Below are 576716 nucleotides of genomic sequence, written 5' to 3' on the forward strand. Positions count from 1 at the left end.
GTGTAACGGGAATTCCAATGTGAAATGCAGAGGAGTGAGCAGATAGGTGGAAAGAATACATTGAAAACCTCTATAAGGAGGAAGATTTGTCTGACGTGATAGATGGAGAAGCAGGAGTCGATTTAGAAGAGATAGGGGATCAAAAATTAGAATCAGAATTTAAGAGAGCTTTGGAGGATTTAAGATCTAATACGGCAGAAAGGATAGATAACATTCCATCAGAATATCTAAAATCGTTGGGGGAAGGGGCAACATAACGAGTATTCAAATTGGTATGCAAAATGTATGAATCTGGCGATTTACCATCTGACTTCCGGGAAAACATCATCAACACAGTTCCGAAGAGGCAAGAGCTGACAAGCGCGAGAATTATCGCACAATCAGCGTAACAGCTCATACAGCCAAGTTACTGAGAAGAATAATTTACAGAAGAATGGAAAAGAAAATTGAGGATGCGCTAGATGACGATCAGTTTGGCTTTAGGAAAGGTAAAGGCACGAGAGAGACAATACTGACGTCGCGGTTAATAATGGATGCAAGACTAAAGAAACATCAAGACACGTTCATAGGATCTGTCGACCTGGAACAAGCGTTCGCCAATGTAAAATGGTTCAAGATGTTAGAAATTCTGAGAAAAACAGGAGTAAGCTATAGCGGGAGACTGGTAATATACGATATGTACAACAGCCAAGGCGGAATAATAAGAGTGGACGACCGAGAACATAGTGCTCGGATTAAAAAAGTTGTAAGTTAAGGATGTAGTCTTTCGCCCCTACGGTTCAGGTTGTACATTGATAAGCGATGATGAGAATAAAAGAAAGGGTCAGGAGTGGAATTAAAATACAGGGTGAAAGGATATCAAAGATGTGATTCGCTGATGACATTGCTATCCTGAGTGAAAGTGAAGAAGAATTACATGATGCGCTGAATGGAATTTACAGTCTAATAAGTACAGAATGCGAATTGAGAGTAAACCGAAGAAATGGAAGAAAGGGGGAGGTAATGAGAAGCAGTAGAAATGAGAACAGCGAGAAACTTAATCTCGGGATCAATGGTCACGAAGTAGATGAAGTAAAGGAATTTCGCTACCTAGGCAGTAAAATAACCAGTGACCGATGGAGCAAGAAGGACATCAGAAGCAGACTAGCAATCACAAGAAGGGCATTCCTGACCAAGAGAAGTCAACTAGTATCAAACATGGGCCTCAATTTGAGGCAGAAATTTCCGAAAATGTGCGTCTGGAGTACGGCATTGTATGGTGGTGAAACAAGGACTGTAGGAAAACCGGAACAGAAGAGAATCGAAGCATTTGAAATGTGATGCTACAGACTAATGTTGAAAATTAGGAGGACCGATAAGGTAAGGAATGAGGAGGTTCTGTGCAGAATCGGAGAGGAAAGGAATACGTGGAGAACACTGATAAGGAGAAGGGACATGATGATAGGACTTGTTAAGACATGAGGGAATGACTTCCATGGTACTAGAGAGAGCTGAAGAAGGCAAAAACTGTAGAGGAAGACAGAGTTTGGAACACGTTCAGCAAATAATAGAGGACGTAGTTTGCAAGTCTTACTCTGAGATGAAGAGGTTAGCACAGGAGAAGAATTCGAGGCGGACCGCATCAAACCAGTCCGAAGACTGACGACCCAAAAAAATAAAATTGTATATACGAGGGTTTGAACTTAAATAGTGGCAACTATTTATTCACAGCCGATACAAAACAGTCATGTTTGTACCTCTTACTGCCCTTCAAAGTAGTCACCAGCGTTGTGTAGAACCCGTTGCCAGCGTTGTGGAAGGCATAGCATACCGTTAGCAGATCCTGTTCTGGTGATGGTGCAAATAGAGTGGTCTGCTGCCTGTCGCATCAATGGAACAGTTCTGAAGTGAATGCCACCAAGTGCTTCCTTCATCTTCGGAATCAAATCAATGTCACACTGACTTAGTCCGGGGAGTATGCTCGATGTTACAGCACTTTCCAATCCTATCGACCGAACGGAGCAGCCACAGCTTTCGCTGTATGCGCCCGCGCATTCTCGTGCAAAATGATGGGTGGGTTGCGCATCAAGTATTGCCGCTTCTTTCACAAAGCTGGTCGCAGGTGATGCTCCACAACCAAACAGTAATACTGTGCACTGGCGGTGGTGTTCGCTTCAAAACTGTTCCAGAGATTCGATAGGCAGTAGACCTCTCCATTCGCACCATCAACAGAGCAGGCTCTGCTAACGGTATACCATGCCTTCCACATCACTGGCAACGGGTTCTACACAACGCTGGTGACTACTTTCAAGGACAATAACAGGTGGAAACATGTAACTCTTTTGCATTGGTTGTGAATAAACAGTTGCCACTATTTAAGTTCCAAGCCTCGAATTGGTGTATCGAGGGAAGGATGCAGGATTTTGACTGTATGATAATAATTTCACTGAACACTCAAAAACGCAGGGTAAGCCTGCCAAAAACTTTTCCACCAGAACTTAACTGTACATCAGTTAATTAACCAAAGGTTTGTGCTCTGTATTATTGGTGTGCCACCATTCACTAACTCAGACATTCGTGTTGTAGTATCAATACTGCTGACCCATCCGATTGGCTGACAACATCCAGAATGTAAGATTGAGAAATTTTCTCACACTGGAGATGGGAAAATTGCGACTTGGCGAGTTTGTATCAACCTGCAGCTTAGTAACCCTTAGAGGGTTACGTAACTGTTACTTCATTTCGTCTAGGCGAAGTGTCATGAATGTTACTGCTATCTATTTATCGATTTTTTGAAATAAATAATAGTAATCAAAATATCGTGTTTTAAGTGAAGCAAGTGTCAGAGTCGATGTACTGTAACCACCATTAAGTTGAGAAAAGTCGTGGAACACAGATATGCACACCTACAGATGGTGGTAGTAACTCTACACAAGGTACAAAAGAACAGTGCATTGTCGGAGCTGTTATTTGTACTCAGGTGGTTCATGCCGCACGGGATTAGCCGAGCGGTCTTAGGCGCTGTAGTCATGGAATGTGCGGCTGGTCCAGGCGGAGGTTCGAGTCCTCCCTCGGGCATGGGTGTGTATGTTTCTCCTTAGGATAATTTAGGTTAAGTAGTGTGTAAGCTTAGGGACTGATAACCTTAGCAGTTAAGTCCCATAAGATTTCACACACATCTGAACATCATCTGAAGGTGGTTCATGTGAAAAGATCTCCGGCGTGATTATGGCCGCACTACGGGTATTAACAGACTTTGAAAGTGGAATGATAGTTCCAGCTAGACGCATGGGACACCCTATTTAGGAAACCATTAGGGAATTCAATTTTCCGAGATCCCCAGTGTCAAGGGTGTGCCGAGAATACCAAATTTCAGGCATTATCCCTTTCCACGGACAACACAGCGTCCCACGGCCATCATTCAACAACAGAGAGCAATGTAGGCAAAGGTCCCGGGTTCGAGTCTCGGACCGGCACGATTTTAAACTGCCAGGAAGTTTCATATCTGCGCACACTCCGCTGCAGAGTGAAAATTCTCATTCTGGAATGTAGAGTTCTCAAAGTTAAAAAAAAAAAAAAAAATGGCTCTGAGCCCTATGGGACTTAACATCTGTGGTCATCAGTCCCCTAGAACTTAGAACTACTTAAACCTAACTAACCTAAGGACAGCACACACATCCATGCCCGAGGCAGGATTCGAACCTGCGACCGTAGCGGTCACGCGGTTCCAGACTGAAACGCCTAGAATCGCACGGCCACACCGGCCGGCTTTCTCAGAGTTAACAGACGAGCAACACTGAATGAAATAGCCGCAGAAATCAATGTGAGACGTTCGATGAATATATTTGGTAGGACAGTGTTGCGAAATTTGGCGTTAATGGGATATGGCAGCAGACGATCGACGCTAGTGCCTTTCCTGACAGCACGGCATCGCTTGGAGCACCTCTCCTGGGATCGTGACCATATCGGTTGGATCCTAGAGGACTGTACAACTGGCCTGGTCAGATCCGTTCCTGTTTAATTGGTAAGAGCTATCGTAGTGTTCGAGTGTGGCGCAGACCCCACGAAGCCGTGAACCGATCATTGAATAGAAATAATTATGTTCAGCTTCTTGAATACCATTGTGGACGTCATTTGCCCAAACAAAGCCGTCATGTTGTGAAAGAAAAACCTTTATAAATGACAGTGCTGGAAAACCACTACGTTATTTGATTTTCAAACAGCTGAACAAAACTGAACGTAGTCAGACATTTCTCTCTTTACTTATTCTAATCAACAGTAAAGTGAAACACAACATATTTTTTAGCGCAGCGTCATCTGACTTTCAATAATCCCTCCAAAGAATGGCCCTCACTAACAATAACCTATACCTTTCGTGAATCACTTACCTCAAAAAAATCTTCGTTACTCAAACTACTGCAATACAGCGAGCGCCAATACTGCCAGCTAAATAAAAGATTCTAACTTCTGAAGGCACTAACTACTGATAGGCATAGTTAGCAAATGAAAGATTTTGATAGAGAACAAACAATGTATTTACATTAATGTTCAAAAGTCATAATATATGTGTCATTTCATGATATCCAGTATTACAAATTTACTCTTTCTGATGGACACACGTCCAAATCGTCCGCTCTCAAAATTCTGCCATGTTTCTCCCCCTTATCCACCACTGCTGGCGGCTCACCTTCAATTGCACAACGCTATGCGCAGTTCACATCCAACTGCCCAACATTACAATAGCGAAAATCCCAACAATGCCAACCAGCCACATATTGCACACAGAACAGTCAGTGATTTTCATACAGAGTGCTACGTGGCGTCACCAACATAAAAACCTAAACAGCCTACTTGCAATGTCACCGGAGCACAATTGTTCGCGATTGATTTGAAGGACATTTTGAGCAATTTGAGCGAATGATTTGACCATCCAGGTCGCCCGACATGAAGCCCTTCGAACATGTATGGGATATGAACGAGAGGTCAGATCGGCACAATGTCCTGCACCGGCTACACTTTCGCAGTTGTAGACCGCTGTAAATGCAGCATAGCTCAGTATTTCTGCAGGGGACTTTCAACGACTTGTTAAGCGCATGCCAAACCGAGTTGCCGAACTACGCTGGGGAAAAGAACGTACGACATGATATTAGGAGGTTCCTCATGACATCTACTCCAAAACGCTCTTCTAGGACATCTTTCACTTCAATGCTTCAAAAAGCTCTCCTAAGTAAGTGTCTAAATTAAGATGAGGAGTGTTCCCCTATGAGGCGCTGCAGGATTCATTGATAGAAATTATTCCCCACATAGTGTATTATGTCACTGCGAATAAGAGGTTATAAAGCTGGGGATAAATCCTAAAGAAACAAACCGAATATGAAAATTTGAAACCCACGAAGAAACCTGACAAAGAATATGTAATTAAGGAAGTCAATATAGACAGGGACAAATAATTCCAAGTGATTTTACGTGGTCGCCGAAAATCTATGTTATCTTATATTAAAGCAAACTAATTTTGCATAGAAATTAGGTCACGACAGAAAAGTGGTTTTCGTCAGAAGCAATCGATTTTAAGTAGACTGACTGGTCGCAATAGATCCAGAATGTAAGAAAAGCACAGTGAGCTGCATGGTTATTAATCACATGTTTCATTGGCTCCCTGTCGTTCCCGCGAGCTACCAAATACAGTCAACAATGCGAGTATAGTGTTGGCTTATCTGTAAGTCAATACCTGCCGGTGTTAAAAATAAGTTAATACAGCATGATTTCTGTCGTCTAGTTACGAAGCAGTCGTTCTAAATCTTCTTTTTTGATGTCGTGTATCTCTGATGCAAGCACTGCAAAGTTTAGATAAGAGAGAATTTCACGAAGTTAATTAAGTCACAGCTAATTACAAAAACTTGATGAAGTTTATTTCGTAAAAGAGAAGTTCTGTAGCAGTAGGCGTACAAGGTAGCACCTGAGAAAAATTATACACAAAAAATGCGAAACTCTTGTCTAAGAAGAATATGAACGGTGAAATAACTAGCGTCTTCCGACTTTTGTAAGATACTTACACTTTCCAACTATCATCGTAATTAAAATCTTTTCTCAGTTAGCTCTATTAAAGCAATGATAATTTTCTGTAGCTGTACTAAGTTTGCATAATATTATTAAATCATACATTTTTATTGGTCCTATAAACATTCCAACAAACACTTCGCGCTTTCACTTACTATCTGGCGTCTTAACACAAAAGATGGGAGTAAATTATAAAATTAAACATATAAATTTTTTTTTAAATTTTGGCGGTCTGTTTCCTGTTGTGGCTTTTGTAACGTATGTAAGGATTCTGTGTTAACCCCAACTAAGATAAAGCACAACATCTGTCAAGTTCAACCCAATGTAGGGCTGTGTTTAGCGCGCTAAAGTTCTTTCAGTGATATCACAACACATTAGCCCGTTAATGAAACAGAACTGGAATTACTGGACAGATTTCTCTGTGTATTGAAAGCACTGCAAGCACAGCCTTATTTTCCTTAACCTGAATTATGGTTCAAATGGCTCTGAGCACTAGGGGACTTGAAATCTGAGGTCATCAGTCCCCTAGAACTTAGAACTACTTAAACCTAACTAACCTAAGGACATCACACACATCCATGCACGAGGCAGGATTCGAACCTGCGACTGTAGCGGTCGCGCGGTTCCAGTCTCATGACAACAAGTCGTTAACGCAATAGACATTTTAAAGGTCCTTAGACACACATTATGCTGGGCAGGCAGAGCAAATTTCTAGTGTCCTGCAGTGCTTCAGTGCTTTCCTGTCTCGATCAGAAGTGAACAGTTTGTGAGCGTCAAAGTCCCGACATCTCAAAGTCGTAGACGTACTTAGTTGTGAGGCGATTAGTCTGCTGACAGTGAAATTCAGAAACATTCCCTGATCCAGCTTGTGTATTTATGCTGGCTAACAGCCACTTTCCGAACGGTAATTTTTGTTTCTCATTCTCTACTCCAGGGGTTGTAGTAGGCTGTTTATTCGGCCCATGCTAGACTTACAATTCTTTTCAGCCAATTACCAGACGAGCTCTGTTGATCCATCATGGGCACAGGACTGCTACCAGTCAAATATTTACCAAGCAAAATCCCCAAACAGCCGTATGTTGTGAGATGTTATTTTATGTAGACAACCAGTTTCGGTACCTCATTAATGGCATCTTCAGGCCCATATGCAGTCCCACGCATACACAGTCAGATATATCTATACTTACATGACGGAAGCCATCAGTATCTAGATTTTGTGAATACTATTTTGAAGTGTTGCTTAAAAAAATAACTGTTTGGCGATTTTTCTTGAGTAAAACTATCAGACGTGTAGGTAATGAGGCAGAGATGAAATGGAAGGGGATTCTTACTTCCGCCAGTTGCATCACCAACGGTAACCTCCGAAAATCTGCATCCACGTCTACAAACAGCCTGAAAGCCATAATATGGGACCTGGCGGAGGGTATCTTGCACAGCTACCGGTCTTTCACTCGCTTTATTGCAAATCGAGCGAAGGCTAAGCGACTGTCTGAATGCCTCGGTAGAAGTCCTAGTTTCTCTTATAATGTCTTCATGAGCCTTACGCGAAATGCATGTTGGTGGAAAAATAATCTCTTTCTCAAAACTGTTTCGCAAAAAGAATATCGTTATTCCTTCCAAGGATTCCTATTTTACGAAGCAGCTCCGTAATACGTGCTTGTTGATCGAACCTAATTGCACTACGTGTTTTTAAAAATATTTTTCAATCTGAAAGTAACCGATTGGATCAGTCAAATGTCCTACAACTGAGGTATGCTAGACGAGTAAAGATTTACTGTCACAGCTTCATTTCCATCAACGCCTCTGTCCTATCTTCACAAGGACTCCATGTTTCTTGTACAATTCAAACTGCCAGGAAGTTTTGAATGGCCGTACACACTGATGCACAGTGAAAACGGAATCTGTACACCTCTGAAACTTGGTCGATCGAACTCAGGTTCATCGAATATGTTTCTACTGAAGTGTAGAAACCAGTTGTTCTTCAGATAACCTAGGAACCGTATAGTTTAACTAGGGTGATCCTTTAAAATGTAGAAAATAATTTCATTCGCAAATCATACAGATAATCTGTACATTACCTGCTATTAATTCGTTAAAGTAAAAATCAGTAGCCGCGGGGTTAGAGGCGCCATGACACGGATTACGCGGCCCCTCCCGCCGGAGGTTCCAGTCCTCCCTCGGGCGTGTGTGTGTGTGTGTGTGTGTGTTTGTTTGTTTGTTGTTCTTAGTATAGGTTAGTTTAAGTAGTGTGTACTCTAGGGACCAGTGACCTCAGCAGTTTGGTCCCTTAGGAATTCACACACTTTTCATGGAACAACAGCTACGCTTCTCTACACTTGAATTAACATAATGTTATTTATTCTTCGATATCTAAAGGATCAAGTTAATACAATCATTAGCTGACAATCACCAATTAAACGGTTTAAAACAGCATCACAGCCAAGGAAATGAAAGCTTTCTGATAATTTATACTTACTGACTTGTGCAGCCTAAAGACTGTGACACTTTGAACTACATAGGAATTGGTTTTTGCGGCAAATTCATCAATTTGTAATACCTTTAGAATAGCAATCAAATCTTGTGAAATCCTGCCCAGTACCAAGGAACTGTTTTATTCCTGTTTGACGTGTAAATATTTCTAGAGTAGGGACTAGGACTGTAGATATTTTTAAAAATAGCGCGAATCCGATATATTGTTATTCAAACAATATCACCACGTGCTCTCGATATATATAGAAAAATCATCGATATATTGGCAGACGAGATATCGACATAAAGAAAAAGAAAGAAAGAAAGAAAAGAAATCGACTGCGCATTGTCACATTGTGACTACACTGCAAATTTTAGAGCTCTATATTTAAGTACTGATATTATTAGACATTCTGTACTTAAACAAGCCAGCAGCCTGCTTATCGCCCTTAGAGCAAGGATTGAAAGGAAGACGATGCATGTTCGCGCTTGGCGATAACGACTTGGCTAACAATGGTAGCTGCAGGCAAGTGGGCAATAAAAAGTCACGTATCGGAATACTTCATGTCGACTTCCCTGTTTTGTTTTTTTGCTGTAAACGCCATCGACCTAGCAGCTGTAGAGCCGAAACTGCTTGGTGAAGTTAAATATTGCAGTCTCTCTTGGTAGTAGCGAGCGCCGATTTCGTCAGCATTTCCTTCACACGTCTCCGACCAACGCAAAAACCAATCTTGTCGTTTAGATTTTTGTTCATCAGTTTCAGTAACAGTTTTTGATGAATTCCGATGTGAAAAAATAGCACACTAGTTGCGGGAACTGGTGTGCTATTACTTCACATTGGATATCTTGTTATTTCATTGACACCGCCAACCCACAGTGCAATATAACTACTTCTTTGTGCCATCTATACTTTCTTCACACAGTCAAAGAAAAAGACTTACATGATGAAAGCTCAAAATGTAGCAAGAGTCCTCCACAGTGAAAGCAGAATTATGTTCTGCTCCAATTTCAAGATAACTTCAAATATTTATCGAAAATTGCGAAACAATATATTCTGAAATAAAAAGATCTGCACTCGATATTGCTATTTCTATATCGATGTAACGCTGTATCGGCGAGGAAAATATCTCCTGTATATATCGATATTATTTTGAAAACTGTCAGTATTGTATCAAATATCCTACTTAGAACAAATTTCGTTTAAATGAATTTATTTTAAATTGCCGTCATGGCAATAAGTACTTCGTACTAGTACTGAGGCCCATAGCTGAATTCGAGCGGGCATCAGCTTTTTCCCTGTATACAGCGGGTATTTGAATTCTCACAGAGAAACATACATTGATATTTGGGTGATTCGCATTGAAACTAACGTTTTCTTTGCTTAGTTTATTAAAAGTTGCCTTCATCGCGCTGTATTTTCCGATTCAAATCATTTTCACACATGTTGAACGATACATTCTTACAGGTTTCTTCTTCTGTAGGAGCTACTTCACCATAAATTACGTGAACAAGAATGTCACACGATTTACACTTATGAGGACCTGATACTGCTTCTATAGTCTTCTTTGCAATCTGTACAAAACTATGATGGCGAAGTTGAGGGTAACTCATTGATCACTTCAACATGGAGAGGTGATTCCCTGGAGGCGCTGGAAAACTTAATATTCTTCATAACTGTATCCCCAATGGTGTAGAAGGCAGTTTAAGATTACTGTCGATAAATTCTTTTATTTCTAAATGTGATTCTGTAGAAGCAGGGGATAACGGAATGTCTTCTCGAAAAAGATTTGACAGTGGTCCTATAATCAAAGTCCCTTGCTAATCTTGTAATTTTTTAAGGTCTTCTTTTATCGAATTTAACACACTTCATGGTATAATAGTAGGATCCAATCACACTTTTGCGGGACATCTGAACGTCGCTTCGTATCAACTTCTTTTAATTGCAGAATGATAGGTACGATACTTCACGAATTGTACAATCATACACCCTCACTCCACATGTTAGTTTGGTTACCAGCCAACCAGGTAGTGGGCACAATTTCATTGTCTTGATCGTCTCATTTTGCACTTCCTTGACTGGCTGTATCTAAGTTTGTTAGTGACCATTTTGATTTCTGGCGACACCTGTGTTACAAATTAGAATATTTTATTACAAAACTCTTGGCCGTAACCAGAATGCAAAGTTCATGCAGCGCCAAGAAGGAGAAAAAGATGAACTAAGTTACAGGCTACTTCAAACACCAGTTTGTCCTGAGCGGCTTCAGTACAAAAATTTCTTATAAGTGGCCTTGGTACATGAGAGGAAACTTAAACTTTCGATCTGATTGAGACTGAACTTTCCATCTGGTTGAGATTAGTAATCAATGAGACCCTTATGGCATCTGCTACTGAAATGCGCTGAAACAGTCGAATTTACAACAAGGTTCGGATAAAAACAAAAACTTTTTCATTTGGGGTTCGGTTATGTTTTTATTAAATTTATTTAATCCCTCGATCATTCTGGCTCTTCCACTGTGCCAGTTTACAAAGGAATAGAATACAATATGTCAAACACTTCTTCGGTGAGGACAAATTTATGACAGTTTCAAATGCACCTGACAATACCTCAATGAGTATTTCACTAACCTGTACAGTCAACCACTGTGTGATCAAAAGTATCCGGACACCTTGTTGAAACTGACTTACAAGTTCATGGTGCACTCCATCGGTAATGCAGGAATTCAATATGGTGTTGGCCCACCTTTAGCCTTGATGACACCGTCCACTCTCGCAGGCATGCGTTCAGTCAGGTGCTTGGGGAATGGCAGTCCATTTTTCACGGAGTGCTGCACTGAGGACAGGTATCGATGTCGGTCGTTGAGGCCTGGCACGAAATCGACGTTCCAAATCACCCCAAAGGTGTTCTGTAGGATTCAGATCAGGACTCTGTGCAGATCAGTCCATTACAGGGATGCTATCGTCATGTAACCACTTTGCCATAAGCCGTGCATTATGAACAGGTGCTCGATCGTGTTGAAAGATGTAATCGCCATCCCCTAATTGCTCTTCAACAGTGGGGAAGCAAGAAGGGCTTAAAACATCAATGTAGGCCTGTGCTGTGATAGTGCCACGCAAAAGAACAAGGGGTGCAAGCCTCCTCCATAAAAAACACTACCACACCATAACACCACCACCTCCGAATTTTACTGTTGGCACAACACACGATGGCAAATGACGTTCACCGGGCATTCGTCTTACCCACACCCTGCCATCGGATCGCCAAATTCGTCAATCCACACAACGTTTTTCCACTGTTCAATGTTTCGGCTCCTTACACCAAGCGAGGCGTCGTTTGGCATTTACCGGCGTGGTGTGTGGCTTAGGAGCAGCCGCTCGACCATGAAATCCAAGTTTTTTCACCTCCCGCCTAACAGTCATAGTACTTGCAGTGGATCCTGATGCAGTTTGGAATTTCTGTATGATGATCTGGATAGATGTCTGCCTGTTACACATTACGACTCTCTTCAACTGTCGGGGGCTCTGTCAGTCAACAGATGAGGTCGGTCTGTACGCTTTTGTGCTGTGCGTGTCTACGTTTCCACTTTACTATCACATCGTAAACAGTGGACCTAGGGATGTTTACAAATGTGGAGATCTCGGAACAGACGTATGCCACAAGTGACACCTAATCAAATTACCACGTCAAATGTCCATGAGTTCCGCGGAGCACCCCATTCTTCTCTCTCATGATGTTTAATGGCTATTGAGGTCGCTGATAGAGTACCTGGCAGTAGATGGCAGCACAATGCATCTAATATGAAAAACTTTTTTTGGAGGTGTCCGAATACATTTGATCACATAGTGTAACTTTGAATTAGGCGATAATCTCGAGATGGTTCTTTCTTCTTGGAAACTTTTATTCGCTTTACATCTTCATGTATGAAATCATACTTTAGTTTTGTCATTAAAACACTGTCATATTTTGAGTCTTTGCTAAAGAGGTTTTTGAAGAATCTGTTCTTTATTTTACTCACCAAGTCGGTGTTCGTTTTCATGCTACAAGCTAAATTCATCTGATTTTTAAAAAAAAGCATGGCACAAAGAAATGCACTGCCAGTCGACTCATATTGTGAGAAATAAAATCAACCGCCGGTGGGCAGGACGCTGGCGACTTTATGCTAAAATTGGATGAAACGAGGGAAGGAACAAGGAAAGGTAATCAGAGAAACAAACTTTTGAACTTGAACGACGCCTAAGCTGTTAATGTGCACATTATCAAGGTACATCTACATCTACATGGATACTCTGAAAATCACATTTAAGTGCCTGGCAGGTAAAAATGTGGAAAGCTCTTGATTCCCCACGTTGATCAAACAAATCAATCTGCAGATCAGTTGGGTAGTGTCCACGTTAAAGGCTTTCGAGCTTTAGCAGTAACAATTACACTACGTAAACCATCGTAGACACTATACAGCATGAGTCAGTTGCCCCTACGGAAGGGGTTTTATGCAGCCTGCAGCACCTTTAAAAACAAGGCTAATAATTTTTTGTATTCTCTCGTTCGCTATGTGCAAACTATTAGTCCTACAGAAGAAAAATGATCTTCAACTGTCTGTAGGATATTTAATGTAGCCAAACTTTGTGCTGGGATTTGTTTTCTATAAACTATCTATTTTTAAAATTATCCAAGAAAACTTAAAAAAGTGACCTTCCAATGCCGTTTTCTGTAGTAACTCGAAACGTGTATCGTCCAGTGGAAACGTATCCCAGTACAAAATCTAAGTAAATTAAATTTACTATAAAAAACTCCTGTTCATTTTTTTTTCTGAAGGGCAAACAGTTCACATGTAGCGATTAAGAGAATATGAAAATCTCACATGTGATTTTTGAACATGCTGCAAGTTGTGTTGAACAGATCCGTAGGGGCAGCTGAATTACTCGGTATCTACACCTACTATCGGAACCAGCTGAGGTGTGGTTTTCATAGGCTTTACTGGACATAGAAACATTCGGAAAGACCACTTCAGTTTTCCATGATGACCAAGTGGCGAGCAGGTAGGTGAAAGTGAAGGCACTTTCGCTTCCGCAAGGAGACTAAACCACAGCGCCCTGGCGGCTGTCAAAGGGAGGGCAGCTGTAGCGCGGAGGAATCCAATAGCCCCGGGCGATGGCGACGTGGTCCTTGTTTGAGCGCGGCGTGTTGACGGTGCGCGCGGATGGCGACCTTCCCACAGGATCCTGTTCCCATCGCGAGCGCAAACACCGCCGCAAACACGCCGGCCGGCGGACGCCTTCTGGCTGCCCGCTTGGGGCTCTGGCGCTCCGTCTGCGCGGCGGACGGGGACAGTCACCACTCCCCACCCACTGCACGCGGCCCCAGAGGCTGCGGATAAACACGGCGGCGCGAGTCGGCTGAAGCAAATACCAAGGCACGTACATAAATGGCCAGCGGCTGCCACCTGCCGCTTGCGGCAAACCAGTACCTCCCATATTATGAGGCATAGTGACGAAGTACTAATTATGACCTCGAAAAGTTAAAAATACGTAACTTTTTGTTTTCTTTGGAGGGTCTTGTTTGAAACCCGGGTAAGCACTTAAATCCACGCGCAACGATAGTGAAACTTCTCCAGAGAGGCATTTCTACTACATCTACATCTACATACATACTTCGTAATCCACCATACGGTCCGTGGCGGAGGGTAAATCGTACCACAACTAGCATCTTCTCTCCCTGTTCCACTCCCAAACACAACGAGGGAAAAATGACTGCCTATATGCCTCTGTACGAGCCCTAATCTCTCTTATCTTTGTGGTCTTTCCGCGAAATGTAAGTTGGCGGCAGTAAAATTGTACTGCAGTCAGCCTCAAATGCTAGTTCTCTAAATTTCCTCAGTAGCGATTCACGAAAAGAACGCCTCCTTTCCTCTAGAGACTCCCACCCGAGTTCCTGAAGCATTTCCGTAACATTCGCGTGATGATCAAACCTACCAGTAACAAATCTAGCAGCCCGCCTCTGAATTGGTTCTATTTCCTCCCTCAATCTTACCTGATAGGGATCCCAAACGCTCGAACAGTACTCAAGAATAGGTCGTATTTGTGATTTATAAGCGGTCTCCTTTACAGATGAACCACATCTTCCCAAAATTCTACCAATGAACCGAAGACGACTATCCGCCTTCCCCACAACTGCCATTACATGCTTGTCCCACTCCATATCGCTCTGCAATGTTACGCCCAAATATTTAATCGACGTGACTGTGTCAAGCGTTACACTACTAATGGAGTATTCAAACGTCACGGGATTCTTTTTCCTATTCATCTGCATTAATTTACATTTATCTATATTTAGAGTTAGCTGCCATTCTTTACACCAATCACAAATCCTGTCCAAGTCATCTTGTATCCTCCTACAGTCACTCAACGACGACACCTTCCCGTACACCACAGGGTTCTAATACTTAAGAAGTCTTCGAGCCACTCACATACTTGGGAACCAATCCCATATGCTCGTATCTTAGTTAGGAGTCTGCAGTGGGGCACCGAGTCAAACGCTTTCCGGAAGTCAAGGAATATGGCATCCGTCTGATACCCTTCATCCAAGGTTCGCAAGATATCATGTGAAAAAAGGGCGAGTTGCGTTTGGAAGGAGCGATGCTTTCTAAAGCCGTGCTGATGCATAGACAACAACTTCTCTGTCTCAAGGAAATTCATTATATTCGAACTGAGAATATGTTCGAGAATCCTGCAACAAACCGACGTTAAGGATATTGGTCTGTAATTTTGAGGATCTGTCCTTCTACCCTTCTAATATACAGGTCTCAGGCTCCAGCTGGGGTAAGAGGCTTTCTGGATGTAGCATACATGCACAGTAAGAAGTGGTTCCCCGTGTAGCATTGTAGCACACCGTGCAGTAATCCATGACACAGATTAGTATGACATTTTTGATTTAGTTTAAAACACTGAAGAAACTTTGCCTAGTCACATTTTATGATAATTTATTTGTCACGATTTATGTAAAATACAGATCTTAGCCGCAATTAGAACTGAATTAGTTTCAATGGCGACAAGCGAAAATTTCTGGTGGACAGAACAGATCACACATACAGTAACATACGAACACCTTTATGGTAGCTTTAACTTCAGTGCAGATGCTTACTATGTCCGTACTCATGGGGGAATCACTTAGAGCTGTGAGCATTGAGGATATTGGACGCTGGACGCTACAGTTGTAGGGTGTGACAAGTTGAGATTTTGGGATGAAATGGAAGCTTGCCCAGATAGTCGAAGTGATTAAGGTGACCACTCTTGTAAAGTGGAAAATCCGAAATCAAGTGGTAGGCTGACAAATTTTCGCTTGTCACCACTGATTTTAATTCAATGCCCAATTGGGGCTGAGATCTTTTATTTCTCTTATATACGAATGACAGTAATTAAAATGGTATCTGTTCTGTCAGGCATGCCCGACAAAACGGATTATATATAATTGGTGTTTTGCCCTTAAAGAGCGCAGCTGGACTAAGCTACATGGCCAATTCCTTTTGCTGCCTACCTTGCAGTCCAAACTTCCCTCATTCGCTCGCTGTGTTTCTGTTTCCGGTCCTCTGTCCATGCTACTTGTCTGCTTCTTGTCTTCGGCTTCATCTTGGTTGCCTTTTTCGATGCCCATATTTCTTTTATCTTCTGGCTGTGATCTTGCTTGCGTTCTTCGGTTCATTTTACGCCTGTTCGTTTGTCACAGTGCATCTCACGTAGTTTATTTCTCTTAATGATGTTTCTGAATTTTATTCTGTCGTTTATTGTGTCTGTTGTGATGTTGAGTTGGTTCAGGTCGATTTTTACCTCTGCCACCCATTTTTTGATTCTAGTGGTTACCCAGTCAAGGACCTGTTTGGTCAGTCTGTGTGGGTCTACTTGTCCGTAGAATTGTAGTCTGCGTTTCCTAATCTTTTCTGTGGTTGTCTCCGTGTGTTTGTATAGTTCCTCTGTAGGTTTCTTGATCCATATGCCATTGTTGTTAGTTGCGCCAAATATTTTCCTAAGTATTTTCAGGATTTTTGTGAGATAGATCTCTTGTTGTAATGATTCCACACTACTTTGTATGCCTTGTCCAGTTTAGTTTCTGTTTCTTCATTTGAGTCTCTGTTATGTCCGCTCATTTGTAGTGTTACATCGAGGTATTTGAAGTTTGCGTTTTGTAAGTCGAGCCGCACTTTGTGTACATAGATAACAGTTTCTTTGTGCTCATAAACTGTGTCTTTTCGTAAAGAGATCTGTAGTCCAGTTTTGGAAGCGATTTCGTGTGGTTTTTCCAATTGCTTCTTTTGTTTCGTGTATACCTTTCGTGACAGTCGCCAAATCGTCTGCAAAATCCAGGCATTTCATCTCTAGGTTTCCTAAGTTTATCCCCTGTTTCGATCCTTCCCATTCTTATATTACTTTATCTAACACTAGTTTGAAAAGGAGATGTTTGAGGCCATCGCATTGTCGGACACCTGTGCGAATTTCAAAGGGCCTGATAGTTCCCAACAGAATTTTACTTTGGAGGTCGTGTTGGTCAATGTTTGCTCTACGAGAGTCTGTGTTTTGTTGTCTAATTTGTATTCAGCTAGAATTTTGAAGAGAGTTTTCCGGTCGATAAAGTCGTACGCCTTTTTGAAGTCGACAAAGGTAATGACCAGGTTCTGTTTGTGTTGTAAAATCATTTTCAGGTTCTAAATTTGTTCCGCACAAGACCGTCCTTTACGGAAGCCTGCTTGGTCGGTCTGGCATTCTAGTCTGTTTAGTAAAGCATTAGAGAGGATCTTGTATGTGACCGGTAGTTGGTATATACCTCTGTAGTTGTTGAGTTCAGTCTTGTCATCTTTCTTGCGTAGTGGGTGTATTAGGGCAGTTTTCCAGTCGTCAGGAATTTTCATGGTCTCAAAGATATCTTCCAAGATCCTGTGAATGTCTTTGGTTAGTCCTAAGTCTTGTAACTTCCAGATTTCCGCGTTGATACCATCTTCTCCTGGTGCTCTATGATTCTTGAATGACTTGATTTTTTCTTTAACTACTTCTAGAGTTGGAGGTTCACGATCTGGATTGTACGTGCTCGTTTCTGTCATCAGTTCTTCCATGGGGAACTCCGTGTTGAGGAGTTTTCAAAGTATTTTGCCTGAATGTCGCAATTGCTTTTGGTATTCGTTTCTAGGGTTCAATCCGGTCTTCTGAAGCACAAGTTGGGTGGCTGATATCCAGTCATATTTTCTCTGAACGTTCTTCGTGAAGTCCGATTCGATCTACGTCAGTCGCCGTTTATAATACTGTCGTTTTTCACTGCGAATGATTTTGCTTGATTGTTTCTGTGTTTTCAGAAATTTTATCCAATTCTCTGTGGATTTATAGCTACTGAATTTTTCCATGCACTGACCCGTTGGTCAATAGCTTGGTCATATTTGTGGTTCCACCAACGGTGTTTCCTTGTGCGTGGTGCTTGTGCTAGTTTCATGGCCTCTCGGATTCTTCTTGAAAGTTATGTCCAGTCTGTCGTTTACTCCATTTTAATTCTGTCTAATTTTTGTGTCTGCTTTAAAATAATGTATTCTGGATCCTGTCTAACAATTTTGTTCTTCTGGAGCTTTTTCTTGGACAAAAGGAGTATCCTGATTTGTAGTAGGTGGTGGTCTGAGTCGAAGTAGCCTTTACGTGTGTCTATGTACAAAATTTCTTTTTGTGAGTCTTTACGGTCTCTTACGTCGATTTGTAGTTCTTGCTTTCCGCTGGGGAATTTTCATGAGGTAAGTTTCCGTGTTGGTTTCTTGAATTTTGTTGACATAATGGCGAAGTCATGGCTTTTGCAAAAGTCTATCAGGTGTTTTCAACTTTCGTTTGTGTCCTTGTGTGGAGTATGTTTTCCTGTGGTATGTCTATATTCCTTTTCTTTTCGGAGTTTAGCGTTGAAGTCCTCAGTATTATTTCGACTCTATGTGCAGGAATTTTCCTAATAGTTTTTTCCATTGTCGTCCAGAAGTTATCAATTTCGTCCGGGTTTTCCTGTTGTACTCATTAGTCGGTGCAGGTGCATTGATTATTGTGTAGGATTTGTTGGCTGATTTCACTGTGATGGTGCTGATTCTTTCATTTTGTGACGAAAAGTCGATTCTGCTGTCCGTGATGGACCTGTGCACTGCAAATCCTGTGCCAAAAAGCCGCATGTTTTTCATCTCTCTCTATTGTTTTCCTTTGTATATTCTAAAGTTCTCCATGTTGAAATGGTCTTTATCTGTGAATCACGATTCTTCCAGTTCCCATATTTTGATTTGCAATTTTCCTAGAGTCTCTGTGAGTTGTTTCATCTATCCTGTCTTCATCAGTGTGTTCACGTTGAGTGTGTCGATGTAGTGTTTGCGTTTGTCTTGAGGGAATTCGAGAAGCTCCGATTCTTCTCATGATGTCCGTGAGCCCCCGGAATCCGATGCTCACGACGATCCCAGTCTACTGACTGGGGCCCGGGGTAATGAGATTTTTCTCGTTGTTCCATCATGATGTTTAGTAGTTGGATATATGGCACGCTGCCAAGTACAACCAGACTTTCAGGAGGTTGGTTGAGGCCGCCACTGGCACGTGGAACAGACGCCTTCTGTAGCCGCCCACTGGGGAAACAGACGCTACTAGTAATTTTGGTCCACCACGAGTATTTCATTTCCTTGGTACCACTTGTATCTAGGAGGCATTCCCCTATCCGCCACCTGGGGAGGCACTCGTTTGTGGGTCTACTAACCGCCCCGATATATATATATTTCCTTTACCGCTTTCTGGTAGTTTTGCCCATCTTCTGACGGAGTTTTTCACATTTAGTGGCTTGGTCAAATCACAATCAAACTGTCAAAGAAAATCACCTGGTTTTGATGACAGAACTGATGTGTAGCTTAGCTAGAGACCGCAGTGACCGAGCGGTTCTAGGCGCTTCAGTCTGGAACCGCGCGACCGATACGATCGCAGGTTCGAATCCTGCCTCGGGCATGGATGTGTGTGATGTCCTTAGGTTAGTTAGGTTTAAGTAGTTCTAAGTTCTAGGAGACTGATGACCTGAGACGTTAAGTCCCATAGTGCTGAGAGCCATTTGAACCATTTTTTGTGCGAGCTTCGGAGCGAGAGGCCCCTGGGGCCTTCGTCAAACGAAGGAGCAGAGTGCAGAGCAGTTGACAGGAGGCCAGAAACCGAGATGGAAGTTCAGCTGCAAGAGGTGTGTGGAGCAAGTTGTTAGCTTTGGAGTCACCGGTGAACGTAGGATGTGGACAACCTGTTGTAGTGTTTGGTACGCCGCTGACAAGTTGGCGGATTGAAATTCTTGTACGGCGAGTACTGTGTACGGTGAAGGCCGCCTGTGACTTCTGCATTCGTTCAGAATATGAAGTGTTCATTACAAGATACAATAGCGTGCACGTGGGGCGTAAGAGTGTGCTCCCAACACTGAGGCTGTTCGTGTTTTAGCATTGTACTCGGTAGAGTTCCGTAGTCTGAAATTAGGCTGAAGGCATGTTCAAGAATTGTGTACGATTGTAATGTTTCTAACTTGCTGTTGTTTCTTGTAGACCACGTAGTCTTGATAGACCTGTTATATGTTGTAGTAGTAAGTTCTTGGTGGAGGTCGTTGGTAATAGAGGCGGGTCCTGTTGTGGTTTTATTCGCTTATTGTTCTGTTCTTATACGACTACTAAATTTTAATGTGCTACATCTACATCTACAACTACATTTACACTCCGCAAGCCACCCAACGGTGTGTGGCGGAGGGAACTTTACGTGCCACAGTCATTACATCCCTTTTCTGTTCCAGTCATGCATGGTTCGCGGGAAGAACGACTGCCGGAAAGCTTCCGTGCGCGCTCGAATCTCTCTAATTTAACATTCGTGATCTCCTCGGGAGGTATAAGTAGGAGAAAGCAATAAATTCGATACTTCACGCAGAAACGCACCCTCTCGAAACCCGGACAGCAAGCTACACCTCGAAGCAGAGCGCCTCTCTTGCAGAGTCTGCCACTTGAGTTTGCTAAACATCTCCGTAACGCTATCACGGTTACCAAATGACCCTGTGACGAAACGCGCCACTCTTCTTTCGATCTTCCCCACCCATCTCCTCTGTGAACCCGACCTGGTACGGATCCCACACTGACGAGCAATACTCAAGTATAGAACGAACGAGTGTTTTGTAAGCCATCTCCTTTGTTGATGACTACATTTTCTAAGGACCCTCCCAATGAATCTCACCCTGGCACCCGCCTCACCAACAATTAATTTTATATCATCATTCTACCTTAAGTCGTTCTGTACGCATACTCCCAGATATTTTACCGAAGTAACTGCTACGAGTGTTTGTTCCCCTATCATATAATCATACAATAAATGATCCTTCTTTCTGTGTATTCGCAATACATTACATTTGTTAAGGATCAGTTGCCACTCCATGCACCAAGTGCCTATCCGCTGCAGATCTTCCTGCATTTCTCTACAATTTTCTAATGCAGCAACTTCTCTGTATACAACAGCATCATCAGCGAAAAGCCGCATGGAACTTCCGACGCTATTTACTAGGTCATTTATATATATTGTGAAAAGCAATGGTCCCATAACACTCCCCTGTGGCACGCCAGAGGTTACTTTAACGTCTGTAGACGTCTCCCCATTGAGAACAACATGCTGTGTTCTGTTTTCTAAAAACTCTTCAATCCAGCCACACAGCACGTCTGATATTCCGTACGCTCTTACTTTGTTTATCAGGCGACAGTGCGGAACTGTATCGAACGCCTTCCGCAAGTCAAGAAAAATGGCATCTATCTGGGAGCCTGTATCTAATATATTCTGGGTCTCATGAACAAATAAAGCGAGTTGGGTCTCACACGATCGCTGCTTCCGGAATCATTGTTGATTCCTACAGAGTAGATTCTGGGTTTCCAGAAATGACACGATAAGCGAGCAAAAAACATGTTCTAAAATTCTACAACAGATCGCTGTCAGAGATATAGGCCTACTGTTTTGCGCATCTGCTCGACGACCCTTCTTGAAAACTGGAACTACCTGTGCTCTTTTCCAATCTTTTGGAACCCTCCGTTCCTCTAGAGACTTGCGGTATACGGCAGTTTGAAGGGGGGCAAGTTCCTTCGCGTGTAGGCCGGCTGGAGTGGCCAAGTGGCTCTAGGCTCTACAATCTGGAACCGCGCGACCGCTACGTTCGCAGGTTCGAATCTTGCCTCGGGCATGGATGCGTGTGATGTCCTTAGGTTAGTTAGGTTTAAGTAGTTCTACATTCAAGAGGACTGAAGACCTAAGAAGTGAAGTCCCATAGTGCTCAGAGTCATTTGAACCAACTCTGTGTAGAATCGAATTGGTATCCCGTCAGGTCCAGTGGACTTTCCTCTGCTGAGTAATTTCAGTTGTTTTGCTATTTCTTGGGCACTTATTTCGATGTGAGTCATTTTTTCGTTGGTGCGCTGATTCAGAGAAGGAACTGCAGTGCGGTCTTCCTCTGTGAAACAGCTTTGGAGAAAGGTGTTTAGTATCTCAGCTTTACGCGTTCATTCTCTGTTTCAATGCCATCATGATCCCAGAGTGTCTGGATATGCCGTTTCGATCCATTTATTGATTTAACGAAAGACCAGAACTTCCTAGGATTTTCTGTCAAGTCGGTACATAGAATTTTACTTTCGAATTCACTGAACGCTTCACGCATAGCCCTCCTTACGCTAACTTTGACATCGTTTAGCTTCTGCTTGTCTGAGAGCTTTTGGCTGCCTTTAAACTTGCAGTGAAGCTCTCTTTGCTTTTGCAGTAGTATCCTGACTTTGTTGTTGAACCACGGTGGGTTTTTCCCGTCCCTCACAGTATTATTCGGCACTTACCTGTCTAAAACGTATTTTACGATTGCCATGAATTTTTTCCATAAACACTCAACATTGTCAGTGTCGGAACAGAATTTTTCGTTTTGATCTGTTAGGTAGTCTGAAATCTGTCTCCTATTACTCTTGCTAAACAGATAAACGTTCCTCCCTTTTTTTATATTCCTATTTACTTCCATATTCAGGGATGCTGCAACGGCCTTATGATCACTGATTCCCTGTTCTGCGCTTACAGAGTCGAAAAGTTCGGGTCTGTTGTTTATCAGTATGTCCAAGACGTTATCTCCACGAGTCGGTTCTCTGTTTAATTGGTCGAGGTAATTTTCTGATAGTGCACACGTATAATGTCACTCGATGCTCTGTTCCTACCACCCGTCCTAAACATCTGAGTGTCCCAGTCTATGTCTGGTAAATTGAAATCTCCACCTAAGACTATAACATGCTGAGGAAATTTATGTGAAATGTATTCCAGATTTTCTCTCAGTTGTTCTGCAACTAATGCTGCTGAGTCGGGAGGTCAGTAAAAGGAGCCAATTATTAACCCAGCTCGGTTGTTGAGTATAACCTCCACCCATAATAATTCACAGGAACTATCCACTTCTATTCACTACAGGCTGAAATACTACTAACAGCGACAAACACGCCACCACCGGTTGCATGCAGTCTATCCTTTCCGAACACCGTCTGTGCCTTTGTAAAAATTTCGGCAGAATTTATCTCTGGCTTCAGCCAGCTTTCTTTACCTATAACGATTTCAGCTTCGGTGCTTTCTATCAGCGCTTGAAGTTCCGGTAGTTCACCAACGCAGCTTCCATAGTTTACAATTACAATACCGATTTCTGCTTGGTCCCCGCATTTCCTGACTTTGCCCCGCACCCTTTGAGACTGTTGCCCTTTCTGTACTTGCCCGAGGCCATGTAACCTAAAAAACCGCCTAGTCCACGCCACACAACCCCTGCTACCCGTGTAGCCGCCTGGTGGGGAGTGTGAATAAAGTCTTAATAATTCATTGTTTTTGATTTATTCCCACTTGTGCGTCAAGTGGGCTGAAAATCATTTTTGCTGTATGTACACTGTATTGATTAAGAAGATGTTTCTACTTTACTATCGTACGGGGTGTTCAAAAAGTCTCTCCGTATTACCGTATGATTGTTAGCCGAGCGTCCCGTATGATTGTTCGCCTGCCTGGGTTTTTCAACGAAACCATAAACGCACAACGATACTGCAGTGGCATTCTGTACCCACTCATAGGAGAACTTGTGTTAAGTGAAAAACTGAACGGTTATTTTCAACAAGATGGTGCAACCGCGCATACAGCTCGCGTTTCTATGTCACTGCTTGCTGGTGTTTTTGGTGATCGCATAATTCCACAGGGCCTTTGGCCTCCAGGATTGCCTGACCTAACACTACCTGATTTTTTCTTCTGGCGTGCAGCGAAAGCAAATGTCCATAAAAACCGTCCAAAAACTTCAATAGCCACTTTCACTGCTTCTGTTACAGAAGAAATGTCAAAGCTTGTGTTTAGAAACATGATTAGACGATTTGAATTGTGTATTCAAAAACAGGTGGGGCGGAGGGGGGGGGGCACTTTCAACATTTAATGTGAACATTTGTAAGTAAAAATGAATGTTCAATAAATTAACCACTTGTATTTCACTGATTTTCATTTCGGTATATTCGCTGCGGCATACGGCACGCGCGGCTAACAATCATGCGGCACGGCCGAGAGACTTTTTGAACACCCCGTATTTTTACAAAAGATTAGTTCTGGGTAGAAAATGGTTAATCTACTGTTAACTGCCTAACATTTCATTGAGGCCTTAGGTCTGTGTGAATATACTTATGGAGTTAAGAAATACTTCCATAAAATAAGCACACTCCTATGCAACTCCCAGCCCGAACTCCACACCACTCATAATTTGCCCATAGTTGTGAGATGTGGAAGGCAACGAATGTGAAGGAAAAAACTACCAGAAATTTCGTGCGCAGCGCAGAAATATCAACACATTCCATATTTGTCACAGGTATCATTCCGAGCAGGTGTTACATAGTTCTGTATCAAGCCGCTAGAAAAGGCGACCCGAAACGGCGCAAAACATGCCCTAATATTGAGTATCGCTCTGTAATTTATTTTCTGCATTTATTGGGGACCAACGTTGTAACAATCCATGCTGAGTTCGTGGAGACTACAGCAACAATTCAGTATCACATAAGAGAGTGGTCAGTTGGCGCGGATGCTTCCAAACTTTTCAGAGAGATCAGAATGACAAAGACCGAAGTGAGAGACTGTCTCTCTGTGAAGACGAAGGAATCGAAAGGTAAATGGAGATTCTGGTGCTCAAAGGCCGACTTATTACAATGAAGACGATAATGAAAGAGTTAAAACTTAGTCGCGGATTAGTATACAAAATCTTGTACGATATTTGGACACGGTAAAACCTGCTGAGTTGCACGTCTGCTCACACCTCTTTCAAAAAACTGGGTTTATCACTATAATCTCGAGGCAACTGAGCAGTGTAAACAGGTGAAACATGCGGATTCACCAACGCTGAAAATGGAGTGAGCCAAATCATGATCGCTCAAGGTAATGTTGGGTGGTTTTTGGGACTGCTATGGCTTTCTGTTAAAAGATCATTCTCGTAAGGGGCAAATCGTCACAAGAGCATACTAGTGGAATCTACTGGGCGGTTATGGCTGTTGTGGTGTGAGTTCTCGAGTTCTGTGGCGATCAGTGAGACAAGAATTTTTACTCATCAAGGACATTATTATTTGTTGGCTGGAACTTTGAAGTTAACGGAGTGGGGACCGGTCGTGCGTAGTGGACAGCAGGCGACATATTCTGAGACAGCGGCGGCTGGAGGAGGACAGCAGTCATGCTGAACAGCCAATGTTGCAGACTTTAAGAACCAAGGTCTCGTTCACGTCATATATCCTGTTGCACTGAAGGGTAAATACATACAGGAAGGGCTGCAGACTTTCTGTCACTGCAGCCTTTTGACATTTTTAGTAATTTAGGCTTACCACTGTAGCTCTTCCACTTTTTAACGAACTCTTGAGTGGGGTGGGTGCTCAAAATGTTGAGCGAAGGCAGCCGCAGGGATGACATTTTAATAAAGAAGGCATCATGCTTTGATTTGGAGCTGTTTCTGAGCATGCAACACGCTGATAAATTGTTTGTCACTGGTTTTCGTACGGGCCTTCAGCGTAAAGGAACCGCGTGACTGCTACGGACGCAGGATCGAATCCTGCCTTGGGCTTGGATGTGTGTGATGTTCTTAGGTTAGTTAGGTTTAAATAGTTTTAAGTTCTAGGGGACTGATGACCTCAGATGTTAAGCCCCATAGTGCTCAGAGCCACTTGAACCATTTGAACCTTCACCGTAAAATTAAATTACACGTAGCTTTCATCAGACTTGTGATTAGGTCCTAGTCTTTTAACTGCATCATTGGAAGTAGAGAGTGCTTCCTGGCTTCATGGTTAACTTAAAAGACAATCATATGTCAGACAATCAAGCTAACCTTCACGTCACAACTGTAACTGTCAACAATGGGCTCGTTGTAATACCACTCTCCAATTCAGACGCGAGTTTCCTTCATATCACAGTGCCATTCAAAGTAACGCTTGACAAAATAACGACAACAGAAATAAACCGTTCCTTGCGTAACGACTACTGGAGCGCCAAAAATTGGTACACCGTATGAAGATAACAGTTACTGAAAAGCGGAACGAAAACTTACGTATGAACACCGGCAAGACCCGATCATAATACCGAAAACGTCAAAAACAGCAATTAATAATGAAAGGAGTGGTTGGAAGGGTATAATCCGATATTGCTGTGTCCAGCGTTCAGTGCGAAATGAACGACCCTCGATAAATCTATTTTCTGTAACATTACTCTGATGCAACCTTTGTCCATCAGTTTTCTCACTAACATTTAACTTTAAAAGTAAAGTATCGAAAGAGAATAATTCTATTTATTTTAATCCGTGTTGTCTAGCTTACTTGTACGGGTACCACCTAAAAAGCCCTTGCGCACCACCGTCTGGGAACGCCTGACGTAGGTGAAGGACTGGCGCTATGATCTAGATTCAAGGTCGCAGCTTGATTTTTCCGAGGTGACTACCGTCTGTATCCCAATTCCTACTGCCAACTTTACCACTCTTATTTTTACCAACATTACGACGACTTCTGACCTCCATAATCTATCCACATCAGTAAATTAAGGTATCCTGCCGCGTTTTTCTGTACGTATGTTAAGGCTAATTTCAGAAAAAACTGTAGAGTTCTTGATACGGATTTCACTACTACATTCACTGATTCACGACGAATCACAGAATTTATCCTGCAGTAGATTCTTACAAGACCAACCCCAAAGTACATTACGCGCGATCGAATCAAAATTTACGGGGTCGATGGCGAATTGAAAATTGAACATTTTTCATTAACACATATGGGGGGGATCACGCTTATTTTGCAATAGATAGAGGAAAGAAACTTTTCTGACTGTCGTTTACGTGCCCGCGAGGTAAAATCTCTTTCAACGGAAACGCTGCTGACATAGTGACCAAGGCATCTGTTTGGAGAGTAAAGAACCTGTGTTCGACTGCTAAATCCATTATGGAGTTTTTTACTTGTATTCTATTCCGTTTAGAATTTAGTAGGAATAGGAGGGTCCGTAATGTAAGTAAATCAACAAGGAGTAATAACAAGGTAGGAAAATAAATTTCTCAAGCGACTTGAATTAGAAAATAAGTAAAAATTAAATCCTGGACGTTTTACCATGGCTTTCTCACTTAGCTCTGTAAAATGTCTTCAATTTCCTTCGAAGAACTACGTGGGTACTACCTCTCATGTAAACATTCGAAGCAAATATTCTCGCGGCGCCAAGAACCTCTGATGAATGCAACACTGCATTACTACGTCGTTCCCTCGGCGAACAGACGTCGTTTACATTTTATACTATTCCTTGTCTGTGAATTAATTTGGCATACCGTGCATACAGTAACATCGCCTGATAAATTGGTGCTGAAGGTTGATCATGAATTATGCTGGGAATCGTTATTTCATCTGTAGTTGTACGATTTCCGCTGGCTTTACAGAAGAGGATTGAATTTCGAAGCCACGAAATAAGGTTCGTCCCTTGTCGATAAAAATAATCATCGCACACATAAAAAAGATGTGCAAGACGGTTGACCCTCGTCATCTATAAACATGCTAACATACATAACAGTATTACCTTCACCAGATCAGTCAAAATTATTATCAGGTACCATGGATTTAGAATGCTCTTAAGATATGTTTTGTAAATTGAACTTATCACTTTTCTTTATTTGGAATCAGTAACAAACATTTTTTTTAACGATGCCGTTAAACCACTGACCTCTTCTACGCCCCGAGGGCCCAATTATAATTGCTTCGTTATAAGCACAAGAAAACCTTACGCAATCATTCTTCAGACGCTGTGATGGTACATTACGCCGTGTAAGAATATGTTGTTTTATGTACGCTACCAACTGCGAAAGATATTCATTTTTCTCCATTTCGTTATTCTCACTTATTCGATAGTGTGTGTCGAATAGTCGTTTCCACAGTAGTCTTCCTAGCAACTGTTTTCATACAACGAAGTTTAAAATTTCAGTTCTGTACAAATCAAAACCTTTTGAGGAATTAATTTGACTGCCTTCTTGTCAGTCCTTGCTGATTAACTTACCTTATCAAAGATGCGTTTGATTGTCTCATAGATCTATGATGGTAAATGCTCAGTGACTCAGTACCTAGCGATCCCGTCACTTGTTGTTCGTTCGATTGAACGTCTTGAAATCCACGGGTAGTTTTCTCAAAAACGGGAGGGGTTGGGGGGGGGGGGGGGGGTAGTATTCCATTTTAACCAGGCGACTTGCCAAATACGAGCCGAATCTATTGGGTGTATCTGAGGCCTTCCCCTAGTTAGTGTTACCCACGTCAAGCGGGGAGGTCGTTTTGATTCCTATACATCCTCAATCGCTTAACATTATTTAATCCTCTTATCGTACACAGGCGATATTCTTCTTAATGTTTTTGTAACTGGCATTATAAAATTCATAGGCGTTGGTTCGGGTGTGACCAAGTTGCAGCTCTTCAGCCTTTAATTAAAGAAACTGAAAGATCAGGCTGCTTCAGAAAGATGCATGTTATTATAAAATAGCATATGTTGTACACGAATGAAGATAGAAACTTCAGTTAATTTCATCTTACGCGAAGAACGCCGAAGTTTTTATTTTCAAAAGAAATACCCAATTTTGTAAGGATATGCCTCTAACGTTCATGCACTTGGAGCCTCGGGACAATTTTATGTATAGATTTAGGGTGAGAATTTATAATTATCCTTCTATGTTCAAGGTCACCTCCACCAGACAACCATCGCATATCGTTAAATCAAGCGACTAGTACGGTACGAGAGTTGTGCACCCATTACGGTTATCCATGGATAAAGCCGCTCATTGTCAAGAAATACACTTCCATATGACAATGACAACATGGGTCAAGTAGGCTGTACTCTTTCTATTATCCATGGAATTGGCCACTTTCAACAGTGGGTCATTTTGATTCACCATCTTAAGTTCAAAAGTGATCCAGGTTGTAATTGGCCAAGGAGAATAAAAAGAATACAGCTTACTTGGGCCATGTATTCATTCTGAAAACTACAGGCTGTGGATCCCACAAAAATAAAACTTTAAAATGCACAAGTGCTTGTGCGGCGGTGCTCCACGGTCCTGATAAAATATTACATTTTCTGTACAATCCTGAAAAAAGGCAAACGTCCAGCAAATCAAGGTACATCATTCCTGTAACCATCTTCTCTACAAAAAAGAATGCGATTTAAATCTTTTCTAGGGAACCGGCGTGAAACACACGAAGCCTTACAGAGTCTCTTTCTTGGTCCACTGTGGTATTGACTGCTGTTTAATCATATTTTTATGTTATAACGGTACATTTTTACACTTAAAAAGGAATATAGCCTCATCAGTGATCACTAAATAAGTAAGTAAATAGTCTTCCAAGGTCTCACACAAAATTAATTCACAGAGCTCTACACGTTATTTGTTATCACAGTCAAGAAGAGCTTGTAGCAGTTGATAGAGCAATATTTGAAATACGAACATCGTCTATTTTTTAGTTTTTTATCTGTGGTAAGGTCTTATGGGACCTAACTGCTGAGGTCATCGGTGCCTAGGCTTACACACTACTTAATCTAACTTAAACTAACTTAGGCTAAGGTCGACACACGCACACACACACACACACACACACACACACACACACACACATGTCCGAGGGAGGACTCGAACCTCCGACGGGAGGAGCCGCGCGGGCCGTGGGAAGATGCCCTAGCCCGCGCAGCTACCCTACGCAGCAGAAACATCGTCACAGAAGACCAGAGAGATACATGAGGAACGATAAACTCTCTGCTGGCATCGCTACGCAAATTTCGGTTGAATGCGTCCTTCGTCTTCAGTGAGAATACCGGGGTGTCCTGTGGATTTCCCCTTAAAGAAAGAGCGTCTTGAAACTAATGGTATCATAGCTGAAAGGTTGGAACTCTGGAATACACAGTGACGTACTCTCGTCGAAAATAATGTCGCACATTTTTATCTAAACCGTACCTGCTGAATGGAGATCGCAAAATGCCCTCTATTGCTGTGTTCTCGCAATCTCGACGCACATCTGGTAATGAATGAGCTAGCGAACGAGGTACCTGCATTGTGGAAAGTATTACGGGCAGAACCCGGAACGGTAAACTTAAAAATCACCACAAGCATCTACCTTCACTCACGTAGATGTATAGTCTTGTGTAGTCGGATGAATCATTTTGGAGTATACTGCACAATAACTGTTAACGCTTTGGAACTGAGTTGAATTTGAGACCTAAAGTTTATCTACATCTACATACACTACTGGCCATTAAAATTGCTACACCTAGAAGAAATGCAGATGATAAACGGGTATTCATTGGACAAATATATTATACTAGAACTGACAAGTGATTACATTTTCACGCAATTTGGGTGCATAGATGCTGAGAAATCAGTACCCAGAACAACCACCCCTGGCCGTAATAATGGCCTTGGTACGCCTCGGCATTGAGTCAAACAGAGCTCGGATGGCGTGTACAGCTACAGCTGCCCATGCAGCTTCGATGCGATACCACAGTTCATCAAGAGTAGTGACTGGCGCATTGTGACGAGCCAGCAGCTAGGCCACCATTGACCAGACGTTTTCAGTTGGTGAGAGATCTGGAGAATGTGCTGGCCAGGGCAGCAGTCGAACATTTTCTGTATCCAGAAAGGCCCGTACAGGCCCTGCAACATGCGTTCGTGCATTATCCTGCTGAAATGTAGGGTTCCGCAGGGATAGAATGAAGGGTAGAGTCACGGGTCGTAAGACATCTGAAATGTAACGTGCACTGTTCAAAGTGCTGTCAATGCGAACAAGAGGTGACCGAGACGTGTAACGAGTGGCACCACATACCATCATGCCGTGTGATACGCCAGTATGACGGTGAAGAACACGCGCTTCCAATGTGCGTTCACCGCGATGTCGCTAAACATGGATGCGATCATCACGATGCTGTAAACAGAACCTTGATTCATGCGAAAAAATGCCGTTTTGCCAATCGTGCAGCCAGGTTCGTCGTTGAGTATACCATCCCAGGCGCTCCTGTCTGTGGTGCAGCGTCAAGGGTAACAGCAGCCATGGTCTCCGAGTTGATAGTCCATGCTGCTGCAAACGTCGTCGAACTGTTCGTGCAGATGGTTGTTGTCTCGCAAACGTCCCCATCTGTTAACTCTGGGATCGAGACGAGGCTGCACGATCCGTTACAGCCATGTGGATAAGATGCCTGTCATCTCGACTGCTAGTGATAGGAGGCCGTTGGGATCCAGCCCGGCGTTGCGTATAACCCTCCTGAACAGACCGATTCTATATTCTGCTAACAGTCATTGGATCTCTACCAACGCGAGCACAATGTCGTGATACGATAAACCGCAATCGCGATAGGCTACAATCCGACCTTCAGCAAAGTCAGAAACGTGATGGTACGCATTTCTCCTCCTTACACGGGGCATCACAACAACGTTTCACCTGGCAACGCCGGTCAACTGCTATTTGTGTATGAAAAATCGGTTGGAAACTTCCCTCATGTCAGCACGTTATAGATGTCGCCACCGGCGCCAGTCTTTTGTGAATGCTCTGAAAACCTAATCATTTGCATATCACAGCATCTTCTTCCTGTCGGTAAAATTTCGCGTCTGTAGCACGTCATCTTCGTGGTGTAGCAATTTTATTGGCCAGTAGTGTACATGCTCGGCAAGCCACGATATTGTGCGTGGCGGGGGTATGACCAATCATTTCTTTTCCTGTTCCACTAGCAACTGAAGCGAGGGAAAACAACTGTCTATAAGCCTCCACACGAGACCTTATCATCGTACACCTTACACGAAATTTGCGTGGGTGTTAGTAGAATCATTCTACAATCAGCTTCAAATGCATTCTCGACTGCGAATACATTTAAAGTATTTTATAACGGCTGCCGTCGCTGCAGTGCCTGTATCATCGAACGTGGATTGCATCGTAGTTTGAAATAATACAGGCCCTGCAATACCATGTTTATCCACCGACACCGGGAGAGCAACTTTTAAGTATAATGTCTCCATGTACGGGAATATATATAATGCATGTACAAGCACTGGTTGTAGACACATGGTTGACGGCATTACAAGTTTGCGTCTGGCCGTGATTTGTGTTCGGATAGGCAAATGGTAAGGCGACCGCTCGCGATAGGCGGGACATGCGGGTTGGAGTCCCACTCCGCCACAAGTTTTCACTCTCCTCATTCCACTATAAAGCTATTTGTCCATATTCGTATCTGTGAACACATTTCAGGTATTACGCATAGGCGAGACTGTGTCAAGCAGCTACACTACTATGCCGTTTTCGAAATGCTGCTATTCATCATTTCAAGAAGAATTCTTTTTGTAAGTCATCTTGTATCCTCCTACAGGCAACAACTACATATTCTCGTACACCACAGCATCATCAGCAAACGTCCGCAGAGTGTTGCTCACTCTGTCCGTCAAATCATAACAATACACAGAATAATGGTTGCCGTATCCCACTCCCTGAGGCACCCCTTGACGATACCTTTGCCTCTGTTGATGATGGTGCTGATGATGATGACAATGATGGTGGTGACGATGAAATGATGAAGACAACACAAACAGCCAGTCCTCGTTCAGAGAAAATCCCCAACCTGGCCTGGAATCGAACCTGGGATCCCTTGATCCAGACGTAACAACGCTAGCCACTACTTGTCTCTGATGAACACTTACCGTCGAGGACAAAGCACTGGTTTCTATCACTTAAGAACTTTTCGAGCCTTTCATACATCTGCGAACATATTCCACATGCGCTCGTACCTCTGGAAAAGGACTGCTGTGAGTCGCTGTGTGAATTTCGGAAATCAAGGAATACGCAATCTGCGTGTGGTCTTTCATCCATACTTCACAGGATATTATGAGAGAGAAGTTTCCTTCTGCTGCACGAAGATTTTGATGCACCGGGATTCTGGCAGTACTAGGTAGGAAGCTACGTTGAGGTTGTGGGTTTCGCGGGTATGGAGGGAGTAAGGAAGAATCACTAGCAGCAAATTTTCTATTTCGACCTTCAATGGCTGTAGAATTGTATCAGGATGAGAAAGACGACTTAAGCTGTATTACTGGGGTACACTTGTATGTGGCACCAGAATATGATAATAATATTAAACTAAAATGAAACTAAAATTAAAGCACCCACAGCCCTCAGTCTCAAAAATTAAGTCTTTTGACCTGGTTTTGGCACTACTATGAGTGTCTTCATCAGAAGGAAAACATTCAAAGTGGCATGTCACGTATAAAATAAATATCAAGCGATAAACTTTAGTCACAACAATTTTGAAGTAGAATTACTGCGACCGAAGGCTGTCGTTGCTTTAATTTTACCTTGTTCACGGTCGCTGAACACGCAGACACGTTAAGAACTGTAAAATGAAACTATGATACTATACACTATATATGTGTCTGATACATTTTCTAAAGCGAATCGATGACTGTGCACAACCGCAGAGCCAAAGATACTGCTTCCGGTCGGAGATTGTAGTGTTGGAGTAAGAGAGCACTGGGCGCATGTAGTGGGTACATATCTGTAAGCGAAAGAAGATGGAGTATGCAGTTTTTGTGGTGTGCTCTGTGAAGCCACGAAGTGTTAGATTAATGTAGGAATCACGAGAACATGTAAGCCGAGGTCTTCTCTCAAGCAAGGTAAAGATGTTAAATATTTATGACTCTCCTTTTGCCAGCGCTTTAGTGTAGAGGAATTGGCTGATAATTTGTAATTGTTGAGTAACCCGAGAATGTACATAAATTGATTTGATGAAAAGGCTGTTTAGATATTTCCCTTTTGTAATGTTTCTACTATTTGTTAACACAGGTTATGTAATTTGATGAATTGTATTTACGTTCTTTTAGTGAGAATACTTGCTGCATAAATCTCATTGTGTGTGAATCATTTAGTAAAAAAGATGTAATTTCTTTGAGTAATGTAATTTCAATTGTCAAGTACTTTGAAAAGCCAAACTTAACTTGGAATACAATTTTACTTACAAAATCAGTGTTAGTAATTCACCCCAATCAGCACCGCCTGCCTCTTCAGGTCATATGTTTTTCAAAGACGTTGGATTTTTATTAAATGTTTTCATTTATGACCCAAAAGAATTTCATATGCATTTCAAAGTATTACCGTCAGAGTTGCACACCGCTGAGCCCGTAGCTAGCATATTTTATTTTTTATGAGAGACCAAAATACATCGCGTTCCACCGATGCTGCTTTAGAGGTTATACAATTCAGTTTATTTCTTACTTGCACAGCGACCAAAGTTACCAGTTTTGAACAGAGCCAGAGGATTCAGTGCCTGCGGGGCTGAACGTATTTTGGAGTGAATATATTTCTTTATTGGGGTATTGGGAGTTGCATTGCCCGATCAATGCCTATAAAATTTTTGTTGACAATAACACGGAGTAAGTACACCACTTGCAGTTACAACACGCTAAAAGGTAACTCCAGTTATGTATCCAGTTCACAGTCTCGCATTCATTGAATTACATTTAAAGAAAATTACATATTTGTTATGTGCGCAGCACTTAATTAAGTATCATAAATGTTATTAAAGAACGTTACAGGGTGACGATCAGTTTGGCTTTAGGAAAGGTAAAGGCACCAGAGAGGCAATTCTGACGTTGCGGTTCATAATGGAAGCAAGACTAAAGAAAAATCAAGACATGTTCATAGGATTTGTCAATCCGGAAAAAGCGTTCGACAGTGGAGCAAGATGTTTGAAATTCTGAGAAAAATAGGTGTAAGCTATAGGGAGAGACGGGTCATATACAATACGTGCTAGAACCAAAAAGGAATAATAAGAGTGGACAACTAAGAACGAAGCGCTCGTATGAAAAAGGGTGTAAGATTGGGATGTAGTCTTTTATCCCTACTGTTTAATCTGTACATCGAAGAACCAATAATGGAAATAAAAGGAAGGTTCAGGAGTGGAAGTAAAATTCGAGGTGAAAGGATATGTAAATCTCTAGACAGAGATTGGAATATATTCAGCGAAGTAGACCGCAAAGGCTACTCTGAGATGAAGATGTTACCGCAGCAGAAGAATTCGTGGCGTTTCGCAGCAAACCACTCACAAAACTGATGATTCAAAAAATGGTGACAAACCTGGGTGAAGCTACTATCATTTCAAAATATTTCTCTAAGACAACCAGTTTCATCAGTCTTACCTGTCACCTACAGGTCTTAAACTTTTGTATGTAGTAAAACATGCTCAGTTTATGCATATCGTGCTGAGTTTTATACATTTGACATCTTGTTCATGAAGTCAGCGTAAAATAAGAATGTTTTAATACAAAAGAAAAAATGCTGAATACATGAAGATGACAGCTAAGACTGTTGAAACACTTTTTCTTGGGTAGCAAAAATAGTATGTGTAATGTTGGATGTTGTATGGTTTCTAACAATTAAAAGAGATCGTCCTTCAATATTCCCATCATGGGAAAATTCTATCAATCTCACTATCAGATAGTATGGGGATAGGCTTTTTATATATGTACACCACTTTATAAAGGCGGAAACTAGATATGTAACGAAGATGATGTTTAAATAAATGCGGACTAAAGGGAAATATCGTCACCTTCACCCAACAAATAAAACATACAGTTGAAATTATTAATATTAATTAATAATTTGGGCATGGACTGCCGGGAGACACAGTGTTATTTGTAATTAACTTGCAGATAAAACTACGACATTTTGCCCACAATGTCTATCAGTTTCGCTTGTCGGATGCAGTATTTGACAGCAATGGTAGACAGATCCCACAAGGCGACTAACAATACGGGAACTTAAGAATCGTTGTCGTGGTTACAACATATCACTAGTTACCGCAGTCAAATGCGAACTCATTGTTGGTTATTTGGAATGGTTTTTTCTGTCATCTGTGATATTGTTCTTAACCGCGCTTAAAAAACAGATAAAACGGTGCTAAACTTGGAAGTCCGTCTCTATGCTCTACCCTCGTACACTCTGTGGTAAACGACGCGCTCCTACGAGAGCTGGCAGTGGGAGTCAGAAGTGTGTCGTTTAATGCCTCGTGACTAAGTGAGGGCCCGGGAAACGCATTAGTTTGAGGCCGGCAGGCGCGGTTGCGCCCGGGGCGCGGGTCAGGCCGAGGCGCCGGACGGCTGCGACGGCGCTCTCATCCGCGGCGCGCAATGCACTTAACGCTCGTAATCAGGGCGGCGGCCGCGGGCGGCGCGGCTGTCGCTGCGACGAACGGACACCTGAAGAGGATCACTCAGGAGAGGGCTGAAACGTACCCGGCGGCAAGGAAGCACCAAACCATGAGCCGTAGGGTAATCCCTTAAAGATGATCGTTTTATATATCTCTCGAGTACTGCATATTTCTTTACATGCTGGCAGCTAAAACAATCTGGCTCTCATGACAGATGAATGTAAAATTATACTCAGTAAACTATCTTACAGTGTAGAATGGAAGATTCTTGAGGTTTTATTACTTTTCCCTCATTTCTGTTCCACACGAGACTGATGCGCAGGAAGAACGATTATCAGTAAATTGTCTTCTGACTATCGTGCCTTACAGGCAACAAATACACTACTGGCCATTAAAATTGCTACACCAAGAAGAAATGCAGATGATAAACGGGTATTCATTGCACAAATATATTAAACTACAACTGACATGTGATTATATTTTCAAGCAATTTGGGTGCATAGATCCTGAGAAATCTATACCCAAAACAACCACCACTGGCCGTAATAACGGCCTTGATACGCCTGGGCACTGAGTCAAGCAGAGCTTGGATGGCGTCTACAGGTACAACTGCCCATACAGCTTCAACAAGATACCACAGTTCATCAAGAGTAGTGACTCGCGTATTGTGACAAGTCAGCTGCTCGGCCACCATTGACCAGACGTTTTCAATTGGTGAGAGATCTAGAGAATGTGCTGGCCAGGACAGCAGTCGAACATTTTCTGTCTCCAGAAAGGCCCGTACAAGACATGCAACATGCGGTCGGGCATTATCCTGCTGAAATGTAGGGTTTCGCAGCGATCGATGAAGGGTAGAGGCACGGGTCGCAACACATCTGAAATGTAACGTCCACTGTTCAAAGTGTTGTCAATGCGAACAAGAGGTGACCGAGACGTGTAACCAAAGGCACCCCATATCATCACGCAAGTATAGCGATGACGAATATACGCTTCCAATGTGCGATCACCGCGATGTCGACAAACAGGGATGCGACTATCACGATGCTGTAAACAGAACCTGGATTCATCCGAAAAAATGACGTTTTGCCATTCGAGCACCCAGATTTGTCGTTGAGTACACCATCGCAGGCGCTACTGTCTGTGATGCACCGTCAAGGGTAACCGCAGCCATAGTCTCCGAGCTGATCGTTCACGCTGCTGCAAACGACGTCGAACTGTTGGTGCAGATGGTTGTTGTCTTGCAAACGTCAACATCTGTTGACTCAGGAATCGAGACGTGGCTGCACGATCCGTTACAGCCATGCGGATAAGATGCCTTCCATCCCGACTGCTAGTGATACGAGGCCGTTGGGATCCAGCACGGCGTTCCGTATTGAACTCCGGAACCCACCGATTCCATATTCTGCTAACATTCATTGAATACGTCTACCAGTATATCATCAATATCTGAACCAGTACGGTTCTCTCTCTCTCTCTCTCTCTCTCTCTCTCTCTCTCTCTCTCTCTGTGTGTGTGTGTGTGTGTGTGTGTGTGTGTGTGTGTGTGTGTGTGTGTGTCTCCATTTATCTACCTGCTACCTCCTACCCAGCCAGATCCAAAGAATCTAGTACACTGCCTAATATCGTGTAGGGGCCTCCGAGAGCACGCAAAAGTGCCGCACGATGACGCATGGATTTGACTGTTGTCTGAAGTATGTCGGAGGGAGCCGATACCATGAATCCTGCAGGGCTGTACATAAATCTGTAAGAATATGAGGGGGTGGAGATCTCTTCTGAACACTACATTGCAAGGCAACCCAGACATGCTCAATAATGTTCATGTCTCGGGAGGTGGCCAGCGGAAGTGTTTAAATCAAAAAGAGTGTTTCTGGAGCCACTCTGTAGCAATTCTGGACGTGTGATGTGTAGCACTGTCCTGTTGGAATTGTCCAAGACCGTCGGAATTAACAATGGGCATGAGTGGATGCAGGTGATCAGACAGACTGCTTACGTGTGTGGCCGGCCGAGGTGGCCGAGCGGTTCTAGGCGCTACAGTCTGGAACTGCGCGACCGCTACAGTCGCAGGTTCGAATCCTGCCTCGGGATTGGATGTGTGTCATGTCCTTAGGTTAGTTAGGTTTAAGTTCTAAGGGACTCATGACCTCAGAAGTTACGTCCCATAGTGCTCAGAGCCATTTGATCCATTCTTACGTACGTGTCACCTGTCAGAGTCGTATTTAGACGTATCAGGTGTCCCATATCACTCCAACTGCACACGCCCCACACCATACAGAGCCTCCATCAGCTTGAACATTCCCCTACTGACATGCACGGTCCATGGACTCGTGAGGTTGTCTCAATACCTGTTCACGCCGATCCGCTCGATGCAATTTGAACCGAGGCTCGTCCGATCAGGCAACATGTTTCCAGTTATCAACAGTCCTATATAAGTGTTGACGGGCCGAGGCGAAGCGAGAAGCTTTCTGTCGTGCAGTCATCGAGGATACACGAGTGGGCCTTCGGCTCCAGAAGCCCATATCGATGATGTTTCGTTAAAGGGTTCGCACGCTGACACTTGTTGATGGTCCAGCACTGAAATCCGCAGTAAATTGCGGAAGGGTTGCTCTTCTGTCACACTGTACGATTCTCTTCAGTCCTCGTTACTTCTGTTCTTTCAGGATCATTTTTCGGCCGCAACGATGTCGGTGATTTGATGTTTTATCGGATTCCTGATATTCAGGGTGCAACCGTGAAATGGTCGTACGGAAAAATACCCGCCTCATCGCTACCTCGGAGATGCTGTGTCCCATTGCTCACGTGTTGACTATAACACGACTTTCAAACTCACTCAAATCTTGATAACCTTTCATTGTAGCAGCAGAAACCGATCTAACAAGTCCGCCAGACACTTGTCCTATATAGGCGCTGCCGCCCCAGCGACGTACTCTTCCTGTACTGAACTGTATTTGAATACGCCTGCCTATGCCAGTTTCTTTGACACTTCAGTATGTAAAAACCAGTTCTTCCATTATCTTTTGTGTTGAAAACTACGGCCGCTTTCAGTCCCCAAGGCCATTATTGAGATGTGTCTACATAGTATGGAAACGAAAGTTCACCAAAATTCTGAAGTTAAAGAGTAGGTCTTGTTCGCATGAGAACTTTTACTACGATGGTGACCGGTTTCAGTCTATTTGGAGACCATTTTCAGACCAATGACATCAGTCGGACGTTGTGAGTGGAGAAGCTGTTGAAAGACGAACGCCAACTTTTAACTTCAAAATTTTGCACTGACATCGCCAGATATTACATGACATAAATAATGTTGAAAATGAATTTGTCAACAAACATCGTGAAAACAACACAATAACAAAAATGTTGTCTGAAATTGTTTACAGCGCAAGAAAATGACAAATGTCACATGACTCTACACGTTTGGCGTCCTGAGAGGACACAGAACGACTGCTGAGACGCGCCTTGAGGCGGCAGCGAAATAGGGAGGAGACAAGTTCCAGGCGACGCCAGTAGAATACAGGTATTTAAGCAGTAAGAGGTTAGTGATGTGATAAAAGTTGACAAAATAATTGAACATAAAATAAAATGCAGAAAAATATGATAACTAAGAGATTTTCGTCTATTGTGGGATCTATTTTGATATTAATAATTTTTACATATTTTCTTCTTGATAATCTTTCTGTCGATTTCTTAGGCTGTATGCGACTACAGGTAATATTTATGTTATTATGTTGTTCTGATGATTCTTGTTAGCAAGTTAATTTTCAACATTACTTAGTTTATGTAAGGTACATCTCTTTTTAATACCTAATTCACACCACACTGTATTTTCTTATTTTTTCATGAAGTATGTGCACGGGTTGTTTCGCAAATTTCTTCTATTACATTTTTGTTGAGTATATCTATTTCTACAGCTGTATTTTAGTAATTCTATTTTACGCTGTAGTTCCATAGTATATAGGTACCACTGAATAACGACCGGGGGGCTGAAACATGACGTTGTTTTTCAAATAAAAACTAAAGTGCAACTTGTGCTGGCATCATTTTATTAATAACAGAACTACAGTTGCCGAACCTGCATCCAGACTTTCAGAATGAGGGGCAAGAAAAGAAATATAGCCTGTTTTCACTGCTATGGCTCCCACTTTTAACATGCCTAAGAGTTTAATATGAATAAAAATAATTTAAATATGAAAATAATGATTTCTTTACATCAGTGCTGAGTGCTTTGCTGTAACATAACGTCCAAAGAATTCCTATTCAGAGAAATTTAAAATTTGAAATGGTTACCAGCACGCCCGGAATTCTGAGATATACATATTGACATTAACTTAAGAACTGTAAGAGCAACAGTGGACAGTGGTTCACATTTTTGACAATGTCATGATCTGCACATAATAAAGTGTGCGCTCCTCATAATCTGTATTGTATTAGCACTACGATTGTGAACACAGGTCAGTATACGGTGGCTATGTGAGCGTGTAAATGATGAGAATCCCGTTTCCCTCAGTTCTTGCTATGTACGCTCGTTACGTCATCCCTTAGGTTATTTTTTTCTTAGTGTGATGGTGGGGAAGGGTAGTGTGTGTGTGTGTGTGTGTGTGTGTGTGTGTGTGTGTGTGTGTGTGTGTGTGTGTTGGGTGTCGGGGGAGGCAGTTTTACTCTATCTTCCCCGCTTTACTCAACCTGCATGTATTACCGGATCTACCTGTTGATTCACAGTGTCAGATTTGTTGTTGGCGGGTTGCAGGAAGTATGTCCATCTGGTAACTGGCCCCTTTACGTGGCTGCAATTCTTTCTCAGGAGTTCACGTTGCAAGCCCACCCATGTGGGATAGCCGTGAGGTTAGCATCTGAACACTATCCTGTGTGAAATGTAGATTACAAGTTCTAGAATTCCCTGCTGTTTCCGAAACAGCTTTTTAACCTTTTGCGCGATCGATGGATCGCGCCCCAGTCTCTACTAAAACATCCCTGCCTTCGGAGCGCGTGGTTCGCGCGTACATCGGAGGTGCGAGGGCAGTGACAGTGAGACTGGAAAGGTGAAAGCAGTTCGCTCGGTTTGCGGCGACAAAGTTGGTAACTGGCTGCGAGGCGAGCAGTGTGCCGGCAGTTGATAGCTCGAGTAAGGGCGCCAGTTAACAGTCGCAGGCCCTGAGCGTAGCAGCGATACGATGAAGAGACACTCTGGTGGGTTCCTTGACTGCGAACCGTTATTACCTCGGCTGTGGTCGGCTGCAAACCATTGGACGTAAGGGGCGCGTACCGAGGCGTGTGGTGTGCTTCAGCGACTGACCAGTCTGGAGACGGAGGGCGGACCGCAGCTGTGTTGAAGTTGTGTGTCGGCTCCACACTGCCCTTCCTGGAATGTTGTACGGATATGTCTGCTGAGCTTCCGATTTAGTTTATCGTATGCAAGTGAGTCGAGCACCAGCAGTAACCATAGCGATGATTGCGATTTCCTGCACCAGTACAGTGATTGTTCAGTTCGGTAGTTTTCTGGTTATTAGAGGTTCACGTGCGTTTCCATATCGGACTTATGGCTATTAATCCCGCTTATATCTCTGGTCAGGAAAGCTGTGTGTGTACTCCTATGAAACTACTAAATTTGTTTATGTAACTAATGTTCTTATCTGTTTCTTGCTGTATTATTACTGGACCTCATAATTTCATCTGTCTGTTTGGATGTTTATCTACCAAATTTGACTGTGGCTTTTTTTTTTTTTGTAAGTTTGGTGCTTCTCAATAAGTCAGTCAAATGGCTCTGAGCACTATGGGACTCAACTGCTGTGGTCATAAGTCCCGTAGAACTTATAACTACTTAAACCTAACTAACCTAAGGACATCACACACATCCATGCCCGAGGCAGGATTCGAACCTGCGACCGTAGCGGTCGTGCGGTTCCAGACTGTAGCGCCTTTAACCGCTCGGCCACTCCGGCCGGCGATAAGTCAGTCTCTCTCTCTCTTATCGAGGACTTTATTTTGCGTTTGTTGCTACTAGCTTATATGTGGCTTAATTCTATTCAAAAGGTTATGTTCTATGTGCCGTTAGTCAGGGGTTCGTTAGCCAACTGAAGGCTTCTGGTTTAGTGCTCCACTCCACGTTACAGTTACTTGTTTACCCCTCACCTACGTGGGGCGAGTTTGGTACAATCTGTGGTTGGCAGCCGAACATCCTGCTTGGTAGCTACAGTACATTTTACTTGTTTTTCTTTTTGCTGTTATTTTGACTGTCGTGAGGCGGCGTTGGATCTATGGCGGAGGCCTGGCCCAATTCCTGTACTAAATTCTATATTGCTCTGTGAATTAGGCTACCATTTGTGTTTCTTTGAGTGGGATGTAGGTGAAATCTGCCTGGCTGATAGAGCAAGCGCAGCATCCGAAACATAAGTCCTCTCCCCACGGACGGCCAACCGCGTGCAGGTGGTAATTTTCCGAGCGAACTACCTCTTGCCGCGACGGAGTTGTATATCACGTCGATATACTTATTTAAGTCTTAATCACTGTGAGCCTACTTCTTTTAACTATTTTTTGTGAGTCATCTAAATTGTTGAAGTGTTAACAGACTAAGTTGCCACTCGAGTAATTAATATATTTATTTACTTAAATATTTTTGTGCTAATGTGGCTAGGCCAACTGAATGGTTATTAATCTTACTCCTTGCATACACTGTTGGTTTTGGAACTGGCCAAACACTCGGAGATTTAAGACCTGTTAATTTCATAAAGGTTCTCACTCACTATTTGTATCATTCAGGACGCAGTATTTAAAAGCAATTTTGGTTGATTCGCCTGCCTTGCGCACCTCCGCTATCCGGAGATATAGTAATTTTCTTGTTGATGCTTTCATTGTACTACTAAAGTTTCTATTATTGTTTTTAATCTGTTTGCTATTAATCAATCTGGTACAGTTTTATCAGTGTAAATTATTCTGTTTCCCAGTAGTCAATGCAACTGAGATGTTTTATAAATATAGCTTAGAGTGTTCTTTTAAAGTAAAGAGAAAGCTCACATGAAACATGATGTTCCGTCTTGGCCTGTCCTTCCTACCACAGAGAGCCTGACGTGGGTACTGCGTACCAGTTTCCATGCTACTTTATTCTCCGATACTTATCTGTAAAATTTGTGTTTTGGTATATGAAAACATGTAAATGACTCTACTATAATAACTTACTTGAGTAGGACTATAAGCATAATGACCGTCTCCCCATAGGATCCACGCCTGCAAATGACTTCGTAGTGAAGTTATTATCAACGATCAGACGTGAAATTGTATTGAATTATCAGCACTCACACACAGATGAAATGGTAAAAAAAAAAAACTGGAAATTTGTGGAAAGTACTATGGGACCAACCTGCTGAAGTCATGGGTCCCTAGGCTTACACACTACTTAATCTAACTTAAACTAACTTAGGCTGAAGGCAACACACACACACACACACACACACACACACACATGCCCAAGGGTGGACTCGAACCTCCAACGGGGGGAGCCGTGCGAAACATGGAAAAGCGCCTTTTCCTTTTTCTTTTTCTTTTTTTTTTTTTTTTTGTTGATCTCATTTTGTTCTGTATTTTTCGTTGAATTTGTTCTTGGCGGAAGTCCGATGACACCCGTTGATCCGTTCACTCAGTTTTTTTATTACAGAGGGTAGCTATTACCTCTGACCGAACACGCTGAGCTATCGTACCGGCTACCTTAGACCGCTCGGCAACCACGCGCAGAAATCAAATGGTACTTCTTAGTGGTCGTACAGTGATAAACCAAGCAAATTTACTACTTATTTGTTATCACTCCTACGTTCAGTTATTCCTACGGAATGAGTGTGTTGATCAGTTAAAAAAAATGGCTCTAAGCACTATGGGACTTAACATCTATGGTCATCAGTCCCCTAGAACTTAGAACTACTTAAACCTCTGAGTGGCCGAGCCGTTAGAGGCGCCATGTCACTGACTGCGCGGCCCCTCCCGTCAGAGATTCGAGTCCTACCTCGGGCATGGGTATGTGAGTTGTTCTTAGCATAAGGTAGTTTAAGTAGTGTGTAAGTCTAGGGACCGATGACGTCAGCAGTTTGGGCCCTTAGAAATTCACACACATTTGAACACATTTTTATCATTATATGTATTAACTGAGCGTGCGTAGGATGGGAAACACTTGTCAAAGTTTCAGATTCTTTGTCCTATGACAATTAAGAAGTACTTGTACTAGGACGTTCATGGGTAAGCAGTGTAAATTTTACGCATACTCACATCCAGCTGGTGATAAGATGCTGTCCAGAAACATTAATGTGACCTCCAGTCAGAAGTCTGAATAACCACCTTTTGCAGCGAGGACCGCTGCGAGCCCTGCAGGAAGAGAGCCAGTCATCATCTGGAAGGTACCGACAGGGATTTGGAGCCACTCCAAATCCAGTGCCGTGGGCAGCTGCGCCAGGTTTCTCGACTGAGAACCCATGGCACGAATAGCCCGGTCGAGGCGTTCCCGAAGATTCTCGACTGGGTTTTAATGCGGGGATCCTGGTGGCCAGGGAGGAAAGCTAAACTCATCCTGGCTCTCTTCGAACCACGCTCGTACACTGTGAGCTGTGTGACACGTTGCATTGTCCAGCTGGTAGATACCATCTTGCCGAGGAGAAACAAATTGGATTCAGGGGCGAACGTGATCCCCGAGGATCCACTATGTCTTCCAGACACCGGGGAACGCCACCAAAACATTCCCCAATCCATAGCGCTCTCCTCCGGCCTGGACCGTTCCGACGATTGTTCCAGTGTCTCTACTTTCAGATGTCTCACGCCGTGCACGCCAACGGCCATATGTCTTCTGAAAAGGCCATCTGTCACCACTCAGCGGTGTACTGGCGATGACTTGCAAATTCCAGCCTTCGTCGTCGATGAAAAGATGTGAGCATGGTGCATGAACTAGGCGCCCGTTGGCGGAAGCCGTACACTGCAACGTTCGCTGTTCGGTCATTGAGAAAACACTGTTGGTAACCCGTAGTTCATCTGGGCTGCCATTTGTTCAACAGTTTCTCGTCTATTCGCACGTACACGTCTCCGCAGCCAACGTTCACTCGCTGTCATCTATGGCCCGTGGTGCTCTACAGTTGCCTCGGCGGCTGTTTTGAACAGCGTCATTTCGCCATCTACAGCATACTTTAACCGCGGCGGCACGCAGACAGTTCACAAACTTAGCCGTTTCTGAGATGATTCCACTCTTGGCCTAGACCCCATTATTCATCCCCGTTTGGACATTTTTTTTCACTTGCCGTCCTGATTTTACGACCCACCACCTAATTGCTTAAGGTGGGTCTTTATTGACCACTTAGCCGCTGTGATCGGTATACACCAGTTCCTGCATCCGATCGGACCGTTGCCCATGTCCCGCGACGTGGAGGCGGGTCATAGTTGTTCATACTTTGTTTTTGACTTTTTGTTTTTGTTTTCTTTCATTTTTTATCTTCGTTTGCTTTGATTCTTCAACAGAAAGAGGTTCCTACTCAATGGTCTGAAGATGACCACAGTAGTGGTAGAAACCGGCCACCTTGATAAATAAATCGTGATCAAGACTGTTTTTAATAGTAAATATTTATAAGACACTGATCACTGCCACTCCCATAATGTATTCAAAAGTAATTTGTTTGCTTTGTTTTCTTTCTTTTCTTTTCTTTTGGCAGCTTTCCCAAACCATTTCACAAATATTTCCAAGAAATTTAAAAAAGAAATACAAAAAGTAGTTGAGACTCAGGAAACGGAAAGAAGACAGGAAAGGTAGAAGTTTGTAGTCTCGCTACCCTGGGGTACTGAGGATAAAGCCTTGGAGTTTGTCGTCAAGCCACTGATCCTCAGACTCCAATACCTTTAATTACCTTTAGACTAGGAAGTCTATACTACAATATAACTACTAAGCTAATTAGCTGGCCGGAGTGGCCGTGCGGTTCTAGTCGCTGCAGTCTGGAGCCGAGCGACCGCTACGGTCGCAGGTTCGAATCCTGCCTCGGGCATGGATGTGTGTGATGTCCTTAGGTTAGTTAGGTTTAAGTAGTTCTAAGTTCTAGGGGCTGATGACCTCAGAAGTTGAGTCGCATAGTGCTCAGAGCCATTTGAACCATTTAAGCTAATTACTAAAGCTATTACTAAAATAACTACGCTGTTGACTGATTTAAAGTGCCGTTTTGGCCTGTGGCAACTGCGACGGCGCGCCGACACTGTTTACATCTATGTTCATGTGTTGGTCTAGTTGTGTGTTATCTATTGTAGTAGCTTGGTTCAAATGGCTCTGAGCACTATGGGACTTAACATCTATGGTCATCAGTCCCCTAGAATTTAGAACTACTTAAACCTAACTAACCTAAGGACATCACACAACACCCAGCCATCACGAGGCAGAGAAAATCCCTGACCCCGCCGGGAATCGAACCCGGGAACCCGGGCGCGGGAAGAGAGAACGCTACCGCACGACCACGAGCTGCGGACTGTAATAGCTGTACAGTATGTTTAGACTCATGAGTTTCTGTCGGATCTTATTTTCTGTCTTGGTTTTCATCCTCCACACTATGGAGTCTATGTAGGTGCCGCATAGTCTCTGTACGGTCTCTCGCGCCTGTACTCTTTACGGCATTCATCTGAAAAATTTTCTGTCAGTACGTTTAGTTCGTCCCATCATATATGTGTCGTTTAGTTTGTAAGTGTTGTATTCCTGGTGTGTTCCTGTGTTGTCAGTATTTCCCGCAGAACAAGACTGTGTGTTCGGGACTTCCCCAACCTCAGCATGTACATGTAGATGTGTCTCTTAGACTCATGCGGTTCAAGTGCGTGGGATAACGTCCGTGTCCGGTCAAGAAATGCACCATGCCACGGCTAGGATCGGCATGCTTCATTCTTAACCTTTCTGTGATATCCGGAAATAATGTATGTACTCTCCGTCCCTTATCACTTGTGCCCCATTCTTCTTGCCATGTATCAACTTTCCATTTTCTGAGATCCCGCTTGTTGTTCAGCGGAGAACCAGTTATTATATTAACCAGGTCTAATCTACCAATTTGGACAGCTGAATCTCCCTTTCCGCCCTACGTCGAAGACTACACTTATCCGCGTCCTTACGTGCCCATCACTGATAATGCTGCCACCTACCGTCTGTGAGTGGCTGTTGCAAGTTGACGAACAAAGGCAGTGGTCACGTTAATGTAGCATGACCGTGTGAGGTGAGCCTCAAAGCCACGCGGGGTAGCCGCGCAGTCCAGGGCGACTTGAACGGTCGCGCGGCTCCCCCCGTCGAAGGTTCGAGTCCTCCCTCGGGCGTGGGTGTTGTGTCGCCCTTAACTTAGATTAAGTAGTGTGTGTAAGCTTAGGGACCGATGACCTCAGCAGTTTGGTCCCTAAAATCTTACCACAAATTTCCAAATTTAACCTCAAGCATATCCATCTGTTGATAAACAAAATACTGTAATAACCGATGACCTCAAGAGAGATTCTGCAACTGTTAAAACTTTTAAAATACTTATTGTGACACTCTCTCTTCCAAATTATCACACTTGACAACTAATTTCAATCACATTTAACGATCATGTTGAGATAAGATTAATCAGGAGGTGTGGGAAGTCAATTCTTTAAGAAAGAATATAATCGTAGGATATAGTCCAAAAGGAACAGCACTGCTGTACGTTGGGATAACATTCCGTAGCCTCACTCTTTATACCAATTTTTAAATAGGTTATTCTTTTGATTCATGACTTTTCGAGGGCTATTTGCCGCCCGTGTGTGGTATAGCCTACTGTCAACTTAGACAAAAATGACTATCGTTCACAGACTCCTTTTTTTCTTTTTCAACCAAGAGCGAAGAAACGAAAGGATATAGGATATAGTCATTATGATTCCCTGACGTTGAGCCAGAGTGAGAGTGGGTTCGTAATTAGGAAACAAAAATGTTAAAGTACAAGGGCCTTATAACTCTATCACCTGTCAGTTCTGTCTGTAATACTTGAAAGAAGTGAATTCTAGTTTCCCTCATTTATTGGTATACTGCTTGTAATAAGCTATATGACTCTCATCTCATATGAAATTTATGTTTGTGACTTCTTCTCCAGTCTTTACAAATGTAACCATCACGAACGGTTAATTTTATGTTACATGTGTGTGTATTGTTCGTTCCACACGGGCGTTGTCGGAGAGTATTATGTTTTAAATTAGTGTCCGTAAAGTTCAGTCTTTTGAGAATCATGTGAGTTGTAAAACTAATTAGCTTCAACTCAGCATCAGTTTCTCTCTAATTATTAACGGAAAGAATCAAGCGAAGAAAGTGGCAGACCATGCTAGCACGACAGAGGAGAGAAGCGGGGAAATTTTCTTGCTTCGTCTCTGTTTATCGTAATCCATCTCTCCATTTCATCTCCAGAAACACGCTTCCACGTGGCGTCACGTTAATTTGTCAGAGGCAGGGTAGCGTGTAATGTAATGGGGGCGGTCCCATCTAGCAACGAAGGGAGGAGCAGGCAGCTGCGATACGTTATCAGCCGCATTACACGTTTCCACACAGCAGGCAAAGTGAAATTGGACCACCCCGTGTTCTGGACACACCTGGCGCTCTGCGCTGCAGATCTTGCTAGGGAGATGCAGACTTTCAACAGAACTGGTGCACCAGTGGGCTTCATTACGATGATTTTAGCTAGTGGGTGAGACAAATTGCGTTTTGAGTCTTTGAAAGGGGCCAAAGTGAGTTACTGTCAGTTGCACTCAACATATAAACATTATTTATTAAAACACACAATCACAGAAGCAAAAGTCAAAAACTCTCAAGGTTGTAACGAAAGACCTCATTTGATTTAATTTAGATCGGCTGAAGGCCACATCGAAAATCCAAGGCACAACGCCTAAGCAAGGAATTGAGGTACAGGAGTTCTTCTGGAGGTTTCACTTCTTTAGAAAAAAAAAATTGTCTTCAATATAAGTAGGCTGAAAGCCTTAGCTTAAATTTTTCTCATAGAACCCGGCTGAAGGCCACACATTAATCAAGAACAGTGTTACAGCTTAAGGTCGAAACAAAGATTTTCAATGTTTAATCTAAAACTCGGCTGAAGGCCGCATATCAACAAAACAATTTAACGGCTTAAGGCATAGGAAGAACTACTTTCAATTTGAAAAGGCTGACGGCCTTATCTTAAAATATTTCGTGTAAGACTCGGCTGAAGGTCTCATACTAAAGAATAGCAGTCTTATGACTCAAGGGCAAGACAAGGATCTTGAATTTTTAATTTAAGAAACATTAAAACCTGACTGAAGGCCACACAGAGTACTTAAGACTAAAAAGGAGATCACTATGTAAAACACAAGGAGCGGCGCTCAGAAGGTTCCAAGGGTCGGCCTGGGAAGGTATCACTAACGACGTTTAGGCGAGACAGGCAGCCAAACCAACAACCGCTTAATCGGATGCCAACCCAACCGGAAGCCAGCCGACGAACCAACCAACAAGATCAGTTCTGTTCCACCCGACCAGCAAAACAACAACAAGATGTCAATAGCACAGCGTTCTGGATACTGATACCAAATCCAGCGAACTCAGAATAAACGCCCAAAACTACAAGCATCACCTCCGCTGTCGAACTATACGCCATGCTTAACAGCATCAACAAGACGAGGAAAATACACTGCCGAAAACTACGTCAACGACCAGGGCAGGTAACCGGAACGTCAACTTCCACAAGGCAGTAGATACCGCTGGTACACTTCATTAATGTAGGAGTGAATTAAATTGAGTTAAACCTCACACAGGAAGACAGTTGCAATTCTAGCCGACTTCAATGCACGCATGTTGTTGCTCACGGGAATCTCCCAGAAAGCGACAACCAGGATCAAACGAAGAGATGTGATAGCAGTTGAGGCTTGATACTAGGCTAAGTGAACACTCAACTTTAGTGTCCAGGATCGGCCGGCGACGAACTTCGTAACCCTCGCAAGAGGCGCTTTACAGCTGCAACCGCACGTACACGTCGCCAGGGGCTCCGGCCTGACTATGCGCCATGGCGACTTCCTCGCTGCTCTGCCCCAACCGACCGACCGCCGTATGCAGACAGCATTTCAATCACTGCCCAGTGGACATGACACAAGCTACACAAAGTTCCACGAAAACACTTCCTCAAGGAACTCGAACAATCGAAAAATCAATGATTGAAGAACAACAAATTCTAATCATAAGTCGAAATACACAGAGAACCGATAGGCGGTCGGCGACCAAATACATATCGTCGCCACTCAGGTCATGTATGTCAGTAACGATCGGGCGAATCATGGCTGTCCGGACCTCTCAGCTGCTGTGCCCCGACTGAACTCCGGATATACGTCGACCCGCAAACACTAGCCGTCGCAGCAAAGATTATATGACAGCGCTGTTATCGATAAACGCTGCTGCTGCCACTCACGGGCAGGTAAGCCAGCAACTTAGTGACGCCAGTAATTGAAATAAAATAAAAAAAGAGGCGGCAATACCGAAAAAACCAGATGACAAATAATAAACGGCATGAACAAGAGCCAAGAACGCCTCAACCATCTGTACATAATTTCTCACACCTTCATGAGAGTGAAGCCATTATGTTGTAAGGAAATATGTTGATAAATGAAGCTCAAATGCTATATAGAAGCCGGCCGCGGTGGTCTAGCGATTCTAGGCGCTCAGTCCGGAACCGCGCGACTGCTACGGTCGCAGGGTCGAATCCTGCCTCGGGCATGGAAGTGTGTGATGTCCTTAGGTTAGTTAGGTTTAAGTAGTTCTAAGTTCTAAGGGACAGATGACCATAGATGTTAAGTCCCATAGTGCTCAGAGCCATTTGAACCATTTTTTATATTTTTTGCTATATAGAAGTAATGCAGTTTGTAAACCAACAATCAGACAGAATTTTGTTTCAAAACTTTACTGAAAAACGTTGACTTCCTAATTTAGCACTTTCAAATCTCATTTTGATAAAGATTTTACAGGTTTGTACGGAGTGAGTAGAGATGTAATAGCCCTTTAGTTTTGTGAACGGTTCACGCTATAGGAACGAGGGTATCGTAAAACGACAGCACAAAGAGGAAAACATACGTGTGTTACATGGGCAATTCTGTTACCTCTCTTATCAACCGAGATATCGAAGCTAGTGCAGAAGCACTGTCTTTTTACGAAATGATATACATTTAGTTGTGTCATTATAAATGTGTTCGAAACACCATTACAGTGAGAAATGTACTGCAAGAGGGGGGCAAGACGGTGGTTGGAACCAGTTAAGGTGAAAACAACGCGGACTTACGTATGAAGATATTGTGGTCAGCTTTGTACGCTGGAGATACTGCTTCAGCTACGATTTTTGTAAATGGAACTGTGTGCTAACTTTTATTGTGCTGGGAATGGTTCATCAGAAGTTTGTCCCAACGTAAAATTGTTTTGCGAACAACTACGCTCGCATCAGGAAATTTTCTATCTTATCTCCAAACCAAAAAATCTATCTTATGTTGGTGACATTATTGTGAGTCATGAAAGATTGTGCTCTCTTTAGCTGAGTGTAAGCCTATATGACGCTTCCTGGCAGATTTAAAATGTGAGCTGGACCGGGAGTCGAACCTAGGACATTTACATTTGGCAGGCAAGAGCTCGACCAACTGAGCATTCCAAGCACGTCTCACTTTTTGTAGCTTGAGGGTGGGCCGTGAGTAGTGCTTGTGTGGCTCAGCCGATAGAGCATTTGCCCAGGAAATTCAGAGGGCAGAGGTTCGAGTACCGGTCGGGCACAATGTTTTAACCTACCAGGAAGTTTCCCTATCAATCCTGCATTTGCCCGTAGACGACCAAGTGGTCCGTGAACGACTTGGAAAGACAAGAAAGATTCTCACTGCCGGAATTTCTTGACTACACATACCACATGAAATTGCAATTATACGAAAAAACTTTTGCGCAAAGTACTCTTCTGCGTATTGCCATTTTGCAGAAATCTCGTTTCAGTGTCGTGAACGTGCACGAACTCGAGTGGATGTAACGTATTACACGCCTTACGCGGGCCACCTTATGTAATACAGCGCCATTCAAATGGCTCTGAGCACCATGGGACTTAACGTCTGAAGTCATCCGTCCCCTAGAACTAAGAACTACTTAAACCCAACTAACCTAAGGACATCACACACATCCATGCCCGAGGCAGGATTTGAACCTGCGACCGTAGCGGTCGCCCGGTTCCAGACTGTAGCGCCTAGAACCACTGGGCCACACCGGCCGGCGTACAGCGCCGTACTTTGGGTTATAATTGTTATGTTGCCGAGAGGTGATAACGAAATGTGGTGTTAACATGACAAAACGTGATTAAAGTGGTCGTGTACCACTAACCACCCATCAACAACTTCATTAACAACTATTTATGCCACAACGCATTTGTTACATATGCGTCTAATATCTGTGATTCTTGAACCATAGGGACATGACAAAAAAACTGTAGTTCTAATCGCTAACACAGAGTGGAATGAGTTACTGCTTGTTGTTGCTTTTAGTAAATGTTATGTTTCTGATCTCTGTGATACCTTCAAGTATGGAAACAGAGAGTACTCCTAATTACAACGAGGAAAACAGAGTATGAGAATTTTCTAAGAAGGCATTCAGGTTACTGTAGATAAATTGCCTGAGTTTAATGCTGTCTTGAGATCTGACTGAATATTGCCACAGTTTCTATCAGGTCACAGTGCTATTCACTTGAGAGACTCACACCACCTGACATAGCCTCGCAACACATTAACCAGCACAAGAGGTGATACCCAAATACTAATACCATAGATTCTTTAAAAAGAAGATTCAACGCTAATTTATGGCTACTGATTTCTGACGATACGTTCCTTGTAGCTCGGGAAAATTTTCTTTGAATGAAAGTTTCGTTGTTTAATTGTCTTTCGATTTTTTTTTATTTATTTGTCAAGATTAATTCTGATTGCGGTGGATATGAAGCAGTTCTTGTTATAATAACTTTCTTCTATTTACGATATAACTTTAAAATTCTTCTGGTGTTTCCTGGCTTACTGAGACAAGCCTCATTCTTTTTACAGAACTGACGTGTAGCTTAATAACAACAGTATCAAAATAGTGGACCTGTGAAAACACAAGGAAGATATAGTAGAGACTGCTAACTTTACATAAGACAAACCAGCATTCGCAGACGTAGAAGCGCAGAAAATGGACCACGCTTACTATACAAATGTCGTATCATCTGTATTCACAGCAGTACTTTCCTCAACAGACATGAAACGACAGACGTCGTACTGGAGGAAAAGTGTACGCCGTGTGGAGTTCAGTGAGGGAACACTTCACCCACTGTAGGTCATGCGGATAGACGCAACATTTAACATACGAAGATCACAATGTAGAACAAAAATATATAATCTGCAGCGGTATAAAAGGGATTACAAACAAAAGCAGAAAAGATGAGTAAGTGGGAAACATACTGTTATGCAATTTGGATAAATGGAAAGAGTGCTGCCTTACAATTAGTAGCGGGCAGCCTATGGGCTAGTACGTGCAGCCAAATGAGGTAAGATTTAATTACATGGTAGAAAAATAATTGTATGCAGGATTAAAATTAAACAAATATGCAAAATTTAGAGTAAAAATACAAAGCCAAAGGCTGAGTTTTTTTTTTTTTTAATAGTCGTCCCCACTTGTTGGAGACTATGTATTTTTGTTCTGGATTTTTCATATTCGTTTATTTACATTTAATCCTCCTATCAGTGTGTTTCGCATTTACTCTGTTTTTTCTACTTTTATTTGTATTTCCATCAAACTTTTGTAGTTTTTATTGTTGCTGTGCTTTATAACTGTTCATTACATCTTAAATACAGTAATTTTTATGTTGCACCTATTCGCGCCATTTAGGTGAAGAGTGTCTCACTAAATTCACGCAGCGTACAGTTTTCCTCCAGAGCGACATGGTTCAAATGGTTCAAATGGCTCTTAGCACTATGGGACTCAACTGCTGTGGTCATAAGTCCCCTAGAACTTAGAACTACTTAAACCTAACTAACCTAAGGACAGCACACAACACCCAGCCATCACGAGGCAGAGAAAATCCCTGACCCCGCCGGGAATCGAACCCGGAAACCCGGGCGTGGGAAGCGAGAACGCTACCGCACGACCACGAGATGCGGGCAGAGCGACATGTACGATTGTGTGTCTGTGGTGAGGAAACTGCCACTGTGTATACAGATGACATTTGTATAGATTTGTAAGCTTGTTCCATTTTCTGCCTTTCTACGTTCGTGGATGTTGGTGTGCTCTGCCTCACACGGTTTGACGAATGTTTATTTGCGGAGCACTACGGAAGTTTCTCCTTACGACGATTTATAAATTAGATAGTTACTCACTGTAGGGGTGTCTGAGACACCCATAGCCTATTTTCCTGTTAATAATTTTCTTCATTCCCCTCCTTTGTAGATAGTCTCATGATATTTCAAAGCCGGCCGCGGTGGTCTAGCGGTTCTAGGCGCTCAGTCCGGAGCCGCGCGACTGCTACGGTCGCAGGTTCGAATCCTGCCTCGGGCATGGATTTGTGTGATGTCCTTAGGTTAGTTAGGTTTAAGTAGTTCTAAGTTCTAGGGGACTGATGACCATAGATGTTAGTCCCATAGTGCTCAGAGCCATTTGAACCATTTGATACTTCAAAAGGAGGGAACCCGATATTGAACAATCATTATTTTGCAACAAAGAGCGTTTTCTTTTTGAGATCTAGAAGTTACTTCCCGTGATTCAATTAAACCTCTCGTTCAGCCAATTTGTGTCACCTCTAAAATTCTTGTGGCAAGACACTTCTCGAAACTGCCTATCTTACCTATACCATGAATGGAAATTCTTGAATTTTACCAGCCTCGCCCTGGATAAATTTCTGTATACGTTAATCAATGGACAGCTCAGCCGGAAGAGCGTGGTCAGCTAGAGACCAGCTTGCGGGTTTGAGTCCTGTCTAGGCACACATTTTTCATTTTGCAGGGAAGTTCAACTAAGTGATACGCCATATCTTTTTTCTTGGAGCAAACGATATCGGAATTTTAAGAGCGGACCTCTCCCTGACACACTCCATATATCCGCCGTAGTTGGAAGTGGATCTCGGTGACATTTATGACGTTGATGCAAGAACTTGTTTTTAAACACGCCGCTCTTCTGCGAATTTTCTTGGTCTCTTCAAGTAACCCCACCTGTTCATGGTCCTGCACTGGCAAACGTTTACCAAACATCCGTCGGAGTGTTTTGCAGTGTCATCTTTTCGCATGTGAACAGCTGTCGCTATGATTCATGGACTGAGCTAAGCATGGCATCCGGTTCCTACATTTTTTTGGTTGTTCCAGTTCAGCTCACTCCTAGATACACGGAGTATTACCGTCGTTTCCAGAGACTGGCCACAAATCGGGTAATCAAAAGGAAACAGTTCGTTGTATCAATTTACAGGAAATACGCTACATTAAATTATTTTTAGGATGAAGTTTCCTATCACTGCATCATGCGCCGAGCTTCTGTGCGCTTTTCTACATTTCGCTACAATTTCCTGCCTTTACGAGCCTCCAATGTACCGTTCTATCACTCACGAAGAGCTTCACCGAAGTTCCTAAGTTATACATCACATTATTTACACGAACTGTTAAAAACAAGTTTTCAACTCCCCTCCTGACTTACATACTAGTACGCACCCTGCTGGGAAAAGTGAAGCACCCAAAACATAGCAGCGGCGGATACGTAAATTACACCGGACGGTATCCGGGGGATGAAGAAAAGTAATCTTACCTATTTTTAAATATTTGTAAAAAAGAGTTACAAGTATTTGATTTGTCCTGATTGCAAAAATTAATTATAAGGGACAGACAGACGAAAACGAGACAAATGGAAAACAAAATAGGCGAAGTGCGAGTAGGACACCGCACTGAGGTTTCATTAAAACTTCATTATGTGTATCGACAATTCATCCGTTCCGAGAATCGAGAATCTCGAAGACATATGCCGTTATCACCATTTACATGACGGCGATCTCAGGAATTCCACTATCTTCGAGAATGGTTTCATTTCGACCATGCAGAGTGACAATTATTGAACTATATCAAAAATAAATACATTATTTACAAACTACGGCGTGCATACAATTTGTTACACATGTAAACGTCACTACAGATATTCGGATTTAGGTTATGACAGGTTCAGTATGCCTACCATCATTGGAGATGACATGACGCAGACAAATAGCGACATTCTGCAAGACTAACTTAAGTGTCGGAACATCGATCACGTCAATGACCACCTGAATGTCTGTTTTCAGCTCAGCAATGGTTTAAGGGTTATTGCTGTACACCTTGTCTTTAATATAGTTCCACGAAAAGGAATCGCATGTGTTCAGATCTGGAGAATATGGCGGCCAATCCAGGCCATGGCCAGTGGCCTATGTTGCCCCAGAGCCAGAACGCGGTCCCCAAAGTGTTCCTCCAGGACATCAGTCACTCTCCTGCTTTGATGGGGTCGAGCACCGTCTTGCATGAAACACACCTTGTCGAAATGAGGAACACTTTGGATAATGGGAATGAAATCATCTTCCAAAACCTTCGGGTACTGTTCGGTAGTCACCCTGCAATCCAGAAATATCGCGCCGATTACTCCGTGACTGTACATTGGACACAACACAGTCACCCATTGAGGGTGAAGAGACTTCTCGATCTCAGGCCCCCAAATGCACTAATTTTGCATATTGACGAACCCATCCAAATGAAAGTGAGCTTCGTCGCTAAATCGAGCTACTAATTCCCTTCATGCCTGCCACCATCCACACAATTTGAACGTCGTAACGCAAACCGTTCAAAAGTTATGACGATTTTATTTCATATAGTTCAATACTTGTCACCCTGTATAAATGTAACAGTCATGCAGGACATAGCCGACCATTGCAATAATGATCAGTAGTTCTCCATTCAGGCTGAGTGGGTCGCAATGAGAGAAGTCAAATACCAGGCAAGGAACGGCTTTATTGCTCATTTGACGCGTTTCCGAATTTATCCTGATCAGATATCCAGGGGCGATTGCAACTCGTAGAAACTGGTTTTCAAGTTGTACGTGAAACAGATATTCGCAGACTGTGTGACAAAGCTTAACTTGATAGAGCTATCAGTTCCAGAGGAAAAGGGGGGTTAACATTCGGACGAACAGACGGAGAGTCTGACAAAAAATGGGAAGTTTTTTTGTGATATAGTTACAAATTTACAGTTATCGGATTTTTTCTTTCATTGTACGATGGACTCTTGCATCTTGCAAAATTTCGTGATTCGAGGCTAACGTGAAGTACCCCAAAGCTTTGATGAGTTAGCTTGCGAGCATCAAAATATGTGATGTAAACGGCCGTATCTTTTGAGTCCACTGAAATAGAAGCTTCTATATGTTACTTCGGCAGGGGACCATAGACTAACTTTATACGTGTCCCGTTCCTGAAAAAAGAGGTTTTTTAGCTGTCAGACAGACGGACGGATAACCAAATGGTCCTATAATGGTTCTATTTTCACCGAATGAGGTACAGAACTATAGAAACTAAGTTTTTTTTTGTCATCACTCGTTTGATGCGGCCCGCCACGAATTCCTTTCCTGTGCTAACCTCTTCATCTCAGAGTAGCACTTGCAACTTACGTCCTCAATTATTTGCTTGACGTATTCCAATCTCTGTCTTCCTCTACAGTTTTTGCCCTCTACAGCTCCCTCTAGTACCATGGAAGTCATTCCCTCATGTCTTAGCAGATGTCCTATCTTCCTGTCCCTTCTCCTTATCAGTGTTTTCCACATATTTCTTTCCTCTCCGATTCTGCATAGAACCTCCTCGTTCCTTACCTTATCAGTCCACCTAATTTTCAACATTCGTCTATAGCACCACATCTCAAATGCTTCGGTTCTCTTCTGTTTCGGTTTTCCCACAGTCCATGTTTCACTACCATACAATGCTGTACTCCAGACGTACATCCTCAGAAATTTCTTCCTCAAATTAAGGCCGGTATTTGATATTAGTAGACTTCTCTTGGCCAGAAAAGGTTTTTTTGCCATAGCGAGTCTGCTTTTGATGTCCTCCTTGCTCCGTCCGTCATTGGTTATTTTACTGCCTAGGTAGCAGAATTCCTTAACTTCATTGACTTCGTGACCATCAATCCTGATGTTAAGTTTCTCGCTGTTCTCGTTTCTACTACTTCTCATTACCTTCGTCTTTCTACGATTTACTCTCAAACCATACTGTGTACTCATTAGACTGTTCATTCCGTTCAGCAGATCATTTAATTCTTCTTCACTTTCACTCAGGATAGCAATGTCATCAGCGAATCGTATCATTGATATCCTTTCACCTTGTATTTTAATTCCACTCCTGAACCTTTCTTTTATTTCCATCATTGCTTCCTCGATGTACAGATTGAAGAGTGGGGGCGAAAGGCTACAGCCTTGTCTTACACCCTTCTCAATACGAGCACTTCGTTCTTGATCGTCCACTCTTATTATTCCCTCTTGGTTGTTGTACATATTGTATATGGCCCGTCTCTCCCTATAGCTTAGCCCTACTTTTTTTCAGAATCTCGAACAGCTCGCACCATTTTATATTGTCGAACGCTTTTTCCAGGTCGACAAATCCAATGAAAGTGTCTTGATTTTTCTTTAGCCTTGCTCCCATTATTAGCCGTAACGTCAGAATTGCCTCTCTCGTCCCTTTACTTTTCCTAAAGCCAAACTGATCGTCACCTAGCGCATTCTCAATTTTCTTTTCCATTCTTCTATATATTATTCTTGTAAGCAGCTTCGATGCATGAGCTGTTAAGCTGATTGTGCGAGAATTCTCGCACTTGTCAGCTCTTGCCGTCTTCGGAATTGTGTGGATGATGCTTTTCCGAAAGTCAGATGGTATGTCGCCAGACTCATATATTCCACACACCAACGTGAATAGTTGTTTTGTTGCCACTTCCCCCAATGATTTTAGAAATTCTGATGGAATGTTAACTATCCCTTCAGCCTTATTTGACCGTAAGTCCTCCAAAGCTCTTTTAAATCCCGATTCTAATACTGGATCCCCTATCTCTTCGAAATCAACTCCTGTTTCTTCTTCTATCACATCAGACAAATCTTCACCCTCGTAGAGGCTTTCAATGTATTCTTTCCACCTATCTGCTCTCTCCTCTGCATTTAACAGTGAAATTCCCGTTGCACTCTTAATGTTACCACCATTGCTTTTAATGTGACCAAAGGTTGTTTTGACTTTCCTGTATGCTGAGCCTGTCCTTCCGACAATCATATCTTTTTCGATGTCTTCACATTTTTCCTACAGCCATTTCGTCTTAGCTTCCCTGCACTTCCTATTATTTCATTCCTCAGCGACTTGTATTTCTGTATTCCTGATTTTCCCGGAACATGTTTGTACTTTCTCCTTTCATCAATCAGCTGAAGTATTTCTTCTGTTACCCATGGTTTCTTCGCAGCTACTTTCTTTGTACCTATGTTTTCCTTCACAACTTCTGTGACGGCCCTTTTTAGAGATGTCCATTCCTCTTCAACTGTACTGCCTACTGCGCTATTCCTTACTGCTGTGTCTATAGCGTTAGAGAACTTCAAACGTATCTCGTCATTCCTTAGTACTTCCGCATCCCACTTTTTTGCGTATTGATTCTTCCTGGCTAATGTCTTGAACTTCAGCCTACTCTTCATCACTACTATATTGTGATATGAGTCTATATCTGCTCCTGGGTACGCCTTACAATCCAGTATCTGATTTCCGAATCTCTGTCTGACCATGATGTAATCTAATTGAAATCTTCCCGTATCTCCCGGCCTTTTCTAAGTATACCTCCTCCTCTTGTGATTCTTGAACAGGGTATTCGCTATTACTAGCTGAAACTTGTTACAGAACTCAATTAGTCTTTCTCCTCTTTCATTCCTTGTCCCAAGCCCATATTCTCCTGTAACCTTTTCTTCTACTCCTTCCCCTACAACTGCATTCCAGTCGCCCAGGACTATTAGATTTTCGTCCCCCTTTACATACTGCATCACCCTTTCAATATCCTCATACACTTTCTCTATCTGTTCATCTTCAGCTTGCGACGTCGGCATGTATACCTGAACTATCGTTGTCGGTGTTGGTCTGCTGTCGATTCTGATTAGAAGAACCCGGTCACTGAACTGTTCACAGTAACACACCCTCTGCTCTACCTTCCTATTCATAACGAATCCTACACCTGTCGTACCATTTTCTGCTGCTGTTGATACTACCCGATACTCATCTGACCAGAAATCCTTGTCTTCCTTCCACTTCACTTCACTGACCCCTACTATATCTAGATTGAGCCTTTGCATTTCCCTTTTCAGATTTTCTAGTTTCCCTGCCACGTTCAAGCTTCTGACATTCCACGCCCCGACTCGTAGAACGTTATCCTTTCGTTGATTATTCAATCTTTTTCTCATGGTAACCTTCCCTTTGGCAGTCCCCTCCCGGAGATCCGAATGGGGGACTATTCCGGAATCTTTTGCCAATGGAGAGATCATCATGACACTTCTTCAATTACAGGCCACATGTCCTGTGGATACACGTTACGTTTATTTCATGCAGTGGTTTCCATTGCCTTCTGCATCCTCATGTCGTTGATCATTGTTGATTCTTCCGCCTTTAGGGGCAATTTCCCACCCCTAGGACAAGAGAGTGCCCTGAACGTCTATCCGCTCCTCCGCCCTCTTTGACAAGGCCGTTGGCAGAATGAGGCTGACTTCTTATGCCGGAAGTCTTCAGCCGCCAATGCTGATTATTTATCAAAATTTAGGCAGCGGCGGGGATCGAACCCGGGACCGAAGACGTTTTGATTATGAATCACAGACGCTACCCCTAGACCACAGGTCAAAGCAGAAACTAAGTAAAACGTTTATTATTTCATAAATAATGGCCGTAATTGATAATGCATTTATCCCACTGTGAGGCAAGATGATCAGTACCTTCACGGGAAAATGTTTGCGATTGCCTACGGGATCATGATATTCCCCAGGCGAGCACCTCTTCGTCCGAAGCAAATCGACGGCCACGAATATCTTTCTATAGGGGCACCAAAAATAGGGAAATCGCGTGGGAAGAGATAGTAACTGTATGGAGGATGTTAAGGGCGTCCCCACGAAACTTCCGCAGCCTAGTCGAAAAAACCTCAGCTATATGTGGGCTCGACCCCCTTACACATTCTCCATACGATCCTAATCTCTTCCCACGCCTTTTCCATATTTTTGGAATCCTGACGACAGTCAATTTAAGTCACCTCAGTGCTTGGCACAGCATATGAATGTGCTGTTTATACACCACCATCACTCTGAGCATAGTTTTGTATGCGTTTGCACCTGACAACGATTGCGAAGAGCAAAATGTAAAGCCACAGTTTATACACCACCATCACTCTGAGCATAGTTTTGCAAGCTTTTGCTCCTGACTATACACCACCATCACCTTGAGTACCCTAAGCATTTGCTCCTGATAACGATTGCGAAGAGCAAAATTTCAATCCAGTTAGTCTGACAGAAAGTATATATTAAAACGTGCTAGTTCACATATAATCCTAACTAATGGTCAGATATACAGCCCTGTGCAACTGAAGCGAGCAAAATTTCAATCCAGTTAGTCTGACAGAAAGTATATATTAAACCGTGCTAATTCACATATAATCCTAACTAATGGTCAGATATACAACCCTGTGCAACTGAAGCATACTTACGGACACAATACACAAAATTTTAAATTATAGAGTCCATTTTGATCCATCAGTCAAACAATACGACTGCGAGAAAGAGACCAGCTCTCAACAACATTTAAGTAAACTATCTGACTGCGACAAAATCACTGTGTTAAGTGTAGGCCCTGGGTATTGGGCGGATCTATGTTAGTTTAAAAAACAATTGCTGTACTAAAACTGATATCGTAATTACACAACAAATGATCATTGAATAAAACGGATCTGACGTTATGTGGTAACTTTGTTTGAAATCATCATGTATCACTGTCATAAAATATTTCACTCGCATTAAACCTCTGGACTTACACTGATATTATTCTCGTAAGTGCACTGTGAGAATCACTGTGGCTGACTCTGAATGTGAACTACAATGATAATGAAAGTTATGCCTTACCTGTGCGCGATAAGCTACTCGTCTCCTCTGCAACCTTGCTTTAATAAAATACTAATCTAACTGTCAACATTTTAACTCACCATACTCGCCATGTGTAATGCGAGACGTGATTTCATCAGTACTAAAATGTTGATGATGATGATGATGATGTTTGGCTTGTGGGGCGTTCAACTGCGTGGTTATCAGCGCCCATACAAATTCCCAACCTTCGCTCAGTCCAATCTCGCCACTTTCATTAATGATGATGAAATGATGAGGACAACACAAACACACAGTCATCTCTCAAAAATGTTATCAGCACACAACTAGCGATGTGCAGTGCGAGTGTGCAGCCAAATAAAACCATGAATGCAAATGAAAAATAGAGTACTGATCTCACCGACAAAGAAATTACTGAATCGACACAGTAAGTTTCAACTGAGCTCCGTTAAGTCGTAGTAACAATACCACTTTCCATACTTCTCAGACATAAATCATTTCGGAAAATGTCTCTTCAGAATTTATCGCTGCAGTGAAATACAGAACCATATCATTTCATTACAAAAAACCTTGCAGAAAATCTAAACCATAAGCATTGCCAAAGCAATCAGTACACTAAGTAATTGCAAATATAACAATCTACGTTATATCTAAGTGTTATCTTCTTTCATACAACACTATAATCCATCTGATTAATATCTCTCTTGAAACATCATATTAAAAATCTTCAAATAATACTGTCTCCACGTCCGTTCATTTCAAACCATGTACACTTCTGGCCATTAAAATTGCTACACCATGAAGATGACGTGTTACAGACGTGAAATTTAACCGACAGGTACAAGATGCTGTAATATGCAAATGATTAGCTTTTCAGAGTATTCACACAAGGTTGGCGCCGGTGGCGACACCTACAACGTACTGTAATGAGGAAAGTTTCCAAGCGATTTCTCATACACAAACAGCAGTTGACCGACGTTGCCTGGTGAAACGTTGTTGTGATGCCTCGTGTAAGGAGGAGAAATGCGTACCATCACGTTTCCGACTTTGATAAAGGTCGGATTGTAGCCTACCGCGATTGGTCGAGATCCAATGACTGTTAGCAGAATATGGAATAGTTGGGTTCAGGAGGGTAATACGGAACGCCGTGCTGGATCCCAACCGCCTCGTTTCAATAGCAGTCGAGATGACAGGCATCTTATCCGCATGTCTGTAACGGATCGTGCAGCCACGTCTCGATCCCTGAGTCTACAGATGTGGACGTTTGTAAGACAACAACCATCTGCACTAACAGTTCGACGACGACGTTTGCAGCAGCATGGACTATCAGCTCGGAGACCATGGCTCACGCTGCATCACAGAGAGGAGCGCCTGCGATGGTGTACTCAACGACGAACCTGGGTGCACGAATGGCAAACCATAATTTTTTCGGATGAACCCAGGTTCTGTTTACAGCATCATGATGGTCGCATCCGTGTTTGGCGACATCGTGGTGAACGCATATTGGAAGCGTGTATTCGTCATCGCCGTGCTGGCGTGTCACCCGGCGTGATGGTATGGGGTGCAATTGGTTACACATCTCGGTCACTTCTTGTTCGCATTGACGGCACTTTGAACAGTGGACGTTACATTTCAGATGTGTTACGACCCGTGGTTCTACCCTCCATTCGATTCCTGCGAAACCCTACATTTCAGCAGGATAATGCGCGACCGCATGTTGCAGCTCCTGTACGGGCCTTTCTGGATACAGAAAATGTTCGACTGTTGCCCTTGCCAGCACATTCTCCAGATCTCTCACCAACTGAAAACGTCTGGTCAAAGGTGGCAGAGCAACTGGCTCATCACAATACTCTTGATGAACTGTGATATCGTATTGAAGCTGCATGGGCAGCTGTACCTGTACGCGCCATCCAAGTTCTGTTTGATTCAGTGCCCAGGCGTATGAAGGCCGTTATTACGGCCAGAGGTGGTTGTTCTGGGTACTGATTTCTCAGGATCTATGCACCCAAATTGCGTGAAAATGTAATCACATGTCAGTTCTAGTGTGATATATTAGTCCAATGAATACCCGTTTATCATCTGCATTTCTTCTTGGTGTAGCAATTTTAATGGCCAGTAGTGTATATTACGACCCCGTTGCTACTACCACAATTTTACTCTATTATGACAAATCTAACCTCTCTGACCAATGTCTAACATAGTTCCAAAGTGTGTAAAGGTAATGTGAAACCGATATTAGAAAGCTAGAGAACTCAAGATACACACAATTTAACTCATATTTGTGACCCATGACTTACACAGAATTATGACAGCAGAAAGGACAGCCATCTTCCAACCTCCTTGCAAGGACACCCGAGCAAAAACTGTAGACCAGCTGATAAATCAGAGGAACGACTGCAACGAATGCGGCGGGTGGAACGTGCCACACTGTACAGTTTCCCGCACCACGCTGCGTGCGGCCCCTGCGTTGCACGTGAAGCTGCCCGTACAGTAGTGAGACAGTCCAAAATTAACGTCAGGAATGCTTTAGCGAGTAATAATGCCCGTTACGGATCAGGTGACTGATAGCGCTGGTGGCTATTGAAGCGACGTCCGGCTGATGACGTGTGATGACGCGTGACGCATCACGCTGCTGATCTCTGCGCGCCTGTATCGGCCTTTGCCCTCGCCGATGAGGAATTACCGTTGCTGGTGTACAGCACGGGACGTTGCCGCACTCTGGCACAGTCGATATATTGCATTCCGCACAGCGTTCACATATTAGAGACACGGCGCTTTGCTTTACTGTTCACTCGGCTTGCCTTTGAAACTTTGTGGCAGTCGACGAGGCGTTCTCCGGCGGTTTAGCTGGTGCTGTACGGAACCGCTGCGGAAAACAGTTGTCCGGAGTCACGCTAGCGGAGTACTTCCCTTGTACGTCGACGAATTGAACGTAATTCTGCTCTGTAACCTTGCTTTTTGTAAAATACTGATCTGAATGTCAAAATGTGTGTGTGTGTGTGTGTGTGTGTGTGTGTGTGTGTGTGTGTGTGTGTGTGTTCCCTGGTGAATTTGGAACGGTTAACCGCAAAAATAAAGATGGATGCGCATTCGAATGAAACATCTATAACGGTACTTTCTGTATGGTTTTGTAGCAAGAGAAATGCAAACGGTAGTCATTCCACGTGGTTGCAAACATATACGACCGGAAGTAAAATGTAAATTCACTTTTGCAATATCTCGTCGTAGGGCTTGGTAATACTGTTAGTATGCAGGGCTGAAGTATTGATCTCTGCGACAGGTGTGTACAACTTGTCGCTCCTATCCCCGTGTTAGTGCATCTATATCTACAAGGATACTCTGCAAATCACAATCAAATGCCTGGCAGAGGGTTCATCGAACCACCTTCACAAGTCTCTATCATTCCAATCTCGTATAGGAGCGGGGAGAATGAACACCTATATCTTTCCGTACGAGCTCTGATTTCCCTTATTTTATCGTGGTGACCGTTCCTCCCTATGTAGGTCGATATCAACAAAATATTCTCGCATTCGGAGGAGAAAGTTGGTGGTTGGAATTTCGTGAGAAGAATCCGTCGCAACGAAAAACGCCTCTCTTTTAATGATGTCCAGCTCAAATCCTGTACCATTTCTGTGACACTCTCTCCAATATTTCGCGATAATACGAAACGTGATACCTTTCTCTGAACTTTTTCGATACAGTCCTTCAGTACTATCTGGTAAGGATCCCAGACCGCGCAGAAGCATTCTAAAAGAGAACGGACAAGCGCAGTGTAGGTAGTCTCCTTAGTAGGTCTGTTACATTTTCTAAGCGTCCTGCCAAAAAAACGCAGTCTTTGGTTAGCCTTCCCCACAACATTTTCTGTGTGTTCCTTCCAATATAAGTTGTTCGTAACTGTAATACCTAGGCATTTAGTTCAATTTACTGCTTCTAGATTAGACTGATTTGTCGTGTAACCGAAGTTTAGCGAGTTCCTTTTAGCACTCAAGTGGATGACCTCACACGTTTCGTTATTTAGGGTGAACTGTCACTTTTCGCACCGTTCAGATATCTTTTCTAAATCGTTTTGCAGTTTTGTTTTGATATTCTGATGATTTCATTAGTCGATAAGCAACAGCGTCATCTGCAAACAACCAAATACGGCTGCTCGGATTGATTGTATTGTAGCAGGCCGTGAAACCATGGTAGCTCCAATGTCTATCTCCTATATTCCCTTTCTTGTCGATTCTCTTGCCCGCCAGTATGGGCTGCGCCCGTCATCGTTGTTGCCTCCCGGAGTTCGCTTTCGTTTGCTGCTTCGACAGCTTTGCTTTACGGTCCCTGCCATGTTCAGAGTGGGTGCGAGCTCTTCATCACCCTTGCTTCGTGCCGAGATACGTCTTCGTTTCGGACTCCATTCGGTCATTAGGAACACTACTCATGGCCTGGTGTATCGCAGCCAGTTTCTCTCGCATTTCGCACGCGGCTTAGGGACAGTGTCTTCGTACACACGGACGGTTCCAAGACCAACCACGGTGTTGGGTGTATCATTGTACTTGGCGATGATCCTTTAATATCGACTTACCAGTGCTCGGTTTTTACCGCGGAGCTCTACGCTCTTCATCAGACCACCCCGTACAGCCGGCGACACGGACTACCATAGTGTCATCTGGTCAGATTCTCTCGGTGCTCTTCAGAGCCTTCTCGCGCTGTACTGTCCCCCCTTTAGTACAACGGATCCGTGACTGCCTCCACTCGTTTACTGTGTGGTGGGGGGGAGGGGGGGGGCAGCCAACGTGGTGTTCCTGTGGATTCCTGGGCACGCCGGCTTGCCAGAGAACGAGGGTGCAGATGATGCTGCAGAGGCTGCAGCTCTCCTCCCTGGGCCTGCTAGTCATTCTATTCCCTCGGATGACCATGGTGTCATCGCCTGTCCGCATGTGTGCACAGTGGTCTTCGATCCAGAAAAACAACCTCCGTAACATTAAACGTCTCCCAATAGCACGGTAGACTTCATCTTGGCTCTCAGATCGCCAGGAAGTCATTTTACCTTGCTGCGTATAGATCACTGTCGTTTTAGTCACCGCCTTTATTAAGTGGCGGCCCTTCCCCACTCTGTGCCTATTGCTCTCATCCATTGACGGTGCGCCACTTTCTGATCCGGTGCCCATTTTTCAACTCTTTAAGTTTGCGTCTGCATTTGCTATCTACTTTGTCATATGTTTTAGCGGATGACACGCGTTCTGCCGATAGCATCTTACTTTTTATTTGCCGCAGAAGGGACCTCCGCCATCTCAGCGTAGTTTACAGGAATTTTCGCTAGGGACAACCTCGTCCTTAGCTGTTCCTCTTTTAAATTTGGGCCGTGCAGTTCTAGGGGCTGCAGTCTGGAACCGAACGACCGCTACGGTCCCAGGTTCGAATCCTGCCTCCGGCATGGATGTGTGTGAAGTCCTTAGGTTAGTTAGGTTTAATTACTTCTAAGTTCTAGGCGACTGATGACCTCAGAAGTTAAGTCGCATAGTGCTCAGAGCCATTTGAACATTTTTTTTTTTTTTTTTTTTTTTTTTTTTTTTTTTTTTTTTTTTTTTTTTTTGCTTGATTGGTTCAAATGGCTCTGAGCCCTATGGGACTTAACATCTGATGTCATCAGTCCCCTAGAACTTAGAACTACTTAAACCTAACTAACCTAAGAACATGACACACATCCATGCCGGAGGCAGGATTCGAACCTGTGACCGTAGCGGTCGCGCGGTTCCAGACTGCTTGATTGGGTTTTTTCCTTCTTCGCCTCAGGTTTTTTATTTAGTACTTGTTTTTTCTGACGCTGTAGTACGGGCGCTTATGACATGCAGTTTTGCTTCTTAAAGCACCAACCAGTCAATCAACAAACCAGCCGATATCGAACTGCACCAAAGAGGAAATGAGGGAAGTGAGTCGCTTTTTGTTTGTGGAAGGTGTTAAACCTGCGGAAATATTCGTCAAATGAAAGTTCTGTATGGTGGCAATTGTTAATCTCTAGCAAGATCTACGAATGGATAGGACGTTTGTAACGGGGAAGATCTTCCCTACGTGACGAGGAAAGATCGTGTAGGCCATCGACGTCAAGAATTGAGGACACTCTGGAAGGCTTTGAGTGTGTGGTGATGGGAAACAGATGAATTACCGAGGACGAAATCGCCAGTAATTTACATACCAGTCATGGTTCAGCGTATTCCATCTTCCTCAGTGTGTGCAAGATAAGTACGAAAAGAACGCTGTATAAGACACAAAGGATGGATATCTTTCGTAAGCCTTTGACCCGGCGTCGTAGAGTGGAAAATGGATGTTTGCAGCAAATTGTTACTTTAGACGAAACGTCACGAACCGGAAAGTAAGGATGCGAGCATGGTTTGGAAACATCCATTGTCACCAGAAATTAAGAAATTTAGTCAGGTATCAGCTGCTAAGATTATATCTACCCTATTCTCGGACATGGTAGGTGTGGTAGCCGTTCATTTCAGCCCAAGAGTCGAGACAGTGAATGGTGAGAACTATTGTGATGTGTTGCAAACTAAAGTGAGACCTGAAATCAGATCCAAACGTCACGGAAATCTCCGAAAAGGCCTGCAGCAAGATAAAGCTTGGCCAAATTCTGCCAAACGGAGAGCCGAAACAATAAAAGAGTCGAAATTCGAATATTTCGAACACCGGCCGTAAAAGTCCAAACCTCACTCCAAGCGATTTCCACATGTTTGGACCACTGAAGGAAGCACTAAGGGGGAAAATATTTGCAACCGATGCAGAGATCTTTGATGCGGTGAAAAATTGGTTACAGATGCAACCAAAATACTTTTTCCAGCGGATTGAAGTGCTGTGAGGTTATGTACAAAAATGTATGTTTCAGTTTTCTATCATTAGAATAATATTTATTTACTCAAAATTCCCTTTACTTTTTGACTTCACTTTGTAGATTATTTTCTCTAGAGCAAGTTTTATGGCTGTACCTACGATCTGCTGTGAACAAACTGCTATAATTTCTCACTTACTGTTCATTATTGCAATGGGGTAAACGGTACTGTCGTTAGCCAACCCCCTCAATGACTGTGTACCACATAAAGTGTTGCCTGCTGTTGTCCTATTCAATCCTAAGTCATCTTGTTTGTTCGTAGATGGCAGCCTTAAGCTCTTTTTGGTATAAATACTGTGCAACAGGTTGCAGCAGTGCAGAATAATGCTTGAAAATACATATTACGGTGTTGTGAGATTGTTTCGTTAGTGTAAACCTTACTATGCTTTCAAGGACTACAGTTACTAATATCTTTGCAGATATCACATATATACAAAACTAGAAATACAAAATATCAAAATTTTGATCTTAAGGGATGAAAGAATGTGATAGGCGTATTTCTTTTGCTCTAATAGGAAGTGTTGTTCTAAAGAGAGGGTGGCGCATTACTGCCGTGTTACAACGATACATTTTGAATGATTGAGCAACCTGCCAGTCACTATAATTTGAAGCGGAAAATCGCTGTACATAAGAACCTATATACATTATTATTATGTGACGTTCTCAATAGAGCAAATAAAGGCAGAAAACTAACATTACAGGATATCTTGCTGTCCATAAACTTGTCAGACAATCTTTAGTTAAGCCTTAATGATCAAATACAGTTCCATTAAATTAGCTGCAGGCACTTGAAGTTGTTCTCGCCCTGAGATGGTACGCCTTTTTAAAGTTATGTTACAGCTTCAAGCTCCTTGCATCACGTTATCTCTCCCCCCCCCCCCCCCTCAGGCTCTCTCATTATCACCTCATCGCAGTCACCACACCAACATCTGGATCTTGATTCACGCACCGTATTCACTACCAGTACTCACTCCGAGTACAAAACAGTACAAGGTTTATTGGCAGGTACCTTCAACATAAGTTTGTGTATAGTTCTGTGGTATTAAATATTATCTGTGTAAGTTGTGTAGTTCAGTACGTTTAAGTCGATCCAACGCTGTGTTGATGAATTTATGATCATTTATTTTTAAGAGTCTAAAATACTCATTACATCAACACATAATATTAAATTTCTTGCTTTGTATCTTTGAAGCATTCCGATCTTGTGGTTTTTCGTATAGACAGATGCGTTACGTTTAATGTCATATATCTTTGCAAATAACAGATTTTGTACAGCTAGAAGCTCTCGCTGACGATCTCTGGAGTGCCTCGCCCGTCATCGGTTATCTGACAATGGCTTAAAAGCTGGGTCACATGAAAATCGAAATAAAAATTGTTGTGGAACTTCATTAGACTCTGTTTCAATGTTAAACATTAGTAATGAGTCATCGACCCTACTTATTGCTTCAGTATCCCCTTCTAGACCCAACAGTGCCCACAACGAAAATAGTTGACCTAGCTCTGAAGGTTCTCATCCAACATGAAAATGTTTTTAAACGTGACAGTATGCAAGAAAATGCCGTCTATGGCCAGAATAGCCCAAATGAAAGGATGTGCGGCAAACAGAGAGGCAGCCGCCGTCCATTTTTTCGGAGCGGGATAGACAAATGGAAAAGGAAGGAGGACACAAGGTTCAGGAAGAAATAGATGACAGCATGTGAAAACAGGAGAAGAAAATAACCCAAATTCCAAAAAATAAAATATTACGTACCACTGTAAAACCCTCTTCGTCTGATAAACAAGAAGTTATAGTACCAGAGCCTAATGATAGCGAATGCTCTTCTGTTTCTGTACCACCAGAAAGACAGCAGGAAAGACACAGAAGAAAGTTATATTCATTAAATGCCATAAAGTATACCATAAGAGTTGTTCTGCAAAGGCTCATCATTTCTGTGTACCAGAAAGTGATGAAGGCGAATTGGCGTGTCGTAATTGTAGGAAAGAGAATTGTTCTACACGCCCGTCTGAACTATATCGGCTAGGGAACCTAAATTCTTCTAATGAAGTGACGTGAAGGTTGCTTAAGACGAATAACTAGGTTCTGATATTATTTCAATTTTATGAATACACTAACGGCTATTTTTAATTTAATTTTTTGTTTTAGTTGAAAGTGTATATGACCATAAAAACAAATGCTAATCTTGGGGAGAAATAAAAAATATTTTTATTTCCTAAATAATTTTCTAGTGATCAAACAGTAAGTTACTTGAAGCCAATAACGGAATTTTGTGACTAGTCACTGTAGAAAATGAAAATTTCATTTTAACCTGTAACAGTAGCAGTCTAGTGCAAATTAAACAATTGTTTTAACTGTCATTGAGATAAATCAATATGACTCAGCTACCGAAATAAAATGATCAGGTCTGTAATTGTAGTTACCCGCCTGAATAACCGTGCACATCAAAGCACCTACCTCCTGGACGGGGAGGCACGCCGGCTCCGCTTCTAATCCCATTAGGGCAATCCACCATTTCTGCCTAGAATGCACGCTACGCAGACATTTAGTAAACTTTGTCTCAGTCGGACACAGAATTTACTCTAGATGCGTACGGGGTACTCCAATTCCGTCGTCTGTACCAAATAGGACAATGATGATTTCAGTTGTTTAGCCTTCTAATCCGGATTCAGCAGCAGCAGCTCATTGCAATTGCTTTGGCTATATCCATCAACTGAAAAAAAATCCTTAAGTGACCAATAACTATACAGTTCGCCCTGTACTTCAAGAGAAATGAGTGTTTCATCAGTTTAAAAATTTTCTTCCCAGAATGGAAATCGATACTGATACCAAAAATTTCACGGTCAGTGTTCTTTCTGCTTCCAGGATGTGGCTAAGTTTCCTCTCCACAAAACCCTTTCTCCCAGGAGCGCTAGTCCTGCAAATTGTGCAACAGAATTTGTGTGACGTCTGGAAGGTAGGGCATGAGGTACTGCCGGAAGTGAACCTGTGACGGTGAATCATGAATCGTGCTAGTATAGCTCAGTCGGTAGCACTTGCCCGCAAAAACAGAGGTCCCAGGTTCCAGTCGTAAGTCACAGTTTTTTTCTATCAGGAAATTTCAGATTGGCGCACAGTCCCCCGCAGAGTAATAATTCATTCTGGGTATAATTCTCTTTACAGATATCTCCCCTAATATCCTTTGCTGCTAGCTTAATTTACAGACTGAATGTAATCGGGGATAGGCTACAACTACTGCTTCCACCGTATGTCCTTTGACTCGTATATAACGACAGTCTGGTTTCTGTGCAGACTTTAAATAAATTTACGCTCTATTGTCAAAAGTTTTCTCTAAATCTGCAGACGCTAAGTGTAAGTTTCCGTTTACTGAAACAATCGTTCAATTTAAGGTAGGGGGTCAGTATTTATTATTCCTACCTCTCACCGGAAACAAAATTGATCCTCAACGAGCTCGACGTCTGCTTGTTTTCCCCATTCTTCTGTAAAAAATTCTTTTCAATATTTTGCAAATGGCTCTGAGCACTATGGGACTTAACTGCTGAGGTCATCAGTCACCTAGAACTTAGAACTACTTAAACCTAACTAACCTAAGGACATCACACACATCCATGCCCGAGGCAGGATTCGAACCTGCGACCGTAGCGATTGCGCGGTTCCAAACTGTAGCGCCTAGAACCGCTCGGCCACTTCGGCCGGCCAATATTTTGCATCCGTGACTTACTGAACTGGTGGTTCGGTGTTATAGACTACTGCATTTTGCCTATCTCATACACTGATCAGCCAGAACATTATGACCACCTTCCTAATAGCCGGTATTTCCACTTTTGGCACGAATAATACCAGCGACGCAACGTAGCTTGGGAACAATGGGGTCTTGGTAGGTCGCCGGAGGGATTTGAAACCACATCTGCACTTACAAGTCACCTAATCCTCGTAAAATCTGAGGAGGGAGGCAATGAGCTCGGACGCCACATTCAATCACATACCAGATATATTCGATCGGATTCAGATTTGGTGTGTTGGGGGGCCCAGCACATCAACTGGAACTCGTCACTGTACTACTCGAATCAGCCCATCACACGCCTCGCCACTTGGCGCATTATCTTGTTTCAAAATGCCACTGCCATCAGAAAACTTGATCGTCATGAAGGGTTGCACGTGATCTGCAACCAGTGTACGATACCCCTTGGCCTCCATGGTGCCTTCCAGGAGCTCCACTAGACCCATGGAAGCCCATGTAAGTGTTCTCCAGGGCATAATGGAGCCACCGCCAGCTTGTCTCTGTCCCGCAGTACAGGTGTCAAGGAACTGTTCACCTGGAAGACGGCGGATTGCCCCCCCCCCCCCCCCCCCCCAATCCTTCTCCACACATTGTGGCAACGACTATTGCCGACGGTCACGTGCCCATTTCAGTCTTAGTAGCCGATGTCATGGTATTAACATTGGCACATGCATGGGTCGTCATCTGCAGGACTTATCATTAGGATAGTCCGGTGCAATGTGTATTCAGACACACTTGTAGTCTGACCAGCATTGAAGTCTGGTGTTAGTTCCGCCACAGTTCTCTGCCTGTCCTGTTTTAACAGTATGCCCAACCTACTAGGCGTAATGAGGGGTGGTCGCCCAGTCCCACGACGTCTGGACGTGGTTTCGCCTTGTTTGAAGACACTCGCCACAGCACTCCTTGAACACTCGAAAAGTCGTGCAGTTTTCGAAATACTTGTGCCGAGCCTCCAGATCATCATCACAATCTGCCCTCTGCCAAACTAAGATAGATCGCGCGCTTTCCCCACCCTACACTAGGACACCACGCTCACTGATACTAATCGCACCATGCATGTGTCTGACCAACTGTCATTCCTCGCCAGGTGACGCTGCTATCGCCTGGACGGCTCTACATCGATAGTAGGTCGGTGGTCATAATGTTCTGGCTGATCAGTGAATGTCTGGCACACTAGAATTTTGCGTAACATAAACACAAAATATTATATTCAAGTTTTCTTGATAGCGCAAAATTCATTAAAAAAAGACAGCTACTAGTTTCATCAGTGTCTATTGTCGCAATAAAAGTGTAATTAAACGTTTCTAAATTTTATTTTACTTACACATATCGTATTGTTTACTTGTTAGATAGATGCAATCTATGCTTCAATTTTCTAAGTTTAAACGTTTAAAACTTTGACCAAATACGATTGATACGTAAATTCTCTAAAAGCAAAGTACTTACTAATTCATTCTTCTGCCACTGTATCTCTGAATCAATACAAAAACAACAACAACCGCACTTGAGTCCTTTGTATCGTTTTCTGTTTACATACAGCCAATCTTGCGTCCTTGACAAATTTAAAACATTCTTTAAACTTAATTTTCTTTCCAAACTTACAATGAGTGAGAATGTGGGAGCTGTTATTGGGTAGTGAGTAGAGGGATTTGTTGCCAATCTTGTAGGAAATATTTTCACTGGGTTCGGTGAGGCGGGGGGGATGCCGTGGGGAGAATGTTGGGAGAACAGAAGACGCTCTCTCCTGCAGAGTATGCAGCAGAAACATTTTGATTGGGGCACAGGAAAGGAAAATCTGTGCCCTTCAGGCACAGTTGGAGAAAGCAAGAAAGGAACTGATAATGTTCAGGGGAGATAGGGGAGAGGAGGCTGAATGAGAACTGGCAGCTGTTAGGAGGATAGGAAGAAAGAGAACTCTATCTGACAGTTTTATCATCAACACCAAAAACAAGTATCTACGACTGCCGGAGTTAAGTGGAGAAGAGACACCCGTAGAATGAGCACCAGAAAATGAGCAGCACACTTCAAATGAGGCCAAGAAGCCTAGGAGTGTACAAAGTGTTAGGAAGAAGTAAGTGATGCTTCTGGGTAGTAGCCATGGGTGAGGTGTTACAGGAAACTCTAGGGGCAGCGTACCAGGCCACCAATAATTTCAAACCAAATGCAGGGCTAAGTCATGTGATAAAAGGACTTATGGTCTTTATGTAAGGCCTTCACAAAAGAGGACCATGTAGTGATAGTGGGTGGGGTAGAAAATAGCTTGGACAGGGATGGTGCATATGACATAGGGAAGCTATCTTCTCCAGGTCACCACCTGATTCATGGCACCAACGTACACTTCGTTGAGCTGTTCCAGCGTCATGATCGGCCACACCTTGATGGAGGTGTGAGGTGACTCAATGTGGGGTTAGGGATGGCTTTGAAGGAAGCCATCTTTACTCGTGATTCTCTGGTACCCGTCGGGACTATCAACAGATGGGGTTTCACTACTCATGGCCTACACCTTAACAGGACTTGGAAGGGAAGATTGGTACAGCTGATTCATGAAAGTAAAGGGGGTGTATCTCGGGACACACATGGTAAATATCTGTTGTCATAGGTAGGAAAAGTAGGTCCTTTTTTAGGATAAACCCAGACAACAGGTTCCCCTGCCTAAAGCATATCTCCAACATTATAAAAAAAATTGAAGCAATCACTCACAAGACAGATTTTAACACTCCAAATATCACACATTCCAGATGTCACGAAGAAGAACAAACAATTGGAAAGTTACATGGAGCATTTTACAGACTTTACAATCCTCCATCAAAACATGCAATCAATAAAAAATAAAATACAACTATTAGGAGTTGAGCTCCAAGCTTTGAACTGCACAGTAGCTTGTGTTACTGAGCACTTTTGTAGAGAGACAGAAATCCAACATGTAGTGTCATCATCTTATCAAAAGGCAAATTCCTACTGCAGTATGGCTTCAAGGGATGGAGGATCAAGCATTTATATCAGAAAAGGTACACAGTTCAAATCAAGACATGACCTCAGTGCAGCAAATGGAGACAAACACTTTGAAATATCAGCTATTGATTTAACAGAGCTTGATATCACCAACAAATTAATCATTTTGTGTGTGTATAGAACTTCTAGTGGTAGTGTGAAATCTTTTTTCAATGAATTAACAGAATTTCTAGATAAAGTCTCAAGTAGAAAGTTTCCTTTACTTTACGTCTATGGTCACAAACTCTTTGTTAACAGATTACCAGTTTCGGTCTATAACGACGATAATCAGATCTGCAGCAAAAAATGAGATAACATAAATACATATTTGGCAAATAAAAGTTCATCAGATGTCGCTTATGTCGGCACTTACTAGTTTTCAATAATTAATTGAACATCGAAAATAAAGGGGGATACAATTGTTGAAGTATGTAATGAGCTTATAACGTATAAAAGGTAATACAGTAATACGGAATGCCGCAGGGTACGAGGGGCTCTCTGGCGGTCGCGTTCCTCCAGGACAGAGGGCGTTGATTATGTGCAGCACTGTGTTTTCTTTCATTTGTGGCTTCTTTAGCGATTTGTTTTATGGTTGTTTAATATTATCCGGTGAATTATCAAAGGTGTTTAATTTTTATGTCATTATCTAGAATATTGGCGCTAGAGCATATGTCAACTACTGTTTCGTAACTCTACCTGTTTTTAACAATCTTACTTTTGTCGTGTTCTTTTTATTGCTTTAATGCGTTTTACACATTATAAGCTCATTACAGATGTCAACTATTGTATCCCCTTTTATTTTTGCTGTTCAATTAATTATTGGATCCTAGTATATGGCGACATAAGCGACATCTGGTGAACTTACAAAACAAACATCTTGTGGCTACTGTACGGCAGCTTGTTTCGAGCAGTAGTGCTCAGGACCACATGACTCATGCATATGATGTTATTTAAATATATTTGACGTTGCTTTTGATGATTCTGCATTTAATATTTGACGATGCCACTATCGCTGCAGTTCATCAGGACTTCGTTTTTATGAAACAGGTATGTCTCTTCATACCTAAAGCGCACACACGCATATATTGTCAGTAGTACTTTTGATTATGGTCTATGTATTGTTTTTAAGCTGTAGACAATCTGTGAGTGTATATATGTTTTTCCCATATTTTGCAGCAGATCTGATGATGGTCATTATAGACCGAAACCAGTGATATTTTAACAAAAAGTTTGTGACCATAGATGTAAAGTAAAGGAAACTTATTGCATATACTGGTCACTGTTCTTTTCGCGACAACGTCGCAGCTTGTGAATCAAGTACAAAGGTCAACATAATTCTGTGTGGGGACATTAACACCAACACTAATATCATAAATGAATCCAGGAGCACCCTCATTAATATCCTTCAAAGTTTTGGGATGTCCCTATTTGTCAGTAGTGCAAGAAGGGTTACTACAATGACTGCATCAGTAATTGACCATGTGGCCACAAATATGGACAGGGAAAAATGTGATGTAGCTATAAAAGATCTCAGACTATCAAACAATGTCCTTCAAATAACAACACTACAATCAGGCATCGAATCATTCCCTAAATTACAAGCCTGCAAATGACATCTTTCCGAAATCAAAATAAAAGATTTTTCAAACGAACTAGCAAAACCAATCTGGGATGAAGTGTATAAGGAAACCCATGTGAATATCAAATTCTCTAAATCATCCACACTATTTAAATTGAACTTTGTAAAGACATTTCCAAAAGTATGCATGTCTTTATCAACATCTCGCAAAAACAGATGGATAACAGCAGGTGTTAAGAAATCCTCCCAAGCACTTAAATACCTCAGTTCCATGAAAAAGAGTCGCAATGATCCAGAATACTTAAATTTCTATCACAGGTACATAAAGATATAAAGGATGGTGCTGACTGCAGCAAAAAAGTCATTTAATGACAAAATAATATATAATATAGAGAATAAAAGCAAACCAATCTGGATGTACACTCCTGGAAATGGAAAAAAGAACACATTGACACCGGTGTGTCAGACCCACCATACTTGCTCCGGACACTGCGAGAGGGCTGTACAAGCAATGATCACACGCACGGCACAGCGGACACACCAGGAACCGCGGTGTTGGCCGTCGAATGGCGCTAGCGGCGCAGCATTTGTGCACCGCCGCCGTCAGTGTCAGCCAGTTTGCCGTGGCATACGGAGCTCCATCGCAGTCTTTAACACTGGTAGCATGCCGCGACAGCGTGGACGTGAACCGCATGTGCAGTTGACGGACTTTGAGCGAGGACGTATAGTGTGCATGCGGGAGGCCGGGTGGACGTACCGCCGAATTGCTCAACACGTGGGGCGTGAGGTCTCCACAGTACATCGATTTTGTCGCCAGTGGTCGGCGGAAGGTGCACGTGCCCGTCGACCTGGGACCGGACCGCAGCGACGCACGGATGCACGCCAAGACCGTAGGATCCTACGCAGTGCCGTAGGGGACCGCACCGCCACTTCCCAGCAAATTAGGCACACTGTTGCTCCTGGGGTATTGGTGAGGACCATTCGCAACCGTCTCCATGAAGCTGGGCTACGGTCCCGCACACCGTTAGGCCGTCTTCCGCTCACGCCCCAACATCGCGCAGCCCGCCTCCAGTGGTGTCGCGACAGGCGTGAATGGAGGGACGAATGGAGACGTGTCGTCTTCAGCGATGAGAGTCGCTTCTGCCTTGGTGCCAATGATGGTCGTATGCGTGTTTGGCGCCGTGCAGGTGAGCGCCACAATCAGGACTGCATACGACCGAGGCACACAGGGCCAACACCCGGCATCATGGTGTGGGGAGCGATCTCCTACACTGGCCGTACACCACTGGTGATCGTCGAGGGGACACTCAGTAGTGCACGGTACATCCAAACCGTCATCGAACCCATCGTTCTACCATTCCTAGACCGGCAAGGGAACTTGCTGTTCCAACAGGACAATGCACGTCCGCATGTATCCCGTGCCACCCAACGTGCTCTAGAAGGTGTAAGTCAACTACCCTGGCCAGCAAGATCTCCGGATCTGTCCCCCATTGAGCATGTTTGGGACTGGATGAAGCGTCGTCTCACGCGGTCTGCACGTCCAGCACGAACGCTGGTCCAACTGAGGCGCCAGGTGGAAATGGCATGGCAAGCCGTTCCACAGGACTACATCCAGCATCTCTACGATCGTCTCCATGGGAGAATAGCAGCCTGCATTGCTGCGAAAGGTGGATATACACTGTACTAGTGCCGACATTGTGCATGCTCTGTTGCCTGTGTCTATGTGCCTGTGGTTCTGTCAGTGTGATCATGTGATGTATCTGACCCCAGGAATGTGTCAATAAAGTTTCCCCTTCCTGGGACAATGAATTCACGGTGTTCTTATTTCAATTTCCAGGAGTGTATACTACGATCTCGAACCCGGGAGCTCCTGCTTACATGGCAGAAGCTCTATCCATTTTTTCTTTAATCTCATTTTATTCGCTTTGGTTCGTTGCATCTGCTCCGGGCGGACGTCGGAAGGCATCCATTTGTTGATCGATTAACTCAGTTTTTTTTATTACAGAGGGCTGTTAACCCTCTGACCGAGCACGCTGAGCTACCGTGCCGGCAATAATCTGAGCCATCGAGGACACAGAGGATAGCGCGACTGCAGGGATTTATCTCTGGCACGCCTCCCGCGAAACCCACATTCTCAACTATTGTCCCACACTACATTCGTAATGCCGCCACCCATTATACTCATTACTCGTGGCGCGTTGCCGATTCCCGTAAGAGTTCGGGCACTGTTTGTGCATTCGCACAGAAGAAGAAAATAGTCAACCTGGAGGTCCCGGGTTCGAGTCCCGATCGGGGCACACATTTTCATCTGTCCCCGTTGACGCATGTCAACGCCTGTAAGCAGCTGAGGGTCTTCATTTCATTGTAAATCAGTCTGTAATGTTATAAAAAAGGAAATGGGGATAGGCAAAGAAACACAGAATAACATATCGCTAAGGGAGGGGGACAGGGTAAGAAATCATCCACAACACTTAGCGAAATATGTAAATGAGCATTTTTCAAGTATTTCAGAGAAGTTACAGCAAAAATTCCCCAAAACAGATATAACACCTGTAAATAATGTTGCACTGAATACAATGATGTTACTTCCAGCCACAGAGAATGAATTCAAAAAACCGTTCAAAAATTAAAAAATAAATAGTCAATAGGATTAAATAAAATACCAGTGTGTGTACTGAAACAATGTATAGAGATTATAGAGGCCCCTTATCAAATATAATAGATGATTTCTTCACATTTCTAGAGCAGAACGAGATTTCCACTCTGCAGCAGAGTGTGCGCTGATATGAAACTTCCTGGCAGATTAAACCTGTGTGCCGGACCAAGACTCGAAATCGGGACCTTTGCCTTTCGCGGGCAAATGCTCTGCAAACTGAGCTACCCAAGCACGATTCAGATAGTAGAGCCAAAGGCAAAGGTCCCGATTTCGAGTCTTGGTCCGGCACACAGTTTTAATCTGCCAGGAAGTTTCATATCAGCGCACACTCCGCTGCACAGTGAAAATCTCGTTATGGAAACATCCCCCAGGCTGTAGCTAAGCCATGTCTCAGCAATATCCTTTCTTTCAGGAGTGCTAGTTCTGCAAGGTTCGCAGGAGAGCTTCTATAATGTTTGATAGGTAGGAGACGAGGTACTGGCAGAAGTGAATCTGTGAGGACGAGGCGTGAGTCGTGCCTGGGCAGCTGAGATGGTAGAGCACTTGGCCGCGAAAGGCAAAGGCCCTGAGTTCGAGTCTCGGTCCGGCACACAGTTTTAATCTGACACGAAGTTTCATTTACAGAGCAGTTAAAACAGGCAAGAGTTGTAGCTTTACTTAAGAAAGGTAATGCAGAAGACACAGAAAATTACCAGCCCATTTCCCTGCTGTCACCATTCTAAAAAATAATAGAAACAATTATGAATAACAGATTAATGCATTGCCTGAATAAATACAATCTTTTACGCGAATCACAGTTTGGCTTCCGGAGTGGCAAAAATTCGGAGTTAGCCGTAATGGAATTCACAAAGGTTGTACTTCATGCTCTTGACAAAGATGAGTGTATCACAGCCCTTTGATACAGTTTACCACAAGATTCTCTTAAATAAATTAGATGCATTAGGAATAAGACGTGTAACTAATGAGTGGTTTCGATCGTACCTAGCATATAGGGTACGAAGAGTAGAGATAACACATACTGCAAACATATCTAAACATTTAGTAAAACATTTATCAGAACCAAAATACATTAATGTAGGGGTTCTGCAAGGTAGCATATTAGGACCAGTACTATTAATGATATACATCAATGACTTTCCCAGTAGCGTTGCTCATGGTGAAAAAATTCTCTTCACTGATGACAACAATATCATAGTCATTGAGAAAACAAAAGAACTCCTTGCAGAGAAAGCGAATGAAGCTCTCAAGGAAGTTTATGATTGGTCAATAAGCAATAAAATAACAGTGAACATAAAGAAAACTAATGCCATGATTTTCAGATTGGAGAGGAAAATTGACAAAATTAAATGTTGATGACACCTCTGTCGACCGTGTGACAAATGCAAAATTTCTAGGAACGAATATTGATTCTCAATTGAAGTGGTGTGAACACACAAAGGTGCTTGCAAACAGAATGTCATCAGCATACTACGCCCTTAGAATCCTATCGTCTGTGTGTAATATGCAGTGTCTTTTAGTTACATACTATTTATATGTACACTCAGTTCTTAGCTATGGGATTTCTTTTTGAGGAACAAATGCGCAAAATATGAACATAATTTTCAAACTCCAGAAAAGAGCCATAAGAAACATAATCAAAAATGGATGTCAAACTCATTGTAAAGATCTGTTCCAAACACTCGGGATTTTAACTTCTCCATGTTAACACAATTACCATTCAGTTGTATACATAAAAAATGACATTGGTAATTACTGCACAAACAATTCTGTCCATGACCATGGAACAAGAGGTAGACTAAACTTACATTAACCAAGAAAAAATAAACATAAAACTCAAAACAGCGTTTTCTACCAAGGATTAAAATTGTACAATAAATTACGAAAAGAGAGAAAAAATCCAAAATACACTTATTTAAAAAGGCAGCTAAAATATACCTACTATCCGATACATTTTATACATTGAAGGATTACTTAGATAAAACAGAGTTTGGTAAAAAAATGTTATACAGATAAATAATAATAATGATTATAAAACATTCAACATTCCACACAAGACCTTCACACTACTTCTTTTCTTATTTTTTCCTTTTCTAGATAAACTTACTCCCAAGCTATGCACTGCACAATACTAACACCTCTTCCTTCTTCTGAGCTGAACATCTCATTCATTATAGAGGGATGATGACTCAGTTTTTTAGGATAGCAAATGGGAAGTTACAGTACAGAAAATGGCCCATACATTATTTAATGAGTTATTCGTCAAAAAAAAGTGTTGTATACCGTGAGTAAACCTAATGATTGTCTCTAACTAGAAGTCTGTAAATGTATGTGTATACGAATTAACTTATTTTAAAATAGTCTGAACTTGTAAAAAGGATGACATGTCCTATATCCTTGTAAAAAGAGATCTACGGCTGAATAAAGCTACTATGACGACTACTACTACTACTACTACTACTACTACTACTACACATTGGACACTTGTGACGTGGTTGGCCCTTCCAAAGATATTAATAGTCCAGAGGGAATGTTATCCATTCCACGGACATTGTTTCGATTTACGCCTTTCGCTGCTTTGTCAAATTCTTCTCGAAGAATCGAACTACCCATCTGATCTTCATTTACTCCTTTTATCTTTCTAATATATTGTCTTTCATTTTCCTTGGACATGACTTCTGAACACTCCTATCATCTTTCCCTTCCTTGCTTGTCAGTGGTTTGTGCTTGAAGCTTCTGATAATGATACAGTGCCTCCTCTTTTCGCCAAAGCTCTCTCTGACTTACCGAGAGACAGTATCTTCTATCTTTACTCTGTAATGCAGCCTTCTAAATCTTACCTATATCTGCTTTGCCATTTTGCACACTCTGCCAATCTCTGCTTCTTTATTATTTCCTTTTGCTTGTTTAATTTGTTGCATTTTTTTAAATATTTTCTCCTGTTGTGAATTAATTCAATATGTCCCTAGTTACCCAATAATTTTTGCTGAGCCTTGACGGTCTGCCTATTTAATCCTTTCCTGCCTTCACTATTTTGTCTGGAAGCTATCAATTCGTTTTCTGTTGTATTCCATTACCATGTTTCAGTCATTCGTTGCTTAATGCAACCTTTTAAACAAGCTCTGGTTCTATTAATTTATAGAAGTCCCATCTCCTCAATTTTCTACCATCTGCAACGCCTTCAGCTTTAATCTGCAGTTCACAAACATTAAATTATGGTCGGACCCCTAATCTTACCGTATTAATGTTTAGGAACCTGACATAAATTCTCTTTTCAATGGTAATAAACAAAACCATTCATCTACTTTCCCAAGAATAATTTAACATATTTTCCGGATTAAGAAAATAATGTTTCTTGCATATTTAACATTATGTTGTGTTAAATGTCACGCTTCGCTGTAGAGAACTGAGCGAGTTTATACTCACCAATAGGAAACTGATTCGATTTCATGTCAAAACATTTTTCCCTTATAAGGTATTTCTGCTGGTGCGTAAGACATCTCGATGTAATACTTTAAGTGTTAAGATCCAACCTTTGTACATAGCCAGCCTCATTTACGTTTTTCGTATTTTCCTTAAGTCACTTAAGGCAGTAGTCTTCATGGTTCCTGTTTAAAGGACTCAGCCCAATAACTTCTCCGAATCCGAGTTTGCACTATGTTTCTAATAGCATCGTCGCTATCTGACGAAACTGACCAAGTTAAAAATTACAGTTTTGTTAATCTATGAAATGGCACAGACTGTGATCGTCCCTCATTAGTTCAAAATTGCAAGTAAACAACGACTCGTAAGCTGATGTAGAAGTAGATGCAAATCTAGATGGGAACAGCTTCATCAGAAGTTTGGTCATAGACGTAAATCATCAAAATTTGTTCAGTAGTGGACTTATATAACACATTTACATTTCAACACTTTATAAAAGGTAGACTACACGGGCATGAAAAAGTGTGCCATTTATCCGACAAGACACTTATACAAAGTCGCAGATATCATGAGACCTAAAAGAAACAAAATCTGAAATGGGTGTGGTAAAAATTTCAAGCAAACGATAATAGAAACAGCATAGAAAGCGCCGAATTAAATGAAACTGTTGGTGCCTGTCTTCAAGAAGAATTGAGAATACAGAATTAAAAGAGAAACGATTGTAAACAAGAAATGAGGAAACCCTAAAGAGAAGATGTCGGTTAGAGATCAAATTTCATGACTTGATATGAGAAAAGACACTTTATGGAACAACAGAGAGAAAACTGTTCAATCTCTCTCGTACAATTCAAGATATGAATCTGACACACGGATAGTTGATACCAGAATTTGTGAGTGAAGCCGTTTCGAGGTATAAATAAATGAAAGACATTTCTATAAATATAGCTAAAGCTGAAGACAAAGTGATGCCTGAGGAAGTTCCAGAACTACTCGCATAATGTCCGTCGAAAAGTATTGTTCAATTGTGTGTGAAATCTTATGGGACTTAACTGCTAAGGTCATCAGTCCCTAAGCTTACACACGACTTAACCTAAATTATCCTAAGGTCAAACACACGCACCCATGCCCGAGGGAGGACTCGAACCTCCGAGTCCATGACTGCAGCGCCTCAGACCGCTCGGCTAATCTCCCGCGGCTCGAAAAGTAAGATCGCCGAAATCTGGAACGGTAATGTGAATGTTCTGCTTCACGAAGAGTGAAACAGAAAGAAGAAAGAAACTAAACACCTAGAGAGAGAGAGAGAGAGAGAGAGAGAGAGAGAGAGAGAGAGAGAGAGAGAGAGAGAGAGAGAGAGAAACACTGGAATTTATAGTGCCGTGGAAGAAACTAGCTTTAGAACTGGATATAGCACGACGCATCATTTGGAAAATTATGCTCAAAACGAATCAAAGAAAATCAATATTTTAAATAACTCAATCAGTATGTTACTTCACTACAGAACATAATGCTCGTACTACACCAGGAGAATGATAAAATCAGTATCGAAATAAGGTCAGTTACGCAAGTAACAAACCATCAAAACTAATGTCAGCTATACTAGACGAATACGTCAGATCGATTAAGTGGAGGAACGGGTAAATTCGTATTAATGAATCTTCTCGAAATTCCTTTGTTATGTTGAGCAATCTAAGGTACTGTGTATCTCTGGTTAAATAAGCTACAATGACAAACGGAAAAACTTCATATAGCCAGTTCGAAATTAGGTCTGAAAGTCACCTCGTAATAGGTCTACAATAAGGTCAAGGAATACAACGGGAAGAAAACTGTGTGAATAAATAATGGATTCACAGAACGTTAGTTTTCGTTTTCATGGAAACTGATGGCAATGGCAGGATGGAAAAAGGCAAGGAATTCATTTGGTATAGTGTGCTATTTGTGGCTCAAAAGGAAGGATTAAGATCAGTTTGTAATCCATGTTTTGACTTGGCGCAGTGAGCGTTTGTGTGAAAAACATTAAAGAGGTAACAGGCGCGCAGAGAGCAATTGTGACAGGCGATTTGGATGTAACTAGGAGATAGATAAAGACCAGCGGCAGATAAATCACCGTACTAAAAGACACAATTATTACTGTAATAAATTGAAACTTAAGTATAATTAAAGTAATTAATTTTTTCCTTTTTTCATCGTGTCAGATGCACATCTATTTTTGTGATAATTTCACTGAGTATTTGATTGTCTTCAGATCTATGTTGTTCGTTAAGCAACTCATCATACCCACGTAGAACTACACATCAGAACCTACTTTGATCTCAAGACGACAAATACTGATCTAAAATAGTTATCGTAAAAATAATATGGCGACTCGCATGGTGAAATAAATGACTATGTAGAAAGTTAAAGTCCGATATTGGCCTCGCGAACTGAAAACCGGTTAGCAAAAATGAATTAATGCTGTAAAACACACACAGTATTGTGTTTCATATGGGTTCAGTAAGGACATTAACTCTGTACTTGACACAAAAGACTTCCCTTAACTTGATGCAACGTTAATCCGTGAACTGAATACGGTTACTTGGTTAAAGCTTGTTCTCGGTACATAAATTCTCCCTACAGTGGCTTTTGATGGTTTTGTGGCGCCGTTCCTTGAAAGCTGTCTTACGTAGTCTACATGCCGGAAATTCTGTTTCAAGTGTATGGTGGCATCTCTGATGTTGGTATTCTAAACAATAATTCATGAAAGATTTAACTTATAACCAACCTGATTATTTTTTATGCCAAACAGAATTAAACTGTAAGAATATCACTATCGAACGATATTGGTTTCCGTTCCCTTAAATTAGGTGTATAAGAACTCGGTCTAATGGCGGAAGGGTGGTACTTACCGACAGAAAAAGCTACATAACAAAAAGCTGTTGGAAAACCCAGAGAAACAGACTGTACATAAAAGTTATAGTAATTAATGGTAGTGCTTCGAGGTTGCTAATAGCTCCTAAAAATCTCAATCATTCTTGTGTAATTGCAAGAATGCTCCAAATCGCGTAGCCAATAGTAAATCAGTATCGAGTAAGGGATGATTATTGTTGCTCGACCACCGCACAATCAGTTGTTTGGAGAAACGTCATGTATGGGTGCCAACGGTGCAGGCATGCGTGTAACTAAGGTTTTACAGCCTTGTGAATCTCACAAAGCGGGGAGTCTCCTCGCTTTTAACGGCAGGAAGACTGCGCTCAATCACCTGATGATGAATGACTTTCTCGGCGAAGTGAGTACGGAAAGAGCAACTTCGCGAGACGAGAGGGGGAGGGCCACGAGGTGCGCGTGACGTCACACAGCCCTATCGATCAGGTTGTCAGTCTAATTAAGCGTCGGCGCTGCACCCACTCACATGACTTATTAAAGAGCCTCGCGGCTTTGCACTCCTTTGTAGATAAGCCGCACAATTACTCTCCACCCAGTGGCGCAGGGGTTGCAAATTCTCTATGAATCTTAGAGGAGGCGGCGCGGAATTTTGCCAGGGTCTGGCTTAATAACTTCCCGATTAATTGACCTGTTGCTTTGTGCGAAATAAGATATTCATTCAGGGTCATATAAAGTAGGTAATTAGTGCAGGAAATTTCTTTGGTAATGAGTTCTGTATAGTTTTCGGTCAGAAAAACAGGAGCATTTTCATCTTGGCCGGTGTCATTCTCAAGAGAGGGACCTCCCCCCAGAGAACGGTGTACGCCACAATTTCATAATTCTTCTGAAAGTAAAAGTAATTAACGCTTGATCAAGTGATACAGTAGTATAGGACACCACATTGTGTTTAGATTATTTTACAATATTTAGAAAGTTATTTCAATTTCTGCTTAGTTTTGCATGTAGGGACGCTGTATATCCTGTAAAAGTGCATTGTAAAATAACGTAGTATCTAAAAAGAATATTAATTTTGCATTACACTGGCAATAATAATGGAAAGTATTTATGGAATTTATTATCTGACATACTGGAAACTAAAAAAAAAACCAAAAGAGAAATATATTTAACTGTTCACCCAGAAAGTATGTTCACACAGAAATTATCTTTATTTCCACGTATCCAACAGGTCGTGACGTTCTTTACTCTGTCGGTAGAGGAAGATCTTTATACAACTAAAAATACCTCATAATTGGTACAGGAGTGTTACCTTGAGGTTGATTTCCTCTTTTCTTTTTAGCAAGAGAAGGAAGTAGCCATTGTTGAATGACATTGTGATTAAGCCACACATCCACTGCATTTATCTTCAGCCACGTAACTTTCGTAAGTTTCAAGTACGGGTCACACTTCATAGTTATTATGAGAAAGTTCACAGCAACACAGTTATTGTGGTTCATTTCCTTTATAACGAAACGTACACTTAGAACAAGCTTCAGATATTACATACTTCCATTCACAGGTAACCATGACTCCATTACTCTTCAATTTTACCAATTAATGCAAACGTAAAGTTGCTGGGCAGAAAACTATTCCCGAAAACCATAAACATTTGCTCTATTGTTGTAAAATATCCTGTGTAAGCAAGGTATTTATACAAAAGTATTATTGTCCAGTTGTTGTTTCGCCGAACAGAGTGGTCAGACGAAACACGTTATTCTACTGTACAGCTTTCATTTTATAATTGTAAACAATCGTCTTGAACGCACTACTTTTCATGTAGTTTTTTCAGGCACATCCTTACCAGCTGCACGAATCCAACATTTTCAAATGGCTCTGAGCACTATGGGACTCAACTGCTGTGGTCATAAGTCCCCTAGAACTTAGAACTACTTAAACCTAACTAACCTAAGGACAGCACACAACACCCAGCCATCACGAGGCAGAGAAAATCCCTGACCCCGCCGGGAATCGAACCCGGGAACCCGGGCGTGGGAAGCGAGAACGCTACCGCACGACCACGAGATGCGGGCCCAACATTTTCCACCGTTTCTTCAACCTTCTCTGACATTCTGTTTTCATTCCTGTTCTGTTATTTAACGTTACTATTGCCACATCTGCGATTTTAAATGATACACAACGTTCTTACAGGATGGTCGACTTTACAACTACAAGCAGGTCAGCTCGCAAAGAGAAAAAGAAAAAGACATCCGTTACTTTGGAAGCATGTGTCATGAGATGTTATAAATTGTTACAGTGTAAACACTGCGAAAAATGAGAAGGAGGGCTTCTTCAGTTTCTTACGCTCTCTTACGTTACAAACGTATTATGAAATACAAAGAGGGTACGGTGCGCTTCAAAAAGATCCGAATACACAAGTTTTCATCTTGTGAAGATGGGAACTTCGATAAATTTCACATTACCCACAGGACTACAAAGATTTTACATTCAAAAGAAGCATCAGATTTTGGAAGGATACATGTTTTACATACATCCACATCCACCTTGAGATGGAGTCCTGAGTCGTGCTTGGGAAGCTCAGCTGATACAGCATTTGCTCGCGACAGGCGAGGATCCTGAGTTGGAGCCTCGGTTCGGTAGACAGTTTTAATCAACCAAGATATTTCATATTATCGCACACTGCAATGCAGAGTGAAAAACTGAGATGCATATTGCAACGATGTTTAGTATCAGTTTTTCATGAATGATGCTCAAGAATTTCTCCAGTCGGCCTACGATAAACGTCCAGAACAATGCCTAAGTACGTACCTCTACGAGCGTCTTTGGAGTTTTGTACTGACTTCTGTTCCTATGTGGCATCTCAACTGGCAACGGGTGGCATGTAGATCGAGTCTTTCACAAACTCTTACAACAAAATTACATTTAGACTAGGCGGTTACCTGGGACGTCTATGGTAAAAGTGGAGCCATTATGGCCTTTACTGCCAATCTGTCCCAGAGGCCACCCTCTGTACGAAAATCGCACCACACAGTTGTAATCGAATTGCAGCTGTAGAAGCCTTTTGTTGCTCGGTTATTATCATCGCTACTCGACACACACAAGGCAAGGAACGAACGAGGGAGGGAGGGAGTGCGCTGGTTGCATCCAGGGATCCCTACCAAGTAGCAGCGATATGATGTGATACGATAGAATACAATGCGATACGGTAAGTACGTTAAAGTATTTACGTACTCATTCCTGTAGAAACTATAACTGTTCCGTGGGAGAGTAACATCATTGGTGGTGCGGTATTGACTGTATCTGCCAGTCTTCGTCTCTGGGCCTCGCTGGGAGACCAGAGGACGTCTGGCCGCACAGGGTGCTCTAAGCAGTGGCGGACACAGATACTGTGGATGACTGACTTGCTGGCAGGTGTGGGCAGTTGGATGTTCGCGTTCACCGAGGAAAATTGTAATGGGCCCAACGTAGCTGTAAGGAGGCGGCCTGACATGTGAAGTGTTATTGGCGCCATTAGACCGGTTCGAACTTAACTGTCAGCAACTCGACCGTTGAAGGAAGCGATCCTGCACGGGGAGCTGTTGCGTGCCCATTTTGTGGACTATAAGGACAGATAGCCACTATTTAATGCATTATTTTTCAGAGACCTCACTATCGGGTGACATTCGCCAAACGATTTTGACATACATCTGTGGAAAGGGAATTCAATTTGGTGAGGCAGCTGGACAGCTGATTACATTAAGTCCGTATTACTTGCCATTTGCTATTTTCCAAACTGGCAGCCTGAGTGATAATTATCTTTTTATTAGTTTTTTACGGTTGCCACCTACCGGGCTCAGTTGGTTCCGTGTGCATATTTGGTCGGCTACTGCCGCAGTTTATTTACCTGTAACCTCAGGAATTAGCTGCTTGGCTTCATTTCATGTTAAATATGAATGCAGTGAACAGTTTAGTGCCGCTAGTTCCTTTTGAATCTCATTTGAATACATGTAAGTGACACCGTCTAGAGGCAGGCTTTCATCAAGTTGACGTGATGTGTAATTAAGCTGTTTAGGTTTTCATGTTGGTAACGCCACGTAGCGCTCTGTATCAAAATCACTGACTATGATGTGTGCAGTCTGTGGCTGGTTGGCATTGTTGGAATATTCACTATTGTAGTGTTGGGCAGTTAGATGTTAACAGCGCGTAGCGTTGTGCAGTTGGAGGTGAGCCGGAAGCAGTGGTGGATGTGGAAAGAGATAGATGCCAGAGTTTTGAGAGGACGATCTGGACGTCTATCCGCCAGAAAAAAGGAAATTTGTAAAGATGGATGTCATGAATTGACAGATATATATTTGATGACTTTTGAACACTATTAAGGTAAATACATTGTTCTCTATCAAAATCTTTCATTTTCTAACTATGCCTATCAGTAGTTAGTGCCTTCAGTAGTTAGGCTTTTATTTAGCTGGCAGTATTGGTGCTCGCTGTATTGCCGTAGTTCGAGTAACGAAGATTTTTGCGAGGTAATTTATTCATGAAAGGTATAGGTTACTGTTAGTCAGGGCCATTCTTTTGTAGGGATTATTGAAAGTGAGATTGCATTGTGCAAAAAATTATTGTGGGTCAGTTTAGTGATCATCAGAATAAGTAAAGAGGGAAATGTCTGGTTCAGTTTTACTCAGCTGTCTTTGTATCAAATAACCTAGAAGATTACCAACACACTAATTCATAATTTTCTGAAGGGGACGTTACAGATGTTTTACTCGACCATTGAGCTGTAAGGCTCTGTGTATTTAAGCTTACAATTCTCCAAAATAGTTACTAATTTCTGTAAATACTGAAGCACCATCACCAACTGTAAAGTTGATACATGGCCAATGGCCGTTAATTCTGTTACCTAGTATTTGCCGCAAATGCTATTAGGATTCGTTGAAGTATAATTTTGACCGCAAGTTTGGTCGGTGTTACCAGTAAACTGGGCTTATGGCCGAGGAAACATGTTCTTTAATGAAAACTAAAATTCCATTCTTTGTAACGGCTTCGCTGTAGTAGACATTTATCATTTGTCTTTGATCCGTTCGTGCAGTTGCTAAGAACGAGTGGAAATTTCATGTTACAAGAGCGAAGAAGTCGCGAGTGACATCTGTGGAATAGTCGGCTTACGGTACTGACAGTAGTATCTCTGAACTTGTGTATCTTTGTCTCAGTTGTAGAGCGGACAGTAGTCGAGTATTGCCATGGAATATGCTTGCAGAACTACCAGCGTAGTGCATCCTGGAGGAAGATTTTACTGAAGAAATTTTTTAGGAAGTATTAATCTGATGGAAGGACTAACAGATGCATCATTTATGGAACAGAGAGAATGGATTTGCATTATGAATATGTTTTGGCGGTAATAACTATTTTGTTGCCGCATACTGATAATATTAGTGATTCTTGCAAAAAAAGAGTCTGTCTCTCGCATCCGTTTAGGTCATTTTAGTTCTATGCATTTAGGTTGCATAATCGTGAGAGCATTAGTCTGTAAGACTCCCGAAAAGAAAATAAAGTTCTGGTTTTCTGTGAGTTTTATGTTCTTGTGAAACAAGAGTTTAAAGTATAACATAGTCATTATGATGAAAGGATCGGTATTTTCATTTCAAGTAAGTTTATTCTTATTTTTTATTTTATTTTTTGTGGTATGCGAAAATCATCCCAATCTTTCTCCCAGTAGTTCGGGTTTACTTTACCATATTTTAGCCGGCGCAATTTTTTCATGCTGTGCTGTTGCTGCTGATTAAGCTGTAATTTTTCAGGTGGGAATCTTTTCATATTTTTTTTAGTTCCTTCATTTCTCGTCTCACATTTCCATTGTCCAAATTCTAAGCATTTCCTTCATAATTCAGATTTTCAAAGGGCCAAAGAAAATTCTTTCATTGTGTTGCTACGTAATGTCAGTGTTTCAATTTTTTTCGGCAGTGAACAGTTTGCTTTTTGTTGTGTTTTTTAAGTAACAGTTCTCATTTAATTTTCTGCGTAGTGAATGCCGATTACTTTTCTCTTCAAGTAAATTTGTGCACTGTGACACACTGCTCGCAATAGTAATTTCAGATCAAACTTTTAAGAGGACAGTACATCAGTTTCGAGTAGAAAGAAGGCAAACATTTTAATGCTTAAGAACTAACGAACGAACGACCGAGTCAGAGCAAATAACTTTCAAACTGCCTAGTACTTGAGTTACTTGATAATTTGAGTTTGGCACTCCACTATGGGAATCGTCATGGTGGAGAGCCAAACTGAAACTATGAAATAACTCAAGTACTAGGCATTTTGAAAGTGGAAATCCCCCTTTTTTAAATGATCATTTCAGGGGTTATACCTAAGACTTATTTTTGTGTTAATAAATCAATGTCCGGGTTCACTTCATTTTGTGATCGCTGTGCCTCTCGACTCCCCAACCAGCTCCCTACCACTGCAGTTCTGTGAAATGGGATGAATGTTTGTGAAACGTTCTTCATATGCACATCTACATCTACATGAATACTCCGCAATTCGCATTTAAATGCCTGGCAGAGGATCCACCGAACCACTTACACACTATATCTCGAGCTTTCAACATTCGAACATCGCGGAAAAAATGAAGACTTAAATCATTCCGTGCGAGCTCTGATTTATTTTATTACGATCATCGTTCCTCCCCAGGCACGTGGGCATCCACAACATTTTTTCTCATTGGTAGGAAAAAGTCAGTGATCTCGCCGCAACGAATAGGGACTTTGTTTTAATGATTACCACTCCTAATTGCGTAACATAATCGTGACGCTCTCTCCCCTATTTCATGTTGTGTGAACTTTTTCGATGTGCTCCATCAATTCTGTGTGGTAAGGATCACATACCGCTTGGTAGTACGCTGGTGGAGGATGGAAAAGCGTAGTCTAAGTGTTCTACCAATAAAACGCCGTCTTTGGTTCGGCTTCTCACACAATCATTTTTGCCATCGTTCCGGTTTAAGTTGTTCATAATTGTATTCCTTAAGTATTTTGTGGATTTGACACTTCTGGTCTCTAAATCTTAAACATGACTGCGAAACAACAACTGTGTAAACCTGAAGAGGTAGAAAAATCAGCCAACCAGTTGCAAACAAAGGTTTATTAGCCTTTGACCTCGGCTTCGATATTTGCAAAAATATCTTCTTCAGAGGCAGTGGGCCTTGTTAAATCACATGATTGTGCATTATATTAGATGAACACGAGCGGCTCGTGTCATATATTAAATTGACATAACAAGAATTATCCCAAACGTGGCTCTAGACAGCTGCCAGATTACATATATCGTACTACAGAATGAATGATCACTAGCAAATGCCCAAAGGTATAGGCCTTTGTTGTCATACAATTGTAATAGGTGTCACAGGATAAAATACTTGAATAAGTTAAGTGTACATCATGCTAGAGACTAAGGCTAACTGTTCTGGCCTTAGTCACCAGTTACACAACCGGCAGGCCGGAAAGGACAGAAGGAATACTCCCGTGAATACTCCCTACGTACCTCAAGCCAACCAACATCTGAGTCTTCCTCTGCCAATCGGAAAGGCTCCAGGAAGTCAAACAAAGACAAATGGTCTCTTTCACCGACTCGGGGATCATCTTCGACGGTGTCGCCACGTGATACCCACACCCGACCGACCTCTGTGTCGCTGGTGCGCACCAACAATTGTTTTTGTGCTCTGGACTCCCCAGGCCGACAGAAGGAGAACTCCGACGCTTCTGTAGACCCCCGAGCAGGATCCTCCTGCCTCTGTACCCTGTAGCAGCGAGTCTTCGAAGGTTGGCACTCGGTAGACGCGAGGCGACACCTCTTCGTTTTATCCTCTCCTCCAATGGAACGTTTGCAGTCTTCGATGGCAGAAATAAGATTTATGGCTGCACCTAGCATCGCAGCCTCCACTTGTTCTCTGACTTCAAGAAACAAAACTGGGCTCTCACGACTGCTTTAAGCTCTCGCATTCCTTCCCGGTCCATTTTCACCTTCCCCCCAAGAACGGCATTCCATCTCATGGGGTTGATATGCTGCTCAAACGGAATGACCTTCATAGTCATCCCATCTCCTTGACTACCCACCTACAAGCTGTAGCGGTTAGCCTTCTCCTTCTACACTTTACTTTTTCCCTTTGTATCGTTAACAACCCTCTGTCATCCGATGTCACAAGGTCAGACTTCCTCCAGCTTACTGGGCAGCTACCTGACCCCTTCATGCTGCTCGGTGCCTGTAATGCACACCATCCCCTTCTGGGTGCTCCTAGAACCTTCCCGAGAGGTGCCCTCTTGGTTGACCTTTTAAGTCAAATTAACCTCTTCTGCCTTAAAACAGGAGCACACACGTTACTTTCAGACTCCACGCACACCTATTCACATTTGGACCTATCCTTCCGCATTGCCCAACTTCCTCATCGTCTCGAATAGTCCATTCTCTCTAACACATACTCGAGCAACCATTTCCTGTGTTCTATCCGTTTCCTAACTCCTACCACACCTATATGCACACCCAGATGGCAACTTACTAAGGCCGACTCGAAACTCTGAGGCGTGCTGCGACGAATTTCACGCGTGGTGACGTACTCTCCACGTTTTTAACGCTTTTTCGTTATAAAAAGTTGCGTGCACAGTCTCGTCGCGTTCTTTGGGATTCATAGTTCAACTCCCTCTTCCGTTGGGTGGGTCAACCCCCGACGGCTCTCTGGGATGAAGCTCCACTCCCCATTCCCGGCCTGATAGTAGCACATGGTGTCATCGCGCTATTGCTATCTCCAACACCTTGCGCCGCCATTTTGCTGAGATTTAGAGCTGCTCCCGCTAATCACCCTGCCTTCCTCCATCGGAATCGAGCCGAGGCGGCTCGTGCGATACCCTTCTCTTCTCAGAATCGTGAGTGCTGCACTGCCGCCTAAACTATGAAGGAGCTAGATCATGCTCTCACTTCACCCCGATCCTATGCCGCAGGGCCAGTCGATGATCACATTCAGATTTCTTAGCACCTTTCCTTTGTGGGCAAGCACTTTCTACTTCATACATACAACTGCATCTGGGCAGACATTATGTTTCCTAGACACTGTCATAAAGCCACTGCCATATCCAGACCTAAGCCTGGGAAGGACAAACACCTTCCTTCTAAGTACCGCCCCATTTCTCTCACCTGCTATGATTGGAAGGCGATGGAAGGTATGGTTCATGCCTGGTTCGTATGGTGGCTCGAGTCACAGTGTGGATTACGAGCGCGCCGTTCTGCAGTTGACCTCGTCACTTTATCCACCCATGTTATCAATGGTTTTCTGCGGAAATCCCAGACTGTGGCTGCATATTTAGATTTGGAGAAAGCCTACGACCCCCGCTGGAGAACTGGTATGCTCCATACTCTCCACACGTGGAGCATTCGTGGCCGCCTGCACCGTTCCTTCAAAACATTTTAAATTCTGATTTTTCAAGGTGCATGTTGATTCTGCCTTGTCGGACACCTTTATCCAGGAAAACGATGTTCCTCAGGGTTCCGTCCTGAGCGTCGTCCTATAATGGCCTCTGTCCCGCCGGGTGTCTCCGGCTCCCTTTTCATTGACGATTATGCCATCTTTTGCAGTTCTCCACGTACGTGTCTCATTGAGCGGTGTCTTCAGTGGTGTCTCGATCGTCTTTACTCATGGAGCATCTAGAATGGCTTTCGTTTTTCCTCTGACAAAACCGTTTGTATGGCGGAGCAATTGGTTTTTTCCACTGTCTTAACACCTCGGCCTTTTGCTCTTCCGTTCGTTGATACTAAGAAATTCCTGGGGCTCATGTTTGATAAGAAATTTTCTTGGTCCTCCCACGTCTCTCACCTGGCAGCCCGCTGTACGTAGTCTCTCAAAGTACTACGTGTCCTCAGGGGCATTTCCTGGGGAGCAGGCCGGCCGGTGTGGCCGTGTGGTTCTAGGCGCTTCAGTCTGGAACCGCGTGACCGCCACGGTCGCAGGTTCGAATCCTGCCACGGGCATGGATGTGTGTGATGTCCTTAGGTTAGTCAGATTTAAGTAGGTCTAAGTTCTAGGGCACTGATGACCACAGATTTTAAGTCCCATAGTGCTCAGAGCCATTTGAACCAACCTGGGGAGCAGATCGAACGACCGTCCTATATTTCTACCAGTCTCTTGTCCGTTCGGAGCTAGACTGTGGGCGTTTCGTTTATGCATCTGCACGTTCGGGCCTCTTACGCCGTCTCAGTACTATCCACCACTGTGGCATCCGTTTGGCCACTGGCGCCCTTTACACCAGCCCTGCTGAGTGTCTGCAGGCAGAAGCTGGCGAACTACTGCTGTCCTGCCGCCGTGTCTTTCTCCTCAGCAGATATGCATGCCGTTTGTCTGCCATGCGTCGCCACCAATCCTATGCCTCGTTCTTCGGTGACTCCTTTCATCGTGAGTATGGTGACGCGTCCCTCTTCTCTCTTACCTGCTGCAGCTCGCTTTCAGCTCTTGCTCCGGCAGCTTAGCTTGACGCTACCTGCCACTTTCCTGGTGGGTGTGAACCCTTCACCGCCTTGGCTTCATGCCGCGGCCTCGTGTTCACCTTGGCCTTCATTCGTTTCCCAAGAACACTACTGCAGCCTCGCTATATCGCCTTCACTTTCACGACCTTCGCATGGAACTTCGCGATAGTATCTTTGTGTACACTGATGGTTCCCAGACGAACCGTGGTGTCGGGTTTACCTTCGTCACTGACGGCGAGGTTTTTCGGCATCGGCTTCCGGAACACTGTTCAGTATATACAGCAGAGCTCTTCGCCCTCTATCAGGCAACGCAGTACGTCCGGCGACACAGGCGTTTCAATTGCGTCATCTGCTCAGACGCTCACAGTGCCCTTCAAAGACTCTGGGTGCTGTACACCATCCATTCCTTAGTGCAACGGGTCCAGGAGAGCTGTCACTTGCTCACTGTTGATGGAGCCACGTGATGTTTATGGAGGTTTCTGGTCACGTCGGTCTAACAGGAAACAAGGCTGCTGACGGTGCTGCTAAGGCTGCAGTCCTCGTACCTCAGCCTGCTAGTTCTTACATTCCCTCCGGTTGCTTTTTGTTGCCGTCTGTCAACAGGTGGTGTCACTTTGCCATCACCACTGGTTCTCCCTTCATAGGTACAAGCTCGTTTGTGTTTGCCGTCTGAGTTACCGGCCGTTTTAAGGAGCGACGTGCGGGATACTGCGATCAAAGTTTGTAACGGAGTTGTGAACCAACGATAGCTTTTTCTCGAGTTACGCAAAAATACAAACAGAATTTAGAGACCACACGAACAAACAACAAATTGTGACATTTCTTTCCGTCCTTACAAAATGAGCCAACCAGATTACATCTGTTCCTGAACATATTAACTGACGATATTTCTGTTAGAAAACACTAAAAATAATGAAAAAAATAGATATTTTACAATATAATCTTGGAAACAGTTCCCACAAAAAAAAAATTTTAACTCCATGTTAACGCATTTTTTATCTGAGCCCACATACCCGAAAGTCTGAGAGCTCTGTAGCATTCATGACAGCAAAATGTTGATAAGCAAAGCAGAAAAATGCGGCATTTTGCGCTCCCTTGAGGTGTTCTTCCGCAGAAAATGTAACAGGTTACTGCACCTCCAGTCTGCACCTAATTGGTTCCACAAAAATGGTCATGAATTTAGATTTCTTAATGCGATTTCGCTAGCGTTAATCAGTATGATAAATGATTTCCATTTCTTCGTTCCTCATTCTATAGTTACTACCGGTCAATACCTTCTTTATCACCTTGTTTATGACCATATTACAAAGTAGCGAGCTGGAAGAGGCACCTCCTCTAGATAACCTGAAACCAGGTTTCGCCTGGATGTCCTTCTTGGAATAAATGTCTTCAATTTGTCCTTATGAATTCGGAAGGAATTCCCCGACTGTGCAGCAGGTTTACCACACGTGTTGACTGAGTTCTGTCTAAAGCCTTCCGTAAGTCAATAAAACAAAGATAAGCTTGGCAGGCTGTTTGTTTGCTTCTGTTTCGGGTTCTTCGGCCGACGTTTGTTTGATTTTTCTGACGTTTCGCCGGCACGAGTGGCAGGCATTGTCAAAGCTTCGTACTCCATTGCTGGTGATGGACTGGAGTTGAGTTCGCGGCGGCAGATTATATATGTACCTGGCGCGCCAACGTACAAAAGCTTTTCCGTGCGCTATTCCGGTGCGGTTCTCCTCCTGTTACCTCCAACGGTCGTTCACTGCAGCACGGGAATCCAGGATCCTTTCTTCTTTCATGCTGAAAATATTCCCCTATTTAATTATTTCTGTAACTTCCCTGAGCAAGAGTGTGTAATACCTCTTCTCTACAGTCAGAACTTCCGTGTCGGCGAATTTTACTATGTGGTCCGCCTCAACAGCGCGTGCTCTGCCAAAGCCGATTTCTCCACCACCTCTGATCTGCAATTGCGCTTATGTTTTGTAATCCTGGTGTTGATTGACCGTCCAGGCATTCCAGGATAAACTTTTCCGCATGTGCATCGTATGCGGTATATTCCCGATATTGCAAGTATGTCGCTTTTCTCCTTTGCCGATCTGATACTCACTTTGATCTTCTTTGTAGGTTTATAAATACCCTTTACTCCGTGTTTGTGCAATAAACAGCCGATTCTGTCCTTCACTGTGGCAATGTGTGGCAGAAAGGTCGTGCCCGGCATTTCTTTGTTCGATATGTCACACATCCTGTCTACGAGCCGGCCGGGGTGCCCGAGCCGTTCTAGGCGCTACAGTCTGGAACCGCGTACCGCTACGGTCGCAGGTTCGAATCCTGCCTCGGGAATGGATGTTTGTGATGTCCTTAGGTTAGTTAGGTTTAAGTAGTTCTAAGTTCTAGGGGACTGATGACCTCAGACGTTAAGTCCCATAGTGCTCAGAGCCATTTGACACAATAGAACGAACTTTCCTTCGAGAGCGGATCCATGCAACACGAAGATGCTTGGAAAGAACGGATGAGAAATTTTGGATATTTTCTATGAAATAAGTAGAAGAATGCATCGAGACTACTGGGACAAAATATACACTATGACTCACAGGAGCATGCAGAAGGAACTCGAGCGCTGCCCTGAACGACAGAATATAAAGTTTGCAAGATGCCGGAAGCAGATTGACAAGACGGTTTGCGACATGTCACGCACAGTGCTCAACCTCGCTGAACGATAACAGTCTGTCCTTTAAAAAAGAGGAAAGTTTCAGTTTCGCGATCACCCTGAGAACTATACCAATGGAGGACATCATTGTAGACACCGAAGCGGCCGTTCAGACCCTTCCTTGTGATAGAGCGGAAGAAAAACGCATTGAAACAGTCAAAATGCTGCGTCGAACAAAACCACCAGCTTGTAACCTGAAGAAAGAAGATGTACAAGCTGTCAAGAGTCTTAAAGCCGACAAGAGTATATTGGTACTGCCTGCCAATAAGGGAAATGCGACCGTCATAATGATGACCGATGATTATGAACACAACATCCGGGACGTATTAGATTCGACGACGTACCGAAAACTAAGAGCAGATACGACGCAGTGGGTCGCAATGAGTACGAATCAGTTAACCAAGACGTATTCTCTCTCGGCGGACATACAGAGGAACCTGCGCGACGCAAAAACACTGTCACTTCGGCTGTATGAATTACCAACGAACTGTAAGAATAATGCTCCATTCGGACCAACTGTTAGCGCACCTGTCTCACCGACGTATAAACCGATAAGACGAGTATGTGAGCCTCGGCAGCTCAGGCGTCAGATGCAAGACCTGGAGAGCGTTCTGAGCAATGGGTACACCACCAGTTACATAGGAAGTGTAACAGAGTCAAACACGCGGCGAAGTAACACATCGGACAAGAAATGTCGAGTACGGCTTTTCTGCCTTACATTCAGAGTGGCGCACATAATCGGTCGTATATTGCACAAACACGGCGGAAAGACCGACAAAGAAGATCAAGGAGTACTTCGTATCGGCAAGGGAGGAAAGGAAATATACCGCATACCATATACGTGTGGAAAGCTTTGTTGGAATGACTGTATAATCAATCTTAGCACATAAGCTGCACTTGATGTTGGGATTGGTGGAGAAATTGGCCACAGCAGTGCACACGCTGTGTGAGGCCAACCACACAGTAAAATTTTCCAACTTGGAAGCGTTGGTTGTAGAGAAGAGGTATTACACCTGCTTGTTTAGAGAAACTGCAGAAATACACAAACGTGGGAATAGCTTCAACAAGAAAGAAAAAATCATCCTGGATTCCTGTGCTGCAGCGAACGACCATTGCAGGGAGCAAGAGGAGAACCGCATCGCAAAAGATCATGGTAGACGAAGCTTGATGATGCGGGACTTTCTATGTCTGCCCGATGCCATTGCCCTCTTCCCTTTATGTTTACATATGCATTTCACGTAATTTAAAGTTTAAGTCTGTTTCATAATTTGATACAAGAAGTATGGTGTATCTCTAATTACGAGCTTAGTAAAGACTGCACATAACATGAGTTCTTATAACTGCCTTTATAATGACTTGTGGCGTGGTACGCCCCTATGTACTACTTATTAACCCGTTAAATCTAATACTGTATATTGCTTACTACCCTCTCCAATACCTGGCTACGACATACAGCCTTTTCATTCCTATTAGTAGCTTCGGGTATTTCCCGATTATGCACTGCATATTAAGTACACCTACCTTTGTTCAATGATGTTTCACAGTTTGTTACGCATCAAATGGTGTATTTATATTTAAGAGTGTCATAAAGTTTGCATATACATCCACTGGCTATATCGTCTTCATAATGTCTTGTGGCGTTCGACGCACCTATTATCCGATAAAGTCATTACTTTATATGATCTTCTACCTACGTCAGTAGCTGTCTATGACATACAACCTACTGGCTTTCTTATGTATTCATTGCTGATCAAATACTGTATATCCAACTGATAACCTGTATGAGACTATTGTCGTTATTATCGTTCAAAGGCGTTAATTCTTAGCTAAGTTCCACACATTTCAGGCACTGTTAACCTTTTCTTATTAAAAGGTTCCTTAATGCTATATAATACCATTTGCCTCTCACAGAACTGTGACTTCAGTTATTATGGTTTATTTGCCAGTAACATTTCTAGCTGTTGTAACAAATAATGTTATCAATTAATCTTCATTCATACTTATTTACTGTACACTTCTTATATGTCTTTTGCCTTTTATGGAACGATAACTTCAGGGACTCACGGTTTTAATGCCATTAATAGTCCGAACTATCGTAATAAACTATTTTACGTCATAATCTCAGTTAACATGTACTGGTTTTAAGTCTGTATTACTCCGCCCGCGCATGCGCGCGACCACCAGCTGAGCTCTCTGCGTCGCTGCCCGCTGCGCCCAGTTACCACTCAACGCCCGCGGCCCACCTGTCTGGCCCGCTGATGTGACCTGTCGGCGAAACATCAGTAGAAGTGGCGCAGTCTTATAACTACGTACTGCAGTACTAACATTTTAAGTTTGACAAGTCCAACATCGGGCATGTTCTAATTTAATTTTATATTGTGACATTTCTGAAAAAGGCTACATTATTATAGCCGAAAACTAGGTAAAGTTTCTTTGTTTATGAAACTGGAGGCTGAAATTTAATATAATTCGGGGATATGACAAGAATGATCATTCCAAGCTAAAAGTTCAGTAAACTTGGACTCTGAAATGTTTGTCTTGAGAACTTTGAGGACGTCTTCGTCTTGGATAGTTGAAACATATCTTATCTACTGCCAGTTTTTTCGTTTCTAGTTTTCGAGAGGTTGCAGCATGGACGAAAAGGCGAAAATAATATACAGTAAACATGGACTCTAACTAGGGGAACTCACCATCACACCCCTTTCAGTTTTCGTGGTATGAGGGCCCAATGGACATCCCTTCAAAAACTGAACACAGATCAAGTATGAAAACAGGAAGAAGGTATATTGGGCTGCGGAAAAAAAAGCAAAATCGAATCAGAACGGTCAAAGAAGAGGAAGTGCAATATAGAATAGATCAGAAGAGAAATGGAATCGCGGTTGAATCGCGCCGGCAAGGTAGCTCAATGTGTTGCCGGCACGGTAGCTTAGCGTGTTCGGTCAGAGGCTTAGCAGCCCTCTGTAATTAAAAAAAAAAATTGAGTTAATGTTTCAACAGTGAACCTGAACGGGTGTCATGGGGCATCCGCCCGGAACAAATGCAACGAACAATATCGAACAAAATGAGACGAAAGAAAAAGAAGTGTGATCGGTCAGAGAGCTAGCTTTTCTCTGTAATAAAAAAAAAAAAACTGACTGAAGGGATCAACAACGGACTTCAACGGATGTCACGTGACGTCCGCTACGACCAAATATTACGAACTATAACGAACAAAATGCACAAACAATAAGAAAATGGTGACGGTGTTGGACAGCCAAATGGGCGAGCCATGTTCAAACCTCCCTCGTGCCATTTTTTTTTCTCGGCTGTTCGCTTTATTCAAATTTGTGACTGTGTCCCTGGCGTAACGTCCGTTTGCAACGGCGAGGTGTAAGGTAGAGACCTATAATGAGAGCTGATTCTGCACAATTACTCAGTTGGCCGACGAAAGGAAGCGCCTTTCGAAGGGGAACCGCAAACGTTTGATGACAAGGCCACAAGTGAACCGAATCCTCCACCAGAAAACACATCTGCTGTATCATGTACGGCATTAATGACAGTATGTGTGTCATATGATAGGAATCTCTTATCGACGCACCTAATTTGTACGACTGGTAAATTAGGTGAGATAAGCCTCCTGGCCCGAATGTGGATGTTACCACTCTGAAGGAAATTGTAAAATCATAATAGTTCGTCACATAAGCTGCAATAAATAAACGCAACAGTTTCACAATCACACAGTTTTTCTGTGCTCTGTCAAAACATACGTTTTTAACGTTTTTGAAATTGCGTTCCGTTTTGGAAGTCTTGACTCCTGTATTCCTTTAAAACAACTGGTTCAAATAGCTCTGAGCACTATGGGACTTAACATCTGAGATCACCAGTCCCCTAGGACTTAGAACTACTTAAACCTAAATAACCTAAGGACATCACACACATCCATGCCCGAGGCAGGATTCGAACCTGCGACCGTAGCAGTCGAGCGGTTCCGGACTGGAGCGCCTAGAACCGCTTGGCCACCACGGCCGGCCTTGTATTCCTTTACTGTACATAGTTCACACCCGTTTATTCGTTGTTTTCTTTTCCGTGGACGTCTATGTGGTATCTCGCTTGGATTACCACATGACTCGAATTCCATAACAAATGTGTAGTTTGACAACTGCCAAGACTACAGAAAGAAAACAAACATATCAATGATAGAACGGGCAGTTCCTAATGCTTTGAGGAAAAAAATTGCCACGAGGGAGCTTCTAAGACGGCTTGCCCACTTGGCAGTCCAACATGGCCACGTACTTACGACTCCGTTGCTTTTTCAGGCTGCTCTTTAATGCACTTCTTGTTTTGAACCATCCAACATTGGTGGTTCCCTTTTTTTCACAGTTCACTACTCCTTCTTCCTCTTTCCATGCTTGATCTGTGTTCAGTTTCTGACAAGCTATCCACTGGGCCATCTTACCACTAAATCTCGCAGCCCGTTGTGGCCGAGCGGTTCTAGGCGCATCAGTCCAGAACCGCGCTGCTGCTGCGGTGGCAGGTTCGACTCCTGCCTCGTACATGGATGTGTGTGTTGTCCTTAGGTTAGTTAGATTTAAGTACTTCTAAGTCTGACGATCTCAGATGTTAAGTCCCATAGTGCTCGGATCCAATTTTGAACCACTAAATCTCAGGGTGTGCGATGGAGAGTTTTCCTTGTACGGTTTCTGCTCATCTTCACCAATGTGAAAGACACCTTTCTGCTGAATAATTGATGACTCTTATGGTATGCATTTTAGAGCCCATGTTTAATAGATAATTTTTTTTCTTGTTTTGGTCCATACGACCTCCTCTCAAAATTTAGAAAGCAAAGAGCTTGGAGTAGAAGAAATTGTTTCACGCTACGGACAAAGTAAGTGCTCACAGTTCTTAAATTACACATTTTAGAGCCCATGTTTACTGGACTTCTTAGCTTCGAATGATCGTTTCTGTCATATCCCTAAATATTCACCTTTCCTCCTGTGACACCCGACATGCCTCAGCCCATACCACCTCTTCTAACACTTAAAACTATCCTTTCTACTCTTACTAAAGTTACCACAGGCATGCTGATACAGGAAAACAAACTGTATGGAAACGAAGCGCTTCTGTTAAGTCTTACGGAACGCACAGGTCTGCGGTGTAACTGCGTCGTGTGTTTGGGGCGTTCCTTGGCCAGGGGTTGTGTCGCGAGTCGCGGAGCGAGCAGCCCGCTCTGAGCGGCGACGCCTGCCAATATGAGGGGCTCCCTGCTGACTGGTGACGTGGCCTATCAGCGGCTGCAGCAGCCGCAGGCGCGGCCGGCACGCCGCGTATTGGCGTGCGCTTAGGCAGCTCAAGTCAGGAGCAGAGCCCTGACAGGGCAGAGACACACTCAAGCGCCGTTCTCGTCTCACGCTTGTATTTGCATGACGCAGAAGAAATTTGTTTTCCCACTCCTGCTGGTCTCAACCGCCCATGACCCCTCTTCCTCGTACGTTCACACTTTCCTGTTCAAACAGACACTATCTTAAATGAAACTATATGCACTAAAGACATTTCCAAGTCTCAAACATCTATTGAAGGTGACAGAGGCGACAAATGAAAATTTATGCTAAGTCCGGGATTCGAACCCAAGTCTTTCCTGCTCAATAGACCATCCCTAACCGCCACGTCACCTTGGCACAGTGGGTTCGCACAACTGCAAGGACTGCCTTAAACGCCTCACTATGAATACAAATTTCCATTCACGCCCTCATTCGTCACTTCAGTCTACATATGTAGATCATTCATCTTTGAGACTTAAAAATGTCTCTAGATCCGTATAGTTTCATTTAATTGAAGCACCTGTACCTGGGATTCACGAATCCCCCGTTTCGCTCGATGCTAACGTACTATTCCAATAATGTTGTACAGCCACTGCAAAGTTGTTACAGTTTAAGAGGAATACCAAGTGGGCTCAGGTGTGAATGAGAATTTGAACTGAGGAAGGAGGCATGTTAGGTTATTTGTACAGTTGTGCAAAGTCACTGTGCGAAGGCGGTGTACGAGGGGCTTTTGAAAAATCTGTGCAAAAATAAAAACGACTTACTTGTTTAGGGTGAACTTTTTTATTTTTCGACATAGTCTCCTTTTAGACTTATACACATTGTCCAACGCTGTTATAATTTGTTGATCCCTTCCGTATAATAGGAATTGTCTAAGTCTGTGAAACAGCTATTAGTTTCTGCAATCACCTCCTCGTTTGAATAAAGTCATTGTCCTGCCAGCCATTTCTTCAAATTTGGGGACAAATAGTAGTCCGAGGGAGCCAAGTCTGGAGAATGGGGGGATGTCAAACGAGTTGGAATCCTTTTTCCACAAATTTTTCGACCATGACTGCTGAGGTGTGTGCTGGTGCATTATCGTGATGGGAAAGGAAATTTTTGCGGTCCAGTCGCCGGCGTTTTTCTTGCAGCTCGGTTTTCAAACTGTCCAATAACGATGAATAATATTCACCTATAATATTTTTACTCTTTTCCTGATAGTCGATGAGGATTATCCCTTGCAAATCCCAAAAGACAGTCGCCATAACCTTTCTGGCCGAAGGAATGGTCTTCGGTTTTTTTGGTGCAGATTCCCTTTGGTAACCCGTTGTTTATATTGTTCTTTTGTCTCAGGAGTATAGTAAAATATCCACGTTTTATCCACAGTGACGAAACGACGCTTAAATTCCTGAAGAGCCGCAAACCATTATTGCAACACTTCACACGATTCCGTTTTTCGTCAAGCGTGAGCAATCGCGGAACCCATCTTGCGGATAGCTTTCTCATGTCCAAATGTTTATGCAAAATATTATGTACCCGTTCGTTCTAGATGGCCACAGCACTATCAATCTTACACACCTTAACTATTCTGTCATCCATCACCATATCATGGGTTTTATCAATGATTTCTGGAGTCGTAACCTCCACAGGGCGTCCAGAACGTTCAGCATCACTTGTGTCCATACGGCCAATCCGAAAATTTTGAGACCACTTGTAAACTGTTTTAATCTAAGATTCAGAGTCACTGTAACGTTTATCAAGCCTCTCTTTAATCTCCCGAGGCGTTTTACTTTTCATGAAGTAATGTTTAATCACCACACGAAATTCTTTTTCGTCCATTTTTTGACGATCACACGAATTCATTGATTCACACGAATGCCAAACACAAAGAAATAGACCAATATGGCTGAAACATGTTGTGCGTTCTTTCCAAAGATGCTACTAACTAAACATGAGCTCGATACGCACCTCTGGTGCCATCTCTCGGACTTTACACGGATTTTTCAAACGCCCCTCGTAGTTGTTCGCGCATATTCCTAATGAGCAGGCGACCTGGGTTAGAATCCGGCACTTCGTACAAATTTTCATTTTTGGCTTCAGTCCGCAATTTTGAAAGACACACTCTCATCAAAAGTATCTCCAGACCTATTAGTGGGCATTAATTTGGTGCGCGACAACCCTTCACCCTTATGATGGCTTGACACTTTCAGTGAGCAGTCTGATTGTCTGTGGAAGAATTGCAGCTTATTCTGCCTCAAGAGCCAAAGTCAGAGAAAGTAGTGATGTTGAACTGTGCGCTCTGCAGCGAAGTGAACGTTGCAACTCATCCCAAGGGTGTTCCATTGGGTTCCTGTCCGGGCTCTGGGCACGTCAGTTCATTATTGTCTATAGACTATTGCCTAACAGATACTGCTTCACGACAGGGTGCATTGTGACATTGATGCAAATAACCGTCTACGAACTACTCATACCGTAAGATCACTTCCGCCATGCTTCACTATACATGATGGCAAGTCAAGTTCTCCAGGCATTCGCCAAAACAAACCCTTGCCACAAGGTTCAAAAATGGTTCAAATGGCTCTGAGCACTATGCGACTCAACTGCTGTGGTCGTAAGTCCCCTAGAACTTAGAACTACTTAAACCTAACTAACCTAAGGACAGCACACAACACCCAGCCATCACGAGGCAGAGAAAATCCCTGACCCCGCCGGGAATCGAACCTGGGAACCCGGGCATGGGAAGCGAGAACGCTACCGCACGACCACGAGATGCGGGCCTTGCCACAAGGCACAGCGTGATTAACCACTGAAAATCACTCGTTTACAGCTGTCCAGTTTCATAGGTTTCACACCACCTCAGGTATTGACTACAGAATTGTGTTGCTTGTGCGGAGTTGACCACAGTACCGAATTCTCTCAACCCCCTACGCACAGGTTTTGTGCCTGCTGGAGTGCTGGTAGCACCTCGGAACTCACGAGTGATTTCTTCTGCTGGTTTCTTGCTATCTTTTACAAGCACATTCTGCAGCTTTCCTGTCCGTCGGCACACGGCCTCTGTTTGGTCTTCGTTTATCAGTGGTAGTTCGTAAGCGTTTACACTTCACTGTCTCATCATCAATACTCGATCTGGGGAGTTTTAGGAGTGCTGAAACATCTATATCTACATTTACGTAGTTACTCTGCAATCATAGTGAAATGCCTAACAGAGAGTTCATCGATTCATTTTCATTCTATTTCTCTACCGTTCCAACCTCACACAGCGCGAGGTGGAAACTAACAGTTAAGTCTCTACCTGCGAGCTCTGATTGCTCCCTATGTAGGTGGGCGTCAACAAAATGTTTTCACTTTCGCAGGAGAAATTTGGGCGTTGAAATTTCTTGAAAAGATCTCACCGCAACGAAAAACCCCTTTGTATTAATGACTGCCACCTCAACTCGGGTATCATTTCCATGACATTCTCTCCACTGTTTCGCGATAATACAAATCGAACTGAGCTTCTTTAAACTTTTCAATGTTCTCCGTCAAATGTATCAGCACTCATGATCATAAATTAAGGATAATTGCAGAATGTGGTGCCACACATCGCGGCACTACACAAAACAGGCGCTAATAGCATAGGCACACAGGGAACACACACGACACAGATCTGTAAATCCATGGTATTGATGATGAGTTGAGAAAACCGTTTCGAAACACATGTGCTACAAAACGCCACTGTCTCCTGCGCATGTACCCCGACATCAGTACACACGTGCACAGCCCGCACAACGGGTTGCCATACTCTGGATCAGGTGTCGAGCAGCTTCTGGGGTACAGTCTCCCATTCTTGCACCAGTGCCCGTCCGAGCTCCTGAAGTGTCCCAGGGGTTTGAAGAAGTGCAGCGATACGTCGAACGAGAGCATCCCAGACGTGCTCGATGAGGTTTAGGTCTGCAGAAAAGGCAGGCCACTCCATTCACCTGTTATCATCTGTTTCAAGGTACTCCTCCACTATGGCAAGTCGGTGGGGCCGTGCGTTATCATCCATCAGGAGGAAGGTGGGACCCACCGTACCCCTGAAAAGGCGGACATACTGGTGCAAAATGACGTCCCGATACACCTGGCCTGTTACAGTTCCTCTATCAAAGCCATGCAGGGGTGTACGTGCACCAATCATAATCCCACCCCATACCATCAAACCACGACCTCCATACAGGTCCCTTTCAAGGACATTAAGGGGTTGGTATCTCGTTCCTGGATCACGCCAGGTGAAAACCCAGCGAGAATCACTGTTCAGACTATACCTGGACTCATCCGTCAACATAACCTGGTACCATTGTTCCAATGACCATGTACTGTGTTCTTGACGCCAGGCGTTACGGGCTCCTCTTGTGAGCAGGGTTCAGTGGAATGGATTCAGTGGAATGGACCTTTCCGATCTCCTGGCGAATAAACCATGTCTGAAACTGAAACTTCCTGGCAGATTAAAACTGTGTGCCGGACCGAGACTCGAAATCGGGACCTTTGCCTTTCCGGGCAAGCGCTCTACCAACTGAGCTACCCAAGCACAGGAAGTTTCATATCAGCGCACACTCCGCTGCAGAGTGAAAATCCCATTCTTGAAACCATGTCTGTTCAGTCGTCTGTAGACTGTGTGCCTGGAGACAACTGTTCCAGTGGCTGTGGCAAGGTCCCGAGCAAGGCTAACTGCAGTACTCCGTGGCCGTCTGCTGGCACTGATGGTGAGATATCGGCTTTTTGTGGTGTTGTACACTGTAGACGTCCCGTACTATAGCGCCTGGACACGTTTTCTGTCTGCTGGAATCGTTGCCATAATCTTGAGATCACACTTTTTAGCACTCGGAGTGTCCGTGCTACGACCTGTTGTGTTTGACCAGCCTCCAGTCGTCCTAGTATTCTACCCCTCGTAACGTCATCAGTATGTGTTACTTGAGCCATTTTCAACACACAGTGACTATTACCACGTCTGAAAACGTCTGCACACTTACTCGCTGCATCGTACTCTGACATGCGCCAACACACCTCTGGGTATGTGGACTGCTGCCAGCGCCACCGTGCGACGACCGCAGGTCAAATGCACCTCATGGTCATACTCCGAGGTGATTTAAATCCGCAAATCGCCCACCAGAGCGTTGTTTCACCGTATATCAGCATTATCCTTAATTTATGAGCATGAGTGCAGTAAGGATTCCATACTGCACAGCAGTAGCGCAGCAGATCGATGAATGTAGGTAGTCTCTTTAGTAGACCTGTTGCATCTTTTAAGTGTTATGCCAATAAAAGGCAGTCTTCCATATGCCTTTCCCACTACATTATCTGTGTGATCGTTCTAATTTAAGTTGTTCGTAATTGTAATTACTAGGATTCTATTTGAATTGATAGTCTTCACTTTAGTCTTATTTATAGTGTAACCTCAATTTAACGGATTCCTTTTAGTACTAATATGAGTGACAAACTTTTTTATTAGGGTCAACTGCCACTCTTCGCACCATGTAGATTCCTTGTCTAAGTCATTTTACGATTGTGTTTGATGTCTTTACTGGGCCTGAAATGACTATCATTTGCTAACAGTGTACGACGGCCACACAGATTGTCTCCAACATACAGTAGATTGGGAACAGGAGAGGGCCTGTTCCACTTCTTTGCGGAATGCAAGATGTTAGTTTTATTTTACACGATGACTTTCCGTCAGCTACGAGCTCTGAGCTTTCTGCCATGGAATCACGAATCTAATCGCACAGCTGAGACGATATTCAATAGGCAAGTAATTTGATTAGAAGATCATTTCCAGTTACTGTGTTATTCAGACTACCGATATCACGAGAAACCTATAGCTATAGCCACGAAAGTGTGGAACAGTGTAGGCTAAGTACTGGGAGACCTCATCCGCAGATGTGTTCTCTGCTGCTTGTATCTCGTTTAAGGGGATTCGCAACCACCACCCCTCCTCGTTTGAACAGTCTGCAGTGCTTCAAAAAATGCCTACATGGCATCGACCTTACACTGCCACTTTTGTGTGCGTGAAGCGAAGACGAATTCCAGTTACTTAAATTCCTTTTACGTAGCACTATAGCATTTTGGAATAATCTCTTTTTCGGATATGACAAGTTTAACTTTTTCAAATAACCTTTCTCAGATATCTCCATGTTACACAATAATTCGACAATTTAGGAACTAAGCAGATTCCATATGTCAAACGCTTTGAAGGTAATACGTGAGACAAGACGCTACAACATAGACAACGTAAGACTACTTAGTTCCTGAGCATCAAGTTTATATTTTCTATAATTTCTCTAAAACATTACCGACTCGTTTATTCAACAGTCTGGCAGTCGATTTCTTCATACATCACTCCTCATCCAAGGCAGGGCTCAAATTAATCGAACTGGATGCGACCATTCTATCTGTTGTTCTATGTCATCTTTCAGTTTTCTTGCTTAATTGAAGTGAAGGTTATTGGTTCCTCCAAGTAATGATTCCTCATTAAATAAGTAACTTCTGACGTCATTTTGATAATCCCTTTTCATAGTTTTAAAGTCCCTTGTCTCCATGGAAATAAATGTAGAACAGATACATATTTACAGATTGTGTTGTACAATTGGATGAAATGAAATACGACCTAGACACCTGTATGAATCTAACACAGATATAGTATTTAGTTTTCTAACTGCGACATATAATTCCCAGTTTAATAAAATCACGCTGTGTTTAATATTACAGTATTTAATGTTATATTATTTAACATTACCGGAAAAGTCACAAACATAGTAAATTACGACCAACTCTATTGCAGTAAATAACTATGTTTAATTCATTATCAAACAATATTTTCTTCTGCATGATACTTTTATAATTAAGAATCAGCCCACTTTTATATGGCGTTATTTTCGATTTCTTGAGAGATTTTTATCTTACAAGGTCGTGGTTCCTTCACTCGTAAGAGACAACACGCTAGTTGAAGGCACCTTCCTCTGTTTCAACCAGTAAAGAAGTTTTATAGATCTAGGTCCAAAAGAAGTGAATGCATGTGAAGTTCCACAGGCGCACGGTTACAAAGATACTGTAGATACGAGTATATTCATGGCGTGCACAGAACGGATATTCAAGCCATAGAACTAGTGCTCAGCCTCTGGTAAATTACGGAGCTAATGAAGAGGACTACAGTAAATCCTTGGGCAGATAGTGGGCTGATCCGCAAGACGGTGTTTCGGCAGAAGTTCCGCAGAGGCTACTGTTCCAGCTAAGACAAGGCAGTGGCTTAGAGGGAGCCTGAGATTAGACGATATAATACTACTCGGCGCTAAGGCGATGTCAGAGGAACGATCTGGGTCATTATTTATACGGCCGGTTGTTCCCAGAGTCATTCACTACGCATGCTGCGGACAGTAGTTTCAGTTTTTGTATCTTCGCAGATTCAAACATTTTAAATTAACAGAAAAATATTGCCAGAATTGCTTTTCCCAGGCTAGCATATTACCGGTTACTCACTACAAAATATAAGTGCTACGTTTTACTTGTAAAAGATTATCACGCACAAAAGTACATGAATATATCAGTTTTTTGTGTTCGTCTCAAAATATATTCTCAACGTTAGCTCGCAACGTTGGTTTTAACATTTACGTCTTCAAACAGATAACGGTCACCGATTACAACTTTTATCGTTTATGGAGAAGAAGTTTTACAACACGGTTTGCGAGCTCGCTATTGTTTCAGAAACTGGATTACTGCGGTAAGTCGTATCTTTAGAATCTGCTTTATTGAAGCTATGCCTTATTATTAGTGAACTCATGACATAATGACCAGTCTTGTTACGAAATGTGCCTTCGATAATAGGGAAAGGAATAGTCGCAATAGCATACACTTACAATAAATAGCGTAACTAGTACCTGCTAGGCCCAGTTTGTATAATTGAACATCAGATACTGTGGAAATGACTCGTAAAATCTGATCAAAACTGTAGGGTTCGCAAGCGATCAACTAATAGCTGAACGCGGTGCAGTAATATCGTGGCTGTCGACTGTGATCGCCATGCTTTATGGTGGAAGTGACTCACTGTTAACAAAGCCTCTCCATATCATTTGCCTAATGATACGACTAGAAAGATTAAATTTTTATCAACTATTACGAACTGTTGACGGGATCAGTACCATGCTTTGTGCAAATTATTTCGTGGAGACATGAACCCAAACACACTGTCGAACAACTTGCCGCGGCAATTCTGCTTTCAGGAACTACTGTCGAAACTTACCTTTACACCTGAAATTTATACGTGGAGGAAACGGCATATTTATCCCTATTAATGTGAAAAAACTGTATACGAACGGAGTTACTGAATTATCTGCACTATGTATAACCACTCAATAGGCAAGAGGGTAATGCTAGTAAAAGGAGTGTACAACGCGGCAACAGAAAAAAGAATACACCATAAACCCGTATAAATATGCTGTAAATGACACAGGACAGAAGAAATGAGCAACATCGATGTCAAATGAGTTATCTATATTCTCTTCAAATCAAACAATGGATCTAAGCCGCGCGGGAAATTCTAGCCATCACAAAGAAAAGTTTTGCATACCTGGTTTTCACCAAAGCATAGAACTATCTAAAGCGGAGGAGAGAAAGACGGAATTGAGTACATAATACTTCGGACTGAAAGAAAAAACACAATTCAGTAACCAGCTTCCCATTTAAGAAGAGCGCAAAGACTTTTAACCTTTGTAACATCTATCACCTAAATATCAGTTTATCTTCGTATTTCGTCACAATTTTAGTACGCAAACTGACTGTAAAATAACCCGTGCGATGCGAATATCATATTCATCGCTTGACACCCAAGAAGTAGTGTTTTTAATCCACTCATAAGCGTAGCCCAAATGAATCGCTATCTCTTCTATTCGCTGGAAGACGAGGCACGCTATCCTGCCGTCTCTCAGAGATACACCACTCGAAGAATCTACGATGCGTATCGATACTCGTCACTAAACGCCTTTATGAAAGAAGACCAGATCGCGTGTTAAAGGGAAACAAAACTGTAGCAAAAACTGGCAGTGCCGTTTAAAACTCAACTTTCAATTTACATTTGTGATAAGTGGTATTTATCGAAATTTAGGGAAACAGGGAAGGGAGGACCCACCAATATAACTTTCTTTTCACACAGCCTGTTCATTTAACAATATATAACCATAACTGTTTTCCTTACAACAGGAACAAATTTGCATTTTTTTTACCTTCAACCTTAAGATGAATAACTATTTGCAAAAGAAATCAGAGAGCACACAATATGACAATAATTACAAGACGGCCGGTCCTGCAGCCCGCCCGTTATCGGGCCAAACAGCGGTGTTTACTACCGCGCTGGACACAGTCTGTCTTGTTAAATGCTCTTCTGGAACAGATGAAAACTATGTAAGCGCCACTGATGACAAGAGTGACTCAATTACTCAGAACAGATGACGTAATTTTTAAGTTGAAAGCTGTATGTCGAAAGTTTCGGGGTTAAGATGCGCTCCTATGCTTCAAGGTTAAACAGATTCGGAAACAATATGACAATGATATGGCTAATCTCAAAGCAAGCAGCTTCTTAAATTCGATCGGCAACCAATGTGCGACGGGATCCCAACCCGTCCCTTTTGCCAATCTTATTTTGACTAAAGCCCCGATTATAGTTGGCGGTTAATATTTTCAAAGTTAAACTGATTGTCAGTTATTAAAACCGCTCTGAAGGAACGTCTTAAAACATTACAAACGAACACTTATTGCAAGAGAACTCACTCGGCGGCACCATAACATCTAGATAAAATACACCAATAATGAGCCGGTCTTTCAGACAGAGGAACGAATAGCTTAGAACAACAGGTTGTTTAGATTATAACTAATGACTGAGAAATGTAATTAAAATCAAAGAACTGAAACGGTTAACATCTAAATCTAACGACAAGGCCCCTCTTTGCTTAACGGCAACCTGTGCCTTAGTACAATTATTCCGGCTGTATTTACGACCAGAAGTTGATTCATTAGAACATTAATGATCGGGTACAAACCAGAAAGTAAAGGCAATATAAAAGCGGGACAAATTTTCAAACGACAACTAGTGTCTTAGTACAATACTACGGCCTATGTTTATGACCAAAGAGCCGACCGAGAAAACTCTGAGGGTCGGGTACAAACCAGAAAATAATAAATAGGGCCGGTAGACAATGAAACAAATCACCATGAGGATTACAGAATGTTACTCCCCTTTATCAGCAAGCAATTCCAGGGGGATCCACGGTGCGTCGCAGTGGTTACTGAGTGGTGCCGAAGACAGCCAGGTAGAAGAGGACAGCCAAGCCACGAGCGGTCGTCCGAAACGAATGTTGCCAACCAACCGATGGGATGTCGGCCTGCTGCTTGTAGTAGACGCTCACCCCGGTGAAGTACTACGATATCTTCGCTCTGCGCAGGCGCTCCCTGCGCAGCTCGTGGCTTCGGCCAATCGGATCTCGCGACCACCTCTTGAAGCGACGCTACCGCCAATCCCCAAACTTGGTGTCTGCCCATCAGGCCAGCGAACCCCGTGTATATATCGGCAAGCAAAGACCTTCTAACGACACAACCCACAAATACCAACTCTTCCTAACAGATATTAGCAATGGGGCCGCAAGAGGGATAGTCGATATTGCACCTGAGCGAGTGGTGCCAGACAGAACTGTTTACTGACTCCATGTGCCCACGGCTCAATTTGGTAGACTTTTATCCCGTACACGGCTGTCTGTTGACATCACTTTTTAGAACCGAACAAAAATTTCTATACAGCGTTCGATGAGAGGGCATAAAAATAACGTGCAAAACAATAAGTAACACGAGTACATATTACCCTTGCACCTACTAATGGAATAGTTCTAGTTGGAAAAAATGGGTAAACCCATCTCGAGGTTTCACAATTCGTACAAAATTATATTACTCATCAGCAGATACGACGGAAACGAGAGCATTAAGACAATTGTTTTCTGTTTGTACATAAAGAAAATTAAGATTGAAAATATTGTCTATTTCAGTGAGTGCAACCATAGGACGTAGTGCTAAACTCGTCATCATAAGTAGTTCTCTTGCTCGAAGTTGGACCTAGGGGGCACTAGTGACGGAGGATAGTGGTAATCACGAGGCGTACCAATTTCTCTTCCATAATCTAAGAAGGATTTCCTGTTTCCTGCTCTTCTTTACAGGAAGGCTGTAAATTGGCGGACTCCATTGCTGGTATCATATGATTCCTGAATCGATCGCAACATTTTTTTAACGTTAAAATGTAGAGGATGAACCAGAAGTCAACTGACAATAATTTGAGAGGTTGTTCAAGGATATTTTCCGAGTCTTTTGGTACATGGGACACGCACTCTGCGGTGGCTCGTCACAGAGTAATAATGTAATTACTATTTATTAATTCTTCGATAAAATTTAGAGCGTGCTGCCGCAGAGATTCACTTCTTCTTCTTCCTCTTCTTCTTCTTAAACTGTTTCGGCTGTATACCGTCCAGCCTTCTTCAGCGTGTGCCGAGGTGAGTGACGCTGAAGCTCTTACTCCGTCCTTTTAAACCCGCGGACCGCATCATTGCGCATGCGGCTACAGATACTCAAGGCGCCAGAGACGTTAGTCGTCGACAAAGAGGTGTGATATATTCATGGAATTAGATCTATGGCTGCGCAGTCGATCCACACGGTGATATCGATGCATCAGTGCGAGCCGCACCGTCGCGACGTCTTTGTGCGTTTATTACAGAAAGTGCCGAATTCCGTGATTTGTCCAAGCTGAAGCCGCCATCTCAATTAAATTCATCGCCAACCGAATTTCAATTGCTTCTTTCACTACTGAGTCCCAGAAAAATTAAGTCGAGGCTAAAATTTCGACGTTATCGTACACCATAGAGTGAATACAGTGAATACAGAGTGAATACAGTGCTCTGCCACCGCAGATTTAATAGGTTGTAAGAGCCGGATGTAGATGCGGTGCTCTATGCATCTCTCATGGACCGTACGTGTCGTCTGTCCGATGTATGCACGGCCACGCTTAACAGGGGTCTTGTAAACCCCAGGCTTCCGAAGCAATAAATCATCTTTAACAGAACCCAAGAGTGGAGTGCGAAAAGTCACTTTCACTTATTTTTGATGACAGGCTTCTCACGTATGGAAAAAAGCCATGGATTTAAAACTTTCCGTGCCTTCTTCTGCATTCATTATACCCATCATTGATTTCATTTATAGTGCCTTACGTATCTACTGTTTAGATTACCCATTGGCTTCAAAAACTCTTCTGAAGTGTAGAATCTCGGTCTCGAGACTGCTTTCGTCAGCAATGACGTGTGCTCTGTGTACCGGAGTTCTGAGTACCTTTATCGTTTGCGAAGGATGGTGGCAGCTATATCCACGTAAATACAAATCTCTATGGGTTGGTTTTCGATATACTGTATGTCCCAAAGTGCCATCATTTTTGCGTCATACAAAAACATCCGGAAACGTAATTGAATTTGTCTGTGGATGGAATTAAGATGATTTAAAAATTCGCTTGACTTTTCTTCACTATAGGGCCATACTACAAACGTCTCATAAACATACGTCAAAACATTGTGAACTTCTAACTAGCAGATTCCAACGCCTTCTCCTCGAAGTCCACCATAAAAAAGTTGGCCACCAAGAACGACAAAGGACTACCATGGCGACACCGTTAGTCTGTTCATAAAATTAGTTATTGAATAGAAAGATATCTCGAGGCCAAAACATGTTCAGACATAGCTGAAACCTCTTTATCGCATGTTTTGCTAATGAGAAACAATGATTCTGAAAGAGGAACCCTTGTGAACAACGACAGTACATCGAAAATAACTAACATATCGGACTTGTTCAGTCTGAGTGATTTTAGTTTGCCAATGAAGTCCACAGAAATATTAGATGTATAAGTGAAATTTATGGGGCTGCACGCCAGAAAGTTTATGGAACAATCATTGCGCTGCGAAAATTTGAAGATTACAAGATTTATTCAGTGATTTATTCAGTTTGTCGCCCCATTTATCTTTATTTATGGGATAATAGCTCCACAGCAGTGAAAAAACGCTGTAATTCAAAACAAAACACAGAAGAATGAACAACCGTCAAACATATGCAGAAGTAACGTATTTGGTTTGCCTTCGACGAAGAACATCTCAGAATAGCGTAGTTTTGCAGCTCTTAAATTGCATTCTGTGCAGAAGGACGATTCCGGCAAACTCTCCATCAGCAATTGCAACCGTACTGCTGTGTAACTGTTAACGAAGGACTAACTCAGACGCAAAAAAAGATACAGAACCGAGAAGTACTGAATGCAATCTCTATGTCGAAGAGTAAAGATGGCTTTATTGTTGTCGACAACAAATACCATGAGTGAATGGAACAAGTGTTTCCTAACGAGGCATACAGTACATATCCTCATCATTTGCAGTGTCTTCAGTGCAACACAGACAGAAAGATAAATGTGAAAAAGAAAAGAAACGATATGTACGAGTAATTACTCTGTAGCCATCTACATAAGACCACGGGAACTTATTCCAAAAACTCAAAAAGTGTCCCTGAACACTTTCCGCGATTTTGTCGATGTTCTGATTCAACCAGTATAGTTCGGTTCAGAGGAATGTATATTTGAAATAGAAAATAATTTGGTGCAAAGTTCAGAAATTTGTGGAACTAGAGTTTGTGGAGCAGAATGTTAGAAACGAAGTACTTGCAGAAAACGAATGTGAGGAAACAAACGATTATAATATAGCGAGTATGGGCAATCTATATTACATTGTGATGTACGTAGCTACCAGAGGTCGGCCAGGTAAATCTGGAGAGACAGTACTAACCTTCCGCTCATAGCCCATTGTAACAAACAGAATACTGTTCAGCTGCTGCGAAATTACTTTTAAGTCAGTGTTGTAGTGCCAACTTGTGAGAATTGGGGCCAAAGGCGGGAATCTTACGTTGCCATATGGGCAAGGCCCCAATGGATGAAGTTTACCCGTGTCCTCCTCCGTTATATTATGGAGTGTGTAGTGTGTTTCTGTGTCACGTGGTCACTGTGACGAGTTCTTCAACGGAGTGGTGTCGAGTTTCTGTTGGGGATGAAGGAAAGGGGAGGGCGAAACCCAGTGCTAACCCATACCCTACCCCCTCTCGAAGAGCACCAAGGTGACTGCGGTGCTGAAAGTGCGGACGCGTCGGCCGGGTTACCATAAACAGTGTAACAAGCTCTCTGTCATTGAGACAGAGTGGATAGGCTGTAATGTAACACAAGACATAGGAGTAAAAGCCTGGCGATCGCAAATCGGTTGCTCCACTTTCTGGCCAGATACTAACGACAGTTTCTGTCAGTGATTCTTCGATGTATGGACTGAACATTAGGGCGGAAAGACCACATCGCTGTTTTACACCCTTTTCGATCCGAGCACTTCGTTCTAGGTCTTCCAGTCTTGTTGTGCCCTCTTGGTCCATGTACATCTTCCCTATTGCCCGTCTTTGCTGATAATTCGCCCCTATTTTTCTCAAATTTCAAAGAGCTTGACCCACTGTACACTGTCAAACATTTTTTCCAGGTAGACAAATCCTATGATCGTGTCTTGACATTCCTTCAGTCTTCCACTATCAGCCGCAACGTCAGAGCTGCTTCCCTTATGCCTTTACCTTCCCAAAAGTCGCACTACGATTTTCATCTCCATTCTTCTTTATATTATTCTTGTCAGTAACTTGGATGCATGAGCTGTTAAGTTTCTTAGGCGATAATTCTCGTACTTGTCGCGTCTTGCTATTTTTCGAATTGTATGGACGATGTTTCTCTGGAAGTCTGACGGTATACCGCCATACCAACGAGAATAGTCGTTTTGTTGTGACTTCCTTCAATTATTTCAGAAATTCCAATGGAATGTTATCTACACCTTCTGTTTTATTTGATTTTAAATTCTTTTAATGTCTTACCCTAATACTGGCTTCCCTTTCTCTGCCCTACCGACTCCTATTTCTTGTATGACATCGTCCGGCAAGTCCACTCCGTCATACAGGCCTCTGCACTTAACAGTGGAATTCCTATCGCACTCGCTTTTAATTTCACCGAAGGTTGTTTTGACTTTTTTATATGCTAAGTCAGCTTCTTCGACACTCATAACCATTTTCGATTTCTTCGCTTTTTTCTTGCCGTCGTTTCGTCTTAGCTTCCCTAAGGCTCAAAATGGCTCTGAGCACTATGCGACTCAACTGCTGAGGTCATCAGTCGCCTAGAACCTAGAACTAATTAAACCTAACTAACCTAAGGACAGCACACAACACCCAGCCATCACGAGGCAGAGAAAATCCCTGACCCCGCCGGGAATCGAACCCGGGAACCCGGGCGTGGGAAGCAAGAACGCTACCGCACGACCACGAGATGCGGGCAAGCTTCCCTAAGCCTTCTATTTATTTCACTCCTAAGTCTTTCTACTTTCGTCGATCAACTGAACTGTTTCCTCTGTTAACCCATGGTCTCTCCGCAGTTATCCTGTTTCTTTCAATCTTCTGTCATTACCCTTTTTAGAAAGGTCCTTTCCTCTTCAAGTGAATTTCCTTCTGAGCAATTCATTATCGCAGTATCTATTGCCTCAGAGGATTTCGCACTTGTCTCTTCGTTCCTTAATATTTCCATAGCTCACATATTTTACATTGATTTTTCTTGACTCTTAATGTATGGACTGAACATTCAGGCTGCTCTACATCATTACTAAAAATGTGTTTTGAGTCTATACCTGCTCCCATGTACACCCTGCAATCCAATATCTGATTGCCTGACCATGAGGTAATGCAACTGAAACATTCCTCTATCTCCGGTCTTTTCCAAGTACATCTCCTTCTTTTCTGATTTTTAAACAGAGTATTCGCAATTGCAAGCTATAAGTTTTGGTAGAATTCAGTCCTTCTCGTCTTTCATTCGACTACCAAGCGCATACTGTCTCATAACCCTTTATTCTACTCCTTTTCACACAAAGCCTCGATTAATTTTAGATTGTCATTTTCCTTTACTTTCTGAATTACCCGTTCAATATCCTCATATACTTTATCTCCTCATCTTCTGCTTGCGACTTAGGTATGAATACCTGAACTATTGTCGATTTTGTTTTGTTGTCGATTCTGATGAGAAGAACCCTATCACTACCCTCTCTTCCCATCTTTAACGAATCCTCGTCCCGTTGTGCTATTTTCTGCTGCTGTTGACATTGCCTGACCGGATATCCTTATCTTCCTTCCACTTAACTTCACTTACCTCCACTATATCTACATTTAGGTTTAGCATTTAGTCTTTTTAAATTTTATAGCTTCCCTACTGCGTTCCAACTGCAGACATTCCAGGCCCCCGACTCATTAAACGTTACACTTCCGTTGTTCATTCAGTCCCCTTGGTAGTCTCCTCGCCGGCCGAAGTGGCCGTGCGGTTAAAGGAGCTGCAGTCTGGAACCGCAAGATCGCTACGGTCGCAGGTTCGAATCCTGCCTCGGGCATGGATGTTTGTGGTGTCCTTAGGTTAGTTAGGTATAACTAGTTCTAAGTTCTACGGGACTAATGACCTCAGCAGTTGAGTCCCATAGTGCTCAGAGCCATTTGAACCATTTGAACCATTTGTAGTCTCCTCCCGGAAATTCGAATGGGGGCTGCTCTGGAATCTTTTTGCCAGTAGAAAGATATTAATGACAATTTTTTAGTTACAAGCCACATGTCCTGTAGGTACTCATTACTTCTCTTTCTTCTCTTTAATAAAAGGTTTCCTTTGCTTTTGCATTCTCATGTCGTTGATCATTGCTGATTTTGATGTCTCTTCTGGGAAAGAGTGTTCCCTGAACATCTGTCCGCTCTTCCACCCTCTTCTACAAGGCCGTTGGCAGAATGAGAGTGACTTCTTATTCCGGAAGTCTTCGGCCACCATTGATAATGATTTTTAATCAAAATTTAAGCAATGGTAGGGCTCGAACTCGGGACCAAGGACGTCTTGAGTACTAGTCAAAGACGTTACCCCTAAACACGAATATAAAACAACATGTTTTACAATCTGTCTAACTGAATTTTGGCAGTATTAGCAATTTTAATCATCCTTACATTACTTTCGCAAGACATTAGGCATGGTGGAATCGAAAGTTAAGAAACATAAAATAACATAATTCATATAATCAGGCATTTGCATACTTAAACAGCATAGGACAAGTAGTCGGCCATAGCTTTCCAGTAGGAGCCGTTCTAGGCATTTCCGTGAAGTAATTTAGGGAAAACGCAGAAAATCTAAATAAGAATGGCTGAATGAAACTGGAGCCTCCACCATCCCGAATACAAAACCACTGTGTTTAAAACTGTGTTACCTCATTTGGTTTATCCCTAGTGCACAGCACTGGTTTACAGACACCTTATTCAGTAATGTAAAAGGCTAATGCTACACTGTTCACTCATTCCTCACTCCCCATCACTGCACATACTTATCATACATTATTTCGTGACGTAATACTACGCACACAATTAGCAAGAATCTAGTCCGTGGCGTTTTTTCTATTGTGTGTACCGCAACTTCTGATTTGCTAAACTGAATAACTGAGTCACCATCCTTCTATAACGATAAAGAAGCCCTACTGAGAAAGAAGATAAGGTGTTAATACTATGCACTGCATAGCTTTGAGAGTAATGTTTTCCAGAAAAGAAAAGAAATATGAGAAAAAAGAAGAAAAAACCTAATGTATAAGTCAGCTACTGTGTGTTATCCAAGTTATCCTTCACTGCATAGAATGTATTGGCTGAACAGGTAGCTGTTAGCTCTCTTTTTAACTAAGTCCAATTTAGTAGTCCCTCTAGCCTCGTTAGGTAATTTATTGTACAATTTAGTTAGTTGGCAGAAAATGCTTTTTTGAGTTTTATGTTCATTTTTCCTTGATGGAAGATCTTGTTCCATGAAAAAGCTGTTTGTACAGTAATTATCAAAGTTGTTTTTTATGCGCATAGCTGATCGGTAAATATCTTAACATGGTGTAGTTGAAATCTGCGGCGTATATACAACGAGCAAAACTGTTGGTGCTGGTTATTGTTCTGAGGTCTTTTGCTGTAGTTTGTGAACAGTGTTCATATTTTGTGCATTTGCTCTCGGTAAAAGAATTTCATAGCTAAGATTTTAGGGTTCATATACGCAGTATGTCACTAAAATACACTCACTGTTACATTATAACTGGACTCCAAGGGCGTAGCATGCTAATACTATTCTGTTTACAATATCTTCGTGTGCTCACAATACCACTGAAAGTCAACCGGCAGGAACCATGAATTGAACGGACTGCGTCCTATCCGTAGACAAGTGAAAGGGATTCACCTGGCTGAAGTGGCCGCAAGGCCGATGCGGAAGTCGCGTCTCACTATCAAACACTTCCAGTCACTCTTCATATCATAGACATGTAACTCTGTTCTTCAACAGCAAGTGATCTCTTTTATTATAAATGTTAGGAGTCTGATCTATCGAAAAGCTAGCGTAGTAAGAACGTGTCCTATATTATTTTGTCAGTCTTCGTGTGAACGGGATATAATTTCTTGTATCCCTCACTGTTCCGTCTTGCTCGTTTATTTATGATTGTGTGTATTAATTAACTTTCAGTAACACGCCACATACTAAGTATGTTCCAAACAACGCAGGGGTTGACAAGTGTAGGTGCTGACAGAATTGAAGAAGAATCAGTTTAATAAGTCATGCTTGCAAAATACTGACACAAATTGCCTGCAGAGGAATAGAAAGGCGGAAGAAGCTAGTTTTGGGAAACAGTATGAATTTATGTGAAGTCAAGGAACAAGCGAAGCAATGCCGAACATGCGGCCTATGTTAGAGAATAAATGAGGCAAACCTACATTCGTAGTTACTGTAGCTTTAGAGAAAGCTTTTGACAAAGTCGACTGCAATGAAATCTTTGAAATTCTGAAAGTAACGTAGATAAATCACTGGGAGCGAAAGGTTATATACAACAAAAGATGTGTGAAAAAGTGATGAGGCTGATTTTTTTTAATCTACCAACAATATTTTACCCTTCAACGTAGCTCCCTTCTGTAGATGTATATCGGTGGAGTCCTTGTTCCCACTCTCGGTAGCTGAAAGGCTTCAACTCTAAGCCATTTAACACATCGGTCACACTCTTCTGATTTTTTTCAGGCTGCCAAAATAACATCTCTTTAAGGCATTTTTCAATTTAGAGATAAGGAAAAGTCACAAGGACACAGGTAACAAATATAGGGTGACTGTGGAACAGCACGAATGCCTTTTGAGGCCAAAAATTCCATGATGGCACTGGCCCTGTGACGTGGGGCGTTGTCTTGATGCAGCATCCACGTGTCTGCAGGGCCCGGTCTCATTCGATTCACACTTTTCCTGAGTCTTACAACGACATCCTTGTAAACCACTTAGTTAGCTGTTTGTCTTGCAAGAACAAATTATTTAGGAACGATACCCCTACTAACAAAAAGCAAATCAGCATTGTTCTGATCTTTGATTTACTCATTTGAGCTTCTTTCGGTCGAGGAGGTGTCTCAGTGTACCATTCCTCACTTTGTCGATTTATCTCAGGATCTTACCCAATAATCCATGATTCAACATATGTGATCACACTGAAATGCCTGGGGTAGCAGGACAGGGCGGATTAGGTTGTGGAAATCGGCTAAAATGAGCTCCTGTCAGTTGCATTAACATATAAACTTTATTTATCAACACACAATATTACAAGAAGGATGCAAAACACTCAAAACTTTAATCGACCTCCTTTGAATAACTTTAGATTGGCTGTAGGCCACATTCAAAATCCAAGACACAAGGCTTAAGCAAAATTTGAATATAATATTCTTCTGGAGGTTTCACCCAAGAATATTTTCTAAATCTTCAATCTAATAGGCTGAAGGTTTCAGCAGTTTAATATTAATGGAACTAGGCTGGAGGTCGCATATTAAGTAATAAGAGGAGTTTCAATCAAAAGGCAGCAGGCTTTGTGTTAAAACATTTCATGCAAATTGGGCTGAATGCCCCATACAAAAGTATAACAATCTTATGCCTTAAGGGCAAGGGAAGAAGATTAATTTAAGAGATATTAAAACTCGGCTGAAGGCTGCTCACCAACAAATATTTTAATGGTTCGAGCCCTAGAAAATAAGAGTTTCAATTTTAAAGGGCAGAAGGCCATATCTTAAAACATTTCATATAAAATAAAGAATAACAATCTCATGCCTTAAGGGCAAGACAAGAACATTAATTTAAAAGATATTGATACTCGGCAGAAAGCCGCATATCAGCCATATAACTAAAATCCAAACAGGGAAATTACTACATAATACACAAGGAACGGCGCTCAGAAGTTTGCAAGAGTCGCCCTGGGATTGTAACACTAACGCTCTTTTAGGTGAGACAGGCAACTTGTTCAGCGAATTTTTCATCTGGAGGCAACCCAACCGATAGACAGCCGACCGACCGACCGACCATTCAACAAAATCAGTTCTGTTCCACAAAACCAACAAAACGACCACCAGATTTCAATACACAACACACAGAAAATTGGCTCCCACAACGACCAACAACCCCTCAGCTGTCGAACTACTTGCCGCGCTGGACAGCAACAACATGATGAGAAAAAAAAACTGCCTAAAATTACGTCAACGGCCACAAGGCAGAAAATACCGCTGGTGAACTTCAATAACAGGTAATAAATTAAGTTAAATTTCACAGGGAGATGACATGAATCTTAACCGACTTAAATACACAAACGTTGTCGCTCGCGACAATGTTCCAAAATCGACAACCAGGATCAAACGAAGAAATGTTGAGGCTCGATAGTAAGTTAAGTGAAGACTCAACTTTCACGTCCAAGATCGGTGGGCGACGAACCTCGTAGCACTCGCAAGCAGCACCTCACACTCCAACCACGCGTGCACTTCGCCAGCGGCTCCAGCCCGACTCCGCGCGACGGGTGCTTGCTTGCTGCTCCATGCCAACCGACCGATGCGACTGCTGCTCCGTCGCGACTGCTCTGCTGGTGCGTCTCCCACTCACTGACTACCCGACACACGACTACCCGGAAATACTATAGGTCGCTCCAGAGATGGTACAACAGTGCGGTTATCGATACGCGCTGCTGCTGCCACCCATGGGCAACTAAGGCAGGAAGTTAGTGACGCCAGTAAATGGAATAAAAGAAAGGGGCGGCACTACCGTAATAGAAGATGACAAACAATTAATGAGATGAACACGAGCTATGCACGGCTCGCACACGACTTAACCATTCGTGACTATTGGCAATATTCTCAAGAAGATAAACATACACGTTTCATCGATCGTCCTTTTGCTCAGTTGTGAGGTTTTTCGGCACCATTTAGGCTCAAACCTTTCGCATGTGTAAATCTTCAGTCAAAATTTGATGTACCGGGAAAGTGTTTAACAGGTCATCCATCATCCTTTTGTTAAATGTCGGTCTGATCTCACAAGAGCAAGCACACGTTCGACGTTTTCTATTGTTTTTGAAGGTCTCCCTTCGTGAATTTAATCTCCAACGAATTCAAATGGTTCAAATGGCTCTGAGCACTATGGGACTCAACTTCTGAGGTCATTAGTCCCCTAGAACTTAGAACTAGTTAAACCTAACTAACCTAAGGACATCACACACATCCATGCCCGAGGCAGGATTCGAACCTGCGACCATAGCGTTCTCGCGGTTCCAGACTGTAGCGCCTAGAACCGCACGGCCACTTCGGTCGGCTCCAACGTGTTCTCGGCGTTTCTAAGTGATTTGTGCCAGTGTAAATACTGTGCTTTTGTTAAGGAATTCTCACAAGACTGTTCCAGCTTTTCAAAGGTCAGCCTTCGGGAATTCCCCAAGTTGAACACAAAACTTGGTTGCATAACGTTGCTCTAAATTCCGCTGCTCCATTTTCGTAACGCACAATAAAAACACCACATCACTTATGGCGTGATAGTTGTACAGAGCTGAAACTCAGACTGAATTTACGGAAAACGTAAAACAACACAGCGTAACCAGATCCCTCACAGTTTGTCAGACTCATTATTTTTCTGACACTCCTCGTACGTGCACAAACCAGATTACAGTTGTCAGAGACGAAGCACAAGCAGAGGGACCAGTAGTTAAGTGGGAAGGCAGACGAATGTAACGTAACTTCTATTTTATTCAATCTATGCATTGAGCAATAATTAAAGGAAACTTTGGGTAAATATGGAAAGGGAATTCAAGTTCAGGGAGCAGAAATAAAAACTTTAATATTTGTCAATATCGTCATTATATCGGATGTGCCAAAGGACTTGGAAGATCAGTTGAATGGAATGGATAGTGGATATGAACGAGATTCTTATGTGTCAGGGTAATAATACAGTTTGCAGCTGAATTAAATCAGGTGACGATAAGGGAATGAAATTGAGTGATTAGACTCTAAAAGTACAATGTGAGTTATTTGTTTCCTCGTTGAAGAATTTTTACTTAGCTCTCTTATCGCTTTCGTGAAAAAAAAGTGTGACAATATCTCCTTAATAATTTGACAACACAATATATCGTTATAGCGTGCGTTGTTAATCAGCTGTTGAGCCGACGAAGGCAGTGGAGGCAGTTTCTTTAACAAGTTACCGACGGAAACACATTATTCTCAGTGATAAAGGCGGTATTTTAATTAGCATGAGGAGTCACGAAACTGCTGTGGGGCTGCTTTAAGCGCGGTAGGGATAAATACGACGCCGGGCAACTCTGCAGGATTTACATATCTCTCAGTTTGGAAAGCATAGGCCGCCACTGAATTAAAACTGCGTTAGCACGAAATGTGAGCGATGTTTATTCACACGTGGTAGGCAGTCCTAAGGAGATCACGCTCGGTGAGTAGCATATCCATTCTTCTACTGAATTACACTTTAGCCTACAAGTAATCCAATTACAGGACTAAAATTGATCAGTGAATTTAGGAGAAACATGATTTATGGAGCATTATGTTAGTATTCAGTGGTTTACGCGGGAGTCTTACGACGTTATTTCCGAGCGGTTTATAGCGGTCAACAGTTATTTTCCCGACGTTAAACAGAGAACGGGAGTAGCAGCTTACCCTCCGGTGGTTAGTTTTATGGTAAACGAACATACAGTTATTGCAAGAAAGCTGGCTCTCTGTTGCATGTTTACTTACCGTGGCTTTTAGAGGGAATATTGTTCTTCGCAGTAATAAACCACTACGTTTAAGTATATAAATCATTAAGGATTTTATATTTACGATACAACGTCGAACGACGTGCTTTGTTATATAGCTCACCTTTTTTTTGAGTCATCAGTCTTCTGACAGTTTTCATGCGGTACGGCACCAATTCCTCTGACGAACGTTTCATCTCAAAGCAGCATTTGCGACTTAGCAGTTGTTTACTGGATGTATTGCAATCTCTGTCTTCCTCTAGTTTCTTCCCTCTACATCTCCCTCTAGTACCATGGAAGCTGTTCCCTGATGTCTTAACAAATCATCCTGACGCTTGAACTTTGTCGGTGTTTTCCATATATTTCTTTCCTCTCTGATTCTGCGAAGAATCTCCTCATTCCTTACCATATCTGTACACGTAATTTTCAACATCCACATCTCAGATGCTTGGACTCTTTTCTTTTCCTGGTTTCTCAAAATCCATGTGCCACTACCACACACTGCTGAGCTCAAAAGCATATTTCAGAAATTTGTTCCTGAAACTAGAGCCTATGTTTGATATTAGTCGACTCCTCTTCGCCGGGAATGCATTTTTTGCTACTGCTAGTCTGCAATTTATGTTCTCCTTGCTTCGTCTATAATGGGTTATTTTGGTGCCCAGGTAAAAGAATTCCTGAACTCCGTCTACTCTGTGATCCCCAGTTCTCATGTGAAGTCTCCCGCTGTTCTAGGTTCCGCTAATTGTCATTACTTTCGTCTTTCTCCAATTTACTCTCTACCCATGCTTCGTAGCCATTAAACCGTTCATTCCATCCCACTTTCACTGAGGATAAGTGTCATCAGCGAATCTTAACAACGATGTCCTTTCACGCTGAATTTCAATCTCACTCTTAATCCTCTCTTTTATTTACGTCATTGCTTCTTCGATGTATAGAATGGACAGTACGAGCGGAATACTGCATGGTTGTTATACACCCTTTTTAATCCGAGCACTTAGTTCTTGGTTTTCCAGTCTCATTTTCCCTATCTTGGTTCCTGTACATACCCTGTATTACCTACCTTTACCTAACAGCTTACCTCTGTTTTTCTCAGGATTTCAAACATCTTGCACCACATCACAACGCCAAACACTTTTAGAAGTTCAACGACTCTTACCAACGTATCTTTATTTTTCTTCAGTCATTCTTCCACATTCCACCGCAGCGTTAGAAGTGCCTCTCGGGTGCCTTTACCGTCTCCAAAGCCAAACTGTCGTCATCTAACAGATACTGTTTCCTTTTCCATTCTTCAGTATATTATTCTTGTGAGCAACTTCGATGCGTAAGTGGATGATGTTTTTCTAATAGTCGCGAGTTTCATACATTCTACTTCTGCCAATAGTTTTAGAAAATCCGACGTAATATAAATGGCTCAAATGGCTCCGAGCACTATGGGACTTAACATCTGAGGTCATCTGTTCCCTAGAACGTAGCACTACTTAAACCTAACTAACCTAAGGACATCATGCACATCCATGCCCGAGGCACGATTTGAATCTGTGACCGTAGCGGTCGCGCGGTTCCGGACTGAAGCACCTAGAACCGCTCGGCTACACCGACGGCCCGACGTAATGCAAACCATACCTTCTACCTCACTTAATTGTAAGTCGTCCAAAGCTATTTTAAATTCCTTGTCTAACACTGGACCTCCTACCTGTTCACTGTCGATACCTGTTTTTTCTTCTGTCGCGTCATCAGAGAAGTCCTTCTTTCATTGGGGCCTTGAAAGTGCTCTCTCCCCTACATTTAACAGTGGAATTCCCACTGTACTGTGTTAATGATACTGTCCTTGCTTTTACTTGCGCCAAAGGTTGTTTTGACTGATGACACTATGAGCTGAGATGATCTCTTTGATAACCATTTATTATTCGACTTCTTCAGAGGAAGCAGCTTCGCCAGAGCTTTCCTGCACTTTCTGTTTATTTCATTCCTGAGTGACTTGTATTTTTGTATTCCTGAGTTTCTCTGCACATTTTTATATATCCTTCTTTCGGCGATCGACTGAATTATTTCTTTCCTTACTATGGCTTCTTCGCAGTTGTATTCACTGCAACTGTTTCTTTGTCCAGTGTCGGTGATTGCCCTTTTCAGGGATGTCTATTCCTCTTCAACTGAACTACGTACTGAGCTATCCGTTAACGCAGTATATACAGCCTCGGGGAGCTTCAGGCGTTTCTCTTCATTCCTTTGTATCCCAGTTATTTGCTCACTGATTCTTCATGACTAGACTCTCAAACTTCACCCTTCTCTTTGTCATCATTACATTGTGATCTGAATCTGTATCTGCTCCCGTGTGCGCCTTATGATCCAATATCTGATTTCGTAATCTCTGCCTGACCATGACGTAATCTAACTGGAATTGTCCCATATCTCCTGTGTTCTCCAAGTATACCTACTACTTTTGTGATTCTTAAACAGAGTATCGCTATTACTCGCTGAAATTGATTGAGGAACTTATGTTTCTCCTCTCTCGTTCCTACTACGAAGCCCATCTTCTGCCGCGACGGTTTCTTCTGCACCTTCCTCTCAAACCAAATTCCAACATTAGTGATTCCTAGATTTTCATCTCCCTTTACATACTGAATTATATATTTAGTATCGTCATATACTTTCTCTATCTTCTCATCTTCCGCTTGCCAGGTCAGCATGTAAATCTTAAGTGTTGTTGTCGGCCGGCCGGCGTGGCCGTGCGGTTCTAGGCGCTACAGTCTGGAACCGGGCGACCGCTACGGTCGCAGATTCAAATCCTGCCTCGGGCATGGATGTGCATGATGTCCTTAGGTTAGTTAGGCTTAAGTAGTGCTAAGTTCTAGGGGACAGATGACCTCAGATGTTAAGTCCCATAGTGCTCAGAGTCATTTGAGCCATTTTGTTGTTGTCGTTTTTGTTTTGCTGTCGGTTCCGATGAGAACATCACTAACACTGAACTGTTCGCAGTAACTCACTCTGTTCTCTACCTTTCTATTATTAATTTCTGCTGCTGTTGTTATTTTCCTGTACTCGTCTGACGATAAATGCTTGCCTTTTTTCCATTTTACATCACTGAATCGCAGTGTATGTAGATAGGGCCTTAGTTTTTCCCTTCTTTAGATTTTCTAGCTTCAATACCACATTCAGACTTCTGATATTCCTCACCTCGACCCGTAGAACGTTACCCTTCCGTTGGTTATTCAATCTTTTCTTCGTGGTCGCCTTAGTAGGCCCCTCCTGGAGAGCCGAAAGGAAGTAGTCTGGAATCTTTTGCCAATGAAGGTGTCACCGTAACTCTTTCTCAGTTACAGGATACACATATTGTGTCGTTGATTCAGTAGTTTTCATTGTCTTCTGTATCCTCATAGCGTTGGTAGTTGTTGAGTCTTCCGCTTGTTGGAGGCAGTTTCCCACCGCAGACTTCTTATGGCGGATGTCTTCACCTGCTATTGCTGACGACTTTTATTCAAATTTTAAACAGTGACGAGGTTCGAAACCGGAGCATTGGACGTTTTTATTACTAGTCAAAGACGTTAACACTAGACTATGGGCAAAATACTTCATTTCAACTAGCTTAAGAAAAGGTTGGATTTAACTACTGGCTGTGGGCAAATATTATTTCATACCTAAGGTAGTGGAATATTATTTGCTCACATTCAGCAGTTAAATCCAACATCTTTATAATATTTTTTGTACCTGCCCTTATCGCAGGTAGATTGACTGTTTTTCCACAAAAATCATCCGTTACGCAATAAGATTCTCTTACCGAACATTACCGCATTCATCACTGCTATAAAATATTCGTGAATTATGGTAAGAATAATAGCCGCGTCCTCTCTTCCGGTAGAAGCACAGTGAGTTAGTAAGATGGTATAATTCTTGTCCTACTATACAAAGTTAGATACGAAACTACTGTGGGCTTTAGGGTAAAGACAAACATCACCTTACACAGCTGTGCAGGAACTGAATGTGTCACCTTGTAAAGCACAACAAACCTAGTTTTGGGCTAACAATTTGGCCAAAATCACTCTGATGTTCATCATATGATACACCACTTGATTAAAAGTATGAAGAAACAAGCAGTGTTTGTTGCAATGTTTATGGTGTAAAGTTTTACAGTAGGCCTGATTCAGTTCGACAAGGGGCATTTACTTGCTTGGATATTTTATGAGCTGTATTTCATGTGGCTGTTGTTATCATGTATCAGCCAATCCAAAGAGGCGCAGACAAAGGCGAGATGTGTCATCGAGAAATAATAAAAAAAATTTACACTACCAACCAAGACTGCTTGTTTCTTCATATCATTCATACTGATTGCTGTACCAAGCCCGTTATGAACCGAAAATAGTTTTTTCTAAACGGAAGTATCCCAACCCCTATTAATTAACATTAATATGGTGTGTGCTCACCCTCCTCCCCTATGACGGCCTGAAATCTTCTAGAGACACTTTCAGCGAGGTGTCTGTCCGTGGAGGAATGGCAGTCAATTCTTCCTCAAGAGCGTCATCCAGAGAAGTTATTTACGTTGTACACTGGGGTACGGAGCAATGTCGTCGTTCTAACTCAACCGACAAGTTTTCCACTGAGTTGAAGTCGAGACTCTGGGCAGGTCAGTTTACTTCAGGAATGTTATTGTGCAAAAATCTCATATATGCTACTGTAGGACATGCATTGTCATGCTGACGCAAACAATAATCGTCTTCGAATTGTCCCTCAACTGTACGTATTACGCAGTCCTGTAAACCGTATTCATATACTTCCAGTATAGCGTTTTATTAAGCTCAATAAGGAGACGACAACCTAATGACGAAAAATGCCTCCATGTAATGACACTACCTCCTTCATTCTCCACTGTTGGCACTGCGTATGAAGGCTGGTAATGTTCTCTAGGCAATCGCCACACCAAAAGTTTCCCACCTCACTGCCACAGGCTATCGTGTGATTTCTCATTTCAGTTCACTCGATTCCAGCCATCAACTCTCCGCTGGCGTCGTTCTTTACACCACCTCTAGCGTCCCTTAACGCTGAGTATAGAAAGGCGTGGTTTATAAAGTGCTGCTCAGCTATCCTTTCCCAGTCGTTCGCACGTATAATCATTGACTAGATGGACTTCTGGGGGCACTTTGGGACTCAAGAGTGATTCCTTCCGCTAACTTAATGGTCTTTTTTACAAGCTCGCTCTGCAATCCTCGACTACTCCAGTGGCGATAGTACTGCACTCTTCTAACCGACCCATTCTGCTGTCTTCTTTATACTGGTGGGTCTGCCTCTCATGACACTGGATGATATAATATATTCATTTCGTGGTTGGATGTGCTTTGACCATGTCCAGCTGAAACCTTGAACAAAAGTTTGAGCACCTTCAAGAATGATACGAATGAGGTCTTAGATTCAAAATATGAAATAAAAAATAAGAGAAAAAAGAAAGAAGTAGACGTTTGGAGAACAAGGAACCATAAAATTTTGCAAGAATGATTATCCAGTAAAAAAAATATCTTAATTTTAACAATCTTTACATTAAATTTTAATGTAAGTCCTGTGCCATCTCAGAGCAGCACTTGCAACCTGCATCCTCAATTATTTGCTAGACGTATTCCAATCTCTGCCTTCCTCTACAGCTTTTGCCCTCTGCAGCTCCCTCTAGTACCATGGAAGTCATTCTCTGATGTTTTGACAGATGTTCTATCATCCTGTGACTTCTGCTTATCAGTGTTTTCCAAATATTCCTTTCATCTCCGATTCACCACCTCATTTTCAACATTCGTCTGTAGCACCACATCTCAAATGGTTCGATTATCTTCTGTTCGGATTTTCCCACAGGTCATGTTTCACTACAACACTATTCTGTGCTCCAAACGCACATTCGCTCAAATTTCTGTTATTAGCTAATCGTATCATTAATATCCTTTTACCTTAAACTTTAATTGCACTCGTGTACCTTTTTACTATTTCCGTCGTTTCTTCTTCAATGTACAGATTAAATAGTAAGGGTGAAAGACTACATTCCTGTCCTACACTCTTTTTAACCCAAACACTTCGTTCTTGGTAGTCCACTCTCATTATTCCCTCTTGGCTCTTGCTCATATTACCCGTCTCTCCCTACAGCTGATCCCTATTTTTCAAACAATTACGAACGTCTTGCAGCATTTTCCATTGTAGAACGCTTTTTTCCAGATCGACAAATCATATAAACCTGTCTTGAGTTTTCTTTAGTCTTGCTTCCATTATCAAATGCAACATCAGAATTACCTCCCTGTTGCGTTCACCTTTCCTAAAGCCGAATTTACCGTCATCTAAAACATCCCCAGTTTTCTTTCACATTCTTCTGTGTATTATTCTTGTCAGAAACTTGGATGTATGAGCTGTTAAGCTGATTGTGCGATAATTACCGCACTTATCAGCTCATGCAATATTCCAAGACATGTGGACGATATTTTTCCGAAAGTCAGAAGGTATATCGCCTGATAAAAACATTCAACATACCAACGTGAATAGTCGTCTTGTTGCCACTTCCCACAATGTTATTACAAATTATGACAGAATTTTATCCGTCCCTTCCTCTTATTTGATCATAAGTCCACCGAAGCTCTCTTAAATTCTGGTTCTGATACTGGATCCCCTATCTCTTCTAAATGGACTCCTGTTTCTTCTTCTCTCACGTTAGACAAATCACCCACATAAAGGCCTTCAGTGTACTTCTTCCACCTGTTCGGTCTTTTCTCTGTATTTAACATTGGAACTCCCGTTGCACTCTTAATGTTATCACCCTTGCTTTTAATGTCACCGAATACTGTTTTGAGTTTCCTGTATGCTGAATCAGACATTCCGACAATCTTTTCTTTTTCCGTGTCTTCAAATTTTTCCTGCAGCCATTTCGTCTTAGCCTCCCTGCACTTCCTCTTTACTTCATTCCTCAGCCACTTGTGTTCCTCTATTCCTGAGTTTCCAGGAACGTTTTTGTACTTTCTCCTTTCATCGATCAATTGAAGTATTCTTTATGTTACCCATGGTTTCTTCGCAGTTATCTTCGTTGTGCCTATTTTTTCTTTCCCAGATTCTGTGACGGCCGTTTTTAGAGATGTCCATTCCTCTTCAACTGTACTGCCTACTGACCTATTCCTTATTGCTGCATCTATAGCCTCAGAGAACTTCAACTTTATCTCGTCATTCCTTAATACTTCCGTATCCCACTTTTTGCGTATTGATTCTTCCTAACTAATCTGCGGAACTTGAGTCTACTCTTCATCACTACTACATTGTGATCCGAGGCTATATCTGTTCCTGAGTACGCTTTACAATCCAGTTTCTGATTTCGGAATCTCCGTGTGATCATGATGTAACCTAACTGAAATCTTCCCGTACCATCCGATCTTTCCCTAGTATACCTCCACATCTTGTGATTCTTGAAGAGAGTATTCGCTACTACTAGCTGAAATTTATTACAGAACTCAGTTAGTCTTCTTCCTCCTCCATTCCCTGTCCCAAGCCCACATTTTCCTGTAACGTTTTCTTCTACTCCTTCCCCTACAACTGCATTCCAGTCCATTATGATTATTAGATTTTTATCTCCCTTTGGGTACTGCATTACCCTTTTAATATCCTCATGTAATTTCTCTGTCTCGTCATCTTCAGCTTGTCACGTCGGCATGTATGCCTGAACATCGTTCGTGATGTTGGTTTTCTGCCGATTCTAATAAGAACAGCCCTATCACTGAACTGTTCACAGTAACACACTGTCTGCCTTACCTTCCTATTCGTAACGTTCCTACTCCATTTTCTGCTGCTGTCTATATTAGCCTATGCTCATCTGACCAGAGAGCCTTGTCTTCTTTGCATTTCACTTCACTGACTCCCCTATATCTAGAGTGAGCCTTTACGTTTCCCTTTCCATATTTTTTATGTTCCATACCACGTTCAAGCTTCTGACATTCGACGCCCCGACTCATAGAACGTTGTCCTCTCGTTGGCTATTCAATCTTTTTCTCATGGTCACCTTCCCCTTGACATTCCCCTCCCGGAGATCTGAATGGCGGCTATTCCGGAATCTTTTGCCCATGGAGAGGTCATAATGACACTTTTTCAGTTACAGTCCACATGTCCTGTTGATACACGTTGTGTGTCTTTAATGCAGTGGTTTCCATTGCCTTCTGCATCCTCAAGTCGTTGCTGATTCTTCCGTCTTTAGGAGTAGGTATCCAACCCTAGGACAAGAGAGTGCCCTGAATCTCTGTCCGCCTCTCCGCCCTCTTCGACAAGGCCGTTGGTAGAATAAGGGGGACTTGTTGTGCCAGAGGCCTTCGGCTGATTATTAATCCAATGCTAATTATTAAATAAAATTTAAGCGGTGGTGGGTTTCAAGCCAGGGACCGACTACGTTTTGATTACTAAGTCTTTTCAGTAAGAAACTACTTAAAAATTTCTGCATCATTTGATTCAGATGCGCAGACGTTTCCATTTTTTATGACTTCTCATACTGAATCAGGCATTCCGTATCTCATCCATCCAGCTGGGTGAAGTGCTTTACAGTGCAGATCTTAAAAGGCACCTCTTTCTTACTTGAATGTACGCCATGGAGTGATATCCAAGATAAATTTTAATATAAACGTTCATTCAACGAAACAAATCATATTACCTAAATATCTATTACCTCCAGGGTCAGGCGGCATACAAGTACATGGGACAAAATACGATTATTAGCCACATCCGGAAGAAGGTTAATACCGCGTAACACAGGCTCTAGCTTTCATATAACCTGATATAACGTGACTTCAACTAGGAAGCGAATCCACAAGTTTCTTCAGGTATGACATATCCGGGTAAGGCCACTCTTTGATCATTAGATCCCCTATAGTTAATAAGGTGTGGGGATATTGGCTGCCACACTTCACTCCACTGTTCCAAATACTCACAAATTAGCCATGGGATTAAGAATTTATGAAGCTAACTGATGTGCGATACGATACCTGAGAGTAAGCAAAGGCAGGTACATGAGTGCTCCCCGTGACGGGGGGAGGGGGGAGGGGTGTCAATGGTCATTCAAATGTCCAGTGAATGAAGTTCCCTTCGTGATTTTCATTCAGAAACAGGCTGTGATGGACTTCCGTTCGCTGATAGTAGAAATTCAAGTAGCGTTTGAAACGGCGTAACATTCGTTCCCAGTCTGTCAGAGTCATTTTACATCCACTGTCCTAAGGCCATGACACAGGAGTGCGACGGCCGTCATTACTTGTAGATGCATCACTAAATAAACTTAAGTCATTCATAGTGTGGTCATGAGTGCGACGAAACACGACTGTTCTTTTCTATGATTTCTGATATCTCCTCCTCGACTTATGCTATAGTGCTGATTCCCTCCTACTACTCTTAAGACATCAGGGAATGACTTCCATGGTACTAGAGGCAGCTGCAGAGGGGGAAACTGTAGAGAAAGACAGAGACTGGAGTACATCCATCAAATAATTGTGACGTAGGTTGCAAGTAGTACTCCGAGATGAAGAGGTTGGCGCAGGAGAGGAATTCGTGGCGGGCTGTATCAAATCAAATCAGATAGACTATTTTATCCTTCAGAAATACATGTTTTTACGTTGGATAGATTAAAACATGTCATACGAACGACGAACTGACGATCTCAAGTTACATGAAGTAACGATAACTTAAATATCCATTTAAAAGTCTGGCAACTTATTGGTCAGTTTATTTTGTTAGTTGAATAAACTCAAAGTTGCTGTTACCACCCTTGTTCAAGCTTTTATTGTGCACTGCACAACAGCATTAAAAGATCACTTTTTCGGAAGTCCATAATTCCCACCCGTAGCGAAGCTTAAGTTTGAAATTTGGCTCAAAGGTGCCTACAATTTCCTCTGCAGCTATGCAAAAGCGTGTCACTCTGCGAAGGTACTCTCGGGGTCGATGACGCTTCAAAGAGCAAGGTGTCGACACTTGCCAAGAAAAAGGCCTCAGCTCAGAAGTTCATGCGACGTGTAAGGCGGGTTAACCATGTCACAGTGGCGGTAAATTTCGCCGTAGATCTACCAAATCCCATTGTAACCGTCACAGCCTCTGTATCCCACATTACGCATCTGCGATGAGGGGTAGTAATGCGACGCCCAGCGTTAAAGCCACGCAATTTTCTTGTGAGTGGTCGGGAAAAATATACCAGACACACCGTCACTCCGAATCAGCACTAGAGGACCAAGTGTCAAACCACCCATTTCTCTGAAGAGCTGATTCCAACACAATGCGTTGTCGAAAAAGACAGTTCGTAGAGCGAAGACCAACAGGAAGACGTTATTGACAACCTTTCACCTTCTGAAAACCACGGGCATTTGAAGCCTTCTGTAAGAACACAATGGGGCTGCATCCCAATTGAACGTGATAGCAACCGTCTGGAGTGCAACGCGATGGTAATATTTCCTCTCGTGTAGAGGCTGGAACAGTTAGGTTGCGTTCAAATCCAGTCGCCGATATTTGGTCATGATTCAAAGCAGCTAAAAGTGCTTACGCTTTTCAAGAGCTCTTACTTTGTGTCCTCCTGTGGCGTGATAACAGGGGAATGCGGCATTGACACACGCGTGAGTGAAATACGCAAGGGTCCCTTTAAGATCCCCGCACCCCTCCCCCTAATCCACCCAGTTCGACTTTATTAAGAAATTTAAAAAGGCACCTGTGCAGACAGGACCCGAGACAACGTCCTAAGCGCTTTTAGGCCAGCAACCCCTTTGACACTCTCAGATTCTGGATGGCCTGCTACTATCAAGTGCAAAAGTAGCATCGTGGCGGCTATAGAGCAGGCGCATGGCACTCTCGTGACAGGTTCTGTCAACAGAGGTTCATTTTTAAGATCCTCAATAAACGTTGGCGCGTACGACCGAGAGTTCTGCCGAACGGTGGTGTCTTAGAGGAACTTTAAGCCGATTTATTCTCACACATGTCAATGTTGCATCCACAAGTAATCAAGCCACAGGAGGACACAAAATAAAGGCGATGCTAAAGCATTGACATCCTTAGCTGCTTCTAATCACGTTCAAACTTCGGCGAGTGATTTTTAAGGGTCCCTTGTGATTACAACATATATGCGAGAGCAATAACTATGGTCGCGGTGCACTCCTAACGTTTGCCATTACGTTCAAAGGTGATACAGCCATCTAATGTCATTTGAGAAAGGCTGAACGTTCGAATGTGTCAGCAGTGTTGAAGATCGTGAAGAACGTCTTCCTACTGCTTATCGCACTGAAAACTGTCGTTTCCGAACGCGAAATGTGTGAGCATCAATGCCGCAGTGAAAGGGGTGGTTTCACTGATGCCTTTTATGCCACCCCTGCGCCCTTTTCTGGCAGATTCTGAGCGGCATTGCGTCTGGAACGTTTTCCTCAGCCACTCATAATAAAACAGAGCAATTTTGTACGCACCCTTGAGCCATATTTCGTAAAAGTGATTCTTAATTCTCTTGCGCCATTGGACAAGTAACTCTGCTCCCTGTTGCGAATTTGGTAAATGTGCTTGTATGCCCCTACCTATCCATTGTGACCAGGTACCTCGGGGACATTTCAGTGGGTACAACTGTGTCAGCACAGCAGGGTCCTTGATCAGAGAAACGCAATGTGTGTATTGTAACTTGTTACAATTAACGTGGGTTGTGTGTCAAATAGTTTTTTTTTCGGGTTAATCACTTGAATGGAAGCAAGGGCAGAGCAGTGAGCCCTCTCAAGCAATACACTCGCAACTTAAATGCAGGAGCCATAGACCTGCTAGTGGAAAACATACAAATCGTCACAGTCTGACACGTTCTGGACCACGTACAGCACTCTATAACGACCGGGGTGCTCTTGTAAGGGCTGCCCAATATTAAATCCGATGAGTTTCGTTTACATACTTTTATCCACCGACATAATGTGCCTACAGTTTCCAGACTGTCGTTGATCCTTCCACGTGAAATTCTGGCCAGTCTACAGGCTAATGCGCGATGGCCAATCCCGGTTGGCCAGACTGCTGCTGGCGGTTTTCATTGGTCCGTGGCAGCTGCAGTCCCCGGGGGAACCACAGTCAGCGCCGCAGCAGCAGCAGAGAGCCCTCGCGCGGGATGAGGCGACCAGCTCGGGGAGGCATTAATTCTTCATGAGGCGGCGGACCCAGCGCAGGGAGGACGCTCTCTGCGTGACCCAAGGGACTCTCCCTCAAACGTCCAGCTGCGGAAACGCGTCCATCAGCCTCCTTTGCCTTTCACTGCCAGACCCTTAATGTAATCTCCGTAACTGGAGTGCAAAGTATCTTTAACAAGTTGAAATTTGCTAACATGTTACTGCTACGCTTTAATTAGTCATTTTTATGAGTTCGTGTTACGAATCTTCACACGAACTTAGCCAGTGCTGCATGAAAGAAATGTTTTCTTTGGCTAATTTGCTTTGCTGTGTAGGGATAAAAAAAGTTACGGCACCTTGGAATCAATGACGATGTGCGTACAATAGCCTGTCCAACAATAAATGGAATATAACGTGGCCTGAATGCTGAAGCACTAATTCTTGGAGCCAGATAATTAAATTTTCTACATTAAGGGAAAATTATAGTTACGCAAATAGTCAACGTGTTAGATGGCAGGAACTCGCGTTTTATCATCTTAAAGGAAACTCCTTACCAGGAAGTGACATCATTTCGAAAGTAAACAAAAACAAACCTAAATCCGTAAATTATCGTCTGAGTTCACTATGATCCGCTTTACGACTGTGTTAATATGAACATTCAATTCTACCGATGAACTGAATACTCAAGGAAATGCTCAACTGCAGTTCACTGACAGATTCGAAATGCCTTCACAAAAAAAGACGAAGTAAATATTCCAGAATTCGAATCGAGAACAGCTGCCAACAGGAGTAACGTAGAAGTAAATATCCTCGGAGTAGTGAAGCAACTTAAATCACTTAATAAAAGCAAGTCTTCTGCTCCGGACTGTATACCAATGAGGTTCCTTTCGGAGTATGCTGATGGATTAGCTCCATACTTAACAATCATATACAACCGTTCGCTCGCTGAAAGATCCGTATCCAAGGACTGGAAAGCTGCACAGGTCACACCAATATTCAAGAAAGGTAGAAGGAGTAATCCACTAAGTGACAGGCCCATATCGTTAACGTCGATATGCAGCAGGATTTTAGAACATATATTGTGTTCGAACGTAATGAATGACCTCGAAGAAAACGGTCTATTGACATAGAGTCAACATGGGTTTAGAAAACACCGTTCCTGTGAAACACAACTAGCTGTTTTTCACATGAAGTGCTGAGTGCTATTGACAAGGGATTTCAGATCGATGCCGTATTTCTGGATTTCCGGAAGGCTTTCGACACCGTACCACACAAGCGGCTCGTAGTGAAATTGTGTGCTTATTGAATATCGTCTCCGTTATGTGACTGGATCTGTGATTTCCTGTCAGAGAGGTCACGGTTCGTTGTCATTGACAGAAAGTCATCGAGTAAAACAGAAGTGATTTCAGGCGTTTCCCAAGGTAGTGTTAGAGGCCCTTTGCTGTTCCTTATCTATATAAACGATTTGGGAGACAATTTGAGCAGCCGTCTTCGGTTGTTTGCATATGAATCTGTGGTTTATTGACTAATAAAGTCACCAGAAGATCAAGACAAACTGCAAGACAATTTAGAAGAAATATCGGAATGGTGCGAAAAGTGGCAGTTGTCCTTAAATAGCGAAAAGCGTGAGGTCATCCATGTGAGTGCTAAAAGGAACGCGTTAAACTTCGGTTACACGATAAGTCAGTCTAATATAAAAGCCTTAAATTCAACTAAATACCTAGGAATCACAATTACGAACAATTTAAATTGGAAGGAACACACAGAAAATATTGTGGGGAAGGCTAACCAAAGACTGCATTTCATTGGCAGGACCCTTACAAAATGTAATAGACCTACTAAGAAGACTGCCTACACTACGCTTGTCCGTCCTCTTTCAGAATACTGCTGCGCGGTGTGGGATCCTTACCAGATAGGACTGGCTGAGTACATCGAAAAAGTTCAAAGAAAGGCAGCACGTTTTGTATTATCGCAAAATATGGGAGATAGTGCCACAGAAATGATACAGGCTTTGGGATGGACATTAAAAGAAAGGCGTTGTTCGTTGCGACGGAATCTTCTCACGAAATTCCAATCTCCAACTTTCTTCTCCGAATGCGAAAATATTTTGTTGACACCGACTTACATAGGGAGGAACGATCACCACGATAAAATAAGGGAAATCAGAGCCCATACGGAAAGATATAGGTGTTCATTATTTCCGCGCGCTACACGAGATTGGAATAATAGAGAATTGTGAAGGTGGTTCGATGAACCCTCTGCCAGGCACATAAATGTCATTTGCAGAGTATCCATGTAGATGTAGATGTCGAAATATCGTGGATTTTAGTTAACGATGACGAGCAGCTAATCCGAAACTTCTTGAAATGACATGCTAATCTTATATTATCTGCGTGAAGTACCAAGTCGGTTCATTCCAAGCATCTCCTACTTCTCTTTACTTCGCGGTCGGATGTCCCTCAGCGTCATGTCTCACGAGAAAAGCACATGCCTAACTTCGCGCGTACTACGAACATGGCATAGTTAATGATCAATGGCGCGGCAGTCGGTCTCAGCAGGTAAAGTGATAACAAAGACACCTTTACGTGTGCATCAAACCGTCTGCTGCACGACAAACAGTATAAATAAAGGGTATCGTAGTTGTAGGACAAAAGAAGTCAGCTAATGGAAAACGCTAATACTGTAGTCTCTTTTACATGACCTTGACCATTCTTCGTCTGATTCCTCTTAGGATCTCATGACAAAGACCAATAACAGAATAGCAGTAACATGAAGTCATTATAAAAATTCATTTAAGTAAACTCAAAGCATTAGATACTTCTCACCCAGTTATTATTAATGCAAGGTAAATGTCGTTCTCCACCTTGCCTTGACATATGTATTTAGAATATCAGCCAGGAGTTTTTGCAAAAATTTCACAGCGAACGTAACAGAAACATTTTAACTTGCTAAAATGTTCGTACTTTGTATATGCAACAAGTAATATATTTTGATTACCTGAGCAGACAATATCAAACCTTTATGATCGGTATAAACGAACAAAAGTTCATGGGTGCTCTACAATTCGTCACCATTGTTGTTCAATATAGCACTGGACGAAGTGATCAGTCAGTGGAGAGCAATAAAAGAGGAAATGGGAATACTGAACACCCATGTGGGGGACAAAAGGGACAACAGGTCTCAAGTGAACTTCCTAGCATTTACAGACGACATAGCAATTGTAAGTAAGACGGAAGAAGGCGCAAAGGCACGACTCGACAACTTAAGCAAGGTAGCCAGAAAGGTGGGACTGAGGATCGCCTGTAACAATACAAAGACATTAAATACCACTGCAGACTGGGAAACACCGGAAGGCACTGTGCGGATGGTGAGCAAATTTAAATGCCTGGGAGAATTTATATCAGGAACAGAAGCACGGAGGAAATAACAGAGAGGATAAAGAAGATGAGGACAGTCTTCTGAATGACGAGTGAGATGTACAATAAAAAGAATACATCCACAGAGACAAAGATAAGCCGCTACAAGGCAACGGTGAGGAATGCAGTATTATATGCTGCTGAGACGATGCAACTAGAAAGAAATGGGGCAGAACTGGAGAAATATGAAAGAAAAATAATAGGGCGCAAACGAGGTGGAAAGAGATGAATGCGAAGACCTGGGGAAGAACTGTACCGGAACATGAGAATAATAAAAGGGGAATCAGACTCATAAGGGCAAGGTTTGCTGGACTTGTAATTAGGATGAGTATGGGCATTGTAGGAAACAGGAAGGACAAGGGGAAAGACAGGAACCAAGTGGGTTGTTGAACTTCGGAAGAACTGGTTGGAATTGGGGATCAAGGTCGAAGGAAAGGAAAATTAGAGGAAGAAATATACACCGACCAATATGCCGGAGATCAGCGACAAAGTGTCACCAGTGGAGCCCACAACACTCCTGTCCACCACTGTTATACTATAACCTTAAAGCTGGCAGCAGTTCGTATAGTGAAATTATTTTTATTCAAGCAATTATAGTATAAAGAAGCAGAGCAATGTTACCCTCTGAAAGGAATTTCGTTGTATTGACCGTTTTGTACCTAACGGAGGTGGCTTATCGGAAGTGAAATTCAAAATTACGTAAATATTTGTAAACAGTACCAAACAATATTTTACCTGTCTACACTGTTCAAAGAATAAATGAAACGGACGCCAGCCTAATTAGGCAAGAGAATGATTGACATTCTAGTTCAAGAAGATAAGTATTAGTAACTTTAACGGACAAACACAACCTATATTTTGCCACACGAGAGTGCAATGAACTCTGGCACCTGCATATGTTCACGTTAAAGAAAGAGTTAACAGTCATAAGAGAACATGGCTATTTGCGTAATGGTAACAGAAAATGACATATACTTTTGCCTTCAAGGCTTGGTCAAACTGAATGGTCTCAATAATATTACTATCAATGTTCACTGTGGAATCATAAAATAGGCTTAGGTTCAATATTACTTTTTAAACATTTTCCTATCTGACAAAAAAATTGTAAATGTAGTTCACTGCAAAATTATGAACTGGTTATAGGTTAAGTCTCTCTCTCTCTCTCTCTCTCTCTCTCTCTCTCTCTCAGCTAAATACTTTTCTATTTAGAATGAAAGTTAAATGTATTTCACTAACAAAAAATTTCTCACTGAATTTTGAATAAAAGAAGTTACTGTTTTCATAGGTAGTGGTCTTTCTATTAATTGTTATTTATCCTGAGCATAAAGGATAAACCGTGGATCCTATTACATCATTAATATGCACTTTAAATACACAAGAGGCACCCAATATTTTACAGAATTTGAATTGAATAGCAAGAGTAATTAAAACTTTCTATAATTAAGTAACTTTGTGCATTTGAACTACTTTCAAAGGAGGGGGGCCCTTAATCTTAACCACTGTAGCAGAGAAAACTAAACACACTTCAAATACACTAGAGAAACAAGTACTTAGCATGCATGAACATATAACTCTCAACAGTTGCAGTTCTGAACTTTTACTGCAGTTAAACACAAATTTGAGATATTTGTAAGATCCTTTCAACAAACAATATTAAATTTAGCACAATCGAATGTTATTTTAATTTTAATATGCCTTCAATAAAGGACACTCGGTAAACACTTTAGAGTGGGAGGGACCCTAAGTGGATATGTCACTGAGGATAAATCACGATAGGTACAAGAATTCAGTCAAATTCTACCTTATATTTGGATACACTATTACATCCTATAAGCTGATCCTTCACTGTACATAGTTCTTCTGTTCCACTACAGCGACTGCGCAATGTGGTGGCGATTGCATGTTGGTAGGTGGATTTGCAGGCAGAATTGCTGGACTCTGTCATTTCTTGGTGGCAATGATAGATACCAATTCCAGAACCAGCTCATTATCCATCCATCCGAGGCATTGGAAAGCGGCACGGAAAGCCTCCCTCGGTACCAGCACAATATACAACTTTTACATGAGCAGTTAACAGTTTGGTAGCTCGTCCACGACTAAAGGTCGGGACACACATGTCCGGACCGTGTCCGTGCCGAAACACGTCCGAGTATCGGCCGTCACCCGGACAACAAAATACATCATTAAAACAAGTGTAGCGGGCCCCACTTGACCGGGCCGTGCACGGGGAACGTCAACGGGCCGGGGCCGGGCCGGGCGGGATTCGCCGTGTTTAATTTTTCACATGACGGACACGGCCTGACGGTAGAGTTGTCTTGTGAGCTGTGCAACTGCGCAAGACTGTTCTGTGCACAGAACATGGATGTAGAACGACTAATAGAAGAAGTTCGTAAATTACCTGTTCTTTACGATCAGGGAAGTGAAAACTACAGGAATGTCGAGTACAAAGACAGAGTTTGGAAGACAATTGCAACAGATCTACAAGTCAGAGGTAAAATAAAAACTATACAAGTTTTAATACCCGAAAGATATTTATTTACTTTTTATTTTACAAACATATGTTTGGTTTACGTCATCGTTATATCGCCAAGGCGACATATTCTTGCCATTCCACAGTCCCTTATGGAGAATTCAGGAAAATTTTGAGTTGTTCTCGTACAGCAAATGCAGCATCTGTAGATCTCCCACGAATTCGAAGTAGGTTTCGAAGATTTGATGATCTTCCGAATCCCTCAGCAGTTTTCTTTTGATCCATCCTCTGCTCGGGCACCCTATAGCCTTCCATTTTTCGAATAAAGTTGCACAGGACACACGCAGCCGTCACAATCATTGTAAGGTTATTACGATCTCCCTGAAGGATTCTTCTAAATATTCGAAATTTCTGTTGCAATATACCGAATGCATTTTCGGACATTCTTCTTGTCCGACTCAAGCGATAACTTGTCATTTGTTAAGTTCCTGCCACGATATGGTCGCATCAAGTATGTTTTGAGAGGAAAAGCTTCATCGCCTACAATTACCATGGGAAGTTCAACATCAGTTCCGAGTAAAGTTTTACTCTTTGGGACGCTAAGCGTATTGATTTCCAATGACTGTCCAAGGTTTGAATTTACTAGAATGCCTCCATCAGAGTTTTTTCCGTACGCTCCCACGTCTATTGCAATAAAATTACAGCATGGGTCAACCAGAGCAAGAAGCGCAATGGAATATAATTTTTGTAAGAGACTTCCTGAGTTGTTTGGAGCCTTTATTGTTACGTGCTTTCCATCTAAAGATCCAATGCAGTTTGGAAACTGCCATTTTGTCCAAAACTCCCCAGCTATAGCATTCCATTTTTCATCATTCGGCACAGGCATCACCTCTTCTAACAATAAATCCATAACTGCTCTAGAGGTGTCATGGACGATAGCTCCAGCTGTGGATTTTCCCAACGTGTAGCTGAAGGAAATAGTTTTAAAGGAATCTCCTGTAACAAGAAACCTGAAAAAAATTGAACTGTATAAGATGAGACATACTGTAGAATCTATAAAATATTTGCAGCATTTTAAACCTTGTAATATAAATAAAATAATAGTTTTGCTACAGGTGGAATAGAGGAATGCAAAAAAAATGGGCATCTGTTCGTGACCAACTAAGGAAGACCCTGCAGAAAAGGAAAACTCTTTCAGGACAAGCTGCTGTTCGTCAACTTAAATATAAGTATGAAGATCTCTTAAAGTTCCTGCTACCTTATATGGTAGAACGAGAAACAGTTTTCAATGTTCCTTACACACAAGACAATAATGAACATAAACAAGAATCAAATACAGATTACCAAGAGGAGCAGTCTATTGTTGAAAACTAAAAAGAGTCTACACAAGAAGACATTGCAGATGAAGAATCGATCATTAAAACCCAGGGTAGTGAAACAGAGAATTTGATAGAGCGCACTCGGCATTCCCAGACGTCCTAAGCTCATTCGTCCGTCACTTCAAATAAGAACACGTTTATGAAACCACCACTGAAACGAAAATTTCTGCGTGAGGTTAAACCACAAAAATCTGCATCAAGCCAGCTCATGGCTTACATTTTGGCAGAAAAAAGCTGAAAAACAGAGAGAAATGCAAAACCCAGCTGATGCTTCTTTGGCTGGTATAGCACCAGCCCTAAAATCGTTGCATCTAATATTTTTTCATCAAGCTAAAAGTAGGATTTGTTCAATTGTACAAGAGTTTGAACTGAAGCAACTCATGAATGAGGTATCAGTCCATCACTTCACTCCATCATCCTCCAATTCCTCAGCAAAATCTGTTTCAACACCACATCTTTCACCTGTGGAAAACGAATCAACAGAACCTACACAGCAGCTTTTGGATCTGCAAAGGGATTCGCACAATTCGTATATAAATAACCAAAGCCATCATCCTCCAAGTTCCCCTGCATCCTCATCAGCTTCAGAAACTAATTCATTGAATAGTACTCATTTGTTTTTCTTAGGGTAGTAGAAATTTAACTGTATTATTTACTAACTTATGTATTTATCTTTCAAATACTAAAGTAATAAAATAAAAATGCTATCCTTAAAACTTCTTATTTATTTGTGTTCTGTGTACTTTTCTTTAACCTACCTTAAAAAAACAGCCAGTCGTTCTTTTGGTTAAACTGATACTCTCCAGAATGTGTCGTTTTTTCTCAGCCTTGGTTCTAGTTTCTTTAAAAGTTCACAGAGGGTGTACTGCATCATCCTAAAATATTCATAAAATTTAGTCTCATCATCTATGCGATGAGAAAATGATGTTCGAAACTCTCCCTGTACTGGTCTTGTTTTCCAGGCACTGTGGATCCATAATTTTCTTCTTCTTGTTTGCTTTCGTTCTTTTTCCTCTTCGTCTAAAGCAAGTGCTATAAGTCCTAATTCACTATTACGAAAATTAGTGAACATATTTTACGGCTTTCACAAACAGAAACACAGATCACCGCGTCCGAGTCACTACAAGGTACAACAAAGACACGGACGTGCCCCGGTCATGTGTGGCCCCTGCACGAACGGACCGGAGCACGGCACCGAGCGAGGTGGCGCAGTGGTTGGCACACTGGACTCGCATTCTGGAGGACGACGGTTCAATCCCGTCTCCAGCCATCCTCATTTAGGTTTTCCGTGATTTCCTTAAATCGCTTCAGGCAAATGCCGGGATGGTTCCTCTGAAAGGGCACGGCCGATTTCCTTCCCCATCCTTCCCTAATCCGAGCTTGCGCTCCGGCTCTAATGACCTCGTTGTCGACGGGACGTTAAACACTAATCTCCTCCTCCTCCTCCTCCTCCTCCAGAGCACGGCCGTCACTCGTCAGACGCTCGGCCCTGACACGGCCCGAACGTGTGTGTCCCGACCTCAACTCCTTGTTCCACCTTTTCTACCTAGGCCAACCACAATTTGCGCGCGCTACACAGTTCCGTTCCCTAGGGGAACCTTTTACATACAAAATAACTAAGAACCCTAAGTAAATGTCAGGAGTTTACATGACAGCAAACAAAAATTTTAAATAAAACAACATTTGCATATATTGGTAGTTCTTCACAAAATTATTTAAACAAAATTATTTAATTTTAAAGATAACCAAAGTGATTAAATGAGGAAGACAAAAGATCATTACAAAGATTATACTTCATTACAGTATCGAATTAATCGTACACTAATTACAGAAGTTCAACGATGGGATGTTGAACAAAATAGAAAGCTAAATGAATCAACAAAAGGTATGTAGTGTCTAAGCTATGTTGTTACAAGCCGACGGGAGAAAAGTACACTGAACATCTCTGAAGAAGAGTTGTAGAGAAGAAGAGAAAGAGAAGGAGAGGTTCTGGGAAGAAGAGGAAAATGCAGTCCATGAAGGCGCTACCCGTGGTCCTACAGAGGCTGTAACGCAAGAAGAATAAGTCTTATGAAGTGATCACATGGCAATCTGATCGTTGTAATTTTTTATATTTATGGTACCTGAAGTTCAGAACAAATATCAGCCCCCAAAGCAATTTAATGCAGCTATCAAATGGCCTTGAAATTTTTCGAATTCGCAGCCGATTTTTGACGACGGATCACATGGCTCTGTGGCAGAACACTTGTCTGCAACGTGGATGGCCCGAGTTCGCTTGGCGGCTGATACAGCTTTTCTAACAGTAGTGGACATTCAAATGGTTCAAATGGCTCTGAGCACTATGGGACTCAACTGCTGAGGTCATTAGTCCCCTAGAACGTAGAACTAGTGAAACCTAACTAACCTAAGGACATCACAAACATCCATGCCCAATATATTATTCCCTACTTTGTTGACTACAAAATCCTTTTTTTAGACATAATCTCCGTTCCATGCAATGGCCTTATGCCATCTAACGGTTAGGATCTGTATGCCCGCATGTTACCACTCTACTGGTCGACGTCGGAGCCAACAACATCAACAACTTCCCAATCGTACAAGTACTGCTTCGCACGGAGTGCATCCTTCATTGGTCCAAAGAGACGGAAGGTGGAATGTGCAATATTTGGGCTGTAGCACGGAAGAGAAAGAACAGTCTAATGAAACTTTGTGAGCTCCTGTGGAATGTGCAGACTTGTATGAGGCCTTGGGTTTTCGTGGAGAAAAGGAAGTTCGTTCGCATTTTTGTGGCGGCGAACCCTCTGAATTCGTTACTTCATATGTGCTCTGAGACTTTCGCGACGGCATACATGAATAAAACGTTCTCGGTTTTGAAGCCGCGTCAATTCGAATAAAAACCTCGAGCTTTCGATGACCATCTCCGCCATCGTCGTCAGGACGCTAGGGACTGCTCCATGAGAGCGAGGTGGCGCAGTGGTTAGCACACTGGACTCGCATTCGGAAGGACGACGGTTCAATCCCGCGTCCGGCCATCCTGATTTAGGTTTTCCGTGATTTCCCTAAAATCTCTCTAGGCAAATGCCGGGATGGTTCCTTTGAAAGGGCACGGCCGACTTCCTTCCCCATCCTTCCCTAATCCGATGAGACCGATGACCTCGCTGTTTGGTCTCTTCCCCCAAACAACCAACCAACCAACTGCTCCATCTCGACTTCTACGGTTTCTCGCCTATATAGACATGATGACGTCATCAGCAGCCAATCAGATAGACCCAATGAGTCGCGCGCGGCCGGCCAGTGTGGACGAGCGGTTCTAGGCGCTTCAGTCTGGAACCGCGCGACCGCTACGGTCGCAGGTTCGAATCCTGCCTCGGGCATAGATGTGTGTGATGTCTTTAGGTTACTTAGGTTTAAGTAGTTCTAAGTTCTAGGGGACTGATGACCTTAGATGTTGAGTCACATAGTGCTCAGAGCCATTTGAACCATTTCTTTTGTCGCGCGCGCTCAAGTCTACCCGGTCAGTTAGCGGAGCTATTGCCCGTGGCAGCACAGGTGACGTCACGTGGCGCCAGGGGCAAGCGCCACTTTTGAAACTGCCGCTCCCGCGTCGCGCATCTGTCTTTGCTTTCTTTCGATGTCCAACGCCCGCCCCCATGCCCTGCTGAGTGTGCACCCCTGGTCTCTGTTGAAATTGATGTTGTTCAAACGAAACTCTGCCGCTGCCTTTATAACGGAATTCCAATACACAGATGCATGAGCCAACACTTTTGTATTTTCCAACTGTATTTTAAGTCCGTTTTCTAGGCAATGCTCCGCTGTGGCATTCTTGACAAGCTCTCTTTGTTTTATATGGCGCTTGTGCTCGGTACAACGCTCCGCAAACGTGCGAATTGTTTGTCCGATGTACACGCTGCCAAATTCACAGGGTACACCATACACGCCGGACACTCGAAGAGCAATGTCGTCTTTAACAGTGCTCAACGTATCTCGTATCTTTGGGACGGGCCGGAACACTGGTCTTAGCCCATGTTTCCGCAGCAGGTGTCCTAACTTACTGCTAATTGCTCCACAGTGTATCAGGAATGCAGTCCGTTTGGCCTCTTCTACCGATTCACCAGGTGTCTTTCGTTGGCAACCATTGAAAGCGTTTGCGATGCCTCTTTTGCTGTACACATTTTCCCAGAAAACACGTTTTAAGTTCTGCAATTCAGACTGTAGGTGGTCTTCGTAAGAGATAATCTTGGCTCTATGAACTAACATGTTCAGAACCGCTTTTTTGTGTACAGGGTGGTGGAAACTATTGGCGTTCAAGTACCAATCTGTGTGTGTTGCTTTCCGATACACTGAATGACCAAGCTGGCCTCCTGCCTTCCGCTCAACCAAAACATCCAAGAATGGTAGCTTGCCATGCTCCTCCATCTCGACAGTAAAGTAAATGTTGGGATGGACACCTTTCATGTGATCGACGAACTGCTGTAGTGTATCTTCACCGTGAGGTCATATCAGGAAGGTGTCATCAACGTATCGTAGAAAGCAAGACGGCCGTAATGTCGCAGTTTTCAGAGCTTGCTCCTCAGAGGGCTCCATGAAGAAATTCGCAACTGCGGAGACACTAGTGATCCCATGGATCTGCCGTCCGTCCTCTCATAATATTACTGATGCGGCGCGTTGAACTGCAGATGGCTGTTGTGTGTTTGCGTGGCCCGCAACTGCAGGCGCGTCTCCGGTAGCTCCGGCGGACGACTGCGGTGAGGCGAAACTGGCTTCTCGCGATGCTGGCAGCGCCGCTAGACTCTGTCAGCTCCGTCAATCCAGATGCGTTGTTAACCCAATTGCGTCGTCCACATGCACACGTAACACTTTCACTGTTCTATTACTCAGTTGCGTGTCGCATTTCACTCGCGAATCTGAATATTTAAAAATCACTTTCACATTTACTCAGTTTTCTTCTTTTTCCCGGCCGATGCACCATATGTGGGGGCGGCGGGTGGCAATTATGTTTTATATAAATGTTTTGTAATGTAGAAACAATGCATTTCCCGGCCGATGCACCATATGAGGGCTGGCGGGTGGAATTATGTTGTTTAAAATGTTCCTGTTATTTATGCTGTTGTTTTGCCGTTCTCAACACTGGCTCTCTAAATACAATTTTGGCAACCAGAAAGTGATTAGCAAAACGTGAAGCCTGTGATTATGAATCCCAGAGAATCTCGTAACTCCTCAGAGCTATAAGCTGTAGCTACAGGGTGTTTCAAAAATGACCGGTATATTTGAAACGGCAATAAAAACTAAACGAGCAGCGATACAAATACACTGTTTGTTGCCATATGCTTGGGACAACAGTACATTTTCCGGCAGACAAACTTTCGAAATTACAGTAGTTACAATTTTCAACAACAGATGGCGCTGCGGTCTGGGAAACTCTATAGTACGATATTTTCCACATATCCACCATGCGTAGCAACAATATGGCGTAGTCTCTGAATGAAATTACCCGAAACCTTTGACAACGTGTCTGGCGGAATGGCTTCACATGCAGATGAGATGTACTGCTTCAGCTGTTCAATTGTTTCTGGATTCTGGCGGTACATCTGGTGTTTCAAGTGTCCCCACAGAAAGAAGTCACAGGGGTTCATGTCTGGCGAATAGGGAGGCCAATCCACGCCGCCTTCTGTATGTTTCGGATAGCCCAAAGCAATCACACGATCATCGAAATATTCATTCAGGAAATTAAAGACGTCGGCCGTGCGATGTGGCCGGGCACCATCTTGCATAAACCACGAGGTGTTCGCAGTGTCGTCTAAGGCAGTTTGTACCGCCACAAATTCACGAAGAATGTCCAGATAGCGTGATGCAGTAATCGTTTCGGATCTGAAAAATGGGCCAATGATTCCTTTGGAAGAAATGGCGGCCCAGACCAGTACTTTTTGAGGATGCAGGGACGATGGGACTGCAACATGGGGCTTTTCGGTTCCCCATATGCGCCAGTTCTGTTTATTGACGAAGCCGTCCAGGTAAAAATAAGCTTCGTCAGTAAACCAAATGCTGCCCACATGCATATCGCCGTCATCAATCCTGTGCACTATATCGTTAGCGAATGTCTCTCGTGCAGCAATGGTAGCGGCACTGAGGGGTTGCCGCGTTTGAATTTTGTATGGATAGAGGTGTAAACTCTGGCGCATGAGACGATACGTGGACGTTGGCGTCATTTGGACCGCAGCTGCAACATGGCGAACGGAAACCCGAGGCCGCTGTTGGATCACCTGCTGCACTAGCTGCGCGTTGCCCTCTGTGGTTGCCGTACGCGGTCGGCCTACCTTTCCAGCACGTTCATCCGTCACGTTCCCAGTCCGTTGAAATTTTTCAAACAGATCATTTATTGTATCGCTTTTAGGTCCTTTGGTTACATTAAACCTCCGTTGAAAACTTCGTCTTGTTGCAACAACACTGTGTTCTAGGCGGTGGAATTCCAACACCAGAAAAATCCTCTGTCCTAAGGAATAAACCATGTTGTCTACAGCACACTTGCACGTTGTGAACAGCACACGCTTACAGCAGAAAGACGACGTACAGAATGGCGCACCCACAGACTGCGTTGTCTTCTATATCTTTCACATCACTTGCAGCGCCATCTGTTGTTGAAAATTGTAACTACTGTAATTTCGAAAGTTTGTCCGCCTGAAAATGTACTGTTGTCCCAAGCATATTGCAACAAACGGTGTATTTCTATCGCTGCTCGTTTAGGTTTTATTGCCGTTTCAAATATACCGGTCATTTTTGAAACACCCTGTATAAATGTATTTCTCAGATGAAATGGGCACTAGGAATTCTAATTACAGGATTCACGTTTTGTTAATCATTTTCTGGTTGCCAAAATTGTAGTTAGAGAGCCAGTGTTGAGAACAGCAAAACAACAGCATAAACAACAGGAACATTTTAAACAACATAATTCCACCCGCCGCCCCCACAGTATCTTGTATTAGCACCCTCCTTAAAAAGTGACACAACGTCCCGGCTAACCATTAGGTCGTTTCGGCCTATCTTCATTCTCTTGAAATTCGGACGCAGTCGTACAAAGAAACATGTATAATGTACCAATATATAAGCAAGGTATCGAAATTTTTTGTAGACGTTTCTGTGGCCACGCCGCTTCACAGCTCTACAGACGGATATCGTTTTCTCCTACAGCCGTTTGTGCTTTGCTGTTGAAAGCTGTCAAAAGTGCTGCTAGGTGTCAAGTATTTCCTTACGCTGACGGGACTATGGGAGCGTCTCAGTAGTAAAGATTAAATGTATCAAAATTTCATGTATGTATTGTATTGTATTGTATTGTATTTTATGTATGTATGTTAACCGGGGACCTAGAAAAGACGGAGAGGCTCCGTCCCCGCCGCAGCCACAGTGGTCCACCACCACACGACTACTACCGCAGTCCACTTCACCCCTCCACCGCCCCACACCGAACCCAAGGTTATTGTTCGGTTCGGCCCCCCGGTGGATCTCCCCACCCGCCCCCACCCCCCAACCCCCCAGGGAACGTTTCACACCACACGAGTGTAACCCCTATGTTTGCGTGATTGAGTAATGGTGGTGTACGCGTACGTGGAGAACTTGTTTGCGCAGCAGTCGCCGACATAGTTTAACAGAGGCGGAATAAGGGGAACCAGCCCGCATTCGCCGAGGCAGATGGAAAACCGCCTAAAAACCATCCACAGACTGGCCAGCTCACCAGACCTCGACACAAATCCGCCAGGCGGATTCGTGCCAGGGACCAGGCGCTCCTTCCGACTCTGGAAAGCCGTGCGTTAGACTGCACGGCCAACCGGGCTGGCAAACGTCATGCATGACGCGACATTTTTCCACGCATCACAATGTTTATGCCATTATGTCTGTTGAACTATTTGCCGTACAATGGTATATTTGTGTAGGTACAAGCGGCATATTGGGATACTGTGTACAAAATATATTGCGAAATGGAGTTATGAGCAAAGGCGTAATAAATTTAAACGTCATGCATGATACGGAAGTTTCAACTAGTGTCACTCTTTACGACGTCATCTCTCCTGATCTGCGCGTCATATAATGATATTGTTTTGTAGGAACATTCGGCGACGTATGTGCACACTGTCTGCAAAATGTGTTGCGAACAGCATTAGTAGCAAAGATAGGCTACAGTACATTTAGAAGTCACGCAAAGTATAGGAGTGCGTCACGTATGTCTCTATGGCGTCGTATCTCCTGAACTATGTGTAGTACCACGATATAATTTTGTGGGTCATTTTGCGGTGCATGTGGATACTATGTGCGAAATTAATTGCAAATACGGTGAGTAACTTAGAAGTAATAAATTTAGAAGTCACGCATAATGCGGCAGTTTTATACACATCTCATTATTTATATTTCCTGAACTATGGTAGGTACCTAGTTCTTACCCCTACAGCGATTGTTGCCTGAGAGTAAGGGATATGTGTATCAAGATTGCTTTAGGTGGTATGTGAAACATAGACACATACATACGTCCATTATTTATAATATATATGGAATTACAATTTACATCAGAAATAAACAGTGCTACAATGACTGAGTTTTTAAACCATATTTCGTGAAATTTACATAAGTTGCGAGGCGTCTAGAACATCACGTATTCGGGCAAGATACACTGGATAGACCAGACTCAACTACGCAGTACTACAACGATTCACAGGATAGAGGAAAGTGCCTTCAGCTAGATGGTACCATCTTGAGTCGTCAGTAGATATCTCCACCAAGGACACTGCTTTCCTCAGCGTGTACAATGTCGGAATAGAGTTGTCTATCAGCAGCGCGTAAAATGTGTGCGTATTGTTTCGGTTACAAACAATTAATCCCAAGTCCAAGACAGATTGTCGGAAGAGTTTGTACCACATGCAGTCCAGAGAGACACAATCCACGAGCAAACGAGCTGTTTCATGCACATGCCCGTGTTGTAAATCCCAAACAACCCTGTCAACCGAGAACTGCCAGAACCCCAGACAAGCAAGCACGTGTTGCTATGGAAGTGACATCCTCTCCTGAGAAACCGAAGTCTACCCGTCGTTAGCCAGTCCTGCTGACCACATCGAAGACAGGTTTGCGGGAAGTTTTGCGTGGCATGATGCTGAAGCTTTAGCATCCATGTCTTATTCGTGCGCTTTGACGAGGACGTCTTCGGCGGACGACTAGAGTATGCTGAGGTGAGGATCATCAGTTCTCTGGTGGACCCTGACCTCACGCGAAATATTGTCTGGACTGATGAAGCCGAATTCGACACTTCAGACTCCGTGAACAGCAGACTGACTGTGTGTTTTGCAGGCGAGACAACTCTAATGTCACCACCGAGTAAGATTCCAAGCCGCGGGAGAGATTTACGAAGGACTGATTGGCCTGTTTTTATGTGGAAGGTCGCTTCACGGCGGAAAACCTAGCTTGCGATACTGAGAGATGCTGTCAGAACTTCACAAAAGATCGAACTTTCATGAAATATGGTGGCAGTAAGGTAGTGTTCCGCTATACTTCACTAGTATTCTTCGCGCGATCGCATACGCAGTGTTCAGTGAGCGCTGGATTGGCCGCTAATGTCATTACCACTGGGCAGCATCTGATTGACGTAATCGTCAAAGAGTTCAACAATGTTTCTGTAGATATGAGCAGGTTAGGATGTGAAAGTGTTTCTAGGAGTTTGCGAGCCAGTACTTACATATGGGATGGCTTAGTCGACAACTACCCTGAAAATCGATGACTGTGTCATAAAAGTTACACTGCTGTCCATTAAAATTGCTACAACACAAAGATGACGTGCAACAGACGCGAAATTTAACCGACAGGAAGAAGATGCTGACACATACAACGTGCTGACATAAGCAAAGTTTCCAACCGATTTCTCATACACAAACAGCAATTACCCGGCGTTGCCTGGTGAAACGTTGTTGTGATGCCTCGTCTAAGGAGGAGAAATGCGCACCATCACGTTTCCGACTTTGATAAAGGTCGGATTGCAGCCTATGGCGATTTCGGTTTATCGTATCGCTTCATTGCTGCTCGCGTTGGTCGAGATCCAATGACTCTTTGCAGAATATGGAATCGGTGGGTTCAGGAGGGTAGTACGGAACGCCGTGCTGGATCCCAACGGCCTCGTATCACTAGCAGTCGAGCTGACAGGCATCTTATCCGCATGGCTGTAACGGATCGTGCAGCCACGTCTCGATCCCTGAGTCAACAGATCGAGACGTTTGCAAGACAACAACCATCTGCACGAACAGTTCGACGACCTTTGCAGCAGCATGGACTATCAGCTCGGAGACCATGGCTGCGGGTACCCTTGACGCTACATCAGAGACAGGAGCGCCTGCGATGGTGTACTCAACGACGAACCTGGGTGCACGAAAGGCAAAACGTCATTTTTTCGGATGAATCCAAGTTCTGTTTACAGCATCATGATGGTCGCATCCATGTTTGGCGACATTGCGGTAAACGCACATTGGAAGCATGTATTCGTCATCGCCATAATGGCGTATTACCCGGCGTGATCGTATGGGCTGCCATTGTTTACACGTCTCAGACACCTCTTGTTCGCATTGACGCCAGTGGACGTTACATTTCAGATGCGTTACGATTCGTGGCTATACCCGTCATTCGATCCCTGTGAAACCCTACATTCCAGCAGGATAATGCACGACCGCATGTTTCAGGTCCTGTAGGGGCCTTTCTGGATACAGAAAATGTTCGACTGCGGCCCTGGCCAGCACATTCTCCAGATATCTCACCAATTGAAAACGTCTGGTCAATGGTGGCTGAGCAACTGGCTCGTCACAATATGCCAGTCACTACACGTGATGAACTGTGGTATCGTGTTGAAGCTGCATGGGCAGCTGTAACTGTGCACGCCATCCAAGCTCTGTTTGACTCAATGCCCAGGCGTATCAAGGCCGTTATTAGGACCAGGGGTGGTTGTTCTGGGTACTGATTTCTCAGGATCTATGCACCCAAATTGGGTGAAAATGCAATCACGTCAGTTCTAGGATAATATATTTGTCCAATTAATACCCGTTTATCATCTGCATTTCTTCTTGGTGTAGCTATTTTAATGGCCAGCAGTGTATGAACATGAGTGATTTATCACATTTTAGTAACCCTTACTAGCATTTAATAATATAAATAACGTGTAATTAAAAGCTGCTTAACTGAGTCTGTACCGCCCTGTATTTGTTATAACAGCCTTGATATTAGCGATGAAAACGAATTCTACCACTAATAAGGAATAAAAGTCCTCGCGGCTTCTCGCTTACTGTTCTTAAGAAAATACTAATAAATTTATGACCAAATTATCTGCAAGGAAGTTTAATGTTTCCAAAACCACGCCTCATAGTATTCACAGAGACTACAGCAGAGGGCACAGAAATCCCGACATTTGAAGTCGATTCATGGATAGTATCATTTTCCGCTGTAAATTAAAGCAGCTGTCACTAGACATTTCAATAGACACAGTTCATCACTGACCTACAGAAAAGGTGATAAGAATTGAAGAATATGGTTCAAACCGTGCGAATATAGCTCGTACACACCACAAAGGAACAATAGTCTTTATACTAAGAGATGATATTTCTGGATGTAACTCTGTTTTTATATCTTTGTAAGCGAACATACGTATTACACACCAGAGGGAAACAGATGTTTCCTAGATATGACTATTGTTTCACTTTTACTAAGTGTCTCCCCTGCTGAGTGTGTTGTTTCTTTCCTTTCTGTCTCCTACAAATTTCATTGTTATTAACATGATTTCTGTATTCAGCTTTCATTCCATTTTATTTGTTTGTTAAATATCATGCTTAATCTTAGCCAGAATGGTATCTTAATTTGCGAAACTTCTTCAGTTGATATTCCATATATGAGTCAAAGAACAAAAAAATACTTTTTCTTCATCAAGTTTATCGGCAGCGGTAATATGCCGCTTTTCTACATTGCAATTATTTAAGCTGTGACGTATATCCTTCGTTTTCACTTGAGTAATTATTATCAGGCGACGTGAATTATTTCCGTAATGGGTTTCACGTGCACTGTCTTATGATTAACATCTCTTTGCTCCAGATTGTCATGACAAAGATTTTTCACCGGGTCAATAACGATAGGAATTTTCCCATTTTATTCTTTCTTCACTAGTATCAGAGCACAAAAAATTGTCTTTCTTGGACCTTTACCATTTCCAATTCCAAGCTGGGTACTACACGTATTTCTTCGCTCTTAATTCTGTTCCGTTCCGTATATTGTTATGAAACATTTATAAAGTGAAATGAAAGCTCGATACATTCAGAAAGAGTGTAAGTTTTAGAAATGTGCACTGACTAAACGCGTACTGTAACATTATTTACTATGCTGTGGGTCGAATTCCCCTTGCAATCAATCTTCGTTTCAGTTGCAGTGCGGCTGTGTAGTAGCGAGGGTAGTTGAACCTCTCGAGCGAGCGCCGTGTTGTATATTACGATTACTGAATAAATAAACGCGCTCTCGATGCGAGTCTCTCGCATTTATGTATTTATGGCTTAATTTAGCTGCAGCGAATCAGAATAGCTGAGATGGAAGCAGATTTCCTCCGTTGCTCCCGTAAGCTCAACAGACATATAGGTTTCATACGAACTTTAACCAATACATTTTAACCGAGCAGAATGATTTTCATCACAAAAACCTCCGGATCTTTGTAAGAGTGTAGTGATACGCAAATTTCTTAAGCATCATTCTATTCGATAACTGTTAACGATGTGGTCGTTGGTCGTTACCCGAAGTAACAATACGTGTAGTTAAACGAAATTAACGACACTTCAAGCTTCCTGGAATGTCAAGAGAACCGCAAGAAAACACGTCTAATCACCTATTGAATTGTGTCAGAGAAATAAATATTGCTTTTGCATTGCTCAGTGAAGGGACGATACCGTTACACAGGTGTATAAATTTCCGCAGAAAATAAATGTCAGCAGAAACAGTGTACTTGTAGATGCCATAGTAGAGTATACCCTTAAGTTTATCTTCTTGTAAAATGAGTCAACAGCCTATGTGGAATACTGAAAGGACATGATACATCACTTGTGTGTGTAGGTGGTTTATTTTGCTGTTTCAGTTTCAGGATTACGCCATTGTGAAGGATAAACAATTCGTGTCATTGCCGGAATAAATCATTTACTTTGTACCGGAGTGTGCGGTGTTTTGAAGATTGCTGGCAGATTACAATTGTGTGCCGGAGCAGAACCCGGGGTCTAGCATTTCGCAGGCAATTCTCCTTTCGGCTCAGCATCTGCTTCTTCTCTGGAAATAATTGCTGCATCAGCAAAGGATTTTTACCTCGAGGACTCCTCGTCTTTGACCCAAATGGTATGTTTGACGTAGTTTCTCCACAACAATTTTTAATTCCTACATAATCTCACTAAATAATTTAGTTAAGAGGATTCTTCGGAAACAGTCATCTTGTCTTGTTTTGATTTTGAAGGATTCAGGAATTTAATTTATAGATTTACCTATACAAGGAATTTTCGAACGTTTCACTCTTAAACAACAGTAACATAAATACTTCCTCACATATGCGTCTCGCAATGTGACCACGACGAGAATAGCAGAGGAACTGATGCTCATAAGAAAGATTACAACCAATCATATTCCGACCCACCATTCGTGAATTATACAGTGAGGGGGGCTAATTCTTACTGGTACCAAAAGTACTCCTTCACCCCCACACCCTACCCGCCATACACCTGGAAGTGATTTATGAAGTACAAGTAACGATGTGGAAACGGATTTTATCCTCGTTAAAGCCCGAACACTAGTTGTCAGTAAAAGACTACCAAATCCACCGGTTAGTCCCTCAACCGTTAGGGGTAAAACCCAATGGGACTCGGGGCAAGTAAGGCTAGCAACATGCTTGACTGGTACTTTAAACATGATGCTGGCAACAATCAGAGCAAAATGCCTCGGACCTTTGGAGGTGACGGAGTCCCACCTCTAACTGACAAACCAGGGACTCTTAAGATACGACTTGGCAAACAAATGGTAATCAGATGGGGAGCTATTAATATCAATGGGGGCTACTCTGGGAAGAAGGTAGACCTGGCAGAGGCTGCAAGTAAGATGGGGCTGGACGTTTTAGCTGTTAGTCACATTCGGGTAAGGGGTGAGAAAGAAGAGGAAGTGGGAGAATACAAGGTCTACCTGTCAGGAGTCAAAGCAGGAATAGCACAATGGGGTGTAGGGCTTTACATCAGGAAAGAAATGGAACCCAGCGTAGTTGCAATAAGGTACGTAAACGAACGACTGATGTGGATAGATTTGACAGTGTCTAGCAAGAAAATTAGGATTTTGTCAGTATATTCGCATTGTGAAGGGACAGATCAAGATAAGATGGATAATTTTTATGAGGCACTCAGTGATGTAGTTGTTAGAGTAAAGGACAAGGACAGTGTTCTGCTCATGGGTGATTTTAATGCCAGGATTGGAAATCGAACAGAAGGGTATGAAAAGGTTATGGGTAAATTTGGAGAGGATATGGAGGCCAACAGGAACGGGAAACAACTATTGGATTTCTGTGCCAGTATGGGCTTAGTAATCACAAACTCCTTTTTTAAACATAAGAACATTCACCGGTATACTTGGGAAGGCAGGGGAACCAGATCAGTCTTTGACTATATAATAACAGATCAGGAATTCAGCAAGGCTGTGAGGGACACACGTGTATTCAGGGGATTCTTTGATGACACTGATCATTATTTAATCTGCAGTGAAATTGGGATTGTGAGGGCGAAAGTGCAGGAGGTCAGGTCCATATGTAGGAGGATAAGAGTGGAGAAACTTCAGGATAAGGAAATCAGGTACATGTACATAACAGCGATCTCAGAAAGGTACCAGTTAGTTGAATGTAGTCAATTACAGTCGTTGGAAAAGGAATGGACAAGGTACAGGGACACAGTACTAGAAGTGGCTGAAGAATGTCTTGGAACAGTAGTGTGTAAAAGTAGGATGAAGCAAACAGCTTGGTGGAATGACACAGTCAAGGCAGCCTGTAAAAGGAAAAAGAAGGCGTATCAAAAATGGCTACATACTAGAACTCAGGTAGACAGAGAAAGTTATGTTGAAGAAAGAAACAAAGCCAAACAGATAATTGCAGCATCCAAGAAGAAATCATGGGAAGACTTAGGAAACAGGTTGGAGACTATGAGTCAAGCTGCTGGAAAACCATTCTGGAGTGTAATTAGCAGTCTACGAAAGGGGGATAAGAAGGAAATGACAAGTAATTTGGACAGGTCAGGAAAACTGCTGGTGAATCCTGTGGATGCCTTGGGCAGATGGAGGGAATATTTTGAACAGTTGCTCAATGTAGGTGAAAATACGATCAGTAATGTTTCAGATTTCGAGGTAGAATGGGATAGGAATGATGATGGAAATAGGATCACATTTGAGGAAGTGGAGAAAATGGTCAATAGATTGCAGTGCAATAAAGCAGCTGGGGTGGATGAAATTAAATCGGAATTCATCAAATACAGTGGAATCTCAGGTCTTAAATGGCTACACAGGATAATTGAAATGGCCTGGGAGTCGGGAAAGCTTCCATCAGACTGGACAAAAGCAGTAATCACACCAATCTTTAAACATGGAAACAGAAAAGATTGTAACAACTACAGAGGTATATCTTTAATCAGCGTTGTTGGTAAAATCTTCTCTCGTATTGCTGAAAGGAAAGTGCGAGTATTAGTTGAGGACCAATTGGATGAAAATCAGTGTGGGTTTAGGCCTCTTAGAGGTTGTCAGGACCAGATCTTTAGCTTACGGCAAATAATGGAGAAATGTTATGAGTGGAACAGGGAATTGTATCTATGCTTTATAGATCTAGAAAAGGCATATGACCGGGTTCCTAGGAGGAAGTTATTGTCTGTTCTACGAGATTATGGAATAGGAGGCAAACTTTTGCAAGCAATTAAAGGTCTTTACATGGAGGTCAGGTAGCAGTTAGAGTTGACGGTAAATTGAGTTCATGGTTCAGAGTAGTTTCAGGCGTAAGACAAGGCTGCAACCTGTCTCCACTGTTGTTCATATTATTTATGGATCATATGTTAAAACAATAGACTGGCTGGGTGAGATTAGGATATGTGAACACAAAATATGCAGTCTTCCATATGCGGATGACTTAGTTGTGATGGCAGATTCGATTGAAAGCTTGCAAAGTAATATTTCAGAGCTAGATCAGAAATGTAAGGCCTATGGTATGAAGATTAGCATCTCCAAAACGAAAGTAATGTCAGTGGGAAAGAAATATAATCGGATTGAGTGCCAAATAGGAGGAACAAAGTTAGAACAGGTGGACGGTTTCAAGTACTTAGGATGCATATTCTCACAGGATGGTAACATAGTGAAAGAACTGGAAGCGAGGTGTAGCAAAGCTAATGCAGGGAGCGCTCAGCTACGATCTACTGTCTTCTGCAAGAAGGAAGTCAGTACCAAGACTAAGTTATCTGTGCACCGTTCAATCTTTCGACCAACTTTGTTGTGATGGGAGCGAAAGCTGGGTGGATTCAAGTTACCTTATCAACAAGGTTGAGGTTACGGATATGAAAGTAGCTAGGGTGATTGCAGGTACTAGTAGATGGGAACAATGGCAGGAGGGTGTCCACAATGAGGAAATCAAAGAAAAACTGGGAATGAACCCTATAGATGTAGCAGTTAGGGCGAACAGGCTTAGATGGTGGGGTCATGGGAGAAGCAAGGTTACCCAAGAGACTCATGGGTTCAGCAGTAAAGGGTAGGAGGAGTCGGGGCAGACCAAGGAGAAGATAGCTGGATTCGGTTAAGAATGATTTTGAAGTAATAGGTTTAACATCAGAAGAAGCACCAATGTTAGCACTGAATAGGGGACCATGGAGGAATTTTATAAGGGGGCTATGCTCCAGACTGAACGCTGAAAGGCATAATCAGTCTTAAATGATGATGAGTATTCCTTTAAGCTGTGATGTCTGAAGTTGTTATGCGTAATCGTGCTACGTACGTGTCACGACCGTCAGCAGCAACACATTTAGTATTCCACGTCGAATCTCTGTACGTCACTTCACCTCTGGAGAGACTTGTTTTATTTATACTCTGCGCATCGATCGTCATGATGAGGCCCTTCGAGAGACAGCCGACCATTGTAAAGTATCAGTCACGTGTTTCGCAGCACGTCTGCTGTCCTTTCAGAACAAGAAAAGGTGGAGAGGCTCAGTTTTTACGGCATAAGCAAAACACGACGATCCTTACGAAGAACCAAAGAAAGTGCAACTAGAAAAGCTGCTACTGAAGGAATGAGAAAATTAAAATCAATTTTCTTCATCAGAACGTTAGGGGACTGAAAAACAAGGTATATAAGCTTCTTGTACGGCTAGATCATGTGTAAAATTCTGGCTTGATTTATGTTCTGAGCCTCTGTGAACACCACATAATCACAAGGACACGAAAATTAAGTGGCTCTGAGCACTGTAGGACTTAACATCGATGGTCATTAGTCCCGTAGAACTTAGAACTACTTAAACCTAACTAACCTATGGACATTACACAACACCCAGTCATCACGAGGCAGAGAAAATCCTTGGCCCCGCAGGGAATCGAACCCGGGAACCCGGGCGTGGGGAAAGTTAAGTATAATGGGTTATAAACAGTCATATTCATGGAGAGTGGCTGTGACAAATGGACGACTTGCTACATAAGTCAAACTTGGATACGGTCAAAAATATTGACAGAAGCAGTTTTCGTGTAGATCAGAACTTAGAAGCATGTGCTTGTGAGTTGTTACCGCAGAATACTTCTCTAGTAATGGTAACACTCTACAGAGCCCCTACAGGAAACTTTCACCCACGTATGAGAATTCTAGAAGCATTAATGAGCTACTTGTCAGATGAGAAGAAACGGTTACTAGTTTCTGGAGAATTCAGTGTAGATTATTTAAAAGGTACGGACAAGAAAATGAACTTCCTGAGCTGTATTCGCAGTTGCGAATACATACAGTCATCAGCTGTATACTGGAATCACAACACTAAGTATCTGAGCCAAACCAGGATTCGAACTCAGATTTCGCCACTAGGCTATCCGAGCACGACTCACGGCTACATCCATATTTCCATATATCGTCAACCCTGTGTCCACATGCTCCTGAAGAGTGCAGACACCGCAACATCGTATTGTATCGAAAAATGAACTGCTGTTATTAACTAGTTACTTCAATGTGACTTCAGTGGTTAATTCTCCACCTGCTGCGCAGCATCGTAGTAGGACTCAGTCTGGCAAAATTTTTACACTTAGTGCTCAGATTGAAACAGTTAAGGCGTGCCCAATTTTTAATGAACTATCCGGTCATGAAGCACAATTAATGGAAATACACAGTACACCTGAGGTAGGTTCATGCTGGGCAGTGAGGCTTATTAATGAGAACAGGATACAGTGATTTAAGATTAGGTTACAAGAGGTGTTGTGGGATGACGCATTTACACAAAGAGATGCTAGTGGAAAAATTCAATTTATTCTATAGTGAACTTGTGTCAATATTTGAAAGCAGCTTTCCTAATTAGTTGTCCTGGAAATCCATTAAAAATCAAGTAAGAAATGGACACCTAAGGGAATTAGAACCTCATAAGAGGAAAAAAGGAAGCTTATATAAAAGCCGCAAGCGGTCTAAGGCACTGCAGTCATGGACTCTGCGGCTGGTCCCAGCGGAGGTTCGAGTCCTCTCTCTGGCATGGGTGTGTGTGTTTGTCATTACGATAATTTCGGTTAAGTAGTGTGTAAGCTTATGGACTGATGACCTTAGCAGTTAAGTCCCGTAAGATTTCACACACATTTGAACATATATATAAGCCACAATATGTAAATATCTGACATTACTTGTATACAACCAAAAATGCTGTTACATTTTAAGAAAAATCATTAAAACTTCCAAAAGTATTCACGAACAGACATAAATGGATAATTAGGATAGTAAGATTACAGTTTTATTGCATACTGTTAAACAGGAGACAGGACGCCAGTCAATGAACAAGGTACCAAAATAAACTAGTTGACAATGTTGTGACTGATTATTGATAAAATGCAAGTACTTTTAACAATCTATCTCTAAATACTGACTCTGTGGTCTAGGTATTCGTAGCTGTGGTAGTACATTTTGTAGCAGGAATTCCGCAAATAGTTGTATTTTGAACCAGCAATTTAGTAAAAGCAAGTTTTACGAAGTTCTTGCTATAAAATGTACTCTGTGAATGTAGCAACAAGAGTGATATTAAATGGTAGCTGAAACTGCAGGAGAATACGTTAGAAAACTCATTCTACAAAATTTTAAGCAACAAGAGGTAGTACCATCATGTTTCACTGGAATTAATAGACCTATAAAAATTCAAAAAAAAAAAAAATAAGTAAATAAAGAAAAACAAAAAGCCCACAAGTTTCGTATGGTGTTGACGCAATTTCAAATACAATTCTGAAAAGTTATTCTAACTTAGTAACGTCCTAAGTAACATATGTAACTCATCACTGGCACAGTGTATTGTTCCAGGCAGTTTGAAATACGCAGTCGTCAAGCCTCAAAGTGACAAGAAAAACTTAAATGATTATCGTCTTATTTCCCTACTGACACCTTAAGTCAAAACATTCAATGTACTAAAGACTAGTCTCATATTCAAGTAGAAACAATTTAGTTAGCTCATCACAGGTAGGATTCCACAAGGGTTTCTCAACTGAGACTGCTATTTACGCGTTGTAGACCTTAAATAATGGATAGGTAGTGGGTAGTCTTTGTGATGTTTAGAGAGCTTTCGACTGAGTACATCATGTTACATAAAACTGATAGCTCTACACATAACTGGTCTGAATCATAACAAATAGAATGCTGAACGTAATGCTGAAGAATTATAAGAAATTTTAGTGACCGGGGAGAAATTATAAAAGGATCCATCCATATACCTCGTGTGCGTGAATGACCTTTCACGTAAAACTCAACAAGCAGAACTGGTGCTTTTAGCAGACGATACTTGTGTTATAATAAATCCCATTCGACAGAACGCCACACACGAGACTGTTAATGTTGTTTTATAAAGAATATTTACTTACAATCATTAAATATTGAGAAAACACACTATATTCAGTTTTGTACAACAAACTGTCATACCAACAACTGGTGTAGCATGCGAACAAGTGTCTGTATATGCTCCACGTTTTTCAGTGTTTATATTTATGAAAGCCAGACCTGGAAGATAATATTAGGAAAGTGTACCTCTCCTATGTAGGAGGGCGCATACAGAAGACTTGTACAACCCTTTCCCGAACATTGGTCGAGCATTTGGAATCACCACCAGATTCACATCAAAAGATGAAATCAAAGAAATTCAGAACTGTGCTGCTAGATTTTTTACCGGCACGTTGAGTCAACAGGCGGGATTTATGCATATGCTTCATGAACACAAACTGGAATTAGTGAAGGGAAAACGACGTTCTTTTCCGTGAAAGCAGTTGAGAAAATTTGACGAACTGCTACTTACCGCTGAAGAACGATTCTATTGCCGTCATCGTACATTTCACGTAAAGACGGCGAAGAGAGGAGAAATTAGGGCTCGTTGGGAGGTATAGACACAGCCGTTTCTCCCTCGCTCCGTTTACGAGAGGAACATCGATTGAAATGACTATACTCCGATTAAAATGAGTTGATAGTTGACACTTTACGCGTCGTAGCGGGTTTTCTACAACCACAGTGCTGTAATGGTTCTTTATTTACGTGACCATTACGGCACTCCAACCCCAGTTCTCGATACCAGTAGTATCGTACTACTTTTCTGCGAAGTGATAGACATATTTTTGTGACAATATTCACATTTGGTTTTATTAATGTATAGGTACTGCGATGTATCGATATATTACAGTGATATGGTTCTTGTGTGTATTCATTTCTGTGGGACTGTCACAGCCTTTGACTTACTTGTAACGGTTTTGTTGCGAATGCGCACAGAACAGTCTTTGTTTCACTTTCCAGAAGTTAAGTTGTTATTTCGCTTTGTAAAAGAACAGTCAAGTCTTTTGTTTGGTTAAAGTGGAAATTAATTATATGAAGATTGATACAAAACTGTTTTCTTGATGATGTGACAATTAAGAAGAAGTATATGTGAATTTACAAGAAGTTTAATAAAAATTTGGATCGTGAACATCAAGTCAAAAATTATTTCAACTATACCATTGTTCTGATCTGCGATTGTTTGATCATTAAGAATTTCCTGAAAAAGGCATTTGTTAGGTCTTCAAATATTGCTAAAATACAGATCTGGACCTTCTAGTAGTCAAATGGTTCAAATGGCTCTGAGCACTATGGGACTCAACTGCTGAGGTCATTAGTCCCATAGAACTTAGAACTAGTTAAACCTAACTAACCTAAGGACATCACACACATCCATGCCCGAGGCAGGATTCGAACCTGCGACCGTAGCGGTCTCGCGGTTCCAGACTGCAGCGCAAGAACCGCGCGGCCACTTCGGCCGGCCTTCTAGTAGTCAAAGTGGAATCAGCCTAGAATCAAAAAGATGAGCCATAACAACTTCAACGAAATCTACATGGGAATCCATTCAAGATAAGTGACAAAATGAACGACTTTTTTATAGTGACTTCATTATTTCCATTCTGACGATACCATCCACTGTCAATAACTTTGCTATTGTCCAATAAAGCGAACACAATGCAGCGTGAGCAAAATTGTTGATCTGATTTCTAATCTACTTTGCAAGTGGTGGTATTGTAAGAGTGCACAACGTCACACCTGAACGATTCGCCGTTACCAAACTGCACCACGCCAACTACACTCCTGGAAATTGAAATAAGAACACCGTGAATTCATTGTCCCAGGAAGGGGAAACTTTATTGACACATTCCTGGGGTCAGATACATCACATGATCACACTGACAGAACCACAGGCACATAGACACAGGCAACAGAGCATGCACAATGTCGGCACTAGTACAGTGTATAGCCACCTTTCGCAGCAATGCAGGCTGCTATTCTCCCATGGAGACGATCGTAGAGATGCTGGATGTAGTCCTGTGGAACTGCTTGCCATGCCATTTCCACCTGGCGCCTCAGTTGGACCAGCGTTCGTGCTGGACGTGCAGACCGCGTGAGACGACGCTTCATCCAGTCCCAAACATGCTCAATGGGGGACAGATCCGGAGATCTTGCTGGCCAGGGTAGTTGACTTACACCTTCTAGAGCACGTTGGGTGGCACGGGATACATGCGGACGTGCATTGTCCTGTTGGAACAGCAAGTTCCCTTGCCGGTCTAGGAATGGTAGAACGATGGGTTCGATGACGGTTTGGATGTACCGTGCATTATTCAGTGTCCCCTCGACGATCACCAGTGGTGTACGGCCAGTGTAGCAGATCGCTCCCCACACCATGATGCCGGGTGTTGGCCCTGTGTGCCTCGGTCGTATGCAGTCCTGATTGTGGCGCTCACCTGCATGGCGCCAAACACTCATACGACCATCATTGGCACCAAGGCAGAAGCGACTCTCATCGCTGAAGACGACACGTCTCCATTCGTCCCTCCATTCACGCCTGTCGCGACACCACTGGAGGCGGGCTGCACGATGTTGGGGCGTGATCGGAAGACGGCCTAACGGTGTGCGGGACCGTAGCCCAGCTTCATGGAGACGGTTGCGAATGGTCCTCGCCGATACCCCGGGAGCAACAGTGTCCCTAATTTGCTGGGAAGTGGCGGTGCGGTCCCCTACGGCACTGCGTAGGATCCTACGGTCTTGGCGTGCATCCGTGCGTCGCTGCGGTCCGGTCCCAGGTCGACGGGCACGTGCACCTTCCGCCGACCACTGGCGACAACATCGATGTAGTGTGGAGACCTCACGCCCCACGTGTTGAGCAATTCGGCGGTACGTCCACCCGGCCTCCCGCATGCCCACTATACGCCCTCGCTCAAAGTCCGTCAACTACACATACGGTTCACGTCCACGCTGTCGCGGCATGCTACCAGTGTTAAAGACTGCGATGGAGCTCCGTATGCCACGGCAAACTGGCTGACACTGACGGCGGCGGTGCACAAATGCTGCGCAGCTAGCGCCATTCGACGGCCAACACCGCGGTTCCTGGTGTGTCCGCTGTGCCGTGCGTGTGATCATTGCTTGTACAGCCCTCTCGCAGTGTCCGGAGCAAGTATGGTGGGTCTGACACACCGGTGTCAGTGTGTTCTTTTTTCCATTTCCAGGAGTGTATTTCACTTCGAATTCCTTGCCAACTTTCTTTCTTGAAGTGTTTCGATCCAAATCCTAGGTCTTGCCCTTTTACTTCTCACTTAATGTCACATGGAAACCACACCAGAAGCAAAGCAAAGCAAAGTAAAACGCAAAACACACACACACACACACACACACACACACACACACACACACACACACACACGATGCTATATGCTATAACGAAATACAGACCTTTCGTACACAGCACTAACCTGACGCAACTGGATTACTCCACACAAAGTGCGACTCAGCGTCACATATGCAGTTGCTATAATCAGAGATCGGTCAACTTCAGATAGACTTTGCACGACATCGCGGGAAGCTGAATTTTTGAAGGTTGCATTCAATTGTTGTGACCAGGGCAGCAGAGTCATAAATACAACCGCCTTCTATGGTGTAATGGCGTAGCACAGTCGTTAGTGTACAACCCTGCCATCTGTGCTCTTTAGTTGGTGATGTGGGAGGATATATTGTCATAGTGAGGACAGTCCCAGGTAACTAATGACAGCCGGCCGGAGTCACGGAGCGGTTCTAAGCGCTTCAGTCTGGAACAGCGCGACCGGTACGGTCGCAGGTTCGAATCCTGCCTCGGGCATGGATGTGTGTGACGTCCTTAGGTTAGTTAGGTTTAAGTAGTTCTAAGTTGTAGGGGACTGATGACCCCAGATGTTAAGTCCCATAGTGATCAGAGCCACTTTTGAACTAATGACAGCGAGAAATTACAGTTTGCTTTTACCACTGACACTGTAATTTTTCCGTCTTGAGTTTCCTCGTAGATGTTTTTGGCCTTAAAGCCGTGATTTAAGTTCTGCGGCAGACTGTTGACTGCCGCTTCCTCGGGTACAATGCGCATCTCGAGTCTGTGGATAGGTTAGGACATGCGTTTCATTCAGTGCTACAGAACGTGTCGTCTGTCACAGTTCAATTATTGGTCACTTAAAATCAGCTGTCGAGAGACAATCTCCCACTTCCGCCACACGTCGCGGCGGCCACTTCCAGTATTCCTCCATGTTTCAGATTAACAGATTTTGTGAAGTGATTCGCCGTGTTCGTGTGTCGCCTGTAACCGAGCGATAGCCGACAGCCGATGTGGTAACACTGTAGCGGCAAGCGACAGACGTGAACTATCAAATAATTTTAATCGGAATATGCTAGTGATACAAAGTACACTCCGTCATGCACCGTATTGTGACATGTGGCTTGTGTCTGTAGATGTAAATATATAGGGTGCGTCAAAAAAATATATACACACTTTGAACTGTCATAGACCATTTATTTCGCGTTCTACAAGGTTAAATATCTATGTAAGAGTACTGTTATGTTTCTTCAACAAGTGGCAGCAGTGGCAAGGAAGTAACTGCAACATGGCGGACGTGCGTTTCAGCTTTGAAGCGCGGAAGCAGATAATTAAGTGGTACTGGAAGTTTGAGAATATGGCTGCGGTTTGAAGACAGTGGAGAAGTGAGTATAGTACAGAACCACCTTCAAGGTTAACAATTATACGTCTACGAGACAAATTCGAAATTCATGGAACAGTGTGTGATGTGCATAAAGGTCGATCAGGGTGACCTCGTACAGCTACAAGTAATGACTTCACAACTGCGGTTTTGGAACTGTTTCAGCGTTCGCCTCAGAAATCTTCAAGGCAAGCGACACGTGAAAGTAATGTAAGTGCTAGTAGTGTGCTACGCATTCTGATGAAAGGCAAGTTTCGTGTGTACATTCCAAGGCTGGTGCAACAGCTAAGTGACGACGATCCAATCGAAGATTAGAATTTTGTGAATGGGTGCAGGAGATGGTGAGACGTGAACCGGGATTTATGGGTAGCATAATTCGGTCGGATGAAGCCCAACTCAAACTCAGTGGAACTGTCAATAGGCGCAATTGTGTGTACTGGGCTGAAGATAATCCTCACATTACAGTTGAAAAGGCTGTGAATTTGCCTGGTGAAAATGTGTGTGACTCGGAGTCACCTCGGAAGATGTTCTCCGTAGTTGAGAACGAAACTTCAGGGAGAAGAAGTTCTACAGATCGACCACGGCAACTTAGCCCGGAAGTGTTTACTGATGAAGACGCCGGCCGTGAAAGCCTACATGAAATGGTACCTAACAATGCTTGCTGACTCCATATTCCCTGCCATTCGTGCATTATACGGTAATGATGAGATTTATTTCCAAAAATATGGCGCCCCGCCGCACTATTATAGAGACGTACGAGCATACCTGGATCACAATGTGCCAGGCCAGTGGATAGAACGCAGGGGACCAATCGAGTTTCCTGCACGCTCTCCAGACCTCACGCCGCTGGATTTCCTCTTATGGGGCTCAGTAAAAGACGAAGTGTACAAACGTAAACCATGTAACCTGGACAGACTTTGGAATGTGATTCAGGCGGTGTGCGCAGAAATCTCATTGGACACTTTGGTACGATGTACGGAAAGAGTGGGGACTCATACTCAGAAATGTATTGATGCTGAAGGCCACCAGTTTGGACATTAATCACATTTGCAAAGTACATTTATTTTTCCAATTAGACTTTAAGCTTTCCATTTCCCGAAATTTAACATTGTAGAACGGGAAATAAATTTTCAAAGTGTGTGTACACTTTTTTGACGCACCCTGTATTTATGTACAATAACCCTACAGGTCAACTCTAGTTGACAATGAAGAAGTGGCAGTAGGAAAAACACTCACTGTTGAAGCGATGCAGCGTACAGCGTCATCAAGTGAGGCGCTGTTCTACAGCCTGACGTGTAGGGGACAGAGAGGGGTGGCAGGAATTAGACACGCGCCAGTTCCCGCCGGCTGATTGGTTATTGGGCCGCGCGGCTGCCTGCCCTTGCCTGGCTCTTTTCACGCCCACGCCACACCACATCAAGCGCTTTTTGACGCCGCTGTGCCTGGCAGCTCGCCCTGGGCAGCACATTCCCCGAACTCGCAGTCCGACAGTATATCCAACCTACAAATCGGTGCAGCCTGTTAAACCAGAATCTGGCGCCAGTCTGACCTTACTTCGTCTCGTCCCCCTTCTATCGGTGTGACACATTCTGCTCCGTTTCAACTCAGTTTTTGATTTCCTCCTTATCATCCTTTCCACGAACTCGTAATATCCACCGACTTTACCTGTTTCGCTCTAATTGGAGAGTGCCATTATCAAGTGTAGTGCCTGAGATGGCATACTGTCATATTTTAAATACACTATTAGACACATTGCCTATGGGTCAAAATTTCTGGCAAAAGCCTACTGCTTTGTTTTATCACTGAGTATACCATCTTGACTGAATGACTTAGCCAACTGTCATTCAGTCAAGATGATATACTCAGTGATAAAACAAAGCACTAGGCTTTAACCAGAAATATTGACCCGTAGGCAATGTGTCTAATAGTGTATTTTAAATACGACAGTACGCCATCTTAGGCACTGTATAACATTAAAACACTTGATAATGGCACTTTAAAGCCGAAATCATGATCGTGTTATGTAACACTACACATACAAAACAGTCTAATGGCTGTATTGACTTTAAAGAAATATATTATCACTGTGGCCCCACATTATGAATAAATTATTACACTTAAGAGGGTTCTAAAAGGCAAAGTGATACACGTTGCTCTACTTCTTGGTTTTAATCAGGAAAACTGCACCGTTTATGTGTTTTTTCATTCTCAGTACTATACGTTTCGAGGTTTTATTCTCATAGTCAAGTGCATGTGGTTTCCTAAGTATTTTTTGTGATGATTGGATGTGTGATTATCTGCCACTGTGACAGTGTACTCTTCTTTTTAAGGCTATACTGCATTCGTAACATGGAACACAATAAGTGGGCATATTTTGTACATGCAAATATTGGAAATAGTATTTTTATTTGTCTAGTTAAAGGTACTGTGCTCCTCTATTACGCGTAATATCACACACAAACCACAACCAACACTGTTTGTTTTTCTTTTTTGTAATCAAAACACGTTACAGGAATATTACGAAAATGTGGTTTCAAAAGAATGGTGCAAATGGCTCTGAGCACTATGGGACTTAACATATGAGGTCATCAGTCCCCTAGAACTCAGAACTACTTAAACCTAACTAACCTAAGAACATCACTCACGTACATGCCTGAGGCAGGATTCGAACCTGCGGTCGCGCGCTTACAGACTGAAGCACCTACAACCGGTCGGCCACTCCGTCCGGCAAAGTATGGTTTCAAAAAGACTTTGTACCCAGTGAGAGACTAAATTATTCAAATAAAGTTGTCAAACATGAAGTTTCTTCTAGCATTACTATTACCGACCTGTAAATTGTCGAATCCGTTTTATATTCCATTAGCTGACAAATCTGATATTTCTCCGGTACTCATTTTGACATTTTTCTATTATAAACGGAAACAAAAAAATGAACTGCGTTTATGGCGAGGTATCGAAAAAATTTCATTTCTATGTATTCGTGGAAACACCTTTGAAATAACGCAACAGTCGTGTAAAGAAGTATGCATAATGTACAGATGTGTAAGTAGAGTATCCAAATTAAGAAACACGATACCGGACAGTTTCTGTACGCTGAGAGCAGCTGCTTCTCATGTCTACAACGCGAGTTTGTAAACGTCTCTATGACAACACCTCTTTATTTCAACAGACGGCTACTGTTTTCCCCTACAGCCGTTTGCGCGTCGCAGTTCATAGTTGTCAAAAGCACTGCCAGATGTCAAAAGCACTGCCAGATGTCAGGGCTTTACTTAATTCGACTCAACTGCACAAGTGTCTTAGTGGTGAAGAATAAATCTACTAAGATTTCATGCATTATGGGGCCATTATTCACCAACCTCAATTTTTATGATGTATTTCTTGAAGTGTGTATTTGTGTAGGTACATTTAGCGGCATACATGGATACTGTCTAGAAAATATGTTGCGAATAGAGTTAGAAGCAAAAAAGTAATATACTTAAACGTCAAGCATGATGCGTCAGTTTTCTACATATTTCAATGCCTATGACGTCATATATCCTGATGTATGTCTCACGCAATGATATAATTTTGTCGGTGATGATGATGATGAGGTCCCATAAACCGAGGACTGTAGGGAGACGATGAGGGAAACCCGTACCGCCGACTAGGCAAGGTCCTAGCAGAGGTGGTTTGCCATTGACTCATTGACTTCCTCCGACCGTAATGGGGATGCATGATGATGAAGACGACACAACAACACCCAGTCATCTCGAGGCAGGGAAAATCCATGAGCCCGCCGGAAATCGAACCCGGGACCCCGTGTGCGGGAAGCGAGAACGCTACGGCAAGACCAAGAGCTGCGGAAAATTTTGTAGGTACTGTCTGCAAAATGTATTGAGAGGAGAGTTAGTAGCAAAGAAGTAATAACCAATTTAAATGTCATGACAATGGAACAGTTTTTCAAGTATCTCAGCGTTTATGAAGTCATATCTCCTGAACTACAATGGGTAGCTGGTTCTTACCCGTACAGCGATTGTTGGCTGACAGTAAGGGACATGTTTACCAGTCCAGTGGTTTAGGAGGAGACATAGCGCGCGTGCACGTACACACACACGCACACACATACCGGGTGATCAAAAAGTCAGTATAAATTTGAAAACTTAATAAACAACGGAATAATGTAGATAGAGAGGTAAAAATTGACACACATGCTTTGAATGACATGGGGTTTTATTAGAACAAAAAAAAAACAAAGTATTGCTAGACGAGTGAAAGATCTCTTGCGTGCGTCGTTTGGTGATGCTCGTGTGCTTAGCCGCCACTTTCGTCATACTTTGCCTCCCAGGTAACCAGACCTCAGTCCGTGCGATTATTGGCTTTGGGGTTACCTGAAGTCGCAAGTGTATCGTGATCGACCGACATCTCAATGGATGCTGATAGACAACATCCGACGCCAATGCCTCACCATAACTCCGCACATGCTTTACAGTGCTGTTCACAACATTATTCCTCGACTACAGCTATTGTTGAGGAATGATGGTGGACATATTGAGCATTTCCTGTAAAGAATATCATCTTTGCTTTGTCTTCCTTTGATATGCTAATTATTGCTATTCTGATCAGATGAAACGCCATCTGTCGGACATTTTTTGAACTTTTGTATGTTTTTGGTTTTAATAAAACCCCAAGTCATTCCAAGCGAGTGTGTCAATTTGTACCTCTCTATCTACATTATTCCGTGATTTATTCAGTTTTCAAATTTATTCTGACTTTTTGATCACCCGGTACAGACGTACGTACAAACAGTCTGTTAAGAGCGTGGCCGGAACTAAACACAGATGGAAAAAAATCCAGCCTTGAAAAAATACAGCCTTAGTTCTTACACAACCCAACAGAGGGAACCTTTGTCCACGCTCGGCAGTTTTCACATGTTTATCGACAATTTACATGCACAGAAGACATGTTACATGCCGAGTACCGATCGTTGGTTTTTCGACATAATTGAAGATTGGAAGCTGCAGGAGGACGATGAACCAAAGCAGTGCAACAATTTTTGCAGCGACTGCAAAGAGGAGGAAGGTTTTCAGGTTCTGGATTGGCCCCCACAGACACCTGACGCTAATGATACTGCAAACGTATGGTCTCATATGAAAAAGAAGTTGCAAGGAAAAAATATCTTGACTTTGAAACAGCTGACAACGCAAACTCGACGCGTTTGGAGGTCTCTTCCACGTAAATATGCGAAAAAAATTGGTTTGAAGCATGCCTCAGAAATGCAAAGCAACTATCGACGCTGTGGGTGACTGGACGTATTATCAGTTGTAATTGGATTTTTCTTTTGTTCATATATGGTCTATGTATTTGTTTTAGTTTATTGTCACGTACATTTTTCTACTGATTAACCCAACCACGATTTTACGTAACAGACTGTACATCCGTCTTTATAATATGTATTTAGTTGTAAATGTTGAGTAGCGTCTATGAGGAAACGAACATATTTATGGATTTTACTTCTGTTATATACAGGAGAAATAATGACGATTGCGTCACAGGGGCACTCAGACGTGTAGGATGGAGCATTACGAAATGCGGGAAGTTAACGTAGTCAAACGATAATTGGACAAATAACGCGCTTTGCGGTTTTGCTGCTTTTTATATTACTTAATGTAGTTAGATTTTTATTCTGTTATATTTTATCGGCTGTATCCTAGGTGCTGTGTTTCATGTATGAAACAAACGATAATTGCTTTAGCTACGCTGTTATTCGAGCCATCCATCAAAGTGGTAATGAATTGAAGGTACACTTAATTTACTGTTACAGCTAATGGTTTTCATTTCCGCTTTTTAAACACTTTCTAAAACTGTAGAGCAATGCGTGCATTGACTTACTTACTCATCTGTCTGCAATGAAGCCACAACAGAAGCAAAATTATATTTCCGTTTATGTGAGGAATAGAGAGCAAAACTAGTTTCGTTGCTACATTTTCGTGATTGAATCAGCCGTTGTGGTGCCCAAACATAATAAACAGATATAAACAAAGTAACGTGTGCATCGTTAAACACTGAACGAGAAGATTAGATACTGTTAAAAAAAATTACAGTAACTTCATGTTTCTTCTCTGTCACACAGTATCCGTGGAACAATTTACATTTCAATTTGAAGAGTAAGAGAAAAATCACATGAGAGAAAATGCCTTAGTGTGGCACCTTAACGAAGCTACGTACAGAAGAACATATGAATGTGGATAATATCCCTGGTTTTTATTTTTTATTTTCTTTCATATATATATACATATTTTTTTTTTGGGAGAAGAGGTGGTGGGTGAGGCTTTGACTGTAAATAGAAGAAACGTGTGATATCTAGTTGATAGAAGCAGTATGCAGCAATACGGCATGCTTAAGGGAAAAGTAAATCACTGGGTTATGGTCAACAGAAATGGTTGCTCATGAACTGTAAAAGCTAACGTACCTGCTCAGTCACTCCAGGAATTATTTTAGATGGATTGCGAAGTACAGAATTTCGGAAACGAAGTGAACTAACTGATGAGTAACTCAATTAGAGGTTGGGAATGATGACCATGCAGTTCATTCTCTTAACTCCAGCCAACAAACCAAGGACAAGATTGCTACTACCGCTTACTGCCGCGGCGAATGGGCTTGTTTGGTTTGTCACTTGGCAAGCCATCAGCATGGCAGTGAATCGTAACTTGGGCGAAACTACAAAGCAAAATCGGTGAATCTGATTATGACGAGATTGTGGGTGTACGACGCATGACACTTCCGTCTCAAGCCACAGCTGTGCGGTTTTCGACCGCCGTTGTGTCAAGGATCATGTACGATAAATGACTCAGTTCGAAGCCAGTCAACCAATGCTTAGGGACGGATCCAGTTAATTGATAGGTTTCATCAGTGCGCTCCCTCCAGTAATCTACATACATGTCATGGGAGGCGATAAGGAAACGGCTGAGGCGGTAATTTGGTGAAAGACAGAGGACAGAAATTCACACTGTGTGGTAATGTACATTACGTCTCATACAAACAAGTATGTGCACTGAAGATCTATAATCTCGGACGCCGGCCGGTGTGGCCGAGCGGCTCTAGGCGCTAGAGTCTGGAACCGCGCGACCGCTACGGTCGCAGGTTCGAATCCTGCCTCGGGCATAGATGTGTGTGATGTCCGTATGTTAGTTGGGTTTAAGTAGTTCTAAGTTCTAGGGGACTGATGATCTCAGCAGTTAAGTCCCATAGCGCTCAGAGCCAATTGAACAGTATAATCTCGGAAACTTCCTTCGAAAATTCTTTCTCCGAGATTATTAGAATTGTAATCAGGAAATTAATAATTTTTAGATATATCGAAACGGAAGTCGGATGTCTGTTTCTGGAAAGAGTCGAGGATTATAAAAAAAAAAAGCTGTTTGTGTGGGCGGCGCTATGCCACGGCTGGAGGAAAGTCTCCACTCCGATGAAGAAATTCGTCTTATGTAATTGCTACTGTTAATTCCACAGTAGTCTCCGTTTTGTTAATTGTCTTTCGTTTCAATATAGAGATAGTACATATTATTTACTGATTTGCTTAATACAAAGGTAAAATATGCATGGGTGTTTCCGAATGTATCTACATCTACGTGAATACTGTACAATTGACACTCAAGTGCTGGCACAGGGTTCCTAGAACCACCTTCAAGCTATTTCACTACCACTCCACTCTCGCACACGGAGCAGGAAAAACGAACTCTTAAATCTTTCTGTGCAACGTCTGATTTCCCTTATTTTGTAACATGATCATTGCTCCCTATGTAGATGGGCGCCGATAAAATATTTTCACACTCTGAGGACAACGTTTGTGATTGCAGTGTCATGAGATGATCCTGCCGCAACGAAAAACGCCTTTCTTTTAATGATTTCCACTCCTACTCACGTATCATGCCCGCGGTGCTCTCTTCCCGATTTCGCTGTAGTACAAGATGAGCTGCCCATCTTTGAACTTTTCGATGTTCTCCGCCGACTCTATGTGATGCGGATCCCACACCGCACAGCAGTACTCCAGAGGACGTCGTACAAATGTGGTGTAGGCAGTCTCTCTAGTACACCTGTTGAGTTTTCTCAGTGTTCTGCTATAAATTTTAGTCTTTGATTTGCGTTACCCACAACATTTTCTATGTGATCGATACAGTTTACGTTACTCGTAATTGTAACAGTTACGTATGTAGTTGAGTTTAGAGCTTGAGATTTGAGAGATTTAACATGCAATTAAAATTTAGCGGATCCTTCTTAGCACTCATGTGAATGACTTCTCACCCTTCATTGTTTAGAATCCACTGAAACTTCTGCACCATACAGATACCTTATCTAAATCATTTTGTTATTGGGTTTGGTTATCTAATGACTTTTCAAGACGGTAAATGACAGCATCATCTGCTAAAAACTAAGAGTGCTATCGAGATTGTCTCCTAAATCATTTATGTAGGTCAGGGAAAGCAGAGGGCCTATAACGCTTCCTTGGAGAACGTCAGATATTGCTTCCGATTTACTCGATGACTTACTGTCAGTTGCTAAGAAATGTGACCTTTCTGACAAAATCACAAATTCTGTCGCACAACTGAGACGGCAGTTCATAGGCACGCAAATAGATTAGATGTGTCAAGATTTCTGTAAATCTAAAAACATACAACAGCGCTCATTACTTCGTGAGAGTAAAGACCTAGTTGTTTTTCACAAGAACAACATTTTCTTAGTGTCGGCTATTTGTCAACAAACCGTTTTCTTCAAACGATAACTCATAATGTTCGAAAACAGTATAGGTTGTAAAATTCTACTGCAAATCGATGTTAGCGATATGGGCTGTAATTCAGCGGATCACTCCTGTTTCCTTTAATGAGTACTTGTGTGACTTGTGCAACTTTCCAGTGTTTAGGCGAGGAACATTCGAAGAGCGATCAACTGTAGATGATTGCAGAATATGGAGCTATTGCATCAGCATACTCTGAGAGGAATCCATCTAGTATACGATCAGGACCGGAAGTTTTGCCTCTATGAAGTGTTTGCAGCTGCATTGATACACCGAGTATATCTACTTCTAAATAACTCACGTTGGCTGTTGTTCTTGGATCGAATTCTGGAAAGTTTATTTCTAGATATATTCCTTGTATTTATGTGTAATGTTAATGTACTGAATGTTTGTTTCTTAGTCATCAGTCAGCTGACTGGTTTGATTTCTCTCCACTGCTAACCTCTTCATCCCAGATTAGCACTTGCAACCTACGTCCTCAATTATTTGCTGGATGTATTCCAATCTCTGCCTTACTCTAGTGTTTCTGCCTTCTACAGCTCCCTCTAGTACCATGGAAGTCATTCCCTGATGTCTTAACAGATGTCCGATTATTGTGTCCCTTCTCCTTGTCAGTGTTTCGCCACATATTCCTTACCTCTCCGATTCTGCACAGAACCTCCTCATTCCTCACCGTATCAGTCAATCTTATTTTCAATATTCGTCTATAGAGCCACATCTCAAATGCTTCGATTCTCTTCTGTTCGGTTTTCCCACAGTCCATGTTTCACTACCATACAATGCTGTGCTCCAAACGTACATTCTCATAAATTTCTTCCTCAAATTAAATTAAATTTGACAGTAGTAGACTTCTCTTGGATAGGAATGCCCTTTTTGCCAGTGCTAATCTCCTTTTGATGCCCTCCTTGTTCCGGTAGTCACTGGTTTCGTACTGTCTCGGTAGTGGAATTTCATAACTTCACCTGCTTCGTAACCATCAATCCTGATGTAAAGTTTCTAGCTGTCCTCATTTCTGCTTCTTCTTATTGCTTACGTCTTTCTTCGATTTACTTTCCGTCCATATTCTACACTCATTAGACTGTTACTTCACTCAGCAGATCGTGCAACTCTTCTTCACTTTCACTCAGTATAGCAATGTCATCAACGAATCGTATCATTGATATCCTTTCACTTTGAACTGTAATTCCACTTCTGAACCTTTCTTTCATTTCCATCACTGCTTCTTCTATGCACAGATTGAATAGTAGAGGCGAAAGCCTACATCCTTGTCTTTCACCCTTTTTAATCCGAGCACTTCGTTCTTGGTCGTCTACTCTCATTATTCCCTCTTGACTCATACATATTGTATATTATCCGCCCATCGCCAAAGCTTACCCCTCTTTTTCTCAGAATTTCTAATATCTTGCACAATGTTACATTGTCAAACGCTTTTTCCAGGTTCACAGATCCTATAAACGTGTCTTGATTTTTCTTTAGTCTTACTGCCATTACCAACCGCAACGTCAGGATAGTCTCTCTGATGCCTTTACCTTTTCTCAAGCCAAGCTGATCATCGTCTAAGACATCCTCAATTTTCTTTTCCATTATTCTGTATATCTTCATTGTAAGCAATTTGGATGCAGGAGCTGTTGAGCTGGCCGTGCGATAATTCTCGCACTTCTCGGCTCTTGCAGTTTTCGGAATTATGTGGATGGATATTTTTTCGTAAGTCAGGCGATATGTCCCTGGACTCATATATTCTACACACCAACATGAATAGTCGTTTTGTTGCCACTTCCCCCCGATGGCTTTAGGAATTCTGATGGAATTTTATCTGTCCCTTCTGCCTTATTTGATCTTAAGTCCTCAAAACTCTCTTAAACTCTGATTCTAATACTGGATCCCGCTATCTTTTCTAAATCGGCTCCTGTTTCCTCTTTTGTCACATCAGACAAATATTTTCCATCATAGAGGCCTTCAATATACTCTTTCCACCTATCCGCTCACTCCTCTGCACTCAACAGTGAAATTCCCATTGCACTCTTAGCGTTACAACCCCTGTTTTTAATTTCACCGAAGGTTGCTTTGACTTTCCTATAAGCTGGGTCAGTCCTTCCGACAATCATTTCTTTTACGATTCGCATTTTCATGCAGTCATTTCGTCTTAGCTTCCCTGCACTTCCCGTTTATTTCATTCCTCAACGACTTGCATTTCTGTATTCCTGAGGACTCGGGAGCATTTTTGTACTTCCTCCTTTCATCGATGAACTGAAGTATTTCTTCTGGTACCCATGGTTTCTTCGCATTAACCTTTTTTGTACATATTTTCTTCTTTCCAACTTCTGTGATTGCTCTTTTTAGTGAATTACATCCCTCTTCAACTGTACTACCTACTGGGCTATGCCTTATTGTTGTATCCATAGCCTTAGAGAACTTCTAGCATATCTCGTCATTACTTAGTACTTCCGCATACCACTTCTTTGCGTATTGATTCTTCCTTGCTAATCTCTTAAACTTCAGCCTACTCTTCATCACTAGTACATTGTGATCTGAATATCTGCACCTGGGTGCGTCTTACAATCTAGTATCCGATTTCGGAATCTCTGTCGGACCGAGATGTAATCGAAATGAACTCTAGCAATACCAACCGGCCTTCTCCAAGTATACCTCCTCCTCAAGCGATTCTTGAACCAAATATTCGCTATTACTAGCTGAAATTTATTACAGAAGTCAATTAATCTTTCTCCTCTCTCATTCCTTGTCCAAATCGCTATTGTCCTGTAACCTTCCCTTCTACTCCTTCCCCGTACAACTGCATTCCAGTTCCCTATGACTATTAGACTTCCATCTCCCGTTACGTACTGTATTATCCTTTCAATATCGTTGTATACTTTCTCTATCTCTTCATCTTCAGCTTGCGACGTCGGCATGTATACCTGAAGTATCGTTGTCGGTGGTTGTTTGCTGTCGATTCTGAAAGAACAACCGTATCACTGAATTAAATGGTTCAGATGGGTCTCAGCACTATGGGACTTAACTTCTGAGGTCATCAGTCCCCTATAAATTAGAACTACTTAAACCTAAGTAACCTAAGGACATCACACACATCCATGCTAGAGGCAGGATTCGAACCTGCGACCGTAGCGGTCGCGCGGTTCCAGACTGTAGCGCCTAGAACCGCTCGGCCACTCCGGCCGGCCCTATCACTGAACTGTTCACAGTAACACACTCTCTGCCATACCTTCCAATTAATAGCGAATCCTACTCCCGTTATATCAATTTACGCTGCTGTTGATATTCCCCTATGCTCATCTGACCTTGTCTTCTTTCCGTTTCACTTCACTGACCCGTACAATATCTAGATTGAACCTTTGCACTGAATGTATGCAATGTAAATTTTATGATTTCTTTAATACTAGACCCATTCGGTAATTTAAGATTTGTGTTTTGTAATCGGAGTAGTGAGAAGGTAGACAATTGGTAGTGGAAAGTGGAGTGAGACATGGAAGTACGTTAGCGGAGGAGTAGTTTACGTAACCGTTAGAAGACGGGAAGATGGAGTACTGAGAAAATGTTGAAGGAATACTGCTGACTTAACGGAGAGTGTTGCCAATGATGGTGATGGGGTCATATTATTACAAGGCCATGAAGTGTAAGCTCAGTTACGGTGCATGAAGAAACTGTTACATGACAGTGCAAGCGGATCAAGAAAGAAGAGAGGGGATCGACATTTGGGGAAAGAAACTGCGTTAATTTGTAGAAGAGTTCAAGGAAAGATGACGAGAAGAGATCAATAATTGAGTAATTGAGCAAGGTAACCTCGTCTAGTTTGTAGGATTTTGAGTAACTATTTGGGCTTTGTTCGAAATCTGCTGGGTGCGAGAGGTGAAAGAAGACTATTATAGCGAGTATAGTCTCAAAAAATTCTTGGTCATCAAAGTGGAAGGTGTATTTAGACTCTCGTGCAGACGCAGTGACGCATTGAATGACCTGCAGTTATGAAAAAGTGACAGTAGGGGGTATTTTGATATTAGCCAGATTAATTAGAGCTGGCTTTGCTATTTCTGACGGAATAGTACAGACGTTGTGGAAAGTGAGGCTTTGAATAAATGAGGACACTACCAGTCACATACATAAAATAGTGCGAGTGTTGGTCGTTTCCATTAACATTGATGTTCAACAAGATATCTAAACTAAATGAACTTGAAGTATTTTTTGGAGCAGAGCCTTCACTATATGAACTAATTTTTGGAGGATTTAGTCAATTTGAACTGTAGACACCGTTATTTTCAGAGACAGAGAGACATGACTTTCCTCTAGAGAGGATGGAGGGATGTAAGTTGTTGGTTAACCAGTTAGAGGAAGGGAGAAGGGGCCTGGTGATTTGTAAGGAGCAATTTTAACTATTGGCACTGTGAAGATCCAGAACAGAGCCGATCAAAATTCAGTAATATGTAGAAAACACAGCAGTGCAAGGTTTCTGTTTAAATAAGTTTGGATCAGATATCACTTCTTGAACTTCAACTGCAACTGCAACTCCGCCACCGGACTTCAATGCTGGGAGCCAGCACCACCCTGCTGTGGCGCCTGAGCTGATGTTTGTTTCCAAGCTGATCTGCAGTTAGCCAGTAGTAAAAGTCGTTCGTTCCGCCAATGATTGAGCCTGCAGCTACTTCACCCTCCACCCACAATACTATGGTGAGATTGAGCTGTAACCAAGAGGCAATTTGTAGGGACATTAGAATCAATTGCCTCACGATTCTCTCTGAAGATTTCCATTTTAACGCCAGTGAACAGTTTGTTCTCAACTCCGACCACAGAAGTTATATAGTATTACTCGTTTTCAGTTAAAGTCACTGCAACCACTGGGCACTTTGTAGGAGTAACTAATTCACTGCACTATTATTATCATCCCTCCCCCCCCCCCCCCGATCCTCTATGTCAGTCATGCCAAGGTATTATTATATCAATACTGTCACATTTCCATTTGTTTATCAATTTATCAATCAATTTATTGGAATAAATTAAAGTTGTGTGTCATCCGAAAAGTGGGATTCGAAAGAAACCACAGAAAAGTATAGTCGCTGTATGCCGCACTGGTGAATGAGAACCGCCGGCGTAGCCACAGCTACTAGAGCTTCACTAAGCCGCCGCAATCGATAGTCTATTTACAGCTGAGAAGAGGAACGCTCGCTCTAGTTGGCATTTAACAGCCAAGATGACAGCATCTTCTTAGATAGGCCACCAGTAGATTAGATGTCTTATGCAGAACTTGTATTGTACTGTACGTATGTATGTATGTTTACCGAGGACCTAAAAACGACGGAGAAGCTCCGTCCCCGCCGCAGCCGCAGTGGTCCACAACCCCACGACGACTACCGCAGTCCACTTCACCCTCCGCTGCTCCACACCGAACCCAGGGTTATTGTGCGGTTCGGCCCCCGGTGGACCCCCCAGGTAACGTCTCACACGAGACTAGTATAACCCCTATGTTTGCATTGTAGAGTAATGATGGTGTACGTGTACGTGGTGAACTTGTTTGCGCAGCAATCGCCGACATAGTGTAACTGAGGCGGAATAAGGGGAACCAGCCCGCATTCGCCGTGGCAGATGGAAAACCGCCTATAAACCATTCACAGACTGGTCGGGCGATTCGTGCCGGGGACCAGACGCTCCTTCCCGCGCGGAAAGCCGTACGTTAAACCGCACGGCCAACCGGGTGGGCTACGCAGAACTTACATATTATTTCAGCTATACATGAAATGAGTTCGCAGTTACGAATATGGGTAACCATCAGATATATATGGGATCATGACAACAAAAATTTATACCGGACCGGGACTCGAACCCGGATTTCCCGCATGTCACGAGCGGTCACCTTACCATTAGGCTCTCCAAGAACGAGTCAAGGTCATATCCAGACTTCAGTATGTCGTCAACCATTTGTTAAACAAGCCGCACTCGTACATGTTTCACTGTATACAGTTCTGTACAGTGGAGGCATTTTAATTAAAAGTCGTTTCCCCGATGTCGGCGGTTACACGTCAGAGAGTACATTGGATCGTAATTGTGAACAAAACAGGCACTGCAGTACCGTATTATGACAGTTGCTTTCCAAGTGAAGTCTTGTAAATGTGTGTGTACCAAGTGATACTTCAGTAGTCAGACACAGTTGTACATACTCAGAGCAACCCTGTGAAAATGGGTTATACAAATTTAACTATTTTCATAACTGTACTGCATAAAATGGAGTAATATTCTATACTCTAAGGCTCCCCACAGTCTCCTGGAAGCCAAAGAACCTATCGTTGGGCCGGCGAGTGTATTTTAGTACCGCACAACAAGAGTAATTGTAATTCATGTTTCATTTAATAGGCATAATTTTCCCCTGTCATTTTGTTCTGGAGTACCTGGAGCGGCAGGTCATGGATTTACCTGGAGCGGCAGGTCATGGATTTCAGAACGTCCCATCAAGAACGAGCGTAGAGTAGTGCGATACATTGAGCAGTTCCCAGACCCGCTGTCTGCCGAGACGGGTGTATGTAGTAGTGTTGGTTGTGATGTGCAATGACCGTACCGGAGAGGCGCACTGATGTGTGATGGATGTCGAGACCAACACAAAAGCGAGCCCGCATAATTTCAATGAGCCGAAGCTAGCACGTTAACGAGAATGCTGGCACCAACAGCTGCCACAGCACGCCTACAAACGGTAACAATTCGCCACTGTTCTGCTGCTTCAGTTAACGCAATTTGTGAACTTGACTGGTAATATTCAGTTACTTGAGAATCCGCATGATGTTCAAACGAAACGAAAATTCTAGAGTTTGTCCAAACCCATCTTTCCACTACACTTATGTTGAGTAAGTGTAAAGAGAATTCCGTCCTCCTCCGCCGCTGAGTATCAGATGTCCTAATGCCACACAGATGGTCCGGCTTAAATTCCAGGTACCACGAGAGATTATTCCTTGGCTGGAGAATTTTAGAGAGCATCACGCAGCCTTTTGAAGCCAATTGACCAGCAACTTGAGAGAGACAGCAGCTTCTCAAAGATTCTGAAAGCTCACGACAGCTGGGAGAGAGGTGTTTTGACCTCATGTCTTTCCAAGCTGCCTCAGGCTGATGCCGTAAGTTTGTTTTACGGGCGCGACTTCCTGTTCAAAATCCAATATTCGTAGTGCACGCCAGTGACATGCCTGCTTGCAAATCAGCTGCAAGTAATGGAGGAAGTAGTGAAGAGGAAGATGATGCTATTTCAGTATCCTGTACCAACTTTTACGAACCTGTTTTAATTGCAAGGCTTGATGACGTCTGCGTTGTCACACCTGGATGATGATCAAGTATAATGGAGATGTCACTGTACATTTTTCCTGTTCCCAGGCTGATTTTCGAACTAGATTGTCATTTTTCTGAGAGAACAGTACTGTACATTGAAGCGTGGCACCTTATATCGCTCCTGTCTAGAGCCTGTCTATCGTCGGCCGAAGTGGCCGAACGGTTCTAGGCGCTACAGTCTGGAACCGCGCGACCGCTACGGTCGCAGGTTCGAATCCTACCTCGGTCATGGATGTGTGTGATGTCCTTAGGTTAGTTAGGTTTAAGTAGTTCTAAGTTCTAGGGGACTGATGACCACAGATGTTAAGTCCCATAGTGCTCAGAGCCATTTGATTTTGTTTATCGGTTAGTCATGAAAAGCGTGGACTAAAGCGGGAGAACAATGGTCAGTTTTCTTTAAGGCCAATCGAAAAACAATCAGAACGGAGTATTGTTCGCGCGTCTTTTCTCTTGGAGATATAGAATGCTTACAGCAGTCCAAGAAGTCTGAGCTTAGCCTTTCAATTGTACGGTTGTGTGTAGTATGAGCTCCGAAGGAAGTTGTAATTTGCCGGTTTTAGATGTGTAATTCCACGTGGCTCACTGAACTGATCGGTGACTAAAAACTGGAGTACATTAGACACCGATAAACTTAGTAGTATGGCCAGCATTTTCATTTAAGAACAATCCGAGCTTAGTAGCAGTTCAGATTTCGGGAAATACATTACCATAAAGCTGCTAACGTGAATGAAAGGGTTTGTGCATGATTAGCACTGGCTTGGCAGAGAACGTGAAAATTATCAAGGTTCAGAATATACCGAATTTTTTTGTAATAAATTATTCTTCAGTAACCTGAATATGAATTAGTTGCTTTCCAGTAACCTCATATCACAACAAGAAAAGAGTCACATCTGTAGAACGATGAAACAAACTTAATTGGTCTAAAGTTTTTACTGGAGTCTATTGTCACATTAGTCTTACGATCATGTAGGTCTTGTCCGATATTGGACATCTTCATTCTAGTTAAAACAAATAATAAGCATCGTTTCAAATCGTAGCGACGCACTCAGTTTTTGCTGTAGTACGTACAGATTTTGTCCGTGATCTACATAATCATTCAATTGCTATTGTGAGACGTTTTCAGTGATACACCATTTTCAGATTAAGGTACTGTGACTACAATCGCGAGGAATCGCCCTAATAGCTGTGTGTGGCTACAAGTTGACAACATACATACTTCCGAACGAGTTTCTCATTGGCCGATGTTCAGTCATGTGAGTTAAGCCTGCCAATCTCAAGCTGTGCAATTTTTTGTGTGTTCTGCTGTGATTGCTACATTTCATATTATTTAAGGTCAAACTGTGTTATAAAGGATAGCTTTATAGATACTCATACAGCAAGGTATAGCCTCAATAAATCAGGGCTTAATCTATCAAGTTAGTAAACCAGTTCTTAACACAGAAGGCCACTCACAAAGAGCATGCAGAACACGTTAGGACGTGTTGCTCACTATATGTGGTGTTTCTACTAAAGATGGTGGTGTCATAGTGTGAAAACAGTTCCACAGACAAAATAAAATTACGTTTAATTTATAAAACTAAACACGAAATCCAGTATGGTTCTGAAGAACAGTTGGAGGAGGCTGGGAGTATATGAAAAGTTTGTGATGTGTGATTGAGGATGAATAATGGTGTAAAATTCGTCTTGGCGAAACGCTTACGGTAAATGTTCACAAAACATACCATTTATCCCAGTTTATTCACTGTTGCTGTCTAGTTAATTTTAGGTGTCCCTAAAACTCAGTAATTTAACATATTATTTTTATTTTACACCTGCCAACAACTTAAGGTGTTGATTAATTGAATCTCAATATCCTCTCTCGAAATCCCGAGGTCATTTACACTGATGCCCAACGTTACACACTTAATCACATCCAAGATGAATATTTCAAAACACTGCATGTGTATTTCACTAACACGCTACATAAGACTCATTGCTCGCTGACTGCTCGTAGTAAACTATTCTGAAGACCTTATAGTGCACCACAGAGAGGAGCAAAACCTGAAATAACGAAAGAGCAACGGAAATTCGGACAAAGGAAAGAAATAATATATTTATGAACTTGTAAGACGCGGTGTTAAGAACATATATTTTGCCCCGACTGCGTTCCTAAGAGTAACGACAACTTCCCTCTTTCCTCGCTGGAGACACAATGCCTTTCGTCGGTCGCTGACACAACCCCCTGCCTCGCCGCAACTCTCCCCGCAGCCTAGCCTTCGTTCCGCTCTGTTATTACCATCCCCCCGGGGCAGTTTACATCAGCGAGCCTCGGCTGTTTCCTTGCTGCTGCTACCACTGCTGTAGGAGAATTTGTCATCTGAAGTATCTACTATCTACCGAAGAGTCAGGCATATCGAAAACACAAATTATTTTCATTACGCTCCATTTCCATGACTGTAAGCCAAACTCATTTGCTTCTTACCTATCTACATCTCAAAAGTATAAGCGCTCAGTATTGTTACACTTAGAATCAGCGTAACACCAACATTCTCAGTTCGTTTCATTTATGCACTTGCTACCTCTACGCATTAACCACCCTGTACAGATATGAATAGTTTAATGCCATCCATTACTTTCATGTTTGTTGAAACCACTATTCTCACAGCATCCCTACGCAGCTTATCAAATGTTCAGAGGAATGAACCAACCTGCATGGAATTAAGCAGGGCCTGTAGTTTCCATCTACACAGCCTTCTCATTCCTCTACTCTAGGGTGCTTTAGGATAATTCCGTGAATACTGTAAATGTTCCTATTTACATAATATGCGTACACATTCTTTCAAAGGTTCTTGCTAGGCACGTAACGAAGTACAGTTTCGCATTACTGAGGATCCCTGAAATCGCCACGCACCGCTCTTGCATGATTAGGATTTGAGGAGTACGTAGTAACACCGTTCCTCCTAACTACATGATCCTTTCCAATTTCTCCTATCCTCCTTGAGATAGTTTAACGTCAATTTGCTACAGTACTCAAACATAGTTGTGTTACGCCGGTACTGTGTACATAAAGCTCAGGAAAAATGTTGTTCAGTATCACATATACCTTTCTTCTATCCTTTCCAGAAGGGTTGTTGGTGAAATGGTTCACATGGCTCTAAGCAGAATGGACTTAACATCTGAGGTCATCAGTCCCCTACGCTTAGAACTACTTAAACCTAACTAACCTAAGGACGCACATCCATGCCCGAGGCTGGGCTGGAACCTGCGACATTATACACAACGCCAAAGAAACTGGTATACGCATGCGCATTCAAATACAGAGATATGTAAGCAGGCAGAATATGGCGCAGCCGTCGGCAACTCCTATGTAAGACAACAAGAGTCTGGCGCAGTTGGCAGATCAATTTCTGCTGCTACAATGGCAAGTTATTAAGATTTAAGTGAGTTTGAACGTTGTATTGCAGTCGGCGCACGAGCGATAGGACACAGCATCTCTGAGGTAGCGATGAAGTGGAGATATTGCCGTACGACCAATTTACGAGTGTGCCGTGAATATCAGGTATCCGGTAAAACATCAAATCTCCTACAACGCTGCGGCCGGAAAAAGGTCCTGCAAGAATTGGTCAAAGGACAACTGAATTGAACCGTTCAATATGACAGAAGTGCAACCTATCTGTAGATTGCTTCAAATTTCAATGTTGGACCATCAACGAGTGTCAACCTGCGAACACCATCGATATGGGTCTCTGGAGCCGAAGACCCACTCGTGTACCCCTCATGACTGCACGACACAAAGCTTTAGGCCTCGCCTGGGCCAGTCAACACCGACCCTGGACTGTTGATGACTGGATAAATATTGCCTGGTAGGATCAGTCTCGTTCTAAATTGTATCGAGTGGACAGACGTGTACGGGTATGGAGACAACCTCGTGAATCCATGGACCATGCCTATAAGCAGGGGACTGTTCAAGGTGGTGGAGGCTCTGTGATGGTGTGGGGCGCGTGCAGTGTAAGTGATATGCGACCCCTGATACATCTAGATACGACTCTAACAGGCGACACGCACGCAAGCATCGTGTCTAATCACCTGCATCCATTGAAGTACATTGCGCATTTCGACGGACTTTGGACAACTCCAGCAGAACAACGTGACACCCCACACGTTCATCATTTGTACAGAGTTGCTCCAGGAACTCTCTCCTAAGTTTAAAAACTTCTGCTGGCCACCAGACTCTCCAGATATGGACATTATTGAGCACATCTGGGATGCCTTGTATCGTGCTGTTCAGAAAAGATCTCCACCCCGTCGTTCTCTTTCGGATTTATAGACTGCCCTGTAGAATAAATGGTGCCAGTTCCCTCAAGCATTATTTCAAACATTAGTCGAATCCATGACACGTCATGTTGCGGCCTACATGATATTGGGCAGATATTAGTTTCTTTGCCTCTTCAGTGAAAGAAATAAATATACACTCTAAAGTACTAAGAAGGGTTTATCCGAATAGACTGGAAACCGGTAGATGCGATGCATGTGTATGGACAAACAAAATTATAATATCAGAAAAACTGTATGGTTTCTTCAATAATAATGTTAGATCCACCTCTGACTCGTACCGAGCGAGGTGGCGCAGTGGTTAGCACACTGGACTCGCATTCGGGAGGACGACGGTTCAATCCTGTCTCCGGCCATCCTGACTTAGGTTTTCCGTGATTTCCCTAAATCGCTTCAGGCAAATGCCGGGATGGTTCCTTTGAAAGGGCACGGCCGATTTCCTTCCCCATCCTTCCCTCACCCGAGCTTGCGCTCCGTCTCTAATGACCTCGTTGTCGACGGGACGTTAAACAATAATCTCCTCCTCCTCCTCCACCTCTGACTCCTGCTGAAGCCGTTATTCAGCTTGGCATTGATAGTTGTTGGACAATGCCGTCCTGAGGGTTTCCGTACCAAAATCTGACTGACTGGCCTGTTAGATCGTCAAAACCCCGATATCGTTGCTCAGCGGTTCTCAGCTGGGGAGAGATCATGTGACCCTCCACGAGGAAAATCAGTAGAAATTATGCTGTCTGCGAGCGAGCTCTATCTTCCTGAAATATAAGCCCAGGATGGTTTGCCCCTGTAGGGCAACAAACCGGTTTGTAGGATATCGTCGACGTACTGCTGTGTCGTAAGGGTGCCGCGAATGACAACGAAAGTGGACCTGTTATAAAAAGGAATGGCATCCCAGGCTATCGGACCGTATGGCAGGCTCGGGCATGGATGTGTGTGATGTCCTTAGGTTAGTTAGGTTTAAGTAGTTCTAAGTTCTAGGGGACTGATGACCACAGATGTTAAGTCCCATAGTGCTGAGAGCCATTTTTTTTCGTATGGCAGGCAACAGACAGGTTGGTATCCCACCACTGTCCGGACACGTCTCCAGACCCATCGGGGCTCAGTTCAGATCGGCAGCCTTCACTGACGACATTTTTACTCCATTAAACGAGATTCCAGACGTAAGACGTGTCTGATTGGTTTTAAGCAGCCAGCCACGAATTCCTCCACTGTGAAAACCTTTTCATCTCAAAGTAACGACTGTTACCTACGTCCTCAATTATTTCCTGGGTGTATTCCGAACTCTGTCTTCCTCTACAGTTTTTATCCTCTACAGCTTACTCCAGTACCATGGAAGTTATGTCTTAAAAGATGTCCTGTCATCCTGTCCCTTCTCTTCAGCGTTTTCCGTATATGCTCTTCCTCTTGGTTTCTGCACAGAACCTCCTCATTTCTTACCTTGTCATTCCACCTAATTTTCAACATCTGTCTGTAGCACCACATGCGAAGTGATTAGGTTCTCTTCTGTTCTTTTTTACCCACGGTCGGTGTCTCACTACTATACAATGCTCTGATTCAAACGTACTTTCTCAGAAATTTCTTCCTCGAATTAAGACCTGCGTTCGATTCTAATAGATTTCTTTTGGCCACGAATGCCCTTTTCGTCAGTGCTAGTCTGCTCTTTACTTCATCCTTGCTCCGTCCACCATTGGTTACTCTGCAGCCTAGGCAGCGGAATTCTTTAACCTAATCTACTTCGAGATTCCCAATTCTGATGTTAAGTTTCACGCGGTTCGCATTTCTGCTACTTCTCACTGCTTTCTTCTTTCTTAGATTTATTCTTAATCCATACTCTGTGCTCATTAGACTAATCATTCCATTCAATATTTCTTGTAATTATTCATCACTTTCATTAAGGTTAGCAATATCTTCATCGAGTTTTATCACTGATATCTCTTCATCATGAATTCTGATGCTACTTCTAACCATTCTTTTAATTCAGTAACGGTTTCTCCGGTTCTGGTGTATAGATGCCACAGTAGGAGCGAAATTTAATCCCACTGCTGAACATTTCTCTTATTACCACCATTGCTTCTTGGATATACAGATTGTGCAGTAGTGATGAAAAACTGCATCTCTGTCTTACCGTTTTTTAATGCGAGGTTTCTTTTCTTGGGCTTCCGCTGTTACTGTAAACTCTTGATTCTCGTACACACAGCATGTTATCGGCCTTTCTGTATAGCTTGCTTTGTTTCTCTCAGACTGGTTTAACATCTGCCAGCATTTTATGTTATTCAAGGCTTTTTCCAGGTCGAAAAATCATATGAACTTCTCTTGATTCTCTTTGCTTCCATTGTCACTCACAATGTCACAGGAGCCTTTCTGGTGACGTTTTCTTCCCTCAGTGTTATTTTCCATTATTCAGTATATTAGCCTACACAAGACAGGTACATTGATCCAAGAGGGATAGTGCTCGCACATATCTTACTATCATCAGGATCGTGTGTGTGGTTTTGTTTCCAGATTCTTAGACTTTACACATCAACTTCAAAAGTCGTTTCGTACCAACTTCCCCTAACGATTTCAGAAATTCCGAAAGAATGTTGGCCATCCCTTTTGGATTATTTGAGAGCAAGCCTTCCAAATCTGTTTTAAATAGTGGCTTTACTATTCTACCAATGTCGACTCTCATTTCTTATTTACTCACGTCATCAGACTAGTCTATTCCCTCATTGATGAGGCTTTCATTGCACTGTTCCAACCTACAAGTAGTCGTCTCTGTGCGTAACAGTGGAATTCTCTTAATACTGTCCCTATTGCTTTCAATGCCATGGAAGATTGATTTGACTTTGTGATTTCATTAGACTTTTCCTGTACTACCTATTTATTTCATTTCTAAATGGGTTATATTTTTCTATTACCTAATTTTCCGAACATGTTTTCACTTCCTCCTGTCACTAATGATTTGAATTACATTTTCCGTCACATAAAATTACTTTGCAGTTACCTTCTTTATACCTACACTTGTCTGTTCAATTTCTTACCTGCTCTTTATAGATATGTCCTTTCCTCTTCAATTTAAATGTTTACTTTGGTGTTCAATATCGCGATATATATGGCTTTGGAGTACTTGAATTGCATTTCATCATTACTCAGTACTTCAGCGTCCAACTTCTGCGTGCACTGAGCCTTGTGGATGAGTGTCTTAACCTTCAGAGCCTGTTAGTTGCCAATATTAAATTGTGATGAAATTCTTTATTTGCTCTTGGGTAAGTGTTACAATTTAATACCCGATTTCTGAATCTGCGTCTCACCATAATGTAACACCGCTGGAATCTTAGCGTATTGCCCTGCCTTTTCCAAATATGCCTCCTCCAATTGTGATTTTTAACAGTGTGTTCACTGTTACTAGTTGATATTAACTGCGTAACTTAGTCATCTTCCTCTCTCATTCCTGTTACTAAGCCCATTTTATCCCCGTTGTTTCCTCGAGTCCTCCTACTACTACTGAGTTCTAATCCCCTATGAGTATTAGATTGTCTCCTTTCACTGAATTACTCATTTACTGTCGTCATGCACTGTTTCTCTCTTTATCTTCTGCCTGTGACATGAGCATGTATATCGCTGGTTCGCTGTCGATTCCGATGAGAATAATCCTGTCATTTAATGTTTTTCTCACAGTTACATCCTCCCTGGCAGCCCCGTCTCAGAGATCGGAATTGGGGGACTAATCCGGATACTTCTGCCGATGGAGAAATCATCACGACACTTTTGTAGTCACATGCCGCATGTCCTGTGAATACACACTGTACAGTTACATTAATGTGATCACCTGTCAAAAGCCCGAATAACCATCTTCTGCACTGCGAGCCGTGAAGTTCTGAGAAGTACTAACGAGGATGTGGAGCTATGCTGCAGTGGCTACCTGCGTTAGGATCTTCGTACGAACAGCCCGATCGAGGTGGTCCCACATACTCTCGATTGAGTTTACGGGGGTAGGACGTCAAACGGGCCGATTTGGAGCAGGAGAGGCACCACAGGACATTTTAATTTCCACTGTCTATACTTTTAAAAATAAATTCATAAAACTTTGTCAACATGACCAGGAAGGATTGAGGACTCACACTCATAGCAGTTGAAGTTCAAAAACGTAGCAAAATACCTTTTTTTTTTTAGACGTGAAATTTCATCATTTTTTCACTTACTACTGGCTGCATTTGTTGCTGTAGGTACACTTTTCTTCCTAAGTAAGAAAGACTCTTCGATGAATTCTGCCCAGCATACAGACAGTTCCTACAGGTGTATGAAACTCTAGAATTTTCCAAATCTATTAAAAAACTCTGATAAAAATTGAGATAATTAACTATAAAATTTGAGTTTTTTTCTAAACATTAAGTTTAAAACTTAACAGTTCATTAATTTTTTCATAAATTAAATAAATTCTAGAGTTTCATACACCTGTAACTATTGTTTGTATGCTGTGCAAAATTCATCGAAGCATCTCTCTTACTTAGGAAGAAATGTGTATCTATAGCAACAAATAAAGCCAATAGTAAGATTAAAAAATAATGAAATTTCACATTTAAAAAAATTTATTATGTTACGTTTTTGAACTTCCACTGCTATGTGTATGAATCCTGAACCGTTCCTGGTCATGCTTTCAAAGTTTTTTGAATTTATTTGTAAAAGTACACATAGTGGAAATTAAAACAATCTGTGGTGCCTCTCCTGCTCCGAGTCGGCCCGTTTGACGTCCTACCCCCCTTAAATCAGGGGAGTTTGGTGGCCAGAGGAGTACACTAAATTCATCCCGGGGCTATTAGAACTATGCACGTACACTGCGAGCTGCGTGACGTCCCGCTAGTAGATGTCATCGTATCGAGGAAATACAAACTGCATGTAGGAGAGGACATGGTCCACAAGGATATATCCAAAAACGCATTGATCCATTGCGCCTTCCAGAATGACGGCATCACCAAGGGAACGCCACTAGAACAGTCCTTACTCCATAACGCTCCTCCTCGCTCCTGAACCCTTCCGACAATTGTTTGCAGTGTGTTTGCTTTCAGACGTTTCACGCCACACACGCCAATATGGTCTGTCATCTGAAAAGGGCGGCTGTCGCCACTAAGTGAAGGTCCAGTTATGGTATTGGTGTGCAAATTCCAGCACTCTTCGCCGATGAACGTCAGTCAACATGGGTGCATGAACCAGACGCCTGGTACGGAGGTCCTTACGCAGCAACAGGCGCCGGATGGTCGTTGACGAGACACTGTTGCTAGCCGCTTGGCTCATCTGGCTGGTCAGTTGTTCAACAGTTTCTTCGGCGCCGGTTTTGGATAGCAGCATTTTGCCACGCCCGGTATGCTTTAACGACGATGGTAAGCGAACAGTTTACAAACTTAGCCGTTTGGGAATGGTTCAACGCTTAGCCCCAAAGCCAATGATCATGCTCTTTTAGGATATCAGTTTCCGCATTACGATAACGACTGCACTCTTTTCCACGTCTCTCCGACACGCTGGTGCTGCCACCTGCCATCTGTGAGTGGTTATTGCCCGCTTAAGTTGAACATAGGTGGTGGCGACATTCATGTGACTGTACCACGTATGTCTTTAGTGTAGTGGATTCCATTAGCTTTTTCATCGTCATGCCATTAACCACGGTTGCTTCTCCCTCCTTTTAGTGGTAGTTCCCACTACAGGATTAAGAGGTTGCTGTGAAACTGTTAACTCCACGCCCAGACGACGGATGTTATTTCAGTAGAAAAGTGGCTTAAAGATTTTGAAAGGAGTGTGCTACATATTTGGGCTTTGCGTTTACATTGGGCTAGGTCAGCGCTAGTGGATTACAACACTTCCCGAAGAAATTTCCACCTGCTACAGTTTGCCATTGCGTGCAGATTACAGTGATTACAAAATCGTATCGAGAGTACTGGTTGTAAAACCGAGACTGCTGGTCAATAGTGATCCAGTCACAAAAGAAATGAATGTATTGACCAGGATGTAATCAATCTCCAGGTAGTCAGAAATTTATCCAATGTGGCACATCCTTCGTTACGACAAAAAAGATGGGCAAGCCAATTGAGTTAGATGATCTTCGGGACAAATGGTAGTTTGTTGTGGCTGTGGTAGGTGTACGATTCCCATTTCAGACAATTATTTTTAGCAGAGATGAACAGATCTTCACCTCTGATAATGCCAAGTGAAAGTCGTAGTATTACAACATGGTTCCTAATCCACGTTTAACGTGTCCCTTTCCTGGAGAAGAGAGGCGAAAGTCGCAGTAAGTAGAAAGTCTGACACCAGAAAACTTCTTTTACATTCGAAATTTTATTTTGTTTAATAGACCAACCACCATGAAGTTGAGAGGGTACTTGCTTCTCTACTTGACGGCTTGTGCAAACGGCGTTCGTGCCTTGAGGTGTTAGGCATGGTCGACCGGAATCTTAACGACGCGTATGCCTGCCCTGACGTTCCCATGCAGTCCATCCTCGGACTGCTGTCACATACGAATCCTCTCCGCAGATCCAGTTACTGCAAGATTTGACCAGCTGCCCAAATGGAGACTCACAATGGGACCCCTTTCACTTTCTCTCTGGTGCTGATAATGCTGTCTCACACCACTGAAACACGTATGTTGTGTGGCGGCGATGGCGAGGCATTGCAGAGTCTCTGACAAGAGAGCCATTTATCGTGGCTAGTCTGCGCTTGACCGCGCGAGAGTTGCGAGCGGTACTCTGTCAGTAGTAGTCGTGCAGTACAGTTGCGAGCAGTAGTCAGTGGGCAGTCTGTGAGCAGGGCAGTCTGTCGGTAGTAGCAGCCCAGTGCAGTTGTGTGTGAGGAGTCGGCGGGCGTCGACATGGCACTCTGGTCAAGATTCAGGATGAGGTATATTATTTTTAAATGCGCTCAGCTAATAATGTAAATTATCTGTAACTAATTTGTGCAACAATCGCCCCAATAATAATTTTGGTTTTCAAAGTAATTTTTTAACAAAGAATTCTTTAATGAAAGAAATATTCCCTTCATATTTCTTAAAGAAAAGCTTCCCTTAAATTCAAAATTTTTGCAATCAATTTCCTCCAAGCTATGGCAAAAATAATAAGAGCAGATGCAGCTTTACTAAGGTAAGAATTTCAGTTTAATTAATGAACAGGGCCTAAGATCGACATTTCGATCTGTTTTTGTTTTCATTGTCACGGAGATTTTATTATCACTGAATTGACTTTCATTTTTTGTGAGGAACTTATACTTGGGTCAGATTGCTAATTTTTGTTTAATTGTCATTGTCATTGAATTTATTTGCTGGGAGGTTACGTTAGGTTGTATTCTTGTTAACATTCAACTATTGTGTTTCAAAATTTCTCTGGGGAGCTTACACTTAGCTCAATGTGCATTAGCATTTAAAATAATATCTTTTAAATTTCTGCGGGGAGGTTACACCACTACATGATATCTCTGTGCTCTTCACAATGGTCACTCAAGAGCTGACGCTGTTCGCATCTCTCCTATGTCCCATCAGGTATAACAACAGTGCTAAGGACAAATAACAATAATGCACTCTGGGGTTTTAATTCTGTCATGTAGAAGAACCACTAGTCATCTACGTACCCGCCGAAGGTGCGTACGTGTACCAAGTTATATTGGCATTTGGCCGTGTCTTCCTACTGCTTCGCTTTTTTTGTGAGGCAATGTAATTGCTGGTAAGCAGCAGTAGACTAAACAATATTGGAAGCTATCACTTTATTACAAAGCTGTTTACAGACTGTAGGACGCCACCTATAGACACCATGAACACGTCATGACGGGATCTACTTTCGTTTTCCGTAACTCAGAACTAATTATTTCATGGTCTTGCAGTTTTATGTGGCATGAAGTTTGACGTCACCCTAACGTCAGTTGGTGTTCATGGCGGTCAGAATTGGTTTACCGTTTATTGATAAATTTTACTTATGGACCGTCTGACAGCAACTGAACAAAACACAACTTTAGTGCCATACGCGTTTCGCCTTTATTTTCTGCAAGGCATCATCAGTGGCAGGTTGCGTAGACAATTTCTTACATATTGCGCTCCTGTTGCATTTTTGCTGTTGTTCTTCTTCTTATGAACGCCAATTTGCGGCTTTTTCCACATTCCACAGCACTATGCACTGAACGCTTGTTTTAATGCATTATAACAAGAGTTCAGTGCTGGTTAAACGTGTAAAGTGATGTCGAGATAATTACGAGGGTTGTAACTTTAATAGTGGCAACTATTTAGCCGAGCGGTCTAGGACGCTGCATTCATGGACTGTGCGGCTGGTCCCTCGGGCATGGGTATGTGTGTTTGTACTTAGGATAATTTAGGTTAAGTAGTGTGTAAGCTTAGGGACTCATGACCTTAGCAGTTAAGTCCCATAAGATTTCACACACATTTGAACCTTTTTTTTGGCAATTATTTATTTACAGCTCGTACAAAATAGATACGTGTTTCAAAGTTTTACTGACCTTCGAAGTAGTTACCAGCATTGTGTATAACTCGTTGCCAGCGGTGTGGAAGTCGTAGGATACTCTTAGCAGTGCCAGTTGTGTTGAGAGTTCGAGCGGCGCGGTCTATTGCCCGACGAATTTGTAGCAATTCTGAAGTGAATGCCGTGAAGTGTTTCCTTTAGTTTAAAAAGAGTTGAACTCACAAGGGCTTAAGTCAGGCGAGTGCAGTAGGTGGTATAGGACTTAGCAGCCCCATCAGTCAAAGAAATCAGTAACAGCTTGCACTGAACGTACTTGAGCATTGTCCTGCTAAATGATGGTCAGGTCCTGCAGAAAGTGTCATCACTTCTGTCTCTATGCTGTTCATTTTTAGAACACAACCTACGACCAGCTTAGAGACAAAAGTGATGACACTTTCTTCGCGACCTGACCATTTTGCAAGACAATGCTCAATCACTTACTGTTACTGATTTCTTTGACTGATGGGGCTGCTGCGTGTTATACCACCAACTGCAATCCCCTGACTTAAGCCATCGTGAGTTCAACTCGATTTTTAAACTGAACACTTCTTGCCATTCGCTTCAGAACTGCTAGAAATTCGTCGGGCAGGAGACCGCGCCGCTCGAACTGTCAAACAGAGCGAGGTGGTGTAGTGGTTAGCCCGCTGGAATCGCATTAGGGAGGACGACGGTTCAATCCCGCGTCCGGCCATCCTTATTTAGGTTTCGCGTGATTTCCCTAGACCATTTCAGGCAATGGCCGGGATGGTTCCTTTGAAAGGGCACGGCCGATGTCCTTCCCCATCCTTTGCTAATCCGAGATTGTGATCCTGCTCTGGTGGCCTCGTTGTCGACGGGACGTTAAACACTAATCTCCCCCTCCTCTTCGTCCTCATCGAATTGTCAACACAACTGGCATTACTGAGAGTATCCTACGACTTCCATAACGCTGGCAACGGGTTATACACAATGCTGGTGACTACTTTGAATGTCAGTAAAACTTTGAAACACGTATCTATTTTGTACGATCTGTAAAGAAATTGTCACTATTAAAGTTCCAACCCTCTTACATACAGACCAAGGTTTGCTGCTTACTGTGTGGTTTAATGGGGCAGTAGCTAGATGAATGAGGATTTAAGGCTGCAAGTCTGGGCTAATGTAGTTTTCATCGAAAATTCAGTTTCATTGGCCAACAGCATTAGAGTTAATCGGTGTCAATTAGAGAGCCAGGCGCAATAACGCAAGCGCCTCCTAATGCTCTGGCTGGCCGGTCGAAAGGCAGCGCCGCACGCAGACACCAGGCTGTCGGCCGGGCTTTGTTTTTGAGAAGCTCTTTATTGACAGCCTCCGGGCTTATGGACTCCCCAGCAAAACACGCGGGGTGGTGCCTGCGCCCATTTATCCGGGATGCCGCTGGGTCTCCGCGGAGGGGAATTGGTGGGTGGCGCTGGCGGGAAAACAGAATAAATCGGAGCCTCTAGCAGAGGGAGTGAGGCTGCCTAAAGATGAAGAGGATGACGGGTGTTGTTCACCATAGACACAAACGATGGGCGACAGGGAAAGGCACGCAGAGAGCGACTGACTGCGGGGCATTTCTAAATTACCTGTCGTCCCATTTACTGGGTGCATAAGTAGGAGTCTCTGAGATGTCGATAGAAGTCAATGACATGCAATATATTTAATTGCAATTAACTATAATGATAATGTGACACGTGAAATTTTCCTTTCGTAATGAGTATTCCATGACGTTTCGGGATTGCAGACGGAAAACGTTGACTTCTTGCCATGATATTTCTGCTGACAACCATTCAACCATCTTCAGGTGTGCGTTTTACATTGGAGACAGCTAGTTCACAAAAAGACCAATGATCACGACCACTAATGACACTTCCAACGATATTTAATTTCATCCATTTTCACATCTCTACGAGTGCGCATTCCGATAGTGCTCGTGTTGTACCACATTCCGCTTGGGCCTGTGGCCATAGATGGAACAATATTCGGAGAGGGTGCTAACTCGACAGAGGTGGCTCATGTAGTGGTTGTCTTCACATATGCGTCTTCGCACCAATTCTTTGCGTAAAGGTGTCAATTAGGAATCTCTAGTGCAAAACACTCAGCTGAAGATGGATGAATGGTTGTCAGCCAAAATAGGGTCGCAAGAAATCGGCGTTATTCGGCTTAATTCCTGAAACTTCGTGGAATATAATGAATATATCTGAAATAATGTTCTATTACAGATCTAACATGATTCATAACTATAATCAAATGTGGAGATACTATTCAACAGAAAAACCTGTTCGAAGCAGAGAATAGGGGGTGATGTAAAAGAATTATCCAATTGTCTGGTAGACGCCTTGTAGGTGCCTCCTTTTATGGAAGAAGAGTTACAGTACTTACGGCTTTAGGTTCATGAAGCACGCCCAGCGTATACCTGAAGAAGAGACAATACTGTTTTGAAATCAGTGCAACACAGAGATAAATATCAAAATAAAGTAAAACAATACAGCTAAAAAGCAACAGACTTTCTTTGGAGTAAATAACATATCACAGTCCAATGAAAATTCGGTACGTAGCCGGCGAAACCCTTGAACGAGCTTTGTCGACAATATTACTTCAACTCTAATGTCATGGCTGACGCAATGCGGTATCAAAGCACAAAATATTACCGGTGTGCATAATTTTTATTTTTTGGTTCTGGTATATCTACATCCTCATCTGCATGGATACTCTGCAAAGCACATTTAAGAGCCTGGCAGAGGGTTCATCGAACCACCTTCCCAATTCTCTGTTAATCCAATCTCGTATATCGCGCGGAAAGAATGAACACCTATATCTTTCCGTACGAGCTCTGATTTCCCTTATTTTATCTCGGTGATCGTTCCTCCCTATGTAGGTCGGTGTCAACAAAATATTTTCGCATTCGAAGGAGAAAGTTGGTGATTGGAATTTCGTGAGAAGATTCCGTCGCAACGAAAAACACCTTTCTTTTAATGATGTCCAGCCCAAATTCTGTATCATTTCTGTGACACTCTTTCCCATATTTTGCGATAATACAAAACGTGCAGTCTTTCTTTGAACTCCGTCAGTCCTGTCCGGTAAGGATTCCACACCGCGCATCAGTATTCTAAAAGAGGACAGACAAGCGTAGTGTAGGCAGTCTCCTTAGGAGGTCTGTTACATTTTGTAAGTATCCTGCCAATAAAACACAGTCTTTGGTTAGCCTTCCCCATAACATTTTCTATGTGTTTCTTCCAATTTAAATTGTTCGTAATTGTAATACCTAGGTATTTAGTTGAATTTACGGCTTTTAGGTAAGACTGATTTATCGTGTAACCAAAGTTTAACGAGTTCCTGTTAGCATTCATATGGATGACCTCACACTTTTCGTTAATTAAGGTCAACTGCCACTTTTCGCACCATTCCGATATTTCTTCTAATTCGTTTTACAGTTTGTTTTGATCTTCTGATAACTTTATTAGTCGATAAACGGCAGCGTCTTCTGCAAACAACCGCAGACGGCTGCTCAGATTGTCTCCCAAATCGTTTATATAGATAACGAACAGCAAAGGGCCTATAACACTACCTTGGGGAAGGCCAGAAATCACTTCTGTTTTACTCGATAACTTTCCGTCAATTACAACGAATTGTGACCTCTCTGACAGGAAATCACAGATCCAGTCACATAACTGAGACGATATTCCATAAGCACACAATTTCACTACGAGCCGCTTGTGTGGTACAGTGTCGAAAGCCTTCCGGAAATCCAGAAATACGATATCGATCTGAAATCCCTTGTCAATAGCACTCAGCACTTCATGTGAGAAACAGCTAGTTGTGTTTCACAGGAACGATGTTTTCTAAACCCGTGTTGACTGTACGTCAGTAGACCGTTTTCTTCGAGGTAATTCATAATGTTTGAACACAATATATGTTCTAAAATCCTGCTGCATATTGACGCTAACGATATGGGCCTGTAATTTAGTGGATTACTCCTACTACCCTTCTTGAATATTGGTGTGACTTATGCAACTTTCCAGTCTGTGCAACTTTCCAGTCTTTGGGTATGGATCTTTCGTCGAGCGAATGGTTGTATACGATTGTTAAGTATGGAGCTAATGCATCAGCATACTCCGAAAGGAACCTAATTGGTATACAGTCTGGACCAAAAGACCTGCTTTTATTAAATGATTTAAGTTGTTTCACTACTCCGTGATTATTTATGTCTGCATTACTCATGTTGGCAGCGTTCTCGATTCGAATTCTGGAATATTTCCTTCATCTTCTTTTGTGAAGGCATTTCGGAAGGCTGTGTTTAGTAACTCTGCTTTGGCAGCACTGTCTTCGATAGTATCTCCATTGCTATCGTGCAGAGAAGGCATTGATTGTATCTTGCCACTAACATACTTCACATACGACCAGAAGCTCTTTGGATTTTTTGCCAGGTTTCGAGACCAAGTTTCGTTGTGGAAACAAAAATGACTGACAAGGCACAATGCATCTTATGGGCGTATTGGAATAATTAATGCCGGGTGATCGTTTTAAAGTAATTCACATGACATGAAAAACTTTGTGGAAACGCGTCGATTTACCAGAGGCTACTTTAACCGTGGCAGGCCGGCGGGAGAGCGGTGAAGGGAAGCAATAATAGGCAGGTTAGGGCAGCTCAAGCTCTGCGAAAGCAGTACGGGGTGCGGCCTCCGGCTACCGTAAGATGAGTAACAGTGAGTCCGTGGTTGACCCCATGCTGGTGCACCGGGAAGCAGACAGAGAACTTGTACGCCTGTTGATAAATGTCCGTCCTCCTGTTTTCAGGGAAGCATGTGAGAAAGCTGCGCAAAGCTATGGTGGAGCGGTCAACAGAGGTCAAAATATGCGTGTTCGTGACTATAGCAACTTCACGCTGAATTCACAGTCCGCAGAGCCTGAAGTAAATCGGGTGAAGAGCGACAGAATGAAATACGCCGGCCTCCGATGGGAACGTAGGACCGAGGAATTTGAAGTACTCTCCTGGGAGTCAGAATTCGTGAATGATTGGTGTCTGTGCAGACTCTAACCTTGATGGGTGGCCTGGAAGGAGCTAAATAACAGAGGTTGAGAGGAAGGGAAATTTTGTGGGAATCTGTTCACTTCCCAGAGCAGGCATTGGTCGGCGCTAGCAAGTGACGCATAATTAATGCGACTTGCGCTGCAATTGGCGTAAGTGATTTTGCTGGAGGGGAAACCGAGGCAAAGAGCGGGCTGTGAGAGGTCCCCGTAGAGGTCTTCCGTTCCCAGCTTGCCTAGAGTGCGGACGTGGCGTTCTTGACTCAGTTTGCCTGAGAAAGAGTGAGCATCTCTGCAGTTTAGGACTTAGCAAAGGGAACGACTGGGCTTGGATATAGGAAGTTTTGGTTCAGCTATGTAGTGAGCAAGATAGCTAGGAGTGAATAGACGAGCGCAGCCTTGCAGCATCACGAGGTTGGCCGACGTCCACACTACGACGCCACTCCGCCATGCTGTATTCGGTGATATTGCGCCCGTTCCGGCCACTGATTAATTTGTTGGATCACGTCGGCAAAGTTTCCACGAGGGTTTCATGGGCCGTGTAATGTAGAATTCTTCTCGCACTTCGCATTACATCTGGGTCAATCGATAGGAATTACTTTTGAGTCATCGCGCTTTACTCCACGCAAACGCAATGTATTACCACTGCCTGATAGGAGAGTCTTGCAATGTGATGATTGAAGGTCGGGAGTTAAAATAAATTTTTGCTAATCGACTGCATCTGTTTTCAGTCAAGTAGTTGAAATCCCAAGTCACTTTCTTAATTAATTTTATGTTCAACATTTGCATCTGGTGTTCAATAGCAGAATATAACATCAATGTGCACACCTTTTTAATTAAAAGTGATAAATTCTGAATAAATTAATGTCAACACTGCCATTGCAGTTCAATCAGGAGTCATAGGGCCATATTACTTTTTTGCGTTATCCGATATTGCGGGAGTTTTGCACTCTCTGTTGATCTGTTAGTCAATTAGTTGGGGTGAACACACGCCAAAACCAGCTCAGTGGCAGGTGTGGTGTTTTAATTTCTACACTGAGAGATTAATACTGCTTGCCGCACCTGGACTCGAACCCAGGACCTCTATCTTCCTGGGGCAAATGGTCAATATTCTATATTGTTGTAAAAGTAAATTGCAGTTTCGTCTCCCAAAATCCACTGACAGAAAAAAATCGCAACATAAACAAAAGACGATAGACATGTTTCAACATATGAAAGATGACTACTCAAATTTCCGCCAGTTGCATTATAGTGACGCCAGTTGTGCCACTATGACAATGCTGATCAGGCACCACCGAGAAGGAAGACCATCGTGTTCGGTGTATGTCTGCGGCGCATCGAACTGCAACTGCAGCAGCAATCTGTGCAGCAGTTGGCCCCACAGTGACACAACGAACTGTTACAGATCGGTCATTTCAAGGACATCTCCGAGCCAGACGCCCTATAGCGTGCACTTCATTGACCCAAAACCACAGCCATTTGCGACTTCAATTGTGTTAAGCGAGAGCTCATTAGAGGGCAGAATGTGTGTACGTTGTGTTTTCTAATGAAAGCTGCTTCTGCCAAAATGTCATATGTTTGAAATCTTATAGGACTTAACTGCTAAGGTCATCAAAATGGTTCAAATGGCTCTGAGCACTATGGGACTTAACTTCTGAGGTCATCAGTCCCCCAGAACTTAGAACTAACTAACCTAAGGACATCACACACATCCATGCCCGAGGCAGGATTCGAACCAGCGACCGTAGCGGTCGCGTAGTTCCAGACTGAAGTGCGTATAATCGCTCGGTCACAGCGGCCGGCCTTTGGTCTGCTCGGTCACACCGGCCGGCGCTAAGGTCCTCAGTCCCTAAGCTTACACACTACTTAACGTAAATTATCCTAAGGACGAATCACACACACCCATGCCCGAGGTAGGACTCGAACCTCCGCCGGGACCAGCCGCACAGTCCGTGACTGCAGCGCCTAAGACCGCTCGGCTAATCCCGCGCAGCTCTGCTTCTGCCTCGGTGTCAGTGATTGCATTGTGTTGATTAGGAGGAGGCCAGCAGAGGACCTGTATCCAACCTGTCTGCGTGTTAGACACACTCGACCTGCATCTGGGGTTATGGTCTGGAGTGGCATTTCGTATGGCAGCAGGAGCACTCCTATGTTTATCTCACGCACCCTGACTGCAAAAGTGTAAGTCACTCTTGATTCGATCTGTTGTGTTGCCATTTATGAACAGCTTTCCCAGGGATATTTTCCAACAGGATAACGCTCGCCCACGTACCGCTGCTATAATCCAACATGATCTACAGACTGTCGACTTGTTGCCTTAGCCTGCTCTATCTCCTGATCTGTTTCCAATCGAGCACATATGGGACATCATCGGGCAACAACTCCAGCGTCATGCAGAAGCAGCATTAACCGTTCCTCTACTGACCCACCAAGTGCAACAGGTGTGGGACTCCATCCCACGATCTGACATCCGGAACCTATACATCACAATTCATGCGCGTTTGCAAGCTTGCAGTCCACATTGTAGCTGTTACACTGGTCATTAATGTATCAGCATTTCGCATTTGCAATGGCGTATCTCACGCTTGCATTAACCTGTGATTTTCCAAAGTTAACGACAAATATGCTATGTAGAGAAATGTATTCCCGAAATTTCATTACTCTGCATTAATTAATTTTTTGTGTTGCGAATTTTTTTTTCGTCGGTTTATAATCAATTACCAACAAAATTGGATAGGGTGCTTTTCTGTACTTTCGTTTATTTTGTATAATGACAGAACTACAGCATTTATATTATTTCAGAATTCATAGTGCAATACAGGAGTCTTTTGCAATGGTAAGTCATTTCATTTTATTGTACTGCATATAAATTAAGTGTATATCGTTGAATTCATTCCACATGCCAAACACCACTCTCCATGGGTTCCATGATATATGACTAATGTACTGCCTAAGTCTGCATGGGGAAAGACCAAATTTAGTATGACCACTAGAAGAAAACATTGAAATAAACTGGTAATAACACTGAAACCTTCTTTGAGGATGTTGGACACAGTTTAATTTTATCAAGTCCATACTGCACGCACTATTTAGAAACTACGGGACATAAGATTATGAACTTTTAACTCCTCCATTGTATGCTGCGATATTAGAAGTTATTAAAATTGATTGATATTTCGTGGCTATCTTCTATCAGCTCACTATACTTCTTTTATTCAAGCAATTCCCTTATTTTCTCGTTTTGTTACTATTGTGAGCACTTCAAGTGTTTCCCGTCATAGGGGTTTACTATCGACCGTTGGCATACGACATGCCATAACGGTGTCTACAGGGCACTATAGCATGCATCGGACTGGTTCAGCGTGTGATGCGACGCATTCCTGTCATTCAACTTGTACTTAGTTGGATCGTTCTTTGGCTATCACGATACAGTTTTCTGCTAGGACAATTGAAACCGTGAATGGTTTCTTAATAAAGATCACGAATGGTACCTTTCACCAGCACATCACCCCACAAACCCATCCAGTAACTCTGATATCTGAGAGATGCTTTACTTTTGTTTCTCGATCGATGAATATGAATAAGAGGTAGCAAAATGACATTATGGATAACACCAGATCTTGGATATGGAAATGACGAAAATGAGCATTACTTTTTCTTATTTTCACTCGCTTATTATAATGGTAACTGCAATGATTCTTTGACGAAGAAAGTGTCCGTAGCAGAAGCTTTGACAGACGGTTCCGTGAACCGTTGTGGTTACTGACAATAGCCGCTAAGTACTTTTCCTTAATTAAAAAGTTTGTTGTCAGCAGAGAGTCACAGTCCTAGACCAACGTAACACTAAGAACTACAATGCTAGGAGGGGAAGTGGCTGTCCCTGTTATTCGTAGCGTGGTACAATAAAGTGTGAGACAGACAAGCATAATAATTTTTCACCACATACACATTGATGTAAAGAATATACAGATATTTCTTTTTTGGGGTGGGTGTGGGGGTGGGGGAGTCAGTCTTCTTGCTGGTTTGCTGCGGCCCATCGTGCGTGAAATTCTCTCCTGTTCTGACCTCTTGATCTCAAATAGCACATGCATCCAACGTCCTGTACTATTGATTGGATATATTCCAGTATAGATCAAACGACGAATAACATTAATAAAAATCACATCAAAATTTTAATTGGAGACTTCAATGCCCAGTTAGGAAGGGAAAAGAGATATAGAGACATAATAGGGAAATGGACAGCACAAAGAAGAACAAACAAAAATGGCATAAGACTAGTGGAATTTTGCAGAAACCATGACATGATCTCAAAGTCGACGTATTTTAAGAGAACACCAAGTAAACTAAAAACTTGGAAACATCCAGACTGGAAAAAAGGAGAATGGCAACTGGACCATGTCTGCATGGATAAGAATTACCACAAGGAAATTTACAATGTGAAAGTACTGAGAGGGACAGATACCGGATCAGATCATTACATGATAAAAATTAAAATTAAATTAACCCCATTAGCAAAGAAAAAATCCCACCAGAAGAAGAAGAGAACCTATGACCCTCATAAACTGATACAAAATGAGGATTATGAAGCACAAACCAGGGATATAAAAATAACAGATGATCTGGAAGAAATAATTCCCAAATTGAAAGAAATAGCTGAACAAGTTGCCCCTATAAATCCAAGGAAAACACACCAGTGGTGGAATGATGAATGTGATGAAGCAGTGTTGGATCGACACCAAGCCTGGTTAAGGCATCAAAATGAAAAAACAGAAAAATCATATTTGGAACTCACAAAACAAAGGAAGACAACACAAAATATAATAAGTAGAGTTAAATGTCAATACCAAAAAGATATACTTCTAATGATAGAAACAAATAGTGAAAAAACAAACTCAAGAGACTATTACAAATTATTTGGCAGACAATTACAAAGGTATGATCCTCCAACATTAATGTTAAGAGATAAAGATAATAACCTAGCCCATAGCAATAGTAAAAATACAGGAATTCTAGCAGAAACATTTAACAAGTTACTAAATTGTGAAGATCCCCCAGAACTTCTTCAGATAAACACAGAAACCCCAATTAAAACACCAGCAGAAAATATAAATCCACCTACAATTAATGAGGTCTACAGAGCTTTGAAAGAACTCAAAAACTACAAAGCAAGTGGAGAAGATCAAACGTTTGCTGAACTTTGGAAATATGCAGCAGAACCAGTAAAGATAGCATTACACCAATGCATACTAAAAATCTGGAATGAAGAGAAATTACCAGAAAATTGGACTACTGCTATAATACATCCATTACATAAGAAAGGAGAAAAATCAAATCCAGACAACTATAGAGGAATTTCCCATTTGGACTGCACGTATAAGATCATGTCAAGAATACTATACAACCGCTGTAAAGATCAACTAGAACTGGAACTGGGAGAATATCAAGGAGGATTTAGATCCTGGAGAAGCTGCCCAGAACAGATAATCACCTTGAAGTTAGTTATGGATGTCTACAAAAGAAGGCAAAAACAACTAGTCATAACCTTTGTAGATTTCAAAAAGGCGTATGATTGCACCCATAGGTCTTCAATGATGAAAATATTAAGGAATTTTGGACTTCATCTTAAATTAATAAAAATGATACAGTTAACCTTAACAAACACCAAATCCAAAGTAAAATTTAGAGGAGAAATATCTGAACCATTTACGATTAAAACAGGGTTGAGACAGGGAGATTGTTTATCACCATTGCTATTCAATTGTGCTCTTGAATATGTAATGAGAGAATGGTACAAGGAAAATCCTATGAATATTAAAATTGGAACTAAGAAAGATAAAATAAACCTAAATTGCTTGGGATTTGCTGATGACCTAGCATTACTAGCTAATAATATTCAGGAAGCCACGAAACAAATAACAAGCTTACAAAATATAGCACAAAAATTAGGACTCCAGATATCATTTGAAAAGACTGAAATAATGGTAACGGATCCACTTGTAATAGATCACATCACAGTGAACAATAGGGAAATTAAAATAGTGAAACAATTTAAATACCTGGGTGAAATTATAACACATAAATTGGACGAGAAACCTGCATGGCAAGCAAGAACTAATAAAATGATAAAAGCTCAAAAACTAACATGGTCGACGTACAATAAAAAATGTCTATCAATTAAAACAAAATTAAAACATTACAAGACGGTGGTTCAACCAGAGGTTACATACGGAAGTGAAACTCTTTTTAAAGTCACCCAGAAAAACAGAATTGACAAAATTTTAAAAGTAGAGAGAAGAATTGCTAGAACATGCATAAATAAGAAATATCAAAAAGCTGGGCAATGGCGGATAGTTCCAAATGAAGTGGTATACAGAGAACTGGAGCCCATCACCGATACTATACGAAAGAAAAGGATCTCTTTTTGTGGTCACATTCTGAGGACACCAGAAACCAGATTATCAAGGAAAATTATTGAGAAACTCTGGAATTTGAAACAACAAGGAGAATGGCTTAAGGAAATAAGAGAGGATATGGAAGAACTGGAAATAACTCTGGATGATTTGCAGAACAAAACGCCAAATTTAAAGAAGTTGAGGGACACAGAAATAAGATTTAAACCAAAAATTGACAAACGACATACAATGAAAAGGGTATTTACAGATGAGGAACGACGAAAAGCATCGGAACGAATGAAGAGATACTGGGCCACTCGGAAGGGGAAAATACCAAAGAAGAGGACCAAAAATGATTGACTGAAGTGGTCCAATGAGGCCGTAAAAGCAGAAGAAGAAGAAGAATATTCCAGTATCTTTCTCTACAGCTTTGACCCTCTACAGCTCCTTCATGTACGATTTACATTTATTGCTTGCTGTCTCTACACTTGTCATAACGTTCAGTCCCTTGTTTTTGACAATGTTTTCTGCATGTTCGTCCCATCGCCGATTCTGTGGAGATTTTCCGCGCTTCTTATCTTATCCGTCCAACTATGCTCAGTGTCCTTCCATAACAACACATTCAAACGCTTCGATTCTCATTTTTTACGGTTTTCTAACAATCCATGATTCGCTTCCACACAATGTGCATTCTGAGAACTCTCTTCCTCAAATTAATTTTGCTAGAAATGCCATCTTTGGCTGTGATAATCTTGTGCATCTATTCTTACTTCGTTTGTCATGTGCAGGTTTGCATCCAAGAAAGCAGAATTTGATGTTAAGTTTATCACAGATTTCATTTCTGCCGCTCCTCATTCGTTTCATCTTTCTCGGGTTTTCTCTCAACCCATATATTTTCCTCATTATAGTGTTCATTCTGTTCAATATGTTCTACAAATTTTCTCCACTTTCAGTGAGGATAGCAATATCATCACGAATGTTATCATTGAAATCATTTCATCATGAATGTTAATCACACTCTTGAACCTTCCTTTTATTTCCGTCATTGTTTGTTCTATGTGTAGACTGAACAGTAGGGGCGAAGGGCTGCATCGCTTACATACTTTTTAATCACAGCACGTCGTTCTTGGTGCAACGATCGCGTTATTCCCCCTTGGTTGTTGTACATAATGTATACTCGTGAACCTGGAAGTACTTGGCAACTGCTGCATATATATGGCCGTTAGATATATGACCTAATCTGCCTCTCCCTCATCTCTCTGTTCATCTCCTCCTATCTCAGTCTGCCCCTGGTAGCTGAGTGGTCAACGCGACAGACTGTCAATTCTAAGGGCCCGGGTTAGATTCCCGGCTGGGTCGGAGATTTTCTCCGCTCAGGGACTGGGTGTTGTTTGTCCTAATCATCATCATTTCATCCTCATCGACTCTCAAGTCGCCGAAGTGGCGTCAAATCAAAAGGCGAGCGGTCTACCCGACGGGAGGCCTTCGTCACACGCCATTATTATTATTATTATTATTATTATTATTATTATTATTATTATTATTCATCCTATCCATTATCTCCCCTCTGCCTGTCCATGTCTTGCTTACCCTAGCCCGCATCACCTCCTGCTCCTCCACTCCCTCTCTCTCTCTCCATCTCTTCCAGCCCATCTGTTTCTCCCCCCCACCCCTTCTCCCCGCTCTCGCCAACGCTGGGCGTCGGTTAAAATAAATATGTAATAAATGGGTTAACATTTTGAGATCATTGATGTATAGGATTTGAGAGACCTATCCTGCTGCTGGATCTGTGAGGATAGTTACTTCAATGACATTATTTCACATAGTTTCGATCTGCAAATTGGTAGGATTTTAAAGTTTCGGATGATTCAGATTCCATGGTGGTATTCTCATCATAAGCTGAGAAGTAATTAATACTATTAGTCTTTGTTTGTATACAATTGTTGTTTAAAACTATCAGTCGACCACATATTATTGCACCGAGCGAGGTGGCGCAGTGGTTAGACACTGGACTCGCATTCGGAAGGACGACGGTTCAATCCCGCGTCCGGCCACCCTGATTTAGGTTTTCCGTGATTTCCCTAAATCGCTCCAGGCGCAAATGCCGGGATGGTTCCTTTCAAAGGGCACGGCCGACTTCCTTCCCCGTCCCTCCCTAATCCGATGAGACCGATGACCTCGCTGTCTGGTCTCCTTCCCCGACCAACCAACCACACACATATTATTGCACCTGGCAGTGAGGACGCTTCGGTCAGCTTATCGTGATGATGAAGTGATGGTTTGCAGGGCAATCAACTGCGCGGTCATCAGCGCCCACACAAAGTCCCAATTCTTTCACAGTCCAATGTTGCACTGTCCAATTTAGCCACTGTCACGATTGATGATGATGATGGTGGTGATGATCATAACAATACAAACACCCAGTTCCCGGGCAGAGAAAATCCCCAACTCGGCCGGGAACCGAACCCGGAACCCCAACTTATCTTAAGTCAGCACGTACTCGAAGTTAAGGGAGTACCTACGTCCTATACCTATAGTGGTGAATTTGCAATATTAATGACCCATTATCTCAGAACCTTTCAGAGATAGAGATCTGATATTTTTAGGAAGTATAGTTTCACTTCTTTTCTGATTACTGAACGAGGATCAGAATATAAAGATAAATAATTAGTTAGTTGTGATTTTTCAAAAATTATGTTCAATTTTTTTTTAAAACTGTCCGCTGTTCCTTCTGTAAGTAAAAACTGTAACATGTATAGATGCTTTGGTTGTTCAGCAGATACAGTAAACTAAAAGGTAACATAGTGTAAAATAAGACACATGTATTTGTAATAGTTCCCGAGATAATGGGTCAAATATTTTAAAAAATGTCAATTCCGGGAAATCAAGTTTAAACACTTTATATGATATTAACTTCCATTGGAGCCATGCCAGCTCCTAGAAACAACCAGGCCCATAGTAAGAATTATCTGAATTGTGTACTTGATCATCCAGCTAACCTATAAACTTCCTTCTTTTCCTGCCTCTTGCTTCTTTAGTCATTTCCTCTGCCGGACGCTGCGCTAATACGATCCTGAGTGGATCCATACGCTGGAAGGCTTGCACTGTGTTGGTTCCTGGAGTGATACCAAGTTGCTCTAGTACCTTAATTCTTCTCTTACTGTCATCATTAAACGTTGTCACAGCATCAAAAAAAACCCAAGCATAGAGCTTTCATGCCTATAGTGACATTTTTTGGTATGTGGATCCAAATTACATTATTGACAGACTCATTCGGGTTTTGTGTTCGACCATGGAGACATTTGGAAAGAAGATCAGGATCAGGTAACTCTCTATATATTGGCTTAATTACCACCACCGCTGCATATCGTATGCTGTTTTTGTGCCAAAATTTTTCCTCTGTACCCGTTGCCTGAGCTTTGCGGTACTTCCACCATGAGTCAGCACCAGGTGGGCAAATACCATGTGTAGTGTATCATCAGTGGACGAATTGTTGAAGAACGTAGCCCACACTGCTCTTTTCATTCCTTGTAGGTCATACGTGTTGTTCCTTACTCGCATTCCATAATATTGCTGGAGTTTATCAAGGTTTTTTATCTGTAAGTCTTCCTTTACCATTTAGATTATTTCCATGCGATAACTTCTCTTTTCCTCTTATATGCTTCAGTTTTCGAAGGTGTGTTCCCATCCATTTTTGAACGTGGCCAACACATTCAATCTTAAAATTATGCTTTTCACCATAAGGTTGGCTTTCTATGACTGATTTGAAGGCCTTCGAATCACCATCCCCTAAGTACTCAGTGTAGCACACACCTCCTTCCTGCTGTGAGCGTCTGAACATAGAAAAAAATGCAGCAGGCTCCATACCCCCACTACTTCCCTCATAATTCTTGGTACAATTTGTTTTATGACTTTCACTTGTTTCATTGGCACGTGATGTACACTGATTGCAGTATTTAGTTAGCACTTCGGTGTCTAAACTTTTACCTGGTGTACACTGGTGACAGTTGCAACTGCATTTTTAGATGTGTGGCCTCTCTTCTGCCACACACCATCAACTGCCACAGATAAGTCCGTCGTGTTATTTAATTATACTGCTTCTTTAGCAGCGACTTGCATAGAAGCAACAGTGACAGATTTGACACATTCACCAATTACTTCTGTGTACTCACTTCATCCGTTTGGTGGGTTTGACAAGTTCAGCGTCTCACGTAATACTCGAGATGCAGTCAATCCTTTACCTATGTACATTGCACTCAAACAAATCATTCTTGCACTTATGAGAAGTCCAAAATGACCTAGAGAGCCTGCAAACTTTGCACTGGTTCAAATGGCTCTGAGCACTATGGGACTTAACAATACCAGTCCCCCAGATCTTAGAACTACTTAAACCTAACTAACCTAAGGACAACACTTGCATCCATGCCCGAGGCAGGATTAGATCCTGCGACCGTATCGGTCGCGCGGTTCCAGACTGAAGCACCTAGAACTGATCGGTCACAGCGGCCGGCAAAACTTTACACTGAACAACAAGTTTGTTAGCTAGTTCACTCCTTGCAGATGTGTCCTCAAAGATGCTGATCTACCCACCTCAAACCTTACATGATACATCATCTTGTACACTTCGTCCTAACACACTCAAAACTAATAAAACATGACCAAAAATATTTACATGATCTCCTTTGTCAATAAACAAATCCTCCTGGTTTCCAAGTTTCCTCCTCAAAGCACTATGAGGCGTGCCCCTTCGCGTGTCTGTGAAACATATTTTTCAGGATCAGCACTGGATTCAGATCCAGTTGTATCCTGACTTCCAGGAAACGTCGCTTCTTAAAAGAACTCTTTGTTTTCGTCATGTTGAAAAGAGGTATAAGAACGTGTAATAGTACACCAAACCACTATGTTTACAGTTCAACACCTATGAAACACTACACCCACAAAGTAAATCCATAAGATGCATGTGCGATATTGCCATTTCTCTTTACACACTGCATCCAACCTCTTAACATGAATTCAAGGAATAAATAGTTGGAAACCACAGCCTTGTAGATTGAATAGTTCCAGAGATAGGAAGTCAATGCAGAAAGGCCGAATTTTTTTACACTTGCATTATTAACTTTGAAATGATAAAAAGTGCACTTGTAATTGGAATTAATCGACAAATTATGCATAAAAATATTCATGACAGATCAATAATTACTAAGAAATAATAATCAGAAAAAGTAACCTTTGATCAATTTCTCCATACATATTCCACTTAATAGCATATGCACAACTTACCTGAGAGCATTGACAGTACGATCTATTTTCGTTAGTTTTCACTGTACTCATTTACTTTAACTTCACCGAGTGTTTCTGATGACGTTAAAATGCAGTAAGCCGCGCGGTATTAGCAGAGCGGTCTGGGCGCTGCAGTCATGGACTGTGCGGCTGGTCTCGGCGGTGGTTCGAGTCCTCCCTGGGGCATGTGTGTGTGTGTGTGTGTGTGTGTGTGTGTGTGTGTGTGCGTGTGTGTGTGTGTGTGTGTCCATAGGGTAATTTACGTTAAGTAGTGTGTAAGCTTAGGGACTGATGATCTTAGCAGTTAAGTCCCACACGATTTCACACACATTTGAAAATTTTTTTAAATGCAATAATATCGTGATTAAAAGACATTTGTCTAATGTTTTAAATATCGTCATCGTAGTTAAAATGGACTGCTAAACGAAAAATGAAATTCCACATTTTCACATCACAGTTTGGCATAGCGGTTTCCTTCTTGTAGTCGGTTTTAAAAGAAAATCAGTAAATTATTTTATAAGGACATATTTTCTGTGTCCGTTTGACTGTTAATTATGCCAACAATTTTTTCCTATTACATATTTATATATTGCGCATTTTAAAACCATGTAGCCCATGCCCATCCGAACATTACTAGTGTATTATGCAAAAATTATATTATATAAAATGTAGACTGGCAATGGCAAGGAAAGCGTTTCTGAAGAAGAGAAATTTGTTAACATCGAGTATAGATTTAAGTGTCAGTAAGTCGTTTCTGAAAGTATTTGTATGGAGTTTAGCCATATATGGAAGTGAAACATGGACGATAAATAGTGTGGACAAGAAGAGAATAGAAGCTTTCCAAATGTGGTGCTACACAAGAATGTTGAAGATTAAATGGGTGGATCACATAACTAATGATGAAGTATTGAATAGAATTGGGGAGAAGAGGAGTTTGTGGCACAACTTGCCAAGACGAAGGGACCGGTTTATCAGGACGTGTCCTGAGGCATCAAGGGATCACAAATTTAGCATTGGAGGGTAGCGTGGAGGGTAACAATCGTAGAGGGCGACCAAGAGATGAATACACTAAGCAGATTCAGAAGGATGTAGGTTGCAGTAAGTGCTGGGAGATGACGAAGCTTGCACAGGATAGGGTAGCATGGAGTGCTGCATCACACCAGTCTCAGGACTGAAGACCACAACGACAAACAACATGTAAAAATCTGAAGAAAATCGGTTAGGAAATTTTCCAGTATTGTTGCTAACAATATTTCCCCCTTGTACAGTATATATTAAAAATATGTATAGTTTATGCCCGTCCGAGCTTTTATTGAAGTCTAAAAGATTGATGTAAGTAGGTTTACATCGTTTCAAGATTTTTTGGTAAAAGGGTTGTCCTTCATGAAGCTATGTTGTATACCGCATTTCTTAAAAAAATTATTTTCTGTGTCGGTATGAACTTTTATTAGAGTGTCGTGCCGGCCGCAGTAACCGAGCGGCTCTAGGCGCTTCAGTCTGGAACCGCGCGAACGCTACGGTCGCAGGTTGGAATCCTGCCTCGGGCATGGATGTATGTGATGTCCTTAGGCTAGTTAGGTTTAAGTAGTTCTAAGTTCTAGGAGACGAATGGCCTAAAATGTTAAGTCCCATAGTGCTCAGAGCCATTTGAACCATTTTTAGAATGTCGTACAAAAGTCTGAAGTACACTCCTGGAAATTGAAATAAGAACACCGTGAATTCATTGTCCCAGGAAGGGGAAACTTTATTGACACATTCCTGGGGTCAGATACATCACATGATCACACTGACAGAACCACAGGCACATAGACACAGGCAACAGAGCATGCACAATGTCGGCACTAGTACAGTGTATATCCACCTTTCGCAGCAATGCAGGCTGCTATTCTCCCATGGAGACGATCGTAGAGATGCTGGATGTAGTCCTGTGGAACGGCTTGCCATGCCATTTCCACCTGGCGCCTCAGTTGGACCAGCGTTCGTGCTGGACGTGCAGACCGCGTGAGACGACGCTTCATCCAGTCCCAAACATGCTCAATGGGGGACAGATCCGGAGATCTTGCTGGCCAGGGTAGTTGACTTACACCTTCTAGAGCACGTTGGGTGGCACGGGATACATGCGGACGTGCATTGTCCTGTTGGAACAGCAAGTTCCCTTGCCGGTCTAGGAATGGTAGAACGATGGGTTCGATGACGGTTTGGATGTACCGTGTACTATTCAGTGTCCCCTCGACGATCACCAGTGGTGTACGGCCAGTGTAGGAGAACGCTCCCCACACCATGATGCCAGGTGTTGGCCCTGTGTGCCTCGGTCGTATGCAGTCCTGATTGTGGCGCTCACCTGCACGGCGCCAAACACGCATACGACCATCATTGGCACCAAGGCAGAAGCGACTCTCATCGCTGAAGACGACACGTCTCCATTCGTCCCTCCATTCACGCCTGTCGCGACACCACTGGAGGCGGGCTGCACGATGTTGGGGCGTGAGCGGAAGACGGCCTAACGGTGTGCGGGACCGTAGCCCAGCTTCATGGAGACGGTTGCGAATGGTCCTCGCCGATACCCCAGGAGCAACAGTGTCCCTAATTTGCTGGTAAGTGGCGGTGCGGTCCCCTACGGCACTGCGTAGGATCCTACGGTCTTGGCGTGCATCCGTGCGTCGCTGCGGTCCGGTCCCAGGTCGACGGGCACGTGCACCTTCCGCCGACCACTGGCGACAACATCGATGTATTGTGGACACCTCACGCCCCACGTGTTGAGCAATTCGGCGGTACGTCCACCCGGCCTCCCGCATGCCCACTATACGCCCTCGCTCAAAGTCCGTCAACTGCACATACGGTTCACGTCCACGCTGTCGCGGCATGCTACCAGTGTTAAAGACTGCGATGGAGCTCCGTATGCCACGGCAAACTGGCTGACACTGACGGCGGCGGTGCACAAATGCTGCGCAGCTAGCGCCATTCGACGGCCAACACCGCGGTTCCTGGTGTGTCCGCTGTGCCGTGCGTGTGATCATTGCTTGTACAGCCCTATCGCAGTGTCCGGAGCAAGTATGGTGGGTCTGACACACCGGTGTCAATGTGTTCTTTTTTCCATTTCCAGGAGTGTACATCGGTCAATAACTATTCGACGATTTTGGTAACAACGCTAAACAACGACGTGGCTTTACATCGTAATCCGTGGATTACCCTGATTTCTGTGTAGTTTTTCTGAGAATTTTGATCTTGTAACACTTTAGATTGTCGAACGATTTTTCATGTTGACATGTGAACGTGTCTTTATTATTCTTTAGATTTACTTCCATTATTAAGCACAACGTCAGGATTGACTCTCTCGTGCCTTTACCTTTGCTAAGCCAAGCTGATCGTCGTTTCACAGTTCCTCAATTTTTCCGTTCTTCTGTACATTATTCTTGTCCGTAAATTGCATCAGTAGTTAAGATGATTGTGTGTTAGCTTTCGCATATATCTGCTCTTTTTACACACGGGATTGTATGGCTGTTTCTCCGAAAACCGGATGGTATGTCTCCAGACCCATAGATTCTACACATATACTTCGACAGATGTATCGTTACCACACCCCCCTCCCCTTCTGCCTTACGGGATGACAAGTCTTCGAAAGCCATATCCAACTCTGTGTTACTGGATCTATATCCACCCTTATTTCGTTTTTAGTCACACCATCAGACAAGCCATCCCCCTCGTACAGACCATTAGTGTTACTCATACGACCTGTTCGCTCTCTCTCTACACTTTCCTGTGGAATTCCGACTGCACTCTTAATTTTTACGCCCTTGCTTTTATGTTCACCTAAAGCTGTTTTGACTTTTCTGTATGATAAATCAGTCTTTCCACCGACCATTTCTTTCTGGATTTCCTTATATTTTTCCTGCAGCCATTCCGCCTTAGCTTCCCTGCACTTCGTATTTATGCATTCGTCAGTGTCTTACATTTTATACTTCCTTCTTTCGTCGATCAATTGAAGTATTTATTGCGTTACCCAAGGATTATTGCCAGTAATTTTGTCTTTGTTAGATGGCAATGTTTGCCCTTATTAGAGATGCCCATTCCTTTTCAACTGGAACGTGTGGTATTGTTTTCATTGTTTTAATCTTAGTATCCCCAGACAGCTTCAAATGCAGCTCGTCGTTCCTCGGCACTTCAGTATCACTATTATTTTCACAGTGATTCCACTCTACCAGTCTTCGATTTCCAAGTACTCTCCATCATCACTAAATTGTGATATGTGTCTATATCCGCTGCTGGTTACGCCTTATAGTCTACTATCTAATTTAGCAATCTCTGTCTGGCCGTGATGTAATTCAGCTGGATTCTTCCGTTGTCTCCAAGACTATTCCAAGTGTAAGTGCTTCTCTCTGGATTTTTTAACTCTGTATTCGATTTTACTTACCGAAATTTATTTCAGAATTTAATTTGTCCCCTTCTCTCGTTCCTACTACCCAAAGGGTGGATGGTAAATTACTTCTTAAAGTAACTCGGTTACAAACTGCGTGGGAAGAGAAACTGTGACAATGCAATAGGCACAAAAGCCGAGCCTATGGGACGAAGAAGAAGAAGAAGAAATAAATCAATCCAAGAGGGAATCATTTAAGTTATGAGCATGTTACCGTACTTTTTACTGGAACATTAAATAATCTAACCAACTCGTTCCAAACCATAGAGAGATATGAGCACAATAATCCAGGGAAAAGTAAATAACTAAGAAAAACAAGTGGGCTTTTCTATTTTCTTACATCAGCTATCTGTTTGCAACGATGGTATTAGGTGGCAAGGGCACGCACAAGCCATTACCAACAGCGCTGCTTCACAAAACTGGCGATTGAAATTTCATGAGAAGATCCCGTCGCAACGAGAAACGCCTTTGTTTTAATGATGGCCATTTCAATTCACGTATCATGTCTGTGTCACATCTCCCCTACTTCGCGATTATACAAAACGAACTGCCTTCTTTGTACTTTGATGCGGATCCCACACCGCACAGCAATACTCCAATATAGGGGGGGGGGGGGGGGGGGACAAGCGTGGTGTAAGCAGTCTCTTTAGTAGACCTGTTTCACCTTCTAAGTGTTCTGCCAATGAATCGCAGTCTTTGGTAGGCTCTACCCACAACACTATATATGTGATCGTTACAATTTAGGGTATTTTTAATTGTAATCCCTACATATTTACTTCAATTTACAGCCTTGAGATTTGCGCGACATATGGCGTAATCCAAATTTAGCGGATTTCTTTTAATATTCATGTGAATAACTTCACACTTTTCTTTATTCAGGGCCAACTGCCACTTTGCGCACCGTACAGATATCTTATCTAAATCATTTTGCAATTCGTTTTGGTCATCTGATGACTTTAAAAGACGGTAAATGACAGCATCATCTGCAAACAATCTAATACGGTTACTGAGTTTGTCTCCTATGTCGTTAATACAGATCACGAACAATATAGGGACTATAACACTTGGGGAACGCCGAATATTACTTCTCTTTTACTCGATGACTGTCCGTCTATTACGAGCTGTGACCTTTCTAGCCGGCCGCGGTGGCCGTGCGGTTCTTGGCGCTGCAGTCCGGAACCGCGGGACTGGTACGGTCGCAGGTGATGTCCTTAGGTTAGTTAGGTTTAAGTAGTTCTAAGTTCTAGGAGACGAATGACCTAAAATGTTAAGTCCCATAGTGCTCAGAGCCATTTGAACAATTTTTGTGACTTTTCTGACAGGAAATCACGAATCCCTCGCACAATTGAGGCGATATTCCATAGGCACGCAGTTTGGTTAGAAGACGCTTGTGAGGAACGGTGTCGAAAGTCTTCTGGAAATTTAAAAATATGGAATCAATTTGACATCCCCTGTCGACAGCACTCGTTACTTCATCAGTGTAAAGAGCTAGATGTGTTTCGCAACAACGATATTTTCTGAATCCGTGCTGACTACGTGTCAATAAGTCGTTTTCTTCGAGGTACTTCTTAATGTTCGGAAACAATATATGTTCTAAAACCCTGCTGCAAACCGACGTTAGTGGTATGGGCCTGTAATTCAACGGATTACTCCTACTTCCCTTTTCTGGTATTGGTGTGACGTGAGCAATTTTCCAGTCTTTAGCTACGGATCTTTCTGTGAGCGAGCGGTTGTATATAATTGCTAAATATGGAGCTATTGTATCAGCATACTCTGAGAGGAACCTGAGTGGTACACAATCTGGACCAGAAACAATGCTATTATTGATTTAAGCTGCTTTGCGATACCGACGAGATCTATTTTTATGTTTCTCATCTTGACAGTTGTTCTTGATTGCAATATAGGAATATTTATTTCGTCTTCTTTGGTGAAGGAGTTTCGGAAAACCGTGTTTAATAACTCTGCTTTTGTGGCACTGTCACCAGTGACTTCACCGTTGTTATCGCGCAGTGAAGGTATTGATTGTTCAAAATGGTGCAAATGGCTCTGAGCACTATGGGACTCAACTGCTGTGGTCATAAGTCCCCTAGAACTTAGAACTACTTAAACCTAACTAACCTAAGGACATCACACACATCCATGCCCGAGGCAGGATTGGAACCTGCGACCGTAGCGGTCGTGCGGTTCTAGACTGTAGCGCCTAGAACCGCTCGGCCACTCCGGCCGGCGGTATTGAGTGTGTCTTGCCACTGGTGTGCTTTATGTATGACCAGAATCTCTTTGGGTTTTCTGCCAGATTCCGAGACAGCGCTTCTTTGTGGAAATCTCGCATTGAAGCAAGTGCTGTATTTCGAACTTCTGCAAAACTTAGCCAATCTTAGGGATTTTGCGTTCTTTAAAATTTAGCATGCTTTTTTCGTTGCTTCTGCAGCAGCGATCTGACCCGTTTTGTGTAACATGGGGGATCAGTACCATCACTTATTACTTTATGTGGTATATATCTCTCTCAACTGGCGTCGATAGTATCTCTTTGAAATCATTCCACATGTTTTCTACGCTTACGTGATCGTATCGGAAGGAGTGAAGACTGTCTCTTAAAAAGGTGTTAAGAGCATTTTTATCAGCTTTTTTAAATAGACGTACTTTGCGTTTCTTTTTGATGGTTGTAGTAGTTACGGTATTTAGCCTAGCAGCTACTGCCCTGTGATCTCTAATCCCTATATTCGTCAGAATACTCACTATTTGTCCAGGATTATTTGTTGCTAAGATGTCAAGTATGCTTTCGCAACCATTTACGCCTCGAGTGGGCTCAAGAACTAACTGTTCAAAATAATTTTCTGAAAAAGTATTCAGTAAATCTTCAGATGACGTTTTATGCCTGCCGCCGGCTTTAAACGATAATTTTTCCAGCCTATCGAGAGTAGATTAGTCATCACCGACTATAATTGTATGAGTGGCGTACCTATTTGAAATGAGACTCATCTTTAACTGTTCAGCTGTTCTGAGTCGGTGGGGGGGGGGGGGGGGGGGGGTCGGTCAAACGACCCAATTAATTGTTTAGTCCGATTGTGAAGTATAACCTCTACCCATACTATTTCGCAGGAACTATCTCCTTCAATTTCACTACAAGGCAAACTACTTCTGACAGGAATAAATACTGCACCACCAATTGCATTTAATCTATCCTTTCTGGACAATTTCCGGCTTTAGCCAGCTTCCTGTACCTGTAACCGTTTGAGCTTCAGTGCTTTCTATTAGGGCTTGGAGCTCCGGTTCTTTCCCAACACAGCTACGACAGTTTACAACTACAATACCGATAGTTTCTACAACTAAATTACTGTGTTTTACCTGCCCCCATTTACACAGACGCCCTTTCTGTGGTTCCCTGAGGCCCTCTAACCTATAAAACCGCCCAGTCCCTTCCACACAGCCCCCGCTACCTGTGTAGCCGCTTCCAGCGTGTAGTGGAACCAGGAAACCCACCACCAGATGGCGCAAATCAAGGAACCTTGTGAGTGTGGATTCCATCTTGTATATTTTGAAAGAAAATAACCTTTTCTCTAGACGATGTACGACTCCGTAATAGCATAGGAAATTAGGGAAGTAGGAATGTTGTCAGACTCTTCTTTCTCGTTGCTCTCTGTTTTACTAATTATCTTTTGCCCCTTACGTCATATATACTTTCATGTATTGTATTTTATTGCTTATTTATGAGTCGCGTAACTTCGCAATGTAGTTTTATCCTTGGATCATCAGTTTTATGACTGGCTCGCCGCACCTTTTATGATCGAGTAGCTACTACACGTAACGTCCTCATTTATTTGTTGCGTATATTCTAAAATCTGTCTTTCCCTTCAATTTTTCTCGACTAAGTCTCCATTTAGTACTATGGAAACTACCCTCCGTTGTCTTAAAACACGTCCTCTCTCCTTGTCTTTTATTCGGGATAGGGTGTCCTGCACACTCACTTCGCCGGCCGGTGTGGCCGAGAAGTTCTTCTAGGCGCTACAGTCTGGAACCGGGCGACGGCTACGGTCGCAGGTTCGAATCCTGCCTCGGGCATGGATGTGCGTGATGTCCTTAGGCTAGTTACGTTGTAGTAGTTCTAAGTTCTAGGGGACTGATGGCCTCAGATGTTAAGTCCCATAGTGCTCAGAGCCATTTGAACCACACCCAGTTCCTGAGTGCGTATGCGGATTACCGCCTCATTTCTTATCAGCCCACGCCATTTTCTGCACCCTACTGTTGTTTAAGACCTTACCAGAAATGCTTGGATTCTCTGCTTTTTCGCTCTTGTCAACGGTCCCGATTCTTCCCTGTATTAGACTTGTACTGAAGACGAGGAGCATTCTGTCTTCTGGTGGCAACTTATTCATCTTGTTCTGCCCTGCCGTCACTTAAGCTCGTCTTTTTTTTCCAAAAGGGTTGTCGACAAGCTTTTTCATGTACGTATACGCGCTCCATACAGCGGTTAATGATCTACGTTGGCAGATGTTATACGCGGCCAAGTGGATCGTTGTATGCCACCGGAAGGATGCATGTGTTTCATAGAGCACAAGCGTACGTTTGGACAGCAGAAATTAGGCGTATGTTTGGTCAACACATATAACGAGTCGTACGGGATGTGTGCAGTGGGCAGTAGTTAATCAAAAGCTGTTACAGGTCAGCAGTCCGTACAGCGCTAACGCAATGCATATTCAACGCGGGATAGTCTTGGTCCGTCTGCTACAGCAACTCTTGTCGCAATACCGGTGCTGCTTCCACACTACTGTGGACTTGCCATTTCCTGTGTAGCTCGGACTTTTTTTATTTTTGATGCAGCAGTGTAATTGTGGTACGTACAACTATCATTACATATGCCAAAGAAAACTGAAACGTATAAATAATAAATTATGTACAGTAACATCAACTTAATAATTTAATGATCGGTAAATATCACAGATCGACTTTAAATCGAAGCTCCAACAAATCGTAACATTTCACGATTGCACCCAACGAGGCGTCTTACATCCTGATCCTATATTCAGTAAATTAGGTAGCATACAGGGTCGCCATCTTCGAGTTAGTTATATACACTCCTGGAAATGGAAAAAAGAACACATTGACACCGGTGTGTCAGACCCACCATACTTGCTCTGGACACTGCGAGAGGGCTGTACAAGCAATGATCACACGCACGGCACAGCGGACACACCAGGAACCACGGTGTTGGCCGTCGAATGGCGCTAGCTGCGCAGCATTTGTGCACCGCCGCCGTCAGTGTCAGCCAGTTTGCCGTGGCATACGGAGCTCCATCGCAGTCTTTAACACTGGTAGCATGCTGCGACAGCGTGGACGTGAACCGTATGTGTAGTTGACGGACTTTCAGCGAGGGCGTATAGTGGGCATGCGGGAGGCCGGGTGGACGTACCGCCGAATTGCTCAACACGTGGGGCGTGAGGTCTCCACAGTACATCGATGTTGTCGCCAGTGGTCGGCGGAAGGTGCACGTGCCCGTCGACCTGGGACCGGACCGCAGCGACGCACGGATGCACGCCAAGACCGTAGGATCCTACGCAGTGCCGTAGAGGACCGCACCGCCACTTCCCAGCAAATTAGGGACACTGTTGCTCCTGGGGTATCGGCGAGGACCATTCGCAACCGTCTCCATGAAGCTGGGCTACGGTCCCGCACACCGTTAGGCCGTCTTCCGCTCACGCCCCAACATCGTGCAGCCCGCCTCCAGTGGTGTCGCGACAGGCGTGAATGGAGGGACGAATGGAGACGTGTCGTCTTCAGCGATGAGAGTCGCTTCTGCCTTGGTGCCAATGATGGTCGTATGCGTGTTTGGCGCCGTGCAGGGAAGCGCCACAATCAGGACTGCATACGACCGAGGCACACAGGGCCAACACCCGGCATCATGGTGTGGGGAGCGATCTCCTACACTGGCCGTACACCACTGGTGATCGTCGAGGGGACACTGAATAGTGCACGGTACATCCAAACCGTCATCGAACCCATCGTTCTACCATTCCTAGACCGGCAAGGGAACTTGCTGTTCCAATAGGACAATGCACGTCCGCATGTATCCCGTGCCACCCAACGTGCTCTAGAAGGTGTAAGTCAACTACCCTGGCCAGCAAGATCTTCGGATCTGTCCCCCATTGAGCATGTTTGGGACTGGATGAAGCGTCGTCTCACGCGGTCTGCACGTCCAGCACGAACGCTGGTCCAACTGAGGCGCCAGGTGGAAATGGCATGGCAAGCCGTTCCACAGGACTACATCCAGCATCTCTACGATCGTCTCCATGGGAGAACAGCAGCCTGCATTGCTGCGAAAGGTGGATATACACTGTACTAGTGCCGACATTGTGCATGCTCTGTTGCCTGTGTCTATGTGCCTGTGGTTCTGTCAGTGTGATCATGTGATGTATCTGACCCCAGGAATGTGTCAATAAAGTTTCCCCTTCCTGGGACAATGAATTCACGGTGTTCTTATTTCAATTTCCAGGAGTGTATTCTTCCGGAATTTAGGGGGACAAAATCATGTGTCAATCTCATAATCCACCTCCAGTGACTATGCTGTTTGTATCCACTTCGAGTCAACCCACAGCTGTCGTAGGTCTTTTATAATTAAGCCCACACATCGCAGGCCGGCCGCAGTGGCCGAGCGGTTCTAGGCGCTTCAGTCCGGAACCGCGCTGCTGCTACGGTTGCAGGTTCGATTCCTGCCTCGGGCATGGATGTGTGTAATGTCCTTAGGTCAGTTAGGTTTAAGTAGTTCTAAGTTCTAGGGGACTGATGACCTCAGATGTTAAGTTTCATAGTTCTCAGAGCCATTTCAGTTCTAGGTTCACCAAGACTTTCCTTGGGCGTTTCCACCATTAGAGCATTTAGCTATACCATGTTCAAAGATGCGAGCAGCCTGCCAATTATGAGGGGTAGGTATGTAGGTGGTTAGTGTTTAACGTCCCGTTGACAACGGGGTCATTAGAGACGGACCCCAAGCTCGGGTTAGGGAAGGATTGGGAAGGAAATCGGCCGTGCCCTTTCAAAGGAACCATACCGGCATTTGCCAGAAACGATTTAGGGAAATCACGGAAAACCTAAATCAGGATGGTTGGAGACGGGATTGAACCGTAGTCCTCCCGAATGCGAGTCCAGTGTGCCAATTATGACTTCCGGACAATGTTTGAGGGCCGCATGAATTCACACTGTTCCTGAGTCTTCCTCTTCTCCAGCCATCCGTGTCTCGCAATAGAGGAAAGATTTTCTCCGGAATTTACCATCAAATACCAATAGTTACTCAGTTTCCGGCTTTCTGGTACCCAAAGCCCTGTTTGACGAAGGTATCTCTATTAGATTTTAGCATTACATGCCCTGCGTTCTTGATGTGATTATCTGTTTCACATGGAAGAATATTTCGAGTGCATTAATATACATTGTCTTAACTTCAGCTTTAAGTTGTCCTACTTGAACTAGGTGACCAGGTACCTTAGCCAAACTCACGTGCTAGCATCCTATGGGACGCATTACTGCACTGAATAGCACGAACACTTCCGTCTTCCGTTTACAGACCTGTAGCAGTCTGACCATCTGAAACGAGTGAGATCCATCAGTTTTCTAAGACGGCATAAAAAAAGTCCTGTGTCAGATGACAAATCCTGTCCAATAAACCATTACCATGGTTTGCTAGTATGCACTCATTTTTATTCCACGGCCTACGGTGATGGTCCCATGATTATTGTCTTGCTAGATATTACACTCCCACAACACGGCGTTCCTTAATCTAAGTAGAGTTTTGCAGATTTTGGTTGCGTTCAGTGAACGTTGTTTCTACCCCGTGCGTTGATGATCATAAATCAGTTCCCAAAACAAAATAATGAACTTATGTTCTCTGCTACGCAAGGGCAGATACGTTTTCCGAGGTAATTAGAAATTCTTCCATTCCATAACATTTCAGTGTTGTTAACTCTGTTCTTCCGGAAAATTAGTTGATATTTTGAGTGTTCGGAATTAGTTAACACGTTTTAGCACACCTAGTTTTCCTGATAGAAATCGTACTAACAGCATTTGCTGAAGCAGTAGTTTGCAAGTAATCGGTGTTCCTAAAGGCTCCGTAAGGGCAATTTCGCACTGGCTGCAGGGCGAGCCGCGAGTTAAGCTGTTGCAGTCCATTAAGCACCTACTGGCAGACTTCGTGCGCTTTGGCCTCTGAGGTCTTGACCTACATTCAGCGCAATCTCTTTTCCCCCCACTCAGCTGATTTCTTCTTTCCAGAATCTTCGAAAGTGCTCCCAGAGGCTTTCTTTCTAGAGAACGAACGTAAATCTCGCCTCTGTAAAAAAATGAAAATAAAAAAAGAATCCTTCAGGTACCATTTTTGACTCGTAATGTGTTCTCTTCAAACATGGTCTTCAGCTAATGATTCGAATTCAGTACTAGCAATAGCAAACTATTTACAGACGTGAAGCAAAGGAAAACAGTACTTAACAAACGTCTTTTTTTATGTGAAACTTCTCGCTACGTGGTACAGAAAGCTCAGTGCAGCACTTTGTTCATGGGACTCACCTATCTTTAAGTAACAGAAGAAAAATAATACTGTGTGATCCTAGCATGTTAATGACTGTACAGTTAACAATAAATGATTATCACTTTCAGTTTATGAAGACTTCTTTAAAATTTTGGCGAAAAACAATGACTGTATTTAGAATAAGTAGTCTTTAAAGCAAGAAGCAGCAGAGGATAAAACTGTAAGGCAAGTGAGTTGTTTTAAATGAATGGGGTATTACTTCTATAAGAAAGAGGACATATGGCAGGTTAAAAGATATGGAGATTATTCACAGAACTTTGTACAATGAACTGAAAGGCCGCAGATACACACAATATGTTTCAACACGGTGCAGTTCCAGGTGTGGCATAGCAGTAAAAAAGACAGAGGAAAAAACCAGATGGTAGAAATTAAACTTCGAAGAGAGATAATTGGATATACAAAACAACTCAAGAAGACTAATATTAGTATCTGAAAACAGTTTAAAGTTTAACAAATTACAACTCATAATCAAACTATCGAACACAAAACGGTGCAAACATCTGCAAACTCTTAAGTCAGCTCTGAAAAGCAACTCGGAAATCTGCTGGAAAGTTTCAACAGTTATTGATAAATTGTTTGATATTAGTTTATTGATAAGTAGTGGTCAATGCGAAGTAACCCATTCCATTTCTTGATTGAAATCGCTTACATACTCTTAAGCAGAGAGCTTTGTATTGTTCTCTGCTATGGAAATGAGCGTACGGCATTGTTGGCCGGGAGTCTCCCATTCGGGAAAGTTCGGCCGCCGAGGGCAAGTACTTATTGCATTCGACGCCATATTGAGCGACTAGCGTCTCGGAGATAGGGATGAAATGATGACGAGTACAACACAACACCCAGTCCCTGAGGGGAGAAAATCTCCTGCCCCAGCCGGGAATAGAACCCGGGCCCTTTGGCGTGGCATTCCGCCACGCTGACCACTCAGCTAACGAGGGCGGACGTTCACTGCTATGTTGAGTATTTACAGGATTCTCACATTCGTTTCTGTTTGTTAAGTTTTCATTTTACGCTTCCCTTGCTCCGGCAATGTCACTTCGTTGTCCGAACTGAATTCTATCAAAGAAGGGAAAGGGTAGTTAACTATGTTCGCTTACAAAAAAGAAAGAAAAAAAACAGACGATCATGACACATTCTGTATTACAATTATTTGCACTCTGAGAACACGATCACAGAGGTAATTCGGATAACAAACAGATTGAATTACTCTGTAACGAGGCACTGGTAGTGGATGTGAAAACATCCAGCTAACTACTCTAATCGATATCTGGAACTGTGTGTGGAGCTCGGATGCCTCCGTGGATGATGTGTACATGGAAAGGAAAACAGAGGGATACAAAAAGACCAAAGAAGAATTAGTGGTTCGCCAGTTGTCCACACGACATCCATGACAGACACAACAAATCTGAGTCAGATGTTGGTACTGTCACTACGTCCGTAACATTAAAAACAGGGTTAACGAACAACACTGTAATCATCTTTACACATGTATTTATAGCCGATTAACAACAATGTGTTTTTCATAATAATGAAGCACGTTGTTCAAGAATTAAGAGAGTGGGTTGTCATAGACGGCCGTAGAGTATACCCAATTATTTATCTATCCCTTAGACCTCTCCGCCCTCTTTTTATTACTGCCAATTTTTGCATTTACATGTATCGGGAAGTGAATGTTTTCATTGAACATAAAGGGATTGCACAAATTCCTTCCCCAGGTTTAATCAGTCCTAAAAGGTTCTACAGAATTCTTTTCGAATAAAATTTGGCGTAAATGACATCTGAAGTATTTCTAATCGCTGTTGGAGATGTCATAGTCTCTTTGTTATTTTTTATACTAAATCGTGTACCAAGCTGTACTGCATCCGAATGCAAGGCGTCCCATGTCAGAGGACCCTTTGGAGTCCATTTGCTCTAAAGATGACCCAATGTATGCTCAATACTGTATGAGGCTCTGGAGGGAGCTGATTACGTCATCCAGCAGGGCTTACGCTAATAATACGTTTTATTGCTTGCCCGCTTATAAAACTTTAAAAGGAGTTTTGCCATATTTTATTTACAGTCCTCCACCAAGTGAAGCAAACCTTGCGTTTTGGGCTTTATCATCGATCAAATGGAACACGTTTGAAGTACGTCACATCTGCAAGGGACAACTTAGAACAGTACGCCAAAAAACAACTGTAGTAGCTTACTTAGTGGTTGCAGAGGGACAACGTAGACAACTTCACGATTCTGGAGTGGTTGCAAGTTGTCTCAGGGACGCCATTCACGAGGAGACGGTCAAATGTGATTCATTCGTTAACTGACAGAAAGCCGAGCCTAGTCCTCGGTGATTGGTCGAATGTTGGATGGTGTCTACCCAGATCAGATCTATTCTTGTTGACAGTCTTCGGGTACTTACGTCCGAACAACGATTGGTTATGCATATTTACACGGTCCAGTCACACTAACGGGCCCAGCGCCTATATTCCACGTGAACATCCAGTAACCACTCCCAGATGGCAGGTGGTAGCACTAGCAGGTGGGGGGTAGGTACAGCGTGTCGGGGGGACGCGGAAAGCAATGCAGTCATCGTTGTAATGCGGAAAAACGATTTATCTAACTTTAAAAAGGGCATGATCAATTTTTTTCGGGCCAAGGGTGGAAGCACTTCCAAAAGGGCTACGTCTGTAAACTGTTCACGTGGCGCTGTGGTTAAAGTAGACAGTGGATGACAAAATGGTGGTATCCAAAACTGGCGCAGAGACAACTGTGGTGCACCACGAGCCATAGATACAGGGGTGAACAACGGCTGCTGAGATGCGTACGGGTGAATAGACGTGTTACTGCTGAACAACTGACCGCACAAACGGAGCAAGGGCCACCAATAGTGTCTTGACTACCATTCAGCGAACGTTCCTGCTACGGACCTCCGCAGCAGGCGGCTCCGTTGTTACACCCATGCTCATCGGCGACGAAGGCTGGAATTAGCACGCCAGTACCCCAACTGGACGTCCACCGTGTGGTGAGACGTGGCCTCTTCAGATGACAGATGGCCTCTGGCGTGCACGGCTTGAAACATCTAAAAGCGAACACCCTACAACAATCGTCGAAAGCGTTCAGGCAGGAGAAGGGGTGGTGTGGGGAACGTTTTCGTAGTATTCCGGAAAGCACAATGTACAGATGGGAGTATGTCCGGTTTGTTTCTCCTCGAACAATGTCATTAAACCGTGAATTTACTTTCAAAATCTTTTCTTAAGGAATTTACTTTATTTACTAGCGATTCATCAAGAACATTAACACATTTAATCACACTAGGTGAGGGTGAAAGTAGTTGCCAGGGAGTAGTTGATGAAAATGCAATTACCTTTAACAAATGGGAATTTTCTTCATAAAAGCCTTTTCAAAACAGATTTAAAATTTATAATCAAAAAAGCACCCTCGAAATATTAAGTTAAAATTTTATTTAGAGGCAGAAAGAACAATATTGACAGTAGGAGCCTTCGGTCTGAGAAGCTTGCCGCTCCCTTTCAACACGGCCGAAGTCACGATCGCTCACAACAAACTCTGAAAGATCACACTGGTGCAAATCCGCAACACATCAAACTACTTTAGACTATAAATTTTAACAACTGACACAAACACATTAACTATGCGCCACGTAAGAGAGATGGAAAGGGTACAAACACTCACACTAAGAAATTATTTGCCACCGAAAGTGCAATTTGTTTTTAAAAGGACTATTAAGGTGGAAGGGTGGCAACTCTATAAAAATGACCATTCAAATAAAAACCATAAAATTCAGACATACATAAAATGTACAACATGCTCCACATTACACATATACCGCCTCGCTAGATGATAGGCAAGATAGAAACATATTTCAGGAATTCGGCCTTTACACCTTAATTCTATAAATTCGTTAACACCGAATCCGACAAACATGACAGAGGCAGCTATTAACGTATGGCAGATTGACAGGGGTGGGTTACTAAACAACCTGAACCGTAGATTGCTCTAAACCTCCCCAATTCCACAAGGGAAAAGCGGACCACCCAATTCACAAATAACCACCTTCGCGCGGGTGGGCAAACGGAGAAGACTGGTGGGACGACCCCAGAACAAAGCGGTTGGTGACCTCACCAAGAAAGACCTGGCGCAGCACCCCCAACGCTCTCCCGAACCGTCCGCTGCCAGCCGCGTCAACGGACGCAGGAAGGCGCGCCGATCTCCCGTCTCACGGCGTCGCAGTTCGCCCCGGCCAGCCCGATGTCGTGGTTTGACTCCTGTTGCCCTCGTGTCAACCGCGAAGCCACTACCCCTTTCTATACGGCGCGGCCCACTGGACTCACGTGGCGACCTCCCATGCGCCGACGCTCAAGGCGGACAAGTCATCTCGTGTCTCAGTGCGCGACCAACCAACAGACCGATCCAACCTCCAGTAACAGTTTCCCGAGCAACTAGAGCAGACTGGCGGCCTAAGGCGCAGACTCAGATGCAGGAACTCAGCCACGACCGGGCGATCACTAGGTGAGTTCTGTTACTGGCGGAGTGGAAAGACTCTCATTTTCTGACTTTAAAGTTTGATCCAAACGACAGACATACTCGTACCCCGACAACAGACAGACACTAACTGCCGCAAAAATGCAGACGCGAGACTGACTTAGCCTTACCTCGACTGACCAACTGCCGAGCTGATAGCGCCCCTTAAATGCAAGTGAACAGGCAACCTATCCGCTTTTCCACCAGAGGGAGACACCAAAGCTGCGATTGCCACAGCGGCGCCACCGCCAGAAACGGAGGGCGACTGCTTCACACAACGCGGTGCGGCGCGCTCTTCAAAACAGCGATTTTTACCACAGCTCAGGCATCTACCAGGAGCGCTAAGTAGCATATCACAGAGCTCGTAGTGTACGAGCGTGGTTCAAAGAAAACACCGTATCCTCTGGCCACCAAACTCCCCGGATTAAAACCCAATCGAGAATCTGTGAGTCCACCTCGATCGAGCTTTTCGCGCCATGGATTCCCAACCAAAAATGAGCGCAGCTTGCTACGGCGCTGGAGTCGACGTGGCTCCACATCCCTGCCGGTGTCTCCCAGAAGAACATCACTGATTCTCCTCATGCACGTCTCGAAGCGGTCCGCGCTACAACTGGTGGTTGTTCAGTTTTTTGACAAGTGGTCAGTTAATGTAACTGGACATAGCATATATGTTCAAGTATTGCCGTGTAACGTGCAAGGTCCCTTCCTAACTTCGTTAATAATCACTCCTCTCCTTGTCGATTATGGACTGCTTCATCCTTAGCATTATCTGACTGTCAGTAGAATACATCAAGGAAACGGGATTGACAAGTTACTAAGAAATTTTTCCAGTCCATATGTGGCATAACAGCAAATCAGTGCTTAACAGTATTGGCTAAAAACAGTCTTGGTTGCAATTTTATTTTTTTTTTATTTTTCAACGATGCGTTTGGCCTTATTTAGGCATCTTCAGGTTATCTTTTCTAGATGGACGCGAGAGGCACCAAGATCTGCATAACGCGTTCCCTTTCACAGAAGCGAGTACCAGTAAGATGGGGGCTCAGGTAGTATGCATAATGCGCCACAGCGTCGTGTGCCAGTACTGAAGCCTAATACACTTAAGCTTCAGTACTGGCACACGGCGCTGTGGCGCATTATGCTTACTACTTGAGCCCCCATCTTACTGGTACTCGCTTCTGTGAAAGGGAACGCGTTATGCAGATCTTGGTGCCTCTCGCGTTCATCTAGAAAAGATAACCTGAAGATGCCTAAATAAGGCCAAACGCGTCGTTGAAAAATAAAATAAAAAAATTGCAACCAAGACTGTTTTTAACCAATAAAGTTACTAAGAGTTTATTGCATCCTCTGTCGAAATTTGTTATTAAATTATAGTAACAAATACAATGGCGAGATTCGAATATGTACTTTTGTTTTGCCCGTAGCCAGAGAGAATTTTTCGCGACTTTTCGGTGCTGCTGGGGCGGAGGAGGAAATCCAACGAGCACGAAGTCTACTGCAGTGCTGTCGTGACTTGGATATGCGGTTTAAATACACTAACGGTCGACGTGGGGCATGGCTGCCAAGTGTGGACACAATAGACCAGGAAGGCGGTTGCTGTCTTTCCATGGAGAGAAGACGGCGACTCCAGAAAATCCGCAGGTAGGGGCTTTTGTATCACAAGAGGAGCAGTCATGAACCATGGGGGGTCGAGTTTAGTCTTCTTCTGTGCACATACGTCACGCATTATCGAACAGATAACGAACGTTCAGCAGTGTTCTGAACACACTGCTGTGAATGTCGCAGCAACTGCGATTTTAGTGAGTTATTAAGGGAATTTTTAATCCGTTTGTTGCGAGTTATTATCGCTAATGGTGATGGTAAGCGACAGATTCTGCATAAACAAGCAGGATACACGATTTCTTGTTGTGCGAAGTACGTGTAACCGCACAGCCATCGTTGTTAAAGTGTGCCTGCCCTATATCGCCACGAGTCGCTCTGGCTTGAATGCCCGCGCGTTGTAAGTAGGCTGTTTAGGCTTTTATGTTGGTAACGCCACGTAGCGCTCTGTATGAAGATCACTGACTGTGCTGTGTGCAGTCTGTAGCTGATTGGAATATTTGCTATTGTAGTGTTGGGCAGTTGGATGTGAACAGCGCGTAGCGTTGCGCAGTTGGAGGTGAGCCGCCGGCAGGGGTGGATGTGGGGAGAGATATGGCAGAGATTTGAGAGCGGACGATCTGGACGTGTGTCCGTCAGAAAAAGGAAATTTGTAAAACTGGATGTCATGAACTTATATAAACCATTCCGTCTACAGGCCCCAAGTGGCCCATCGGGACCATCCAACAGCCGCGTCATCCTCAGACGAGGATGCGGATAGGAGGGGCGCGGGGTCAGCACACCGCTCTTCCGGTCGTTATGATGGTATTTTTGACCGAAGCCACTACTATTCGGTCGAGTAGGTCCTCAATTGGAATCACGAGGCTGAATGCACCCCAAAAAATGGCAACAGCGCATCGCGGCCTGGTTGGTCACGTCACCCATCCAAGTACCGACCACGCCCGACAGCGTTTAACTGCGGTGATCTGACCGGCGTATCCACCGCGGCAAGGCCGTTGCCATCCACATATATATGACTTTTGAACACTATTGAGGTAAATACATTGTTTGTTCTCCATCAAAATATTTCATTTGCTGACTATGCCTATCAGCAGTTAGTGCCTTCAGTAGTTTGAATCTTTTATTTAGCTGGCAGTATTGGCGCTCGCTGTATTGCAGTAGTTCGAGTAACGAAGATTTTTTTCAGGTAAGTGATTCATGAAAGGTATAGGCTATTGTTAATCAGGGCCATTCTTTAGTAGGGATTATTGAAAGTTAGATTGCGTTGCGCTAAAAATTTTATGTCAGTTTAGTGTTGATCAGAATAAGTAAAGAGAGAAATGACTGAGTACGTTCAGTTTTACTCAGCCGTTTGAAAATCGAATCACGTAGAGGTTTACCAGCACAGTCATTCATAATTTTTCTAAGGGGACGTTTCAGCGTGCCTCTCGCTGCATCGCGCCGCTGGAACGGCGCGGCTGTGACGTTGCCTTGTCACAGCTGCGGCTTACTCCGTAATCGTTAGAGCGTCATGCATTCAGCCCTCGGGCTGGAGGTAGCAAGAAGTCCCTCGCTCCCCACGCATTACGCTGCTAGCCGTACCACAGCGCAGCGGTTGCTTGGTTCGTATCGTTGACTGTGGCGGTCATCATCAGACTTTAATGTTATTTTGTGTACTAGTCAGGGCCGATACTGGAGAAGGCTTTCACGCTGGAATATGGCGAGCATCGCTGCACGAGTCAGCTGACGGTAACGGACAAATTCAGCAAAAACAAGCAGGACATACTCTTTCTTCAAGCGCTAAGTGTGGCGGCAGTAGCTAGTTACTGTACATGAACAGCTGCCAATGATATCCTTGTGTAAACCACAGTGACTGCTTGAAATTTATTATACAGACACGTAATGATTTGTGTCGCTATTTGAACTAGTTGGTGGACATACGTAAGATCATGCTGTTCCTTGTTTGAATATATTGCAATTTACCGTTCAATCAAATTATTTCAAGACTGCCGATGTTATTTCTAGCTTGATGATCAAGTCATTAAATTACAGCCGACTGTTAATTGGAATTTTATTATAATTGTGTGGGAAGTCATTTGTATTCTGCGTTGTTACAATTGTGTGGGAAGGCATTTGTATTGAAACTTCTTGGCAGATTAGAACTGTGTGCCGGACCGAGATTCGAACTCGGGACCTTTGCCCTTCGCGGGCAAGTGCTCTACCAACTGAGCTACCCAAGCACGACTTACGCCCCGTCCTCACAGCGCACGCTCCGCTGCAGAGTGAAAATCTCATTCTGGAAACATCCCCCAGGCTGTGGCTAAGCCATGTCTCCGCAATATCGTTTCTTTCAGGAGTGCTAGTTCTACAAGGTTCGCAGGAGAGCTTCTGTGGAGTTTGGAAGGTAGGAGACGAGTTACTGGCAGAAGTAAAGCTGTGAGGACGGGGCGTGAGTCGTGCTTGGGTAGCTCAGTCGGTAGAGCACTTGCCCCCGAAAGGCAAAGGTCCCGAGGTCGAGTCTCGGTCCGGCACGCAGTTTTAATCTGCCAGGAAGTTTCATATCATCGCACACTCCGCTGCAGAGTGAAAATCTCATTCTGCATTTGTATTGGTTTATTATAATTACGTGTGAGCTGACCTGTAAGGAACATTTAGATAAGTTTTGGGATTCGAAACCTTGTAATAAAGAAAGTGTTACCGAGCAGTAAATGTAATCTGTTTCAGAATTATGTGTCACACCCACTTCAACCAAGGTATAGTTTCTGTTAAAAGAATTATTGCCGCCCGCTATAAGATGCAGGTAAAATGTTTAATTGGGGCATAGAGCTGAACGTCAATGGCACTGAGCGTACATGCTTTTAGCTGTCAGTGGCTAAAAGGCCATCATTACTTGTGTCATTGCATAGGATTCAAGTTTGTACATGATCAAATGCAAAGACTCCAGCGAACAATACACTGAGCAAACGGGAAGGGTCTTCCGAACTATAATTTAAAAAATGTGTGTGAAATCTTATGGGACTGAACTGCTAAGGTCATCAGTCCCTAAGCTTACACACTACTTAACCTAAATTATCCTAAGGACAAGTACATGCACCCATACCCGAGGGAGGACTCGAACCTCCGCCGGGACCAACCGCACAGTCCATGACTGCAGCGCCTTACATCGCTCGGCTAATCCCGCGCAGCAGAACTAGATTCAGCAAGCACATATATTCTCTGAACAAAACTGCGTTTGTGTCATACACGGAAACCTTAAAGCACTCATTTATGAACACTGAGCAAAAGTTGGACGTCCTGCGTCCAGTTGGGGTACTGGCGTGCACATTCCAAGCTTAGTCGCCAATGATCATGGGTGCGTCAACCACGCATCTGAACGATAGTCGGGAGGACACAGTTGGTAGCCCCTTCCTTCGTCTGTGCAATCAGTAGTCCAGCAGCTACACGTCTGTACGCATCTCCGCAGCCATGGGTCAACCCTGTCATCTATAGACAATGGTGCACCACAGCTCAAAAGGGAAAACTCATTGACATCTTGGGAGAACTTGAAAATTACAGTCACAAAAAACAAGCTCCGAGGCTAATCATGAACGAGCACAGTGAATTGAATCATAATGGCTATTTTAACATCCAGGGTGACTTAATAAGGTGATGACCGTTGCAGTTCAATTTAAGTCACGTAATAGGCCTGCGACCAAAGTTGGACATTATAAATTTTCAGCACCGCTATTAGGGCCGCTGCAGAAAAATATTTTAGTTACTTGATGTTCAGCAACTCAACTGTATTTACGCGTCTCGAATTAACGCATCTTGATAATTTGGAGTTAACGCATCTTCACAATATCGTAGAAAGGATACGAAAGTCACGAAGAACCATAGCATGTTTAAGACAAATAATAATGAATCTTCCTGGCCTATTAAAACTGTGTGCCGCATCGAGACTCGAACTCGGGAACTTTGCTTTTCGCAGCAAGTGCTCTACCATCTGAGCTAGCCAAGCACGGCTGACGACCCATCCTCACAGACTCAGTTCCTCCAGTACCTCGCCTCTTACCTTCCAAACTTCACAAAAGCTCTCTTGCAAAGGTCCCGAGATTGAATCGCAGTCCGGCACACAATTTTAATCTGCCAGGAAGCTTCATATCAGCGCACACACCGCTGCAGAGTGACAATCTAATTCCGGAAATAATAATAAAATTGACACAAGAACCTACATTAAAATGAACATACCGAAGGAGGTAAGGCGCCTGATACACCCGGTAAGGGGTCATGCGTGATTCGTCAATTCCATATTACGGCTGAGTAATAGATTTTGGCTTTAGGCAGAAAGTAACAAACATGAACAAGTAGCACCAGTAGTAGCGCTACGTGGCGCTGGACACGTATGACAAAAGAGATAAAGATGCAAAATTGTTAAAAAAAAGCCGCGCGGGATTAGCCGAGCGGTCTCTGGCGCTGCAGTCGTGGACTGTGCGGCTGGTCCCGGCGGAGGTTCGAGTCCTCCCTCGGGCATGGGTGTGTGTGTTTGTCCTTAGGATAATTTAGGTTAAGTAGTGTGTAAGCTTAGGGACTTATGACCTTAGCAGTTAAGTCCCATAAGATTTCACACACATTTGAACATTTGTTAAAAAAAACGCGTATGAAATGAAAAGTTACACGGATTTAGAAAAGATCGTGCTTGTAAAACACAACGAGCTCTTTACTCACACGAAGTGTTGAATGCTATTGACAACGTATTTAAAATTACCTCCGTATTTCCAGATTTCCAGAAGGCGTTTGACACTGTACATGACAGGTGTATTGTAGTCAAAGTGCGTGGTTATGGACTATCGTCTCAGTTATGTGACTGGATTCGTGATTTCCTGTCAGAGAGGTCACACTTCGTAGTAATTGACAGAAAGCTGTGGAGTAAAACAGATGTGGTTTCTGGCGTTCCCCAAGTTCGTGTTATAGGTCCTTTGCTGTTCTTTACCTACGTAAATGATTTATGAGATTCTCTGAGTAGCCGTCTTAGGCATTTTGCAGATGATGGTTTCGTTTATCGTGTAGTAAAGCCATCAAAAGAACAAAACAAATCGCAAAAATATTTAGAGAAGGTATTTGTATCGAGCGAAAATTGGCAATTGACACTAAATAATGAAAATTGTGAGGTCATCCACATCAGTGCTAAAAGGAATCCGTTAAACTTCGGTTACACTATAAATCAGTCAAATTCAAAGGACGTAAATCCAACTAAATTCCTAGAAATTACAAATGGTTCAAATGGCTCTGAGCACTATGGGACTTACCTTCTTAGGTCATCAGTCCCCTGGAACTTAGAACTACACAAACCTAACTAACCTAAGGACATCACACACATCCAAGCCCGAGGCAGGATTCGAACCTCCGACCGTAGCGGTCGCACGGTTCAGGACTGTAGCGCCCAGAACCGCTCGGCCACTCCGGCCGGCCTTAGAAATTACAATTACGAACAACATAAACTGGAAAGAAAACATAGAAAATGTTGTGCGGAAAGCAAACCAAAAACTGCATTTTATTGGAAGAACAATTAGAAAATGTAAAAGATCTAAGAAAGAGAGTGCCAACACTACGCTTGTCCGTCCTCTTTTGGAATACTGCTGCCCGGTCTGGGATCCTAACCAGATAGGATTAACGGAGTACATCGAGAATGTTCAAAGAGGGACAGCAGGTTTTGTATTATCGCGAAATAGGGGACAGAGTGTCACTGACAGGATACAGGATTTGGGGCGGACGTCATTAAAACAAAAGCGTTCTTCATTACGGTGGAGTCTCCTCACGAAATTTCAACCACCAGCTTTCTCCTCCGAATGCGAGAACATTTTGCTGAAACCGACCTGCATAGGGAGGAACCATCATCATTATAAAAAAAGCGAAAGCTATTGGTAATGTTTTTTCCGCGTGCTGTGCGAGTTTGGAATAACAGATAATTATTGTGATTTGCACAGTATCCATGTAGATGTTGATACGAAAAGGACACTGTCTTCAGGCCAGAAGTGGCCCATCCGGACCATCCGACTGCCGTGTCATCCTCAGCTGAGGAGGCGGTTAGGAGGGGCTTGTGTTCAGCATATCGTTCCCCAGTCGACATGGTTTTCTTTAACCGGAGCCGCTACTCTTCGGTCGAGTAGCCCCTCAATTGGCATCACGAGGCTGAGTGCACACCTAAAAAAATCAACAGAGCGTGGCGTCCTGGATGGTCACCCATCCAAGTGCCGACCACGCCCGACAGCGCTAAACTTCAGTGATCTGACGGAAAACGGCGTATTCACTGTGGCAAGGCCATTGCCGCTCATATAAAGCAAAAACGATAAATACATCGTTACAAAATTCGGAATCAAGAGAATAACAAGACGAAAAAATCAAGCATAAGGTAGAAGATAAGGGATAAATTATAGGAAGGGTAGGTGGCAAAGTAATTATGTGTCGTACGACATGGACAAAGAGAAATAGACATAATAGATTTTCATATGGAGGAATCCAGTTTAAGCTACTCTATTGAAATGAAGTACATAGGACTAAAAACGAGAAAGGAAAATGGAGAGAACCAAGGTGCGTACAGAGACCTTTATTTCAGTACGAAATGCATGAACAGTGAGCAAAATACTGTACTACATAAATACTCCAAACGAATACAAATTTTATAATAAACAGCAAAATAAAAAGAAGAAAGCTAAGTGACTGCAAATTCAGTACGGAACTTTACCATGTACATTGGCAGTTATGTAGTGCGAAACTTTGAGAAAAGACAAAAATCTTGGCACGATGTAGGTGGAAAATTTGCATGACAGTGATCAATACAGTAGCACATAAATTGACGTCTGAAGTGACAGGTGAGAGAAAGCGTGCAGTGGACAGTGGAACATGCGTGTTGCGCCTGAGATCAGTGAAGGGGCCCTCCTGCGAAGCCTCTGCCCGCGGTTGATGTCCAGGCCCAAGGGAAGGACAGGACGCAAAGTGTACGTCACAGCACGTGACGCTGCAAGTCATAAGGCCTGGCCAGACAGAATGCGGCCTGCCGCTGCGACGGACGGCGCAGTGGTGGGCCGGACCAGCCAGCGGCCAGGGACGCCACACAGGCAACTGCCGGCCGGCCGGCCACAGCGACTCCTGATGCGTCAGCTGTGTTACACTGTGGAAGGGGCAGAAACCCATTATTAAGTTTGCATGCGTAGTGCGATTGTCTTGCGTTAGACGATTTGGAATCTTCACGCGGGACACGTTATCTTTGTGCGAGTATTTTTTTTAATTTTTTTTTATTGCAGAAATGAGTAGCTTGCACTAGCGATACGAAATGGCACCAAGAAGAGGAGATGTTGGCTGCACGACATTGATAACAAGAGAGAAAGCTTAGGAGAATACCGTCGTCTGTGTATTGATCGAGAGTCTGACGAAGATAGATTCTTCAAATATTTTCGTATGTCGCGAGAATGTTTCTAGGAAATGCATCGCCTGATAAAAAGGTAGCACCGAGAAGTGCACAACGAACTGGAGAAAGCCAATTGATACAAGGCAGAGACAAGCCGTTTGTTTGAGCTTTTACCGTTTGTGGCCTCTTTGTGCTTGAAATAGAAGTCATATAAATTATTCCATTTCAGTTTTGCTGTATCATATGAAAGATTCGGCGAAAGAAAGCGCTATCCCACAACGTAGTTACGAGTGGAGTGATAAATTTATCTGCAGTGTTTACGAATACAGCAAACGATAGTAACATCTAGTTCCGTATGTCCCGCTAGAGAGAACTTTCTACGTAATAGATTGTTTTGTTTCATTGTATTCATAACATTGTCATTGCATTTAAACAAACATATCTTTGGTCGTTAACTTATCTATTCGCTCTATCGGCATAATTGATTTTAATCTTTTCCAGATACTTGACTGCAGGCGACAGTCACCAGACAATAGCTTTTTCTTTTCGGTTAGGACGTTCAACACTTCCAGATATTGTGAAACAAGTGTGCCAGACAATAAGGACTGTTCTACAGCCCAAGTATTTTCCTACTCCTACAACAGAGATGTGGAAGAAATCTGAAGAAGAATTTATAGAACTGGGGGTTTCCGAACTGCCTTGGTAGCATAGACGGAAAGGCTGTCAGGTTAAAATGCCCAAAGGATAGTGGATCCCAGTTCTTCTGTTACAACAGTTCTTTTCGCTAGTTCTCCTGGTGATCGTTGATCCATACTACCGAGTTTACAGTAGTTGATATTGGAAGTTATGGACGTCACAGTGACAACACTATTCAGCTTTCTATCAAGAGTATATCGAGGACAAATGTATTCTACCTCCAAATCAGGATCGCGTGTATCAAACAAAAAGTTGTATTCTCTCACCTCCTCTACAAGTCTTTCTGTGTGCATGCACTACGAATTGCAAGACAAAAACCGCCTCACGCCGCTGCTTCCAGTGTGACCACAGAGCAGTTGAGTGCGCCAACAGAGACAAGCAGCCGCTCCGGCTTGCGGCGAATCTGTAATCTGTGACAACCCGGCGGCGGCCGGTGCGGCAGGCCGGCTGCCGGTGCGTCAGAGCCGCACTCCGTGTGACTGCCGCCGTACAATAACGAGCGATTCAACAGTGCGGCCTGCCGGCTGCGGTTCAAGGCCACAGGCCGGACGGCCAGGCCGCATTCTGTCTGGCCAGGCCTTTACGAATGCTAGCAGCCGTCTCCGGCGGGGAGCGAGTAACTCTTTATGACGAGTTCAATAACTCTGACTTGCGCGTTTTTAATGCACGTGAGCTCTCAATAGCACACAACAAACAAGACCGTTAGTTTAATCGGCATGTTCACTTCCCGTGGGTCCTGCACGGAAACGAAAATTCGCGAAGTATTGCGGACAAGCCGCATAGTGTGACGTCACAAGCTCGATGCGCGGCCCGTGTTTATTGTGAGCCTCGGCGGCGGTCGTCTCGCGGCACAACATAAAAACAATGGTTACAGGAGGAAGCATGCCACGACGAACACAGGTCTGCATCAACGCTATGGATACGGACGCTGGCCGTCATTTAAGTTACAAATTTTATGTTGTTTTTTTGTAATGTCTTTTATCTTCGACCAACCACGGATTTTAATTAAGTGCCTCCACAAATAGTATTCTCACAGAGCAATAGCTCCAGTAACAGTATTACCGCCGAGCAATCAAAAATTATTATTAATCCAACGTGGGGTTTATGTTTTATTCAAATGTGACAAATGTACCTGACGCCTGTCTGCGGTAGCCTTATGAGCTATATTAATAACTTCGATTCTACTGTACCTCTGTGTTATTATGTGGCATGTAAATTTGCTAATAATTGGGCAGGTTACTCTTGTGACCAATACATTGAGATCTGAAGACGGTTCACGTCGAACGGAAACTACTGATTTAAAAAAATTATGCAATTATGACGGGTAACAAGTCCGTTTAAAAAGCAATGATTTCTGGTTTGTTCTCCGAAGACATTATGTCAGTTTTACAAAGCGTGAATAGCATTAAGAAACACAATGATAGTATACTGTGTAACACGGTATACAGGCGCATTTTGTCGGGTGTTTCGGCATGTATTTGCAATTTCGTGTTTGCAGCATGTAGGTGAAGCTAGTCCAAACAAATCCTTCTCATAACGTCTTTCACACGACGCCCAGCGTCGACGGAAAGAGGTGGTCTGTTTCCCGTTGCAAATTATGGTTTTTAAAGTGGTATTTTGGGTTTTCATTCGATAGAGCGGTCCCAAATTAGTCTATGAGTTATTCATTTTATCGATATGTATTAACAGGAACAGTAAGAGACGTAAAAAATCAATACTCTATCAGCGACTGAGCAGCACTTCTGCCCCGATGTAGCAGTCAGCACGGGCCAGGACTGTGGTGTCGCCACTGGAGTAATCGTTATTCCTCGCCCTGTTAATACATATCGATAAAACTAATAACTCACTTGACTAGTGTTGGACCGTTCTCCCGAACAGGCACATAAAATTCCTTTTTAAAAGTCATTAAGTTTATAACGGGAAACAATCAGAGCTTTCCATCGACCCAGGGCGTCGTATGAAAGATGCTGCAAAAATGAAACTGCAAATGTCTGCCGAAATATCAGAGAAAATTGCGTCTGACGACTCTCAGGAGAGATGTCCTGAACTGAGTGAGTTTCAATTATGTCTTCCTCTTTGTTGATTTAGACCTTGACTCGATCCAGATTCCTGAAAATTTCTTACTTGATCAAAAATAAAGCATAAGATGAATGAATAAGTCAACGAATGAATGAATGAATGAATGAAGGAAGGAAGGAATCAGTTACAGCTATGGGAGCGTGGTCTCTGTTCACTGAGGACCATCTGCAGGAAGCAGCTGAATGCATCGGGTTCACCAACTCTGTTGCGCAAGCGCCACACAATGCTTGACTAAGAATGAAAAATTTTACTAGAATTTGTGCTCTCGCATAGCGGGTCGTAATTGTGTGATGGTAGAGGATGCAAAGCATTGGACTCCATACTGATTGATGTGTATGCTACCGGCGGACTGGCATCACACGGTACGTATCACCTGTGGCCTCCTATCTGTGAGGGTGAGTTGCGTAAGACGTAACACCCGCTTTATTCCGGGGGCGATTGCACGTATCGGCAAGCGATTTTTGGCGAATCGCAGCGGACTATGGGGCACATACGTCGGTACATGCACAATAATCACAACGTTTATATTGTCCGAGATAATGAGGCAAGTACATGTTTTTTTTAAATTGGACGCTATACTTTTTTTACCATCATTCTAACGCTGGAGAAGACGCATATAGTGACGTAACGCATGTTGCTATTGTGATTAAAACTTTGCTTAAAAGAGGGCGGATGAGGATTTACCTACGGTAGTGTAGGCCGTGCATGCTGCATAGACCACGGCAACTCGGCCCGCGGGTCGCGCGAGGCGTGTTTACAGTCTGCAGGCCGCTTCCGACCGGCTCGACCTTCAATCGTACAATATTTCCCAGCGTCTTTTAAGCGTAGTTTGAATCACAACAGCAACATGCGTTACATCACTATACGCGTCTTTTCCAGAGCGTTCGAATGATGGCGAAAAAAGTATAGCGTCCCATTTAAAAAACATGTACTTGCCTCATTATCTCTGACTATATAAACGTTGTGATTATTGTCCATGTACCAAAGTATGTGCCCCGTAGTCGGCATGATTCGCCGAACACCGCTTGTCGATACGTGCAATCTCCCCCGAAATAATGAGGGTGTTACGTCTTATGCCACTCACCCTGTATATCCATGCACCTCACATAGTGTCCGTATTATGGCCGTGCCTCGTGTTCTCTCGTGGATCACGTAGATACCGTAACTATTGGGGAGAGAGTTTGTTTCAGGTACGAAGCTAGTGTATTAACTCTCCTACGGCGGGTTTTTAGTCTTCAGAGCAAATTTCTCTGAAACAACCCCTCTGGCCCTGCCATAGACTTTCTCCCCTTAAAAATAACTGACATTAGCGTCTATGGCGGCACGTCACAGCTGAGTAATAGAGAGACTTGCGCAGGTCACCCGGTGTTTTGTTTGTAGACAGCTTAAGGGTCGTCTAAGCCGAGCCGACAACAGGGCGTGCTATGCGGCACAAAGGGCGAGGGGCGTCTTCATCCCTAAATCGCATCACGCCCCGCTCGCACCCACCCCCATCTCCCTTCCACCCGCCGGCCACGCAGCCGGGTCCTCTTCTGACGGGGTCTTCCCTTTAAAGCCATCCCGCCGCTGTGGCAGCCATCCTTTGTGCTCTTCACTCCTTTTTCTGGCAGGCATAAAACAGCCTCCCCGAACAGACACCTTTGTATGCGTTTCGTAAGGCCTCATACGCCTTGTGTAGGGGTCACATGAAAAACTACTTACGCAGCCGTTTTAACTCTCTTATCTCTTAGTACTTAACTGTTGGAGAGAATGGCAACTGTGCCGGAGTGCTTGCTTCCAGAAGCTAGTTCTGTGACCCTTTCATATTCTTAATGCAACCATGTAGTGGCTACATTTTCTGTCTGTTGGTGCAGGATCATCATACATGTGTGTGTGTTACATTGTTTGCTATTGCCAGAGCCTTAACAAAATTTTCATATAAAACGCATTTTTTGCCAAGACATCTTTTCATTTCTTACGTTTTACATTTTTCGTAAAAATTTCCATTTTTTAGTGTAACTGTTTCGATGGGATTTTTACTGTCGTTTGATGTACAATGAAGTAAAGAATCTAACATCACCGAAGAAATTATATCATAATTTGAAATACAGCGATCAAAATAAATCTTTCGCACCGCTTCATTGTTGACAGTGGACATAATAGGAATCAAAATTGATTTTCTACGTCTACGTCTACATACATACTCCGCAATCCACCATACGGTGCGTGGCGGAGGATACCTCGTACCACAACTAGCATCTTTTCTCCCTGTTCCACTCCCAAACAGAACAAGGGAAAAATGATTGCCTATATGCCTCTGTACGAGCCCCAATCTCTCTTATCTTTGTGGTCTTTCTGCGAAATATAAGTTGGCGGCAGTAAAATTGTACTGCAGTCAGCATCAAATGCTGGTTCTCTAAATTATATCAGTAGCGATTCACGAAAAGAACGCCTCCTTTTCTCTAGAGACTCCCACCCGAGTTCCTGAAGTATTTCCGTAACACTCGCTTGATGATCAAACATACCAGTAACAAATCTAGTAGCCCGCCTCTGAATTTCTTCTATGTCCTCCCTCAATCCGACCTGATAGGGATCCCAAACGCTCGAGCCGTACTCAAGAATAGGTTGTATTAGTGTTTTATAAGCGGTCTCCTTTACAGATGAACCACACCTTCCCAAAATTCTACCAATAAATCGAAGACGACTATCCGCCGTCCCCACAACTGCCATTACATGCTTGTCCCACTTCATATTGCTCTGCAATGTTACGCCCAAATATTTAATCGACGTGACTGTGTCAATCGCTACACTACTAATGGAGTATTCAAACATTACAGGATTCTTTTTCCTTTTTCTCTGCAATAATTTATATTTATCTATATTTAGAGTTAGCTGCCATTCTTTACACCAATCACAAATCCTGTACACGTCATCTTGCATCCTCCTACAGTCACTCAACGACGACACCTGCCCGTACACCACAGCATCATCAGCAAACAACCGCACATTGCTATCCACCCTATCCAAAAGATCATTTATGTAGATAGAAAACAACAGCGGACCTACCACACTTCCCTGGGGCACTCCAGATGATACCCTCACCTCCGATGAACGCTCACCATCGAGGAAAACGTACTTATAAAAGATTCCACTTCAAACATTACTGTTTCTTCACACTGTTGGCTTGCGAGACTCATTGTTTATGAGACAACTGGCCTTTCCTGTAACTAGCGACACTTTTTAACGCCTTACCTCCACAGTGGCCTCTATGATGTCCTGTAAGGTCTCTGCTGGGGCAGGATGATTGTAGACCGCTCGTTTTAGCACTACCCAGTGCGGTGAATATGGAGGTCATTTCAAGTGACTGATTCTATGCTCCCCAAGGAATGTGGCAACAACATTATGGCGATGGGGGGCGTGAACTGTCGGGCATTAGCGTGAATCTTGTTCCAAAATGTTCACCAAATAGAGTCACAATGCGTTCAAGGATGTCGTCCCGCTACTTCACACCAGTCATCCTTCATGTATTGGCACAAGGAGTGTTCTGTGGCCATACATGATTCCACCCGAAAACATAACTGAATCGCCCTCATAAGAGGGAAGGTCTAAAACAGTTATGGTGTAAATGTTATCCTCGTTGCCTCCACACGCGAATCTCAGTACTGTCAAGTTGAAGACTGATGTGGGTGTCATTAGAACAGAGCTTTGTGTCCCACTGCTGCCTAGTTTACAAAAAGTGGTTTCGCGCCCTTGCGAGATGAGCCGCTCTAAGAATCCAGTTTAGAGAAATACTAAGAGGTCTTCTGGCACGTAGCCCCTGCTCATGGAGCCTATTTCGTATCGTTTGTTTTGACACCTGCACTCCTGTAGCAGTTCGAAATTGCCATAGCAGACGTGTTCATTTCTTCATGGTTTCTGCTTGCTGTTATACGCAGATATCGGTTCTGCACTCATGCTGAATGTTTCCCGCGGCGACTTCTGTGAAGATCCTCCACGGGTCCTGTTGCTAGAGACACCTTCCAGATTCCAGAGACATAACTTTGACCTTAGCAACACTCTCTACGAAGTCCATCTGCCTCATTCCCTGCTCCATCAAAGTGGCTATACGGAGCCATTGATCCTAGCTTATTGTTCTCCGTATCATCCTGAAGCAACAAAGTCCTCATAATGATACGCAGCGCAAGTATCGCAATGTTTACAAGTGAAAAAGCTGTCACAGAGTGCACATATTGCACACTCCAGTAGAAACATGGGATTTTCCCGCTGGAAACACATTACAAACAGACCAATGGAACAAATGTCTTTATGTCAGAACGTATTTCTTTACCACAGCGGTCAATATTAGGGTTTCGGCAATATGCAGCACTTATTTTGACCAAAGCATACCCATATACTACAGTATGAATGAAAAAATTAAATGATTATGCGGCACATTGATGGCGTAATACGTAGCTCATCAATTACTGTACCGAAATTTGGTATTTGTGAAGAACTACGTACTATCAAAACAATAGTTCATTGGATTCGTGATTTCCTGACAGAAAGATTACAGTTTGAAGTACCACATGCCCCTCTATCCGCATCCTTCACTGAGGATGACACGGCGGTCGGATGGTCCCAATGGGCCACTTGTGGCCTGAAGACAGAGTGCTACATTACATTTGTCCGTGCTCTTCTCGAGTACTGCTGCACGGTATGGAATCCGAATCAGAAAGGACTGATCGACGACGTCGAAAAGGTTCAAAGAAGGACAGCTCGTTCGCCATTATCGCGGAATAGGGGAGAGAGTACCACGGATATGGTACACGAATTGGGGTTGCAGTCATTAAAATAAACGCGTTTTTCGCTGCTGCACGACCTTGCCATGAAATTTAAATCACCAGCTTTCGCCTCAGAAGGTGAAAATATTTTACTGGCACCCGCTTACATAAGAAGAAGTGGTCATCATAAGAAAATAAGAGCTCCCACGGGAAGATTTAAGCGTTCGTTTCTCACGCGGGCTGTTCGACAGCGGAACGGTAGAGAAGTAGCTGAAAAGCGGTTCGATGAGTCCTCTGCCACGCAGATCGGGAATTTCAAGTTAATCATGTAAGGTAGCTAAATCAGCTGTTATCGTTTCACTGTGACAGCATACTCTTAAAAAGAAAAGTTGGATTTGCATTTGTGATCCAGAAAGTAAGCGTTAGGTCATGCATCGAAAGAACCCTTTTTCAGCGAGAGCGAAAAAAATCTCGAACGAGAAAATGAAGATTGAAAGTGATGATGATCGTTTTCTTTTCGATGTTTATCTAATTATGTATCTTCAATGGCTCCTTGAAGCACAAACGTTAATCAGATTTACTGTATGGAAAGCCTTACTCAACTCTGCTAGCAAATAAGAAAAGAAAAAAAATGACCGGAATTGTGGAAGACCTAGTCATGGGTCCTGCATCAAGACAGCGCACTATGTCATACCGCATTCTCTGTTAAGAAGTGTCTAGTGAACAACAGCATCCCAGTATTAGACTGACCGCCTCATTGCTCTGCCCTAGCACCTTGTGACTTACCTATTCGCCAACGTCATATCTGCATTAAAAAAATGAATAAGGCTTAAGTCAATTGAATCAGTGAAAGAAAGAGCGGCACGCATCATCCTGGAGCTCACAAGGAAGAGTTCCAGCGCCGTTTCCATTAATGGAAAAGTCGCAAGGAAGTTATATAAAGGAGGAAGAAATAACTAAATACGTAATTTTCTGGAATAAAATGTTTTACAGCAATAATCCCTTTTATTTTACAGTCATACCTCGTATTTATATACTACCCAAGAAACCTTGTAATTGTCTCTCATTGCGAAGCATAGGTTTGAAATCTAGCTCAGAGGTGCCTACAATATTTCTCCGTAATGGTGCAAAAGCGTGGCACCCTGCGACGTCAGCCTTGGGTTCGGTGGCGCCTCAAACAGCAAAGTGTCTAAACATGCGGAAAAAAACACCAGAGCCCAGATGTTCATGTGTACTGTAAGGTGGGTAATTGTTAACGCCCCTGCTAACTAGGTGATAACCGTGACATCTAGCGTTGCAATCAGTTTTCTTATGGGTGACCGATGCAAACATTTGAGACACACCGCCGCTCAAGATTTACACGAGAAGCCTTCAGGAAATGGCATAAATGATGTCAATTAAACCGCCCCTTTCCTTGGAGCATTGGTTCTGACACATTTGGAGATCTAAAACTACAGTTCGCAGTGCACTGAACAACAGTCCGACGTTCTTGACAAAATTCGACACTCCTCACATTGTCTGGATGGTACAACCCTACTCTAAAGACGTTGAAAGGTCTCTGTTGGATTCCTTTCATGTTAATTTCTTAATCATTTATGGCATACATTCCACTTCTCAATTTACTGTGGTGTTTCTGACACTATCTGTGAGGAGACTGAGCAGTGCAACATGCTACTTTTACACATAAACAAGAACGATCTGTCACACTACTACACTTTAAAACACAGTTGATATGTAATTCATGTCACACAGTCTCATATGGAACCTACATCCGTTTTCTTATATAGTGTATATGATAAGATACTGTCATCCCTTTTCCCTTCTGTGTGAAAGGATGAATGAGCAAATGTATTTCTAGTTGCATGCTTGATGGTAGCAGACAAGCCTGTCTGATAAAGAACAGTAGGACCAACGTCGGAACAGGTAGCTACGTTTCCTAAAACCAGAGAGGTTTCTATTCTAAGTATGGTCCTGTCCGTCCCTTGTCATGTTGGTATAGGAAGCTGCCTCTCTCGTCACTTCCGTTTGTATCTGTGAAGCACCCTCGGTAGGTGCACACGGCAGTCTGTCCGCGGCGAGCGTCTAAAGTGGCAAGATCTCCGGCTAAGCGTGTCTCTGCTAAGTCCGTAGGACAATGGATTTCTTAAGTTCAGCCTAACTGAAAATTTAATCACCTTTATTTCAGGTTTAGATCTAAAATATCTTATGTTATCTTAAATTGCGTGCCTCAGCGATACAGATGGCCATACCGTAGGTGCAACCACAACGGAGGGGTATCTGCTGAGAGGCCAGATAAACACATGGTTCCTGAAGAGGGGCAGCAGTCTTTTCAGTAGTTGCAGGGGCAGCAGTCTGGATGATTGACTGATCTGGCCTTGTAACACTAACCAAAACGGACTTGCTGTGATGGTACTGTGAACAGCTGAAAGTAAGGGGAAACTACGGCTGTAATTTTTCCCAAGGGCATGCAGCTTTACTGTATGGTTAAATGATGATGGCGTCCTCTTGGATAAAATATTCCGGAGGTAAAATAGTCCCCCATTCGGATCTCCGGGCAGGGACTACTAAAGAGGATGTCATTATCAGGAAAAAGAAAACTGGCATTCTACGGATCGGAACGTGGAATGTCAGATCCCTTAATCGGGCAGGTAGGTTAGAAAATTTAAAAAGGGAAATGGATAGGTTAATGTTAGATATAGTGGGAATTAGTGAAGTTCGGTGGCAGGAGGAACAAGACTTTTGGTCAGGTAAATACAGGGTTATAAATACAAAATCAAATAGGGGTAATGCAGGAGTAGCTTTAATAATGAATACAAAAATAGGAGTGCGGGTAAGGTACTACAAAATGCATAGTGAACGCATTATTATGGCCAAGATAGACACGAAGCCCATGCCTAATACAGTAGTACAAGTTTACGTGCCAACTAGCTCTGCAGATGATGAAGAAATTGATGAAATGTGTGATGAGATAAAAGAAATTATTCAGGTAGTGAAGGGAGACGAAAATTTAATAGTCATGGGTGACTGGAATTCGAGAGTAGGAAAAGGAAGAGAAGGAAATGTAGGAGATGAATATGGATTGGAGCTAAGAAATGAAAGAGGAAGCCGCCTGGTAGAGTTTTGCACAGAGCATAACTTAATCATAGCTAACACTTGGTTCAAGAGTCATTAATCAAGGTTGTATACATGGAAGAATCCTGGAGATACTGGAAGGTATCAGATAGATTATATAAAGGTAAGACAGAGATTTAGGAACCAGGTTTTAAATTGTAAGACATTTCCAGGGGCGGATGTGGACTCAGACCACAATCTATCGGTTACGTAGATTAAAACTGAACAAACTGCAAAAAGGTGGGAATTTAAGTAGACGGAACCTGGATAAACTGAAAGAACCAGAGGTTGTAGAGAGTTTCAGGGAGAGCATAAGGGAACAATTGACAGGAATGGGGGAAAGAAGTACAGTAGAAGAAGAATGGGTAGCTCTGAGGGATGAAGTAGTGAAGGCAGCAGAGGATCAAGTAAGTAAAAAGACGAGGGCTAGTAGATATCCTTGGGTAACAGAAGATATATTGAATTTAACTGATGAAAGGAGAAAATATAAAAATGCAGTTAATGAAGCAGGCAAAAAGGAATACAAACGTCTCAAAAATGAGATCGACACCGAAGTGCAAAATGGCTAAGCAGGGATGGGTAGAGGACAAATGTAAGGATGAAGAAGCTTATCTCACTAGGGGTAAGATAGATACTGCCTACAGGAAAATTAAAGAGACCTTTGGAGAAAAGAGAACCACTTGTATGAATATCAAGAGCTCAGATGGAAACTCAGTTATAAGCAAAGAAGGGAAAGCAGAAAGGTGGAAGGAGTATATAGGGGGTCTTTACAAGGGCGATGTACTTGAGGACTATATTATGGAAATGGAAGAGGATGTAGATGAACATGTTGTTGTTGTTGTTGGGATGTTTAATGCGGACTAAACAGCTAAGGTCATCAGTCCCGATGAAGATGTAGACACGATACTGCGTGAAGAGTTTGACAGAGCACTGAAAGACCTGAGTCGAAATAAGGCCCCAGGAGTATACAACATTCCATTAGAACTACTGACGGCCTTGGGAGAGCCAGTCCTGACAAAACTCTACCATCTGGTGAGCAAGATGTATGAGACAGGTGAAATACCCTCAGACTTCAAGAAGAATATAATAATTCCAATCCCAAAGAAAGCAGGTGTTGACAGATGTGAAAATTACCGAACTATCGGTTTAATAAGTCACAGCTGCGAAATACTAACACGAATTCTTTACAGACGAATGGAAAAAATGGTAGAAGCCGACCTCGGGGAAGATCAGTTTGGATTCCGTAGAAATATTGGAACACGTGAGGCAATACTGACCTTACGACTTATCTTAGAAGAAAGATGAAGGAAAGGCAAACCAACGTTTCTAGCATTTGTAGACTTAGAGAAAGACTTTGACAATGTTGAGTGGAATATTCTCTTGCAAATTCTAAAGGTGGCAGGGGTAAAATACAGGGAGCGAAAGGCTATTTACAATTTGTACAGAAAACAGATGGCAGTTATAAGAGTCGAGGGGTATGAATGGGAAGCAGTGGTTGGGAAGGGAGTAAGACAGGGTTGTAGTCTCTCCCCGATGTTGATCAATCTGTATACTGAGCAAGCAGTAAAGGAAACAAAAGAAAAATTCGGAGTAGGTATTAAAATCCATGGAGAAGAATTAAAAACTTTGAGGTTCGCCGATGACACTGTAATTCTATCAGAGACAGCAAAGGACTTGGAAGAGCAGTTGAACGGAATGGACAGTGTCTTAAAAGGAGGATATAAGATGAACATCAACAAAAGCAAAACGAGGATAATGGAATGTAGTCGAATTAAGTCGGGTGATTGTGAGGGAGTTAGATTAGGAAATGAGACGCTTAAAGTAGTAAATGAGTTTTGCTGTTTGGGGATCAAAATAACTTATGATGGTCGAAGTAGAGAGGATATAAAATGTAGACTGGCAAGGAAAGCGTTTCTGAAGAAGAGGAATATGTTAACATCGAGTATAGATTTGTCAGGAAGTCGTTTCTGAAAGTATTTGTATGGTGTGTAGCCATGTATGAAAGTGAAACATGGACAAGAAGAGAATAGAAGCATTCGAAATGCGGTGCTACAGAAGAATGCTGAAGATTGAAGATTAGATGGGTAGATCACATAACTAATGATGATGTATTGGTTCAAAAATGGTTCAAATGGCTCTGAGCACTATGGGACTTAACATTTGTGGTCATCAGTCCCCTAGAACTTAGAACTACTTAAACCTAACTAACCTAAGGACATCACACACATCCATGCCCGAGGCAAGATTCGAACCTGCGACTGTAGCAGTCGCGAGGTTAAGAACTGAAGAACCTAGAACCGCTCGGTCAGAACGGTCGGCAATAGTGGTGAGTTTTGTTGCCAATGTGGCATCATTAACCCACCTTCCAGCTCTCATGGAATTCCGTGCTGTGGAATTCTTTCCGCATGTGTCGATAAGACAAAATACAATATCCTCCCAGACAAACAACATCCCGAAACGATATCTGCATGGAAAATGGTTCAAATGGCTCTGAGCAGGATTCTAACCTGCGACCGTAGCGGTCACGCGGTTCCACACTGAAGCGCCTAGAACCGCACGGCCACATCGGCCGGCGATGATGTATTGAATAGAATTGGGGAGAAGAGGAGTTTGTGGCACAGCTTGACCAAAATAAGGGACCGGTTAGTAGGATATGTTCTGAGGCATCAAGGGATCAAATATTCAGCGTTGGAGGGCAGCGTGGGGGGTAAAAATTGTAGAGGGAGACCAAGAGATGAATACACTAAGCAGATTCAGAAGGATGTAGGTTGTAGTAAGTACTGGAAGATGAAGCAGCTTGCACAGGATAGGGTAGCATGGAGAGCTGCATCAAACCAGTCTCAGGACTGAAGACCACAACAACAACATCTTAAATTACAACGCAGTGTAATTAGAGTGTGAAGTTCAGAATATCTTCCAGTAGTTGTTTTGTCACTACTTTGTGAATGAAGCGGAACCACGCGTTGATGATCTGTAACTCTAACTAAGATCATCAATCTTAAATGCGAATGTGCGTGAGATTATAACGTCTCGTCTTGACAATGTTTTTCAATATAGCAATTTTTCTTTATGTGCAACCCGCGTGGGGTGTATTTTCTGAGACCAGTACTTATACAATTGTTTGACCTATCAGGTTAATAGTAGGACGATAGTAACAAATTCGAGGTTTTTCTTTTGTAAATTGTGTTCCGATGTAATTTGTTATAATTATCAAAATTATTGTGGAGTTACACTCTTTGTGTAAACCATGCTGACCAGGTGAAGCATGTGGTGTAGGCATCAAAGTAGCCCTCAGCTATTCTTTTCGGGAAGATTTCATAGAGAGTTTGTATGAATTTAGTATACCAGTGTGTGGTAATTTCATGACGGACAGGATTGCGCTACGAACGTAACTTCTTTGGGTGAAAATTGAGTCGGTTGGTTGTGGTTAATTTCCTCTTGCAAATGTTTCAACGTTCTTCATGTGTTATTTTATGAATGCAGTGTTGTATGCAGTCTCCAAATCTTGACTCCATATTTGATGTGTTCCGTAAGATTACAAACTCACGTTTTCACAATCCTAAATAAGGCACCACTTTAGTTATGAATCAAGTTTAATATGCTGAAATTTTAACTGAACAATGATCAATGTTAAAATAAATGTCCAAATAGAAACTGATTTATTTCTTTTTATTTAATATATGTTATAATTAATGTTACTCTGGTTGGGATTTCGGTAAGCTAGTCTGGATACCTGGTGAAACAGATGCTCAGTAATGCAAGGTTAACTTCCCCAGATAGCTCACAGCTTTTAACCCGCTTTTATTGTCTTGAATATCAGCACCGCTTTCAGAACAACTTAATGCATCAACTTTACAACGTCATGGGACTGCAAGCCCATTGAACGTGATCTGACCTCTTTGGTGTGTAGTGCGAAAGCAACTTTTTGCTCTGATGCACCGTGTGGAACCACTACGGACCATTAAAAATTACTCGACGAAATATGATCGTTATCCAAAGCAGCAAAGGGCAGGCAACCCCAGTCAAGGCGTGTCGAAGGGCTCGCCTGCCCTCAGGCGCTAGTGCAGCAGCAAGATACGTATCACTCAGCTGAAAGGGTGTTTTTGTCTCCTACAGGTACATTTTTGGCGCGTTAAAGTAGTGTGCTCGGGTGGCTCCGAGTGTGTTGCCGAACGGAGAGTTCTCAGATTGAACCGCTGCCGTTTAATTCATGCACACATCAATATTGTGCCCGCTTGTGATCAAGCTACAGGAGAATGCCAATCAGGATGTCTAAAAAAGCATAAATAACCTACGCTGCTTTGGGTACTGCTCAAATTTCGTCACGAGCTTTCGAATCATGCGCAGTTATTCCACTGGGTATAGCAGAGCAAAAAATTGCGTTCGCACTAAATACCAAAAGGGTCAGATCGCGTTCATTGCGGCTATCCCCAAGATGTCCTTAAAGTACTGTTGAATCGTCTAGAGGGTGTCAGTAGTGCCGAATACTGTGAAGGCTGTCAAGCTGATTTTCATCTCACTGTGAGCTGTCGTTTGTGGCCTCTAAATGTTTGAGAATGAACGCCCCAAGAGTAGGAGTGGTTTCACTGACGCCGTTTATGCCAGCTCCTAAAGGAGTTTCGTGACTATTCTGAGCGACGGTGAGCATGAAATATTTCTTTGGTCATCCATAAAAAAAACTCAGTGATTCCAGTGCTGGATGTAGCGGATCTGAACCCACAGCACAGGCGTCTAAATGAGCGGCAAAATGTGAGTAAGGGGGAGTATGATGGCCTTCTAAACGAGTGACACGTCCACGATGCGTTTGGGCAGAATTGTGGTGAAATTTTGTGTCAGTGTGACACTTTAACCCGGCTTACACCTCACAGGGAGCGAAAGGCTATTTACAATTTGTGCAGAAACCAGATGGCAGTTATAAGAGCGAGGGACATGAAAGGGAAGCAGTGGTTGGGAAGGGTGTGAGACAGGGTTGTAGCCTCTCCTCAATGCTATTCAATCTGTATATTGAGCAAGCAGTAGAGGAAACAAAAGAAAAGTTCGGAGCAGGCATTAAAATCCATGGCGAAGAAATAAAAACTTTGAGGTTCGCCGATGACATTGTAATTCTGTCACAGACAGCAAAGGACTTGGAAGAGCAGTTGAACGGAATGGACAGAATCTTGAAAGAAGGATATAAGATGAACATAAACAAAAGCAAAAAGAGGATAATGGAATGCAGTCGAACAGGATAGAGTAGCACAGAGAGCTGCATCAAACCAGTCTCAGGACTGAAGACCACAACAACAACACCTCACATAAAGTTCTGAACCCTGGAATAATTTTTTTACATATTTCAGCACCTTGCTGTTTCAAGCATAGTAGAGCCTAAGGGTGACGACGCATGGTGCCATGATTTTGTACTATTAGAGAGGGAAGTTGTAAGCACAAGTACAATTTTTTTAATTTTTGAATAGTTTAATTGCATCTATTACATTTTAAGTCATATGTATTCTTAAATTACTGTAATTATTTTCCTGTTGCTATTTCTAATTTGATTTGAACTGGGCCCTTTATTTTAATGGTCTTTTTTTCCTTTTTTTCACTATGTTATTGATTTTATTTCCTGTATGAATTAGACGGTTATGCAACTGCTTCAGTTTGGCTCTCTCGGTATGAATCACAATAAAAGACTAAAAATGATTATTATTGGCTGGATCCATCCTGTTTCAGACGGTCTTAAAGACTTGGGTTCACTGAATGTCAGTGTTCCAGAAAGAGGAGGCAGCCTTCCCGAGCTATGTGGCAGTTTTCATCTGACCACCTCTTCTGCCGCAGTCCCAGAGCGTCCCCTTACAGATGGTATAATTACAAACTTCCGCGATGTCTCTGTTATATAACACTGTCAGCCCCGGAAACAGACTGGAAGGGGTGGGGAAGTGGTGGCTCGCAGATCGATGAAACACAAAGGAAACACTGGACGGGAGCGAGGGCTCCGGACTGTCTCACGAGAAGACGGACCGTTGCGCGATTTCTTGTAAGAAGGGAAAGAAGCGAATTTGGTTAGAGTTTAATACGTCGGCCAATTCAATATCACTATAAACCTCAAGTGGACAAACGTAAGAGGAGGAAATTATTGAATTCTGTTTGAGGAAAGATTCTTGCACTCACTGGTGCTTCGAATAATCAACGTAAATGGATTTGAACCTAACTCTTCCCCCCCCCCCCCCCTCCACCACTTCCCAGGATGTGTCAATACGAGTCTAGTGTCTTAACCACTAAAGTTTTTGCCATACACTGAAGGGATGACAGTACAGATCGCGACAAACGTCAAAAGCACTACTTTGGCGAGCGCACACCATACGATGTAGTTTTTCCAGGGGTGTAACGACACAGAAACCACGACGAACGAGACTGAGAGACTGAAATAACTTTTTAGGTGTATAGTTATTCATCTTAGACCTAAATCAGAATATGAAAGATCCTCATTGAAAGAAAATACACTGACAGAAGAAAAACTGCAACATCAAGAAAGATTTGTGCGACATAAACGGAATTTGGTAAGCGTGTTTCTACATCTGAATGAAGGCGTCTGTTCAAATTTCGTGCCAGTCACGTAAGAGTAGCTGTAGTAGCGCCACTATGACGACGCAAATCAGGTTAGATTTAAATACACGCTGTAACGGGCGTGAGAGTTGGTTATCTTTGAGATTGAAGATGCTGAGTTGATGTTAGTCAAGAATGCTGTTACGGCGACAAAGACACCATAATCAACAACTCACCGAGTTTGAACAATGTCGTACAATACGGCTACGACAAGCTGGATATTTCTTCTGCGATACCGCGGAAAGACGGCAGAAATTAAGCTTCTGTACAGTGGTGATGACGAGAACGTACGGCTGCAAGAAGCCCGGGCTCCGGATGGCCGCGTGACACTACCGGGAAGGACGACCATCGTGGTCACCGCGGAGCTCTGGCGCATCATGCTGGATCTGCATCAGCAATTCAAGCAGCAGATGGCAGCACAATGACACAACAAACTGTTACAAATCGATTACTTCGAGGACTGCACCGAACCAGACGCCCTGTAGCAGGCGTTCTGCTGACCCAAAACCACCACTCTTTCTACTTCAGTGGTGCCAAGCGATAGCTCATTGGAGGGCAGGGCGGAAGTTTATTGTGTTTTCTAAAAAAAGCTGGTTTTACCTCGGTGGCACTGATTTCTGGTGTTGGATAGGAGGAGGAGAGTCGAGAGCCTGCAATCGGCCTGTCTGCGGCATACAGACGTTGGACCTACAACTGGACTTTTGGACTGGGGTGTGATTTCGTACGATAGCATGAGCACAAACCCTGACTGAAAAATTGTAAGTCAGTCTGGTGATACGACCTCTTGTGCTGTCATTCGAAAATAGCATTTCCAGGTCTTTTTATCGCAACAGGATATCGTTCGCCCACATACCGCTGTTGTAACCCAGTGTGGTCTACAGAGAGTTGACATATTGTCTTGACTTGCTCGATCAGCAGATCTGTCTCCAGTCGAGCACGTATGGCACATCATCGGACGCCAACTCCAGCGACGTCCACAGACAGCATTAACTGTCCCTGTATTGACCAACCAAGTGCAACAGGTGTGGAACTCTATCCCACAAACTGACATCAGATACCTGTACAACAGATGCATACATATTTGCATTCAACATTCTGGAGTTCCCACTGGTTATTAATGTATCAGCATTTCACGTTTGGAATGGCTTATCTCGCTCTTACATTAATCTGTGATTTTGAATTGTTAATCACTCAAATATGTTACGTTGGCAAATGTATTCCCGAAATTTCATTACTCAAAATTACTCATTTTCTGGCGTTGCGATTGTTTCCCGTCATAGTGTAAGAAGAGCTTATGGTGAACTGACTTACAGTACTGTACGAAAGACAGGATTATAATCTCCCGACCTAATGCTATAGCCAAACAACGATGGGTATAATTTACCTCGCTTTCCTTCTCGCTTTTATTTAACATTAAATTGCAGTGTTTTACTCTAATGTCTAAATACTAGCGTTTATTTACTTTATTGCGTTACTGTGTTATTTGCCTGCATCCATACTCCCCAAACCATTGTGAAATGCATGGCAAGGGGTTCTTCCAATTTCACTGTCGTACGGAGTGCTGGAAGAACGCCCGCTCGGATGCCTCTGAGCGCATTGTAATTAGCGTAACGTTGTGTTCACGTTCGCTAATCGTTCGTGATGTTTTGTATGTACCCTTTTGCGGGCTACTTTGCGTCTATCCTAAAGCACCTCCTCGTGTTTTTCATTACTGCCGTGAAGTTGGGCTGGTCATGTGATCATTCGTGCTACTTTTCTTTGTATGCGTTCAACGACCCCGTCTCAGTCCATTTTGGTAAAGATATCTCACATTTTCGGATTAGCCGCCCGAGTATTCTGTAAGCAATTTCCTTTGCGAAAGGACTGAATTATCTCAGTAGTCTACCAGTCAACCAAAGGCTGCCGCTTGCTTTACCTGCGATAGAACCTACATATCATGTCCATTTAATTGTTACAAGGAGGTATTTGTATTAGTTAAATGGATCTGGGACACTTCTATTATGTCTGAAAATTTAAAAGGAACTATGAATGTTTTTATCGCTTTGAAATATTACCAATAGTTGTTTGTGTATTTGTGCATTTTTTAAGACGGTACATTATGAATAACTGCGTCTCTTAAGATTCTTAAAATAAGTAATTTTCCTACATACGATGTAATTTTATTTTGAAACTAATACTTTATTTCACTACTTGTAATTGCCACAGTCCACCCTTCTGCACGTTATAAAGCTACATGTCATCAAAAATAAAATACCTCCTAAGGGGAGAAAAAAAAAACGCATCGTAAAGGAATTATCCGAATGGGTCGAAAATCGGTAGATGTGGTGTACATGTGGAGACAAATGAATGAATAATTTTAATTTCGTGAAAATCGGATGATGTATTAAAAAGAAATAGCTACACAAATTGAGCAAGTCAATAACGTGTTGGTCCACAAATGGCCGTTACGGAAAATGTTAAACAGCTCCCACAAAATCAGCAATATTTAGGCTTACGTTCGAATAAAAATCGTATGAAGAATAGAAGTTATGATCAAAATATTCCAGTATCGTTGCTTTTCTCTGAACGCTGTCCTTCACTTACTGGCCGTGGTAGGATTTGGCAAGCACGAAGATCAAGCAGCAGAAACTATCGCCGTGTGTGGGTGGGTAATTATCTCCCTGAAATGTAAGCCCAGGATGGCTTACTATTAAGGCCAATAAAACGGGACGCGCTGCAAGGATGCAGATGATGACAACCAAAGGTGTACTGCTCTGAAAAGAAATGGTCCCCCGACCATCACTACCGGTAAAACGTAAATGTATGCGTCGAGTGACTTGGGCCTCCCGTCGGGTAGACCGTTCGCCGGGTGCAAGTCTTTCGATTTGACGCCACTTCGGCGACTTGCGCGTCGATGGGAATAAAATGATGATGATTAGAACAACACAACACCCATTCTCTGAGCGGTGAAAATATCCTACCTGATGTGTCGGCAGCTGGGCCAACACCTTGTAGATAGAGATGGCTGAAAATGCACGCTAGACTAACGCAGACGGGCGTGAAGTACTGGAACAGGCTACGTAATTAATGCTATGAAGAAAAGTACGTAGCTGGATTAATACTTATCTTTAATCAATCATTGTGGTACATCGCTCTTGACGATACACAGGAGACTTTAATTACAATCACTGTAAGGCTAATGGCGCCTTGCTAGTTCGTAGCCATTAACTTAGCTGAAGGCTACCTGTCTCTCGGCTAATGAGAGAGAAAGGCTTCGTACATCTAGTCGCTAGCTAGGTCGTCCGTACAACTGGGGCGAGTGCTTGTTCGTATCACGAGACCTGCCTTGTGGTGGCGCTAGGTCTGCGATCACAGTGGCGACACGCGGGTCCGACATGTACTAAATGGACCGCGGCCGATTTAATCTACCACCTAGCAAGTGTGGTGTCTGGCGGTGACACCACACTACCCACCTGGGAATCGAACCCGGGCCCTTAGAACTGACATTCTGTCAGGCTTACCACTTTTTTTTTTCTTTCCATTTTGTTCGTTGTTGATCGTTCTGTTTGGTTGTTGCGGACGTCACATGACATTCGTTCAAGTTCGTTTGCTAATCCTTCCACTCAGTTTTTTTTATTCAGAGGCCAGCCAACTCTCTGACCGAACACGCTGAGCTACCGTGCCGGCACCACTCAACTACCAGGAGCGGACATCACTACTGGTTGTCGACACTTATGGAGGGCGACAGTCTGTTTGGCATGGAACGAACACACGTACACTGTCTGTGAGAGGGAACTAAACAAAATCAATGGGGAAAGTTGCCTAATAAGCAGGAGACCTGGGTTCGAATGCAGGTCTGGCACAAAATTTTAACTTCCTCGTTGATTTCAAACAATGCCCGCTGGCAGCCAATGTCTGTAATTCCTTTGTGTCTTCATCTTCGTAACAAGAAGATCGTACATAACATCGAAGTCATTTAGGTATATACAACATAACCTATTTAAAACTATGAAATTACTTTTCATTAAGTTTAAAAACTGTGTAATCTGTTAGCTGAAGAGTGGCAATTTGTCCGCTGCTAGCGTACCCTCTCTAAGTGGAATATAAATAAGTGTTAAATAAAAAATAATAAATCCCACAAGGTGTCCATTTTTCTGCTCAATCTAGTGGCATCAACATCTCTTGCTTATTCTGTCTGTTATTCATAAAACCGTGTTACGTCCCTCGTTTCTATTTGGGGTTAGCATTGTGAAGTTGGGTTGGGGGGGGGGGGGGGGGTTGGGTTGTTTGGGAAGGAGACCAGACAGCGAGGTCATCGGTCTCATCGGATTAGGGAAGGACGGGGAAGGAAGTCGGCCGTGCCCTTTCAAAGGAACCATCCCGACATTTGCCTGGAGCGATTTAGGAAATCACGGAAAACCTAAATCAGGATGGCCGGACGCGGGACTGAACCGTCGTCCTCCCGAATGCGAGTCCAGTGTTTAACCACTACGCCACCTCGTTCGGTAGCATTGTGAAGTGCTTATTGTGCTGCTGTACGTCACATCTTCTTACAACTGATGTCTTTTTTCGGTAAACTGCAGCAGAGTTGCCCCAGGAATTTCACTTTGTACAGTTTCTGTATTGTGGATTTTGCTGAACAAACGCTGTCAGTTTGACAAAATAACAGATACGTGATTGAAAAATATGCGAGTCTTTCTTCTTTTCCTTAAGAAGGGTTGGCTATTATGTGAATTTTGTTATAGAAGTTTGCTCTGTTAACAAAAGTAACGGTGTTCTCTTTCAAGGGAACTGCTATGTTCTTTACTACCAGAAAATTAACGTCGGTGATGTTAGCCAAGAATTCGAAAACAAATAATACACGAGAACAATAAAAGTTGACGTAACGTTACAGCTAACTTCGTCTTGAAGAAAAGAAAGCATTAAACGCCCTAAGCGCCATGACTCGATCTCTCAAAGAATACATGTAATTGAAAGGTACAGTGAAAGAAAGGAAGGTTAGAGTTTAGCGTCTCGTGGACGAGTTCGACTGGTATCACAAACTCAGTGGAAAGAAATAAACTGCGTCTTTTTCAGAGGAATGATCTCGGCGCTTGCCTTAACGGTTTGGAGAAACTATTGAAAATCTGCATCTGCTTGGCAGGATAGTGATCTGCAGCGCCGTTCTCCCAGAGGCGAGTCTGATGTCTTCCAACTGCGCCACCTCCACAGTTAATACGAAAATGTGAAACAGAACTGCTAGGCCCAATTCTCACTGAAATGGCTTGCCGCGGACGCCTGGCGACGTCGAGTCAAGGACGTGGCACGTTAGACTTGAGAATATCACACTAAAGTGGCGCTGTCAGAGGGACGGGGAACGGTCGCGCTGCCAATGGATCAGAAGAAGCCTCTGAGCCGTGGTCGGCTAGCGCTGACGCCGTTTTTCTTTTTTCTTTCTTTTTTTTTCATTTTGTCACCATCGAGTGGCGTCTTATTGCTCCCTCAGTTACTACCTGAATGAGTTGCTCACTTGCCTCCATCAGTGGTAGCAGCATTTATCGATACTAGTACTACTGTACATTCTTTGGTGTGGCCGCTATGTTTCCGTGTCATGGAGTGTCTGAGGCAGTGGGTCCATTTTGATGGAGCAGCGAGGTAGTCTCCACGGCATGAGGTCAGGCTGGGGCCGCTGGTGGCAGCAAGCGGGGTCGGCGTTGTGTGGCACTAGCTGCGAGAACTGCAAAGTTCGTCGCCTACCGAATCTGCATACTGGAGTTGAGTAATCAGTGAACCCGTTATGAAATCTCATCTGCTATGACATCTCTTCGTTGACTGCTGGTTGTTGCTTCCTAGGCTGTTCCCACAAGCAGCAACGTGATGGTGGGCACGCGTCGGCAAAAGTTTGCAGCCGTCTCCCTTTATGACGTTTAACTTTTGAAATGATTATAATTTGTTAGTGAAGTGCACAAACGGTATCTTCTACCTTGTGGACTTTAACGTTCCAGTGAGCTGCCCAGGTCGTTGGCATAGTTGTCTGGCAGTGTGTTTTCCTCACCGTGTTGATGCAGTCTGGCACAGCGTGCAGTTTGACAGCTTGATATTGTTCTCCCATTTTCTTTGAGTGTGCCTTGACTGTGTTTAGACGCCAGTTATTAAGACATAGTCCTGCTGCGATCCCCATCCTCGCTGATATTTTTGGTTGTCGTGTCGTTGGTCGTGTGGAAGAAATTGATTAGGTTGTTGGTTGGTTCTTCAGCCATCCCTAGGTTGTGCTGCCACTTGATTATTTAGTGTTACGCTTGGCTGCCTGTCTCACCTACACTGTTGTTGTAGTTTCCTCCCCACACTGACCCTTGGAACACTTCGGTTGTTTGTGATTGTGATTGTGATTTTCTTTTGTCGCAAGTACTGTGCCAGACCTTCAGCCGTGTATTAAGTTTGTCTGTTCTATGTTCAGTACATGGCCTTCAGCCGAACCTTATGTGAAGTAATTTAAGATTAGGCCTTCAGCTGTGTTTTATTTAAAATTCTTGTTTGCTCTGTATTTAGTCCTCCAGCCGCATTTGTTTTAAAATTTTTACCTTCCAGCCATAATGTGTAAATTCCTGTTTGTAAGGGTTCACTTTAATTATCTTGAATTCTTAAAATGGCCTTCAGCTGTAGTATGTAAATGCTTATCTTAAGGTTTGTCTTTAATTAATTTTGAATAATTGTTTGGGCCTTCAGCCATAAAGATATTTCAAGTTTACTTAAGATGGTTTTCTGTTGTACTGCGTAAATCATTGCCTTAACAGGTTGCCTTTTATTATTTTGAAATATTATTGGGCTTTCAGCCGAGGAATTAATTTAAATTTTCCTTAATATGTCTCTTAGCCGAAATTGGTAAATGCTTGTCTTTTAAAAAATTTCCTTTGCTGATCTAAAATATTATTTGGGCCTTTATTCGAGAAGATATTTTAATTGTACTTAAGTAAGCCTGTCAGCCGTTTGCCTAAATCTTTGTGTTTTAAAATGAATTATTTAAACTTTATTATTGAGAAGTTACTTGAGCCCTCAGCCGTCAATTGATCCTTGTTGTTTCAAAGAGAAAACTATACATTGGTTTTCGAGGAATAAAGTTGTGTGTTCTTGTGCAGCTAACAGTAACTGATCTTGGCCCCTTTCCACAACCAGATCGTCTCTGTCCTGCAAAACCAGATTTCAGCTTTCTTCATCAAATGGCTCTGATCACTATGGGACTCAACTGCTGAGGTCATTAGTCCCCTAGAACTTAGAACTAGTTAAACCTAACTAACCTAAGGACAACACAAACATCCATGCCCGAGGGAGGATTCGAACCTGCGACCGTAGCGGTCTTGCGGTTCCAGACTGCAGCGCCTTTAACCGCACGGCCACTTCGGCCGGCGCTTTCTTCATCAACGATACTCATGTCGTAAAAGTTTAGCTGCGAAGATGATGTTGGGTACATGAGTAACTGTAGAATAAAGGGTAGAAATATGGCATATTCGACGTAACGAAAGAACTCAACATGTATCCCGAAGTTTGCAGCACTTTTATAGAAGGTCTCCAGACAGTTTTTATATCGCGTTAGGCAAAGTGAAGGACAGCATTCAGAGAAAAGCAATGATACTGAAATGTTTTGATCGTAACTTCTATTGTTCATATGATTTTCATTTGAACGTAAGTCTAAATATTGCTGATTTTGCGGGAGATGTTCAATATTTTGCTGACCCTTTTCCAAAATTCTTGCTGCAGCAGACCAAAAATTCATCGTTACAGTGTACAATTTCCTACTATGTGATAGAGATTTTGCCCCCCTAGAGAGGAGAAACAATAATCATTGCCAACACGAGGGACAACGATTTCCTTCTGTGCGAGAGGGAACCAAAGAATTTCAGGGATCTTAGTGCAGTAGACCACGGTTTGCACAGCGGATCATAGAAAATAAATGGATATGGCTGGCTGGATATTTCATCTGACAACTTCACTGTAGTAGGGAAAAGAAAAAGTAATACATCCAGCAACTGACGATTTGTGAAAGCACTGCAAAGACAACGAGAGGTGCAAGGAAAAGAAATCTACCGCTAGATAACATTCGAGTTTTGCATGTCTTGTGTGATACAGCTCTGCCAATAAGAGGTGATAGTATACCCCACACGAAAAACGGAATTTATATGAGCAAATATAGAGAGAATAGTGGATTTACACGTGTGCCAGGCAAAGCTCACTGACTGAGGACAGAAAATGTGATGCTAACTGTACATGTTTAGCGTAATTGCAACAATAATGGTATTCAAATATCCCGTATCTTCTGCTGCTGCTGCTTGTTCGGATTTGTGGTGCAATAGTAAAGTTTACGTGTTTAGGCGTGTGTTGTTGAACCTTCTGAAAATATAAAGTTTTATATTTCTGCAATAGGTAACACAGATAAACCAAAATGTTTCAGCAGCTTGAACGTTGTTCCCCCAGGAAAAGCAAAAGAAGATAGTGCTATTTTTCAGAGATAACATAAGTACTTGTGTAATAACTGTTACAAAAATATGCAAAATTCCATTTTACTTCATATACACTCCCTGCATAAAGAAAGCCTAAATATGTGAGCATTAAACAGGCAAGCATAAGCACAAAGAACACAGAATACTTTAGTTGTATTAGTAACGAAATCCAATTTCTCCATTTATTGCTCACTGAGATACACGCCATTCGTTCGACAGTATTTGACCGAAAACAAACTGAATGTTTCGTGAACAAAACTGTTAGTGAAGATAGGAAAGAATACGTATCCAGCGTAGAGCTAACACGGCCACTGGATTCGTCATTCTCTATCTCTTGTTTTAAAATGGAACTCTCTCTTGATGCAATATTAACTTCCAATGTGATTGCAACAGACTCCACAAACCACTAGGGAAGAGAAATACGAACGAGAAATCTGCGCGGCGATGTGCCTTAACGTGCCAAGTGTTAAGCTTCGTAGTTCGTCATGGCCAGGCATCAAAATATATCATTCACTTACTAGAAACTGGGAAGAGGTACCGCATTCTTTCCATCGTTGAAAAAGATTTCTGTATGTTAGCTATATTTCTTAAGCAGTAAACCATATCCTAACCACCAAATGTAACTGTCAACTTTTCAAAATACGCCCGGTGGTTTCCTAACTATGTGCAATAAGGGAAATAAAACCAGTTCACTATTAAGCTGTGACGCCGGACGGTAAGATGTCGAAAAATAATTTTTTTTTAATGCGAAACGCTTTCCTCAAAAACGACAGAGAGAGACTGCGCAGCGGAGAACAAGCGCGATACCAAAACGATGGTTTTTAATTTTTTACGAAGAAAGTAATATTTTACTGAGAAACTATCTACGGAGACAGATATAGCTTTGCTTTATCTAAGTTTTCGAATGCACATCGAATGACTTCAGACTAACGAAAACAGCAGCGCGCCACCCCTCTACGCCACCTTTGTGTGAACTGTCTCATTCTTTAACACGTAGGTGGCGAGGAACAGCGCCGTTTTCCCACCAGATGTTGGCGCCTTGCCATTTCTGAGTGTACTGGGCCCTAAATGTCTTTGTGTGGTGCGATAGCCATATGGAAACATCATTGTCCACCATATGTCGCTATACATATGACGTTCGACAACAAGAACTACTCAAAATTACAATAAACACATCGCTATGAATAAAGTAGACCAAGTTATCATAGCGAGAACTAAAGTAAAACGTATATTATGGAGTACAACTCTGAATCAAAGTACAGACACAGACATCTCGGTATTATCCGCGAGCCGGGCGGGGTAGCCGCGTGGTCTCAGGCGCTTTGTCACCGTCCGTGAGGCTGCCCCCGTCGGAGATTTGAGTCCTCCCTCGGGCGTCGGTGTGTGTGTTGTCCTTAGCGTAAGTTAGTTTAAGTTAGAGTAAGTAGTGTGTAAGTTTAGGGGCTGATGTCCTGAGCAGTTTGGTCCCATAAGATCTTACCACAAACCGTGATGACTGGGTGTTGTGTGCTGTCCTTAGGTTAGTTAGGTTTAAGTAGTTCTCAGTTCTAGGGGACTGATGACCATAGCTGTTAAGTCCCATAGTGCTCAGAGCCATTTGAACCATTTTTTTTACCTCAAATTTCCAAAATTATCCAAGACAAACGCCCATAAAGAAAACAGCCTTGTGTATGCAGAACGTTAATGTAGACCATTCCAGGAAGATTTATGTCTTACAAAGTTTCAGCACATAGCACGGCAACACAAATAAGGTGTAACTAAGTTCCGTTTATAGACTTTGAGGACTTGTAGTGGGACGAGGATGGTAACGTTTAGCATAGGAAGTTATATCTTTGTGGTGAAATAGGTTCTGCCTGAAACCAAATGAAATAAAGACTCATATCCGGAAACGTGCTGTTTTACCACTACACGCAAAATACCGGAATATACGTTGCTTTCTGACTCCTGCTGCTTGCCGTCTGGGGCCACGTACCGACAGGGCTCGACATGACGACCGCCAACGTCAACACAGATACGGTACCTTGTACCATGTTCCGGTACACACGATAACCAACAGCTTGTCGCCCAGGGTCTACCACAACCATAACACGCCTCAGTAGATCTTCTTCAGATGCCGCGGGGGACTCGTATCATGTGACCACACAGACAGCCGCCTTACGAATTAAGCCTGAAGAAAATGCAGCCTAATAAACTGGGTCACTCGTACTGCACGAGAAAAATAAGGTGCGTGCCATCGTGCTGGAACCACTTATTTTGAGGCACATGCAGTGTCACATCTCTCAAGAGACCATGTGGTACGCCATTAAGGAATCTCAAGTACACAGAACCCATGAGATGTAGTGGAAGAAGGTATGGTCCAATCATACCTCCATCCAGGAGCCCTGAGCAAATGTTCAGTATGTATCGTTCCTGAAACCCATGGTGCACACAGCTTACGTGTTTTCGACGACCCACACATTGCTGTTATAGGAATTGAGAACACCTACCCTGGTGAACTGGAAAGTCGTCCACACAGTGGTACAAATACTACCTGCAGAAGTGTTCTTGCGACGCAGAACCCTGTGACATAGCCGGCCGGGGTGGACGAGCGGTTCTAGGAGCTACAGTCTGGAACCGTGCGAACGCTACGGTTGCAGGTTCGAATCCTGCCTCGGGCATGGATGTGTGTGGTGTCCTTAGGTTGGTTAGGTTTAAGTAGTTCTAAGTTCTAGGGGACTGATGACCTCAGATATTAAGTCCCATTATTGTAATCATTTAATGTAGACATTATGCACTGTTATAGCAATAAATGTTCAGTGAATTTGAAACCAAGGGGTGTACTAGTTTTTTCTCCGGCAGCGTACTTAAATGACGCGTAAACTGAAAACGGTTGATAATTTTTTTTTTTCATTTCGTTCGTTACTGATCGTTGTGGCACGATAAGCTACACTCTCGTTCACATTTGTTGTTTCTGATGGGAATAAAAACGTTGTTGGACACGTTCTTTTGCCGTTATTCCAACAAGATGGCTCTAAGCACTATGGGACTTACACTACTGGCCATTAAAATTGCTACACCACGAAGTTGACGTGCTACAGACTCGAAATTTAACCGACAGGAAGGAGATGCTGTGATATGCAAATGATTAGCTTTTCAGAGCATTCACACAATGTTGGAACCGGTCTCGACACCTAAAACGTGCTGCCATTAGGAAAGTTTCCAACCGATTTCTCATACACAAACAGCAGCTGACCGGCGTTGCCTGGTGATACGTTGTTTTGGTGCCTCTAGTAAGGAGGAGAAATGCGTACCACTACGTTTCCGACTTTGATAAAGGTCGGATTGTAGCCTATCACGATTGTGGTTTATCGTATCGCGACTATGCTGCACGCGTTGGTAGAGATCGAATGGCTGTTAGCAGAATACGGAATCGGTGGGTTCAGGAGGGCAATACCGAACGCCGTGCTGGATCCCAATGGCCTCGCATCACTAGAAGTCGAGATGACAGGCATTTTATCCACATGGCTGTAACGGATCGTGCAGCCACATCTCGGTACTGAGTCAACAGATTGGATCGTTTGCAAGACAACAACCATTTGCACGAACAGTTTGACGACGTTTGCAGCAGCGGGGACTATGAGCTCGGACACCATGGCTGCGGTTACCCTTGACGCTGCATCACAGACAGGAGCGCCTACGATGGTGTACTCAACGACAAACCTGGGTGCACGAATGGCAAAACGCCTTTTTTTTCGGATGCATCCAGGTTCTGTTTACAGCATCATGATGATCACATCCGTGTTTGGCGACATCGCGGTGAACGCTCATTGGAAGCGTGTATTCGTCATCGCCATACTGGCGTATCACCCGGCGTGATGGTACGGGGTGCCATTGGTTACACGTCACGGTCACTTATTGTTCGCATTGACGGCACTTTGAACAGTGGCCGTTACATTTCAGATGTGTTACGACCCGTGGCTCTACCCTTCATTCGATCTCTGCGAAACCCTACATTCCAGCAGGATAATGCACGACCGCATGTTGCAGGTTCTGTACGAGCCTTTCTGGATACAGAAAATGTTCGTCTGCTGCCCTGCCCAGCACATTCTCCAGATCTCTCACCAATTGAAAACATCTGGTCAATGGTGGGCGAGCAACTGGCTCGTCACAATACACTATTCACTACTCTTGATGAACTGTGGTAACGTGTTGAAGCTGCATGGGCAGCTGTACTTGTAGACGGCATCCAAGCTCTGTTTGACTCAATGCCCAGGCGTATCAAGGCTGTTATTACGGCCAGAGGTGGTTGTTCAGGGTACTGATTTCTCGGGATATATGAACCCAAATTACGTGAAAATGTAATCACATGTCAGTTCTAATGTAATATATTTGTCCAATGAATACCCGTTTATCATCTTCATTTCCTCTTGGTTTAGCAATTTTAATGGCCAGTAGTGTAAAATCTGAGGTCATCAGTCCCCTAGACTTAGAACTACGTAATCCTAACTAACCTAAGAACAACGCACACATCCATGCCTGATGCAGGATTTAAACCTGCGACCGTAGCAGCCGCGTGGTACCGGACTAAAGAGCCTAGAACCGCTCGGCCACAGCGGCCGGCTATTGCAACAAGAAAGTGATGTGTTATCCCAACAGGATACGGCCTGCATACGCACTGCGCGTGAAACTCCACGTGCTCTGCAAGACAAACCAATTTTCCTGGCTACCACAATCTCCAATCGAGCACGTGAGAGATATGATGCGACTCACCAGCTAAGAACTTTTTCGGAACTATGTGAACATGCCGAGGAAGCGTGGGACAGTTTTCACAGTCTATACGATCGACTAGATGCCAGGGTCAGCGCCTGCAACACCACCCGTGGAAGCTACAGCACGTACTAATATGTGTGTTTTAGCCTGCGTCGATACCTGGTACTTCAGAAAGGCTTGTGCTATTGATCTGTAAATGTAATCATTTGCCTGCGATCTGTTGTAACTATTAAAAACGATCCAAAGGCGCCGGCCGGGGTGGCCGAGTGGTTCTAGGCGCTTCAGCCTGGAACTGCGCGACCGCTACGGCCGCAGGTTCGAATCCTGCCTCGGGCATGGATGTGTGTGGTGTCCTTGGGTTAGTTAGGTTTAAGTAGTTCTAAGTTCTAGGGGACTGATGACCTCAGATATTAAGTCCCATAGTGCTCAAAGTCATTTGAACCATTATTGTAATCATTTAATGTAGACATTATGCACTGTTGTAGCAATAAATGTTCAGTGAATTTGAAACCAAGGGCTGTACTAGTTTTTTCTCCGGCAGCGTACTTAAATGGCGCGTAAACATGAAGTCTGTTGGTTTTTTTCTTTTTCATTTCGTTCCTTACTGATCGTTGTGTCTGGTCGTTGTGGACGTCACATGACATCCGTTCAAGTTCGTTTTGTTGATCCTTCCACTCAGTTTTTTTTTGTTTTTTGTTTTTTTTTTGTTTTTTTTACAGAAGCCAATCAGCCCTCTGACCGAACACGCTGAGCTACCGTGCCGGCTGTTGGTTGGTTGGTTGACTGGGGGAGGGGAAGAAACACCGAGGTCATCGGTCCTGTCTGATGAGGGGAGGATGGGGAAGGACATGGGCCGTGTCCTTTCAAAGGAACAATCCCTGAATTTGCCTGAAGCAATTTAGGGTAATCACGGAAAACCCAAACCAGGACGGCCGGACGCGGGTTTGATCTCTCGGATGCGAATTCGGAGTGCTAGCCACTGCGCCACCTTGCTCGATAAAGTACGAAGTCCCAAAGCCTTTCAACTCTATTAACATCCAACAACTAAAACACCAAACTGTAGTTAAACGTATCGTACCAATATCATACAACTGACAAACGTAGAAGCAAGAAATGCACGCTAAAGTCTGTAAGTAGGCTGTTTAGGTTTTTATGTTGGTAACGCCACGTAGCGCTCTGTATGAAAATCACTGACTGTGCTGTGTGCAGTCTGTGGCTGGTTTTCATTGTTGGAATTTTTGCTATTGTAGTGTTGGGTAGTTGGATGTGAACAGCACGTAGCGCTGCGCAGTTGGAGGTGAGCCGCCAGCAGTGGTGGATGTGGGGAGGGAGATGGCAGAATTCTGAGAGCGGACGAATACTGGATATCATGAACCGGTATATATATGATAACTTTTGAACATTATTAAGTAAATACATTGTTTGTTTTCTATCAAAATCTTTCATTTGCTAACTATGCCTATCAGTAGTTAGTGCCTTCAGTAGTTAGAATCTTTTATTTAGCTGGCAGTACTGGCGCTCGCTGTATTGCAGTAGTTCGAGTAACGAAGATTTTTGTGAGGTATGTGATTCATGAAAGGTATAGGTTATTGTCAGTCAGGGCCATTCTTTTGTAGGGTGTGGTGTGCGTACTGTAAGACCTTCGGTATACACACCATCAGATTATTTGACTTGTCGCTCTAACGAAGTAGGTGAGTGTCAGCGATATGTCTCGTGGTCTTATCGTGGCGTGTTTATCTTCTGCCGTTAGGTTAGACGATAGAAATGCCATTTGCACGCTTAGAGTAGCAGATTGACGGTGACCAACTTTAAACAGAACTTGATTAATTTTCACACATATTTATTAAAATAATAAAAAGCATAAAAGTAACTTAACTTGGTTCTGGATGCTATGTACAATTGACAATCTGAAGTACGTTTGGTCTTGGTACGTTAATCTTATTCTCACATTTCTGTGATACTTGACAAAGTGTCCATACATTTATCTTCATGGCTATGTACAGGAATATGATAATCTTATTAGGCGCAGACTGAAACTTGACTATAGACTGTTACAGACAAATGCAGACTGACTAATCGGAGGTCTGTACACTCGTTATAATACCTCGCGTGTTCATGTATTACTGCGCGAGTGCGATCCGCGAGGAGGGAAGGTTCTACGTTAGCAGCAATCTCGGCTGCGTTACATATTAATACGCGTATCGGCGGAAGCAGAATTTGGTCCGTCTCTATGACAGCGCCATCTCGTAGTGCGGAGACGGACGAGCGCTGCGCCTGCGCTGTTGTGCTTAGCGGGGCACGCTCTAGTGGGAAAGTTGTGTACGCGCTGACTACGCGGAACTATGTACACAGCATAGGGATTATTGAAAGTCAGATTGCGTTGCGCTAAAAATATTGTGTAGCAGTTTAGTGTTGATCAGAATAAGTAAAGAGAGAAATGTCTAAGTACGTTCAGTTCTGCTCAGCTGTTTGTAAATCAAATAACGTACAGGGTTTTCCAGCACTTTTATATAATTTTCAAAAGGGGACGTTTCTAGTCTGTCCTTAAAACCGAGCACAACAACCGGGCATTGTGTAAGCCCCCTCATTGTTCTAAAAGTATTACATCTTAAAATAAAAACAAACTTGTCGTGGTATTCAAATGACGGCCCTTTTTATCAGCTCCCAAAATAAATAACAACTCAACTGATCAAATAGTCCTCGTGTGTACTTCTGGTTCATAGAGTGCAATGAGCATAGCACTGAGTGTGAAGCATTGATGGAAGTATAGCCTCAGTCCCGGCTGATAAGGTTGTCCCTGGTTCACGTTTTGACTGCCGCTCTAAATGACTCTGTCCCAGTGTTTTGACGTTTGTCGTGACCTTCCGGTGTTTGATATGTATCATGCGAGTCTCTGATACGCAATGCTCTTTGACCACCGATGAAATCCGAACGCACCTGGATTGCAGCACAAACGCCTAAATGAGATCAGTTCATCAGCGAATCTTACGATAGTGACACATCCGATTACTGAAGTATTCTGCCCGCTGGACACTACGAATGAGCAGAACACACATGGAGAATTCAGTCAATACATATATCGGGAGAAACTGAAGAATCAAACAGCCTGATTAGCTACTACGTACATTGCGTGAAAAGAACTAGTTATACAATGCTACATTCAAATTATACGTATATGTGGAGAATTCAGAGTTTCGACTAATTTTCGTGATCGAACATGCGGTAATTTTGATTGTACTTGGGATCGTGATATAATGTGATACAGGGTGATAGCGGATACCTTCAGCTAATGTTAGTGGGTGTGACACCACTCATCCACGTGCTGTCAATTTTTAACGTATTTGTGTAAGCAGTGAATTACGTGAACAGTCACAACTTGTTCAACTATCAGCTGAGGGACTTTGAATTCACGATAATGATGTCTTAAGGAAATTTTAATTATATCAGATCTATAGGCAATGAATTTATTTCATTGACAGGAACATTCTGTAAAATTTTTCGATGACGTAAACTTTATTTCTGTAATGTCGGCATGGATAATTCTCGTAGCTTGACACACGGCCTGCCATTGTACCTCCGCGCATATACCTGGTGCAACTTCCGTAGAGTCTGAGTGTGACCAGTGATAACGCGTTAAACACGAGGCATGGTCAGTCACGAATCTGCTTATAGATTGGTGTTGAGAGGGGTGGTGTATAGGATTGTCCATAATAGGTCACAATGTCATTTGAGAACAAAATGAAGCACCAACTGGCAGACGCTCTTCGAAAGAGTTTTGTGAGTGTCGGGACTTGACAATATTTGACGCTGCGAGAAACCATTCACAATAAATATGAACGCATCAGGCAATGAACTAAAACTTTTTCTCCATGCATGCCAGTAGATAGATGTTATCATTTAATGCGATCACGAGTCAGGACATCATCATGTCATCATCATCATCAGTAAAGAGCAAGCTTGCAGGCCTGCTACCAGTCTGCTATGCAGGACGTCACATCCCGTAATTCGGGACTGGTCGTTACATGGAGCCAGTACGCCCTCGTCGTCAAAGGTAAGACGCTGGGACTATTGCGATCATTGTGCTCCCCTACCACCGTTACCTGCATATTTCCGTATCAGAAAACCACAACTAAACAAAGATTGGGCTGGCCTCATGTACTGACAGACATGACCATTGAGAACTGGTGAAGGTATTCCTAAAAAATTGCATTAAATCAGCGGAGAGATTAATCATGCGTTCCAAAACGCTACCAGCAGTTGAGCTAACACAGTGACTGTGCGTAGGAAGTTAAAAATTACAGGATGCAATGGTCGAGCAGCACTTCATAAGCAACACTTTTCTATAGGCAATGATAAACGACGCTTTTGGTTGTGTAAAGAGCGACGTCAGTTGAAATGGATGACTTGCAACGAGTGATTTGAAGTGAAGCATGACGGTATACCTTGTGCCAATCTCGTGGAAGGGCCTGGGTTTGCCTAGTGCCTGGAGAACGTTACCTGCCATCGTGTGTAGTGCGAACACGATGTGTGGTGGAGGTGGTTTTACGTAGTGAAGGCGCGGTCCCCTTATTGCGCTCAACGGAATACTTCTACAGCACCAAGCAGAGTGGCAATTACTGAACTATATGAAATAAAATCGTAATAACTTCTGAACGGTTTGACTTCGGACGTTCAAAACTACACGGTTGGCCGCGGGGCACGACGGGAATTCTATAGTTTGGTTTAGCGACGAAGCCCACTTTCGTTTGGCTGGGTTCGCCAATAAGCAAAACTGGCGCATTTGGGTGACTGTAAAACCGCATTTTTGAGATCTAGAACTCTCTTCAACGAGTGACTGTGTGGTGTGCAATGTACGGTCAAGGAACAATTGATGGCACGGTGGCAACCGAGCGGTACGTGTAGGTTTTGGAGGGTGATTTCATCCCCATTATCCAAAGTAACCCTGATTTCTACAACACGAGGTTCACTGAAGACGGACCTCGACCCTACTGAAGGAGGAGGGTAATGTCTTGGAGGAGCACTCTGGGGACCATATTCTGGCTCTGGGGTATGCAGAGGCACTGCCATGAGCCTCGAATGCTCGCCATATTCTCCGGATATGAACACATGCGACTACTTTTTGTGGGGCTATATTAAAGACAAGGTGTACAGCAGTAGTTCCAAAACCATTGCTGAGCGGAAAGAAGCCAATCTTGAGATCATTGACAGCATCGATATTTAGACTCTTCAGTGGGTCCAGCAGAATTTCGCTTTTCGTCTGCGCCACATCATCGCCAATAATGCCAGGCATATCTAACATATCATAACCTAAGTCCGAGTAAGCGTAGTGATGTTTACATGTTGAATGAAGTCTGTGCACGCCATAGTTTGTAACTAATTTACGGTTTTCTTCATATGTTTCAATAATTCTCGCACTGTATACTGCACACAGTAGACAAAAAGTTTGTAGACCATGAATGACTGTATCAGCATGACAACACACCCTGTCATAAAGTAGCATCATTAAGGCACTGATTTGTAGGGAAGAACATTCTTGAAATGGATTAGCCTGTCCAGAAACACGACCTAAACCCAATGTAACACCTTTGGGACGAGTTAGAAAGTCGACCTCGCTCCAGACCCCAACGCCTAACACGACTAGGTTTCTGGTTTCGGCTCCTGAAGAAGAATGTGCTGCCTTTCGTCCATAGACATTCCGATACCTCGTTGAGAGTGTCTGATGACTGGGTGTTGTGTGATGTCCTTAGGTTAGTTAGGTTTAAGTAGTTCTAAGTTCTAGGGGACTGACGACCATAGATGTTAAGTCCCATAGTGCTCAGAGCCATTTGAGAGTGTCTACTCAGATTTCAAACCTTCGCGAAGGCGAAGGCTGATAACATTCCATATTGATGTCCATCCTCCGTGTCAATCAATAAGTTTGGTCACGTAGTGGATATCATCACTCTTTGGCCATCTTAAAACTCCAATTGAACTTGGAATGAAATTCTGATAATCGAATCGGCACCTTGCACGCTGCCTCAACCCCCACTCAGCACCCCACATTGGGGAATGAAATTAGCACATACATAATAATGCTGAACAGAACTTACTATATTCTATGATTCAGGGCGTATTGTTCGTGGTCTTTCAGTTACAGAGTGAGAAACTCCCATCAACCTAGCGTCTCACCATCAACCTAGCGTCTCACAGTAAACTAACTGTAGCTACGACCTTGCATTAAGGAACAGATTACAAGCTACAAATATTGCAGTTAGGCTTTAATGAGTAATACTGACTGATCGAGGTGGCTCACAACGTTACGCCAATGGAAACAAGAAGAATGGCGTTCAAATAAGGTTCTCTTCTCACTCCTCGTGGCCTCCCTCCCCTCCCCCCCCCCCCCCCCCCCTCCCCCGGCCAACGTCTTTTCCTGAACTGTCTAAGCTACTGATCCATGTCTCATAATCTCGAACCTCGTCATTGGACGGACGTTAAATTCAGATTTTCTTTAGAGCAATATTTCATCGTTGGTCATTCTGTGAAACAGGTCACTCGCAAAATGTCCCTATCACAGAATATCGTCTTGGTTCAAAAATGGTTTAAATGGCTCTGAGCACTATGGGACTTAACATCTGAGGTCATCAGTCCCCTAGAACTTAGAACTACTTAAACCTAACTAACCTAAGGACATCACACACACATCCATGCCCGAGGCAGGATTCGAACCTGCGACCGCAGCGGTCGCTCGGTTCCAGACTCAAGCGTCTAGAACCGCTCGGCCCACGGCCGGCCATTTCTTCTTAGTCAAATGTATCTCACGTGAAGTCCAATGTTACTGGACTGAAAACGCTTGCGTATATCCGACTCGGGGACACTTATTCCGCGACTAGATCCATTGGCGACAACGCTACGCTTCTAGGCATGTGATTTCTGTCATACACACATCAAAATCCGCACCTGAAAATAAGCACACGCTGCAGCCTCGTTAGTAGTGCTCACCTGAACTTGTGGATGACATGTTCTTTAAAATTATTTGAACAGCAGACCTCGTGCAAAAGGAACGCTCCGCTGTGTGAATTATCCTTGAGTTAATCATCCCCGCGGCACGCAAATCTCCCTAACTAGCCGTTGCATAACGGATTGGGATAGGACTGTGTCAGGATAAACACCCAGCGATGGCCACCGGGGTTACACAAGCGCCGTAGTTAGCGGACACAAAGGCTGGCGCGATAGGGCTTAAGTGGCAGGACAGAGCTGTGGTCGCGTGCAGTCCACGTGTTGCACACACGGGCGACCGTCCTCTGTGCGCATGCATGCGCGACGCCCAACTCCAATGGCGCAGCTCACTCGGAGTATGGCACCTGCGTCCAGAAAATGGACGGTATGGAAGACAGCAGGTTGCATTACGCCTCATTTTGAGAACCGTGTTAAGAGAATTTTTCTCATCTATGTCAATCTGCAAAGTGGTGGATATTCTCAGATATTAGGTGAATGACGTCACGAATACTGCGGGCTGTTTGTTCGTGAATCAGTGAGCCAAGAAAAGCCAAGATATATAAATTTTTCCCAAGTGGATATCAGCACTTATATATTTTAAGAAATGCATAAAACTAATGCTGACTTGTATTGTACTGACCAACCAGTTTCAGTTCAAGACCATGCCCACGGTAGTCAAAAAGCTATTTCAAGTCCAACACTGTGACATGTAGTGTTCGATTTCTAATAGCACTTTGACTACCGTGAACATTGTCTTGAACTGAAACCGGTTGTAAAAGACAGCATTCATATTATGTATTTCTTAGAAGAAAGTTCTACGTTCCTGTAACACGAAATAATCATTCATCGACTTCCCATATGTTGTTGTTGTTGCTGTTGTTGTTGTCGTCTTCAGTCCAAAGACTGTTTTTATACAGCTCTCCATGCTGTTCTGTGCTGTGCAAGCCTCTTCTTCTCCGAGTACTGTTTTCTGTATTCATCTCTCAGTCCCCCTCTACGATTTTTACCCCCCCCCCCCCCCCCCCCACGCTTCCCTACAGTACTAAATTGGTGATCCTTTGATGCATCAGAATTTGTCCTACCAACCGATCCCTTCTTCTAGTCAGACTGTATCACAAATTTCTCTTCTCCCCAATTCTGTTCAGTACCGTATCATTAGTTACGTGATCTATCAACCTAATCTTCAGCATTCTTCTGTAGCATCACATCTCAGAAGCTTCTATTCTCTCCATGTTTCACTTCCATACATGGCTACACTCCATGCAAATACTTTCAGAAAGGGCTTCCTGACACCTAAATCTATACTCTTCTTCAGACACGCTTTTCTTGCCATTGACAGTCTACATTTTATATCCTCCCTACCTCAACCATCATGAGTTATCTTGCTTCCCAAATAGAAAAACTCCTCTGCTACTTTAAGTGTCTCGTTTCTAATCTACTTCACTGATCATTTCCTGATTCCATTCGACTCATTCCACCATCCTCGTTTTACTTGGTTGATTTTGATCTTGTATCCTCCTTTCAACTGCTCTTCCAGGTCCTTTTCTGTCTCTGACAGAATTACAATGTCGTCGGCAAACCTCAATGTTTCTATTTCTTCTCCATGGATTTTAATTCCTACTCCAAAGTTTTCTTTTGATTCCTTTACTGCTTGCTCAATATACAGATTGAATAACATCGGGGATAGGCGACAAACCTGTCTCACTCCCTTCCCTACCACTGCTTTTCTTTCATGCCCCTCGATTCTTATGACTGCCACCTGGTTTATATACAAATTGTAAATAGCCTTTCGCTTCCTGTATTTTACCCCTGCCCCCTTCAGAATTTGAAAGAGAGTATTCCGGTCAACATTGTCAAGACCTTTCTCTCAGTCTACAAATGCTTGAGAAGTCGTAGAGTTAGTATTGCCTCGCCTGTTCCTACTTTTCTCTGGAATCCTAAGCGATCTTCCCCTAGGTCGGCGTCTCCCAGTTCTTCTACCCTTCTGTAAAGTATTTGTGTTAGTATTTTGCAACCGTGACTTACTAAACTCATAATTCGGCAATTTTCACACCTGTCAGCACCTGCTTTCTTTGGATTAGAATTACTGCATTCTTCTTTATGTCTGCGGGTATTTCACTTGTCTCATACATATTGCTCACCAGGTTGAAGAGTTTTGTCAAGGCTGTCTCTCCCAAGGCTATCAGTAGCTCTAACGGAATGTGGCCTACTCCCGGGGCCTCTACTCCTAGGGCCTTGTTTCGACTTAATTCTTTCAGTGCTTTATCAAATTCTTCACGCAGTATCATATCTCCATTGTCATCTTCGTCTAATTTCTCTTCAATTTCCATAATATTGCCCTCCCTTGTATAGACGCTCTGTACACTCCTTCCGCCTTTCTGCTTGTCCTCCTTTGCTTAGGACTGGTTTGCCATCTGGGTTTTTGTTATTCATATAGCTGCTTCTCTCTTCCCCAAAGGTCTCTTTAATTTTCCTGTAGGCAGTATCTATCTTACCCCTAGTGACATATGCTTCTACATTCTTAGATTTGTCCTGCAGCCATTCCTGATTACACATTTTGTACTTCCTGTCGATTTCATTTTCTAGACGTTTGTATTCCCTTTCGCCTGACTCATTAATTAACTTTTACATTTTCTCCTTTCATCAGTTAAGTTCAATATCTCCTGTGTTAACCAAGGATTTGTACTAGCCCACGTCTTTATACCTATTTCGTCCACTGCTGCCTTCACTGTTTCGTCTCGGAAAGCTACCGATTCTTCTTCTACGTATTCCTTTCTCCTCTTCTTGCAATCTTAACCTAACGGTCCCTCTGAAACGCTCTACAACCTCTTGTTCTTTCAGTTTATCCAGGTCCCATCTCCTTTTTGAAGTTTCTTCAGTTTTAATCTGCAGTTCATAACCAATAAATTACAGTCAGAGTCCACATCTGCCCCTGGATATATCTTACAATTTAAAACCTTGTTCCGAAATCTCCGTCTTATCATTACATAATCAGTCTAATCCTTCTTGCGTGTCCAGGTCTCCTCCACGTATAAAACCTTATTTCATGATTCTTAAACTATGGTTAAATTACCCTCTGTGCAAAATTCTATTAGATGACTTTCTCTTGCGCTCCTCCCCCCCCCCCCCCCCCCCCCTCCCACAGCCCACATTCGTCTACTGCTTTTTCCTCGCTTCCTTTTTCTATTATCGAATTTCAGTGCCCCATGACTATTAAACCATTAAATTTTCGTCTCCCTTAACTATCTGAATAATTTATTTTAGCTCATCACACATTTCCTCTATCTCCTCCTCATATGATATGCGGAGTTAGTCGGCATATTAACTTGTACTACTGTGGTAGGTGTGGGCTTTGTGTCTCTCTTGGCTACCATAATGCGTTCACTATGCTGTTCACAATAGCTTACCCGTGTTCGTATTTTGTTATTCAGTGTTAAACCTACTACTGCATTACCCCTATTTGGTTTTATATTTACAAGCCTATATTCACCTGACCAGAAGTCTCTTCCTACTGCCATCGAACTTGACTGGTTGCCACTATATCTAGCTTTAACCCACGCATTTCTCTTTCAAGTCTACCTGGCCGATTAAGGGAACTGGTATACCACACTCCGATCCGTAGAACGACAGTTTTGTTTCTCCTGATAACGACATCCTCCCAAGTGGTCCCCTCCCGGAGATTCGAATGTGGGCTATCTTACCTCCGGATATATTTTACCCCCAAGAAATAGATGAACTTACCGCTCAAAACAGTAGTGATCCACTTCAATTTCCTCACAAGCCAGTTTGGGCCACAGCAGATGCTGTCTAACTGATACTGGACGGTCATTTGACACTCGACCGTTGACGTAAGGTACGGTAGCGATGCAGTGTATAAAACAAACACAGTAAGCTAAGCCGAGGTGAAGACATGACAATGTCGGGACGTGCCCACTACAATACCGTGAATGAAGTTGCCCGATTTGTTGGTGTATCGAAGTGGACGGTCCGACGGGTAATGTACGAATCGCACCAGTGGAACACGGCATAGAAACCATGTTGTAAAAGGATCCTAACCAACAAGGTCCGGAGTGTGACACAATTTCAACGGCAGCCGGTTTCTTGCTAAACAGGAATTGATGCTGTCAGTGAATGCAGGACTACCTCAAGCAGTTCGGGATCGAAAACTGTGAAGGGGACTTCATGCAGTGGATATTTCGAAACATGTACCTCTCAAAAGGCCATTGCTCACAGCAGCACACAAAGGTGCAGTACTTCAGTGGGCCAAATAACACAGAATCTGAAGAATTAGTGACTGGAAGAAGGTAGCTCAGATTTTATCTTTGGGTGTACCGACAGCATAATGAGGCATTTAATCCGTAGTTTGGGGAGGCTGCATGCAAATGGCCTTGCCGCAGTGGTAACACCGTTTCCCGTTAGCTCGCCGAAGTTAAGAGCTGTCTGTCTTGCCTAGTACTTTTTGGGTGTTCATCAGTGTGTGTCGACTGCTGCTGGCAAGCGGGTGCACTCAGCCCTTGTGAGGCCAGTTGAGGAGCTACTTGATTGAGAAGTAGCGGTTCCGGTCACGAAAGGTGGTAACGGCGGGAGAGAAGTATGCTGACCACATGCCCCTCCATATCTGCGTACAGTGACGCATATCGACTAAGGAAGACACGGTGGTCGGTCGGAAACGTTGCGCTTTCCGAGATCTGTTCGGGAGGAGCTTTATTTTGGATGGTATAGTTCAGGTTGGAGGCAGTTCTGTTTTACTTTGATGGTACTTTAACCTAGAGCCACGCGTTCAGCTTACGGTGAATACGAACCAGGTTGTTTGCTTACGCAACCACGGTGATCATGTACTGCTCTTTATTCTGTAACTGCTCAGTGAGTACGGTGTAGCCTCTCACGTGAGTCTTCCATGACAACAACTGGCGATTTGACAGTGCTCCACAAATACATTCCTGGTTAACCGAACATTCATGCACAATGTCATGAGCTAAAGTACCCTGTTTTAATTCCGTAGAAAATGTCCGGGGTTATACGGAACAGCTACTGAAACTTAGCGATGAATATCCCTTGCAGCCTGATGTCGCTATGGGATTTCATGGTCAATGAGTAGCTTCAGCTGGATATAGCATACCTGAAGAAGCCGGTCTTCCTCGACAAAAAGCTCATTATCAAGGCTGCAGGCGGAATTACACGGTATTAGTGTGATGTCTCCTTACGATGACTAATTTCTTGTCTGCTGCGAGTACCTCAATGAACCAGTGGGAAAATGCCACTGTTGGAGCACAAAAAAGCCAAATACGTTTCATTTTAAAAGACTGTGATGGAAAATTGGGGAACCAGCTATCTGAATCCCCATTCCACCTTCCTTACGAAACATTTTGGCATACGAAATCCTTTTACCCAGTCTCTCTAGTTAAGGCTTCATATTCCGCAGTTCCCTCTCACTGTCACTGTCTGTACATGTCTATTTCCCACTGTCGCCGTTTTCTCCAATGATATCCCAGTGCCACTGTCTGCTCTCTCACTTATACTGTTTTCTCTCGTATTTCTTTACCACTACCGCTGACTTCACCATACCTCAGGAGCTCATAAGTTCTGCGAGGTCCAACTTATTTTTTCCCTATACCCATGTGTTTAAAATTTCCGTTCAAAATGCGTGAGTTGATGTTGGGCGATCTGGAACGATTCAGGCACCCCAAGCGTATGTATGGTCTCCACTCACCTGTATTTTTCATTTCCACTGTCTCTCCTCTCTTTCGCTATTACTTCATCTGTCTCTGTTCATATCTCTTCCTCTTTTCTGCCACATTCTCTCATTCACCAACATCCCCTCAGACTTCCGCTCCCACTGATCTTTCTTTCTCTTTCATCGCCACCTTTTCTCTCTCACCATTACGGTCTCTTTGTCCATTTCTCTCCTACTGGTTTGTCTCCTATCTCCACTGCCGCTATCTATCTGCTACCGTCAAAACAGAAAAGTGCGAATATGTTCACATGCCAAAATTTTTGGTGAGGAAGACGGAATGAGGATTGAGGTAGCTGTTTCGCTATTTTTCACTCAGTGTGTTTTAAAGAGAAACGTATTCATCTCTTTTGTGCTCCGACAGGAGTATTTTTCATCAGTTATGTCTTCTCCCTGCTACAGCAGAGTGTGCTGCGTAAATAAAACGATCTCTATGGGCCAGCAAAGTTTCGACAGGTTATTTCTATACTTCGAAACATTTATACATACTGAAACACGTATGTAACATAGCAGCGATGGCGAGGCATTGTAGCATCTGTGACCAGAGAGTATGCGCTTGACCGCGCGAGTGTTGCGAGCGGTTCTCAGTCAGTCAGTAGCAGTCAGTCAGTCGTTGCGAGTCTGTAGCTCTGTCTAGTTGAGAGCAGTACTCTGTCTGTAGTCGTCATGCAGAGCGGTCGGTCAGTAGTAGTAGCCCAGGGCGGTTGTGTGATGTAGGCGGTCGGCAACACTGGTCAAGATGAGGAATAAGGTATATTGTTAATTAATATAATCATTAGATAATGAAAAATTTTATTTATTGTAATTATTCTCCAACAAGTCTCCCAATAATAATTTTTTTTATTTCAAAAGCATTTTCTCAAAAATTTAATTTTTTATTGAACTCAAGATTTCGTTCCACTTCCCATTTCATTCCACTTCTTTTGAAGAAAAATTCCACTAAAATCACAAAAAAAGGAGAATGTTATTATTTGCAATGCAGTTCCTCCAAGCGGTGCGCAACAACAAGAGCAGATATGTGACATCTATTTATTCTGAGGTAAGACTTTAATTCTGATTGTTTTACACAGGGCCAAAGACCGATATTTCGGTTTAATTGAAATTTCTTGTCACTGAATGGACTTTAATTTTGAAGGATTTATATTTGAGTCAGATTGCGAATTTCACGTTTTTGTTGTCATTGTCAGTACATTTCATTGTGGGCAGGTTACGCATAGAGCAATGTCCATTAGCATCCCTAAATAATATTGTCAGTTATTATAAATTTTGCGGGGAGGTTACACTCGGCTCCCATTTGTATTAAGTATTGTCTTTTCTTTTTCTTTTAAATTACGGTGGGGAGGTTACACTAGGCGACACCCAGTCCAGGATCGTATTTCGTTGAGAGTCTTTTGAGCAACAGTCAGATATCTGCTCTTATTTGCTTAAGTATAATTAGGATTTGGCGCTACGCTTTTATTAATCTTGTGACTTTCTCTCTACAGGTCAACGGCAATTTGTTGCTTTGTTGTATTTGTGTGTTGCTTTTGCATTGTGCTCATTTGTTTTGTGAAAAATTTTGACTATTGTAAAAATGCCGCGAAAGACTGTGAATAGTGTATCGCGAAGTATTGTGAATGAAATTACCGACTTAAACAACGTGACCGATAGTAATTGTGATACGCAACGTAATGATGACAATCCTGCGTTCACTAACAATCAGTGCATTCCAACCACTAAAGATGACTTTCACCTTAATGATGAACAAACGAACTCAATTGTCTCGTCTGTTAACTTGACGACAATTGATGACGCAGAATGCTCTATGGTAATGAGCGCTGCCGAGTTTAACACACCCGATTTAGAAAATCCAAGTAATGTACAGACGAATTTTTCGAATGAAAATGATCAGTGTAGTGAGAGTATGACGGATCCATTTAATTCCGAAATAATGTCTGACAGTGTACATCCGACTGATAATCCTTTTTGTAAGTTGCAAAATGACCAAATGGTCACACAAAGCGCGACAACTGCAGGTACACCATTAAACAGTACTGAGAATGCAACAGCTACTTTAAGTTTGGATCAATTTATGACAATAATGCTACAGTTTAAGAACGATCTTAGTGTAGATATCAAACAAGATAATGAAAAACTCAAACAACACTTAAATGAAAAACTTGACAATAATGCCGAAGATCTCAAACAACTTAGGGAACAGTACAAACAGCGGAATGAAATGATGAATAATTATTTCAAACAACTAAATGAAAGTTTCAAACTGACGAACGAAAAACAAGTCAACAGTAAAGAACAGAACAAACAAGTTAGTGTGCAGATTACAGCTGTTACCGTGCAATGTCAGGACAGTAAGGAACAACTACGTGATGATACTAAGACTTGTGCTAATAACAGTAATGAAAAGGTTGGCACTGTTGCACAAGAATTCAGTAGCACACGTGTAGGCACAACCGAATCACATAAAGACGAGATTATTGCAGTCACTGAACAATGTTCAGCAAACGAAACACTGATACACGAAATTAATGCAGTCACTGAAGAATGTCCTAAAAACGAAGTACAGATTCGCGACGAAGTTAATTTAGAGTCAGTGGAAGTTTCATACACTCCGAATACGGAAGTTGACGAGAAAAGTGAACGACACAATAACCAGATTGACGAAAGTATTAAAGTAACAGAATTAACAATTATTTCAGTCACCAATACGTCACAGAATCCGCCACGTTGCGAGCATTTATCAGAGTCACGCAGCGTGTATAATGTGAGCAATTTACAGAGACTACGCGAATTAAAATCTGAAAAGCTACACAACTTAAAGTACGAAATGACACAAACGAGCGGATTCACACACAAACCTGAACGTGTTATCAAACCGAGTGACGAGAACGTAGATTTCGAGCAATTTGCATTTGTAAGAAAATGTAAAGAACTTAATAATGACAGCGTACAGGTACACGCTTTGCACTGTATACGACAATTTATCTTTGTACATTCACCGCTATTACCTGTAATGCAAAAACTAGCTTTGAACCCGATAAGACAATTTGCTATTGTACTTTCAACAGCATTGCCTGTAATGAGGAAACTTGAATTAACATGGTTACAACAATTTGGTTTTGGATTTTCACCGCTATTGCCTGTAACGCTAAAGCTAAAATTTATTTGCAGTGCGTAAAAGACCTCAGGGGATTCATTACGCTTTAATGAATATGTGCCGTAGCGAGCATAGGGCCCCGAGCTGTAGTAGTGCTGTTTCATCTTTAGTTTTCTGCACTGCTGCCTTTTCTTCTACTATCCTTTATATCTATCAAAACTGCTCTTTAACTATTGCTCTATCTAGAATTAAGAAATATTGTACTGAAAACCCGATATGACAAATCTTTTACCGAATGTGACAATTTTCAGCAGGCATTTCCGTAATGACAACTACCGCCGTAATTTTAATTACAGATAAAAATCGTAATCATCAGTATGTGTAAAATTAACAGCAAACGCATTTTTTGGTGACAATAGACGTTTTTCACCACAATAGCATGAAAGTCAGCCGCTTAGCATACCTAACCAACAATGCAGTCTACAAGGTCAACCAAACTTTAATGTTTCGCCGCGTGCATGTATAGTCCCAGCTCCAACAAATAGTAACGCATGGCAGCAAAGAAATAACCACGTACAGACAACACACTATTTCAACTCGTATCGCAATGCTCCGTATAGAAATTACTGTCTTGACAGACGTAAAAATAACGAGCACAATTTTCAGCGTACATTTAGTAACAGTCGATCTTATGAGCAGCAACAACATCAGCAACAACAAATAATCATGAATGGAACAGACAATAGGTGTCATCCATAGCGTAACACATCAGTAAGAAATAACAAAGCAGTTCATATAGTGGATATGCCACAACATTCTCCCGCAAATAATAATACGACGATAGTTTTTAACCAGATACAGCACAGATTGCATATTACAGTAACGCAAACATTACTTTTGACACGCAGAGTTTTGCTCACGAGAATGTTATTTGAAACATGCTTTGTTGAATGCACCACTATTATCGCACCCAGATCTTACTAGAAATTTTTCCATTGCCACCGACAGTTCCAACACCGCCTTAGGCGTACATATTTTCCAGGAAATAGAAGAAGATGGCTCTACAGTAATCAAAAACATCGCATTTGCAAGCCGCATTCTGTCACCTGCTGAGCGAAATTACTCCGTTACAGAACTTGAAACATTATGCGTTGTATGGGCTTTTACGAGATTTAGGCATTTTCTTTATGGCAGACATACCACCGTTTACACAGACCATAGAGCGATACAATTTTACTTTCGGCTAAATTTACTCACGACAGATTAAGTAGATGGAAACTATATTTACAAGAATTTAATTTTACGATTGTTCACATTCCCGGCACACAAAATGTTATAGCAGACGCACTATCGCGTTCTCTCGGCAACAATCAGCAAGACGTAGCAACCAACTTCTGCAAAACAAATTTCAGTGTCATGTACATTCAGCAAGTTGCATTTGAAAACTTTATTTCATCGTCATTACAGGACATAGCAAAGGAGCAAAACAAAGACAATGTGTGGAAAGAAATTAAACACCTTTGGCAAGATAGAAAAAATGTTACGATTAGAAACCATTACACTGTACGCAATGACGTTCTGTTTCGCCGCTCTCATCCTGACAGCAACAATTGGTTATTATGCATTCCTGACGAACTGGTTAACAAACTAATTTGGTACACTCATTTAAGTTACGCACATTACGGAGCACGAAAATGTTTTCTTGTATTGAGACAGAACTGTTATTTTACTAACATGGAAAAACGTATACGACGAGTTTTAGCGTCTTGTAAAATTTGCCAGAAAGCTAAATCAGACACCACTTCACATATTCCTCCTTTATATCCCATTATACCTGTGAAATTAAGACATATGGCTGCAGTAGACATTTTTGGTCCGATTCCGAGAACTAACAGAGGTTTTTGCTACATTTTTGTCGCTGTTGAGCTCACTTCAAAATTTGTTACTTTCACTCCGTTACGCAAAGCTACTGCTAAAACTGTTTCGAAAGCATTTGTAAAACATTTTCCATCTCATGTAGGGCATGTAATGAAAGTAATTTCTGACAATGGATCTCAATTTCGTAGTAGCGTATGGACACGCATGTTACGAGCCAGAAACATTTCTCCGATCTATATATCCAAGTACCACGCTTCTTCGAACCCCTGTGAAAGATTAATGGAAGAAATTGGTAAACTGTGCCGAATATACTGCCACAAAAGACATATTGATTGGGATACACACATACTCTCATTCCAAGATGTAATTAATTCCATTCCAAATGAATCCACTATGCTATCTCCGTCTGTTATACTGAAAAATGTTGAACCACCGAACAAAATTAAAGAGTTAATAGAATTTCCCAAAAGTCGTCGCCTACGACACCACGAAATAATTGACATTGCGCTGAACAACATCAAACGTGCCGCAGAGCGCCGGAGAAGACAGCAAAAACAGGTTTGTACACGCCGCGACTTTCACGTTGGACAGAAGATATTGATACGTACACACTATTTATCCAGTAAATTAAAAGGTAAGTGCAGTAAATTTGAACTTCTATACGCAGGTCCATATCGGATTCGCAGCATCCCTCACCCCAATGTTGTACACGTCGAAACTTTGAGAACCAGAAAATCGAAAGGCAATCACCATATCTCAAACATTAAACCGTTTATTGAGTGAAACCACTGTATGATTCAACACATTATGATGTCATTTACTAATGCAATTAATTCACCTGACTAATTACTGATGATTATCGTATTTTTTCTTGGCAAGTGCCCGGCAAGGTAAGGTTAGCAGGTCGCTTTTCTTGTCGTTACACATCAGACCGTGCACATTTTCCATTTTTTTTTGTGTATGTGACTGTTCTCCAGTTTTGTTTGTATGGACTATGAAATAGTTAAGATATAACACACACCAGTCGACTTTGACATTTTTTTTGCCTTATGACATCTCAACATCGTGACTGTTTCACATTTTTTTTTTTTGCTACTGCATTGTATTATTCTGTGTACATTTTTGCATCTGAACACTGTCAATGTTTTTGACATATTACGTTTTCTGTCATGTTATGCTGTATGGTTAATTATGTTACCATAAACCAGTCATTATCTAGTGGGTATATGATTTAAATGCAGGACATTAATCTTTGTTCATCAATTTCAGAAAGGAATGATGATTCTAAGAAATAAATTTAACATAAATGGAATTTCACCTACGGAATAAACGAAAGGAGATGCAATAACTTTATGAGGAAGAGTAAATGGATCAGGATTAACAAACATTAACAAGAATATACTATACTCATCGAAGAATAGCAGTCTTAACTAATTTTTTCTTTCAGAATACAAGGTGATTGATGCAGGCTGTCAGACTGAACTACACATCTTAGTTTTAGTGATGAAATATGCTAGAGATAAGGAATAGTTATGAAATGAGTAATGAAGTGATTTTTTGCAGATGATAATGAATACTGATGAATAATGATGAAGGATATGGTATTATGAATAATGAGGTTTTTCTTTACAGGTGATGATAATGGTGAAGTTATGATGATATGGATAATGAAGTTTTTTTCTTTACAGATGAGGATAATGTTGAAGTTATGTATTTATGTTATGTAGTTATTTAAGTATTTGTTGCAGTTTGCTTTGACAGCAGGTGTTACATTGCATAGTAGGATGACTGAAAGTTTTGGAAAGGACAGCTATGGAACACATTTTTATACACACTTCACTGCCTGTTAATTCGAAGTTCACTACTTTTCAGCATAGTGTGCGTTTCTTCTTTCAGGTCAATAATCCGTTTTTGTATTTTTTTTCCAGGAGAAGTTTTTCATGACACTTACTAAACCTGTTACTTATTATACCTGTTCTAGTACTTGCATTTTTATATTTTTTACCCATTTGTGTCTATCGTTTATAAATGTGATCACATGTACTGCCTTGTTACATAATCTTGCTACAGCTGACTCATGACGAATGACGTTACCTATCCTCATTTGCAGCAATAGGTCAAAAGCAAAAAGTATTATGCCTCAGCAATTAATTATCGATCCCAACGCAATGCACTGCTAACAAAAAAAAAATGTATTAACAGTCCCAAGTAGTGATACCAGTTTGAGAAAATTCTGAATAATACTGATCAACTCTGAATAGCATGTCACTTGAGTAATGACCTCTTAATGAGATTATATTCAAAATAATGCTTTGTCACTAGCTAATAACTGCCACTGTCTATTATAATGATACTACGTATAATGCCTGTGATTATTAATGATTTGCCTGTAATTAACTGATTTTAATAATGACTTTGTAATGGTCTGAATACTACTGAAGGAGGAACACTGTTTATTGTAATGTTACCACTTATAATGCTTGTGATTACTAATGATTTGACTGTAATTAACTGATTTTAATAATGCCTTTGTAATGATCTGAATACTACTGAATGAGGAACACTGTTTATTGTAATGAGTACTTGTAATGCCTGTGATTATTAATGATTTGACTGTAATTAACTGATTTTTAATAATGACTTAGTAATAATCTGAATAATACTGAATGATGATTCTATTCAATACTTGCTGGCCACTGAATGCCAATAATTAATGTCACTCCACGAATTGTTATTAATTATGCCATTGATTAGCTCTTGTTTCCAATGTTGATACTTTGTAATTTGAAATGAATGTGACTGTTTAATAATGCTTTGTAATTAGGAGAAGGCTAATAATTCTTAATATATTGGAATTTCAAATGATTAATTAACGATGCCATACTTTGTTGTTGGAAATGAATGTGACTGTTTCATAATGCTTTGTAATTAGGAGAAGACTAATGATTCTTACTATATTAGAATGACAAATGATTAATTAACTGTAATTGGACAAATGATTAATTAATTAACTGTAATTAGACAAATGATTAATTAACGACAAATGATTAATTAACTGTAATTAGACAAATGATTAATTAACGACAAATGATTAATTAACTGTAATTAGACAAACGATTAATTAACGACAAATGATTAATTAACTGTAATTAGACAAATGATTAATTAACTGTAATTAGACAAATGATTAATTAACGACAAATGATTAATTAACTGTAATTAGGCAAAGGCTAATGATTATTGGAATGACAAATGATTAATTAACTGTAATTAGGAGAAGGTTAATGATTCTTGATTATACTCTGTAACTGAAAAGAATGCGATTATTTCATAATGCTTTGTAACCAGGAAAAGAAGGCTACTGATTGTATGTACAACAATTAATGAACATTTTTCTGTAATACTACATACTTGGTACAGAAATGTTCAATAACTGGGCTATGAATGCCACAAACTACTAATTAAGTCTGTAATTGTCAATATTATGTGACATAATGTCCTTCTCCTCATAAGCTAACTACCCTGAATTACTGCAATGTCCATTTGTCCTGTTTATCCTAGTGATCATGGAGCACTATCTTTGGTTTTGCACTAATTCTACGTTGGTGTGCCTTGTAAGAGCGTGGTGTTGACACGACATGCTGTCCGCCACCGTGAGCAATGAAGACGTTATTATGGTCGAACTGTTTGGTGTACTTAATGTACTGCCAAAATGAAAACATGGAACATTACTACGACAGTTCAGTGTCTTGGCTACACTGATAAATTCTGATGGGAAAAGAACTTCAAGTTGTGTCACTTGGTGTTGTACTTCTGTGGAAAGATATGGACTTTCAGAGCAGCTGTGTGCAATCTAAAGTGCTACAACCATGATGCAATCCTTCCCTTTCCTATCCTGATTCTTGTCACATAAAAAAAAAAAAAAAAAAAAAAAAAAAAGAAAAGAAAAAATTTTTTTGGTAACATCATTTATGTTCATAGGTTATACATTTTTCGATTCGCTGAACTCCAATGATGTCACTTGTCAACATAATATTTTTTGCCAGTCTGTTTATTTGTTCTGAATATGCTAAAGAATTTTTTCAGTGCCTGTGCACTTTGTTATCTGTCAAATAATTTGTATATACTTTTCTGATTTGCTACTATGTTTTGTACTCACATTTTGTCTTTGTCTGATATATTTTGTACTTAGTGCGTGTGCACAACATTTAAATACTCTGTAAGTTGTAGAATTTTGTTAATTAAAGAAAAATTTTGCCGCGCTTGGCAAGTCCAAATGACTCACCATCGCTGCCAAATTTTTGCCCCCCCAGTGGAGGGTTATGAAACACGTATGTAACATAGCAGCGATGGCGAGGCATTGTAGCATCTGTGACCAGAGAGTATGCGCTTGACCGCGCGAGTGTTGCGAGCGGTTCTCAGTCAGTCAGTAGCAGTCAGTCAGTCGTTGCGAGTCTGTAGCTCTGTCTAGTTGAGAGCAGTACTCTGTCTGTAGTCGTCATGCAGAGCGGTCGGTCAGTAGTAGTAGCCCAGGGCGGTTGTGTGATGTAGGCGGTCGGCAACACTGGTCAAGATGAGGAATAAGGTATATTGTTAATTAATATAATCATTAGATAATGAAAAATTTTATTTATTGTAATTATTCTCCAACAAGTCTCCCAATAATAATTTTTTTTATTTCAAAAGCATTTTCTCAAAAATTTAATTTTTTATTGAACTCAAGATTTCGTTCCACTTCCCATTTCATTCCACTTCTTTTGAAGAAAAATTCCACTAAAATCACAAAAAAAGGAGAATGTTATTATTTGCAATGCAGTTCCTCCAAGCGGTGCGCAACAACAAGAGCAGATATGTGACATCTATTTATTCTGAGGTAAGACTTTAATTCTGATTGTTTTACACAGGGCCAAAGACCGATATTTCGGTTTAATTGAAATTTCTTGTCACTGAATGGACTTTAATTTTGAAGGATTTATATTTGAGTCAGATTGCGAATTTCACGTTTTTGTTGTCATTGTCAGTACATTTCATTGTGGGCAGGTTACGCATAGAGCAATGTCCATTAGCATCCCTAAATAATATTGTCAATTATTATAAATTTTGCGGGGAGGTTACACTCGGCTCCCATTTGTATTAAGTATTGTCTTTTCTTTTTCTTTTAAATTACGGTGGGGAGGTTACAATACAAACAACAAGTAAGTAAGCGTAATGTAAGTCTAGCATCGTTTGCTTTGTGTTTTTCTGGATACTTTGGCCATCGATGTTAATTAGGCAGAAACTACCGACTAATGATTAGAATCTCAAAGACGTAAAAATATTATTAGGAATATTTTACTGAATTTCAAGTCATTCTAGTTTTACATAACGCTCGAGAGTCATTTTCCTTTCAGGCTTGTTAAGACCCTTTTAGCCCATTTACTGTCACTGTAATATCACTATGGCCATAATTTTATATGTATATGTAGCCCGTTATACAGATACAGTACGTCATAAAGTTTTGTTGGTAAAAAAAGATACTGACTAAAAACATAATTTGATGACCTCAGAACACTTCCGATGGGCCTAGAATCCTTGTGTCATGTTCACAACGTCAGTTAAAACTAAGTTTCTGCCTCTAACCGGATATTATGGGCATATTTTACACTTATAAGTACGGTAAATTTGAACGCCTGGATCTCTGTAAAGGATAATGATATCGAAAAAAAATTCTTAATCCCCCGAAAACACTATCTTAAGAACACATGGTAAAATTTTCGACGATCTACTATGAATAGAATACAGAAGTGAGTACCTACACAATTGGCATTTTTCGTACCCAGAAACCATGGTTTTTCAGGGTCTTCGTAGATACCATCCATGAACAGATTGTGCATTGTAGACTACACCTGCCGCAAAAGAGGCAACCGATTTCCTCACTTTGCTTGGACTGGAGAAAGTGTGTAATCTTTAAATTTTGACCAAGAACTGTAAGATAGATACAGTATGACCATTGGTTCCGTTAGGAATACAAATGGTCGCTACGCCGACGCCGTCCGGGGTGGCCGAACGGTTCTAGGCACTACAGTCTGGTCCGCCCCAGTAGCTGAGTGGTCAGCGTGACGGATTGCCGTCCTCTGGGCCCGGGTTCGATTCCCGGCTGGGTCGGAGATTTTCTCCGCTCAGGGACTGGGTGTTGTGTTGTGTTCATCATCATTTCATCCCCATCCGGCGTGCAGGTCGCCCAATGTGGCGCCGAATGTAATAAGACCTGCGATATGGCGGCCGGACCTGCCCCGCGAGGGGCCTCCCGGCCACTGACGCCAAACGCTCATTTCCACTACAGTCTGGAACCGGGCGACCACTACGGTCGCAGGTTCGAATCCTGCCTCGGGCATGGATGTGTGTGATGTCCTTAGGTTAGTTAGTTTTAACTAGTTCTTAGCTCTAGGGGACTGATGATCTCTGAAGTTAAGTCCCATAGTGCTCAGAGCCATTTGAACCATTTGTTACGCCGACGGCTATACAAAATACTTGACCCTTATCTCTGATCATTAAAACCCGACATACTATTTTCTGAAAAACTGAATTTCCGCGAGCGGCTCTTTTGGAATACACTGGTGCCGTGCACGACAAATTAAGTCAAACATTAAAAATGTGTAACGTCGGAAACTTTTGTTACCGGGGAAACCACACTCGTATGCTCAGATGCCTAAGGGAAACGGTTTTCGTTCTTAGTGCTGTTAGCCACCTTTCCTTCGGAGTTGCGTCTTGAGTGAATCGGCAGTGTCGATAACTGTGATCAGCGGGTATGGTTTCTTCTCGATGAGCCGTGTAAGTCCATGGTGTGCAAAAGGGCGTATACATGTGCAGGAGAGGGAGGAAGTTTGTTGCTTCCGGCTTACGAAGACAACGTACAGGACGTCGAGCGTCCAGGACTTGTGCGTGGACACCCAGGGCTGCCGTTAAATAACAGAACAGCAAATCAGGTAAAGTAAAGACAATATATTTCAATGTATGGTATACAAGGGGCGCGCCTAGGGAGGAATCTACCACGATGAGGCCATTCTAGGAGAATGAACAACTAAAGAAGAGAACAAAGTAACTGGTGGCGGTTACTGTTAATAAATTTTGGTGGCCTGTCATGGAACGCAGAGCCGGGTGCTCTGCCTCCCATGAAAGACGTTTGTTCTGCTCGAGATCTGGATTAGAAGAGAGAGAAGCAACTGTGTTCTGCACTCCAGAACCCTAAAACGCCCACAGACATGACCGGTATCTCAAGCACACTGGGCTACAACCTGTGGCATAAATCCGCTAGCAGTTTCAGCACAGAACTCAAGGCGTTTCTGATCAGCAGCTTTAACTGGACAGAACTGCGTTGGTTTTGAAAGGCAGGCAACTTGTGTCAAGCAGGCACAACCGAAGTTTGAGAGAAAGCTTGTAATGATTTGACGGGGGTCTTTGAAACAATTTTTTTAAACCAATTCCTTACAGTTATTCCTTTCCCGGCTGCCACCCTGTACTGGAGATGGACGTGCCCCTTCTCGCTCATGGACTGTTCCTCTCAAAATAGCTACAAGCGGGTCGTCGAATTTAACACTCCGCTGACGGAATGCAAAATGCCAACGATGTCGCAAGCCTTCGCAAAACGAAGAAAATTTCAGCTTAATCCAGTACTCTGGTTCAGATTCTAATGGGCAGGATCTTGATGGCACAAGCTCATTTCTTGCTGGCCGTAATCTCACAGTGAAAATTTCTTGCTCCATCGGCATTAAAACTGTCTCCGATTCGAGTGAAATCGCAGTAGAACGCATTGCATAGTAGCCGATGAATGGGGGGAGAAAATATAACAGTGAAGACATCAGAGACAGAGCACAATCTGAAACAATCCTGTCATTCACCTACAGTATTTTAGTGAAGAAATACCAAACCTAATTCACAATCGCCGGTCAGCAACTGAATCCTTTCCCTTTTGAAGTGAAGTTTAAAAATTTAACGGGCTGGCATCACGAACTGCTCGTAATAAGGGAAACGTCAGCTTCGGTCTTGAAAAGAGCAGTGGTGCAAAGTGCGAACATAAACTTAGTTTTCAGTTGGGTAAAAATACGCAGACGCTATTCAGATGATGCGAATTGTTAATGGTAGCGCCGCAATGAGGCACGAAATCATTTTTACGTGGTTTGTAAGCTTTCGTGATGGTGGTGAGAGCATTGAAGACGAGCAACGTTCAGGTGTATGACTGACGGTCGAAGAAAATCTTCAAAAAGTGGCTTAAGGTCTACGAAACGAACGTTTATGTATCTACCAGGTTAACTGAAGACTTCCCCTCATCGCATTGTAACTTAAAATTTATCCAAAAACTGGATATGTTTTGGCTATGTGCCCTACTCAGTCACTGAAGATCAAAAAGATTGCAGACTGGAACACTGCGGAGACATGAAAAGATCTACCGCTAGGCACCTAGGCTGCATCATAACAGATGATGAAACATTACGTCTTCAGTGCGACAGACTTACAAAGTGCCAATGTTCGTAAGGGAAGTGACGAGAATCTCAGAGACCGAAAAAAGTGCGCGTGCAGAAAAGCCATGTCAAGACACTGCCTACTGTTTTCTTTAATTCAAAAATAATCGTCAATAAAGAAATCGCTCTAAGACGTCAAATGGTGGATGCAAGTTGCTAGTTGCGTGTTTTAAATTGTTTATCGACAAGAATTTGTATGTTCGACCTGAGTATTAGAATCAAGCAACGTGGTGTTAGTTGCATGGCAATGTACTAGTGCACAAACTTGAGATTGTATGCTATTTCTTGGCTCAAAAATGTAATCTGGTGCTTGAACACCCTTCCTATTAGCCATAATTGTCTCTGTGCTACTTCTGGTTATTTCCAAAACTGGAAACTGCAATGGAAGGAACGAAGGCTGCTACTATGGCACTTCGGACAGTTTCAAAGATTATTAGACTTGTATCAACCAATTTTCCCAACTCTTATAATTGTTTATTCACTCAAAATGAACCTATTTTGAATAAAATGTTATGTTAATTAAAAATAAACCTTTTATTTTTCTCCAGACACCTTTCCTTAGGGAATATGTAAATATGGTAATTTTTTTATGTATTCTCGACGTGCTGCTCGTTCACACGGAATGCAGCCACATCTATTAAGTCTTCCATGCTGGCAGAACGTCCTACCATCCTCGGAGCTATAAAACTGACTTTGCCGGCTTCCCGCCCGCCTTATAAATACGTCGCAATGGTGAGTCCGTCGTAGCTGCAGAAATGTCAGGCAGGTGGCAATATATCAGCGGCATGCCCTCTGTAAAAGACATCGTTTAACGTATGAAACCAAGCGTAAATGACAGGGGTAAGATAACATTGTCCTTCAGAACTGATATTTTAAGTCTCGTTAGAAAGCGCAAGCCACACGTGGAATATCGATGCTGCATCTGTCTGTTACGCTCTGATCTGTCATCGGTGGCAATGATACTACCCATTCAGTTGGCCTATGACAACACTGAGATTCTTATCGTTACAGCCTATTGTACATGTTGCCGGCGTTGGGTGAAGTCTCCGTATTGTACAGAATGCCTAGGCATTGTATAGAATGCCTGATGATTTTAGGCAAACTATGAAATATAAAGATTTTTGTAAAAATGTTATATACTTTTCCTAGGCATTATGTACAATTACTACGCATAATTCAGAATGAACAGTACCATTTACGTAAAGAGCTAAAAGGGCACAAGATGATAAGCTTTTATTAGTTAATACTGGTTTGAAAATGAAGAAAAAAACTACGAACTAAAGCACTGAATATTCTTACCGGAAAACAATGAAAGCAGAACTGAGATTGAAGTCTTTATTACAGTAAGTACTCACTTTTCTTCTTGACAAAAAGACACTTTACATTTAGGCAAATTGATCTTGTACATACATTTCTTGACTCAAAAAAGAATGCGAACAGCATATTGTTGCCGGTAAGATGTAAACACAATTGGCATGCCCACCTTGTTGCTGCAAGGTAAGCTAGAGTGACATTTTCAACTGCGCTTGATTTTCATATTGATGCAAAGGCATCTCATACTTTGGCATTTCATGTTGCACATTCATCTGAAGAATCCTTGGCATCCTACTGTGGACTGATAAGTAATTACAGATCGGAAAGGTATTTCGTGTTCAGGAAACCAGTTAAGTTCTTTGGTCATACGGTGAATTCTGACCTCTCGTAGAGCTGCTTCAAGATTCCTTCTGTAATTTCAAGTTGATAAAAGCCATTTACCGTCATGTTCGTAACAACTGCCAACAGCTTACGTGAGTCACCCTTCCCTTTGCTGGCATCGGGAATCGGGACTCGCACAGCGGCACCAATGCCTAGGATGATTTTCTTTTTTTCAGAATCCATTTTCATTGTTTCGACCTGACTCTCAAAGTTTAATTTCGATTCTGTTTTACTTTGGATAGCTCTCTCAATAGTGAAGCAAAGATTCCACAGAATGTTAACCTCTTAATCTTCCACTTCATAGCTGTCATCGTCTTTAGGAGAATGTCCACAGACGGCACGAACGTTTCGGCCACACTTTCGACATGTATGAACACCGCTGGTTTCTTTAAAGCAGACGCAACAAATATCAGCGAAGGATGGTATTCAGTAAACGCAGAAATGGAAGGCTCTTCAATATCCATAGCTTCATCAATATTTTGGTTTCCTCTATCATCTACGTCTTCTACAAGGAACTATGCCTCTTGCACTGATTCACCCCGCCATCCTTTCTCCTGCTGTGTTGTTTGTAAGCGTTCTATTATTTTTTCCAGGTCTTTCTCGATCCATACGTTTTATACAATGTCGTCAGGCAGGGACGACATCGAGAGACCTATTCTATCTTTTCCGCCTAACAAATCATCGCATGTTAATCCCAGAATGGAAAGTGTTTTCGTAAGTTGGACAAGCCGCAGTTGTCACTCGAGCAGCTGGTTTTTCCATCTTGCATAAAAGTGCACAGCATATTTTCAGTGTCCTGATCCGCTCTTTCGACACTCCTCTGACGTTGTGAGTGGCGCGGCTTACCATGGGCGATCTTCAAGGTAGACTAATACTCCTTTAGCCTGCTTACCACATTGTTTGCTAATGCTCTGCTGTTATCGGACTGTAGAATCAAAAAATGGTTCAAATGGCTCTGAGCACTATGGGACTCAACATCTGAGGTCATCTGTCCCCTAGAACTTAGAACTACTTAAACCTAACTAACATAAGGACATCACACACACTCCATGCCCGAGGCACGATTCGAACCTGCGACCGTAGCGACTGTAGAATCGTTGGAGCACCAGCCAACATAAATATTTCGAGGATGTAGCAGGCTACTACTTCCGCTCTCATTGATTTCAGAGCCCTGAGAACTACGAACATAGTGAGATGCTCTTGGAAGACCATTATAAACTTGTACTGCCTATCAGGATGGGACTGAAAATCGATGAGGTCGGCCTGACAAAGAGTGAGTGTACACTTAATACCCTGACGGGTAATGTTCTTATACTTGGGTGAAGCTCTTTCAACATCCTGTTCCATGCTCCATAACCAATCGCAGAATGGGCGTTGTGGAGTATGTCAATAACTCTGAGTCCGCGACGTAAAATTGAATAGTACTCGAAGTTTCCTTAACAGGTCAGATTGACTTAGTGTTATTCTCGACCGTCGTTACGTAATAGTGTTTCAGCAGGCTGTAGTCCCGTTGTTCCTTCTTCATGGCCTTCTTAACCTTTTTCACTTCGTTGACAAACATTTGGTAACTGGTTTCGGTTAGGTGTTTACAAGACGGGCGAGACGCTGCCCTCTCTCCCTTACTGCTCATAAGATGGGCTACCAGCAGACGAAACATGTTACGTAGATAGGGCTACGTTCCAGTAATTTATGAAATGTGTGCATTGTTGGTGCTATTGGATTCAACTACCATGATTTCATGGATTATCAAAGAATGAAACTAGAATGGATGCTAATGCCTTACGAAGGATTCAGGAAGGTGGAAGGTGCGCGAGTCGACAGCATAATTGAAGTGAGAACAAGTCCTAAACAAATCATTTTTCTCCATACCCTCCCACTTCAGCATAACACGAAAAATTTCAGGCTAGAATTCAGATTTATCTCATATATTTAAAGGATGGCATGGGTTGTATTCTAAACGTTTGACACACAAAGAATCTTTCGTCTCCAGTCACCCATTACAAACTGCTATTTCACCCACGTTTGCGTCCATATTATACACTAAGAACGTAAGAAATAGTGAAAATGCGTGTAATACTTAATGTTTGTTATATCTGTGCCAAAAACCTTTTCTGTTGACCAAGGGTATTTACTAAGGGCACAGTTTAGTGCTGGCCTACCTCTTCGCCTTCAGACTGCAACAGTCTACCGCTCATTCCTGTCTCGAGTCCCTTTTCGAAAATGTTTACTGTGCTTTAATTCTGATAATGTGTGGATAAATTTATATATGCAGGTTAGGCACGTGAGGATCTCGCGTAAGAGTCTATTGTGAATCACCTACAACCTGACCGAGCGAGGTGGCGCAGTGGTTAGCACCCTGGACTCGCATTCGGGAGGACGACGGTTCAATCCCGTCTCCAGCCATCCTGATTTAGGTTTTCCGTGATTTCCCTAAATCGTTTCAGGCAAATGCCGGGATGGTTCCTTTGAAAGGGCACGGCCGGTTTCCTTCCCCATCCTTCCCTAACCCGAGCTTGCGCTCCGTCTCTAATGACCTCGTTGTCGACGGGACGTTAAAACGACACTTACCTAACCTACCCTAACCTACAACCTGTCCATCGTCTGAACAACTTCGAAGATCACCGGCTGATGGACACACCGGAAAAACGTTGACTGCTTTACGAATAGGTAAGGAGTAAATGTTAGCTCACGAAACATATTGCCCGTCACAAAGGTGAGATTGACACAACAAGATTACAAGGACGATACATTTTGCACTATCCGACGGGAAGCTCGTCGAGAGACATGTAACTCCCTGTTTTTCCGCTCAATCTTTGCTCGCGTTGGTTAGAATGTCAGTTGCCATTGCTGCATATTGAACGGATATGCACAAAAAATAGCATTTGTAGCCAAGCAGCACTAAAATACTTCCGGAGACACTAATGTGTTACCCAATAAAAATCTCCAAAGACCAGCTGTGGAGCAGGTGATCGGTAACGTACACGAGACGAATCCTGTATTCTAGAGACTACAAAATGTGTATAAGTATTGGCCCACATATTCAAGACGGAGGTCATATAGTATACTTTACAACACGATTGCACTCCGGTGGAAGCGATTTTACTGTTCATGAAGCACAAGCCATTAACACGTTCCATAATGACCACATCCCGACACTCTCAATACCTTTTGATCCTACCTCCTAATTGCCATAGTTACATCCCCATTACCGAAGGGTTCAGGGTATCGATATGAGCAGAAGGCATTGACATACCTATACGCTTACGAAGTGTAGGTATGAACATCTTACACGTTGTACTAATTCAAGAAAGGTGGAAAACGTAGTAAATGTAGCAATCCTTGCTCCAGTAGTAATACAGTTTCCAAGAACTGTGATTATTCTAGCGTTCTGGGAAATGCTTCCCTATTTCCAGGTTCGAATCCTGCCTCGGGCATGGATGTGTGTGATGTCCTTAGGTTAGTTAGGTTTAAGTAGTTCTAAGTTCTAGGGGACTGATGACCACAGCAGTTGAGTCCCATAGTGCTCAGAGCCATTTGAACCATTTTAGAGCCCTATTTCCATTTTTTAATCGGAGAAAAATACATCAAATAACGCAATACTTATAGATAATCTAATATCATGTTAATTAACTACTCAGACATCTGGACAATGATGCTCAAAGCACAGTAAAATAATCGAAGTAAGCTCTCTTCGCCTTACAACAGCCTCACTGAGGTAAATAAAAATCCTTGTACAACTTCCTAGATTAGATTCATCAGGTGTGGTACTTAAATAGTGGTTTGTAAAACTGGTTGACAAATCTAGAATAAGAATTTGGTGAAACTACTGTGATGGCAATTACTGGCGATCACAACGAATGCAGGTGTCTATGAATCCATTTAATACTATTTTTGCTCAAGTGCCCACTGTCGCAACAGTTTACACTTTACCTGGATCAGCATGATACTATTCTTCACAAAGCAAAGCACTGTGGTTGGAAGCAAATCAAATAGGCTGTGCCGGACATATGAGATAAAATCCTCATTAAGTACAGTCCAAGTTGTATATCAGTCATAGTTTCTACATACTCATACTCAGTTATAAATTACTGTAAAATTGTGACTATTAACAACTGAGGTAAGTCAGTTCTAAGCACATCAAATAAAAACTTAAATGAGCAATACGGTACGGTAGGAAGAATCTGAGATTGTACAGGATGCAAAAAATTCGGCATTCTCCCTCTGGGAGCAAGAGAGATGTAAACTGAGTTTGAACCGTAGATAATGGTGCGTCATTCTCCAGTGTTTTAACCCTGTGCCACAGATCAGTCGTAATGATTGCAAGTGATGGCGTGCCGGTCTGTCGACAACATATAACCAGATGTTTGCAGTGTGTGGAAGAACTGGAGAACCTGGCCGTTAAGGCAACAGACGAATACCGCACATATTGAAGCATAAGCACATGCCATCTTGCGTTATCATGTTGAAAGGCAACGTCACGGAGACCTCGAAGATATGGGCTAGCTACAGGCCTTAACACGTCGTAAATGTAAAGCCAGCGACTCTAGTTACTGGTTATGCGAACTAGAAGTAACACATAACGTACCTAGTGGAACGCCAAACCATGAGGCCAGGTTCTCAGCCCATATGACGATGAGGTAGACCGTCAGGTTACGTTCGTTCTCCTCAGAGCCCTGACACATGCATTAGTCCATCATGATGCTGTACGCACATCCGGAGCTTCACCTGAAACGATATCGTGATCCAGTTGCTCTGTCCATCGTTATCGTTCGTTGACACCACCTTTTGTTGCCGCGTCTACGTAAGCCACAACACTAGTCCAGACGGCGCACTGTAGCCGTGAATACTTGTCTTGCTAGAAACAGCCCCATTTCATGACTGTGGTGTGGCTGTACGATGCTGCACGGCTGAACAAACAAAGGGTTCAAATAGCTCCGAGCACTATGGGACTTAACATCTGAGGTCATCAGTTCCCTAGAATTAGAACCACTTAAACCTAACTAACCTAAGGACATCACAGACATCCATGCCAGAGGCAGGATTCGAACCTGTGACTGTAGCAGAACCGCGGTTTTGGACTGAAGCGCCCAGAACCGCTCGGCCACAACGGCCGGCCAAACAAACGGTCTGTCCTCTCGGGTGTTGGACGCATGGGACCAGCGAGCTTTTGAATGGCGTTGAGTACGACTGCTGAACTTATCGATTCCAAAACTTGCATGACCGTCATAGGATGCCTATTAACGATAGTCGACATAGTAAAGAGTAGACAGAGATGCTACCGACGTTGAATGCCAACACATGCTGCTAATCGTTTCTCCTCCTTAAACGAGATATCGTCTCACAACCGAATAAGTGAGAGAAAACCTGATATTCTTCAAGATAATAAATCAAACCAAAATATGAGGGGCGTTCTGAAAGCAGGTTGGTTTTATTTAAGATTCCACTACACCACTCTTTTGGGCATAGAACCCTATTCTACAAATTCTCCTTTCAATGCGACAACAGGGAGGGCCTGTATGCCCGCACAGTACCATTCTGCTGCTCGAGGTCGGGGCAAACGTCTTGTTGCACAAATAGCCTCCGCGCATAAATAGCCTTCCCACGGAGTGCATCCTTCATTGGGCCAAACAAATGGAAGTCGTAAGGTACGAGATCCGTGTTTAGGAGGTCGGAAAGGTTTACGCGACTTTCTTGCGACGAAGACGGAGGTCTCGCCCAACGACTCACCACACTTTTTTTTACTGCCAGGTCTCCGTACACATTCTGCAAGTGCGTATGAGTATTTGCCATGCTCTGATTTTCCGTTAAAAAATACTCAGTGGAACGCACCTCCGTTATAAGCCCCATTTTCAAGGCTACCTATGGCTCCGCCACCGACTGGAAGTTGATGAAACTATAGGGGATGGAGAGGGACTATTCCACGATGTCCCATAAAAAACTGTACATTTTGTGAACCAAAACTTAAAAAATGAAATTCCAAAACTGACTTTTCATGCTACAATGAAACAGAAATCATAATTTTCACCCAGCAATTAACAGTAACAATGAACTGGTCTGCAATTAAATGTGAAGAAGGGGAAATATTCTTCGCTAACTTTCACACATAAAGATAATAGCCTTCGGGGTATTCGAGAGGAAAATAATACAGGAATTCAGTGATGAATGGCCAATCGATAAATGCGTTCGACTATATGGCTTATTTAACGTACTTCACACTGTAGCAGAGACAGAAACTAAAAGGAATAAATTGATTTGTTATGCAATGAGATCTCAAGAAGACAAATTCGTCAAGAATCCCCAGATAGAAGAGAATCACGAGGACCGACCGAGAATGAGATGTTTAAAAAATTCGGGAAACAATCAAGAACTATAGGAAATATCTAATTGTAGAGGACAGGTAACTTCGTCGAAGTATTGTTAAACCAGCGGATGACCAAGCTTGTAACTGTTTTACAACAAACGAGGAACAGTGGACAAATATTTTGCTTTCATCGAACCATAATTTGGGGGAATGCATCCCCCAAAAGTAGAGCGCTTAACAGTGTCAATAGGCGATTTTGTTTGATTTTAATGTTACGGTATGGCGACTTCGGAACGAAAAGAGGGCGTATGTAGAGTCTCCTTTCCGCAAAGCATACCTCATTTATATGCAGCCCATAATATTTTTGCTGTTACCTAGAAAGCATGATTAACCAAAATTGCCAGATTATCCCAAATAGACAGGAAAATGAATAAAACAAAAATTACTTTATTAGTACGTTCTAAAAACTATTGAAATTCTCGAGCAAATTTTATTTACTAATTCGCAAAGATTTTAACGTAAGGCAAAACATGGCTGTGAAGTATTATGTTAGTGTTCACACCATGAACGTAACTATATAAATTTTTGTTTGAAACTCCACGTTTTCCCTGTCATCCCACCTTGTGTATGTGTGGTGTGTGTGTGTGTGTGTGTGTGTGTGTGTGTGAGAGAGAGAGAGAGAGAGAGAGAGAGAGAGAGAGAGAGAGAGAGAGAGAGAGAGATTCTATAAGCATCTACGAATTTTCATTTGGTTAAATATATATAGTGAATATGTTGTCAGGACTGTCATAAATCAGCCTAGCGACCTCGAAAACTGCAACTTCGACCCTAACCATGTTTGCTTTCGGTTATCTTACATGTCACCCAAGTTACACCTGTATGTCACTCACATCGGTGAAAGGAATGTGTTACTTCAATAGCATGTTGTAAGTAGGCTGTTTAGGTTTTTATATTGGTAACGCCACGTAGCGCTCTCTATGAAAATCACTGGCTGTGCTGTGTGCAGTCTGCGGCTGGGTGGCATTGTTGTAATATTCGCTATTGTAGTGTTAGGCTGTTAACAGCACGTAGCGTTGCGCAGTAGGAGGTGAGCCACCAGCAATGGTGGACGTGGGGAAGTGAGATGGCGGATTTTTGAGAGCGGATGATCTGGACCTGTGCCCATCAGAAACAGTACATTTGTAAGAATGGATGTCATGAATTACTATATATATATTATGACTTTCGAACACTATTAAGGTAAATACATTGTTTGTTCTTTATCAAAATCTTTCATTTGCTAACTATGCCTATCAGTAGTTAGTGACTTCAGTAGTTAGAATCTTTTATTTAGCTGGCAGTAGTGGCACTCGCTGTGTTGCAGTAGTTCGAGTAACGAAGATTTTTGTGAGGTAAGTGATTTGTGAAAGGTATAGGTTAATATTAGTCAGGGCCATTCTTTTGTAGGGATTATTGAAAGTCAGACTGCATTACGCTAAAAAATATTGTGTCAGTTTAGTGTTGATCAGAATAGGTAAAGAGCGAAATGTCTGAGTACGTTCAGTTTTGCTCAGCTGTTTGAAAATCAAATAATGTAAGAGATTTATCAGAACAGTAATTCAATAATTTTTTTAAGGGGACGTTTCAAATGTCGACCCTTAGCCGAGGATACCTCACTGGATTCTTCTGATTTTTTTCTTGTAGTTTGTGTAATTAGTGTAGCTATTGTTTATTGCTAGCGCGTAATCGTAGAGGGAATTTCCTTTGTAGTTGTAGATTTTCATTGTTGTACGGTAAAACAGTTGTGGCATGCATGTAGATTTGCACCAAGTATTTCGCAGTTGCGCTTGCAATTAACTAGATATTATTTTCAGTGATATGTTAATGTGTTTTCTTATTTTGCTCTTCAAATTGTGCTTTTCTGTGTTATCGTGTGAAATATTGTGACAATAATGGCGTGTGAAAAACGTAACACTAGGCTCCAAAGTAAACTGAGAAATAATAGTGACGACGAGCGTAGCTTATCAGCACCACTGTGTAATGAATTAACAGACATTCAAAGTGGTAATTTGGTAATTGTGCATAGGGAAATGGAGCAGGCGGCAAATAATAGCGTAGATAGTGAAACAATTAGTGAACTGGGAAGCAATATCGATCGATCGGTCGGCAACAGCTCGCCTCAGGAATTCGAAATGACAAGACACAATCTCGCAAATAGTGTAGATTCGGGTTTTGGGTTCTCACCGTTTTCTCAAATAAGTCAAGACACATTTTCTGCTTGTCAAAATGTGAATGTTGCCGGTGCAAATTCACTGCCGGAAAGCACTGAGGAATATGTTTCAGACACCAGTGCATTGTTATTACAATTAATACAGCAAACGGGACAAACACAGCAAAAGCATCAAAAGTTAGACACAATGGAACAAAATCTTCAAAGGTTAGACACAATGGAACAAAATCTTCAAAAGTTAGACACCACGCTAGAACAAACACGTGAAGATTTAACTACTGAGTTACATAAAATCGAATCGAAATGTCAAAAAGTCTGTAATGACGTAAAAACACAAATTTGTGAGCATTTCCAACATATTTTTTCGCGGCATGAAAATACATTACAGAATTACGAAGCAGCCATAAAATAACTGCAAACTATTGGTCATAAAAATCATGAGACCTGGCAAGCTAAGATTGACTCAGTTGCATCTACCGATTCGGTTACGTAACTTGCAAAAACTCAGGAAAACTTAAAGGACACAGTAGATACGATTTGAACACAAATGGACACTCTTACACTTGGTTCAGAAAAACACTCTGAGGAAATAAGTTCACTATCGGAGAAAGTAGCCGAACTTTCGGATCAGTTCACTAACTTATCTACAAAGGTGGATGATGATCTGAATGACACAAGACCTATAGCCTTCACTGACACAGAAGAGTACGAACAAATTAGGAAATTCAAACAAAATCAGAATCAAATTAATACGCAACACCAAAGAGAAATCCGGGAAGTACAAGATCAGCTGACACAGGTAATACAAGAATTATATATTTCAGAGGACACTGGCGCTCCAATACGGGAAGAGGGACATAGAAATACGGAACAGCCACAAAATAATAACACAGGGCACTTCGGAAATTATGAAAGAAATTGGCAAGGTACACCGAATTTTGAGATGGAACCGCCGAAACGACGTAACAATGACCGACATGCGACTCGCCTACATGAAGATTTTGACTATAAGCTGTTTATTACTACACGTAAATTCAAAAATTTTAGAATTCCGGCAACGACATTCATCCACAAGCGTCGCTTCATCAATTCTCTCATTGTTTTCCTCCCAACTGGTCATTAGAGCACAGATTAGAATTTATGTGTGGCTACTTAGAGATTGAACCAGCTGTAAGAATGCGATCGGTCATTCGCGATTGCCACAGTGAAGGAGAATTTTACCATGCCTTCCTCTCAGCATATTCGTCTGAAGCCACACAAGACCGAGTAAAACATAGAATCATAATGATGAAATATTTCGAACAATCTGAATTTCCCAGTCTTGTGAAATATTTTGAAGACATGTTGCACAAGAATCAGTACCTGTCAAACCCTTACAGCCACTCAAAACTCATCCGCATTTGCTTAATCAAATTGCCTGAACATTTACGACATATTATTTCGGCAGGACGTTGCAAAGACGACATTGAAGCTTTTCAGGGACTCTTACAAGAACTGGAAATTGACACTGACAATCGCGGAATGCAAAAAAAAAACAGAAGCACAAAAATTACAGGTCACATGCGTCACAATTCCGTGACGACAGAAATAATAACTGGACACGAGAAAGCTATTCTTACAATGTAAATCGTGACCAAAACAGATACCAGCCGTATGACAACCGTTGGTAGAGTAATAATTACAGGGAAAGATCACCTCTCCGCGGTAATGATTATCACAGAGACAATCAGAGAAACAGACAATATGGGAACCAAAATAATTATTATCAAGGGAGACAGAATAACTTCAGATGCAACGGTCCAGCGCGCAGTTAAGATTCAGGGAGAAATTCTCCACCAAATGACCGACAAACAAGAAACTATGTAAACTACCGACAAAACGACACACCTGAATTCCATCAGAAGTAGCGGGATTCAAACAGCGCAGGGCGCTCTCGACAAGGTGGATTTGTAGATCTCCAAATCCTAATAAGGACGCGTGCCAACAAAGAGACAGACAGTGACTCACACCGCAGGCAGCCAGGTGCGCCGGCTGGCTCAGAGAAAAATAACAGACGCTAACTTGAGAAAAATTTTAGCATTCCTTACCGACGTACATAACATGATAATTGTTTTGAAGTTGAAATTCTGTGCACTAGAAAGGGTTAAGGATTGCACCACATTTCACATGTAAAACCGTTTATTGAAAGACAATCACCTTTTTAATTTAGTCTTTGCTATAAATTTTTCACTTGACATTACTAGTACGCTTCGTCTGACTTAGAAACTGTTAAAATGCAACTATGTTTTAAAGTTAACTATCCAGTCTAGAACCTAGGGAACATATTTAGACAGTAATTACGAATGCATTGTTATAGTGAACAGATGACATGGTGTTATTGTGTGTGTACATTCTTGCTTTTTAATTGCACGATTACGTAACTACTATAAGGCTTACATACTTAGAACATATACTGCTAAAGAGATTTTAATGCAACATTTTGGTTTACTTGAATAGACATTCTTTATTTGAAGTACTTTCTGTGAGATTAAAGATGACTTAGTATTTGGTTTCTTTGACAGCTACACGGTTATATCACGACGTTACTAATGTGTGACACAATTTACATTGTTGCTTTTATGCTGTATCTGTTTTATATCTGCACAGTTTTTCTGAATTCTTCTGGAAAGTAAAACATGTTTTAGTAGTAACTTTTGTGGTATAGCTACAATGGGACAGCCTTTTTTGTAGCACAACAACACGTTACAGTGTAGTGCTTTCTTGATCACGGAATTGTACGTAATAACTATGATATCTATATGCAAAGCATTTCACTTTTGTTTATGATGAGGTGAGTACAGTAACTTCAGCAGAACTTTGCTTACAGAGGACGATAACTACGACACTACCACAGAATTATCTTACAGCAAGACGCACATTTAGCGCTACAGGACACGCATTTCAGTGATTAATTTTGTACTTAAAACATTTATTTTTAAAGATTTTTGAATTACAAAAAAAGTTTTCCGTTATACATTTCATTCTATTGCTGTAATCGGTAACACCTGAGGGTATAATTACATTAATCCTCAGGGGGTACACGCCTACATTGTGTACTATGTGTTTTGCAAGCACAAGGAGCCCTAGCTAATATGGTATTTGCTTATACAACTTTACACATCGGTACCACATTTCTCTAACACATAAATTACACAGCTATCTGACCATTTAACTGAGAGACAAACTTTTTTTTTTACTACATCAGTGACACATGTTTACACATTTACACAGTTGGATAACTTCACACTTATGAAATCGTATTTTGTCTGTACTTTGTGAACTGTTCATATTTCTTTCGGGACCATTGTGATACTATGAGAGCTTTGAATGATGTATTTGGTAAGGGATCATGATTTTTGAAGTACATTTGAGGTAGATGACTTTATTGAAGGTCTTGAAATTATTGAAAGAAGCTGCGACGATTTTGAGATGCGATTGACCTGTTATGATGTTATTATTACGATGACGATGTGTCTTATGCTGTTGAGGTATGTTTACGATCAATGAGATGATGCTACCATATATGAGGAACGTGATTACGTGTTTATATGTGTATGAATAATGAATAGAAGTTAGAGACTCTGGTTTGTGAAAAAGGATGTTGAAACCAAGAATCGTACATTAAGAGTTATGAGTTGTTTGTCCATGTGTGAATGTATCAGAACACTGCTATTCATGAGATTTCGATTCTACACATTTCTACCGCCATTTTTCAGCCTGTGAATTTTTATTGGTATCAAACTGTCACTGTAGCAGAGACCGCTGTCGTAAATGTTTCGTTAAGGAAGGTAAGTGACCTTGACGTAATGCATAATGGGCGCCCAGCTGAGCGATAGTCACCTGAAAAAAGAAAGTCATTAGGTGAAAAAAAAGAAAAAAAGGAGGCCATTATCCTCGCTATTGACATTTCTTTGTAGAGAGCGTTGCAAATGCGACACGCTCAAACTTGGAAACATCTGATTATACTGTGGAGCACATACTTTGTGCTACTTACTGAAATGCTTATGAGTTGGGAAATATTCTTACATCTGCACACCTGATTATGACAAGTGTCTTTCTACGAGAATTGAGAGAATTTCTACTAACTTATGAAATGCCATATGACTATTGAATGATATTTTTATGCTTTGTACATAGTTGCTTATTTCATTTGATATCTGTTTTCCAGCTGTGTTGCAGCATTGGTTTTATAAAATAAAATTAAATGCATTTGCTAATGTGAACACTTTCTGTCAACAGATCTATTAAATAATAATTTTATGATCCACATTCTTCGAAAAACGAAAACTTGGAAAGGAAAGAACAATAAGAAGGGACTAATAACAGTAACTGCATACATAATTTTCTTTTCAAGTACTTGGTAATTTTTTGTAGAATAAGTTTTTGTGGTGCACCACTTTAATTACATAGACGTTAAGATGTGAATATACATTTCCCTTATCTGCATTGTTGTCTTTAGTGTACTATTTTTTCTGCTTGAGCTTTGTCATGTTTAGGTATAAGTTATTGCATTTGCTGCTGCTGTTTGCCAGGCATAGTGCTACTGAATTTCACTTTGTATTACTCTGTTAAGCCAGTTTTACTACTCATTTATTTTTCTTATTTGCTGCACATTGCCTTATATTAGTTGTAATGTTGCATTTGCTTTGCTAATTTAGAGATGTACTGCTGCTTGCTTTGCCAATTTGCATTTTTTTGTCATTGCTGTTTGTGTTAATTGTTTTGTGCTGCTGCATTGCCTCGTCCCTTAGTTTAGCATCTGAGCTCAGTAGATTTAAGTTAGCTTAAGATGAGGTAGGCTATATATGAGAACCAGTTGTGATGAATTGGATGAAATGCACTGAGAAGCTATAAGAAATGGTTTGGTCAAAAAAGGATTTTGAAAGAGGATGTGAACAAAAATTAGGGTTTAGGGACAACAGGTTTAGGTAGGATTTTCTTGGAAATAAATGATGAGGTAAGATAATGGAAAATAAATAATGAGGTAAGAAAAATGGGAACATATAAATACAGAAAGCATGCTTGGATAGGATTTTTTTGGTGAAAGGTATAGGTTAATGTTAGTCAGGGCCATTCTTTTGCAGGAATTATTGAAAGTCAGATAGCGTTGCGCTAAAAAATATTGTGTGTAAGTTTAGTGTTGATCAGAATAGGTAAAGAGCGAAATGTCTGAGTACGTTCAGTTTTGCTCAGCTGTTTGGAAATCAAATAATGTAAGAGATTTATCAGCACAGTAATTCAATAATTTTTCTAAGGGGACGTTTCAATGTGTTTCCAGGTAGTAAGTCATATGTACTATACAGACAGAATTCAGCTGCTCTTATCGATAGACTTTACGAATAATTCAGCAACAACGACCCCAGTAAAAAATTTAACTACATTAAATTTCCTTAAAAAATTCCTATTCATATTTCTTGTAAGACTAATAATTTCCTCGAAGCGAGCGAGCGAGCGAGCCGGCCGGAGTGGCCGTGCGGTTCTAGGCGCTACAGTCTGGAACCGAGCGACCGCTACGATCGCAGGTTCGAATCCTGCCTCGGGAATGGATGTGTGTGATGTCCTTAGGTTAGTTAGGTTTAATTAGTTCTAAGTTCTAGGGGACTGATGACCTCAGAAGTTAAGTCGTTTATGCTCAGAGCCATTTTGAAGCGAGCGAGAGAATTTGAAAACTGTGCACGTGCTATTATGAGGCGCTGCGGGTTGCATAACACCTGTGAGTAGGTGCACTTGTATGTACAAGTTTTGATCGGAACCAATGTGGGTTAGTTATGATTCTTTCTCTCCCCCACCCCTAACAATAGAAGGGATGTCTTAAACCAATGATGGCCATAGTCTATACTGTTGTGCTAAGCCGTTAGCGGACACCCGTACCGGAAAGGCACACAGTCACTCATAATACTAACCCGAAATGGTCTTTAATACGAGCATGACGTCAAAGTTTTATTTCCTCTTTCACGGAGTAGTAAATCAGACTAAGAACAGCCGACCAGTTGCAAAGGATAAAGCAATCTTTACCTAGGTTTCAGTAGATATAAATCTATCTTCTTCAGAAGATGCAGTATTATACCACCATGAAGTGATATGTCCTTATCGTTTAGGCAAACATCTGCATAGTTACATTAATCATATAAAATATAGCCCTGACAACAGGGTTTGTCAAACAAATAAAATAGGTACATAGAAGTTGCAGAGCGCTCTGCAACTTCTATGTACCTATTTTATTTGTTTGACAAACCCTGTTGTCAGGGCTATATTTTATATGATTAATGTAACTATGCAGATGTTTGCCTAAACGATAAGGACATATCACTTCATGTTGGTATAATACTGCATCTTCTGAAGAAGATAGATTTATATCTATTGAAACCTAGGTAAAGATTGCTTTATCCTTTGCAACTGGTCGGCTGTTCTTAGTCTGATTTACGTGGAACCATTGCTGTAGCGCAGCTATGTTTAAAGTACTGGAGTAGTAAATGTTACGGCACATCTCTGTGTGAGAGGGATGTAGCATTTTATTTTCTCTTTTAGATGGCAGTAAACGTATCAACAAAATTTAGGTACTTAAAAATCATATCGGCCCTGTGACGACTTCTAAAATGCTACTACAACACTCTGGAATTTTCATTAAATTCTTAGAACAAACTTTAAAGCCAGGGTTTATTTCGATATCTTACCAATTCGTGACAACGTATGCTGTAGGACTCTCCTGTTGATAGGTTTTGTACCCACTGATAGGAGCTTGCGTTGAAGAATCACTCAGCTAGACTATAGTGTCCCTGGCTGCTCAGGCAAACGTCCTCCCTAAGGCAGCAACGTGTTCAACTTACGCTCCGTGCGCAGTACTTTGCTGCACGTCTTGTAATGGAATTCACCGTTGCCACCAAAGAATCGCCCCAGTTCGGCTGCGACCTTTATAGAATCAATTTCACCGACAAATTATTCCCCTTGTTTTCATAAATGCCCTAATTTGAATCTGTGCTAGAATTAACATTCGTACATGGAATCCAATGACAGTTGCGAACACGATCAACGATTAGCTGTGCAAGGGCGTGACGGTAATGAAAACTTGTGCCGGACGGGAATCGAATTTGGATTTCCCGCTTTATGCGAGCTGTCACCTTAGCCGCTTTGACTGTCCGTGCACGACCAGCGGTCAGACCTAAATTTCTCTATGTCGTCATTCCTGTGTCACAACCTGTTACACACATTGTATAACTGCCGTACAGGGGAGGCCTTTTAAATTGAAAGTCGGTGCCCGGTGTCGGCGGGTAAGTATGATATTGCAGCGACTGCGTTATTAAGAAGAACGGTGCAGTGTTCCTTTGGACATGCATGCAAGTCCGAAGGAACATTGCTTCACTGTTCGTAAAAACAGAGGCACTGCAATATCCTATTTTCATATCTATTCTTCTATGACGTCATTGCCAAGCCTGACCAGACTTTCCACACTATTGTGTTACCCGTATTGCCATAGAAATCAGTGTTCACAACTGATTTGACAGTATTAAGTGCAGACATCGCTTAACGAAGACGTTAAACTCAAGATCTAAGCTGAGACGACGTTAATGCATATTTCTGCTACTGGACCAGAACATATTACGTTCCAGTCATAACTGTTCTCCATAACGAATCATATTACGTAAATCATCCTACTGTTACTTCTTTCTGCTACCAGTCCAGTATCTGTCACTCAAGGCTATTTTCACACCAAGTAGGATGTCTTCTGTGGCTCAGTCTATGTCAGAATCCGCTCTCAGCTTAGCTCTACGAAAAGTTGTCAATAATGTCCTGACTATACCTCGTTTGAAACGTTAGACATCAAATGTATCTTACGTCACATTATACTCACTCTACGACTATCTCTTCTCAGAAACTATTGTTTTTTTATGATTCAGAGATCTGGACAAATACTCAGTAAATGAAAACTGCTACGAAAAACGTCTTTTATGCTACACAGAAACTTATTAGTGATGATGAAAGGTTAAGATCATACTAACCAAATGAATTATTGGGCGGCATTGCATTGATCCGCAGGCACCCAATTCGACAACAAGGCCACCTGCATAAGATACACACTCGAAATAAACTATTCTGATTTATTTTGCCATGTTAATTTTCGGTCCTCAACAACCAATATTTCAGTTCCATTGTTGGCACCTTTTCAGGTTTCGTTTTCATGCTTGATAACTGGACATCGTATAGAGTCTGTTAATGTTTCCAATCTGATATCCCTTGTGTGTCATAACGTTGTAACATCTCATTTTACTTGTGTCATATCTGCGGCTTTACAGCTACGTAATAATAACACACTCATGGATACTAAGTAACAACAAAAAGCCTACACTGGTCTTCGATATCCTATCAATACAACCAATCCTTCTACCAATCTGTAACAATTATTTTACATAAAACACATTTACAACTGTGATCAGTCTGTTGGTATATCCAAAAATAATTTGCGTGAAATCTCATGCGACTCAACTGCTAAGGTCATCAGTCCCTAAGCTTACACACTACTTAACCTAAACTATCTTAAGGACACACACACACACATCCATGCCCGAGGGAGGACTCGATCCTCCGCCGCGACCAGGCGTACAGTGCATGACTGGAGCGCCTCAGACCGTTCGGCTAGTCCCGCGCGGCTGGTATATCCAGAAATAGTATTAGACTTGCATCATATGGGTTGCAATTTCCATGGAGATATATTTAATTAGGAGTGACTGATAACCGGTCGAAGTATTTTTCATGCAACGAAATTTCTCAAGAATGAACATTTCGTCGACCCTCAGCCTAACTCACTGTAACTTAGCTAGGCAATATTTAAAGCCCAAGTTGGAACAGAACTTTTGCACATCAGTAGCCACCTAGAAATTGACGTCATCGCACCTAACACAGGCCCACTGCCTTAGTTACTAATTAATGTGGAGTAACTGTTACATTTTTTTCTGTAGAGTTCAAAAAATTTCTTGTGTTCTTTAGGTAACTAGGTAAACACCTGTAAGGCGTCTACGAAACCGCTCAGAAAACGTTTTACGCTTAGTCATTTATAAGTAATATTTCCATCCATTATTTAGAACAGAAAAAATGCTGCGTAGCCGTAGTTTTTCTCTTATCACTTCTCACATCTATGTTTCTTCTCTGGGAGTGTAACTCCACCTCTAGTCGTAATGTTGCGTAGCTTCCGTAATAGGGTCTTCCAGAAGGTAATGCTTTCCAATTCTTATCCTTTTCTTCTACGTAAACAACTAGGTTGCGTTTATAAAAGAAATGATTGTGGCGGATTGCTTCCTGGTTTTGTCTGTTGTCACTAAGATGGGCACCTGCATTAGAGCTTTCTGTACAGACCATCTCCCGACTTACAGATGTAATTAATCTACACTCTAACTTAAGCAGTCCGCAGTTCGTGGTCTGGCGGTAGCGTTCTCACTTCCCGAGCAGAAGGTCCTGGGTTCGATTCCCGGCCTGGGTCAGGGATTTGCACCTGCCTCGAGATGACTGGGTGGTGTTGTGTCGTCTTCATCATCATCATTCATCCCCATTACGGTCGGAGGAAGGCAATAGCAAACCACCTCCACTAGGACCTTGCGTAGTACGGTGGTGCGTGTCTCCTCCATCGTTCCCCTACGCTCTGTCAAGGAGTATGGGACATCATCATATCTTAATCACTGTGGTTGCGATCAAGCTGCTAACAAAAGCTGAGGACAGGTGATAAAATGACAACACTACCTTAATAAAACTCAAACAGTCAAATAAACAGATATAATGGTTCAAATGGCTCTGAGCACTATGGGACTTAACATCTGAGGTCATCAGTCCCCTAGATCTTCGAACTACTTAAACCTAACTATCCTAAGGACATCACACACAGCCACGCCCGAGGCAAGATTCGCACCTGCGACTGTAGCGGTAGCGCGGTTCCAGACTGAAGCGCTTAGAACCGCTCGGCCACACCGGCCGGCAGATATAATGAATAAAGGTATTACAGATAGAAGAAACTCAACCGTATGGGGCTGAAATGAGTGGCAGTGCGTGCTTGAACTGTTCAGCTTTTACAAGTCACTCGACCGGCAGCCACTTCTCTGTTAGCAGTCAAAAATTCATGCTAGAAACAATGAATTACACTTCAAAACGAAAGTCTGTGAGAAAGATATCTGTCAGGTGAAGTTTTGAAGATAGCGATACGTGAGCGGCAGCCTGGGTGGCTACGTGCTTCGAGTGTGACCTCACTTCAGAGCCGTCATCGTAATATTTATTAATCGACTTGTCGCGATGAACGAGTAACAAGAGGCTTCAACGATTTACACTTAGGATAACGGACAGCTTTCCTTAAACATCTAGTGTTTCAGCATTCCGAAAGACTTCCACAACGTGGGACCTAGTGTGTAGGCCAATTTGGACCGCAAGCTGAGTGTACGTACCGTAGAAGCGACGGTTGACGTCTCCAGTGCGGCCCAGTAAGTGAGAGCCAATGTTCGCCTTGGGTGCTATTTAAAACCTCTGCTCTCGAGGAAAACAGTTGAGAGACCAAAGTGGCAGTGCTTTTTATGGCGAACTGAACTCCGTCTTTTGCAGCGCTGGGACGTAAATTGGCCAGGCGGTATTGGCCAACACAGACAAAGGGAACATTCCTCGGTGAAACAAGACCGCCTGTAATAAACATGTATATTAATTTTAGAAATAAAAGTCACTGAATCTGCTTCTGGAGCACAGCAATCTATGAAAGTGAGTAATGGTCTGAAGGAAATCGAAAAAGAATAGAATTACAAATTTTTATGCATGGTCTTACGGAACTATACTGAAAATTATTGGAATGTAAAATGTAAGAAATGAGGAGCTTCTCCTTCTCCATTCGGTCAGCAAAGAATGATATGCGGTAAGCGCTAAATAGAAAAACTAACACGTTGATACCACTTGTGAGAAGACGTGAGACAATACCGACGGTGCTATTAGAGGCAGAGAGGCAGCAGTAGACGACTAAATTTGTACGGAGGGGGAGAGAGAGAGAGAGAGAGAAAGGAGAGAGAGAGAGAGAGAGAGAGAGAGAGAGAGAGAGAGAGAGAGAGAGAGAGAAATAGTAACACACCCTAATACAAAAAATAACGACGCCCCACGAAGTATTTATCCGAATGGAACCGAAAACGGTAGACGAATCGTACGCGTATAAAAAAATGATTAAAATTTCTGAAAAAATCGATGCTTTCTACAAGCAAAAGAGCTTCACACACGGAGCGAGTCAATAATGCGTTGGTCCAAGTCTGGCTCTTATGAAAGCAATTATTCGTGCAAGCAATCATTCACCTTTTGATTGATTTATTAGCTGGATGTTCTCCTGAGGCATAGCGCCAAATTCTGTCTGATTGACGCGTCGGATCGTCAAACTCATGAGATGGTTGGAAGGCGCTTCCCAATACGTTCAAAATGTTCTCAAATGGGCGTAGATACGGCCAACTTGCTAGCCAAGGTAGGGTTTGGCAAACACGAAGACAAGCAATAGAAACACTCGCCGTGTGAGGATGAGCATTATTTGCTGAAATTTAAGGCCAGGACGACTTGCCATTAAGGCATGAACGCGGGGAGCAGACTACCATCGTCGTATCATAGTGCTGTAAGGGTACCTCTGTTGGCAGTCAATGCGGTCCTGTTATGACATGAAGTGGCACTCCCAGACCATCACTCCTATTTGAAGGACCGTATGGCGGGCGGCAGTCAGGATGGTATTCCATCGGTAACGAGGACGTTTCCAGACACATCTGCCCTGGACATCTGGGCTGAGTTTGAAGCGGCGCTAGTCTCTGGATACAGATCTACCCCAGTCAACGACATTCTAGGTTGAAGATGTCACTGGAGACCCCTCGGTCAGCGCTAGGATACGAAACGCACTATCGTCCGCTATCCGGTCCGACTACCAGGAGAGACACCCTGGGGCGTCTGTTTCTGGAGATGTATGCGGGACCCCTCTGATTATCATCTTCGGCAGCGCCACAGCACAGCTTTACAAAAAATTGTTGAGATATCCTTCACAATGATATCAATACATAAGGAGCAAACGTTCGCCAACATGCTATTGATTTTGTCAATTTGTGAAGCTCTTTCTCTTGACTAAATCAACTAATTTTTCATAAATTGTAATCGTTTGTTGGTATTAGAGTGCAGACCCGAACTCCACCGGAAAATTCGGTGGGTATCAGGGATTTTTTTAATATAATGATACAATAGACCCGAGATCCCTGGAAGTAATAATGATATTATTACAAATTATTCGCCGGCCGGAGTGGCCGTGCGGTTCAAGGCGCTATAGTCTGGAACCGAGCGACCTCTACAGTCGCAGGTTCGAATCCTGCCTCGGACATGGATGTGTGTGATGTCCTTAAGTTAGTTAGGTTTAAGTAGTTCTAAGTTCTAGGCGACTGATGACCTTAGAAGTTAAGTCGCATAGTACTCAGAGCCATTTGAACAAATTATTCAGTTTGTTATCCCAATTACGTACCCACCTTCCTTTGGAAACACTGACTAAGCCTTGAATTGCAACCATCAGCCGGCAAAGCACAGATCACAGTGAAGTGTAATAGACCTCAGAAAGATGGAAAAGTACTATGACGTAGTTGCCATCGCCGCTGGAGAAGCTTAGCGTAGCTTCGTTTTTGCCGCTTTCCACTGCATACAAGAAACCCAAAGGCGACGTGCATATCTACCATGTCGTCATCAGTAAATTTATCCGTAACACTGCGTGTGGCTGTCATCGTAAAATCCTAGACAGAACGCAGTAGTACTGAATGCATGCTCGAAGACAAAGACTAAAGTGGATATAACCGTGTTCGACAGCAAGTTTTGCGAATAAGTGATAAAGTTTGTTTGCGAACAAGACGCATTGTGGTCGTTGCACTATTGCTCAGATTTTTACGGTACAGTACACATACTGAGACAACGGGGGTAAGAAGTCAAACAAAAGGCACTTACTATCTGACGAGCTACCGTAGACCACGGGTCCCATCTGTAAAAATGCTCAGAGAATATCTGCAAGCTCCGAAATCATGTCGGCGTAGTTCTGCTTCACCCTAAATACAAAAACAGCTGCTGACGTTGTTATCAGAGCTCAGGCTCAGGAGAGGAAGTCATTGGTGGCCGTATGAGATCAGTCGGAAGACTTCCTAAATAAAACAAAATTAAATAAAAAATTGGCTAGGTGCAAGTAGATCTCGCGCTCTGAGGGTTCTGTACAAACTTGATTATGTTCAAAATTGTGTGTGAAATCTTATGGGACTTAACTGCTAAGGTCATCAGTCCCTATGCTTACACACTACTTAACCTAAATTATCCTAAGGACAAGCCGGCCGAAGTGGCCGTGCGGTTAAAGGCGCTGCAGTCTGGAACCGCAAGACCGCTACGGTCGCAGGTTCGAATCCTGCCTCGGGCATGGATGTTTGTGATGTTCTTAAGTTAGTTAGGTTTAACTAGTTCTAAGTTCTAGGGGACTAATGACCTCAGCAGTTGAGTCCCATAGTGCTCAGAGCCATTTGAACCAATTTTTTTTCCTAAGGACAAACACAGACACCCATGCCCGAGGGAGGACTCGAACCTCCGCCGGAACCAGCCGCACAGTCAATGACTGCAAACTTGATAATATATACAGACAGTTCATCCATGCTGGGAATCGAGAAACTTGTTAACTTTTGTCTATTATCGACATTGTTATCGGTCCTGCGAAACACAAGATTTCCGAACATGTTTAAGTCTAAATCTTGAATTCGTATAACAAAGACAAAAGAAATATTCTTTTTCGTTTGATGTAATTATAAATTAACAAATTTGTACTTTTTGCTTCTTGCCTAACTTCATGATTATAGGGCAGTACCCTACAGGTTTTGATGAGTGAGTTTGTACCAAAATATGACATAAATGGTCGTATCTTTTAAACACATTGACTTAGAAGCTTACAGTTATTACACCGCAAGGGAATATAGGCCTTAGTATCCGACAAACACGGGTAATATACAATATCTACAAGACCCAAGAGGGAACAGTAAGAGTCGAAGACCAATAACGTAGTGCTCAGAGTGGAAACACTGTTAGGCAGGGGTGTAGTCCTTCGCCCCTACCGTTCAATCTATACATCGAAGAAGCAATGACGGAAATAAAACAAGGTTGAAGAGTAGGATTCAAATACAGGGTAAAAGGATAGCTATCATTGGATAAGCTGATGACACTGCTATCCTAACCGAAAGTGAAGAAGAATTAGAATTACATGATCTGCTGACAGGAATGAACAGTCTAATGAATACAGAGTATGGACTGAGAGTATAAAGACTAGAGTAATGAGAAGTATCAGAAACTAGAACAGCGAGGAACTTAACATCAGAATTCATGGTCACAAAGTAGATGAAGTTAAGGAATTCTATAATTGCGTAGGTAGCAAAATAACACTTGACAGGCGGAGCAAGGAGGACACTAGAGATGGCACAAGGGGCATTCCTGGGCAAGAGAAGTCTACTAGCATCAAACATAGGCCTTACTTTGAGGAGGAATTTTCAGAGAATGTATGTTTGGAGCACACCATTGTATACTTGCGAAAAATGGACTGTGAAGTAATCAGAAAAGAAGAGAATCAAAGCATTTGAGATGTAGTGCTACAGAAGAACGCTGAAAATTAAGCGGACTGATATGGTAAGGAATGAGTAGTATCTCCAAGGAATGGTCGGGTAAAGGAATATATGGAAAACACTGACAATAAGAATGGATAGGATGGTACGATATCTGTTAAGACATCAAGGAATAACTTCCGCGTTTAAAGAGGGAGCTACAGTGGGTAAAACCTGTAGAGGAACACATCCAGCAAATAACTGAGGATATAGGTTTCACGTGCTGCTGCTACTTTGAGATGGAGAAGGTTCGTCAGTAGAGGAATTCTAGGCAGGCCACATCAGACCAGTAAGAAGACTGATGAGAAAAATAATTGGACGTGATAAGTATATCCATTCGTGAGATAAAGGATTTTTAACATTTAGACAGTCATACAGACAACAAAGTTTTTCTGTGATACTGTAAGGGTTCCGTTTTTAGGCAAGCCTAAAAACGGAACTTTAAGAGTGACAGCTCAATAAAAAGGCCGCTACATTATAGAAGGATGTAGGACAATAGGCCAAATAGTAGCTCGATCCATCAATACATTATTTCAAGACAGGGTTGGTAGTTCTATCTGACTGTCCCCCACTTCACTGGTATTAAGTTGCAAACATTGTCGCAAGGGAGCAGCTCGACTGGAGTCTCCGAGCGGAGAGGAGCAGTTTCTTGGAACGAGACGTCTACGACCAGGTAGCTTGCCTTGCAACGGAAAGAAATTCTGCTCTACTGATGAGGCAGAAATTCGTTGAGTCGCTGAGGTTCCCCCGCGGCCCCACATACTCTGCGCTCATTCGTAGCCACCACCGGTTTATCGATCGGCACAATCGCAGCCAATAACAGTGGTAGCACAGCTTTCTATCCACCGGGTAATGCGAAGAACTCATCAGCAGATAAACACCGATGAACATGCTGACAGCTATTTCAGCATGTCGCAGAAGGCAGTTAGCATGTATGCTCAGCTGTAACTCTAAATTACATTTAAGAAAAGAGGCACTAGTTCGTGTAAACTGCGACAGTCAGTGGCTTCCGAATTGTAATATTCCAAAATACATGTAAAAATTACGTGTTATCCCTGAAGTATTAAGCAGCAGATACATTAATTTTTGAACACACAGGAATGAATGGTAATCATACTCATGGGGTTACAGTACATTCACAGAAACAGTTCATTTCGCAGTGAATAAAAGGTATCACCGGCTTTCTGGGTGGAAAGCAGCTAAATGAACTTTCTGTGTTGTTTTAAACCAGTTAATCTCATTCCGCGTGTCCGGTGGCAGACAGGAAAAGCTGTATCTGCCAGTGCTGCTGATCCATAACTCTCCTATAGACGGCTGCACGGGGACCCCGGAAAGCTCATGGTACAGTTCTCTCACGCTGCTTCATCGTACTACATCAGTGGCAGTGGGAGGATTACACACATTCCATTTTTATTCCATTCTAAGCTTTCTCAACGAACAAAAATGAGGCATAGAGGTGGTATAAATTATAAATAGCTACTATGAATAGTTAATACATTCATAGGGTTAGTGCTACTTAAAAGAAACGTTATCTTCTAAGAAGGATATTGGTAGTGTTGTAAAATACTGCAGCAAAAAGTAATGTTACCAGTTGCGCAATTGAAATATTTCACAATAGTTATAGAAGGAACATAGAAGCGTATAATCATAGTTTTGTCCCATCCGCCAAAACCGCACTACAAAGTTATAGCTCTAATGCGATGATTCCGTAATTTCTGCCAAACAATTTTTAAGGAATTTTGATTATCTCTGGCTTTCGGCTTTTGATGACGAGTAGTTTTTGCTGAAAGGTTTACACCTAATACTCTTAGCTTGGGCGTTCGAAGACGAGTGTATAGAAGTTGTTCACTCCTACAACCCTTCTCCTACGCACCCGACATATATCTCGGTAACATCTGAAAGACATAAATTAAATACTAATTAGAACATGAATCGGAAACTACCAAATACTAACAAAGAGTTACATGAAATTACATAAGGAATTAATTATTATTGCCGGCCGAAGTGGCCGTGCGGTTAGAGGCGCTGCAGTCTGGAACCGCAAGGCCGCTACGGTCGCAGGTTCGAATCCTGCCTCGGGCATGGATGTTTGTGATGTCCTTAGGTTAGTTAGGTTTAACTAGTTCTAAGTTCTAGGGGACTAATGACCTCAGCAGTTGAGTCCGATAGTGCTCAGAGCCATTTGCCATTTAATTATTATTTTCTAAGAATGTTAGACATTGTCAGAACTGAATTCTTAAGGTGAGGTTCTTCAGTGCGGTACATGTATTATTACTTTTCTACAAGGAATTCTATTGGTCAGTGAAAAACCATACCAATAAAACGCACCTAAATCCCCCCCGGTGTAATACTAAGACACAAAGTCATTGCGAAATATGACTGAGGTTACCGATGCGACACTCTGAAATGTATCTAACAGTATATCGAGAATGAAGACATTACGTGGTGTGCTTAGAATTTTCAAAAGTGGAGCCACGTTGTAACTGCCAGATTTTTCTTCGTTGAGGCTGTATCAGCTATCATTTGTTACAAACAGTGCTCCCGACACTCGAGGCGCACTTGTTCTTCTAGCGTACTGCCGACAAGGAAACGAGAGACCCCCTCCCCAACACAAAAAACCGCTCGACTAGGCCATTTAATTTTATCTTGTGGTGTTTCCAAGTAATCAACCCAATCAGCACGCTTTAATGCAGTGAATTGTAAATCATGGTAATTATTCAGGCATTCCGATCATTTCTTATAGAAATAAATGTCGTTTCGTGATCTTTACCAACCACAAAAGCGAAAATGCTATATACGTTCTACTAAATGTTCTGTAACTTATAAGATGTTCTCGTTCGTACAGTTTTTTTTTTTTTTTTTTTTTTGGTAGGGTTTAAGGGCGCTCAACTGCTGAGGTCATTAGCGCCCAGTCACTGGTGTTAGAGAACATGGAATCTGCTAAAACTCAAGGGGATGGGGGGACACCAGAAGGACCTGACAAAGATGCAGATTAAATAAGTAAAAAGGTTAAATGTCTTTGGTCAAGCCAGTTAAAGTTATAAAACGCAGAATACGAGCAGCTGCTCGAGCGTCATCAGCTAAAACATCCGGTAAAGTAGATGGCAGGGACAGGACAACACGAAATTGACTAAAACGGGGACACGACAATAAAACATGGCGCACCGTTAATGCCTGACCACAAGGGCACTGCGGGGCTGGGTCACCGGAGAGCAGGTAGCGGTGGCTAAACCGGCAATGCCCAATCCGCAACCTGGTCAGAAGGACCTCCTCGCGCCGAGATGGTCGGGAGGAAGTTGTCCAAGCAGTTGGGAGCGGTTTTACTGCCCGGAGCTTGTTTCCTTGGAGGGATGACCAAGCATCCCACCACAACGACACAAGCCTCTGACATACATCCCCACGAACGTCAGATGACGGGACACAATGGGAGGCTGGCCGAGGCAGGAGGACTGCAGCCTTGGCTGCAGCATCCGCAGCCTCATTCCCAGGCACTCCTACATGTCCGGGAACCCACAGAAAGCTGACAGAACCGCCATTATCAGCGAAAGAATGGAGGGACTGCTGTATCCGTTGAATCAAGGGATGGACCGGATAAGGAGCCCCAAGGCTCTGAAGAGCACTGAGTGAGTCAGTGCAGAGTACATACGATGAATGGCGGTGGCGGCGGGCATACTGAACGGCCTGATGGAGAGCAAAAAGCTCGGCTGTAAAGCTGGAACATTGGTCAAGGAGCCGGTATTTAAAGGTGGCGGCCCCGACGACAAAGGCACAGCCGACACCATCGTCAGTTTTGGAGCCATTGGTGTAAATAAAGGTGTGACCGGCCAGTCGAGCACGAAGTTCGACAAACCGCGAGCAATACACTGCCGTCGTTCGTACAGTAAACTGTCAAAGCACAAGAGAAGGTAGTGAATGTGTAGCTGACAATATTGATGCTTCCAGTATCTTCAAATAGTTCAAATGGTTCAAATGGCTCTGAGCACTATGGGACTCAACATCTTAGGTCATAAGTCCCCTAGAACTTAGAACTACTTAAACCTAACTAACCTAAGGACATCACGCACACCCATGCCCGAAGCAGGATTCGAACCTGCGACCGTAGCAGTCCCGCGGTTCCGGACTGCAGCGCCAGAACCGCTAGACCACCGCGGCCGGCTCTTCAAATAGTAACACGAAATTAGGAGTAGTAAAACGGAAGCAAGTATTTCTCAAGAAATTCCTATATGTAGTGTGTAACGTGAATAGAAAATAACCGAAATTTTGAATTAATGTAATATGATTATCTTCTGTGATTTCTCAGCTCATCAGTGATTATACTTAAATAGTTTCCGTACCTCTGCAGCGCGAGATCCAAGTGAAAAATACCACTTAAAATTGTGCGAATCATTTAATAAAACTAATTCTTACCGAAAATTCTCTCTTCAGTAGGATGGTGAATTATACTGCTGGAAGTGTACAGTTGTATATGAGAGCGATTAGTCCATTTCGTGACGCCAACAACGAAAGTACGAGCTTCGCTCTCGATGACAACGATTGTAGGTACATGCTCTACAACACAAAATCGTGTAACACCGTGTTACTATTGCAGGTAGGCACTGAAGAGCAATAAGGAGGACATTGTAGGGGGAAATGGAAGGAGAGATGATAATTCCTCTCACCAAAATAAAATTCACTCACCAGCAGCACAATATTTTTTAAAAATTTACATTAACGTTTTCATCAGACTAGTCTGTCATCTTCATCTCCATTAGTAGAAGAAAGGCTTAAATCTAAGGTGAACGGACGTCATAGAAAGCTCGAGCGATAAAGATGTCCTTCGTTAAAGAACAATAAGCTGTGACACACCGAACAAAGCGCATATACGAAGAATAATAAACAAAAGATTGTTTCGGCATCATTGGAGATCAGCAGGCATCTCAGACCAATCACAGAAGTCTTTAGAATGGGCTATGGCTTGCTGTACACATTAAAGTGACTTACAAAATTTTTGTCCAGGACACCTTGGTGGGTTACTGAATACCCCACTCATTTTTCACTTAAATTTTTCTAACAGATGGTAGCACTTCATTATTCGAGATTCTAGTTATTCTTTGCTCAGGTACAGGCCTTTCCAGTAGCAGGTGAAAACTTGATTGAAGTATTTGTAATTTTCAGTAGCAGCATTGTTGAGACACCACTTACCCAGTACAGTACTACAGTAGGAATTTTCCACAATTCCGTATTTATGAGGCTTTTTAAAGCGATGTAGACCTGTGCTAGTTTTTGTTCTCAGCGTTAATCCCGTCTAGTACGGGGCCTGCTGTGCTCGAGATTAGGAAGATTAAGCTTTGCTGCCGGAGCCTTTCCTGTCGCCGTAGTCGTCAGTTACCCAATGGAGGGAAGTCGTGTGCGCCACCTGTCTGTGAATCGTGTAAACTTTGTGTGTTTAATGTTTGTGTATCGAACTCGTGTTTTCTGAGGCGGAATGTGCGGACAAGTCTCGCGTTTGCCTGAACGAGCGTGAGAACCAGCCTAAAAACCACACTTTGACTCAGTGCACAGTCGATCTGTGTCATTCTTACCTCCTTGCCTCACAGGATAGCGTGCTCCACGCTACGCTCTACGGTGCTGTTGTCCCAATAAGAGGTTTACGTTTTACAATAATAAATGTATGGACGTGTATAGGCTATATACACTATGTGATCAAAAGTATCCGGATACCCTCAAAAACAAATGTTTTGCGTATTAGGTGCATTGTGCTGCCAGGTACTCCGTATCATTGACCTCAGTACATATTAGACATCGTGAGAGAGCAGAATGGGGCGTTCCGCGGAACTCACGGGATTCGAACGTGGTCAGGTCATTAGGTGTCACTTGTGTCACACGTCTGTACGCGAGATTTCCACTCTTCTATACATCTAAACATCCCTAGGTCGACGGTTTCAGATGTGATAGTGAAGTGGAAACGTGAACGGACACGTACAGCACAGAAGCGTATCGGCAGACATCGTGTGTTGTCTGACAGAAACCACCGACAGTTGAAGAGGATCTAATTTGTAATAGGCAGACATCTATCCAGACCATCACACAGGAATTCCCAACTGCATCAGGATCCACTGCAAGCACTATGACAGTTAGTCGGGAGGTTCATGGTCGAGCGGCTGCTCATAAGCCGCACATCACGCCGGTAAATGCCAAACGACGCCTCACTTGGTTTAAGGAGCGTAAACATTGGACGATTGATTAGTGGAAAAATGTCGTGGAGAGTGACTAATCACGGTACACAATGTGGCGATTCGATGACAGGGTGTGGGTATGGCGAATGCCCGGTGAACTCCATCTGCCAGCGTGCGTAGTGGCAACAGTAAAATTCGGAGGCGGTGGTGTTATGGTGTGGTCGTGTTTATCATGGATGGGCTTGCTCCCCTTGTTCTTTTGCGTGGCACTATCCCACCACAGGCCTACATTGATGTTTTGAACACCTTCTTGCTTCACATTGTTGAAAATCAATTCGGAGATGGCGATTGCATCTTTCAACACAATTGAGCACCTGTTCATAATGCGTGGGCTGTGGCGGAGTGGTTACAAGACAATAACATCCCTGTAATGGACTGGCCGGCGCAGACTGCTACCTGAATCCTATAGAACACCTTTGGGATGTTTTAGAACTCCGACTCTGTGCCGGGACTCACCGACTGACATTGATACCTCTCCTTAGTCCAACACTCCTTGCAGAAGGGGCTGCAAATTCCCTAGAATCCGTGAAGCACCTGGTAGAACGCATGCCTGCGAGAGTGGTTCAAATGGCTCAAATGGCTCTGGGCACTATGGGATCAACATCTGTGGTCATCAGTCCCCTATAACTTAGAACTACTTAAACCTAACTAACCTAAGGACATCACACACATCCATGCACGAGGAAGGATTCGAACCTGCGACCGTAGCAGTCGCGCGGTTCCGGACTGCGCTGCGAGAGTGGAAGCTGTCATCAAGTCTAAGGATAGGCCAAGACCATACTGAATTCCAGCATTACCGACGGAGGGCACCACGAACTTTGAAGTCATTTTCAGCCAGGTGTCCGGATACTTTTGATCACATAGTATATATTTAATATATATAATACCAATAGGTTTAGTAGAAATATGATTCTATCAACGCTGTAGCTGCGTACAGTGAGGTCAGTAACAGGTACAATGAATTCTGCGCTGTACCAGAGCCAACCCTTTAGGGCATCGAGACAACAGCGTAGAGAACGGATAAGCAGACTTGCGGAAGTCCGAGTCACGTTCGCACCAAACTCTGTCATTTAAGTATCAAAGTGTATCAAGCTTCCACCTCAGCACTGCGGTATGTTGTGTATTTGTTTGTGTTATTGTATGTTTAGATAAACATTAAAATATAACATGAACTACTTACAGACGTAAACGACCACTTTGTATCATCCATGATATAAAGCAAGCCAATACAAAATTCACTACAGTAACTTCATCTGTATCAATGAAGTACAAATAATGCAATAGGAAGGCTACACAAAGTTGCATGTTATGCTACATTTTACGTCCATGCTTATCTTCACCGTGCCGGTATATACCCAGTACAAGCAACATAAACTTTAGAGCAGACATTAAAGGCGACCACCTTGAATTTGAAAACACTTCACCACTCCCTGGATCATTCTTTGCTGGATCCTATACAAAGACACCTGCGTCCACCACTGCTCAAGTGGCATACACGCCAGCTATTAGGTCTTGTACATCCACGGGTGGCATACTATAAACGTGTTCCTTTAAGAATCCCCACAAATAAAAGTCTAGTGGATTGAGTGCAGGGAACTTGTAGGCCGGAACACTGGACCTCTAAGGCAATGTTTCCCTGGAAACGCTTCATGTAAGTAGTTGAGCATATTCATTCCAAAGTGTGGCGGTACACCATCATGCTGAAGCTACACCTGCTGAAGAACGTCAAGTGGAACATTTTTTAATGCGCCAGACTAAGTATTGCAAAGAAACGTACGATACAGGATGCCTTCAGCTTGTCACGAAATAGATAAGGTCCCGAAAGCACTCCTCCCACGATTTATGTCAAAATGTACGTGAAAGCTACGTTCACGCGCGACATATGCATTGTGTTTCGACAAATAATGGCTGTTGTGTAGGTTGAAAATAACTTCACGGATGAAGCTATTTTCATCAGTCCACATCACATTATTCATAAAATGTTCGTTATCTTCCACTGTACGTGACGAATGCGGTCTTCTGGACTCCAGAGTTAAGCAATACTTCAGTAAACCATCTTTAAAATATCTGGAACTTCCTGGCGATATCATGGGTACTTCACCGAGGAGACCGGAGAACGATTTCAGGAATCGCGTCAGCTTTCGTAGAGTACGTTTAGTCCTCGAATATCCTCTGTCCATTACTTGTGGAAAAAAATTACTGGTTTCCCGAAGGCGATGTTCCAGGGGACGAAGAATATTCTTATCGGGACTGCGCGTTTGAGGATACCGTGCAGCGTATAGAAAAGCAGCAGCAGCAGCTTGGTTATCGGATGCATCGAACACCGAAAGCATGTCGATGTGTTTATCGCTTGTGTACTCCATCGGGAAGCGACCTATGCGAACTGCACACGACCAGTTATGGTTGTGCACCTCGTGGATAATAGACATATGCATGCAGTTTAACTGATCCGACTGATATTTGATGGACTACTGTCTTGTGATAATATGATTTCCTGCTGATAAACGATGAGAACTACGGACTGGACGTCTAAAAATACAAAAGAACTAATGAGATTGGATGTGGATTTGATGACACAGCATTCTACTCATTGAGCTACGATCGCTGGTACGGTAGTGGGGGAGATATACGTTTGTCTACATTCCGATGTGCTGCACGATATGACAGCGCTGCCAGCTACTCTTATTGAAACATGTGTTTTGAAAATTCATTTTGTCTGATTTTGCTAGATAAACTTCTGTCTTGAACCTGGATAAGGAATCACAAATATATTACTCGCGCAAACAAAGTTGACACTCAGCGCGTTGGCTGATTGATGGGAGCGACTGTAAATGTGAAATGCCTTTACAGTCGCTCCCATCAGCCACGACGGCGAGTGTCAACTTTGTTTGCCCGTATAAAAGCTCCAAGTGCGCATTTTTTTTCTTCACCCTGTATAACAGTGAAATTTTATTACCGAGCAGGAATGTTGTTTTCTGATCAGGTTATGATTAGAATAGTAATACAGAATCTCAATTTTCAATAGCAATAAACACGGTTGGATGGTAGAGAGAGGAGGGGGGAGGTGGAAGATGACATAGAAAGAAGATGTGGGCAGAGGGTTGTGAGGAAATGGACATAGCGGAATGAATGAGATGTAGTGAGAAGGGCAGGAAGGGATGGGAACTGTGATGCACAGAGATGGAGGCGGGGAGCGAGTGGGAGGGGGGGGGGCAGGAGAATATAGAGAGGGGGAGAGAAGATGGCTGTAGAAAGGGGGAAAGCTGTGATGGACGGAGAGAGGACAGGGCGGAAGGATGAGGGACAGAGAGGGAGAGGAGGTGATGGACAGAGAGAGAAGATGGAGAAAGAGAAGGAGGAAGGGATGGAAAGAGAGGAGGAGGTTAGGATGTATATCCAGTTCTCATACATATTAGAAATGTGTGCTTTCTCTTTTCTTTATTTTCCATTTAATTAGAATGAGCTTTTTGTCAGACTTGCTGATAAATATCGGATGAGAAGATTATCAGGATTACTGCGAAGAAGAAAGTGATGTTTGAGGACGAGGCGAATATAGAAAGACAAAATACACGATTTATTAGAGCAATGATCATGATCATGTTAAAGAGCAGGTGAAAGTTTATAATAAAATTATATTCTGGGAAAAGAATCAAAAGTTACATCCAAATAATTCTTGAGGAAAGAGAGTACTGCTACTGCTGACACCATTTTGTCCCAGGAAGAATAGCAGAAAGGCAAAGATTACGTGATGACTGTAGCTGATTTAAAGTAGCACGCGTAAAGTGTCTTTATGTCATGACCAAGTGAATTATCATGTGAAACTTGAATTGTTCAATGACTTAATAAAAATAATTTCATAGCAACAACACGTAAAAAAAATTATATACTTTCGACAATAGGATGAGTGATTTAGTTTATTTTGATCATTGGAATAGTCAGTTTCCCAGTATAACATTCATAGGTAGCGCTCGTAATTACTATATTGCGTGGTTAATATTTAGGTACGCGGATGAGGATAAAAGACCGGCGCAAGCGGATAAGGAATATGGATATAAAACACACGTGGTATGCCAATAAGAAGACAAAATAGGTTAAGTTTTAGATTGAAAGTCTAGACGGGCCGCAATAAAATGTCAGAACGAAAAAGTGACACAAATTACTAGCCGCAAGCTTTAACGTCGATGTCGGAAGAACGTAATAGTTGATAGCGACTGTGGTTACCGTGCAGCCGCTAGGCTCGGCACGGGGATTCATGAATATGTACGACACCACGTGACAGTGCAAGTCCTTTCTCCTCTGTGAAGCGAGCCAGATCTGCCCGCTTTAGCCACTTATCCGCGGCCGCGGACCCTCCACGGTCGATGCCTGAAGCGGTCTCTCGGGCAGCCCTGCCGCCGGGTTAAGACACGCCGCACTGCTCCGCGTCTCCCACGCCTGCCCTCTGCCCCTGCCCTGCAGCTGGAACCGCTGCCGCCGAGATACCGCGGGCGAAAATAGCGCCGGTCGCGCCCGGCGCAGCTCTGAAACCGGGCGCGCGTGACGTCACAGTAGCTGCGTGCGCCGCGCGGTCACGGAGCGGCGCGACAGCGCCGGCCGGCTCATCCAATGCGCCCCGAGTTCGGTTTTACACCGGGACATCCCGGCGCATACTATAACGAAAAGGAAGTTTAATCATCTTCTAAATACAGCATTGAACCATAACAGGACAAAGTCCATAGAACATAGATAACAAATCGATACAGGTAGATGGCTGAACATAGCGTAAGAAACGATACAGTAAGCGAAACAACCGCCGACAAACGCGACACTGACTAGTTTCACGGGTTGGCAACGCTCACAACTTGCACGAAAACAAACGAACAGACATAAACACTGTAATACTGTGCAGAGAGAGGAACATACATGACTTCAGTTCAGTTTAGGAAGGTGAAGTGTAAATAACTTAAATGCAGAGCAATAAATACTGGAGAATGTCAAAAGCGGCCAAGTACATATGTGAAACGAAGTCTTTCACCGTTAATCGCTGCTAACAGGGAAGGAAGAAGCTGTGATTTCGAGAATATGTAAAGAAACACCATAACTTGCACTCCAGCTTTATAAACAAAATACAGTGTTAAATCTAAAACAAATAATAATGTACAAAGTTCTGAATTGAATTTGCAGTACAACCAAGGAAGATGCTGCATAAAAAAAAGCGAAACGCGTCTTTTATGAAATTTCCATAAGCTTAAGACGGAAAACAAAAATAACATATCTAACAGTAAGCGTTGTGATCCGGAAACACATTCGTTCGTTAGTAATCTAATTCTATCGGATACGGTCAACAATTCTACCTTGAGAGGAGGGGGGAGGGAGGGAGGGAGGGGGACGTGCAATCTATGGTAATAGTACTTTTGCTGTACGTCGTTACGAGAGTTGTGTTGCTTCAGGATGGTTCGACCAACAATGTACGTTCAGAGGCTCCGCACAGTCACTCTAGTGGAACAGGGAACGAGACAGGCAAACGTTGCAGCGAATGTCGCTGTGAGTCAAAGTGATGTCTCTAGAATGTGGAACAAGTTTCTAGAGAAAGGATCAGTTGAAGATCGTCACAGAAGTAACAGCGGAAGAAAAACACGTGCGCAGGACCGAAATTTGCGTACAAGAGCAAGGATAAACCTACAATACAATGTTGGACGTGTACAGCGGCAATTCCAAACAGCTACAGACGTGCAGCTATCAACACAATCGATACGACACAGGCCCTGTGAGCAGGGACTGTGCTCCAGGAGACCTCGAGACTCCTCCTCTAAATTTGGTTCAGAGAGGGCTTCATGTCGCATGGGCACAAAGCTACACTTTGTAGACTAGGCAGCACTTGGACACAACGTTCTTTTCTGGTGAGGCACGTATCATGTTCCACATTAATAATACTGATAGTCCTATGTGGAGGCAACGAGGACAACGTTTACACCCTAACTGGATCAGTCATGTTTTGGGGGGGAGTCATGCACTCATGTGCCGAAAAATGGGAGGATGACTGTGTGAGATATCGGGAAGACATCCTTGCACGGATTGTGGCTCCACTTGGTGAACATACTGGAACGGGACTAACGCTGATGGATGACAACACCCCACTCGTCACAATCTTGTGAACACCTTCCTAATGGAGCACAGACTCAGATGGAGTGGCCTCCATATTTTGCAGATCTCGAATGCATTGAGGATGCATGGGTCATGATCAAATGGGTGGTTTGCAATCGTCCTGTCCCACCAGAAGCGTTACATGGACACATAGAGGACGCCGTAGAGAAATAAGGCAAGACCCCACAGGCTTATCTGGACAGCTTGGTAATGAATATGCCTCGCTGCATTCCCCCATCAGGAGGACGGCCAATTAGTTCATAAACAATTTCTTACGAGAAATGACAATGAGAAGACACTGTAGTGTTTGCAGTGTGATCTTTTGTAAGGTTTCATTCTTCTGTTTCTCTTTGGCAAGTGGAAATGTTCATCTTCTTCATTTTTGTTTTCTGATGACTTTGTCTGACAGGACAAAATCGGTTCTGTTTCCTATGATGTCCAGTACGTGCAAAACCAAAATAAAACATTTCTGTCGACCGCTGTATTGTGTGTGCTGGAATTTGCTCGTTGCCAATCAGTTGTGACTATGCGAAGAGTTTTCCGTGGCAAGTGTCAGAAGACGCCACGAATTAACAACAGCACAGTGAAGGGGTATGAGAATTTTGGAAGAGATGGTTGTTTTTGCGATGTAAAACGTTCAAGCCGACCAAGTGTGTCAGAGCAGTGAACCATGTGAGCAACGTGATGTTACTCAGTCCCATAGGATATACCTATCAAGCTAGTACTGGATTCATTATCCTCAGCCCAACAGTGCGGAAATTCCTTTTTAGGCGATGGTTGGTTGGATTAAAAGAGGGAGGAAAGGGACCAAACTACAAGGTCATCTATCGCTTGTTCCGAATAAAACAATGGCACAAGCGTGAGAATAAAACAAACGAGACTGACAACTCAAAACGGAATGAAAGGAAAAATCACAAGAACGATTAAGGGCCACGATCATGTAAATGGACCAAAGGGGACAAGGAAACGCAAGAAATGGGATGAAGAGATTAAAAGAACAAAGCAGATTACCAAGGCTGGCTGACCATGAGAATAAAAAAGGAGAAGCCAGCCACTGTGCAACACACTAAAAAAGTGGTTCAAATGGCTCTAAGCACTATGGGTCTTAAAATCTGAGGTTATCAGACCACTAGACTCAGGACTGCTTAAACCTAACTAACCTATGGACATCACACACATCCATGCCCGACGCACGATTCGAACCTGCGATCGTAGTAGCAGTGCGGTTCCAGGCTGAAGCGCCTAGACCCGCTCGGCCACAGCGGCACTAGGGTGAAGGACACGGAGTGACAAAGGACATGTGCTATTACTTAGATTAAATGGTAAAACCGACCCTCACGAATAAAACGTAAAACTAAATCAGCCGATGAGGCGTTGTCAGATAAAATTATAGGCAACGAGTCCGGTAACCCAAGATTTCATCGCTGGGCAATCAAAGTGGTACAGTGCACCAGAATATGGGCCACTGTCAACCAGGAGCCGCACTGACACTCAGGCGGGTCTTCACGGTGCGGAAGGTAACCATGGGTCCCCCAAGTGTGGCCAATGCGGAGCTGGCAGAGGACAACTGATTCACTGCGAGAGGCTCGTATGGAAGTCTTCCACACATTCGTAATCTCCTTAATAACACACAGTATCTTGTGTGTACTGTTATGCCATTCTGTCTTCAATACCTGAAATACCCTACGGCGTAAGTCAGAAAGCAGGTCAGAATCAGAGATGCCTATCTCCAGAAGCGGTTTTCGCGTAGCCTGTTTGACCAGCCTGTAGGCAAGTTCGTTGCCTGGGACTCTGACGTGTCCTGGGGTCCACACAAACACCACTGAACGACGGGATTGGTCCACGGCATAGAAGGACTCCTGGATGGACGCTACCAAAGGATGGGGAGGGTAGCACTGGTCGACAGCTTGTAGACTGCTCAAGGAGTCAGTACACAGAAGAAATGATTCCCCGGGGCTTGAACAGATATTCTGAAGTTCACTAGATATGGTCACCAGCTCTGCAGTGAATATACTGCAGCCATTGGGCAAGGAACGCTGTTCAAAATGGCCTATGTGGAGGTAGGCGAAGCCAACATAACCATCAGCCATCGATCCGGCCTATGTGGCCGTGCGGTTAAAGGCGCTGCAGTCTGGAACCGCAAGACCGCTACGGTCGCAGGTTCGAATCCTGCCTCGGGCATGGATGTTTGTGATGTCCTTAGGTTAGTTAGGTTTAACTAGTTCTAAGTTCTAGGGGACTAATGACCTCAGCAGTTGAGTCCCATAGTGCTCAGAGCCATCAAGAATCAGCCATCGAGCCGTCGGTGTAATCCACTTCAGAGCCCCGGAACACGTCAACAATCACGAGGATGTGACAGCAGAGAGTGGCAGGAGTAACTGAGACCTTAGGGTCATGCGAAAGGTCCAGACGAATCTGTGGCCTAAGTGTACATCATGAAGGGTATGCGGACAGAACAGGAGGTGGTAAAGACTCCAGTTCAGACAGAAGAGGTCACACATGAACCACCATCGTTGGCCCTGACCTGGCCCACTGATGCGGATGATGAACTGCTGCAGGTGGAACAAGAAGACGATAATTTGGATACTCAGTGTGCAACGTAACTGGCGAGCAGAGGTGCACATTGTATCTGCAATGGAGGGACTCTGGCCTCCACCATGACACTTCTCCAGACTCATTGTAAAACCCCCGTCTGCAGGCGAACGCCACAATGGTGCACTGGGTCAAGTATATTCAACGCTGAGGGCGACGCTGAACAATAAACCAGACTCCCATAGTCAAGGCGGTATTGAACTAGGGATTTGTAAAACTGCAGCAGAATAGAGTGATCTGGACCCTAGTTGGTGTTGCTCAGGCAGTGGAGGACATTGAGGTGCTGCCAGCACTTCTGCTTAAGCTAACGAAGATGATGTAGCCAAGTCAATCGGGCGTCGATAACCAGTCATAAGAATCGATATGTCTCCACTACACTGAGTGGATCGTCCCGAAGATAAAGTTCTGGTTTCCAATAAACAGTACGACTCTGACAGAAGTGCATGACACACGACTTAGCGGCCGAAAACTGGAAGCTGTGGATGAGAGCCAATGACTGCGCCTTATGGATGGCTCCCTGTAGGCACCATTCAGCAACACCAGTACTGGGGGAGCAGTACGAAATGCAGAAGTCGTCTGCATACAAAGAGGGTGAGACGGATGTCCCTACAGCTGCTGCTAGACCGTTAATGGCCACTAAAAATATTGATATGCTCAGTACAGAGCCTTGTGGGACCCCCTTATCCTGGATACGGGCGGAACTAGGAGGGGCACCAACTTGGACATGGAAAGTATGGAGTGACGAAATTCTGGATAAAAATTGGGAGTCGGCCTCGGAGACCCAACCCATTTAATGTGCTTCGCGTGGATCAAAAAAGACGACAACAAGGTGTTGGCATCTGGAAAAGGCTGTTTGGATGGCAGACTCGAGGGACACAAGATTATCAGTGGTATAGCGACCCTGGCGGAAGCCGCACTGACATGGAGGCAGTAGGCCGCGTGACTCCACGTCCCAACCCAACCGACGACACACCATACCTTCCGGCAGCTTCCAAACAACGTTGGTGTGGCCGGTGGGCCGATAGCTATCAATATCAAGCGGGTTTGAGCACCAGAATGATGGTGCTCTCTCGCCATCGCGATGGGAAGACGTCATTGCACCAGATCTGGTTGAAGATGACGAGGAGATATCGCTTGTAGTCGAATGAAAGATGTTAAATCATTGACTGTGGATTTGATCTGGCCCAGGAGCTGTGTTGATGCAATGTTAAAGTGCGTTGAGGAGCTCCCGGTCCGTAAATGGGTATTTATAGGGTTCACTGTGGTCTGAAGTGAACGAGAGGACTTTGCTTTCCATCCACCGTTGATGATCGAAAGGCTGTGGTGTAGTTCTCCGACGCAGAGGCTCGAGCATAGTGCTCAGCAAAGTGACCGGCAATGGCGTTTCCGTCGGTACCTAGCACGCCATTGATGGTAACGCCAGGGACACCTGTTGGGGTCTGGTAACCAAAAAGATGTCTGATCATCGTCCAGACTTGGAAAGGTGATATGTGGCACCCAATAGTCGACACATGCCTCTCCCAACACTCATGTTCCCATCGTTTTATTAGCTGGCCTACATGGGCACAGAGCCATTTAAAGGCTATCAGATGCTCTAGGGAAGCGTGCCGTTTATGTCACTGTAGAGCTCGCCGACATTCTGTTACTGCCTCAGCGACTTCTGGCGACCACCAAGAGACTGTCTTTTGCTGGGGGCACCTTTTACAGCTAGGAATCGCGTTTTCTGCCGCATTAACGATTGTGGTAGTTACCAGCTCAAGTAGCAAAAAGAGTGGGGAATAATAAGGTTTATTGGAATCCTGAACATAACCAGCCTGTTTCCAGAAAAAATATGTGTTGCGTTACTTACTGAACGCCCTCGTATTTGTACTGCCTCCGTGGCGTTATCAAGAGGTCTAACTCTGAAACATGTCGCTTATTAAATAATTTAAATAGTCAACAAATTTTGTGAGTGGTAACGGTATTTGTAAAATGTTATCGTAAAATTGTCGTGTCATTTAGCCCAACAAGCAGTAATTGTGGCTCATGCCACTACTTGAAACAGATACTAGGGATTTCATCTTTCAACAATAAGGCGCTCCTACACATTCCCACAATTGTGTAAAAGATTACCTCAGTGGGCCGTTGCCACGTCGCTAGATTGGCCGTGTTGTGGCTGTTGACCTTTGTTTACTATTGTCGGCTGACTGGATGACCTTAAGCTTTTTCCCTCTTCTGCGTTACATCAAGTACAGCGTTTATATTCCAACTCTACCGCAGTTCATTTGCATTGAAACATTAACCAAGACGGACTTTATATGCTGGTACCGTGAACGTCTGAAAGCAAGGGGAAACTACAGCCTTAATTTTTCCCGAGGGCATGCAGATTTACTGTTTAGTTAAATGATGGTGGCGTCCTCTTGGGTAAAATATTCCGGAGGTAACATAGTCCCCCATTCGGATCTCCTGGTGCGGACAACACAGGAGGACGTTGTTATCAGGAGGAAAAAAAACTGACGTTCTACGGATCGGAGCGTGGAATGTCAGATCCCTTAATCGGGAAGGTAGGTTAGGAAATTTAAAAAAAGGGAAATGGATAGGTTAAAGTCAGATATAGTGGGAATTAGCGGTGGCACGAGGAACAATACTTCTGGTCATGTGAATACAGGGTAATAAATAAAAAAATCACGTAGGGGTAATGCAGGAGTAGATTTAATAACGAATAAGAAATAGAATCACTGGTAAGCTACTGCGAACACCGAGGTTGCATTATTCTAGCCAAAACAGACATGAAGCCCACGTCTACCACAGTACTTGGCAGTTGATGGTTGGAGTGCTGACACTTTATCTGCGTATCCATTTATGCTGGCAAATGATTTGATACATATAAAAATCATATCAACACGTACAGCATAAACAACAGCCTAAAGATGGCGCATTGAAGCGTTGAAACTAGTTGCAACAAAATAAAATCATAAAAACGGCTGTAGGTGTTTCCTTTTGTCACAATAGTAAACGGCCTTCGTCCCAAACATCTCCTGCCAGAAGGATGGATACACAAAAACAGTTGTACAAGTTTATATGCCAACTAGCTCCGCAGACGACGAAGAAATTGAAGAAATGTATGATGAGATTAAAGGGATTATTCAGATAGTGAAGGGAGACTAATATTTAATAGTCATGGGGGACTGGAATTCGATAGTAGGAAAAGAAAGAGAAGGAAAAGTTGAAGGTGAATATGGAATGGAGATAAAGAATGAAAGAGGAAGCCGCCTGGTAGAATTTTCTACAGAGTATAAATTCCAGAATGAGATTTTCACTCTGCAGCGGAGTGTGCGCTGATATGAAACTTCCTGGCAGATTAAAACTGTGTGCCCGACCGAGACTCGAACTCGGGACCTTTGCCTTTCGCAGGAGAGCTTCTGTAAAGTTTGGAAGGTAGGAGACGAGATACTGGCAGAAGTAAAGCTGTGAGTACCGAGCGTGAGTCGTGCTTCGGTAGCTCAGTTGGTAGAGCACTTGCCCGCGAAAGGCAAAGGTCCCGAGTTCGAGTCTCGGTCGGGCACACAGTTTTAATCTGCCAGGAAGTTTCAGAGTATAAATTAATCGTAGCTAACACTTGGTTTAAGAATCATGAAAGAAGGTTGTATACGTGGAAGAGGCCTGGAGACACTGTAAGGTTCAGATGGTTAGATGGACTATATAATGGTAAGACAGAGATTTAGGAACCAGGTTTCAAATTGTAAAACATTTCCAGGGGCAGATGTGGACTTTGACCACAATCTGTTGGTAAAACAGTAGATTAAAATTGAAGAAACTGCAAAATGGTGGGAATTTAATTGCAGAAAGTTTCAGGGAGAGCATCAGGGAAGATTAACTAGAACGGGGGAAGGAAGTACAGTAGAAAAACAATGACTAGCTTTGAGAGATGAAATAGTGAAGGCAGCGGTGGATCAAGTAGGTAAAAAGACGAGGGCTGGTAGAAATCCTTGGGTAACAGAAGATATATTAAATTTAATTGAAGTAAGGAGAAAATATAAAAATGCAGTAAATGAATCAAGCAGAAATGTTTTAGCAGGAATGCCTAGAGGACAATTGTAAGGATATAGAGGCATGTATCACTAGGGGTAAGATAGATGCTGTCTATAGGAAAAGTAAAGAGACCTCTGGAGAAAAGAGAACCACTTGTACGAATATCAAGAGCTCAAATGGAAACCCAGTTCTATGCAAAGAAGGGAAAGCAGAAAGGTGGAAGGAGAATATAGAGGGTCTATACAAGGGCTATGTACTTGAGGGCAATATTATGAAAATGGAAGAGGACGTAGGTGAAGATGAAAAGGGAGATACGATACTGCGTGAAGAATTTGACAAAGCGCTGAAAGACCTAAGTCAAAACAATGCCCATGGGGGAGACAACATTCCATTAGAACTCCTGATAGCCTTCGGAGAGCCAACCATGACAAATCTGTACCGTTTGGTGAGCAAGATGTATGAGACAGGCGAAATACCCTCAGACTTCAAGAACAATATAATAATTGCAATCCCAAAGAAAGTACGTGTTGACAGGTGTGAAAATTACCGAACTATGTTTGATGAGTCACGGCTGCAAAATGTTGACAAGAATTCTTTACAGACGAATGGAAAACTGGTAGAAGCTGACCTTGGGGAAGATCGGTTTGGATTCCGTAGAAATGTTGGAACACGTGAGGCAATACTGACCCTACAACTTATGTTAGAATATAGGTTAAGGAAAAGGAAACCTACGTTTCCAGCATTTGTAGACTTGAGGAAATCTTTTGACAATGGTGACTGGAATAGCCTCTTTCAAATTCCGAAGGTGGCAGGGGTAAAATACAGGGAGGGAAAGGCTATTTACAATTTGTACAGAAACCAGATGGCAGTTATAAGAGTCGAGGGGCATGAAAGAGAAGCAGTGGTTGGGAAGGGAGTGAGACAAGGTTGTAGCCTATCACCGATGTTATTCAATCTATACATTATGCAAGCTGTGAATGAAATAAAAGAAAAATTTGGAGTAGGAATAAAACTTTGACGTTTTCCGATGACATTATAATTCTGTCAGAGGCAGCAAAGAGCATTTAAACCGAATGGATAGTGTCTTGAAAGGGAGATATAAGATGAACATCAACAAAAGCAAAAGGACGATAATCGAATGTAGCACAATTAAATTAGATGATGCTGAGGGAATTAGATTACGAAATGATACACTTAAAGTAGTGAATGGGTTTTGCTATTTGGGAAACAAAATAACGGACGATGGTCGAAGTAAGGAGGATATAAAATACAGACTGGCAATGGCAAGAAAACCTTTTCCGATGGAGAGAAATTTTGGTAACGCAGAGTATAGATTTAAGGTTCAGGAAGTCTTTTCTGAAATTATTTGTATGAAGTGAAGCCGTCTATGGAAGTGAAACATGGACGATAAGTAGTTTATACAAGAAGACAATAGAAGCTTTCGAAATGTGGTGCTACAGAAGAATGCTGAAGAATAGATGGGTAGAGCACGTTACTCATGAGGAAGTACTGAATAGAATTAGAGAGAAGAGGAATTTGTGGCACAACTTGTCTAGAAGAAGGGATCGGTTGGTAGGACATGTTTTGAGACATCAAGGGATCACCAGTATAGTATTGGAGGGCAGCGTGGAGGGTAAAACTCGTGGAGGGAGACCAAGAGATGAATACTCTAAGCAGATTCTGAAGGATATTGTGTGCAGTAGTTACTTGGAAATGATGATGCTTGCACAGAATAGAGTAGCATGGAGAGCTGCATGAAGCCAGTCTCTGGTCTTAAGACCGCAGCAACAACAACAAGCTTGCCTGTGTGGCCGAGCGGATCTAGGCACTTCAGTCTGGAACCGCACGACCGCTACTTCCGCACGTTCGCACGTTCGAATCCTGCCTCGGGCATGGTTGTGTGTGATGTCCTTAGGTTAGTTAGGTTTAAGTAGTTCTAAGTTCTAGGGGACTGATGACCTCAGATGTTGAGTCCCATAGTGCTCAGAGCCATTTGAACCATTTGATTTGGTGTTCCAGACGACAGAAACAAATCTCAAGAGGCATCATAGTGAAAATGTGAACTTACAAGTCATTTTTTGAACAACAACGATAAAGTTTTTATTGGTGATTGAGGACAGTGCACTTAAGAATGTTATATGAGTATTTACTTCATTTGCAGACTAATAATTACAGTTGTTAAGGGTCGTACTTTCTTAGTATGTTTAGTACCTCGAAGTACGTGTGGCAACAGAAGCAATTAATGCTTATTTTCCCCTGGGCAGCAGATCAATTATTTTGCTACAGTGTACAAGCTACGCTACGTAGAATTTCTTATTACACAGGCAGAGGTATTCCCGCAACGAGTTCTCCTTCGTAACTTCCGACTCAGTCACTTACGAGCCAGGATTCTGTGTCCCGAAGTGATACGTTGGTACTTGTCCATCTGTCCACTCTGGTGGAAGTAACACAATGGCTGCAGGTAACGTCACATGACATTTTAGTAGCGCGTTTGTGATATCTGATTTTGTGCAAACAAACATGAACATTGGTCAACGATAACGATGATGACGACTGGATTGAGGGGCTCTCAACTGCGTGGTCATCAGCGCCCGTACAAAGTTCCAATTTTTACGCAGTCCAGTTTTTTCTCAATCTAATCTAGCCACTCTCACGAATGATGATGATGATGATGATGATGATGTTGATGAAATGATGAGGACAACACAACCATCCTGTCCCCGGGCAGAGAAAATCTCCATCCCGGTCGGGACCCCGTGATCCAGAGGAAGTATTTGTCAACGAATTTTATTGTTCCGAAGTAAACATTATAGGGTTTCATCATTGTTCACTAATGATGCTGATACATTATAGTGTTCACTTCGAAACAATAGAATTCGTTGACAAATTCCTATTCATAAAACCTCTCAGCCTATGTGGTAAAATCTGTTCAATGCATTACAGCAAGCTGCTTATTTATGCGGGGCGACGTGTTGTGATCCCACACGCCACACCAACTGAGTGACATGGTTGTTTGTAAACTTTCGGCCCATAGGCGCGACGCTAAAGACGTGACCACACTATTCTGCTATCAAGGAAAAAAAAACTGTGTAGAGTAAGTAGTATATGTGTCTGCCCCTGCTGGCGTGTGGCACTTTTCACGAGGTCTACTTTAGTCTTTCCCTTTTCAGAACACTCAAACAATTTTGCTTCAGCGAAGTTTGCTATACGAAATGTTTGCAGGGGTGTCGAGGACTTTTAATGGCATGTGACAAGTCATGTCTTATCATGTCAACTCACGTGTCCACAAAGCCATTTTGATAACCGCTTTCAATTGCAAGTTGTTGGAACATTCATCTTGTTCACTTAATTGGGTACTGACTACAGTACGCCCTCATACCTAAATAAATTAGCTACTGGAAACGTTGTGAGTGTAGTGTTGAGGTCATTGCAGTCGTAGGCTGGTACTACGCCGTACATTAATTCCAAACAACATGTAGATAGTATACATAATTACTAGAGAGAAACGGCACCTGCAAAAGCTCAACCGGCAGAGGTTGTGCGTACGTAGATCCGAAGCGACAGTAATGGAGCTGCTAAAGCTGGCGGAAGAATCATCTATCTTGATTTCAGAACTGACAGCCACTTTGCAAGACCTGAAGCCCGTAGTGCAGTGTGCTGAGAAAAAGAAAATCGTAGCGTGTTCAGATTCGCCTTCGGCTTTGTTGTGTCTAATCGACCTTTCGATGCAACGTCAAAACGATCAGCTGGTTTACGAATTATGTAGGCATATTTCCCAGTCACAAGATGTACAGAACTCGCAAAGATATACAATAAAAATGGGATCTTACGACCACTACTGCATTCTGTATTTCGGTTTACACGTTGTATTTGAAAGACAACGAACACAGTGGAGTGATGAATAGAAAACGTCATCGCCCTCAAGAGGCAGAAATTGTAGGCAAGAAGTATCTTCAAAACATTTGTTTTGGAGGAGAGTTTCAAAAATTTTACATGCAATTTGTATGAAACATATACCACTTATGAATGCGGCGACAGTAATCATGTTATTATTGCTTGCACACTGACGAAACCAAAGACGGACAACCTCTTACGCAACTGTACCGTATGGGTGTCTAGAGCCACTCGCCACTCGATTAACAATGGAAAATTTAAGACTCTACGAATCAATAGCACAATTTCTTAACGACAAGAGTGTTTCAATGTAACACCGAACACACCAGTTTCATAATATTATCTCCAGTGGCTCCACTACAGAATACAATTCTGGCTTCGTGAAGTTGAGAGCCCAACACTACTGAATATGTAATGTTTATAACCAAATCACATCTTACTTTATTTGCTGCTTGGATTCATTAATCGATCACTTCGATTTTTAAGTGGTGGAGAGAGTATGTATTATTGGACGACTGTATAGTTCAAAACCGAAGGCCAGATAAATAAATACATTCTCATGCATACTGTGTAGCCACTAGAACGTGTTAATTTTTTCAACAAGTCTGAAAATGAAAATATAATCCGAAGAAACCAATGTCTTTCAAATATATGATGAAAATTTACGAACACATAGAATAGGACATCATCAGTTCTTGCTCTAAACTTGGTCGATAAAAATTTCACAATACCTGTCAGGTTGGATTCCTTATAGAACAGGTGCTCTCAGCGACTGTATTTATTTACACTTTAGAAAATGTACAAATATAAGTCGCTAAAAATATCTTTATTACACGTCTACATTTCACCGAAAAAGATTATTGCTACACATTTTCTTAACTGTGATACCTAATTTAAAGCTACGTTGGAGAGTTTCAGGCTGACATTACGAAAGTTGAAAGAAGCCGTAAAATTGATAATTTTTATTGTTTAAAAGAGTGATCGAGTGGGCAGAATATCAGTGCACGTGTCTTATTTTCATTATATTTGTTTCCCATTAGAGTTTATAAGCCCACCGACAAAAAATTTGTCAACCCATCGTACACGCACGGATGAATCGTTAAGCCTTTACAGATGGTACAATGTTCGAGTCACGTGCTCAATCCTGTGTGCACTGCCGCTACGTGAGCATGCGGCCGTGGCCATCAGTGAGACATTTATGTTTCAGGCGGACATTGCACGTAAACCCGGGTACATGTAAGGACGTGACAGAGTGGCAAAAAAGAGGCAACGGTGTTTAGCCGTGTCCAAGGCAACACAGGAGGATTTGTTCTAGTTTTGTGGCGGGCTGTTGAACGTGTCTACATGCAGTGTATAATACAAGTGGCCGGTCATCTCGCAAGAAAACATTGCTCACACAGCCACATAAAGACGACAACAGCGGTTCATTGGGCTGTGTCTGCTTTTCTGACCATTCCCCCACGCTGTGAAATCTCGATTGGGCTGCAAAATCACGTGACTTGAACCTCATAGAAAATCTGTGCCACATGTTGCAACTACCGGTAAAACGCAGACATCACCATCCCCTCAGTTTGGTGAAACTGCCGATCAAGTCCTTAATCTGAATTCGACCTACCTGCAAAACCGTGTGTACTCACTTGCCAATCGAATCCAGGTGATTATCAAGTTAATTACATGATATAAATTACCCTTATAACGACGTGACTAATATTTTTGAGCAATGAGTTCACGAGTGAAATTTTTTGTATTATACCAACAAAATGATAAGTGACTCTGTGATTAGAATTGTTCAATCGGCGACGTCGGAGTCTTTGTAAGTGGCCTGATTTCGGGATGAAATATTAAGTACCTAAATATGTAGAAAAATTAAAATTTCCATAAATTCGCTGGCAATGAAGGTGGAAAATGTATACACAAACGTCCTTTTTTTTCATACTTACGAATTTGCTTTGTATGAGCATCTAATTCTCTGTACGACAATTCTCCTTCATTAGTATTTCAGTATGACTGTGTCAGTAATGCTGTTGAGGCATGGAAACTTCTATCACATCGTTCACTGTGTACCGGCATCAACCCTCAGTCTAGCAAACGCTATTTAACCTGGGGAGCAGACGAGGAACGAAGTGAACCTTTACCAAAACCCGCAAGTAACTGAAGCGTATTTTTTGTGTATTTTTATAAGACCTTTCACTGATGTGAAACGTCATTTATGTATCAAACAACGTTTATTTCTGTAACTTAATCTCTGAAGCACATACACTTCCGACACCTGAGACTCTCGTTTGTAAAGAAAACTGATTTCATGCATGCGTCTTGTGTTCACACATGACGTTTCATTATAAATGACTCTCGGAGTTTTACATAGTTGAGCTGTATCAGTCCAACACCTTTGCTGGAAACGAGGCTGCTGGCAATGTCAAAGCATTTGGACATATGTACATTTATATATATAGTTGGTAAAGCCTCCTGTCACTTTTGATGAAAGCTCTAACATGTAGTACCAAACGCAAACATTGTTTGTTTTTGCTTCTCGTGCCTGTTTACACATTCAATGCAAACTTGGCAGCGTAGCCAGGGACGCGATTTCGGAGCAACCTCCGAATGGGAGCCTGTATTCGTTCCAACATATCATCAACGAGGACTATTACGGGTGACGGTACACACAACAAACGACAGATACACCCAAAGAAACGACGCCAATATTTCTCTATACTGTAAGCTTTATCTGACAACTCTTAGCTGTCGATACAAGTTTCGTAGTATGGGTATGTAAGAGAAGTTCGAAGTGATAAAAATTAAGCTGGCTAAGACTATAGGTTATTATCATTCCACATAATTTTGAACCATGGAGTAAAAGGAATTTGACGTCATTCGAACTGGCATAAAGAGTAGGACATGTGATAGCCATTCAACACGTCTCCTTAGTGAATTGACACAGTCGTGAGTACCTAATGCTAGCAATGAATTTATTCCTCTAATGTGTATCACTATTACGTGTTCCTCGTGTATTGTTAGTAGAGCAGAAAACTTAGATATTGCAGATTTTTTTTGAGGACGTAGAGGAGGAGGAGGAGGAGGAGGAGGAAACGTACTGCAGAACTGTATGAAGTACGTTCCACTGGACCAATAACAAAGTAACGTAGCGAGTATTGTAACGGAGACAAGAACAGTGTGTACAATAAAGTCACGCGTTCAACAAGCAGGGATACCTGTTGGAACTCAGAAATTGGTTGGAAGGGAAACAGAAAGAAAACATAACAGTGACTTGCTAAGAAAAGTAAGCTTTTTGCTAGCATTAGTGATAATTATTTAAAGAAGTGAACCAGTAGCGGTAGATGATGAGAAACGACAAACTCCTTACGTAATAAAGGAGTATGGCTACAATAGAATAGCAGGACGGTATCTCTTTAAAAAGTAACATTGCAAACGTAGACTAAAATACACTACTGGCTATTAAAATTGCTACACCACGAAGATGACGTGCTACAGACGCGAAACTTAACCGACAGGAGGAAGATGCTGTGATATGCAAATGATTAGCTTTTCAGAGCATTCACACAAGGTTGGCGCCGGTGGCGACACCTCCAACGTGTTGACACGAGGAAAGTTTCCAATCGATTTCTCAAAACAAACAGCAGTTGACCGGCGTTGCATGGTGAAACGTTGTTGTGATGCCTTGTCTAAGGAGGAGAAATGCGTACCATCACGTTTCCGACTTTGATAAAGGTCGGATTTTGGCCTATCGCGATTGCGGTTTATCGTATCACGACATTGCTGCTCGCGTTGGTCGAGATCCAATGACTGTTAGCAGAATATGGAATCGGGGGGTTCAGGAGGGTAATACGGAACACCGTGCTGGATCCCAACGGCCTCGTATCACTAGTAGTCGAGATGACAGGCATCTTATCCGCATGGCTGTAACGGATCGTGCAGCCACGTCTCGATCCCTGAGTCAACAGATGGGGACGTTTGCAAGACAACAACCATCTGCACGAACAGTTCGACGACTTTTGCAGCAGCATGAATTATCAGCTCGGAGACCATGGCGTTACCCTTGACGCTGCATCACAGACAGGAGCGCCTATGATGGTGTACTCAACCCCGAACCTGGGTGCACGATTGGCAAACCGTCATTTTTTCAGATGAATCCAGGTTCTGTTTACAGCATTATGATGGTTGCATTCGTGTTTGGCGGCATCGCGGTGAACGCACATTGAAAGCGTGTATTCGTCATCGCCATACTGGCGTATCACCCGGCGTGATGGTACGGGGTTGCCATTGGTTACACGTCTCGGTCACCTCTTGTTCGCACTGACGGCACTTTGAGCATTGGACATTACATTTCAGATGTGTTACGACCCGTGGCTCTACCCTTCATTCGATCCCTGCGAAACCCTACATGTCAGCAAGAAAAAGCACGACCGCATGTTGCAGGTCCTGTACGGGCCTTTCTGGATACAGAAAATGTTTGACTGCTGCCCTGGCCAGCACATTCTCTAGATCTCTCACCAATTGAAAACGTCTGGTCAATGGTAGCCGAGCAACTGGCTCGTCACAATTCGCCAGTCACTACTCTTGATGAACTGTGGTATCGTGTTGAAGCTGCACGGGCAGCTGTACCTGTACACGCCATCCAAGCTCCGTTTGACTCAATGCCCAGGCGTATCAAGGCCGTTATTACGGCCAGAGGAGGTTGTTCTGGGTACTGATTTCTCAGGATGTATGCACCCAAATTGCGTGAAAATGTAATCACATGTCAGTTCTAGTATAATATATTTGTCCAATGAATATCCGGTTATCATGTGCATTTCTTCTTGGTGTAGCAATTTTAATGGCCAGTAGTGTATTTCAAAACACCCGAAATAAGAAGATAGAAAACAGTTTCTGTTACTTCCATATGTGAAAGATGATTAATAAACATGAATCTCTAGTTTCCGTAGTCACTGTCTTAGTATCACTGCATAAAGAGAACAAAAGTATACGTGTAATTATTAATGAGAATGGGACTCTGATGTCAGAACTTCTTAAGTGAATGTATAAAATTTCCTCGGAACTACAGTGTGGCTAGTAGTGTACTTTCTCCTAACGAAGCTTATTTTTCAAGTTATTCTGGTTTGTCAACTTATTCTTGTTTGTCAACTTAAAATTTACACCCTGTGCAAAAGCGGTGAACAGCGCCTGATATTAAATGATCACTGTGAAGTGATCTGAGGCACCGTTATGAGCACCTGACAGCGCGAAAGGAGCCCATTGTGAGTCTGTATTTGGCGAGCTGGTCACATTATGCAATATACAGATTTCTGGGGCATTCGAACTTGACATTGGCCAGATGTTGGACTGCATGGGAAAGCGAGGGCATGCGTTGGTTGGCTGGGTGATTCTGGGGGAAGGAACCGAACAGCGAGGTCATCGGTCCCATCGGATTAGGGAAGGATGGGGAATGAAGTCGGTCGTGTACTTTCAAAGGAACCATCCTGGCATTTGCCTGCAGCGATCACGATGGACGCGGGTTTCAATAGTCGTCCCCTCGAATGCGAGTCCAATATGCTAACCACTGCGCCGCCTCGCTCTGTATGAGGGCATGTGTACCCGTCGTCAAGGTTCCAGTCGACCATTTCTGATGATCATAATGGAGGATCCACGCATTGTGTATCAGGATTCTCGTGATCCCTTCACTTCTGCGCCTGTCACCCGAGAAAAAGCACTGGACTTCCTGTAACATTCTATGTAATCCCGCAACAATGGTTAGAGACTAGCAGCATCTGGACTAGGAAATTGAAGTCACATACAAAGGCTGCCGTTACCGCAACAACAAAAACAGTGTTTTTTGGAACTATGGACTGTCTATGAATGGAAGTCGACTGTGTTCAGAGACGCACCGCTTTTCTACACAACTCCATGTGACCATTATCAGCGAGTGTGGCGGTGACATGGGGAGAGGTCCCGATCATCCAACATTTTGGAGATGCATGATGTTTGAAGCCATCGGCAATGACTCCAGTTCATTACTGATTGTGATTGAGGAAATTCTGACAACACAATGGTAAGTTGCGGACACCCTGCATCCTCATGTGTTACCTCCCACTCGACAGTGTCATGGTGCCGTTTTGCAACGCGACAATGTAGCACTTGTTTCTACATTACGGGTCATTAAAATTGGTACACCACGAAGATGACGTGGTACAGACGCGAAATTTAACCGACAGCAAAACGATGCTGTCATATGTAAGTGATTAGCTTTTCAGAGCATTCACACAAGATTGGCGCCGGTGGCGACACCTACAACGTGCTGACACGAGGAAAGTTTTCACCGATTTCCAAAACATAAACAGCAGTTGACCGGCGTTGCCTGGTGAAACGTTGTTGTGATGCCTTATGTAAGGAGGAGAAATGCGTACCATCACGTTTCCGACTTTGATAAAGGTCGGATTTTGGCCTATCGCGATTGCGGTTTATCGTATCACGACATTGCTGCTCGCGTTGGTCGAGATCCAATGACTGTTAGCAGAATATGGAATCGGGGGGTTCAGGAGGGTAATACGGAACACCGTGCTGGATCCCAACGGCCTCGTATCACTAGCAGTCGAGATGACAGGCATCTTATCCGCATGGCTGTAACAGAACGTGCAGCCACGATCCCTGAGTCAACAGATGGGGACGTTTGCAAGACAACAACCATCTGCATTAACAGTTCGACGACGTTTGCAGCATCAGGGACTATCAGCTCGGAGACCATGGCTGCGGTTACCCTTGCCGCTACATCACAAACAGGAGCGCCTGCGATGGTGTACTCAACGACGAAAGTGGGTACACGAATGGCAAAACGTCATTTTTTCGGATGAATCCAGGTTCTGTTTATAGAATCATGATGGTCGCATCCGTGTTTGACGACATCGTGGTGAACGCACATTGGAAGCGTGTATTCATCATCATCATAATGGCGTATCACCCGGCGTGATGGTATGGGGTGCCACTGGTTACACGTCTCGGTCACCTCTTGTTCGCACTGACGGCGCTTTGAACAGTGGATGTTAATTTCAGATGTGTTACGACCAGTCGCTCTACCCTTCATTCGATCTCTGGGAAACCCTACATTTCAGGAGGATAATGTACGACCGCATGTTCCAGGTCCTGTATTGGCCTTCCTGGATACAGAAAATGTTCGACTGCTGCCCTGGTCAGCACATTCTCCAGATCTCTCACCATTTGAAAATGTCTGGTCAATGGTGGCCGAGCAACTGGCTCGTCACAATACGCCAGTCACTACTCTTGATGAACTGCGGTATCGTGTTGATGCTGCATAGGCAGCTGTACCTGTACAAGCCATCCAAGCTCTGTTTGACTCAATGCCGAGGCTATGAAGACCGTTATTAGGGCCAGGGGTGGTTGTTCTGTGTACTGATATCTCAGGATATATGCACCCAAATTGCGTGAAAATGTAATCGCATGTCAGTTCTAGTATAATGTATTTGTCCAATGAATACCCGTTTATCATCTGCATTTCTTCTTGGTGTAGCAATTTCAATGGCCAGTAGTGTATGAACTGCTTGATGTTGCGGTAATACCGCGGTCAGCGTGATCGTCAGATCTGTCCCTAAGAGAGTTTGTGTGGGTGTAGCTCTGATGTTAATGTATACAACAGTAGAGGATACAACAGCTTTATGACACCCTATCGTATCGAGACGAGACGAGGTGCAGCATCACACTGGTAGAGGGACTCATCCTGCCAAGTCGTTAGTAATTTTCACTTGGACACAAGAGAATTACGGACATTGGCTGCGAGCGGCCATTGATTGAAATCAATGGCTAAAGCTGAAAATTTGTGCCGGACTGGGATTCCAACCTGCGTTTCCTGCTTACTAGGCGGATGCGCTGACCATTCCGCCATCCGGACACAACAGCCATCGCCACTGCACGGATTTCTCTGGAACGCTTAACATCAGATCCAAATTCGCAACTTATCGACACACTACTAATGTAGTGCCTCTTGTCCATTATCCTCATTACTAGCGGCAGTTCACCGATTCCCGTGAGAGTTAGAGCCTGGTTTGCATCTAAACTGAAGAGATCACTGGCTGTCTCAACCCAGTTGTATATGTATGTTGTTTGTTCTGTCGGACATGTCCGAAAGAACCAACACCACATATATAACTTTGGCTCGTTTTTTATAATCACTGAAATAATATCACATCCTCTCAACCCATGAAGTTTCATCTCTTTTCTCCTCCCATTGTGTATGTCTCACCCTTTTTTTCTGTCAGGCAGTGTATGTCCTATATTCTTCTGTACAAGGTCTAATCTCTTTCCTCTTTTGACCTTACGGTATTTACGCGACATGAACTTTGGAGTAGTTCTGTAGCTTGCAAATGCTACTTGTATAAACTTGTCTGAACTCCATTACGCAAGTAGACAGTCTTCTTTCACAGGACTTTCGTCTAAGAACACGGATCCTCTTCGTGAAGACGGCCGAGGTGGCCGAGCGGTTCTAGGCGCTACAATCTGGAACCGCGCGACTGCTACGGCATGGATTGTGGTGTCCTTAGGTTAGTTAGGTTTAAGTAGTTCTAAGTTCTAGGGGACTGATGGCCTCAGAAGTGAAGTCCTATAGTGTTCAGAGCCATTTGAACCTCTTCGTGACACTCAATTATTGATCGATCCTCCATCACCGTGTTACAGTCTTTAATGGCCAGAAGTGTTCATTAACTTTGATGACTCTGGATTTAGTATTCGCAAAACAAGAGACGCTGTAGCATAAGATCAGATTTAATGTCTGCTCCAGCAATTTAACTTCCGTAATCGAATTGGAAGATGTAAGCTCTTTACTATTTTTTTTTCAAAAAGTGTTTCGTGTAAGCCTACGGCAGCACAACGTGGAAGTACCGGAGCTCTATAAGAAGGCAGAAAAGCACCTAGCCGCCACTGGCGCCACGCCAGGAAAGCATCCTTACGACACGCGTTGTTATTCCAGGAGGGCGCAGTTGCTGTTTAAGAAGCGAGAGCACGTTCATTGCAATATTTCAACAGCTCTGCCCCTTGCGGTTAGATCTAAGGGAATCTCGTGTTAATTACACGCAGCACAAGATCGTGAAATGTGAATTAAGTAGCGTCTGTAACTTCTGATAAAAGGGCTACCACTTCTAGAGAAAAGGCTTCAGGTAGGAGCAACGTTTTGCCCGAGCGATTCCTTCAGTCTAGTCAACTGACGAACTTGGGAATTAAATTACGAGGGTTGTCCAGAAAGTAAGTTCCAATCGGTCGCGAAATGGAAACTACTGGGAAAATCCGGTAAAGCTCTGCATAGATGTGTTGGGCAGTGTCTCTAGTATACCCACGGATCGTGTCGTGTCACTCTTTTCAGTTTTGAGTGAACAGTGAGCACGTAAATATACTTAGGGAATAGCGTCTCCCGCCAAGTATGAGGGCCTGGTTAGAGATTTCGCCTGTGTCAGGCAGCCCACTTAACACAACTGTCGAGCAGTTCTTTCTTCATGCCAATTCTCGGCCGCACACTGCAGGAGCAACGAAGGCGCTTCTGCAGCGTTTCCGATGAGAAGTGTTTGATCATCCACAATACAGTCCATAATTGGCTCCCCCTTAGTCTCATCTCTGCTTACAAGAACCGCTGTCTACGAAGACTAAATTTTTCCACAGATAACGAGCTGCACACAAGTGCAGATAACTGGCCGAAAGCACAGGCAGCTGCTTTCTATGACGAGGATATTGGGAAGTTGATACAACACTACGACAACACTCGAAGTTGGAGCGCCGACTATATAGAGAAGTAGGTGGAAGGTGTACCTAACTGTTGCAAATAAAACGTTTCCAGTTTTCACTGTGGTTTCCATTTCGCGACCGGTCGGAACTTACTTTCTGGACAAGCCTCGTATAATATTTAAGATGAAGTAAGATGGCATTTTTTGTTTGATTCAGATCTAGAACGTAGCAAAAAAACAGAAGAAATGATCAGAGCTAGTTTGTAGTAGGCCTGAAGATTAATTAATACATTAACCACACTAATGTATAATCAATATTCCAATAAATAAATAGTGAAGACTAACGATGAAATTGTAGAAAAGTTATCCAATTTGTGAAGTTACGGAAACTAAAAACACTGATTGACACGTTTCAAGATAAACGTGACAAAGACGGCGTCGAATTAATTTCTCAACCTGACTGCTGTGTTAATACTCGCAGTATCAAGGGGAGTGGGTGTACTTCATGCCCACCATTTGAAAATATTACAATCTAGTGACTTACCTTACGTTTAAAAATTTTGAAAAGTATGTATATTATGAATTCTTCTTCCAGATTCCATATAAGTATTAAATTTGCCCGTTGAACTTAACACAAAAATTTAAATCTCGGCATTAGGTATCACTTTCCCCAATCAATGTGATAGTCAATATTCTGAAGTTCAGTCCCTTACTTACATAACAATATCCCTAAAAATGTAAGCTGAGAGTGGAAGTCGACAACAATCAACGAATTTTTTTGTTGTGCCCATTATGTACCCATCCCCCATTATTAGAACACGTTGTTGAAAACGAGTTGATATTGCTAACTGTGTGCTAAAATATAATGTCAGGTTGTGAACTCTATTCATACATCAGTAACTCTCTAACGAAAATCAAAAAATGAGTTAAAGAAAAGACAGATGCGTGCACGTGGTAGTGACTATTACAGAACTGAAATGGCCTGTGCACGTACACTATGTTATCAAAGTATCGGGACACCACCCAAAACATAGTTTTTCATATTAGGTGCTTTTTGCTGCCACATACTGCCAGGTACTCCATATCAGCGACCTCAGTAGTCATTAGACATTGTCAGAGAGCAGAATGGGGCGCTCCGCATAACTCACGGACTTTGAACGTGGTCAGGTCATTGGGTGTCACTTGTGTCATATGTGTAACAAGTATATTATATTTCAAAGATTTGTTTGTGTTGGTTGGTAGTTAACTAACCTAATACGAAAACGTGAATTTCGAAGTTGTAAGTGCCATATGTAAGTACCAGTTTAATTATGATATTTTAATTTAAGTACATGGTAAGCAGATTTGCAATTCCGTTTCATTAAACAGAAGTTCAGATCTGAAGTATACTTCAACCTGTTTGTGTTTAAAAAATGGTTCAAATGGCTCTGAGCACTATGAGACTTAACTTCCGAGGTCATCAGTCTCCTAGAAGTTAGAACTACTTAAACATAAATAACCTAAGGACATCACACACATCCATGACTGTAATGCCTAGAACCGCTCGACCACGCCGGCCGGCGTTTGTGTTTCGGTTGACTGAAAATGCAGGGTTATGTTATGGGAATTTGTGACGCGAATAGAAACAGCAGTAGTCATGTTTCCCAAAAAGAAGACCAAGACTTTCACGGAGATGAAAAACTTTTGGCACTGCTCCCAACCCAGGAGATTACGCTGTGATTAAAGTGATTAAAGTACATGGAAAAAGTAAGCAGCTATTTAGATAGTAAGCATGTAGAATGTGCTATTTACAAGTAAAATTATATGCTGTTGTCATTTTTAAACAAGGCGGGTTAAACATGTTTACTTTAACAAATGTGAAGTCATTTTTTAGTTATAGCGATGTTACACGAAATCTATTCTTTATTTCTGAGGGTGGGATTTGTATATTAAAAGACAGTACCGTTTTTAAACATGACGTTAGTAACTTAATGAATTAATGATAGAACTAAGATAGTTAATTTAATGTTGCAATAAATTAATTACATGTATAACAACTGTTATTTGGAAACCAGAATAAAAACCATAGTTCATGCTATATTTTTGTATTTAGCCAGAAAAAATTTGTCCCTTATTCTTGTTGAAATGAATCGTATTCTTGCATGTCCCTATTCTCTAGAAAGAGTAACACATAGGAAAAAAAACGATATTAACACTGTCGTTTCTATTCATTCCTTACCGTGGGGTGAAGAGAGTCACTACAGAATTTTTTCTTTAAGTTATAAAACCATGAGCTAAGTCCCAAATCTGATTATGAGTTTAACATGAAACATGATGCCTATAATCCTATGTAATATTGATTTTCATATTTCTTTCCAAAATTCTTTTTAAGCTGAAAACAGTTTCCATTCATCCCATTTTGCGGTAAGTTCTTTCATCAGAAAAAAAGAGTTGTTCCAGTATTCCAGCAGATAATGCTTTGATAAGAGAGGTGTATGCCTGTTTCAGTACATAAATTATACAGCTAACCGATTGCCTAAGTTTATTGCAAAACCCTAGACTGGCTTTCTGTACCACTAAAGTTATCTTCTTCAGAGGGATAGTTACCCCTGATGGGTGTTTTTCTTCTGACGTCTTTGTATTTGGTGACAATTTAGGATACTTGGGCAGCTATAAATCTCATACGTTTGTGCATGACTGACAGTAGCAACACTAAATACATTTTCGGTAAATAAAGCATGCATGTTAATTCTAAAAACCTTGACCACATTTCACTACCACTAAGGCTATCTTCTTCAGAAGGAAAGTCACCTGTGTTAAATATTGTCCTTCTGACATCTTTGTATTTCGTAATAGCTCTGGATCTTAGGCAGGTAGAAATATCACAGTTTTAAAATATGGCTGACACGAGTAATGGTAAATAAATTTTCAATAAATAAAGTATGCAACCAACTGCTTGAATAAGTTTATTAAAAAAACCTTTAGCATACACGCATGTCTGAAGCACATTGCAAAGTACATTAAAACAACACAGGCATTGTAATTCCGTATTCCACGCCCACTATCTGGGCTTCGACTTTAATCACACGTTTCTTCTTGTATGGGACTCACAGTATCTCTGAGGGCATAGGATATGGATGGAACCTGTGACATATGAAAATTTGGGTCCATATGAAGAGCGTGCACTTGTAATGTGGCAGATTGAATGAATGTCAAGTTCACACCTTACATGAGAGATTTTATACAACGTAACAGGAAGGTGAATATGTCACCTTACATACTTTGGCGAAAATGAGCAAATTTGTCTGTTAAAATGTGCAGTATGCAATGCAAAACGGATGATACTCAGTCGATGGTATTAACACACCGAACCTAAATCCTGCATGTCAATGAGCAAGAGAAGAAAAACGCTGCTGGAAGAAACGTCTTAGTTTGGGAGCATATGTGAGTTGCTATGTCACGGCTTAAGTACAACGAACACTCTTAAAGTGACCTGGTGTGAGGGACCACGAGCGCGCAGGGTAACTCACCGAAGAGGCAGTTAACGGGCCAGCGACGTGGTATGGAGAGAATCTTTACAAAACTGCGCAGGGGAATTTCCAGATGGATACAAACAGAACCAGCAATGCAGTCGATCACGTGAAATGAGCGTAGTACGCTCATGATTTACGCGTGTAACCTTTAGGCGTCTGGAGCGGGCACAAAATGTCAGATTGGATGAAATGAACTAGGAAGGAGTAAAGTGCAAAAATTTCGTCACAGTTTCATGGTGGGCCCTTTGCGATTGGCGGAGACAGTTTTCACAAGATGAAAAGAACGCTCCTATTGGTTGGAAAAAGCTGTGACATAGAGCACAAAAGGACGTAGGTCCGGGACAGTTTTGGTACGAGAGGCACAAGACCGAAAATTTCAGGGACTTTCCTCTGAACCAGCGTCAAATGCAGAACAGGTCACATCATGCTCTGTACAACGCAAAGGAGCAATTTTGTGTGAACAGTGCATTCACTTCGGCTGACATTCAGCTAGATATTAGCTGTAGTGTAATTGAGCTCCAACAGCGGAGAAAAGAAACCGCCACGTAGTTAATTGTTCTTGCAAGAACTGAGAGTGTATTGTAATATGCACGCTGCTCCAGCCATACAAGTGCATATCGCCATATTTCAAGACTAGGGATGATTGCATGTTTTCTCGTCTAATGAGAAATGTAGGACAGTTTCTGCTGATAAAATCAGCAAAGATTTTGATTAGCTTTTATATGACTTTCAGAAGACGAGAGCAGCCATGCAGCTGACAGCTCATAGCAGCTAAGGTAAATACCGCTAGCAGAGGTGTAAACTTGTTGGTTCACCAGCTTGCATCCACTGTGAATTCGAGCAAACTTGAGTAATCTTTTGCTCAGCTTGTCACAAAACCTAGACTTGATTGTCATCCTAAATAGTACCGAACTTAGAACCGGGATCGGATGATTTGTCGTAATATTAGCCAACTTCACGATCTTGTAGAGAACCATTGTTGTGTTCAAAGCTATTTCGATTAAACAGGACGAAATGCATTATCTTGACGACTGTCCTAACATTATCATGTTACAACCTATGTAAATTCGTCTACTTCTTTGACAATAAGCTTGAATTAAAAACAATTTGTGTACAGCTAAACACTGTTGTGCTCTGTCATAGAATCAAATGGTTCAGATGGCTCTGAGCACTGTGGGACTTAACTTCTGAGGTCATCAGTCCCCTAGAATTTAGAACTACTTAAACCTAACTAACCTAAGGACATCACAAACATCCATGCCCGATGAAGGATTCGAACCTTCGGCCGTAGCGGTCCCGCTGTTCCAGACTGTAGCGCCTAGAACCACGTGGCCACCACGGCCGGCGTCATAGAATGAAGTCATTTATTCTATAGACGCTAACGCACTCACAGGATGTTTTTGCTGATGTCTGACGGTAAAGGATTGGAGTGTCAGACACTGGTGGTGGAGATGATCAGTACGACTACTCGCTTCAACAGATCTAGTTCCGGCCTGGCATTGTCATCACCAATACATAGCAGCCGTGTTTGAAAATGCGAATATCGATCTCTGGGTGACGAGATAGAGAGAGAGAAAGAGAGAAAGAGAGAGAGAGAGAGAGAGAGAGAGAGAGAGCACAAAGGACTACTATTGCTTTAAAATTTCTGCATTAACGATGTTTACCTTTAAAATAACTGTGTTTTGGACGAGATATTTATATCAAATTACTTTGTCGTATTGCTTGTATATCATGTCTGTTTTCCCTAACAGTACGTGCTTTATTAGAAACTAACGATGTTAGTGTGTATGTATTACCTAAAAATGAAATAATCTAAACGAAATTTCGTTATTTTCACGCAGTTTAGTGGTTAACAGGATGAGCTTAGCGAAAGCGACAGCAGCGTTATGTTAATGTCTTTCAAATGACGCAAATGTGTGCCCGGCGCGGCAGTGATTTCAAAAGCACGTGCGTTCGTGCGTGATGGGCGCCGCTTGCCGGCCGACACGTGGGTTCATTTATTTGTGCAAATGTCCGTTTTTCGTTTCATTTAGCATCTCCAATCACCTTCGCGCGATTAAGCTCACTCTGCCCATATTTCCACTGCACCCCGTTTCCCTCTACCCTCTTTCGACAAAAAAATACCCTTTGCTGAACTGCCGGACTGTAGCGAACCAGCGTCCCTCCAAAAAAAATTAAAAGCTTCAGTTGAAGTTATGGAAGTTGAAACATTGCGTTTGCAACCTGGTGTTTCGTATCTCTTCTACGGTTTCCGAACCGTCCCTCAGTACACTATTTAGTATTATTGTAGCTCTATGCAAGTTCATTCACTGTCTTTATCAGACACCTGTTCTGCTGACACTTTCCTCGCTGTTGTAGCGATCGATAATAGTCACGCATTTGAACTAATGATCATCAAACGTAGTACGGAAAGGACAAATCTGGTGTTTACCAGTCAGTAGTACCTGTAGCAATTTGTACAGTCGCTAACGGCTTCAACAAAATTTTCCAGTTTCACTCATTACATATTTTCTTATAGCTCACTTGAAATATCGTTTCTGACTGTCCATCAGAGAGTTGCGAAACGTAACAGCGAAGCTCAGGGAAACTTAAGCATATAAAACGTACAGTGTTTCCTAGTCAGTAATTTGGACATATTATAATTAATACTGATCACGAGATGTTACTTGCAAAATACAATACTGAGTAAGAAAAATCTGGATGTTTCGTACGTTTAACTTTTTCTAAACACAACGTCTACCTCCTCCGTGATACGTAATGAAAAGATATATTTCTAGTGCGCTAGAGATTTACGACACTTTACTTTGTGTCAGGAGACAGCAATCACCAAAGAAGGCGTAGTGGCTAGTGAGAAAATGCTTCCTAGATTCTTCGTGCTATCCCTTTGTCGAAGATTCTAGAGGAAAAGTTATTTTCAAAAAATGGTTCAAATGGCTCTGAGCACTATGGGACTCAACTGCTGAGGTCATTAGTCCCCTAGAACTTAGAACTAGTTAAACCTGACTAACCTAAGGACATCACAAATATCCATGCCCGAGGCAGGATTCGAACCTGCGACCGTAGCGGTCTTGCGGTTCCAGACTGCAGCGCCTTTAACCGCACGGCCACTTCGGCCGGCAGTTATTTTCAGTTGGATAACATATCTTTAACCGTTATACAGAAAAGTGTTCCTTGCTCTGCAAGTTACATCTTTAATCTGATTCCCGCACACTGAAAAAAATAGTGATAAGCGCCGTATTTTACAAATATAGGTTGAACGGTCTTTTAGCACAATCCTTCCCCTTCTCTAAGGGGTACCTCGCGGTGGTACAGAGCCTTAGTACTTAGTATATATGCTATACACTATGGTAAACCCTTATTTTCCCCTATTTTAATTTGAGTCCTGTATGAGTGTTTGGTGACGTTAGCCATGACCAAATAGTCTCTACTCCAGTGGTTACATGGAACCTGACGAAATCAAATCCGAAAACTTACGTGGTATTCATATCGCAGACCGACTGGGAGCAAGAGTCAAATTTTACACTGCGTTAGACCAAAGAACTTCAATTGTGACAGATCAGAGTGTACTCGGTTCGTTAGTTGTTTGCGTGAGATATATGCATGCTGACACCTGTGTTGCTGAGTAGTTCAAGAAATGTAGCAGGCTTACGTCTCTGTGTAGCTATCAGTACGCATTACGTTTCTACTTCGCAATGAAGTAACAACAAGGGGAAGATGTGACCACATTTGATTAAAAGCTGGATTGGAGTAGGTAGAAACTAAGGCATGTTTAGGTGTGGTTGATTTATTGTCAGCACATGTTTCGCCAAGCACAGAGCAACTTTAACCGAAACATTGCCCTCAACAAATACTAACACAAGAGCGAATCAACAGTCCCTGTTTTAATTATGACGTCACATACCAACAACGGCTGCGAGAAACCGGTACGTTAGGAAGTAGGAAGGGTGAATGTGGTGCTCCTCCACGGTCGCATTGCACACACTAGTTACAGGGAAGGATGTCCTTCGTCACGTGGAAGAGAACCCGAAGACGACACGTTGCCTGTGCCAAGCACTCTTTAGAGCATGCAGATCACAGCTCATTGCCTCCGCTGTGTTGGTAACCTGAAGCTGAAGATTTGAATGTGATCAGAACTTCAAACTCGTTTCCGAACGGTACATCTCCGAGGACGGGTTGCTGATTAAAACTCGATATAGTAAGGCCCCTCTACAACCCGTAATATCAATTGTGAAACTCCTTGTATAGCCAGTTTCTAGTCCTATTTTGAGGAACCATTTATTGCATTTTATTTTACTCAATTAGAAAATTATGCAACTGAGGCTTACTATCTAGGCCATCCCCTCACTCCTAAACTCCATATAAGAGACTTTACAGGCACTATTAATTACACCCGTGTTGTGTGCACATCGCCTCATGTCTGCTATGTAGTTAAGCACAAGCTCTTTGCAGCAAGATTTTCCGTAGTGCCACGTTCACATTGTGCCGTCATAACGTGTAACGTGTAAGTCAAGTGCAACAGTACATGGAAATACCTATAATTTTAAAAAGTGTGACGTGCCCCGCCGTTAACGGTGCTGCTAATGTCGGAGTTCTTGTTGCTTCCGTTTCTCTAGATAACTGAAAATGGTCTAAGATTGAAACTTCCCATCAACAGACGCATAAAGAAACAAGATGACAGATTCAGGCGGTGTCAAATCATTCAAATGTTCTTAGTAAGTTTAACCAACATTATATATTTCGTGAACATTTCGTCTATATTCGCAGCACAGCTACTCCAGTCTGCGGTAATTTTAAGAAAGTACTCATCTAATAACCACAAAATAATAATGTGAACTTTTCTGGAATATGATCTAACGGTACATATTTTCAGTAAATTTTTGCACTACACCGGCCGGCGTGACCGAGCGGTTCTAGGCGCTTCAGTCTGGAACCGCGCGACCGCTACGGTCGCAGGTTCGAATTCTGCCTCGGGCATGGATGTGTGTAATGTTCTTAGGTTAGTTAGGTTCAAGTATTTCTAAGTTCTAGGGGACTGATGACCTCAGATGTTAAGTCCCATAGTGCTCAGAGCCATTTGAACCATTTCTTAAGCAGTCCAGGGCTTACTTATTTACAGGAACCTTAAAATACGTCAGGCAGTGTTTGGAAGATATTTGTAAACCATCAACCGTTAATGAAGACTAATCGTAATGGGAAGTATTCTAGCGAACTATGCTACATGCAGTGGTATATATTCCTATCGCAGACAGGAAAATATGTCAAGAGCTGATACACTGTAACATTTATCCGAACCTACCCTCCTACTGGTAGCAGATTTTTACATCGGGAAGTTTTCAGTTAATTTATAGTATGAACGTAGTAGCGCTAAGACTGTGTACACGAACTCTTTATCCTACTTTCAACATAACCCACACAATGTTTTCTTCAGCCTGCGACATGCTCAGTAAGTTGAATTTATGCTAATCAATTCAAACACCTTCACTTCTTTCCTGATTTCTGCTTCATTCCTTGAATAAAAACGTATTTATCCTACCCGCGTAGAATTGACTGCGCGATTTTCTGTTCGCTTGATATATATAGCTGTTAGCATCATTCTTAATACTGCCAGTAACATACTGCTGTCGATTGTCCTACAGGTCGTCAAATGCGTATTTGCGGGTGTAGTGAAATCAACTACTATAATGTTAGCGACCTGACATACCTGCCATGTGTTCCAGAACTAGAAGTGAATACATGGACCGACCATTCACTGAAGTGCCGTTGTTCAGAAAACCACTATGAAACAAGCTTACGTGTAAAATTTGCATGCAAGATGTAGAATGTCCATTGCTACTACACAGAATATGCAACTATCTGATACGATTGAAGTATTTTAACGGGATTTTTTGTTTGGTATCGTGGTTTAGATTGCCTTACGTGTGGGATATAATTAACTTCAGAGTACTTCGAGGTAATATTCGTTCCGTTTACAAATATGACAGTCCTATTTGTTAGACGCTTCCGATTACCGTAGAACCTAATATTACATAAATAAACCTCAATTTTCACAGTTTTTACCAGTTACACTGATTCAATTAACAATGGGGCTTCGTTTCCGTAGTCAAGTCTTTATTTTAAATGGTATTCAAATTTCAACTGCGAGAATATATCAGGACTTCTGAGAATGTGTAATTACTTAACGAAATAAAGAGTTGGTAACAGCAGTACTCATTACCACCTTAAAAAAATACATCTACTTCTGTATCTTGCGTTTGGTCATTTGCATCATAGATACACATGGAAGTGACACAATCTCGTGCAATCTATGACTTTTTTTCTTCTAGAGTTAGCGTCCTTCCCCTTTGCGATAACGCAGTCTGCGTCGTTTGAGGGGCTTCTCTTTGTGCTTCAGGTTCTCTCCTTGCTATGGTCTCAGAGACAGACTGACAATTTTTATGCTTCTTTAGCCTATTTCAGAAAATTTTACTTTGTCAAAGGACTCATTGATTCCAGGAATAATTCTGCTGAGACGTCTGAAACACGGGCGTGAGAAATTTGTTCAAATTGTCACAAGATTTAGAGACGAAATATAGGATAAATCTTTAAGTTCCAGAAGTACAACGCAGTCGCTATCTTGTACAGAGTGTTCCACATAAAATCAATACTCCTCACTCCCGAGAGTCAAGTAACAATTAATTAAGAATGGAGACACTGAAAGTGATGACCATGGGCATCCAGGCATCGCTTATTTTGTGTGTCGATGTTACCGGAAATACGTAATTCTGCTGGCGTGATGTTGATTTCTCTAGTAGTGTTCCGTTTAGCGTCGTCTATTGTGCGGGGATTGTCAACAAACTTTGATTTTGTGTCTGTCTTCAGAGAACACGTTGTTGATATGCACCATACTTTGGTTTTATGTTTGAGCGGTTGCTCCATTTTGTTGGAATACTGCATACAGCATCGCCGCATCTGTGAATTGTGCATAGAAAGAGTTAAAATATCTGTGCAAAGGATGCAGGATAACGCACACCAAACGCCTATCTCCTCTGACTGAAGTGGATCTTCGTGCAGAATATGTGCATTATCTTGCGACCAGTATGTGCAATTTTGGGAGTTTACGTTAAGTGACAAATGAAATCAGGTTTCATCTACATTAAGTAAAGCAAAGGATCCAAGTAAGCACTAGCAATTGATGTTACAACAATGAACACTAAAATTTCAACTCTGGCACCCCACTCACACGATTAGCTTTCAGTTTCATATCTTTTAGCACACGATGACACCACACAGAAGATACACCACCCTCTTGCGATAACCTCCTTACCGACTTGTGGGAACTTCTCGCAATGTCGACAAGAATTCAGTTTTTAGCTTTTGCACTTGTACAGATCTTGACTAGTGCAGGTCGTGGGGAGTTTCATACTCACTTCGCTTGAAACATTTCTTTTTATTCCTAGAGGGAGCCTGTCCTTTTGTAACACTCCACAATGTCAACTCGCTGTTCTAATGCAAACTGCCCCCTTTCTGTGACAATTCAACAAAACGTGCTTCTCATAACTGACGCACAAACACACAGCTGTATTAAACATTCCGATAAAATGCAGTGTAGCCAACTTCCGAGACAGCATTGCTACTTCTCAAGTAGTTCGACTATACATGATTAACGTGCCATAAAAACTATCCCGTATCTTGCGTTCCTCCGAAAGTCATTCCTTTAGCAGGCTGAAACATCAGAGACTTCCGAGGTGCATTCTTTTTTTAATGTACCATTCTGAAATAAAAATGAAACAAATGGAATTTTCTTAGCAGTTGTATCTACTTTTCTTCATAATTCCCATGAATAATAAGGTACATATCGTATCGTACAACCAGTTTGGAATGTCATTCTCGCATAAATCGTTGATCTGCGCATAACTTTCGATTTTTAAACTTTCTCCAACAATTGCATAAGGCACACTTTCTGACACTGATGAGCTATAGAATGGTACAATAATAGGTAAGATCTTTTAAAGATAACCGTACTAATGATGGGAAAGGAAGTGTGCGATCTTCTTTCATTACTGATGTAGTGCAGAAAGTTGACGAAACGAGTAAAAGAGAACGTGTGATGAGTTTCCTAAAATTTCAAGAAGTTTGCTTTATGCAGTTATTACAAAACGTTTACATTATCGAAAGTTGTTCGCAGGCTAAAGATTTCTACTTAGATTATATTTAAAGCTTATTGTACGATACGATGAGTGCCTTAGTACTGCTGGGAATTAACGTACAAGAATAGATTGAAGTACCAAAATTACTAACATTAGTGTATTTGTACTATTTTTATTTCAGAATGTTACTTACTTGAAAAACACACCTCGTAATTCATTTGTTGTGGTGATGACTGCAACTCTTACACTGATGTAAGCGACGTTCGGTCTCAGACAGGAAACGGAAGTTAACTGAATCGACCCTCTCATTCGCAGTCGGTTTCCGTGCTCATACAATTAGCTCCATTGTATGAAACCTGAACCGCTACAGTAAGCGCCTTCACAGCTGTGGCAGAAAAGCCTGTATGGTACGAAACACTTGACATTGCAGTTATAAAGAGTTATATACGATTTCATATGTACAACCATGGCAATCTTCTGGAAACGCTGTTTTCAAAATAAATGTTTCAAACAAACTTGCACGTATTGTTCTTGACTCCCACTACAGGCTCACATAAAAGTGGATACAGTCAAATGACTATAATTTCAGAAAGACTGGATGATTTATTCAAGAGAAAGAGCTACACAAATTACTCTAGTCAATAAAGCGTTGGTGCGCCTCTGGCATTAATGCAAGCTTTTATTCGGATTAGAATTGATTTATAGAGTTAATGGATGTCCTCCTGAGGAATAACGTGCCACATTCTGTCGAATTGGGGCGTTAGTTCTTCAAAATCCTGAGGTGGTTGGAGGGCCCTGACGCGGCTCCAGACACTTCTCCTGCCTGGAATCTCTTGACTGAAGCAGAACTGTCTTCAGTGGTGGTCTCGCTTTGAAGTAGAGCCCAGATGACCAGCGAAGATGTGTAGTGGAATACCAACCAGATTGTCGTGTGCCATACAGCCTGACAACCAGGTGTGATATACTGGGTTCCCCTTTCTTTTCATACTAGGACCCAGTTAGTTGTCATCCATGGCACTCTAACAGAACACTAGTGAGTAGAGGATATTCTACACCTAATTTTTTTGCCGTACATGGGAACCCATCGTACATTTACATTTCAGCAAGATAATGCCCGCCCTCAGACGGCGGGAGTTTCTACTGCTTGGCTTCGTGCTTCCCAAACCCCACCTTGGCCAACAAGGTAGCCGTATCTCCCTCTGAAGCATTGTGGGCAGGGTCCACCAACCAACTCGGGATTTTGACGATCTAACGTGGCAAGTGGACAGAATTCGGCCGGTACCCTACAGAAGGACATCTAACAACTCAATCAATCAATGCCAAGGCGAAACACTTCTTGCCTAAGGCACAGAGGTTGACTAATGCGTTGTTGACTTGCTCAATTTGTAAAGTTCTTCCTCTTAAATTAATCACCCGATTTTTCTGAAACTTTAATTATTTGTTTTTCTGTAGAGGTACATTACATCTACGGATTTCCGTCCCATTCGGATGATTGTTTCGTGGTGCGTTGTTTCTGTTTCTGTCTTAGAGTATATTAATCATCCCCTTCGCTTCGGAGAGCTTTCGACCGTCCACCGCTGTCTAATCCATGACAGTAAAATGTTGTGCTAATCGGCTGTAAGGAGCCATTGCAGTAAAATGGGTCGACTTGAGACAATGCCATGGTGAAGATATCGTGTCTGGACGTGTCCATGTCCGAACGGCGAATAAACTTGTCCGATTTGTTGGTTTATCGTCTGCGTCTCCTCTCTGACTGCCGAACATGTACCACAAAGGATTGTGGTCGTATAAAGTCTCTAGCAGAGAGAAACCGAAGACAGTTGCCACGCCATGTCAGTGGCAGTCAGTTTCATCGCAGAATTGCTGCTGCCTGTGAATGCAGATTCACCTTAGGCAAATTCCGGCAAAGAATTGCATGCAGTTGATCATGAGATCGGGTCCTGGCAAAAGGCCACTTCTTGTGCCGCCACCCAAAGCTGCACTTTTTAAATGGGCTAAACCACTCTGAAACTAGGCTGTAGCAGATTGGAGGGATACTGTGCGGTCTAAGGAGTCGCGATTTTTCCTATTTTCAAATTATCCACGGCATCGAGCGAACGGGCGTTCCAATAGGCGTTTAACTTGTGATGTGAGGAGGAACAATCTTGAGATCAGATTTGAGTCTGCGATGTTTTGGAGATGTTTTTTGCACCTTGACTTGGAAACCTTCATTCAGGTTACCGTGAAATTAAACCTGGTTGTTCATTTCTACATTCCTGGAGACAGAGAGTTGCCCATTCTTCTACTTGATGGTTATTGCAGCTACTCACTGAGGTCCAGTGTGGGCTACAACTATCGTATAACTGCGAAACTTTGTAGATATTCAAATGATTAATGCAAACTGATTTAGCTGGTAAAAATACTCCCCATTTGGGCCAAGGGGTGAGAATCTGATGCTGTACAACACGTCGTAGAGGTCTTTGGTGCAGATACTGAACAAACTGTGTAAGTGGAGAGAAACACTATCAATATTATGGGTTCCTCACTTGTCTGATTTTTTTTTTCCTATGTCGTGTCCCTAATCCGCTTTGTAAGGAAACATTTCTAACGTCTTCCTTGCATTCACGGTGCCAGATTTGCGCCAGGTAGCCCACATTGGAACTACTATTTTTTCCCGAGCGTAAATCGGTTCCGCATTAACGCATTAGAGTATCTACCAAGTTTCGCTGTCATGCGATAATTACAATCCACAATGGAACTCTGTAAGAAGCTGAACTTTCATTATAACATTCCGCTATGTCTTCATGATGTGTAGACTGTGGACACTTCAGTCATCCAACACGTAAACTACAGTTTCAGTAGGGCTGCAGCTTTACATTTCTGGTTTGACGAATGCTCAGTCACCTTATCACACCTCAAATTTCCCTCTAAACGACCTCATCAGAACTGCATGTAGAATGTCTAGAACCATTTGGAACAAATGATGAAACATAGCCAGCAATACCCCGTAATTTTCTATGTCTACAGTATCTTATCACCGGTATCGGGGTAGCGCAGTGGTTAGCACACTGGACTCGCATATGGGAGGACGGCAGATCAAACCCAAGTCCGGACATCCTGAATTAGGGTTTTTGTTTTTTTTTACTTTATGTCGCAATAGCAACTGGGGTCATACGCACACAAGTCAAAACTATAGAACACGAAGACAGAGAGCAGTAATCCACGCGCTTTCAAATATAAACTGAAGAGTTTCCTTACGGGTCACTCCTTCTAAACTGTTGAGGAGTTCCTTAAAAAATTAAGCTGATTCTTATGTTATATTGTTGACTGCGTTTAATTAAACTTACGTCTTGACATTTTCTGGGTTCATAAACATTTTATTTTTTTTCTGTTACTACTTTTATGTTGAAATCTTACGTACTGACTGACACGTTCCATGACCTTGGAGATTTGCTCCTCAATTTGGTCCTACGAAACTTAACGTGTAAATATATAAAATAAACTATTCCTCATTTTCCAATCTCTAACAGCGCGAAGAAAAAACCAGCACCCATGTCTTTCCGTGCGAGCTTTTATTTCCCTTATTTTATTATGATGATCTTCTCTCCCTGTGCAGGTCGGCGTCAACAAAATATTTTCGCCTTAGATAACTGGTGACTGAATTTTCGTGAGATGATTCAACCGCTCCGAAAAAGGTCTTTGTTTTAATTATGTCCATCCCTAATCCTTATCAAGTCCATGACACTATCTCCCCTGTTTCGCGATAATACGAAACATGCTGCTCTGCTTTGAACTCTTTCGATGTACTCCGTTAATCCTATCTGGTAAGGACCCCAGACCGTGCAGCAGCACTCCAATAGAGGACGGACCAGAGAACCGTAGATAATCTCTTTAGTAAATCTGTTACATATTCAAAGCGTTCCATCAATAAAAATCAGTCTTTGGTTAGCCTTCCCCACAACATTTTTATATGTTCTATTAAATTTAAGTTGTTCGTAACTGTAATTCCTAGGCATTTAGTTAAATTTACGGCCTTTAGATTTAATTGATTTATTGTCTAACCGAATTTAAAAGATTGTTTTTAGCACTCATGTGAATGACCTCACACTTTGCATTATTTTGGTTCAATTCCCAATTTTCACGCCATAGAGACACCCTTTCTAAATCGTTTTGTAATTTGCTTTGATCTTCTAATGACTTTATAGACGATAAACGACAGCGTCATACGCAAACAACCTCCGACGGCTGCTCAGATTGTATCCTAAAACGTTTATATTGATAGGAAAATGTCAGAGGGCCTGTAACACCACCTTGGGGAACGCCAGAAGTCTTGATGACTTTCCGTCAGTTGCGACGAACCATATCTGAAAGGAAATCACGAATCCAGTCACATTACTGATATTCCAGTAGTACGCAATTTCACTACAAGCCACTTGTGTCGTAGAGTGCGAAAAGCCTTCTGGAAACCCAGAAATACGGAATCAATTTGAAACCCCTTGTGAAAAGCACTGAACACTTCGTGTGTGTAAAGAGCTAGTTGCGTTACACAAGAACGATTTTTTCTAACTCGTGTAGACTGTAGGTCAATAGACCGTTCTCTTCGAGGTAACTGATAATGTACGAATACATATTCCAAAATCATGCTGCATATCGACGTTAATGATATAGGCCAGTAATTTAGTGGATTACTTCTACTACCTTTGTTGAATACTGGTGTGACGTGCGCAACTTTCCATCCTTTTGGTAGGGATCTTTCGTCGAGCGAATGGTTGTATATGATTGTTAAGTATGAAGCAATTGTAGCAGCATACTCTGGAATATACCTAATTGGTATTCGGTCTGGACCGGACGACTTGCTTTTATTGTGTAATTTAAGTTGCTTCTCTAGTCCGAGGATATCTACTTCTAAGTTACTCATGTTGGCAGCTGTTCTTCATTCGTATTCTGGTCGTCTGTTGTGGCTGCATTTCGGAAGGCTGTACTTACTAACTCTCCTTTAGCAGCACTGTCGTCGACAGTATTTCCATAGCTATCGCATGAAGGCTTCCTTCATACGAAGCGGACATTACCTGAAACCTGTCTGCAGTCACCAGTTTTTATAGTCGACGTACTGTGTGTGTGTGTGTGTGTGTGTGTGTGTGTGTGTGTGTGTGTGTTAAAAACATTGCCTAACAAAAAAATGAGGCAGGAGGAGAAAACGAAGGGAGGAGAAAACGAAATTTGAGAGGGTATGTTAAGTTATTGTTGTTATTATAAAATTGAGGCAAATCTACAAAGAACTTGGCAGTATGAGCCTACTTAGGAGTATGACGTTGCACCGCTACGCGGCAGGTTTCATGCACAAATTCGGTTGGGAAGGGTGAATGGAGGCCTTGTTGTTGTGGTCTACAGTCCAAAGACTGGTTTGATGCAGCTCGCCATGCTACTCTACCCTGTGCAAGCGTCTTCATCTCCGAATAACTACAGCAACCTAAATCCCTCTGAATCTGCTTACTGTATTCATCCCTTGGTCTCCCTCTACGATTTTTACCCCACATGCTTCCCTCCAGTACTGAATTGGCCATCTCTTGATGTTTCACAATGTGTCCCTTCTTCCAGTCAAGTTGCACTACAAATTCCTCTTCTCCCCAATTCTATTCAGTATCTCATTAGCTCCGTTATATACCCATCTGATCTTCAGCATTCTTCCGTAGCACCACATTTCGAAAGCTTCTATTCTCTTCTTGTCTGAATTGTTTATCGTCCACGTGTCACTTCCATATATGGCTACACTCCGTACAAATTCTCTGAAAAAGGACTTCCCGACATTTAAATCTGTACTCGATGTTAACAAATTTCTTTTCTCCAGAAACTCTTTCCTTGCTACTGCCAATCTACCTTTTATATCCTCCCTACTTCGACCATCATCCGTAACCTTGCTTCGAAAATAACAAAACTCATCTACTACTTTAAGTGTCTCATTTTCTAATCTAATTCCCACCATCACCTGATTTAATTCGACTATGTTCCATTATCCTCGTTTTGCTTTTGTTGGTATTCATTTTATATCCTCCTTTCAAGACACTGCCCATTCCGTTTAACTGCTCTTCCAAGTCCTCTACTGTCTCTAACAAAATTACTCTGTCATCGGCAAACCTCAAGGTTTTTATTTCTTCTTCATGGATTTTAGTTCCTGCTCCAAATTTTTCTTTTGTTTCCCTTACTGCTTGCTCACTATACAGATTGAATAACATCGGGGGTAGGCTACAACACTGTCTCACTCCCTTCTCAACCATTGTTTCCCTTTGATGCCCCTCTACTCTTGTAACTGCCATCTACCTTCTTCACAAATTGTAGGTAACCCTTCGCTCTCTGTATTCTACCATTGGCACCTTTAGAATTTGGAAGAGTATTACAGTCAATATTGTGGAAAGGTTTGTCTAAGTTACATATGCTATATGCAGGTTTGTCTTTCCTTAACGTATCTTCTGTGAGATGTCGTAGGGTCAGCATTGCCTCGCGTGTTCCTACATTTCTCAGGAATCTAAAGTGATGTTCCCAGAGATCAGCTCCTATCAGTCTTTTCATTCTTCTGTAAAGGGTGTGTTAAAACCACTATATTCTCTCCTAATGCAAACTGAGCTGCAGCAGTTGTAACTGATTCATTACGTGCAGGGACGGAATTGACGTTCGAGCTTGTTGCACGCATGTTCTATCGCCGACAGGTATGTAGATCTTTCTGGCCACCTCAACATCGTGTAGATACTTCGTAAGGACACATTTCACGTGCCAAAAATCATTGTTCTGCTGAAAAATGACACCACTATACCGTCGCACACGAACACGGACATTCTGTTTTGCCTCAGAGTCCCCTCAATCACTACCAGCCATAAATTGATATCATACTAGATGGCTCTTCAAATTAAGACGCCAGGAGTAATATCGCTGCGCCTCTCCGCAACATTGCAAGAATCTGGCCTCTCCCAAGGTTTGTGCCATACTAACCGACTATGGTCATCTCCGGTAGTGCTGAACACAATTGGAAGTCATTCTTCAGAAGCTCCCGCTTTTGCGTCGTGGCACAACTCTAAACGCCATCCACGTTAACGACAGCGTGCACATGGGACTCTCTGACCAATCGTGCTGGATGACACAGAACGATGAATAGAGTGTGTTACTAGTTTTCAGATGACTAGCGCAGGTGGGAAGGGGATACTATGTGGGGAATAATACGATACTCCCTTGTGCGGGTCAGACGCGTTCGATCGGAAAGTGAGTGACGATTGGTATGTCTGCTCTCACGTTCCCAGGCAGTACAACGCCAGGGCACTGTCACATCCGAATGGCTTACAAATCTGTATATTTGACCAATCGACCAGCAAGACAGATGGAGACTCTTAGTGAGGCCCCTTTCTCACATTGTCAGGTACTGACAAAGCTTTCTCACACGTGTACGCGTCATCTCCGTGTTCTTTATTGTTATGACCTTACATCTGACTCTGACCCAGTTCCCCGTTACATTTTATAGCAGGCCTAAACAAGCAACTCTTATCATTTACGTACCCATTGGTGGTGCCTATTTGTAGAAAGTTTTATGCACATCCGACAATGTCTTACGCGTGCTCCACTTTTTTGTCGTATGTGGTCTGTTCAATAAATTCCGAAACTTTGCCAACAAAACTTTTCTGTGCTTACCTTTTACTTATTTTATGCATGCCCTCCTTCGAAATACTCTTCTCCACAACTGATACACCGCTGTCAACGCCGTTTCCACTTCCCGAAGCAGTCTTGGTAAGACTTTTGCTGGATCGAGCGAAGCGACGTCTGCGAATTTTCTTTTATCTCGTCTATAGATGCAAATTTCCTTCGTTTAAGCGGGTTTCAACTCTGGAAATAAAAGAAAAAGTCCGCAAGGGAAAGTTGTAGAGAGTACGGAGGATGAGGTAGCACACCTCTTTTTTTGTGCGTTAGTCACGCGCCAACAGGGATGAATGTGCGGGTGCGTTATCGTCATTTAAGAGCCATGAATTGCCTCGCCCCATTTTCTCCAAGGCGTCGCAACACGTCCCGACAGTACCATCGATTAACAGTTTGTCCCTGTGGCACGAATTCATGATGAACCAACCCTTCAAAGCCAAAGAAAATGGCTTTGACATTTGACCTGAACTGAAGAGCTTTTTTTTCATCTTGTAGAACCTTTTTCCTACCAACTGTGATGTGTCTGCGGCCGGTCCCGGCGGAGGTTCGAGTCCTCCCTCGGGCATGGGTGTGTGTGTGTGTGTGTGTGTGTGTGTGTGTGTGTGTGTGCGCGCGCGTTTGTCCTTAGGCCAATTTAGATTAAATAGTGTGTAAGCTTAGGGACTGATGACCTTAGCAGTTAATTTGGACTTTTTTTTTTTTTTGAACCTTGGTGTCAACATCATAACCATCGACCCATGTTTCGTCACCAGTTATGATTCTCTCAAGGAATATCTCGTTCTCAGCTGCGTGATCCAAAAGCTCCTCACATATTGCGAGGCGAAGGTCTATCTGGTCCTGAGTCATAAGCCGTGGGACGAGCTTGGTGGCAACGCGATGCATTCAAAGGTGTCAGAGCTTTATGACATGACTCGAGTGAAATGTTTCATTCTTCTGAAATCTCTCGGACAGTCGGTCTTCGATTGGCACGCACAGTTCGCTGAAATTCCTGGCACGAGCGTCGTCAGTAGACGCCGCAGGGCCTCCTGAACGAAGGTCACCTTTAACTTCCGTTCGGTCATTTTTAAACCGCTCGAACCACTCGTAACGCCAAGTAGGGCATAAGCACTCATCACCGTATGCTTCCTATATCATTTGGTGTGTCTCCGTCAAGGTTTTCTGTAGTTTCACGCAAAATTTAATGCAGGTACGTTGCTCGTCTAACTCTGGCATCGCGAAATTCGGAGACTGTGTGACACAACGTTCTTCTCAATATAGCGAGGAACAAAAACTAAACGATATACAACCACGAAACTTCCGGTAGTTACACATTAAACACGCGCGTGTGCAGGGATACCAACAGCATTTCGCTCCAACACATAATTGGCGCAAAATTACGAACGCTCCGAAATTATTTGAACAGAGGTCATTATTTCGCTTTATTTTCTATATTTCAGTAATTTATTCCTTCCTTCCTGTTACCCTTCCTAATAAAGCGGTGCTAAGCTATGTACGCAAAATCACAGAACATTGTTCACTCCCTCCTCTGAATGTACAAAGACTCTGTGTGTCTCTAAAGATCCAGATCCAGTGTCGTATCTCAATCTTGAATTTGTAAAATAAATTTGTGCTCCATATGGGTAGCGCAGTGACGTCTTCTTCTTCTTCTCTGTATCTATCATTTTTAAACCTGATGAAACATTGGTTGCTTAATATTACCATCCTCCTCACTTTTGGAACTCAAAATTAAACGTACGCTAGTTGTACTGCCTGGTTCGTGCGCTGGGAAAATACTAATGGTTTAAGTGTATGTCAGTGATATTGCACACTGCAGATCAGCATGCAACACCCATTTTTCAGATGTATGTTTTTTACAGCACCTACGTCTGACTGAAGTGCTTGCCGTACGTTTGCCTTCGAGACAAATGGCTCAAGCGATCGAACCGATAACGTCGACACCCGACGGATTTACTGCTCTCGAAACGATGCAGGCCGCATTTCTCTCTACGCCCAGGAAAGCCTCTGTTTCAAACGTCGTGAATCCGGTGAAATCACAAAAACAGTAGAAACCTTCAAAGGGTGTACGTACATTCATCTCTGCTTCTCACTGTTCACAGATGGGTATGCCACGTTATACAAGACGAGGGATTCTTCCTAATGTGGCTTACATTTACCAACGATGACTCTTTTCGGTCTGTCGAACAATCTCGGTGCCTCTGTTTTACTTACCGTCACTATTAATTCCACGTGTAGAGATGTACTGTAACTCCGTTTGTTAAATAGGCCGCGACCACTGTTTCGCGTAACCATCAGTAATGCATAATAGAATAAATTTTCTTAATGAAGTAGTTGACTAAATTGCTTATGAAGAACTCAGCAGTTCTTTTTCTTTTTTAAGAGAGGGATATAGAAGCACAATTTCTTTTGTAGAATGCTGCCATTGTTTTGCGTGAGCATCAGTAATGAACTTTACAGGACAGTTTAGCAACACAGTGAGTAATTACATTTCTTATGAAGTATTCAAAAGGATTTTATGAGAGGCAAGTCCAACTGCTACTGTGAAAGAAGCGGCGTTATAAAATATGCGACCCGAGGACACCGGGCGTTAGATACGCCCGGCGATAATTGAGACCATCTTCTCGGACTACGCATTCAAACTTCTGCGTAATGAGTAACTAAAATCTTTGGTTTCCTACCGTTTGAATTCATTTTGTAACAGCGTAGACTAGCTCTAATTACTTCCGTGATATATTAGGGGGCCATGTTCTTTCTATTGAAATAATAACAATAAGAAAAGGCTAAACATTTACAACGGTCCTACAAATAGCAGCTTCTTAGTCGTCAACAGCTGAAAAGTAGAGGAAGAAGGAGAAGAAGAAAGAAAGAAAGAAAGAAATTCGCTATTGCGACGACTCGTTGAAGTCTAGAGCTATGTCAACTTTGTTTCCCAATGGACAATTATAGCGAATCACTTCTGCACTTCTGATCAGCATGGTGTCACGAAAGTACATCCACGCCACTGTCTACATGTTCCACATCTTTGCAACACATGTGGTGGCGCTGCGGAACATCCTTTATATTGCTGTCACTGAACAAACTGGTAATTGTGTATCGTTACACAGTTCTGCGTCCTGTCGATTTTTTCTGTACTTTTCATTCTTCAAGAGATAGAGCGGGCTGCTGACATCCGGTCCATGACTGAACGTAGGTGCTGTTCAACCGAATACCAGACGAGGAGGTGAGAAGGTAGCGAGGCAGTCGAGGTTCCAAATTGGGATCAAGTGGGACGGGACTGCCAGATCCGTCATTTACCTTAAAATTAAGGGAAGCCTTCCGTAAATATTGGTATAAATTATTTTGAATTTATCAAACATATCGATTATGGATGTTAAAGAATCCGTAACTTTACAAAAACAAAGAACTGCAGCCTGTCACTTTCCTGAAATGGTTATTTATTTCGTAAACCGGTTTTCGAACCTTTTCAGGCTCATCCTCAGATGTTACACAGGAGGTTACGTGGCTATTTCAAAGCATAATGCTGGTACTGACTTGCAGTCCCACACTGTCGCAAGCCATTATCCAGCATTACGCTTTGAAACAGTCATGTAGTCTCCTGTGCACCATTCCAAGATGAACCCGAAAAGGTTTTTAAAAAAAAGGTTTATGGAATAAACAGCTGGTTCAAAAAAGTGAGTGTATTATCTGTATTCAGATTTTAAATTTATTCCTAGGACAATATTGCCCTTTTCCTGTGCCATATATACACAGGGTGGTCCATTAATAGAGACAGGGCCAAATATCTCACGAAATAAGCATCAAACGAAAAAACTACAAAGCCCTAAACTAGTCTAGCTTGAAGGAGGAAACCAGATGGCGCTATGGTTGGCCCCCTAGATAAAGCTCCCATAGGTCAAACGGATATCAACTGCGTTTTCTTAGATAGGAATCCCCATTTTTTATTACAAACTCGTGTAGTACGTAAAGAAATCTGAATGTTTTAGTTGGACCACTTCTTTCGCTTTGTGATAGATGGCGCTGTAATAGTCACGAACGTATAAGTACGTGGTCTCACGTAACATCCCGCCAGTGAGGACGGTATTTGCTTCGTGATACATTACCCATGTTAAAATGAACCGTTTGCCAATTGCGGAAAATGTTGATAACGTGTTGATGTATGGTTATTGTGATCAAAATGCCTAATGGGCGTATGCCATGTATGCTGCTCGGTATCCTGGACGACATCATCCAAGTGTTCAGACCGTTCGCCAGATAGTTACGTTATTTAAGGAAAAGCCGCCGGTGTGGCCGTGCGGTTCTAGGCGCTTCAGTCTGGAACCGCGTGACCGCTACTGTCGCAGGTTCGAATCCTGCCTCGGGCATGGATGTGTGTGATGTCCTTAGGTTATTTAGGTTTAAATAGTTCTAAGTTCTAGGGGACTGATGACCACAGATGTTAAGTCCCACACTGCTCAGAGCCATTTCAACCATTTAAGGAAACAGGAACTGTTCAGGACATGTGAAACGTCAACCACGACCTGCAACAAATGATGATGCCCAAGTAGGTGTTTTAGCTGCTGTCGCGGCTAAAGCGCACATCAGTAGCAGACAAATTGCGAGAGAATCGGGAATTTAAAAAACGGCGGTGTTGAGAATGCTACATCAACATCGACTGCACCCGTACATTATTTCTATGCACCAGGAATGGCATGGCGACGACTTTGAACGTCGTGTACAGTTCTGCCACTGGGCACAAGAAAAATTACGGGACGATGACAGATTTTTTGCATGCGTTCTGTTTAGCAACGAAGCGTCATTCACCAATAGCGGTAACGTAAACCTGCATAATATGCACTATTGGGCAACGGAAAATCCACGATGGCTGCGACAAGTGGAACATCAGCGACCTTGACGGGTTAATGTATGGTGCGGCATTATGGGAGGAGCGATAATTGAACCCAATTTTATCGATGGCAATCTAAATGGTGCAATGTATGCTGATTTCCTACGTAACGTTCTACCGATGTTACTACAAGATGTTTCACTGCATGACAGAATGGTGACGTACTTCCAACATGATTGATGTCCGGCACATAGCAGGAGTGCGGTTGAAGCGGTACTGAATAGCGTATTTCATGACAGGTGGATTAGTCGTCGAAGCACCATACCATGGCCCGCACGTTCACCGGATTTGACGTCCCCGGATTTCTTTCTGTGGGGAAAGTTGAAGGATATTTGCCATCGTAATCCACCGACAACGCCTGATAACATGCGTCAGAGCATTGTCAATGCATGTGCGAACATTACGAAGGCGAACTACTCGCTGTTGAAAGGAATGTTGTTACACGTATTGCCAAATTCATTGAGATTGACAGACATCATTTCGAGTATTTATTGCATTAATGTGGTATTTACAGGTAATCACGCTGTAACAGCATGCGTTCTCAGAAATAAGTTCACAGAGGTACATGTATCACATTGGAACAACTCAAATAAAATGTTAAAACGTACCTACATTCTGTATTTCCATTTAAAAAACCTACCTGTTACCAAATGTTCCTCTAAAATTGTGAGCCATATGTTTGTGACTATTACAGCGCCATCTATCACAAAGCGAAAAAAGTGGTCCAACTAAAACATTCATATTTCTTTATGTACTACATGAATATGTAATGAAAAATTGGGGTTTCTATTTAAAAAAACGCAGTTGATATCCGTTTGACCTATAGCAACGCCATCTAGTGGGCCAACCATAGCGCCATCTGGTTTCCCCTTCAAGCTAGACAAGTTTCGTTCTTTGTAGTTTTTTTGTTTGACGCTTATTTCGTGAGATATTTGGCCCGGTCACGATCAATGGAACACCCTATACACACACACACACACACACACACACATATATATATATATATATATATATATATATATATATATATATGTGTGTGTGTGTGTGTGTGTGTGTGTGTGTAACTCTGGATTCAATTCAAACGAAATGACGCTAACACTGTGGGGACGTGACAAATTACACGGAAGAGTTGATGGGGAGAATTTAACATGTTATCCTTATCCCGGCAGCTCACGAATTCGAACTTAAAGCGGCAAAACCACAAAATTTAATGAAATGGGCAACTTACGCTGCTTCAGAATACAGATTGCGATGCCACAGTCTGCAAAACATGTATTTCACCAAATCAGCAATGTGTGCGCCCATCAGCACGAGACAACAGCCAGGAGACCATTCGCATGGGGGCTAGAACACAAATGCTGTTTAACTTAACTCCTCCTCTGCTTTCGACAAACTCTACATGGAGGGAACGACGTAATTTTGTTGCCATCGTGACAGGCAAGAATATCGCGTATTTCATGAGAAATGGGGAAATTGAATAGAAATTTCCCACTATTGGCGTACAAAATGCGGTGTCTTCTCGATTTGATGCCCATCGCATGCCAAGCATTATGGTAGAGCGACTTACTACACTACTGGCCATTAAAATTGCTACTCCAATAAGAAATGCTGTTGATAAACGGGTATTCATTGGACAGATATATTATACCAGAACTGACATTTGATTACATTTTCACGCAATTTGGGTGCATAGATCATGAGAAATCAGTACCCAGAACAACCACCTCTGGCCGTAATAACGGTCTTGATACGCCTGGGCATTGAGTCAAACAGAGCTTGGATGGCGCGCACAGGTACAGCTGCCAATGCAGCTTCAACACGATACCACAGTTCATCAAGAGTAGTGACTGGCTTATTGTGACGAGCCAGTTGCTCGTCCACCATTGATCAGAGGTTTTCATTTGGTGAGAGATCTGGAGAATGTGCTGGCCATGGCAACAGTCCAACATTTTCTGTGTCCGGAAAGGCTCGTACAGGACCTGCAACATGCGCTCGTGCATTATTCTGCTGAAATGTAGGGTTTCGCAGGGATCGAATGAAGGGTAGAGCCACGGGTCGTAACACATCTGTAATGTAACGTCCACTGTTCAAAGTGCCGTCAATGCGAAGAAGAGGTGACCGAGATGTGTAACCAATGGCACCCCATACCATCTCCCCCGGTGATACGGCAGATGGCGATGACGAATACACGCTTCCAATGTGCTTTCACCGTGATGTCGCCAAACACGGATGCGACCATCATGATGCTGTAAACAGAACCTGGATTCATCCGAAATAATGACGTTTTGCCATTCGTGCACCCAGGTTCGTCGTTGAGTACACCATCGCAGGCGCTCCTGTCTGTGATGCAGCGTGAAGGGTAACCGCAGCCATGGTCTCCGAGCTCATAGTCCCTGCTGCTGCAAACGTCGTCGAACTGTTCGTGCAGATGGTTGTTGTCTTGCAAACGTCCCCATCTGTTGGCTCAGGGATCGAGGCGTGGCTGCACGATCCGTCACAGCCATGCGGATAAGATGCCTGTCATCTCGACTGCTAGTGATACGAGGCCGTTGGGATCCAGCACGGCGTTCCGTATTACCCTCTTGAGCCCACTGATTCTATATTCTGGTAACAGTCATTGGATCTCGACCAACGTGGGCAGCAATGTCGCGATACGATAAACCGCAATCGCGATAGGCTAGAATCCGATCTTTAACAAAGTTGGAAACGTGATGGTACACATTTCGCCTCCTTACACGAGGCATCACAACAACCTTTTACCAGGCAATGCCGGTCAACTGCTGTTTGTGTATGAGAAATCCTTGGAAACGTTCCTCGTGTGAGCACGTTGTAGGTGGTGCCAACCCTGCGTGAATGCTCTGAAAAGCTAATCATTTGCATATCACAGCATTTTGTTCCTGTCGGTTACATTTCGCGTCCGTAGCACGTCATCTTCGTGGGTGTAGCAATTTTAATGGCCAGTAGCGTTGAAGAAACGCGACTGTCTTTCTCAAGCTGGACTAGCATTGCTGCAGCGTCTCGACCTCTGATGTTCATACAGAAAAGGCAGGAATGTCACACTCAGTTATTGTCTGGATATGGCAGTGCTGGCAAGATGCCTCATATCCTGAGTCAGGCAAAGCACTGGCTCTGCCCAAAGATGCATGAACCAGGCCACTGCCTCCCTTCTGCGGAAACTGTTCATCTTCCTGTAGATGCTCGCCTCTCTTCACCGACTTTCTTTTGACGAGAACATGACGCTGAGGACACATGATGAGTGCATCTTCACAGTGCAATAAATGCAAGGTCTTCCTCCCATGACAACATTTCCAGTACTTTCAATAAAATAACTGCCAAATGGTGTCAGAAAATGAAACAATATAGCTTAGTGATATGAAACAGTAGCAAACAATGTTAAAAAGCTTCAATTCTGTTAAAAATTATCAGTATCCTCCAGCTCACAAACTAACTCCAAGAGCTAATCACTGGACAGGAAATACACAACGCTGAAATTCTCCATTTATTTTATATCTGGAAATGTCTTTGGAAACCACAGAGAAGAGAAAAATATTGTTGAATAACATACCATTTAAAACCAGGAGTTCAACACATGGAATCACCATGTATTTTGGCGTTTTGTAAAGTATCGTTGGAGATTGTGAAGTATACAACAGAGATCTGAATAAATCATCAAATAAAGCTAGAAATAAAACACAAAGGGATCGAAATCGACAACATAACCTTTACCGATACAGATGAGCTTCCAGACTTTGCAAAAGATATAGAAAAACCGTTTTTTCTTCTACAGTTTTTACCCTGCGCCCTTTTTTCTAGTACCACGGAAGTAATTCCTTGATGTTTTAACAGATGTCCTACTATAGTGCCCCTTCTTCTTGACAGTCTTTTCCGTATACTCCTTTCCTCTCCGATTCTGCAGAGAACCTATTCATTCCTTACCTCACCACTCTACCTAATTTTCAACGTTCTTTACTAGCACCAAATTTCAAATCCTTCGAGTCTTCTCTTTTACGGTTTCCCAGGCTCCACGTTTACCACAAAACGCGCGTTCTCAGAAATTTATTCCCCATATTAAGCCTATATTTGTTACTAGTAGACTTCTCTTGGACAGGAATGCCCTTTTTGCCAGTGATAGCCTGCTCTTTATGTTATAATTGTACCGTTCAGTATGATATATTTTGCTGCCTAGGTCACAGAATTACTTAGCTTCATCTACTTCCTGACCAGCAATCCTGGGTAAGTTTCTCTTTTTTCTCATTACTTACGCCTTTCTTCGTTTTACTCTCAATCTATATTCTGTACTCATCAGCTTGTTCATCCCATTCAGCAGATCCCATAATTCTTCTTCACTTTCGTTGATGATCAGCAGATAAAGCTCCTCTGAAGAATATCAAAGTATGTAAAACAGAATGCATGACAAATGTTGTTACATTTTTGAAAGAGTGGAAAAACTTAAAAACACCAAATTAATCGTCCAGATCACTGGGCTTTCGAAAGAAGCAAGCAACGCCAAATTCCATAAGATTCAGATGCCGTATCAACTCTAGAAGCATACATAATAAAAAAAATCCATCTGCATTACTGAGAAAATTATGAAGCAATTCTAAAGCAGCAAGCGCTGTATGCAGCGAAGTATGAGAAATGGAAAGATATGGAGAAAGAGAGAGGTGAATTCTTCGAAAGATCCTGAGTTGGACGGAAAAGGCATCTCCAAATTGGGAAGCAACAAAGTATTACATCAAAAAGTTCCCTGACTCACAGACATAATTCAGAGAAAATGTCTCAGTTTCTTTCAAGATGAATGCAGGAAAACAGATCGAGAACTAAAAAAGAACTAAAATAACTGCATTACACACAAAGCTACTTTGAAGCGATGAAGATAACTGACGAAGATGTCAAAAAACAGAAAAATTCAGAACCCAAATAAATAACATTTTTGTGCAAAGTGGACAATAATGGAAGAATCTTTTTCCAGGAACAGAAACAGCAGCACAGCGGGAGCGTGAAAAATTATTGGGATTAGTGAAAGACGAAATAAGTTCGAAAGAAGGACACACCTAAATGTTTTATGTGGTCCTCTGTTGGCGAATTCGACTCCAGAGCAGGAATATACCGAAGATGTGAAAGGTCATAGCCTTGGCCATCCCGTTTCTTTCTCCATCTAGTAGCTACCCCACTCACCCCAACTTTTTATTAACGAACAGTTGGCGCCGAGTAATGTCAGCCTGGGCTAAATCAAAGTACACTCGGCTCTGAGAGGAGTCATAACTGCCGAATCGCTGGTACTACAGCACAAGTACTGTCATAAAAATGTGACTGCGCTGAAGTACTAAAACCCATCAACAACGCTTTTAACTGTCGAGAAAACTCAGCGTCCAAGACCGCTCTCCACGAACGTCTGGGACTGACTCCCAGATTCTGAGATACGAGGATGCGTCTCCCAATTTGTTAGGAACTTAAACTGCAGGCGTAAAATTCGTAGCTTATTTCCCGCTCACGGAGTTTCCTTTTCCTGAGCTTTCTGGCCAGCTAATCACAAACTGCAGACCATAAATATTCAGGTGACCTTGTGGTAAACCCACCCAATACTATGTGCCGTGTCGCACTAAGCTCGGATTTGGTGAAAGTCTCTCGTCCCTTTAGGGTGCCGACAGAGAAGATATCCATTTCCCACCCAGTCCAGAACACGTTATTGAAACCCAGTTGAGGTTTGCGCCCGTCTCAACCACTACAGCGGTCTGACGCACCCAATTACGGCACGTGGAATTACTCTCTTGATTCAGATCGCTGTAGAATAATTACTCCTCCGACAAATCACTGTAATTTAGACCCTTCCCCAATATTTTCTGTGTCACAATGTATTTGAATTACGAACTATTTTGGAATCCGTAAGAGTAGATAATCATTGTGAGTTGTTGTGAAACACAACTAGCTCCTTATTCACACGAAGTTTTAAGTGCTATTGAGAAGGGATTTCAAATTGATTGTATTTCTAGATTTCCGGAAGGCTTTTGACACTGTACCACACAAGCAGCTTGTTGTGAAATTGCGTGCTTATAGAATAACGTCTCAGTTATATGACTAGATCCGCGATTTCCTGTCAGAGGGGTCGCAGTTCTTAGTAACCGACGGAATATCTTAGAGTAAAACACATGTGGTTTATGGCGTTTCCCAAGATATTGTTTGCTGTTCCTTATCTATATAAACAATTTAGTAGACACTCTGAGCTGCCGTCTCAGGTTGTTTGCAGATCACGCTGTCTTATCGACTTTTAAAGTCAACAGAAAAGCAAAATAAATCGCAGAATGATTTACAAAAGGTATCTGTATGATGCAAAAATTGGCAATTGGCCCTAAATAATGGAAAGTGCGAGGTCATCGACAAGAGTGGTCAAAGGAATCCGTTAAACTTCTATTTCACGATATATCAGACACATCTAAAGGCCGTAAATTCAACTAAATACCTAGGAATCACAATTACGAGCAACTTAAATTGGAAGGAACACATAATAAATGTTTTGGCGAAGGCTAACCAGAGACTACGTTTTATTGGAAGCACACTTAGAAAATGTAACAGACCTACTAAAGCGACTGCCTACACTACGTTTGTCCGTTCTCTTTTAGAATACTGCTGCGCGGTGTGGGACCCTTACCAGATAGGATTGACGGAGTACATCGAGAAAGTTCAAAGAAGGGCAGCACGTTTTGTATTATCGTGAAACAGGCAAGAGAGTGTCACTGAAATGATACAGGATTTGGGATGGACATAACTAAAACAAAGGCCTTCTTCGTTACGGCGAAATCTCACGAAATTTCAGTCACTAACTTTCTCCTCCTAAGGCGAAAATATTTTGTTGAAGGCAACCTACATTGAGAGAAACGATGATTATAATAAAATACTAGAAATCAGAGCTCACACGGATATATATACGTGTTCGTTTTCTCCGCGCGCTGTACGAGACTGGAATAATAGAGAATTATTGTGAAGGTGGTTCGATGAACCCTCTATCACACACTTAAATGTGATTTGCAGATTATCCAAGAAGATCTAGACATAGATGCAAGAAGTCTGTACATTCTTCCAAAATCCTTTTCGGTGTACTTTTTCAATAACTTCCCTGCGTATTTTCAGTGTGTAACAACCGACTGAAAAAGCGCAGCTAGAGATAAGAGTCTGAGCTTACTCCGTAAATTCCCGAGAGCGTAAATTAAGAGAAAATTGAAGATTTCAGGTACTGAATCTCATCAGGTTCGTTAGGACTGCAATTTAAATTATAAGGCAGCAGTTTCACGACATTAAAAAAGTTGATTTCTTAACTGGGTCTCAAAATGCCTTGGGAGCAGGTTACAAATTATAAGAAGTAACTAAATATATTACAAACATTATTACTCTGTCGTTATACAGGGTGCTCGGGAATTCTCTTTACAGACTTCTAGGACTTTTAGAGGGGAGTGAGTACATGATATTTTTAAACGGAACTGAAGTCCAGACACGTACCATTTCTGTGCTACTGCCGTTTGAAACCATGTTTGCTAGGTAGGTATGCGCCATGATAGTTATGGTGGGGGATGCGTACGTCGGATCAGATGATTTCATTTGACGTCTCTCCTACCTCTCGGACCTGGTTCGAGCCTCACGAATCAGTGAGGGTTAGAGCAACATGACTGAGTACACGTTTGCAGAATACACCGTCTTGATCCTTCTGAACGGCGAAGCTTGCGGTTATGGATGAGCTGCTCGTCGCCTTTATCAAGGTTGTTCCCCTCAACGACCGACTCCATCGCATACCCTTTCCTCCAGAATCACGAGAGAGCGTATCTTTAACGTCAGCAGTCGTGACTATGGTGCTCCAAGAAGACGTCACACATCCGTATTGGAAAAAAGTCGTATTGTATCGTATCGCGTTGAAGAGCATCCGTCGACGAGAGCACGATCAGTTTCAATGGCTCTTAATTAGTGGAATCGTAAAACAAGTGATGTAGTGGGTCATGCCTAATCAATTACTTCCGAAAGTGATTGCGTTCCAAACACGTTTTCAAATGGTTGTAGCACGGAACAGTACGTTTTTAGAAGTGGGTTCCAGTTCAAAACGTCATATACTCACAGCCCTCTACAATTCCTAGAAGTTTTTAACGGGAATTTTCGATCACCCTGTTTTACATCACTATTCTAATTTACCATAAATGACACGCACATAAAGAAGCACCAATATTTGCCCACCAGTGCACTCATACCAATTCATTCATACCATTTCTTTGATTACAAGGGCTGCTTCATTTCCTGTGATTTCAAAGTAACTAAAAATCACCGATACATCTTCAAAAGTATTGTTAAGAGATTCAGATCGCTTAGATACTGCACATTTTGTTTTCATATGTAACCGAATTAATCAAGATGTTCTAGTTTTCAAAATGAACGTCTCTTGCATACTTCTTGCAGTCACCTTCTGCACTGCACTGTAACAGTTCATTCTATGTGTAGTCCAAGTTTCATCCAGCTATTTTACTTGGAAGTGACACAGCATGCGAAACTTACTTGCGTCCTAAGGTTTCGAGCACCAGTGTATTTCATATATAACTAACTGCGTGCATCTCAGGTAAACAAAGGTCAACAGATGTATGCATTTGATTCTTAATTAAATTTGTCATAGACGTGTACTGAGGCCACCGTCAAGGCACAGAATTATTGATATCTAAATTTATTTTAGCCGGGTAGTGTTACAAGCAAATTATTAATCCATATGGTAGCCTGCGTAATTTCGATGAACTCTTTATGAGTAGATAGGCTGCTTATCCCCTTCATTTACTAGATAGCTCATTAGGAATGAACTTTTAGTTATGTGCTAGTAATTGCTATTTATTATTCCCCAATACCAGGTATGTATCAGTTGTAACCCCAAGAATGTAGAGACCTTATTGTAGAACGGAATTTGCTATTTTATGACATAGGTATAATTTAGCTATACTAAGTTGTTTGTTTATTTGTCATCCCGTTTCCCTTCGCAAACAAACTATCAGTGGGTTTTACAACACATTAGCTCTCATTTATTCTTCATAGATCTGTTTCAGTGTGTTCCCTACGGCCTTTCTTCACTCGTTTTTAGGTTGAAAACTGGAGAAAAGAGAGAACAGTCGACAGATAAGAGGGGTGGTGACAATTATGTCAAAGTTTACATCAAACGACATACCAAATAATCGTAATGTGCCTAAAAGTATGCCACTCTGTCTGACGCTAAAATTTTATTAAATACAAATAATAAACGAGTTACGTTAATAAATTAGACATGATTCACTAAGATGTCATATAGGCTCTGAAACACGTCTAGGTAAAAAAAGGAAAGATTGATATTTTGATAAAGAGGCGCTCTCGGTTAAAAAATTATTTTTAGTTACAATAAAAATAATTTTGCAACAACGACTGCTCTATTATATACTTATGGAAACCGGTTACTGTACCCATCCGCCCATCATGGAGCAGAATAGGAATGACACTTGGTGTTTTTCGGACTCTGATGTTACAAAAAACTTATTTATTATACAAACACGAAAGAGCAAAAAGAGCATCAGATTCTATAATACGAACAAATTACTACAATCTAAATATGTTTTTACTGACGTGAAATACTCTAGAGCTCCGTTTTGTTTGTGTACTTCACATATATAACGAACAGAGGCAGTCCAGAACCGATCCCTCATGGACACCATACAGTATGAGCCGAAAATACTTACAGCAGTACAATCACTTTCATGTTTCATTTTCAGACACCGATAGCGGTTTTGCAAAAATTATTTATTGATATAACCTGCTGTAAGAAGAAACCGAGTTTTTAATGATATGTTTAGATAAACATAAGACAATCTTTAAGAAGTGCAAAAATAAGCCAAAGACTCCCTTGCGCTCATTAAGTGCCTCGTGTCTACTACTAGAACTTTGAAGTTCACTGTTGCTATACTGATATAGCCCAGCTGAGAATATTATATTTTATTTCAATAAAATTCGTAGTCTTCCTTCTACAACAACTTACATTTTATTGCGGGATTAATTTAATAGTAATTAATCTGTTATTAGGCAGAATTTTTCTGGTTACCTTGTTTGTGTATAGAAATAACATTTAAGAAATATCCCCTCTTCCATGTTTCAGTTGGCAGACAATTACATAGGCTCACCTAGGAATAATATGAGAGTTAAACCACATAATAACTAGTTATAACTAGTTGCGTGTCTGAGAAACTGTAGTTCTAGTTGACTCACGCAGCATGAAAGATAAATAAAGTAATTCTATCCCCAGAGGACTCATGGAAAGTTCTGTACGATTTCAACTGTGAGAATAGCTATTGATTTCCAGTTCAGTTGCAATGAATGGAGCTATACGTGCGTTAGACCAACTACATATTCATGATGTGAGGAGAATTTTTGTCCGCTTTCAACCAATATAGCCATACAATTACATGTTTTAATAAATTCCGCAGTTATCGTCTGCCTGCCAGTGTGGCACAAAAAGGGAAGCTTTCTCTATTACCAGCTTGTTACGTTGTTATTAGAGTAATTCTCTGCATCTGATGTATTGGCACAGCAAATAAAATCTCCGTCTGTTCATCATCAAATGCTAACGGAAGACCAGTATGCTTACTGCCAGTTGAAAAGGGAATAGCTTTGAACTAAAGAGTCTTGGTTTCCTTAAATACAAATTTCTTTAAGACATGTAAATAAACTACTCAGCTAGTTCATTCAAATTTAAAACAAGGAAGTTTTATCGAAGACGTCATCCCTGAAAACTATTCATTGTGTTGTCTATGTACTTTGGAATTAGCAATCAAACTGAAATTGTAGGCCCGCATCTCGTGGTCGTGCGGTAGCGTTCTCGCTTCCCACGCCCGGGTTCCCGAGTTCGATTCCCGTCGGGGTCAGGGATTTTCTCTGCCTCGTGATGGCTGGGTGTTGTGTGATGTCCTTAGGTTAGTTAGGTTTAAGTAGTTCTAAGTTCTAGGGGACTGATGACCTAAGATGTTAAGTCCCATAGTGCTCAGAGCCATTTGAACCATTTTTTTGAAATTGTAGATTGACAGAAAAAAGAAATAGGAACTTTTATGACAGCCTCAGTGGTGTACCATTTTATAGCAGACAAGGAAAATGTTACCGAGAAACTAATGTAAAAGCGCTTTAGGAAATCTCTCTCAGAATTTTTACTTCAGAAATCCTCCCACGACTGTCAGGGAAGAAGAGCCTCTTCGATCAGTTTCACCATAGACTCTCATTACTGATAATTTTAGCAACAAACTTCAACAAGGTAGAAATAATTACAACAGGCTGGCTTCATCTTCAGTAAGTCTGATATGCAAGAAGTAACCTCATTCATCGAACAGGAAGCAGAATGAACTGGTAAAGGGAACATGTGAAGTCACTGTGTAAAGTTTAAATGCACATTTAATGAAACTATGCACCTAGCATTCATGTTTGCTTTTGTGACCCCACTAAAAGTAAATAACTATGTAGTAGCTCTCCTATCCGAATAGCCATTTTTAATTATTGCTAGGTGACAGTCTCTTAAAGGTTGACAATATGCAGAAAGACATTACTTGAAGGACGTGCAACTGGCAACTGAAAGATACCCGCATGCACTAAGGATACCAAACGTATTTTTCATTTGCACTTTCAACGAAATACGCAAATTAAACTATCACGACTCAGGGCACCTTGCCCTAGTGCAGGATCATGATTGAATTAACTGTTCCGTATGGCCTCCTGAATTCTGCACTTTACTGAATTTCATAAAACATATGAATGATTAGTTCAGTTGTGTTTGGTGATAAGCCAGCGTTTATTGTGTGCGGCACCGAGATCTGTTAGCCAAGCTGAATTCAGGAGGTCGTAGTGATGCTTTGTGCCAGATATTACTGTCCAAAGGAATCCAGACAATGCTGTGACAGATCGAGGATTGTCACCGCTTCATGTCTCGATGTCGTAAATACCTGCCGAACTTGCAATAATTCTGGGGGTGAATGATTTAATGGACTACTCAGCAAATCAGGTATGGCCTCTGACACATCATAACTATATTGTGCCTCACTATGTAGATATTGTCTTCTATCTTCTATGTTATTCGTCACAAGTAACTACCGAACTGATGGAGACTGGTACTTGCCGTTCAGTACCGCCCCTCAATCTTTTGACGTCCCTCTTCCGCCGGTCCATTTCACTATACTTCGCGTGAACATTTGTTTCACCATTGATAATTATCATTCGTTTCTGGGTGTACAGCGTAGCATAAGGATCATAAAATGTAAGCAGCAGGGATCAGACACTGCTCCAGGCAGAGAAAGAAAAAAATGTAAATTGCGGTGTTATTTTAATAGTTACTGCCCAATTACTCTGCTAAAATATATTACCCAATTTCTTACTCAGTCAGTTTGGAGATGCCTAAACTTGTCCCACGTATAATAATAATAATAATCACAGTTACGCTAAATGGCACCGCTAATGTAACGCATGGAGGTTGCCTTTACCCCACAAGCGGACGGAAACGGAGGTATAAATGGCGGGAAATTTCCATTATTAGAAATGGTGCGTTGGCCTATTGGCTATTAACAATTATCCTGCTGTAATTCATAACCAACATTTTATGGGACTACTGTCATTTACAAACATATACACACAGAAATCTGGATATGTTCCCGAACATATGTATACTTGACAGCAAAACAAGTGGGTCACTGCCGAATACAACCAACATAACGTAGCTGTGTTGCAGGTCCTCTAAACACCAAAACCCCGTGGGGTATAGTCGTTTGACTACACACACACTGGGTACCGCAAGAGACTACTAGAGACCAAAGGTCTTTATGGCAGTCAGTCTAAGCATCAACTAATATCATACAAAACATATTAGAAAACACGTTCTTAGCGATGAGACACCCCATAACACTCATAAACTAACCTTAATTACAAGTGACATTCCAAAAGTTCTGAGAAAACGGATTATTTTACATATATCGTACAGTAATCCTTAGTCAAAATTAAATACTTGAGACAATATATGAAGTTACAAAGCTGTACTGCAACTGGAAAAAGTTTTTCGCTCTCTAAAAGGTTTTCCATCTACGTGTTGAAGGTCGCTCTACGGCGAGTGGCTCTAGAAACTGGATATTGGACGATCCAGTAGAAAAACGCGATTAACGGCAACAAGCACTCTGAGGAAATCTCAACATTAACAGCGAATCACCAGTAACATCATTGTTCTCGTAGCACATCAACAGCTATGTGTACACATATTTGAACTTTAAATGACATGACCAACATCGTCGTTCTGGACCTGGATTCAAACCCAGCACCTATAGCCATTGCTACCCAAGCTAAGCTTTGTTTGTGCCGTATTGAGACCCGATCACTAAGCATAAAGAGACGTAAAGTATAGACGTTTGCACCAGTATCAGTTATCAATTTAGATCCTGAAAATAAATGACGAAAATGTTTGTACTGAACTGGGAATCCTGTTATAACAGTTACCTTCCTGGGAACTACCCCAAACGACGTTTAATATGGTGTCATTCACTAGGAACAAGGTATGCTCATGTTTAAAAATCAAATGCCATCATATAAAGTTTGTGACAGGGATGCGAACCCAGCACCTAATCGGATTGTTAACGAAGTACAGTCATGCTCAAAAGTATCCGAACGACCTGAATTGCATTTCACCTGATTCCCATGCAACCCACATAACGCAGATGTCTAGCAGGTCCTCTAATCGCTCCTTGGTATAGTCGTTTGACTATTGAAAATGGTTCCAACAAGTCACCACTAGAAAACACTGCTCTGTATCGCAATAACTCAAAATATAAAGTAATACCACGATACTACAAATATCAGGGAACACCTCATCACAGATAAGACTGTCCTTAAGGCTTGTAAGCTCACTTTTATTGCAATAAATTACATACCTGAAATGTTTGCACCCTCATTATTACATCAGATAGGTAATGCACGTAGTAAGTTCGTCGTATTCATGATTTCCTCTTCAAAGTAACGTACCATACTTGCTATTTAACACAAAATGTCATTAAAAATTTACGTTATTCACGAGCAGCTAGTTGAGAATATGTATGAACTTCAAATGACACGACGAACCGCCTCGTTCTGCATATGGATTCAAACCCAGGTCATGCAGGCTAAGATTTCGTGGCTGACGGAAATTAACAGTCATTCCTGACTAGGCATAAAGAGAGTGATATACCGCATTTTAGGACAGTATCAGTTAACAAATATCAACTTTAAATTACATAACGTAACATTTTTAACGGACGCGAATTCCTACTCAGCATCTATTGCCCCTGTTAACGAACTACGAGAGATGGTAAATATTGCTTCTTCACAAGTAACTTACTTAAAATGCAGTGAGGTAAGGCTTTGTGTTGGACAGGGATTCGAACCCAGAACCTAATCGGATTGTTATGGAAGCACAAACAACTTTGACATATCGGATTTTCTCGGCAGTAGCTAGATGTATTAACTGAAATGAGGAGACGGAACAGTAATTTTTTCCTTCCCAGGACTCCAACCCGGCACGTATCGCTGTTATATTCTAGAGAAAAGGAACGTTAAGTATGGGTTTGTTACACCAGCAGCGACATGTGAGTGTGTTTGAACTAGAAATAATGTGACGAAGAGTTCAGTGCTGACTGAGAATCGAACCCCAAACATATCGTTGTTGACTACACACAAAGAGATGACAGTTACCGAATTTTTCTCCACCAGCAGCTCGGAATAACATCCTTGAACTTACAGTGATGTCACAAATAGTTCTGTGTCTCACTGGGAGTCAAAAACGTCAGATATCGTTAGTGTTGGCAACGAATGAAAATGCATTAAAAATAAAAATTATTATCCACCAGCAGATAGGTGTTTTCATGCTAGAGCTTGATAATACATAGTGAAAAGTTTAGTGCTGGGCCAGGATTCCAATGCATTCATGCGCAATATGTGGAGATGTTTAGGAATTTGCAGTTTTGAACAAACAAGTTATAGTCGAGCTGTATTGTCACGAAGGGATCAAATTCCGCGTTAAAGGCGGTCTGACTTGCATTCCCAGTTCAAAACCAATTTTATCGACACACAGAAGCTTAAATAAAAGATGGAATAAGTGTCCTGTGACCATACACAGGGTTTGTTTCGTCACTAGAAATAAATGACTGGTATGAGAAAGGTTACTGTTGATAGAGTTTCTACATGTCGCCACTCTAGACTTTATTGTGGTTCCACCTAACGTCTACTTGGTAGAGAAGGAATATCATGTTTAATGGGATTTTCAGACCACAATGCCATTATACCTCCTTCACTTGGCGTAGCCAAAAGAGAATACTTGTGTGTGTTAAAAATCTACGCCTGATGTGAGATGGGAACCTACACGTTTTACACATCATAACAAGATTAATCCACCAGACCACAGAACCCCCTGCCAAGCACATAATTATGAATTGCAGAGTATTCATTTAGATGTAGATGCAGATGTCAAGAGATGCGTAGCAGGAAGGAGGGCGGAATCTGGGAATGAATAGAAGTGCAGAAGTGCAAAATATAAGCGTGAAATGCTTTCAAAATATTGCTTACTTAGATGTGTGTTACAGTTCGTTTTATCTTAGGACCGAGAGATAAGGAAGGACTGTTCTCAGAACGAAGAATGGGTTATAGGGAAGGGGATATCAAAGAATACGGTTTCATAGGTGTTCAAATGGCTCTGAGCACTATGGGACTTAACATCTGAGGTCATCAGTCCCCTAGAACTTAGAACTACTTAAACCTAACTAACCTAAGGACATCACATGAGGCACTTCATTTACATCTCAATGATACACGATTACTAGAGAACATTGCTCTTTACGGTAGTCAATCCACCTTTAAATTAACATCATGATATCGCAGATATTAGGCAACACGTTACTAGGGATGAGGAAGGCCTTAACGTTTGCAACTAAACATGCTACTCCTAGCTACTACTGAATATGAAGTTGATTATTAACGTGTCCCCATAACCATGTGTGCGGCGTTCGACTCTCAGTCAGCATAGACGTTTTCGTCACCTTATTTCTAGTTAAACGTGTGCACATCTCGCTGATGGTGGACCAACATTGGACATTTCTCGTCTGTTCCTGGTTAGACAAAGACGGCGGTAGGCGCCGGGCTCGAAGCCCGGTCAGGCAATACAACTTCAGTCGTCGTTTAAGGTTCCAACCCCACTACTGGTGACAAACTGTGATATCTACATTCTGATTTTACGTACTTATTCAACAATCCGATTAGGTGCTGGGTTCGCATCCTTGTCCCCAGCATTACATGATGGCATTTCAATTTTAAACATGTGCATCCTTTGTTCCTGAACAATGAAACACTATACAACGTCTTTCGAAGTTAATTACCAAGAAGGTAATTGTCATGTTATGGTTCCTGCTTTCGTACAAACATTATCGTCATTTATGTACAAATTGAGTATTGATAACTGATACTGGTGCAAACATTAATATTTGCCGTCTCTTTCTGCGCTTGGTTAACAGTGGCTTTATGTTCTGGGTTTGCATCCGGATCCAGAACGAAGACGTTGGTCATGTCATTTAAAGTACAACTTTTTGTACAAGTAACTGTTGATGAGTAATGTGAACAATGATATTACTTGTGATTCGCTGTTAACGCTGGGATTTCCGTAGAGTGCTTGCCGCCGATAATCACGTTTTCTTTTAACTGCTTAGCATTACATAAAGTTGATGCGAAACCACTCCCCGTTGAACGACGTTCAGCATGTATTGGGTAAACCTTTTAGACACCAAAGAACTTGTTTCCAATTGCCATACAACTTTATAAATCCATAAACTGTCTCAAATATTTAATTGTGCCTAAGGATTACTAAACGATTTATGTGACAAAACTAGTTGTCCCATAACATTTGAAATGTCACTTATTGTAATTAGTTTACAAACGTTAAGGACTGTCTGATCTCTTCTGTACTATCGTGGTGTTACTTTACATCTGGACAGACTGTCATAAAGACTGGTGTTCTCTGGTAGTCTCTAGCGGTACCCATTGTGTATCTTACAACGACTGTACTGTGGAGGGTTGCGACGATATGCAACACAGATATGCTATGTTGGTTTCATACATTCAGGTGCATCCTACGCGTTGGAATTCAGCTGTGACCCACTTTTTTTGCTGTCGAGTGTACATACACTAACGCTAAAGGATGAAAATAATTTTCGAGGGACTGTCTTTATCCAATTGTAAACACATGTGTCAAACGATCTATTTTGTGTATGTGTTGGTTTGTTGTAGGGATGGAGCCATGGTGCAGAGAGCGCTGTTTCGCAAGATCTCTGTTTGTGGAATCCACGTTGATTTTTATTTTTATAGAAATTTTCTTTCCAACTACATCATAATGTGTGAGCGTTAAGTATGTGCCATGAATCTACAACAAGATCCAATCGTATAGCTGTGAGTGTTAAAGCACCACTTCCAGGATGGGGATGTGCCCAGACCCTGGTCCAAATCCACCCAGTGAATTGACGACAATGATCAGTGTGATGACCAGCATGGATCGGGTTTTTTACTAAACTTTCAACCATTCACAGTTTCACTTCACGCAGGTTGTTGTAGGTACATACATTCAATACCTTGGCGACAGGTGACAGGAAGAGAACCAGGCCACCCCTTAAAATAAACATGCAAAATCCGTTAATAATGACACTTGCCCTGCACTTAAGTGGGACACATCCACAAGCAAAAGAAGAAGGAGATAATTCTGCAATAGATTAATGTCAGACGTACAGGAATTTAAAGTGAACATAAACAGTCTAGACCGCAAGAAACCTGAAATTTTTTTTTTCTTTTGGTTACCGGTTTCGGTAAGTTATGGACCATCTTCAGACTCATACCACGGTGGTAGGCAGTGAACGGAGCAGGCGTTTCGCGAGCAGGTTACGTTCATGGAGTTCGTAGCACGTGCTCCGTTCACTGCCCACCACCGTGATATGAGTCTGAAGATGGTCAGTAACTGACCGAAATTGGTAACCACAAAAATAAGGTTTCTTGCGGTCCGTACTATTGGTGTTCATTTTAAAATACTAAAAATGCCGCTGTTATGCACGAGAAATGTTCTAATGAGTTACTGATTCAAACGTATAGTCCAATAATTCTGTATGTCTCTCCAACAGCTGTTCTGGAAATGGGAATGTTCTGCAATTTTCTCCAATCGGTGGGTACTGCTGCTAGATGGGTAACGAGTTCTTTGGCATAAGGTCCATAGAATCTCACAGTATCTCACGCAGTCCAGCTGAGTCACCATTGTTGAGAAGTTTTGTTTTATTTTATGTTTCGTGATCGCATTCGCACGATGTTTGTAAGGAGGAACTGTAATACTGTCTTCCACGGAGAAACCATTTTTAAACACTGAAGTCTGTATACCGACCTTCCCCCTGTCACCCTGTTGTTTCGATGCATGACCACGGAGCAACTAACGAATGATTTCGAAATGCTTACTACTTTTATCAAACTAAGAAGTTGGGCAAACGATTACATGGAATTTCACTGAATGATTATCGCACGACTTTCTTCAGATTCATTTTGACTTCCTTTAGCTTCTCTTTCTCTGCCAACAACTGACTTTGCTCAAATCCGAGGTGGTGATCTCTTTCATTTAGCTACAACTTTCTAACACGGGTACTAAATCGTGTGTGGTCTACCTTAACTCTCACGACCTTGTATGGTACATTCTTGTCTAAGGTATATTGTACAATATTTTTGAGTTCTCAGAGCTGAATATTTGATGTTGACTACTTACATACTTCACAATTTTCATCTCGTCACTCTTCCTAACCAAACATATGTTTCTCTCTCTCTCTCTCTATCTTTCTCTCTCTCTAGCATTCCCGATAGTACTCTTGCTCATCGATACTTTCACAACCTTTTGATCACTCATTCCCTCCTAGATGTCTGTCAGTCAGTGGGAGGTCTAAAACAAAGCCCCCACGTTTATTCTTAATCTATCTACTGGAAGAAGTTTTCAGACAAGACATTTGAAACTATCTCACACGGATACCTTTGCTGGCACCAGGTATAATTGCGTAACTCTCTCTTCATAGCTGAAGTCCTCCACTACCACAACTGCATTATCAACAAACATACTAGTGATATTCTCTTTCCGCTGAAGCGCTCTGCCACCGCAGCTTCTGACGCAGGTGGTCCGTAAGGAAATTGAATTACCATGTTTGTCCCACCTTCCATGCTTACGTTTAGCCACAATACTTCAGATTCAGAATCTACAACAGCATCACTAGATTATCTATACATATAAAGGGCAATGTCCCGACTGACTGGCATCATTGCTCAACCCAAAAGCTAGGCATAGAAATCTGAAATTTGGAGACGGTGTTGTACTGTAGACATCGTTACGAAAGGATTTTTCGAGGTTCCTCCTCTGAGCGGATCTCATCTTCGTCTACATCTACGTGATTACTCTGCTGCTCACAATAAAGTGGCTGGCAGAGGGTTCAATGAACCACCTTCATGCTGTCGCTATACCGTTCCACTCTCGAACGGCGCTCGGGAATAACTAGCACTTACGTTTTTCTGTGCGAGCCCTGATTTCTCTTATTTTATCGTGATGATCTTTTCTCCCTATGTAGGTGCGTGCCAACAGAATGTTATCGCAATCGGAGGAGAAAACTGGTGACAGAAATTTCATGAGAAGATCCTGTCGCAACGAAAAACGCCTTTGTTTTAATGATTGCCACTCCAATTCACGTATCATGTCTGTGGCACTATGTCCCCTATTTCGCGATAATAAAAAACGAGCTGCCCTTCTTTGTACTTTTTCGATGTCATCCGTCTTTCCCACCTGATGCGGATCCCACACCGCACAGCAGTACTCCAGTCACTTTGGTAGACCTGTTGCACCTTCTAAGTGTTCTTCCAATGAATCTCAGTCTTTGGTTTGCTCTACCCACAATATTATCTATGTGATCGTTCCAACTTTGGTTACTTGTAATTGTAGTCCCTAAGTTTTTAGTTTAATTTTCAGCCTTGAGATTTGTATAACTTATCTCATAATCGAAATTTAGTGGATTTCTTTTAGTACTCATGCGAATAACTTCACACATTTCTTAATTCAGGGTCAATTGCCACTTTTCGCACCATACAGATATCTTATCGAAATCATTTTGGATGTCGTTTTGATCATATGATGACTTTACAAGACGGTAAATGACAGCATCATCTGCAAACAATCTACGACGGCTACTGAGATTGTCTCCTATGTCGTTAATATAAATCACGAACAATAAAGGCCTATAACACTTCCTTGAGGAACGCCGGATATAACTTCTGTTTTACTCGATGACTTTCCGCGTATTACTACGAACTGTGACCTTTCTGACACGAAATCACGAATCCAGTCGCACAACTGAGGCGATACTCCGTAAGTACGCAGTTTGGTTAGAAGACGCTTGTGAAGAACGGTGTCGAAAGCCTTCTGGGAATCTAAAAATATGGAATCAATTTGACATCCCCTGTCGACAGCACTCGTTACTTCATGAGTATAAGGAGCTAGTTGTGTTTCACAACAACGATATTTTCTGAATCCGTGTTTACTATATGTTAATAAATCGTTTTCTTCGAGGTACTTCATAATGTTCGAATACAGTATATGTTCTAAAACCCTTCTGCAAATCGACGTTAGTGATATAGGCCTGTAACTGAGTGGATTACTCCTACATCACTTTTTGGGTATTGGTGGAACTTGAGCAATTTTCCTGTCTTTAGGTAAGGATCTTTCTGTGAGCGAGTGGTTGTATATAAATATGGAGCTATTTTATCAGCATACTCTGAGAGGAACCTGACTGGTATACAATCTGGACTGGAGGCCTTGCCGTTATTAAGTGATTTAAGCTTCTTTGTTACTCCGAGGGTATCTACTTCTATGTTTCTCATCTTGGCAGTTGTTCTTGATTGGGACTCAGGAATATTTACTTCGTCTTCTTTGGTGAAGGAGTTTCGGAAAACCGTTTTTAACAACTCTGCTTTAGTGGCACTGTCATCAGTGACTTCACCGTTATTATCACGCAGTGAAGGTATTGATTGCCTCTTGCCTCTGGTGTGCTTTATGTACGACCAGATTATCATTGGTTTTCTGCCAGATTTAGAGACAGAATTGTGTTGTCGAAATTATTAAAAGCATCTCGCATTGAAGTACGCGCTATATTTCGAACTTCTGTAAAACTTTGCCAGTCTTCGGGATTTTGCGTTCTTTTAAATTGGCATGCTTTTTTCATTGCTACTGCAACAGCGATCTTACCCGTTTTGTGTACCATGGGGGATCAGTACCATCACTTATTAATTTATGTGGTATATATTTCTCAATTGCCATCCATACTATCTCTTTGAAATCATTCCAAAACTTTTCTACACTTACATGATCAGATCGAATGGAGTGAAGACTCTTGAAAAGGCGTTAAGAGCATTTTCATCCGCTTTTTGAAATAGTGCCTTTCTTTTTTATGTTTGTAGGTGTTACGGTATTCAGCCTAGCAGCAACTGCCTTGTGGTCGCTAATCCCTGTATCCGTCACAATACTCACTATTTATCCACGATTTTTTGTTGATAAAAGGTCAAGTATGCTTTCGCAACCATTTACGCTTCGAGTGGGCTCATGAACTAATTGTTCAAAACAATTTTCTGAGAAAGTATTCAGTACAATTTTGGATGATGTTTTATGCCTGTTGCCGGCTTTATACGTATAATTTTTCCAGCATAGCGAGGGTAGTTTGAAGTCACTATATCGTATGAGCGAGGTACTTATTTGAAATGAGACTCAGGATTTCTTTGAACTGTTTAGCAACTATGTCTTCTGAGTCGGGATGGGGGGGGGGGGGGGGGGGGAGGTCGGTAAAACGATGCATTTCATAGTTTAGTCCAATAGTCAGGTATAACCTCTACCCATACTATTTTACATGAACTATCTACTTCAATTTCGCTACAAGGCCAACTACCTCTGACAGCAATAAATACTCAACCACCAACTGTATTTAATCTATCCTTTCTGAGCACTGTTAGATTGTTTGAAACAATTTCGGATGAACTTATTTCCGGCTTTAGCCAGCTCTCGTACCTACAAGTTGCAGGCAGCGAAAAACTTTCCTCGGGGCCGATCTTAGGGCCTCCCCAGTTCGTTTGACGAACGGATTTCGGGCGTTACCTGTGGCTGACGATGTCTCTGAGTTGGATGCAGTCGTCCACCCTATTCCAGAGGAAGCTCCTCGGCCCGCAGGCTCTGGGCATCATCAGTGGACGAAGCGCGCTTGGTGCTGTGAGGACGTGCCGATCTGTTTAGTCTAGACGGTCTGTCTTCTGATAAATAGATAGCCTGTAGACTGCGCAAACAGTTTTTTGGAGCTATCCGTTGTGCCGTATGGTTCTTTAAATTATGCGTCATATATTACTCCAGGTTTGAGTTAATCTTGTTTTTGTATAAATATTTTACCTTTTCTGAATTGATTAACATACATTGCTAAAATTTTTTAAACCGTAGTTATTATTTGCGATGGTTATTGTGTAATTTATATGGTTCTCCGAATTTAAGTAAGTTCAATAGTACTACCGGATGTATTAGTTTAATCCGTGTGGGAGTTGTTGTTTAAATTTTATTTATACATTCTGTCATCGAATTTGAGTTGTCACAACTTAAAGAGAACGTATGTGCATTGGTACATTCTCTCTTGGATGAGATTTGCATTCCACCTAAAGCTATGTTTGTATTCTCCTTCCTAATCTCGGACTCTTCAAAGAGACAATCGCTACCTATTTATGGGCAATATTTCTCTTATTACGTGAAGGTCGTATGTGACTTGTTTTTTACTGTTGCTCATTGCTTATTGTGATCTGACGTGTTTACAGGTTGATGCGTTAACGAAATATTTATTCATGTTTAATGCATCAGTGTGGAGCAGTTGTTAACTGAAATGTATTTCCGGATCTCCTAGTGGTAGTTTAATTCATACTCCACTAAATATATTTTGGGACAGAACGATTTGAATGAGCTGAAGATCTGCCCAGGATTACGATTGCAAATCTGAAAGTTCATCAAATCTGAAATATTAAATATTTATTGCCGATTTTTTGAATGGTCGTATATAACAATATTCATTTGAGCTTGTAAAATTTCATGTGTGAAAAAAATTCATTATAACATGTTGCACAATTTGTTACACAAAAGTAATTGTTTTTTTTTCTGTGTGACGTGCTGAGTCTTTGTGGCTTGGCATATTACCATTCCCAGCTCCTCGCTTGTTAATGATTTCGAGTATCGGATTTATTTATACGAGACAGTTGCACTCGCAATCAGCGCGGGCAATTTTAGTTTTTTGTTCGAGTGCACAGTTCCATTACAACACGTGGGAATCAATATCCAGTCTCCATTCAGTCATCAAGGCTACCAGTTTGATTATACCATCGCTTTTCCACTCATTAAGCAGTATCATGAGCGTTAACTCGAATACAGGCAATTTTCCTTGTTTTTTGTTTATGTATGGTAGTCAAGTGGTCCGTTGGAGCACACTTGTATGTGAATCAGATGTCGTATTCCTTTTTTTTTTTTTAACAGTATACGTTTATTCATATTATTTGGGATTGTTAGGACTTATTTTTGACTCCTTTGATCTTTATTTAAACCTTTACGTGTATTTACTTAAAAACAATTCTTCACTACATTTCAAGAAGAAAGAGAATAAACTGCATTTAGCAGTGATGGGAATGTCTTATTTTTAAACGAAATTTTTAGCTAGCCGTTAAGTTCATGTAGCAATGGAACTTAAAGTCAGGTGGTTGGAACGACGGAGACTTTGATCTTGTAGTATCACAGTAACTCAACCTTATAATTTATTAAGAGGTGTAGGATACAAAGTGCCTGCACATTTGCATTACGTGAATTAAACGTATAACGTATAAATCATAGACAAAGACAACGAGTAGCTACGTATCTGTTCTAAGGCTTATGATTTCAGATTTGTTTTGGTTTAGCTTATGTTAAACCCCCCATTAATTATTCAGTAGTGCTATCAAAGAGGTCCTCGTCACTGCGAAATCTAAATCAAAGACTTGTATAAACTGCGTTTGTTCATTTTTGAGTCATGGATAAAGGATAACGGTTCAAGACTTCGCAAAAATGGGTCATATCTCTTATTAAATCGCAGGTTAAAATATAAAGTAGTCTTTCAAGTTTATTTCTCGTTTTAGCCGACTTGTTCCTAATAAAACATGAAGCCGGCCGTTCTAGCGGACTGATGACCCAAGATGTGAAGTCCCATAGTGCTCAACGCCATTTGAACCAATTTTTAAAATGTGAATACAAGGAACGATTAACTGACGATTTGATCGGCGTGACACACCTAATTAATGATTAAAGCATCTTGGAAATATGGCGCCACACAATGCTGACAGTTTTTGCTGAAAATGTATGAATGTGCTAGTAACCTAACAAATAACAAAGGAAAATGATTTTGCAATTTGAGCTACGTCTTTACCGGGTGAAATGCTGCAGCTGGAGGTGCAGGGAACGGATCCCCGTCCACTAAGCTAGATTATAAATTGTTCTTAAAATCTTGCACCACAGCTTGCATAAAAGACGTTATGTTGTAAGAAGAACAATTATTCTGCAACTAGTTTCAACTTTGAGGCCATTATATGAGGAGCGTTCAATGAAATATGCAACACATATTTTTCTCGGCTTTTCGTGATGGAAAAATGTGGAATTTGTTGTGGGACATCGTGGAATATTCCAGCTTCAGCCCCTATAGTTTCCTGCAGTTCCGACAGATGGTGGAGCAATACGTAGGCTTCAAAATGGGACTTGTAACTGAGGTGCTTTCCAAGCAGAGAGCAGTCATTCAGTTTATTTCGGCGGAAAACCAGAGCGTCACAGATATTCAAAGCTTACAGAATGTGCACAGGGACCTGGAGGTGACCAAAAACATGGTGAGTCGTTCGGCGAGGAGTCTGTCGTCATCACAACAGCGCAAACCTGAATGCCATCCCGCGCGCCGGTCTGCCGCACACGGATGTGACTGCTGCAATGTTCAAACGTGAGGACGCTCTCATTCGAGGTGATCGACGGATCACAGTCAAACAGGTCGCTGCTCAACTGGACGTCTCTGCTGGTAGTCCCACGGCACTCATCAATCAGCTGGGGGTACTCAAAGGAGTGTGTCCGCTGGGTCACTTGACGCCTGACCGAAGACCATAAAGACAGACGAAGGACCACCTGTGCGGAATTGCTTGTGAGCTACAAGGCTGATCGTTAGAAATTTTTGAACGACATCGTCACAGGTGATAAAACATCGGCTCATCAAATCGAACCGGAGCCAAAACGGCAGTCCTAGGAGTGGTGCCACAGCACCAGCCTTTCGAAGAAAATGTTCAAAGCTGGTCCCTCAATCATCGCGACCGTCTCCTGGAACTCCGAAGGGTTTTTCTATTTAAAATACAGCCTCATACTTGAACGAGCAACTCTCAATTGCGTTATGCCACCCTCAGAAAATGTACAAAAGAATTTAGCGCATTCTATGGCACAAAAATGTAAACTAACTTGTCCTTCTCACAAGTCTGCGCGCCCAAGACGGGCTCACAAGACTTCAGTGGACTGTACGTCCTCATGCACTCTACAGCCTTGATCTCGCACCTTCCAGCTTCCATCTACATCCCCCAAAAGTCGGTGCACTACGCGCAAAGAAGTACGTGGATGATGGTGAGGTTACTGATGCGTCAAAACGTTGGTTCCGGCGTCGTCCAGTAAAGTGGTACCATGCGGGCATACAGACACTCCCAGTAACGCCGTCGCATTGAACGAAGATTAAGTTGGAAAATACGTTTTTATAGCCAAAAAGTGGGGAGTTATATGATGTATTAGAATCCTGAATAAAACTTACCTGCTTCAAAAAATAAAAAAGTGCTGCATTATTTATTGAACGCCTCTTGTATGATAGAACTTCTAAATCTTTTCATTCTGATACCACACATCTGAAATTTTTAAAGTGGGCATATACACAGTTGGCAGCATTAAGTTTCCTCGTGGTCTAACTCATTCACATTCGGCAAGTAGTGAGACGCTTCCATTGTTGAGGAGACGGCAAATATCCCATCAGTGTCTAATTGAAGATGATGTTCCATCTTCGTGCTCTATGGAATATTTGGCCATAATCTTAGTTCCTTCCGTCAGTTCCACCAGTACCTTTTCTCCTGTCTTCCAATCTTCACAGAAAACTGTGAGGAGATCGTTCTTAGGTAGCTCAGCCGGTAGAGCATTTGCCTGCAAAAGGCAGAAGTCACGAGTTCGCGTCTTGGTCCGACGCACAGTTTTAATCTGCTAGGAAGTGTCATATCAGCACAGAGTGCTGAAGAGTGAAAATTCCTTTCTGGAAACCAATCCTCCAGGCTGCGGCTAAGCCATGCCTCCATAACATCCTTCCTTCCAGGACTACTAGGCTTGCAAGTACCACAGGAAAACTTCAGTGAAATGTGAAGGCAGGAGAGGAGGTACTGGTGGGAGTAAAGTTGTGGAGAAGGTCGTGAGTCGAGCTCGGGTACCTCAGATGGTAGAGCACTTCTGCCTGAAAGGCAAAGGCCCCGAGTTCAAGTCTCGGTCCAGCACATTTAATTTTTGAGGAAGTTTCAGAGCATTGTCCTGTTGAATAATGGCACCACAATATTGCAGGTGAGTGTGAGCCATGCGTGGCTCGTGTTCGTGCCATTTCTTATTTTTTTTACTGTACTGACACCCAATTATGTTAATTTTCAATTACTGGTGTCACTGAGTTACTGCCTTGCCTGCCCGTGAGCGGCAGCAGCAGCGCTTATCGATACAGGTCCTGCCGTATTATCTTTGCAGGACTGCTATTACTTCCCAGTCGTCGTGTGTTGTGAATTAGTTGGACCTGGGAGTGCTTGAGTTGGCACGCGGCACAAGTTCAGTTGGGGGAGGGGGGGAGGCATAACTCCCCCAACAGTTGACGAGACACATGATAGGACGACTTTGGTTGGTCGTCGGTCGGTCGTCGTGCCGGAAGACGTGTATTTGGCCAGCGATCGCTTATGGATTGGCTGTGTGTGCCAACTCGTGATTCATCCCTGTTATTGTACAGTCACTGCCGTTAGCATTGTCTAGTTCTTCGTGCGAGTGTTCGTGAAACTGTGTGTACTTTGTGTGATTTTGACTGACAAGTTATTTTAAATGTTGTCGGCGTACTGGCTCTGAGGAGTCGGTCGGTTGGTGTGGATCAGCCACGAAATCTTCGCGCGGCTCAGTGGGCCGGGCCAGCTGGCGGTCTCTATGCAGTGTCAGAGTGTATGGGAGCTGTTCTGATTGCTACGGGGTTCGTTGCTCACGGACCCAAGGCGTCAGAGTTGAGTGGCGATATAATAAACGATGTCAGACTGTTCACATTGTGCAGTGGTTTTCAAGGTTGGCTGTTGGGGGCATTTCTGTGAGCAACAGCGAGTGTTCGAGTTGGCGAAAGTTTGGCCACCATCCGGTGGAGTTTAACTGTATTTTGTTTATTTGAAGTCCAAGTGCGGCAGAGGAATTTTCTGCCACGTGGCTATTAGCGTTCCTGTTACTGCCCTGGCCGCCGACAAAAAATTTAGGCAGTGTCCTTTCCTCACCGTGTTGTCGCTGTCCAACACGTGTGTGTAATTTTGACAGCTGATGCATACTTGGTTGCTAGCCTTTTATGTTTTGGCATTGGAGTTCCTTGTGTACTGGTTGGCTGGAAAGCAAGTTGTGTTGGCGGTGAGTCCGTTGACTGACTGTTGGTTGGGTGGCCGGCGGATCGGATGTAGTTGGGCCTACTACCTGTCTCCCCTAAGTGAACGTTAATATTTCAAGTGCAGACCGAACCGAGGAAACTTTTGAGCGCCACTGGCTGTACTGCCTTTTCTTATTCGTGTCTGATTGTGTATTTTAATGGCTCATAGCGGATTGTTTGAATTTGTAGGCTTTTAGTTGGGTTTTAAATCATGGGCCTTCAGCCATTTTAAAAATTAAAGAGGTTGTGCCTTTAAGCCATAAGATGGAGTGATATATTCAGTCGGTAACTAAGCTCGGAAATTTGTTCTGTAATGTTTGGGCAACTAAATAAAGTTGTATGTGTTCGAGTGTAACTGACAGCCGCTCATTTTTGGCCCTTTCCACAATTCGAACTACCTGTTCTGTTCTGTGGATTTAACCAGGTGTTTCAGAGTGGTAACAATGAGGTCTCAAGATGTCGTCCGTGAGGTACAGTTATGCCGTCAGAGTTCCTTCAGTCACTACCAGAAGTGACATGCATTCACACCCTCAAAAAGGTGTAAGACAGATAAGTCTCTCCAAAACACTGGCAGAAAGGGACCTACCTACAGGCCGCTGCCATACTCCACAGCGCAGCACCGCGATACATCGACGAAAATAATCCGATACCAGTCGTCTGCCATCCATGATTCCCGATCATGGTGCCACTCCGAAAGCTGCCCTTTGTATAGCGGTGTTATAGGTAAACTATGCGTGGGGCTGCTGCTAGCCCCAGGTCTATAAACTGGGCCAGAACTTCCTAGTGGCGCCCCCCCCCCCCTCCTATGTATGTATGGACGGATGCATTGAACTGGGGACCTAGAAACGACGGACATACTGCGTCCCCGCCGTAGCCCTCAGTGGTATACAACCCCACAGCGAGCTACAGCAGTCCACTCACCCCACCGCTGCCCCACACCGAACCTAGACTTATTGGGCGGTTCGGCCCCCAGTAGTCACCCGCTCCTCCCCCCCCCCCCTCTGGAAACCTCTCATTCCAGACGACTGTAACTGAGGTGGAATAAGGGGGACCAGCCCGCATTCGCCGAGGCAGCTGGGAAACCACCTTAAAAACCATCCACAGACTGGCTGGCACCCAAGACCTCGACACTAATCCTCCGGGGAATGACACGCCTTCCCACTCGTCAAGCCGGGCGGGGTTCCACCCTCCTCCCCCCCCCCCCCCCCCGCCCCCATACCCAACGAGTGTTTCAGATAGGACGCCAAAAATAAAAAATAAAATATTTCTTTTCAAAAATGTGTTCGTTTTGATGCGCAGATCTATCTGAAGATTTTGATACATAACACATATACAGGGTGGTCCGTTGATATCTCACGAAATAAGCATGAAACGAAAAAACTACAAAGAACGAAACGCGTCTAGCTTGAAGAGGGAAACCAGGTGGCGCTATGGTTGGCCCGCTAGATGGCGCTCCATAGGTCAAACGGATATCAACTGTTTCTTTTTGTAATAGGAACCCCCATTTTTTATTACATATTGATGTAGTACGTAAAGAAATATGAATGTTTTAGTTGGACCACTTTTTTCGATTTGTGAAATATGGCGCGGTAATAGTCACAATCTGTAAAAGTACGTGGTATCACGTAACGTCCCGTCAGTGCGGACGGCATTTGCTTCTTGATACATTACCTGTGTTAAAATGGACCGTTTACCAATAGCGGAACAAGTCGATATCGTGTTGAAGTATGGTTATTGTGATCAGAATGCCAAACGGGCGTGTGCTATTTATGCTGCTCGGTATCCTGGATTACATAATCGAAGTGCCGGGACCGTTCGCCGGACAGTTACGCTGTTTAAGGAACACAGGAAGTGTTCAGCCACATGTGAAACGTCAACCACGACCTGCAACATATGGTAATGCCCAGGTAGGTGTTTTAGCTGCTGTCGCGGGTAATCCGCATATAAGAAGCAGACAAATTGCCGAAGAATCGGGAATCTCATAAACGTCGGTGTTGAGAATGCTACATCAACATCAATTGCGCCCGTACCATATTTCTATGCACCAGGAATTGCTTGGCGATGACTTTAAATGTAGTGTACAGTTCTGCCATTGAGCACAAGAGAAATTACGGGACAATGACAGATTTTTTGCACGCATTCTATTCAGCGACGAAGCGTCTTTCACCAACAGCGGTAACGTAAACCGACATAATATGCACTATTGGGCAACGGAAAATCCACGATGGCTGCGACAAGTGGAACATCAGCGACCTTGACGGGTTAATGTATGGTGCGGCATTATGGGAGAATGGATAATTGAACCCCACTTTATCGATGGCTATCTAAATGGTGCAATGTATGCTGATTTCCTACGCAATGTTCTACCGATGTTACTACAAGATGTTTAACTGCATGACAGAATGGCGATGTGCTTGCAACATGATGAATGTCCGCCACATAGCTCGCGTGCGGGTGAAGCAGTTAACTTCCCTAACTCTGCCAGATTAATCGGTTCAGTTGTCCCGCGTTTATTCTCCGGTTACGCGTTATTACATGTTTGTACAACGCATGTACCGTGCTATTTCGAGAACAGAATTTTAAGCGGCTGCTAATCTAATATATTGTGTTATTTTACCTGCTTTTTCTGTTGGTCGTTTATTTCCACTCTGGTAATCTCAATCTATTGATTTTGCTAATAGTTGTAACAACGTTGATCATTCACACACCCAGTCAACCACATAAACAAACAGCGTTCAGGTTTATTCGTCTCAGTTCTTACAGCCTCGTCCCCTTTTGCCTCCGGGAAAGTTTTTTTTATTTTTAGATGCAACGGGGACTCCCCTAGCAGATACATTACATACACTATGCACGCATTCAAAAATCAACTTATGATTAGTTCAGAAGTCAACTTAGAATGTGTTCAAAATCGCCCAAAGACCAACTGGGATGTGTTTCAAACTCGTATGAGTAATGGATGGACCAACGTGCGGTGGATGCTAGGCGCTGTGTGAAACAACTTTTTTTTTCTAAGAATATGAATCTGATGCCCCCTGAAATTGCTGCCCGGACCAGATACCACAGTTCCCCCCCCCCCCCCTCCCCGTAGACGAAGGCCTGGCTGCTGCCAGTCTCGACCAACAGAGCGGGATGACACATAATGTAGCAGTAAGTTCATTATTTGTCATCGAATGAAACGTGTGGATGTGAAGGAGTTACGATGTGCTTGGTGCGCAATACAGCAATCTTCCCTTGTCGACCATAACATTGATGATGCTGTACCTGCTTTCACATTCCTGTGTAGGCCATGAGCGGTCCACTGTCACATCTGAAATTCTTTTGAAACTATGCCAGGTGATGATAACGCTGTCTCAGAGCGGATTCATGGTAACTCCATCTCCTGCACACTGAACATCTGATACTATTCACGCGCCTTATAAGCTGCCAGGGCTAGTGAAAACTGTTTAATTCTATCGAGACCAATGCTCTCTAATGTGTACTAGAGCCCTACAGGAGCGTCGCCTATCTCCGTAGTCTTCACGCGGCTGCGGTGAGAGAGGGTGATTACACTTCGCGAACACTGGCGGAAATTGCCGAAGATGAGTGATGCACCTCGCTGACAGCGCAGCCGCGTGAGCGCATCTTGGAAGCCATGCGTTAATTACGAGGTTGTCTGCCACCGTACAGATGCCACGCGATTGCTCATTGGCTAGGGATTGTGTGTGTTGAAATGCGTGATGGGATATGCTTACCGCTACACCTTGCGATTCTTACTTCTCTCCGGTCAGTGCCGTTAACATTGTCGACCGCAACGTGTCGTATTAGTTCATTTGTTCGATGTAAACACGAACTGAGTGAACAAAAACAGAACGTCGGTGCAGGACACACCAAAAGAAGGCGAGGGAACAAGTAAACAAATAAAATTCCCGGAAATAAATTTCATCAGGTGACTGAGTAATGTGGGTCAAAACGCTTAAAAATGTTTTTACACATATGTTCCTTTACCTATGTCAGACTATGCCTGTCGACCTGTTCTGGCAACAGCTCCATTCTTAGTGGCCTTCCGATGTCCATCTTACCTTTACGTTTTTATTATAAGGTAGCCTTTGGAATTCTCATTTCGTTCACTCACTTCACATATTCCTTCCCGTTTTGGTTGTGGTCTGCTGTTTTGTAAGTTACCAAAAAAATCTTCAGTTCATTTCCTACAGTTTCATTAGGAATCCTGTTCAACTTAGTGCAACATGTGGCTGCTTGCAAATATTTCGTTTCAGCAACCTCAAAGTGGCTAGAATTTTTTCTCTTCAAAACACATGCTTCGCTCCTGTACAAACGTTCTCATACACTATGTGATCTAAAGCATCAGGACATCCCCCCAAAACATACGATTTTCATATTAGGTGCATTCTGCTGCCACCAACTGCCAGATATTTCGTATCAGCGACCTGAGTAGTCACTAGATATCGTGAGATAGCAGAATGGGGCGCACCGCGAATGGCTGTGAGTACTATGCGACTTAACGTCTGAGGTCACCAGTCGCCTAGAAGTTAGAACTAATTAAATCTAACTAACCTAAGGACATCACACACATCCATGCCCGAGGCAGGATTCGAACCTGGGACCGTAGCGGTCGCTTGGTTCCAGACTGTAGCGCCTAGAACCGCACGGCCACTCCGGCCGTCGCGCACCGCGAAACTCACGTACTTCGAACATGGTCTGGTGATTGGGTGTCACTTGTGTCATACGTCTGTACGCAAGATTACCACACCCTATATCCATAGGTCCACTGTATCTGATGTGATAGTGAAGTGGAAACTTGAAGGGACACGTGCAGCAACAAAGCGTACAGGCCGACCTCATCTGTTGACTGAAAGAGACCGCCGACAGTTGAAAAAGGTCGAATGTGTAAAAGGTAATCTATCCAGACCATCACAAATGAATTCCAAACTGCAGCAGGATCCACTGAAAGGATAGTTAGGCGAGAGGTGTGAAAACTTTGGTTTCATGGTTGAGCGGCTGCTGGTAATCCACACATCACGCTGGTAACTGCCATTCGACGCCTCGCCTGGTGTAAGAAGCGTAAACATTGGACGATTGAAGAGTGGGAAAACGTTGTGTAGAGTGACAAATCGCGAAACATAAGGTGGGGATCCGATGGCAGAGTGTGGGTATGGCGAATGCCCGGTGAACGTCATCTGCCAGCGTGTGTAGTGCCAACAGTAAAATTCGGAGGCGGTGGTGTTAAAGTGTGATCGTGTTTTTCGTGTAGAGAGCTGGCACCGCTTGTTGTTTTGCATGGCACTATCGCAGCACAGGCCTTCATTGATGTTTTAACCACATTCTTGCTTCCCACTGTTGAAAAGCAATTCGGAGATGGCGATTGCATCTTTCAACACGGTTGAGCACCTGTTCTTAATCCTATAGACAACCTTTGGGATTTTTTGGAACGCCGAATTTGCTGGTAATCCACACATCACGCTGGTAACTGCCATTCGACGCCTCGCCTGGTGTAAGAAGCGTAAACATTGGACGATTGAAGAGTGGGAAAACGTTGTGTAGAGTGACAAATCGCGGAACATAAGGTGGGGATCCGATGGCAGAGTGTGGGTATGGCGAATGCCCGGTGAACGTCATCTGCCAGCGTGTGTAGTGCCAACAGTAAAATTCGGAGGCGGTGGTGTTAAAGTGTGATCGTGTTTTTCGTGTAGAGAGCTGGCACCGCTTGTTGTTTTGCATGGCACTATCGCAGCACAGGCCTTCATTGATGTTTTAACCACATTCTTGCTTCCCACTGTTGAAAAGCAATTCGGAGATGGCGATTGCATCTTTCAACACGGTTGAGCACCTGTTCTTAATCCTATAGACAACCTTTGGGATTTTTTGGAACGCCGAATTTGCTGGTAATCCACACATCACGCTGGTAACTGCCATTCGACGCCTCGCCTGGTGTAAGAAGCGTAAACATTGGACGATTGAAGAGTGGGAAAACGTTGTGTAGAGCGACAAATCGCGGAACATAAGGTGGGGATCCGATGGCAGAGTGTGGGTATGGCGAATGCCCGGTGAACGTCATCTGCCAGCGTGTGTAGTGCCAACAGTAAAATTCGGAGGCGGTGGTATTAAAGTGTGATCGTGTTTTTCGTGTAGAGAGCTGGCACCGCTTGTTGTTTTGCATGGCACTATCGCAGCACAGGCCTTCATTGATGTTTTAACCACATTCTTGCTTCCCACTGTTGAAAAGCAATTCGGAGATGGCGATTGCATCTTTCAACACGGTTGAGCACCTGTTCTTAATCCTATAGACAACCTTTGGGATTTTTTGGAACGCCGAATTTGCTGGTAATCCACACATCACGCTGGTAACTGCCATTCGACGCCTCGCCTGGTGTAAGAAGCGTAAACATTGGACGATTGAAGAGTGGGAAAACGTTGTGTAGAGCGACAAATCGCGGAACATAAGGTGGGGATCCGATGGCAGAGTGTGGGTATGGCGAATGCCCGGTGAACGTCATCTGCCAGCGTGTGTAGTGCCAACAGTAAAATTCGGAGGCGGTGGTATTAAAGTGTGATCGTGTTTTTCGTGTAGAGAGCTGGCACCGCTTGTTGTTTTGCATGGCACTATCGCAGCACAGGCCTTCATTGATGTTTTAACCACATTCTTGCTTCCCACTGTTGAAAAGCAATTCGGAGATGGCGATTGCATCTTTCAACACGGTTGAGCACCTGTTCTTAATCCTATAGACAACCTTTGGGATTTTTTGGAACGCCGAATTTGTGCCAAGCCTCACCGACAGACATCGTTACCTCTCCTCAGTGCAGCTCTCCTTGAAGTATGGGCTGCCATTCCCCTAGAAACCTTCCAGCACCTGATTGAACGTATGCCTGAGAGGGTGGAAGCTGTTATCTAGGGTAGGGGTGGGCCAACACCATACTGAATTCCACCATTACCGATGGAGGTCGCCACGAACTTTTAAAGTCATATTCAGCTAGGTATCCGCATCTTTTGATCACACAGTGTATGTAAATGCACGGAACTGCAACCAGTCACTTTTTTGAATAGTTATTTATTATTGCATGATCCGGTTCTCTAACGTTTCCAGGTTCATCTTCAGTCGCTTTTCTCGAAGTTAAGTCATTGTTTCTAGGAAATTTCTATGACAAGTAGACGGAACATGCTTTACTGTTTCGCAATGAGTGTTGTTTATCTGGCGATATGGATGTAAAATTTTTAGTTTTATATTTACTGCAGCAGTATGGACGACTTTTGTCTGTTAGTGTCCATCTGTCTGCGGGAAGAGCAATGGACGCCGCGTGCAACCTGGTTAGAAAGTTCTAGGCCAAGAAAGTTCCAGGGCAACTCTGCCAGCTGAAAGTTTACAGCACTGGAAGATCACCTGTACGGTTTGGAGGCAATAACTTCCCTCCTTGGAATCCTGGAAGTCAAAGCTCCTTCACGGCTGAGTGGAGTTAAATATTGTTTTTAAATGGTACTTGTAATCGAAGGCCACGTCTATGTCAATGTGGAACTAGACCGGTCACATCAACGGGCCTCCAAGTTATTGTGTGGGTGGTCATCAGTCAGTGTAACTGCTAATCTTTTGTTCCAGGACATATTCCGTGCAAGTGTACGAGCATTATCGGTTGTAAGCTGAGTTGATGAAATTGAAATGGCAACATAGTCTGTGGCGAAGCAAGGTACCTTTCATAGATGAGTATGCCCCAGTAATTGGACTTACAGACGCTGATATTTCACCTTGTAATTTTAAGGAGTGCTAAGCTTGTAATTTGGATGTGCAGTCATGTCTAGAATAAGTTAATACTGCCTTCTCGTTTGTAGCCTTACTGTCCCTTCTGATCTGTGCTGACAGGTGAGTTTTGGCAGCGGACGACGCGTTCCTGTTTCCTGTGTCCAGAGCGGAGACATGTATTCTTTCTGCTGCGGAGGCACTTCCGTCGTCGCACGACGTCTAGGTTGGTCCGCAGTCGGGTGCCTCCACCAACCGCCTCGTGTTATCTCAAGTTAAGTTAAGTTTGATCGTTCGATACATGCCAAGGGGAGTGTCGCCAACTAATTCCGGAGCTCTTGATCTATTCAATATTGTAACTTTAAAAATGGTTCAAATGGTCTGAGCACTATGGGACTTAACATCGGTGGTCATCAGTCCCCTAGAACTTAGAACTACTTAAACCTAACTAACCTAATGACATCACACACATCCATGTCCGAGGCAAGATTCGAACCTACGACCGTAGCAGTCGCGCGGTTCAGGACTGAAGCGCCTAGAACCGCTCGGTCACCGCGGCCGGCATTGTAACATCAGTAAGCACATCAGCCTTAAAGCGTGATCTGCAAGTCCTAAGTTCCTTGTCTCTATATTTGCTGTTTAAATACTTGTTTAAACCGTGCAGCCTTGTTACTAGGTCTGGAGCTTGTTAAGTTTTAAAATCCTTTACTTATGAGTACGAACTGTTGACGTCTTCCTGTTTCAGCCACAGTTATTAGCTAATTTCATTCAATGTGGAAACTGCCTGCTTGTTGCCTGATGGCTGTGCTAGCCGTCTGCTGCAATTTCCCACCTTTTCTTATATTTTGGAAAATTGCATATTTATTTAAGGGTCATTGTTAATGTTTCTGCTGGTGTGTACCTGATGAAGCCACATTTAAAGTGTATGCCTTCCCAGCTTTTCTGTATTTCGTTGGATTGTGTATTATATTGCTTAAGGGATTTTATTAAGGTTATAAACTGTAAGGGTTTTCCAGCAGCCACAGTCACTGGTGTGACTTGTTACTCTTACATTATTTTGGGTGGGCGTTGTCTATTGTTTAATATTTTACCCCTGCTTGGGAATTGTTAGTGCCTTTAGTGGCACTCAATTGTGATTTATCTCACAGGTAAAGTCAGTTTGTTTGAACCAGCTTGCAGTCACGTATAGTTGCTGAGACTTCTTACATGAATTTGCCCACATGTGTATATTCCTGGTTTTAAGCCCTGTTCTTAGTGGTATAAATTTTTAAGGCCGTTTATTAATGAATTGATCCTGTTCAAGTTCTTTAAATTATTGTGGGCATTGTTATTAATTTTGACAAAGTTTTTAATTTGTAATCGTAACAACTGTTGTTGAGCAAAAATGTTTGTGCCATGAAATGACAAATGACGAAATATGTGGATCCAACTTCCATGTATTTTTCCGTAAAACTATTCCAACACTTGTGATGTAACACACTTTTTTTATTGGAAGTACTGAATTTTTTCTGTGACACTGTAACAAGCATTTATAGAGGATTTTAACGACGTGTTCTGTTTGGAAGCTTATGAAACAGTAACAAGGTAACAGCCCACGCAAAACACTGTCGCAGCTCACAGGTGAATCGGTTCCAGAACCGTCTGCGGAGCTGTACCAAATGTAAGCAAACACATGCTCCGGTACTGTTCACTTGTTTACCTGTGCGCTTAAAGCCCATCAGTCTGTGCTCTGCTGTAGTGCTCAGACAACAAGCCGCCGCTTCTGTAAGGGTGGAGAACTGTGCGCTACATTTGAAGGTGAAATGCCCTTACAAACAGTAAGGATACAAACAATAACGCTGAAACATTGTGGAGCGATCTTAGGCCGCTCCTCGGCCGGTACCCTTGCAATAATAAACACTTATACTAACTAAAACAACCAAATTTTAAACACACGGTAAATAATAGACGTGCATAACATGGCTCAATTGTTAAATATGTGTCACAGCATCAGCTGTCTATGGATACTGCCAAATTTAAGTCTATTGATCACACATTTTTCTCATTCCCTGGTAGCTGTGTGGTCAGCGCCACGGAATGTCATACCTAATTGCCCGGGTTCGGTTCCCGGCTGGGTCGGAGATTTTCTCCGCTCAGGGACTGGGTGTTGTGTTGTCCTTATCTTCATCATTTCATCCCCATCGACACCCAAGTCACCGAAGCGGCGTCAACTCGAAATATTAGTACCAGGCGAACGGTCTACCCGACGGGAGGCCCTAGCCACACGACATTTCCTTCACACATTTTTATATAAGAAATGTCTTTAAAACGAATTCTGATGTAAGATGACCTTACTGGGATTCGTGAGCAATCATTCTTAAAAACTCCATTTCCAACAACGTAAAAAAACGACTGCAAGGTTGTAATCTAGAGATTTCATACTACATGTTGCCATATTGTGACATAATCAACGGCTATGAGGTGACCACGGGCGGTACTACCAAAATGGCCGACATAAGTGTTTGTTTTCGATAGTGTGCAGTCATTGAATTCCATGTTAAAGAGGGAAAAATGTGATGCCGAAATACACGTTAGTCTTCAACGTGTCTGTGGAGATATCTGCGTAGACGCCAACAGTGTAAGGACTTCAGTGAAACTTTTGAATGATAGAAACGTGGGTCTTGAGAATTTCTCGGGTGTTCAGCCGTGTAGCGTCGTCCAAAAGGCCTTTTGGACGACGCTACCCGGCTTAATACCCGAGAAATTTTCATGATTTCTGTACGCCGGGGAAACCCCAGATCAAACATAGAAACGTGGGTATTCAAGATGAGTCTCGTGACCACTGTCCTCCAACTGCCTTCACAGAACGCAGCAAAAAGCGGATTGATTGATTTTCTAGAACCTGGACAAACGATAAAACCGTAAATGCTGCATGCTGTAAACATATACTTATGAAGCTCCATCGTGCTTTGCGTGATAAAGTCCTGGGAAGAAGGTTACCCTGCTACAGGGTAAAGCGTTTCTTTACGCTGGTACATGTCGCTTTGGAGATCAAGAAACTTGGGTGTGAACACTTCCACATCCACCATATAATCTTCGCATGACACCCTTCCGCCGCAATCTGTTCGGCTCTGTTCAGAAACAGTTACGGGGACAACTATACGAGACGGTAGAGGATTTTCGGCAAGCCTTGCATCATTGTCTTTGGGAAGTTGCAATGTCGTAAGAGCATTTTAAAATTTTCAAAACGTTCGAAAAGGAATTTGTTTGAAGAAATGGAGACTACGTTGAAAAGTAACACAATATCTACAAATTAATATGATGTACCTGGTTAGCCTATGAAATAAAAATAAAAAAAATTTAAAAGAGTTGCTCGCTGTTTCCCGCATGACACTTGCATTTTCAGAAGATTTTATCAAACAGAAAAACCTTTTCAGGTAGAATAATTAAATGGAACATTGAAAATAGCACGGAAAGTCCTGCACAAGGGAATGGTCCAATCCCTTATGTCGAAACCTAACCTGAAACTTTTCAGATAGAAAGAATAAAACGAAAAAACCGCACTGTCATAGTTTTAGCTGCTAAGGTGCAATGCAAGTGTTTCTTTTTTCTTTTTTTTCTTTTTTTTTTTAGTTTAAGGTACTCACTTTTTCCTCAAGAAGAACCGCTTATTACAGCTGTTTGTACAGCCCTTCCTGCCTGGGCGCGAATCAGCGAATAAGCAGACACAGCTGCGACAAGAGAACGTAGTGCTGTGTAGCGCTAGCGGATTTTTAACACTGAACCATAAGAAGAATGCCTGAAATCACTAATTCTTTGATTAACTTGGGTTCATAATGGCAGCAAAAGTGTTGCATATGTAACTGTTAGACAAGTGTCTAGCAGAGAAATTAAAATTAAGGCACTGTGTGATGTTACATTACAGACGATTTCTATCAATGCGGAGTTTGACATGTTGACATGAAATATTTTATAACAATTTCTGTAGCATTGATACTTTTTTTGAATAATGTATATTTTGCTAATAATGAAACAGTTCCTTCATATTTTTTCAGAAGTCGTCAAAAAATGAGAAGTTTCTACCGGATGATGGAAAGAACTTTTTCTTTACACCAGGCACACGTGGTAGAAAAACTTATGCATATAGGGACCTCACAGTGTTTACTAGTGCTGTTTCGACAGATTGGGATGGAGTAAAAAGGAGTCGTGGCTGTTGTTCTGCGTGTTAGCTGCATACCATACATACTTGATCAAATTCGTAAGAATTGCTGATGGGAACTGTCATTGAAAAAATGACTGAAGTTTAACAACACCATTCCGCTGATAAACCTGAAAGACAAAGACCTATCAGAAATAATATTGTTCAACAGTTTTCTGAAAAATATTTTACAGTTGGGTTGGGTTGGGTTGTTTGAGGGAAGAGACCAAACAGCGAGTTCATCGGTCTCATCGGATTAGGGAAGGACGGGGAAGGAAGTCGGCCGTGCCCTTTCAGAGGAACCATCCCGGCATTTGCCTGGAACGATTTAGGGAAATCACGGAAAACCTAAATCCCTAAATCAGGATGGCTGGACGCGGGATTGAACCGTTGTCCTCCCGAATGTGAGTCCAGTGTGCTAACCACTGCGTGTTTTACAGTGTCGAAACATTTCTTTGTCGAGAGGCTTCTTTATCGAGAGGCTGAATCTTCTCATCATTCCTCTAAAGACAGTTGTAAAGCTAAGTCAGGCTAAGACACCAACAAAAACAGTGTTATTTTCTGCAGCTGGGAAACAGACCTTTCAGATGTAGTATTGAAAATTACTCTCTTCATTTTTCCAGATTTTGCTTCGTCGGTTACAAAATTTTTGAAACCAAACACTCTTTTTTTATTTTTGGTCCAAATTGGCTTGAGGTTCGTGGAGACAGCTATAAAGCTGTAGGTACAGTAATCCACATACTTATCACTGTTATATACGAGTGTGTCATAACATTCGTCTACTGCAGAAGCGACTTCCTTTCTTTCTCTTGAATGATAAAGCGTAGTTTGCAAGCAGTTCTTGCACGAAACGTGACCGACTGGCTTTGCACACTACATTTTGGGCGATACGAGGAAACTTCGTCTTTATGTCAGCAAAGAATTTCTCTATTGTATTATTTATTAATTGCATCTCCTCTACACGTTTGGTTGAAATAAACTTCGTAATATCCTTCTCCGTATAATTTCCAGAATCTATGTAACTAGGTCGAAAAACCACGGAAATCAGTATTATCTATCTCTCCTGCAATGCAGAGGGCCCAGTCACGTATGTCTCTCTCGGTAACGGTGCACTGATTCTCATGAGCAGTTCTAAATGTTTCGAATAATTTTGCTTTCACAATTTTGTGAGTTTCTTTTCTTTTCGTATATTTCATACTTCGTGTAAATCTTTGATCCATCTGTACGATTCACGTACATATTTAACGAAACGATACCGACTTTGCACACTGCTTGACTTTAAGCGTTTTCTTTCTCCTCCGTTTAAGCCGAAAGTTTACTGCCCTTTCTTTGACGCTGTAAGCTTTTACTGCACATGTTTTCTTCAGTCTACGGAGATATTATGATTCTGTTCTCTGAGCCCAAAAATCTCCGTTCGAACACGCGGAAGACAAATGCTATTAGCTCACATGTACGAAGTATAAACGAAGAATATTCATTCAGTTTCGTCTCCATTGTTAGCAGTGGTACTGCAAAGGCAACTGCTAATTATTACGAATATTAAATGAGTTGCAAATTGAAGCGAATAATAACTGTGAACAATTCTCAGAGACACTATCAACGAAAAGATAAAAAGGTTTTACAAAATAAGATCGCATTGTGCCGTGTTATCTGTTTACAGATTTACCATCAATCAAAGCTATGTACCCACCGTGTTTCGTATGAACCTTCTGTTGCAGATACGGCAAGGGTGTACGCTCTTCCAGCCGGCTAGTGAGCCACGACTTTGGCAATTTTCAACAACAACAACAAAAAAATAATAATAATACTTGCAGCGAATCTTAGTAGCTAAACTTTGAACAATGTGTTTCTTTCTGTGTTATTCACACGTTAAAAAAAAAATCGACGCAGGTTTCGACACGTTAGATTGGACGGTTCCCTATCAGTCTCATGTAATGATTCAATAAAGTCTGGGTATTTCCTCGCCGTCAGTACGCTATCTCAAAACACACAGTTTTTAACTGTAATATGGGTTGGGTTGGGTTGTTTTGGCGAAGGAGACCAGACAGCGAGGTCATCGGTCTCATCGGATTAGGGAAGGATGGGGAAGGAAATCGGCCGTGCCCTTTGGAAGGAACCATCCCGGCATTTGCCTGGAGCAATTTATGGAAATCACAGAAAACCTAAATCAGGATGGCCAGACGCGGGATTGAACCGTCGTCCTCCCGAATGCGAGTCCAGTGTCTAACCACTGCGCCACCTCGCTCGGTTTAACTGTAATACTTGTTATATTTTGTTAACGTAAGATTAAACCTCTTAATGAGTAAATTCTGACAGAATATTAAGTCTTTAAATTATTATGCGAAATATTGAAAATCAAATTGTTTTGCCCCTAGCAGCCGTTAGATAGGCAGCCTACTACGGGCACTCTGTTCCAGAGTAGCTGCTTGGTAACACGGGTTCTGACTGATGATTGAATTCAAGTGAACCGTATCAGCATTAGTATGTTTTACCTGCACCCATAGTCTAGGGGTAGCGTCTTTGATTCATAATCAAATCGTCTTCGCTTCCGGGATCGAATCCCGCCGCTGCTTAGCTTTTGATTAATAATCAACATTGGGCCAAAGACTTCCGGCATAAAAAGTCACCCTCATTCGGCCGAAGGCCTTGTCAAAAAGGGCGGAGGAGCGGACAGAGGTTCAGGGTACTCTCTTGTCCTAGGGGTGGGAAACTACCCCCCCCCCCTTCAGGCGGGAGAATCAGCCATGATCAACGGCATGAGGATGCAGAAGGCAATGGAAACCACTGCATTAAAGATACGTAACGTGTATCCACAGGCCATGTGGCCTATAATTGAAGAAGTGTCATGGTGATCTCTCCACTGGCAAAAGATTCCGGGATAGTCCCTCTTTCGGATCCTCGGGAGGGACTGCAAGTGGAAGGTTGCCGTGAGAAAAATATTGAATAATCAACGAAAGGTTAATGTTCTACGAGTCGGGGCGTGGAATGTCGGAAGCTTGAACGTGGTAGGGAAACCAGAAAATCTGAAAAGGCACATTCAAAGGCTCAATCTAGATATAGTAGGGGTCAGTAAGGTGAAGTAGAAAGAAAGCGAAGATTTCTGGTCAGATGAGAATAGGGTAATATCAACAGCATCATAAAATAATATAAGGGGAGTAGGATTCGCTATAAATAGAAAGGTGGGGCAGAGAGTGTGTTACTGTGAACAGTTCAGTGACAGGGTTAATCTTATAAGAATCGACAGCAACACCGACAATGATAGTTCAGGTATACATGCTGACGTCACAAGCTGAAGATGTATATGAGGGCATTGAAAGATTAATACAGCATGTAAAGGGGGGCGAAAATCTAATAGCCATGAGGGACTGGAATACAGTTGTAGGGGAAGGAGTAGAAGAAAATCTTACACGAGAATATGGACTTTGGACAAAGCATGAGAGAGGAGAAAGACTAATTGAGTTCTGTAACAAGTTTCAGCTAGTAGTAGTGAATACTCTGTTCAAGAATCACAAGAGGAGGGGACATACTTGGAAAAGGACAGGGGATACGGGAAGATATCAGATTACATCATGATCAGACAAAGATTCTGAAATCTGATACTGGATTGTAAGGTGTACCTAGGAGCAGATATAGACTCAGATCACAAGATAGTAGTGATGTAGAGTAGGCTGCAGGTTAGGACATTAGTCAGGAAGAATCAATACGCAAAGAAGTGGTATACGGAAGTACTAAGGAATGACTAGATATGGTTGAAGTTTGTCTAAGACTGTAGATACAGCAATAAGGAAGAGCTCAGTAGGGAGCAGAGTTGAAGAGGAATGGATATCTCTAAAAAGGGCCATCACACAAGTTGGGAAGGAAAACATAGATACAAAGAAGGTAACTGCGAGGAAAGCATGAGTAACATAAGAAATACTCCAATTGATCGACGAAAGGAGGAAGTACCAAAACGTTGCGGGAAACTCAGGAGTACAGAAATACAAGTCGCTGAGGAATGACGTAAATAGGAAGTGCAGGGAAGCTAAGACGAAATGGCTGCAGGAAAAATGTGAGGACATCGAAAAAGATATGATTCTCGGGAGGACAGGCTCAGCATACAGGATAGTCAAAACAAGCTACGGTGAGATTGAAAGCAAGCGTTATAGCAAAAAGTGCAACGGGAATTCCACCGTTAAACGGAGAGGAGAGAGCGGGTAGGTGGAAAGAATACATTGAAAGCCTCTGTGATATTGAAGACTCGTCGGATGCGATAGAAGAAGAAACAGGAGTCTATTTTAAAGAGATAGGGGATTCAATATTAGAATCAGAATTTAAAAGAACTTTGGAGGACTTATGGTCAAATAAGGCAGAAGGGATGGATAACATTCCATCAGAATTTCTACGATCATTGGGGGAAGTGGCAACAGAAAAACTATTCACGTTGGTATGTAGAATGTAAGAGTCTGGCGACATACCATCTGAAATTCGGAAAAGCATCATCCACACAATTCCGAAGACTGCAAGAGCTGACAAGTGCGAGAATTATCGCACAATCAGCTTAACAGCTCGTGCATCGAAGCTGCTTACAAGAATAATATACAGAAGAATGGATAAGAAAATTGAGGATGCTCAAGATGACGATCAGTCTGGCTTTAGGAAAAGTAAAGGGACGAGAGAGGCATTACTGACGTTGCGGTTAATAATGGGAGCAAGACTAAAGAAAACTCAAGAGACGTTCATAGGATTTGTCGGTCTGGAAAAAGAGTTCGACAATGTAAAATGGTGCAAGATGTACGGAATTCTGAGAAAAATAGGCGTAAGCTACAGGGAGAGACGGGTCATATAGAACATGTACAACAGCCAAGAGGGAAAAATAAGAATGGACGACCAAGATCGAAGTGCTCGTATTAAAATGGTGTAAGACAAGGATTTAGCTTTTCGCCACTCTTGTTCAATCTGTACATCGAGGAATTTAAGATCAAAATAAAAGGAAGGTTGTGGAGTGGAATTAAAATTCAAGTTGAAAGTATATGAATGATACGATTTGTGATGACATTGCTATCCTGCGTGAAAGAGGAGAAGAATTACATGATCTGCTGAACGGAATGAACAGTCTAATGAGTACACAATATGTAATGACAGTAAATCGAAGTAAGACGAAGGTAATGCGAAATAGTAGCAATGAGAACAGAGAGAAACTTAACATCAGGATTGATGGTCACGAAATGGATAAAGTTAAGGAATTCTGCTACCTAGGCAGTAAAATAACCAATGAAGGACGAAGCAAGGACATCTAAAGCGTACCAGCAATAGCAAAAAGGGCATTCCTGGCCAAGAGAAGTCTACTAGTATCAAATATCGGCCTTAATCTAAGGAAGAAATTTATGAGTGTGTACGTCTGGAGAAGAGCATTGTATGGTAGTGAAACATGGACTGTGGGAAAACCGGAACAGAAGAGAATCGAAGCATTTGAGATGCGGTGCTACTGACGAATGTTGAAAATTAGGTTGACTGATAAGGTGAGGAATGAAGAGGTTCTCCGCAGAATCGGAGGGGAAAGGTGTATGTAGAAAACACTGACAAGGAGAAAGGACAGGATGATAGGACATCTCTTAAGACAAGAGGGATTGACTTCCGTGGTACTAGAGGGCAAAAACTGTAGAGGAAGACAGAGACTGGAATGCATCCAGCAAATAATTGAAGACGTAGGTTGCAAGTGCTACTCTGAGATGAAGAAGTTAGTACAAAAGAGGAATTCGTGGTTGGCCGCATCAAACCTGTCAGAAGACTGATGACCACCAAAAAAAAAAATTGTTAGATATTTAAAACATACCTCGTCTTTGGGAGCATATCTGCCAAAGCTGTATCTCACAACAAGCAATACTTAGCGAATATTTGATTTTACGCTTCTCATGTTTCTATTACATTATTGCACAAATTGCTTTCGTTTGTATTACCCAGAAATATGATCGTTGTTTTACGGAATGTCAGATTGTTATGAAGAGAGACGATATATGTCTGTTTTTCCGATAGTTTCTGCAGAAATTCATGGTACGTGACTAGCAGAAGCAGTGGTGGCTTTTATAACCAAACAAGCGCACTCCTATTCATCAGTACACAGAAACAATCTTTTGCGAAACAACTGTCTCAAACTTGGTGGAATTAAATACAACAAACTTGTTGCTTTCTTTATTCAAGATATCATTACTAACAATTTTTTTCCTTCTAATAATTAAAGCACTCGCGACAATGTGATAGCTGCAGACTGATGCAAACACGAAATAGCACCTGACGAAAATGGGGCGTATATAGCGCTCGCACTTGATAGGAACGTGGCGGAGTACAAAATCCGTGAACAAGAGAGCGATATAATTTCTAAAAAATCAATTAACGTCGTTGCTGTTCCAGTAAGAACTCACGTATCGCAAGAATGCATTATTTCTGTTATTAATGATATAAACGCTTTTTTCTGTACTAATGCTTTGATATAGTTGAGGATACATGAGAATGTTGCTTTAACGATATTACATGGCTGTCAATACTCAGCAAGTCCTTTTCACCGCTTTTTGGCCCCTAACAGTAACAGTCCCTTATTGTTAAAACAGTTTATTTACGCGTTCGAGGCATCAGAATTTCATATAACAGGACTCTACATAGAATATTGCGTCGCATAATTTCAATCTTTTGTTACGATACTTTACAGCAAGTCCACTTATATAATATTCTGGTAAATTTAAAATGTTTATTTCAGATCAAAAACGGTCGTCAAGCAACAGTCACTAAAACAATGTAATCTTTTACAAATTTCATTGTGTCAAATAAACACTTTAAATTTCATTGAGTCGCACTCTTTGAAGACAGTTATATTGAAATGTATAATATTCTGGTAGCCATGGTGACCTAAAGGGTCTCTACCATTGGATGTCTCGGTTTCAATCCCGGGTAGCAGCTGGGACTGTCGGGACTCCTCCTCATTCCAGTCTCTCCAGGGCAATCCCCACTCATTCTGCTATCAAACGACTTCCGAGATTCTCTCCCGGTTATTAAAGGCTGTTGTGGCGGTGGGCTCGCCACCCTACCCCTCCTAGTGCCACGGAGAAGAAAAGCTGTATTCCACTTACAGTCAGACGACTAACAGCGTGCTCAACGGCTTGCGCCATAGACTTTACCTGTTTTGATATATAAGTGAATGAAGTTTTAACAAGGAAAGAACTGTTATTATTAGCGGCCCAAAAACCAGTGAAGGAGACGTAATCAGTATCCACGTGATGATCTCAGGCCTCTTCGACTGTATATCACATTCTAATAGAATCGCACCACTGTGTGACGCGAACGAAATAATGATAGTTTTAGTGGCATAAACTGTATTTAAAGACCTAAATTTTGTCTGTGACATCGTTTAAAAAACGTAGATACCAAGTATTGGAAGAACCACAAGGAAATGTTTTCATCGAGTGGAAAATGTATGTTGTGTAACACTCGCTGGACCAGTCCTAGAGCATCCCCCGTCACTCTCAGAATATTACTAGAAGGATGTCACATTATTAGAGGGGTTCTATTAAAAAGAGGGTGAGCGTTAGAACGATACCCCTCCCCTCCATCTAGATATAGTTTTTAGGTGACTAGGTAAATAGAGGTGTGGTACCCACGTGCTGCCTCAGGTACACGCTAAGCAAACATTTAGAACTCATTTTTAGAGTTGACAGACGCAGACACAAGGGGGTCACGGAATGAATACCGCTCAGGGAGGTGGTGTGCGAAGGGGGCTGCTGGAAAGAGCAATAATTTCACTAATATTGACACAACCAGAATAACAATGCTGACTTCGCAGAGAAACAGTAACAGACGCGAAACAAGAAGAAAGAAGAATAAGTAGTGTGTTACAGTGATCTACAAAAACTCCTGTGAAAAGCGCTGGAAGAGGGGCGCTGCCTGTGACAGAGGTTTAGTGCAAATATTTTGAGGGCATTCGATCCAAGGAGGCACATGGAACTAATTATTTCCATCACCAAAACCTCGTGAAATGATCACGACTAGGAAATTAAAGCAGTTACTCAAACGGAGGCTTCCCAACGATTGTACTTCCCATGCAGATACCGGAAAAAAAACGTAATTCTAGATCACTGATTCGAGAATTCTCTTCACTAAATTTTACTAAGTATGCACCTCACAGTCAGAATCTAGCACCAAGAAATTGTGTATCGCCCTGAAGACGACGGCAGCAAGTCGGCAATTCAGTTGTTTTAATAATTACAATAACGCGGACAAATAGCCAAAACATGTAATAAAAAAAATAAAAAATATGGTTACCAGGTTTGTACATCAGTGCTGATACCAGTCAAATCTTTCATGGTGTCTTTAACCATTCACTGAAAGAAAATACCGTTCTGGCGGAGCGAGAGGTATCGGTTCGCACGCTGACCCTTGATGATGGTCCAGCATTGATATCTGCAGTAATTTGCAGAAGGGTTGCACTTCCGTCACGTTGAACGATTTTTTTCAGTCTTCGTTGGTCCCATCCTTGCAGGATCTTTTTCCGGCTGCAGCGATGCTGTAGATTTGATATTTTACCGGATTCCTGATATTCACGTTATACTCGTGCAGTTACGTGGTATCGTAAGATATACACACATCAGCATGTCTGCTGTTTTTTTCACTGCGTCGAACTGTCTTCCTACAGACAAATCACGAACTTTACGATGTGATGCCCTCTCCATAGCCGTAATTGCACCGCTAAGTGAACTACACCTGTCAGTACAGACCTACCATTTTACGTCGTTGCTTCGTGCACTCACATGTCAACAAGTGACCCAGTGCCAAGGCGAAAATGAGCATTGATGGCTTGCATCATATACTTGACTATACTGCCCAACCTAAAAATACACGACTTCCAACAGCTGTAATTATTAGTCTCCAAATAACGTACATACTGATTTCATGTTGTTCAGTACATCTTTATAGAGTGTGCGTGCGTGTTTGTGTGTGTGTGTGTGTGTGTGTGTGTGTTTGTGGTGTTGCTACACATTGCGGATTGTTGAACACATAACCGTCTTTTTGTGGCCTAATGATACATATTAAAAGCGTTAAAAGATTTGTCCATATATCACTTGAACGACCACTGTACTTATGAACTGTACGTGGGTTTGGAATACCGTAGTTCTCTTGAAATGGCTATCACTGAGTCTGGTTTTGTAATCAAAAATTTATGCATTAACACCCTCAACCACAAACTTTATACACTACTGTTTATCAGATTGAAATATTTATTCTGCTGCAACATGTAACTTACAGAATGAACGGCCCACGCCATTTAAGTCTAATGATCTACCAAAACAACAAGTTACTACCGTGCTTACAAAAAAAAAAATGTTTCTGAGCACTATGGGACTTAACTTCTGAGGTCATCAGTCCCCTAGAACTTAGAACTACTTAAACCTAACCAACCTAAGGACATCACACACTTCCATGCCCGAGGCAGGATTCGAACCTGCGACCGTAGCGGTCGCGCGGTTCACGACTGAAGCGCCTAGAACCGCTCGGGCACACCGGCCTGCCATTCCAGCTAGTAGAAGGTGCACGTGACAGGATGTCAACAGCAAGTCCTACACATTTCATGAGTACACAGATACAAGTGGTGAGCCACAGGAAGTTGAGTGGGGCAAGGCAGAAAAAGAATACCTTCCGCCAAGAAAGAATAGCACTAATATAAAGTAATATTACTATGCCGTACATTGTGACACATTAGTATTTTCCACCTCTGATGCCGAGTTTTCTGATGGTTTTCGATACCAGTTTCCACGAGAAAGCACATGGTCTGTACGGAAATCGATGTTAGTGTCCCTCTGGCCAACTCGTGGAGTCATGGAGTTCGTTGATGGCTTGCAAGCAAAAAACGCTGGCAATAAGAGCGCCATGGAGCCGTACAACGTGGTCTGCAGAGTCACATCAACTACTTGGAAGGTGGACTGTGGCTTCATCAGATGTCAAGAAGCAGACAGAAACTCAGAGCCAGAGGGTAGAAATGGTGGAGAGTTTTGTTACTGCAAAATAGTGCAGAGCACAAAGTGATGTGCTTTTGTGGGCTACATCCGTTAGAGTGATGCTGGTAGTTTTTGAAAGAGTAAATTGGAGTGGTGCGGTTTGCGCCGAGTGAGGTGAAATGCCTTCGTGTCTGTTGTGGTTGTTGAAGCACGGTGAAGCCATTACGAATAGTGTCAAGTGAATTATGGTATCACACGGAATGACCTTGTTGCATTAAAGTGCTGTATTTTATTCAGTTATGATCATAGTGCCCACGAAGATAATTGTCATTCCAGGACTATAGAATAGTCATTAGCCATTCCGTATTGTGTTGCATTTCTTTTTCTAGAAGTTAGCTGAGTAGTTGTGTTGATTTTTCTTGCTTTGACGGACAGTGTAGGTCGATGGCAGTATGGGGTAGATCTTTCAGTGGCTGCTGCTTGTCTGAGTTACTCAGTGTGATTATGTGTGTCTGCTTGAAAAGTAAGTACGGGGTGATGCCCAGTCCTTAAGTCCCCTGGACTGAGTTACATTATGGTCTAAGAAATATTTGGATTTGTAACGTATTATTTTTTATTTTTGATACATACACATTTTTAAGATAGCATAATCGGTTTCGGCCTTCAATGGCCTTCGTTAGACGTTACAATGGAGAAAGCTTAAATTAAAACGTGAAACAAGTGCAGTTATTTTCACTAGATCTACTTGCGATCTCAGTAAAGTGATAGTGACGTGCATATGGATCATATCTATGAGGATCATGTGATAAATAAGTGTTCAAGCGTCGTAAACATAAAATCAGAATTCAGGGAATTATTCATAGACAACCAAGTGTACATATTCTTTGCGCTATAGTCACGTGTCCTCTGTAAAACAATCTTCAATCGTAAAAAAAAAAAAACATAAAATTTGTTATTCATTACAATGATATTTCAAAGAGTTATTAGTCAAATATGAAATCGTGTAACTCGTTAAAACAGTAAAACGTATTCAGAAAAAGTGAGATCTTTACATTAAAAGAGTAACATTCCGTAAGGTGCATTTTCCGGTGCCCGGTGGCGCTGCACTTCCGGCTACACCTAAACTTAGGAGAGACGACGCGGAATGGACGACCATTGCAGTTCCTTGCCGCACCTCACTGGTACCCTTCATCTGGCTGCGAAGTGTTTACGATTAAGTTAGCTGAGTAGACGTTCGGAAGTGCAGACCCAGCTCGGACAGAACAGGGCATCACTCGTTCACAAACAGACCAATGATCAGTTGTAGCATCTATCCCGAAAGCAGCGACTGCCTCACTAAGTAAATCGTCGTAGTATCAAAATAGACATAAGTTGCAAACTTATTTTGTTCATTATACTAAGTTGATCACTATATCTGTAAACATGTCGTTTCTTTCAGTATTTGGGTTTATTTAGAATAATTTTTTTCTTTACTATGACATTGCTGTGCCAATTTTAAGTAAAACTTTTCACTAATCTGTGTTCTTGCGGAATGTTGTTCATTTCTGGTACTACGAGTTTAAAGATAAAAATGGTTCAAATGGCTCTGAGTACTTTGGGAATTAACTACTTAGGTCATCAGTCCCCTAGAACTTAGAACTACTTATACCTAACTAACCTAAGGACGTCTCACACATCCATGCCCGAGGCAGGATTCGAACCTACGACCGTAGCGGTCGCGCGGTTCCAGACTGAAGTGCCTAGAACCACTCTGCCATCCCGGCCGGCGTTTAAGATATTTTTGTGATTATGTGCATCAGTAATAATTCTATTTGCTCTCCTCTTATGATCATTTTTAATTAAAAAAGATATGTTCAAAATAAGCCCTCACTCGCACCACACTTGCCCAAACCCCACTCCACCCAAATCCTACGCTACATGAAACTATTAAATTGAAATATTTCATAAATTTTATAGAGCCTTTTGCGGCTCGCATTCTTGCTGTTCACAACTTGGCGTCTTGTAATAGCGGTAGCGGCGTCTTGTTTCCTTCTTGTGTTAATGGCGCCACTGAGTTTGCTAGTATTGTTTGGCTTCAAGTGGCAGCAGCAGCGATTATCGATAGCCAGTACTGTGATACTATCTTTGGTGCGACCGCTTGTATTTCCGGGTCGTCCTTTGTGTCAGGCGGTTCAGCTTCGGACGGAGCAATTGGGAGGTCCACAGCACGAGGCAGGCTGGGACTGCTGGCGGCATCAGACGGTGTCGGATCGAGGGGCTGTAGTCAACGACCGAATGTGGGATGTTTTAAGTTGAGTGAACCTTATCCTGTAATGAAACCTGCAATGTTTGAGATCTCGCGGTTTTTTGCAGTTTCTGCTCCCACCATCGGTGACAACAACCACAAAAAGTGAGTCTGTCAAGTTGGCAGAAGCTTTTAGACGCCTTCTACTGCTTGATATTGGTTTCAATTTGGTGTTTTTATTGGTGAAACGCAATCAGCGGTATCTTACTGCCTAGTGGCCGCAAACGCCCGAGTTACCTGGCCTGGGGGTTAGCGTAATTTGCGGCAGTGTACTTTTCCTCGTCTTGGCGATGCTATCTGGCATGGCATGTAATTTGACAACTTCCTTGATTGGGGTATGGATAATTGTTTTCCTTGTCTACCTTGGTTGTAGTGGTTCCTTCTGCCTTTTGGTGTTTTAAACACTGGATTCTGAAGACACAGTGCTTGCTGTCACTTCGCTCTCGCCTGAATTATTCCATTGTTGTACTGGTTAGCTGGCGTTAGGTGGATTTGGTAAGAGGGTTGACCGGCCTTTAAACCGTCTCTAGTTTGAGTTGCCCTCCTTAGGTGAACATTACTCTTGGCTGCCAGTCTCATCGCTTGCCCAGATGTATTGACCTTCCTCAAGTCGATCCGTGGAGCACTGTCTGTGGATCATTCCATCTTATTTGGTCAAGTTTTCATAATTGTTTAAGATTTACCTAAATTTTAACGTGTAATTGCCTTCCTCACTTGTAATTCAGGCCTTCAACCGTAAATTGTTTGTAACATTGCTTGTGGCCTTCAGTTGACAAATAATTTTTAATTCTGTCTTAATAAGGCCTTCAGCCATTAGTATAGCCTGTTACAGTTTAATGAGATTGTTTAAAAAAAGTGTTAGTATTTTTAACGTGTAATCGCCTACCTTATGGCCTTCAGCCATTGAATATTTTGAAAATGCTCGTGGCCTTCAGCCGACGAATAATTTTGTATTCTTTCTCAGTAAGCCCTTCAGCAGTCAGTCTAGTAAATTCCATTAAAATGATTGTTGACAATTATTTCCTCAAATAAAGTGTATTTGTTTAATATAGCCAACAGTAGCTGATTACGGCCCCATCCACAATCGCTGCCTTATCCTGCCTCTCCCTGATTACCGGGTATCATATATTGTAACTAAACAACTATGACAAAAAAGGAGAACATTGATGAAGGGAGGAGGAAACGAAATGAACCTCAGAGGTTGACAACGTGGGTGATGTATTTGCAGTGATTCTAAAAATGAGTCAAATTGACATAGAACTTGGCAGTATGAGACCACTTATTAATACGACGTTCTGCCCCCTGCCGAGAATGCTAGCAATGATTTGGCTGGAAACGCAAATTTTCTCTTGAAGCTAGCAGGCCATCTTCGGTTGCAATGGATCTTTCATCCACTGGTTACTGTCACTGAGGCGGCCATCCGAGCTGACCCCGCACATATTCCATCAGGGACAGATCTGGGGATCCTGCTGGCCACAGGAGTACCTTGCCATCATGTTGGTAACTGACAGTGACGCGTGATATATGTGTACAAGTATTGCCTTGTTGAAAAATGGCATCTCGATACTGTAGCAGGAGAGGTAATATATGAGAACGCATGCTGTCCGTGTCGTATCGTTGTACCGTCAGAGTTGCGTCAAATAGTACCAGCCGTGACCTGATGTCATACTTTAAGGCTCCTCAGACATTACGGTAGAACTAACTTCACTATGCCTCTCCAAAACAATGGAAGAATCCTGACCTCTCCCCAAGTCGCCGCCAAAACAGCCAAATGTGGTCATCCTGCACTGTAGAGAACAGTGATTCCCCATTTGTAACAGCTTTTACGCGTGATATGACAACTGAAGTACCTACAGGGTGACGTTCACTTACTAACTTTGTTCAAAAACGAATTGATGGTGAGTGTAATCTTTCGTCAAATGCTTGCTGGAAATGGAGAATTTTCTCAGGCGTACTGCCTCATGCCAGAATAAGTCGCAGAAACTCGTAGGTATGTTAGCTGGCGCCGGCACTACATTCTGAGCTATCATCATTTGCGCACGTAACATGTTCCTCGTGAATCATGTGCGCGTGCGCCCAGGTCTCTTCCCTGTTACCTTGCCTCTTGCTCCTGGGCCCTCGCCCCACACCCCTGTGACTTGCCGTTGCACCGCTGTGGTGGCACAGTGTTCGAGAGGTGTGGCCAACTTCGCAGTAAACGACGCAGACGGCGGACCTCTCTCAGGCAGTGACAGGAGCCCGTGCTGGTGAAACCGAATCGCCGAATAAGCTGTACGTGCGCTGCCGATCGCTGTGAACCTTCGCGTGGGATCCATATAGACGGAAATTCAGAGCGAGCTAGTGCATTGGAAACTTTATGCTGGCTGCATAGCTACCCCGGACACCTTCCCAACGACCGAAGGTCTTGCGCATGAGAATTTTCTGGAATATTTGCTCCTATACTATAAAGGGGAGTGAGAATTCTCAGAGAGAATTGAGTCTGTAGACGAAACACGGTGTGACTATTTCGAACTTCCAACAGAAAGGATGAAATAAAATGGAAGAACAAGCAGTCTGGTTGAAAAATTGGATTGTTTTTGTTTTATTTAACCTCCAACGGCGAGTTACGTCTTATACAAGGCATCTTCAGATTCGTTTACGAGAAAAAATACGACGCTTTATGCAAATGGAATGACCCCGATTTACAGCAGAATTGGACCAGAAAAACAAAACAGTAAAACAACTTACTGTCAAAGTATGGTGTCAAGCACACAGGATGCCGCGCATACAAATGTCCCAGTAGGAAACCGACGTGGACATTATGCGGCGTCCTGTAAGGTAAGAGTAACGTCTCTCGGAATATGGTCGATAACATGTTCAAAGACCGATAAACACTGTAATACACTAAAAGCCTAAAACATACTCAAACAAAATTTATAATTTATTTTAAAAGTATCTAGATAAACAACTTACCGATATAGATGTTAAATGCAAGGGAAACAGCGTCTAAAACACATGAAAGCTACAGCAGGTAATTGTCCCTGTAAAACTTTTTTAATAAAGGCCTCGCCCGGTGTCCCGTAAAACACTTCCCCTCAAGAACGGTGAAAAAGTATTCAGAATCAACAGAATCTCACAAGAAGTTCGTACGTCTGTATAAATAGGCACCAGACTACCTTGTCCAACATGCGTCGTCGTCCACATCCTCTAAAACGGGGTAAGGCCTACAATATAAATACGTGGGGGCGCATTGCTGATCTCCCTGCTGTGTGCAAGAAGTATACTGCTACTATAAGCATAGGTTGCGATGGTTATTACGTTTCTAGATATAATCACAAAGAGAAGCATGACGAACAGGAAAGCCATATAGGCTGTTGCAGGTAAAATATCTATACAAATGAGTTATAATAAACAAGAGCAAATAAATTTTATAGCATAAAAAAGTATGAAAGTACAGACTGCTGTGGCGCGAAAGAATAAAACATGCAGGAGGGAACCGAGACAACTAATTTCTAAGTGGGTCATGCAGTATTATGGCTAAAAACCATTTCGTACATTGTCATCCACTTCAGTCAAAATTAAGTTACAGATGCGATAAGTAGCGTCTTACTATAGTATATAACCTCAGACAGTAGGACAGAGTCAATAATACCGTATCTGGATGCTAGTAACTGAGTCGCAATATAAATGTTTGATTAACATTTAAGGTACAAAAAAAATTGCATCACTGTAAATGATCGACTGTATCGTATATTACGTTGCATAAAACAGTAGCTCACACATGAAGTTGAAGAACTATCACAAAAAACCATTAAGGTCAAAACTGGAAATTTAAAAAATACAATAAATTGTTTAGCTGTGAAAAATTACAAAAATGTGAGGCGGCACAATGTGTGTGACAGCATACAGGTTTAGCAACTTATTAAGACAGTGACCTCATGGTACCAAAATGTATTTGATCCTTCCCAGGCAGCTGATCATTTGTCTTCTGCCCATTTATTCTGCATGTTTGGTTAATTCTGTTTCTTCCAGAATATTTAGCTTTTTGCCTTTTTGAGCGTACTGAAATATTTAAGATTCGATAAAATAAGGGACGGCTGGCTACTGGCCTTTAGGTTATCCGCAAGAGCCGTCTTTGACTTGGTCATTTTCATTCCGCTGATATTCATGAAATCTGCCCTTAATGTCCTGTCGGTTTGGCCAATATTTGCAGCCTAACACCACATTCGAAGATATACAATCCTGATTTTAGATGCTTATTTCTACTTGGTTGCTCATTTCATAAATAGTCATATTGAATATTAGTTCCGCAGAGAAAACTACTCGCACATCCATGCCCAGGAAGAATTTAGCCAGATCGTAGAAAAAAATTGCCCAAAAATAATTATTTACCGTATCGGAAATGCTATTTAGAGAGTTACCACGACCTTTAGACACTTCAGCCCCATAAAGGGTGGCACGTCGACGCTGGAATAATGGAATCACTCGTAGTGGGTTTTCTTAAAATGTCAATGCTAATTTTGTTATCTGCTACACGTAGCCGTAAATCAAGATTATTTATTACTCCGTTCACACCCATGCTCTCATGGGCGAAGAACTTTTTTGGATGGAGGGCGTTGAATTCGCCAGTCAACGCAGCAGTTTCAGAACTACCACCTCTATAAATAACGATAATGTCACCGACATATCGCCGATGAAGAAGAAATTTCTGACAAGCTGCCGAATTCGTATTGAAAAATCGACACTGAAGATGGTTAACAAAAATTTCTTGGTTAGTTTCGAGTAAAAGGGACTAAACTACAAAGTCATCAGTCCCTTGAACCGTTAAGTGCAAACCAGGAGTAGCCGTTAAAGAAAGGATGCGAAAGGCAAATCCTGTAAAGCTTAAGTGTAGCTAAAGCAATAAAAAACAGAAATAAAAGCAGCCCAGAAAAGGGACAGCAAAGATAAGTCACTAAAACCGACAAATGGTAAAGAATAAAGAGAATAAAAACGTGGAAAGGATAGCGACTATGGCGGTTCACGGGTGCCCTACCAACCCCTCAGGCAGTCAGGGTTAACAAAAAATATCCGCCACAAAGGCGGCAAACAACTAGCCACAGCGACTCCATCGCCTTGCCAACAAATATGATCACTAAATTAAATATAATTTTGTGACGTAAGGAGATAAGAAAGAGATATAACATCACTAATTTCCAGGCTGGTCATACGTTTATTGTTTCGTTCTCCTGCCAGTGAGAACGGTCTCCTCCAAAGAGATATTAGTACACAAATTTTTGCTATCCAACTATAGTAGGCAACCTTCTTCTGGAAATGTCTGGCTCTGGAGTAGCGCTACTAGCTCCCTACGATTCGCAATAGACAAACATCGCTCAAAGACATTGTTTTCGTAGTAACTGCAATAGGAACTTTTGAGCAGGTTTTCCATGGTTCCCCCTACTATTAATTACAGAACGAATAGGGAAGTCACCCTTATGTGTCTTGACCTACGCTCTAAGCGATGTCACCTGTTGTTCATAACATGGAACTGGGCAACTGACTAGGAGGGCTGATACACAAGTACTCATTTAAGTGTGTAGGAACATGGTAAAAGACCCCCCCCCCCCCACCCCCGGATATGGTAAAGTTAAAATTTATTAAAAAATAAAACAGCTATAACGACAGAATCAAAGACCGACTATAAGCGTTGGCAAATACACTAGTTATGAATGCGCAGTAAAGCGTAGACAAATTATTATAAAACATCATTCACTTTTTTGTAGACGATTTTGTTTCACTCTCTCGTATGTAGAAGTTTGGTTGAAATGTATTGCTCGAAGTATGACGGGCAACGAGTGTTTTGTATTATACGTGTTTCTGAGTAAGAGACGAAATAGTAACAGTATTAAGTATTTTTATTAATGTGAAATAGAACTAGGTTAAGATGCATTCCTTCGTATTTTATATCATTTTGAGAGGCACTGGTGTTCCCTGGAGTCGGCTGCCTGCATCCATAATTGAAATGTAGGAAAAGAAGCTCACAGTCAGATTTTCGTAAAATTAACAGAAGGAGAAGCCTCCATAAGACGACAAATATAATTAAAATATATATAGTGATGGACACAGAAAAAGAAACGACGCAAGGTCAAGTGAAAGAACAATAGCACAATTTCGTACATGCAGAACATTTCATAATAATACGCTGTACTAATATTCCGTTTTCATTGCAAGCGAAAGGACAATTATCAATAAATGCTTTTTAATTTTCCTTTGAATTATATTTTTTTATTATAATACATAAGTAAGACTAACTTTTTCGCATAGCCAACCGAAGCACCATGATCTAATGTTTGTATGCCATTGTCGTGGAAAAGGGATAGTACTTTTCAGTATAGTGGTTACGGTATAAAACAACAACTGTATTTCCTTTATCAACACGAGTGATTACGGCTTCGTTTTCTTCCAATTTTTTATTTATAGGCTTTAAAGTTACAAAATTGCTATTACAAGATTTTCCCGGGACAGATGTAGCAATAACGTCACTCGCCTTACATACAGTTTTTAAATTTTCTTCTTCTTTATTGGAGCTAGATTTATCTACTGCTAACTTTAGGTTAGCTGCTAATGTCGTAACAGTTCTGTCTTGGAAATTAGGTCGCATATTGTTCTTTAATTCTTTGTCGAGTAATTCATTTGTTTAACATCAAAGGAAATGCTGGTGAGATTAATCACCCTTTTCGCAAACGGATATAGGTGAAGTCAGCCTATTAGGCCGGGATACCGTTGCCGAGGTATTTCTAATTTTCATTTATCTTTCTGCTCGATCAGTTGGCCTCCATCCCAAACAATTACGTCAATAACATCCATCATTGCATCAAAAGTGGGAGTACCATGTAAAGTAGCCACAGAAAAATGTGCGTTGTCAGCTGAAGCACTTAAATTGTCTTTTTGCATGTACCTCTGGCAAATTTCATTAGTTATCACTGTCTTGGCGTACTTGAACAAAACGAAACTTTGGAACTGATATTGTTTTTTCGAAGGGTTTTGTGTGCATATTCCGGAATTAGCCTACCCTACAAACACCGCTTGTTAAATTTGATGTTCATCAATGCTTTCATTGTTTTATCGATTATTCCATTGTTTTATATTTAAGGTTTCGCAGTGACGACGCCGGCATTTTCTATGCCCGACCAGACAGGTTCCGCATTAGGCAACGGTGACCAGACTTTTGATCAGATAGTGTATACGTATACTCTCTCGAAGATTATCAAGTGGCATGGTATTTGTAACCCCCTTCGAAGTATCACGTGCAATTTCTTGTGCATAAACTGAGAGATTCCAGGCGTATGTAGTCGAAGTTTGTGAATCCGAGCGGTTTATCATGCGACGACAACAGACGATGGGGATCTATATTAATGATTCCTCCTTCAGGTTTCAGTATCACGATCAAAACACCACATATCCACAATGAACAGCCACACGTGTGGTTCTTATCCTTCGTTACCTCGATCTGCTAATATCTGGGGTTATTGAGTTTATTATCTACTTTCAACAAATGGTGTCTTTGTATAGCCTATAGTTCGATTGTATTCACATTTACACTAGCCACACATTCTTTCAATCAACATGAGTAGCACACACCATTGTAACAATATAGACGTGGGTCGGATGAAGAGAATTTCCGTTTATGAATTTTATGGTAATGACTTACTTGTTTGTTTCTATTGACAGGTCAACAGAGTTGATCTGATCTGTTTCTTGGCAGTTCACATAATGAAGGGAATGTGATATCAAACAGTCACATTTCAGTGTAATCTAGGTTCACACAAACACTTGCCAGAGTTGCCCTTCATTTCCCCACCAAAAATATTTATTGGTTCGTCCATTTTATTAAAATTGTAATAAGTAATCTTTATCGTGTAATTTTTTTGATGCAAATATCTATTATAGCAGTTCGTACATTGATTCATCTTAAGGAGTTAATCGTGTTATGCTTTGTTTATAATACTATAGAGATGAAAAGTGTGATTTGGAAATCGATCATGTGAATCAGCCAACAGCTACGAAAGATCTTTATGGTTTATCTAATGATATTGCATTATAGATCAAATTATTTTTTACGTGAAACAATGGGATAGCACTGGTCATATAGCACATCATAGTAGACAGCAAGATTATTGTTAAACGTCCCATATATGCAAGGTTATTAGAGCAGAAACACAAGATCACATTGGTGAAAGAACAGGAACACAATACCAGACTGGGGAAAGAAGGGATAAGGAAATCAGTTGCATACTTTTAAGAGGAATAAGAATTCAGAAAAAAATGAAATTTAAGTTCTCCAGAATACAAGTGCAGTACCTTTCTTACCACTGCGTCACCTTGATCTGTGGAAATTCTCGTGAGTCTACTGTTCGGCCGTAGCATACACCGTCAGTTTCATCGATTCTCTGCCGCGGTTCTGATACCGTGTTTTCAAGAATAAAGAATGAGACGTAAATTTTTAATTTCAGTTGGTTCGCGATTTGTCATAAACATAAAGAAAGCTGTCTTCTTCAGTTCGTCATTTTGAGTTGAAAGGAATATGTGGGAGATTTTTTCTATTTCTGCTGTCAGCAGCATAATATTCATTACCGTCACAATGTTTCAAACTCTTTGCATAAAGCGTCTAGGGTCGATAGACCACGTCATGGGGAAGAACAAAATGTTCGCTGACTCTTCCCGCCGACGCTAGGAGTCGTTTAAGGTTGCATATGCTCCTGAGAGACCGCAGGGTTTAGGCACCCCGTGACGTCCATATGCATTGTGTGTTGCCCACCATCCAGTGATCAACTCTGCCTGAAATGATGTGTGCCGATTAGAATTGAAATTCCTTACTCGGTTTTAAAATATTATTCTCCACTTAGAGACTCCTTGTTTGGTTTTCTTATTGACAATCGTTCTGTTAGTTGATGAAGTTGGATTCCATCAGAAACGTTGTGAAAAGCGACTGTGAAGTAATTCAAAGTAGAAGTGAGTCAGCAATCAGTTTAAATGACGTACTTGGGATCAACACTGTCCAATCATGTTGACGTGGTCACCTGTCAAAGGCAGATCCCCTCTTTGGTTTAAATCCGGGGAGTTTGTTGGCTGAGGGAGTACCGTAAATTTGTTCTGGGGCTCTTCGAGTCACGCACGTACACCGTGAGCTGTGTGACAAGCTGCATTATCCTGCTGGTAGATGCTATCGTGCCGAGGAGGAACGAACAGCATGTAGGGTGGACATGGTTCCAAAGGATAGAAAAATGGTTCAAATGGCTCTGAGCACTATGGGACTTAACATCTGTGGTCATCAGTCCCCTAGAACTTAGAACTGCTTAAACCTAACTAACCTAAGGACATCACACACATCCATGCCCGAGGCAGGATTCGAACCTGCGACCGTAGCGGTCACGCGGTTCCAGACTGAAGCGCCTAGTACCGCACGGCACACAGGCCGGCTTCAAAGATAGACGCATACTCGTCTTGACGCATTGTGCCTTAAAGAATGACGAGATCACCAAGGAAATTCACTCGTGCCTGGATCCTTCCGACGACTGTCGCAGGGTATTTGTTGTCTGATGCCATACACGCCAATGGGCATCCGTCTGATGAAGCATACTTAATTCTTCTCAGTGGGCGACGTCAAGTTGTCGCATCGGCGTGCAAATTCCATCCTACGTCGTCGATAAACAGAAGTCAGCATGGGTGCATGTAACAGGCGTCTGCTGCGGAGGCCCTCACACAGCGACGTTCGTTGTACCGTCGTGGAGGATACGCTGTTAGTAGCCCCTTGGTTCATCTCACCGATGAGTTGCTCAACATTTGTTCGTCTATTCATCCGTATAAATCTCTGCAGCCGTCCGTCAACCCCGTCATCTATCGCCAGTGCTGCACCATAGTTGCCCCTGCGCCAGTTTTGGATGGCGTCGTTTTGCTATGCACGATATACTTTAATTTGCCGTTTCAGAAATACACCAACCCTTGATCATGCCCCTTTAGACGTGAGATAAATCGCTCAGTTTCCACTTTACAAGAAGGACTACCCTGAAGTGACAGTGACAACGGCCACGAAAGCCTGCAGACTTACATAAGGGCTGCCCTGTTTATTACGTCCACTCCCTCCCCTACACACTTTATATACCCTTCACTGCTAGTGCTGCCTTCGGCGATCTGTGAGTGGTTAATTCACGTTGACGTCGAACATAGGCGGTGGTCACATTAATGTAACAGGACCGTGTATATAGACGGATACTTGGGAATAGCCATCGCCCCCAACGTTGCACATGAATTCTGCATACAGCGGCTATTAAATCCTTTGGAATTTCAGTTAATGTGGTTGGCCCAATTGAGCTGTCAGCCGGCTGTTACCGATAACTGATGAGAGCGGCTAAAGACCGTGTTACTCTACAGCGGGGCGTTAAAAGGTGCGTCGAAGGCAGACACACATATTTAGTGTGGAAATGGAGTGCACTGGTTGTACACTGAGAGTCGAACACACATTATTACAAGAGTGTGCGCGCGGGCTCTTCTTCCCGTGGTGGCACATTGGAGTGTGAATGTATAGTGCGAGAGAACTTACTGTCCTCCCCTTGTTTCCACTCACAATAACTAGACGGAACAAGTTATCTGGTATAATTGTTTATTACATTAAACGTTACAACTTGCACAGGCAGCGCGCCAACTGCGGCTCCTGGCTTAGCTGGAAGACATACACGCCCGTCCGCTACGGGGTCTCGCAGCAACCTGCTCGGCCGTTACAACGGCTAATCCTACCTGCGCACACAAAGGACCTGGGAGGTCCACTTCCGCACATAGGTTGCAAATTCTTCCTACAGGGAACAGACTATACTGGACAGTCTGACCTGGCCAGTCTGAAGCTGCCACTAGATGGCAGTTGGAGTGAGTAGCAGAGTCCAAACAAAGAGCTTATTAATTTTCAGTAACCCAAACCTTTTTTATACGTCGTCTGAACAGTCAACACCATGCCCTACCATTTGATTTATTTTGGTAACGGAAAGTATTGGTTTCTTTCTTTATTTAATGTCCAAAAATCGTTAGTTAATCTTTTCCATCTTACACTGATATCCTTTTGTTTGTAGCATTCACTTACAAAAGCTTATGTGGAAACAATGCCCAAGAAAGGTTTAAACAACTTTCTAAAGTACCTCCATTGAACTAAGTTTAATTTCAGTACTTAAAATTGGAACTAAGAACAAAAACAAAAAAAAAAAAACAACTCAGACTATACCAGAAGACAGTTCTTTTACAATACTAAATAAACTAACAGTTCCAGAGGACACTTGCCATTAAATTTCGAAAAGTTAAATCTGTCTGCCAAAAGCATTTACGAAAGCACTTGATAACAAATAATTTAACCAAAGCTCAGGCAAAAAATTATCAGTTTAAGTTCTCACGCTATCATTTACAATTAGTTAAACAAAAGAAATGCAATATATAAAATTCAGTTTACCGATAACAGTTGCTAACATATTAACCCGAGAGCTCTCCACTATTTCCGGTAATTACTATAGTGTGCGAATACAGTCCTCAAACAAGAAAACTTTCTGTCTACTACGTTGCCGTACACAGTGTCATGTCAAAGTAACAGAAAAGACAATCTCTTATCAAAGTATCAAGTACAGATAAACCTTACTGAAAGTCACCTAACATCTACCCTCCCTTTGGACCAGTCGTGCCTTTGTACTACTCGTACAGTATTTCTCACGCCTGACTACTACAGCAACAGGTCCTTCTCGATCAATACAGCAGGCTACAGTTCGTGCCTTACTTCCGCCAAAACAAGTCAACTTATTCGTTACCGGGGCTGTCCATATTTCTCCGCCTCTTAGAGGATCACCTTCATAAACCACATCTGCGAGGTTCTAGAACAAGATCACTTCATCAGCTGAAACCGAAACCAGTCCCCTCGTTTTCAATGATCAAAAGTTTGAAACGTTCCAAAAGCGACACGCCATCATTCTACACAAGATAGCTACGATGGCGTGCCGACTATTTCCTCCGAACTAGCTGAAGTTTGAGCGTATGCCTTCCTTCATACACGTACGCTCCTCTGCTCCCTGTAGCCTCACCAGAGCCGTCCACTCGCTTGCCGTTACGCTCGCAAACCCCTCCTGCGCGTGCATAGCCACTTCTTCTCCTTGCCCGCATGCGCCCTCCCTCTCGCTGGTTCCAACAGCTCTGAGCACTATGGGACTTAACATCTGTGGTCATCAGTCCCCTAGAACTTAGAACATCTTAAACCTAACCAACCTAAGGACATCACACACATCCATACCCGAGGCAGGACTCGAACCTGCGACGGCCGCGGTGGTCTTGCGGTTCTAGGCGCTCCAGTCCGGAGCCGCGCTGCTGCTACGGCCGCAGGTTCGAATCCTGCCACGGTCATGGATGTGTGTGATGTCCTTAGGTTAGTTAGGTTTAATTAGTTCTAAGTTCTAGGGGACTGATGACCACAGCAGTTGAGTCCCATAGTGTTCAGAGCCATTACAGCCGAACCTGCGACCATAGCGGTCGCGCGGTTCCAGACTGTAGCGCCTCGAACCGCTCGGCCACACCGGCCGGCCCCTCTCGCTGGCCTCGCATGCCTAATCCATGCCACCAAAGATGTTCCATGAAGGCAAACCAGTCAATCGATCCCAGCACAAACCTCGAACTATCTAACTTGGTTCTGCGCATGTACGAGAAAAGTGAGGAACCATGCTGCATGGTGGATGGAGGGAAAGGTTTTGCTCATCAGTTTTTGTGTCAAAGTGCTTGTTTCGTACGCCGCCTAGTGTGGATGGGAGCACACGGGCCACGAATTGCAGTGGACATGTTGTACATACTGTTTATCGGTGTGTTGTGAGGGACGTTGCTATCGGCTGCCTGTTGTGTTGCATATAAGGAAGACCTCTACCAGGCCAGGTCTAAATTTCTCTGTAGGTTGCTCAAATATATTCTTTGGCGGATTGTGTTGGCTTTGGTAAGCCTTTATTTATTATCTGAGCGATTATATTTTGTTTTGTGGGAGACCGGTTTTTATAGTGTGAAAAGACTGCTGTTATTTTCTGTATACGTAAATGATCTGGAGGAATGGGTGTGCAGCAGTCTGTTTGTTAATGATGCTGTTGTGTGCAGGAAGGTGTAGAATTTGAGTGACTGCAGGAGGATGCAAGATGACTTACACAAACTTTTTAGTTTGTGTGATGAGTGGCAGCTAGCTTTAAATGTAGAAACACTTAAGTAAATGCGAATGAGTAGGAAGAATAAACTCGTAATGTTCGGATACAGAATTAGTAGTGTCCTGCTTGACACATTTACATCGTTTAGGTGTATGGGCGTAACGTTACGAAGCGATATGAAACGGAACGGCCTTCGCTATATTGGGATAATTTTGGGGAAGCGCGGTATACCTGTAAAGCATACAGTGTATAGGATGATAGTGCGACCTGTTCTTGAGTACTGCTCGAGAATTTGGGGTCCCTAGCAGATCGAATTAAAGGATGATATAGAAGCAGTTCAGACGGTGGTTGCTCGATTTGTTACCGGTAGGTTCGAACAACACGCAGGTGTTACGGAGATGACTAGGGAACTCAAGTCGGAATCGCTGGAGGGAAGACGGAGTTCTTTTCGAGGAACACTGTTGAGAAAATTTAGAGAACCGACATCGAGGCTGCCTGCAGAATGGTTCCATTGCCGCAAACATATACTTCTCCTAATGATCGCGAAAATAAGATATGAGAAATTAAGGTTCATATGGAGGCATATCGACAGCCGCATCTCCCTCACTGTGTTTGCGAGTGCAGTAGGGAAGTAAATGACTACTAGTAGTACAAGATACTATAACACGCACCGTACAGTGGCTTGCAGAGTACGTTTGTACATGTAGACAGTACTGTTCCTGACCACGCTTTGGCCATATTGGGAGTAATTATGTTAAACACTGTTTTGACTGGCCTGTCTTGTGGTGAAATCAGGGTTATCATGGTTAGTTTCCAGAGGTCTGACAACGTTAAGTACGAGCCGACTAGGCACTGATGTTATACATACTGACGATACTCGTTCCTTCGGATTCTTAAGTCCAATGCATTTCCAAGCACAGATTAACTAGTAATTATTCTTGGCATGCATTTCATTTTTAAACCTCCATTGAGTAGTTACATAGGGTGATTTTTTCCACCGTGTACAAACTTTAGGGATTGATCAATGAGAGCATACAAAACAAAAAGGGTCTAATAACTTAAGTCCGGAAATACCTGGTTTCCATGCTAGAAACCATTCATTCAACCATACTTAGTTACAGAGACTGTGGTCTAATACGCACTGTACCACGCAACCACAATTACAGTACGCTTCGTTTCCTCCTAGAGGGTGGTACTGTTCTTCATAAGTCATGTGCTAGCGCCCTTTCCTGAAATAGTAATTAGTAGTATTGTGTCCGGTCCCTTCTCTTGCTGACTCACCTTGTAGTGGATGTGAAACAGTGTTGTACACAATGGTTCCGTATTCAAATTGATATTGCCGACGTAGTATTTACTTACGAAAAGGCGAATGGCGGTGGACAGCAAGGTTGTATCAGAAGACCTATCCTCACCAACAACAACCACACCATTAATGTTCGCAACAGCGTTTCGCCGTTTGTCTGAGACTGGGTAGTTTTGGCAAGCAGGATATCATGAAGGAGTTACCGAACTGTTCGAACACCAGACTTGGAGGAAAATGTGGTTATTGTTGTGGAAGGCGACTGCCGTGTCAGTATCAGGCAGTTGGCCCGCCAATACAGCGTAACTCAGACGACCGTGTGGAACATTCTCCATAACAATTAATACTACAATTATCACTTACGGGGTGTGCAGGACTCACTAGCCACAGGCTTTCTACGTTGGGAGCAGTTTCGCCACTGGTTTCTTCATCAGGCAACCACAATCGGGGATTTGTGTCATCTATCCTATTCACAGATGAGCTCACCTTTATGGGGGAGTGGTATCCTCAACTCTCATAACAGTCTTCTGTGGGATATGGGGTAGTATACAGAAATCCAATGGCATGGTGACAGCAAATCATCAGCATCGATGCAGCCGTATTGTTTGGGCCGGGATAATTGGCGACTGTATTTTAACGGGCCGGAACTAACGGGGTTTCTTGCGGGTGACTTTACCTCCGAATGCTGGAAGTAGTGCCATTGACAATTCGAAGGGTTATGTGGCTGCTACGTGATGGTGCACCAGCCACTTCGTCTTTAACGTCCGGACACATCTCAATTGTAGAATGAGATTTTCACTCTGCAGCGGAGTGTGCGCTGATATGAAACTTCCTGGCAGATTAAAACTGTGTGCCCGACCGAGACGAACTCGGCACCTTTGCCTTTCGCGGGCAAGTGCTCTACCAACTGAGCTACCGAAGCACGACTCACGCCCGGTACTCACAGCTTTACTTCTGCCAGTACCTCGTCTCCTACCTTCCAAACTTTACAGAAGCTCTCCTGCGAACCTTGCAGAACTAGCACTCCTGAAAGAAAGGATATTGCGGAGACATGGCTTAGCCACAGCCTGGGGGATGTTTCCAGAATGAGAATTTCACTCTGCAGCGGAGTGTGCGCTGATATGAAACTTCCTGGCAGATTAAAACTGTGTGCCCGACCGAGACACGAACTCGGGACCTTTGCCTTTCGCGGGCAAGTGCTCTACCAACTGAGCTACCGAAGCACGACTCACGCCCGGTACTCACAGCTTTACTTCTGCCAGTACCTCGTCTCCTACCTTTCAAACTTTACAGAAGCTCTCCTGCGAACCTTGCAGAACTAGCACTCCTGAAAGAACGGATATTGCGGAGACATGGCTTAGCCACAGCCTGGGGGATGTTTCCAGAATGAGATTTTCACTCTGCAGCGGAGTGTGCGCTGATATGAAACTTCCTGGCTGTGGCTAAGCCATGTCTCCGCAATATCCTTTCTTTCAGGAGTGCTAGTTCTGCAAGGTTCGCAGGAGAGCTTCTGTAAAGTTTGGAAGGTAGGAGACGAGGTACTGGCAGAAGTAAAGCTGTGAGTACCGGGCGTGAGTCGTGCTTCGGTAGCTCAGTTGATAGAGCACTTGCCCGCGAAAGGCAAAGGTCCCGAGTTCGAGTCTCGGTCGGGCACACAGTTTTAATCTGCCAGGAAGTTTCATATCAGCGCACACTCCGCTGCAGAGTGAAAATCTCATTCTGGAAACATCCCCCAGGCTGTGGCTAAGCCATGTCTCCGCAATATCCTTTCTTTCAGGAGTGCTAGTTCTGCAAGTTTCGCAGGAGAGCTTCTGTAAAGTTTGGAAGGTAGGAGACGAGGTACTGGCAGAAGTAAAGCTGTGAGTACCGGGCGTGAGTCGTGCTTCGGTAGCTCAGTTGGTAGAGCACCTGCCCGTGAAAGGCAAAGGTCCCGAGTTCGAGTCTCGGTCGGGCACACAGTTTTAATCTGCCAGGAAGTTTCACATCTCAATTGTGTTTTTCCTAGTCGATGGAGCGGACGAGGGGGGTCGAGTTGCATAGCATGTTCGTTCACCAGAACTCAGCCGGTGCGATTTTTGGTCGATCCAGATATGGAGACACTGTAGCATTATTTGAAGCTGTTTTGACACTGTTCGGATGCAGCCTGGCCGTGTGAGACAGAACATGCTACGGTGCATGCACGCATGCGTTGAGACAAGTGGAAACGATTTTCAACGCATATTGTAACTGTCGCTGAATGGTACAGCGCGTATTAGACAGCAGTCTCTGTAACTAAGTATGGATGAATAAATGGTCTCTAGCGTGGAAACCATGCATTTTCCGGCAGTAAGTGTATTAAAACTTTTTTGTTCCGTATCCTCTCATCGATCAAGCCCTAGAGTTCGTACACGGTGGAAAACATCGCCCTATATTTCTCATGCATTTGAGTGTATGGCACATGCGTAACTTTCGTTTCTGTATGTTATAGTCAACTGACTGGGTGGTTCTAGTGGTGTTCCTAAGGGACTCGTAAGGCACACACGCCTCCTTACGGAGCCAGCTTAACTGATGTGTTGGTTGGACGTGTTTGCCACCAGGGGGTCTGTTTATGAATAGTTATTGCTTCTGAAACATGTTTATCAATCTTCGTAGAAACCAAGTACTTATAGTTGTAATCTAAGTGTGTTACGTTATTGTTTTATTGGATTTAAAACTGGTTTGATAATTTTAGTTCCTTAATTCAAACTGTAACATTAGCGGTCAAGATACCTAAAATAATTTATTTACTTTCACTTTAGGTTGTTTCAGAGGGTTTTGTTTCAACTGTATTACATTAACTGGAATATGCATTTTAAAACATTGTGCCAAATTTTCTTTATCTAGACCTCTGGAAAATAAATTCAACTGTTCTATCAAAACCTTACTGTACTGGAGCCCAAGTACCTGATGCTCTACTGTTCCATGCAGTTACTCCATGGTAAATATCCTTTCTCCATACCAGTTACGGGTTTAGAGACAAGTACTGAAGGACGAAAGTTCTAATCCCTGTCCAGGGACTGCTATTTTCGGTTTTCTGTAAATCATTTCATGAGAATGTCATCACGAACGCATGGTCATAGCCTTCTTTCACTGCATTAGGATTCCGACGTTGATTTCTATTCTGACAGATCGCAGGCATTCGAAACTTCATTTCTACATTTCGGAATGTGATACTACTATACGGAATACATTAACGATGACTCGAGTAGCAGAATTCTGAAAACAATTACGGTTGCACTAACGTGATGTCTCACGTTACTGGACAAGTACAATGGTGGTGACTGCACGCCTTTAGTCGCCTTAGTAAGTAACATTAATAAGGTTCGACAAGAAAAAGGAAACTGTGGGAATCTCCGCCTTTCTTGATTAGAAGGCTGGTAGGAAATTTGTTGGCTACCGCTCCTAGAATCGGGAAAGTCGGCATAGTGTCGATTTCTTCGCAAATGAATATCATCAGTTGTTTTACCATAACGAAGTTCAATAAATATTGCCGTACAAAAACGTCAACTATTTAAATCCGATGGTAATTTAGACAGGAAAGCAGTCGTGTTTTGTAAAATACGCATCATAAACCTAAGCCAATTGCTACACAATTTCTGTGAATGCGAAGATAAAATACACAACTGGCCATTAAAATTGCTACACCAAGAAGAAATGCAGACGATAAATGGGTATTCATTGAACAAACATATTATACTAGAATTGACATGTGATTACATTTTCACGCTATTTGGGTGCATAGATCCTGAGAAATCAGTACCCAGAACAACCACCTCTGGCCGTAATAACTGCCTTGAGACGCCTGGGCATTCAGTCAAACAGAGCTTGGATGGAGTGTACAGGTACAGCTGCCCATGCAGCTCCAACACGATACCACAGTTCATCAAGAGTAGTGACTGGCATATTGTGACGAGCGAGTTGCTCGGTCACCATTCACCAGACGTTTTCAGTTGGTGAGAGGTCTGGAGAATGTGCTGGCAAGGGAGCAGTCGAACATTTTCTGTATCCAGAAAGGCCCCTACAGGACCTGCAACATGCGATCGTGCATTACCCTGCTGAAATGTAGGGTTTCGCAGAGATCGAATGAAGGTTAGAGCCACGGGTTGTAAAACATCTGAAATGTAACGTCCACTGTTCAAAGTGCCATCAGTGCGAACAAGAGGTGACCGAGACGTGTAACCAATGGTACCCCGTACCATCACGCCGGGTGACACGCCAGTATGGCGATGACGAATACATACTTCCAATGCGCGTTCACCGCGATGTCGCCAAACACAGATTCGACCATCATGATGCTGTAAACAGAACTTGGATTTATCGGAAAAAATGACGGTTTGCCATTCGTGCACCATCGCAGGCGCTCCTTCCAGTGATGCAGCGTCAAGGGTAACCGCAGCCATGGTCTCCGGGCTGATAGTCCATGCTGCTGCAAACGTCATCGAACTGTTCGTGCAGATGGTTGTTGTCTTGCAAACGTCCCCATCTGCTGACTCAGGGATCGAAACGAGACTGCACGATCCGTTACAGCCATGCGGATAAGATGCCTGTCATCTCGACTGCTAGTGATACGAGGCCGTTGGGATCCAGCACGGCGTGCCGTATTACCCTCTTGAACCCACTGATTCCATATTCTGCTAACAGTCATTGGATCTCGACCAACATTAGCAGCAATGTCGCGATAAGATAAACCGAAATCGCGATAGGCTACAATCCGACCTTTATCAAAGTCGGAAACGTGATGATATGCATTTCTCCTCCTTACACGAGGCATCACAAAAACGTTTCACTAGGCAACGCCGATCAACTACTGTTTGTGTATGAGAAATTGGTTATAAACTTTCCTCATGTCAGCACGTTGTAAGTGTCGCCACCGGCGCCAACCTTGTGTGAATGCTCGAAAAAGCTAATCATTTTCATATCACAGCATCTTCTTCCTGTCGGTTAAATTTCGTATCTGCAGCACGTCATCTTCAAGGTGTAGCAATTTTAATGGCCAGTAGTTTATGTTACTAAGAAATGTATAGTGTACACCGTAAAAAAGTAAAATGTAGCCAGGAACTTATTTTTTAGGAAAAGATCAAGGTACTTGGGAATCTGTAGGTTCTTATTCCTGAGAAGTTAGCTCTACCAAAATGAAAGCAATGGATTTTTTCTCCGTGACGCGGTGAGACGATGTGAATATCTTTTTACGTCTGTCGCTAGTAACTCCTTCAGCTCCGACCTTAAAGTTTTTTTCTGTTTAGTGCTTTATGTTGACACCCTATCTTCGTTCGTACGAAGTAACGTTTGCATATCATTTATTGATTCCACTTCAGAAATTTCGGTACCTTCTACACTTACAGAAATTTATGGAAGCGATGTGCTAAAAGCATATTACAGTTTTATGACACCTATAAAACTGGACTGTCACGTCTTTTCTGGTTTATTACGATGTGTTTCGGGGACTGCGCTATACCAATAAGTAACAAATCGAATTATTAGTACTTCTGAGACCATTTCGGAGAAACAGGGCTTATTCAATATTCTGGGTTTAGGAGCGGACGTAAGTTTTACTGAATGTAAATGTAGGATTATGAGTCGTTTACAGACGATTCCATTTGCCAAAATATTTCATCATGGAATACGTAAGTTGTCGATATACACTCCTGGAAATGGAAAAAAGAACACATTGACACCGGTGTGTCAGACCCACCATACTTGCTCCGGACACTGCGAGAGGGCTGTACAAGCAATGATCACACGCACGGCACAGCGGACACACCAGGAACCGCGGTGTTGGCCGTCGAATGGCGCTAGCTGCGCAGCATTTGTGCACCGCCGCCGTCAGTGTCAGCCAGTTTGCCGTGGCATACGGAGCTCCATCGCAGTCTTTAACACTGGTAGCATGCCGCGACAGCGTGGACGTGAACCGTATGTGCAGTTGACGGACTTTGAGCGAGGGCGTATAGTGGGCATGCGGGAGGCCGGGTGGACGTACCGCCGAATTGCTCAACACGTGGGGCGTGAGGTCTCCACAGTACATCGATGTTGTCGCCAGTGGTCGGCGGAAGGTGCACGTGCCCGTCGACCTGGGACCGGACCGCAGCGACTCACGGATGCACGCCAAGACCGTAGGATCCTACGCAGTGCCGTAGGGCACCGCACCGCCACTTCCCAGCAAATTAGGGACACTGTTGCTCCTGGGGTATCGGCGAGGACCATTCGCAGCCGTCTCCATGAAGCTAGCCTACGGTCCCGCACACCGTTAGGCCGTCTTCCGCTCACGCCCCAACATCGTGCAGCCCGCCTCCAGTGGTGTCGCGACAGGCGTGAATGGAGGGACGAATGGAGACGTGTCGTCTTCAGCGATGAGAGTCGCTTCTGCCTTGGTGCCAATGATGGTCGTATGCGTGTTTGGCGCCGTGCAGGTGAGCGCCACAATCAGGACTGCATACGACCGAGGCACACAGGGCCAACACCCGGCATCATGGTGTGGGGAGCGATCTCCTACTCTGGCCGTACACCACTGGTGATCGTCGAGGGGACACTGAATAGTGCACGGTACATCCAAACCGTCATCGAACCCATCGTTCTACCATTCCTAGACCGGCAAGGGAACTTGCTGTTCCAACAGGACAATGCACGTCCGCATGTATCCCGTGCCACCCAACGTGCTCTAGAAGGTGTAAGTCAACTACCCTGGCCAGCAAGATCTCCGGATCTGTCCCCCATTGAGCATGTTTGGGACTGGATGAAGCGTCGTCTCACGCGGTCTGCACGTCCAGCACGAACGCTGGTCCAACTGAGGCGCCAGGTGGAAATGGCATGGCAAGCCGTTCCACAGGACTACATCCAGCATCTCTACGATCGTCTCCGTGGGAGAATAGCAGCCTGCATTGCTGCGAAAGGTGGATATACACTGCACTAGTGCCGACATTGTGCATGCTCTGTTGCCTGTGTCTATGTGCCTGTGGTTCTGTCAGTGTGATCATGTGATGTATCTGACCCCAGGAATGTGTCAATAAAGTTTCCCCTTCCTGGGACAATGAATTCACGGTGTTCTTATTTCAATTTCCAGGAGTGTACATTGAAGCGCCGAAGAAATAACTGTAGGCATGTGAATACAAATACAGAGATTAAACAGGCTTAATACGGAACTATGGTCAGCAACGCCTATATAAGACGACAAGTGTCTGGCGCTGTTGTTAGATCGGTTACTGCTGCTACAATGCACGTTATCAAGATTCAAGGGAATTTGAATGTGGCATTATAGTCGGCGCACGAGTGATGGGACACATCATCTCCGAGGTAGCGATGGAGTGGTGATTTTCATGAATGATCATTTCACGAGCGTTCGTCATTAACAGAAATCCAGTGAAACGTCGGATCTCCGACGTCGCTGCGGCCAGAAAAAGATACTGCAAGAACGCCACCGGCAACTGAAGAGAATCGTTCAACGTGACTGAAGTGCAACCCTTCCGCAAACTTCTGCAGATTTCAATGCTGGGCCATCCATAAGGGTCAACGCTCGAACCATTCAATGAAAAATCACCGATATGAATTTCGGAGCCAAAGGCCCACTCGTGTCCCCTTGAGAACAGCCCGACACAAACTTTTGCGCCTCGCCTGCGCCCGTCAAAACCGACGTTAGACTATTGATGACTGGAAATATGTTGCCTGGTCGGACGAGTCTCGTTTCAAATCGCATCGAGTGGATGGACGTGTATGGTTATGTAGACAACCACATGAATCCATGGACCCTGCATGTCAGCAGGGGATTGGTTAAGCCCGTTCAGGCTCTGTAAGGGTGTGGGGCATGTGCAGTTCGAGTGATATGGGACCCTGGGACCCTTGACGCGTATAGAATCGATTGTAACAGGTGACGCGTGCCTAAGCATCCAGTCTCATCACTTGCACCCATTCATGTCCGGCGTGCATTCCGACGGACTTCAGCAGTTCGAGCAGGACAATGCGACACCCCACACGTCCATCCCACATGTAAAAAATTGCTACAGAGTGGCTCCAGGAACACTCTTCGGTGTTTAAGCAGTTCCTCTGCCCACCAAACTCCCCAGACACGAGCATTATTGAGTGTATCACCTCCGTTCCTCGAGTTCCAGAACCTGTACAGAAAATTGGAAAAGAGATCAACATAAACACCATTCCCGCCCTTTTCATTGCTCATGAAAAACACACACTGCATGTTGTACCACCATATAGTAAGACCTTAAGAGGTGTTGGTCCAGATTGCTGTACACACCGGTAGCTCTAATACACAACAGCACGTCCTCTTGCGTTGATGCATGCCTGTATTCGTCGTGGCAAACTATCCACGAGTTAATGAAGGCACTGTTGGTCCAGATTTTCCCCCTTCTCAACGGAGATTCGGCGTAGATCCTTCAAAGTGGTTGGGGGGTCACTTCATCCATAAATAGACCTTTTCAATCTATCCCAGGCATATTCGATAGGTAACATGTCTAGTGAATATGCTGGCCACTCTAGTCGAGCGATGTAGTTATCCTGAAGGAAGTCATTCACAAGATGTGCACTATAGGGGAGCGACCTGTAGTCCATGAAGACGAATGCCTCGCCAATATGCTGCCGATATGGTTGCATTATCGGTCGGAGGATGGCATTCACGTATCGTACAGGCGTTGCGGCACCTTCAATGACCACCAGCGGCGTACGTCGGCCGCACAAAATACCACCCAAAAACAGCTGGGAGCCTCCACCTTGCTGCACTTCCTGGGCAATGTGTTTAAGGCGTTCAGCCTGACCGGGTAGCCTCCAAACACATCTCCGACGATTGTCTGGTTAAAGGCATATGCGACACTCACCGGTGGATAGAAAGTGATACCAGTCCTGAGCGGTCTATTCGGCATGTTGTTGAGCCCATCTGTACCGCGCTGCATGGTGTCATGGTTACAAAGATGGACCTCGCGATGGACGTCGGGAGTGAAGTTGCGCATTATGTAGCCTGTTGTGCACAGTTTGAGTCGTAACACGACGTCCTGTGGCTGCACAAAAAGCATTATTCAATATGGTGGCGTTGCTGTCAGGGTTCCTCCGACCTGTAATCCATATTAGAGGTCATCCACTGCAGTAGTAGCCCTTGGGTGGCCTGAGCGAGGCGTGTAATCGACAGTTCCTGTCTCTCTGTATCTCCTCCACGTCAGAACAACGTCGCTTTGGTTCACTCCGAGATGCCTGGACGATTCCCTTGTCGAGAGCCCTTCCTGGCACAGAGTGACAATACGGACGATCGAACCGCGGTATTGACCGTCTAGGCATGGTTGAACTACAGACAACACGAGCCGTGTACCTCCTTCATGGTGGAATGACGAACTGATCGTCTGTCGGACCCCATCCGTCTAATAGGCGCTGCTCATGCATGGTTGTTTACATCTCTGGGCGGGTTTAGTGACATCTCTGAACAGTCAAAGTGGCTGTGTCTGTGATACAATATCCACAGACGACGTCTATCTTCAGGAGTTCTGGGAACCGGGGTGACGCAGATTTTTTTTTTTTATGTGTGTTATAACTCTTAACGCTTTTCGCCACAGCCATCAACTCCATCAGTCAGATTAACAGAACTAATATGGTTCAAATGGCTCTGAGCACTGTGGGATTTAACTTCTGAGGTCATCAGCCCGCTAGAACTGAGAACTAATTAAACCTAACTAACCTAAGGACATCACACACATCCATGTCCGAGGCAGGATTCGAACCTGCGACCGTAGCGGTCGCGCGGTTCCAGACTGTAGTGCCTTGAACCGCACGGCCACTCCGGCTGGCCAGAACTAATATTCCTACAAGTATTACAACAATACATTTATAGATTAAGAAAAAGACCTACCACATTTAAAAACTTGATTCACTGTATCTTATCAATTCGCATGTACAAGGTCGTCCTAATTAAACATTCGTTATTTGTAAGCGGTCCCCATGAAAAACGAGTGATCTCAGAAGAATGAAACTTTGCCCAAACATTTTTAAGGATATTCAGAAGAGAAATGGCGAATAAAAGACATCGGAACGAATAGATTTTAATTTCCACATGACAGAGTAATATTTCATAATTGCGTACCATCTTGGATATTCGGGAATCCAGCCGGATGCTCGCGTCGTTCTCGCACGATATTTCAACAGCGTGCCTCGCTGTCTTCTTCAGGTGATACCTGAGACCAGTCTCAGGTAGCACCTAAAGAAGACAGCGAGGCACGCTGTTCAAATATCGTGCGAGAACGACGCGAACATCCGGCTGGATTCCCGAATATCCTAGATGTCAACAGATCGCCGGGAAAGCATGAAGAATTACATTGCGTACCATGTTTACGTTGCAGTGCACAAACATTACTCAAAGTGATAACCATCTGCATCCAGGATAGCCTGAAACCGAAGTATAGATGGCGTTTCACTGTTGTTCCCAGCAGTTTTCTGCGATATCGGCCGCTATCCGGAAGTCGATTTTTCAAATACGCGCGCCTCCACCGCGGCTCGAGGGCGCTGGCATGAACGATTACGTGACAACCAATGAGATGCAAGCATCCGCTTACCAGAGCAACAGTGGCCGGTGTACGTAAGTTAGATCATTCATGCACTGACATTACAGTGAACAACATTTACAGACTTTGATAGTTGACAGTGCCCGACATATTCTTAACAAACATTGTATTGAAAAGTAACAGATTTGTAAGCCTTTTGTTTCTGTAGTCACTGCTACTTTAAAATCTACTGCTACCAGCTGAAGCTGCTACTTCGGCCATCTAAGTATTGTGTTAATTTTTACTATTTGGTATTAGATGTAGAATAAATCAATATCTGAATCCCCTATTCAAGAACGGCATCTGTTCATCACTCCTGTATCCACTGAAGAATCACACAGCGGTCAAGGAAGACATAATATTTTCGAACTGTGGACCCTGGAATGTTCAGCTGCCGTGACAGCTCGTGCGCTACTTGGACGCACATTCCGTCCGGCATTCGGAGCAATGGCAACAATACGTTCTTCGGCAGTTTGTGACGCCGTTGGCTATAGAGATCAGAAAGGGAATGCCGCACGAGTCTAATTTTCGGGCTACGTTCTTCACATATCACGGCGCCGCTGCTACATTAGTGCTAACGAGCTTCCTTCGTTGCGCTGTCGTCCCCAGAGTATGACGTGTCTGGTGAACTGTGGTCCTGTAGTCACTTCACACTCGTCGACTCGTTCGCTCTTACTGAAGTGGACTAGAGTGTAAGGCTTGTCCTGTTTTATTGTTGGCACAGATGATGTGAACAGAATCTTGCAGCTGTGAGGAAACACTGACAAGGCGAAATGACCGATTGCCGGGATCAGACTGTCTTTAACGAAGTTGTGTTTGTGAGACTGTGGAGGTATATAACACTAAAATTAATTGATGCAAAGTACACAATTGAAAATGCGTTCTATTACAGGGGGAATGATATCTGGAGTGAGTTTTACGCTGTAGTTCACGTTTCTGACGAAAAGCCTTCAAATTTAATCCAGAAAAATAAATGGTTGAATTCTTCGTAATCCACCTTCAGAGTGAGAAGTCTTACACTATGTGATCAAAAGTATCCGGACACCTGGCTGAAAATGACTTACAAGTTCGTGGCGACCTCCATCGGTAACGCTGGAATTCAATATGGTGTTGGCCCACCCCTAGCCTTGATAACAGCTTCCAATCTCGCAGGCATACGTTCAATCAGGTGCTGAAAGGTTTCTTGGGAAATGGCAGCCTATTATTCACGGAGTGCTGCACTGTGGAGGGGTATTGATGTCGGTAGGTGATGCCTGGCACGAAGTCGGCGTTCCAAAACATCCCAAAGATGGTCTACAGTATTCAGGTCAGGAATCTGTGCAGGCCAGTCCATTACAGTGATGTTATTGTCGTGTAAACACTCCGCCATAGGCTGTGCATTAGGAACAGGTGCTCGATGATGTTGAAAGATGGAATCGCCTTCTCCGAATTGATCTTCAACAGTGGGAAGCAAGAAGGTACTTAAGACATCAATGTAGGCCTGTGCTGTGATAGTGAGACGCAAAACAACAAGGGGTTCAAGGCCCCTCCATGAAAAACATTACCACACCATAACACCGCAGCCTCCGAATATAACTGTTGGCACTACACACGCTGACAGATGACGTTCACCAGGAATTCGCCACACCCAAACCCTGCCATCGGATGGCCAGATTGTGTACCGTGATTCGTCATTCTACACAACATTTTTACACTGTTCAATCGTCAAATTTTTACGTTTCTTACACCCGTGAGGCCTCGTTTTGAATTTACCGGCGTGATGCGCGTCTTATGAACAGCCACTCGGCCATGAACCTCCCACCTAGTGCTTGCAGTAGAACCTGAAGCAGTTTGGAATTCGACTGTGACGGTCTGGATAAATGTGTGCCTACTACAAATTAGACCCTCTTCAATTGTCGGCGGTTTCGGTCACTCAACAGACGTGATCAGGCTGTACGCTATTGTGTTGTACGTGTCCCTTCACGTTCCCACTTCACTATCACATCGGAAACAGTGGACCTAGGGAGGTATAGGAGTGTGGAAATCTCGAGTACAAACGCGTTACACAAGTGATACCCAATGACCTGACCACGTTCGAAGCCCGTGAGTTCCGCGAAGTGCCGGCTGATACGGAATACCTGGCAGTAGGTGGCTGCACAATGCACCTAATATGAAAAACGTGTGTTTTTTGGGTGTCTGGAGACTTTTCCTCACCTAGTGTATGCGCTGCCTCAAACGAAAACTGGGCACAGAGCAACGTCACTGTTATATCCTTGCGAGAAGAAAGCGCGCTATTTCTGCATTCTTTTGATAACGGCAACTTGCGCTAGGGGACCAGCCGCGAGTTGTGTAGCTTGTCTTTCATTTCTGTAATTTATTTCGTAATTAATCACAGTTTATACAATTAACTTCATACTAACGTTACGTATTCGGGTAGTGTCATTAAAGAGTCGGTAATGTCTGGACAGTGTGTGTATTTCAACGTAATTGTGAGATATTCTCTGAATAGATATCACATGTTAAAATAAATCATCTAAGTTTCATCTATGTAAATGTATTCAGTAACGGAACGGTATCCAGTGCTAACCGATCAGACGCTATATTGGTACATAACTTGCTTCTGTTATTTTGAGACGTCGAACATTTTGTGACATTTCAGCTTGCGCTTGGGAATGGCTATACAGTCGAATTATAATTGTGTGCAATAAATGAACAGTAATTTCCAGTTTAAAGGCGGAAAATTTCTTTCCAAATGGTTATACTTCCGAACTCGTACACTTACTCTTAATTCCAACTTCTGGGTCACGTATTTCAAACCCTATGGGAAAAGAGGAACTGAGAGGACCTCAGCGTTTTCCTTTAATGCGTCGATACTGCTACAGAGCAGCAGAACTACTGCTGTTGTTTTGATAAATCAGTTTTACGATTAAAGCACTGCACGCCTTGTCGAGACCAGTGTTGACTGTCTGCAAGTGTAACGCACATCGGTTCTCGTGTTTGAACTCTATGTCATCGTTCCAGTTCTGAACCTAGCGGTAAGTCAGGATGCTAACACTACTAACAACCCAAATCATCCAGCACGCTGTCTGGGCACCATTTCTATGGAGTTGGGTACCCATTCGGTAAATAATTTGAGATGAATTATAACCACACTGTACATACGTAGTCAAAGTCCAAATGTACATATGAATCTACAAGGTACAGTGTTTCGTGGTTTTAATCATGGCATGTTTTCATCGCAATCTATAACTTTATTATTATTATCGTAATACTTGTATAAATATTAATTCTCACTGTTTCGCTTATCCGACAGATTCTGATGGTGGTTTTGTGAGATATGCTTTAAGAAGTATATGTTTAAAAAAATAAAAATGTGAATAGCAGTTAAGACTATACACAACTGACAGCGTGGAAAATAGTAATAATGCGGAAGTCAAAAAGTGTAAAGGATGGCGAAGAACATGAACGACAGTGATTTAACTCAGATCTGTGCAAACTAACTATTCGACCAGGATGTGCAACTTATTAAATCAGTATCACCCTTAGCGTACAAAATACGATGGTTATCTGCTGCTAAACGAGTTCTCGGAAAAAGTCACTTAGCTACAGCGAGTCTTTTCTAAACAAAATTATTTAATCACAGATGCAACACACTAGTGTTTCTTCAACACATTATTTCGATAGCGATATTATTTCGAACTATTTTCATCGTACCGACGACTTATATTTGTTGTCGAGTAGGCAACAAGTGAATGTCACAAGTGATGTAACATGTTATTGGTAGAATAAAGTACCTACGACATACTTGCTTTTTTGTAGGATGAATTTGTTTTATTTCAGTCGATGATAAGAAAATCTTGATTCAGCGCTGGCCATCTTTGTATGTGCATTCTCCAAAGAAAACAGAAAGGCTGTGTTCTCACTTTGTTTGAGCAGTCTATCATAAAATCCGCTACAGTTTTAAAAATGATTTGTTTCTACACAAGGGAAGCTCTACCCGGTTTCAGAGCATTATCCCATCTTAAGATGCATATATGAAAATGCGTGTCCACAATGGATCCATAACTAACGTCAAAATAGGCTACGATATCTTGATGTAGTGCATGCCTGATAAATGACAGTGACGTAATTCCCTATGACGAGAGACAATTGTTACAGCAACGTTAAGGTCATAAAAGTATTGTGAATGCCTATTTTGTTTTATTTTATACTAATCACGGAACGCCTGTCTTACATATCTCTTTCCTTGTCGTTACCTAGTATAGAGCGCATTACACACTTTGTTCCATTTTCTTACGTTGATCATGTTACCCTCTGTCTATATAATGCATATCATTAACAATGTGATCTTATTAATTGATCAATAAAATGTTCCATGATTCTTTTCTTGGCACTGAATGTTGTGAGGTACAAGATGCCATCTGGCGATTAAGTTCCTCCTACCACTTCTCGCCTATGCTACATTTCGATGGTTACGGCAAGTGAAGGAACTGATTACATACTCCAGTTTTTTGTTTCATTCATTTGGCTTGTTTCTGTAGTTATTTTATCATTCTTACTTCATTTTGTTAGCTTCTTACGCTTGTTCTTGTGCATGTTGTTTTTTAATCTAAAATCAACGCAAGAGTGTCTCAAAAGCACATATTTTTAAAATTGAAATTTACTCGTGTTTTTAATTTATTGTATTTTATTACTTCATAATTTACACTCCTTATAAGCCCCCCTATAATTCTGATCTATTTTACACTCTCATTTTACTGCAGTTCGTACAACTGTAGAATTGAATAATACGTGTAGGCTTAAGGTAGTGAAACCTAACAAGCTTACTGCAGAAACATATTGTATGGTTACTGTACCTTAGTTTGTTATAAACAGGGTGACTCTGTCGGTTCTGTTGCCTGGTTTACAACATACTGTAAAAATGAGCGACCGTCCTAAGCTGATGTATTTGATGGTGCCGCTGTGGCTTCATTATGTATTGTAACATGTTTTAAAACAGATATGTTTCATCATATTTTAAGGGCGTGTTTTCCAAGTCTACGATTTCTCCTTTTACTATGTAGACTCTTCGCTAAGTTGTGTTTGGTACTCCTATGTTTTGCAGCAGATCTGAAAATAATCATCGCAGGTCTAAGGACTAACAATTTTATAATTACAGGCGGAAATAAAAACTTACTCTACACTTTCTGGAACACTACTTATATTCGCAACTACGTCGCAGCATTTGAAGCTACTGCATTTTTTAAAATTAAAAGCAGCTTTTGAACTGTTTCAAATTTATCCCTATGGTTTCATCAGAATTCTGAATGCAGAAACGAAACAGGATATTGCCAGTTTTATTCCCTGACAGGTGGTTCTCGCAAACGTACGTACCTCCGGAGAGCGCTACTGTGAAAAACGAGAAGGCCGCAGAGAGTAATTAATTCTAATTGGAAACCTGCCAGTCGTATTGAATTCCCTACTCTACCGTATACCGTGAATTCCTCATCATTTAATTTGGTTACCAGGACGTTATTAAGACCTACTGAAGCCAGGCATCAGACACAGTAATCGTTGGAAATGCTGCTAATACTTTCACAATACTATCACAGAGATACCGATGTACCTCAGTTTAAGGTTCAATCATTGTCACTGTGCTCCCTTTTTTATTTGCATTAGAACTTTTGTTCGTTGAGTAGTTTTGCTGTAGTGGGAAAATAATAGAGCAGAGTTTGACTTACCGGAGCCATTGGGAGAAAAGACAGAAGACAGTAACGCGAAATGTAGGGCGCAGTAATTCACTAAAATGGACTAAAAAGTGGGATACACAGTATCCGTCAAGAGGATTCTAACCCGTTGACTGTTTCCAACCATTATCACATCTGTCTCTTAGGATTAACTCAGATAATTCCAGTAAATAGCGGGATGGTTCTTACATAGTTTCAGTTAAGAAGTTTTAAATTTTTTGTTTTCTGATCAAGATCTCACGATTTTTGTTTACGAATTCGGTGACCCTAAGTGATTGACAGGAGGGGTTAAAACCGATCAAGAATTTAAAAAAAGATTTACGAAAGACAGCAAGTGTAAGAAATTTTTCTGCTCCGTTCTTGAGCATTACTGAGATTTTGCTTTATTAACCCGATAATAGTCAGTGCTAAAGGAGGTGACGAAGTATTTACGATTCTAGTTGTTTTTGACCAGCTGATTTTAAATGTACACTGCTGGCCACCGTAAATGCAACACCAAGAAAGACAAGAGGTAGCACAACAAGATTTATTTTGTAGATAACATGTTGACCAAGTATCAAATGATTACGTTTACAGACGTCTGTAACGTGTTGTTCCTACCAGAATCAGTAGCCTGAGTAGCCGCCATTGTTGGAGATCACCGCTACCCCACGTCTCGGCATTGAGTCAAAGAGACGTTGGATGTGTTCCTGGGGTACAGCAGCCCAAGCAGCTTCCACACGTTGCCAAAGATCATCTGGTGTGGCAGCTGGGGATGTAATCTGGGTCACTCGTTGAGCAACCATGGACCACATGTTTTCTATCGGCGAAAGATCCGGAGAGCGAGCCGGCCAGGGAAGCAATTCAATCTGGTTATTGACGAAGAACCTTTGGACAATGCGCATTATCCTGTTGAAATATGGCTGTGGCCGAGCCCTGAAGGTAAGGAAGGACAACTGGCTCCAGCACCTCGGATATGTAGCGCCGGCTATTTAAAGTACCGGCAATGCGTACTAGAGGGGTGCGAGAGTAATATCCAATACCGCCCCATACCATAATACCCGGTGCAAGACCAGTGTGGCGGTGCATAATGCAGCTGTCCAGCATCCTCTCTCCACGGTGTCTCCACACTCGAATCCGACCATCGTGGTGCTGCAGACAGAAGCGTGCCTCGTCAGTAAAGACAACGTCATTCCATTCTGCCGTCCACATCCGTCTGTCATCACACCATTGGCGACGGAGACGTCTGTGGTTCTGCGTCAGTGGTAGACGAAGCAATGGACGTCTTGCGGACAGACCACTCTGCTGTAAACGGCGTCGAATGGTACGCGCAGACACTGGATGATGCGTTACAGACGCAATGTGCTGTGCTATGGTTCGGGATGTCACTGAGCGATCCGTCACTGCCATGCGCACAATTTGCCTATCAGCACGTGCAGTGGTGCACCGAGGTGAATGCGATCGACCACGTCGGTCCGTCGTACCCTCCTGCAGCCAACGGTCACATATCCGCATTACAGTTGTTTGGTTTCCTCCAACACGACTAGCGATTTCTCTGTATGATAATCCACTATCCTTCCTCTGTCGAACTCGGATACTTGATCAAAAGATGTTCGCTGTTGTCTACGAGGCATAACTGATCTTCTTGTGAAACAACAACGAGGTAAACACACGTGCCGAACGTACACTCGTCGAAATCGCCAAGCCTTAAATGGCGCTATGAGGTGGCGCCACAGGCGCGCGTGATGTGCGTCTGCGCTGAAATTCTAATCAGTTGCATGTCTCATCGCTGCAAACCCATGGTGTAAATTTCACTTGATTCGGTGGCCAGCAGTGTATGTGAAGGTGTGTTATGAGATGGTTTAGAAGTAAATATTCGTTTTACAATACTCTTTTAGGCCAGAACTATGATACACGGGTTCTGAGCCGCTGTGATACGTTGAATAAAGATAATTTCTGCTATAATTTGTACTAAAGTTGCTCAACATTGATATTTATTTACATCCATTTGGAACTAGTACCGGTAATTATAGTCATCCTCAGCGACATAATGAAACATATTATTGCTGCTTAAGACGCTTTGTACATGCGTGTTTCATCATTTTTCACCAATGACGGATCGAATGCGTCAGTGCTTGCTTTCGCCTGCCTGCCGGTATAAGGTAAGTGCTGTTTAGAGCCTTAATTCTCAGCTCAACGTGACGGCGATGCAGCGCAGAGGTTTAGCAGGATGTTTTTGATTGAGTACACTTTTATTGTACTTTTGATGCCAGCTGATAAGACATATAAGTGCAATGCATCTTCTGCAAATGGATATTTTTCATCGCGCTGCTGAAGATGTGCGTGAAACACGGAACAGGTTCGCCGAGGTTATGAATACACTCATGTTAAGAAAAAGAAAGAACGCCTTTAATGACTAGACATAGTACGTTCATGTTCACAGGAAAAGTAAATTAGTGTGTTATGCAGAGAGGATATGCATTTGAACCAGGTCGTCCGGCTTGTTCAAAGTCAACAATGATATCGCGGCGCAACACCAGCTATCGGTAAAACGTATCTGTGGCTGTCGTTGTCGCTATAAAGAGAATTTAATGGACCAGTGAGACTTGAGCAGATGTGCAGGATGCCTCGAAGACGTGTCAGTGAGTTTGAAAGAGGGCGCATTGTGGGTATGAGAAAATGTGATGCATCCATCCGGAAGTAACCGCTGGTGTGGGACGAAGTACACTACTGGCCATTAAAACTGCTACACCACGAAGATGACGTGCTACAGACGCGAAATTTAACCGACAGGAAGAAGATGCTGTGATATGCAAATGATTAGCTTTTCAGAGCATTCACACAAGGTTGACGCCGGTGGCGACACCTACAACGTGCTGACATGAGGAAAGATTCCAACCAATTTCTCACACACAAACAGCAGTTGACAGGCGTTGCCTGGTGAAACGTTGTTGTGGTGCCTCGTGTAAGGAGGAGAAATGCGTACCATCACGTTTCCGAGTTTGATAAAGGTCGGATTGTAGCCTATCGCGATTGCGGACGTTTGCAAGACAACACTCATCTGCACGAACAGTTCGACGACGTTTGCATCAGCAGGGACTATCAGTTCGGAGACCGTGGCTGCAGTTACCCTTGACGCTGTGTCACAGTCAGGAGCGCCTTCGATGGTGTACTCAACGACGAACCTGGGTGCACGAACGGCAAAACGTCACTTTTTCGGATGAATCCAGGTTATGTTTACAGCATCATGATGGTCTCAACCGTATTTGGCGACGTCGCGGTGAACGCACGTTGGAAGCGTGTATTCGTCATCGCCATACTGGCGTGTCACCCGGCGTGATGGTATGTGGTGCCATTGGTTACACGTCTCGGTCACCTCTTGTTCGCACTGACGGCACTTTGAACAGTGGACGTTACATTTCAGATGTGTTACGACCCGTGGCTCTACCTTTCATTCGATCCCTGCGAAAACCTACATTTCAGCAGGATAATGCACGAACGTATTTTGCAGGACCTATACGGGCCTTTCTGGATACAGAAAATGTTCGACTGTTGCCCTGGACAGCACAATCTCCAGATCTCTCACCAACTGAAAACGTCTGGTCAATGGTGGCCGAGCAACTGGCTCGTCACAATACGCCAGTCACTACTCTTAATGAAAAAATGGAAATGTCGTGTGGCTATGGCCTCCCGTCGGGTAGATCGTTCGCCTGGTGCAGGTCTTTCGATTTGACGCCACTTCGGCGACCTGCGCGTCGATGGGGATGAAATGATGATGATTAGGACAACACAACACCCAGTCCCTGAGCGGAGAAAATCTCCGACCCAGCCGGGAATCGAACCCGGGCCCTTAGGATTGACAGTCTGTCACGCTGACCACTCAGCTACCGGGGCGGACCTCTACTCTTAATGATATGTGGTATCGTGTTGAATCAGCTTGGGCAGTTGTACCTGTACACGCCATCGAAGCTTGTAAGGTGTATGCTTCGCCGGCGATGGGCGAGGCATGACAGAATCTCTGACCAGAGAGTAGTTTATTGTTAGTTGTTGCTTGTCGCGTGTCTGCGCTAGTCTGCGCGAGTCGACAGTAGAAGTCAGTCTGCGCTTGTCTGCGCGAGTCTGCAGTAGTAGTCAGTCTGCAGCAGTAGTCGGATACGGTAGTAGGGAGTCGGCATGCGTCGGCTGTGTGCTCTGGTCGCGACTGTGGTCAGGACTCTGGAGGATGAGTATTGTTGTAGAAGGTAAAGAAGCAGCCGTGTGCATATTTAATAATGTATGTTAATTGTAATTTAATTTGTTCAGAAAAAAATGCCCCAATAATAATTTTTTTATAAAGTAACTCTTTTAAAGAAAAGCATTCATTTCAATTTAAAGATTTTTTCCACTCTTTTGAAGAAAAAGCATTCATTTCAATTTAAAGAATATTTACTGTGCATTCCTTCCAAGAATCAAAAAATAAAATAACATAAATGTATATACACCAGCATTGCACGAAGCTGTGTCGATAAATAAGAGCAGATATAGTTGCAGTTTTTATTGAGGTAAGAATTTTGCTTTTGTTATTCAGAATACAGGGCCGAAGGTCAGCGCTGCTGTCCTTATTAAATTTACCAGATATTATTATTTCTTTTGGGAGGTTACATTTCGTTCATGGTTCATTATTTAATTAATATTATTGTGTGGTTTATGGTCTATTTTCATTTATCAATTTTGTGGGGAGTTTACGCATGGTTCCATTTCACATTTTTTATTAAACATTATTTTGTTGGGAGGTTACATTTGGCTCCATTTCACAAATTTTCATTTAATTAAAATTACGTGTGGAGAGCTTACAAGCTCTGTTTGACTCAATGCCCAATTCGTATCAAGGCCGTTATTACGGCCGGAGGTGGTTGTTCTGCGTACTGATTTCTCAGGGTCTGTGCACCCAAACTGCGTGAAAATGTAATCACAAGTCAGTTGTAGAACAATATATTTGTCCAATGAATACCCGTTTAGCATCTGCATTTCTTCTTGGTGTAGCAATTTTAATGGCCAGTAGTGTATTGCGGCAGTGCAACGGGTGTGTGCAGAATGGTTCACGGAAGGCCGTAAGACACTACGAATTGAGTCACGTCGCACCACGCAGACGAACCCTCGAGAAAATTGACACCTCATCCGAATGGCATTGCAGGACGTATGAGCATCCTCGTCGGCTTTGGCGCAAGAGTGGAACGGTATAACACATCGCACACTATCAGGTATAACAGTCCGTCTCCGATTAATATGGGGTGTATGGAATGACGTTACTGGCGTCAGGAATAACATCGGATAGTGTCTTCGGACAAATACAGGTTCTGTTTGTAAATGATAGCCGCATTTTGGTTCGCCGTACACAGGGCAAGTGGCATGACCGTGACTGCATTCGTACAAGACATACAGCGCCAATTCATAGCCTTATGTTCTGAGGTGCTATTGGATACAACCATAAATCACAGTTGGTGCGTGTCGAGGGCAGTGCGACATTCTGCGACCTGTTACCATAGCCTTTCTTCACGACACTCCAGACGCCTTTTCAGCAAAACGATGCACGAGCACGTGCCGTCTTGGTGTCACAGGGCATCAACCTTTTGCCCTGGTCAACCAGGTCACCAGACTTGTTGCCAATCGAAAATGTGTGGGATACGGTGAAACGGTGGGTGCAGTGCTCTGACCCAGTGCCAACCGTCACAGACGAACTTTAGACTCAGTTGAATTCAGCATGAATGGTTGTACCACAGGTTTCCATTCGCGTATTACACGCGTCGAAGGCATCACGGATGGAAGGAGTTATCTGGGACCATCGCGGATCATGTGCCTGTTAGACAAGAGGACATGTGATGAACCGAGGTGACTGAAATTCTAATGATTTTTGCAGAACATACCAATGTACATGTCCGTGAATATGAACGTCGTTCAGGTGTTCTGTTTCTTCTAAGCATGATTCTACATACTCGTATTATGCAGCATCTGTTGGTATTAGTAAACGAAAGATAACTTAGTCTGAGGAATATTTATTCGTGACAGTATGTGAAGTAGTTACACGACTTTCACCTAATGATCATATTGAAAGACGTACAGACAGACATTTATCCGGCACTCGAATTTTAAGTTGGTTGACAGGCGAGTAAAAAATTACAGACTGGCTTACTCTGAATGCGGTTTGCGGTGTATGCACAGAGATTCGTAGTTTTCTGAGGAACTGCTGTGGAATTCACCTGAACTAAGAACTGTAGACAATGACAGCTAACTCGAAAGCAAACACTCTCAAGACCTAACCAGTAGAGTGGAGCGGACCAGGTCTACGCCTGACGGGTTCCATGTGTAACTACATTATGTAAATTGATCCGAAACAACAATTTTTAGGTTATCTCTATTCGTAGAAATCATGGACAATAAGTCCCCAAGTTTCAATGATGAACTCACATCCGGAATGCCTTAAAAATAATTAAATGTGTGACACGACGTTCCTATCACGCCAAATTTTGGAAGCAACACTTCAGTACTAGCTCGGTGAACAACGATTGCGTGGATTACTTGAAGCAAACTTGCACGGGATCCATCTACAAAGCTATGATACATAGTCTTTCGTTTTACAGATCATCTGTGACTCTGTTTCGCATCTTAGAAACGACAAGAAACCAGATGCTTTTTTAAATGAAGAAGCAACTGTTTTTTCGCCTTGTGCTACTGACGGAGATGCCAGGGCTGTCAAACAGAACCTATCCAGTGTGATATGAAATTTGCATTATGTGCTACATATTCTGAGATGACAAATTTCATGAGACAGCTACATACACATGTACAGATGGGGATAGTAACGCGTACGCAAGGTACGGTACAACAGGGCAGTGCGTTGGCGAAGCTGTCATTTGTACTCAGATAATTCATGTGAAAACGTTTCCGATATGATTATGGCCATACGACGGCAATTAACAGACTTTGAACTCGGAATGGTAGTTGAATGTAGACGCGTGGGGCATTCTACTACGGAAATAGTTAGGGAATTTAATATTCCACAGTGTGCCGAGAATGAAAAATTCCAAACATTACCTCTCACCATGGACAATGCAGTAGCTTTTACTTAAAGACCGAGAGCACCGGCGTTTGCATAAAATCGTCAGTACTAACAGATAAGCAACACTGCGTGAAACAGCCGCAGAAATCAGTGTGCAATCAGTGAGAATTAGGACAATGCGCTGAAAAGTAGCGTTTATGAGCTATGGCAGCAGACGGCCGACGCGAGTTCCTTTGCTAACAGCGTGATATCGCCTCCAGCGCCCATCCTGGGCTATTGGCCGTTATATCCTAGACGATTGAAAAACCGTGAGCTGGTCCGATGACTACCGATTTCAGTTGGTAAGAGCTGGTGGTAGGGTTCGAATGTGGTACTAGACCCTACGAAACCATAGTCCAAAGTTGGCAAGAATGCACTGTGCAAGCTGGTGGTGTCTACATAATGGTGTGACCTGTATTTACGTAGAATGGACTGAGTCCTCCGGGCCGATTGAACCGATCATTGACTGGAAATAGTTACGTTCAGCTACTTGGTCACAATTTGCAGCCAATCCTGGACTTCATATTCTGAAACAACGATGGAATTTTTACGGATGATGATGCGCCATCTCACCGGGCAACAATTGTGAGCGATTGGTTTGAAGAACGTTCTGGACAATTTGAACTAAAGGTTTGGAAGCCCACGTCACCCTCCATGAATCCCGTCGAACGTTTATGGGATATAATTGAGAGATCAGTTCGTGCACAAAAGCCTGCACCAGCAATGCTTTCGCAATTATGGGCGGCTATATAGGCAGCAAGACTCAATGTTTCTGGACGAGACATCCGACGACTTCTTGAGTCCATACCACGTCCAGTTGCTGCTCTATGCCGGGGAAAAGGAGGTCAACCCCGATATTAGGAGGTGTTCCATGACTTTTGTCACCCCAGTTCCCACGTTCTACATAGGTGTGTCTCTGTGGTGAAGGTTGTTAGGCGGATTGGGCGAGGCAAGTTCTGGATATCCAGGCAACACAAGAGGGTCGCTACGAGAAGAGGCTGTTGTCCGTAACTAACATTTAGGAAGTATATTATCATCGCAAAATCCACACTGTGTTCTCCTGTCCCAATTTCTGTAATGACAAAAGGAGACAATCAGAGTCGAATCCAGAGTGGATTGCCGCATTAAAATGTGCAGGTGGCTTTGTTGCATTTTGCAAACGCTCATGAGCTGATTCTCAGGAATTACATTTTTTTTAATGTTCTCTATAAAGCCGTTTGTGTAAAACTATTATTCCTTGTAGATCACAAGCTAGATGACCTACTGAACGGATGCAGCTGTAGAAGCAACAAACAGGTTTTCCCCATGGTATATGTGCTTCAGAGTAAACTACCCGTTTGCCTCGAGCTGTTGACGGGCACGGGACGCCTACAGCCGACGTACTTTGGGATCTGCTGCATACCGGCCTCCCAGGCTACCAACCGTTCCCTGGGAAGCCGCGGGCCCTGGCATTGCGCGGTGATGCAGACTCGCGATTATTTCTCGTCCCGCAGACAATGAGACGCCGGAGTATGTGGAGACTCAGAGGTTTATTTTTACTGAGTCGGTAGCGTCTCCAGTGCGAGAGCTCCGGTACCACGGAAAACTATACTCCCGCACTTCTGTTTACAGTTCAGTACAGTCATTGTATACTTCTTATCACTATGTCGAAATTAATTTAGGATTTACTGATACTCCATGGTACAAATATCTTTATCTCTTAGAGTCAACGAAGTTTTTCAGGGTTCTGGTGCCAACACTGACTTTTCAGCCAATGTTGTGCATGAACAAAGCAGTGTAGGGATATGGTGGCTTACGACAAAAAGACGCCAACGAACGTGTCAGAAACCGAGATGCGAAACCGGAGGCGTTAGATGCGTAAAACAAATTGAAATTGCTTATGCGATATCAGATTCATACCTTTCTTTAGGTCATGTAGATCATTCACATATTTATTTTGTCATTATTGAATTGTAAAGTGAATGACTGGATATTGACGAAAGGGCACAGGACAGGCCAGTGGAACAGTACCTGGTATCTTACTTATAATAGCTTTGTTCAAGTTGTAGCATTGGGAAATTCCATTCACAAAATCTGTGTGGCAATTCCAAATTGCGTGACTGTTTTGTCGCTGTGTAGAACTTCTGGTACCAACCATCATTTAGTTTGCACCGCCTGGCAGACCTAATATTTTATTCAACAGAAGCTTTCTGTGGGCCTTGATCAACAATTCTCTTACTAGTCTCTGTTGACAAGTCATATTGATTATAAACTGCTTAATAAACAAAGTACTCTCATGAAGGTTATTTGCAATAGTGGTCGAAATTTTGACACATTATTTTATAGTAGATGCAGTCTACATCACGGAATAATTTTATGGAAATGGGTCAGAACGATTTGTAGTATCTTTCCCGTTCCATACTTCATCTCTGCCTACATCTGTCATATGCAAAGAAGAAGATTGTACAGATCATCTTTTGTTGTGTTGTCGTTATTATTGTTATTGTTGTGATCTTCAGTCAAACATGAATCTATCTTGTTCAAGCCTCTTAACTTCTGCATAAATGCAGTAACGTACATATACTTGGAACTATTAATTGAAGCCATTGTCTTTCTGTACAGCTTTATAACCACCAGACATCGTCTGATTTGCACTCTTTCTCCCTGATCCCTCAGGATGCGACCTGTGATGTACAACTAACGTATTTGGTTGCCGAGTCGTCTGCATTGATAGCTCTTGTAAGTGTTTAATAATGTATTAACAATTAATTGAAGCAGTATTGTATCATAAATAAGTAAATTAGTACCTACTGTAAGTTATCTATTGAAGGTCTCACTTTTATTTTCGTATTTTTCGGAAAAAGAAAGCATTTCATAGGTGCGAATTTTGGCCTATGTTTTGTTAACGTTATCGTATACTCTAAGTTACGTGATTATTTCAATGAAGGACAGTCTCTGTTATTTCAATAACGTACAGTCTCTGTTATTTCAATAAAGTACAGTCTCTCTTGCCAGTGTATTCTTACGCGCTATGCATTTCACTCTAGTAAGTAACCAAAGTGAAAAAATTAGGAAATAAGTGAAAAGCTCAAATAGTGTATGGTCAATTCTTTGTTTCACTTAATCAATACAGATTTAATAGTTTTTATTTCTCTGGAAGTTTTGAATTAGTATGCAAACCTTAGGCCTAAACTTTCTAGGAAATTTAATATTTTTGATTGAGCAGTATGAAAGTTATTCTTATTTAATTTAGTCTAAAGCTAAAATTTTTTGCTATGTGTGAGAAGTGTTTAACTTGCTTTAGGATTTTAGTTCCCAGGTGTAGTGTGAGGGTTGTTGCCATTTCTTTCAGGTGGGTGACCGTAGTGGCGTGGAAATTGGGAAATAAAGAGGGCTTATGTGTTTTGTAGGCTTTTCTGTAGACACACGAAGATAGTGGAACAGGAGGAGAAGATTGCTGCCCTTCAGGTGAAACTAGTTAAGGCAAAAAAACAGCCTGGAAAAGTTAAGGGGTAGAAGGGAAGAGAGAGGTGGGAAGTGACAACAGGTTATAGAAGAAATAGGAACAGAACTTTCTCAAACTTTTCTAGTTAATGTGGAAAACAGGTCTGACATATTGTCACAGTTGGTAACTAATGAGCCCCAAGTAGATGTAGGAGTAGACAGGATAGAATAAAATGTTAAAATTCATGGTGAACTGTCAGCTGTCCCTTACTTTATGCAATGCGCTTCTCTACTAGTTTCAGTCAAACGAACATTATTAAGCATAAGCTAGCATGAACGGCTGGGAAGTTATGCTATAATAAGTCGTTCATGCCAGTTTATGCTTGGTATTGGACATTTGATGGAAACTAGTAGCGAAGCGCATTTTGCGAAATAAAGGAGAGCTGAAGGTTCACCAAGAATTTTAACAATTATTTGGCGGCTGAATATTCCCGCGTGCAAACATACATGGAATAAAATATCAGGAGGCTCTGTTGCCCATCACACAGTAACAAAAAAGAACAATTAATTCAATCAGTAACAGTGTCATTCAGTTTAATTCCTAGTGTGAACATTGCAACTACATTACGTAAATGGTCTGAGACTACTATTGATAAAATCTTTGTATACGAATATGGTAAAAAGTTTCGTATCACGTATCACATCATAGTAAATAGTTTATCTGATCATGAGATGCAGCATCTTATTTTAAATGCTGAAACTTGTCAGCATATAAAAATCTATTAACTGTGAGTTCAGGAGGGTGATAAATCAGTCAGAAATTGAGAATTGTAGGAGACTGTGTTACGACATGAACTGGACAGATGTTTACAACCTTCTGACTTTAGTGGAGAGTATAAAGCATTCATTAATAATATTACTTCCACATACGATAATTTTCTTCTGCTAAAGATTACTCAAATCAAATAGAAGTCTAAAAGTAAACCACGGATTACACAGGAAATAAAGGTATCAAGTGGGACATAAAGAAAATTGTATGCGCTATCTAGGAACGACTCTGATATTAGAGTTTTGATGCATTACAAAGAGTATTGCAAAGTATTGAAGCTAGTAATCCATAAATCTAAGCAGCTTTATTGTGAGAAAAAGGTGATCAGGCAAAAATATAAAGCTATATTGAATGTGAAGACAGAAATAGGTTGGAGAACAAAGGAAGAAATATAGTTCTGAAGATAAATATTTGTAACAGGTGGAGTTCGTGTTGCAAACCTCTTAAAAAGTATCTTGGTTCTGTTACTGACAGCTTGGGATTATCAAGTTTACTAAACAGTGCAGTGGTGTATCTGAGACCACTATCGACAAATAACTTAGTCTAAATTTAAACATTTTCTGAAGGTATTTGTCTGAAGCGTAACCACGTAAAGGAGTAGTACGTGGACAACAGGCCGTTCAGAGAAGCAGAGAGCAGAAGGTATAGAAATGTGTTGATACAGAAGAATGCTGAGGATTAAAAAGATATATCAAATAACTACTGAAGAAATACTGAATAATTTGAGGCAAGATAAATTTATGGCACAGCTTGGCTGAAAGACGAGATCAGTTTTAGACTAGATTTAGACCCAAAAATGTGATGATTATCGAGGGTATGGAATATTTCAGGAAGTACGACATAAAAAAACAAAATTTGAATACAACACTCACGTCCCTTATCATTTGTCACGAGATTGTCAAAATATATTAATAGATTACAGTAAAATGCAACTGGTAATATTTACAGAATTAACACACTTTCAGAGTAAAGCATAGTTATTCCTTTTAATAAATTTATCGTACACAAAATACCGAATCTTGACTGTTGTGACCAAGAGCTGTCAAAACTGAAATCTGACAGACATTTTTAGTTGAGCTGTTCTAACAGTCCCTGTCAAGATATTCATCTATAGAGGAGAAGGAGTTGCCCATCAAAAAGTCTTTCAAACTCTGTTTAAAATGTGCTTTGTTCTGAATCTAAGTTTTTAATGGTTGCTGGCAGTTTATCGAAAATGTGTGTTCCTGAATACTGGACTCCTTTTTGAAACAAGTAAGTGATTTTAGGTCTTTATGTAAAGTGTCCGTATTCCAAGTATTGATGCTTTCTATTGAGCTATTGATTCGAAATAGAGACATATTATTTCGAACAAATTTAATTAAGGAATAAATATACTGAGAATCATTTGTTAGAATACCCAGTTCCATGAACAGGTTGCTGCGTGGTGTTCTTCAGTTTACACCACAATTAAGTTGTATTACATGGTTTTGTACTCTAAAAACGTTTGTTCGGTTTGACGAGTTATCCCATATGACGTAACAAAATGAAAGCATGCAAAATAAGCAACTTTTTAAATTTCATCTTCTACATCTGACGTATTTCACAGTGAAAATACAGACTTGTTTAGGCGCTTTAGCAGTTCTATGGTATGCCTTTCGTAACTAAATTGATTACCAAGTTCCAACACAGAAGTTTAACACTGTCAAACTCTTCGTCTCATGTCTTCATATATTACACACATGCTGGAAAGAAATCTACTGATTCTGAACTGCATACAGTGGTATTTTAAGGTGAATCAGTTTTAAATCATGTATTAATGTCGGAGAAAATTATATTAAGAGCCATTCTTATATCTGTACCTGACTTGCCATTTATTGCACTGTTGGTATCATCTGCAAACAAACAAACTTAGCGACTGGCAATGTCACAGACTAGAGGTGATTAATAGACGCTATAAAAAGCAACAGACCCAAGATGGAACCTCGAGATAAAAACTCCGCAGTTATTTCCGGACGACACCTTTGTCTTTCTGTTAGTAAGGTAAGACTCAGACCATTTTAAAGCACTACCGGTGACACCATTCTCACTATACGAGTAAATAGCCTTCTCTACATAAGAACCCTTAATGAACCCAAACTGTGAGTGTATAATATATTTTTAAAACCAGGTGCCTCAGAAGGCGCAAGGACACAACCTTTTCAAATTTATTTCAAAATCCGGCAAAAGTAAATTAGTGAATAGTTTGATGGTATCTCTTCATCCCCAGCAAATTTTAGCCAGTCTGGAAATGTTCTGCTGATAAGAGGTTGATTACACAAATAAATTACGATAGAACTCAACTCACATTAATACACTTTGATTAACTTAATTGACATGTTATCATAACTAATAGAATACTTTGATTTTAAAGCTTTTATGATGGATGCTACTTCTTTGGGAGGAGTGAGTGTAATTTACATACACTTTCTGAAAAAGTAGTTTTTCAGAAACTACTTTCTTGCTATTGTCTGTCTGCATTTTTTATCCTCCCTTCTTCGGCTATTGTAAGTTATTTTACTGACCAAGTAGCAAAACACATCTACTACTTTTAGTGACCCGTTTCCAAATCTAATTCCCTCAGCATCGCCTGATTTAATTCCATTACAAACCATTGGCCTTGTTTTACTTTTCTTGATGTTCATCCTATAATCTCTTTTCAAGACACTATCCAAACCTTTCAGCTACTGATCCCAATACATTGCTGTCTCAGACAGAATTACTCTGTCGTCAGCGAACCCGAAAGTTTGTTTCCCCTCCTTCAGCTTTAATCCCTTTTCCGAATATATCCTTGTTTTCCCCATTGTTTGTTCCATGTACAACTGACCTCTTACATGGATAATGGTACCGAAATGTTCCTTCCGTCTCGATGATGTAGCTCCCGTCACTCGCAGCCGCATCCAGAACCAAAAAACTCACTTCATGGATGTGCGTCGCGCGAGCCAAAAACGGGCATATAGCTTGGCAGATCGAGTCGTCAAAACATAGTGGTGGACTTCGAGTCGACAGCCTCCCTTTGACCAGCGAGACAGGGTTAAATTTTTCTTATCATAGTCCCGTATCACTGATAGAGTTTTATTTACTTTATTTATTTACTTACCCAGGAACGGACAGGGCCGTCAGGACCTTTCTTACGTACAACGAGGTATTCTATCTAATTTATATTACATATCATATTACAGTAAGTACGTCATCCTACATTTACAAATTAAAAATTACAATAGTGCAGAGGAAAAACTCAAATACTCTTTATGTAATGTATTGCGAATACATAGAAAGAAGGATCCTTTATTGTATGATTATATGATAGCGGAACAAACACTGGTAGCAGTTACTTCTGTAAAATATCTGGGAGTATGCGTACGGAACGATTTGAAGTGGAATGATCATATAAAATTAATTGTTGGTAAGGCGGGTACCAGGTTGAGATTCATTGGGAGAGTGCTTAGAAAATGTAGTCCATCAACAAAGGAGGTGGCTTACAAAACACTCGTTCGACCTATACTTGAGTATTGCTCATCAGTGTGGGATCCGTACCAGGTCGGGTTGACGGAGGAGATAGAGAAGATCCAAAGAAGAGCGGCGCGTTTCGTCACTGGGTTGTTTGGTAACCGTGATAGCGTTACGGAGATGTTTAATAAACTCAAGTGGCAGACTCTGCAAGAGAGGCGCTCTGCATCGCGGTGTAGCTTGCTCGCCAGGTTTCGAGTTCTGGATGAGGTATCGAATATATTGCTTCCCCCTACTTATACTTCCCGAGGAGATCACGAATGTAAAATTAGAGAGATTAGAGCGCGCACGGAGGCTTTCAGACAGTCGTTCTTCCCGCGAACCATACGCGACTGGAACAGGAAAGGGAGGTAATGACAGTGGCACGTAAAGTGCCCTCCGCCACACACCGTTGGGTGGCTTGCGGAGTATCAATGTAGATGTAGATGTAGATGTATGTTAGTACATGGCAGTTTAATTACCTGACTTTCAGATACTTCGTAGGTACGTTCTAGTTATGATCGCTCGCAAGAAAGTTGGAGGAAGTAGGAGTGTGATAAAACGCGGATAATGAACGTAGAGGAAAAGAAAGTGAAGGGGTTCATAGCGAAAGAAAAGCAGAAAGAAACTTAACTAGGAGAGGATAGGAGCACTGACTTCGCTAAGCTGATATGCAGAACTAAGGACGAAAGTGCTTGGTTGGTGCAGAAGCTGGTAGCGTCTTTCCGTAGGTTTTATAAACACGACGGATACGCATAACAGGGACTTCAGTCATTAATAACATATTCTCTTCACTATTTATTACAGTCTGGAGTAGCTTCAAGATTTCGCGACTGTATAGATGACAGTGTTTTGAGGCGGAGAACTCGTCGAGCCATGTTCGGAGTGTATTTTCATTCGCAAAGGATGTCACTTGAAGGTTGCTCCCCAGAGAGCGGGAACGGTGAACCTCTGAGGGTGCAACGTCAGGTGAATTAGGTGGGTCCGGAATCATTTCCCAGCCCAACTCCTGTGTTTCTCGCCAGTCTAGCAGAATGCAGCGGGCATTATCGTGGCGTAGCAACACACCACGCAGTTTTCTGGTCGTTATTCTTAGATTGCGGCTGCAAGACGTCTTATGTGTTGACAACTGATTTCAGCAGTGATGGTAACTCCTCAAAGCAGCAATTCATAGTACACAGGAACATCGCTGTTCCACCTGATGCGTAACATTATTTTTTGTGGATGCACGCAGGTCTTTGTACGGGGAATCGCTGTTTTGTTCGTTTGGTCTCAACCATTCCTTCCTTTCTGTTGTGTTAGGGTAAAGCCAGTAACAATGTTGTTTTGTTGTGGCCCTCAGACAAAAGAGTGGTTTGATGCATCTCTCCATGCTACTGTATCCTGTGCAAGCCTCTTCATCTCTGAGTAATTACTCGAAGCAACATACTTCTGAATCTGCTTGATGTATTCATCTCTTAGTCTCCCTCAACGATTTTTACCCTCCGCGCGTCCCGCCAGTGCTAAATTGGTGATCCCTTCATGCCTCAGAACGTGTCCTGCCAACCGATCTCTTCTTCTAGTCAAATTGTGCCACAAATCCCTCCCCCCCCCCCCCTAGTCTTTTCATTACCTTCTCATTAGTTATGTGATCTACCGATCTAATCTGCAGCGTTCTTCTGTAGCACCACATTTCAAGATATTCTGTTCTCTTCTTGTATAAACTGTTTATCGTCGATGTAACAAAACACGGAAGGATCTAATCTGCAGCGTTCTTCTGTAGCACCACATTTCAAGATATTCTGTTCTCTTCTTGTATGAACTGTTTATCGTCGATGTAACAATACACGGAAGGATTATTCGGTGTTGTTCTCAACTAACTAATGATGAGGAAGCCAGAGATGCACACATGGCCATCCGCTGATTTTTGTGATTTTGGCTTAGGGCATGAGGCATCATTGTACATTATGTTTTAAGCTTCCTCACTCTATGAAAATGTCGCACGATGTTGGAATGATTATAGTACTTTCAGTTAACCAGTTCTCCTGTACCCTGATGTGGATCATGGTGGATTAACTAGTTTAAACGATCTTCATCAAACTCGGAAGATTTTCCAGAACATGGCGAGTTACTAATGTAAAACGATCCTCCTCAAAAAGGGATAATCATTGTCGTCGTGCTTGGTCAAATGGGATTGTTCCCATGCACGACGCAAATGTCTCTGGTTGACTGCACTGCTGTCACCCGTCTACAGAATATACAGTGTGATATATCGGAAATACCTCGATTTCTACACTTGAAACCCCATTTTCTGGTGTCCACAGTTCCACTCACCATCTCCAAATGAAAGAAATGACAATATGTAAATTTAAACAGCAACAGTGAACTACAAACAAAAAATTACAATCGTTAAATAAAGCCATAGCAACCACAATAGCAATAGGCAAAATAAAAACGCTACTAACTTATATATCAATTTCGTAACATTCACATGATGATAAAAGGAGCTGCAAGGCACATCGGTCTGCAAGGCACACAATCTCATGGTCCAGAGTGACAAGGCGACTGCATTGGAGGAGGTCTCTTTGCCGGCGACCAATACGTTTTGTTCCGTTGACACCCGCGCATCGCCGGCACCGTTTGCCACGGTGAGAAGAACATATGGGCTGGACCAATGAGGTCTGCGATCGCATGTTGTGGCCTAGTGAGATCAGATTGCATCCGATAGTGATTCTTGACGCACTCGTAGTGAGGAGTTGGAACGCGGGAGTGTCCGCGCGGTTTGAGGCACCATGTCACGAAATGCGTGGGCCCTCCCGCCGGAGGTTCGAGTCCTCCATCGGGCGTGTGTGTGTGTGTGTGTGTTATTCTTAGTGAGTTAGTTTAAGTAGTGTGTACGTCTAGCGACCGATGACCTCAGCAGTTTGGTCCCTTAGGAATTCACACACATATGAACACATTTTTGAACACGGTCGTTTGATGGCACAGCCGTTATGGTGTGGAGAAGCGTAATGATATATAGAAGTATTGACTTCCAAATGTTCGAACACCACACCCTCTACGAGTAATGTTAATCGGACACTGTAATCCTTTCTCATGTGCTTGTTTTAAGCAGTACATTCGGTCCTGTCTTTATTTTCGTGGATGATAATGCGCGACTGCATCGAACAACGCAAGTGGACGAGATTTTGGAACGAGAGGATGTTTGGTGAATGGACTGGCCCGCCCGTTACCCCGTGTGAAATCCAATCGAGTGCTTGTGTGATGGGCTGGGGACCGTATTCCAGCACGTCCGCATGCACCAACGACAGTTCTGCAGCTCTTAACCGCGCTGGTGGAAGAATGAAACACCCTGTCACAGAAACTCCTTACTAAACTTGGGCTAGGCTGGGAGCACGTTACGCATCATGCGCTGCAGTCCGTTGTGATCGCACACCCTATTAAGATTCATGTCCGACTCTTAGCGATATCGAGGGGACTATCAAAGTCAGGAGACTTTGAATGAAAATTGGAGTTACCTTCTGTACTTTACTGTGGCAGGTCCTTCTATGTACAGTACAATTGTCACCGAACTATGTTTCTTAGCAGTGAGAACATGCTAAAGCTACTTTTGTCCACTACTTTTCCACCCCTGTGTATTTTATACTGGGAAAGTTGATCATACACGTCAATTTTTGGGATAACGCAACGACGATGACAGAAAGAGGTACTTCAGGTTACTAAAAGTAAAAAGGTATTGACATATGCGCAACAGCAACGGCGAAGGAGTTTGCGGCTGTTTTTGTTGTATGGGTGGGCACACCTAGGATACTAGATAATTGGGAACTTGTCTTTGATTATGTTCAGATGACAGGTGAAGTAGATACAGCAAGCAGTAATCGTGTAACATGTCTGACCGCCACCACCTCACGTAGGTGTATGAAGCACTTACAGACAGATGTAACGCAGCAAGTATAAATGTCTGTAATAATCTCACTACATTCAAAAGATTCTCAGATTTTACGACTAGAATAGCAGACGAACGCTGCAAATAGACGCTACACCGTCTCCATATGATTTCAAGAAACTGACACCGATTATTTCATCCCTAAACTCAGAAGGATAAAAGGGTGAGTCGATAAAGGAGAAGGACATACACAATTAACACCACACTTTAAGATTCCACAGGAATTAACGGAATTTACTGGCTAGCATGAGGTGTTGCCACGTCCGATTATGGACAGAGAAAATGGCTCCACTCTTTGCTATGAGAGCTCTTCTACCGACCCCTTGCGCTCTCACTAAACAGCTACATGTATCGAGAAAGAAATCTACAATCTACAAACATCACCTCCTTCCTTTAGGGGCTACATCTCCCTTCCTACACTCCCAAGAACTGCTCACCAACGTCGATTTCAGGAGCTCCAAAATTGCTTCCAATATCCAAAGAATGAGGTGATATGACAGGTGGCAACAACCTAACAGTTCATCCGGGAATTGCACTTGAACATGTACACATCAGGCAAGTGACGCCAGTTATGTGCGCTCACTTTGGTATTTCAAAAGCTGTGCCCTCTCGCTGAAGGTTTCGCACGGTCATGGTTCCGTTGGTGAATAAGCGCTTCGGATCCATCCTGGGAATGTGAAGGTCTACTTCGTTTTAAGGGAGCCCAGAAATTTAATCCACATCACAATGTTTGACGCAACACTGAATACATTCGCTGATATTATCAGTATTATATCCTTGTAAACTCTCCCCAATTAATGACAATACAATGTCAGACGCACAATTGCGCAGTGCCATATATTCACACATATTACTGGTCCGTTCAACGTTCTTGCATAAATGTAAGCCACGAACTAAATGAAATTCAACTGAAGTTGATTAACACCGTACCGAAATTAAGCTTTCCGAACAGTAAACATATTTCTGCTCATGCCACAAAGTTCCTCTCTGTGACTCCCTAATGATTCCACATTAAAAATCCCTAGCGGTGACTGAATCCACTGAAATGTTGTCAAGCTGCTGTGGAGTCTCTGTCTCTTAATACTGACAATATGAAAGGCCCCGAACGCAACGTTACCACATAACGACATGCTACGACCATCCTTTTATAGGTGAGCAAACAGTCTCTCCGTGAACATCGACGCGTCAGCTGGTGATCACTATGGAACAGGGTATACAACAGTAGGATTTACGCCATATTGCAGAACATTACTGTTCGCACCAAGCCAATCAGCAATAAATATTATACTCCCCACGAAACTGTTTTAACATCCAGAGCTTTCAGCAGAATGTGGGCACTTTCGCTGGCAAATTCCTTCTCCCGCAAATAGAAATACAAGCTGTTTTCTGTCAGACAGGTTATATTCACCACGAGCTGATAACCACCTGCCGTCACACAAAAACTACGCGCTCTTAATCCAGCGTAATACACACAGAACAAATATCATTTAGGATTCCTGAAAGCCCGAGTCATCAACTTATCTCAGATGCAGAAATCGAGCTCTTAAATCCAATAAAGCTAAATGATAAGCGCAGTGGCATGGCCGAGAAAATTATGTTATCGTGTAAGTAAGCTGTAAGTAAATCTCGGGAGTAATATTACGGTATACAAACTAATGCAGTCCTCTTGGTTTCCTCTTGGTTATTACGTACACTACCTGATTTAAAGCATCCTGTTTGGAGTGTCTGGATACTTTTTGTGTACTACAAGTGACCACTAGATGTCACGGGAGGAGGATCAGTCAGCACAAAAACAAGGCGGGGAGTACCGTCAAGAGGGATAGAGTAACAGTGGACTGGCTCACTGGAAGGTGGATTATTGGAAACGAGTGATTAGGAGTGTTGCACTATGTGATCAAATGTATCCAGACACATGCCTGAAAAGTTCGTGGCACCCTCCACCGGTAATGCTGGAATTCAATATGGTCTTGGCCCACACTTGTTGACAGCTTCCACTCTCGCAGCCACACATTCAATCAGGTGCTGGAAGGTTTCTTGGGGAATAGCAGCCCATTCTTCACGGAGTGCTTCTGTTCTATAGCATTCAGGTCAGGACTCTGTGCAGGACAGTCCATTACAGGCTAGTTGTCGTCATGTAACCACTCCACCACTGGGCGTGCATTATGAACGGGTGCTCTATCGTGTTGAAAGATGCAGTAGCCATTCACAAATTATTGCTCTTCAACAGCGAAAAGCAAGAAGGTCCTTTAAACATCAATGTAGACCTGTGCTGTGATAGTGCCACGCAAAACAACAAAGGGGTTCAAGCTCTCCCCCCCCCCCCCCCCATGAAGAACACGACCACACCATATCACCTCCTCCGAATCTTACTTTTGACACTACACATGCTTGCAGATGACGTTCACAGAGCACTGTTCAATCGTCCAATGTTTACGCTCCTTACACCAATCGGGGTGTCGTTTGGCTTTACCGGCGTGATGTGTCGCTTATGAGCAGCCGCTCGACCGTGAAATACAAGTTTTCTCATCTCCTGCCTAAATGTCATAGTACTTGCAGTGGATCCTGATGCAGTTTGGAATTCCTGTGTGAGGGTCTGGATAGACGTCTGCCTATTGCATATTACGATCCCCTTCAACTGTCGGTGAGTGTCAGTCAACAGACGAGGTCGGCCTGTACGCTTTTGTGCTATCCAAGTCCCGTCACGTGTCCACTCTCACATTGGAAACAGTGGATTTAGAGATGGTTAGGAGAGTGGAAATATCGTGTACAGACGTATGACACAAATGACACCCAACCACGTGAGCACGTTCGCAGACCGTGAGTTCCGCGCAGCGCCCCATTCAGCTCTATCACGATGTCTAATGACTACTGAGGTCGCTGACATGGAGTATCTGGCAGTAGGTGGCAGCAAAATGCTCCTAAGATGAAAAACGTATGTTCGTGGGGGTGCCTGGGTGCTTTTGATCCCATAGTGTATTATCCTGTGGTAATCCATGGGAGGGGTTGGATTAGCGAATGCCTGGAGAACGTTAACTGGTATGTGTAGCGGTTACAGTGAAGTGCGCATGAGGCGGTGTTACGATACAGGGGTGTAGTTCGTGGGTAGGCAACGTATTTTACTTGCAGCAGAGAAACTGTTTGGGGATCATTAGTGATTTTATGTCCATGACAGTCAAACCTGTCAGAAAGCAGCGTCTGTGAGGAAAAGGTTTGTGGACTGTAAGATTCCTGAAATGAACTGAGTGCCTACCTGGCCCAATTACCACCTATGGGATGAGATAGGATTTCGAACGGACACCTAGCGTCCAACATCACCAACTTCTCTGGTTTCGGCTCCTTTGGAAGTATGGGTTGCCACGCCCCCACAAACTTTCACGCAACTCATTAAGTGCCCTCAACAGTGTTCAAGGCGCCATAAACGGGACGATTGGACGCATCCTATATTAATGTCCACTAGCAGTTGTCAGACTACATTTAATCAGATAATACAGCGGTCTTCAAACTACGGACCGCGGGCCAACAACGGCCAGCGAACACTATTAATCCAGCCTGCGGTAAGGTGTCAGAGATGCACGGTATCAGGCTCACCGTGATTTCTTTGTTTCTTTTTTTTTATTACAGTCGAACTTCGCTTATCATGCACCTCCCATAAAGAGTAATTCTCACAACGAGTAGAATAAAATGTAAGAAAATAATCTGCTTCACGAACGGTGCTTCAAATGGAGAGTCTGATCGATGTCATTTTTTTCATGTCTTTAATAACCATTTCAAAATCACCGTCTCGCCTTGGTCGGCCTCTTTGGAAGCTATAAAAGAACCGTAAGTCACGCGTTCTCCTGTAAACTACTGCTCTCTAAAATAGAACCCCCGAAAATGCTGTGTTCGGTCAGCTGTAATTATCTCATTGGGCCTCGCGCCGCAATTGTTCTCACCCTTACCGTTGCTCAGGCTTCTGCGTTGGTGTTGCAAATTCTCTGCAACGTAGTTTCGATATCTTTTCCTCGCCGACGCATGGTAACCCTTTCCCTTGCATTATCTGTTCATGAATTATAATTCTAACTTGTCATCATTGCCTAAAATGAATTCTTTGAAGTTGCCCAGAAGCAGAATCTATACTCGTTATGAATTTAATTAAAGAGAATGCTATTCTCATTTTCGAAAAATTTCGAAGCACAGGCGTAAACAAATTTCTTATGACAACTTTCTTCTAAAGTAGGATGTGTTGTACTTTAAAAAAATTTTTAATTATTTCATTATCTGTTATCGGTATAACTATCTGTTTTTTCGGGCAACGAATCATGCTCCTTAAGCGAAGTGGCTCTGGCTCTGAGCACTATGCGACTTAACTTCTGAGGTCATCAGTCGCCTAGAACTTAGAACTAATTAAACCTAACTAACCTAAGCACATCACACACATCCATGCCAGAGGCAGGATTCGAACCTGCGACCGGAGCGGTCGCTCGCTTCCAGACTGCAACGCCTAGAACCGCACGGCCACTCCGGCCGGCTTAAGCGAAGTGACACTGTACATCGTAAAATGTACAATGGAAATAAATCATACAAAAGACCTATAATAATGAGCTTTTATTTTATGAGCAATAAAAGTAAGCATTATTTTAACGGTAATTACATGAGATTTTCTGAAAATTTACCGTGCATAAGTGATGTATATAGGCAAATTACATCATGAAACGAAGCAGTAAAGTGGAGATGTCGCTTTGCTGCTACATATACAAACTGCGACCGACCACATAGTCTAAATTTTGGTTGAATATAGAATAAGTTCATGTAAACCGACGTCGAAAGTAAAGCAGGCACTGTCCTCAGTAGAAGATAAACAGGATCCACTGGATGGGGCAGGCATCTACAAATATCCGTGCAGTTGTGGTCGTGTGTATATTTTAACTATGAAGTGCCGACACACTGTGAAACGAAAATAAAAGCCAGTGTATCCTAAGAAGCGAACGATTGCAGAACACGCTCACGTCGTCGTCCGATTAAAAGAAGCGTCTGGACTCAGCTTCTTGGTTCTACTGCTAGTGAATAGAACGTTACAGAAACAAAAAGCTTCAATACAAAAAGGAATACCGTAATATATCTGGCATCTGTCTTCGTATAAATAAAAAACATAAAATCGAAGCACGAGCAAAAATTCCTATGGAACAAGCAAAGAACAATGATACAAAAATATAAAGTCGTACGAAGTGGTTGAAATTTAATCCAAGACATTAGCCTAAATATTGGTGATCAGGAACTTTACGCCGTCACCCTCCGCCCTCCACTTTGACGTAAAGGCAGAGGGAAATCAGTCAGTAACATGTGGCGTACCCAGGCAGTTTTCCATCCTGTAACCAGCCACACCAAACATTAAGAAGCAACAATAATTTGACACCATCAGAATTATATCAAACGAGGATGTAATAAATTCACCGATGCCAAATACTATCGAATGTCGGAGGAACAGCGGTCTGAAGGTTTTCGACATAACTTCGGTCTCTATGTGTGGTATGTCATGCAAGGCTATTATGTTAAAACCAGCACTCTGGAAAGCTCCTCTGTATTACTTCTGTAGTTTCATGAAATCTTCGTCAGAATGCTGACAGAGCTATTCTGAAAATACACTGTTAGCCTCAGTTCTAAAGGTTTAGTATAGTACAGTATGACCTAGGAGTTGTCATACGAAAGTGAGGAAATAAGATTAGGAATTAATGTCCCTTCGACAATGAGAAACGCTTAGATTACACAACGATGGTGAGGTATTTCGTCGTATCAATTTCAAATGAATTGTTTAGGGAAACCATAACAAATCTAAACTTCCGCGACGCAATGGAATTTTGAGTTGTGTTCCTTCCCACTGCGAACCCAGTGCCTTAAATCGAAGTGGTGCAGTAGTTAAAACCGACAGTTTTAGAGATGTGGATCCAAGTATAAACTCCGACATCCAAATTTAAGCAGTTCTGTTAATTACGAGGTCATGAAGAAAATTAATGCGTCTGAATTTTTGTGAAAACTCTTCATATACATCTACATCTACATGACTACTCTGCAATTCACATTTAAGTGCTTGGCACTGGGTTCATCGAACCACATTCATACCATCTCTCTACCATTCCACTCCCGAACAGCGCGCGGGAAAAACGAACACATGAACCTTTCTGTTCGAGCTCTGATTTCTCTTATTTTATTTTGATGATCATTCCTACCTATGTAGGGTGGGCTCAACAAAATATTTTTGCATTCGGGAGAAAAAGTTGGTGACTGAAATTTTGTAAATAGATCTCGCCGCGACGAAAAACGTCTTTGCTTTAATGACTTCCATCCCAACTCGTGTATTATATCTGCCACACTCTCTCCCCAAATACGTGATAATACAAAACGAGCTTCCCTTTATTGCACCCTTTCGATGTCCTCCGTCAATCCCGCCTGGTAAGGATCCCACACCGCGCAGCAATATTCTTACAGAGGACGAACGAGTGTAGTGTAAGCTGTCTCTTTAGTGGACTTGTTGCATTTTCTAAGTGTCCTGCCAATGAAACGCAACCTTTGGCCCGCCTCCCCCACAATATTATCTATGTGGTCTTTCCAACTGAAGTTGTTCGTGATTTTAACACCCAGGTATTTAGTTGAATTGACAACCTTGAGAATTGTACTATTTATCGAGTAATCGAATTCCAACGGATTTCTTTTGGAACTCATGTGGATCACCTCACACTTTTCGTTATTTAGCGTCATCTGCCACCTGCCACACCATACAGCAATCTTTTCTAAATCGCTTTGCAACTGATACTGGTCTTCGGATGACCTTACTAGACGGTAAATTACAGCATCATCTGCGAACAGCATAAGAGAACTGCTCAGATTGTCACCCAGGTCATTTATATAGATCAGGAACAGCAGAGGTCCCAGAACGCTTCCCTGGGGAACAACTGATATCACTTCAGGTTTACTCGATGATTTGTCGTCTATTACTACGAACTGCGACCTTCCTGACAGGAAATCACGAATCCAGTCGCACAACTGAGACGACACCCCATAGGCCCGCAGCTTCATTAGAAGTCGCTTGTGAGGAACGGTGTCAAAAGGTTTTCGGAAATCTAGAAGTACGGAATCAATTTGAGATCCCCTGTCGATAGCGGCCATTACTTCGTGCACAAGAACGATGTTTTCTGAAACCATGCTGATTACGTATCAATAGATCATTCTCTTCGAGGTGATTCATAATGTTTGAATACAGTATATGCTCCAAAACCCTACTGCAAACCGACGTCAATGATATAGGTCTGTAGTTCGATGGATTACTCCTACTACCCTTCTTAAACACTGGGGCGACCTGCGCAATTGTCCAATTTGTAGGTACAGATCTATCGGTGAGCGAGTGATTGCTAAGTAGGGAGCTACTGTATCAGCGTAATCTGAAAGGAACCTAATCGGTATACAATCTGGAGCTGAAGACTTGCCCGTATCAAGCGATTTGAGTTGCTTCGCAACCCCTAAGGTATCTACTTCTAAAAAACTCATGCTAGCAGCTGTTCGTGTTTCAAATTCTGGAATATTCTATTCGTATTCCCTGGTGAAGGAATTTCGGAAAACTGCGTTCAATAACTCCGCTTTAGCGGCACAGTCGACGGTAACAGTACCATCGGCACTACCGAGCGAGGTGGCGCAGTGGTTAGACACTGGACTCGCATTCGGGAGGACGACGGTTCAATCCCGCGTCCGGCCATCCTGATTTAGGTTTTCCGTGATTTCCCTAAATCACTCCAGGCAAATGCCGGGATGGTTCCTCTGAAAGGGCACGGCCGGCTTCCTTCCCCATCCTTCCCTAATCCGATGAGACCGATGACCACGCTGTCTGGTCTCCTTCCCCAAAACGACCAACCAACCAACCATCGGCACTGCGCAGCGAAGGTATTGACTGCGTCTTGCTGCTTGTGTACTTTACATACGACCAGAATTTCTTCGGATTTTCTACCAAATTTCGAGACTATGTTTCGCTGTGGAACCTATTAAAGGCATCTCGCATTGAAGTCCGTGCCAAATTTTGCGCGTCTGTAAATTTTAGCCCATCTTCGGGATTTCGTGTTCTTCTGAACATCGCATGCTTTTTCTGTTGCCTCTACAACAGCGTTCGGACCTGTTTTGTGTACCATGGGGGGATCAGTTCCATCTCTTACCAATTTATGAGGTATGAATCTCTCAATTGTTGTTGCTACTATATCTTTGAATCTGAGCCACATCTCGTCTACATTTGCATAGTTAGTTCGGAAGGAATGGAGATTGTCTCTTAGGAAGGCTTCTAGTGACACTTTATCCGCTTTTTTAAATAAAATTATTTTGCGTTTGTTTCTCGTGGATTTGGAAGAAACGGTATTGAGCCTAGCTACAACGACCTTGTGATCACTAATCCCTGTATCAGTCATGATGCTGTCTATTAGCTCTGGATCGTTTGTGGCTATGAGGTCAAGTGTGTTTTCGCAACCATTTACAATTCGCGTGGGTTCGTGGACTAACTGCCCGAAATAATTTTCGGAGAAAGCATTTAGGACAATCTCGGAAGATGTTTTCTGCCTACCACCGGTTTTGAACAAGTATTTTTGCCAACATATCGAGGAAAGGTTGAAGTCCCCACCAACTATAACCGTATGAGTGGGCTATTTATTTGTTACGAGACTCAAATTTTCTCTGAACTGTTCAGCAACTATATCATCGGAGTCTGGAGGTCGGTAGAAGGAGCCAATTATTAACTTAGTTCTGCTGTTAACTATAACCTCCACCCATACCAATTCGCACTGAGTATCTACTTCGACTTCACTACAAGATAAACCACTACTGACAGACACAAACATTTCACCACCAATTCTGCCCAATCTATCTCTCCTGAACACCGTCTGAGACTTTGTAAAAATTTCTGCAGAGCTTATTTCAGGCTTTAGCCAGCTTTCTGTACCTATAACGATTTCAGCTTCTGTGCTTTCTATTAGCGCTTGTAGCTCAGGGACTTTCCCAGCACAACTACAACAATTTACAACTACAATTCCGACTGTTCCTTGATCCAAGCACGTCGCGTATTTGCCATGCACCCTTTGAGATTGCAGCCCACTCCGTACTTTCCCGAGGTCTTCTAACCTAAAAAACCGCCCAGTCGACGCCACACAGCCTCCGCTACCCGTGTAGCCGCCAGCTCTTTAAATAAACCAAACGTTATTAACATTCTACATCTTTATACTTAATGCCTATATATGTGCACTCCTCTGCCGCCAGATGGTTTCGAATTCTAGGGTGTAACATGGCGGTGTGTGACGTAACTATGTCGGTGCTTGAGAAAGAGGTTGCTTTAACCGAGTTTCAAGTTGTAAGATTTCATTCACACACGGAACATCCTCTCTTTCAGCATAACAGTGCCAAACCACTTACGAGGGCTGCGACTATTGCAACAATCCGACACCTTGGGTTCACTGTTATCGATCATCCTCGACACAGATCCGATTTGGTCCCAGCCGATTTTTCTTAAAGAACACCTCCGAGGACTTCACTGTGATAGAGATGAACGCTGAGGGCAGAGGTGACGTTGTGGCTCCGTCAACAAACTCAAAAACTCCAGATGACGGTATCAACAAATTGGTCTCACGTTTAGAGAAATGTATTCTTCGGTAGGGTGACATTTATGAGGAATAAATGTGTAGAAATGAAGGATACAGATGTAGAATGTTAATAACACTTCTTTATTTAAAGACGTTTAATAGTTTTCAAACAAAAAATTGGAGGCATTACGTTTCAGCACGCCGCCTAGTTTAAAGCGAGACGTGGGATGCTTCCTTTAACAACGACAAGACAGATTTCAGTTACAGCACCAACTTCGATGTTGCTTTAATCACCGCGATAGAACTGCTGGTGGATAAGCAAAAGACAGAGTTAATCATGTCAATCTTACAGCTACGCAGACGGCCACCGATAATAGAAAAGTACGACAACCAAACAAGAAAGAAACAAAATTTCAGTTGCAGAAGTTGACAGTAGTGTTATACGATAACCAACTTTACACGGGTGAGTTTCCATTCAACGTGCTATAGAACGGATGTGATTCTTGAGGCCGCTGCGAAGAAACAGAGACCCTACACAACTAGACGTTGCCCCTGGCTGCGCTCGCATATCAGTAGTTCTGTTGTTATAAGTGGTGGTGAGTAAGTAAGCTATTATATGGGCAATAACGTCAGCCGCCCTCATGTATGATGTAACCTCTTGAACTACACGTATTCCATCAGAAGCTGATGGGTGATGTATGTAGATAATTTGATGATGGCAATTTAAATTACCGAAACTAGTTGCCTGCATAAGTATTTATTGCGATCTCGATAAATAAAACTTCTCCAGTAAGAATGTTACATTTCTCAAATAAAATGTAAACTAGCTTTATGTAACAACACACTTCGAAGACTTCTTTTCTGCTGTTGTTTGTACTGTTTGCTGTGACATAGGACTCTGGCGGGCCATCACAGTCAGCCAATAGATACGCAGCCAGCCAGCAACAAAACTCTACAGCATCCGTAATGCTGGCGTAGCATTCTGCAACATGGCTTCCTGCCGGCAGCGGTGGACTACATGGCTACGTGCTGTAGCACACGGCAGTCTTTCTGCAGCTGGCTACGGGACGGACGGGAGCCTAGCTTTTGTCACAATACACTTAGCCGGAGCGACTACAAACGCTCCCCGCTCATCCATTAGCAGCGTTTCAATACCACCCCGCATTTCACCAGCGCACGCTCTACCCAGTCACTGGTCGAATGTGTGCCCAAGCAGTTGCAGTTACAACCTCATCAAGCAGCACAGTCAAGTAGATGAAGTCACTGGTTTACAAGCCGTCAGCTCCTCCTTACGGTTTCCGAACTCTAACTGGTCCTGCCAACGTGAGGCCGCCCACTCAGTGAAATTTGCCTGACGCTCCAGCCCTAATTTCGATTCAGGGAATCTGCATGCACTTTCCACCAGCCCACAGTCGCCGAATTCCTATAGAGAAGCGTCGATGTTGACTAAACATTAACTTAACGTCCTTGACACGCCTCGCTGTGGTACTCGAGATCCCATTCCACCATTCCACAGCTCTCAGCAGGCGCCATAAAACAACTGGGCCGAAAAATGTAATAGTCCACGTTTGACTTCAGCATAAGGCTCCACACTAACCAAATACTATAATACTGCCGTGATCTGTTTTTTTCCTCAAGTAGCGAAACTAAGCTGCTGCTGCTGCTACTACTACTACTACTACTACTACTACTATTGCCTTACTTTCTAATCGAATTCTTCTGGCCTCATCTGACTTCTCATCACTCCAACAAAATCATTCCTCTTTTACTGACGCTTGTCTCAGACGGTCCAGTCACATTCATGTAATCACCATCTACGCTTGACAACGTGTAGTAACTACTCACAGACAGTAAGTGTTACCACTAGCAGCGGAAGGTTAAAAACAGGTGTGTCGAGCAGATGCGGAAAACAGTGTAGTCGTTGTCGTAGTACGGAAACGGAGCGATTTGTCTGATGTCCAAAAGGGGCTTTCGGATGAAGGATGGAAACATTTTCGAAACTTTTCACGTGCCGTCGTTGTCAAATGGTGCTATTCAAAATCAGCGCCGAGCCAGCTGTGTTGCGGGTCGTGCCGTAGATGACAGGGATGGACCACGCTTGAGAATTTGCGTACGGGTAAACAGACGTGGAAGTGAAAATTCCTGGCAGATTAAAACTGTGTGCCGGACCGAGACTCGAACTCGGGAACTTTGCCTTGCACTGGTAAGTGCTCTACCATCTGAGCTACCCAAGCACGACTCACGACGCGTCCTCACAGTTTCAATTCTGCCAATTCCAAACTTCAAAGAAGCTCTTCTGCGAACGTTGCAGAACTAGCACTCCTGGAAGAAATCCACAGCATGGTCGATGTTTCCACAGTGAGATTTTCACTCTGCAGCGGAGTGTGCGCTGATAGGAAATTTCATATCAGCAGCCATTCCGCTGCAGAGTGAAAATCTCATTCTAGACGTGCAAGTGTTGGGCAACAGATCGCCCAGATGAGCCACCAGGAGCCTCGTTCATGCATCTAAACTGATTGCTGTTCTTCGGCGAGGACAGCTGAAATTTACACGCCAGTACTACAGCTGTACGTCCACCGTGCGGCGACAAGTGGCCTTTCCAGGTGAATCATGTTTTATGCTCCGTCGGACAGATGGCCTTTGCCGTGTACGGCGTGAAACGTCAGAAAGCGAACACCCTGCAACCAGGAGGGGGCATTATGGTCCGGCAAATGTTTGCGTAGCAATCCCTGGGTTATCTCATCATTCTGCAAGACAGTGGATTAACACAACTGTCCATCTATCCTTGGGAACCACGTCCACCCTTACATGCTGTTTGTTTTTCGTCGGCACGATGGCATCTATCAGCAATGCAACGTGTCACGCAGTTCGTAGTGTTCGTGGATGGTTCGAAGAGCACCAGCGTGACTTTACCGTACTTCACTGACCACCAAACGCTCAAATGAAGGTCTATGGAACCAGCTCGATCGCTTTTTCGTGTCATGGTTCATCAAACGGGAGACCTAGCGCAGCTGGGCACGGGTCTGGAGGAGTCTGCATGGCTCCACATCCCTGACGGTACCCACCAGAAGCTCACTGGCTATCTTTTTGAACATCTCGCATCGGTCCTTGCTGCGAATGGTGGTTGTTCAGGTTATTGACAGGTGCTCACATTAATGTGACGTGACAGTGTATAATCTCTTTCTAATTCGCTGTCCGCTCCGTAAAACATATCTTCCAAATCTTTCCCCATCTCTGCAGATTTACAAAGCCATTGCCACCCATTGTTTTAATTTCACGTTTCTGAGCAATTTCTCTTCTAGATTTCTCCTCTCTTTCAGTTATATGTACCTTGTACGGAAATTGCAATATCGAATTCCTGTTGTAAAATCCACAAGTAAAAAGAATTGCAGCGTATGGAATTCAAATGCTCAGCGGGTCAACATGGAAGTATATGCAAGGTAATCATTACGTTAATGTGAGTTTCACATGAATATCCAACCAATGAAGAACGGAAAATTGACTCAAAAGAGGGTTGTAAGTAAAGTAAGTAACAGATGTGTGTTCCCTGTTATTGCATATCAAACAAAATTACTTCGTTTTAAAAGTTAATCATTTCCACTATACTTTTATTTTTACAGCAAGGGTATGCGATGATTCATTTTATTCCAGACCTGTGGATATCTTGGACCTGTCAGCGCTACCTCAGCAGTGAATAATGCCATCAACATCTACATTGAGGCTTTTTTGTGCAGGCACGGAAAACTATATCACGAATTTACTACACCATCTCTTTTGTTACTAAAATTTCAGCATAATACATTGCAGATATATTTCAAGATGTACTCATTATTTATTTTTCATCTTTTAAACTTTCTTTGCACTTGTTATTCTTACCAACGATCCAGGTATCACCTGAATGACGAACGCGTATGTGGAGCCACCACCGTTGAACTGCTTTAATTAAAGGTATCACCTGTCATTCTAACACTTACGATGAATAATTTCTAAACTACATTTAGCTAATAATATTTTTAAATACGTTATACGCCTACAAATTAGATCCACAGTTCAGTTACTATGTGCGTCTTATAGACTTAATGTTTTATTATCAATATTACCTATTGTGCTTATCATTTTAGAACAAAATTATAATCAAATATTCCATATCTGAGTACCACGTTTTAGTAACAGGGCAAGAGACGGGTAAACGTAGTGGAAAGCTAGAGAGGTACTGGGACATCCATACGCTCTACTTCCTCTATGTAATGCGGGACCTCTTCCTAAAATTATTTTCACAAGTAAATGTAAAAAAATTTCAGAATTTACCGACTGTAATTTACACTGTTGATGTGGGAGAGATGCAACGTTTTTCGTGATTTGTAAAATAATATTAATTAGTATAATCAAAAAGGTGGGAATTTAAGGAGATGGGACCTGCATAAACTGAAAGAACCAGAGGTTGTACAGTGTTTCAGGGAGAGCATAAGGGAACAATTGACAACAATGGGGGAAAGAAATACAGTAGAAGAAGAATGGGTAGCTTTGAGGGATGAAGTAGTGAAGGCAGCAGAGGATCAAGTAGGTAAAAAGACAAGGGCTAGTAGAACTCCTTGGGTAACTGAAGAAATATTGAATTTAATTGATGAAAGGCGAAAATATAAAATATCAGTAAATGAAGCAGGCAAAAAGGAATACAAACGTCTCAAAAATGAGATCGACAGGAAGTGCAAATTGGCTAAGCAGGAATGGCTAGAGGACAAATGTAAGGATGTAGAGGCTTATCTCATGAGGGGTAAGATATATACTGCCTACAGAAAAATTAAAGAGACCTTTGAAGAAAAGAGAACCACTTGCATGAATATCAAGAGCTCAGATGGAAACCCAGTTCTAAGCAAAGAAGGGAAAGCGGAAAAGTGGGAGGAATATATAGAGGGTCTATACAGGGGCGATGTTCTTGAGGACAATATTATGGAAATGGAAGAGGAGGTAGATGAAGATGAAATGGAAGATATGATACTGCGTGAAGAGTTTGACAGAGCACTGAAAGACCTAAGTCGAAACAAGGCCCCGGGAGTAGACAACATTCCATTAGAACTACTGACAGCCTTGGGAGAGCCAGATGGTGAGCAAGATGTATGAGACAGGCGAAATTCCCTCAGACTTCAAGAAGAATATAATAATTCCAATCCCAAAGAAAGCAGGTGTTGACAGATGTGAAAATTACCGAACTATCAGTTTAATAAGTCACAGCTGCAAAATACTAACGCGAATTCTTTACAGACGAATGGAAAAACTGGTAGAAGCGGACCTCGGGGAAGATCAGTTTGGATTCCGTAGAAATGGTGGACCACGCGAGGCAATACTGACCCTACGACTTATCTTAGAAGCTAGATTAAGGAAAGGCAAACCTACGTTTCTAGCATTTGTAGACTTAAAGAAAGCGTTTGACAATGTAGACTGGAATACTCTCTTTCAAATTCTGAAGGTGGCAGGGGTAAAATACAGAGAACGAAAGGCTATTTACAATTGGTACAGAAACCAGATGACAGTTATAAGAGTCGAGGGTCATGAAACGGAAGCAATGGTTAGGAAGGGGGTGAGACAGGGTTGTAGCCTATCCCCGATGTTATTCAATCTTTATATTGAGCAAGCAGTGAAAGCAACAAAAGAAAAATTCGGTGTAGGTATTAAAATCCATGGAGAAGTAATAAAAACTTTGGGGTTTGCCGATGACATTGTAATTCTGTCAGAGACAGCAAAGGACTTGGAAGAGCAGTTGAACGGAATGAATAGTGTCTTGAAAGGAGGATATAAGATGAACATCAACAGAAGCAAAACGAGGATAATGGAATGTAGTCGAATTAAGTCGGGTGAGGCTGAGGGAATTAGATTAGGAAATGAGACACTTAAAGTAGTAAAGGAGTTTTGCTATTTGGGGAGCAAAATAACTGATGATGGTCGAAGTAGAGAGGATATAAAATGTAGACTGGTAATAACAAGGAAAGCGTTTCTGAAGATGAGAAATTTGTTAACATCAAATATAGATTTAAGTGTCAGGAAGTCATTTCTGAAAGTATTTGTATGGAGGGTGGCCATGTATGGAACTGAAACATGGACGATAACTAGTTAGGACAAGAAGAGAATAGAAGCTTTCGAAATGTGGTGCTACAGAAGGATGCTGAAGGTTAGATAGGTAGATCACATAAATAATGAAGAGGAATTGAATAGGATTGGGGAGAAGAGAAGTTTGTGGCACAACATGACTAGAAGAAGGGATCGGTTGGTAGGACATGTTCTGAGGCATCAAGGGATCACCATATTAGTATTGGAGGGCAGCGTGGAGGGTAAAAATCGTAGAGGGAGACCAAGAGATCAGTACACTAAGCAGATTCAAGAGGATGTAGGTTGCAGTAGGCACTGGAAGATGAAGAAGCTTCCACAGGATAGAGTAGCATGGAGAGCTGCATCAATCGAGTATCAGGACTGAAGACCACAACAACAACAACAACTGTATAATCAAGCAGATTTAGTCATAGACATCAATGTAAGAAACAGCCGCGTTTAGAGAGAAGGAATCTTTCAACATCACTATTAAAAAGATGCAAGAGGGTAATTAATAAGACTGGTGAGAACCTGAACTGAAGTCACATGTAACAGTTCTCAAATGTATAAGCTCGCAATTCTATTTTGCGTAACATTAGATTCTCGAGAGGAAAAGTCAAAAAGTTAACTTACTTTTCCTGTTTTCGCTCCCTGTTATATTATGGCATCACATCCTGAGACTAATGATCACTGAAGGAGGAATACTTGATGCCTGGAACGGTTTAATGAAGACAATATGTGGTGCCCACACTACAGTCTCTTCCATACCGATCTTTAAGTGTTGGGTATACTGACAACTGCTTCACATTACACATATTAATTGGCCAAGTACGTTGTCAAAAATTAATAGTAATTCTGAAAGAACGGAAACTGCCGTAAATACACTATGTGAACAAAAGCATCCAGACATCTGGCTGAAAGTGAGTTCCAAGTCCGTGGCGTCCTCCATCGGTAATGCTGGATTCAATATGGTGTTGGCCCACCCTTAGCCTTGATGACAGCTTCCACTCTCGCAGCCATACGTTCGATCAGGTGTTGGAAGGTTTCTTGGGAATGGCAGCACAGCGTCCACAGATTGCTGCATTAAGGAGAAGTATCAACGTCGGTCGGTGAGACCTGGCACGATGCCGGTGATCCAAAACATCCTAAATAGATTCTACTGGATGCAGATCAGTACTCTGTGCAGGACAGTCCATTACAAGGATGTTATTGTCATCACAGGTCGTGCATTATGAACAGGTGCTCGATCGTGTTGAAAGATGCAATCGCCATCAACGAATTGCTCTTCAACAGTGGGAAGCAACAAAATGCTTAAAACATCAATGTAGGCCTTTGCTGTAATAGTGCCACGCGTAATAAAAAAAAACCAACAACGGGCACAAGCCTCCTCCATGAAAAACACGACCACACCTTAACGCCACAGCCTCCGAATTTTACTGTTGGCACAATACACGCTGGCAGATTACGTTCACTGGGTATTCGCCATACCCAAACACTGCCACACTGTGTACCATGATTCGTCACTTACATCGTGTTATTCCACTGTTCAATCGTGCAATGTTTACGCCCCTTACACCAAGCGAGGAGTCGTTTCGCATTTACCGGCGTGATGTGTGGCATATGAGCATCCGCTCGACCATGAAATTCAAGTTTCCTCACCTCCTACCTAACTGTCATAGCCCTTGCAGTGGATCCTTATGCAGTTTGGAATTCCTGTGTGATGGATAGATGTCTGCCTGTTACACATTACGACCCTCTTCAAGTGTCGGCGGTCTCAGTCAGTCAACAGACGGAGTCCGCCCGTACGTTATTGTGCTGTACGCTTCCCTTCACGTTTCTTCTTCACTATCATATGGAATACAGTGGACCTAGTGATGTTTAGGAGCGTGTAAGTCTCGCGTACAGTCGTATGACACAAGTGATACCCAATCACATTACCACGTTCGAAGTCTGTGAGTTCCGAGGAGCGCTCCATTCTGGACTCTGACGATCAGTCATGCCTACTGCGGTCGCTCATATAGAGTACCCGGTAGCAGGTGGCAGCACAATGCACCTAATATGAAAATCGTATGTGTTTGGGCTGTCCGGATGCTTTTGATCACACAGGGTACAATACCAGATCTACAAATGACAGATCACTCAACCTTAGGGTACCACAGAAAGAAGTGCGGTATTCAGCCATAAAGAAAATTTGATCCCTAATACTGTAATACATAGAAATAGTGTGTGTGTGTGTGTGTGTGTGTGTGTGTGTGTGTGTGCATTTGTTCCACAACATAACGAGACAAAGGAATTATGATCCATGGAACATGCATATAAGTAAGCAACTGACTAATCTGAACACAATACCATTAAAGATGTGTATACGTTTGAAACGTCGGACTTCAAAACAGATTATCTTGCTACCTCACCTGTTCTATAGAAGAAACAGACCAGCTTCTTATTGTTTATGGCGTTCTCTTGTGGCGTACAGTTCTCGTAGGCCCTGTGACGTGTTTTCGGTTGCCCAAATACACGACATTGACAAATGAAACGGCGGTAGGAGGGAGGAGGGAGGGGTGAATGAGGGAATGCGAAAGAAGCAGGAAGGGAAAAGTGTTGGAGAAAGACGGGAAAAGTGGTACAAATGGTCTCATCAAAGACACATGAGGGAAAGTGAAAAACCAAGGTGTGTTAAATTAATGAGAAAGGTTGTCTAGGAGAGTGGGTAGAAAGAAAAAACATTACAGTGGGGACAGAGGTGGATGAAGTGACAGAGAAGAATTAGAAACACACACACACACACACACACACACACACACACACACACACACACACACACACTTATTGAGAGATAAAGGCGGATTAGTGAGTTGGGGGTGGAATTGCAGAGAGAGAGAGAGGGGTAGTGTAGGTGGAGAACACAAGGAATGAGGGCAGGGGTGGACAGGGGGAAAGGGGAACTGTTTCGGTACGTTGTCTCTTAATCTTACTTTCTAAAAGATCTTTTAAATCCGCACAGATTCGAGTTATTTCAGTTACTGGCAATGCACTTCATACGATTCTGCACTCAAGATTTAATATTTCGGAAACTTAATCATTAATGATATTTTTCAGTTTGTTATAATTAATTCACTCAGCTTGTTTTGGGTGATTATTTTACCTCACGAAAGTGAAATCGTTCACTCCTCCTGCAGTATCAGTCTAGATTTTTGACGTTTTGTTTATTCTTGTTACCACTCTTATTATTCCCAAAACTCAGAATAGAGGTTCCCTTAGAACGTATTTCTTGTAACAGTTTCACTGCGTGAGTGAAAAGCTGAAAATTTTGTGAATTACGAAACCTGTGTACAGTTTCCGATACTGCGACAAAATTTAACCCATATAAGGGAAACTAAATCGTTATTTTCGAGAAAAGCAGCTGCACTAGTGGAGGAGGAGATTAGTGTTTAACGTTCCGTCGACAACGAGGTCATTAGAGGCGGAGCCCAAGAGCACAAGCTCGGAGTATGGAAGAACGGAGAAGGAAATCGGCCTTTCCCTTTCATAGGAACCATACCGGCGTTTGCCTGATGCGATTTAGGGAAATCACGGAAAACTAAATCAGGGTGGCTGGAGGCGGGTTTGTATCCCCCTCCTACCGAGTACGAGTCCAGTGTACTAACCACTGCGCCACCTCGCTCGGTAGCTGCATTAGTAATTGCAACGGTGATTTTTTTTACCCTGAGACACTGTTATGTGAGTAAGAACACAGTCATGAACTTTGCGTGTGTGGTGTTATGGAATTTAACCATATGAATATTGCATAGCCTCGCTATGATGTTAACTCTTTAAGGAGGTGCATAGTCCAAAGTTTCTGACGATTGTGCAGTCCAAATAACGACATGCATATGAATGATGTCTATCACGTAAATATGAAAGGCACAAGAACATTATTATTGTTATTTATTGAAACAACAGTGCATATTTCACTCTGTCATCAGCAGAAAAGTATAGTCGTGTCACCTTCATGAAACGCAACCTTTGAGAAATAGGTCCTCTTTCGCTGAAAGTGCCCTACTTCATGTGCCAAGTTACACGTTACGCCACTGTAACTTCCTAGTGTGTAATATTTTTTAAATCTGACGTGAACTCATCGGCTGTAACTGACAGTGGTACGAAATTAGATACAACTGAGTTCAATAACTACATGCGCAACGGAGAGTGGTGCCTTATTTCATTAGGAAGTAGTTGTTGTCATGCTAGACTACGCCTGTGTAATATCTTCGTAGATATACCCGCGTGCAGGATGTAACCGCTCGAGACGGCATCTCCTCGTAGCGGACAGGGGAATGCTTCCCAGTTATGAGCCCCTGGAAGGAAATGAAATACCTTCCTCCCTGTAGGATCCACAGCAGCTCCCGTTCCCTCATTGGTGGATGCCGAAATCCCTCTTCCGCTCGGTTTGAGCTGCCTGGCAACATGTCCTCAGTAAAACAAAAACATTTTCGCCGGTTTCAAAAAATTTTTCCGTATTATGTCACACGTCTTACGCTGTCTGTTATTTTCTTCGTGTCTGCTGTCTCTGTAATGTAGAAAATTCGTCTTACCACATCGTGTTGAAAATGAGATAAAAATAATTGTAAATTCAATCTACTTCATACCTAACATCTAATTTTCTTACAATAACAATAGCTGCCTGTTTTTGTAGTACATTATTACATCATTCACAATGAAGTGCCAATTGTGAATGCTGACTCGTATGTGTTCAATTGGCGTGTTTCTTACATAAAACATTTAGATAATATTCATTGGAATTCGTTAATCAGTTTCGATTAAGAATTAATAAATTTTCTTTTAGTTGTGTGACACTGATAGAAATAGTTAGGGAGATAGTTTGCTGTTCCTACATTTGTTGTGATACTGGCATTATTTCTAATGGAAATACTATACATCGACTAAATCACTCATTGCACAACAATATGAAACGAAAGTCAGATCCTCTTCATCCTCCAGCCTTCTGTTCAGGTAAGTAGGCATACCAATTGCAAATGTCAGAGCAATAGCCCATCGCAATTTGGAATTAGCTACTGTATTGATATACAAAAACTACGAATGAAGGTCATTTGCGAATCACTTTCATTTAAGCACGTAAAATTAAGGAGGATGTTTTTCTGAAAGGACGTTTAATCAATTCCTTGGTGATTTGAAGGTGCTGGTAGACAGTTTAAAAGCGAACTGAAATCATTGAACAATTATTTTTTTGCTGTGTAGGATAGTCTGGAACAGCCTGGGAAGCTTGTAAGGGTGTTTTAGGGTAGTTTTGTTGAGAAGTAATTGTGAAGAAACAAAACTGATACGTTGCGCTGTTTCAGAATTAATTGCCATTGAAGTTAGCCAATCAGGCCATTGTACGCGCAATGTCTAGCGGCCCGAAAGACACTGTATAAGTTTGAGTTGTTCTCATAGCGTAGATAATAGCGTCTGATACTCCTTGGGATGGATATTTACTACCACCCCAAGTCTAAATTAGTGGTTCTCTCTTTTTCAGGTTTAGGAAAGCAAACGAAGAACGCGTTTGGCGACACCGTCTGTGTCGGGCCACTTGAATTTGCGTGCGCAACGACCTGACTGGCTAACTGAAATGCTAGTTAATTCGGAAACGGCACAACGCACCGAAGTCTTTTTCCTAAGAATTATTTCTGTGTGCAATCTACCCTGCAACACCCTAACAAGCGTTTCAGACTTTTTTGACCACCCTTTACGTGTGTGTAAGAATTCTGAATATTAATTAATCAACGTTAATGGAGGTCAAATATAATTTAGAGATAAATAGATCCACTCTTTGATATTGTCATTCATTAACAGGAAAGAATCGTATTTTTGTGTATCGGTCACTGCTTAGAGAATTTTCAGGAACTTCGTCAATGGAAAACGGAAATTATAAACGGACCAACTAGATGAAAGTGTCGATAAGCCCTCGGAAAAACTGTTGAGTAAAAATTAAATAAAGTAGTCAAGTGTTCAGCGCTGCAACAGCTAAGAAATAACTATTCAAAAACGGTCTCCTGAGGTGGTCACCCAGTTATATGCCTGTAACCAGAATATGTTTATGAATGAGATGATTATAAAGAAAGAACTTTGAAAGTGGACTGAGAAATATGCACAAAAATCTCATGTTTGGTTTAATGAGTGTTAGTAACACGTAAGTGGTAGCATAGACTGGCGAAAGTTGGAGTAACGTGTTTGAAACTGAATACAGCAAAAGGCGAGTGCGGGAGTGTGTAAAAAGTGGAGTTCAGCTTCGGCCATGTCACAAGCAGGATAAAGTATTATGCTATTTAGAAAAGCACAGAAGAGTTTAGTAATGATGAGTCCGGGAGACCATCCATATGCTGATTATCTACTTCTGACCTCCATCTCAAACAGAGATGGGGTAAAAGTGGCGAGGATTTCGAAAGACTGAAGTGTTACTTTTGATCCCGAAAATAATAGTCTGTAAATTTTTGAAAAATTACAATTATGAAACTTTATGTGAATCTTATAACCAACATATCTCGGTATAGAAAGTAAAATCTATGAAGGAGCTTCAAGACGAACACAAAATTGTAATTAGCTTCTAAAGCTGAAAACATAGAACTTCATTACAGCAATTCTAGGAAAAAATATTCTAATTTAAATTACAAGTAATGTGTGCCTAAAATGGATACTTGTAAAAACGGAAAATCAATATTTTAAGGCGAATGATACATACCATTAAACGGGGAGGGGTGTAATTCCTTGTTATAAACAAACTTTTACATAAATAGAAAGTGTAATCAAACAAAAATAGCCTAACTGCTGAAACGTTGAATGTAACATACTTATTAAGTGAGAATAGAACCATTCTCGCTGGATTTCATTGACCAAATCTTCTCGAGATTTCAGTTACGTGGCAGGATAGTCAAGCAGCTTATTAAGTGTCGCCATAAAAAGAGAGACAGAGAGAACATGAAAGAAAACAACAAGACAACTGAAAAATGTATTTAAGATGGAAAATCAACCGCGAGTTTAGAATACATGCATATGTGTATATTGGCAGACAACGCCTGGTTTATCAGGAGGAATCGGTGTGGCATAGACTACGTATGGATGAAGGATTTGAAAGGAAAGATTTGTGGGCCTCGAGAGAGGTTCTAAGATCCCTTCTTTAGTTCATTTCCTTCGGATATCCAGTCAGGTTTCGACACGGACTTCAGAAAACAGCATGAAAAACAATCGGTAGTAACGTCTTTATCAAGTACTGAATGCAATTTTGAAAAATCCAGGAGTAGGCAAGAAAAGCACGTCCTTCAAATCAATTATTACGATGAGTATAGCGTATTTCAAGGATTGTGTAGAAGACAGGTCAAGGATCTATCTTGTAAATTGCTCAAAGAAGTTCACCACACAAAACATATCATTTATTTTTGCTGGTTGCGAATACATTCTACCAAATCCTAGGAAGAACGTCTTGCACGATAACAAAGTTTTTTTTGTAGAGAGCGTCAGTCTGATACAGATACATTTAATTTAAATGTTGTAGTTGTACTCACAAATTGGTAAAGAATTGTAAGGGGGGAAAAACCGTTACGCCCCACATATTGTAGGAAGATTTTTTTTTTGTTTATCGTTTGCGTAATTGTCGTAGAAGAACGCTGATTTCAAATCTGGAAGACTAATGCGTTTACTTTGGCAGAATCACATAATTATTAAAAATGTGAAAAAGATTAGAAAAACTTTATGGCAGGGAAACATGATGATGGATGAAACATTTTGGAAACAATCTCTTGGAATGGCAGTCTTTGGCAGAAGTTCTTTAAGTAATTGAGGTATCTCACTCCAAGCAGGTGATCAAGAAACATCGATTCAGACATGTAGTTTCCTACTGCTTATTTTTCAAAATTGTGAACAGTGCATGATATTTTTTCATTCTGTTTTCCAGATTTATGTCCGAACCTGACTTGGGACTTCGAATGCCATGAACTGAAGGAGGCGGCTCAGAACCTCCCAAGGACATACATTTTTAACGAGCTCTTCCTGTGTCACTACGGTTGTTTTTTTATTCAGTCAGTTTTTTCAGCCGAATGAAACGACAGAAGGAAACTAAAATCCGCGGTCACGTCAGCTGTATCAATGTTTTTCACTCATTCTCCAGGTTTGAGTGGTTTTACTAAACACGAGACACCTGACGGACACAAATGTCTACCGGTATGTCAGTTACACAAATTTTTTCACTCAGTCTTCCGGTTTAAATGATTTCATTAACATACATTTATAACGGAAACACGACTTAAGTTGACAAAGCTTTTAGAGACAAATTAGTACCTTATATTAAGCTGAGGTGAATGAAATTCAAAGTTTTGAAGATGATTCATCTTATAAAAGACTTATTTTTCAATTTTCCAGTGACTTAACCACTTGCCTTTAACCATATGCTAGCACTTGTCGCAATTATTTCTTTAGCGAATGATATTCTTATCATTCTGCAATTTTCTTTGAGTTTATTAATCAATATAGCTTTGGAATATGAATCTTTGGAGACACCTTAGTCTGCGTTGAGTTTATCGATGTATGTTTTCTTGCATTTCCACGCTACTGAACATTTAGACATTTTGATTTAGACACATAGTTCACTATTAAGTAAACACCTATTGACAAATGTGGACGTACAATTTGAACTACAAGTTACTTCTTGGACCTCAATAAAAGCAAATGTCGCAGTGCCAGTAACAGTGGCGACGGCGATAACAGAGTGCAGTCAACGATAACAATTTAACAATGTCAAAACGACAGAACGTTTCCGCTCAGAATTGAATGCGCCGAAGACCAGGCGATTCCAAATTGCCTCCCCCAACCGTGCAAGGGGGAGGAGGGGTGAGAAGGGGTTGCTATCATGGTTACAGACTGTTTACAGTGATGACGGCAGAACGTTTTAAATGTGTAACTGAAGTACCGAAGGGTGAATGTCAAGTTCTTAAAATACTACACCTGGTATTTTTCGAAGCCTTTAAATCTATACAGGTTCGTATGGATGTAACTTGTACGTACGTAGCTAGTACCGTAGCTTTATGTACAATGTATTTACCTTTTACATGAATAAATGGCTGGATAAGTGTTCAAATGCTAGATTCGAATGCTTTTTATTTAATGAAAAACATTACACATTTTCAGTATAAAATGCAATCAGTCGCCAAATTTTTGTAATGCTCCTTCCTTCTGCGTGTATCCCTATGGCAATATTTATGGTGAAATTTGTACTTCAAACGATTCGTTACCTTAATTAGTTACGTTTATTGGAGCTGAAACAAATCAGATCACAGCAATAGACTATATCAATGAGTTTTAAGTAACAAAATGACTCACTACACCCAGAAGAACGAATCGACAGGTCAGTCAACTGCGATACTGGAGTTTGATTTCAGTTGAAACCATTAGTACACCTTTCAACGGACATGTTGTAATGCTAGTGTAAATATAATACTGCCATTAATCTGTATATTTTAAAATTTTTTGTTCCATAATAATTTTGAAAATTGAAGCAAATACTATAACGAGAGTAAGCTTTTGTTAAGTGTAGTTTATCTGTTTAAAATAACCTCTTTGACGTAGGTGGAATAAATGTATTAAAACATATTTTGTAAATAATCATGTAATATTTCAATTACAACTGTAATTAATTATGTCAATTTTGTATGTATATGCTGTCATGCAATTGTAAATAGTTCATACTTAGGGTTTTTGTAAGCAGAAGTGTAAATCTAAAAGGTGTAGGGATCATAGGTAGAACGGAGCTCCGTTCTGTAATGGAATGGAAAAGCGAGTGAGAATTGGCGCGCGAGTGGCACATAGTCGGTAGCTGCCCCGCAAGTGGTGAACACGCATTACGTTGGTCAAGCACTAGAGGGCCCGAATCTACCTGCAAGACTGGGTTTTTGGCCTCGGACGTGTTCTACATGATTGGCGCAGTACGGCAATAAATTAATAGCTCAGAAATTTGCAGTTTTATCGTCGCCACCAAGAGGAAGACAGAGCTATGTGCACCAAAGCCCGCATCTCGTGGTCGTGCGGTAGCGTTCTCGCTTCCCACGCCCGGGTTCCCGGGTTCGATTCCCGGCGGGGTCAGGGATTTTCTCTGCCTCGTGATGGCTGGGTGTTGTGTGCTGTCCTTAGGTTAGTTAGGTTTAAGTAGTTCTAAGTTCTAGGGGACTTATGACCACAGCAGTTGAGTCCCATAGTGCTCAGAGCCATTTGAACCATTTGCACCAAGAGCCGTACCTGCGGAATGTTACTACGCAGCACCGCCCCACGCCACCTTCGACATCAGTAACAGGCAAAGTACTTTATTTAGAAGTGTATCACAGTATGAACCATCCATCTTCAATCAGTGGAATATAAGTGTTAAATGTACCTCTGTGTTTAACCGTGATTTTCCTATGTCATTTACCTCAGTAGGGTCCTTACCTGAACGAATTTATTCCGAGTATCCTGATGTTTATTGAAGCTTGAATAATAGTAAATTGCTGTCAATAGTATTGTTTTGGTAGTAAATTCTGAAAATCATTATTAAATACTAAAGTTTGCGCGTATCAGAATAAGGGCCACCGCTTTGCGTGACCATGAGAATAAGTTTTCAATAGCATTTCTGAAAGTAAAGTAACATAATTGTTTAACGGCAACGATCTTAACAGTAATTGTTCGTGTTGCTTCTCCATGTCAAAGAAAGCCAGACAAATATTGGTGTTAGTAAAACTTTAACAAATAACACTCCTAAAGAAATGAAATTTAGTCGCGTTAAATAATAGTTTTGGTCATATGAATGATAGCTGTAAGTTTAATATTTTTTTGTATCCTTGTTGAAACATATGTGTGTCTTCTTTAAATAATTACTGAAGTAAAGCGATAAATTCCGTAAGTAACAGAAAGTGGGATTAATAGTACTTACTGCTAAGTGACCGTAGTAAGGGAAAGTAGTTATTTATTCAGTGTCGAAAAGTGACTTCATCTATTTGGGTAGACACTGTGCCCGATTTGGGCTGGCGGCCGTTTTATTAAGCGAAACAGTTTATTGTTATAACAGGCTTTGTCTGATAAAAGTTTTCCAAAATCATTTATTCTCACTGCTTTTCCCACAAACTGTATGATTCGGAGAAAAATAGTTTGATACTTTACCATTAGGTTGATCACGGTTAAATTCTCTCTCCGGGAGTCGATGGTTTGGAATGTTAGTGCTGCGTAATTTTTTGGTGGTGTTCCTGCCGCTACTTCTTACACTGTTCTGACATTCCGAATCGCGGGTCTTCCGTCTTTACGGTGGTAGAACTTACACGTTCTGGTACCGTACTGACGAGGACGCGAAAGTAACGTTGCAAGGTCAACTACGTACTGGTCTCGCAAAAATGAAATGAGTAATTCATTCAGTATGTAAAATGACAACAGATTGAGTCGACTGCTTTTATTCGGTTTCACTCTAAAAAATTATCCAACCGTTGTGTAAAATTACAACCGGCTGATTTCCGGGAAGCGTCTGAAACGGTGCACCATTGCAGACTTTTAACTGATGTCCGGACATACAAATTAAGTTCACATGTACGTGAGCATCCTAAAGACATCTTACGTAATACACACATTAAAAACTGTATTTTATCACCTCGCTTCAAAGAGTTCAGGAACCTGTACAGCAAATTGGAATAGAAATCAACATAAACATCATTTCCGTGGTTTTTATTCCTCATGAAAACCACACATTGCATGTTGTACCACCATACACTGTGACCTTCAGAGACGGTGGTCCAATTTGCTGTACACACCGTTATCTCTAACACCAAGTAGGACTTCCTCTTGCATTGATGGATGCCTGTTTTCGTCGTGGCATACTAGCCCCAAGTTCATCAAGGCACTGTTGGTCCAGATTGTTCCACTCCTCAAAGGCGATTCGGCGTGGACCCCTCTGAGTGGTTGGTGGGTCACGTCGTTCAGAAACAGCCCGTTTCAATCTATGCCAGGCATGTTCGTTATGGTTCATGTCTATAGAACATGTTGGCCACTCTAGTCGAGTGATGTCGTTATCCTGAAGGAAGTCATTCACAAGACGTGCACGATGTGTGCAGGAATTGTCGTCCATGTGGACGAATGCCTCCCCAGTATGCTGCCGATTTAGTTGCACTGTCGGACGGAGGATGGCATTCACGTATCGTTCAACCATTACGGCGCCTTTCATGACCACCAGCAGCGTACGTCGGCCCCACATAATGTCACCCCAATATCAGGGAACCTCCACCTTGCTGTAGTCGTTGGACAGTGTGTCTAAGACTTTCAGCCTGACCGGGTTGCCTTCAAACACGTCTCCGACGATTGTCTGTTTGAAGACATATGCGACGCTCATCGGTTAAGAGAACGTGTTGCCAATCCTGAGCGGTCTATTCGACATGTTGTTGGGCCCATCTGTGCCGCGCTGCATGGTGTCGCAGTTGCAAAGATGGACCTCGCCATGGACGTCGACAGTGAAGTTGCGCATCATGCAGCCTATTGCGCACAGTTTGAGTCTTAACACTAGCTCCTGTGGCTACACAAAAATCACTATCCAACATGGCGGCGTTGCTGCCAGGATTCTTCCGAGCCATAATCCGTAGGTAGCTGTCATTCACTGCAGCAGTAGCCCTTGGGCGGCCTGAGCAATAGTTCCTGTCTCTCTCTGTATCTCTTCCATATCCGAAAAACATATCTTTTGTTCAATCCCAGATGCCTGTACACTTCCCTTGTTGAGACCACTTCATGGCACGAAGTAACGATGCAGACGCTCTCGAACCGCGGTATTGACCGTCTGGGCATGATTGAACTACAGACAACACGAGCCGTGTACCTCCATCCTGGTGGACTGACTGGAACTGATCGGCTGTCGGACCCCTTCCGTCTAATAGGTGCTGCTCATGGCTCATATTTAGTGACATCTGTGAACGGTCAAAGGGACTGTGTCTGTGATACAATATCCACAGTCAACGTCTATCTTCAGGAGTTCTGGGAACCTGGGTGATGCATAACTTTTTTGATGTGTATACAGTCCAGTAGGAGTGTTCATGAGAGACAAGGGTATTGCCAGGAGTGCGCCAGGTATGTGTGATAGAACTGCTATACATATTAATGATCTGACGCAAAGGGTGAACAACGTTTTGCGGCTGTCTGCTGATGATCCTGTGGCGTACGAGAAGGGGTCGCAGTTGAGTGACTGTAGGAGGATACAAAATGATTAGACAAAATTTGTAATTGGTGCGATGAATAGCTACTTGGTTTGAATGTAGAGAAATGTCAGGTATGCAGGTGAGTACGAAATCATCCCCGTAATGTTCGATTACAGTACTGATAGCGTGCCGCTTGACACTCATATATATTAAATATCTAGGCGTTAGGTTGGCCAGTAGTACGTAAGGCTAATGGCCGACTTCGGTTTATTGGGATAGAACACCAGTGCACATATTCTTGAATACTGCTCGAGTGTTTCGGATCCTCCTCCCCACCTCCACAGGCCGGATTAAAGGGAGACACCCAAATAACCCTGGAGTATTACGGCGACGCTTCGTGAACTCTGATAAGTATGCATGGATGGAACACAATGTTCCATTTTCGAGAAAGAGAAAATTTAGAGAACTAGCATTTGAAGCTGACTGCAGACCGATTCTACTGCCTGCAACGTACATTTTGAGTAATAACCACGAACATAACAAGAACTAGGGCTCGTATGCGGACATACAGACAGCAGCTTTTCGCTCACTCTAATAGTGAATGGTACAGAAAAGGAAACAACTAGGGGTGATACAAAATGTTCTCAGCCACGCACCACACCGTAGTTGCGGAGTGTCTAAGTAGTTCTGATTCTTCAAATTTTCCCGGTTTGAAGAGTACTCCATGAAGTTTTGGAACTACAGCAGGATGAAGTGGACTTCTTGCCACGAAATTTCGGCTCACGTCGATACAGCCAACTTCAGGTGAACGTTTTGCACTGGAGGTAGTTAGTTCACATCGCTGACATTATACCAAATATTAGCGCGGAGACGCATGCACAAAGGCAGCCGCTACATTAGCGACCTCTCGAGTTTCGCGTCCTCTTAGAATATTGCGCCATTATGTCGGCGATGCGCATGCGTAATGGTGAGACTATATGCGCCCTCTCTGCCTGTTTGAGGGTTCACGGAGCTAATATTCCGATGCCAAATTATTTAACTGTAGTAAGACATCTCATTAGTCATAAATTGATTCCTTTCTCAAGGCATTAAAGAAATCACCAGGTCCAGCGCCTTATCCAAAGACTTGTGCTCTTCTCAGATCACCTAAGGACGATCTGGGACTGTGAAGGGACGGTATTTACAGCTTTTTGGTGTCGGAAAGCCTACATTGGCCAGACAATGTGCATAGCGCGTGCAACGTGTGTTGAACATGATTGTCACACTAGTATTCGCAGGTAAATCAGCCATATCCGAACGTTTTATGTCCACAGGACATTTCATGTATTATTCCGCCACAGAAATATTAATTTCGACGACATCCTTCTGGGATTCGATTATTAAGGAATTGGTGGAAATAGTTTGCCGCTAGATATGATTAATCCCGATGGCTGCTTTCAACTGGAGAAGGCTTGGGACCCTGTGATTATTTGTATTTTGTAATGTACTCAGAAAGAAAATATTTTATGAGTAATGACACGTCTTCCAAGTTATCTTCACTTAAAACTTCAGGGCTGATAGGCATAAAACTCTCCTATGAATTTTCGTCTCCGACTTCGGGAGATATCCTCGGAGGTACAGCGGTGAACTGCGAAGACAACTCGAGGAAGCGCTGATTATATAGGCAGTACAGAGGGCGCCACTGTCCATCACGTGACGTCGGCTATGAGACTGTCTCTGGTAATGCCAACATTTTCGATTTAAAGTAATCGATCGTCACGCTAGCGGTGCAACACTGATATTCACATTTTGTCCAGTTTAACACCTTCGTCTTCCCTGTTAAAATTATTACGGTGTTTATCAGTCTCGATAGCCTCTCTATACATGCGTGGATAGTAATGCGAGGTTTTTGATATGACGCTCGTCTCGCTGAATTTTATATCATGATTACCTTCCTGATAAACATGTTCCGCTACGGCCGATTTATCCGTGTGACCCAGGCGGCAATTCCTCTTATGTTCAACAAGATGGGTGTCCACACTCCTCTTTGTGGTACCGATATAAAGTTCCAAGTTAATTTCATTAATTTGATACCTGGTTTTAGGTCAGCGAGCCCGCCTGCCGACAGGAAGTACGCATGTAACTTATTTACAGATTCAATAATTCACAATTTAAGCGATTCTCAGGATATTCGTTCCAGAGGTTCTTCTGTGGATTTTATACATTTAACTTCTCTTGTTTATTCTAAGGATTTAATTACGCATGCGCCTACGCACCATAGGTGGATATATACTCGAGGAGGGTGCGAAACTCTTACGAGGTCGCTCAAATAGCGGCTGCCTTTAAGCAAGAGCTTCCGTTCGAATTTTGGATATAAAGTTGGCGATGTAAACTAGCATCTCCATGGAACGCACATCTCCTTACCATTCAACACAATGCCCGAAACCGACTACAACTGCAAGAACTACACTCCTGGAAATTGAAATAAGAACGCCGTGAATTCATTGTCCCAGGAAGGGGAAACTTTATTGACACATTCCTAAGGTCAGATACATCACATGATCACACTGACAGAACCACAGGCACATAGACACAGGCAACAGAGCGTGCACAATGTCGGCACTAGTACAGTGTATATCCACCTTTCGCAGCAATGCAGGCTGCTATTCTCCCATGGAGACGATCGTAGAGATGCTGGATGTAGTCTTGTGGAACGGCTTGCCATGCCATTTCCACCTGGCGCCTCAGTTGGACCAGCGTTCGTGCTGGACGTGCAGACCGAGTGAGACGACGCTTCATCCAGTCCCAAACATGCTCAATGGGGGACAGATCCGGAGATCTTGCTGGCCAGGGTAGTTGACTTACACCTTCTAGAGCACGTTGGGTGGCACGGGATAGATGCGGACGTGCATTGTCCTGTTGGAACAGCAAGTTCCCTTGCCGGTCTAGGAATGGTAGAACGATGGGTTCGATGACGGTTTGGATGTACCGTGCACTATTCAGTGTCCCCTCGACGATCGCCAGTGGTGTACGGCCAGTGTAGGAGATCGCTCCCCACACCATGATGCCGGGTGTTGGCCCTGTGTGCCTCGGTCGTATGCAGTCCTGATTGTGGCGCTCACCTGCACGGCGCCAAACACGCATGCGACCATCATTGGCACCAAGGCAGAAGCGACTCTCATCGCTGAAGACGACACGTCTCCATTCGTCCCTCCATTCACGCCCGTCGCGACACCACTGGAGGCGGGCTGTACGATGTTGGGGCGTGAGCGGAAGACGGCCTAACGGTGTGCGGGACCGTAGCCCAGCTTCATGGAGACGGTTGCGAATGGTCCTGGCCGATACCCCAGGAGCAACAGTGTCCCTAATTTGCTGGGAAGTGGCGGGGCGGTCCCCTACGGCACTGCGTAGGATCCTACGGTCTTGGCGTGCATCCGTGCGTCGCTGCGGTCCGGTCCCAGGTCGACGGGCACGTGCACCTTCCGCCGACCACTGGCGACAACATCGATGTACTGTGGAGACCTCACGCCCCACGTGTTGAGCAATTCGGCGGTACGTCCACCCGGCCTCCCGCATGCCCACTATACGCCCTCGCTCAAAGTCCGTCAACTCCACATACGGTTCACGTCCACGCTGTCGCGGCATGCTACCAGTGTTAAAGACTGCGATGGAGCTCCGTATGCCACGGCAAACTGCCTGACACTGACGGCGGCGGTGCACAAATGCTGCGCAGCTACCGCCATTCGACGGCCAACACCGTGGTTTCTGGTGTGTCCGCTGTGCCGTGCGTGTGTTCATTGCTTGTACAGCCCTCTCGCAGTGTCCGGAGCAAGTATGGTGGGTCTGACACACCGGTGTCAATGTGTTCTTTTTTCCATTTCCAGGAGTGTATTAACAGGCCGCACATGGCTTCTAAATCCTTCTACCACTATCCTCAGCTGTAACTTCCTCATCCGCCCCATCCTAACCTACGCAAACGTCGACTGGAACTCTGCCTCGCCTAAAGTCTTTAAGTCCTGGAAAGATACACTCCACCTCACCTCCTCCCCACTGCTTAACTTCCCCAACACACACAACCTGTACCAACTCGTCCGCTTCCCAAACTCCTCCTCTTCCTAGAGCACCTGAGGTTCCGATACATTTATCGCAAAACCTAATCTAGCGTCCAATTTCCCACCCACTAGTAACCAATCCAGTTCTCCTGCTGCGCTACTGCATCCACGTTCCACCTTCCATACATGTAGATGCCACACCAGTCTTCACCTGCCGTAATTTTAATTAATATCCACTCCGCAACAATGAAATCCGTCACGAGATATGCCCTTCTTTCTAATCCTAATCACAGTGCTCCAACTCACACTATCTTTCAATTTTCTCCTTTGTCCTTTATCTAATTTGCTGACTTCTAGTCGCTATCTGCAGTTCTACGAGGCCCCATAGTCATTCTCGTCATCGCGTCTTCATCATGATAATTGTTTCGTGTATCACCTAGCATCGCCATTACACCATGGCATCATTCACATTCATCAGTGACAATATTTTAACTGTAATATATCCGTCAGTATTTTCAGTCCACACTCCTCCTTCACTGGCACTAGTTTTATGTAGAAATCGTAAATATCGTCCATCTATGTGTTTTTACGGAATCATCTGTTATTGTCACCTTACATATATATTTAAACATATTTAACCGAAGAGTGATTTCTATCCGCTTCTAGGCCGCCCCCGTTGTGGGGAAGGTGAAACAATAATAATGAAAAAAATACAAATCTCCATCGCATGACACTCACTTAAGATAGCAGTATGATTGTCAACCGAAAAATCGTGGCAAAAGGTCGACATCCTCCGACTCCAATGCCGAATCTTCATGGAGTAGACAGTGAAGCGTCAAAGAAATTGGTATATGCTTTTATTCAAACAGGCAGAATACGGCACTGCGGACGGCGACGTCTATATAAGGTACCAAGTGTCTGGGGGCTCTGGCGCTGTTGTTGGATCGGTTACTGTAGCTGAAATGGAAAGTTATCAACATTTAAGTGGGTTTGAACGTGGTGTTCCAGTTGGCGCATGAATGATGGGACACAGCATCTCCGAGGTGGCGATGAAGTGCTGATTTTCCCGTGCGACCATTTCACGAGTGTACCGTAAATTGCGGATTTCAATGCTGGGCCATCAACAAGTGTCAGCGTGTGAACATTCAATGAAACATCATTGGTGGGGGTTGGTTCAAATGGCTCTGAGCACTATGGGACTTAAGGTCTGAGGTCATCAGTCCCCTAGAACTTAGAACTACTTAAACCTAACTAACCTAAGGACATCACACACATCTATCCCCAAGGCAGGATTCGAATCTGTGACCGTAGCGGTCGTGCGGTTTCAGACTGAAGTGCCTAGAACCGCTCAGCCACAATGGCCTGCCATTGGTGTGGGCTTTCGGGCCGAAGGCCAACTCGTGTACCCCTGATGACTGCACGACACAAAGATTTACGTCTCGCCTAGGCCTGTCAACGCCGACATTGGACTGCTGATGGCTGGAAATATCTTGCCTGGTCGGACGAATGTCGTTTCTAATTGTACGGGTATGCAGACAACCTCATGAATCCGTGCACCCTCTATGTCAGCAGTGACTGTTGAACCTGGTAGAGGCTCTGTAATGGTGCGGAGCGTGTACAGTTCGAGTGATATGGAACCCATGATACGTCTAGATACGACTCTGACGCAGCCTGTCTGATCACTTCATCCATTCAAGTCCATTGTGCATTCCGACGGACTTCGACAATTCTAGCAGGACAATGCAACACCCTACACACCCAGAATTGCTACGGAGTGGCTCTAAGAACAGTCTTCTGAGTTTAAAATCTTCCGCTAGCTATAAAACACATATGACATTAACATTATTGAGAATATCTGGGATGCCTTGCTGTTAGAAGAGGTTTCCACCTCCTCGTGCTCTTACGGATTATTTATGTACAGCCATGTAGGATTAATGGTGTCAATTCATTCCAGCACTACTTCAGACATTAGTCGAGTCAATGCACGTCGTGTTGCGACACTTCTGCATGCTCGCGGCTTGGCTGCCCAAGGGACTGAGCCACTTACGGAAAGTACTGAAGGAAAAGAACTACAAGCACTTTCAGAGTTCGCAAGTCATATTTCCGAAATCACGGAAGCAGGCAACCCCGAGGAAGACTCGAAGATCGCGCGGAGCGGCCGTGCGGTTTCAGGGATCATGTCACGGACTGCGGAAGAGGAAGGTGCGGGGTTGGGGGGTGGGGGGGATGCGGCTAGAGGTAACACTTCCCAGTTGTGGAATATGGGGTACAGATATTACTAATTACATGAATGCATGGTTTCGCGGCTATACGTAATGATTAAATTCTCTCGCGCTTCAACCCCAGTGCAGTGCACTTCTCGGCCACTGTCACGTGATCACTGGATTTTGGTTGCTGTTATCGTCCCTATATAGCCGAGCTGTGACGTCATTAGTGCCTGCTCCATGATGTTAGGTGGATGTACCAGTTTCTTTGGCCCTTCAGTGTATGTAGTTGTAAATGTAGAATGGACTGTTTTCATTTGGTTACTCCGACAGACTGGTTTCAGTCAAGGGATTACTGCGTAATTCAACAGATACAAAGTACAACCAAATGAGTCGATTGTTCTCCAACAAGCGGCTAATTCTGTTATTCTCGTCCGCTGCTGGCGTCGCGCACCACTTGCAGAGCGGGAGGTGTGGGCCAGCCAGCGGCAGGGACACGTGGTGGCAGCCGGCCGCGTGGAGTGGCGTGCGCAGGTGCCATGAACTATTCACCGGCGGTCGCGCCGAGCCGAGCCCAGCAAACCCCCGCTGCCCGGCTGTCCGGCTGTCCGGCGTGCCGCGCTCTGGCCTTGCGTGGCCGGGTGCCTCGAGTCGCCACCGCAGGCCGACCGGCATCGCAAACGGACGTACGTACGTGCTAACCGAGTCTCTTACACCCACCAGCTTATCATAACCAGCACGCGAAGGCCTCCGCCATGTCACGCAAGATACAGCTCGATCATTCTTTCACGTCCTTCGGAATAAGGGCAAAGAAACAACCTGCCAACACCAGCAACAAGTTTACGACGGTTTCTGACCACGAACTTTCGAAAAGCTTTTCAGCACCACTTCGACACCGAACATAGTCGGCCGTAAGAGAGGAAGGTGCCATGGCGGGGGGGGGGGGGGGGGGGGGGGGGAGGGGGGGATGCGGCTAGAGGTAACACTGTAACACTTCCCCGTTATGGAATATGGGGTACAGATATTACTAAGTACATGAACGCATGGTTTCGCAGCTATACGTACTGATAAAATTCTCTCGGGCTACAACCCCCTTGCAGTGTACTTCTCGGCCATTTGGTGACTGAATTTTGGTTGCTGTTACCGTCCCTATGTAGCCGAGCTGTGTCGTCATTGGTGCCTGCTTTAACGCCATACAAGATAATGTCCTCGGTATTGGTTAAAAACAGTCTTGGCTGCAAGCGTTATGCAGATCTTGGTGCCTCTCTCCTCCATCTAGAAAAAATAAACTGAAGATGCCTAAATAAGGCGAAACGCGTCGTTGAAAAATAAAAAAAAACTAAATTGCAACCAAGACTGTTTTTAACCAATACTGTTAAGCACTCGTTTGCTGTTATGCCACATATGGACTGGAAGAATTTCTATAATGTTCTAGTTCCGCTCCCGCCTCGCCCACTTCAACCTTCCAATGGCCGTACTTAGCTGCACGCAGCCATCTTTATTGAGGGTGAGGTCACAAATTTTTATCTCGATAGCTTCTTTAGTTCCGCCATCGCAGAAGCTATTAGTGGTGTAATAACGCGGCCAAGGTCCCTCAGAGCAGAACGCTTCTGCGACGGATGGCGCATCGAATGGAAGCCATCTCAGACGCTGTAAAGCTGCCGAAGGAACTGAGCCACGTACGGAAAGTACTGGAGGAAAACGGCTGCAACCATCTTCAGATTTCACAAGTCATCTTTGCGATATCATGGAAGCAGGACAACCCCGAGGAAGACTTTAAGACTGTGGGGTGTGGCCGCGCGGTTTTAGGCGTTATGTCACGGACTGAGCGGCCCCTCCCGCCGGAGGATCGAGTCCTCCCTGAAGCATGGGTGTGTGTGCTGTTCTTAGCATAAGTCAGTTTAAGTTAGTTTACGTAGTGTGTAAGTCTAGGGACAGATGATCTAAGCAGTTTGGTCCCTTAGGAATTCACACACAATTGAACATTAGAACAAGACTCGAAGAAACTTGCATTTTTGCCGTTCTGTGGCTCAGTAACAGAAAGGATTATCCGTCGCCTAAAGAGACTTAAAATCGATTCTGCCTTCAGGACTCCAACAAAACTTTGCCAACTCACGAGGCCTGTCAAAAATGGTGTAGGCCTCAGAAGGCCAGGAGTATATAAATTATACACTTATATGAGTATATAAGTATACCCATATAAGTGTATAGCTCTGGCAATACCGGCTATGACCTTCTTCTTCTGTGCGGATGCACACGTATTCCTCGAAATCTTATGGGAGTTGGTAAGAATGTCTTCCACGGGTAATGACTGTGTTGGGTAAATAATGAAATACAAAACAATTAGACCTATATAACTGTTTCTGTGGAGCTGCATGCAGAACTTTTGGAATAAAAGTCCACTGAAGGTAATGATTATACCTGTACTGCTCTGTGTATACGAAACGTGAATCTTTACGAAGAGTAAGAATAAAAGGATAGTGAACTTCCTTCGATACGTGGCTGGATATATTTTAATGGATAGAAAGACAAATGATACTCGAGATGAACTGAATGCAATAGAACAATATCATATGTTGTAGAAAGGACACATAACCCTCAACGTTAGATGCAAGAATCACTAAAACAGTAAAACAATATATACGAAGAGGTAAAAGATCTTCAAGAAGACCGATGAAGAGATGCTTTGACCAATTTTGAAAGAGACGGAACGGACCAAAAGTCCCGAACCCTGATGTAGACCTTAATGACAAAGATTATTCTCGTCTGAATCGACATCAAAGCAACTCCAACCAACGGTCTCGATCTAAATGAGGATTTTCTGTTCGGCATACCATGGAAACCTTTCACGTCTATGGTATCAGAGGAATATCGTGCTACGCCATCGCTGCCTGGTATGAAATGAAATGAACACAAAGGAGAGAGTCCGCAGCTCGTGGTCGTGCGGTAGCGTTCTCGCTTCCCGCGCCCGGGTTCACGGGTTCGATTCCCGGCGGGGTCAGGGACTTTCTCTGCCTCGTGATGACTGGGTGTTGTGTGATGTCCTTAGGGTAGTTAGGTTTAAGTAGTTCTAAGTTCTAGGGGACTGATGACCTCAGATGTTAAGTCCCATAGTGCTCAGAGCCATTTGAACCATTTGAACAAAGGAGAGAGAGGATAGGCGAAAGAGCGCTTCAAAGGCTTCTATCAGGCGGAGGACTTCTTTCATAACGTGACTGGGGAAAAAATGCTGCACAGAGAGCCAAAATTAGCGTTTAACAAGATTTAGAAGGCTTACACTCAAAGAAGACGTAAGCGATAGATAAAATTCCACCTGAATTACTGAAATCATTGAGAGAAGCTACTACTGATGTTGGTATATAGAATCTGTATTTCTGGAGCTGTCGTCAGACATGAGGAAAAATATCATTCAAGCCGTCTCTAAGGAAGAAAGAGCAACCAAACGGCTCATACATCGAAGTTGTTGAAGAGACAGACAAATGGAAAAGAAAATTGAGGATCTGTTAGATGACCCATTTAGCTTTCGGAAATCTGAACGAACGGAATAGGTAGTGCTGACGTTTCAATTGTTAATGGGAACCACCCTTAAGAAAAATCAGGACTCGTTCGTAGAATTTATCGACCTGGAAAAAGTGTTCGGTCAGTGGTGCAGGATGTTCCAAATTGAGTCAGAAACTGGGTAAGCTCTATAGGACGATAGGTAATATAAAGTATGTACGAGAAGTTAATCTGTTTACAGCGATATGAGCAGAATAACACGTTAGAGAAATGCTACTGAACATGACCAAGAAAAATGAGAGTTTCAGACCACTAATAAAGCGCAAACAAACGTGTGATAAGTGACAACTTTCATATTGAAAACTAGCCCACAATTAGTCTCAATTTAAGTAAAGCGTCATGCAAATAATTTAAAAATGAAAATACATAGGCATCATGACCGGAATGGAGTATGATGCTGTGTAACTTAAGAAAATTGCTGCATGTCTCCATTGGCCTGTAGTATGATCAGTCATGATGATCTGAAATTATGCAGAGTATAATCATCGTAATCAAGGTAAGTAAACTGCTCAGAGTGATATGCTGTGAGATGGATTGTTGACAAAAGCGATTTATTCCTGAATGGTGTTCGATGATACCAGTGTCACTAATAGTATCAAAATACAGAGAAGGGGAGTTTGAAAACCGAGCTCTTTTGATTGACACAGTAAAATAATGACACAGATGACTTGATCCAAGTAAAGTAGACAGTGTATGTAGTAGAGGTAACCATAACCAGTTTCAGTGGAGAGGGTTAGAGGAGCCACAGTTTGGGAAAACTGTAAGAGGGGTGGGGTGTGGGGGGGGGAGGGGGGGTTGTGACGTCAGGTGTACACTGTCCCACCGTACCTCACTGCTCGGGGAACTTCTGAAAGTCAGGAAGATGGATTGCTGCCAGCTTAGTGGAAGTCTCGTCTAGGTGTGTGCTTTCCTCTGCTTCCTACGCATAAAAACCTTATACTGGCTGCACGCCACGACTAAAAATCCATGTCATATGATAATATTAACACAAAGGTATTTATAACCTCGAAATCTATATCTGTTCCATTTCTCTAACAATCTGTTTCTAATACACTGTGAAACAGTTAATACGTCATTAATCACGCTGGAATAATTGTGTGGAAAAATGTCAAAAGCACAAGACTAGCAAATAAAAATAACTTATTAACGATGGACGAGAAGGAGAAACGAGTATTAGTTCTACCACCGTCTTTTATTTTGCCCCTAAATAGAAAAAATTCTGTCATCTTAGTTTAGTGTCTCATTTCCTGATCTAATCCTCAGCATGACTTCATTTACTTCGACTGTGCTGCACTAATAGTCTTCTACTTTCGTCGACGTTTATCTTGTACTTGCCGACTCTGCAAAAGTACAACGTCAGTGGCAAACTTAAAGTTTTTTTTACTGTCACTAAATATGAAATTCTTTTCCAGAGTCCTCCTTACTTTCCTTTACATCTTTCTCAATAATGGAATTCGGTAACGTAGCGAATAGGCTACAACCACTGTCACTCTCATGTACATTACCGGCTCCCATTCTTGCGCTCAGTCTTATGACTGCAGTCTGGTTACGCAAGAACTAACAGATGGAAGCGCAGATATTTTTATTGATGACTGAGGATAGGGTGCTGAACAATATTAGATCAGTATTTACTTCTTTTGCTGACAGATAATTGTAGTTATTAGTAGTAGTATGTTTTGAGGTTGGTTAGTACATCCAAGTAGATGCAGAAAAAGCAAGACATTAATACTTACTTTTCCCTTGGGCAACAGGGCAGATGTTGGACTGCGGACGCATATATGCAAAACCATTGTTTTATACTGACAAGTGTACTCCACTTAGTGATGCAGTTACGACCGTGCGGTAAAAATCAGGTTCTAACGTTAATGAGGTGTTTATGGGAAGACTGTTCGACGCAGTGAAGATACAACGAACACACTTATGTGTGTACATATTACGGTACCACATACAAAAATATTTGTGCTTATACCAGTTACGCTATATATATTGTATATAAACTTTCGCTCTCTGTATACTATAATAGCTTCAGAATTCCTAAAAATGTATTCCAGTCGAGATAAGTGTTTGATTGCGTAAAGTCCTTAGAGATATACTTCTCCAAAACTTCACAGTTTTCAAAGTTGATTTACACTTACGATCAGAATATCTTGCAATATGTTGTTCGTTAGTTTTGACAGATCAGCAGAAGACCATAAATTACTGTTATCATCAACCCCGTAACTAAAAAAAATTTTTTTTATCCTTTTGTTTATTACTAGATGTGATAACGATGACTGATGGAAATCGTTAAGCAAGAGTAGTTGGTAGTGAGCATGACTGATCAATAAAATGTTGTAGCAACATCTGTACCTGGGAATCCAGACATCCAATGTACACACTTTTACAGGATTACAAATGGCGGCAGGTATTCAGAACCAGTAAAGAAGTGTCCAACGATTCATTTCTTTTGTGCTACTCTGTACGGTTCATATTCTACCATTACGAAAGCAGTATGGATCTATAGCCTACCATGAGGAGAAATAATATTATATTACTCGGAAGACACCTTCAGATTTTTTACTTCTGTTCGTGTGCGGAAACGCATAACAAAAATAGTCGAAGTGTTTCGTTAAAGGAATTTAGTAAGTTGTCGGAGCACCGTGACAAATTAGAATGCAAAATGACATTCTAGAATATGTCGTTTGGAATTATGGACATTAACTGACGATGGATAACATAGATGAACGGACCATTTGGCACTAACTCAACTCTGTTATGAGGACACAAAGTGCATGACGAGAAGCACCACTGATGAGTTTTCAGTGTGGAGTACGACCGTTCCCGTGTACCATAGAAAATTGGCGCCAGTGGTCTTGAGGTTGCAGTAAAGTACGTAATTTTTTTGCTCACTTGTACAATTTTACTTATGTAAGTTCTGTGTACCATTGTACTACGTGGTATACATAGGACACAGCCGGTTAATTTACCGAATCGACGTTCACAAGTAAACTGGAATGTGATGTTAGATCTCTTGAAACGGGGTTATAACGAACAAAATAACTGACAAGGAAATTAAATCAGGTTCTTTACCACAAACAGCATTTCTCTTCTAGTATGTGTAGCTTTCGGATTATTGTATTTCAAGAGATGCTCTACGTAATGTAGCCATAGGCTTCTGAGACTGGTTCCCAGAAGGCCACAGTCGGGTTCATTAGTTTTCTGCTGTAAAGAAGAGATTTTATTGCACTCTGTGATATGTGTAGCAGCGGCGCCTGCACACGGCGGCGTGAATATCTGCCGCACTCTCGGAACGCCGAAAGCAGCCCGAGGCGGTTCCGCGGCGCATGAGCTGGAAAAACCGCAAACTCCACGGCGGCACCGGCGGTGTCGGCAGCCGCCGCTCGCGCTACATTACACACGCGCCGCGATGGCTGCGCCAGAAAGAAACCAGGTGCTGCTGCACCCAGAGGGCGGCGGGAATCATTCCCCCACGATGAATCACGTGTTAAACCAGTATTTTTCTCCTTTGGTGTAGTTAGAATCAAAGGTTTGGTATGCGTACATTATTAGTGCTCTGGTTTCGGCCTTCAATCCGAAGACTGGTTTGCCCAAGCCTACCCCAGATTACACTACTGGCCATTAAAATTGCTATACCACGGAGATGACATGCTACAGACGCGAAATTTAACCGAGAGGAAGAAGATGCTGTGCTAATGAAATGATCAGGTTTTCAGAGCATTCACACAAGGTTGGCCCCGGTGGCGACACCTACAACTTGATGACATGAGGAAAGTTTCCAACCGATTTCTCGTACACAAACAGCAGTTGACCGGCGTTGCCTGATGAAACGTTGTTGTGATGCCTCGTGTAAGGAGCAGAAATGCGTCCCATCACGTTTCCAACTTTGATAAAGGTCGGATTGTAGCCTATCGCTATTGCGGTTTATCATATCGCGACATTGCTGCTCGCGTTGGTCGAGATACAATGACTGTTAACAGGATATGGAATCGGTGGGTTCAGGAGGGTAATACGGAACGCCGTGCTGGATCCGAACGGCCTCGTATCACTAGCAGTCGAGATGACAGGCATCTGATCCGCATGGCTGTAACGGATCGTACAGCCACGTCTCGATCCCTGAGTCAACAGATGGGGACGTGTGCAAGACAACAACCATCTGCACGAACAGTTCCACGACGTTTGCAGCAGCATGGACTATCAGCTAGGAGACCATGGCTGCGGTTACCGTTGACGCTGCATCACAGACAGGAGCGCCTGCGATGGTGTACTCAACGACGAACCTGGATGCACGAATGGCAAAACGTCATTTTTTCCGAGGAATCCAGGTTCTGTTTACAGTATCATGATGGTCGAATCCGTGTTTGGCGACATCGCGGTGAACGCACATTGAAAGCGTGTATTCGTCATCGTCATACTGGCGTATCACCCGGCGTGATGGTATGGGGTGCCATTGGTTACACGTCTCGGTCACCTCTTGTTCGCATTGACGGCACTTTGATCAGTGGACGTTACATTTCAGATGTGTTACGACCCGTGGCTCTACCCTTCATTCGATCCCTGCGAAACTCTACATTTCAGCAGGATAATACACGACTGCATATTGCAGGTTCTATACGGGCCTTTCTGGATACAGAAAATGTTCGACTGCTGCCCTGGCCAGCACATTCTCCAGATCTGTCACCAATTGAAAACGTCTGGTCAATGGTGGCCGAGCAACTGGCTCTTCACAATACGACAGTCACTACTCTTGATGAACTGTGGTATCGTGTTGAAGTTGCATGGGCAGCTGTACTTGCACACGCCATCCAAGCTCTGTTTGACTCAATGCCCAGACGTATCAAGGCCGTTATTACTTCCAGAGGTGGTTGTTCTGGGTACTGATTTCTCAGGATCTATCCACCCAAATTGCGTGAAAATGTAATTACATGTCAGTTCTAGTGTAACATATTTGTCCAATGAATACCCGTTTATCATCTGCATTTCTTCTTTATGTTTCAATTTTAATGGCCAGTAGTGTATAAAACACATATGAACTCTGACATGATTAGAATCAGTGGTTTGCTGTGCTTTAACCGTTGTCGTACGAGTCATGAGTCCGAAGACTTGATTCAGGCGGCTCTCCATGTTGCTCTACGTCATGTAAGCGTCTCTCCATAGCTCCAGCAACCTGCATCCAATTGTTTACTGTGTTCATCTCTTGGTCTCAGATTTTTACCCCTAACACGTTCCGTCATTCATTGAAGCCCCAGAATGTTTCCTCACAACCTATCACTTCCCCTTCTCAGGTTTTACCGTAGTTGTTTGCCCCAATTCGGTTCACTTTCTCCTAATTAGTGAATCGCTTACCCATCTCATCTTCAGCACTCTCCTGTAACATCACATTTCACACGTTTCTATCCCTGACCGTACCGTTTGTCTTCGACATTTGAGTTCCATACAATGCTGCACTTCAGACAAATACGTTAAGAAAAGACTTCCTAACATTTCAATTTATAACGTCTTTTCCAAGAATATTTTTTGTGATGTAACCAGTCTCTATTTTAAATCCTCTCCGGCCGTCATTAATTACTTTGCTCATCTACTATAGGCTGTTCATAACTGAAGTTCCATTTTCAAAGCGCTGTAGAAAGAGAACTGCTGCTCAGAACGACGTCTTAACGGAAATGTTTGATGAATTACAGTACAACGGCTGTGGTTTAAGTGGCACATTAAATCATCCCTATTGTTCAAAGTGCACGAGTCCATAAATTTGGCAGTCAACAGCTGTGCGACTCGTAGTTAAGAAAGGTCATCCAACCACGGCAAGGTAGTACAACATCGGATGGGAAAACTCGGTTTTTAGTTGCCCTGCGACAAAACCGTATATAAAGTGCAGTGACGACGGTTTCTGTTTTGAGTGCAGTGGCCGCTCACTCCATACATCGCAGCGCCTAATGCATCGGCAGCCCACTCACGTCCAACCAACACGGGATGCCTGCATCACACGATGCATATTCACCAGGAAAACCTACATAGCCTGTGTTGTCAACGCCAATATTTACCGGCGTCCACAACACAACACAAGGTCTCCACAAACCGCCGCCAGGGACCGCTACCCGTTTGCGGTGCTTGCAAGACAGCTTCACGAGAGGTCACAGCTAGCCCAGTAACTACTTTGATACGCCAGGAACGTGATCGCAAATATTTCCGACAGATACATCCGCCAAATGAGCTTTGTAAGGCAGCATACTGCCGGAATAGGGCAGTTCGATGCATCACTTGGAAGTATACAGAGCTACCACCCCTGCAGCCTCGGCCAAACGCCTCTTCTAGCTGGCCGATCTCATGCAGATGGCCATTGTATAATTGTTTTACTGTGATCTCTCCCCGTGAAGTCACGTGTATTTTCTATAATTATTTGTTATTTTATATTTCTGACAGTCAACAGCTGGGATCGAGACTATTGTTCTTTTGGAGATTTTATTATAGTTTCGTTTTGGTGAGTCCAATGAATTTCGTAGGGAGCACATTGTGCTCATGTGGGAGCGATCCAGATACTTGTAAAACAATAAACTAGTAGCCAAGATCGCTGGAATTCTTTTCATTCCATGATTACCGGTTTCGGCGAAACTAAGTGACTCCCATCACATGCATGCAAGTGCTTGTATGTGATGGAGCGCATAACGTTTATAATGTCGTCTCTGTTGGACGCCTATGTGCTACTTACGACAATTTTGTAAGGCCTGCGTGTTATAGGTAACTATTAATATCGCCATTGTTTGCCTTCATGTTGTAACCTGTATGTGTCCTAAGATCCGATGATGGCGGCTTTAGTTTCGCCGAAACCGGTAAGCACGGAATAAAGAGAATTCCTGCGATGTTGGCTACCAGTTTATTGGTTTAAAAATTGTTTTCGGACTTCTATTTTGCTAGCGCAGATATTTCAGCGAGACTGGTTGGTTCAAATGGCTATGAGTACTGTGGGACCTAACTTCTTGTCATCAGTCTCCTAGAAATTAGAACTACTTAAACCTAACTAACCTAAAGACATCACGCACATCCATGCCCGAGGCAGGATTCGAACCTGCGACCGTAGCGGTCGCGCGGTTCCAGACTGTAGCTCCTAGAAGCGCTCGGCCACCCCGGCCGGCTCAGCGAGACTGGCACAAGGCATGTTCGATATCCTGTTCACCGTCTTCTGACACAAGCTGAAATCGAGAATGTCTGTGGAGTCACGTTCAGAATGCATTGCACAATGCCTGCCTACAATTCATGTACGTTCGTAAGTGGAGAACTGATCACAACGTCTTCCAGATAACCCACAGCCAGAAGTCTGATGGAACAATAGCAGGCGCTCTGGCTGGTGACGTTGTACGGAAATGACTGCTGATAATTTTAGTATTTTCTAAACTCTTCTGCAGCAGCCGTTTCACTGATTCTGCAATGTATGGAAGAGCGCCATCTTGCATAAAAATGATCCTACCCACACACTCATGGTGTTGAAGGGTTGAATTTACGTTGATACTCGAAAGCCTTTCATAGCATCTACCAGTGACAGTACAGGTAACAGGGCGCTCAGCGCTCATCTCCTCGAAGACACGCGGCCTCATGATAAACGATGCAGTCAACCCGCACCACGAAGTCACCTTTGAAGAATTAAGTGATACCGTTCATGGGCGTGCGAATTTACCGTGCCAATTCTGCGTAGTGACATATCCTTGGAGGTGGAAATGGGCTGCGTCTGTCCACAGATTGTCCCATTGCCATTCACTTCCATGCGAGCAGGAAATTCCAGAGGTTGCGTTCGTCTTGCTGGTACATCAGCATGAAGCAACTCCTGAACGTGGGTGATGTTCAATGGATTGCAATGGAAGATCTTTCGTAGGATTTTATGCACGGCGCACGCATGCATGTCCAACGTTCGGGCAGTTCCCCGAGCATTGCATGTTTGCACACGACCTCCTGCAATGCTGTACCCAATCTTCGACAGATATCAGATCAACTACTATACACCCACTACCACACTGCAGTTCTAAAGTACTTGCCTTCTCGTATTCTTTAACCATTTTCTCTACACCCTCAGGAGATATCGGACCAATGCCTTTTTTCATATCTTGAGAGTCCGGAACTTCTGCAGGGATACTAGAGTACAGTCACCGTTCGTGTAAAAGATTTACCAGCAGCACGTGATCCTTCATGGAGACGGTCATGATCGGCTTCTCGGATGCAAACTGAGGAACACGAGTGTGTGGCGCGTCTGTTGGTGTGCTACAGTGCCATCTATCGGTCAAATTTAAATCTTGTTTTGTTCCATTACGTTTCCCGCTGTGTAAATAACGACCTGTTCAAATTTGACGTCATTATGAGCTATGGTTCTCTTTCTACAACATTTTCAATCTGGAACTCTAATTGTGAACACCCTGTGCTTTTGCCGTCTAATTTCCTAATGTAATTACTTCAGCATCGCCTGATTTACTTGGACTTCATCCATTACATTTGTTTTACCATTGTTGATATATCCTCTTACCCATACATTATAGTTGTTGAACTCTGTCTGTCTTTGACAGAATTACCAAGTCATCGGCAAACCCACAGTTTTTATTTTTTCACCCTGAACTTTAATGCAATCTCCGCATTTCTCCCGGGTTTCTTTTACTGTTTATTCAAGTTACATACAGAATAACTCAGTTTACATATCACTGCCGTACTATGCTACACTCCAGAAACATAAAATCACAATAATATTGCCGGCCAAAGTGGCCGTGCGGTTCTAGGCGCTACAGTCTGGAACCGCGTGACCGCTACGGTCGCAGGTTCGAATCCTGCCTCGGGCATGGATGTGTGTGATGTCCTTAGGTTGGTTAGGTTTAAGTAGTTCTAAGTTCTAGGGGACTGATGACCTCATAAGTTAAGTCCCATAGTGCTCAGAGCCATTTGAACCATTTTGAACAATAATATTCATGCATAATAAAAACTGGATTGCGTTTGCACTTGCAAACGCTTTACACGCTACCAGTGGAAATCTCTGGAGCTGATGACACGATCGATATTTTCTATCCGTACTATGTACTTTGAAAATTTGAGTACTTTTGGAGTACCCTCTCTAGACGTATCGAAATCCGAAGTCAAAGGCTAAATCAGTACTGTAGAAACTTTCTTTGAGGACTATTTGTGGAGAACGCAACCAGCCAAAAAAACTTTCAAATAGCTATCTAATACGTCCGGGATATCTGGCCATATTCAAATGCCTACAGTTGTTTACCACAGCGTTAGAGTTCAAACAACATATCGTCCACTCCTGAACTGCATAAGAATATTTGTGTAGTTAGCGTCACGTTATGTTTTGTGTGCATAACTTGAATAACGTAGAAAAAATGATAATGTACTACACCTGATAAGAGGCAATCATATTTCTTCTAATGAACGGCGATTCGTCTTGAATTCGCCCTTACGGAACTGACTACTCAAGTATTCTTAAGCAACGCTGGAGCCGTCGATACGCTGCTGACGAATATACCACTGTAGTGAAACAAGTTTAGCCACTTAAAAATGGACCTACTCGTAATATCCTGAAACTGGTCGCGACAGTAAAATAAAGCTTCTTCGTTGCAGTAAACTAAATATTTTCAACAGTATTTGTGACTGACTGCGTTCTCCACCAACAATCATTAATGAAATAAAAGCGACGAAGTTCAGCAACATCGAGCATTAACAAAGTAACATAATTTTTTCAGCGCATGGTAATCGTGAGTAAACTGCTGTTTAGTGCGTGGTAATTCAATTTTGTCCTGTGGCAGAGAGTTTCACATGCCAATTCCGTTTCAATTATTGTAGCTAGCAAACGTCGTTCAGCAATATTTCACACTTTTGTGAAAGACAAATATGGCCTTTAAACGGCGGAAACTGACGTTCTGCAAAAGAAACTAGGATTAGTGATTTGATGTGAACGGAAAAGAATTGTTCGGATTTTTCTATGCAGTTAGAAGTAAGAATTTAGTGGAATAATTTAATTTCATTAATTGTTTTCTTTAATTTAAATTTCATTTTTAACTTTTACTTGTATTTAAAGAACAGCGCAATAGAACCACAAAACATATTCTAATTTATATCTATTTCCGGTTTTTATATTAAAATAACTATTTTTATATTGTAATTTCAATACGATGAATTGATTTACGAAACACTGTAATATCAAAACGTTTTAACCAGGTTGTTAAGATGGGAAGTATTTTTAGTTTTGTGAGTGTCTGTCAATTCTGTTTTATATATTGATATAATGTTAGTGGTCTCGTACTATGTTAGTTATAGTAATACTGTTAATTTAGAGCTGCCTGTTTGCAACAGAAGGAAAGCAACATTTGTTTTGGGAAACCTCGTGATTACGATGTGTCCGAGCAGTAATGATCGATATTCGAGAATATGACAGGTATGATCATTCGAAGCAAAAACGTTTAGCAGACAAGGTAGCTAAGACGCACACCTTAAGATCTGTGAGCGTTTACTCAGTGCTGAAGTTAAAATGTAGCTTAGTAGCTTAGCACTAATTTCCAAGACCAGTTAGCTCAGTTTTGTTACTTCAACAACCGCAAACAGAATCTTTGCGCCTTATCAGTGGAGTCCAATAATGAGAAATTTAACGAAATGTGACAAAGTTGCCTGAGAGTTAAGAATTCGTTGGTACAGTCCTGCTAGTTGGAGAGGATTTGTTTACCCGTGAGCACTGGTACCTCTCATAACAAGCACTATGCAGACTATAGTGCTGATTACCTTAATGTATAGTGTTGTGTTTGCATTGTCGCACTGCTTAGTGACGGGGAAAGGCATTTCACTTCCCTTACTAGTTCTAAGAAGCGATCATATGGCAATCACATTTTTATAATTTTTATGTTTTTGGTTCGACAAGCGCAACACACAACAGTCCAAAACATGTAGATGCAAATCTAAAAAAATTCTACAAAATCGACTTAGCATTCCTGAAAGAAGGTCACTCGGAGAACTGCGATGACGAATTTCAAAGCATCATGTAGCTGCATTGCTGCTGACATGATAGCTCATCGTGTGTTGTTACGAGACTGGCCACCCTCTGTAGCAATAATAATAATAATAATAATAACAATAATAATAATAATAATAACAGTAATAGTAATGAACAACCAGGTGCCCGTACGACTAGCTCATTAAGAGTCCCGTACTAAGTTAATTATATACGTAGACAGTTTACCCATTCCAGGAATCTAGGATCTCTACGATTTTTGCCTGTTATCGACATTGCTACAAAATTTTGGTCCCAGGATTCCAAGACTTTCGACAATGTTTTAATTTCAACTTTGCAGTCGAAAAATAAATGAGAGAGAAATACTTTTCCATGTGATACAATTAGAAATTTACAGTTTTCAGATTGGTTGATTGGTTGGTTTAAAAGAGGGGGGGAAGGGACCAAACTACGAGGCCATCGGTCCCTTGTTCCGAAGGAAACGATGCCACAAGGGTGAGAATAAGACCATGAGACAACAGAAAGGGAAAGAAAAGAAAAACCACAACGACTGAAGGGTAACAAACACTTAAATGGACAAAAGCGGACAAGAAAATCACAAAGACGCAAGAAACAGGTAGAAGAGGTTTAAACAAGAAAGCTTGTTACCATGGCCGGCTGATCGTGAGGATAAAAACGAAAAACCAGCCACTCTGCAACACATTAAAAACCCCAACCTGAAAGCACTAGGGTGGATGACACACAGGGACAAAGGAAATATGCTAAAACTTGAAGCAAATGGTAAAACTCACCCTCACGAATAAAACGTAAAAATAGAGCTGTTGTTGAGGCATTGTCGCGCAACACCGAAGGTAGGGTGCTGGGAAAGTTAAAACCCCGCCGCAGAGTGGCTAAATGTGGGCAGTCCAGCAAGAGATAGACGACCGTCATTCGCGAGCCACAGCGACACCGAAGTGGGTCCTCCCGACGGAGGAGATAACCATGCGTCAGCCACGTATGGCCGATGCGGAGCTGACAGAGAACCACAGAATCCCTGTGAAAGGCGAGAACCACAGAATCCCTGTGAAAAGTGCGCACGGAAGTCTTCCACACATTCTTAGTTCCCTTAATGGCACGCAGCTTGGTGTATGTACTTAGATTATGACAGTCCGCCTCCCAAAGCCGCAAAACCTTTCGGCGTAGTAATGAACGCAAGACAGTTTATGAGAACCCGATCTCCATAAGCGGTTTCTGCATAGCCTGTTTGGCCAGCTCGCTGGCAAGTTCGTGCCTGGGATTACGACGTGACCTGGGGTCCACACAAACACCATTTAACGACGGGACCGGTCAAGGGCACAGATGGGCTCCTGGATGGACGCTACCAAAGGATGGCGAGGGTTGCACAGGTCCATAGCTTGTAGGCTCCTCAAAGAGTCAGTAGGCCTACACAGGAGAAATGACCCGCCTGGGCATGAGCGGATGTGTTCAAGAGCGCGAGATATGGCCGCCAGTTCTGCAGTGAAAACACTGCAGCCATCTGGCAAGGAGTGCTGTATGTCCTCCACGAACACAGGCAAAGCCAACGTGACCATCATCCATCGAACCATCGGTGTGAACCACTTCATGGCCCCGGTACATGTCGAGAATCCAGAGAAAGTGACATCGAAGAGTCGCAGGGTTTAATGGGGTACTTTGGAACATGTGAAAGGTCCAGGCGAAGCCGCGGCCTTGGTGTACACCATGGAAGTGTACGTGAATGAACCTCAAGTATAGGTGGTAAAGGCAAGGACTCCAGTTCGGAGAGAAGGGATCGCACACGAATTGCAATTGTAGCCCCTCACCTGGGCCGCCGATGCGGGGGATGCACCGCCGTGAGTGGGAAAAAAGAGACTGTAATTCGGATGCGCAGGAGAACTACGAACGTGTGCAACATAACAGTAGAGCAATTGCGCACGCTTAACCTGCAGTGGAGGAACTCCAGCCTCCACCAGAACGCTTGTCATCTGACTCGTCCTAAAAGCTCCTGTCGCTAAGCGAACGCTAAGTGGTGAACTGAGTCGAGTAAACGCAACACTGAGGGTGAAGCCGAACCATAAACCAGACTCCCATAGTCAAGGCGGGATTGAAAAAGGGCTCTGTAGAGGTGCAGCAGTGTAGAGCGATCTGCACCCCAGTTGCCGTTCCTCAGGCAGCGGAGGGCTTTAGCTGCTACCAGCACTTCCGCCTAAGCTGACGAAGGTGAGGTAGCCAAGGCAACAGGGCTCGAAAACCAGTCCTATGAATCGATATGTCTCCACTACAGTGAGTGAATCGTCAATAAGATCGTTCAGGATGATTCAAGATGAACGGTCCCACGCCGACGGAAGTGCGTAACACACGACTTTGCGGCCGAAAACTGGAAACCGTGGGCCAGAACCCATGACTGCGTCTTGAGGATGGTTCCCTGTAGGCGCCGCTCAGCAACACCTGTACTGGTGGAGCAGTACGAAATGCAGGAGTCGTCTCCATAAAGAGACGGAGAGACGGACAGCCCGACAGCTGCTGCTAGATCATTAATGGCCGCTAAACATATACGCTGAAGACGGAGCCCTTTGGGACCCCATTCACCTGGATATGGGGCGAACTATGGGAGGCTCCAACTTGGACACAGAAAGTACGAAGCGACAGGAAATTGTGGATAAAAATCGGGAGCAGACCTCTAAGACCCCACTCGTGTAATATGGTGTCGTACGCTTTTCGTAAATCAAAAAAGACGGCAAGCAGGTGTTGGCGTCTGGAAAAGGCTTTTCGGATGCCAGGCTCTAGGGACAAAAGATTATCAGTGATAGAGCGAACCCTGGCGGAATCCGCCTTGACATGGAGCCAGTAGGCCACGTGAGTCCACGACCAAACATAACTGCCGACACACCATACATTCCAACAGCTAATGAAGAGCGTTGGCGAGGCTGATGGTCCGATAGTCATCCTCATCAAGCGGGTTTTTACCCGGTTTAAGAACCGGAAAGATGGTGCTCTCCCGCCATTGCGATGGAAGGACGCCATCGCACCAGATCCGGTTGAAGATGACGAGGAGATGGCGCTTGTAGTCAAATGAGAGATGTTTAATCATCTGACCGTGGATCCGATCTGGCCCAGGAGTTGTGTCGGGGCAATGTGCAACGGCACTGAGGAGCTCCCAATCTGTAAATGGTGCGTTATAGGGTTCACTAAGGCGTGTAACGAACGAGAGGACTTTCTTTTCCATTCGCCGTTTCAAGGTGCAAAAGGATGGGGGGGGGGGGGGGGGGGGGGTTACTACTCCGACGCAGAGGCTCGAGCATAGTGCTCAGCAAAGTGCTCAGCAATCGCGTTTGTGTCGGTAGACAACACGGAATTGATGTTAATGCCAGAGACATTGAACCGTAATTTTACTTTCAAAATCTTTTCTTAAAGAATTTACTTTATTTATTAGCGGTTCACCAAGAACATAAACACATGTAATCACACTAGGTGAGCGTGGAAGTAGTTTCCAGGAAGTAACTAACGGAAAATAAAATTAAACAAATGTGAATTTTATTCCTAAAAGCCTTTTCAAAACAGATTTAAAATTACAATCAGGAAACACCCTCTAAATATCAAGTTACAGTTATTCAGAGGCAGAATTTTTGTTTTTCAGTAGGAGCCTTCGGGCTGAGAAGCTTCCGCCCCCTTTCAACACGGCCGTAGTCACGACCGCTCACAACGACCTCTGAAAAACTGCACTGGTGCAAATCTGCAACACACCAGATTACGTTAAACTAAAAATTTTAACAACTCTCACAAACACATTCACTATGTACCCCGTAAGAGGGATGGAAATGATACAAACACTCACACTAAGAAATTATTTGCCACCAAAAGTGCAATTTGTTTTTTAAAATGGCTCTTACGGTGGAAGGGTGGCAACTTTATAAAAATGACTATTTAAATAGAACCCATGAAATTCAGATTTACATAAAAAGTGTACCACATGCTCTACATTACACATATACCGCCTCTCAAGATGATAGGCAATTTAAAAACATATTTCAGGAATTCGGCCTTTACCTTAATTCTATAAAATCGTTACTAAACAACCCGAACCGCAGATTGCTCTAAACCTCCTCAATTCCACAAGGGAAAAACGCACCACCCAATTTACAAATAACCACCTTCAAAATGGTTCGAATAGGTCTGAGCACTATTCGACTTAACTTCCAAGGTCATCAGTCGCCTAGAACTTAGACCTAATTAAACCTACCTAACCTAAGGACTTAAGACACATCCATGCTCGAGGCAGGATTCGAACCTGCGACCGTAGCGATCGCTCGGTTCCAGACTGCAGCGCCTAGAACCACACGGCCACTCCGGCCGGCTAACCACCTTTCCGTGGCTGGGCAAACGGAGAAGAATGTTGGGACGACCCCAAAACAAAGCGGCTGGTGACCTCACCAAGAAAACAAGTAGAATTTAACAAGTAAAGGAAACAACATATCTCCAACCACTTAACTGTGATTTCTGGCGAAGTCCTGGCGCAGCAGCCCCCAACGCTCTCCCGAACCGTCCGCTGCCAGCCGCTTCAACGGACGCAGGAAGGCGCACCGATCTCCCGTCTCACGGCGTCGCAGCTCGCCCCGGAGAGCCCGATGTCGTGGTTTCACTCCTGTTGCTCTCTTGTGAAACGCGAAGCCACTACCCCTTTCTATACGGCGTTGCCCACTGGACTCACGTGGGGACCTCACATACGCTGACGCTCAAGGCCGACACGTCTTTTCGTGTCTCAGTGCGCGACCGACCAACCGTCCGATCCAACCGCCGATGACCGTTGCCCGAGTAACTCGAGCAGACTGGCGGCCTAACGCACAGACTCAGATGCAGGAACTCAGCCCCGACTGGGCGACCACTAGCTGAGTTCTGTTACTGGCGGAATGGCAAGACACTCATTTTCTGGCTTTAAAGTTGATCCAAAGGACAGACATACTAGCACTCCGACGACAGACAGACACTAACTGCCGCACAAATGCAAACAGAAACAGACCAGCAACTGGTGACGCGAGACTGACCCAGCCTCACTCCGACTGACCCTCTCAACGTACGGCAGACCGACAGACAGACAGACAGACACTGACTGCCCGACACTGAGCCGGCTGACCAACTGACTAGACTCAGGCTGACAGACTGACCCACTGCGGAGCTCATAGCGTCCCTTAAATGCACGTGAACAGCCAACTTTTCCCCTTTCCCACCAGCGGGAGATACCAAAGCTGCGATTGCCACAGCGGCGCCACCGCCAGGAACGGAAAGCTACTGCTTTACACTACGCGCTGCGGCGCGCTCTTCAAAACAGCTATTTCTACCACGGCTCAGACACGTGTTAGGGTCGTCGAGACTTAGGAAAGTGACGTATGGCATCCAATGGTCGAGATGTATTGCTCCCAACACTCCTGCTTCCGTCTTTTGATTCTTTTGATAAGCTGGCGAATGCAGGCACGGAGCTGCTTAAAGGCTATCAAGTGCTCCAGGAAAAGGTGCTGCTTATGTCGCTGTAGAGATCGTCGACGCTCTTTAACTGCCTCAGCTTCTTCTGGCGACCACCAAGGGACCACCTTTCGCCAGGGGCACCCGAAACAGCGAGGGATAGCGTTTTCCACCGCCATTGACGATTGTTGTAGTCACTTGCTCAACCATGACCTCGATTTTACCATGTGGGGGAGAGTCTACCGTGACTGCAGAGGTGAAAGTTCCCCAGTCTGCCTTTTTTAAAGCCCATTTGGGCAAGCGTTTGTCGGTATGACGCTGGGGCAGTGACAGGAAGATGAGGATGTGGTCACTAACACACAGGTCGTCATGTGCTCCCCTCCACAGGAGAAGCCCTGGGCTGCAAAAGGAAATCAATGGCCAAATAACAACCATGAGCCACACTGGAATACGTGGTGTCCCCAGTATTTGAGAGGCAGACGTGGAACTGAGACACAAGTTTCCACATCTCTTTCTCGGCCAGTAGCACGGTGTCACCCCACAAGGGGCTATGGACGTTAAAATCTCCCAGAAGTAGGAAAGGTTTAGGGAGTTGATCAATCAGTGCAGCAAAAGCGTTCAGGGGTACTGCGCCATCTGGAGGAAGATATACATTGCAGACAGTTGTTTCCCGCATCGTCCTTATCCTGACAGCCAAAGCTTCAAGAGAGATTTGAAGGGGCACAGGTTCACCACAGACGGAGTTTAGGACATAAACGCAAATTCCACCTGACTCTGGATTATAGTCTCTACAGTTCCTGTAATATCCCTTATAGCCACAGAGGGCAGAAGTTCGCATTGCCGGGAACCAGGTTCCCTGGAGGGCAATGCAGAAAGCAGGTTTAAAGCTTAACAGTTGCCATAGCTCAGCCAGGCGGTGGAAAAAACCGCCGCAATTCCAGTGGGGGATGACTAGGAAGGCATAGAACAATCAATGAGGCAGTTTACACCTCAGGGTCACGCTGCTGCTACCACCTTATTGCCTGAGCAGTCTATACCCATTGTGTCTGAGGGCGAGATCTGGGTCCTCAGCAGATGCCAGAATCTCCACCTCATCCTCAGATACAGAGCTTGTATGTAATGGTGGTGTGGGTGCCACCACAATTTCCTTGGTCTTAGGGGTCTTCCTTTTGGACTTCTCGGCTGCTCCATGTGTTTCTCTGGCTGGGAGGACTTCACTGGATGCCCTACATCCAGCTGCTTTTGGGCACTTCAGCCACTGGCAGACATCTTTCCCACTAGCAGAAACCTGGGAAGGAAGTGACCCAAGGGATCCCTTTCTGGCGAGAGGAGCCAAAGAAAACTTGCGCTTCTCTGGCTGGGAATTGGGGACTGGTGTCCTTGATAGTTGGGGTAGGAAGGGGAGGGGGCAGATCTCCCGAGGTAGGTGGTGTGGGAGCAACAGGGGCGGAGTAGCCACCCACTATCAATTGAGCAGGTGTAGCCTTCTGCCTCTGATAGCCAACTGGAATGCTCGGAGCTGATGGGGTTACAACTGTTCTCACAGCAGCGGTGTATGAGAAGGTCATAGCCACTGGATGTAGGTGCTCATATTTTCTCTTAGCCTCAGTGTAGGTCAGTCAGTACAGGGTGTTGTATTCCATTATTTTCCTCTCTTTCTGTAAAATTCAGCTGCCTGGTGAGCATGCTCTCCACAGTTGGCACAAATGAGAGGTGGGGCACCTGGAGTATAGGAATGTGATGGACATCCACAATCTCGACATGTGATGTTGGATGGATAGCGGCCTAACATCAGCACTTAAAGCACCGCTTCAGGGGAGGGATATATGATTTGACATCACAGAGGTAGACCATTACCTTGATTTTCTTGGGTGAGGTGTTACCCTCGAAGGCCAAGATGAAGGCACCAGTGGCAACCTGATTATCCTTCGTAAAAGCCCTCCACCTCCCTAAACTTGTCCTCCAAATGCTCCACAAAAAACTGAGGCTTCATGGACATGGAAGATTCACCATCAACTCTCGTACATATGAGGTACCGGGGCGAATAAGCTTCACTTCCATCCTTAGCCTGGTGTTCCTCCCATGGTGTGACCATGGAGGGGGAACGATTTGGGTTCACATTTCTTAGCATTGAAGTTAGACTATTCCCGTTTAGAGACTGTTGGTGGCAGGCCACCAGTAAGAGATGACGTACTACGCTTTATGGTGTGCCATCCCTCTTGATGCCACCCACTCCGACCAGGGGCCTTCCCCATGGGCGCGACCTAGCCACAGCGAAGGCCTCGTGGCAGGCTGACCATTACCGGGAGTCCCAGAGTGACGGGCATCTACTACTTGGCATATTTGGGGTGTTAATGACGCAGGCATCAGCAGAACGTCCCTGTGTTGTCAGGGGGCTACAACCAACAGAGTAAACGGACGCCCCACCAGAACGGACCTTTTCTTTTGTGGTTTTAGGGCGCAAAACTTCTATGGTCATTAGCGCCCAGCCCGTGACTTAGGAAACAGGAAAAAACCGAAATTTAAAACCAGCAGCAATGGGAACAAAGTCATAAAATTTGAGAAACTAAAAGCAGAAGGAATGCTTAAAAATCCACTACAGAAAAGGGTTGGTTGTCCCCAAAAAAAGCTTCAAATGACTGACGTCATTTTACTGTCACTAATAAACTGGAGAACGCGGTCGGCTGAGCGCGTGTCATCTGCTAAAATCGACATTAGATCAGGCGATAGCTGTAGACGGGAGCGTAACGGATTAAAATAGGGGCATTCAATTAAAAGGTGTCTGACCGTCCACAGCTGAGAGCAGTGGGGACAGAGTGGGGGAGGATCGCCGCTTAAAAGATGTCGATGGCTAAAAAGACAGTGCCCTATCCGGAGTCTAGCTAAAATTACCTCCTCCCGACGACGCGTTCGGGAGGAAGAGGTCCAAGCGCAAGGAAGGGCTTTCACTTCCCGCAATTTATTATGGAGAAGTGTTGACCAATGCGCATGCCATAAATGAGCAACTTGGTGACATAAACCGCTCCGTAGATCGGTGAAGGGAAGCGACTGAAGGGCTGGCCGAGGAAGAGAGACTGCAGCCTTGGCCGCTATATCGGCCGCCTCATTTCCACAGATACCAGCGTGTCCCGGGAGCCAGAGGAACGCCACCGAGACGCCCCCCAGGTGGAGCAAGCGCAGACAGTCCTGAATCCGGTGGACCAGAGGGTGCACAGGGTAAAGAGCTTGGAGACTGAGGAGAGAGCTGAGAGAATCTGAGCAGATTACGTACTGTATCCGCTGATGGCGGCGGATGTAGTGGATAGCCTGGAGAACAGCGTAAAGCTCCTCAGTATAAACCGAACACTGGTCGGGAAGCCGAAAGTGATTTGGGGTGTCGCCAACAATATAGGCACTCCCTACACCTAACGATGTTTTCGAGCCGTCGGTGTAAATAAATGTGGCGTCCGTCATTTGTGCACATAGAGCAGCAAATGCCCGACGGTAAACAAGTGTAGGGGTACCATCCTTGGGAAATTGACATAGGTCACGGAGCAAGTAGATCCGGGGACGGAGCCAAGGCGGTGCTGTACCCCAAGTTGTCAAGAGGGTTTTAGGAAAGGGGAAGGAAAGAGAATGGAGCAGTTGACGGAAGCGGACTCCCGGGGGTAGTAGGGAGGAGGAGCGGCCTGCATACCCTACATCAAAGGAGGCGTCGAAAAAAAGGTCATGGGCTGGATTAGCAGGCATGGAAGACAGATGGCTAGCATAACGACTCAGAAGGACTGCCCGCCGATTGGACAGCGGAGGTTCAGCAGTCTTAGCATAAAGGCTTTCCACAAGGCTGGTGTAAAAAGCTCCAGACACTAAACGTAATCCACGGTGGTGGATAGAGTCGAGACGCCGAAGAATAGACGGCCGAGCAGAGGAGTAGACTATGCTTCCATAATCCAATTTCGAGCGCACTAAGGCGCGATAGAGGCGGAGAAGGACCACTCGGTCCGCTCCCCATCCCCCACCAGAACGGACTGGCTACCATGCTGGATATGAGGTTCAAAGAAGTCCATGGTCATTGTCGGCACAGAAAGTGACATTGCATAGTGCGTAGTGGAAAACGCACCCACTAAGGCGTCCTTGCCCAAGAGATGGACTGAGATGGACTGCAATGCGACGACGAAAAAGTGGGCTAAATATCTCAAGGCACAATGGACACGATGTACCATGTAAGGCGCCCTTCAAAAAATTCAAATGGCTCTGAGCACTATGGGACTTAACATCTAAGGTCATTAGTCCCCTAGAACTTAAAAATATTTAAACCTAACTAACCTACGGACATCACACCCATCCATGCCCGAGGCAGGATTCGAACCTGCGACCGTAGCGGTCGCGCGTTTCCAGACTGTAGCGCCTAGAACCGCTCGGCCACACCGGCCGTCCTAAGTCGCCCTTCCCCAATAGCTCTCTTTTCCGAAAAATTTTGAAAATGGATGTCAAACCCTACAGGGGACCATGACAAAGACTGAAACGTGTGAAATTCCTGTTAATCGCCTCTTACGACAGGCAGGAATACCTCAGGCCTATTCTAATCCCCAGACCCGCCGGGGGCAGTTTCAGACTTTTTCCTTATTTTGTAGTGTGAAACTTGTTTCTTGACAAATTTCATTATTTTATGTGATGAGAGTCTGCTGATATCATATATGACATAAAAGGCGCTCTTTTTTTGACTGCACTGACTTAGATTAACTCCCTTACATCGCCAAGGCACTCTAGAGCTCAACTTGAAACGAAAATCAACCACAATTATAAGTATCCGACATTGGACTAAAACTAATTAATAAATAAATACCAGCGGTGTTCTCGTCGATTTAATCTCAAAAATGTTATGTTACATCCACACAGATTGGAAGAAAAAGTAGCGCTCGAGGAGACGTAGTCGCTGGATCGCTGGTAGGAATCTCGGTTCGGTTATAATTTTTCTTTTGGTTCATTTCGTACACCTAAGTCATTTAAATATTAAAGTTATCAATTATAATTAAAACACATTTACATACCATTTTTTATGAAAATTCAATGTGATTTAAGATATGATACAAACGTGTGCCTCTTTATGAGGAGAGTTAACATTTCATTTTATCTGCCTGTGTTTACAAACTTCGCAGTACGAACGCTTTTATTATCTGACGAAGGAGGAGTGAGACCGAGGTTCCATACCATTGCCCCGAGCTTACACTAGTAGAATTACCTGTGGAGCTTGCCACAACTGCTTTCGGCCAATTCCACGACGGTCGGATGGGTACGACGTTTTTTGCAAGGGACGGCTGCGGCTGTATTTGCATTTCAGCGTTCACTGTAGAAGCAGCGGGTGGTATTTTGCAGTGTCGTGCATGAAAATCTCCTACTATGGCAAGAAACAAAAAAGACTGGAATATCAGACATAGACGTGGTCCTCCAAAGGAACAAGAAGATCCTGAAGATTCTTTAGGCACTGAACATGCAAGGTAACGCAATGAGAGATGGTCTTGTACAGATTCTCACAGGAAACAGCCTCGCCGAACCAACAACATTGGCGGTAATTCGCAGAGATGTAATGTTACTACCGAACGTTCCACCATACGCTATACTGTTGCAGGAGAAAAAGTTTTTAACTAATGCAAAATTAACTATTTTTTCATAAAATGTTTAGCTATATATACGTTAGCCAGTGAAAAATGGTGGTAGTGAAGGGAAGGCAGGATTCGGTTACGATTGTAGACGGGCCGTAATCAGCTAATATTGGTTGCCTTTTCCAATTACAAACAATTTATTTTAAACCAGTAATTCCAGAGTCAACAATAAATAAAAATGCCACACGTTATTAACGAAGGAATAAACAACAGCGTAAGAAAGAGTGTTTTCAGTGAGTTACAATTTAGCAAATCACCATTAAATACAGATACGGCAAATAATGTTTTAAAAGCAAGCCACTGTGATCTGGCAGAAGGCCTTACACGCCAAAAGGATGGCAATAAATTAAGAATTGTTTAAGAAATCGCTGCACCTTACAAATTACAGGTATTGAAATATTAGTCGCCACAAACACAGCAGACGGCATCATACGCCAGGAATGGCAGTAAATAAGGTTCTAAAGGCTTACTGCGTAAATACAAATACTAAATTCGAATTTTAAGGCAAATGACCACAATCACAGCTGAAGGTCACACATGCCAGAAACGGCAATAATATAACCTAATTTTGAAGCCTGCTGTAAAACATCAAATACAATAGCAAAAGTTAATTAAACAAAGAAGCAACTGATCCAAATGGTGCTCCAGGAATCGACGTCTGAGAAGGTCCGGCAATAAACACTTTCGATGAGACAGGCAGCCAAGAGTTGCGTTCACTTCACGAGATGGTAACTCAGACTAGTGACAGTCTACCGAATGACTAATGATAATCTTGCTGAAGCTACCTGACGTTCGATAAACCAAATGCAACGATGGAACAACACGCCAAAGCCGGAACCGGCGGTCTGCACCACGTCCCCAGAATACTGTCTTTAGAGCGCCCGGAACGAGAAAGGAACCACTACCACCAGGGTAGAAGAATCACCAACCGGCCTACAATCAAGAAAGTTGTCAAACCACACGCCTTACCAGACAGCAGTGGTAAGGCGGGGAAACGTACACTGCCGTAACATACACTTACCACCAGGGCAGGTAACTGGGGCGTTAGCGGCCACCAACCAAGAAAAATTACCGCTGGTTGAACTTAAACTATAAGAAGTTGAACGCAGTAAATAGTAATAAGAAGTCGAGGAAAACTAATCAGATCCGCCTTCCCCAAGCACTCCACTCGCTGCTCTTCGCCTTGGCGACACTACGAGCAGTAACACGAATCCAGGTCACTGGAGAATAGCAAGATATCACAATAGTGGAGGTTTCTATACTTGGATTGAAATGCACTCATCTTAAGACTTGCTGGATCCGGTCTACGACGAGGTCGTGCACCCTCATGACCACAGCCCCTCCATCCGGCAGTCCATGTGTACCGCCAGGGTTCCTGGAGTGTTCTCGGCACTGTGCAGACCCGGCTCCTCCTCAGTCCCCAACCGGACTGGCACACTCACAAGACCCGGAAAAACAACGACGTCGCCCCAAAGATAGGGAAGCAGTTACTATATATCGGTAACCGCCGCTGCTGCCACTAGCGGACAGGGAACGCTTGCGAAACCGAGTGGCGCCAGTCAACATGAGAAGAAGACAAACAACTGCAACCATGCCAACTAAACGATACCGTCTGGCCTGCAACAGAGAGCGGAAACCTACAAACAGCATCAACGCGAGCCGCAGCACGGCTCAACCAGCTTGTTCTGAACGATTAGATATTCGAACTGAAGGGTAAAAATTAGAGAAGCGACACTCGAACCGGAAATCTTATCATTTACACATTTCTTTTCCAAACGGAGCCAGCCCGGCGAAGTTCATCCCACCATTAGTTTATTAAAATCGCTCAGAGAACTTCACAGACGGTATTCTCGAGATTTCTTTATAATTTTGAGTTGAACTCCTTTTGAAGATTGATATTTGAGTTCTGGAATTCATGTACCTCAAATAAAAATGTTACAAAGCCCCGATTTCCCTGGGTCCCTTGTCAATCGTCAGTATGAAGACGACCCTCCCTCCATCCACCCCTATTGGTAAAGTCGATTTAATACAGAAAGGAGTTTAGACAGTGGAGGCATCCGTTCATCCTCGAAAGATGATGGTCTAGCAACGTTGGTTCAGTGTCTGCAACGTCTGGAGTGGCTGATAAGTCATACTCGAGAGCAGCAATCCCTAATGCAGTTTCAGCTAGTGTAATGTGACGTATATCGATCAGAAGTCTCTCTCCGTTTCCGTCCTATCCCCTTCCCGTTTTGTATTGCATGCGTTCGTCCTTTGCATACTTGGCCTCATTCATCACGGTTAGTCCCCACTTGACACTGTCATCACCGGCACTTCCCAGCGCCTTAGATTAATACTGACCTCCGTCAGATCTCTCTTGCAGACGTCCTTCAAGCGAAGGTGCGGTATTCCCACTGGCCTCACACCCTCTGAAGTTCTGCGTACAGTAGGTTTTTCTTTTCGGTATTCGCTGAGGATCCATGCGCCTGACGTGTCCCAGTCACCTTGAGATCGGTGACTTAGGAGTGCATGAATGCTGGTTGTGCTTACGAACTGTACGACTTCGGTGTTGGGTATGCTCTGTCTAAGACATCTGAAGGATTCTCCTGAGAAAGCGGAGATGGAAGGTTTTCACTGTATGGCCTATGATTTGCTGCAAATTGGCAGATCACAGATCTAAATGTTATCTATAACCGACCAGTCTGCATGCGCGGTATCGACAGTGTGTATCAGAGTAATTTCTTTTTTTTTTTTTTTTTTTTTTTTTCGCGCCCGCCAGGGTAAAATGGGCGAGGAGTGGTAAGAGTTGGTGAGAGTTGGTGAGAGTTGGATGGTGTGGAAGAGGAGAGGGGAGGAGGTAGCCGATGCAACGTCGACTTAAGCGATTAGTTGGCCGAGCTCACCGAATCAGTCGTGTGCTGGAGTGAATTGTCACATATCACCAGTGTGTGGTTTTGTGTGATTCAGTGCCATATTACTTTACTCTACGCTGTGGTCGACTGAAGCGTTCTAGACGCCTTTCTAATGTAAGTGCGTTACCTGCACTCTACGACCGGTTATTAACTTAATGAAGCGCCTTGAGAAGCAAGTTAGCCCGAGTCGGCCAACGACATCGAAGGCTATGAATCGGTCACTCCAGGGTGATAACAGGGGAAAATTGGTCGGTGAGAACTTGAGGGTTAAACTTGTAGTTGTATTCGCTTCGGATCTCACCCTAAAACTAACACCGAAGTTCTGCTTTGCTGTTTGGTTAATATTTTTCCTCTGTTTTAGTGAATATTATTAAAATTTTATTGAGAGTGATTACCGTTTACCGATATTGTCCGTGCATGACATTTTCCTCTGGGTCGATTGCTTATGGTTGTGTAATGTTTTTTAGCTTTTTAACTTAGTACTTAGAAACGCGTACGTTTCATATGTATTCAGTACCAGCGATGGCGAGGCATGACAGAATCTCTGACCAGAGAGTTATTTATCGTTGCTAGTCTGCGCTTGACCGCGCGAGAGTTCAGTAGTGTGTTTGGAGTCGGCAGAGGGAGTGGTCAGTTGCGAGTGGGACTCTGTCGGCAGTAGTTGTAGCGAGTGGACGGTTGTGCTGAGCGGGCGTCGGCATGCGTCGGCGGCGTGCTCTCCTTCCATCTCTGGTCACGATTCAGGACGAGGTATATTGTTTTAGAAGGTAATGAAGCAGCATTGCGCTCAGCTAATGACACATGTTAATTGTAATTAATGTGTTCAAGAATTGCCCCAATAATAATTTTCTTATAAAGTAACTGTTTTAAACAAAAGGATTCATTTCAAGTCAAGTAATACTTCCTATGCATTCCCTCCAAGAATTAAAATTAAATATGGGCCAGCATTGCACGGAGCTGTGCCGAAAAATAAGAGCAGATATTGATGGAGTTTACTGATGTAAGAATTTTGGTTTTTGTGTTCAGGTTTAATTATTGCACAGGGCCGAAGGTCAGCGCCGCTGCCCTTATAAAATTTGTCAGGTTTAATTATTTGTGTTGAAATGTTACATTCAGTTCATGCTTCATTATTTAATTAGTTTTATTGTGGGTTTAATGAGCAATCTTCGTTAGTTAATGTTTGTGGGGAGTTTACATTTGGGCCATTATTATTCTTTAATTTTGCAAGGAGGTTACGCTTGGCTCATTTTCATTAACATTGTCCTTTTAAAATAGTGCGGGGAGGTTACACTTGGCGACATCCGGACCAGGATCGTATTTCTTTGAGAATCTTCTGAGAAGTAGTTAGATATCTGCTCTTATTTACTCAATATAATTAGCATTTGGCGCAACGCTTTTACTAATTTTGTGACTTTCTTCCACAGATCATCGGCAATTCGTTGCTCTTTGTTGTATTTGTGTTTGTTGGATTTTGCATTGTCTTTGCCTCATTTGTGAATAATTGTGATTAGTGTTAAAATGCCGCGAAAAACTGTTAATAGTACGTCGCGAGGTATAGTGAGTGAAATAACCGAGTTAAACAACTTGACTGATAGTAGTTGCAATGATGACAATCCTCCATTTACAGACAATCTGTGTGTACCGACCACTAATGTTGATTTTGATCCTAGTGATGAACAGACGACTTCAATTGTGTCCTCTGTTAATTTAACGACAATAGATGACGCGGGGCGTTCTGTTGCAATGAGCGCTGCCCAGCTTGACACACCCGGTTTGCAGGATTTACGTGACGAACAGATAAATTTTTCTAATGAAAATGAACAGAGTAATCAGAATGCGTCGGATTTATTTAATTCCGATTTAGTGACCAACAGTGTACATCCGATTAGCGAATATTTTCAAGAATCACAGAATGACCAAATGGTCACACAAAACGTGACAATTGCAGGTACACCATCAAACATCACAGAGAATAGAAATGCTAATTTTGGCTTGGATCAAATTATGGCAATATTGCTACAACAACTTAATGAAAATCTCAAACAACAATTTAGTGAACAGAACAATCAACTTAATGAAATTAATAAAAAACAAGACAACCTTAATGAAGATAACAAACAATTTAAAGAAGATTTCAAACAACTTAGTGAACAGAACAAACACCTTAATGAAAACTTAGACAACAATTCGAGACAGCTTAGTGAACAGATTAGAGCTGTTGCCGCGCAGTGTCATGACACTAAGGAACAATTACGTTTGGAAATCTAGGCTTGTGCTAGGAAAAGTAGCGAAGAAATTAGATCTGTTGCTCAGGAATTAAGGGATATGCAAACAGCCACAACAGAAACACTTAGAGACGAAATTAGTGCAGTCGGTAAAGAATGCTCTGAAAAGGCAACACAATTACGCGAAGAGTTTAAAGTAATGACAGCAGAACTTTCGCGCACAATGGATGCAAAGATTGACGCGAAATTTTAACAACAGAACAGTGAAATTGACGAGCGTTTTAATCTTCATCTACAAAACAGTGATACGCGTTTCCGCAAATTTATACGGGATCGAAATAAAGTAAAATGTCAAGTGATGGAAACAATTACTGCACAGAGACAAGAAGACAAACGTAAAATGTTTGCAAAGGCAAAAACATACGTAGACAACAATATTGCTAGAGTGTCCGACGAAATTAATACCATCAAACAGTTGAACACAGAATTATGTGATGAGATTTCTGACCTTAAATCAAAAACAGATACACACACAGTGCATTTTCAAACAGTGACCGACAGACTCGAACAATTAGAACTAACACAGGATTCCGATGTCATCAAAGCTGACGTTAAAAAATTGAACGAAACCACACGTAAATAACAAAAACAGATTAATGCTTCTGACACTGAGAACGATGATCAGGTAAAAATACTGACTGAAAAATGTGATGAATTGGCCAGTCGTATTGATGTTATTGAAAGTAATAATGAGAGCAAATCAGACGATACTGCACCGATTTTGTTTAACCAAACACCTGAATTCCAAAATCTACATCAGACAATCAATGAGATAGATTCATCTAATAATACATTACGTAGAAAATTGTCAAGTTTACAGCAAGAAGTAACAGAGATGAAAAATATTTCAGTTAATAACACATCACAGCAGACGCCACTTTGCGAACATTTGTCAGACTCACACAGCACGTATAATTTGGGTAATCTACAGAGAGTACGGGACTTGGATTCCGAACAGCTACAGTCCAACAGATTCTCATACAATCCTGAACCTGTTCCGTCATACAGAGACGATAATTTTGATTACAAACATTTTCTATCTGTGAGAAAATTTAAAGTGTTTAAAAATGACAGAACACAGATTCACCCACTGGATTGGATACAACAATTTAGCTTTGCTTTTCCACCGACTTGGCCCATAACACACAAACTTGAATTTATTTGCAGTTTTTTGGAAGGCGAACCGGCAACTCGTATGCGACCGATCGCGAGGCAATGCTATTCGGTAGAAGAGTTTCAGAATGCTTTCTTGTCAGCGTATTGGTCGAAGACGACACAGCGCGGAATTAAAGATCAACTAATTAGTTTACCAAATTATGAGAACTCAAATTTTCCGAGTGTCACGCAATTTTTTGAGCATATGGTCCAACAAAACCAGTACTTACGTGAACCATATAGTGAATCTGCACTCATTCAATTATGTATTTCTAAATTGCCACGATCGTTAAGAGTGTCACTTTTAACGGGTCAGCAAAAGGAAAATATCTCGGCATTCAGGGATCTGTTACAGCTTTTGGAAGTGCAGCAATCAGATTATTCCTTTGTAAACAAAAATTTTTCATTTAACAACCAACAAACTTACAGTAATTACGATCAGGTACGTAATTTCAATACAAAAGCCAACAGACGCTTTAGGAACGACAACCACCAGAACTTTAATAACAGACAAAATTTTAATTATCAATATCGTCAAAATTATCAGCGACAGCAAACACATTTTGGTAACAATACAGGTTTTTCACCGCAACAGCATGAAAGTCAGCCGGTTAGCATACCTAACCAACAATGCAGTACACATGATCAACCAAGCTTTAATGTTTCACTGCGTGCACGTATAGTCCCAGCTACTACAAATAGTAACGCACGCCAGCAAGGAAATAACTACGTGCAGATAACACAGTACTTCAATTCCTATCGCAATGCACCGTATAGGTATGACTATCACGACAGACGTAAAAACAATGAGCACAATTTTCAACGTACATTTAATAACAGTCGGTATTACCAACAGCAAAATCATCCGCAAGAACATATTCTCATGAATGAACCAGATAGTAGATATCATCCAGAACGTAATACGTCTGGAAGAAATAACAGAACAGTTCAAATAGTGGAAATGCCACAGCATCTTGCCGAAAATAATAACACGTCAGATAGGATTTGGCTAGATACAGTACAGGTCGCATCTTCCAGTAACACAAGCACTACTTTAGACACGCAGAATGTTGTTCACGAAAATGTAATTACTTTTGACGGTATCCGAGACACTCTTTTGCAGGAAAGACCAGTTGTTCAGGAAACCATTTTACATCCTGTCATCGAAATTAAAATTGCTTCATCGAAATTTTCAGCAGTAATCGATTCTGGATCACCTATGTCAGTAATAAATGAAGAAACTTTCAACGAGTGTAACATTACCATTAGGCAAAACGAAAGTGCAGGGAGCAGTATCGAGCAAAGGAGTAGACGTTAAATTACAGACACATTTATCATTTTGCATTGCAGGTCACACATTTCACTCAAATTTTTGGATTGTTCCTTTATTGACAACAGACGTTATTTTAGGTACTAATTTTCTGGTACAACACGACGCAGTTATTGATTTTCAAAATTCCTATTTAATGCTAAAGGATGAGAATGTACAATTGGCTTTAGAATTTCAGCACTCTTTATCTACGGAAGAACAAACAATTAATTGTACAGAGGTCATTTCCGTGTTACGTGGCATAGACTGTAATTCCACATTGTTCACAGATATGTACATACATAACTATAATACTCCAGACGAAGCTGACTACGACGTAATGCAGATGATTTCTGATAAAGTTAAACAAAGCAGTGCAAATACAGATGACGAACGTACGCAACTACACAAAATTCTTTTACAGCAAGCTCCAGTTTTTGACAACGTTCCTGGTACTATGTCCGGTTTTATGTATGAATTTCAAGTGAAACAGCACGACACATTTAAAGCCAAACATTATCCCATTCCATACATCCATAGAGAACAAGTTAAGAAAGAATTGCAAGATATGCTTGACCAAGGAATTATTGAACCGGCAGTTAGTCCGTACATAAACCCGCTCCATATTGTTAAGAAAAAAGATGGTTCACTTCGCCTCGTGCTTGATTCAGGTCACATCAATGACATAATTATTAATGAAACAGATCGACCACAGACACTAGAGGAACTACTACAGCAATTTCACGGTACTGCTATTTATTCTACATTAGATCTGAAATCGTTATCTTGGCAAATTCAGCTCCATCCGAACTGCAGAAAGTACACAGCAATTCTCTGTTTTGGTGACTGTTATCAATTTTGTAAATTACCATTCGGTTTAACTATTTCTTCAGCAGCTTTTATTCGCGGTTTGAATACAATACTTCCGACTGAACTTAAAGACAGAATTACAACGTACGTAGACGACATTCTTATTGCAGAAGCTAACTGGCCTGAACACAATCTCATTCTTGAACAACTGTTGCAAACTTTTCGTGCACAAGGACTTACATTTAATCTCAGTAAATCGCACTTTGGTAAAACTTCTATAAAATTTCTTGGACATGTAATTTCAGCAGAAGGCATTACGCCTGACCTGGAAAAACTTCAAGCTCTACGTGACATTACTGTTCCTACGACAAAAAGCAACTACGCAGCTTTTTGGGTTGAATTAACTTTTTTCGTAAATTTATTCATTACTCTGCTTTAGACACGCCTGGATTATGTCAATTGACAGGTAAAAACACTATTTGGTCCTGGGACAAGCAAGCACATTCAGAATTTGTGAACCTGTAAGAAGCCTTGTTGAATGCACCACTTTTATCGCACCCCGATCTTACCAGAATTTTTTCTATTGCCACCGACAGTTCTAACACCGCTTTAGGCGTACATATTTTTCAGGAAATTGAAGAAGATGGTTCTACAGTAATTAAAAACATCGCATTTGCAAGTCGCATTCTATCACCTGCGTAACGAAATTATTCTGTTACAGATCTGGAAAAATTATGTGTTGTTTGAGCTTTTACGAGATTTCGGCATTTTTTTTATGGAAGACACACTACCGTTTACACAGACCACAGAGCTATACAGTTTTTACTTTCCGCTAAATTTACACACGACAGATTAAGCAGATGGAAACTTTATCTACAGGAATTTAATTTTACAATTGTTCACATTCCCGGCACACAAAATGTTGTAGCAGACGCATTATCTCGTTCTCTCGGCGACAATCAGCCAGACATTGCAACCAACTTCCGCAAAGCAAATTTCAGCGTCATGTACATTCAACAAGTTGCATTTGAAAATTTTATTTCGTCGTCATTACAAGACATAGCAGAAGAGCAGAGTAAAGACAACGTGTGGAAAGAGATTAAACACCTCTGGCAAGATAGGAATAATGTTACCATTAGGAACCATTACACTGTACGCAATGACATTCTGTTTCGCCGCTCTCATCCTGACAACAACAATTGGTTATTATGCATTCCTGATGAACTTGTTAACAAATTAATTTGGTATACTCATTTAAGTTATGCACATTACGGAGCTAGAAAATGTTTTCTTATACTGAGACAGAACTATTATTTTGCCAACATGGAGAAACGTATACGACGAGTTTTAGCGCCATGTAAAATCTGCCAGAAAGCTAAGTCAGACACGACTTCACATATTCCTCCATTATATCCCATTGTACTTGTTAAATTAAGACACATGGCCGATGTAGACATTTTTGGTCCGATTCCCAGAACTAATAGAGGTTTTTGCTACATCTTTGTCGCTGTTGGACTCACTTCAAAATTTGATACCTTCACTCCGTTACGACAAAGCTACTGCTAAAACTGTTTCGAAAGCATTTGTAAAACATTTTCTATTTCATGTAGGGCATGTGATGATAGTAATTTCCGACAATGGATCACAATTTCGATCTGCTATATGGACACGTATGTTACGAGCTAGAAACATTTCTCCGATCTATATATCCAGGTACCATGCTTCTTCGAACCCTTGTGAACGATTAATGAAATAAATTGGTAAACTGTGTAGATTATACTGCCACAAAAGACATATTGATTGGGACACACACACACACACACACACACACACACACACACACACACACACACACACTCATTCCAGGATGTAATTAATTCCATACCAAATGAATCCACTATGCTATCTCCGTTTGTTATACTGAAAAATGCTGAACCACCTAACAAAATTAAAGAATTAGTAACATTTCCTACATCTCGTCGACTACGACACCACGAAATAATTGACATTGCGCTGAACAACTTCAAACGTGCCGCAGAGCGCCGGAGAAGACAGCAAAAACAGGTTTATACACGCCGTGACTTTCACATTGGACAGAAGATATTAGTACGTAGACACTATTTATCCAACAAAGGAAAGAGTAGGTGCAGTAAATTTGAACTTCTATATGCAGGTCCATACAGAATTCGCAGCATTCCTCACCCTAATGTTCTACACGTCGAAACTTTGAGAACCAGAAAATCGAAAGGAAACCACCACTGGTCAAACGTCAAACCTTTTATTGAATGAAGATACTTTATGATTTAACATGCTATAATGCCATTTGCTAATTTTATGATCACTTATGCAATTATATTCACATGACTACTTACTGATGATTATCGTATTTTTTTCTTGGCAAGGTAAGGCTAGCAGGTCGCTTTTCTTGTCGTTACACATCAGACCGTGCACATTTTCCATTTTTTATGTTATGTACGATTGTTTTCATATTTTGTTTGTATGCACTATGAAATACACTCCAGGAAATGGAAAAAAGAACACATTGACACCGGTGTGTCAGATCCACCATACTTGCTCCGGACACTGCGTGAGGGCTGTACAAGCAATGATCACACGCACGGCACAGCGGACACACCAGGAACCGCGGTGTTGGCCGTCGAATGGCGCTAGCTGCGCAGCATTTGTGCACCGCCGCCGTCAGTGTCAGCCAGTTTGCCGTGGCATACGGAGCTCCATCGCAGTCTTTAACACTGGTAGCATGCCGCGACAGCGTGGACGTGAACCGTATGTGCAGCTGACGGACTTTGAGCGAGGGCGTATAGTGGGCATGCGGGAGGCCGGGTGGACGTACCGCCGAATTGCTCAACACGTGGGGCGTGAGGTCTCCACAGTACATCGATGTTGTCGCCAGTGGTCGGCGGAAGGTGCACGTGCCCGTCGACCTGGGACCGGACCGCAGCGACGCACGGATGCACGCCAAGACCGTAGGATCCTACGCAGTGCCGTAGGGGACCAGCCCGCCACTTCCCAGCAAATTAGGGACACTGTTGCTCCTGGGGTATCGGCGAGGACCATTCGCAACCGTCTCCATGAAGCTGGGCTACGGTCCCGCACACCGTTAGGCCGTCTTCCGCTCACGCCCCAACATCGTGCAGCCCGCCTCCAGTGGTGTCGCGACAGGCGTGAATGGAGGGACGAATGGAGACGTGTCGTCTTCAGCGATGAAAGTCGCTTCTGCCTTGGTGCCAATGATGGTCGTATGCGTGTTTGGCGCCGTGCAGCTGAGCGCCACAATCAGGACTGCATACGACCGAGGCACACAGGGCCAACACCCGGCATCATGGTGTGGGGAGCCGTACACCACTGGTGATCGTCGAGGGGACACTGAATAGTGCACGGTACATCCAAAACGTCATCAAACCCATCGTTCTACCATTCCTAGACCGGCAAGGGAACTTGCTGTTCCAACAGGACAATGGACGTCCTCATGTATCCCGTGCCACCCAACGTGCTCTAGAAGGTGTAAGTCAACTACCCTGGCCAGCAAGATCTCCGGATCTGTCCCCCATTGAGCATGTTTGGGACTGGATGAAGCGTCGTCTCACGCGGTCTGCACGTCCAGCACGGACGCTGGTCCAACTGAGGCGCCAGGTGGAAATGGCATGGCAAGCCGTTCCACAGGACTACATCCAGCATCTCTACGATCGTCTCCATGGGAGAATAGCAGCCTGCATTGCCGCGAAAGGTGGATATACACTGTACTAGTGCCGACATTGTGCACGCTCTGTTGCCTGTGTCTATGTGCCTGTGGTTCTGTCAGTGTGATCATGTGATGTATCTGACCCCAGGAATGTGTCAATAAAGTTTCCCCTTCCTGGGACAATGAATTCACAGTGTTCTTATTTCAATTTCCAGGAGTGTAGTTAAGATATAGCAAACACCAGTTGACTTTGACATTTTGCTTTATGATATCTCAACATAGTGACTACTTTACTGCTACATTGTGATACACTGGGTACATTTCTGCCTCTGAACACTATCTTTTTTTTTTTTTTTTTTAGATATTACTTTTTCTGTCATGTTATGCTGTATGCTTAATTATGTTACCATAAACCAGTCATTATTTAGTGATTATATGATGTAAATGCAAGACATTAATCTTTGTTCATCAATTTCAGAAAGAAATGATGCGTGAAAGAAATAAATTAAACAAAATGGGAATTTCACCTTCGGAATGAACGAAAGAGAATGCAATACTTCGTGATGAAGAGTAAATGGATCAGAATTAACAAGCATTAACAAGAATATACTGTACACATCGTAGAATAGTAGTCTTAACTAATTTTTTCTTTCAGAATACGAGGCGATTGATGCAGGCTGTCAGACAGAACTACACATCTTAATTTTAGTGATGAAATATGATAGAAATAAGGAATAGTTGTATAATGAGTAATGAAGTGATTTTTTGCAGATGATAATGAATGCTGATGAATAATGATGAAGAATATGCTACTATGGATAATGAAGTTTTTCTTTACAGGTGATGATAATAATGGAGTTATGATAACATAGATAATGAAGTGATGGATAATGAAGTTTTTTCTTTAGAGATGAGGATATTGTTGAAGTTATGTATTTATGCTATGTAATTATTTAAGTATTTGTTGCAGTTCGTTTTGACAGTAGGTATTACATTGCATAGTATGATGACTGAAGGTTTTGGAAGGGACAGCTATGGAACACAATTTTATACAAATTTCATTAGCTGTTAATTCGAAGTTCATTACTTTTCAGCATAAAATGCGTTTCTTCTTTCAGTTTAATAATCCATTTTTGTATATTTTGCAGGAGAAATTATTTATGAAATTAATGTGCTATAAGCAGTTGTTCATTAAGTCTATGTCATTTATGAAGGTGATTACATATAGTGTACTTGTTTCATAATCTTGCTACAGCTGACTCATGACGAAGGACGTTACACATTTTCATTTACAGCAACAACCCAGAAGCAATTTTTTTCTTTCCCCTGTAATTACCCAACGCAATGCATTGCAAACAAAAAAAAAAAAAAAAAAAAAGGAAAGTATTACCAGTCCCAAATAATGCTACCAATTTAAAAGAGTTATGAGTAATACTGAATGATGTTTTCCAACCACGGAGTTTGAGTAATAGTTACAGTATAATAATAACGCTTTGTAACTGGGAAATGAATGCTACTGATTACTGTATTGAGATGACCAATGATTAATTATGAACATTATTCTGTAATACTATGTTACTGACTACCTCCTGTTTTATGCTTTGTAACTGGGAAATGAATGCTACTGATTACTGCATTGAGATGACCAATGATTAATTATGAACATTATTCTGTAATACTACGTTATTGACTACCTTTGTAACTGGGAAATGAATGCTACTGATTACTGTATTGAGATGACCAATGATTAATTATGAACATTATTCTGTAATACTATGTTATTGACTACCTCCTGTTTTATGCTTTGTAACTGGGAAATGAATGCTAGTGATTACTGTATTGAGATGACTAATGATTAATTATGAACATTATTCTGTAATACTATGTTATTGACTACCTCCTGTTTTCAGTTATGACTTTTGATGATTTGTAATTAGGAAATGAGTGCCAATGTTCTCTGTAAAACGCCACATGAATATAATTATGTAATGACTTCTGTTGATTTATAATTAGGCAATGAGTGCCAATGTTCTCTGTAATACGCCACATGAATATTATTATGTAATATAAATAGACAATGAGTGCCAAAGTTCTCTGTAAAACGCCAATCTATGAACATTATTCTGTAATACTACATACATGGTACAGAAATGTTCAATAACTGGGCAATGAATGCCACAAACTACTAATGTAATTCTCAGTGAAGACTAGTATGTGACTTAATGTCCTTCACCTTCTGACCTAACTACCTTGACTTACTGCAATATCCGTTTGTCCTGTATATCCTCTTGATCATGGAGCACTATATTTGGTTTTTTGCACAAATTCTACGTTGGTGTACCTTACAAGAACGTGGTGTTGACACGACATGCTGTCCACCACTGTAAGCGATGGAGACGTTATTATGGTCCCACTGTTTGGTGTACCTAATGTACTGCCAAAATGATAACATGGAATATTACTACGACATTACAGTGTCTTGGCACGCTGATAAAGACTTCAAGGAAAAGAGCTTCAGAATGTCTCACTTGGTGTTGTGCTTCTGTAGAAAGATATGGACTTTCAGTGCAGCTGCGAGCAACCTAAAGTGCTACAACCATGATTCAATCCTTCCCTTTCCTATCCTAATTCTTGTAACACAGTCAAAATCATTTTTTTGCTAACATGATTTGTATTCATGACCAATACTGCTGTTTATGTTTTCTTATTGGCGACGTTACATAGCGCTCTGTATGAAAATCACTGGGTGTGCTGTGTGCAGTCTGTGGCTAGTTTGCATTGTTGTCTGCCATTGTAGTGTTGGGCAGCGGCAGCTGGATGTGAACAGCGCGTAGCGTTGCGCAGTTGGAGGTGAGCCGCCAGCAGTGGTGGATGTGGGGAGAGAAATGGCGGAGTTTTGATATTTGTAAGAATGGATGTTATGAACTCCTATACATATTATGACTTTTGATGACCATTAAGGTAAATACATTGTTTGTTCTCTATTAAAATCTTTCATTTGCTAACTATGCCTATCAGTAGTTAGTGCCTTCCGTAGTTTGAATCTTTTATTTAGCTGGCAGTAGTGGCGCTCGCTGTATTGCAGTAGTTCGAGTAACGAAGATTTTTGTGAGGTAAGTGAGTTGTTAAAGATATAGGTTAATGTTAGTCAGGGCCATTCTTTCGTAGGGATTTTTGAAAGTCAGATTGCGTTGCGCTAAAAATATTGTGTGTCACGTTAAGGGCAGTCGTGTATAATTGTTCAAAGGGGACGTTTCATTACTTTTTTTTTATTTGCTGATATATTCTGAATTATAGTGCGTGTGCACTTTTGTCATTTTTCTAACATGATTTGTACTCGTTGCCTATACATTTGTGATTTCCTGATATGTTCACTACTTCAGTGAGTGTGCACTTTTGTCATTTACCAATATGATTTGTATATACATTTTTTTATGATTTGCTGATATGTTCTGTACTCATTGTATATATATTTTTTGTCATTGTCTGATGTGTACTAGGTGCATGTGCACTATATTTACTTCATGTTCTACACCTATATGCTTATATTTTGTGATTGTAAAGTTAATTAGTTAAGAAAAAATTTGTTGCTCATGGCAAGTCCAAATGACTCACCATCGCTGCCAAATTTTTGCCCCCCCCCCCCCCCCCCCCCCAGTGGAGGGTTATGAAACGCGTACGTTTCATATGTATTCAGTACCAGCGATGGCGAGACATGACAGAATCTCTGACCAGAGAGTTATTTATCGTTGCTAGTCTGCGCTTGATCGCGCGAGAGTTCAGTAGTGTGTTTGGAGTCGGCAGAGGGAGTGGTCAGTTGCGAGTGGGACTCTGTCGGCAGTAGTTGTAGCGAGTGGACGGTTATACTGAGCGGGCGTCGGCATGCGTCGGCGGCGTGCTCTCCTTCCATCTCTGGTCACGATTCAGGACGAGGTATATTGTTTTAGAAGGTAATGAAGCAGCATTGCGCTCAGCTAATGACACATGTTAATTGTAATTAATGTGTTCAAGAATTGCCCCAATAATAATTTTCTTATAAAGTAACTGTTTTAAACAAAAGGATTCATTTCAAGTCAAGTAATACTTCCTATGCATTCCCTCCAAGAATTAAAATTAAATATGGGCCAGCATTGCACGGAGCTGTGCCGAAAAATAAGAGCAGATGTTGATGGAGTTTACTGATGTAAGAATTTTGGTTTTTGTGTTCAGGTTTAATTATTGCACAGGGCCGAAGGTCAGCGCCGCTGCCCTTATAAAATTTGTCAGGTTTAATTATTTGTGTTGAAATGTTACATTCAGTTCATGCTTCATTATTTAATTAGTTTTATTGTGGGTTTAATGAGCAATCTTCGTTAGTTAATGTTTGTGGGGAGTTTACATTTGGGCCATTATTATTCTTTAATTTTGCAAGGAGGTTACGCTTGGCTCATTTTCATTAACATTGTCCTTTTAAAATAGTGCAGGGAGGTTACAACTTTAGCTGGCAGCCATTAGGCCCATTCCTTGTTTTCCTTTAGGTGTTGTGACAATACAGCGAGTGCCGAAGCTGAACATAGTTTTAGTAGCACTTATCCACAACAACCTTTTATTCGTATCTTTCCGTAACCTTTTGATTATTTTCATATTATATCTGGTATATTAAGACTTGTTTTGTTTAAGTAAGAATGACTGGCATCTCATGTGTTTTTTGTATCCAGATGTTACTAGTTGCCTACATTGGTTCTTAACGACTTAAATGCTTTGTTTAATTGTATTCCCTCTCGGTCGTAATTCTGCACGACTTCTTAAAAATGGTTCAAATGGCTCTAAGCACTATGGGACTTAATATGTGCGGTCATCAGTCCCCTAGAACTATTTAAACCTAACCAACCTACGGACATCACACACATCCATGCCCGAGGCAGGATTAGAACCTGAGACCGTAGCGGTCACGCGGTTCCAGAATGAAGCACCTAGAACCGCAGCGCCACACCGGCCGGCGCACGACTTGTTATTCACACTGACAAAGTTTCTCATTACTATTCTTAAGTTCAAGCTAGCTCATTAAGAAGCAACGCTTTATGCTCGCTGGTTTATGTTTTTGTCAATGCCTGTGAAACTAATCATCTCAGAATTCCGCTGTTTTATTCACGTATTAACGGAATTTTACTTCTGTAACTATATTGTAGTAATAAATTAGCTAGTTATTACAAGACCTTCCTTCATTGGTTGTTAATTACACAAATTTCAACAAATGGCTTGAGGAAAAGTTGTTGTATTCAGCTAGTAATTGATGAAATCTCCTCTAGAGGAGAGAAATTTTATCATTTTGGAGAAGGCCAAATTAATTCAGGTTAGTAAAATTGCGTGGGCAAATTTCCTTACTAAGAACTGTGCTTATTCATGGCCTGACACGTTACGACTCCAAAGTACAAGCCTGCTCCCTAACAATGACGACTGTGCCACACAAAAATGGGAACCATTGTAGCGAAACACGTCACTGAGCTGCATGAAGCATTTATTGTGATATTATGTTGATCTTGACTAAATCAGAGTACAAGCTTTCAAATCGTGGACGCGACTCATAACAGGAATACAAATACATGAACGACGACCTTATACTGAGTATGGGAAGAGATGTAAGTTTGTCACAATAGTCCATATTTCGCTACAAAATATATAAATATGATAGATGTTTCAAATTTCTAGATTCGAAATAAACAGCGTCGACTAGGAAAATGTAACAAAAAATATATGGCCGGTGGGGGAAATGTAATTCGGTGTGCGGAGAAGAGGCAATCAAGTTAATGTCACGACATTTTAAATGCTTTTGGCAACGGTTCACATTCACTGCTCCACGTAAAGTTCACTCGGGACACGAGAGAAAAAGAGTGAGTTTCGCTTAGCAAGCTATGATCACGTAAATTACAGATTTTCTACGACGATTCTTCTGGAGGCAATCCTTATGTTCACAAAAGCGACTAACCATTCTATGATTCATTGTTGACAAAAATACATTCGCTACCTCAGGCAAAAAAAAAAAAAAAAAAAAAACAGAATTAATGTTTTCTCTTTACCGCGAAGCGTGCTATTTTGAAACACGGGTGAAAATTGCATATCGTACTCGCACTGTAACCCGAAAACTTACCGACTGAGCTTTCCCGGCATGAGTCAAGGTTTACCCCCGAAGTTTTAGTTGTACCAGTTCGCGAAAGTCAGTTTTCTGGGATGCCTTTTTGTCCGAGTCCAGTTTTAATTAGCCAGAAATCTCAATACGATGAAAATGTGCCTGTCTTACTGCTACATATTTTGCATCCGCCATCGGATCAAAAATCTGATAATGGAGGCTGATCTTGCGGTTTTTCAAATTTATTATGGATTTTGTTTAAGTACTGCACATCCTCAGATCACAACAGTTGCTGAGCAACCGGTCACGTGGGGATACTGTGTACAACGCCCAAGAGTAATCCTTAATGGCATCCAGTTATTATACAGGGTGAGAAACTAACTATTGCCACAAAGAATAACTCCGGAAGCATGATAGGAACTGAAAAGTTTGCGGGACAAAAGCATCATGGGACAACGCGGGCCATAATACGACGATGGTTGTTTGTTGCTAGGTGGTGGCGCTCCAGAGACATGAAGGTAAACTTTCGGTTTTTTATGGGATGCTATTGTCTGGCACTTATTTTCTGAGAACGGCTATCGAGACGAATCCAATGATGTGTAACATTAAGGTCTTTGAAGGTAAACGAAAGTGGCATGACCGTCCAATTACAAAAGGTGTTCGAAGTGATGGCAATTGGTATAAATGCAGCGCTGCAATCTTCTTATCATGGAGTGTATGATATTCCTGATCGCATCGGCACTTATCGAAGCACATACTCTGAAAATTCTCTCTCGCATATATTCAGGTATAGTTGTAACGTCTTTATAAACAATGTCTTTTACGAGTCCCCACAAGAAAAAATCGAGAGGCGTCAAGTCTGGCGAACGAGCCGGCCACGACACATCTCCTCCTCGTTCAGTCCAACGATTTGGAAATTGTCTTTGCAACTCATTTCTAGCCATCACCGAAAAATGTGCCGGACACCCATCGTGTTGGTACCATTCTGTTCCTTGTTCCTAAAAGTATTTCTTCCAATAACCGACCTAATGTTTCTTGCAGGAATGTAGTGCAATTCCTACCATCAACATTTCCTTCGATAAAATAGGGGCTTCTAATTCTGTCCTCCAGAATCCCGCACCTGACATTCACCGACCAAGGTTTTTGGTGTGCAACTTGCCGCAGCCAAAATGGATTTTCAGTTGCCCAATAATGCATGTTATGCAAATTAACATTGCCATATTTCGTAAATGTAGCCTCGCCTGTAAATAAAATTAAATTAATAAATGTGTCATCCCTCTGAATCTAAAGTTGAGCCCATCGGCAGAATTCAATGCGACGCATACAGTCCGTACCAGTTAATTCTTGGTGGGGACTGATACGGTAAAGATGATAATTATGGCGACGCAGAACACGAACAACACTACTCTGGCTCATGCCAGATTCCCTTGCGATTTGACGCGAACTAACACAAAGATCTGGAACCACAGTGGCAAGAGTACTTTGCCGGATACGTTTCCGATGCGTTAAGAATCCAGTTGCTCTGTTTATCATACACATATTTAAATGTACGACATGTAGTGTGAGTACGTCGAGGATATCTTTCAGAGTATAAGTCTCTAGCTCTCACTCAATTTCGTTGGCATTCTCCGTAAACGAGAAGCATATCGACCTGTTCTTTTAAGGAATACATCATTCACATTCGCTTGATTCGTCGATACTAGTATTACCGTTCCTACTAGTGTTGTATTGCGAAACCGTCGCATGGAGTTTATTTGTCAATGGCACGTTAGATGGATACGCCGTATTCGGCGAATTTGTACTATTTGCGTGGTATACGAGAGAGAAGTGTCAGAGCATGTGCTTAGATAAGTGCCATAGTGGTAAGGAATACCACTCGATCCATGATAGGAAGATAGCAGCACTGCATTGATACCAATGGTCATCACTTCGAACACCTTCTGTAAATGGACGTTCATGCCACCTTTTTGACCTTCGTTGACCTTCAAAGGCCTTGCTGTTCATTGGATTCGTATCGATAGTCGCTGTCTGAAAATAAATACCAAACTATAGTATCAAATTTAAAAAAAAAATCCAAAGTTTACCTTCATGTCTCTGACATGACCCAACCTAGCAACAAAAAAAAAGTCATATTATGGCCCCTATTGCCCAATGCAACATCTGTCCTACAATCTTTTCAGCTACTATCATATATTCGAGTTATTCTTGGTGGCAATAGTTCGTGACTCACCCTGTATATGTTTATCCGTTCGATCACTGTTGTCGCGATGTAGTGTAATGCAAGAGAAAACACATATTCCGCAGTCACCGACACTCATACATTGCCCATGTCTGTGCATCCATTGTATCGTGGTACAACTATCGAAGTAGCCATGTTAAACTTACTGACAGCAGTTGAAAGCATGGCGAACTCGTTTCCACCGAGGAATACAAACGTCGTTTGGAGGTGCATCAGTCAGCATAGAAATTCTTGACCACCAGTTCTAGGGCGGGAAAGGCGGGAGGAGGGGAGGCGGGCGTGGAAAGGGTGCCTAAATCTTCTTCCCAGCGTAGTTGATTCTCATTCTTTATTAGCTTTGCATTCACATCTTTTGTGTGATGAATAGGTCATTCACCAATCCGCCTCCGTAGCTGAGAGGTCAGCGCGGATGACTGCCATGCTGGGGACCCGGGCTCGATTCCCGGTACTGCCACGGACTTTTCCTTGGAGGGAGGCCATCGCACTTGGCCCCATAACGCCCACTGCGTAGATGCTTGCCCGAATAGTACTTGCTCCAGGCCAATAAAACTGACCCGTCCGTACTGACCGTAGGATTCAAAGTGACACCAGTATTTTAATTCTGAATAACCGGCAATTTTCTGTTTTTCTTTGGTCTCAGTTGTAACAGGTTTATGTCCATTTGGCAATAAAAAGGATAAAAATCCGGCATATCAATTTGCCTTTGAGGTAGTGCTAAAAGTTTACCTTTCTAAATAAAACTTTTCCCAAAAACAAGTAGTTCTTATTCGTAAAATTTCCACTGCTTTGAAGCAAGGTTTATTATAGGAACTGAGCCGGCCAGTGTGGCCGAGTGGTTCTGGGCGCTTCAGTCTGGAACCACGCGACCGCTACGGTCGCAGGTTCGAATCCTGCCGCGGGCATGGATGTGTGTGATGTCCTTAGGTTAGTTCGGTTTAAGTAGTTCTAAGTTCTAGGGGACTGATGACCTCAGATGTTAAGTCCCATAGTGATCAGAGCCATTTGAACCATTATAGGAACTGAGATGAGCGATCAGCACTACTTTGGGAACGACGCCTACAGTTAGAAACTAGCAATAAACACATGGTGTAGGAATCGGTACAACATTACATAGACAAGAATGTAACTGTTACCTGTGGCGTGGGCCATTATACGCTATGCCCGTACTAGCAGTGTGCACATCTACATCTACATACATATTCCGCAACCTGCCGTATGGTGCACGGTACCGTGCATCACTACTACCAACTTCCTTTCCTGTTTCAGTCGCAAATAGTGCCACGGAAAATGACTGACTGTACCTCTTAGTAAGAGCCCTAATTTCTCTTCTCTTAGCTTCGTGGTCCTTAAGCGAAACGTCCATTGACAGCAGTAGAATCGTTCTGCCGTCAGCGTCAAACGCAGTTCTCTAAATTTTGCCAATAGTATTGCACGAAAAGAATATAGTCTTCCATCCAGTGGTTCACTTTTGAGTTCACGAAACATTTCTATAACACTCGCGTTTTTTGGAACTTGAGCGTCACACTAACCGCACTAGTGCTCTTTACACGGTCTTCTTTACAGATGAACTACTCTCCCCTAAAATTCTCCCAATTAACCGGAGTCCTTCCCTAATGGCGTCTTCAACGTGTTCGTTCCATTTCGATCTCTTTGCAACGTTACGCCCAGATATTTAATAGACGGGACTGTGCCAAGTAGCATACTACTAATGCTATATTCGGACATTACGGGATTGTTTTTCTTAATCACCTGCATTTTTCTACATTTACAGCAAGTGGTTACTTCAGATCATTTTATTGTTAGAGCCCTGTGGTCCATATAAACCAAGGAAGAAATGAAGGGAACGCTTTTCTTACTTACTCTAAAGGCACTAAAGCTAGGAAGATTATCGATTGGATAAATCGATTTATAAAATCTGCGACGAAGAACGTTCGGGTAGGCCACCCACTTCCAAAATGGACATCGAGTTGGCTGAGCGAATTATTCCCGATGATTATTGCGCCAGAAATAGTGACACTGTGCGTGAGTTGCACATCACCCAAAGTTCAGCATTTGCAACCGTCAACGAACCCAAATTAGAGCATGGTCACAGACTATCAAATCAGCTGACAGACACAAAGCGCAACCATCAATGACAAATTCGCTACAATTGTAATTTAAAAAAAAAATTGGTTTAAAGAAAGCTCAACCTGGTTTCAGGACCTATATCCCATCTTCAGATACAAATAAAAATGTGAGCCCATAAAATTCAAATAACAGAGGTTAAATTAGGTGAAAATAATGCATCCCTGGTTTAACCTAATTTGCACCAGAAGATGGGAGACGGGTCCCGAAACCGCGTTGTGCTTCCTTTCCTGGAAATCAAAAAAAAAAAAAAAAAAAAATTACAACTGCTGTGGACCTTATCATAGATGATGAGTATCAACAACAGTGGATGTCCCATCAAGAGAAACATGTGACAAACTGCAACGTTCGGAAATGAAATTAGTTTAAGGCCTTTCGAAGAGTAACGATAAGACTTTGTCAGTTGGACAGTAACAATTCGTGAGCTGTGGATTCGTTACTACGAACCGCAGAGTAAGCAGAAGAGCATGGAGTGTGAATTTTTTGCTGTAGGCGAAGACGGATATTTAGAGGTCAAGCTACTGCAGAGACGTCCATGACGACAGTGTACTGAGATATAGAAAATTCATTGCTGAATCATTCCAGTTCTGGAAGTCCAGCAGTATGTAGAGACGGCTACCGAGTCATAACGTGAGATATGAAACCCAAAATGAAAACTTGAAGGAGTGGGAAGCTTGAGGCTAATGCCTGCTCCAATAAACCTGGGAGAACAATTCAGTACATTCGAATTTCTTGTAGCTGTTGCAGCACCTGTCTTCCAGTGCTAAGCTAGTGCCAACTAAATGAAACTTCCCCTTTTGAATGAAAAGAATGACTGTGCTGGTAAAACTTCTACGCTACATGCTTTTCAAACTCCAGAGTGAAACTCAACGTACTGAGACTGTTTTCTGTTTACTTATTCTGATCATTTCTAAACTGACACACAACATTTTAGCGCAATGCAATCTAACTTTCAATAATCCCTCCAAAAGAATAACCCTGACTAACAATAACCTATACCGTCCATGAATCACTTACCTCACAAAAATCTTCGTTACTTGAACTACTGCAATACAGCGAGTGCCAATACTGCCAGCTGAGCAGAAGTTTCTAACTACTGAAGGCACTAACTACTGATAGGCATACAGCTAGCAAATGAAAGATTTTGGTAGAGAACAAACAATACTTAATGGTGTTCAAAAGTCATATATATATAAATTCTTGACATCCTGTTTAACAAATTTCCTTTTTCTGACGGACACACGTCCAGATCGTCCGCTGATATTAACATCTCAAAACTATGGCACATCTCTCCACACATCCACCACTGCTGGCGGCTCACCTCCAACTGTCCAACGCTACGGGCTGTTCGCAGCAAACTGCCCAACACTATACTGAGTAATAACTTTCAACAATGAGTCCAACCAGCGATTACAAGAGAGAGCGTTATGTGGCGTTACCAACACAAAAACCTAAACAGCCTACTTACATAATTTTCACTTTTTTTGGTCCAGTGACGGAGTACCTGCGTAGAAACAAGTTTTGTCGGCTGATGAGAGTGGAGGCTGTCCAAAAATGGATGTGGCAGCTATCACATAGCTTCTTCTACGAACGAAATACCAAGCTAGTCGAGAGACTGGGCTAAATACATGGAGGTTGAGGAACACATATGGCTCTGAGCACTATGGGACTTGACATCTGAGGTCATCAGTCCCCTAGAACCTAGAACTACTTAAAGCTAACTAACCTAAAGACATCACGTACATCCATGCCCGAGGCAGGATTCGAACCAGCGACCGCAGCAGTCGCGCGGTTCCGGACTGAGGTGCCTAGAACCGCTCGGTCACCGCGGCCGACTCGAGGAACACAAATTAAGACAGTGATGTCACTTTCCAATGTAACTTTCCCGATAAAATGTTTTAAAATAAACATTTTACTTATTGGTACGTTGTGAGTTGGCGTCCTACTATAAAGCGGCCATCACATGTGTACAAAAAATTGGCCAGCTGCGAGTAGGATTCGCGCATTGAGGGTCCTATACAAATTTAATTATGTATACAGACAGTTCATCCGTTCCGGGAATCGAGTGTCTCGACGATTTTTGCGTGTTACTGACACTGATACTGGCAAGATATCGGTTACAGGGATTCCAAGACTTGCAAGAATGTTTTAATTTCAAGTCTGAAGTCGGGTAACGGATAACAGAAGTAAAATTCTATTCATATAGTATAATTACAGATTAACAGTTTTCTGATTTTTCTTTTACTTGTTCTTTGAAATCTTTGTTCTTTTCAATTTTCGTGATTCAATGTCAAGCGGACACCTACAGATTTTAATGAGTGAGTTCCCGAGTGTCAAATTATGTCACATAAATGACCGTATCTTTTGATTGTATTTATTTCAGAACCTAATACTTACTATACCGCCAAGAGACCACGTACCTTATTAGGCGATATAAATTTTAACTTAATACGTCTACCAATTCCTTGGAAATAGGGGTTTGAACAGTGACAGATAGACAGGCAGACAGACGGACAACGAGGTGATCCTACGAAAGATCCGTTTTCGCCGACTAAGATGCGGAATCCTAAAAAGGAAAATAAAAAAAACATTATCACGCAAAAGGGTAAATATTAGAAAATAATTTGGACCCCAAATGGGAGGTAAAAGACCAGGGTTAGAAACAAGGAATATAAGAGCGCCCTCACTGAGCTAAATATGGGAATGCTGAGCTGAGCTTGTGCTTTTGGACAAACATCGGAGAACAGATGACGTAATGTAGCAGTCTCATAACACTAACTAGATCTTTAACTGTGATGAACGGCAAGAACCAAACGTACGTAGAGTGAAAACATGGCGCATGACGTAACAATTGAAGGCACAACACGCAATGGATCTCAAACGCAGTAGAGAGGACGAAATGAGTCAGACTTGCACAACAATCAGTTCATGAAGAAAGGTAATTAAATATTTATTCTTAGCGTATTACACACTTTCATTACTACCAAAATGTATAGAACGTTTTATTGTAAATTACGTTATAAATTTATTGACGTCGTATGACCTCCAACGCGCCCCGCTGCTCAGAGCCTGGCTTTGAGTGACTGCTGCTTTGTTCTGGGCGGCAGGTGGAGCAGTCGCTTGGCGGTCGGGCTTTAATTTGATTGTCCGCCGAAAATCTGACTTGGGACGTTGGATTTATTGGAGCGGCCGTCCCGCCCACGAGTCCGGCGGTAATTACATTTAGTCCGAGCAGAGCGCATCCGTGTTTATACGAGGAAATGGATTTCCGACAGCATCGCTAAATCCCCCATTCAAGCACACTTTCATCTGAACGTGAAAGTGGACGGAGGAGGTGGGTTAGGAAAACACCTCGATGACTGAGTTAAAAATTCATTGGCCCTGGGCTTTCTCTTTCCAACTTCCGCAATATGCATTTCATTCCACATTGCACAGTAGTTTATTATCCTCTGGGTATCATGCAATAGGGGCAGGATTTACGAACTTGCAGCTTGCTGCAGGTGAAAAATAGGTCAGTAACTTGTTGCACAATTGAAATAAAGGGTGGCAGCTCCGTGGTAAGGTGCACTGAAAAAGCACCTTTTGTTATTCATTGATGGTGACTGGTTTCTGACACTTGCGTCCATTTTCAAACAAGCCGTACCGTAAGTGTGACAATATGGGCGATAGCAGGTTTTTGCATAGCGTATCACCTGTATTGTCAGCGTTACGATACGATGGTTTGAAAATGGATACAGGTGTACGAATCTAGTCACCATCAAGAAATAAAAAAAAAAGATACTTCTCAGTGCAAACTATGACCGAGCTGCAACCATTTATTTCGGGATCAGTATTTGCTGGACGATAACGACAGTGACGCCTTCTTATTTTCATAACGGAAGAGATGAGTGAGATATTCCTGGTTGTGGCCGCCAGTACTATTAATTAGCTAGAATCTCGCCTTGATATAGCTTGATACACGTGAAGTAGCATATGGTACGAAAGGGGAGTGAGGTACAAGCGACAGATGGTACAGTATGTCCCAGTCCTGTGGGAGAGTCCGGAAATTGTACTGAACTTGCTTCTGATTGGTCGACAAATTCGCGTGTTAGGCGTCTCTAAACGACTAACTTCTCTTATTAATTATTCATACACTTTCATTGTATTTAACCCATATTTTAGTATGATAGTCTCTCATGGCTACCCTACGAGTATATCGTTTTTATTTATTAAATTTTTCTTTAGTTTTGAGAAACATAAGAGTAACGATATTCTAAGCGAAGTTTTTCGGGTCGCTTTGGCGCGCCTAGTGGAGAAGCACTCTGGCTGCGCTAGTCACTCTGTTTCGGGCATTCTGGAGGGACGGACACGCCTGTCTGTTTAGGGCGTTCTTCAGAGGCGGACTGTCATCTCTCTTTCAGTCAGACATGCCTTACTCTATATCGGAAGTGAATAATGGTTCAAATGGCTCTGAGCAATATGGGACTTAACAGCGGAGAGGTCATCAGTCCCCTAGAACTTAGAACTGCTTCAGCCTGACTAACCTAAGAACACCACACACATCCATGCCCGAGGCAGGATTCGAACCTGCGACGGTAGCAGTCGCGCGGTTCCGGACTGAAGAGCCTAGAACCACTCGGCCACCGCGGCCGGCGCGAGTGAATAGAAAAATTACCGTACAATTAAGAAAGCTATGTCGAGTGTTGCAAAAGACAATGTAAAATGTGAGATTATTTAAAATACAAACAAACAGGATACATTAATGAGAGGTGTCGCCTACCATCATTGTCAGTACTACAGATCTTGCCCTCTGTATATACAGAGACCAATCTAGGAAAATGAATCCCATAAAAAGCACAATCACAGGTCCATGTTGCTAGCATAGCAGCCTGCGCCAGAGAAGATCCCACTACCGATGAACTGTCTTTCGCGCTGGGTACTCCACTTTAGAAGACGACGAGTTGGTGGAAAGAACGAATAGGGACTGTTACTCAATATCCCGAGATCCCTCCACCATCCAGATCTGACTTCCAAAAATGTTCAAGTGTATGTGATATCCTAAGGGACCAAACTGCTGACGTCATCGGTCCCTAGACTTACACACTACTTAAACTAATTTTATCTAAGCTACGCTAATTACGGGACACACACACACCCATGCCAGAGGGAGGAGTCGAACCTGACATGGCGCCTCTAACCGGGCGGCCACAGCGCGCGGCATCTGACTTCCAAAGCACACACAATTTATAACGCGGAACAAAGAAATCAGATATGCGCTGACCTTTAACACGAGAAGAAATTATCTACCCACTCTTTTCCCCCTCGCTATCACTTTCACACAAACGTTCTTCGTTGATACTGACAAAGAAATCTCTGTTGATGGGCTAGATTACTGATGGAGGGTCTTGCGATTGTTTCGACACAACGTTAAATAGTCGTAGAAAAGTTATGTCAACCATTCCACTGGTGAATGGAGGATATTAAACCAGAGCAACGTTTGGCACTGTTCAATAATTTACATTTTGTGTCTACATCTAGGTTTACATACATATTCTGCAGACCACTGTGAGTTGCACGGCAGAAGGTTCTTAGGAAGGCAACATAAGTGAGGGGTCCTTCCCGTTTGAGTCACGTACGAAGAGGGGGAAGATTTTCTGTTGAAATTTCTCCGTAGATGCTGTGATTATTCTAAACTTCACCTTCTCCACGGAAGCCATGCCTAAGGGCGTAAGAATCTACAGAGTGATTATAATTAAACTCTCAAAATGCTGTAGAAATTACACCGCTGGTCAGAACGACGTCAAATTGCAACGGAATCTTATCAGATAAGGCGGAAAACGTGTGGCAGAAAAAAAAATTGTGTAAAAATTGATCAATAGATGGCTCCGTGTGGGTCAGAGTACCTAAATGATAACACCTCTTACGCGTACGACTCATTGAAGTTGGTACACGGCTTTTCCACCTTTCGCGTCCGAGACGTTCACCATGACTGTCTCCATGCAGAATTGCAGTCTGTTTGTAAAGCTGTATTACAAGAATGATTACTGTGCACGCGTCTCTCTGCTCAAGTTCTGGACACTGAAGGATTAGAAAAAAGGCGTTGGTCAGATGACTGTCGTGGATCTGGAAAAAATGATTCGGAATTTCGAAAAGACGGGTTCTCTTGGTGGACAACCTGGTAGAGGGAGGAAAAGAACTGATTCGACTTCAGTGGAAGCAGTGTCCACAGCAGTGCAGGAGGAGACGTGTGGTGGTGTGGACACGCGTAGTGCACGGAGAATTGTCCGAACATTGGACATACCCGTGAGCGCGGTGCCTAAAATCCCACGAAACAACCTGATTTGCTATCCATTCAAAATTACCCATGTGCACGAGTTACTTCCTGTTGACCTGCCAGCAAGCGAGACCCTTGTTTTCTAATGGACAAGGATCCATCGGTCATTCAGAGTTCGAGTTGGTACTGCTTTTAGTTCTCCACGGACCCAGGAGACGGGCATCCCACAGGGTTCTGTCTTGAGTGTCCTTCTTTTCCTCATTGCTATCGATGGACTTGTGGCCTCTGTCGGTCCCTTGGTCGCCCCTGCCCTGTATGTAGATGATTTCTGCATTTGGGTTAGTTCCTCCTCGATGCCATCTGCAGAACGGCAGCTCCAGGTGGCTATACGGCGTGCCTCTGCATGGACCCTCTCCCACGGGTTTCAATTCTCTCCTTTAAAATCGCGGGTGGTCCACTTCTGTCGCCGTACTACGGTCCACCCTGATCCAGAGCTCTATCTCGCTGCACAAAGATTGCCTGTGGTTCCACAGTTTCGTTTCCTAGGTCTTCTTTTCGACAACAAGCTCACTTGGCTGCCCCATATCAGACTCCTGAAGGTAGGATGTTTCCGTAAACTCAATGTCCTTCGCTTCCTTGCCCACTCCTCCTGGGGTGCGGACCGTTCCCTCCTCCTCCGTCTTTATTGTGCTCTAGTTCTGTCACGTTTGGACTATGGTTGTCAAGTTTATGGTTCAGCTGCTCCTTCCACGCTGCACGTGCTGGATCCAGTCCACCATCGTGGTATCCGTTTGGCCACCGGTGCCTTCCCTACTAGCCCTGTTGATAGTCTCCTGGTTGAAGCTGGGATCCCCCCCCTTTCTGTTCGGCGGTCCCAGCTTCTGGTGTCTTATGCCCTTACTATCCGTTCTTCTCCCGCTCATCCTTCCTATTCTATCCTATTCCCAGACCATGGACGTCGCCCGCCTGACTCCCGCCCTCGGGCGGGTTTACCGGTTGGGCTGCGCCTTGCGTCTCTTACCCGTGATTTTCGGCTTCCTTCTTTGTCCTGTCTTCCTCGCTCCCTCCCCTCCACCCCTCCTTGGTTAGTTCCTCGGCCTCGAATTCGGATGGATCTCCGCCGCGGTCCGAAAGATTCCATCCCCCCGGTGGTGTTCCGTTCCTTTTTCCGCCAAATTTTATGGGAGTTTCGGGATGCTGTTGTTTTTTACACTGATGGCTCTAAATCTGCTGATCATGTTGGGTATGCCTTCACGTCCTTTGTTGGAACGGAAAATCATCTACTGCCACCCTCATGTGGGGTGTTTACTGCGGAATTGATGGCAATTTCCCGGGCCCTTACCTTTATTAAACAATCCCAACACAACCGCGTTTTGTTATGTACGGACTCGATGAGTGGCCTTCTTGCTATTGACCGGTGTTTTTCGCGCCATCCCTTGGTATCTGCCATCCATGACCATCTCGCTGATCTTCACCGTGCTGCTTGTTCCATTGACTTCCTATGGGTCCCGGGCCATGTGGGTATCCCGGGTAATGAGCTCGCTGATCGTTTGGCTGGGGGAGCAGTTACTTACCCCCCGTTTTCTGTAACCCCTCCTGCAGCGGATTTACGGCTTCACATCAAATCCCACTTTGCACAGTCATGGGCCAATTCTTGGGAGGCTACTCCACTGTCTAATAAACTTCGTGCCATTAAGGTGAATACAGGCCCATGGCGTTCTTCCTTTAGCCTCTCCCGCAAGGACTCGACCACACTGTGTCGTCTCCGCATTGGCCATACCAGGCTGACCCATGGTTTCCTTTTGCGTGATGAGCCACCCCCGCTATGTGGTTGTGGAGCCTTCCAGTCAGTGGCCCACATTTTGGTTGAATGCCCCCTTCTTTTGGCTCTGCGTGCTAAGTACAGACTCCCCCACACTTTACCTTTGATGTTGGCTGACGATTCCCGGATGGTCTCTCTGGTTCTAGGTTTCCTCCGGGAGAGTGGTTTTTATTCTCAGTTTTAAAGTTTTTAATCTCCCTCTGGTGTTGGGGCAGGGCGGTGAGTGTTTGGGTGTCTCCCACTGTAGGCAGTGTTCAGAGATTCCCGATTCACCTCCCTGACCGGAATCCTCTTTTCTTTCCCTTTTACTCTGTTTTTACCCCTTCTTTTTAAGGCTTGGTTAGTTTTTCTATTCCCATACGTACTTTCTGCATTATAGCAGTTGTCCCTTTTAAGTCACAGGTGGTCTTGCCTATGCTGTTTCAGCATAGTGTTGGGTTCGTTCTCTTGCCAACTTCCCTCATTTGTTTTTACTAATGACAACGTGACTGCCCTTTTACGTTTCCCCTTTATCCGTTTTATTTTTCTGACTATACTGAGATGTCCCGTTAGCAGAATGGAGTCTATTTGAAACAAGGGACTGATGACCTTGCTGTTTGGTCCCTTTAACCTCAAACAACCAACCAACCATCTAATGGACAATGGTTGGCCTTGGAAGATTTTGTGGACAGACGAAGGCCACTTCTGTATGACAGGATATGCCAATACACAGAATTTTCGAATATGGGCAACGGAAAATCCACACTTCCGCTGATAAACTTGATTTTAGCCCGCCGCGAGCTAAGTAATACTAGAGCTCGCGGCTGCCTACTGCCTCGCCCAGCGGCTAAGTCCCGCTCAAGGCCACCCGCCTATAAGGCGGCGCACACAGCCATAGAAATAACCCACCCACCTCCCCAGGGGTCGGAACCCCTGCAACCCACAGAAGAGAAAGATGCTTCAGTAGCTGATTTTGTTTATAGATAAGGAATTTGAAAGGAGATAAGGAATTTGAAAAGAGATAAGGAATTTAAAAATCCTTTATTAAGAATGATAATATACAGTTACATCTCCTTGTACAAGAATGTATTTTGTCAAGGTAGCACTTATTTTACACCACAAATTAACTCTTTCATTGGTATTAATCTTCCTTCTCTTCCGGGTATACAATAAAAAAGGCTTGTCTGTTGTTACAATAGCAGTACCATAATCCTCTCACCAAAGCAACTGTCATCCACGAATTACCTGGAACAACTTCATTTGTGGTACAAGAAAAAGTAATTTTACAGCCAACAAATGTTATTGGACCAGACAGTATCTCCTGTTGAGACACAGGGCTTGGTGTCTCGTCAAAACTAAAAACAGTTTTATAAACTGGCATTCTGCTCCTCCTAGTGTATCTGCGACGACGGTAAGGCATGGCTGTGTGCTGCGTGCTGCTGCCTGCAGTCGACTGATGCAGAAACAGGAAGCGCGCCGAGCGCTCCATTCTCGAGCGTCTTATCACTACGTCACTTCGGCTGATAAACTTGATTTTAGCCCGCCGCGAGCTAAGTAATACTAGAGCTCGCGG

The sequence above is a fragment of the Schistocerca americana genome, chromosome 3 (genome assembly GCF_021461395.2).
Source record: "Schistocerca americana isolate TAMUIC-IGC-003095 chromosome 3, iqSchAmer2.1, whole genome shotgun sequence".
Classification (NCBI taxonomy): Eukaryota; Metazoa; Arthropoda; class Insecta; order Orthoptera; family Acrididae; genus Schistocerca; species Schistocerca americana.